Here is a 570961-nt window from a genome sequence, read left to right on the forward strand (position 1 = left end):
ATTATGGAGACTAGACTGGCCTTGAACTCACAGAGGTCCAATGGCCTCCACCTAGAGGTGTGGGCTACCACATCTAGTCTAAATTTGTATTTTGAATTGTGAGGGTTAGGGAGGGCGCCCCAGCCCTGAGGAGGGACCTACCCTGTCAATTCTTGGATTTCACAGCTTGGCTACTCCCAGACTCCAGCTGTGCCACCGGGGATCACGGAATAAAGTCGTGAATACAAGAGACCGAATTCAAGGCTTCTTTCTTGTGGCTGGGTAGGTGTTATGTGTGCAAATGTAGGAAACCACTCCCCACCGACATAAGGTGCCTGTCTGTGGGTACCGTACACGAGCTCCGGAGCAATGCTCGGTCCCCACCCATTGATCAGCCTGTGGTGACCCAAGTCCCTGGGCGGCCCAGCCCTCTCTCTCACTTCTCCACTTTCTTGGCTTTCTTGAGGATGTCACACTTTTTCCGGTTGGGGCGGCGACACCGCTCGTCGATGCTGGGTATACATTCATAGTGCCACACCTCCTCCATCTTCTCCACGGGGTAGACCGCTTCCACGTAATGACGGATGAGCCTCAGCCGCGTGGGGTCCAGCTGCTTCTTGTTGCAAGCCCCGGAGTGGTTGTACTGCAGCCGAAGGTTCTCGGCGGTGAAGAGTTCGGGGAAGAGCCTGACCAGGAGCCGGGCAGCAAAGTTGCCCACGGACAGGCTCTGCTGCACGATCTCACGGACCTCCTTGTCTGACAGCAGGTAGGGGGAAGGCACCGGAAAGTCTGGCGAGGGGACCACCAGCTCGTCCAAGGGGATTTTGCAAAAGTCTTTGCTGCTCCTTTCAGGAGGCAGTGGGGGTCCCTCAAACTCCTCTCGGAACCTCTCGGGGTTGATTGCATAACTTGCTAGGTCGCGGCACTCGGGGCCGGGCACGTGGACCTTGCGCTGCTGCTGGTAGGAGCGCCGCTGCTCCGTGTCCCGGCGCCGACAGCGCTCGTCCAGCTTGCCCACGAACTCCAGGGTCCACACGCGGTCGTTCTTGGCCCGCGGGTAGAGCAGCTGCACGTAGTGGCGGATGAGCCTGATGCGGGCGGGGTCCAGCTGCTTCTTGCCCAGGGAACCGCTGCAGTTGTACTGCTTGCGCAGGTTCTCGTGGGTGAAGAGCTCCGGGAAGAGGTGCACCAGCAGGCGGGAGGCGAAGTTGCCGATGGACAGGCTGCTCTCGTAGATGCTCCGCAGCTGCTCCTTGCTTAGCAGGCATTCGGAGCCGGGCATCTCGAAGTCAGGCTGAGGGATCTCCAGCTTGTCAAAATCGATGGGCACCAGCCAGATCTTCTTGGAGCGCCGGCCAGGCCGATCGCCATCGAAGTTATCCTCTACCTTGACCACGGAGATGTCATCTGGCAGGCTGGAGGAGTCGTAGCAGTCGTCCCGTGCGGCCTCCCCCTCGCTGCCCCCCTCCAGCCCCAGGCCCTCCAGCTCATCGTTGATGCGCTGGGCACACTGCTGCAGCCAGGCCTCCTCCTCTTGCATGTCGGGAAAGTAGATCTCCGTGTAGTTGCGGATGATCTGCAGCCGCTGGGGATCCAGCTCCTGCTTGCCCCCGTCGCCATAGCAGCTGTACTGCTCACCCAGCTTCCGGTGGTCAAACAGCTCTGGGAAGAGCCGGTGCAGGAGGAAGACAGCGAACTCACCTGGGGAGGAGGCCTCGTCTAGGAACTCGGTGAGGTCCTGTGTGTCCACCACATGGTCTGAGGCGATGGTGCTGCTGCGGTCCAGAGACAGAGCTTCTTCCGGGTCCTTGCTGTCCAGGAAGTGGCCGGCATCCACTTGGTCGGCTTCAAAGAAGTTGGTGACCTGGCCGCCTGGCTGGCTGTCTTCCATTTCCCGCTGGGCCCAGAAGCGGCTGAAGAAGTCGTTCAGCTGTGGCAAGCATTCGGCCTGCCACACAGCCGTGTCCTTCACAGAGGGGTAGTAGACCTCCACATAGTTGCGGATAAGCTGGAGGTGCAGCGACTCCAGCTTCCGCTTGGCGGCAAAGCCGCAGGTACTGCAGCCGGGGGAGAAATCCACATCGCTGAAGAGCTCCGGGAAGAGCTGCACGAGCAGGCGACAGGCTAGGTCGCCGCAGGACAGGCTCTGCTCCACGATCTGCTTCAGCTCGGCGGGAGTGAGCTGGTATTCCGGCGGGGGCTGGAACTTGGCCACCAGCTCTGAAGGGCTCACCTGCTTCTTGATGCGGCTCACCTCGAGGGAGAGCAGGTCCACCTTGCTGTGAAGCTGGGACATGTTAGACGTGAGCGTGTTGAGCATGTAGAACATCTTCTGGATCAGGAAGTAAATATTGGGGTCCCCATCATTGGCCACCCCAGCACCACATTCCCGTTTCTGAGACTCATTCAGCAGGCGCAGAGGAGAAGGGCTGTTACTGGAGTTGGCCTTTTCAATGAGCTCATAGGGGCTGAGCAGGTCTCCAGAGGGAGGGTTCTTCTTCTCCATGATCTTGTGGGAGATGCCATACAGAGGCTTCTTGTAGGAAGGAGCGGTGGCCTCATTGGAAGGCTCTTCCTCGGCAGGCCACAGGCAGCTGCCACTCCTGCCTCGGCTGGCTGGCTCTCCGTTTCCCTGGCAGGGTGAGTTGTTCTCACGGTGGCGCATGCCTGCGAGGAGAGCCTAAGAACAGAAAGCGTTTTGCAGAGTTAGGCGTGGGTCCGGATACACTGCACTAGACTGGGCTGGGACAACACAAAGAACCCAAGGTCAATGCTCCCTTGTCCAAACCACTCTACTCATCCAGGAACGTACCACAAATATATAGTAGCATCTGAGGGCCAACCTGTTCCATCTCCCTACTCCTTGAGAAAGGGCTCAGGCTAGACCCAGGAAGGCTCCCACTCTCGTAGAATACTTGTGCCAGACTTCCTGCCTATAGGGCTAACAGAGACCAACTGGTAATGCAGGCCAAAAAACGTCTAGAACAGGTGAGAGCCCAAATGCTCATGAAGAAATGCCATGGTTGTCCAGCCATAGCAGTCCACCCCCTGCCCTACACCTCACTGCTCTCGGATAGGAACAGTGGCTCCTTGCCTTGGTGGCTTCTGCATGCAGCTTCTAGGAGCAGGTTTCTGTTGTGGAATAGTATTTCAAGGCGTGTTGCTTTTGTTTATGTTGCATTTGTTTAACTCTGTGGAACTGTGTTACTGTGCCTGTCTAAAATCCTGATGGTCTAATAAAGAGCCAATAGTGAGGAAGGAGAGAGAGGCAGGCGGGGCTGGCAGGCAGCGAGAAATCTAGAACAGGAGGGAGGAGAAAAGAGAAGGAGCCAGAGGAGGAGGAGGACTCCAGGGGCCAGCCACAGAGTAAGAGTAAGATTTACAGAAGTTAGAGCGGGAAGAGCCCAGAGGCAAAGGGTAGATGGGATAAGATAAGAAAAGCTGGCGAGATGGGTGGTGGCACACGCCTTTAATCCCAGCACTCAGAAGGCAGAGGCAGGCTGATGTCCAGGTTCAAGGCCAGCCTGGTCTACTCTAAGTTCCAGGACAGCCAGGGCTCACACCTCGAGACCCTGTCTCAAAAAAACAAAAAACAAAAAATCTAGACCTACACCTAGACTTAGCTGTTAGCGGGATGTGGTGATCCGTATCTATAATCCTTGGATAAGGTTGTCAAAGAAAAAAGAGGGGCTGGGAGTCTAGCTTAGTGGTCAAGTGCTTTCCAATATGCAGAAGATCCAGGGCTTGACCCCAGCGCTGCCCCCCACTAAACAAACAACAAACTAATAGATTTTAAAGGTGGGCACAGCGGTGCAGAAGTCCCAGCAGTGGGAGGCGGCCGCAGTAGGATCAGAAGTTCAAGGCCATCCTGGGTTAGATGACGCCATATTTAAAGAGAAAGAAAAGAGCTGACAGGCCTCGGAACAGCTGCTGAATGAGGAGAGAAGCCATGTTGTATTAATCAAAACGCCGATTATTTAATGTCACCTGCGTAAAAATTCTAGAAAATATACCTACTGTAGCTCCAGAAAGCAGACCAGTGGCTGCCTGTGGTGATGGCGGACTGACGTGCCGGACACACGCCGGAACTTCAACTCTATGGACCAGTAACTGGATTTCAGTCAGAGATTAACAACCAGGAACTTGATCGAACATAGACTAGAGAGTTTGTCCTGGAACTGGCTCTATAGACCAGGCTGTCCTCAAACTCACAGAGATCCACCTGCCCCTGCCTCCCGAGTGCTGGGATTAAAGGCGTGGCATGTTTAGAATTAGTTTAAGCAAGACAAGAACAGTAGGGAACATCCCTGGTCATGTGAAAAGAGACAAGAATATTCCTCCCAGGCCTTTGCCTTTCCCACAGAGGTAATATGGACATACATACCAGAGTATTCTTTTCATGTCCGTGTTTTCAAGCTTATCATAGTTTATGCAGATCTTTCCCTACACCCTGGTTTTACGGAGGCATTTTCTTAATTACCATTCCTTCCTCTCAGATGACTTTAGCTTGTGTCAAGTTGACATTAAACCATTCAGCGTAGCCACCTTGTGGTAAGAATATTCTGCATGCTGCCCAATAGACAGTTCACAGTAAGTTCACAGCTTTCTGACACAGGCTCCCCCCAACACACCATAATAAATTAAATTACATTTGAAAACTTTAGTGTAGGGGCTGGGGACTTAGCTCTTTACAGCTGACTCTCTGGTGTTCTCCAAGTATCTGGAACAAGTTGAAAACTCACAGACAGTGAGTGGACATTGACACTGGGGCCTCGGGGACACTGAAAAGGCACAACAGGAAACAAAGAGGCAGGGAAAGGCTGCGCCTGTCTGAGGGAGCACGGGTGTGTGTGGGGGGGGGGCTGCTGTGCACAGTGGGAGCTGGAAGCGAAGCAGGTGAGTCACGGAGAAGTGTACTGAGGACATTCAAAAGCCCCAGCTAGAGGGAGAGGCAGATTTCAAGAATTGAAAGAATTCAGATTTCAAGAATTGCCTTTCTTAAATATCTTCCTTTTTGACAGAATCATTTCATCTGATACAATGATTCTGTCAAATTGTGCTGAAATTCTAATGTCCACACATGGGTTCTGCTAAAATGCAGATCAGGAGCTTTGGCTCCGCATCAAGCTCCTGGGTACTAGAGAGTCCTCAGGGAATAGAAGACAGTATCTGACCTCAGTTTACCTCGCCCCGGCAGATCATTTAAGTCCAGATAACCAGTGTAAGCACAAAACTGAACATGAATTCTTTGTAGGGTAAAAGGACACTCTCAAGGGCTAGGGTTAACCAGGTGGCAAGACACGCAGAAGAGCAGGCCTCGGCAACGCTGACTGAGCCCCAAACAGGAAGCCCGGAGAAGTACTTCCTGGACCCCTCAGACAGCTCACAGGAGAGAAACCTGGGCACACAGAGAGTCCTTCTCCTGTGTGGCTGGGGCGTTTATACATGCCAGGCAATTGTGCCACTGTGAGCTACGCGGCATCCTCTACTGGGGATCCTTTCTTCCCTATTTTTTTGAGGGGGGGTGGTTTTTGGTTTTGTGTTTTAAGATGGGGTCTCCCTCTCAGCCTGCCTCCACCTACTGAGTACTAGGGTCGTGGCCACAGAGGGATTTTTGAGCCTGCTTTGTGGCGGATCTGTAGAGGCCACCATAGGGTCCCTGGCATCTGTCCCCCTAGCGGGTCTAACACACATCACCTCTTGAGAGCAGATGGGGGCAAAGGTTGTGGGTGGTCTGCCACCCCTCTCCTGCTCTGCTCCTTCCTCGTGACTCCCTCCCTCTCTTGTCCACTAAATGATGGCGCACGTCATTTCTGATCTATGCCACACTGAGCACAGTGGCTGGAACAGAGAAGAGCCACCGAATGCCTGCTGGCCACACACATGGTGACTGAAGTGGGGCAGATGTTTTACCACTGTCCAACCTCTGCCTAAGAAAAGGGCCCCGGGAGCACTGTGGTGGGGTGCTTACCAAATATATTCCAGTGAGGCGGACCGATGGCTTTACAGAAGCACAAGGACAGAGGGGTATGAAAGTCACAGGTGCCCAGCCACCCAGGAGGGCCTCCCTGTGTGACCCACCGCTCATGTCTCGGCTTCTATGTCTTGCAGCAAGATTGTTTTGAGACCCAGTGATTAATACACACCAAACACAAGGCCCAAGCAGCAGTAAGTACGTGACAGACATTTACAACAGCAGGGCCACCGTGCTACACAAGAAGACTGTTCCTGAGCACAGCAGAAGCCATGGTGTGGGCAAGTTTCCAGTGCAGAGCAGGGCAAGGCTTCTCACAGGGGTCTGGCAAGGGAGCGCCTTAGAGAGACCCAGCCGAAGGGGTCATCAACACTTCAGAGTTTTGTCTGGCTATTCGCCAGAGCGCGGAAGGACTCTTATTTCCGTAATAGGCACTGAACCCAGGGCTTCAAGCATGGAGGCCTCGAGCACTGGGCTACAGCAATGCTCTACCACAGACTAAAGCCAGCCCTTCTAAATTTTATTTTAAATAAATGTATTTATTTCTAGGAGATACAGCTCATTGTTTAAGAGGTCAGACTCCTCTTCCAGAAGTCCCAGGTTCGGTTCCCAGCACCTGCATGATGACTCATGACCATCTGAAACTCCTAATTCCAGGGGATCTGACACCCTCTACTGACCTCCCCGGCACCAGACAGGCATGTGGTACACATACCTGCATGCAGGAAAAACACTTACACAGAAAATAAAACGAATAAATGTTTGACTTATTTTGTAATGATGTGTGTCTGAAGGTGTATGGGTATGAGTGTGTGAATACAGGTGTAGCAGAGCTCAGAGAATCTCTGGAGCTGCCTGATGTAAGTGCCGATGATTAACTCGGGTACTCTAAGCCATCTCTCCAGCCCCATCTCCCCCCCTTTTAGACAAGATTTTGTTTCATACTATAGTAAGAACCAAACCCAGGGCCCTGAACATGCTTTCAATCCTCATGACCTGGTCTCCCACAGCGCTGAGATTACAGGGGGGTGCTACCACACCCAGTTTAGAAGGTTACTCTTTCTTGATGGAAAATGTTTATGCATTTAATCAGACTTGACACAACTAGAAGCAGGAACAGCTCCTTTTTTAAAAAATAAGACGACAGGAAGGTAGCATGCCATTCTATTTAGAACCGCAAATTAGTCTCTTTTTAAAAAATGGATGAGAGAAGAAGTCATCTGACCACCTGCATTCTGGAGAAATGGAGAGCTGACAATGTGGGATTCATGCCGTGAGATGCTCAAGCCTGCTGGTCCTGGAGGCCGAAGCCTTCACTTGAGGCTGCCAAGTCTGGCGGCAGGGCAGGAGCAGCCTGCTCCTCTGTGTGCTCTCCCATTTACTTCCAAAATAAGCTTGCCAGGACTCCAACCTGCTCAAGAGGCCAAAGGAGGAGGATCCCTTGAGCCCAGCGCTTCTAGACTAACCCAGGCAACAAATAGAACGAAATAAAACAAAGTTTCATATTCATTGACCTAGACACACAGAGAGAAAGAGAGAGACACAGAGAGAGAGAGAGAGAGAGAGAGAGAGAGAGAGAGAGAGAGAGACAGACAGACAGACAGACAGACAGACAGAGAATGAGAGTGCACACGCAACTCTTTCATTTTATTTTGAGACAGGATGACTCTTCCATTTGCACAGTCGTGCGTGTGTGGTGGCACACACCTTTGATTCCAGCACTCGGGAGGCAGAGGCAGGCAGATCTCTTTGAAAGGCCAGTCCAGTCTATAGAACGAGTTCCAGAACAGCCAGGACTACACAGAGAAACCCTGTCTCAAAAAGGAACAAACAAGTGAGAGGATTGGAGCGTAGCTCAGTTGGTCAAGTGCTCACAGACTGCACAGAGCCGGTGAGGCCGTGGGGCCGCCAGCACCACGGACAACTGGATGTGGTGGTTCTTACTGTAACATCAGTACTGGGGGGGAGGGGGGGCGAAGCAGGAGGATCAGAAATAAGTCATCTATGTAGAGAGTTCTAGGCCAACCCGGGCTACATGAGACCCTATCTTAAACAACAAAGACATTAAAGGTAGGGAGAGAGGATGGGAGAGAGGAAAAGTAGAATGGGGAAGAGAGAGAGAAAGAGGGGAGGTAAGACAGAACCGCACCTCCAAACTGAGAGACAAGGGTGGACAGAGCTAAGAATCTTCACTCCTGCTCTTCTGAGGCTTTCCCAGAGCAGTCTCTAACAAAACTAGGCTATCTTGAATGCCTGGCAATAGGATTGTTTACCTTTACACCAAGACGGCTGGGAAAGCACCAAAATCTGAGAATGGCGTGGGTGGTGGTGTGAGAAAAAATGGCCCCCAAAGGGAGTGGCACTATTAGGAGTTGTGGCCTTGTCAGAGTGGGTGTGGCCTTGTTGGAGGAAGTGTGTCACTGTGGGGGCGGGCCCTGAGGTCTCATACATACTCAAGCTTCACTCAGTGTGACACAGTTCACTTCCTGCTACTTGAGGATCAAGGTATAGAACTCTCTGCTCTTTCTCCAGCACCAAGTCTGTCTGCATGCCACCATGTGCCACACCATGACGACAATGGATTAAAGCTCTGAAACTGTAAGCCGCCCAAATTAAATGTTTTCCTTTAGAGAAGTTGCTGCGGTCATGGTGTCTTTCCCAGCAGCAGAAACCCTGACTAAGACTGTGGGACTAGGCAGCCATCAAGGGGCTCATGCTGAGACCTAAAGTCCTTGAGACTGCAGAAACAACCAGCTGAGCAGGGCTGTGGTGGTCCCTGCGTACCTGCTGTCTGGACAGGATCATGCAGGCTTTCCTCACCGAGGAGCAGAAACGCGGTGTGAAAACACTGAAGGCACAAGCAGAGTCCAAAAGCTAAACACGTATGGAGCTTTTAAAACTAAGACTAAGAATCTTCACTCCCGACAGGCTTTTTGGGCTAGTAGATGACGAAGCTCATCCAGTGTGTCAGAACCAAGTTAGGGAAAAAACAGGATAAGAGGAAGTAAAAAACTTCCAAGAAGAAAAACACTGTTAGAGTGGAAAACTGATTGCATTGCACAGATAAGAATTCAAGTTTTCGTTTCTACGTGCCCACCTGTGTGTGCACATTGAGCACACTCCTGAGCAGACTTGCTCTGAAGGGGCTGGCAGCTGTCGGTCACTGAGGGGAAACACTGCCCTGGCAAACTCTTGTGTCTTACTTGCCAATTTCTACAGACCAAATCAGATGTTTAGCAATTTTATGTATTGCATCAAAATAACTTTGGTGGTCAGGGGTGTGCCTGGAGTAATTAAGAACAGCAGTTAAGAATACACCTGCAGAGGACCCTGTTTGGTTCCCAACACCAACTTCAGGTAGCACACAACCACTCCAGCTCTATGGGGATCAGACACCTCTGGTCTCCTTGGACACCAGCACTTATGTGCACATACCCACAAAGGCACACATATACGCACACAATTAAAAATAGTAAGAATAAATCTTTAAAATAGTAAGTTTCACAGACCATGGGATGACTATGAGGTTTTGACAGCATGGACAATTTTGAGTTTGTAATCACAATAATTAACTCCAAGTGCTGCAGAACAACTTTTGTTTTGTTTTCCTGAGACAGGGCTTCCCTGGATAGCCCTGAGTGCTAGGCTAAAGGCGGGCACCTCCTGGCCTACAGAATAGCTTTTAAAGTAGTGTTTGCTTCATGACAAGCAGTCCGAGTGGCACATGTGAAACAGGATTCTGCGCACCGAGGTCGTTAGAGCGGCACTTCCTGGACTGTGAGTGTTCTGGAGGAAGACCTGCCCTAGTGACAGTTTGGAAGAGGACTACAGGGTAAGATTCCTAGAAGACTGACTCACCACCAACCTTGAACTGAATCTCTGGATTCTTCCACATTCCTATGCAAGCAGGACGTGAGAGAGCACCTGACTGGAAACCCTCCATAATTCTCTTAGTCTTATAAACACAAATACTGCCATTCCTACCTGGCATGATACAAACACTTTCATCATTGGAAACACTTTTGACTAAGTTGCCTGATAAAAAGGTGAAGAGTCCCAGTTGAGGGCAACGTTTTTCACCCTGGGCACACAGTTCAACACAAACCACAAGCACCGAGGGAAAGGAAGGTTTAGATAGCCCTACACCGCTGTCCTGTCCACTCGGTGCTCGATTAATTCCGCAAACGCTGCCAAGGCAATGATGTGCTGGCTGCATTTACTGCCGATGATAAAATCTCTGCTCAGCTGTCTAGGAATATCAAGAAATCTTTAAATCTGTGCTACTTGGCACAGAGTGTCTGGCTGACAGTTCCCAATTCTCCAAGGTGCATCTCCCAACCATATGGGAACTCTGCGGCACGGCTCGGGCTCTGATGCATGTATCTAGCCTAGATCTTGATGGGCATTCCGCTCGCAAGCACCTGCACTCACGAGGGAATGCCTCAAGAGCTCAGGTGGACAGTGGGACTAAATGAGAGGCTGAGGCCACCAGGCGAGTGACAGGCAGCAGATATCCCGGGGGGACAGCAGGGGTAGGTATGGCCACCGGTGCTCTAAGTACTGAGCATCACCATCAGACCCTACGGCAGTTACTGAATTCAGTTCAGTGAATGACAAGTGGCTACGCAGCATCCAGGGAGTCAGCCAAGTGGAAAACCAAGAAAGCAGCATGCCTGTGGGAAGCAGGAGTGGAGAAGGGATGTGACATCGAGCGTCGGCCATGCCACGTGGTAGAAGCGGGTAGCACCACTATTCTGGAATCATGGCAGGGATGGCGATACTTATCTTACATTTTCAAAAGAACTCTCTCCAACAGGTGCCAAGACCCACTTACTGATAGGTCTCTTGGGGTTCACTCTACCTACTGCTGATAGAAAAATGCCTCTGAGTGCCTGAGAGCTGAGCAAGACCCTGGGCACACTATAGTCACGCCCAGTGCTTTCTCTTCAGGCCTCCCTGATGCTGCCACAGAGGAGTCTGCATCTCACACGCATCCCTTCAGCTCCCGTTCTCTCAGCTCCAGGTTAAGCGCACAGTTCCTGACGGAGCAGGCTCGGTAGCGCCAGTTCTCACTCTTTCTGGTTTTAATGGGGAAAACAGCAATACCTATCCACCCCAATTTCTGTGAGGCATCTTAGGAATCCCCAGCTTGTTCAACAGTCAGACATCTAGAGGACACTGAGTGTAGCCAGAATGAGACAGTATTTCTGTTGTCCAACTGAAAACCAACCACAGGGAAGAGTTTTTATTTTCTTGGTTTTTCCAGCCAGGGTTTCTCTCTGAGTAGCCCTGACTGTCCTAGAACTCGCTCTGTAGACCAGGCTGGCCTCAAACTCAGAGATCCGCCTGCCTCTGCTCTGAGTGCTGGATTAAAGGCATGTGCCACCGTGGCCGGCAACAGCAGAAGATCCACATAGACAGAAAGCCCTGGGAAAACAGAGTTCACTGCCTGACACCGCTCTTGACTATCACCCCTACTTCTGGGGACAAAAAGATGATTACCCAGATGACAAGGTGGCTCAGCAGGACCGCCGCCAGGCCTGACGCCCCAAGTCCAGTCCCTGGGACCCACTCCTGTAAACGGTCCTCTGAACCACACATGCCACGGTACATACACGTACACACACAGAGAGAGAAGAGAGAGAGAGAATAAGTAGATAAATGGAAAAAATGGCATAAGAAAAACTTAAAATGCCAAGGGAAATTCTGGCCGTGTGCCATGTCTGCGTCTGCTCCAGGGAGGGACACAGCCAGTCTTCCTGATCCTTGTCAGACACTCCCAAGAACGCTGTTTTTCTCCTAAATTTCCTACTAACTGTCAGTCATAAAACAAGGAGTCAGGGGGCTGGAGAGATGGCTCGGTGGTTAAGAGCACTGGCTGCTCTTCCAGTGGACCTGGGTTCAATTCCAGAACCTACATGGCAGCTTGGAACTGTTCATAACTCCAGTTCCAGGTGATTCCAGTTCCATCTTCTGACCTCCATGGGCCAGACACGCACGTGATAAACATACATTACATTCAGGCTAAACATCCACCTATACAAAAATTTTTTAAAACAAGTTTATATGTATATATACATATATATAATTTTTAAAACAATTATATACATATAATTTTTAAAACAATTATATATATATATGTATGTATATATTATTTTTAAATAACTAGGCTGGGCAGTGGTAGTGTACACCTTTAATTCAAGCACTCAGAGGCAGAGGCAGGGGCAGGTGGATCTCTGAGTTTGTGGCCAGCCTAGTTTACAGAGCGAGTTCCAGGACAGCCAGAACTGCACAGAGAAACCCTGTCTTGAGGGAAAAAAAAAGGGGGGGGGTGTAATTTTTTAAAATATTCTTTTTATATACCTTTTATTTTACGTGCATGAGTATTTTGCCTGCATGCGTATATGTGCACTGTGTGCTTGCCTGGTTTTCCTGAAAGCCCAGAGGGTGTGGATCCCCTGGAACTGGAGTCACAGACGGCGTGAGGCAGCACTTGGGTGACGGGAGCGGCTCTCCCTCCCAGAACCTTCTCTGCCCAGCGGTGTTCTATGCTTCTCTTTGAGCTTCTATACAAACAATTCTGGTACCCGCGGAAGCTTTCATTTCTTCCTTCCAAAACACTGTGCCCTATCCTATGTTATTCTTTTCACTGTGTTGTTATCAGGCCCAGAACTGTACAACACTAGGACAAGCACTCTACCAATGAGCTACACTCCAGCTTCCTTGAAAATAGTGTTACTGTGTTCATTTTGAGTATGCTGCACATACACAAGTCGCAGCATATATGTGAAAGGCAGAGAGAGACCCTCCCACCCTGTGAGCTGCAGAGATCAGCCTCTGGTCTGCAGGCGTGCTTTCCAGCACCTTTACACAATGAGCATCTGCCCGACTCCCAAACAAGGGTTGGCTTTGCAGCTCAGGCTGGCCTTGAACTCACTACACAGTCCAGACTACTCTCAAACTCTTCCTCTGCTTTCTGAGTGTGGAATTATAAACCGTGGACAGCACACTGGGCTTGTTAATTCTTGTGAAACAGAACTGAACGCAGAGCTGGGAGCACATTAGGCATGTTGTATCTTAGCTCTGAAAACTGCTGGCGGGCTCCCTTCCGCTCTTTTTAACGCACCTGCTGCTACCTCCAGGTTGCCACTCACTGGATGGTGAAATGCTGAGAGATCCTAGGCTTCTGCCTCGTCCCACCATCACATCCAGAAGGCCCAGGAGCGCCAGAGAAGGGGCAAGCACCAACCCTATCTGAACTAGACTGGCGTTTTTTGGAAACTCAACCCACATTCTAATCTTGAAAATTTCTAGTTGTTCACAAATCTTTAGGGTTCTGAGAATACTGATTTACTGACACATAAACTTGCACAAACTTCCAAGAAAGCAACACCACATAAACCAATGTGGTATGACACACCTATATATAATTCCAGCACTGGAATAGAATCAGGAGGACCAGGAGTTCAAGGTCATCCTCAGCTACATAAGGAGTTTGAAGACAGCCTGGGCTGCCTAAGACAGACCAGGGACAGTTCAGTAGTTGAACCCCAGCACCAAAAAGAAGAAAAGGCAAACGGTAGTGTGTCGGGGGCCTTGGGTTCAAGCCGTAGCACCGACGGTGTGCACAGACAGAAAGTAAAAGCTAAAGATGAAAGCCGGGGGCAAGTTTCAGAGTCTAATGTCTTCATTCCTCCTGCTCAGATACTGTCCTGTCTTAGCCACAATGTCTGATGTGCTCTGGAGCAGCCAGGGACTTTCTGCGACACATTGGGGACAGAGAACAAACGGTTAACTGCTTTTCACACACGCTGTTCCACTAACCACTTTGTGGATTTTATTTGCCTCAACACATACCAGTGGTAGTCAGGGAGTCACTATCACTGTACTGGGAATACCACCTAGGCATGAAGCCCTTCCCCAGATCACACAGTACCAAGAAAGGGCAGGGGTTAGAGTGAAGGGTGGGCTTTTCTAAGTATTCCTTCATAAATATGCTTATGGTGTGAAAAAAATTCAATTTTTTTCCATGGGCATTATAGGTTTTTTTTTAATATGTCGCTCAGGCTGGGGAGACAGCTCAGTGCCCCAGTGCTAAGACCTGAGTTGGAATCCCCAGAACCCATAAGAGCTAACCATAGTAGCAGACATCTCTCGGGCCTCGGGCTGGGATACGGAGGTGAACAAAGAGAGCTTGTGTCTGTCAATCAAGGAGAAGGAGAGATGACTACAATACCGGACTATCCGCTGACTTCCAGCACAGGGACCCTGTACTCACACCGATTTCTACAACTGCTTTACTTCACTGAAATACTACTCAGGACAGTTACAAAGTGGGAACCACCCAAGTGTCCATCGGTTGATGAGTGAGCAAACAAGATGAGATCCAGCCGCACAGTGGACTACTTATTATTTGGTCATGGGAAGGAACAGTGCTTTGGGTACCTTGGTTCTCCATGCAAACAACTTGGAAGTCTCTGACCCATTTTAACAAGTAAACAGCTTCAACAAACTAAAAAGCAAACAACTTTCCTAGGATCCAGACAGCAGAGGGCACGGACCAACAGACACCCCTGAAACTGGAGTGAACACAGAGGATCACAGCCACCCAGAGGACAGCCAAGAGCAGAGATCTCCGAGGCAAACCGTCTATGATGATGAGTCAGGCGGAGAGGCCTCAGAGTTAACTCCAACAGGTCAGAGGGCACTCAAATTTTTGTGGGTTTTACCTTCAAATGTTCTAGGTCTTCAGTAAATGTCAGAGAAAAATTCCTCCCAGATCATGGCAGGGGAATTAAAAACAGAACTACTTGGGAATGTTCTGGGGCCCTGTGTATTCCTCTGCACAGGTTTATCAGAGCCTGGGGGAAGGGAGACTCCAGCTGTGCAGGGAGGGGGTAGGAAGGGAGGGGAAGACACAAAACAGGACCCCATGCTGAGGACAGGGATGCAGCACAGGTCTGCTAATAACAGAGCAGAGCAGGACGCTGGCCTGGCAGTCCAGTGACTAAGAACACACAGGACAGACAGACAGACCAATTCCTGCAAGTTGATCTCTGACCTCCAAAATAATACAGCCCTGAGCATGCTCACACACAAATAAATGTAAAAATAAAACAAAATTTATTCTTATCCACCTAACAGATAGCAGTCCCATGATACACGCATGTGTGTTTGTCCTATATGCACTAATATTCCTGTTGCTGAAACTGAATATTTTTTTTATTTTTTTATTTTTTATTTTATTTTTTTAGTTTTTCGAGACAGGGTTTCTCTGTGTAGCTTTGCGCCTTTCCTGCCTTTCCTGGGACTCACTTGGTAGCCCAGGCTGGCCTCAAACTCACAGAGATCCACCTGCCTCCGCCTCCCGAGTGCTGGGATTAAAGGCGTGCGCCACCACCGCCCGGCCTGAATAATATTATTTAAGTTTTAATTGTAGGGCTCTTCCAGAGGACCAGGGTTCAATTCCCAGCACCCACATGGCAGCTCACAACTGTCTATAATTCCAAGATCTGACACCCTCACATAGACATATCTGGAGGCAAAACACCAATGCAAATAAAATAAAAATAAATTATTTTTTAAAAAAGATTTAAGTGCATACTACATTCTAGTGTACCGCGTGTGGGTGGGGGGCAGCGGCGGGGGAGTTAAAAAAAAGATGTAATATGATAAAAGAGAGAAAATGAAATCATACAAATGCTCAATTAAAACCTAAGAAGAAAGCCGGGAATGGTGGTGCCTGCCTTTGCGGCAAGCAGATCTCTGAGTTTGAGTCCAGCCTAGTCTACATAATGAGTTATAGGATGGCCAGGACTATGTAAAGAGACCCTGCTTAAAAACAAAACAAAAAACAAACAAACCTAAAACCAGCCCGGTACGTTGGCCCACACCTATGATCCCAGCACTCAGGAAGCAGAGGCTGGCTGATCACTGTGACTTTTAAGCCAGTCTGGGTTACAGATGCCAGCAGGGCTACATGGTGAGACCATGCTTCAAAAAAACAATAACAACCCCCGCCCCCCCCCCCCAAAAAAAAAAACCTAAAAAGAGCCAGTACTGACAAATGCCATTATTTCCACCGAAGGCTGAAGCAGGAACACTGTAAATATTAGCTGCTCTGTACAGAACAAGTTCAAAGCCATCAGGGCCATACCATAAGGCCTTGTACGAGCCAAAGTTACATTTTAAGTTTTAACTACTATGCCTAAGAGAGCCATGAAATACAAATGCAAGCCCCTTGCCCAAGAGAGTTCCTGAAGTGCTGGAGGCTATTGTTTATGGGAGATAACAAGCCACGGGTTTTTCACTCCCCTAAACAAGTTTGTCTGACCCATCTGCACTGACGTGCTTGATCACTTGTGGGCGGGAGGTACGTCAGGATGTATGCTTGCCCCTCATTGGACCTGATGGGAAATGGCCCTTGCCATACTTAATTCTGGGGCATTTCCTGGGAACCTGGGTATGGACCTGGCCAGTATTTAATTAAAGCTTGCTTCAAATTTGGCTTTAAACTGTGGTTTTGGTCTTATTCTCTATCAGTGGGATTAACACCTGTTCCAGAAAACAAAGCATTAAACCAGACAACAACCACAAAACCACACAACAAACAAACAGGAAGACAAAACAACAACTAGGAAACGGTTTCAGGGCCAGGGCACGCTTAGCAGGTGAAGCCTGACTACCCTGAGTTCGATCACAAGCACCCCCATACCAAGCTGGTCACCACGGCATCTGTAGTCCTAGCCTTCCTACAGCTGAACGGAGGCAGGACTGCCTGGAAGCTGGAGGATCAGCTACCCCTGAGTGAGCCGTCCCAACAGTGGTAACATACTACCTAAATGTAACAAAGACAGAGACTGCCGAAGTAACCCTTCGCAATTTAGGGCGAAGATTCTTGGTTTTGTTTTTTAAGCTCACAGTTCCGGGCTGTAGTGAACGTAACATAGAACTCAAGAGCTTGAGGAGGCTGTGTGGTGATACTTTGTTTGTGCTCAAACAAAGTTTGCCTGGAGATCAGAGGGCGGAGCTAGCCACTAGTTAACCATAGAGGCCAGGCAGTAGTCGCACACACCTTTAATCCCAGCCCTTGGGATCTCTTGCCTGTGATCCCAGTAGTTTGGACGCACAGGCCTTTAATCCCAGCACTAGGGAGGTGGAGACTGGAAGTGATATGGCTGGGCGGAGAGAAGAATATAGGCAGGAGGAGAGAGGAGCTCACCTTTGCAGTCTGAGGAAAAGTAGAGGTAAGAAGTCTCTCTAGTGGCTGGCTGCACTGCTTCTCAGATCTTTCAGCATTTACCCTTGATACCTGACTCCAGGTTTTTATTATTAAGACCAATTAGAATTTGAGGTACAAAGCTGGCCGTATCAGATCCATCATCAGGAACGGAGAGCAATGAACACATGTCTTCTGTCTTAGCTCAGCTCATTTTTCTCCACTCCTGCAGTTCAGTATCGCTGCCTAGAGAATGGTGCCACTCACAGTGGGCAGTTCTTCCCACTCCAATTAACACAATCAAGATAAATCCCCACAGACATGCCCACAGGCCAACTTACTCCAGAAGATCTCTCGCTGAGACTCCCTGCCCAGGTGAGTTGATAATTAACGTATTATAGCCCATCAAGTTGATAATTAAAACCACTCGGAGCAGAGGCAGGTGGATCTCTGTGAGTTTTAGGCCAGCCTGGTCTATAGAGCTAGTTCCAGGACAGCCAGGCTGCACAGAAACTAACCACCATGTGACCCAATAACCAGACTTAGGCTGGGGATGCACATCAGCGGTAGAGTGCTTACTTAACATGCACAGGAAGCTATGTCCAATCCTCAATGCTGGAAACAAATAAATATTAAAAATTAATAAATAACACATGGTTCAAAGAAGAAATCACAACGGAAAATTAAAAATAATTTGAACTAAATGACAAAGCCACAGCTGATGAATCTGAGATTAAAGTATGGAGATATCCATCACTTGATACGTCACAAAAGACACACAAAACTGGGCACGTTGACACAACCTAGGCCTGTGATCCAGCACTTGGGAGGTAACAACAGGAGAATCGAGTTCAACGTCAACCTTGGTACATAATGAGCTAGAGGCCAGCTCACTATGACAGACCAAAAATCAAAAGAAAAAACAGGGAGCCATCACTAAAGATCGCAAGGCCACCAAATCGATAATAAAATGAATACTGACCGCTCTACAGTTGAAATTTTGGAGGAGACAATTTGATAACTCAGATTAAATAGACCAATTCCTTAAGACACAATCTGTTCAAATCTATACAGGAAACAGACAATCTGAATACAGCTGAACATACCAGAAAAATGAATCAGTAATTAATAGTCTTCCACAACTGAAGACGATCGGCCCAGATGATTTCAAAGGTATATTCCATAACCACTTAAAGAAGAGATGGTATCACACACTATGGTGGAGACTCATGCAGGAGGATCGCCATGAATTCAAGGTCAGCCTGGGCTGTGCAGTGAGTTCCAGAACAGCCTAAGGTACACAGCAGAGCCGGTCTCTGTGTGAGGATGGGGCGCAGCTGGTGAAGTGTCGACCTAGCGTGCACGCTCAAGGCCTTGAGTCTGAGCTCCAGCACTGCACAAACCAGGCTTGCTGGCTCAGGCCTACCATCCTGTCTCTCAGGGAGCAGAGGCAGGAGGATAGCCTGGGTTACACAGGGCCATGTCTTTAAAAAAATAAATACATCAAATAAATCCAAATAAATTCTAAGACATACACACCCCAGGACTGCATGTGCTCCAGGCTGACTCAATAGCACTATGTGAGGACCATGCTGACCTGCGAGTTCTGATGGTCCTGCCTGTCCTCCAGCAGGCTGGACCACAGGCACCGTCCTCCAGCAGGCTGGACCACAGGCACCGTCCTCCAGCAGGCTGGACCACAGGCACCGTCCTCCAGCAGGCTGGACCACAGGCACCGTCCTCCAGCAGGCTGGACCACAGGCACCGTCCTCCAGCAGGCTGGACCACAGGCACCGTGGCACCGTCCTCCAGCAGGCTGGACCACAGGCACCGTCCTCCAGCAGGCTGGACCACAGGCACCGTCCTCCAGCAGGCTGGACCACAGGCACCGTCCTCCAGCAGGCTGGACCACAGGCACGCACCACTGCACTCTTTCACCTGTGTGCTGCTGGAAGTTGAACCATAATTTCTGCACCCTAGGCAAGCACCCTAGCAGGCAGTCACATCTCCAACCCAACAGCATTTCTCTACAGTACCTTTTGGAAGATAAACATTCTATGTCGACTCTTCAATGAGGCCAGGATGCTTTCATATTAAAACCAGACAACACAACACGAAAACACCACAGCGGTATCTCCCATTAATACAGACACAGAAATGCTTACGATAATATTGTCAGACTTAACCTAACAATGAATAAAAAAATGGCTGGGTGTGATGACGCACACCTCGGGAGGCAGAGGTTGGCGGATTCTTGAGTTTGAGGCCAACCAAGGCTACACAGAGAAACCCTGTCTCAAAAAAACAAAAACAAACAGGGAAAAAAATGTGTGTGTGTGTGTGTGTGTGTGTGTGTGTGTGTGTGTGTGTGTGTGTACACACTGTGATCCAGGTCAGATCTTAGCTAGTTCAACATTTGGAAAACCAGCTAATATAATCTACCACAACAGCAAAGTAAAGGAGAAACAGTCACGTGATTGTATCAACAGATGCCCAAATCCAACATCATTCATAATAAAAATCCTCAGTGAACTGGGGCTCAACTTGGAAAGGAGTATCTGGGAATGGGGTGACAGGCTCAGCGGGTGAATGCGCCTGCCAGTAAGCTGAGGACCTGAGTTCAATCCCCGGGGCCCATATGTTGGTAAGAGAGAACCAATTACCGGCACAAGCCTTTAATGCCAGAACTCCAGAGACAGAGGCCTCTGGGAGTTGAGGCCAGCCTGTTCTACATAGTGAGTTCAAGGACAGCCAGGGCTATGTAAAAAGACCCTGTCTCAAAATAGAAAAACCAAAAAACAAGTACCACAGGTTGACCTCTGACCCACACACAGGCACACCCTGCACAGGATTAGATTAGAAAATTTAAAAGGAGTATCTTCCATAATCCTACTCTAACCTGATAGTCCCTGGTGAGAAACTAGGAACCTTCTCACAAACATCATCCGGAACAAAACCCCGAGTCTCCCCTCATCACTTCCGTCAACTGTACTAAAGCTAATAAAATAAGGAAAGAAAACTGAAGTTACAGTGCTTTGGAAGGAAGAGGCTGAAAACTTTCGTGTCCTAAAGAGACGGCTCAAAGGTGAAAAGCAATTCACTGGCTGCTCCTCCAGAGGACTAAGGTTTGGTTTCCAGCTCCCAACCATCTCTAATTCCAGTTCCAGATCCAATGTCCTCTTCTGGCCTCTGAGAGCATAAGGCAACCATGTGGTACACAGACATACATGCTGATACACGTAAAATATAAAAAAATCTAAAAGTGCCTGCCTCAAGACTGCTGGCCTGAGCTCCACTTCCAGAACACGGTGAAGGAAAGAACCAACTCCTACAAGTTGTCCTGACCTCCACGGTACGTCAGGACACACAGACACACACGGACAGAGAGAGAGAGAGAGAGAGAGAGAGAGAGAGAGAGAGAGAGAGAGAGAGAACTAAATGTAAAAGAAAGGCTTAGGTATAAAAGAAACATCTACATAAAGAATACTATACAAAGTTACTAAGGGCAGTGTGGTGGTCTGAATAAGAATGGATCCCAAAGGCTCATAAACAGCCACCAAGGAATGGCATTATTTGAAGATAGGAGGTGTGGCTTGTTGAAGAAGTGTGTCACTAGGGGTGGGCTTTGAGGTTTCAAATACCCATGCCAGGACCAAGCATGGTTTCTGGCTATGGGTCCACTACTGCTTCAGCAGCCGCCTGCATAGAACCATGTTCCAACATGATGATGATGCACTAACCCTCTGACACTGAAAGCCAGTCCACAATTAAATGCTTTCTTTCATAAGTGTTGGCTTGGAAGCCGAGCAGTAGTGGTGCACGCTTTTAATCCCAGCACTCAGGAGGCAGAGTCAGGTGGATCTCTGTGAGTTCGAGGCCAGCCTGGTCTACAGAGCGAGATCCAGGACAGGCTCCAAAACTACACAGAGAAACCCTGTCTCAAAAAACAAACAACAAAAAAAAAGCATTGGCTTGGCTGGCCAAGCACGCCTTTAATCCCAGCACTCAGGAGGCAGAGGCAGGCGAATCTCTGTGAGTTTGAAGCCAGCCTGGTCTACAAAGAGAGTTCCAAGACAGCCAGGGCTACACAGAGAAACCCTGTCTTGAAAAACAAAACAAAGAGTTGGCTTGGTCATGAAGTCTCTTCGAAGCAACAGAATAGTAACTAAGACAGCTGGGATGGTACTCAGTTGTATACTGTTTGTCCAGCACGCAGAGTCCTGGGTCCCGTCCCCAGCATCATATAAACCAGGCATGGCGGTGCACACCTGTAAACCCAGTGCTCCAGAGGCAGAAGCCGGGGGATCAAAACCCAAGGTCATCAAAACTTCAAGGTCATCCGCTGTTGCACAGTGTTCAGGGCTAACCTGCGCTAACCCTGTCTCTGGGAGGAGAGTTAAGTGGAGAGAGTTGAATCCCTGGTGCTCTAGCACTTAAAGTTCCAGGCTATGCGCACATGCAGGTCAGAATGTACACCTGGCTCTCCCAAATGGCAAGTAGGACATGGAGGAGGGGACTACAGGCAGAAGATTTGGAGCTAGGTTTGGGAGTCTGGTGAAACGCTTTTCTAGGAACTGAAGTTGTACCTGCAGAATCACCGAAGGCTCCAGCCTAGGCTAGACACTCACCTTGAGCCTCACTCCTCAGGCCCCACTGCTCTCTATGATTCATTTTACTTCCCACCTGAACTGCAGCTGTGGGAGGTAAATGTGGCCTTCCCCATTCTCTACCAGCAGTCCTTAGCTTAGCATCAAGTTAACACAACAAGCAAACAGTAACAAAATGTAGCATCTAGGTGTGGCGGTGTACACCCCAGCACAGCAGGCAGAGGAGCTGTGCAGGTCTGAAGCCAACCGGTCTACACAGGGAGGACCCAGGCCGGCTAAAGCAGTGAGACTCTGTCAAGAAGGAGAAAGAAGAAGGAAATGTGGCAAATTCAGCCTAGTGGCACGGAGCTGTAATGCCAGCCACTCAGGAGGCTGAGGCAGGAGAATGGCAAATTCAAGGCCTGTTGGACTTACAAAGCAAGTTAAAGTTCAGGAGGCAACTTGATGAGATGCAGTCTCAAATAAAGTAAAAAGTGCAAAAGGGGGGTAGCTCAGAGGTAAGCAATTGCCCGGCACAAGGCTCAGCTCAATTTCTAGTACTAAAAAAAAAAAAAGAAAAGAAAAAGAAAAAAGAAAAAAGCCTTGAATCCCAGAACTCCTAAAGCACAGGCAAGTGGATCTCTGTAAGTTTGAGGCGAATCAGGGCTATATAGTGACCTGGTCTCAAGAGAGAGAAAGAGAGAGAGAGAGAGAGAGAGAGAGAGAGAGAGAGAGAGAGAGAGAGAGAGAGAGAGAATGAGAATGAGAATGAGAATGAGAATGAGAATGAGAATGAGAATGAATGAACTGTGTTAGAGAAGAATATTCACTTGAGAGTTCCTTAGGGAGCAACCCCCTTGGAGATATAAATGATGACCTTAATTTGGGGAAAGACCGGCCACTCTAACTTCCCCAGGATCAGCCTTCCACACAAAGCCACGGAGGCACCTGTGTACAGTTTCTGCCATTAACCACCACTTGCCTCCACATCCCTAAAGGCAGCGAAAACAAAGAGCTCAAAAGCGGTTGTACTATGAAGACCCCACTCTCCCCATAAGGACGGACAGACAGGTAAGTGTTTCTGTTGAAGGTGTCTGCCAACAGCTGAGCTACACGTGAGACAGCTGAAATGAAACACCTCTCATGCCCAGGAATTCAACAGTGGGCCGGCCAGACAGCCATGAGTGCAGAGATTCATCTGGGACCAGAGGGAGGCAGGCCCTCACCTCGGGTATCAACCGTCTCCTCTTCACACTGGGGACAGAGTCCGGTTGGCCGTCGCTGCCCAGCTGCTTCCGCTTGCTGGACTCCTGGAGGGCAGTGAGGACGCTGTCCAAGGGGTGCTTCTCGGAGGCCCTGGAGTTCCGGGAGCAGTCCAGCGCAGCATCGTCACCCTCTACCTTCACAGCGTTATTTTTTACAACTAGGGCAGAAAAGACATGGGACTCAGTGGGAAAGACCAAGGCTGAGAGGGCGCGCAGCAGGGCCCTCTAGGTGATGGGTGTTTGCAGGCCACCCTCTAGCTCCATCACTCCAGGATGCTGACTAGCACTTCCAGCACACGATCCTTTCCCTGTGCTTGCCAATGCTGTACAGTAGCTCATGGTTCAACACGTGCTGAAAGTCTTTTGCAGGGAGAAGGTAAACGAGGAAAAAGTAAATCTTAATGTGTGTGGTGGTGCTAGACAGATCTAACTAACCCAGAGCCAAGGACTCCAAACCGGAACTACATCCCACTCCTGGACATTATCTTTCTATGCTTCTAAAAAGCAATTCAAAACAGGCGTAGACAGAGGGGTTGCCAACAATGGGGGGAAGGCTTCGCATTAAATACTTTTTAAAACCCGAGACTATATGACTGTATAACCTATGCAGAAATGTCCAATTAAAAGCTTCTTTTACCTTCTTCTACATCTTCACCGAATTCAGTTGAGTTCATCTTCTATTCCACTAAATGAAAAGATAAAGACAAGGTCTTCGTTTATTGACTGATTGACTTCTCAGTGTTCCTCACCCACAGAGAGACGCCCTCACCCCCCAGCCCAGCTTTGGGACCAACAATTAAAGGCTTCGTGCCCCTCTTTCTTCCTTCCTTCCTTTTTTTTTTTTTTCCCTGGTTTTTCGAGACAGGGTTTCTCTGTAGCTTTGGAGCCTGTCCTGGATCTCACTCCATAGATCAGGCTGGCCTTGAACTCAGAGATCCACCTGCCTCTGCCTCTGAGTGCTGGGATTACAGGCGTGCGCCACCACCGCCCGGCTTGAAACCCTGTCTCAAAACAAAAAACAAAAAAACAAACAAAAAGTACAAGAGTACTTATCACATGTTGAAATATTTTAGACTTGCTGAGCTAAAGAAAGTAGTTTATTAATTTCACTTTTTGTTTCGTTTTGTTTGAGACACGGTTTCTCTGAGTAGCCCTGGCTGGTCTGGAACCTGCCTCCCCCACTGCTGGAATTAAAGGCGTGGGCCTCCACCGCCCAGCTCACTTGCTTTTTAACTGCATTTACTTATGCGTATGGGTGTTGTGCTTGCATATATCTGTGCACCACATGTATGTCTGGTACCTACAGAGGCCAGAAGGGGGATCGGATCCCTGAGACTAGAGTTATAGACAGTTATGAGGCACTCTTCAGGTGCTAGGAACTGAGCCCAGTTCCCTGTGAGGGCAGCCAGAGCTCTTAGTCATTGAGCCGTCTCTCTCAACTTTTTTTGTTTGTTTGTTTGTTTTTAGAGACAGGGTTTCTCTGTGTAGTTTTGGTGCCTGTCCTGGAACTCACTCTGTAGACCAGGCTGGCCTCGAACTCACAGAGATCCGCCTGGCTCTGCCTCCCGAGTGCTGGGATTACAGGCGTGCGCCACCCTGCAATCTCTCTCCATTTTTAAAGAAGGCTATTAGACAATTTCAAACCACACATCCACTGTCATCCCACTGCACAGCACTTGTCTAGCCCTTCCTTCAGAAGCAGCAGGGAGAGGCCAGAGGAGGGGCTGGTGCTCCGTACTGTGCACACATACATACACGCATGCGTGCATGCACACACACACTCCTAGAAGCTTACAACAATTAGTGATAAGCATAAGGTGTCATGGTGGAGCCACGCCTCTCCAACTGCAGCAGCTAACGGTGGAATCCACACCATCACTGAAACCACCAGGTAGTCTCTGTACCCCCAAATTCTACAAATACACACAAATCTGAGGGACATTTGAAAACCATATGTACACATCCATTAATGTTGGTCCCCAGCTGGGACTCGTGGTTCCTACAATCAATTCAGGTCATTACCAACACATTTTGTGTTTTGGTTAAGGATCAGAGGAAGTGGGAGCAGGGGGTATCTCGAGACGTCACCACAGCACCCTGTACACGAGGTGGCCACAGCCTGGCATGTGTCCCACACACTGTCCTGATTTAGAGGGGGCACATGGAAAGGAGAGGACAAGGGAGATGGCGTCCAGCTGATCTAGTCACATAATAACAACTTCAAAACTGATTAACAGGCTGGGCAGGGTTGTGCAAGCCTAATATCCCAGCACTCTGAAGGCAGGGGCAGGCAAGATCTCTGTGAATTCATGGCTGGGCCAGCCTCATCTACACATCAAGTTCCGGGATAGTCAAGAATACATACAGACCCTGTCTTTAAAAAAAAAAAAGCAGCCAAACAAACTGGCTAAGGACAGCCAACCACCCTTGCACAGAAGCAGTGTTCCAAAGCTCTGAGCCGGGCTCAGTCTCTCACCCCTCACTACGGGTGCAGAGGACTAAAATAAGATTTACTTGAGGTTAAAATAATTCCCACTCGAAAAGCTATCTCATACGTGAACAACAACACAGAGTGATACAGAAAACAAAACATCCATTTTCACGATCTGTACACTGTTGTTGTTTTTTTTTCTTTACCAGAGCTGACTTTTAGTGCCAACTTCCATCTATCTCAACAAGGAAAACCTGCATGTCAGTGTAAGCCAGGAGTTCCTCAGCAGTCAGGAAGGTTGGCAGTGGCAGCCTGAAGCTCAGATAGTATTCCAGCCCAGCGGGGATTGATCAGAAAACACACTTCAGGTGCCTGGAGCACCCAAGCCTGCCGACTGTCCGTGGAAACACTGCCACACAGGCAGTCACACAACCCAAGCGACAGAGATCGGGAGAAACAAGCGACAGGCTGTCAGAAGCAAGGACCTGCCACAAGCCAGGAAGCTGGCGCTGAACTTTAGGTAGCCTAGCCTGGCCTTGAACTCCATCCTCCTGTCTCTCCCCGGGGGCTGGGATTACCAGCAATGCACTACTCTGCCAATTACACATATATTCTTGGGAGGAAAAGGAGGAATGGAAGGAGACGGGTGGTTTGAGTGATTAAAAAGCGATGATGTAAAGACCGGCTAAGCGAACGTGTTAACGGATGGATAAACTCAGGGAAGGTGAGGTGTTCACTCAACACTGTACCCGTGTACCTACTGGGCGCTAGTCACACAGGCAGCACCATGGGGCCAGCCAACAGGCAGCGGCCGGCAAGGCATGGGAACCCTAGTCCCAGCTGCTGGTGGACTCTGTTGGAAAGGGACTTGGTGAGCCAGATGTTCTGAACCTTGTGAAACCACACCAGAACATTTAGCACATTAACTGTGAGGCCCAGAAACTGACAATGGAGGAGCAGCATGTGAGAAACCGAAAGGACCCAAGAAGGCTTCAGCAAGAGTTGAAGGGGCTGTCCAGCTTCCTGGGTTCAAGACACCAGAGTGCCTCTGCTCTAGAACGCATCTCTGTTCCTATGTGGACTAATCTCAGAGGCTAGGCTAGTGCAGGAGGAAGTCAGTGAAAAGCTGAACAATCTCCCACTTGCAAGGCCTGGAAGCCCAAAGCTACCTCTGGTTTATGGGAGGGCAGTGAGCCGCTGAGGTCCTGGTCACTGCCTTGGCCTGCGGCAACTTTAATCCCAAATCTATCAACACAGACATCCTGAGGCGGGGCCCTTGCTCAGCACCCCACAGTGAATGAGAGGCAGAACCAGGCCTGAAGCTAAGTGAATTTGTACCTCCCACCCAGGCAGAGCAGGAAGCAGAGTCACTAGTTAGCTGTCCTCTAGGAAGTGCTTTTGAGGAACACAATCCCAGTTCCAGACTTAGGTGTTGGTCCCGCAGCAACTGAGGAACCCAAATTTCCTTTTGCTGTAAGAAAGCTACCTGGAAAGCCAGGAGAATACAGGCTTGAAAAAAGACACCTCCCTACCCCCACGGCACAGGAAACTTCCAAGAAGAGGCCGGCAGGTCACTCCCTGCATCCCCAGGCTAGTAGAAAGGAGATGGGTATCTGCTACCTCCACTTCCCGGTCGGTTGGTGGGTCATCTGCTCCGCGAGGGTCACATGCTCTCTGGGGGTGGACACAGAAGACCCAGATGCCTAGCATGCCACACACATTCCTTCCAGTTGCAAAACGGAAGGTTCTGGAGGAGCCAGAAGCTCCCACCACACTCTTCTGGGGCCTTACTGGAGGAGCGTCTCACTCCAGCACACTCCTTTCAAAATCTTAGCGCACACACAGACATAAATGCACACGCCCAAATCAACTTTCTCCCAATGGGGCAGCTATTCCACGTACTTCAGAAATGTCTGAACAAGGTAAGGGAAAAATTACCAGAGATGCTTGTCTCCGGTTAAAATGTTAAATTGAACATGGTGGTACATACCTGTAATCCCAGGATCTTGAGTTCAAGGGCAGCCTGACTAGAAACCCAGAAAAACAGCGGAGGGGAGGGAGTCAGTGTAGAGCTTGCCTGGCTGGCAGCACTGAGTTCTGAGCTGGAAGTCCAGCACCACACGAAGCTAGCATGGTGAACCAGACATGGTGACTCATGCCTGAAATCCCAGCATGAAGGACATAAGATGCCGGAGGAACAGAAATCCAAGACCATGTACACACACACCACACCACACCACACACCCACCCACACACCACACACCCACCCACACCACACCACACCCACACACATGGCCAGACCTGGTGGTACATGCCTGAAATCCCAGCACAGAATCAGTGGAAGCAGGTGGGAGATAGGCTTGGTCATCTACACACAGTGACTTTGAGACAATCCTAGGTTACTATGTGTACTGCATGTATACAGACATATCATATAGAGCCACATTGTGAAAATGCTTTTGTATTACCTTGTAGTGGCTTTATCTATCATTATGGTTATTTTAAAACAACAATAAAAATTGAAATGTCTTCCCAGCTTTAGTGTTTGTCCTATCATACGGGGGTGGGGACGTGGCTTTAACTTACAAAGTCCTCCTGTTTCCATGTGCTGGTTAGTTTTATGTCAACTTGACACACACTAGAATTATCTGAAAGGACGGAACCTCAGCTGAGAAAATCCTCCATAATATCTAGCAGTAGGGTATTTTTTTAAATTAGTAACTGACGTGGGAGGGCCCAGCCCGTTGTGGGTGGGGCCATCCCTGGGCTGGGTCTGTAGATTCTGAGCCAGCCACAGGGAGCCAGCAAGCAGCACTCCGTGGCCTCTACATCAGCTCCTGCCTCCAGGCTCCTGCCTGACTTCCTTCAGTGGGCGACAATGTGGAAGTATAAGCCAAATAACTCCCTTCCACCCCAGCTTGCTTTTCCTCACAGCAGGAGTCACCCTAAGATAATCAGCTCCCCAAATGCTGGGACTTTGGGTTTGGGTCAACACATGCAACCAGCCTTTTTTTTTTTTTCTAAAACAAGGTCTTACTTTGTTGCCTAAGCTGGCCTAAAATCTGCTATGTAGCCAAGCCTGGCCTTGATTTGGGGCTAATCCTTCTGCCTTGGCCTCTTCATGACCATGACCTCTTCACCACCATGAACAAATATTTTATTTGAGATTGGGTTTAACTCTATCTCCCAAATGCTGAGACAAAGATTACAGGTATGGCCAACACACGCAGCTGCAAATGTTTTTATTATATTTATATTCATGTGTATATGTGGGGGTCAGAGGTCAACTTATAGGATCTGGTTCTCTCCTTCCACCACGTGGGTCCCAGAAATAGAACTCAGATGGTCAAGCTTGATAGCAAAAATACCTTTAAGCACTGAGCCAGCAGCAAATTCTTTTGTTTGATTTGTTTTTCGAGACAGGGTTTCTTAGTGTATCCTCTGACTGTCCTGGAACTCACTCTGTAGAGCAGGCTGACCTTGAACTCACAGAGATCCACCTGCCTCTCCCTCCTGAGTGCTGGGATTAAAGGCGTGTGCCACCACCACCTAGGCATCAGCAAACTGTTGACACAGACCCATGAGATATTTTTTTTTTCTTTCAGAGAGAGAGAATTAACCAAAGCTACTACTAGAAGGGGGAAAATGCACCTAGGAAGTAACTTTATCAGTGTTCATCCAGATTAACATAACAATCTTTCCTATCACACTCATGTTCTAAAGACCTGGGACTAGACCTTTCTATCACTCACAGGGCCTCAAACACTTGAAACATCTGAGCCCTAAACAGGTCAACAAAGCAAAGGTCAAAGCAGAGAACCGGCCGGAGGGAGGCGGACATGCAAGGATGCACGCACACATGTGCACAGTCTCACACACACACACACACACACACACACACACACACACACACACACACACACACACACGCCTGCTCTCACTTCAGTCCGTCCTCTGTTGAGTATCCAAAGAGCTCTGGCCGTGAAGATGCTGGTGTGGAGAGCCCCAGGAGCCTGTTAATCACAAACTATAGAAAAAGCTGAGCAGAACCCATAAGAGAAAAAAACCAAATGTGCCCCGACTCAGAGCCCTTTGGTCACTGCTGCTCTGTACGCCATACAAAGCCAGGAAGACAAGGTCTACGTTCCCTAAACAGAAGACTGCCAATCTTAACTTGGCAGAAAGAGATGGGCATTAAATTATGTGTAGAATTCAAATCAGTTGTTCACTATAAGGCTACCCAATTAATAGAAACACACCTCAAAGTTCACTGGGGATATCTCAACTATGAAATTTTAAAAGGCCATAAAGCAGCTGGAGGGAAATATGCCGAAATGCTAATTACCTCCAATTAACAGGGTTATGGATGATTCTTCAGATTTTTCCTCTACTTTCCAAATATCCTATAGTGAGTATGAAACTCTTTGATACAAAAAGTTAATGTTTGGGAGTTGTTCTGTTTTTTGTTTTTGAGACAGGCTCTCACTACATAGCCCCGGCTGGCCTGGAACTATGCTGACCAGGTTGACTGGAACTCACAGAGATCTGCCTCCCTCTGCCTCCCCAGTGCTGGATCAAAGGTGAGCGTCACCTGTCCTCGCTACATTATTCAGAATGAGCTAAATTTCTGAGGAGGAGCAGGTCTGTGGATGCAGAGTAGGGCAGACCTCAGCCAGTCATTCACAGGGCTGGCCGCTAAATAAGGGAATTAACAGTCTAGCAGAGACATCAGCCTGTGGCCCATGGGTCACAAAAGAAAGTCTGCAAACTCGAGACATGGGAATTTTTTTTTCTTTTTCTAACTTGACTGTGCCTATCTTCATCATGAACTTCATAAATGTTAGTATCATGTCACAATCTCAAAAGGCTGGACATGCCCGGATGAAGGCAGCAGTTCCCTGGGGTGAAAACATCCTATTGCTGGTGTCTTGGGAGAGCGATGGACTGTGAGACGTGGTCTCTTTGGAGTTCCCAGGGAGCTGAGGAAGCTGGATGGGAGCTAAGCAGGAAAGGAGCCGAGGAAGGCTGGCCAGGTGGAGGTGAGCAAGGAAGGAGGGAACTATTCAGGAATCCGACCAGGGACACGGTCTGAAGCAGATGGACGATGACAAGCAGGGACACCTCGTGTGGCAATTCCTCCGCCCTCGAAGTCCCCAGGTTCCAGAAGAACCGTGTTCCAGGGCTGCCAGGGGGTGGACGGAGCGGCACAGTACCCACACTTTGAGTTCTCTGAAGTCTGCCAGAAAAGGACAAATGAGACCCTGTCTCCCGCCCGTCACACAGGACAAGCGGCAGGACCAGAAGTGGGAAGAACTTGGGGCTTTGTGAAACTTACAAAGTTCAATCCCAGGCAGCTATTCTGGATTCTGCACCATTAAATCAGAAACCGCCATGAGGGTTGCCAGCAGGCTACAGTGCAGGTCAGGGGCTGACCCAAGCTGTCCTTACCTCAGGCCAACCAGACATAAATCCTCCTCACCTCAAGGTCTGTTTCCACATGTCAGGCTCTACACTCACTACCAGATGAATTACCCTGAGAGCAGGAAGTGACAGGAACCCAGTTTCTTGTGAATGAGGCTTGATAGTCCCTCACACACACAGGGCAAAGCAGTGACTCTGCTCCAACCATGCCAAAGATGACATGACTAAAACAAACTCAAGGACGTGGAAGGCTTAATGAAAACTGAAAGCTGCCACACTGTGAGACCTGGCCTCATGACAGCTTTCTGCTACAAGTCAGACCACTTTTAAAGGACAGCTAGGTCAGTGTTTGCGAAGCGGGTTCCACATTCCAAGGGGTTTGTTTACACACGACCCTCACACCAATCTCAAAAGGGTCACCCTCTGGACCTCACTTGGGAGGATGTGACAGGGACTAGGAATTAAGGAGGGTTGGATGGACTCCCAGGTCAGCACTCACTCCAGTCTTCTGAGGAGGCTGAACTGAAGCCTGGTGGTCACTTCCCCTAATCCCATAGGTTCATATGCCTCAACCTGTCAACCAGCCAGAGGAGCCCTCAGATGACCAAAGGAGGGACTGGACTGGTGAGTCTGCCCTTAAGAAAATGAAATCTGGCCAGATATGGTGGTACATGCCTTTAGTCCTAGCAGCTGGGAGGCAGAGGCAGGGGGATCTCTTTGAGTTCAAGGCCAGCCAGAGCTACCCAGTCAAGACCCTGACTCAAAAAAGAAAACAGAATTTGGGCTGGCAGAATGGCCCAACAGTTAAAGGTCAGAGGTCTCAAATTCCACGGAACTAGTTATAGATAGTCGTGCAATGCGACGTGGGTACTAAGAACCAAACCTGGGTCCTCCATGAGGGCCACTGTCACTCTTAGCCGCCGGGCCATCTCTTCACCCCTTTAGAACACCCACCATTGAATACCCAGACAGCTGCTAACCTGCCAAAGACTTAATTCCTTCTGTGAAAGTGAACACACCCACCTCACCTCTGAACTGTGCAAAGTATAACCAGTTTAAAGGGCATGGTGGGTGTGCGTAACAGAGCTCTGTGGAGTTCGAGGATAGTCCAGTCTATAGTGAGTCAGAGGCCAGCCAGGAATACATAAGTGAGACCCCGTCTCACTAAACAAACAAATGAGGAAGTAAGTGCCTGCCCTACAGCACTCAATACGATGTCTTCAACAGTTTAAGGCCAGTGAGATGGTTCAGTGGGTAAAGATGCTTAGCATCCAAACTGAGTTCAATGCAAAGGGCCCTCATGATGAAGAGAGAGGACCAATTCCTTGAAAGTTGCCCTGACCTCCACACATGCACCATGGCACTCAGGCACCTGCAGACAGACAGACACACACACACACACACACACACACACACACACACACACACACACACACACACACTAAAAATTTTAAAGTAATCTTAATGTTTTTTGAGACAATCTCACTAGCCCAGTTGTCCTTAAATTCACGATTCTCTTGCGTCCAATTCCCTAGCACTGATTTAAAAAGCATGTGCCATACTTTACAGCCTTTAGTGATAATTTTTTGAGTTTTTTTATTTTTGGTTATTTTCTTTTTTCTTAAAAGAACTGCAAAGTTAAAACAAACGTCTTCAAGTTTTACAAACTTTATTTTCTTTCAACTGAAAGAAACCAGCGGAGGGAAATGAAATCAAGTGTCTTCCCCGCGGACTGGAAGCCTGTTCCCATGCCATCTGCCCTCCTGGGGTTTGTCTCTGGGTTCACATGTCGGCGGAGCCTCGGCGCTCTCAGAGCCGGCACTCTCGGCAGCAGTGTCCTACCCATGGGATCTGCAGGACATGTTTGCAATTTGTTTCTATTTTTAGACACATCTGCAAATGCACTTTGAGAAACACCAGTCCTCAGAAAACCAGAGCCCCTGTGTTTTCCTAGAGCTCTAAGAGTCACTGCCTGCCTTCTGTAGTCAGCACACAATCTCATCTTCCAGCAGACACCCGGCTCAGCCACACACCCCTGCTCACCGGCCCATGCCTGGGGCCACTGTCTAACTAGATGGTCCCTGAGCTTTCTGCATCCACCTGAATGTCTTATCTTCCTCTCTAACAGGTTCTACTTAGGGCCTCTTTAGCCTCAGGAGAACTCTCCCAGATCTGGCATCCAGAAACAGGCTCACGGAGGGAGGACAGCATGCTCCCGCATCCACTTTCGAGCTGGACAAAGGGGCCTCCCTTTCCTAAGAGACAGAAGCGGAGTCTTCTTTGTGTTGCCCACTTTCTCAAGTGTCCTGTCTTGGGAGCACATGAGCTAATTAGTGTTCTGGGCACAGCCTGCTGCTCCAGGCAAGCTTTGGTCCGGCGCTTTGCTAGCGCCAGGCTCAAAGCAACAGCCTTTGCATTCGAGCACCTTATGCAGCTGTCTTCACGATCCCTGACAAACGAAAATCGGATGGGCAAAGGAGAAAGGGCCATTAGCGAAAAACAAAAAACCTAAGAGTGTGGCCAGATCGGGAATCTGGGTCAGGAGTTCAAGACCAGCCTGGCTACAGACTGAAACTGTCTCACGAGCCTTCCCCTCAAATTTCAGAGCACTGACTTTAAATGCATTTCAAGAAAAGTCTCCGCTGGTGGCATGGGGTGGTTGGTGGAACACTGACTATAATCCCAGCACCGAGTAAGCAGAGGCAGGAGAATCACGGGTTCTAGTACAGCCTGGCCTACATAGAAAGACCCTGAAAAGAGGACCTGGACTCTGGAGCACAGACCTGTACATCTGTGCTACATGACAAGAATCTGTCTCAACTCTATCCTCCAAATAAAAAACAAACCTTAGTTTTAAAACAAGTTTGTAGAAGTCTGCTTTTCAGACAATTCTACCTAACATGCCATACACAAAGCACCACTCCAGAAAAAAACAGTATCCTGCTCAACATACTAGAAACGGAATGCTAAAATGCAGCTCTCGGCTGGACTTGTGTACACCTTGCTCCAGAACTCACAAGTTTTGGGCAGAGATGATGTTCAGAGATATACTGGAGTCTCGAGTAGGGGAGGAAGGCACCTGTCAACTCTGGAAAGGAAAAAGGCTGAAAGCAAGGTTGTGTTCACAAAATAAAAAAATATTCATTTCTAGCCAGGTGGTGGTGGTGGTGTCGGCGGCGGCGGCTCACGCCTTTAATCCCAGCACTCAAGAGGCACAGGCAAGCAGATCTCTGTGAGTTCAGGGCCAGCCTGGTCTGCAAAGCGAGTTCTAAGACAGCCAGGGCTACACAAAGAAACCCTGTCTCAAAAAAAAAAAAAAAAAAAAAAAAATTCTTCTCTGCACACTTGGGGTGGGAGTGGGGGAAATATCATCTAGGATAGGAGAAATGGCTGAGTAAGTAAAGGTGCTTGCCACCAAACCTGATGGCCTCAGTTCACTGTCCAGAACCCACGTGCATGTGTGCACATACATGTGTATTAATTTTTTTTTTTATGATCCAGAAGTGAAGGTGGCTCGCTCCTATAATCCTAACATTTGGAAGGCTGAGGTGGATCATGAGTTCAAGGTCATATTTGGCCTTATAGTGAGTTCAAGGCCAGCTTGGACTACCTGAAACCCTGTCTCAAAAAACAAAAACAAAGAACTCAAACAGGTGTGTGTGTTAGCATGCTTCCAAACCCCAGCACTCAGGAAGCCCTGCTAGGGGAAACTGCCCCAAGTGCTGGGCAGTTGGTTTATACAGCAAGTTCCAGGCCAGCCAAGGGCGAGAAAAGACAGCATGAATACATCTCACTAAACACCACAGAAAAGTTCAACGACTCCAAAAATTAATTTTTCTGGTAACTCCAATTATGGTGGTAATATGTATGTATATAGTTTGATTAGCGTGGCATTCGTCTCCCTTATCAAAAAGAGCCACACAAATAAATAAATAAACAAACAAACAAACAAACAAACAAACCAATTACTATTCCCCATACAAATTATTGCTGGCTGGCTACCAACCTTGACATATTTGAAATGTTGGTGCCAATATAATTCACGAAAGCATGTTGTTCCCTTCCTGTCACACCACGGATTTTCTAGGCAATTCTAAAAAAATCAATAGATGGGACACTCCTACAAGATCTTAAATTTTCACCCAATCAAACTTCTGTCAGGGTTGAGTCCACTTTTCCTCTTCCTAAGAAACACTCTGCCAAGCACCCTTCTTCAGTGCCAAAAGGTTCCCAGGTAGATAATGTGCCATCTCTAACAGACTGGTGGAATCTGCCCTTCTGTTCAGGGTCCTAACTGCTTTTCTTCTTCTTGCCTGTGCAGAGAAAAGAACACTAAGCTTTCCTGCTAAGTAACTTCCATAAGACGGCATCGCTGACGTGGGCATGGTAGTGCACCATGAACATGGACCCCAGCACTAGGAAGGCAGGGGAACACCTGGCATGGTGGCCCACACCTTTAATCCCAGCATGGGGGGTAGAGGTGACACCTACCCACCAGACAGGTATATCCCTGAGTTCGAGGCCAGCCTGGGCTACAGAGAAACCTTGTCTCCAAAGACAGACAAAACAAAACAAAAAGGCAGACCGGGTACCCCAGTCTGGGATACATAGTGAGACCCTGTCTCAGACAATAACAAAAGCTGGGCAGTGGTGCTGCATGCTTTTTATCCACCACTTGGGAAGAGGCAGGTAGATCTCTGAGTTCAAGGCCAGCCTGGTCTACAGAGCAGTTCAAGGACAAGCAGAGCTCCAAGGCACTGTTTCAAAAACACCAAACAACAAAAAGGTGGAATACACCTTTAATCCTAGCTTTTTGGAGTTCTAGGCAGGTGAATCTCCATCAGTTCAAGGCCAGCCTGGTTAAATATCAAAGTTCCAGGCCTGTCAAAGCTACATAGTGAGACCCTGTCTTTAAAACACTAACAGTTGAAAAAAAAAAAAAACACAAAACCCATCTCTGGTAAAGCCCATATGGTTGACAGGCACTTTGATATAAGATTTTTCTTTCTTTCTTTCTTGTTTAGATTTGTTGACGGGAACCTTTACTTGCCGAGCCATTTAACTGGCCTGTAACAGATTTTTTTAAAGCTCTGCAGCTATTTGTTGATTTCAATGCTCAGGAACACATCAGCTTCCCAACTAGCAGGAACTCGGAGCTCTGACCCCATCTTTTCCCCACCCCGATTTCAAGAGAAGTCCTCCGTTCATTTCCACATTTAATGATCGCCTGCCAAGTCCTACTGAGTCCTGAATTGGTCTGATATAAACGGGAATATAAAGGTTTGAATCCCCCCCCCACACACACACACACACACACGAAATACAGGGTTTTTCTATTTAACAGTACTGGCTGCCCTGAAACTCGATTTGTAGACCAGGCTAGCCTCAAACTCACAGAGATCCATGCACCCGCCTCTGCCTCCTGAGTGCTGGAATCAAACGCGTGCACCACCACCGGGTAGTAGTTAGATCTAATTTGTAATATAATGATTTGGGGGCTGGGGATGTAACTTAGTTGGTAGGGTGATTGCCTAGCATAACTGAAGTCCTAGTTCCCCATGGAGCACCACAAAAATTGGGGGCTGCAGTGTATACTTGTAATCCCAATTTGACTAGTGAAGGAAAATCAGGAGTGCAAGATCACCCAGGACTACATAACAAGTCTGAAGCAGCACGGGCTGTCTCAAAAAGGAAAAATTTCCTGCCCAAATCCTAGTTATTCAAGGAAGCGGAGGTCCTGCGAGTGATAAAACAAAACTGTAAACTAGGGGCTTGGAGAGATGGCTCAGCGTTTCAGAGCACTCGCTGCTCTTGCAGAGGACATGGATTAGGTTCCCAGCACACACGTGGCGGCTCACAACCAGCTGTAACTCCAGTTCCAGGGGGAGAAAGCGCTCCTCTGACCTCCGGGAATACGAGGCATGCGTGTGGTGCGCATACATATACATACAAGCATTCAAAACACATACACGGAAAATAAAACTAAAAAAAAAAAAAAAAAAAAAAAAACAGCAATTATAAATTAAAGGTAGATGGTCACAAAAGAAAAAGGAAAAAGAAAAGAAAACCTGCAGGTATGTAACTGGAACAGGACAACCAAGAATCCTGTCTTACCATCTTGGCCATACCCAGCTTGCCACAAATACTCCACTCGCCTCCGTTTCCTGAAGCCTTTAGCTTTCTGGCACGTCCCTAACCCGTGACGTGTTTTGTAGGAACACATTCAAAAGTTACTTTTCAAAGTGAAGTTTTCTGACTCCCAAACACTTAAGCCTAACTCAGAGCATCTTAGGTTGGCCTCCGCCTCCAAAATTCCCCAAGTGGACCACCTGAGTGATCCAACTTCTACTGCAGTGAAAACTAAAAAAAACAAAACCCAAAAACCCACAGGACTCCGATGCGCCCGCCCGGCACACAGGGCCCGTCCCCGCCCAGCCCCCGGCCCAGGCAGAGCCAAGTCTGCGTGGGAAATCTCGTCCACCGTAGCGGGGAGCAGTGGCGGGGAGCACCGGGCGCCCCGGGGCCGGCTCCAGCGCCCTCCAGGAAGGCCTCGCGCCAGCCGGGGTGCACACCCAGGGCGCCGCGCTGGGCCCGCCTCCAGCCGGGCAGCGGGAACCACGGAGCGCCGTGGAACGGCCCGGGAGGGCGCCGCGCCCCCTAGCGGCGGGGCTCGCCCCACCCCGCGCCCGGCCGCCGGCGGCCTCGCTCCCTCGGCAGCCTCCCCGGGCAGCGAGCGTCCTTCCGAGCGCCGGCTCTCGGGCCTCCCGCTCCCCGCCCCCTGCTCCCTCTGACACGCCGCACGGTGCCCCGCCAAGGGCCGGCCGAGCGCGAGCGCCCCGGCGTCGCGCAGCTTCCCGGGCGGCCCTGGCCGCTCCATCGCGGGGCCCCGGCGGGGGTGGAGAGCCGGCGCGCGGCGCGAGTGGGGCCGGCCTGGCGGCGGCGCGGACCGTTCCACCGCGCGTTTCCCCCCTCGCGCCCTCCCTCGCTCCCTCCCTCCCTCCCTCCCCGGCCGCGGCGCGCGTGCTCCCGGAACGCCATGGAGTCGCGGCGTTCCGAGCGGGCACAAAGGGGCGCGCGGCACAATGGGCGCGGCGAGCCCGTGGGCGCCCCGCTTTCCCCCCCCCGCGCGCCCCCCGCCACGGCCGCCCGGAGGGAGCCGGCCAGCCGCTCGCGGGCGGCCCGCGCCGGCCCGCACTCACCTGGGACGAGAGTTGTTACTTTGCGGAGCGGGCCCGCGCCGAGTTCGGGCGCCACGTGCGGGGGGCGGGCGCGCGGGCCGCAGTGGGGGCCGAGCGCGCAGGGCCTGGCCGGGACGGCCCCGCCGACTGGCTGGGGGCGGCGGGCGGGCGGGCGCCGTGTATTTTCCCCTCTCTTTGTGTGTGTCCGTGCGCTGCGCTCTCGCGTGACGTGACGGGACTCCGTGTGTCATTTCCGCACAAGGACACAGGAGCCCCCGCTGCAGTGGAACCTCAAGCCCTCCGCCCCCACCGCGCCGCCCCTCCCCCTCAGCGGGGCACACGCGGGACCGGCGGCGGCGGCGGCGGCGGCGCTCGGGCGTGAGCGGCCGCGGCGGGGAGCTGGGGCGCGCTGCGGGGCGGGCGCGCTCGGCCTGCACCGTGCGGCTCCACGTGGGCCCGCGCTGGCTTGCCGGGCGAGCACGGCGGCCGGCGCCCACGAGAAAGCGCCCCGCGGCATTCTCGGCTACGTGCTTGCCCGGCCCGAGCGTGGCCCCGATGCTTCTTTCTCTACTTTTTCTCCCTCCTCCCCGGGAGCGGGAGGGGGGGGTGGGGGACGGCACGGCGCCGCGTGTCTTCTCCGCCCGCGCCTCCCCGCATTTGGGGCGCTCGGCGGCCGCGCTGCACTCTGGCGCGGACCTTCCCGCGCCGTGCGGGGCACAAAGACTTCGGGGCGCGCTGCCCCCCCTCCACCATCCCAGATCCGCATGGACTTGGGGGGGAGACGCTGGAAAGCGACCCCGGCTCTGGGGATCGCTCGCCCTGGCCACTCCCCCGGCAGGGTGGCCGCCCTCTCCGGTAAAGCCCAAGTTGTGCGGCTTGGGGCTGCGGAGGGAGCGAAACACGCGCTCGCGGACCCTCACGCCCCAAACTCAGCCCCACGGGGGACGCAGGAAAACTCCGGGCGCCGGCTCGGTGCGCACCGACTGTCTACTCGCTTCCCCGGCTGTAGATTCCAAGTTGATAAACATGAAACCGACCCCTCGCATGTTCCCAACTTTGGGATGGAAGTATGGGGGGGTGAGAAAGAAGCCCAAGTTAACATTTAAACCGTGTGCATACTTTAGGTAAACAACGAGGACGTAGAAAATATTTTTTTATCCTTTCATTTGCCGATGGAAAAAAAATGTATAAAAAGAAAAATGCAAATGATCCCATCTGCTGCCCACAGCTGACTGGCTGCGAGAGAGGACCATGTGGCCCGGGCCGGCACGGTCAGTGAATTGGTAGAATAGATTTTAAAAGGACGCACATGCTGCCTCCCAGCTACCCAGCCGCCGCGAGGGTTGGGATTAACGTGTAGTCAGGGATTACCGTGTCTTCCAGACCACACCAAGTGGGAATTTACTCATTACGCAAGTTCCTCCCCTTCTGGTTTGAAATCTAATGGCACAGAGTTCAGTTATCGAAGACCTTTGAGTAACTGTGGAAGGTTCTGGAGCTGTGTTTGGGTTGCAGACGTGGAGAAGTCAGTGCTAATTGCTATGCAAAATTAGCTAGCAGCCGGGAGCAAGGAGCCCAGCATCCTAGGGGTGCTTTTATAAGAGAATCTATACGTGCTCAGTGTCATTCAAAACAGGATGATGAAAAGAATGGGGCCGAGATAGCAGCTCTTCAAATTCAAAAGGCATGGGTCGCCCTATCTACATTTAAAACGGGGCGGAGGGAGGAGGGGAGGGGGAATGGTTAATTTATACATTCCCAGGAGACAAAGTGGAAGCACTTGGATTTCCGTAGGGAACTTGACTTTTGCACTTGCGCATTAAATAACACGTATGATGCAGCACTTCACTTCGCTGCGTTCACAGACGCAGCAGTTTTATTCTCACCTTCAATTTAATGTGACAGTTATAATTAGGATTGTAAAAGGAGATGTTGCATTTCATTAGTTCAGTTTTCTAGGATTTCCCAGGAGTCGGGAACAGTTAAAGTAGCGTTTAAGCTCTCTTTGCATTTAAACCACTTGGTTGTGTTGCTTTAAGAATGTAAAAGGACCATACTTAGTTTTTGAGAAAGAAACACAGGCTATATCTTCGGCAAATCCTTCACAGTGGGAACTTGGAACTAAGGAAAATTCAATGGGAACCATGCCTTCTTTGTTCACGGCGTTAGAAAGCCACACTTTTGTCAAATACAACTTGTTGTAGTTGTTAGTAAATAGCATTCAAGACGAATGGCCATCCTTAACTGGCAAATCGAAGTTCCAAATGCATCAACAATGCCTGCAGTATTATTTTGGCAGCAAGCTCTTACGGTAAGTTGTTTGTCCCAGATAAATTTCCAGAACTGTCCTAGTGATGCCTACACCTATAATCCTAGCACTTTGGAGATGGAGGTGGTAGGGTTTTTCTAAAGGAAGTGCCAACCTAGACTTCTTACGTGATGAGATCTTGTTTTCAAAAACAAACAAAAAGGATTGTCTCAAAAGAAGGTATGAAAAAAACTGACAGAAATTGAATTCATTACTGTCTAGGATCAAATTTAGTTTCATGTTTTTGTTTTTATAATTTTATTTCATTCCACATAGTGAACAAAAAGTTAATCAACTCTAATGGATTTCATGTTTTTATGAGCGGTTTGCATTTGGGATTTTTTTTTTCACTCGTGTGTTTGTGGGTATGCCTGAGGAGGCCAGAAGAGCTTGAACTACATTGCAGTTTTAAGTCACTGTTTTACGAGCACTTTGTATGTTTGGGATTTTTTTATTACTGTTATTCATGTGTATGTGTTTGTATGTCGTGTGTGTGTGTGTGTGTGTGTGTGTGTGTGTGTGTGTGTGTGTGTATGCCTGAGGATACCAGAAGAGCTGGAGATTTAAACTATTGAATGTGGGCACTAGAAATGAACTCTGGTCCTCTGGAAGAACAGGAAGTGCCCATAAGCACCAAGCCATTTTCCAGCCGTGTGTGTGTGTGTGTGTGTGTGTGTGTGTGTGTGTGTGTGTATGAAAGAAAAATGATACAGATAGATAAAAATGCATTGAACTAGTTGTAACAAAGGTAAATATTTGAAAAATAAATTTTGAAAAATAAATCCTTGATCTCTGTGAGTTCAAGGCCAGCCTGGTCTACAGAGTTCCAGGACAGCCAGGGGCTACACAGGGTGGGGTTGGAGGGGGTGGGAGAGGTGGATTCAGAGCGAACTGGGTGTGGTAATCCACACCCTTTAGTCAGTACACTAGGGAGGCAGAGACCTCTGAGTTCAAGGCCAGCCTGCTCTACAGAGCGAGCTCCAGCTACACAAATCTTATTTGGAAAAACAAGGCAAAACAAAACATTTAGCCAAATACCAAAAAACATACCAAAAAAGAAAAAAACTCCCCAGTCTTGCAATTAGTCCCAGCACTCAAAAGTAGGAAAAGTAAGACCATGGTTTAAGGCCAGCCTGGGCTACATTCATAGAGAATACCAGACCGTCCTGGCTATGAGAGCTTGTCCAGAAAAAAAAAAAAAACTAGTAAAAAAAATTACCTAATTTCTGGGGGATCTGCTTGATTTGGAGAGAAAAAAAAATACTTTTTTTTTTCCCAGAGCTGAGGACCGAACCACTGAGCTAAATCCCCAGCCCCGAGACTTTATTTTATATGAAAGCATTAGACTGTATCAAAGTGCCAAGTGCATGCAGTTCCTGCAGACACCAGAAGAGGGGGTCAGATCCCCTGGATCTGGAGTCACACAACGTTGTGAGCTGCCTTGCAGGTGCTAAGTGACCCTCCCCCGCTTTTTTGAGACAGGGCCTCATTGTGTAGCTCTGGCTGGCCTGGAACTGTAGACCAGGCTGCCTCCAACTCAGATTCACCTGCCTCCATCTCAAGAATGCTGGGATTAAAGGAGTAGACCACCACACCTGGGAATTTGAAAAGCTTTATCTAGAAAGCTTTTTGTTGTTAGGTTTTTGAGAGAGTCTCACATGCTAGCAGAGCGTGACCTTGATCTCCCGATCCTCCTGCCTCTACTCCCAAATCCTGAGATTACAAGCCTGTGTCATCATCACACCTGGTTTAGGAAAAAAAATATCCTTTTTCCCATCCTTGGTACTGGAGCTCGAACCCAGGGCCCTGAGTACATGCTAAGGAGCTTCTACCACTGATCTGTGTTCCCAGTCACTCATTTACCGAAGTACAGCAAGAGGCAAATTGTTTCCTTGGCCATGTAAAACATTACGTAACATCAGATAGAAAACGAAAATGGGAAATTACACAGCATTTAATGAAGAGCAGAATATTTATACATGACACACACACACACATATATATATATACATATATATATGAATGGCATGCATACATTAGGTTTCTAATAACGCTAACATTTATCCTAGATTTTTTAATCATTGCTAAAATTTATTTTTATTTTCCAAGACCATATTTAGTGGGACTTTTTTCTTTTTGTAGTTAAGTCTTTTTTTTTTTTTTTTTTTTTTTTTTTAGATTTTTTTTTTTTTTTAAACAGAATTCTGCCTGCATGCCAGAAGAGGGTGCCAGTTCTCATTACAGATGGTTGGGAGCTACCATGTGGATGCTGGGGATTGAACTCAGGACATCTGTAAGAACAGCCAGTGTTCTTAACCGCTGAGCCATCTCTCCAGCCCCTGTAGTTAAGTCTTAATGAACCAGATTTTCCTGTTCCTTGAGGGACATTTCCACCTTATTTCTTGCCTGCTGGATATATAATTTTACCAAGTTTTCAACTTCAAACCAAAGATCTGGATTCTGTGATTACTCACTATAGGGGGAACTGTATTAATTTAATTAAAAAGACACACCTTGAGACTTAGCTGCACTGTGGTAAGGGTGGGGAGAATTCCAATGGAATGGCCAGATGTCTGACACATCACTACTTAATTAGGAAAACATAAGGTGGGCTCTGGGGTTCAATGGGATAGAACTCAGTGATACCTGAGATGCCGGGGGACCCCTCTTGGGTGCTTAGTATCATTAATAAAATAATTTAAAAACAGACTCAGCTGGGTGTGGTGGCCTACAACTTTAATCCTAGAGGCAGAGGCAGGTGGACCTCGGTGAGTCTGAGGGCAGTCTGGTCTACATGGTGAGTTCTAGAACAGTCGGGGCTACATGGGAGAGATCCTGTCTCAAAACAACAGACTCAAATGAAAGTTCAAGGACAATCTCATTAAAGTTTAGGCAAGTTGTCGATTTCGATATCTAGAGAGGAGAAAGGGGGATCTATGTCATTCAAGCTGGCACAGAGGTCAGCCACATGGCAGACACACAGCCATGCACACCGGAAGGGGAATTTTTGAGAAAGTACAGAAGCCGGAGGGTCGACGACAGGAAACTTGGTTGACAGGCAGAGGAAAAGTTGCAGCTTTCTGAGTCAGGAACAGAAAATGGACAGAACCAGTGGACCTCAAGGCAACCTCAGGGTAGATTGTGGGGTCTGCAAGAGGGAGCAGAAATTCTGGGAAGGAAAATACAGTCTCTCGTTAAGGAATAATTATTCCACCTACTTTAGCATGGCTTAGGGTGAGCCTGTCTACCTAAGGGCACTCCTTCTGAGGTTTGGTCCCTTGACCAGGTGATTGACCCACCCACCTAGAATGTTAGATCTCCACCCAGGCCAGAAATTCTAGTCTCTTGACCAGGAGTGTTCCCTTACTAGCCTTGATTGATAAGCAGACACCAGGACTTTGTACATGTTAAGCACACGCTCTATGAAACTTCACCTGGGCACTTTCTTTTTTTTTTTTTTTTTGGTTTTTTTCAAGACAGGGTTTCTCTGTGTAGCTTTGCGCCTTTCCTGGAGCTCACTTGGTAGCCCAGGCTGGCCTCGAACTCACAGAGATCCGCCTGGCTCTGCCTCCCGAGTGCTGGGATTAAAGGCGTGCGCCACCAACGCCCGGCCCACCTGGGCACTTTCTGAGTAGGAGAAATACTTGATTTATAAGGGCCTGAGATTTTAAGCACCCAGCCCAGCTACTGGGCTCTGATTTAATGGATTCCTCGTTAGCACACTGGGATTCTCCAAGGGTAAACGCTGTGAGGAATAAACATTGTTGTGGTTTTGAGTCCTTGAGAAAACAAGTGCCAATCCAACCAGGACTCATTCTGAGCCCAGAGTGCTGCCTGGGGCACTACAGCCACCGAGGCCCCTGTGCCCAGGGGGGATGCCCAAGGACCTGTAGGCAGGCTCCCCTACACCGATCCCATAGCTCCAAGGACAGGCAGAAGCAAGAGTCAGAGGAGGAGGACTTCCTTGTCAATCAAACGCACTTAAAGGGGGGAAAAGGTGAAGGGGGCATGTGCAGGTTGATTGGTAGGATTTTGGGTTGTTTGCTTGCTGAGACATTCTTGCTCTCTAGCCCTGGCACCCTGGAATTTGCCATGCACTCCAAGCGAGGCAGTCCTCCTGAAGGCTGAGAGTACAGGTGTGTGTCAGCGGGCCTGACTCAGGGGACGAATTGTTTTCTTTGACTGGTTGATTTTTTTTTTTTTTTTGAGACAAGGACTCACACAGCCATAGTTGCCCTCAAACTTGTGATATAGCCAAGGCTACTGTTCTACTTCCTGCACTACCCAAGGGCTAGGATTGTTTGTGCACTACCAGTGCTGGCCATGCCAACCGCTTTTTACAAACTACTTAAACAGGCTGGGATGACAAACTCCTAGCTACTTAGAAGGCTGAGGCAGGAGGATCAAGCTAGGGAACATTGTGAGTGCATTAATGGATAAATGGAAGATAGATAGGTAGGTAGATAGATAGATAGGCAGATAGATAAATAGATGATTTTTATGTTGTGAATCAAAAGACTAAATGAAAGCTAGAAGTGGCTCATGGATGGCCTGAGTTGCCCCCAGGCCTATAAAGAAGGAAAGAATTGACTACTGCAGGTTGTCCTCTGACTTCCACATGATCGCTGCAGCACGTGTACACAAGCATGTGCACACATACATACACACAAACACTCTAAACATGATACAATTAAAAAAAATATTTTTGTGAAACCAGGTGGTGGTGGCGAACGCCTTTAATCTCAGCACTCTGGAGGCAGAGGCAGGCAGATCTCTGTGAATTTGAGGTCAGAGTGAGATCCAGGACAGGCACCAAAACTACACAGAGAAACCCTGTCTTAAAAAAAAAAAAAAACAACGTATGTATGTATATATATATATATATATATATATATATATATATATATGTATATGTAATGTTTTGTGTGTTTGCACACACATGCAGCAGCTCTGTGTGTAGAGGACAAGGGAAACTCTGGGCATCTGTCCTCTCTACCATGTGCCCTGCAGCTCAAACTCGGGTCGTCAGGCTTGGCAGCATGTGCCTTTCCCTGCTGAGCCATCTTACACACACACACACACACACACACACACACACACACACACACCCCGACAGGACCCATGAGTGGCTCAGCAGGGAAAGGCACATGTCACCAAGACTGGTAACCTGCATTTGATCCTTGCGACCCACAGGGCAGAAAGAGACTCAAGTCCTCTGGCTCCCACATGCATGCCATGGCATGTGTGCACTGCCCCCACACAAATAAAACAAGAAAGTATAATTTGAAGACGAAAGGAGAGGCTGGAGAGATGACTCCGCAGTTAGGACAGGCACGCCTCGTGGGGAGGACCTGGACTCAGCTCCAAGCACCCATGTGGGAGGCTCACAACCACTCACAACTCCAGCTATAGGGGATCCAACACAGTCTTTTGAGCTCTGCAGGCACCCACACTCATGTTCATTTGACACACACACACACACACACACACACACACACACACACACACACCTAAAAATAATAAAAGTAAATCTTTTAAGATTATATGCAGCCAGGCCTGGTGGCACACCCCTTTAATCCCAGAACTCAGGAGGTAGAGGTAGGTGGATTTCTGTGCATTTGAGGCCAACCTGGGCTACAGAGTGAGTTTCAGGACAGCCAGGGATACCCAGAGAAACTCTGTCTCAAAACCCCTCTCTCCCCAAAAAATGTATCTATGCATACAGACATATTAAACAACTCACTTGACAGAAATGAATTCAAGGGCTGGGTTTCACAACTGTGATCCCAGCACCCAGGAGGCTGAAGCAGGAGGATGGGTGTGACTTTGAGGCCAGCCTGGCTACACAATGAGTTATAAGTCACCTGAGCTATAATGAGACCCTGTCTCAAAAAAAAAAAAAAAAAAAGTTAGGTGTGGTGGCACACAGCTTAAGTTCAGGGTCAGCCTGGTTTATATGGCCAGTACAGGACAGCCAGGACTAAATAGAGAGACTCTGTCCCAAAAACCAAAACAGAAAGAAAAAACTAAGCTCAACACACAGTACCTGTAGCATCAAGTCTGGAGACACACTCAGGCGGCATACACAAGGAAGCTCAGATCACTTGCTCTAGCAGCTACTGGAAATTAGGAAAATAAACAAAAAACAAAACAAAAAGCAAACAAGAGGAAATTAGCTAAGTGATACATACTAAGGTGTACTGTGGAGGCTTTTTATAGACATGCAATAGTTGCAGCATCTTGATGAATGAAAGGAACCGATAGGTTTTATGCGGTGTAACCCAATTTAAAACAAAAACAAAAACAAAAATCAAGCCAAGCCAAGAGGCAGGTGTGGTGGTAAGGGCCATCATCCTTGCTCTCTGTGAAGCTGAGGCAGGAAGTTTGCTATAAGTTGGAGGCTAGCCTGGACTACAGGAAACACTCTAGGAAATGCAGAGCTAGGAACTGACAGTGGAAAGGAGAGGAAAGGAAGGGGAGGGGAGAGGAGAGGGGAGGAGAGAAGGGGAGGAGGGAGGAGAGGGGAGGAATCTTGCTGCTTCTTCTTGTACATTTGTGAAACATTTGATTTTATAATTCTCCCACAATAAATGTCTATTGTGTGTGAAATTCTTTCCCCTTCCACAGACTAAAGTCAGGGTTACTATCATGGCTTGGAAACCAAAAGCCCACGCCATGCCCAGCTCACAAGAGAGGCCGACTGTTCTCAACATGCCAGTCCCCTCTTTCTCCAGACATTGTCATGACTCACTGACGCTCATGGTAATAATGTCCCTAAGTAAACACGACATTTGGCTGCAGAAACCACGGCCCCCATTCCAAGCTTCTGAAGTATCCACACAACATTTAAGAGATAAGAGAACATAAGGAATTAGGCCTAAGGCTCACTGGCATTTGGAAAATGTTCAAGGTTCTAGATTATTCCCTTTAAGGCCAAAAACTTCAACAAACAAGGGCTGGAGAGATGGCTCAGCACTTAAGAGCACTTGATGCTCTTGCAGAGGACCTGAGTTCAATTCCCAGCGCTTACGTTGGAGGCTCACAACCACCTGTAACTCAAGCTCTGACAGCCTCTTCTGGCCTTCACACACATGTGGCATACATACACACAGGCATATGTATACGTATAAATATAAAGAATTCCATAGACAACACAAAAACAAACAGCTAAAACTGTGTGTACTGCCGGGTGGTGGTGGCGCACGCCTTTAATCCCAGCACTCGGGAGGGAGAGCCAGGTGGATCTCTGGATTCGAGGCCAGCCTGGTCTACAGAGCAAGATCCAGGAAAGGCGCAAAGCTACACAGAGAAACCCCTCTCGGAAAAACAAAAACAAAACTGTGTGTGCTATTCATAGACAGTTGCGGGATGTTTGTACACTGTGTGAAGATGTATTGCTGTGATTGGTGTAATAGAAAGCTGAACAGCCAATAGGAATGAGGTGTAGGTGGGACTTCCAGGAGAGAAAACTGGGAAGAAGAAAGGTGGAGTCCTCAGAGAGAGACACAGAGAGGAAACAGGAGGTTCAATATGGAAGAAAGATAACACCATGTAGCAGAACGTAGATTAATATAAATGGGTTAAAAGTTATGAGTTAGTGGGACAAGCCTAAGCTAAACCCAATCTTTCATAATTAATAATAAGTCTCTATGTTGCTATTTGTTAGCTGGCACCCCAAAGAAGAATCCGACTACAATAAACAGAGCAGCAGGCTAGACAGAAAGACAGGATCAGGTGGTAGGTGGCCCTTTCAGAGGGCACATGGCCGACCTTAGCTGGCACATGTTAGACATTAGCTGACAGTCTAGGTATAGAGGAGGCCTGAAATCCTAGCATTCAGGAAGCTGAGGTGGTGATTCTCAACCTTCCAAATGCTGCAACCATTTCATTCCCCACATTGTCCTGACATCCAAGCATAAAATTATTTCACTGCCTACCAAGTGAGTTCCAGGAAAAGGCGCAAAGCTACACAGAGAAACCCTGTCTCGAAAAACCAAAAAAAAAAAAAAAAAAAAAAAAAAAAAGAAAAGAAAAAAAATTATTTCACTGCTACCTCATAACTGTAAATTTGCTACTGTTACAGATCATAATGTAAATATCTGATGTGCAAGATGTCTGATATGCGACCCCTGTGAAAGGGTCACTGGGCCCCACAGGGGTCCTGACCCACAGGTTGAGGACCTCTGAGTTAGAGGCTAGGCTGGTGTTACCGGAGATTCTGATGAGTCCTGCCAGAGTTGAGCATGTTAGCAAGGAAACCAGTGTCCCCTCCCTGGGGTTCTTAGTTTCCTTAATAAACATTTAAATAATAAAAATTTAAGAATGAGGGGCTGGAGAGAAGGCTCAGAGGTTAAGAGCACTGGCTGTTCTTCCAGAGGTCCTGAGTTCAATTCCCAACAACCACATGGTGGCTCCCAACCATCTGTAGTGAGATCTGGTGCCCTCATCTGTCCTGAAGAGATACATGCAAGCAAAATACTATGTACACAATAAATAAATAAATCTTTTTTTTTGTTTTTCGAGCCAGGGTTTCTCTGTGTAGTTTTGCGCCTTTCCTGGATCTCACTTTGTAGACCAGGCTGGCCTCAAACTCACAGAGATCCACCTGCCTCTGCCTCCCGAGTGCTGGGATTAAAGGCATGCACCACCACCGCCCAGCATAAATAAATAAATCTTTTTTAAAAAAAAATTTTTTTGCAAAGCTACACAGAGAAACCCTGTCTCAAACAAAACAAAAACAAAAACAAAAAAATTTTTTTTTAAGAATGAACTCCGAAGGAAGCTCAGGGACAGCTTTATCAGAGTTTACAAAGAGAACCAGAACAGGCAAGCTGTGAATGTCAGCAGCTGCCTGGAGAAGAGAGAGAAAGCCACACTGCCTGGAAGCTTGGAGGAAAAAATGGGAAGCATCAGAGAAGAGAGAGAGAAAGACCAAAGTACTAGAGAAAGCATACTTAGGCTGTGGCCAGCGTCTGAAAGAAAGAGACAGGAAGGAAGAGAAAGTTAAAGTCCTGTGTAACCTGCTTTTTCATCAGCCGCCAGCTCACAAATTACACCAAATAGTGACACGGAGACGTCTTATTAATTATAAAAGCTTGGCCATTAGCTCAAGCTGGTCCCACTTAGCTCTTATAACTCAAATATAACGTTCTGCAGCCACGTGGCTCGGTTACCTCTGCACTATATGGTATGTCCTACTTCTTCAGTCTCCCCAGCATCCCTCTGGCCTAATCCGAGCAGAGCAGATAGATTCCTCCTCCTTCTCTCTCTTCCTGGACATCCTGCCAATCTCTCCTGCCTAGCTTTTGGTCATTCAGCTCTTTATTAAATCAATCACAGTGACACACCTTCACACAGTGTAAACAAGTATTCTGCAACAGTCCTGACTCAGAAAGACAGGTAGGCTCAAAAGAACCTCTGCACAGCTCTGTATCAACTGTGAAAGGTGGAGCGTTGGGGAGGAGATGTGCTTTATCTCATTAAAGGGATAATTATTCTTCCCATCTCTTTATCATGGATTAATGTGAGCCTGCCTTCCCGAAGGGTGGTCCCACAGCTAGGTGACTGCCTGCCCAACTGGAGTGCTAGGTCTCCACCCAGGCCAGAGATTCATTCTCTTAACCAAAAGGAAATCCGTTTTCTCTTCATGGGCCTTTACTGCTGCTGTAACACTGGCTACTGAGTGAGAGCCGGCCCAAACACAACAGAGGCTGTTGTTGAGATGACCCAGGGAGTGAAGGTACTTCCATCAAACACAAGAACGGAAATCATTAATCATGAAGGTATGAGAGATGTAAGGTTTCTGCTTCACAAAACGGGATTCATCAATGATCACTGTCTCCAGCCTCATCTATTAGCTGGAGTTAAGTTTCTTCAAGGGGCCTCGGGTGTCTTATGCTCGGCCTTCCTGGCAGCTTGTACTGTCCCTTCCTGAAGACTAACAGGCTGAGTGGTGTCTCCCAGAATTCCTGTGCTTGAGTGCTAACCCCAGTGCACCTCAGATTGTGACAATATTTGGAGGAAGATGACAGGAATTGAATAAGGCTGTAAGGACAGAGCCCTAATCCGATGGGACTGGAGTCCTCATAAAAGCAGCAGTGTGAAGTGGAACAGACGGCTCAGCCAGGCATCAGGACCCATGCATTTGATCTCAGTGCTCAGGAAGCAGAGGCAGGTGGATCTCTGTGAGTTCCAGGCCAGCCAGAGCTACATGGTGAGGCTGCAAAGCGTTTGTTGTTGCTCTAGCAGAAGTCAGGAGTTCGGTTTCCAGCACCCTCATCAAGTGACTTAAAGCCACCTGTAACGCAGCTCTTCCTGTACACATGTGAACATACATCCCACATAGACTGATGACACACACATAAAATTAAAATAAACAAAGGAAAAAAGAGGAAGCCATGGAGGGGTGTGCCATGTGAAGACACGGTGATGAGGTGGCCGTCAGTATGTGCAGGGGAGAGGCTTCAGCAGACACCAGCCCAGGACTTCCGGCTCCCAGAACTTCGGAAAGTTGGTTCCTACTGTTTAGGCCCCCGGGATGCAGCATTAGCCCAGGCTGGCTATGGATGTGGTGTTAGCCCAGGCTGGCTACGTCAGACCCAGCGGCAGTTGCCCTGTTTCTCTCCCTCCAGGAATATAAATCCACAGGAGCCAAGGTCATCTTTGACCTGCTGCACGTCCAGGTGACAGTGTGCCTGTGACACAGCCGACTCTCAACGTATTTCTGAAAAAAACCAAACGAATTGTTAGATACCAGAGCTTCATTTCTCTTTCCCTTGGCAGAGATGAAGGAAGAACGGGCCATGGGGTTCCTAGTCATGATAGCTCACACCTGTCATCCCAGACCAGAGAGGCTGGGGCAGGAGGGTCCTGCACTGGAAGCCATCGAGACCTGTAAAGTGAGGTAAATCCTGTCTCAAAACAAAAACAACATACACACAAACAAACAAACAAACAAACAAACAAACCGAAGGGGGCTGGGGAGACACCTCAGGGTTTAAGAGGGCTGAGTGCTTCCCCCCCCCCCCCCCCCCCGGAGACAGGGTTTCTCTGTGTAGCTTTGGAGCCTGTCCTGGAACTGACTCTGTAGCCCAGGCTGGCCTCGAATTCACAGAGATCTGACTGCCTCTGCTACCACTACCTGGCCTTCTTCTTCTTCTTCTTCTTCTCCTTCTTATAATAATAATAATGATAATAATTTACTTAACTTTATTTCATGTGCATTGGTGTGAGGGTGTTAGATTCCCTGGAACTTTAGATACAGACAGTTGTGAGCCACCATGTGGGGTGCAGGGACTTGAACCCAGGTCCTCTGGAAGAACAGCCAGTGCTGTTAACCACTGATCCATTTCTCCAGCCCCAGCACTGGCTGCCCTTGCAGAGGACCTGGATACAGTTTCCAGCACTCACATAGTGACTCACATCTGCCTGAAACTCCAGTTCCAGGGGATCAGACACCCCTTCTAACCTCTCCATAGGCTCCTGCACACAAGTGGTACACAGACAAGCACCCAGCCTGCCCCCTGAACAAATAAATAAATAATTTGAAAAATAAATACAAACCCAAGACAGTCCATTCCTAGTCTATATAAAAAGAACTTTCTAGAATTGTCATGCTATAGAGAATGACTGAATGGCAGATTATTAATTTTTGGCAGGCCCATACTCTACCAGATCTATGCTAATAATTGTACAGCTATAACTTCTGTCTTCTTTTAATGGTTGTGTTGTTACGCTAGGGCTGTTGTAGCACAGTAACTGTGGGCTGTGGATTAAATCATGGCAGTTGGTCCCCACTGTTCAGGGTGCCAGCACGGTTTTTCTTCTGGTAAGGGCTCCCTGTCAAGCTTGCAGATGTCCCCTTTTTCATCATGTCCTCACATGGGCGTGGGGGAAGGAGCCAGAAGAAGCTGTCTGTGGTCTTTTCTTAGAAGGGCACTAACCCCATCATGAGAGCTCCACCTCCTGACATGATTTAATCCCAGTTGCCTCTGAAAGGTTCCATCTTCAAATACCAGAACCCTGGAATGGCAGGTAGGGTTTCAGTAGAGGACCACAGGACAGCGGGCATGCACTCGGTCCTTAGCAGTAGTTTTTGTTTTGTTTTAGCTGGGTATAGTGGGTTTTTAACACAGTAGGATGGTGGACACCTGTTGTCTCTGCTCTTCTGTGCCTAAGACAGTTCATGGTCATTCTCCATAATGCGTCCTTTTGGTTTGGTTTGGTTTTGGTTTTGGTTTTTCGAGACAGGGTTTCTCTGTGTATAGTTTTGGTGCCTGTCCTGGATCTTGCTCTATAGACCAGGCTGGCCTCAAACTCACAGAGATCCACCTGGCTCTATTGGGATTAAAGGCGAGTACCAACGCCACCCACCTCCATAATGAGCTTTAGAAGAGCCACGGCTGCTGAAGAAAAGGAAGAAGGTGGTGAGGGTGTGGCTCAGCTGGTGGAGTTCTTGCTTAGCATGCATGAAGTCCCAGGTTCGATCCCCAGCATGGCAGAAACAGAGGGAAGTGGTACAAGCCTACAATCCCAGCACTTGGGAGGTGGATGCAAGATCATTAGTTCAAAGTCATTTTGGCTCACATGGAGGGTCTGCAGCCTCACCTGGGAGACAAGAGACTTTGTCTCAAAATATAAAACCAAATCCCAAACACAACCAGACAAAAACACCTCAAGTAACAGTGCTTCCTTGTCATCCTGCTTGACCTATCTGTCACAGAGCGAGAGAGGCTAGGTAGGTGTTACCCCATGTCCGTTATTAAAATACTGTCTGCAGGGATGATATGGAGTTCATTTATTTCTTTTTTTTTTTTTTTTTTTTTTTTTTTTTTTTTTTTTGGTTTTTCGAGACAGGGTTTCTCTGTGTAGCTTTGCGCCTTTCCTGGAACTCACTTGGTAGCCCAGGCTGGCCTCGAACTCACAAAGATCCGCCTGCCTCTGCCTCCCGAGTGTATTTATTTCTTAATTTAACAGTTACTGCAGCCTAGTATGGACCAGCACTGCAGCGATTTACACCTGGCCCCAAATGCATGTGACTGTGATGGCCATTCTTGGTTGTCAACTTGACTACATCTGGAATTAACTAAAACCCAGGCAGCTGGACACCCCTTTGAGGGAATTTTTTTTTTGAAACATGATTTCTATATGTAGCTCTGGCTGTCCTGGAACTTGCTCTGTAGACAAGGCTGGCCTCGATCTCAGAGATCTGCCTGCCTCTGCCTCGAGGGTGCTGGCATCAAAGGCGTGTTTAACCATTGCCCCTCTAATTCAGGTCTTTGAAGATAGAAAGTTCCACTTTGGCCTTGGATCGCACCCTCTGCTGACAGCCTACATAATGACAAGGAGGAAGGGTGCTCGCTCTCTGCCTGCTGGCTGTGCCCGCATGAGCAAGTCCATTCCTTCACTGGCATCAGTGCCTGCTTCTTTGGGATTCTGGTGTATACGGAAGACCAGCTGAGATACCCAGCCTCACGGACTGACCAACTACTGGATTCTTGGACCTTCCATTCCTAATTGTTGGATTAGCTGACCACAGTCTGAGTCATTCTGATAAATCCCTTTCTTTATGGAGAGGCATTCACTCTGAAAGTTCTGTGACTTTAGAGCACTCTAACGTGGGGACTAACGCTCTTGTCATTCCCGCTACTCAGGAAACTGAGGCAGGAGCATCACAAATCTGAGGCCCCCTTGTCTCCTTGGGAAAACAAAGATAAAGGAGATGATGCGGGAAGGGCTGAGGTGTAGTTCAGAGGTAGAAGCCTGCCTAGCACACCCAGAGCCTGGCTCTGCACCTGGTTCTATGCCTGCTTCTCTCTAGGACAATGAAAAATAAGTGACTAATTTAACTAACTGTGCTGCTCCTGGGGACGTGGCCACTCACAGTCACATGTCTGTGCCCTGGGCCATAGCCCCAGTGTCTGCAGGGAGCAGGCGTGGCAAATACCGTCCTGCTTGCTAGCTCCACGGGGCAGGGTTGTGAAGTCCACAGCCCTGGGTTGGGATCCTGGCTCCAGCAGCAGCTGTGTGACCTTAGGAAGCAGCCACGTGAACACTTCAGTCTCCATTTCCTCATTCAGAGCCTGGCGAGGCCCCACCCTCTGGGCCGGGCTAACGGTTGGGACCGGTTATCTACAGCCCTGGTATGGTGGCTGGCATAGGTTAGCTCCATCAAGGGCAGCTGTTCTTACGGACTATAAATGAAATGAGGACGTGCTGAAATAACTAATTCACATATGCAACGGTTGGGGGGGCGGGGGCCGTGATCTCCTACTCCACACAGACAAAAGAATAAGAAACTCACTTTAGAAAGCGGGAGAGATGGTTTGCAGAGACCTGAGTTCGATTCCCAGGACCTTACAACTCTCTGGAATTCCAGTTTTGGGGGATCTGATGCCCTCCTCTGACCTCTGTGGGCACTGTACATACGTGGTGTGTGTGTGTGTCTGTGTCTGTGTGTCTGTGTTTGCCGGGTGGTGGTGGTGGTGGTGGTGGTGGTGGTGCACACCTTTAATCCCAGCACTCGGGAAGCAGAGGCAGTTGGATCTCTGTGAGTTCCAAGGCCAGCCTGGTCTACAGAGTGAGTTCCAGGGCAGCCAGGGCTACACAGAGAGATCTGTCTCAAAAAAACCTAATGAATAAATAAATAAATCAATAAATAAATCTTTTATTTAAAAGGGAGAAAGAAACCCACTTTAGCAGTGAAAATACAAAAATTTACACGCCTAGCTTCATTCAGTGCTGCTTGGAAGATATCCATAGTACATCACTCATTATATTTCTTTTATTATTTACTTATTGATTGATTGATTGATTGGTGGGGGAGCAGGGGAGGCGTCTCACTCTGTAATTTGAGCTTGTCTGACACTCACATAGTAGCCCAGGATGGCCCCTATCCTCATTCCTCAACCTTCTGAGGGCTGGGGTTACAATTAACCAGGAAACCACTTAATCAAATTCTCACCCCACCCACCGTACGATCCTCAAATATGTCAATAAGGTGATGGTCCCCAAACCACATTCTAACGTCCATTCTTCTCACCCTGCCAGTAAGGGAATGGGCAATGCATCCTGCATCTCTCTCCAGGACAGGTGCTAGGAACCTCCGCTGCGTGTGCTTCTGGGGCTTGTGGGTAAGTAACCCGGACAGTGAGAAAGCATAATTAATGGGGGCTGGAGACAGCTCTGAGGTCAAGAGGACCCGCTGCTCTTCCAGGGGACCTAGGTTTTGTTCTCAGCACCAATGCAGCTTCAGGGGATCCTCTGACCTCTGCAGACACCTGCACTCACTTGCATGTACCCTGATGAAGACACACAGGGATACACACAATTTGAAAAACATAACCTCTTTTAAAAAGGAAGTATAAATCGCGCACATCTTTAATCTCAGCACTCGGCACCCCCGAGGCAGAGGCAGGCCACCTTTTTGAGGCTACTTTGGTCTACAAAGTGAGTTTCAGGACAGCCAGGCCTCCACAGAGAAACCCCCGGCTCCTGGGTGTGTGACTATTTGAGACAACTGTGTTTGTGAATTCCTTCCTGCTTGATCCTTTCATCCTGGAGACTTCTGGGAGGGAACCCCTTAGGGTTCTACCCACGCTTTCTGCAGCGCTGTCTGCCATTCCGCCCTGTAGGCGGCAGCTCTGCCATGCCAGACAAGGGACACGGTCACCTCTCTGCAAGACTGCCTAACGCAGGGCAAGTGATGTAGACATCTACTGGGAGCAGCGAACAGTCATGTGAACTGGGATTTTTTTTTTGTCTCCTCAACCCAAAAGAACAAGCTTCAATTTAAAACAAAGCACACTGGCCCCCACAGTTCCTTCAGTGTGAGCTTTCCTTCAGTATTTTTATTTATTTGTTTGTTTGTTTGTTATTTAACTTATTCTTTAGCTCCTTCATCTATTTTGTTTTTCTTTTCTTTTTTAAGTGTTACAATTCATTGGTCTTTTTTTCTTTCTTTCTTTTCTTTTTTTTTTTTTTTTTGTTTTTCGAGACAGGGTTTCTCTGTGTAGCTTTAGAGCCAGTCCTGGAACTCGCTCTGTAGATCAGGCTGGCCTTGAACTCAGATCCACCTGCCTCTGCCTCCCGAGTGCTGGGATTAAAGGCCTGCGCCACCACCACCTGGCTTGGTCTTTTTAGAAGACTGCACCATTGGGCTGACGAAGATTCTCAGCAGGTAAGACCCCCCCTCCCCCACAAGCTGGGAGACCCAAGTTCGATCCCTGGGACTCACACAAAGGTGTAAGGAGCAAACCAACTCCAAAAAATCCCAACTTCCACATGGGTGCCAGGGCACACTCATAGTCACACACACACACACACACAAGAAAGAATGAGAAGTGTACCATCAGAGGTGATCAAGAGATGGCAGCGTTTTTCTTCTCTTTTTTGTTCCCCGGTCTCCAGACGGTTTTTTGCCAGCAGCAGCGGAGACCCTGCGGTGCCGGCCTTCTTCATCTGCTCCTGCATCTTTTCAATGCCTCCTTGAGGTCTTCTTCTCCTACAAGCCATGTTTTTCAAATCTGTATTTGGACTCATTTTTCTTTACATAACTCAAGGAATCATAAATCACAGTGAAGCCAGTTCTGGATCCAAATTCAAAGTGACATCTGGTAGAGTCACTTGGCTGGTTTTTCCTAAATTCCCATCGGGGCACCGTTGCCTTCCTCGGATGGTGGTTTCTGTCCTCTAAGGTTGGCCATGAACTTCCTGGTCCAGATAGTTACTGTGTCAGTTATGATGATGGTGATGCTCAAGCAGCCAGGGGGGACATTGTCTTTCTCCTCCTTCCCACCGCTGCCCACCTGGGGCTAGGGATGGAACCCAGGGCTCTCGGGGTGCCCAGCAAGCACTCTGTCACTGGGCTACACATGCAGCCCTTCCAGACTCTTTTGCTTCTCCATTTATAGATAAAAGTACTGTGGCTGGTGTAAGGGTGGTGGCACACACCTTTAACCTCAGCATTTGGGAAGCAGAGGCAGGAGGATCTCTGTGAGTTTGAGGACAGCCTGGTCTACATAGAGAGTTCAGGACAGCTAGGGTTACATAGAAGACCCTGTCTCTAAATAGAAAAGAAGAAAGAAAGGAAGAAAAAGAAGGAAGGAAAGGAGGAAAAAATCTGGAAAATTGGCTTAGCAGTTAAGAGCCCCGACTGCTCTTCCAGAGGACCCTGGTTCAATTACCAGCACCTACATGGTAGCTTACAACCTTTTGTAGCTCATGTATGTGGTGCACAGATATATATGCACTAAATAAATTAATAAAATTAATTTTGCATAGAAAAAAGAAAGATATAAAAGAAAAAAAGAAAAGTAGTGGTACAAGTTTGCCAATGATTGGCACCTAGTTCTTGGTCTCAGCAAGGATCGATGAAACAGGAGCTGGTAGGGCATGGGCTGTTCCGCTGGTCTGGATGCAGTTGAGTCTCCCCTCAAATGGTTCACGTGTTAGAGCTTGGTCCTCAGTTGCGCAGTATCGATGAGTGGGGCTTACTAGAAAGGTCTTCAAGCCCTCAGAGGCGCGTCATCAGAAGGGCAGAACCTGGGTTTCATCTTCAGAGAGACCTGTCTTCCAAGGAGCACATCAGCTAGGCATGGCAGCACACACATAATCCCAGAACTTGGCAGGGGGACAAGTTCAAGGTTGGCATGGGCTAGCATGGGCTAAACAGTAAGACTCTCTGGAAATACCTTTCTGCCCCTTGAGCACACTCACCCTCAGAAGAGGCCCTGCTTGCACGGCCTTAGTCTTCCAGATTTCAAAACTATGAGCTTAATAAACTTCTTTAGAAGAATCCAGCTTAAATTTTTTTTAACTAAACAGAAAAAAACAAAACTACCCAATTTCAGGTAGTTTGTTATAATAATGAAAACCAGGGGCTGGAGAGATGGCTCAGAGGTTAAGAACACTGACTGCTCTTCCAGAGGTCCTGAGTTCAATTCCCAGCACCCACATGGTGGCTCCCAACCATCTGTAATGAGATCTGGCACCCTCTTCTGGCCTGAAGGGATATATGCAAGCAGAAGCAGAACACTGTATACATAATACATAAATAAATAAATAAATAAATCTTAAAAAAAAGAAAGAAAGAGAGAAGGAAAGAAAGAAAGAAAACCAGACTAATATGATTCCTTATCTCAGTAGGTAGCCATGTGACAGATGAAGCTAATATAGAAAAATCTGCCAATTATTCAAGAGATGCGGAAACTCAGACTTTTAAGTGAAATTGCCTTTTCTCACATCTCTCTCCCCCTGTACAAGGAATTAAATTTAGACCTTTATATATGCTCCCACACTCTACCACTGAGCTATAGCCAAAGCCCAAATTGCCTAGAAGTTTTTTAAACATTTATTTATTTATTTATTTATTTATTTATTTATTTATTTATTTATTATGTATACAGTGTTCTGCCTGCATGTGTCCCTGCAGGCCAGAAGAGGGCACCAGATCTAATTACAGATGGTTGTGAGCCACTATGTGGTTGCTGGGAATTGAACTCAGGACCTCTGGAAGAGCAGTCAGTGCTCTTAACCCCTGAGCCATCTCTCCAGCCCCCAATTTTTTTTTAAACCTCTGTAGCTCTAACTGACCTGGAACTTATAATGTAGACTTGGCTGGCCTCAAACTCAGAGATCCACCTGCCTCTGAATGCTGGAATTAAAGGTGTGTGCCTTCTTCACCTCAGTTGCCTAGAATTTGAATATGGAATGGCTAGAATTCACAGGGCCAACTGAAGCCTGTCTATGCGGTCAGATCCCCTTCCTATCCCCCATGGCCTCATCTGTGACCTAGTACCTGGCAGCTCATAGCTGCCTCCCACTCAGGCCTCCTGGAAGCCCACAGTGACCTGCCAGCTAACCACCACACAGCCCCTCCAGCTTCTGCCCGGCTCACTTTGCCTAACACTTAAATTCCTGACTGCTAGGTCTTGAGCTTTTGAAGCCCTTATGGGGATATTTGCTTGGCAGCGGCAGAGGGGAAAATACCAAGAATAGAGAGGTGTAGATTGTTATCTCAAAAGATAGGATATTGTTCTATTTACTGGACAGGTTAGATGTGTAGTTGCTTACAAAAGTTCTAGAATTTTCCCATACTGCCAACCATGAGGAAGCACTAGGGAAGTCCTTTGGGAGGAAAATCCCAATCCAACCGTCACTCTATTGCTGTGAAGAGACACCATGACCACGGCAATTCATAAAATAAAGCATTTAATTGAGGGCTTGCTTACAATTTTAGAGGTTAACTACATTATCATCGTGGTTGGAAACATGGCGTCAGGCAGGCAGATGCTGGAGCAGTAGCTGATCTGTAGGCAGAGAGAGACAGACAGACAGACAGACAGACAGACAGACAGACCCTGAGTTGGGCATGGCCTTTTGAAACCTCAAAGCCCACCCCCAGTGGCACACTTCCTCCAACAAGGCCACGCCTCTTAATTTCTCTAATCCTTGAAGATAGCGCCACCCCCTGGTGACTCAGCATTCAAATACGTGAGCCTCTGGGGCCGTTCTTACTCAGACACCACACTGGCAATTAGCAGAATACTCCATTTTGTCTCATACTGCATGTATATAACATGAGCTAGACATGGTTGTTGGATCCAGCTTCACTCTTCCGGGTCTGGAGTCTAACATCATCAGCGGGCACGGGCAACTGCGTACCCACCTTAAAAAGCCAGATGCAGACCCCCACCTGCTCTCTGTGTGTCCTCTCTGCTCTGCTCCGCTCCCTCCTCCATCTTTCTCTCTCACCAGGCCTGGTCCCCTTCTCCCCACCCCTTTCCCCTCCTAACAAAGCTCTAAAAGGTCCCACTGGGTTCTGTCGTGACCATGACCTTTCACAAGGTCACCAGCCCCGATTACTAGATTACTATCAATGGTACCCAGCACTCAGGAGGCTGAGGCAGGACTGGACTGTATGGTAAGAGCCTATCTTACAAGAACAACAGCAACAAAAACACCCATACACATACCATTCGGTTTTACCAGCAGAACCTTGCTTTCTTGATTCTGTCATGGGCAATTTCTGAATTCATTTGTGGTTTAAAGAACTGAGTCAAAGCTGGGTAGTCTAGCCATTTCACATTCAAATTCTAGGCAGCTAGGGTGTCTTTAATCCCAGCACTTGGAAGGCAAAACAGGAGGATCTCTGTGAGTTTGAGGCCAGCCTAGTCTACAGAGTGAGATCCAGGACAGCCAAGGCTACCCAGAGAAAAAAGCTGAGCCAGGCAGGCCTGGTGGTACACATTTGGAATTCCCAATACTAGGGAGCTGAGGCAGGAGGATTGTCACAGTTTGAGGCCAGCTTGGGTCACACAGTAAGTTGTAGGCTAGCCTGGGCTATGGACTGAGATCCTGTGGAGGCTTGAAAGGCTAAAGCAATAACACCCTTGCACTCTGGGAAGTACAAGAGCTCTTGGGCAGAGGGCTCACTGAGTCACCTTTATTTTGTCCTTTTCTTCAGTGCTGGAAAAGAGATGCAGGGCTCAGTGTGGTCCTGATTCGAGTGGTCTGGAGTGGGGCAAAATGAAACTCCTTCACATGACCAGATTACCCTTCATCATCAGCACTGAGCAGGAAGATTCGTGTCCCTTAGAACCAGTGTGAGTTTGAGGGAAATGAAGCCACAGGATTTCAGTAATCCACCTTTACCTGCTACTGCCCTCTGAATAGTCTACAGCTGAAAATTTAAAAACTTAGCTGCGCAGCGGCGGTGCATGTGAAGGCTTAGACTTGACTTCACAGGCTCCATCTTAGGGAAAGGGCCACCATCTCACACACCTGCTGTACTCAGTTCCAGGAAGGAACTCAGGAATGTGCCATGACAACTGGAATGGACACAGAGCAGTATCCTCCGACAGACATCCTATCTGCAGTTTATGGCCCTTGAAGATATCCAGATAATCCTGTTCAGCCGGTTGTGGTTCCCGCCGAAAGTCTAACCCAAAGGTTTCAAATGTGGTTTTGCGCCCAAAGTCTAGACCAATAGTTTCAAAAAATCACCTTGCCCCCACCACATTTCCTTCCATCTGCTGTGTGGTGGTCCAGGTTGAACCTGAATAAAAGGACCCTTATGTGCTTGCATTGGAAACTGGCTCCTTGGTGGTCTCTGGGGGTTTTGAGAAACGGTTACAACATGCACACCTTTAATCCTAGTAGAGGGAGGCAGAGGCAGGCAGATCTCTGAGTTTGAGGCCAGCCTGGTCTACAGAGTGAGTTCTAGAACAGCCAGGGCTACACAGAGAAACCCTGCCTTGAAGGAAAAAGAAAAGAAAAAATTTTAATTTTTTTTTTCAGAGCTGAGGACCGAACCCAGGGCCTTGCACTTGCTAGGCAAACGTTCTACCACTGAGCTAAATCCCCAACCCCTTAATTTTTTATATTAATTTATTTTATGGTATGAGTGTTTTGCCTGAAGGTTATGTATGTTTATCAAGTGGGTGCCTGCTGCCCAAGGAAGTCAGAAGAGGACGTTAAATCCTCTAGAACTGTAGTTATGTATGGATGGTTGTGAGCTACTACACGGGTTCTGGAAACGGAAACAAGGTCTTCCCAAGCAGCAAGTACTCTCAAGGGCTGAGCCATCTCTTCAGCCCTCTCTGAAAAAATTTAAAGTGCTAGGCTCTTTTCCTCCAATGACTGTTTATTTGCTTATTCATTTACTCATTTATTTTTTGAGACGTCTGGCTTTCGGATCACAGAGATCGGCCTGCCTCTGCCTCCCGAGTGCTGGGATAAAAGGTGTGCGCCCCCATTTCCAGCTGTGTGACCATTCTTATTTTCAATAAATTAACACTATACTTGTGCAAAATGTACGAAGTGCTGTTGGCAATAGGCAGGTAAATAAGTAACTTTAGTTACTCCAGGGTCTCTAGTCTAGGAGGTGAATGAGCTTTCCCCAGCATACATTCTCAGAACTGTGGGAGCGACGGATTGGCTCCTACCAGTCACAGAAAGAGGTGAGTGAGACCACTTAGGACCTAAATAGGGCTGAGCACGCCTGTCTGGGCAGGAGAGCTCTTTGCATGATGGCCTGGCCAGTTTTCATGTGACAAAAACTTTCACAATGAACTCCTTGCAGACTTTTGAGTATTTAGGGAATTAAGATATGGATAGGCAAGAGATCATCATCTCAGACCTTCAGTCAGGGACCGTCCCTGAAGCAGAGATGTAAATCAATGGTATCAGAGGAAACACCGATGGGGTGAACAAGGAGCCAGAACAGATCTGGGAGACTTCGTGGAGGCAGGTGTGGGGTGCAGGGACAGAGCAGGACTGTACCTGGGAAGGGTGGGAAGCTGTGGGCTGCAGCGGAGGCGGGAAACTGGGCAGCATTGAAGTACTCACGTTTTTGAGTAGCTGAGGGAAGGTCAGGGAGAAAGATGGACCACAGGCAGGCCAGCTGAGACAGTGGCGAGCAGGTCTTCTTCCAACCTGCCATGATGCTTCCATCACGTGACAATCCGCCTGGCGCTTGACTGTTTCATGAAAGACAAATGTAGCCACTGAGGGCCACGAGTGGGCAGAGTGATGGAGACCTTGGTCCCAGACCTCCAGCTCTGCCACTGTGGGTAGTGCCGGTCTCTCAGACATCTGTCCACACCCGGAGATGCCAGGATGAGCGAAGGGCCAAGGAAGACATCCCGGAACTAACCGCTGTCCCTTTACAGCCTGTGTCTCCGGGCAGCCTCTAAGAAGCACGGGCATTTGCCTCTGTTGTGAGACATTGTCTTGGCGAATATCCTGAGTTGGCCAAAACTCATGAGCCTCTTGAACAATTGGTAACATTTATGCTATCGGAAGATTAATATCCTCCGAACGGAATCTTTTCATGTGCCTTTTCTCTCATCTCTTTCTCTGCGTCTCCGTTTTTTTGAGCCAGGCTCTCATGTAGCCCAGACGGTCTTGAACTCATGTGTAGCAATGACGCCCTTGAAATCCCGATTCTCCTGCCTCCCCGGTAATCCAGGTTGTTCCTCCACGCCAGCTTCTCGACTAAAGGCTTCTTATGGCCAACTAAACACTTAGACTGATCGAGAGCTCTGAAAGAGTCCTGTCACGTCAGCTTCGCAGGGCTCCTTTACAACCCCAGGAAAGCCACGTGATCACACACTCAACAAACGGACTCGCGGGCTGGAGAGATCTCAGCTCAGTGGTCAAGATCACATGTTATCCTCACAGGGGACCCAAGTCCATCAGTGCTCACAACCACCAGTGCTCACAATCGTCAGTGCTCACAACCACCAGGGCTCACAACCACCAGTGCTCACAACCACCAGTGCTCACAACCATCATCAGTGCTCACAACCACCAGGGCTCACAACCACCAGTGTTCACAACCACCAGTGTTCACAACCATCAGTGCTCACACCCATCAGTGCTCACACCCACCAGTGCTCACAACCACCAGTGCTCACAACCACCAGTGCTCACAACCACCAGTGCTCACAACTATCATCAGTGCTCACAACCATCATCAGTGCTCACAACCATCATCAGTGCTCACACCCACCAGTGCTCACAACCATCAGTGCTCACAACCATTAGTGCTCACACCCACCAGTGCTCACAACCACCAGTGCTCTCAACCATCAGTGCTCACAACCACCAGTGTTCACAACTATCAGTGTTCACAACCACCAGTGCTCACACCCACCAGTGCTCACAACCACCAGTGCTCACAACCATCAGTGCTCACAACCATCATCAGTGCTCCCACCCACCAGTGTTCACAACTATCATCAGTGCTCACATCCACAGTGTTCACAACCACCAGTGCTCACAACCATCAATGTTCACAATCATCAGTGTTCACAACCATCATCAGTATTCACAATCATCAGTGCTCACAACCATCAATGTTCACAACCATTAGTGCTCACAACCATCAGTGCTCACACCCACCAGTGCTCACAACCATCAATGTTCACAACCATCAGTGTTCACAACCATCAGTGCTCACAACCACCAGTGCTCACACCCATCAGTGCTCACAACCACCAGTGCTCACAACCACCAGGGCTCACAACCACCAGTGCTCACAACCACCAGGGCTCACAACCACCAGTGTTCACAACCACGAGTGCTCACATCCACCAGTGCTCACATCCACCAGTGCTCACATCCACCAGTGCTCACAACCACCAGTGCTCACAACCACCAGTGTTCACAACCACCAGTGCTCACAACCACCAGTGCTCACACCCACCAGTGTTCACACCCACCAGTGCTCACAACCACCAGTGCTCACAACCACCAGTGCTCACACCCATCAGTGCTCACAATCATCAGTGCTCACAATCATCAGTGCTCACAACCATCAGTGCACACACCCATCAGTGCTCACAACCACCAGTGCTCACACCCACCAGTGTTCACAATCATCATCAGTGCTCACAACCATCATCAGTGCTCACAACCATCAGTGCTCACACCCACCAGTGCTCACACCCACCAGTGGTTCCCATTCCAGGGGCTCTGACATCTTCTGGCCCAGGCATGCACGTGGTACACAAACATACACGCAGACAAATCACTCATACACATAAAATAAAATGAAATAACTACGTCTTTAAAAAACAAAACAAAGTAGAATTTTAGGGACTGGGAGATGGCTCAGTGGTTAGTGTTTGCCGTATAAGCCTGGGGTGGGAGTTCTGATCCTCCAAACCCACCGTGTGAAATGCTGAAGGTGTGGCGGCTCGCTTGTCCTGCCAGCCTCCAAAGGTGCACAGAGGGGCTCCCAGAGCAAGTCAGCTAACAAGGCCAGCCGTATCACCGAGTTCGGGGCTTCACTGAGAGAACCTGGCTCCATGAGTAAGAAGACCGAGAGGATGATTCCGGACATCAACATTGGGCCTCCACATGCATCCCCCACACCCACCCACCCACACCCACCCACACACACACACAGTGAGAGAGAGAGAAATGGAAAAAGCAAAACCTCTCTGTAGATTTAATTTTAGTTATAACGCAGAGTTAACCACTAGCTCCCATCCCTGCCTAGCTCCTGTGAACAGGACACATGCAAAGGTGGGAACTGAAGGGCTGTGCCAGGGTCGGAAGCAAGCTCTTAGGTTGGAGCTGCAGCCATGAATGCAGAGGAAATGCTCGTGAACTTCTGAAAGAAGAGAAAGGTCCTGGTCCTCACTGCTCCTGAGCTGAGCCTCTGAATCTACCCAGCTCCCTGGGACATCCTGGAATCAGTGATGATATCCCGGGGGCCTCGGAATCCAGTCATCCTCCATGGGACCAACTACGGCCACCAGGTGGCATCAGACTGCAGCCGAGTCTGGCAGGAGTGGAGCTGTATCAGCCGGCTCCCAGAATTCCTCACCAGCTGGCCGTACAGACCCGTACTGGTCTCTCTATTGTGAGCCTTAGAAACACCGACTCCACATTTCACATGCCTGAATTCTCTGCATTTCATCCGGCCAACTGCAGTTTTACTGCACTAAATTAAAACTGTAATATAATACAATATTACTGTAATCGAGGGATGTGCTCTTCGACCAAGTGCCAAAGGAGATGAAATTGGACACCGTGATAATTATCTCATACACACTAGTTCATTGACTCTCTTCTATGTGTAAGGTATAGGCTGAATAAAGTGAACGTCATTTTTGTAAGTTGAATGTTGACGTCACAGTTCTACCTGTAAGTTAGCTGTGGTTAACTAGTGTGCGGAGGGATGCAGACACACAGCTGAGCTCGGGAGCTTGTTCATTGTGTTACCACGTTTTAATATGGGCATTTTATAAACATCATTTTCTTTACTGTGGGGGTGTACATGTGGGAGGGTTGACAGCGTGCATTTGTAGAGGCCAGAGGCTAACCCCATGAACTTGGTTTTCTCTTACTTTATATGGTCTGGGGATCGAACACAGGTCTACAGGCTTTTACCCACTGAGACATCCTGCTAGCCCTGCCCTTCCTGTTTTTGAGACAGAGTCTCTCACTGAACCTAGAGCTCCACAATTTTACTAGCCTGGCTGGCCCTGGGGTTCTGTTGTGGGGTTTTCTTAGTTCTGGGATTATAGCACACCTTTGCACTGGGCCTTGGATTTATTATTTATGTACTTATTTATTTTCCTTCCTCCCTCCCTCCCTCCCTCCCTCCCTCCCTCTCTCCCTCCCTCCCTCCCTCCCTCCCTCCCTTCCTTCCTTCCTTCCTTCTTTGATAGAGTCTCAAAACAGGCTGGCCTTGAATACATAGAAATCCACCTGCTGGTGTCTCTCATGTGATCTGATTAAAGGCTTAGGCCACCAATCTGGGTTTGTTTTGCTTCTTGTAAAAGGTCCTTCCAATGTGGCTCCAGCTATCTTTGAACTCATGATCCTCCTGCCTCAACCTCCCTGGTATTATGGTTACAGGTGTGAGCCACTACAGTTGATTGATCAGTTTCTGAAAAGTACATGTTAGTATCTGTTCTTCCTACAGTTTGTTCTGTGTGTGTGTGTGTGTGTGTGTGTGTGTGTGTGTGTGTGTGTGTGTGAGGATGTATGGTTACAAGTACACACAGTTTGTTCTGGGTGTGTATGGGGGGTGTTGTGGTTTGAGGCTGTCTGGTTACAAGCACACACGTATTTTGATTATTATGTCACCTTGCTTTTTGTTCTCTGGAACACTAGCATCATGTGAAGGCCCCCTACATGGTGGTGTATGCCTTTAACCCCAGAGGCAGATGGAGCTCTATGAGTTTGAGGCCAGCCTGGTCTACAGAGCAAGTTCCAGGACAGCCAGGTCTACACACTGAGATCCTGTCTCAAAACAAACAAAACCAGCATATGATACCCTTCTTTGTCTGTTATGATTCCCCCCTTCTTTTACATTTTTTTCTTTTTTCTTTTTGAGACAGTCTCAACTGCATAGCCCTGGCTGGTCTGGAACTTGCTCTGTAGAGCAGGCTTGCTGCAAAGTCATAGAAATCCACCTACCTCTGCTGACATTAAAGATGTAAGGCATCATGCCTGGCAAGGGAAAAAAAAAAAAGGAAAGACTTTTTCGTTTCTTTTTTAATTTGGGAAGTATTTCACGTAACCCAGCTGGGCCTCCAGCTTCCTATATAGCAGAGTGTGGTGTTCAGAGTGTGGTGTTTGACCCCCATAGAGCACATATTTGAACGCTTGATCCCCAGTTGGTGGGACTGTTTGGGAAGGATTAGGAGGTGTGGCCTAGTTAGAGGAGGTGTGTCACTAGGGGTGGGCTTGGAGGTTTCAAAAGCCTCGACTAGTCTCTCCCTCTCTCTGCCTCTTGCCTGTGGATCAGGTCTAAGTTCTCAGCTCTAGCTCCAGCATCATGACCGCTGCCAGGCTGGTTATGGACTCTGAAACTGTAAGCAAGCACCTAACTAAATGGTTTCTTTTAGAAGTTACTTTGCTCATGGCATCTCCTCACTGCAGTAGAACAGTAACAAAGACATGAAGGATGACCTTGACCTTCTGGTGCTCCCAGTTCTGCTTCTTGATGCTGGGATTACAGGCACGCACCACCTTGCTGGGGTTCCTACGGCACTACAGATGCAAGTTAGGGCCTCTTGTGTGCTAGACAGGCACTCTATCAAATGAGCTACACCCCAGTCCTAGCCTTAACAGGTGACTTTAGACAGTGTGTGTGTGTGTGTGTGTGTGTGTGACTGTGTGTGTGACTCTGTGTATGACTGTGTGTGACTCTGTGTGTGTGACTGTGTGACTGTGTGTAACTGTGTGTATGACTGTGTGTGTGTGTATAACTGTGTGACTCTGTGTGTGTGTGACTGTGTGACTCCTAGTGTGCATGTGTGTATGTTGCATGTGGGCCAAGGAGGATGTCGGTGTCCTGCTCTATCATCCTCCACCTCATTTCTTTAGGATGGGCTCTTTTCCGAACCAGGAGGTAGACTAGTCATGAGTAAGCCCCAGAAGTCCTCTTACCTCTGCTTACCGAACCCTACCCCCGGTGCCGGGGTTACGGGCAGGTATGACCAAGCTTGGCTTTTTAAGTAGGTGCTGGGGTTTCAAACTCAGGTCCTCATGCTATGCAAGCGGTCTAAACCCTCTGACCTGCTGGGCTCCTTTGCACTTACGCTCTTCTCAGTAAGGGCTGTGGATCATTGCTCCCTGACTGCTGGTGTAAAATATATTTCCTGAGAGCCAAGATGGTGTTGTATCCCTGTGGTCACAGCCACTACGAGGTGAGCACAAGCGTCCCTTTTGAATGTATTTGTTCCTGCCATGCAGACAGGTCACAGACGAGCCGGAGCTCAGAGTAAGGTGGAGTGCCTGCCTGGCATGTGCAAAACTCGAGACTGGACCCCAAAAGATGAAAATGAAAATAAACGCCCCAAGTTGCATCTGAATAAAAACAGAAATAAAAAGGAAAGGAAAGGAAAGGAAGGAAGAAAAGGACGTGGCTGCTCCTAGGTGTGGTGGAGGAGAAAGTTTCTTGTAGATGTGTGGGAGAGCACAGCCAGAGGCAGGGACATCTGGGAGCATCCAGAGTGGACTTGACCAGTCTGAGCTGGGCCATGTGGGGAGAGGGAAGGGGGAGGTGGAGGGAGAAGGGGGAGGGTGCAGCAGCCGGGAGGCCGCCAAAGGTCCAAAAGGGGCGGGTAACCAAATGGCTGGATTATATAGGGAAGAGCCTCTGGGGGAAGGGCAGCCCAGCCTCTGGGCTGCAGAGTTCAGGGTAAAGGGCGGGGTGTGCCGTGATCCACACCCTGTAACAGGCAGGGATTGAGGGATGCTGGGAGAATCTGGTGGCCAGGTCTGCTTTGTTATGTTAAATAGGCACCTCAGCTGTTTGTCCTACCACATTAAATGGGGAAGGCAGGATTTGAACCCAGATATTGCCATTCTGTGTTAGAGTCTATCGCTTTTCGAGATAACTCATCCCTGTGAGCCCCACAGTGTGGGAGGGAAGGGAGAAACAATGTCATTCTATGGTTCATCTTTGTATCCAGGCAGAGTGCTTCACATAGCAACACTTAATGAATGTTGGTGCAAAGGAGGTGTGAGCTCAGCCTGGCTTCCTCTCCCCAAGGGTTTCAACAGCAGAATCACAATCTGGTAAAATAAAGCAGGTGGCAAAAAAGGTTTGAGGAAACATGGGTTTGAAGAGAGAGACTGTGTCACACTGTCCTCTTCTGAATGACTAACGGGTCATCAAAGTTGCACTTGGTGGGGCTGGAGAGATGGTTCAGCAGTTAAGAGCTCTCGCTTTTCTTGCAGAGGACTGGCGTTTGCTTCCCAGAGGCCACATGTCAGCTCACAACTGTGTTTCTGCAGTTCCAGGAGATCCAACGCCCTCTTTTGGCCACTTCAGGCATTGCACATACATTGCACACACACACACACACACACACACACACACACACACACACAGAGATAAACACACACACACACAGGCAAAACACTCATACACATAAAAATAAATAAATAAAATTATTAAAAACTTGCATTGTATGAAAATGCCCATTATAGATTAAGTCTGCTTTCATTTTGCATCATTTTAATTAATTCAATAAAAGAATCCTCAGGGAATATAAAAACTTAATTTTAGTATTATTTTCTCCTTTTTGTATTCAGTTTTGTTATGCTGATGTTCAACATAATAGAGTGAACAATTACATGTAATTGTAGAAACTATTGCTGAATTTGCATATGAAGCCTACACCTTTCCCTGCCTCTAGCTGGCATTGTTAACTAGGTTATAAATAGTCCAACTGACATCCTGCAAACAGAAAGAGCTTTTTGATGGGCACATGCTATGAATGAAGGAAGTGTTCACACACCTTGTTTCACTTGGAAAGCTTTCATTACAACTAGCCAAAGGGGAATGTAGCTTATTTCCCATCACAGCTTTGCCTAAGAAGTCATATATGGTGAAGTATTCTCAAAACAGACATTTATGGCTAAACAGTGGTATCTCCAACCAGTGTACATATTTAAATACTACCAATGGGCACTTGTAAAAAGAATGTAGCTGTTGTCCTTTGAATGAGAATGGCCCCCTATAGGCTCATATATTTGAATGTTTAGCCCTCAGTTGGTGGAACTGTTTGGAAAGGATTAGGAGGTGTGGCATCACTGAAGGTCTGTCACTGCGGTTGGGGCTTTGAGGTCTCAGAAGCTCAGGCCATTTCCACTTAGCTCTTTCTCTCCACCTCTTGCCTGTGGATCAGGTGGAATCTCTCAGCTACTGCTCCAGCATCATGCCTGCCTGCTGCCATGATAGACATGGATTCTAAGCCCCTACGACCCCAATAAATGTTGTCTTTTATACGATGCTTTGGTCATGGTGTCTTTTATCTAGGCAATAGAAAAGCAATGAACACACCTTGGATTAGATAATCCTGTGAAAAGTCAAAGAAAGTTACAGGACAGAGGCTGGCAAGATGACTCAGACAACCTGAATTCAAATCCTGCGTCTCACAGAGTAGAGGGAGAGAACTGACTCCCCAAAGTTGTCCTTTGAGCTCCAGACCTGCAGTGTGGCACTCACACCCCCCCCCCCACACACAATGAGCACACACACTCTAAATAAAAGTGTGAGAATTTTTTTTTTTTAAATCACAGGACTAAGATAAAGATGGAAAGTGTTTATAGTGGGTCGTGGTCGTCCATGTAATCCCAGCAGGTTAAACTGGGAAGAATGCCAGGTGTTTACGGCTAGCCTGGGCTACATAGCGTGACCCTGTAAAGAAAGAAGTAAGGGAGGGAGGGAGATAAATAAAAAAGGAAGAGGAAGAATGAGGAAAAGCTCATATTAGGTCATTTTGCTGAAATCTATTTTGATTTGAAAACTTAAAATCGTTTGAAAAACTTTTAATTATTGTGGTGGAACAAAAATATAACTTTCATTTTAACTGTAGGACATAAAATTATAGTTACTAAGGTCATATTTTTGCCAGTGTTTTATATTGCTGTGCAGGCTGTTTCTATTATGATGAAGTGTGGGTACCCAGACGATCTACGGATTCCGTAAATGGCGAGTATCAGATTTGCAGACATCATCATGTTTTTATGGGATGCAATGACATGGTTTTCAAGAATGTTGTGTTGTGTTGTTATGGCTGAGCAGCAAGAAAGACACAGATTTAATGCTGACCTGACCTCCTCATCCAAGTGACAGAGACAAGGCGATCAGGGACACGTTTTTCTTCTTCCACATTTGTCTTTGGGCGTCTATATTTGCCTCAGTGTCTTGATGCTATGGTGACAACTTTGCAACCATGAGATACAAATGGAAGTGATCTCATGCCAGCCTCGGGGCATCAGAAGCTGACGGGCAGGACACAGGAAGAAAGATGTAAATGCTAGATAGATGTTTTAAGAAAGAAAAGGGGCGGGGGGAGGATATGGGTGACTATTCTAGCCCTTGTCTGTCTCTTTACCTCACACCCACCTGAACATGAAGAAGGCATTAAGGTCTGCATTTATCTATTGGTCTATTTTGTATTTTGTTTTGTGAGTATGGATATTTCACAGGCATGTCTGTGCACTGCTTGGGTGCCTGGTGCCCACAGAGACCAGGAAGCGGGGACTCCCCTGGAACTGGGGTTACAGATGGTTGTGTGTGGAATATTCCTTTACACTGTGTGAATATGTGTCACTATGATTGGTTTAATAAACAAGCTGACTGGCCAATAGCTGAACAGAAGAGGTGAGGCAGGAGAGCCAGACTAGGAGAATGCTGGGAGGAAGAAGGGCAGAGTCTGGAGTCGCCAGCAGAGGCAGGGAGAAGCAAGATGGGTATGTAGTGCTGAGAAAGGCGCCGAGCCACGTGGCAAATCATCGATAAAAATATGGGTTAATTTAAATCTAAGAGTTAGCTAGTAACAAGGCTGAGCTATCAGCCACACATTTACAATTAATATTAAGTTTCTCAGTGATTATTTGGGAGTGGCTGCCAGCATAGGAAAACTCCATCTACAGTTGTAAGCTGCTATGTGGGTGCCTGGAATTGGACCTGGGTCCTCTGGAAGAAGAGCCATTGAGCCATCCCTCCAGTCTTGGGATAAAAGTCTTAACAATCCTAAGGCAGGGGCTAGTGAGATGGTTCAGTTGGTAAGAGTGCTGACCACAGCCAGGCGGTGGTGGCACAAGCCTTTAGTTCCAGCAGAGGCAGATGGATCTCTGTGAGTTCAAGGCAAGCCTGGTCTACAAAGTGAGTTTCAGTACAGCTAGAGCTACATAATGAAGCCCTCTCTCCAAAACCAAACCAAACCAAACCAATGACTCATGAAAACCAACCAACCAATCAACCAACCAATCAACCATCCAATCAACCAACCAACCAACCAACCAACCAACCAACCAACCACAGAGTATTGAGCACCAAGCCAGATGGACTGAGTTTGGTCTCCCTAACCCATGCGGAGGTGGAAGAAGAGCACAGGTGCCATAGCGCTGTCCTCTGGCCTCCACATGTGTGGGGTGGCACGTGTGCTCCCTTAAACAATAAGAAAACACATTTAAGAACTGAACTGGACCTGGATCCTCTGGGGGAGCAGTAAGTTGTTCTCCACCGCTGAGCCTCTTTCCAGCCAGGCACCGCCCCCCTTTTGTTTTTGTTGGAGGCTGGATGCAGCTATGTAGCCCTGGAACTGGCTATGCAGACCAGGCTGTCCTCGAACTCAGAAATCCAGCTGCCTCTGCCTCTCATCAGATTGGATTAAAGGTGTGCATCACCCAGTCCATCCATACCTCCTATTAGTCATTTTATGTATATGAGTGTTTTGCCTGTGTCTGGGGCCCATGAGGCCAGCCCTGAAGAAGGTTGGAACCCCTGGAACTGGAGTTACAGCTGGCTGTGAGCTGCCATGTGGGTGCTGGGAAGTAACTGCCGAGCCATCTCTCCAGTCCTTTGTGTATTTGAGACAGGCTCACGGGGTGCTCTGCAGCCTAGGCTGGTCTAGAACTTGTAGCAGTCTTCTTGCCTCAACCTCCTAAGTGCTGGGATCATAAGTACTATAAACCAGCACACTAGCTGTCTGCCTTTTCCTTTTTTGTCCAATACTGTGAAAGGAACCCGAGACTCTTTGTGGACTGGGCAAGCACACTACCTCTATGTAGCCTTTGGCTGGCCTGGAATTCACGGAGATTTGCTTTCTTCTGCTGCTAGAGTGCTGGGATTAAAGTTGTGCACACGCTGACTAGCTCCTTCCTTCCTTCTCCCCCCCCCCTTCCTCCCTCCCATTCTCCTCCCTCCCTTCCTTCTTTCTTTTCTTTTCTCGTTTTTCGAGACAGGGTTTCTCTTTTTTTTACAGAGCTGAGGACCGAACCCAGGGCCTTGTGCTTGCTAGGCAAGCGCTCTACCACTGAGCTAAATCCCCAACCCCTCTTTTTTTTTCTTTTGGTTTGTTCATAACCACTTGTGACCTCAGCTGTACCCTCTTCTGGCCTCGGGAGCAGTACCTATACACACATTACAAGTCACCCTTGGCTGCTGAGTTTGAGGGCACCCTGAGATATACTAATAGACTGTCTCAAAAACACAACCCCCCCCCACACGCATACACACATATGCACCACACACACAGGTAGATAGTGTTTAGGTGGAAGCCCCACCTCGGCCCCACCTCTCTCTTCAGACTCCGCCCCTGAGAAAGCCCGCCAAGCGGCGGCTCCTCCCCGAGATGCTTGAGACACACCTGCAGGGTATTTAAGGTCTAGTCCATAGGTTTGTCTGGTGGTCCTCCCTTTCCTGGGACCACCCGGAAATGCTTTGCTCAGGTTAAACCTGGTCTTATTAATTCAACTGGATTTGGCTTATTGCATTGGTGGAGTTATTCATCACCAAGGAATATTTTATAACACTTACCAGTTTTGTTTTTGCTGTTTGAGAGAGGCTCATATTATGTAGCCCTGCCTGACCTTTAAATCTGTACACAGACTGGGTTAGCCTTGAACTCAGATAGGGTTCTTCCTGTCTCTGCCTCCCTAGTGCTGGGATTAAAGGTACGTATCATCATGTCTGGCTATATATATATTTTATATATTATTATTTATATATTAATAGTACTATATAGTCATTGAATTATAAACAAAATATATGAATTTATATTATGTATTATAAATATAAACATTTGTATTATATATTATATAAATTACACTTCAATAAAGATGTTTTGGAAGAAGAATGAAAAAAAAATCCAAATGTGGTGTCACATGTCTGTAACTCCAATACTGGGAAGGGAAGGCAGGATGATGACGTTTATTCTCTATTTCATATTGTTGAGCTGGAGGCCAGGCTGAGCGACTTAAGTTTCTGTCTCATGGGCGACGACGGGATGGCTGAGTGGAGAAAGGCACTTGCCACCAAGCCGGATGAGCCGAGTTTGATCTCTGGAACCCCCAGGATGGAGCGAGAGAGCTGACTCCTAAAGCTGTCCTTGGACCTCCTGTGTGTCCTGTGGTATGTAAGAAATGCCATGAGAGGAATCCTTCTGGGGGAGGGGGAGGGAAGGAGGGGGAAGGGGGGAGGGGGGAGGGGAGAGGGGGGAAGGGGCACAGCAGAAAGCAGCAGCCGTGGAAACTCAGGAGCAAGTGGCCATGCTCTACACACACAGTCTAAGTCGCTGTGTAACAGGGGCGTGAGGGCGAGGGCAAGGCGTCGTCATTAAAACGCCCCAGAGGCAAATGCCGGGAAAGCGAGCAGTAGCCAGGACACCAGAAGCATAATCAACCCAGGCAGGAAACGTGCCGAAAGCCCAGTTTAATCCTTTGGCAATGTTCCCTGTGGTTCGGATGTAGCTTATCCCCCCCAAAATTCCGTGTTCTAGAAACTGGCTCTCTAGTATGTGATGCGAGGTGGGTGGGCCTTTAAGAGGCGGGAACTAGTGGAAGGTGAGTAGGTCACGGGTGCCATCAGTGGAAGAGGACAGTACATTGGCACTGGAATCGGTCCCGGAAGTAGGTCAGAGCTCCGGGACTGGATCCGTTTCTGGTGAGGTCATAAATCAAGCCCGTTTTCTCAGTTCACTGTCTCGTCTTCTCTCAACACGTGATCTCTCCCACGCACACTGCTCCATGAAGTTCGAGCGAGCTCTTTGCCAGATGTCCGTGCCATGACCTTTGGAATTTCTGGCTACCAGAATCCTGAGCCGCGTCAGCTTCGTCTTTACCTCGGGCATTTTGCTATAGCAACACAAAAGGTTTATTTACTTGTTTTGTTGGTTTGTTCTGTGCGACAGGGTCTGTAGGTATCCAAAGCTGGCTTTGGACTCTGAAGATGACCCTGAACTTCTGATCCTCCTGCCTCTCCCTCCAGAGTCCTTAGACTTACGACTCTACACCTGGTTTATGTAATATTGAGGGCTGAACCTGAACCCAGGGCCTCATGCATGTCAGGCAAGCACTGTAACACAGCTCCAGCCCCATCCACACACATCAGGGACCAGTACACATGGGGTGGACAGAACAAGGACCTTAGGAAGGAAGGGTGGAGACTGTGGAATGCTGTCCTCCAGGCAAGACAAGGCCGGTTCACTCCCGAAGTCACAGCAGCCCCGACTACCTGCTGCAGATACTGGGCCCATCAATATCCTGCCGTGGAGCAGGAAGGGGTTTATAAGTTCCTATCCCTCTTTGGGGATCTATAGGCTGCTATGGGTTGCTGTGGGAAGGAGAAATCTCTTTAGTGATGTAGTCACTGTTAAGATGTCCAAGTACGGGGCTGGAGAGATGGCTCAGAGGTTAAGAGCACTGAATGCTCCTCCAGAGGTCCTGAGTTCAATTCCCAGCAACCACATGGTGGCTCACAACCATCTGTGATGAGATCTGGTGCCCTCCTGTGGCCTGTAGACATACATGCAGACAGAACACTGTATACATAATAAATAAATAAAAAGATGTCCATGTACTGTAAATAAGCCTTCACCCATGTTCCTGTAAGCAATCCTAATGAAACTCACTGGGTAGAACACACAGAAAAGATGGGAAAAGAAGTAGGGGACTAGTGAGAAGAGGGAGGGGCTAAAGAATGGGAGGGGGACCAGAGAGGGGACTGGGGTGAATGTGAGAGCCAACTTACACTTTTGTTTTGTGTTTTTGTTTTTGTTTTTCGAGACAGGGTTTCTCTGTGTAGCTTTGGAGCCTGTCCTGGAACCCACTCTGTAGCCCAGGCTGGCCTCGAACTCACAGAGATCCACCTGCCTCTGCCTCCTGAGCGCTGGGATTAAAGGTGTGTGCCACCACCGCCCGGCTTCAAAGTTACATTTTAAGTTTTAACTACTATGCCTAAGAGATCCATGAAACAAAATGCCTCCAATCTGCAAGCTGCTTGCCCAAGGACAGATAGCTCCTGAAATGCTAGAGGCTATTGTTTATGGGAGATAAGAAGCGGAACGTTTTTTCATTTCCCTAAACAAGTTTGTTTGACCCATCTGCACTGATGTGTTTGATCACATGTGGGTGGGATGTTCACAGGCTGGAGGTACGTCAGGATGTATGCTTGCCCCTGATCGGACCTGATGGGAAATGCAATGAATTATGGGTTTCCTTCTTAAGCTGCTACAAACTCTGATTCTGGGCCATTTCCTAGGAACCTGGGTATGGACCTGGCCAGAGCCCATCCACCTGGCTAGTATTTAATTAAAGCTTGCTTCAAATTTGGCTTTAAATTGTGGGAGTGGTCTTCTTCTTGATTGGTAGGATTAACATGACTATAATAAAAATACATTACATACATATATAAAACTGTCACAGTGAAACCAGTTATTATGTATAATTAGTATATGCTAATAAACTCATACACAAAGACCCAAACAGGACAACGAACACAGCCAAGTGTGGTGGTCCAAGCTTGGAAAATAGCCATGAGTTAGAAGCCAGCCTGGGCCACAGAGTGGAACTCATTCTTTCAAAACCACCAGCACCAGCAGCAGCAGCAGCAGTGTGGGAGAGTGGGCAAAAATAACACCAACAGAATAAGCTCATAAAGTTGTCAAAGACCATCTTGTTTGTGTCCTTTGAACACACCCTGAGTCCCCTTCGAAGTTTTTGAAGAAGTGCAGGTGACTTCTCATGCCACAAAATGATGTCTCCACGCTGCTGGCCATGAAGGGCCGACTGATGGGGGCCTGGATTCGGAGGAGGAAGATGTGCGCCAGGGAACTGACTCAGATGCAGACAGAGGCGTCTAGGATGTTCCCTTACGTACAGGTGCGGGAAAGGCCGTCAGCTCAGCTCCTCCCGCAGCAGAGGCTAGTCCTCCCTCCCCAGTGCTGCGTCCACAGGCATGCGCCACCTCTCCAGCTGCTGTGCTGAAGGCTTTTAAAGCTGTTTGCCCCACACTCTTCTGGTCTGCTGGGACGTAGGGCCTTATTCCATAGCCCAGGTTGGCCTTGAACTAAGGGCATCTCATCTTCAAGTGTAGGGGTTGTAAGTGAGAGTCACCACAGTCAGCTTTCTGTAGTGTGTGTTGCATGTTTGTGTTCCTGTGTTGCATGTGTGTGGAGGCCAGAGGCTGACGTTGGGGGTCTTCCTCAATTGTTCTCCACCTTCTTTGTTGATAACAGAGTCTCTCACTGAACCTGGGATTCACTAACTCCTCTAGGCTAGCTGACCAGGGCATGCTGTCTCGGTTCCCCAGTGCTGGGATTACAAGTGCTTTATCTGCGTACTGGGGACCCAAACTCATGTTTGCTCAGCAAGTGCTTTAATAACAACCATCTTCCCCCATCCATGTTGCTGTTGTTTCCAAATTTTATTTTATTTTATTTTTTTGTTTTTGTTTTTCTAAGACAGGGTTTCTCTGTGTAGCTTTGGTGCCTGTCCTGGATCTCACTCTGTAGACAAGGCTGGCCTTGAACTCACAGAGATCCGCCTGCCTCTGCCTCTCGAGTGCTGGGGTTAAATGCTGGGGTTAAAGGCGTGCGGCACCACCGCCCTGCTCCAAATTTTATTATTTCATGTATTTTGCCTGCATGTATGTATGTGCACCACATGTGTACTTGGTGAACCCAGAGGTGAGAAGGTGTTGGAGCTCCTGGAGTTAGGGATGGCTGTGAGCTGCCAAAGGATGCTGGGAACTAAATCTTACTATGGAACAACCCCTTTCTATACTATGAACATGTATTACTCTCATTTGCTAATAAAAAGTTGATTGGCCGATAGCTGGGCAGGAAGAGATTGCATGCAAGAGCCAGAGCAGGAGAATTCTGGGAAGAGAAAGGGTGGAGTCAGAGAGTCACTGGCAAATGCAGAGAAAGAAGACGAGAATGCTATACTGAGAAAAGGTACCAAGCCATGTGGCTAAACACAGATAAGAAATATGGGGTAATTTAAGTGTAAGAGCTAGTTAGTAATAAGCTTGAGCTATCGTCCAAGCATTTATGAATTGGTTATTTGTGAACGGGGCAGGAAACAGGAAATATCCGTTTACAAAACCTGGATCCTCTGCAAGAACAGCAAGTGCTTTTAGTCACTGAGCCATCTCTCAAGCCCCGCATGTTTGTGTTTTGAAAGAAACTCTTGTCATATATTCCAGAAAAGTCTGGAACTCACTCTGTAGTCCAGGCTGGCCTTGAACTCAGGACCCTCCCACCAAGCGTACCAAGTGCCAGAGTTACAGGGGTTTTGCTGCGTCTGGCCTTTGCAGTTTGACCCGCTGTGCGTCCTTTCCAAGGAGAAGATTTTTTTAGTGAGAGGTCTGGAGGTTGACTTATAACGTCAGCCCATTTTAAATACCTCTCCACACCCGAGAAACCGAGAGGCACAGACATGTAGATCCTCACTTAGCATTTAAACCACCTGTTAATAACAACCATGATGACTGCAGCACAGTGAGAAACTGGATATAGAAACAGCAGGCCCCGGAGTGGAATCCATGCTATAGTCACAACCATGCAAAGAAACTTACTCACGGCCAATGAGCTGGAGGAAGCCAGACATAGAAGCGTAGCCTGTACAACCCTCCTAAAAGCCAAATAAAGGAAAGAACAATCTGGAAGAAAATAAAATGGGTGATGATTGCGAGTGGTGGATTTTTTTTTTTTTCTTTTCTTTTTAGACAGTTTTCCTGTGTAACTGCCCTGGCTGTCCTGGAACTTCTTCTGTTAGACCAGGCTGGTCTCGAACTCAGAGAAGAGATCCACCTGCTTCTGCCTCCTGAGTGCTGGGATTAAAGGCGTGTGCCACCACTGCCCAGCGGTGATTGTTTTTTCTGTTTGCTTTTGAGATGGGATCACAAGTAGCCCAGGCTGTCCTCAAACTCTCCACGTAGCCCTGAACTATACCGAACTTGTAATCCTCCTGCTTCTACTTCCAGAGCCCTGGAATCAAAGGAGTTTGCTACCAGGCCTGGCTTGATTGGATACTGGGAATTTTTTTGGTTTTTTTGTTTTTTTGATACTGGGAACTGAACGCAAGGCTTTGTGCAAACATCTTCTAACTGAGCCATGTACACATTTTTTAAAAATATTTATTTTGTGTGTATGAGTGTTTGCTTTGGTGTATGTATGTGTACTATGTACACGCCTTTGTGCCCATGGAGGCCAGAAGAGGGGGTCACATTTCCAGGAACTGGAGTTACAAACAGTTGTGAGGCACCACGGAGAGGCTGGGAACTGAACCTGGGTCCTCTGAACTAGCCGTTAGTCACTGCTCTTAGCCTCTGGGCCATCTCTCCAGACCCACCCCTTTTTCTTTTAGTGCTGGGTACTGAATCCAGGGCTTGGTGAAAGCTAGTCAGCACTCTACGACTAACCCACATCTCCAGAGAGAGTGACACCTTCCCCCATTGCCCAAAGTGTCTTTAAATTGCTTATTCACTTAATTTGTTAATGAAGCAAAATTAGGCACAGCTGGTGGTGCACACCCTTAATCCCAGCACCCAGGAAGCAGAGACTGGAAGATCTCTGTGAGATCAAGGCCAGCCTGGTCTACACAGGGAGGGAGTTTAGGACAGCCAGGGTGAGAAACCACCCTGGCCTACGTGAAACCATGCCTCTGGGTAAACAAACGAGCATCCTCAGATGAAATGTTGACACACGTTTCCCCCTAAAACTTTGATATAGCTCCATTTTGTTGTGTTTTTAAGTTCTGAGACAGGGTTTCATGTAGCTTAGGCTGGCCTTGAATTTATGGCTGGCCTCTATCTTCCAAGTGCGGGTCCTTCACCAGTTGAGCTGCATCGTGAGCGAGATGGCTCATCATCTAATCAGTATGGAGTTGATGTTGTCTTAGTGCACTTTTCCTTTGTTGTAATAAAACACCATCACCACGGCAACAGAAGAAGTGTTTGGGGTTATAGTTTCAGTGGGCGAGAGTCCATGGTGGTGGCGGCGGCGGCGAGGCATGGGGGTAGGAACACAAGAGCTCACATCTTGATCCACAAGTTGAAGCCAGAGAGAACACACTGGGGAAGGAGTGGCTGAATCTTTTGAAACTTCAAAGCCCACCTCCAGGGCCACACCTCCTCCAACAGGGCCACATTTCCTCCTCCTTCCCAAACAGTTAGGAGCCTATGGAGCCATTCCCATTCAAACTATCACATTGTTATGGGCACTTACACACGCCAGGGAAGCGCTTTATCACTTACCTGTATCTCCAGGCTTGAAACAAGTACTTATGTAAAATTTTATTATTATTTGTGTGTGTGTGTGTGTGTGTGTGTATGCATGCATGTGGAGGTCAGAAGACAACCATGTGGCATGTGGAGTTGTTTTTTTTTTTTTTTTCTTTCAAGACAGGGTTTCTCTGTGTAGTCCTGGCTGTCCTGGAACTTGCTCTGTAGACTGGATCAAGATCACAGACAATAAATATCCTTACAGCAGATCCCTGAAGTCCACCCACACTGGCCTGAATCATTTCATGTTGTAGCCAGCCCCTTAGCCCTATGACACACCCCTAAGTCTTCTCTTGACTGTTCTTCCTTTTTCTTACTTTACCCCAAGAGACATTTTTTGTTTTCTTCTTCTTCTTTTTTTTTATTATTTTTAAAATATTTATTATGTTGTTTATTTATTATGTTTACAGTGTTCTGCTTGCATGTATTCCTGCAAGCCAGAAGAGGGCACCAGATCTCATTACAGATGGTTGTGAGCCACCATGTGGTTGCTGAGAATTGAACCCAGGACCTCTGGAAGAACAGTCAGTGCTCTTAACCTCTGAGCCATCTCTCCAGCCCCTCTTTTTTCTTTTTGGTTTTTCGAGACAGAATTTCTCTGTGTAACAGTCCTGGCTGCCCTGGAACTCACTCTGTAGACCAGACTGGCCTCAAACTCAGAGATTCATCCGCCTTTGCCTCCTGAGTACTGGGATTAAAGGCATTTGCAGACACTCAGCTCTTTTCTAAATATTTTGATTGTATTTCTCCAGATGTGAAGGCAATACAGACTCTATCTTAGGAGAGGGCCACCATCTTAGACCACCTGTTGTACTCAGTTCCTGGAAGGACCTCAGGAGTGTGCCATGACAAGAAATACAGGCTGATATACAGGAGAGATATACACTCCTACAGACATTCTGTCTGTGGTTTACAGCCCTTGAAGATATCTAGATAATCCTTCTGAGAAGTCCAGATAATCCTGCTCAGCAAGTTGTGGTTCCCCGCCAAAAGTCCATCCCAAAAGTTTCAAATATGGTTTCGCACTGAAAGTCTAGACCAATGATTTAACAAAATCACTTTGCCAGTATCCCTTCTACCCAACCCCAAGATGCCAAAGCATGTAATTCCCAGCATGTGGTTTTTCCCTATAAAAACTCTCTACCCCTGGGCTCACTGCCTCTGCATCTCCCTCCATCTGCCTGGTGGTGGCCCAGGTTGAATCTGACAATAAAAAGACCCTTATGTGCTTACATCAGAAACCGGCTCCTCAGTCCCTGGGGGTTTCGAGAAATGGGTGCAACACAGAAACTACCAGTTTCCTGCCTCACTTAATCTCTTGCTCTCTTTTGTGGTGCTGGGAATCAAATCCAGGGCCTTGCTCATGCTAAACAAGTGTTCTGCCAGGGGGGTCACCTAAGCCCTGGGCCCCAAAATCTCCTATGTTGTGCTTTTCGTTTGGGTTTGGTTTCCTTTTTTGAGTCAGGGTGTGGTGGGTAGCCATTCCAACCTTGATCTGGAAGTTCCAACCCCCACTGAGGCTTCGGTAACCGTCACGTCACGCCTACAAGGCGGGGCTGAGAGAGGACTCTGAAGACCTGAGATCCGGGTGCACCATCTCTTTTGGTTCCTGGACCCTGGACGCTGGAGGTAGACCGAGCAGAGTTCTCCAGAGAATACTACCGCCGGCCCGCACTACATCTTTCCTAGACCCTGCGACCTACCTATCCCTTCATTTGTAAGTTACGCCACTAAATAAACCTCCCTTTTAACTACGTGGAGTGGCCTTGATAATTTCACCAATATCAGGTTCTTATCTAGTCCAGGCTAGCTTCACATTTTCTGTGTAGCTAAGGATGACCTTGAGCTTCTGATCCTCCTGCCTCCACCTCCTGAGCGCTAAGATTGCAGCGTGTGCCCCCACACAGGCAGTACTGGGCACCAAACCAAGGACTTCACGTAAGCTGCCTATGTCCCCAGCCCTAAACCTTCGTTCAAATTCTTCAGTTTAGGGATAGAGAGATGGCTGGGGGTTAAGAGTACTTACTGGATTTAACCCTGCCCCCACATGGCATTCATGGTGGTCTGAAACTCCAGTTCCAAGGGCACCAGTGCCCTCTTCTCGTCTCCGTGGGCACCAAACAGGCAGGTGCCCCACAAACATATCTGCAGCCAAAATACTCACGCAGGCAAAACAAAATGAAACAATCTTCAATTTGAAAAGATTGCTTTTGGGCCAACAAGATGGCTCAGCAGGTGAAGTCACTTGCTTCTCAAGGCAGGTGACCTAAATTCAATCCCAAGAACCCATGTAAAAATGAAAGGAAGCTGGGCGGTGGTGGCGCACGCCTTTAACCCCAGCACTCGGGAGGCAGAGCCAGGTGGATCTCTGTGAGTTCAAGGCCAGCCTGGTCTACAGAGTGAGTTCCAGGAAAGGCACAAAGCTACACAGAGAAACCCTGTTTTGAAAAACCAGAAAAAAGAAAAAAAAAAAAAAAGAAAAAAAAGAAAAGAAAAAAGGAAAGTCCAGGTGGTGTAGCAAAGCCCTTGAGTCCCAGCACTGGGAGGCAGGGGCACGAGGATCTCTGTGAAGTCATTTCATGAGGGTGGTGCAGAGAGGGATTTCACGTTTGCTTCATAAATCGTCCCCGTCCCACAAGGCTGGCACTTGTCCAGATGTACGGACTCAGTCACCAACAGCCTGCTGTGAGAGTTAACTGGAAGGTTTTTTAGAGATAGTCTATGTAACATTCATTGACTGGCTGGAACTCGCTGTGTAGACCAGGCTGGTCTAGTTACAGAGATCTGCCTGCCTCTGCCTCCTGAGTGCTGAGATTAAACCTCGCCCGGCAGGAAGTTTTTCCTAAAGCTGGAGGAAGACAAACAGCTAAGAGAAGGGTTTTAGGCACAGGAAGAAAGGAGCATATACGGCCAGTAAAGAAGAGAGCAGGGATTTCAGAACAGGATGCGGGGCTGGGAAGCTGGCTCAGCAGGGAAGGGCATTTTGTTGTTGTGTGAGAAGCTGGGTTCCTAGTCCAGCACTCCTGTAAATAGCTGGCTATGTTCACGCACGTGTCTGTAACCAGGAGTTCAAGGCCAGTTTGTGATACATGAGACGCCATTTTTTTTTTTTAAAGGAGGGGACAGAACAGAGATCAGAGAAAGCAGAAAGGTGGGTGTCGAAACAAGAATCCAGTGTGTCACCTAAGGCAGATGGAATGGTAGGTTACATGTGAGGCAGCTGGGTCAGAAGCTCACCATTTAGCTCCCCGTCTTCTGTCAGAGACGCTCAGGGTCCCCTTTCCTCCTCTGGATCTTCTTTCTGCAGCACGTTTACTAGATGGTCAGAAACGCTAACTTTTATTTGTTTATTTATTTTTTCTTTCAGACAGGATCTATTTAGTTCAAGCTGGCCTTTGAACTCACTCTGTAGCCTAGCCAGGCTGCCTCAGCCTCCCAAAGTGCTGGGTTCCAGGTGCGGCCACTCCAGGGTGACACAAACTCACAACGTCAAGCAAACCTGGGAGGGACTTCGTACTTACCTCGTTTAAGCTCACTGTATAGAGGAGGACACTGAGTGAGAGGGGAGTGACTTTTGAAAGGCCGTACAGTGAACTAGATCTGAGGCATGGCGCGGCTCCCTGTCTTGTGTGGCTGCCCAGCAGCATCCAGACTCCTCCTTGTGGAAGTTAATGATTAGAACCCAGTCAGAGCTATAGTATTGGAGCCCTAGTTACTAATTAAGCCAAGTTCGCCGAGAAGAGCCATTTCGAACAGAGTGGAATGCTCTATGGCAATCTAAGGACTACAGAACAAGGTAGTGTAAGCCGTTCAATTATCATGGAGCCCACTCATCATACCTTAGCCTCTGTAGGTCCCATTTTCTCCTCACTGCATGCCACATGCCGGGCCTGGATGAAGCTTTTGGGAGGAGGATCAACTCAAATAACTTCCCCTAGTGTTTGAGTGAGGTGGGTAATACAATCTGCTACTGTGTTTGCTGTCTCCAGATAGGGCTGTAATTACACCACACAGGCAGGGAGGCAGCCGAGTCTCGGTGGAGATCATTTATGTAAACTCAGCCCTCTTGTCAACGGCAATCCTCATATTGCATTGTGCAAACCACAGACACCAGCTCCCATGAACCTCGCCCAGGCAGTGTCCAATTGCAGCCTGTGTGATTTCTTCTGTTCTTTCTGCAACTCAGGGTCTGTGGCTCAAGACCAAACAGTGACATTCTGAGGTTAAAACAGAACTCCCAACCAATGAAGTCCCACCACAATCATTACATTCCTGAATGCTGTAAAAACCAGAGGTAGTCTCTAAATCAGTGTCATAAGTGAATACACTGTATTTGAAATTAAAACATTGGCCTTTGAAATGTGTCTTGCTTGTTTTTTTGGTTTTTTGAGACAGGGTTTCTCTATGTAGCTTTGAAGCCTTTCCTGGAACTCACTCTGTAGCCCAGGCTGGCCTTGAACTCCTAGAGGTCCGCCTGCCTCTGCCTCTCAGTGCTGGGATTAAAGGTGTGTGCCACCACCACCTGGCTGTCTTGCTTATTTTTGAGACAAGGTTTCTCTGTAGCCCTGGTTGTCCAACAACTCACTCTGTAGACCAGGTTGGCCTCAAGCTCAGAGATCTACCTGCTTCTGCCTCCCAAGAGTTGAGATTAAAGGCGTGTGCCACCAGGCTAGGCTTGAAATGTGTCCTAGACTTGATCTTTAAGAAAGAAAGGCAGTTTCTGATACAATTGAATCAACACTTGGCAACATTTTAATACCCAACTTCAAGTATTTGGCAACTTTCTAACATTTTCCTCACCTCTCCCAAACCCAATAAAAACCACAATGTACAAGCCTCTCACATTATACCCACAGAGACATGATTTTGAGACAGCAGCCACGCCTATTTTCCCTTAACTCGTAGAACGATTCTTCACTCCAATGGACTGGACTGGTCATCAGGTTTTGATGTGTCCTCCCTGGCTGGCATCCAGTGTTTCTCTTGACACCTGCAGCCTCCAGCTTGCTCTGTCCTCTTCAGAAGGAAAACCACAGCCATCGCCCTGGCGCCATCCCTGGCTTGGTCCAATCAATAAGGGCTTATTTCCTGTCCATTTGCTGAGGTCACAGGAGTGAGTCTCATTAATTATTTCTGTTGCTGCAGCCTCAAGTGTGCTCTGGCGTGACAAGTGAAAACTGTGTGACCTTTTTTCCTTCTCATTTTGTTTGTAGTGGTTCCAAAAAGATAGATTCATTAAGTAACTGAGATAAAAGAACAGGAAAAAAAAATACTTACGTTTTAAAAATCATTAACATCTTAGTTATTTCATCACAAAGCTCTCCTGTCCACCCCATTCTCTGGGATTTCAGCTAAGGAACAATAGTGTCTTTTTAATTTGGTGTCATGAAAATCTGGTCACAGCAAACACAATGTTTTCTAAAGCTGATCTGGCCTCTGAGGGAGGGAAGCTCTCCAGGGCCTCCAGTGCCTTGTTTCCATGGTAACGACACAGGTCAATAGCTGAAGTCACACCTTTGCCAGCTTTGATTGTTTCTCGCAACTGTTAAGAAATAAAAGCACAATAAGTCAGTTTTTGGTTGTACAGTGAGGACTACAATTTAGCTGGGGTATGTGTTGGGAACAAAGGCAAGGACAGATGTGAATCCAGTATTTCTGCACGGAGGAAAAGGGCCATCATTCCAGGCCATCTCAGCACCGTCCCTAAGGCTGCAGGAGTGTGCTCCAGAGCAGCACGTTAGGCTGCAGTCAGCCCAATCACATCTCCTCCCACACCCACCCCTTGATCTGCTGAGAGGGCCGCGCTGGGAGGGCAGGAGAAGGCCAAGGGGGACTTCTCTGGCATTCGGAATTCAGCAGCCTGGTGTTTCATTCCAGGAAGCCTCCTCTAACATCTCCATGCAAATTTAGATTAAAACAGTAACAGACAACAACCAAAACCTCATGTTGACACAGTAATCGAAACGAAAATTCAAGGAAGACATCTATTATTAAATCTGACTATGACTTATTTAAAACAAAAATACTCTACTTGGAAAGAATGAAACAAAGCATTTTTGTAAAGAATAAAATAAGCTCTCACTACCCAACAAACTGACTTCCAATTTCTCTCTGTGACTGTAAGAAAGGACCAAGGGCTGAGGAAGAGTGGCACTCACCCTTAATCCCAGCACTTAGAAGGCAGAAGCAGGTGGATTTCTGGGAGTTAGAGGCCAGCCTGGACTGCATGGCCAAACCCTATTTCAAAAACCAACCAACCAACAAAAAACAAAAAGAGGGGTGTAGATCTGGCCCAGCGTGTGCTGCTCCTCAGAGGACCTAGGTTCAGTTCCTGGCACTATGCGGGCAGCTCCCAACAGCTGTACTCCAGCTCCAGGGGATCTGGCTTCCACAGGCAACGGCCCTCCTGAGTACAGACCCATACACATAACCAATGATAAAAAATCTTAAGAGAATCAAACAGAATGATTACGACTTAGGGCTGGAAAAGGCTCCCTCTGTTGTCCTTCAATTACTGTGCTCCAGTGTGATAGTCTTATCAGTGAACTCTTGGAAGGCATCTCTCATTCCTGCAGTCAGGCACCAGGCAGCCCAGGCTAGCTTACCAGAGGCTGAATCCTAGAGCCTGGGTGGGGCCAGGAACAAGACTCCATCTATGAGTCATGGAAGATGCATGCTACTTATGGCTGCAGCAAGGAACTGCCCATGTGAATTCCTCTAGGGCTTTCCCTCGGGCACTGGGGACAGCCACATAGCAGAGATATTCTTCAGCCTGGATACCTGAGTCACAGTAGGGAGTGCTGTATGTCTCTCCTGCCTAGGACAGATGTGGACATTTTCTTGTTTTTTTGAGACAGGGTTTCTCTGTGTAGCCCTGGCTGTCCTGTTACTCACTCCGTAGACCAGGCTGGCCTGGAACTCAGATAGGCCTACCTCTGCCTCCTTGAATGCGGGGATTAAAAGCTCGAGCTACCACAGCTCAGCTCTGATGTGGACATTTCCACTGATGCCCTCATCATGGGCCCTCATCCATGCAGCTCTGCTGGAGCTCTGATTTATGTTCATTCTTTTCTACTGTGCTACTGGGGAATCTCATCAGCCCCCAGCTAGGTTATATTTCACAATTACCTCCTAAAGAGCTTTCCCAAACCATCCTGCACTCCCATACTCCATCCACCACGCCACATTGGCAAGAAGATTGCAATTTCTACTATACTGCAAATACAGTCTTGTCTAAAATCTGCCGCTACCTTCCGACGGCCTTAGCAGTCCAAGCTGTTCCAGGAGAATGTCAGTCCTTTTCCAGTCTTGCTCTACCCAGCTTCATTTTCTCCTGTCATGCCTTTGCTCATGTGTTAAGGGGAATAACTTGCATTTTCCAGAGCTGACATACCGGCTCTCCTGGGGTCATCTTTCCATGTGTAGTAAGCCCCCAGATCTCACCTGGACGGAAGGCCCTCTGCTCTAGGGTGACGGCACTAGGAGTTAGCTGCTCTTCTTCCTCTACGCTCCCGGATTGTCCTGTGTACTCCTGGAGCACAGTATTATTACAGTGCTGTGTTCTCATTTTCTCCTCACTCACTGACTTCCTTGTGAGACTTTAAGCTACATACTGCATAATTCATGAAACAGGAATAAAAACTATATGCTGGCTTATTATTCTAATTATACAATCAAGAGGTCAGAGGTCCAGAGAAACTCGGTGACTCAGGATAATGGATGGAACGCAGCAAAGCTGAGATCAGAGGTCACATTTCTAATTTTCAGTTTTTCTTACACCGTGAGCACATGCACCCGTGTGTGTGTGTGTGTGTGTGTGTGTGTGTGTGTGTGTGTGTGTGTGTGTATCCACCAAATCATGGATGATGAGATCAGGCTCTCTCCTTCTACCTTTACGTGGATTCTGGGGGTCAAACTCATACCAAGCTTGTGCAGCAAGACCTTCTAAGCCCTTTCACTTTTTTGGGGGGCAGGGGGCAATATTACTTTGCCTGTCCTACTCACTATAGTCCCTGTCTGCCTTACACTTCAGCCTCTCCCAAGAGGTGGGATTACAAGCACGTACCACCATGCACCTCGGAGGCTGCATTCTCTGATGCCGTATTCTCCAGAACCACTACTAAACTTCAGATTCTGGGCACCCACACCGAGAGTATTCCAGCCTAGGTTTCCCTAGTTCCCCGCCAATGACGGAGTGCACAGTCAGCTTCAAGTTTCTGTTGTAGCTTTGCCCTTTGAGGGAAGCCCCTCAACTGTTCTCAGCTCCAAGTGAAGATGGCATCAGTTCCTCGGGGGGTGGGGGGGGTGGGGGGGGTGTTAGGGGCTTCCTGAGAGAGCACAGATCACTGCGTGGTGTAAGTCACTTTTCAGCTCAGCCTCTTTAGCTCTCCTCCGAGGCCTCAGCTGTTGTGGCCTAGGCCATTCCCCCTAATCAGATCAGATCTGTTTGGTCTGACATACAGGAACCTCAAAGGCAGCTGGACTCAGATCCTGAAGACACTTAGTAGGTAGAGTATGCCACCATTCTTTATCGGCAATCTCCTTGGACCTTAATGGACAAGTCAATATTTTAAATTCTAGGCTGGCAACTGCAGGCCTGTGGATATCTACAATAATTATGCGGAGTTTCTAAGAACTCACGGAGCACCTACTGCATGCAAGAGTGGAATGATCCTTCTCTGCTCATGGATCAGGAGCTAATTAAAGAGAAACTGAAACGCAGCAACACCAAGGCACTAATGTGGAGTATAGGTGCAGGGCAGGACAGCTAACGCTAACCAGGAGGGACTCCAGAAAGCCTTGCAGAGTGGGCTTGGATGAGCAGGGGCAGGGGCAGGGGCAGGGGCAGGGGCAGCAAGAGGACTGCAGGGAGAGAGGGCAGCAGAGGGCGGCTGGCAGGGTGTGCGGGAAGGGACGCAGCCGAGGAGGGCACAGCTTGCAGAATCAGAGTCAGGGGACCCAGGGCAGCTCTGAACCAGGCTAAGATGTTTGTAATTCTTCTTCTTCTTCTCCTTCTCCTTCTTCTTCAAATTTTAAATATAGAATAATTGAGAGCTACAATGCTGTGTGTAGGACTGCATGCCTGTAATCCAAGCATCCTAGCACTTTGGAGTTGGAAACAGGAGGATCAGGAGTTCAAGGCCATGTAAGAGGGAGGGAGACAGAAAAGGAGAGGGGAGAGAGAGGGAGAGGGAGAGAAGCTGCATGCAATGGTATGCTTATAAATTAGCTCTCCATGAAGCATTTGAAGATTTCTGTGGTATACTATGCCTATCGAGGTTGATTTCAAGCTGCCATGGGGCATGGGGTCACAAAATTCTTAAATATTTAATAATCACCATTAGGACTGGGCTTGGGCACACCCTGGGCAGCAGGGCGCTTCGCCCTGGTTTTCACTTGTGTCTCCAAAGAACGTTCGTTCACATAACCACAACACTGCGATCTCACAGCAGAGCTAGCTAGCAACCTCTTCAAAATCATTTTACTAGTTACTATTACTGTGTGTGTATGTGAGAGGGCCACGCTGTGAATGTGGGGACCAGAGGACAGTTTCAGGACTTGCTTCTCTTCTTGCTTCATGGGCTCTGGAAATGAAACTGGTTCTCAGGCTTCCACCAAGTGTTTTACCTGCGGAGCCCTTGCCAGCCCCGAGAGTGAACTAGAACAGTTAGATAGTTCCCTGTTATCTTGGCTTCAGTTCTTGTTGTAGCCTCAGCCCAGTATTTTTAACTAAAAAGAAAGCGTGTGTGGGTCTTCTGCTTGCATGTACCACACTTGTGCGGAGCCTGAGGAGGCCAGAAAAGGGTGTGGATCTCCCAGAACTGGACTCACAGACAGTTGTGAGCTGCCGTGTGGGTGCTGGGAGTTGAACCCAGATCCTCTGGAAGAGCAGCCAGTGCTTTTAACTGCTGAGCCGTCTTTCCAGCTCAGTCTAATGAGTTTTGAATGAAATAAAGAAATAAAAAAGGAAGGACATGACTGCTCCTAGGTGTGGTGGAGGAGAAAGTTTATTACAGATATGAGGGAGAGCACAGCCAGAGGCAGGGACATCCGGGAGAGTCCAGGGTGAATATGGCACTGACCTAGGCCATTTGAGGAGAAGGGGGACGGGAGAGGAACAGCCAAGAGGGGCGGCCTGGGCCAAGAGACTGGCATAGACAAAATGGCTGCTTTGTATAGCGGCCAGAGGAGCTGGGGGGAAAGTTCAGGGTAGGGGTGGGTACCCTAGTCAGGAAGGCCTTGTGAGGGATGCAGGGAGACCCTGGAGCCAGAATCTGCTTTGATATGTTAATGGATACCTCAGTCCATTTGTCCCAGGCTTGAGACCTAAAAGTTTTCAGCCTTTTTTTTTTTTTTTTTTTTTTTGCTTGTTTTGAGATAGGCTCTTACTACGTAGCCTCTGGCTGACTTTGAACTTGGAAAGATCCTGTCTTTGTCTCCCATTGCTGGAATTACAGGCATGTGCCATCATGCTCAATTCTGGAACAACATTTTAGTATCTTTATTATTTGATCCTTGTCTGTTTTTCTTTTTCCTTTGGAGACAGAGTTTTGTTATGCATCCTTGTGTGTGAGCTAGTTTTCTGTCAACTTGAACAAGCTAAGTTGTCTGGGGAGAGGACCCTCAGTTGAGATACAGCCTCCATCCAGATGCCCGTAAGAGCTCTGTAGGACACTGTCTTGATTAATGATTGACGTGGGTGGCTCAGTGGTGATGCTGAGTGGTGGTTTGAGTGGTATAAGCAGCAGGCTGACATGAGCAAGCCAGAAAACAGCGTTCTTTCACAGCTTCTGCTTCAGTTCCTGCTTCCAGGTTCCTGTCCTGAGTTTCTGCCCTGACTTCCCTCAGGGACAGCATGTGACCTGAGAGTTGTAAGAAATACACCCTTTCCTCTCTAAGACGTAATCTCAGTAATAGAAACCCTAACTAAGCGAGGCTGTCCTGAAACTTGCTATGTAGTCAAGGCTGGCCTTGAACTTGTCCTAGTCCTCTTGCCTATGTCTTCTGGGTACCAGATTATAGGCGTGGGGACACTGTGCCCAATGACACAGTCATTTAAAAAGAAACAGGCTATGCTGCAGACTATTTTTAAAAGAATTTATTTTTATTTTCTATGTGTTGGTGGCCTGCATGTGTGTCTGTGTGAGGGGTCAGATCCTGGAGTGACAGACAGTTGTCAGCTGCCATGTGGGTGCTGGGAACTGAACCTGGGTCTTTTGGAAGAGCAGTCAGTCCTTGCTGTAAAATATTTTTATGTTGTCAGGCGGTGGCGGCGCACGCCTTTAACCCCAGCACTTGGGAGACAGAGGCAGGCGGATCTCTGAGTTCAAGGCCAGCCTGGTCTACAGAGTGAATTCCAGGACAGGCACGAAAACTACATGGAGAAACCCTGTCTCAAAAAAACAAAACAAAAACAAAACCAAACAAACAAACAAACAAAAAAAGAAAAAAAAATTATGTTGTAAGATATTTTGTGAATTTTATTTTACTTTTGAGACAGAGTCTCATGTAGTCTAGGCTAGGCACCAACTCACTGTGTAGCCAAGGATAACCCTTGAGCTTCTGACCTCCCTGTCTTTACCTTCTGAATGCAGGGATTACAGGCCTATGTGCCACCTGCCTCCTTTATTGAGCCCAGGGATTCATATGTGCTAGGCAACTGTTCTTTCAATTGAACTACACCTCTAACCCTTCTGTGAACTTTACCGAAACAGGTTCAACTGAATATTTGATGGTAGCTATAGAGCATTTAATATTGTAGTCTGGTAGACCACTTTCCCTAGAACGTTCAAAGCCTTAAATTCCATTTCCCCAGAGCCCAAGGGTGGAAGGGCAGAACTAACTCTCAAAAGGTGTCTTCTGATCCCAACACGTATACTCTGGCACACATATGCCACACACATCACAATAGATAGTGTAATTTTAAAAATTATGGGTAAAATGTTCTTTGAAAAGATACATTAATTTGAGCTTTAAAAAGCTGAGAAGATTCACATAGGCAACTTTAAAAAGCCAATGTGGGCACATGCTTTTAATCTTAGCACTCAGGAGGCAACAGGACCAGCCTGGTCTGCATAGCAAGCTACAGGCCAGCCAGGGCTATGCAGTGAGAGCCCGTCTTAGAAAAGAAAGAAAAGATCAGATGCCACTAGATGTGGTGGCTCACAGCTGTAATCCCAGCATGCCGGTATCTCTGTCTGTCTGTCTCTGTCTGTCTGTCTGTCTGTCTCTCTCTCTCTCTCTCTCTCTCTCTCTCTCTCTCTCTCTCACACACACACACACACACACACTGTACACACACACACACACACACACACACACACACACACACACACACACTGTAGATGCCAAGGTCCCACTCACAAAGATGGAGTTGAAACCTGAGAAACACTTCCTAGATCACCCCCTGTTGTAGAATATTATTTTAAGGGCTGTTACTTCTGTTTATGCTGCATTTGTTTAACTCTGTGAAGCTGTGTTACTGTGCCTGTCTAGAACACCTGATGGTCTAATAAAGAACTGAATGATCACTAGCAAGGCAGGAGAAAGGATAGGTGGGGCTGGCAGGCAGAGAGAATATATGGAAGGAGAAATCTGGAGAAAAGAAGAAGAAACGAGAAAGGAATGAGGAGGACTCCAGGGGCCAGCCACCCAGCCACCCAGCCAGACATGGAGTAAGAGTGAAAGTAAAATATACAGATGTAAGAAAAGGAAGAAGCCCGGAGGCAAAAGGCAGATGGGCTAATTTAAGTTAAGGAAAGCTGGCCAGGACAAGTCAAGCTAAGGCTGGGAATTTATAACTAAGACTAAGCTTCTGTGTGTGATTTATTGGGAGCTTGGTGGTGGGGCCCCCCAAAAAGCAAAAACAACCAACAATACTTTGGCACCCAACATAGGGCCCGGATTTCCATGTAGGGCTTAAGAAAGCTGGGGAAAAAGAAAAAAAAAAAAGAGGCTATGTCTCCTTTAAGAGTTTCTGCCCGCTGGCAAGCCCTTGAGCAGCCAGTACATTAAGTAAGGACAAAAAAAACTAAGTAAATAAGTAAAAATGCCTGCCGCAGTGCACGCATCGGCATTCTAGAGCTCTAGGAAGGCTGAATGCAGTTCTTGGTCACCTACCTGACTGGGCCCTGGGTTTTAGGCTTGGCTTTCAGGACCTGAGAAGGGGCGGAGCCAGCTGAGAGCTGCTCACGGAGAATCAAAGTGTAGATTAGCAGTTTAAAGGTTTGCTCACATGGTCAAAAAGGCTAAAAGATATGCAGTAAAAGAGGTCCAGATGGAAAAAAACCTCTAAACAGTTACAGTGTGTTTTACAATGTATGTAGGCTTAAGAAACAAAGGAAAAGGATATAGTCATAGAAAAAAAAAATAAATAGTTTATAAAATAGTCTTTAAAGAGAGAACAAAAAATGAATAAGCCATGTAGAGATGGGAAATATTCAGGGAGTCTGGATCCTGTATAGTATTGTGTTAATTTTGAATTTTTTAATTGCTGATGGGCAAGAGACAGCTGCTGACAGACATGGGATTACGAACAGGACTGCAAAACTGAACCAGTCTAGATACCTTAGGGATATCTTAACTTCAAAAAAGAAGTAAAAAAGAGTATTTTTCAAATGGAAATAAAAAATGCTTTGGAGTTTTGTTCCCATAGGAGACGAGAGGTTGTGGATTCCTTCTAGAATGAGATGGATCAGATTTGATCAGGGAAGACCTCCCGAATCTTGACAGGTGATATCTATCAACAAAGATTATAGCTGGTCTTCCCAGGACTTGATCATTACCTCAAAATTTTCTCAGGGATCCCTGGGGATGCCTTCGCCCACAGACAACAGAAAGCATTTGGAAAACCACAACATCCACATTTCCAAGAGGGGTGTGGGAGGCTTTTGGTTATTTGGTGGGTTATGGATATTTCTTATCATTTAGGGGAATATAGAAATATAGGATAAAAAGATAACTATTAATCTCAGATATTTTGAATTGGCATGGATTTTGGTATATTAATACAGATTTAAGGTAATTTTTGTTACAACATATTGTGTGTATGTTTCTACTCTTGTTTAAAGGATTTTGTATACTGATACAAATTTAAAGTTAATTTTGTTACACTGTATATATATTTCTATTCTTGTTTGGGTTATTGTGCTTATGCAGGTGATTTAAAAATGCAATGTGTGGCGGCGGCGCACGCCTTTAATCCCAGCACTCGGGAGGCAGAGCCAGGCGGATCTCTGTGAGTTCGAGGCCAGCCTGGGCTACCAAGTGAGTTCCAGGAAAGGCGCAAAGCTACACAGAGAAACCCTGTCTTGAAAAATCAAAAAAATAAAAAAAAAAAAAATGCAATGTGTGAATAAGAAATGAGGTTAGTAGTTAATCTATAATAATCAAACTTGTAGCACATTAGGTATGTTTTCTAGATTAAATAGGTATATTTTAGATAGATAAATGGTCTTCAAACACTTCAAAGACCTATAAAATATGGCATTTCAAATGTTTTGTTAACATAAGATTTTTCATGATAATGAGATACATCTATCTGCTCCTGGCAGCACCAATTTACTTCAGACATGATGGGCACTGAAGAAACTGCTTATGGAGTTTGCTTTCCTTGTGGCAAGATTAGCCACCGGGCAAAGAAACTGCTCTTGCCTTTGAATGCTGACAATGTGTTGTGCAGATAGGACATGCAGGACACACAGGAAAGTGACTGATGAACTTTGCCAAAACAAGGCAGAACAGTCCTTCAAGGTTCCTGCTTCATAGAAGAAACTGCCAGACATTCTGCAGGACACAGAGGAAAGTGATTGACAAACTTTGCCAATATAGGTGGGACGGTCTTTGATATTTCCTGCTTCATTGAAGAGTCTGCCAGACCCTATGAGCCTGTAGGCTGAAGATGGATGCCCAAATCTTACAGAGGAACTTTGGATGATTTTCCATGCAGCAAGGTATCACTGTCATTCTAGAGTTTTTGGAAGTTGTCTGCAATGCACTTTTTGTTTACTTGAATAATAATATATCCTTCTGGGGTCTTTGATGGAGTTGAAGACTAGATAGTTACAGCTGCAGTTTTCCTTAGATAGGATAGAAAGTAAATTAGGTATAAAATTTTAGGTTCACTAAGATAGGATAGATTATGGAGTATTTTCTTTAAATTTACAAGACACAAATGAATTGGAATTCAGTACATTGTGAATGTAATCTTTACTTGATAATTGTTCTTACTGTATATAGTCTTACTATGTCAAAGTTAAAACCTTTCAACTCCCTCCAGGGATTATCCTAATTTGAGTGCACTTTACTTCATGGGGCATTTATTTTGGGTTACTGTGTTTTATTAATTTTGCTATTGCCTAGGCTGGCCTAGAGTTCTTCGGTTCATATGATTCTTCTGCCAGTCTTTCAAGTGGCTGGGATTACAGAGATGGCACCTGGGATTATACCATATGACACCTGGTAAGAGCACAATAATACCCATGTGCTGGTAAGATGGCTTCAAAAGGTGTTTGCCGTATGAGCCTGGGGACCTGAGTTCAACCCTCAGGACTGAGGCAAAGGTAGAAGGAGAGAATAGACTCACCAAAGCTGTCCTCTGACCTCCATATCCACACTGTGGCACAGGTGCCCACACATCATGTACATACGCAGGCACAATAACAACAAATAAGCAGATTTTTAAAATTCAAAAACCACTTCTTTACTGCTGGCTTCACGCATATTTTGACCGGCCAAAGCCAAAGCTGACGGACAGAAAGCATTTTGGTTTGAAGGCTTAAAACCACTCTTGACACAGGATACAAATAGGAGATATAACACACACACACATACAACACACACATACAACACACACACACAAAAAGGCGATTTGAAAACCACTTCAGACACAGGACATACAAGACACACACATATATAAAACACACACACATATACAGCACACACATACATATATAACACATACACACACATATATAACACACATACATAAATACAAAAAGGTGGCTTGTCAGTCTGTTTATTTCTCTGATACAGCACTTATGGGCACTAAAATAATTAAATCTAGATGCCAACCTTATAACTGTGGAAGTGTAGTCCACCTGAAATAAATTAAGCAAATCCCCTGCTAGAGGATCCAATTAAAGACATGTACAGAAAGAGAAGAGCAGGAAAGACGAAGTGCATTCTTACTTAACATTTATTAAACACCTGAGCAACACATGCTGCTCATGTGAGACCTGTCTGCTCTTGGAAGCTAGGGTTCAAGTTCTTTTAAAACATTAAAGAAGTTGCTGGTTATGGTGACCCCCCCACGTCTCTAACTCTAGCACTTGGGAGGCAGAGGCAGGTGGATTCTGTGAATTTGAGGCCAGTGTGGGCTACATAGTAAGATCCAGGCCAGCCAGAGTTATATAGTGAGACCTTGTCTCAAAAACAGGCAAAAAAAAAAAAAAATCCCTCAAAATCTCCAAGGGGGGTTCCTGGCATGGGATGTGCCTGGTTACAGAGGTGGAGGCAGCAGCCATTCTGCTCAAGGACATCAGGGAAACAACACCCCACCTCCTATCTCATGTTACCAGAGGATACTGGGATGAGATGACGAGTGATGGAGACAAGAGCCCACAGAGAACCAAACAACCAGCCACCCTTCCTTCCTTCCTTCCTTCCTTCCTTCCTTCCTTCCTTCCTTCCTTCCTTCCTTCCTTCCTTCCTTCCTTCCTTCCTTCCTTCCTCCCTCCCTCCCTCCCTCCCTCCCTCCCTCCCTCCCTCCCTTCCTTCCCCTTCCTTCCTTCCTTCCTTCCTTCCTTCCTTCCTTCCTTCCTTCCTTCCTTCCTTCCTTCCTTCCTTCCTTCCTTCCTTCCTTCCTTCCTTTCCTTTCTTTTTCAGACAGGGTCTCATCTGTAGCCCAAGTTGGATTGGACCTGGCAACAATCCTCCCGCCTCAGCCTACAAGGGCTGGAAATACATGCAAGCCACCACCCCTGGTCAGAGAATTTTTTCATAGGTTTTTCTATGTAGTCCAGGCTAGCCCTGAAATTATGGTTCTCCTGCCTCAGATTCCCGGGACAGGAATTCCAGGCTGTGATGATAACCCTATTGATTAGAAAGTAGGAACACTTTTTGCTTACTTATGGCCACACAGTTGGATAGAAAGGTGACGAGCATCTTGAAAACAAACAAAAAGCATGTCCTCTTGACGCTAGAGGAAAGCCAGGCAAGGTGGACTGCATCTATAACTCTATTACCGAGGACGTACCGAGTATGTAGTACTATGAAGTGAGCTGTGGGCCAGGCTGCACTACACAGGAGACCCTCTGTCAGAAACCAAAGCCCAAACCAAACCAAGTGACCATCATTATAGTCTCAGACACAAGGTGACAGCTGAGAAGGTACAGTGCAAACAGATCAGCGAAGCACCATCTAGGGTCATGAGCAGGAACAGGCCCAGAGAGGAAGAGCTGAGAAGCCAGGGCTCAGCAGCAGCACTCCCGCCTCCCTGTGGGGCATGGCTGGCACGTGCTCTGTACACAGCCCCAGGTGGTGACTGGGCTCTCCCGGATTTGCAGGCCCTGGCAGAGGAGAGGGCCACAGCTGTACAAACCGAAGACAAAATTGTCCGCTGGACACAGCCAACACAAACCAAAACACTCCTTTTTCTTTTCCTTTTTGGGTAGACAAGGCTGGCCCTGAACTCCTTCTTCCAACCCCGAGTGCTGGCTTTCTGATTTTTGTTTGTTTGTTTGTTTGTTTTTACAGCAATCCTCCTACAACTCACACCTAAGAATACTGGTGTGTGCCACCATGCCATGGTGCTGTAAGTGGCTTTAGACATTTTAATTTATTATTGCTGTGTGTGTGTGTGTGGGGGGGTGAATGTGGGTGCGCGTTTGTCACAGCCGTGTGGAGGTTCGGAGGATGACTTTCAGGAGTTGGTTTTCTCCTCCTTCCACCGTGGTCCAGAGGATCCAGTTCAGGACACCAGGCCTGGGAAACAAATGCTTTACCTGGCGAGCCATCTTACCAACACTGCTGACAAGCCTTTAACAATTATGGTTTTGTTACGGCATCTAATGAGTTTAAGAGAATTATTAATGCCATGAACAGACAGACAGAGGGGAAAAAGCATGAGGGTTCTGAGTAGAGTTCAGGCCCGAGACTAGAGATGCACAGCATGGCCAGGTTTTGGAAGAGACTCAGAGCCTCTTTGAAAATTTTGTATTGTTAATTGTATGTATACTAATTGTATGTTAATTGTGTATACATACATGTGTTTGTTAGAATGTGCACATGAGGGGCTGGAGAGATGGCTCAGAAGAGGTTAAGAGCACTGACCGCCCTACCAGAAGTCCTGAGTTCAATTTCCAGCAACCACGTGGTGACTCACAACCATCTTTAGTGGGAGCTGATGCCCTCTTCTGGCCTGCAGGGATATGTGCAGACAGAACACTGTATACATAATAAATAAAATTAAAAAAAAAAAGAAGAATGTGCACATGAGTGCAGGTACCCACAGAGTCCAGAAGGGGGTGTCAGAACCCCTGTGACTGGAGTTCCAGGTGTTGGGAGAGCACCTAGGTCCTCTGCAAGAGCAGTGGACTGTATTAACTGCTGAGTCATCTCTCGGGTCCTTCGTAAGGGCTTTAAAGTATTGTTCCAGACAGGAAAATGTTCAGAAACAATCTGCCGCTAAGGCCCAACTTTAGAATCCCACAGGACTTGACTGATGGTCGAGAGGAGTTGGGGGTTGATGACAAAAACCAGGATTTAAAAGTGTAAAGTCCGAGACAGTCGTGGTGACATGTACTTAGTTCCAGCACCCAGGAGGCCGAGTGAAGACAATTCTGAGTTTGGGTAAACACATAAACAAAGCCGTGCCTACTGTTTTCTGCTCAACAAACAAACAGACAAACTGACTAACAATAAATGAATTAGGGGCTGGAGAGATGCTCAGGGTTAAGAGCACTTGCTCTCCCAGAGGACCTGAGTTTGGATCCCGGCACCCACGTCAAGCAGCTCACAACTGCCTCTTACACTATCAGGGGTCCAGTGTCTGCTTCCGGCCTCTGTGGGCACCTGCCCGCACATGCACGTGTGTACAAGCAGAGATCTACCATGCACACATAAATAACAGTAAGAAGTAAATCTAAACAAAGAAAAAAAGACTAAGTAGGAACTGGAGAGTGCTGCTGAGTGGTTAAGAGCACTCTGGGGTGGCTCACAAGTGGTGGTCATTTCAGTTCAGGGAATCTGACACCCTCTTCTGACTTCCATGGACACCACCAGGAACACACATGTGGTACACATGCATATATGCTGGCAAAATACTTACATATCTAATATATAAAAAGTAAAATAAAAATAAATTAGAGTCTGTAAGCTGAACAAGAACAAGAAGTAGCCTCTAGTATTTGAAATGATAAATCTGCTTTTAACGGAAGACAAACAGGAAAGAGCAGCTGCGGAGCGAGGTGAAAACTGTAAAACTACGGGTGGAATGGTGGCACACACCTGTAACCCCAGCACCCGGGGACGCGCGAGGATCAGAAATTCAAGGTCATCCTTAGCTACACAGCAAATCCAAGGCCAGTGTGGGCCACATAAGACTGTGGAAGGAAGGAAGGAAACAGACAGACTGAAATATACACTTGGAACACAACCCTGAAAGGAGACACTGTACATTCAACCAGCCAGTCCCAGGTTGTCAAGGAGGCCTTGGCTGCAGCTGTGAGCTCGGGATTCATTTTCGTCTAGCTTCTGCATCTGTCTCTCTCCAAGATCACCCATTCCCATCCTGAACATAACATTAGACCCCAAGACAAGCGACTGTGGGTCACCCAGCAAGCCTCTCCCTCACCAGCTTTGTTCGCTTCCTAAAAGCTCCCTCCACCTTCCGTCTCCACCCAGGGCACCATCACAGGTGTCCACCCACTCTGCTCCGTATGCAGGGAATGCACATGAACGTCCTTCCCAGCTATTGAAGGGCTGTGAAGACTCCCAAGAGGTGACAGCAGCTGACTCATGCCTTCAAGCAGGGACAAGACTCCAGTGATGATGAGATAGAGGGCCACGGATGCTAGGAAGACAGACATTTCATTGTCATGGTGTCCCCAGCAGAGGTTCATTTTCTTAGAGCGGAGCCCAAGCCCTTGCAAATATCAAGCTCACGCTTTTTCACTGAGCTACACTGCTGCTACCTGCTCTCATCCCCAGGGTTGGGAGTAAAATGGCCTACTGAACGAGAACTACAAATTGAGATAAAGCCACACTTCACAGTGATGGGCAGTGATTCGAAGGCTGTGCAAGAGCAGGAGAGGGACAGCGAGAGCACGCAGCATCCCAAGAGCACGCAGCAGCCCATGGACAAGCCAATCATAAGCCATTCAAGACTGAGAGGCAAACTGGGGCTTGGGCCCCAGGCATCACTCCCGTCACCTGGGCTGCTCTTTTCGCCCCACACCCCAGTGCCACAGAGAGTGCCTCAACGTGGGAGAGAGTGTGTAGTCCTTCTGTTAAAAATTGCATTTTTGAAACAGGCACTGAATTCTCTAAAGTAGCTGAGGATGACCTTGAACTTCTTGATCCTCCTGCCTTCACCTCCTGAATGCTGAGATTATAGGCATGCACCACCACACCTTTTACTTTTATTTTTAGATTTTATTTTTCCTGTATATGGATGTTTTGACTGCATGTATGTTTGTGTACCCCATGCATGCCTGGTGTCGTCAGAGGTCAGAGAAAGGTGTCTGACCCCTTGTGGCTGGTATTACAGATGGTTGTGACCCACCAAGTAGGTGCTGGGAATTGAACCCAGGTCCTCTGGAAGAGCAGTCAGTCCTCTTAACTGCTAAGCCATCTTTCTAGGGAATTGAGCCCAGGGCTTCAGCATGCTAGGCAAGCACTCTTCAAATTGAGATATATCCTTAGCCTACACTCCGTCTTTTGTTTATTTTAAATTTATCATTATTGTGTGTGACTTGTGTGTAGTCTCATGCACCATGCACACATATGGAGGTCAGAGGGCAACTCTTGGAGCTGGTTCATTCATCTTTACGTGAGTCGGGGATCAAACTGATTGCCAGCAAGCCTCTTTAAGCACTAAATGAATACCTTTTTTTTGGGGGGGGGGACATTTGACTCTTAGCTTCAGAAATAGCAGTGATTTTAAAGTTTAAATTTTGGAAAGTCAATCCTTCATGGCTAAGTCAGGGTTTGGTAAAGAACATGATAATACGGACTGGAACCTATGAGAGGAGCACACTAGAAAATGTTTGACAGTGCATTCGTACTGCAGATGAAAGCATCTCTAGCGCCATGCGGCCAGCACTCAATACTGGCTTTCTTTCCTTTACCACAGCTCTATGAGCTACTTAAATGAAGATGAAGGGGGAATGCATATGGAAATTTAATTTTCAAGATGTCACACTGCCAGAGAGACAGCTTACAAATGGACAACATCAAGATTGGAATGGTTCTGACATGCTGGACAACACCATTGTTAGCCAGTGAAACGTTCATCAGTGCTAATGGTGTAGCTGTGCACCTGGGTTTAAATAATTGTAAAAGCAAAAACTTTGATTTGGCAGGGACTCATAGAAAGTCTCAGAATCTCTGAAAACTACATTCTTTATCTAAGCCAAGACCATGTTGTAGATATAAAAGGCAAATGCACACTTTGTAAGCACTACCAGATGGTCCTGTCCAAAATACAGGTGTGGATGGTCTCACTGCTGTCTTTGAAAGTTAACTTAAATTTAAAAACGATGTTTAAGCTAGGCATGGGAGTGCATACCCTAATCTCAGCACTGGGGGCTGAGGCAAGGCAACCACGTCAATAACACAAGGGCATTCTCCAACACTACAAACACGAACATTAATATAGGGACACCTGTATTTGTTGCTTTTCTTTTTCTGTGATAGAACATGATGACGCGTGGAACTTGTAAAAAGGAAGTATGTTTTGGCCTGCAGTTCCAGAGGGGCGTTCATGATGGCGAGGGAGGAACGGCAGGAAGCTAACAGTCACATCTGCAAACACAGGCATGAACTGAGGTGGGGCAGCTTACGGAGTCTCACAGTGCAGTGCCCTCCAGCAGTGGACTCCTCCAACAGTGCCGCACCACCTCTCCAAACAGCACCACCAACTGGGGCCATGTGTTCAAATCCCCACCAGCCTATGAGAACATTCTCAGTCAAGCTATCACTCCCCTTCAAAACAAACAAAACAAAACAAAACAAAACTGGGTCTTACAGACTGGCCTAATACTAGCTACCTGAGGAGCAGGATTGTACCTCCAAGGTCAACCTATGCTAATGGCTGGCAAACATATTAGTAGTTAAAAGCACTTGCTACCATGCCTGATAACCAGAGTTTGACTGCTGGACCCACACAGTGGAAGGAGACCCAAACAGTAAAAGGAGACAACCAACTCTTCTGGGTTGTGCACATGCATACTCTACTGCCGTGGGATAACGCTTTTGTACACTGGTTTAATAAAACACTGATTGGCCAGTAGCCAGGCGGGATAAGCAGATAAGAATTCTGGGAAGAGGAAGGCTGGAGTCAGGAGACGCCAGGCCGCCATCCAGGCAACAGCATGTAATGGCACACAGGTAAAGCCACGGAACATGTGGTGATGTATAGATTAACAGAAGTGGACTGAGTTTAATGTAGGAGCTAGTCAATGGGAAGCCTGAGCTAATGACTGAGCAGTTTTAATTAATATAAGCCTCTGTGTGTTTACTTGGGTCTGAGCGGCTGCGGACCGGGTGGGACACAGGAAAAACTACAGCTACAAATGGCACCAAAACGCGGGGCAAGAGTTTCCACCTAAAACCTGAGAAAGCTTAAAAAAAAAAAAAAAAAAAAAAGGTTCTAAAATGGAGCTAAAAACAGCTGACTAGTTGTCTCTCTCAGGCCAGCCACAGCCTGCGGGCTTGAGTTATTCTATGGCGGGTTTGTAGCATGTGGGCTTGACCGGCAGCATGGCTGCAGATTCCTGCCACAGCGGCACCATCTCCAAGCAGCACAGTGTACTGCATCATGACAAATTTAGCTTTTGCTAGTGTATACACACACACACACACACACACACACACACACACACACACACACACGTTTCTGGGCTACACACTGCTGGATGAAAACATAGACTCTCTGCTTCCCATACTTGGCGGTGAGTCTGGTTCCCAGAGCTGGTGGTAAACGTACCACAGCAATGTTGGGAAAATGAGGTGGGCGGAGCCAGCAGCCAAAGCTGCCATTTCAGTCCTAGTAATGCTGCAGTTTAAAGCAATAGATTCACAATAAGACAGATTTAGATGGAACAAGACTTTAAATGGTTTATAGTGTGTGTAAAAATGTACATAGTCTTGGAAGAGAGAAGAAAATGAATATAGACAGTTATGTAAAGAAATAGTTTAAAAAAATAAAGTCTTTAAAGGTAGTATAAAAAATAAGCCACATAAAGATGGATATTCCACAGAGAATCTGGATTGTGTTGTTTTTGATATTTTTAATTGTAGAAAGACATTGATTGTAAAGGCTGCTAAATTAAGCCAATATGTATATTTTAAAGGCATTCTGACTTCAAAATTTGGATCTAAGGATATGTTGCTTTGGAAAGGAGGCTCTGTTTTTATTTCCACAGGAAGCAAGCAGCTGTGGATTTGTTCCAGGTGGATCAGGTTTGATCAAGCCAGACCTCCTGAACATGAACAGATGGTGCCTATCAACAAAGGTTATAGCCGGTCTTCCCAGGACTTGACCATTATCTCGAATTTCTTAGGATCCCCATAAGACTACCAGTGCCTCCTATCAGCAAGAAGTAGCCTAGAACACTACGCTCACATTTAAAAAAAAATGGATTATGGATGTTTGCCTTTGTTTAGGTTGTTGGTTACAAATTGTTATTGTTCACAGTCAATCTCTTTCTAAAAGAAAAAAGGAGGATATGATATAGAAATATAGGATATAGATATGATAGGATGAAAGGGTAGAGTATTGAATCTACAGGCTGCAGCTGTCTCTAAACAGGTGTACACAAATCTTGTCAGGAGTGAACCAAAATACAGGTCAGCGTACTTGTTTTAGGACTAGGGCAGGGAGCACTTCCTCAGGGGGCACCATTGCGCTGTGTACTAGGCAGCCTTTGTGATGAGCCTGGCTTTATGATGTTGTCACGAACAGTCCAGTCCTTTCACTGAGCTAGGAAGCCAAGGGTTGAGGGACAGGGATTTACTTAGCCCAGTCTCTACTTGACACACACACCACCAACTGTGTTTGCTGGTCCTGCCAGCTCTACTGTTACCTCAGTAATTCTGCTTGAAAATCAAGGGTGCCCAGCCCCCTGGTTATGCAGAAAGGATGGCTAAGCACATTACCCAGGATCAATACTCTGTCGGATGGAAATGGGGGAGGCTTGGTGTGCTTGCAGGAGCTGTACAGAAAACACTGGGGGATGGCTTCAGATACACCAATTACAGAGATTACAGCTTTCTCATGGACCAGACAGCTTGATAGCTCAAAACCCCTCAATTCTGCATAAAACCAGACTATATGAATAGTGTATGAGTTTGCCAATGACAAAGACTTCTGACTTCCTAAAACCACGTTCAAAGCTATACAGAAGTGCCTCTCTTTTCTTCTCTCTCATAATTTCAGAAAATCCATTCCTCTCCACTGTTTTTTTTTAAGAGGAGGAAAAAGTACTCCCTTTTTATCTACTTCAAACCCATTTTAATGACCCAAACCAGCTCTCCTAGGGGTCAGAAGGCTCTACCCTCTACATAAAGACACACAGGCTCTCCCTGTGCACAGGTGGTTCCCAATGCCACAAACTGGGAGAAATAATTGAATGCAGCTATCCCACAGAGCAGCACACTCACGGACAGCATTAGCCTGCAGGGCATTCTTCCACAGCTTTCCAGACTACGAGTCTAAAGATCTCCCCAGCTAGGGCTTTGTTTCAACCCAAGAGGTACAAGGAAGGGAAGACGTAACCATTTGGTTACACATATAGATGAGGAGATCTTATGGAAGGGGGACAGTACACAGAGGGTGATATGAAGGAGAAAAGGGGATTAACTGGGAGGGGCATTGAAGTGGAGAGAAAGAGGAGGGTAGGGCAGAGGAGGGGGTGGAGTGAGGGTTAACGGACACTAAGGATGCTTGAAAAGTCATATGGAAACCTATTTTTTTGTTTCTTTTTTTCTTCCTTCCTTTCTTTCTCTCTTTCTTTTCTTTTTTTAAGAGAGGGTTTCTCTGTGTAACTGCCCTGGCTGTCCTGGAACTCTATAGACCAGGCTGGCTTCAAACTCACAGGGATCCCCCTGCCTCTGCCTCCAGAGTGTTGGGATTAAAGGCATGTGCTACCACACCCAACTCAGGAAACCTACTATTTTAACACACATGCATGCACACAATTTATTGGCATTACCCTACAGAGAAGGTAATTTGCCATAGGTTGCCAAATAAAAGCCCAGTTTTAGTTGTGGAATACCTGCCCTCAAACTGTTGTTCAAGGGACCTTGGAGGCCCCGGAACAACAGGCCATTGCCATTGCTCTAATTTGCCCACCAGAACTTGATAGTTAGACCTTATGCTTAAGACACCAAAAACTTCGGTCACAGAACATGGAGAAATCGAGTTGGCATTGACCAAGAAGCGTCCCTCCTGCTTGCTGGCTTTCATAGTACCAGAAGGTGCTGTGTAGGTTGCTCAGGGACAAAAGTTATCGATAGTTACTCAGTTGTGAACACTATGAGCTATCCAATAAGGAACGGCTGGCAAGAAATGCCCATGGATGCAATAGAGGCATGAATGTTATGGGGATAACCAACTGCTTTCTGATTGGATTAAAGTTCTTCTCCATAGGAAGAAATGCCTCATGCTGTAAATCTGGCTCTGGGGTGAACCTAATACTATTATTTTGCTAAAGAGATATAATGTCATCTGCTTTGTAAACTTGTATTTCGACACCCATAGATTAGTGCAGATCTCAGATTTCATCAGAGAAGCTTCTCTGTGCAACAGAGAGTGTTTAATGCAGCAGCTCACCATTGGTCCAAGTGCAGAGAATACGTGTCTATGGAGTGCTTGACCACAATGGAACATCTGTATCTTACTCCATCCCCAGGGATCAGGTCTATCATGGAAGAGGGGGTGGAAAAAGTATAAGAACCAGAGGTCAGGGAGAACCAAAGTGAAACCATGTCTTCTGGACACAACAGGATCATTGCACTCGTGAACTAACACAGTTAATCTGCACAAGATTAAACCAGTCAATGGTACAGCATAGAGGGAGGAGGACTCATGAACCTCTATCCTTAGCTGAGGAACTAACTACTGACTCTGTGTGTGCGTGTGTGTGTGTGTGTGTGTGTGTGTGTGTGTGTGTGTGTGTGTGTGTGAATTTTCTTTAAGGGTGTGGCCCCTGGAAGGCTGTTTCAGTGGATAGCCATACATACAAGTATATGGGCAAAACAAACTGGACTCAGTGGGTTAAAGAAAAACAAGGCAAAACAAAACAACCAAAAGCCAAGAAATTAAATTGGGAGGGAGGGTTAGGGGAGTGGGTGTTAGATCTGAAAGGAATTGAGGGAGAGTTAAGAGGTGTTGAATATGATTACAGTACATTGTATGCATTATGGAATTCTCAAAGAATTATTAAAATATTATAATATCTAGGAGTTGACACACACTTTTAATCTCAATACTCAGGAGGCAGAGGCAGGCAGAGCCCTGTGGGTTTGATGTCATCCTGGTCTACAGAGTGAGTTCCAGTCTAGCTGGGGTTGCATAGTGAGACTGTCTCAAAAATATACATTAATATCTTGATCTCTATCTATATAGATAGATAGATCTAGATATATAGACATATATACTTGAGAGAAAATAAGAGGAACAAAGGAGGAGTCTAGTAGGTCTTACGGATTGGTACAGGGAGATATGTACAAACAGATGGAGTATCTTTAGTTATTCATCCATCCATTCATTCAACAAATATTTATTGGGAAGCGATTGTGTGTGAGGCCATAAGCCTTCAGAATACAGTGATGAACACACACACACAATTCATGATTGCAACCAAGAATTAGTCTTCAACAATAGAATCTGCTGTAGCCTCAAGAGAAACGTTAAGTATTAAAATATGAAAGCCAGGGGCTGGAGAGATGTCCTAGACGGTGGCTCAGTTCCCAGCGCTCACATGGTGGCTCACAACTACCTGTAACTCCAGAGGACTCAAGGCTGCCCTCTTTTGGGCTGAGGGCCTGTAGGCATGTGGTGCACAGACAAAACACTCAAGGGGCTGGAGAGACGGCTCAAACAAAAAAGTGAATTTAAGAATGGCCTGGGCTGGTTGTGGCGGTGCACACTGGTAGGATTTGCTGAAGGGGAGGTGGGGCACTGCAGGATCACAAGTACGAGGCCAGCCTGGTCTACAGAGCAAGCTCAAGGACAGTTGGGTATCATTAAAAAAAAAAAAAGAAAGAAAGAAAGAAAAAAAGAAAAGGAAAACAGAACAGGATGGATTGTTCCACTAATTATTCTTATTACTGTGAGCTAAGCAATTTAACACTTTATATAAAACATTGTAAATATCAACAGCAAGGAATATTTGAAGAAGAATAAGAGTAATTTACAAGGGCCAATATTCAAACAGTATCAACAGAAGTTGGGCTAATAACTGAGAAGGAGACATACTTTATAATGCTATAATGTCATAAAAGAGGCTTATCATGGAAATCACTTAATAATTTTATTCATGATCCACAAGGAATAGATATAATGATCACTGACTCTACTGATGTCATTGAGGTGTGTAGGACTGCTAATACCCAGAGAATGAGAATCTAATTTAAAAATAACATTAAGAAATTAGAGGACTACATCGCCAAAGCAAGACAATGCCACCGGGAGTGTGACGCAGCGCACTCGAGGAAGGAGGGCACGACAGGAGAGCTCATGGGAAGACACACTCTGCCTGAGGAGACTGGTTATTGCCCGTGTGACTAGAAAAGGTTATTTTGAGACAGGATATTGCTATGTAGCCCAGGCTAGTCTTAAGCTATGCGGGGCTAAAGCTGGCCTGGAAGTGAACATCCTCCCATCTCTACTTTACAGGAGGGCAACACTCTCGGCATTGGAGAGAAAAAAAAATTTTTTTTTTCTTTTTTCTGAGATAAGTATCATGTATCTTAGGCTGGTGATAAGTTCCTCATCCTTCTGTCTCCACTTCCTAGATTACAGATGTGCACCACTGTGCCCAGCCCCCACTTCCCCAGCACTGGATTACAGATGTGCACCACTGTGCCCAGCCCCTATTTCCCAAGCACTGAATTTTAGACGTGTATCACGTCTAAAAAGAAATTTTTTTTTGACAAAAAGTTTCATATGGCAAAAATCTTTTTTTTTTTTTGGTTTTTTGAGACAGGGTTTTTCTGTGTAGCTTTGCACCTTTCCTGGAACTCACTTGGTAGCCCAGGCTGGCCTCGAACTCACAGAGATCTGCCTGCCTCTGCCTCCCGAGTGCTGGAATTCAAGGCGTGCGCCACCATCGCCTGGCCAAAAATCTTCTTAATAACATTTATTTGTTTTAAAATATTTTATTTTTTATTTTATGTGTATGGGTGTTTTGCCTGCATGTATATCTGTGCACCAGGGATGTTCCTGTTGCCAGGGGGTGGGGGACTAGATCTCCTGAAATAGAGTTACAGACAGTTATGAGTCTCCATGCAGGTTCTGGGAATTGAGTGTGGGTCCTCTGGAAGAAGAGGCTGAGCCCAGCACAAAAGTCTTTACCTTCGGCTCCAGACAGCGACTGGTCAGGGAGGGGGTGGAGACGGCTCAGCAGCTGAGAGCATGCGCTGCTTCTGCAGAGGACCTGAGTTTGGTGCCCAGCTCCCAGGTTGCGGGGCTCAGAACTGCCTATAACTCCAGCTCCAGGGAATCCAACATCCTCGCACTCATATACACGCACACATGTATATACACATAAAAAATAAATCTATAAAAAAGTTGCTGGGGATGGAGAGATGGATCAGTGGTTAAGAGCATTGACTGTTTCTCCAGAGGACCTGGGTTCAATTCCCAGCACCCACATGGCATCTCATAACTGTCTGCAACTCCAGTTCCAGGAGACCCAATTACCCATGGCAATACACCAATGCACATAAAAATAAATAAATAGTAAGTTGCTATAAACTGTCTTAAGCCAACACAAATTTATTATTTAAATAATAAAGAAAAAAGAAGTCGATCAATTATTATTTTTCTATCACCTTGAAGAAAATTTGAAATCAAAGCAGTGACTACTAAAAACTGACGGAAGTAAACTGTTATAAACAGATTATAGGACCTAGTGGTGCACATCTTTAGTCCCAGCACTGAGAAAGCAGAAGCAGGTGGATCTCTGTGAGTTCTAGGCCAGCCTGGTCTACATGGTGAGCCCCAGGTTAGCCACGACTAAGCAGTGAGACTCTGTCTCAAAAGAGAAACAAACAAACAAACAAACAAACAGACTAAAGACAGTCTACTCATGCTGCTTGTCAGAACCGTGACTGCCCGGAGAAAAACAGCCAGCTTAACAGTGACCGACAGGAAGCGGGGCCTGGGGAGTCCCCGGAAGGCAGTTCTGGCCTGCATTGCAGTGCTTTTCCTGGTGGGGCCACGAGAGCCACGCGTCCAGGCCTGTCCCTGGCCTGGCTTTCCTCCTGCTCAGTCGTGCCCAGCTCCTCGGCTGCTCCAGGAGGACAGCACAAAAACAACTCGTCACACTTCCCAGCTGGGTGTGGTGGTGGCTCAGCTGGAAATCCCATTACTCAGGAGGCTGAGGCAGGTGAATCACTCACTACGAGTTCATGGCCAGAGTGGGCGAGAGTGAAACCTTGTCTCAAAAAACAAAAACAAGAGCTGGCGAGATGGCTCAGCAGGCACAGGCACCTGCTCGGTAAGCCTGGCGGCCTGAGCTTGGTCTCGGGACCGTAAAGAGGTGGAGGAAGAGAACCACCTTGTCACCCAGTGTCTCTCTCTGTCTCTCACAGACACGCACGCACGCACGCACGCACGCACGCACGCACGCACGCACGCACGCACGCACGCACGCACGCAGACAGCAAAGCCAAACCCTCACAAACAAGCTCTGTCCCCAGATGTGATTCCTGCCTGTTGCCACAGATATAAGCAATTTCCTAGAAGCTTAGATTTAAATTCTGGACACTTCACGAGACACAAGACTTTAGACAGTTTATTTTCAATTCTCACCAGTTTAGGCCATAATCCTCCCCGCCCCCCCAGCTGAGGACCGAACCCAGGGCCACCACTGAGCTAAATTCCCAAACCCTAGACCATAATTTTAAAAGGAAAAAAAAAATATCCAATTCAAATCAGAGCCTATAATTAAAAAGTGAAAACCTTTAAAAAGTACAATGTATTTCTTCTTTACAACATGCCTTTATTCACATATTGTAGTGTGCTAGTCTCCAGTCTTTATTTATTTTTTTTTTTATAAATATTTATTTATTTATTATGTATACAGCATATGTGACTGCAGGCCAGAAGAGGGCACCAGATCTCATTACAGATGGTTGTGAGCCACCATGTGGTTGCTGGGAATTGAACTCAGGACCTCTGGAAGAGCAGTCAGTGCTCTTAACCTCTGAGCCATCTCTCCAGCCCCAAGTCTCCAGTCTTTATTAACCATGGACTTTATTAAACATTGTACACAGTTACACCCATGTCATAGGGTTTCTGCAGTTGGAATTTTCCTTTCAAAGGCTGCTATAAACATCTTGTCTCCTGCACTGCAAGCCCTCAGGAACAAGGCAGGACAGGGAAGGTCAATGCAGCGAGGCAGTCTCCATAATTACCACTAATTAAAACAGGAACACTAATGGTAAAATATCTTCAGGAGACTGGAGGAAATGAGAGACTCTGCGCCTACCCTGATGCTGACACAAAGTCCCAGGGCAGGAGAAGCAGCATCTGCCCCAGAAAAGGGGACAGGGAGGAGGAAACAGCAACATCTGGTGTCTAATTGTGCCAACATGAAAACTTCGCAGGGCCAGCTATCTAGGGCTGTGGGAAGGCGTGCCACAGAAACTGTCTGTTAGAAATAAGTCAATAATCACAAAAACAAACAAGTCTGGCTTTGTGTGTAAAGAAGGAGCGATAGTACTTCAATTTTTTCAATACTCAGTTTCCAAAAAACAAAACAAAACAAAACAAAAAAACAACAAAGGATTCGGGACTCAGTTTCTAACAGCTCAGTTGAAGCATTTATAAACAATAAAAAGAAATGGCTACCAGGGAAGTCTTGGGAGGGAGAATCATGAAGTAAGAGGAAATACTCTTTTTCTTCTCAAAGGAAGGGATGATGTGACTATGTGAATGCGAATGTTAGTGGGCATCTTTGCTGGTGGGCAGAGAATTGTAATGTGCACTTTATGCAAATACATCTGACAAGGACTTCGGGAGGCTAAGAGGGCAGGAGAGAGCAGAGGCTACCAGGCCCTGATTCCGAGAGGCCTGGTGGCACAGCTGGAACCTGCTGTCCTGGACCAGGAACCAACCCCGAGAGGCAGCAGGAGCCGCGCCTGCCATCCCAAGGGTCGCTCTTACACTTGGCAGGGAGCTGGATGCCTACAGAATTCCTATCTGCAGGACCTTTCCTTGCCCAGTGCGTATCCTTGAGCTGTTCTGGGTTTAGAGGGAACCTCCTAAGAGGACATTAGGGGGCTGGAGAGATGGCTTCAGAGTTAAGAACACATTCTGCTCTTCCCAAGAACCTGAGCTCAGTTCCTAACCCCTCCTGTAATTCCAGTCCCAGGATATCTGATGTCCTTTTATGGCTTCCATGGGTAGACACACCCACTGTTTACACAGGTATACATGGAGGTAAAATACACACACACACACACACACACACACACACACACACACACACACACACACACAAAATAAAATAAAGAACCTAAAAAGCACAACATCAACAGGGCCAGTGAGCCGGCTCAGTGGGTGAAACGCCACCCTGACAACCGGCATTCACTCTCCAGATCCGACTGCGCGGAGGAGAGCACTCACTCCTGAGCTGCCTGTGGGTGTGCACCATGCACTCTCACACATACCTCTCACACAATAATAACAAAAATAAACTTGTTCAAAAAGCAAAATAAAAAAAAAAAACCCACCTCACTAGTGTATTGAGTCACAGGCCAAACGATAGGAAACGCAGAATAAAGCAGAGGAAGTGTAAAGGAGCCACTGGGCCTACAGTCTCTGTGTCTGCACGAGCACGAATGTCAAAGGCCATCTAAGGCTCGGCTCAGGCACTCGGGAAAGAAGGAACAGAAGGCAAACTCCACAGTGCTTCACAGAGTCTGGTTTTGATCAAGCGATTTTTGCCAAAACCTGTATAGCTGAAGCAACGATGTAAAAGAAATCGGGAACAAGTCTGTGTCTCTGTGATGGAGATATTTAAACAAGCCATCTTGAAAATGTTAAAAAATTAAAATTGTACAAAGTCGAACCATAGGTGCCATGTTTTGCCTGAAGTGGTAAAAATACCATCTGCCTCAGTCTTTTAGCAGCAGCTTATTTCAGTAGCAGTCGGCTCAACGATGGCAGACGCCCGCCCGCCCGCTCGGCTCCAGCTGGGGAAATACACAGACGTTTGTCGATGTTGTTCTAAGTAAGAGTCGTCAACATACTCGCTTTCTTTTAGACGTGTATGTTAGTTGCCATAGCAAACCAAGTGTGAACGTGGTCCAAGAGGCTTCTGCACCAGCCCCGGGGCATACCAGGGATTTCTGCAATTCAATAGGTGGTACCCTTCCCTCCAGCACTGAGCAGAATCAGCAGTGCTTAATGCTGGGGGGGCAGCTGAGGGACAGGGAATAGTCTGAGAGCTGTCCACCCAGGCATACAGACCGGGCACTGTCACTAACTGTTACACAGCACTGTGTGCAAGACCAAATCTTGGCACTAGCTACTGGTCACAATTCAGTTCTGGTAAGCACGTTGCATCTTACAAACCTCTTTTTGGAGTCTTTTTTGTTTTTTGTTTTTTTAATTTTATGTGTATTGGTGTTTTTTGCCTGCATGTGTGAGGGTATTGGATCCCCTGCAAATGGAGTTACAGACAGTTGTGAGCTGCCATGTGGGTGCTGGGAATTGAACCCAGGTCCTCTGGAAGAGCAGCCAGTGCTCTTAACTGCTGAGCCATCTCTCCAGCCCCTTTCTGGAGTCTTAACTGTGCAAGTAAGACAGCTGTTCTTGTTTCCATCTGACATTCTAGAACTGCCACCCTTGCCCAGCTACCTTAAGGGGAAGGGTTTAATGAATGGAAACTTGTTGTGTGCTTTGCTACCTTAAGAATAAAGATACCACGGCAGCATAAAACATCACATCCAGGATCGAATGCAACCCGAACTCAGTTAAAAAGTAATGCAGAGCCAGGGGTGGTGGCACACGTCTCTAATTCCAGCACTCAGGAGACCGAGGCGGGAGGCTGAGGAATTCTAGGTCAGTTTGGGTTACATAGTGAAATCCTGTTATAAAACTAAATACATGCCCAAATAAAAAAGGAACAGAAACTTAATCTCTTACCCAGTGAATGTGAAAAGCATTCTGGAAATCAAGCTGGACTGATTTAAAAATGATCACCTCTTCCAGCCCTCCCTTACATCCTCCTCATCTCAGACTGGTAGATTTGAGTGATGGGGTACAAAGCTAGCATGAACAACTGAAATTAATTTTTTATAGTTTTCTGAAACTGATTTTTTTCTTTTTGGATAAAATTAGACTCTTGGGAATGAAGGAGATTTCAGCAGCAAATAAGTTTCAGCACAATCTCCTGAAATGGCTGCTGAGTTCTTCAAATTCTATCTTAGAGATAATCCTATCAGGGACCCCCACGCCATCTACCACGCTGCCTGCATTAGCTCGAGCGAACATCAGTCATTAGCAAGGAGACCACACGGAGCAGAACAGAGCTGGAGACCTGAAGTCATCATGTCTGTGCTCCCTCAGCCCCACAGTGCACTGCAAATGTCACCGCGAGCGGCACCTTCCACATCTATTTCCTGTGAGAGAAGGACAGACTGTCCCCTCCTCTCCCTGTAATGCCTGGGCTTACGTTTGTGTCAGGGTGACAAGATCTGGTTAATTCCTGGGATCTATCCAGACCAACTGTGCTTTGCCTTTAACTGTCACAATAGCACTAGAAATTCAGGGGACACATTTTGTCTGCTGAGCAACAGTGAGCCAGCTTTGGGAGAGGCAACCAAGGCAAGCAGGGGCCGGCCATATTCTACAGTGAGTGTGCTCTTAGAAGTTCTGAGCCTCCAACTGTGGACCTCACACTAACGCACGCACACACACACACACACACACACACACACACACACACACACACACACGCACGCACACTCAAGCACTGACAGCCTGGGCTGGGAGTGGATGCACCTGTGAGTGTGGTCGGACAGGCTGCTGCTTTCAGAATACTCACATTCTGCTGGGAAAGAAACAGTCACACTGGTGGTCGGCTTAGATCAGGACAGTGGTAAGAAAGAGAGGAGAGGAGTGTCTAGACAGGGAGGCTTGAGTCAGGGAACCTGTGGTGTCAGGCCTGTGGACGCTTGTTCATGTGGTCCTCATGGTATTAGCAAGAGGAAGTACAAGGTAGCTGGGCAGCACACGCCTTTAATCCCAGCACTCGGGAGGCAGAGGCAGGCGGATCTCTGTGAGTTCGAGGCCAGCTTGGACTACAGTGTGAGATTCAGGATAGACTCCAAAACTACCCAGAGAAACCCTGTCTTGAAAAACAAACAAACAAAAAGAAAGCACAAGGTAATTAAGTGACTCATACCAGGTTCTGCAGCAAGTTGGTAGGTCTAGAAATGCCTTTTCTTTTTCTTTTTTGAGACAGGGAACTCATTATACAGGCCAGGCTGGCCTCAAACTTACAAAGATCGATCTGCCTCTGCCTCCCTCATGCTGAGATTAAAGGTGTGCACCAACACCACCCAGCTGTCAAAGTCCTTCTTTGAGAAATTCTATGGAGCTGGAGAGAGAACTCAGTGGTTAAGAGCACTGGCTGCTCTTCTAGACGACCAGGTTCAGTTCCCAGCATCCACACAGCAGCTTCCAACTGTCTGTCACTCCAGTTCCAGGAGATCTGGTGCCCTCACACTGACACCAATGCACATAAAAAAATAAACAAAAATAAAAACTCTAGGAAGTCTGTAAGTGCTCAGTAGTCACCTCCCCTGACGTTGGGACTCACGCCGGCTTCCTTTCACCGTCCTTGTCTCCCTTACCCCAGCCTTCTGGAGCTCACTTCCTCCCACCGTACGTACTCCAAGTGTCCTCTATTTCTCCACAGGCTCCATTCATTCAGTACTAGGCAGGAAGTGTTAGGCACCAGTTACAAAGGCCAAACACCAACACCAACAAACACCAACCAACCAACCAAACCACCCCCCAAACAAAAGCAAACCCAGCCCTGTCCTTGCCCTCAAAGAGCTCACAGTCTACACTCTAAGCATGGGCCGCTGTAAACAACAACGATGACAGAATGAGAGACATACAGTGTCTAAGATAGAGGGAAGTGGCTGATCCAGCCCGGACAAGCGCCGAGGCCTCCTTACAGGTGATGATGCTGAGTTTCACGTTATAGGAGGGACAGGAGGAGGCAGAAAGCGGGGAGAACTATCTTCCAAGCAGAGCAGACAGTAAGAGCCAGACTCAGAAAACAAAGCCAGGCCTGTGACACAAGCAAGTCTGTAATTCCAGCTCCTTGGGAGGCCGAGGCAAAAGCAATGCAAGCTCCAGGGCTGCCTGGGCCAGCAGGCCAAGTTCAAGGCCAGGCTGGTCACAGCGAGGCTGTCTCAAGATAAGAAGGGGGGCTGGAGATGTGGCCAAGTGGTAGAGGGCTTGTCTAGTGTGAGTGAGGCCCTAGGTTCAACCCCCAGGAACAGAACACGACAAAAGGGAAGACACAGAGAACTGAAGAGTGCAGACGTGCTCTGGTGCTGCTGCTGGGGAGATGGGGGGTGAAGCTGGAGTCTCCCCAGAGGTGGATTACACAACACTACCTAAGCAGCCCTGCGAGCTCTGAGTACCCTGCAGACGGCACGGGGCCAGTCGGGGTTGGAAGCAGCACACTGGAAGTGTGGCACCCAGGCGAGGTTCAGACACTTACCTGGCAATGGGTCTGTGGTGACAAAAGAGGCAGGGAGACCAGGTGGTCGGATTTTCCGCGGGTCACATGGGGAGATGTGAGTCCAAGCAAGGGGGAGAGGCGGGGGATGAGAAAATGTGGGGTTTGAAACTGTATGATCTAGTAATAGCACACAGTAAGCGGGTGCAGTTTCTCACACGGTTGACTTAGGGTAGGAAGACAGTGCCAGCAACACCGCAGAGTGAGTAGAGTGGACTAAGGCACACCACCGAGTGTGAGCTAGGCCCTGCTGAAAGCAGGGCTCTGCGGAGAGCGCCTTATCGACAGGCTCGCTGACGACCTTTAACGAACCGATGGCTTTGGTGTGAAGTGAAAGGCTGTATGGGAACTCAAGCCTTTTACTCAGCCTTGCTGTGAACTTGGAACTGCTCTAAGAAGCAAAGCCATGAAATAATAACATCTAAATAGTCCAGAGATGCTAAATTGGGTTCTGATGCTGGAAGGCCCAAGAAGACATGTCCAGAGACACAATTAACAAAGTTCAAAGCCACCATAAGGCTCAACCTTACATCCAAGACACGACAGAAAGGAAGCTAAGATACATGCCACTAAGGGTGACGTATGGAAACCAGTTCTAGGTTTACAGACCTTCCACTACCTAGTCTTCTTAGAGGCGCAAAGACTTGTGTGGCAGAGCAAGGTCATGAGTTGGAGCCTCAGGCATGCACCTCTGGGCTGCCTGTGGAGTGCAGAGTGCACTCAGCCTCAGAAAGCGCAGACACTTTAGTTGTCCCAAGTGAGCAGAGCTCCTCTGGGCCATGCCTTCCTCTCTTCTTTGGAGTGCAGATGTGCTCACCCTCCAGATACTCTTGCTTGTCACATAAGTCACATGGTTAGCATGGCCCTTCAGCTAAGCAGCCATATACATGCTGTACACTTGAAAAATGTTCCTTTTTGCCCTGAGGGGAAAACAGAGTGTCAACTAAATGTGTTGACAGGCCATACTGTGTCCTGAGCTCTAATGTCTTGCAGATTTATTTATTTAAAAGGCTTTTTAATATTTATTCATTATTTTATGTGTATGTATATGTACCAAATGCGTGCCTGGTACCCCTTGAAGATCAGAAGAGGGCTTCAGATCCCCTTGCAGGGTTACAAACAGTTGTGAGCTGCCACGTGGGTGCTGAGAATCAAAATGCAGTCCTCTGCAAGAGCAACAAGTACTCTTAACTGCGGAGCTAATTCTCCAGCCCCTCATAGGTTTATAGTTTTGGTTTTCATGAGATAATGTCTCTTAACATAACCCTGGCTGTTCTGGATCTCACTGGGTGGATCAAGCAGGCCTTGAACTTGTTATGTAGCCCAAGATGATTTTGAAAACTCCTGGTCCTCCTGCTTCCCCCTCTCAAATGCTGGGATCACAAGCATGTGCCACTAGGCTTGGTTTCATGTGGTGCTGGGAATGAAACCCAGGACACCGCACATGTGAGGTAAGTGCTCTGCTGAGGTACACAGATCCACATCTTACTTAGTTGTATTTTAATTTCACTGGGTGTATCCGTGTGTGTGCACATCAGTTTCTCCTTCCATTGTGTTGGTTCCAGGGATGGACTGGATCATCAGGCTTGATGGCAAGTGCCTTCACCTGCTGACCCATTTCATCGCCATCCCCTTTTAACTAAAAATTAAAAAATATTTATTATAATAGTGTGTGGGCGTATGATGTGACGGTATGAGTGTAGGCACAGGTGGAGGTCAGAGGACAGCTCTGGGAGCTGGTTCTGTCTGTCCACTGTGTGGTCCAGAGACTGATCTCAGGCTGCAGACTTGCAAGATGACCACTTTACCCACTCAGCTACCTGATTGGCTCAAAGGTTCTTTAAATTCAATCATTCTTTTCTGTTTTGGAGATGAGGTCTCATGCAGTGCTGGCCTCAAGTTCCTGATCCTCCTGCCTGTACCTCCCAAGTGCTAGATTATAAGTGTCTGCTATGGTGCCTACCGTAGTTTTAAGAAAGGAAGGAGATGTGTCAAAATGACCTGGGGAGGCTGTCAATCATCCTGTCTGGCCTACCTTGCTCTCTCTCTCTCTCTCTTTTTTTTTTTTTTTGAGACAGGGTTTCTCTGTGTAGCTTTGCCCCTTTCTTGGATCTCTCTCTGTAGACCAGGCTGGCCTTGAACTCACAAAGATCCGCCTGCCTCTGCCTCCCGAGTGCTGGGATTAAAGGCGTGCGCCACCACTGCCCGGCTAGACTTGGGTCCTGTTGATTTCACAGCATGCACTCTCATCTGCTGAACCACTGTCCAAGCCCCGACCCTCTCTTTTAACAATATGCTTGCCAGTGACTTTATAACTTACACAATGCTCATAGTTCTAGAGGCTGGAAAATACAAGTGTGGTGCTTTGAATAGGAACGGCCCCCATGTGTGTGAATGCTTGGCCCTCAGGGAGTGGCACCATTAGCAGGTGTGGCCTTGTTGGAGGAAGTGTGTCACTGCAGAGGTGGCCTTTGAGGACTCATATATGCTCAAGCTATGCCCAGTGTGGCACACAGTTTACTTCCTGTTGCCTGCAGATCAAGATGTAGAACTCTCAGCTGCTTCTCCAGCACCATGCCTGCCTGCATGCCGCCATGCTTCTTTCCATGACTAAACCTTGCCATGATGGACTAAACCTCAGAAGCTATAAGCCAGCCCCAGTTAAATGTTTTCCTTTATAAGAATTGCCGTGGTCATGGTGTCTCTTCACAGCAATAAAACCCAACCTAAGACAATAAGACACATCATAACATGATGTGCTTTGTTGTGTGCACTTTCAAAAGCTCCACAAGTGATGTGGAATTTGTGCTCACACAAGTCCATGTTGTACCATGTGTCACTGATGCTATGGTTTGAATGTGCCCCAAACTTGATTCCCCAATTGATATGCTGACGGTTTTGGGAGGGGGAACCTTTAGAGTGCAATCAGGACTAGGTGAGATTGTGAAGGCAGGGTCCCCATGATGCATTAGAGGAGATACCCAGCTAGCATGCCTGTTAGCAGTTAGGCATCTGTACTGGCTGCCCTCAGGGTCCTGACAGGATATACCTCAGCTGCAGTCACTAAGATCACCCCCTGTGCACATTAGCTACATTTCCTTATAAAAGGTGGGCCTTGCCCACTTCCTGTCTCTTTCTCTTCCTTTATTCTCATCCCCAGGTACCGGCCTCTGCCCCTTCTCCCCTCCCCTCAATAAACCTCCCATGTGGCCCTGTTGTATGGTGTGACTCCTTCCCACCATTTTAAAAACACAACAATGCCTGCTACTTCTAACCACACAATGCCCTCCATCTTTTAGGAGCTCGTTCTTTCCTTCTACCATGTGGGTCCTGGGGATCTAACTCAGCTCATCAGGTATGGCTTCAATAAGCTTGGCTGCAAGCACCTTTACCTGCTGCGCCATCTTGCTGGCCCTTACCATTTTATTCCCGATATCTAACACACTGTATGGAATAAATACACGCTGTTGAACGAATCTTATTTTTATCTGCTAATGGCAATCTCTCAGCTTTAAACATCATGATTCTTTTTAACTTATTTATTAAAATTAAAAAATTATGTATTTTCTTGTGTATGGGTGTTTTGCCTGCATGCATGTTTGTACGCCATGCATGTGAGGTGAGAAGAGGGTGTGGTATTCTCTGGAACTGGAGTACAGATGGCTGTGAGCCATGATTTAGGTGCTGGCAAGCTAATCCATTCTATCTATCTATCTGTCTGTCTGTCTGTCTATCTATCTATTTTTGAGACGGTCTCACTATGCAGTTCTGGCTGGAATGGTAGTCTCTTTGTAGATCAGACTGGCCTAAACTTACAGAGATCTGATTGTTTTTGCCTCAGATTAAAAGCTTGTGCACCATGTCCAGACATAATGCTTCTTTTTTGACGTTTCACATATAAAAAGTGACCAAACTGTATAGTAGGATGCATGTAATCTACCCACCTTAGTGTAGTTCAATCTTCCTTTTTCTTGAGCCTAAAATAGAAAAGGAGAAATTAATTTGCTATGTCTGTTTTTCCACCTTTCTTTTAGGACTTATCTAGTGTCTTGTTTCTTTTCTTTTCTTTTTTTTTTTTGGTTTTTCGAGACAGGGTTTCTCTGTGTAGCTTTGCACCTTTCCTGGAGCTCACTTGGTAGCCCAGGCTGGCCTCGAACTCACAGAGATCCACCTGGCTCTGCCTCCCGAGTGCTGGGATTAAAGGCGTGCGCCACCAACGCCTGGCGTGTCTTGTTTCTTAAAGGACAAAATTCATGGGGCTGAGAAGATGGCTCACTGGCTGAGAGCATGTGCTGCTCTTTCGTTGAACACAAGTTTGGTTCCCAGCATCCATGTCAGGTGGTCCACAATCACCTGTAACTGCAGTTCCTGGGGCAACTGATGCTTCTAGTCTCAGCAGCCACCTGGCCCCACATGCACACACATTGAACCACATTCCTATAGCCAGTGATTTCTTTTTCTTTTCTTTTTTCTTAAAGACTTATTTATTTATAAGTGTTCTGCCTGTATATATCCCTGCAGGCCAGAACAGGGCACCATATTTCATTATGGATGGTTGTGAGCCACCATGTGTTTGCTGGGAATTGAACTCAGGACCTCTGGAAGAGCAACCAGTGCTCTTAACCACTGAGCCATCTCTCCAGCCCATGGTTTCTTTTTCTATATTTACATTTATATGTATCTGAAGAGTTATTTCAACTTTTGTTTGAAATTTATACACACATATAAAAACATAAACACACATGCATACATTACATGCATGTGCATACACACACACACACACACACACACACACACACACACACACACAGAGAGATTCATTTGCCCTTGCAGGCAGGCATGGAAGCTAGAAGTTAAGACATCTTTAATTGTATCAATCACTTCTCTACTGTACTAATTTATTTATTGAGGTAAGGTCTCACTGTGTAGTCCTGACTAGCCTGGAACTTGCTATGTATACCAGCTGGTCTTAACCTCACAGAGATCTGCTGACCTCTCCTGAATGCTAGGTTGAAAGGCATGTACCACCATGCCTGGACATATTATTTTCTTTTTGGTTAGAGAGCAAGCTCCCAGGATCTACTTGTCTCAGCTCCCGAGTGCTGGGTTCTACACGTGTGGTCCCACATCCATCTTAACACGGTGTCAGGGATTCAAACTCAGGTCCTCATGATTGCATCACAGTTTATTCAGTCATATCCCTATATATGGCTTTTTAAAAGTAAGAGTTGAAAGAGCAGCACTCTAAGCATATGTACACTCCATCTGGATTTGTCAAGGGCAGAGATCATGACTCTTCACCGGACATGCTTCAGCACAGGTTGAGCATTCACAGGGTATTTCGTACATAGTCACGTGACAGCCATCAAACTAAAACCTTAACCTACATATTCAAGTTTCCCCAATTGTCCCAGGAATATCTTTTATAGTAGGGTGTCAAACCTCTGGGCCACCATGAAAGAATTGTTCTGGGTCACACATTCAGTGTATAGCCTACACCACCACTAAATTAGAGTTAATCAAGATTTACTGGATCTAGTTTTTATGCTGTTTTAAGCTCCTGACTCTAAACCAGTGTCCCACCTCCATTCTTAGCGAAATATAAATAAAAGCCATTTACTTTTATGAAAACCACTGACTTTTGGGGACTAGCAGGGCAGCCATCTTTAAAATGTCTCTTTTCAACTTCACCTTATTTGACCTTGTGCCATTTACCTGCACGATGCGATCTGAGGTTAAACATCTTTGGTGAGGATGCTGCCCACTCCTCGTGATGCTGTGAACTGGACCATTGATGAGGATCCTGACTATCACATCACCCTAATGCAATGGCAACTCCTCCCGTACTGTTACTGAGTCCTTAGCAGAGTCAATTGCTTTCCATTTCTCTTGGTGTAGAGTTTTTTCTACAGTGTGTTGTCAAAAGACTCACCCCACCCCAGGTTAGGGCTGAAGACAGTAAACAGAGGAAGTGGTAGCTGGGGGTATTAGCTCAGTGATGGGACAGTTAGCAGGAAAGGTTCAATCCCCCCATACCCCCCGCCCCCCACACACACAGATAGGGTCTGTCTGTAGCCCTGGATGTACTGGAACTCCTTCTGTAGATCGGCTGGCCTCAAACTCAGAGATCCACCTGCCTCTGCTTCCTGAGTGCTAGGATTAAAGGTGTGCACCACACTGCCTGCCTCTTCCCCTCTTTCAACACACACACACACACACACACACACACACACACACACACGGAGTTAGGGAAAAAGAAGAAAAGATATTCTATATATGGTCAATTTTTTTTAAAATTAAAAAAAATTAAATAAAAGTTCAGAGTTTTCAATCTGTTCTTGAAATTTTATTTAAAAATTTTACGTGTATGAGGGTTTGGCCTGAATGTCTGTCTGTGTACCATGTGCCTGCCTGGTGCCCAGAGAGGCCAGAAGAGGGTGTTATATTCCCTGGGACTGGAGTTACAGATGATTGTGAGCCACCATGTGGAGGCTGGGAACCAAACCTCTTAACTGCTGAGCCATCTCTCTAGCCCACTGTTCTGAGAGTCTTTCAGGGATCTAGGATTTCCAAAAGTCTGGGAGGAGTTTGAACTTAGTACTGAGATACACAGTATCGATGAGAATAGGGGCCTATTCATGGAGATATTTAAAAACTAGGCTGTTTTCTGTTCAGATATGTTATATGTTTCTGTTTGTTCATGGGAATATTTCCCAAAATAAAAGAATCTATAGGTACTGAAAACACTTCTGAGCTGGGCGGTGGTGGCGCAAGCCTTTAATCCCAGCACTTGGGAGGCAAAGGCAGGTGGATCTCTGTGAGTTCGAGGCCAGGCTGGTCTACAGAGTTCCAGGATAACCAGAGCTACGTAGTGAGACACTGTCTTGAAAAAAACAAAACAAAACAAAACAAAACAACACCAAACAAAACAAAACAAAACAAAAAATGAAACAAAGAAACAAACAAACAAAAAAAAACAAAAGAAAACCTTTCTACCCTCAAACTTCTGCAGGAGCAGCAGAGAAGCCTGGCCAGCCATTTGCTCTTATATTATTACATAACTACATACCAACCTTGATCATATGACTGATGCCTGGAGAGTTGGCAGAATCTCAGCAATAGCATTTTTGTTCCACACTTGGTGCTTTTCTTTTTTGGGACAAGGTGTTGATATGTAGTCCAGGCTGGGCTTGAACTCATGATCCTTCTGCCTTGGCACTAAGGCAGTAGTAATCCTCCTGTGCTAGGATTAGCAGCTATGTGCCAACACATCTGGCTTCCACACTTTAAGTGCTACATCTCCAAGATGTTTGTTTGGTTTTGGACAGGGTCTAGCCTTGTACTTGTAGTGATTCTCCTGTCTCTGAAATGCTAGAATCCCAGGGAACACCATCATGCTGACTCAGTGGACTCTTGAGGTCATTTTAGAATGATGGACACTTGACCCTGAGGCTGATTCTGTGCTTAAAGGTGTCCCACTTTTCCTGCTGTCCATTCTGTCCTTGTTCTCGCTGACTGCTCTGGACTGCTCAGGCACAGCACTTTCTTTTTCTTATATACAGTGCCTTGTGTTATCCAGGCTGGCCATAGACTTGCTAGGCAGTTTAGGATGGCCTTGAACTCTTGATTCTCTGGTCTGTACCTTCCAAGGGCTGGAATTATTGGTATGTGCCGCCAAGCATGGTAGATAATTATGGTGATCTGAAAGAAAATGGCCTCCATAGGGAATGGCACTATTAGGAGGTGTGACTTTGTTGGAGTGTAGGTGTGGACTTAATTGTGTCACTCTGGAGGTGGGCTATGAGGTCTCCTTTGCTTCAGCTACACTCAGTGTGATCTGCTTCCTGCAGATCAAGAGGTAGAACTCTCAGCTCCTTCTCCAGCACCACGTCTGCCTGCACATTGCCACTGCCACTCGCCATGATAATGGACTAAACCTCTGAAACTGTAAGCCACCCTAATTAAATGCTTTCCTCTATTGGAGTTGCCATGGTCATGGTGTCTGTTCACAGCAACAGAACCCTAACTCAGACAATGCTTTCCAAATGATGCACACACGCACACTGTGTCCAGCAGGGCCCTACTGTTGAAGACCCACTTCGCAGATGACTGCTGTCTCCTCTCCGCTGGCCCTGCTTGTTCTATGCAGCCCTCTTCTTGTCTGCTCCTGGCACTCTCGTTTTCAGTGTTCATCGAGCAGGCTGTTCACAGTGTGGTGGGTGGCACTTCAGAACGCTAGAAAGCTGAAGAACTGCTTGCCTTTGGGCCATAAGGTACACTGTTACAATATGCTTCACCCTGGAGCCATTTTCCTCCACACTTTGTCTACAGACCAATTACCACAGAGAGTTCTAGCACTGTGAAGCACCTGTGATGGACACACACTATCTTCAAATCGAGAACTCCCATTTTCCTTGTATTTCCAGCTTGTGTGCCACCCTCCACCCCGCCCTCCACCCAGCAGAGATGTCTACACTGGCCAGCAGGCACTGGATGCAGGAAGAGGCCCACAGCACAACAGCCAGTTTCTGCAGACAGACAAACAACCTGACCAGACTGTGACTACTGCTGTATGGCCCACCTCAATGTCCTTTGAATTTTATTTCTTTTCTTTTTTTTTTTTTTTTTTTGTTTTTGAGACAGGGATTCACTATGTGGTCCAGGCTGACTTAGAACTTCTGATCCTCCTGCCTCAGTCTCCTGAGTATTGGGATTATAGGCATGTGCCAGCATACTTGATCTGAATATCCTTTTTATTTGTTCTCAGCAAACATTTTAGGTCTGTGGAACTATTTAACCTAGGTTGCTTAGCTAGCGTGTAAAAGGATAATTTCTTTCAGAAAACAAATATGGCAAATATTTAAACATTTAGATGTAAATAATACGTATTCTATTTCCAGTTGATACATACGTACATATATACAGCAGGGAGTAGCCACTGCCATAAAGGTTTTTATAAAAAGCCCCAGAGCTCTAGGGAGAGTTAGAAGCAAGGAGCACAGTCTGATTCCTCGCCGTTACAGCAGTGGTGTCATCCAGTCAGCGAACACTCCAGGAGCAACTGCTGCACAGGAGGCCTGCTCGGGCACAGCCGTGACAGAGCAGACGAGCCCCTGACTGCTCACGGACGTGGGAATCACACAGTGTTCCCTTAGGCAGGCTTCACAGAGATCCCCCTGAACGAAAGCTCCACGAGGGCCCCGAAACTGCTTTCCTTCTCACTAGATTGGTGTCTGAATGAATGAGTGGATGGAGATGAACGTCTTCTGTTAAACACGTTGCTTTGTACTGTCTCTTCCTACTACCGCTAGGAAAGCTGGATGAACTGATAGATGGTAACAAGGAGTCCTTACTGATGCCCTACAAACGTGTGTGTATTGTATGTGTGTGAGCATGTGGGTGTCCATGGCCATTCTGCACATGTGTGGAGGTCAGAGAAAACGCAGGCTGTCTTCCAACTGTTCCCCACCTTATTACCTTGATACGGGTCTCTCGCTCAGTCGGAAGCTCTCATTTTTGGCCAAGCTAGCTGGACAGTGAGCTCTTGGGACCCACCTGTCTTTGCCCCTTAATGCTGTAAAGGTTACAGGCATGTGCAGGCGTGCCCGGCTTCATGTGGATGCCTGGCATCTGAACTCAGGCTCCCAGACATTACACTTGCACAGCAAGTACTCACTTCCACCGAGCATCTAACTAGTTCCCAGTAAGTTTCACCTATGTTGTCCAGTGCCGTTTCCTTTCTGTTTACAGGCAGGTAACAGAGAATCTAAACTACCAACTTTACAAAACAACCTCAAGGGCTCTGTTAACACAGATAAGCAAAGGCCTCCAACTGGACTGTTAGATGGCTGCGTGGGGAAGTGCAAGACCTACATGGTCTAGAGCGAGAACTAACTCCTACAAGTGTCCTCTGACTTCCACATGTACACACACACACACACACACACACACACACACACACACACACACCAATAAAGAAAGAGTTCCCCTTTGAAAGCAGCATGTTGAAGAAGCACAAAGAAAGGCCAGTGAGATGACCCAGCAAGTGAAAATCCTGTCCATCTGGTTCAGTCTCCAGAAGCTGCATGATGAAGGGAAGGAACCGACTGTGTGTGTGTGTGTGTGTGTGTGTGTGTGTGTGTGTGTGTGTGTGTGTGTAGGGATGGGGATGGCAACATGGCTCAGTGCATAAAGACACTTGTCACTGAGCTTGGTGACCAGAGTTTGATCCCTGGGACCCGCACAGTGGAAGGAAAGGACCAACTCCCTCAACTTGTCTCCTGCCTGCCACTTGAATGCGGGGACACACACACACACACACACACACACACACGAGCAAAGAGACTGGCATGTAATGAGGCGACCACAGAGACTTCCACATGCATCACCCAGCCTGGGGTGGGAGGCTGTTTCCTGAGGACAGTAAAAACTCTGAGGTCTTAACTACGATCACTCTAGAGGACCTGTGACTTCTTTGGAAGATGGACATGTTGGGAGACAGAAATGGCTTCTAGGCCTTGACTGGATTTAGAATTGTTTTACAATATAGGCTTACACTTTTGTTTGTTCATTTATGAAGAATGCTAGACCAGGGTGGTGGGATGGGTCAGTGGGTAGGGTGCTTGCTGCCAAGCCTGACGTCTTGAATTCCATCCCTGGAATGGTGCAATGAGACAGACAACTCCCAGGAGTTGTCCTCTGACCTGCACCTGCGGGCCCCCACCGAAATCATATATGTGCATGCTTGTGGTGTGCACACGTGCACACACACACACACACACACACACGCACATAAATAAATATAAAAATTAAAAAAAAAAGAATACTGGACAGATCAGAAGTTCCCAAATTCTGGGCTCTCTCAGATTCCAGGCTGGTGGTTTTAGAATCACCCAGGTAGATTATGAAAAGCAGAGATTCCAGTTCTCTCTCTGAGAGACTGATTTGTCCGAGACCACTGGCCTGCTGTACGTCTAGCATCCTCTCTGATTATGCTGCTTTTTGCGTCAGTGTTACCAGGAGAACAGCTACAGGGACTCCCTAGGTCCTGAGGAGAACGCACTGCTGTAACTTCCCCCTTCTCTGGCATCTGCCACTTGTCATGTGCATCTCCAGCAGAGCAAGATATTGTTAAGATAACTTTCTCACTGTTCGGGGCCCGAAACACGCGAACGCAAAACAAGGCTGTGATCAGGGCCCCCTGCACCTCCCCCCCGCCACAGCATTCATCTCTCCCCCCTGTGAATTCTGCCTCGACTGACGATCCCAGGGGGCTTCATTAGGAGGGTCTTCAGAAGGGGCTCACTCATCTCTCTGCCTCCTGCGGGTGCCTTTTCAGTCCAGGTCAGGAGCTAAGAAAGTAACTTTTCCCAGTCGTTAGCAGCTGACAGAGAATGTGGGGTTTGAACCTTGTTTTATCTTGTAAAAATATGAAAACAGACAAGAGCATGCTCCAGTGCTCCCGGCACAGAGCTCCTCAGACAGCCTTGGGGAACACTGTAAAACAATGTTGCCTACAAAAGCACCCCCAGACCAGGCTCTGATCAGGGGGTGCGGGAAGGGATTCATTCCAAAGGGTTATACTCAGGTGCATGTGGACCACGGCAGACAGATGCCTGTTGGTAAGAAATGGACACACAGTATGGACATGTGCTTTCTGTAAGTCAGGTAACAAAGGATTAGATGACATAAATGAACTGTTCCCAATTTCCAACTATTATTGTCTACACGTTGAAGCTGCAGATTGGGACATCTTTTTTTCTAAAGGTACAAAAATGAATGTTCCACTGTGGGAGAGGAGAGGATTGCAAGAGACTGGTCATCTCTACCGATCAGGCTATTTCCCCCAAATGTTATCCGTTATGTCTTACTTTGTGTCTTAGGCTGGCCTTGAACTCACAGCAATCCTCTTATAGCTTTTCAGCTGCTGGTATTCCAGGCCTGTCGTGCTGGGGATTGGACCCAGGGCTTCATGTGTGACAGGCAAACTAACCAAGCCACATCCCTGGCCCAAAGGGTGTCTTTTTAAATCTCCAGGAAAAACTATCTCCTTTCCTCTAACCTTTTTCTCCTATATTGATGAGGATACAACCTAGGGCCCCCTCGAGCTAGGCGAGTGCTCTGCACTCAGCTCCGCCTCCAGCACCCCCAACCTTTCTGTTGCCACTCACCCATCTTTCCTAAGTTACTACACACTCGCTACCTTTGAATGTTCTCTTTCTCTAGGTGATCATTTGCTATTCGGGATTAAGTTACAGTTACTATGTTGTGTGTGGTCATTAAAACAAGAGTGTTGTAAGTTCAAGGACAAGCTGAGCTACACACAGTTTGAACAGTCTCGCCCTACAAAAACTATACTCTGTTGCTCACCTCTTTTAAAACTATGTATATGTACCACATCAGTGCAGTACCCACACAGGCCAGAAGAGGGTGTCAGGTCCCCCTGGAACTGAAGTTACAGGCCACTGTAAGCTGCTGACGGAGGTGCTGGTGACTGACCTAGACCTCTGCAAAAGCAGACAGTATACTCCTAATGCCAAGAATCTCTTCAGGGCAGCCATCTTGGCTGGTGACCTCACCAAGATGGAAGTCACCATGTGACAAACTTTTCAAGGTCCTTTTTGTTCTCTGTGTTTCCTAGCCTCTAGAGGGCCAGAACTTAAAAGAAAAGAAAACAAAACAAGCAAACAAAAAGAAAACAAACAAACAAACAAAACCAAAAAACCTCTCCAGCCCCTGATGTTCATCTTAAGAGTTCAGCATTTACCTTCTAAGAACACAGCATTCCCTGCGTAACCACAAAGCCATCTTCACATCAATAAGTCCGTCATTCATTATACATGATATTTATATATGCCATACTTATATATAGATGTATTAAATTTTATTTTTATGCGTGTGGTGTATATATGTACTCAAATGTATGGTGCCTATGTTGGCCAGGTAGGGAGGCGGGTCCCCTAGAACTGGCAACACGGATGGTTTTGAGCTGCCATGTGGGTGAGGAGGGCTCACTGGGAGCTCTATGTAAGACAGCAAGTCCTCTAACTGCCGAGCCATCTCCCCAACCCTCACGTTACTACAGTTTTATGTTTCATTCTTTTCCTACAGTGGTCAGTAGGCAAGATAATTACACACATGACTTCTCCCCACATAATGACGTTACCTATTAGCCTGTCTCTGTAGTATTGATGCTAAGCATGTCCACTGCTCCCCTATGGGTTTAATAAGTTGTATGTAGGCTCTGTTTGCTTCTTTACTCACCATACAACCAACCATCCACTCATCCACTCATCCACTCATCCACCCACCCATCCACCCATCCATCCATCCATCCATCCATCCATCCACCCACCCACCCACCCACCCACCCACCCACCCATCCATCCATCCATCCATCCATCCATCCATCCATCCATCCATCCATCCATCCATCCATCCAGGAAGGGTCTCACTCTGTAGCCCAGGCTGACTTCAGACTTGTGATGCTCCTGTCTCTGCCTCCAGAGAACCATCAATTATTTGAACTGTCCACTGATGACTCTTTATATTAGTCACTCTCTCTTCACTATCACAAAACTCCTAACAAAAACAAGGTAAGGAGAAAGGGTTGTTTTGGCTCAGTGTGAGGGAGCACAGTGCCCCCATGATGGGGAAGGGAGGCAGTCATGTAGCTGAAGTTTTCCTGGTCCTGCCCAGCTTCCTCGGTCCCGCAGTCCCGCAGCCGCTCAGACCCAAATGAACACACAGAGGCTTATATTAATTAAAACTGCTCAGCCATTAGCTCAGGCCTACCACTGACTAGCTCTTATATTTAAACTCAGCCCATTTTTGTTTATCTATATGTTGCCACATGTTCCATGGATTTACCTGTGTGCCATTACACGCTGCTCCCTGGATGGTGGGCTGGCGTCTACTCTCAGCCTTCCTCTTCCCAGACTTTTCCTTGTCTGCTTATCTCACCTATACTTCCTGCCTGGCTACTGGCCAATCATCATTTTATTAAACCAGTGTACAAAAGCATTATTCCATAGCACAGTCAGGAAGAAGAGAGATGAATGCTGGGCCCAGGACTGTTGCCTTGCACAGCTGGGTGGGTCATTCCACAGTCTAATCTAGCAACACCCTCATAGACATGCCCAGAGGTTTGTTTCCATGATGAGTCTAAATCCCATTAAGTCAACAATCAAGATCAATCACTACACCCTTGTTTGGCTATAAGAATGACATGTTTTAAAAAGTTTTCTGCTTTTATACTGGTAGAAGTATCAATGACCACTGGGTCCTTTATAGAAAGCAAAAAAGAATTTGTTTTGCTTTTTGAGACAAGGTCTCCCTTTGTAGCCCAGGCTGAACCTCAAACTTGTAGCAACCCTCCTGCCTCAGCCTCCTGAGCTGGGATTCCAGGTGTGTACTCCCATGCCCTGCACGGAGAAAACAGATCTTCCTGAAAACCATTCCTGGGGCGTCTGCACTGAGAGGCCCCGAGAGGGGAAGTATAGTGCACATCTAAAAAGGAGGTTCCGGAGGGCAAAGGGCAAACGGGGAAGCACATCTCCACCCTCCTCCAGAATGGTTTGCCTACAGTGAGAGACAGAATAGACCAGATCCACTTGCCCTGAAGTTAGAGCAGCTCACAATTCTGGCTAAGCAGAAGCAGGCTTCCTGCGGCCAGGCTGTCCAGTTACAAAGCCCGGGAAGCAGCAGAACACAGAGGAAGGCTCTGCATGCCATCTGAACCATTCTTGTCTATCAGTGATACAGCACAGGAGGCATCTGACAAGGAAGTCATCCTCAGAGGATTGCTAGACACCGGACTGTGTTTGGAAGGGGTCTGGTGGAAGATCCACCTCGACTCCTCTCTCCCCATTTCTTTCCCTAAACCTGCCCCTTCAAAGCCCGCCAAACACAGCTCCTCCCTCAGAGAGGCTCAAGGCCACTCCCAAGGGGAATATATAAATGGCATCCCAGAAAACAGACTTGTGGTTCTTGTGATCTCCTGTCCCTGTCTCCTCTCTGCAGGGCCAGGGAATCGCCCAGGAGTGCTTTACCCATTAAACCTGGCCTTTCCAATTTGGGCTGATTTGGTTTGTTACAACTGGGGAGAAGCCTTCAGGAGGCCTAAAACTTATCAGATTGTACCAGCTCTCCATTTGGGAAGGGAGGGACATGTCAAAGCTGGCAGAAGTAGTTCTTCAGTCTCCTCCTTCGGCCCACTGGGAAGTGAGGGAGCAATACATACACATGGACAACTATGGTGACCAACTCTTAAAAGAGAAGGAAGGGGCTGGTGTTTTTTATTTAATAAATCTCTCTGCTTCGAGGTCTTAATTATCCTTTGCAATCTGATTTCCTATGCTTTTGGAGAATCTGGGGGAGACATGAACTTAAAGTTGCCCAGTTTGACCAGGAGAAAACAAACAAACAAAAATCTACTGCTGCTTCAGAACAGCCACGAGCAAGAAGCCAGGCTAACCAGAGGTGGTTTTGCTGTAGAAGGCCCCGAGACAATGGCCGTCAACCTGTAGGGCGCACCTCAAGCTCACTATGTTGAGACTCTAACAGACTGGCTTTTCCATTTATGTTCCTCTTCTTCTTACCCAATCTTGGCACCCTGCTTGCCTCCGACTGCCTCTCCCAGCCCACACCTGCCAGCTCCTCTACTCTTCTGAGCTTATAGTTCTAGCTCTGACACAGTTCTCCTTGAACTTAACTCCCCATTCTCACTGACAGTCCCCTGCTTCAGACGCGGCACCATCGGCAGGGTCCTCCGAGTGTCTTACCTGGTCTCTAGCATCTGCTCGTCCCTCCAATCCCATCGATGTAACCATTCCCATCTTCAGAATCAAGCCCTTCTTCAGGAGCTAGGTCACACGCCACCATTCCCAACGCCTGTCCACCCTTCCCCCGGCATTAATTACATGATATTCACACATCTGTACATTACAATCTCAGTACATTTCTCCTACCACCTCAATAAAACCAAGACCTCAAGGCAAATTACTGCTGCACCCTCTGTAGTCAGTCTCTTCATTCTCTGTCAGTACAACATATGAACACACATGCATACACACACACACACACACACACACACACACACATATATATATACACACACACACACACATATACACACACACACATATACACACACACATACACACACAATAGTTGTGGTCATTTGTTGGAGACAGGGTCTTTTTTAAAACATACTTTTCATTTTTTATTTTATGTGTATGATGTATGTTTTGGCTGTATGTATGTCTGTGTGCCATATGTGTGTCTGGCACCTATAGAAGTCAGAAGAAGGCATTGGATCCCTTGGAACTGGAGTTATAGATGGTTATGAGCCGACATGTGGGTGCTGGGAATTGAACCCAGGTCCTCTGGAAGATCAGTCAGTGCTCTTAACTGCTGAGCCATCTCTCCAGCCCAAGACAGGTTCTTGATATGTAGCCAGGCTGGCCTCTAACTAAAAATCTGCCTCCCTCTGTCTCCTGTGTGCTGGGGTTCTTCTTATCACAATTTATTTATGTGGTTTTGGGACAGGGTCTCAAGTAGCTCAAGCTGGCCTCAAATATCCTAGGTAGCTAAGGATGACCTTTGACTTGTGATCCTCCTATCCACACTTCCTGAGTGCTAGGATTGAAGATGTGCACCACCATGCTAAGTTTTATATGATGCTGGGAACTGAACCCAGGGTGTTGGACATTTACCTTAACAACTGAGCTACATCTCTAGCCCATGGTGGGATTACTTAAGGAATATTTTAATTCAGAAGATATCCAGACTTATGTCATAATCTATTTTAATTCAGAAGATATCCAGACTTATGTCATAATCTGCAGTCACTCCATTTAGTTCTTTCAAATGCTCACAACATTACTTCCTTAGAAATGCCTCAGAATGACGCAGGCATGATGGCCTTACCTGTATCCTAGCACTTGGGAGGTGGAGGAAAGACTTCAGGAATTCAAGATCATTTCAGGAGCTAGGCTAGGATCCATCAGACCCTGTCTCAATCAATCATACACATGCTCTTCCCCACAACAAGAAATGATTCAAATTATCTTTAAAAACTAGGAGAATTTCACATATGCAACTAATGAGCGCTCCTACTGTGTATCGCCTTAATTTAAGAAACTGCATGTATTTTCATGCACAGCGAACTTATCTGGCGGTCTTTGTTTTCTTTTTTGAATAAAAAGTAACAGAGAATATCCAGGGACAGTGAGTTACAGCTCAGCAACGGTAATGTGTAATACGCTTAAGGTATTTTATGGCTAGTTATGACAGTGTCAGAATGTTGCAAGCCTAAGTGACATTTCAGTACTTTCAGGAACAGCCAAGAATATAATCATAATTCTTATTTCTTCAGGTGACTTATAATGGCAGCAGAAAACTAGTGGGATCATTAAAAATAAAGCTTGCTGACCTGCAATAGCCCCTGGATGCCCCGAGAGAGCCGGGACATTGCTGTTCTCTGAAGGATACAGTCTTTTATAAGAGTCAAAATGAAAACTGAGTAATGACTTACCTCCCCAGGTGAATCACCCATTCACTAACTGTATTTTCACCTGATCATTATTTTTCAGCAGCTACCAATTTAAATTTAAAATTAAGATAGTGAGGGATCTGTTGAATTCAGTATGGAGACAATGCTCAACAGACATCCAGCTGTTATGGGGCCCGGGTTTCGTTCCGAAATCTCTCCTGAGTAAGGATGTATGTGCTCATGCCTCAGGGACTGGCAGTACAGCATCTAATCAAGACGGCTGCAGGAGGGCTTGGAGGGAGGCAATGCCTGCTACAAAAATTCCAAGGTGGTGCTCTAGCTTCCCCATGCTGAAGAGAAAGTCATCTTCTCGCTTCCGTAGCCGGTCAATAGTCCTCCCTCCCTACACAGAAAATCAAGCCTGCTGGAGCAGAGCAGAAAGTAACTCTACATGTGGTAAGGAGATATCACATGGGTCTCCCAGCATCAGGAACAAGATTTTGTTTCCAAAAGCATTTCTTCTAGATTTATTTATTGTATGTGGATGAGTGCATCCTTTGTGGCTAACGCCGGCAGCAGACTGAAGGGGTGTTAGGTTCCCTGGACCCAGAGTTACAGACTGAATCATTATGGAGGTGAGGGAACCACACCTGGGTCCTCAGCAAGAGCAACAAGTGCTCTCAGCTCATGGGTCATCCTGCCCCCCCCCCCCCCCCGGTCCTCTTCTGAGACAGTGTTATTGCTCTGTGGCTCTCCCTGGACCCTGGACGGGAACTCTATACACCAGGCTGGCTTTGAGCTCAGAGACCATTTACCTCTGTCTCCTGAGTGCTGGGAAAGGCATGTGCCATCACAGCTGGCTTTGGACTGCATTATTTTTACATTCCTATTATTTTCGAGGGAGGGCACATCATGTGTGGTGGTAAGAAGACAGGGTATGGGAGTGCTTTCTTCTCCCACCCTGACTGTGCCCAGGTCCTCAGGCTTGGCAGCAGGCGTCAGCCGCCTCACCCACCAGTCCTGGTGTAAGTGTTAACAGAGATCTATCTTTTTCTTGTATTGATTCTCTTAAGAAATCTGTGTTTCAGATTCACTGGAGAACTAAACATACTTTAGAAATCACCCAGTTCAATGCTATAAATTTACAGAAAATAATAAAAAGGATATGAGAGAATGTGATTCCAGTTACACAATGCTGCAGAGGCCAAATCAGAACCTAGGCCTTCTAACTCCCATCCTCCATGGGCACTTTGCTTATACCTGTTTGACTTTATTTGACAAAACAGGCTGCCACCAAACAGCCTTACCCAGAGACAACCAAATGTGCACACACATACACACTTTTGGACAAATGGGTAACTACTCCAAGTACCTGTTCCAGGATTAGTGGTAATTAATAAATGAATTTGCTATTACTCTTAAGGATCTTAACAGTCAAATTCAAAATTGGAGGGAGACAGGATCACAGAAATAATGGAAGGGTAAATCACTGAACACACTGGAGTTTATCAAGTAACCCTCTTTGGGATTTAGAGTCTTAAATGACAGATTGTGTGTACTAAGAGGCATTCACGGAACCAGATCATTATCTTACTGAGGGTCACACAAACATGTAACTGCAATCTAGGTGACTAAGATAACTCAAGGAAAGCATTTTTAATCTGAAGAAGGAGGTCCCCACATAATCAGAAACTAATTGCTCTAAGTGAGTGAGTCTCTTTTCTCTTTCCCGAGGACCCCTTCACTACTCAGACAGGAAAGCTAGTGGCTGGCCAACAAACCAGTGTTTCCCAGGGGATGAGGACTTGCAAGGGTCTACTAGGCACCTGGGGCAGAGGGTGGAAATTGCTTATAGCATCATCCTCAGTGCTTACCGGCCTCTACAGCAGGGCCATTTGAATCGAGTCGATGCTCAGGAGACATGCTTTTCCAAATCGGTTCCCTTTAAATATAAAATCAGTCTGGGGACAATGACTTAGGTTTTAGGAAATTTTACCAACTGTTTGGGTTTTCCTAGGCTACTCTTGTGTAGATTTACAACTATGTATGTCTGCAAAAAACCCCGAGTGCTAAGATGCCTTCCCCTAAAATCCATATCTATGTTATGCCTTCATAAATATCTCTAACTCTAAAGGAGAGCTGTTAGCTTTCCTTTAACTTATTCAGTATATCTTTCAACCAAAATGTAAATCTGCAATGTATTCTAATGCAACCCAATTAGAGTTAGTAAGTTAGTAGCACCATCTGTATGTATGTATGTATGTATGTGTGTGTATGTATATATATATGTATGTATGTATATATATATTCAGTTCAGCTGCCAAAATAACCTCATATACAACCTCAGCTGTGTGATAGTTCATTGGCTCATACTTTTTCATGTGTTTGTTTGTTTTGAAACAGGGTCTCATGAAGCTGGGGATGACCATGAACTCCTGATCCTCTTGATTCTACCCTGGGATTTCAGGGATAAGCCACCGAACCCATCTCACAAATTTGTAAATGGGTCAATTTCAATTTTCTTCCTTTTACAATTAATATTTTAGTATGTTTTGCCCACATCTCTGAAAGCTTTCTTATGACTGAGGCCTAGAAGTGAAATTAAATTATAGTTTTAAAACAAAAACAAATAGAATAGTATTTAAAAGTCATGCAGTATAAAACTCTTAAAAAGAAAGAAAGGCCCAGCACCCTGAAGACCTTCTCTTTAGTCTTTTCTTCTATTTTCAAATTTCTTTCCTGATTTTAAAATTTTAGACATTATCCATTGATACATGAAAGAAATATTAAATCTTACACTTCCCGGCTACCTTCCTCCTACTCAATCATACTTTTTGGTTAGTCCATATTCTAACTGGTGCTAGATGATGAGAAGTTCAACCCCTTTGTGGCTTTGGACTGCAGCAAACCCCACAAAAGCCTCTCCAAGGCCCTCCGTATGCGGGAAGGCCATGTGTCTTTCCCATTCCCCGGGGAACTGCTACAGTAGACACCTGCTCCCTTCCTACCGGTAAGGACGGTGCCATTGAGGGGGTCCAAAGACACTGCAAAGGCCAGCAAATGGCAGGGTAGTTCAGATACCGAGAAGAAGAAATGCGACACTAATATCCAGAGCAGGGTGAGAAGGCACCCACACCATAGTCCTTGTAGGCATTCACCTGAGCTAGGCGCTTATCGCTAGGCTAAAGCTGGAAGAGGGCTGAAGAAAACTCCTGAATGCAGAGCCAAGTCTCAGCAAATTAGAAGAGAAAGGCAAACCTGAGGAAGAGCTCGGTGAAGAAGGCAAGCAAGAATGGCACCAGATCTGGCACAGTGTGGGCTGACTGAGCTTTCCACATCATGTGTGTTCTGTGGAACTTGGCATGATGTCTCCCGAATGCTTTTCATTCTCATTTTGGCTCAATTAATCTACTTTTACAAATTTGATTAATAATTTTTGAATAAAAATTGGAAATGTTTCCTAACTCTAAATGGTATTTGCATCATTTCATAAACAAAATCCATTTCTTATAAAATATTCAGGACTTAAATTTTTATGCTATATAAATATTAGTCTTGAAGCCATATGGAACATTGTAATTACACTTCCTTTCTTATGCATTTTTAATTTTTCTCTACAGACAGACTAATAATTGCTTCATTTTATTCCATGTATTCAGTGTGGCTGTTTTTTTACTGTTGTGTAGTTCTGGGGATTGAACCTAGATTGTGGGTCGCACACACTCAAGACAGCCCTTTAAAACCAAACTCACCCGGCCTATCCTATTTCTCCTTTCTATTTTGAGATAGGACCTCACTAAATTGCTCAGCGTGGCCTTGAATTCTCTCTAGCTCAGGCAGGCCTTGAACTTGGAATCTGCCTGCTTTAGCCTTCTGAGAAACTGGGATTCCAGGCTTCGCACATTCTGCCACTCAATTTCTTGGACACTCTATTTTGGGAAAGGGGAGTCTTTGAGATAGGGTTTACCTGTGCAGTCTCGGCTGTCCTAGAACTGGCTCTGTAGACCAGGCTGGTCTTGAACTCTCAGAGATCCCCCTGCTCTGCCTCCAGAGTGCTGGGATTAAAGGCATGTACCACCACTTCTTGGCTAGACACTCTTGAATAGAAAGGTGAGGGAGGTCTTTGACTTCTTGCCTCGATTCCCTGTGGGCCTTTGGGGCTAGATGGTGTGAGCCCACGAGGCTGCTGGGAACTGGACTGGGGTGTCCTTCAATGTTAGCACATGCTCGTAAGCACTGGACCATCTTTCTAACCCCTAATTTTTATTTTTATTTTTTCAGACAGGGTCTCATGTAGCCCAGGCTGGCCTCAAATTGGATAACATAGCTGAGAATGACCTTGAACTCCAAATCCTCCTGCTCTCGCCAACAAATGCTGGGGATACAGGTGGGAACCACCACGCCTGGCCGTCTATAACTCTCAACATGGCTGAGGATATCAGGTAACTTATCAATCCCAGTCTCTGCTCTCAGCGAGGCAGGGCAGAAGGCTCAGCAAGTGTTTGGACCCCGAGAACCACAGGAAGGCTAGATGCAGGAATGTGGTCTGTTATCAAAGCGCTCCGGTGGGGAGATGGGAAGCAGAGACAGGAAAGGCCTAGGAGCCCATGGTGAACAACAAAAGGCCTGCCTCACACATACTGGGAGCAAGGACTGACATCTGAGGTTGTCCTTTCACCTCCCTCCACATGTGGTCTGTGGCATGTGTGCAGTCACTGCCATACACCAACACCCTCACACTCATGAGTACACACACACACACACACACACACACACACACACACACACACACACACACTTTAAACAAGAGAGGAGTTTCTCCTGGAGCTCTCTGTCCTCTTGTCTCAGTGAAGCTTGCATACACAGCCATCAGCCCAAGACTTGACAGCATGACACATAGGGAAGCATGGTACTCAGGGATTCAGACTGACTCTGCAGCTGAACTGTTTGGGCTTGAATACTGGATATACAACTTGGTTGCTGTGTGACACCTCAATAATTACTTAATCTCTCTGTGCCTCACTCTTAATTGGAAGAAAACTTGACGTATGGTATGTGCTGCTATTGTAGGCCTTATTATTGTTTATGTCTGCGACTAATGACCTACTTTTTGGACTTTATTTCATTTCATTAATTAATTAATTAATTTATTTATTGGTTTTTCAAGACAGGGCTTTTCTGTGTAACTGCCCTGGCTGTCCTGGAACTCACTTTGTAGACCAGGCTGTCCTCGAACTCACAGAGATCCACTTGCCTCTGCCTCCCGAGTGCTGGGATTAAAAGCATGTGCCACCACCGCTCGACTGACTTTATTGTTTTTTAATGATGCTGAGGCTGAACCCAGGGTTTTCCGAACACCACTGAGCCATGTCTTCAACCCTGTATTTATCTTGATGGAATACAGTCCATACTCTCAAGAACAAGGACAGGGAAAGTATGGTTCCTGAGTCTCTGTAGATCTTGGATCTCACAATGCCCCTTCCTTATCATCATGAGCACAGGGAACATAGGGACACATCTCCATGCCCAGCAGCTTATTTGACTATTCTAAGCTTGTTTTGTTTTATTTTTAATTCATTTTTACTTTCTATACAAGTACTTTGCTTGTGTGTATGGCTGTGTACTACATGTGTGCCTGGTGACCCCAGAGGCCAGAAGAGGGCATCAGATCCCCTGGAACTAGAGTTACAGACAGTTGTGAGTCACCTAGTGGGTGATAGAAAACGAACCTGGGTCCTCTAGAGAGCAACAAGTGCTCCTGACCATTGAGTTATCTCTCCAACCCCACAAGCTTCTTACTAAATAAATCTGCATTATTTTTATGTTTTATAATCCAATTTCTTGTTCTGGGTTTGTCCTTTTTCATATACGACCTGGTCTAGTTTCTAGGCTTACTATTGTGCTAAGGGTACTATCACAGTGTGTCTAAAATGTCTGAATTGTCTTGGTTCCTCTAAGTTCCTTTCATCAGTTTGGTTTAGACTCTCTTTAATGGTGGGCATTTTCTCAATGCCCTGTGGTCCTCTCTTCCATATTCTTCTCCACGGTGAGGCAGCTGAGACAGGTCCTTGTAGGGGACTGTTCACGGATACAGGATGTTTACTGAGTGGTCCCTAAACTGCCCCTTTGCCACCCTTTTCTGTGGGGCTGGGCAGCTTCCTAAGAATGAACGCTTCCTGCTTTCTCGGGTGAGTATGAGGGACTTTAAGCTGGCTGCTAACATTTTGAGAGTCCCCTATTGCACCCTCAGCTGTGCCTGTAACCATTCTTACATCCGCAGACTTACACAACACTGCCAATCACAACCACGAAGTTAAATAAATCCCACGGGACTCTGGATGGAAAGGTGTCCAGTTTCTGCAGCAGTTTCTGTACTAAGAGAGCAGACAGGCCTCTCCGGTGCCAGCCCCCGTCTACGCCCTTTGCTCCTCCCACTTCAGCAGGCTCCCGACCCTTCTGGCTTTGACAAGGTCTCAGAATGGGTGTTCAAGGCCCAAGTTTGTTTTAAAATAACCCCAGGAGCTGACAGATGGAGCTCCTGCCCCTGTGCAGTGTGCACAGGAGTCCACAGATGGGAAACTGCCGTCAGTTCAAGGGTGCTGCTACTACCATGTCCAATTCCCAAAAGCCAGTAGGAAAAATCCCAAAGTTAATTAGCATTCGCAACAGGCACCAGTCCCGCACTGCAGCATCCATGCATTCAGTCAAGCAAATACACTAGTGTGGCCTCGAGCTTACAACGAATGGTTTACCGCGCAAACATGGAGGTTATAAGGGATCCACCTGTGAAGAAAACGGGCTTCCAGCATGCATTAGGAATTGTCTTCTAAGATCAACTACACACCAAGGGTATTGAAAATAGGAGTGATTTCAACTTACCTCTCCAATCTGCTTAATCCACAAATCTCTTCCAAGAAGCTCTTGATGTAAGACTACAGGTGCTGAGTTCAGGTTCAAAGTCGTGGAGTCACTGGTCTGGTCTTTAATAAAGGGCTGGAGGTCAGCATTGATCTAGAAGGAGCAGTCAGGGGAGGGGCATGAGTACAATGGATCAGTTCAGGAAGCACCAGTCACAGTGTCTCCATGCACCGTAACAGGAGTTAATGAGCATCAGCATCCTGGAGGGCTTAGCAACGATCTTTAAAATTCTTCAGAATTTCATTGTCATAGTGTGTGTGCCTCTGGGGATGAGCGTAGGACCTGTGTGTAAGCAGTCACTCTGCCATGGAGCTACATCCTTAGCTCCTTCTCCTTTAAGTGAAATGTAGAGACTTAAATAAACACTTAATAAATACAACCAGTTTATAAAGAAACCCAAGTTTTACAAAAATATGAAAAATTCACCTGGAAATGACACACACACACATATACACACAGAGAGACACATAGATACACATGCACGTATATGCACACACACACACACACACACACACATACACACACACACACAAGCATGTATGTATTCCTGCCTTGTATGAGTTATGTAACATCTGAAAGTATGTGACTGAAATTTTGGGATTAGTATGCTGTTTTCTGAGGCAGAGTCTTTCTGTTATGGAACTCTGGCTGCACCAGGTAACCAAAAATTTAAAGTCGGATGGAGGACCACAAAGCAATGGGTCTAGTGGTATTTTATAGTTCACATGTCTTTGAAAAGAATGAGTTATTAAGTATTTCTCCCTTTTAGCCTCTCCTACTCTTGGGAATGCTCTCACTTTTTCTAATAAAATTATGCTCCAGTGTTGATAAAAAAATTAAATCACATATTAAAATTAAAGCTTTCAATTTTATTCAGTACAATTTTTATGGACTTTTCATAATTTGTCTATCATACAGATTTAGAAGGGAACTATAGCAAAAATAAAAAATAGTCTACCATTCTGTGGAGGTGATATTACATGTTATTTAGTAATTTGAAGGAGTTATTTCAGAATTATTTCAGGTAATAAGAAAACATAAACATCAAAATTACATAGTATTTGCCAATTATACTGCTTATATAATAACTACCACCCTCTCTGACAATTTCACACATACAATAAACATTTTTCAAGATATAAAAGCAGCTTATTAAGTGCCAGCAGTTTTCTGTGTACATTTATCATATTTCAGTATGCAGAAGATACCTTATGACTCATGGCCATGTGCTTCCCATACTGAAATGCCATGTCTTGGACCTCAGCATCATGCTTCGCTAATTCCATTGCGGCCTGGCAGCTCTTCGCCAGCAAGGCACAATGGGACAGAAAAGTCTGCTCCTTCCAGGTCGACATTCCAATATTCTCTGTGATAGAATGGCCCTAAAAATGGAAAAAGGCCAAGATGAAAAGGCTTTAGATAAATGTAACTGTGTTTTTGAAAGATAAAAGCTTTAAGAGCTGGACAGGTCTGGGTGGTGTACAGTTGCAATCCCAGTAAAAGGCAGGAGGACTGTAAATTCCAGGCTAGCTAGCGCTACCTATCTTAAGAAAACAAAAACAAACAAAAACAAAAAAACAAAACAAAAAACAAAGTAAGAACAATTCCAAACACTCCCACTTCCTCAACAAGAGAGAACTAAGAAGCTGAGCCCTGGCTCTAGGCACCAAGAGCAGCACACTGGGTGACTGTTTCATTTGGGGTAAAAGCACTTTCTGTAAATTTTAAGCTTGAGAACTTCTATAATATATATACTATCATTTAAAACAAACGTATAGAAGCTTAGGCCTCTAAATTGATGCCTGTCAGTTCTTGAATGTCACTCACTGAGTGTTCTGAAACACGAGGATCCTGCTGCATTCAACTCATATGGGAATAGTAAGGGCATAAAGAAGACAGCATACACCAGGAAAACTAGAATTACTACAAACAAGATTTTTGAACATACCAGCAGAGGGCACAATCAATAACACAGTCAACTATAAAACTAATCAGAAAGTGTTATAGACAAGGTCTTTTATTCTACTATATACACATATATTTAAAAACAGAGAGCTAAGCATGGTGTCACATACCTGGGGAGGCAGAAGGACCTAGAGTTCAAGGCCAGCCTGGACCACATGAGACTGTTTCAAAACCCAAACCCAAACAATACAACGAATTAAAGGCTATGAATACGTTTGGTCCTGATGGGACGAAGGTGAGTGAGTGAATATAAAGATGCATCATGTTCAAGTGAGTGGGACCCAGGAAGCTAGTCCAGGGCAGTTAACAGCACCATCCCGTCCTGAAAACAGGCAAGTGGATTCTAAACACCACAAAGGAGGAGCAACATGCATGCTCCGTTCCCTGGCCAGTGCCACATAACTACCAGCTGACCTTCACTGTGAACCAGAAGAAACCTCTCCTTTCAAAAGCAAGGAAGGGCAGACGGGAGAAGGAAGGGTGTCTCAGTCACTGTTCTATTGCTGTGAAGAGACACCATGACCAAGGCAACTCTCAGAGGAAGTGTTTAAACTGGGAGCGTGCTTACAGTTTTAGAGTGTCAGTCCGTGATCATGATGATAGGAAACAGACAGACACGGTGCTGGAGCCGTAGGGAGCTTTAACATCCCGATCCATCTGCAGCAGTTGAAGAGAGACACTGGTCCGGGCACAGGCCTTTGAAACCTCAAAGCCCATCCCCAGCAACACACTTCCTCCTCCGATTAGGCCACACCCCCAATCCTTCTACTCCTTCTCAACAGTTCCACTCCCTGGTGACTAAGCATTCAAATAAATGAGCATACAGAGGCCATTCTTTTTTTTTTTTTTTTTTTTGATATATATTTTTTATTTTATAATACCATTCAGTTCTACATATCAGCCATGGGTTCCCCTATTCTCCCCCCTCCCACGCCCTCCCCTTACCCCCAGCCCACCCTCCATTCCCACCTCCTCCAGGACAAGTCCTCCCCCGAGGACTGTGATCGACTTGGTAAACTCAGTCCAGGGAGGTCCAGTCCCTTCCTCTCAGACTGAGCCAAGTGTCCCTGCATAAGTTCCTGGTTTCAAACAGCCAACTCATGGAATGAGCACAGGACTTGGTCCCACTGCCTAGATGCCTCCCAAACTGATCAAGCCAATCAACTGTCTCACCTATTCAGAGGGCCTGATCCAGCTGGGAGCCCCTCAGTCTTTGGTTCATAGTTCATGTGTTTCCATTCATTTGGCTATTTTTTTTTCAATAATTGAGTAAAACTGAAATTTATTATATGCCACAGTCGTCCTAGGGACCTCCATGCTATATATATAGCCTCTATGGTTCTATGGGTTGTGGTCTGATTGTTCATTTTATATCTAGAATCCACCAATGAGTGAGTACATACCATAACTGTCTTTCTGGGTTTGGGTTACCTCACTCAGGATGATTTTTTTCTAGTTCCATCCATTTGCCTGCAAATTTCATGCTTTCATTGTTTTTCTCTGCTGAGTAGTACTCCATTGTGTATATGTACCACATTTTTTTCATCCATTCTTCCGTTGATGGGCATCTAGGTTGTTTCCAGGTTCTGGCTATTACAAATAGTGCTGCTATGAACATAGCTGAGCATGTATCTTTATGGTATGTATCAGCATTCCTTGGGTATATGCCCAAGAGTGGGATGGCTGGGTCTTGAGGTAGTTTGATTCCTAATTTTCTGAGAAACCGCAGAGGCCATTCTTATGCAAACGACCACAGAGGGGTAAAGGCAGGAATAAAAGGAGAAGGAGAAGCCGGGCGGTGGTGGCGCACGCCTTTAATCCCAGCACTCGGGAGGCAGAGCCAGGCGGATCTCTGTGAGTTCGAGGCCAGCCTGGGCTACCAAGTGAGTTCCAGGTAAGGCGCAAAGCTACACAGAGAAACCCTGTCTCGAAAAACCAAAAAAAAAAAAAAAGGAGAAGGAGAGAAGGAAGGAGAACATCAAGGACAATCTTGAGAAAAGAAGGCCATGTACCGTTATGTGAGTCTGGAGTGGGGTATGGCAAACAGGAACATTGAAGTTCACCTAGCCCCACCTGATAATGAGGTGTTAACAAGACTCAGTAATTAAAAAACCAAAAAACTGGAGTTGAAGAGATGGCTCCAGGGAGCACTTCCAGCTCTTGTAGAAGACCTGAGTTCAGTCTCTAGCATCCATGTTGGGTGGCTCACAAACACCTTTAACTCCACTTCCAAAGGATTCAAGTCTCTTCTGGCCTCTTTGGGCATGTATAGATCCACATGTGAGTGTCTATGCATACATACAAATATATGTATACATACACACATAGTTAAAAATGGAAAATAAAAATATGTCTTTTGCACAGACAGATAATGGAACAAAACAGAAAGTCCAGACAACCACCAAACCATATGCCAAGTTCACTCTATTTTACAGAAGAGTTGAGTTGGACCCCGCAGTAAATGTATCATTACTAGAAAGAACTATGTAGATGAAAGTAAGATCTGCTCTGCTCACCTGTCACAGGTAAGTCAGCCTTCTAAATCCCTGGAACCTGTGCAGGTCACCTTGCACAGCACCCAGGCTTTAAGGACCAGATGGAATTTAGGATTAACTGGTGGGCAGTCTGTAACAGGGTCTTCTCTGTTTGAGGCAAGGTCTCAGTTTAGGTAGACCTTGAACTCACTATGCAGCCAGATGAGCTTGCTCCTGATTCCCCTGCCTTCAGCTCCCCAGTGCTGGATCAGTTATGCACACTCACGCCTTATTTACACGTCCTAGTAAGAGAGGCACCAGAATCAGGGCTGTAAAACAGCACTAGGAGCCAAGCAATGAAGGTTAAAACTAGGAAAGGGTCTGGGCAGTGGTGGCCCATGCCTTTGGAGGCAGAGGCATGCTGGTCTCTAAGTTCGAGGCCAGTCTTGTCTACAGAGTGAGTTCCAGGACAGCCAGACCTACGCAGAGAAACACTGCATGAAAAACCAACTCCCCACCCTCCAAAACAAACAAACAAACAAACAAACAAACAAACAAACACAAACAAAAAAACACTAGGATAGGCAAGGGCATGGATTTCCCTACAGAAGTCTCCAGAAGGGATACATTTCTGTCCCCTTCTTGATTTTGTGGCTTCTCATACTTGGCTGATGGAGGGGGAAACTAGATGGAAATTTCTGCATTTCTATCAAAATTACACTAATGTATTTGCTCCACTACCTAGGAATTACACACCTAGAAGTCATTTTATGCATTACACACACGTACAATGGAACCAGTAGAAGGTCACAGTCTCTGATCATCTAGCTGCTGCAGTGAGTGATGTCTGTTTAAAAACAGAATCCAGAATCACACCAGCCTGTAGGCTATGTGCACTGCTGGAATCACACCGGCCTGTAGGCTACATGTACTGCTGGAATCACACCGGCCCATAGGCTATGTGCACTGCTGGAATCACACCGGCCTGTAGGCTATGTGCACTGCTGGAATCACACCGGCCTGTAGGATATGTGCACGGCTGGATCCTCACTGCTTTCTGTTCTCTGCTTAACATTCCACTTCCCTTTACCCATCAATCTACTTCTCTTTCTGGCCTTTCCCATCTCCTTCCTCTGCTTTAAACAGTTTCTCTTTGATCATGTCAGACTCCTCACAACCTCCTCTGGTGAAGGACTTATTGTCTGTCTCCTTCATCAGAGTATAAGTCCATGAAAGCAAGAATGGCAGTCATCCTCAAGGGACCCACAGGCACGAAGCTGGGTGGACATACAAGCACCTACAACAGCATGTGAGGTATTTAATGTGTATTCATCAAATCTCTTCTCCGTCTTTGGTATTCCCTCTCTCTGTTTCCTTTGTGCCTCCTACCTTGGCTGAAATAAATAATCAAAATCATTATCATTTAGTGCCTTTTGTTTGCTCATACAATCTAATAACTCTAAATCCTAACAGTTAACCTTCCCTCTTATGATTAACAAGCAATACGTGTTTGGCCCAATTCTTACCCCAAATGTCCCCCATGAGACTTGCATCGCACTTACACAGGACACTTAGTTATTTCTTGAATATTACTTTTATATTTGTAGGAATTTTGAAATAATATTCTCTTCAAAGGGATTTTCTGTCCACTAAGCTGAATATCTCCAGTATAAATATAAAATATACTTTGAAGAATATTCTCAAATATTCCCACAAATATCTGCTTCTTTTGAAAAATATTACCCAGCTGCAGTTTGATCCAAGGCTAAATTCCCCCAGTTGTGTGAGTGATTATATATCTGTTTCTCTGACAGTTGGCCATAGGTCACTCCTAGTCACTTTCATATTTTTTAATCATTTAGGCATCATGTAATTTTTAATAACTTCTAGTTAAGTGACTAGAATCCTGCTTATCAGTTAAATTTACTATGTAGTGATGTGTGTGTTAATTTTAATTTTAAAGCTAAAGGCTACAACTAACATGGAACATCTTGTATGATATTAGCGGACCAGCCTTTTACACATCCCAGGGGCTCAGGAGAGAGAACTACTGACGGCGAGGACTGTTTTCAGGAAATAGAATCTCAGCACACCGAGCTCTGTAGTCCACTTGCTTTAATTCCTCTGGGATAACATCCTTTATACACAGCTTCAGTTCTGTTCTCGTGCCTAGCTCCTTTCTTGTCTAATTTCTCTCTATATTTATCTACTGCTCCCTCTAAGTTCTATCTTAATTCTCTTGTCTTAATTCTGCCTCATCTAGGTCCTTTTCATCTCATTCTTACCCAGCTAGTACTTCCCCATCTGACTCTTCCTCATCTTCCATCTCGTCCACACGTTCTCTCTGGTCAAAATCCTCCTTGTCCCTCTCCGTTCTCCATCTCTCCATTCCCCCAAGTCTCTCCAGAGTCCAGCTATAAACCCAGGCAATAGCAGTCCCCTGGTTGAGCAAGGTCACCAGGCTTGAATTCCTGTGTGGTCATAAAGGCAGGTAAGAGTTTCCTCAGGCAGTGATTGTCAGGCTTCCAGGGTCAAACGGAGGATGATAAGAGTCACACAGAGGGGCAGTAATTGTTAATTATCATTTGCAACCCAAAAGGAAAGTGACTAATGAATTAACTAAAGGTAATTTGGGTAATATCTAAGAAGAGGGATCTTATGTGCTCAACTATAATCTTAAACATGATTGGTAGAAAATGTTAAAAATCTGTAAGTTGCTAGGTCAATGGGAGAAAATAAAACTGTCTTCTTTTTTCCTGTGGCTCCTATCTGTTCAAGCTATCTGCCGTTTTTTCTGCAGGGTGGGGGAAGGTGTGTTCAGTTGCTAGGCAACCTGTGTATAGCTGGATGCCTCTGGTGATAGTTGAAGGGAGATCTGGAACTAGAGGTAACATTTGGGAAAGGAGGTAGTTAAGCTTAATTGGCACATCCGCCAGGCCTTCTCAAACAGGTAGTCTGGACACTTAAGTCTGTTCTTAGAGACTACAGAGCTATCTCTGATAAGGTACTTTCCTCCATCTGGGGATGGACCTGGCCGGATGCTGCCAATAACGATAATTACAGGGGGCTTGAACTGGGGTCTGGCTCTGCATAGCTTCAGTGAACAAGGTTATCTAAATATTCCTTTAGTAGAGGGGAAATGGTGCCCAGTAAATGATGGAAAAGCTACAACAGCACACAAGAAACTCATAGCAGGAAACGGCTGATAGTCAAATGTCAAATATCACCAAGGCTCCTTGAGCCTCAGCTTGACCTCTGGAAGGCCCTTGGCTTCTTCCAGGTATTAGCTTTGTCATAATCAGGTGAAACCCCACTTTGTATATTTTTTTGTGGCTTGCAGCAGAACTACTAATACATGGTATGCGGGGATGAACCTCAAAACAGGATGCTAACTGAGGAGAAATGATGTAGTGGTTAAGAGCACTAGTTGCCCTTGCAGAACCTGCCTCAGCACACATATGGCAGCTCACCAATGTGTGTAACTCCAGTCAGGGGGAACCTGCTGTCCTTTTCTGATCTCCACGGGACCAGGTACACACACAGTACACACACATGCATACACGTAGGTGCATACATTAAAAAAACAACAACAGTTACTTGAAAAAAATCACTCAATTTATGACTCTTGATCAATTTTGGTTGTTTGTGTAACACATTCACTTATGCATCATGGGCCAGATCTCTGCAAAGCAATCCAGATATGAAGACTGATAAGCAGCTTGTCCTCAACAAGCTCATGGTCCAGGGATGAAAAAACAGAAACATCTGCACACAGAAGACAAAGCTTTCGACACACATTAGAGGTGGCTACCATACCATTTTCTTGGTATTTTAAAATTACATATTAATTTTAACTGTGTATTACTGTATATGTGTATATGTAATTGTGTACATGTAAAAGGCTAATTGCAGGGCCTGAAACCACGGAAGATTTAGTTCTGTTCATTACATATTTCTTACTGGGATTTAGACTCCTTATTATTCATCACTTTTATATTTTTAAATTATTCATGGAACATACAATCCCTGAAAAAGATTATTCAGATAACCAGAAACAATTAATTTATGGTCCCCTGAAATCTACTGCCATAACTTAATTGGACCATAAGTTAATAACTCTGCTCCTAAGTTAATCAGAAATGTTATTCCCTGAACATCAAGTTATTACCTATTATGAATTTGGTTATTAATGAAGCAAAACCCGTCTATTCATTTCTACCAGATTGTCACGTATATACTAGGAAAATAAGCTCTAGGAAAATTAAGGTATAATTTTAAAATGTCAAGAAACTGGTATGACAGCCCACATCTAAACCAGTCTCTTTAAACATCAGATATATAAAATGGGTGTGAAGTGGCTGAATGTAGTCAGAATAAGAGATTAGGATATACTTACTGCAGCACAGAATGTGCAGGTTTAAAAAACATTTTAAATTTATTCTTTGAGAATTCCACACATGCAATCTTATTTATTTATTGATTTGTATATTTATTTTGAGCCAGGTTTCATGTGGGCTAGATTGGCCCTCAACTTCATACGTTCAAGGGTGATCTTGAACTCTGCATCTTCTCACATCTACCCCAGGTGCTGGGATATGGAAATATGCCACTATACCCTGCGACAGAAAGTTTTCTTTTTCCCTTTGTGGTACTGGGGATTGAACCAAGGACTTCCAGTATGCCAGGTAAACACACTATCATTTTTTTATATCCTCAGTGTGTGTGTGTGTGTGTGTGTGTGTGTGTGTGTGTGTGTGTGTGTGTGTGTGTGTGTGTGTTTTGACTATATAGTTTAGGGTGGCCCTGTAATTGTTATTCTCTTCTTTAGCAATGTAAGTGCTAGGATTCTAGGCTTGTGTTGCAATGCCCAGCCTTACAAAGTTTGTTTGTATATTTATCTATTTATTTGTTTGTTTGCGATAGGTTCTCTGTATATATAGCCTTGGTGTCCTAGAACTCACAGAGGACTGCCTACTTTTGCCTTCCAAATGCTGGGATTAAGGGAGAGTAGAACCATCCTGTCCCTACATGAAGACTTTACTGAAGATTTATTTTATATAAAAAGATGATATACTCAGTGAATATTTACTCTTGATGGACTTCCTTTATTTTAGGAAGGGGTAAAATATGTCATTATACATACTGAATAACCGTCAGAGGTATCTTAATTAGACTACTGTAACTTTGCCTGGGTAAAGGTGTTTGAAATAACTGACAGTGGGTTGATGTTGCCCGAGATAGCAGCACTAGTGGTATGTTCCCACGAGTATGGACATCTCGGGTGGGATGGCTGTGGACACTGGTGTGTTAGTAAGAATCTGCTTCTCTCTCACTTTTTGTCAGTGAGTTGCACACTCTTGAGTTGCTTTGCTCATGCGGTAAAACATTTGTTTCTACTCATGGGAGACCATTTGTTACTGTGGCTGTGCGGTAGGTCCTTCAAGGTTAGGTCCATGGTCACTGAACAAACACAAACCTACTGGGCCAGGGAGATGCCAGAATTTGTTGGGACAAACTATTCTGATCAGGAGTTTTAGAAACTCAGAAGCTGACCATCTGTGGAGCTGGAAGAACGGTTTTAAAGTATGCAAAGGTTGGAGCATGTGCCAGAGATGAGGATGTGCATCTCCAGATGTGCCCTCACATACAGTTTCATGCTACCCACTTTAGTCTGGGCCACTGTTTTTTGTTTTTTGTTTTTAAATACAACCTAATGTGGGTTGGATAAGTGACTAGATTCCCTTAATACCACATTCTAATGCTTAAATTACTTCATTTGAATTGGTTTTATTTGGGGGTGTGTGTGAGGGGGTTGCAGGGTCTCATAGAGTTCCAGGCTCGCCTGGAATTCATCACATAGCAGAGGAAGGCCTTGAGTTTCCGAGTGCTGGGATTACAGGTGAGGCTGCCATGCTTAGCACACCTGGAAATAGAGTAAGGGGCTGGAGGGACGGCTCAGTCATTAGGAGCACATACTGCTCTTGTGAGGACTTTAGCACTCACGTCAAGTGCCCACAACTGCCTGTCCCTCCAGCTCTAAGAATCTGACACCTGGAATTTGAGGGCAATGTATTCATGTGTACTCTGCCACATATAGATAATTAAAAATAAATAAATCTTAAATATGAAAGTAAGACAAATATAGAAAAACTTCTCAACTCTCTGAAGTTCAGGGCTAGGAGGAAACCAAGGAGACAAAGGGAGCCTGATTTGTCCTGTTGGTTAATGACATGATGATGACATTTTTGTATTACTTAACATGTAGTTAAAACTTAAAACCCCAAGTTTTATGTATCATAATTCTTTTTTTTTTAAGTTTTATTTATTTGTTATGTATACTTGCATGTATCCCTGCAGGCCAGAAGAGGGAGCCAGATCTCATTACAGATGGTTGTGAGCCACCATATGGGTGCTGGGAATTGAACTCAGGTCCTCTGGAAGAACAGTCAGTGTTCTTAACCTCTGAGCCATCTCCCCAACCCACGTATCATAATTCTTAATTACTTAATAGGGAAAGAAGTTCAAGAACATATTTTGAGCAAGACCAGGCACAAATAAGTGGTAGAGATACTCCTCAGATATACAGCAGCTGGATTCTATTTTGCTTAACATATAACAGTAATATATGCATGCTTAATATGTTTTTTAATTTGAAAAGTTTTATGTGTATGAGTGTTTTGTCTGCATGCATGTCTGAGTACCACACACATGCCTAGTATCTATAGAGGCTAGAGGACGGTATCAAATCCTTGGACCTGGAGTTATAGACAGTTATGAGCTACTATGTGGGTGCTGGGACTTGAACAAGGGTCCTCAGGAAGAGCATCAAGTGCTCTTACCCACTGAGCCCTCTCTCCTGCTCTCTTGATACCTTCTAGGGGAAAAAGGTTGTAGGAGTGAATGATGCATATCATTAATATTTAGAAAAAAGTCACTTAACCCTCTATACAAGCTTAGTAGCAACACCCCTTGTAGAAATGCATTAAGGAGAGCCGGGCGTTGGTGGCGCACGCCTTTAATCCCAGCACTCGGGAGGCAGAGGCAGGCGGATCTCTGTGAGTTCGAGGCCAGCCTGGTCTACCAAGTGAGTTCCAGGAAAGGCGCAAAGCTACACAGAGAAACCCTGTCTCGAAAAAACCAAAAAAAAAAAAAAAAAAAAAAAAAAAAAGAAATGCATTAAGGAGGACTGTAATGAGTATGTCTTCAGGAATCATTAGGCAATACTTGGGGGAAAAGGATGGTGTGTTAACAGCCTCATCTAATAGGACAAAAATCATTTATTTTGATTTATCTCCTAGTCACACAGGAGATAGTCAAGTAGGTATCTCTAAGTTTCCCATTCACATAAATCATTTAAAAAGCAACTGGAAAGCTGTGATAAATGTCATCACTAAAACTCTTCAGAAGTGTTTCTAGGGGCTGGGGACATGGCTGAGTGGGTAAAGTGCTTGCTGTTCAAGTATGACCTGGGCTTTGATCCCTAGCATCCATGTCCAGCCAGCGTGCATCTGCAGCCCCAGCTCCAAGGGTGAGAAAGAAGGGCAGAGACAGGTGGGTTCTGGGGGCTCATGGCTCAGCTAGTCTAGCTGAAGCAGCAAACTCTGGGTTCAGTGAGAGACCTTGTCTCAAAAAGAGTAAATCTTTCCTCTTGACTTCCTCAGGATTTGACAGCAGTGAGGGAAACTAATACACGCTCCCGAGCCTATTCCAGGGATTCCTGGCAGGAAGCTTTAATTCCTTACCACAAGGCCACTATGCAGGACTAGTTACAAGATATGAGAACTGGTTTTCCAAAGGGAGTGAGGCACTGACGAGGAAATGCAAGAGAGCAGAGCTTCTGGAAAGGAGAACACAGGGAATACTAGGGGTGGGGCTCACTGATGATCTGGGGGGCTGGCTACCACAGATGGAGCCTGTGATTACATTTATTGGTTCAACAATCTCAACAGTTTAGTCTTTTCAAACAGTCTACCAAATTGCATTCCAGAAAGAGGCTTCTGAGCCACATACTGACTGGCCAACTTTGAGACTGTCTTGCCTCTGACCAAAATTACTATTTGGTTGTTAACAAGTAAAAAGTACACATCATTACAACCAGAGAAGTCATTTCACTGATTAGCTGATTGCATCTCTTCTTTTACACCTTGATCCATGCATAAATTTAGCTTAAGTGAGGACGAGCAGGTAGCGGGGTAAAGCCAAGTGTAGCCTATGTGTCACCGATGATGGAGTGAGGCACAAATAAGGTACTCTTGACTACTGCTACAGATGAACATCTGTGTCTTCTCAAATGGAAACACTGAAGCCATGGTCCTAAGCATTGCTATCTTTACAAGAAAGTAATTAAGGTTACATGAGGTCATAAGTCAGTGGCCCCAACCAGTAAGATTAGTGCCCTTGATTATTATTAGATACCAAAACTCTCTACTACTGTAAGACAAACTGCAAAACAGTCTGATTAATAAAGACCCGGAGCCAGATATTGGGGTAAATTCTGAAAGATCAGACGAAGAGGACAAGCCAAAGCCAACCTTACCTTACTGACCCTCAGCTTCCAAACAGACCTACTTCCTGTATATCCATGCCTTTCTGTTCAGCTAACTCATTTTCTCTCTCCACCCAGCTACATCACTTCCTCTTCATGCCCAACTGTCACTTCCTGTCTGTCTGTACAGACCTCCATACCATTATGGTTAACTAGTGTTAGAATTTAAGGCGTGTGCCACCATTGCCTGATTTCTATGGCTAATATAGTGGCTGGCTTTTCCCTCTGATCCTCAGATAAACTTTTTTGGGGAACACAGATAAAACATCACCTCATACTACTGTCTTTCTTTGCCATGTGAGGATACCTCTGCTTCCCAAGTGTTGGGATTAAAGGTGTACATCACCACTGCCCAGCAAAAAAAGAAAAGCAGAGGCAGGCAGATGTCTGTGAGTTCCAGGCCAGCCTGGTGTACAGAGCTAGTTCTAGACCAGCCAGGCTACACACTGTAGAGGGTGTGTGTTGAATGTTTTTCTTTCTTTGCAGCCAGGTCTTACTACGTGCCCTGGCCGGTCTGAAGCCTGCAGTGCGCTTCCTGTCTCTGCAGTGAAGCCAGTGACTGTGGGGAGCAGCATTCCCTCTTCGCTTCTGACTGTGCCGCACTGTGAACAGCTGCTCTACACTCCGCCCACTAGGCTTCCCTGCCATGATAGACACACCCAGAGTATGAGCCAAGGCAAACCTTTCCTTCCCCAAGTTGCTGTCAGATACTCTGTGACTAGTGACTAGTAAGCATATTTATACACCTCTTCCCATATCTTTCAGCATGGTCTGAAAAACCAGAATGTTAATAAATTGTCTTACAGGTTTTTGAAAATATCTACATTCTGGTTATCCATTTCAATTCATCTCAAAATTAGTGGCATAAAACAACAGTCATTTTATTATTTGCAGATATTTTTGTGGGTCAGAACTTTAAATGAGGCTCTGTGAAGATGGTATATCTCTGTTTCATAATGGATCTCAGTTGGGAAGGCCAGAGATACTTGGGGTCAGTCGGAAGGCTGGTTTGTTTGTTGAGACAAAATACCCAACAAGATGCTCTCAAGGGAAGGAGAGTTTATTCTGGCTTATGGTTCCAGGAGACACAGTCCCTAGCGGGAGGCTAGCAGATCCCAACACAGTCAGAGTCAGGAAACAGACGGAGAAGAAAGTAAAGCTTGGCTGTAGAACCTCAAGGCTTCTCCCCCAGTGTCCCACTTCGGTTCCACAATCTCCCCAAACAGTGCCAACTGGAGACCAGCCATAAAACACAGGAGCCAATGGGGGGCATTTTACTCTTAAACCACAACAGCTGGGGATAATTCCAGTGGCTGGGGGTGGACTAGCTGAACTGCCAGGGATCTGATTCCAGCGAGACGACTTATTCACGCACTCACCAATCAGTCCCATCTGGTCCTGGAGAGTCTAGGAAACTTTTCACATACAGTGGTTGAGTCCCAAGAAGGTACTGTGAGAGGGAATACTTCAGGAGAGCAATGAAGACCCTCCAGTGACTGGGGGCCCTCACGGGACCACTCCAGTGATAGTCTATTGCCTGTGGTGTTCTTAATCCCTCTAAAATTCCCAGGAAAAAACATGGGTTCCCATCACCAAATAGGAGGCTATGGGAAGAGACTAAAAAAATTTCTGTTCTCCTCATTTTTAACTAATATAGGCTATTATTATTTTCTTTATTATTTATTTGTTTGTCTTTTGAGACAGGGTTCCATGTAGAGCAGACACTAGACTCACACTCACCTCTATGTCGCTAAGAATGGCTTTGGACTTCTGATCAGTCTGCCTCTATCATCTGAGGACTGGGATTGCAGGACTGCTCCGTTAGGCTTGGTTCATGTGGCATGGGGATGAAACCCAGGGTTCCACGCATGCTAGGCAAGCTCTCCACTAACTGAGATTCATCTCTAGCCCTCTTTTTTCTTTTTTTGGAGACTGGGTCACCTACATCCCGGGCTGGCCTTAAAATTTCTATGTCTTGGAGGGTGACCTTGAATTCCTGATCTTAGTTCAGTTCACACATCTGGTCCTGCATGTGCTCACCCTGAGATGTTCATGAGAGTTCAGGAGGGAGTGTTGAGTAAATAGCTAGCATCAGCTTCAGAGCTCTGGAGTGGCTGGGGGAGAGGCAAGGTGGAGACTCAGTTACATACAGATAGGTCCTGACCGAGGGCGTGGGTTCCACTTCTGAGATTGTTTTCTTGTCCTCTGAACAGAACGGTATTCTTTAATCTTCCAGGACTCATTCTCTCTCTCTCTCTCTCTCTCTCTCTCTCTCTCTCTCTCTCTCTCTCTCTCTCTCTCTCTCTCTCTCTCTCTCTCGCTGTCAGACTGGGTGGCAAGCACCCTTACACACTTAGCTATCCCATCAGCTCAGCTCTATTGCTAATAAAGGGTTCATAATGACAACCCAACCAGATTCCAATAGAAACAACTGAATTAGATTTTATACTCCAATCTCTTCACTATGTCAACTATCAGGAGATGGAGTTCCTTTTCTGAGAGATAGTGTCTTTACTAAGACATCACCACTACTCTCTGGTTTCTAAGTGATGTTGAAAACCAGTTGTTTGTAATTCTATGTTGAAAGCACCACTCTTACATAATGGTTTAACAAAAAGAGAAACGGCTGGTGGCGCACACCTTTAATCCCAGCACTCGGGAGGCAGAGGCAGGTGGATCTCTGTGAGTTCAAGACCAGCTTGGTCTCCAAAGCGAGTTCCAGAAAGGCACAAAAGCTACACAGAGAAACCCTGTCTCGAAGTAAAGAAAATCACTATTTGTGTTCTTTGTTTATTTCTTCTAAAGTGCCTGGATCACACTCAGGACCTGGTACCTGCTGAGCAGTCACTTGAGCAATATCCCCAGCCCTTTGTTTAATGTCTGGAAAAAACAACAAGAACTCTCTATAGCATTAGTAATCAAATAATGCAAACTCCAGAACACGACATATTGTCTTTTAGTGTTCGTCACGAAGAAATGATGCTAAATTCAAAATCCAATCACAGCAGAGAAAGGTCGTGCTACAGTCACTCCAACTTGCTCCCCATAGTCTCCATTTCATTTATCCTTCTCTGTGCACCAGTGCCCATTGACTCGGCAGTCTACAAGGATGAATCTCCACTCCCATCTCTGAGCTCTTGACGTTTGTATCTGAAAAGTCTGCCAGACGCCCACATTAATCTAACCTCAAGTACACTGATGTACTTTTCTCTAACAGCAATCCTCCTTTACAGCGACTTTATCACCTTTCCCTCCCGGTCAACCAGGCACAGAGCTGGTGTCAATTTTTATTTCTTATCCCATGACTGGCGTGCTTGACACACACCCCGATGAGCACTTAGTATAGCGACAACACAAAGGCACTAATATTTCACAAGGGGGGAGGGTGCTGTGTTTGTTATTTTATAAAAAAGATGTCATAATGTAGGTCAAAAAGTCTTTCGGTCTAGCACTTCTGGCTAAAATACATGGAACAGGATGATCACAGTCAGTGTCCTATTGCTGTGAAGAGACACCATGACCTCAGCAACTCTGATAAAGCCAACAAGTATTTAATTGTGGGCTGGCTTACAGTTTAAAGCTTTAGTCCATTATTGCCATGGAGGGAAGCAAGGCAGCACACAGGCAGACATGGTGCTGGAGAAGGAGCTGAGAGTTCCACATCCTGATCTGGAGGGCAGAGGGTGGGGGAGGGGAGGAGAGAGAGAAGAAGAGAGAGCGAGAACAAGCGCGCGCGAGAGAGAGAGAGAGAGAGAGAGAGAGAGAGAGAGAGAGAGAGAGAGAGAGAGAGAGAGAGAGACATATATACATACAAACAGACAGACAGACACTGGGCATGGCTTGGGCCCGTGAACCCAAAGCCCACTTCCAGTGACACACTTTTTCCAACAAGGCCATACTTCTAATCCTTTCAGATAGCGCCACTCCCTGGTGACGAAGCATTCAAATCTACGAGCCTATGGGAGCCGTTCTTACTCAACCCATCACATTCCACTCCTTAGCTCCCATAGGCTTGCAGCCACATAATAACGCAAAAATGCATTCAGTTCAACTTCAAAAGTCCCCACAGTATCATAGTCTCAACACTGTTTAAGAGCCCAAAGTTCAAATCTCTTCTGAGAGTCATGGCAATCTCTTAACTATAAATGTTATTTATTAAGCAGCACACTGTTATTCATTAAGTGGTGCTGTTTACCATGTGAGAAAAGCCACAAGGTACGACAAAACCCACTGTAAGAGTTTATGAGGGGAAGGGAACAGAAGGGGGTGCATAGGCCTATGGAAAGATCGTGCAGGAAAAAAGGGTGGAGGGATGAGTGGGACCTGCTTTTATAGATTCCCCGCACACGCGCATAAGGACTTACATAGCTATGCCACACATATGCACAAGTAACATGATCATGCAGCACATGGATTATGTAGGATGTAAGGCCCTGGGATGACTAAGCATCTTGCCATCGCATGCATGGTCATGGGGGAGTTGCTAGGAGTTCTAACAGTAACCCCAGTATAAACAAAACAAAGAAGCAGATCACATATTTCCAACACACAGTGGCACAGGAAATACATACCATTCCAAAAGGAAGGAATGGGAGCATATCGAGAAAATACTGGAATAAAGCAAGATCTAAACCCAGCAGGGCAAACTCCAAACTCTGCACCTCCATGTCTAATGTCAGAGTGCTCTTTAGATCTCCAACTCTTTTCAGCTTTGTTGATTGCAACACACTTCTCTATCTTAGGCTGGTTCTACTCCCTGTTAGCAGCTTTCCTAAAAATGATCAAATCACTTAGATAATTCAGGAGTCAATGATGCTAAAGGTTAATGTGCCTGATAACGGAGCTGTCAAAAACATGGAGGAGAATCAGACAGAACTAGAAGGAGAAATAGAAATAATCCACAATTAAACTTGCTAATTAATTAACTATGCTAGGCTTCGTTCTTTTCCAGACAGTTTCACGTCCCCAGGCTGGCCCTGAATTCCTCCTGATCCTCCTGTCTCTATCTCCTGTGTGCTAGGATTACAGGCATGCACCCTATGGCCAGTGAAAAACCATTATACAGACTCCAATACACCTTTCTCTCAGTGACTGACAGAGGAAGCAGAATGAAAACAACAAGTCGTGAATACTTAACTGACATCACCCACCAAACGGCTTAGTGGCTGTTGAGCTCCAGGAACAACAGAATGTGTGCTCCCTTTAACTGAACATGGAACACTTAGCCAGACACATTATATCTGGGCCATAAACAAGCCTACAATAAATTTAAAGTAACTCAAATTGGGCTGGAGAGATGGCTCAGTGGTTAAGAGCACTCGTTGTTCTTCGAGAGGGCCTGAGTTCAGTTCCCAGCACCCACATGGCAGCTCACAACTGTCTATAACTCCACTTGCAGTGGATCTGATGCCCTCTTCTGGCCTCTGTGGGCACTAGGCATGCACATATTGAACACACACATATGCAGGCAAAACACCCAAACACATAAAATAAAATAAGATAAAATAAGTTAAAAATAACTCAGATCTGATCAAAAGTTTTCTAATAACAATAGCATTATAAATCCATAATAATAAATCAAGACATCTGGAAAATATTCCAAATATTCAAAAACAAAGTAACAAATTTCTTAACCACAAGTCAAAGAAAAAATGAAAATGAAAACTGGTAAGTGGTTTGATGTGTGTGAAATGAAAGGCAACATAACAGAGATTTCTGGGATACCATTAAAGTAGCATACAGGATTGTCATCCAACTAGAACATCCTAGCTGAAATACTGGAAAAATTCAACTTCTAACTTAAACCCCAAGGAAGAAAGAGAGAAAGCATAAACTCCTAGTATTAGGAATGAAAAAGACTGATGTCACAGAGTTACAAATTCTGTGACAGTGAATCTGCTACCTTTCGTGAAATAAATTGACTGCCAGAGCTCATGTGAAGGACACAGTTTAAACAGTTCAGTAACTATTAGGGCAATCGAACCCGTAGTGATAAACAAACACACACCTATTCCCACACAGACCCACACAGCTTCACCGTGAGGGTGGCGAATGTTTCACTATCGTCTTGATACTTACACCAGGCAGATATACAGTCAATCCCAAATAATACCAATATTTTCCACTGAACTCAGATATACATATTAACAAAATCTTAGCATTGCAAAGTCAATAATTTATAATTTATAAAAAAGAGATGGTATTATGCTCAAGTAGGGCTGTATGGTCTCATATTTGAAAAATCAATTAATTTGCCATATTCATAGATTATAAAATAATCTAAAAGAGGGTATGTATGAGGCCATAAATTCTATTTTTACTATAGCAAGTAAATAAATAAATAAACCCCCAAACAAACCAAAAACCTCAAAGAAGAAAAACATTTTTTAAAAAAATGGCCATTTCAATAGTTATTGAGAAAAAATTCTATAGAAATCATGTGTGAACACACACACCCAACATCAATTTTTTTATTATTTTTATTATTTTTTTTAAATTTTTTGAAGGTACAATCTTGCTTGGTAGCCCAAGTTGGCCTCAAAGTTTTGATTCTCTTTTGTGTGCCACTATGGCTGTCTTAAAATCCAGTGCTAACTCCTGGCAAAATTCTTAGGAAGCCAGGGAACTTCTCTGCTAAGCAAGGGACTCTAAAAAAAGGCAAGAGGATCTGGGGAGACAGTTGAGTCATGCACGTGTGTGGACTGCGTTTTCATCCAAAACCTATGTAAAGCACTTGGTTTTCATTCCAGTGCTGCTATGGCAAGAAAGGAGCATCCTCTGCAAGCTTGGAGGTGAGTTAGGCTCTCATTTGCAGCAGTGAACAACAGGATCCCCTGCTCCAAACGAAGAGGAAGGTGAGGACTAACACCTGAGGTTGTCCTCTGACCTCCACAGAGGTGCAAGAAATGTGTGTGCCTGCATACACAAGCAAGCATCTCCCTCTCTCTCTCTCTCTCTCTCTCTCTCTCTCTCTCTCTCTCTCTCTCTCTCTCTCTCTCTCTCTCACACACACACACACACACACACACACACACCAAAACAAAAGAAAAATAAAGCCCTAGAACCAAAAGGCCTACAGGTAACATCGGGCTGTCCATCCCTATCACTTCCACATTATACACTTATATAGGATGTGGTTGTTGGGTTGAGGATTTCCTTTTACCCCACACAAGCTAATAAGCTATCTTTTATTATTTTATGAATGGTAGAAAAAACACAATGCTCTTGAGTCAGAGAGGAAGGACTGTGCAAGGAACATGTGCACCATGTGTTTGCATTCGTTACTTTTGATCCAACTCCTGCAGAGGCAAATATAACGGTTTAGATGGATGCTACGATTTTGGAGGCATTGGTCAAATGAAGACCCGAGTTGGGAAGATTTGAAGGTGTGGGTCAAAGCTGAAGACTGAAGGTGGGAAGATCTATTGCTTTTGTTGCAAGCAGTAAGCAAGATTGTTAGCTCATCTTTCAAAGCAACAGACTACATGAAATTTCTGAAAAATGGCCTAGGGAGGGTCTGCAAGGTAGTTCAGCAGGCAAGGATACCTGCTGCCAAGACTGATGCCTCAAGTTCAATCCCCAGGACTGACATGGTTGAAGGAGAGAACTGACTGCTGAAAGTTGTCATCTGACCTTACACATGACCTCCACAGTGGCACGCACACACTCATATACATATACAATATATAGAAATAAAATGTTAAAAAAAAACCCTTGCAGTCTTGGATGACCTTGAAATATGTGTAGTAATGGCAGTGATCTAGGGAACATTTTCTCTACCAATATTACCTAGTGCAAGAAGACAAGAAAAAGAAACAAAAAAAGCATTTACTTTGAAAAGAAGGGTTTGTTTATTCACACGTGTTATGACTGTCTACATGGGGGTTCCACAGAATCTACAAAATCAAAGGCTATTATGACTAACAAACTAGTAAGATTGTAGGAGGCAAGATAAAACAACAATGAACCAACAACCAACAAAACTGCCCAACCCCCCAAAAATCTCCCCAACATCACACAGCCCAATTAAAATGGGCAAAGTATTTATAGAGGCAGTCCACTAAAGGGTATTAGTAGCAAATAAACATGAAAAGATGCAAGACGCTCAACACTGTTGTGGCTAAAACCACAATGAGCTTAAACCGCAAGATAGACCAAAATTATATTTTAGAATGTCTAAAGTATTAAAAAACTGGTCACATTAAGTTTTAGCAAGGTGTGGAAAAACCGGAATTCTCATACATGGCTGACAGAAATGTAAAATGACTCAGCAGGTGAAAGCATGTCTTCAGGTCTCTATTGCTATGATCAAACACCATGACCAAAGCAACTTGCAGAGGAAAGGAACTATTCCATTTACACTTCCAGGCAACAGTCCATCACTGAGGGAAGCCAGGGCAGGAACTCAAGGCAGGAACCTGGAGGCAGGACTGATGCAGAAGCCATGGAGGGTGCTGCTCACTGACTTGCTCATGGCTTGCCCCGCCTGCTTTCTTATAGCACCCAGGACCACAAGCCTGGGGTGGCACCACCCACAGTGAGCTGGTACCTTCTACATCAGTCATCAATCAAGAAAATGCACCACAGGCCTATCTGGTGGGCATGCTTTTTTAATTGAGATTTCTCTTTCAAAATGACTTTAGTTTGTGTCAAGTTCATGGAAACTAGCCAGCACAGAGTACTATATACCCATTGTATGACACACAAAGTCCTCTATTAGGTTTCTATCCAAAAGAAACTAAATAGCAACATGATTATTCCTAGGTAAACCCAAGAGAAACAGTACATATTTACATGGGCTGTTCACACATGAATGCTGCCCATTTAGAATACTTTAACACTGGAAACATCTCAAATGTTCACTAGTAGGTGGATCATAGACTGTGGTAGATGCCTACAACTGAATACTACTTAGCAATAATGGACTATTTTCATATGCAGGATGGATGCATTTCAATATAACTATTCAAAGATCCCAGTCAAAGTATTGATATTTCTAGATCCATTTATATAAAACTCTATCAACTTAATTGTGACAACAGTTTCTTTGGTCCATGCATAACATATATCTAGACATCAGGCAGTGTACTTTTAAGTATTTCTAGTTTATTGTATATTAATAATCCCTCCCAAAATATGAGAAAAATCTTCCATTACAATCATTCTAGATCTTTTGAAATAGTTAATTTAGCAACAGGTGGGTGGGGGCCACTACCAATATGCCAGGTACTGTTTTGGTATTAGAAACACAGTGGCACTTACATTCTTGTAGGAAGAGACTTAAAGTTGGTAAGGATGATAAAAAACACCAGATGGTAACACTTTTGATCAACATAAAAATAATTAAGTAAGATATCTATTAAAATATTTCCAACTGGGTATGTAGCGAGGATTCTGAAAAGGCAATGCCGGCAGTGATATGAATGCCGAGAAGGGCAGGATGTCAACCATACAGTAGCTCCCTTGTTTGTCCTTCTCCAGTTTCTACGATGGTATCAGCTCGACATTCTGGCATTGCAGATCTTCCACCATCGTCAAAAATCATCCCTGTGGGTTCCTCTTTTTTTTTTTTTTTTTAACGATAGGAGCTCAGTTTGTAGCCCTGGCTGACCCAGAACTCACTATGTAGAACAGGCTGGCCTCAAACCCAAGAGATCTACCTGTGTTGTAGAATATTATTTCAAGGTGTGTTACTTTTGTTTATGCTCTGGAATGTTTGTTTAATGATGCCAAGATGTGTTTGATTAAATAAAATTCATCTGCAGTCAGAAGGCTGCGTCAGCAACTAGCTGACAGGAAGTAGAAGGGAGGAGCCAGGTGAGAAAGAGTTTATAAGGAGGGGCAAGGAGAAGCAAGAGGGCTTTTTGGAGGACATGAACAAGGAGAGGAGGTGAGCGACTTGCTATTCAGCCTCTGAAGAGCAGAATTCCACCTTAACTTTGGATCTTGAGTTTTTTTTTTTTTTTTTTTTCCCGAGACGGGGTTTCTCTGCGTAGCTTTGCGCCTTTCCTGGAGCTCACTTGGTAGTCCAGGCTGGCCTCGAACTCACAGAGATCCGCCTGGCTCTGCCTCCCGAGTGCTGGGATTAAAGGCATGCGCCACCACCGCCCGGCTGGATCTTGAGTTCTTTAGGGGGAGAGATGTTTAGTTAAGCTCCCTTCATAGCACTGGAAGTGCCGGGGCCTGAGGAAACATAATTCCCTCTGGCTACGGCCCTTGCGGCCTAAGCGCTGCTGGTAGTAGTGGAGTCACAGCTACTGATTCAGACCGCTGTGGCTTAAAAGGCAGCAACAATTTTAATAAAGGACAATGTACCTGCCTCTGCCTCTAGAGAGCTGGGATTCCAGGCGTGCACCACCATGCGGTGCAGTGTTGTTTTTCCCTGCTCCTTTATTGCTGCGTGAAAGAAACTCCGATTTCAACTGTTTTATCATGTCATTCCTCTCCCTAGAATGCCCTCCATTCTATACATCCCCTCCATCCTTCAATGTCTGCATTCTGTACATCTCCATCCTTCAATGTCTGCATTCCATACATCTCCTCCATCCTTCAATGTCTGCATTCTGTACATCTCCTCCATCCTTCAATGTCTGCATTCTGTACATCTCCTCCATCCTTCAATGTCTCCATTCTATACATCCCCTCCATCCTTCAATGTCTGCATTCTATACATCCCCTCCATCCTTCAATGTCTCCATTCTGTACATCTCCTCCATCCTTCAACGTCTCCATTCTGTACATCTCCCCCATCCTTCAATGTCTCCATTCTGTACATCTCCTCCATCCTTTAATGTCTCCATTCTATACATCTCCTCCATCCTTCAATGTTTCCATTCTACATATCTCCTCCATCCTTCAATGTTTGCATTCTGTACATCTCCTCCATCCTTCAATGTCTCCATTCTATACATCTCCTCCATCCTTCAGTGTCTGCATTCTATACATCCCCTCCATCCTTCAATGTCTGCATTCCATACATCTCCTCCATCCTTCAAAGTCTGCATTCTATACATCTCCTCCATCCTTCAATGTCTCCATTCTGTACATCTCCTCCATCCTTCAATGTCTGCATTCTGTACATCTCCTCCATCCTTCAATGTCTGCATTCTGTACATCTCCTCCATCCTTCAATGTTTCCATTCTACACATCTCCTCCATCCTTCAATGTCTGCATTCTGTACATCTCCTCCATCCTTCAATGTCTCCATTCTATCATCTCCTCCATCCTTCAATGTCTGCATTTTATACATCTCCTCCATCCTTCAATGTCTGCATTTTATACATCCCCTCCATCCTTCAATGTCTGCATTCCATACATCTCCTCCATCCTTCAATGTCTCCATTCTGTACATCTCCTCCATCCTTCAATATCTCCATTCTATCATCTCCTCCATCCTTCAATGTCTGCATTCTATACATCTCCTCCATCCTTCAATGTCTGCATTCTATACATCCCCTCCATCCTTCAATGTCTGCATTCCATACATCTCCTCCATCCTTCAATGTCTCCATTCTGTACATCTCCTCCATCATTTAATGTCTCCATTCTATAATCTCCTCCATCCTTCAATGTCTCCATTCTGTACATCTCCTCCATCCTTCAATGTCTGCATTCTATACAACTCCTCCATCTTTCAATGTCTGTCTCATACAGCCGACCCTTTTTAAAAAGATTTTCTGATTTCCCCACCTAGGTGTGACATCTTGTTTACATTTCTCTCCTGTCATTTTCTGCTTGAGCACAGTTATCTTGCTATTACATTTTAGACAATGGCATAGAGCTCTGCAGGCAGGAATAGCACCTCTGATTTCTAGAAGACTCAATTACCTTATTTTTATATTTGACTCGAAAGCTGCCTAAGCATCAAAGGAAAGAAGTATAAACACCAGACAAATAAAAGAAAAAGACTTATCTTGCCCAGAAATTCTATGACTAATATGTAAAGTATAAACTCTGCTTAAAAAACCCAGTCTGGATCTCTACAATATCAGTGGCTGTTAATTATCCAGAGAACTAGAGTAAAGCCTCTTATTTGGGGTCCAGGGCCAAGCCCCCAGTATAGTCTGCATGAAGACAGGGAAGCAGTGGCTGTTTCTCTTCTTAGTATCAGCGAGGCAGAGGCATGGCTTCACAAAGGACTGTGGATAAATTCCTAAGGCAGAAGCAGTAATCGGTGAAGAAGAAACAGATACAATTTCAGAAAATGGGCATGTTAGCAGTCCTAACCCACTACTCCAATTTTTAAATTTTGTTTTTAAGTGTATTTATTTTTATGTATATGGTGTTTTGTCTGCCTGTATTTCTGTTCTAGTTTTATTTTATATGCAGTGCCAGTGAAGGCCAGAAGAGGGCACTGGATCCCCTGGGACAGGTGTCACAGATGGCTAGGAACCTCAGTGTGGATACTGGGAATCGAACCTGAGTCCTGCTGGAAGGGCAGTGAGTGTCCCAACCACTCTCTCTGTTCAGTTCCTGTCCCCCAGGTCTGATGATGTTAGGAAGTCACCTCGAAGACCATAGGGTCGAATCAGTTACAGTAAAAAAATCATTAGAATGGAGCCCGGTGGTGGTGGTGGTGGTGGTGGTGGCGCACGCCTTTAATCCCAGCACTCGGGAGGCAGAGCCAGGTGGATCTCTGTGAGTTCGAGGCCAGCCTGGGCTATAGAGCGAGGTCCAGGAAAGGCGCAAAGCTACACAGAGAAACCCTGTCTCGAAAAACAAAAACAAAACAAAACAAAGCACATGTGTAGATGTAACATATTCTTCAGAGTTTGTGTGTGAGAGTGGAGCTGCTGGAAACTTAACTAGGGTCTTGGCACAGTGTAGGCAAGTACTTTACCACTAAGCTTCATCTTTAGCTCTAGATTTTTTTAAATGCAAACTGTGAAATACAGCAGAGTTATATGCATGAAACACAAAATTTGTATAATGGTTCAGTAATTTACAGTATAGTACTATAAATAAACTATTAAATAGTCACTCAAATCATACTTTGAAAACATTTTTAAAAAATATTTTTTAATAATATATTTTATTTCATGTGCATTGGTGCTTTTGTCTGCCATGTGTCTCTGTGAGGGTGTCAGGTCCCTTGGAACTGGAGTTACAGACAGTTGTGAGCTACCATGTGGGTGCTGGGAATTGAACCTCGGTCCTCTGGAAGAGCAGTCAGTGTCTTAACCACTGAGACATCTCTCCAGCCCCTATTATATATTATTTTATATAGGTACTTTGTATGTCTGAGTGTGTGTCTCATGCCTTTGGAGGCCAGGAGAGGGCATCAGATATCCTGGGACTGGAGTAACAAAGTTGTGAGCTGTCACGTGGGTCTCTTCTAGACCTTTTGCAGTGTCTCAATTATGGTTTAGACTCTGAGTTTAACAGTCTCACTAGGTACTCTCTCTGGAGACCAGGCTTGTCCTGAACTTGCATCCGTCCTCCTCTGCCTCACAAGGGTTAAGATTACAGGTCTGTGTCATCATATGTGGCAGCATTTTCAATTCTTTATTGATCATGTAGTTCTTTTACTAATGAGAAATGAGTGGTAACTTTGTTGAAATGTTTAGCTATTCTGGTTTGTGACTCCAAAGTCAATGTTAAGGTATAGATTTATCAAGTACAATGAGAACATTAGTGTTCTGTATGAGCAGAACTTACACTTGTAAAGCACTTGCCTACTGTGCATGAGACTCTGGTTTGCATCCCATACTGACCTCCCAAGGAAAGGATTCTGGCAGTATGTTATCTGCAATCTTTAAACAAAGGTTCTTGCTGTGGGATGTCTTTCTATATGCTGTGAATATGTGTTGCTGTGATTGGTTGATAAATAAAGCTACATTGGTCTATGGCAGGGCAGGATAAAGTTAAGAAGAGTGGAGTTGGGGAGATGCCAGCCCGCCACCCAAGGAGCAATAAGATGCCAGTAGACTGGTAATGCCATGGCAACATACAGATTAATAGAAATGGGTTGCGTTAAGTTAGAAGAGCTAGTTAACAAGAAGCCTGACCCATAGGCCATACAGTTTATAAGTAATATAAGCCTTCATGTGTTTACTTGGGACCAAGTAGCTGCGGGAGGTGGGTGGTGGGAGAGACTTGTCCCTACCAAGGGGCTGGGCAGGACCAGAGAAACTTAAAGCTACAGGTTCTAGTCTTGGCATTAATCTTAAAACCACACAGTACTATCAGTAAGAAGATCAAGAACATCAGAGCCGACCTTTGCAGTAGTTTTTTCACTGTCTTAGGGGCAGGAGCAGCATGGTTCCCCTTTGCACCACTGATACATATGATAATGCTTAGAGAGTTTCACTGACTGCATTTGAATTACTGCAAACAGTAGCTTGCTTTTTAATCTATGTATAGTTGGGAGTTTAAGAAGACATTTTATTCCTTGCTATAAAAATGAACTGGTGTGAGAATTGGAAACTGTGTATAATAAAGCAGTATGGGCTGGCAATGCAAATACATGGTAAATGACCATTTAAAATGCCGCTTCTCTACTTAACTGGTTTATTTTCTTTGCTTCTCTTCCTCCTCATTTTTTTTTTAAAAGAATCATTATTTTTGCGTATGTATGTGTGTTTGCCTGAGTTTATGTTATGTGTACCACATACAGGCAGGTGCCCCAGGAGGCCAAAGGGTCTCAGATTCCTTGAAATGAGTTAAAGGCATTGTGAGATGCCTAAGTTGGGTGCTAGGAATTGAACTCAGGTCCTCTGAAAGAACTGCAAGAGCTCTTAACCCCTGGGCTATCTCTCCAGCTTCATCTTTTTCTTTCTTTATTTTTTGAGACAGGGTTTTACTATGCAACAATGGTTGGCCTGGAACTCTATAGACCAGGCTGGCCTCTGCCTCCCAAACACTGGGATTAAAGGTGTGGACACTATACCTTGCTTTTAATTGGTTTCTTTAATTAGCTATTATAGAAAAAAAATGAGGTAAAAAGTTTTTTTTTTTCTTATACAAATTTTTAAAAAGTCCAAGGGTTAATTTTTATTGTAAGGAAGAAATGGCTCACAAACTAGTAAATGCAAAAGTAAAAATATTTTTACAATAAGTAGAGCAAAGGATGAATTTCCTAAATTACTTTGCATGTTTCCATGATCACAATTTACCTATAATGTGTTAAATACTAGTAGTGTAAGTTGTGTGTTTTCACTGCTTTAAGGAAGATTAGGTATATATAAGGCACTTCTGGAGAAGGTGATTTATAAAGCACCCAGTTCCAATTACCTCTCACTTTAATGCACTGAGTCCCAGAGATACTGCTCCACAGAACGCTAACTCACTACTACCAGATCTCCATCACTGCATTAATTTGGCACATAGAAAACAGACTGCCATTGTATTCTTTATCCCTAGAGGGATGAGACGATCTGCAGCTCACTTGAATCTCAAAGCAATTCTGTGATGAATCGATGAATCGGCTCAAGGCTGAGGAGGTTGAGCAACAGAGACCCACAGCATGGGCCTCACTTCCCATATGACCTCTGCTTGTCCTGACTTCTCAGTCATGCCAGAGCATGCCAGCCCCGTCTGTGTGTTTGTGTGTGTGGGAGGGGCTGTGATCTCTCCCTTTCCTGGAATGGCAAGCACACTCAGGAAGGCTGGGCCGGGCACTGGGCTCTGGTTAGGAAGGAAAATGGGGTTAACTTAAACTGGACCTGGGGTGCGAATGGAAGCTGTACGAATCACTCCAACTGCTGTGGTCCACTATGTACTTTTGTTTTCATTATTGAAAAATCACGGATCTCCCAATGGTGTAGCTCTATTCTGAATCTTAACTGCTTTGAAAAGATTCAAGTGCTTTAAAGGACCTTGATGGGGGTGGGGGTGGGGTGGGAGGGGCAGATGAACAAGGCATTGTGTATTCTTTTGAGACAATGTATTAGCTAATGAGAAAACATCAGTAACCCTTCAAAGTCTTTGTTGTTTCTTCTGTTCTCTTTCCAAACACATCGTATATTTTAAAAATTGCATGGGACTCGGAATTAAAAAAAACCAACCAACTACCCTGAGTTCAAATCTAACCCTCTAACCCTCAGACAAATTAATGAGTTTTAGACATTCAGCTTTGATGCTGTTTATCAGCTGTAAATAATAATAATTTCCTTCACAAAGTGCGATTATCCCATGAGTGTGGCCTGTTCATCTGATGGTCTGAAGGGTGTCCTGTGAAACTGCTGCTGGCTGTCTGACAGAGTACTTAACAACTGTTGCCACGATCACTAGTGAAGCGGGCAACCACAGCGCACAGGCACAGGAGTGGGTAAATTCACCAGACCAACAGCAATGCTCACTTCAAGATCTCAAGTGAGTGTGGCACACCTATGACCTCAGGGGGGCAGGGGAAGGCTAAGGAAGGCAGAGGCAGGAGGATTACACTGTGTACACTTGCTTTTGTCTCTCTGAGGCAGTCCCACTTTATATCTCAGGCCTAGATGGCATTATGTAGTTCAGGTTAGCCTTGAACTCATGGCAGACTGTTTTGAGTCCAGCCAAACTTATCAAGACATTTTGTCTCAACAAGTAAACACCCTAAAAACCAAAATGGACAGAGATTAGTAACTAATGAATACCTTATATGGGATTAAGTTGAGTGCCTCTGAAACATGCCAGGCGAGAACAACGTCTAACCGCATCAACAGGTCACTGTAGTGATGATTTGGTGAGACCTTAGGTATGGCCTATGGAAGCTGTCAAATCAGGGTTGGTTAAGGCAGAGTGGGGTAGAGAACGAGGCTAAGAGCAGAGTGCTGCAGTTCCAATCCTTGGCAGTAAGTTGTGTAACCTTGAAAAATCATTCAACCTTTTCTACATCTCCATCTTCATAGCTCTCTCTCTCTCTCTCTCTCTCTCTCTCTCTCTCTCTCTCTCTCTCTCTCTCTCATGAAGATCAAATGAAGAAGCGGGCAAATCATTTAAAAGGTCACTTGCTTAGCTGCCATCATCTTCACACTTCTGTTGAGGAGGCCAGATCATTTGCTATCACCCTTCAGTCACAGACAGAGCGCCACTCTTGTCTTTGAAAAACCTTGCAAAGAGGCTCGCTGTGCTCTACATCTTGTGAGGTCCCCACACACCCACATGCTGCTTAGGTGAGGTCAGCTATGCCTCTTGGGGATAGTGCTTCCCTGAATCAAATGCTAGCAATGCCCACGGTACAAAATTCTTCACATTTACTAACCACTGTTGTAACTTTCCAGAGTTCGTTACTTCAGATTAAAAAAAGTCTTTTAAATCTAAGTTGCTCATGCCCTGTTTAACTTCTAGTAAAATCTGACTATATTTTTTTCAAGTGGATGTGTTAATGCTTAGGATGTGCACACACGTGTATTTTTTTCTAGTTTGCAGTGAGTGAAATCTGCTAACACAGGCGTTAAGGACGTTAGAATAACGAACCATTGAGAGGACTCCCTTCTAACAGCAGGTATCACGGTAAATGACGGTGCCGGGCAACGGAGCATGCACCTCGTATCTAATTTCCCACTGAAATGAAGTAACTGCATTTCAAGGAAATAAAACCTAACCTTTCTTGAGATGACCTGTTAAGTGAGTCAAAAAGCCCTAATTCAGAACCTATAAAATTAATCAAAACAATCCAAGTGTGCAATGGTCCCAGTTTCTATCACAGAGAGTCTAATAACGCGGTAAATTCTGGACCTTGGATAGAAAAGCGCTTTGCTCTCGTGCCCGCCCTTCCTGCCAGCCAAGCCGGAGCGCACCGACACAGGGCCCTCTTTCTCTGGGCCCAGCCCCTCCGCACAAGCGCTCCTTCCTGCCAGCTGCCCTTCCGACTGCTACCTGCCAGCCAGCAGTGCCCTGGTGTCGCCCGGCTGCTGCAGACTGAACAGATTGAGGTTCCAGCCAGAGGAGAAGAGGTTGCATTAATTGGCTAAAGCTGCCATGTACCGAGCGTATGGCCATGAATTTGTAGCCAAAACACTAACCGCCCCCTCCCCCCCCCAAAAAAAATCACAGCGTTTAAACATGAAACAAGAATGAAATGTTTGTTGTCTGCCCCTGGCTTTGCAGCAGCACTTTTACCTAACACTTTACAGCAAGTCTGCAATTCTGTACCTTGGCCAAAGTAGAGTTTTCCTGGTATATTCCGTGCACCAAGTCCTTAAGAGCACTTGTTAAAAGTTCCACAACCTAAGAGACAAGAAGAAAAAAAAAAATTGAAAGAACAATTCAAATGTGTAGCTCTTTTTTTTTTTTTTAAACTTCAGGAGGCTTGGTCATGATGCAGGATTTGTGTTTGACAAAAAAATTGGAGTTACGTGCAAAGATTCTGGCAAATGGATTGCCCACCTGGACATTAAGGCTGTGATCCAACTTTTTTCTCGTCATAATTCAAGCAAAAAGAAAATCTTATAAGCATAGCATTTCACCAATAAACATGAAAATCCAGTAGCAACCATTTTGAACCTAATTTTAAATTTCACATAATGAATGGACTATTAGCTCAATTTCTTTTCTGGATGTTTATTTCTGTCAAGTGGATACTTTTCCAGTAGCCCATTCTGGGAATCATTACAATGCTAATTCTCATACTTAATTCTGAGAGAACACACAACAGTAAGAAAACGGCTCCCCTTTCACATGTCTGTTCTACTGCACTTAAAACACACGGAGCGGGACGGGGCAGTACACTTTTCTAATCACGGCACTCCCTAGGCAAAGTGGGCAGATCTCTGTGAGTTCAAGGCCATCCTGGACTACGTAGCAAATTACAAAATGGCCAGTGCTACGAGAAAGACCCTGTTCTCAGAAAAACCCAACTGTTGTGGAGTATTTACCAGAGAAGACGCCTGGACACGGGTTTAAGACAATAGAAAATTTTCATTAGTCGGCCGGTGACTACACGGAGTGCCTGGGATTCCTGAAAGCCCCAAGCCTTTCTCAGGGTACACTTTTAAGCACAAAAATCAAGTCCGCGGTTGGCATACTCAGTTACCGAGAACAGGCAGCCAGAGCACAACCACAGAAGCCAATAGCAAGGTTGGTGGATTCAGAGACTTCACAACTCTGGACTTGCGTGGGTCAGGCCCTCGTTTCAGTTTGGGCAGGTGGTGCCGTCTATGTGTTCAGTTTACAACCTGAACAACGGTACTGCCACCCTGGAGTCAGGAGTGCTTACTAAGTCCCGGAGCTTACTAAGTCTGGGCCTGGCACACCAACAACAATAAAAAATGCACTATGGGCGTATTTGTATAGGACCCTGGGTCAAACATACCACAAACACTGAAAACTTTGACAGATCTCTAAATACTGAGAGCAAATTTATTATTTAAGGCCAACTACAAGAAAATAAACGAAGAAACAAACCCAAGCAAATCAGAGGTGTTGAACCTGTTTGTGAATCAAGCAGAAATCAGGAAGTGGTCTCTTTGTAAGTGTTCACATGAAGCATCTTCATTCAAGATGCTCACATAGCTGGATATCTGGTGATGTTCAACACAGCCATTTCAAACAGTTCTTCAAGGCTGCCCCACCCTCTCCTCCCCGGTCTTCACACTGGTCTATTTAACTTCCTATGCTACCACAGCCTGTATCTGGTTTCTACTCTTGGCTTCCTAAAATTCAGCTCAGTTCTGATTGAATTAAAGGATTTGGTTTCAGCTTTTATCATAGCTGTAATTGAAGTAAGCCAAGGGATACACACTCAAACATGAAGATACTTTAATTTCAGGTACCTTGTATTTAATAAGCATTTTCTTAGAGGCAACTGACATCGATTTGAAGACTTGCTTTAAAATTTTAACACATGAACATTTAGCTCTATTTACATTCATACTGCATACTGCTACTGATATGGAAATTTTGCTGATTAAAGGCAGTTTTTTTTTCTATCTCTGCACTCGAGCTAATTTGTGAGACCCACAGTCTCCCCCTCTTCTTCAAACCACATTGTCCTTTAGGAAACTAAATACTTAAGGAATATTATAGCTATATAAGCCACAGAGGAACTGGAAGCACAATGATCCTACAATACTACCAGATGTGCTGAGTTATTTAAGTGGGGAACAGAGAAAAATGAATGGATGTTTTTCCTCTGAAAGTATCAGATAAGCCCTATTCCCAAATCCAGAAGGATTGAATATCGCCAATAGGTCTAGGAAAGACTGTAACTAAACACACAGCATCGGATTGGATTACAGTTTATACAAGCAACATCCCAAGATCTCCTTGATGGCTGGACACATAATACAGATCCATCATTCGCTAAGAGATGCCGTGGTTCTGAAACAGTCGGGGCTTGGGAGCAGCACTGGTAACATGAAGAGGGATTTACCAGACAAAGTCCAGCGTGGACTTGTGGAAATGATGGCATGAGCTTCTAACAGCAGATCTGGCTCTGGATGACCTGAAACTTCCCCCTGAAATTCCAGACGAGGCAAAAGCAACAAAAGCATGTTGTTCTGACTCTTTTCTCTTAACACAATTGTTATGTTCATAGTTTACTAATGAACTATACTTATAGCTGGCTGTATCTGAACATATACCTCTAGCTATGGCAACCAGAAAAGAGAAAGAAAAGGGATAGCATGAAAAACAGGAACAGCCTAAAGGAGTTGACTGTATCCTAGGCTAACGTGTCCACTGTACATGTAAAATGTCTTTCCATAGCCTGGAATGTTAATTTAAATAATCATAACAAAGAAAAATGAATTTAATTTTCAACCTGCTTTAAAACTGCAAATATTTATATAAAGAACTCATTCATAATGCAGTAAATTCATTTAACATTTGTTTGTTCCAGTACTGGTTGGAACTCACTATGTGGGCTAGGCTGGCCTTGAACTTAAAGAGATCTTCCTGTCTCTGCCTTTGGAGTGCTGGAATTATAGGCATGCCTGGTTCAGACTCTTAAAAAAAAAAACAAAAAAACAAAAAAACACCAAACCTCAAACCAAACCCCATTTTATTTATGAGCACGTGTGTGCTTGCTCGTCTGTATGCGCACCACATGCTTACATGTGTCCATGGAGCCAGAAGAGGGTCTCCTGGGACTGGAGTTACAAGCAGCTTACAGTTGCCTGATGTGGGTGCGGGACCAAATCCAGATCCCCTGCAAGAACAACGAACGGTCTTAACCACTGGGCCATCTCTTCCACCCCAACTTAAGGTTCTTGGGAAATAACTTCCCATCAAAGGTGCTTGTGGCGGGCTGTCAGGAGTGGCTCGGTGTGCAGAGCTGCCAGGCTGGCAGGAAGTTCAATCCCCAAGACCCACGCGGTGGGAAGAAGTCAGTGATCCCACAGTGGTCCTCTGACCACCACATGCGCACTCGGGGTGTGATTTAAAGTAATGTTAGAGGGGCGTGTGTTGTGTGTGCATAATTAAACATGGTGTTAAGAGCTAGTGAAGATAATGGCTCCCAGAGGGGAATCTAGGACCTCAACTCCAAACCTTCTAAGACTTCCTCTCCAGGCTCCCTGGTGCTCCAGACAAGAACAACCTTGAGAAATATTCAGGGAGCTTCTTCTTCAGATCCAGGGAAAAGCAAAGTGTCTCAAGTGGAGCCCCTGGCAGCCCAAGGGGAAGGCAGTGCAAGAGAACAGAGCAGACACCAAGGGTGAGAACATCTTCGTTCTGGTCCAGGGCTGGCCACGGATTTCTGTTGTGAGACTTAAGGTGGATCAATTTTACTTCTGGTTTCCTTAAAATGTAAGATGAAGGAGGGGTTCAGAAGAGGGTTTGTGAGGGTTCTCTGTAGCTTGAAAATTCTACCAGAAATACGAATCTCAGCCAGGTGTGGTGGCACATGCCTTTAATCCTAGCAGTTGAAAGGCAGATCTCTGAGTTCGAGGCCAGCCTGGTCTACAGAGTTGAGTTCCAGGACAGTCAGGGCTACACAGAGAAATCCTGTCTGGAAAAACCAAAGGAGGGGAAAAAGCCAATCTCAGCATTTGTAATTAGGCAGGACACTAGCGGGCTTTCACACTGCTGTGAGGTAAAATCCTTGACAGTAACTGCCTCAGGAAGGGGAGAGCTGGGGCTCATGGCCTCAGACGGTCTAGTTCACAAGAAGGAACCATGGCTGTGGGGCACATGGCAGAAGAGCGTTTATGCCACCGTAGTCAGGAAGCAGCCAGCGAGAGCAGACCCGCAAGAGCTAATCAAATCCCTACTTCCTTTAGCTAGGCCCCACTTCTTCAGGTTTCCAAAATGTCCCAAATTAATGCCACCAGCCAAAGGCCAAGTGTCTCCATGGTGCTTGGGGACATTGCTGACTTAAACCATAACAGCAAATAAACAGGGAAAAACTTTTATGTATGAACTTGGATGGAATACCTCCTAATATGATTACTACATACATATTGTTAAAAACTTCCTCTCCTCTACACTGTATATTTTTGAGGGTTTAAATTTTATTTTACTTTTATAATTTTTTATTTTTGAAACTGTAATACAGTTACATCATCCCCTCCCTCCTTCCCTTTCTTCTCTTCAGCCCTCCTATGTACCTCCATGCTCTCTCTCAAATTCATGACCTCTTTTTCTTCGAATATTCTCGCTCTCTCCCCTAAATATATAAATGTGACCTGCTAAGTTTCTATAATGTTGTATGTATATAACTTCAAGGCGGACCACTTCCCACTGCATAACCATTAGGGGTGAGCTCTACCTGGAAAGGACTAGTTCTTCCAATCTTAGAGTCCTTAGGGCCTGTAGCTCTTTTTCTAGTGGTGTGGCTCCATGCAATGTCCTCGTCCCATATCAGCATGCTGAGTGGGACCGTCCTTGTTCAGGGTTTGTTCCTATGCTATACTTTTATCTACCAGCCTGTCATGGACCTTACCCTCTATGGTTTTCTTCTTCTCTTTTTTGCTGCTACTGGGGACTGACCCAGGGCTTCATTTAAGTAGGACACTCTACCATGAGCTACGTTTGAGCCTTCCTTCCACTTTATCTGAGGAAGAGTTTCACTAAGCTGCCCAGGCTGCTCTTGAACTCACTCTGGCCCAGGCAGGCCTTGAAACTGTGATCCTCCTGCTTCAGCTTCCTGAGTAGCTGGGACTGTAGGCCACACCACCAGATTCATCTGACATTCAGATTCCCTTCTTTGTGGAATTTTCTGGACGCATCTCTCTTGGTTCTAAGGCATGAAGAATGACAATAAAACCACTGGGAACTATTATGACTCATGGCCTACCTTGATAGTGGGCAGCGGACAGAAGCTGTAGTTGAGTCAAGGAAGGATGCCATGGCTGGGACTGGGGCTGGGACTGGGCCCAGAGCTTCGTGGTGCAGTGCTTGCTTAGTAGACGCAAGGCCCTAGGCATCGCGAGGAAAACTCAAACCAAACCACAGCAAAAGAAACAATGCTGAGTCCTGAAAACTCTAATAAACTGTCTCCACAAAGAATGGAAATTGAGAAAGTAGACAGTGGTAAGAGAAAAGCAACAGCCTCTCCCCTAGGAAAAAGGGTTCTTGTATCACTATGTAAAGATGTCTGTAAAACATTCATAATCAAAAAAGGCTGGCGATAAAACAGAATAATCTGATAGGTGTTTTTAAAGCATAATGAGGCCAGTCTGTTTGCGTTTTATACACAAAGAAAAAGTCTGAAAGGAAAAGAGAAAAAGGGAAAATGATAATGTAAAAGTGAGAGACTAGAAAATTTTTAATTAAAAATTTCCAGTCTTTCTAAATCACTCATATTTAAAATGGCTAAATTTACAACTGCTTAAACAGATCACATATTATAATCCCACCCCCTTTTCATTATGCTGCTTTTGGGACTGGGTAAAACAGTAAGTTTTCCCCCTTGGGAGAGGGCCAGCATATTCTGTTTTTATTCTCCGAGGGGCTCCAACTGAGTTACATCCACAAACTGATTTACAGGATATTGTCAGTCAGTAGTCTCTAGACTAGCCAAAATAAGATCAGTAAGTGCTGCTAAGTATTCTGTGTGGACAAGCCATGCCTTTCTCAATAAACGTGATTCAGGAGTCCTGTCAGCCAGCAACTGACAGATGGACTCAATTCAAGAATGCTAGGGATGTTTAGTCAGTGTACCAGACCAGTTTGGATTAAAAGCTAAAGCAAACTATAACTAAATCTTTAGGGGGAAAGATGACTATAAACTTGGGTGGCGGCTGGAGGGCTCAAGGGGTTGAGCTGATGTGATAAGGTATTTAATTCCATTTGAAGGGTTTCGGTGTGGGGCTGGAGAGATGGACCAGTGGTTAAAAGCTGCTCTTCCAGAGGACCCGAGTTTGATTCCTAGCACCCACGGGAGGCTCACCACGCCAGTTCCAGGGGACTTAACACCCCCTTCTATCCTTTGCAGCACCAGGCATGCATGTGGTACGCAGGCATACATGTAGAGAAAACACCATAAACACAATAAAATAACATTTAAAAATTTATCCTGTGTCTGTGACGTGTGCATGCGGACATGTGCTACCTACCGCTTGTGTGTGGAGGCTAGAAGAAAACTGTGGAGCTGGCTGTCTTCTTCCATCTTTATTTAGGCTCACGGGATCAAACTCAGTGCACAAGGCATGTACAGCAAGAACTTTTACCCACTGGGCCATCCTGCTGGCCCTTGAAAGGTTATTTTTAGTGTCAGTCTTTACTATATTTATGACAATGTGGAATAATAATGCAACATGGATTCCGTCATTTTATTCAGGAGGTATATGAACACAGAGCACCCCAGCCTTTACTATTCTTAACAGCTGTTAGCAAAGGAAACAGTTGTGTGTGCACATTTGTGACGCTGACAGCATCAATCACACATGAGTACACAGCACTCCTAGATCGTCTCTCTTGAAAAACAGAAGCAAAGGCAAAAACACTCTTAGGAAAAAGCAAATTTCCCAGGCTGGAGATGTAGCTCAGCTGGTAGTGTGCTTGCTTAGTGTGCAAAGATCCTGTGTTCAATCACCAGCACTGCAAACACCAGGTGAGGGTGCACACTCGATCCCTGCACTTGGAAGGCAGAAGCAAAAGGCCAAAGTTGAAGGTCATCCTAGGGAACTTAGAAACAAAAACACCAGGAAACTGTCATATCCTTTTTCTTTCTTTCTTTCTTTTTTTTAAAAGACAGCTTCTATGTAGCCCTGGCAGTCCTGAAACTCTCTACATAGACCAGGCTGGCCTTGAACTCATAGACATCCACTTGCCTCTGCCTCCTGAGTGCTGAGATTAAAACTGTGCTCTGGCCTGGCTTTTAAACATTTTAAGAAAAACAAAACATGGTTTTAGCATAAATACAGGCCATTCATATTATCAGGAAAATATAGAATTATGGGGGGGGGGTGACTAGAGAGACAGCTCAGTGGTTAAAAGGACTTGTGGCTCTTGCAGAGGATCTAGATTTGGCTCCCAGCACCCACATGGCAATTTACAACCATCTGTAACTCCTGCTCCAGGGGATCCAACAACCTCTTCAGGCCTCTGAGGGTGCCAGGCACACATGTGGTATACAGAAAATAAAAATAAACACATCTTAAAAAGAGAAAAGGAGCCGGGCGGTGGTGGCGCACGCCTTTAATCCCAGCACTCGGGAGGCAGAGCCAGGCGGATCGCTGTGAGTTCGAGGCCAGCCTGGGCTACCAAGTGAGCTCCAGGAAAGGCGCAAAGCTACACAGAGAAACCCTGTCTCGAAAAAACCAAAAAAAAAAAAAAAAAGAGAAAAGGAAAGGAATAGCGATAGAATTAGAGGAAGCTTAGGGTATCAGAGCAGTGGGGATCGTTCTTAGTTCTCTCAGCACAAATGAAGCACAGGGCGTGTGAGAGACTAAGCAAAAGGTGGGAAGACGTGCACTCCAGCGTGAGGCTGCGAGGGCCTGGGTAAGTGTAGCATTCTCTCATAGAGACTGACGATACCATTAGTGTCTGTAAGGGCCTTTACCATTTACAAACTGGGTTCAAACACCTTGTCTTGTTTCCGGTAGATTCAGTCCCCAATGCTCAGCTAGAGCTTCCAGGCTGGCAGGCAGCAGTAACTATGGCCAAATTAGGGGTGCAGTCTACTCAGCCACCAGCTGGGCACAGAGAGCCCAGCTGAGCCAGCCCCATTCTGCATGATTACTATAAATGAATGGCTCTGATCTAGCCATGCTGCAGTCTCTGAAAGAAGGCTGTCCACGCCATCCCCAGACCAGGACCAGGGTTCCTGAAGTCACCGAGGAAAGCTCTACACACCAAACACAGCACTAACCAGAAGTTCTGGAGGAAGGCTGTGTGAAGGCAGGCTTTTCAACGCTGCCAGGCGTGGAAGGAAGGCCTTGTGTTTCTGTGGGAGGGCGACAATCTGTTCTGCTGAGCTAAGTTCTGGCTAAGGAGGGACAGCAGGGAAAGATGGCACGGCCATCAGGACAGGTGCAGCAAAAACGCTGCAAATTGATAATCTTCACCTTTAATTTAGAGCAGCTGATGCAATGCTTAATAAACTACTGGTGACACAGGTTTTGGAAAACTTCAGTTAACTAAATGACAGTACAAAATCACAATATATACAACTTGAAATAGACCCATAAGCTCAAGAAGATAGAGTACAAAGTGCTGAGATTCCATTCTGTATCAGCTAGTGTGCTCGCTGCATAAATGCTTGTTGATAACTTAAAATATGGCTGGCACTGTACTAAAAAACTAGTCTCATTAAGTCACAATTTCTTTAATAAGGATCAGCAAGAAGGCTCATGGGCAAAGGTGCTTGCCACCAAGCCTGACAGCCTGATTTCAATCCTGAAGGTCCATAGGGTGCAAGTGTAACCAGCTTGGCAGATGAGATGCTTGTGTGGCCAACATGCACCACCACGCCTTTAATTCTAGCACTGAGGAGGAGGCAGGTGGATCTCTGAGTATGAGGGTAGCTGGTCTACACAATTAGTTCCAGGACAGCCAGGGCTACACAGTGAGAGAGAGAGAGAGAGAGAGAGAGAGAGAGAGAGAGAGAGAGAGAGAGAGAGAGAGAGAGAGAGAGAGAGAGAGAGAGAGAAAGAGAGAGAATGAGAGAGAATTCAGTCTCTCAAACAATGGGCCCCACAGAAATGAGAATCTACCCAGGTATTTCAGGCTGGAAGAAGAAAAAAGGCCAGAGGAGGAACCTGTCTCCCAGAAAGAGATTTTCCACAGTTCCAACAACTTGCCAGACCACCTTACAGGAGAGATGGTGGTCTGTCTATCTTACAGGACAGATGGAAGCCCAGACAACGGTGGGTTAAGGGTGGGCAGGACCACACCTTCACTGTGACTGTCTAGATGGTCATGTCTTTGGCTCTCTGTTTAAACTTTGATCACAACTCCAGAAGATGGACTTGGGGTGTTTGCTTGATCTCGTTTTTTCCCTCTTCCCAATGTGGCCACTAAATAAATCTCCCTTTTTTGCTGTCTTCTTTTAATTTGGCTTATTGAAGATAGGTAGCTGGACCTGTATTGTAGCACAGACTGTGACCCTCAAGTTCAATAACATAAGGGGAGAACTGACCCTGCAAGTAAGTTGTCCTTCCACACATGCGTACATGTGTGGACGTCATGTACACAGTGTGGAAGTCATGTGCACAGTGGTACATGTCCTCCGAGACCCCCGAGTAAATAAAAACTTAAAAATTCCTTTAACTAAGTGGCATCCTTAAAGAGGTTTGTGGTTCAAACACCACTGTGGGACTGTTCGGTCTCAGGAAGCCCATACATCCAGAAGCCCATACATAGTCCAGCTGGACTGTAGGACTGCTGGAAGTTTTATCAAAGCCTCAGGAACTTGTGAAACTGGTTCCCACCCACCAAAAGGAGTCATTTCCCTTATGTCTGGCAGAAGGGACCTATGGCTACCTGGGGTGGCTATCAGCACACCAAAACTCCTGTGGCCTCCAGGCTCCCTCAGTCTCTACTTACAAGCACTTGTTAGACATTCAAAGTCCACCCTAGCCTCCTGACCCGGTCCTCCTATAACTATGCATCCTCCTGAGAGCTCAGCTACCCTTGCTGTTCTCTCTCCCTACGCTCATTCTCTGTCTCCTGCTTTCTGACCATCTCCACTCTCCAGTCCCTCCACAGACAGGCATGGCCATGCCCAGGCAATTTCCTTCTCTCTGCTTTGGATTCTTCTAGATGTCTCTGGATAGTTTCTCTCTTATTCACAATAAAAATCTTTCCCTCATAAGGGAGTGGTCAGGGGCCATGCCTAAATGAATTCTAATATGCAACTTTATCACATCTGACATACTCTGTAATATACTCAACGGACACATCCTTTGTCTAGATCACTAACACAGATACACACAGATGTGCTTTAAGCCCTCAGCCCATCCAGGTCATTTCTCTGGGTCTCATTTTACCTATCTAGGATTACCAACACCAGCTCCATGTTCAGACGTATCTACATTTACATCAGATCTCCATTCACAGCTGTAGTTTCTATTTTGTCTGAGATAGGGTCTCATGACTTTGTAGCACAGGATGGCTTCAAACTTGGGACAATTGTCCTGCATCAAGCTTTTACAGATATGAGCCACCACCTCCAGCTGCATTTAAAAATTAACAACTGTAAACACAGCTAATTTGTTAGCTAAAATCTTAAAAAAACAAAAAAAGCAATCCAAAAAAATTGCTCCTTTTTGAATAAAGGTAATTTTTTGCCATTGACCACTGATTATTTACCACTGACCAAAGCCAAGTAATCACCAATTTAAATGCCAAATTGTCTCCTGAAAAAATGCAGATAATTTTAAAACCTTAAAAATTTGTGTAAAAAAGGGAAAAATGAGATGCTCGTGGAAAAGTTGTCTGGCTAGAACAGGTGCTGAGACTTGAAATACTACTAAAGAAAACGAGGCAGTTCCGACACTGTGATGGTACTCACTGTCTCCGTTCTACTCTCCACTTCTCCAACACGGGCACTGCTGAAGATGGAGTCCACTGTAGCTGGGATGCCACACTCAGCGCTTTGTATCCTCCGGGCACTGTCACAGTTAGGTTGAACTTGAAAAGAATGTGACTACTATTTCAGTGATTTGCCTGTTTTCTTTAACGGGGCTGACAATATCCATGTTGCTTACAGGGATTCTCAAGGTGGCCGCTGAAAGATGGCGGAGTGCGGCCTTGCACACGTTGCTTTCAATGTTTTTAAAGTGCAACCTCACAATAAGACCTACACGTACATCCTGTGTGCACTTACAAAGCTCAGTTGTTAGTTCCCTTTCTAATTGGGCCACACTGGAAGGCAGACATTTGCAATTCCACAAGAGTCCTAGGTTTGTACAGTAAAAGGAGGTCTGGAAATGCAGGCACGATTTGTACACTAAAATCCACACAGCTTGTCCAAAACTATACCTGTATTTTTCCCAGACACCTGTACAGCTCTTCAAAAACCTAGGATTCAAGAACTCCAACAGTGTGTTCTTCTCGGACTGTACTCCAAAAATTAGGGAATTCTCCCTTCCCTGTCAAAGAAAATGACATGGTAGAAGTTTGGGGCTGGTTGCATCATACTCTGGGCTAGTCTGTGGTCAGAAACTCTTCAGACTATTGAGATACACAATAAGCATTTTCTTGGAGGAGTGGTAGATTGAACACAGCATCCTGTGCAGGCTAAGCACATACATATCCTCTATTACAATTGGCTTTTTATTGTTTGTTTGTTTTTGTTTTATTTTGTTTGTTGAAACAGGATTTTGCTATGCAATCCATTGGCTTGGCTGGTCTGGAGCAGACCTGTAAGCCTGACTGGCTTCTAAGCTCCCAAACCACAAAAGCAGGAAGGTCACTGGAGGTGAGGAGGTTGAAGAGATGCAGATTCACGAACAGAAAAGACACACTTTATTCACACAGACCATTAGGCAGACTCACAGGCACATGGTAGTACATGAAGACCACACACAGACACACATGCAGACTGGTGAAGGCAAAAGCAAGGGCTCACATCTCTGGCCTCATGGTCACATCTATACAAAGCCCACAGAAAGGTGTCATTCTGCCATTGTTACATAACAGACGCTGTCACTGCTTGCCTTAAGGTTCCCTGGAAAGCAGGTGTCAGCCATCTTTTCCTGATTCATAGCTTCCCAAGATGCCCACCATTAGCCATCTTGGTCCAAACTGTATGTCCACATCAGTGTCATGTTGTCTAAACATGTACCCTGGCTCTGTGCTCCCCAAACCCAGTTCTCAAGTACTGGGACTGCAAGTGTGTGCTCACATGCCGTTTATAATCTGCTTCCCTCTTCCCACCCATAATGTCAACATAGTTTACTAGGGAGTGATGATAAGGGACACAAACAGGCAGTGGCCAAAGGACCAATGCAGAGGAACACTGTTGCAGGACATGCGATCACTGTGAACCCTGAGACTGTGTTAGCTACTGGAAAAACCTGTTTCTAGTTGTGGTGTGGCTCAGCCCTAGCACACACCTTTAATCCAAGAGCTTTCTGCTTGAATATTGTAAATAGGATTAAATAAAGTCAACCACAGGTCAAGAGGCGGAGCAAGCAACCAGTTGACAGGAAGTGAGCATAGGATTATTATGGGAGCTAGGAGCATGGATAGAGAGCACACAGGAAGTGAAAGGGAGGAACATTCAATTCGAAGAGTCTTGTTTGAGATGGCATAGGAGGAAGAGGAGGCTTCTGGGATGCTGGCTGAGGAGGAAGGTCAGCTGGATGCTTTCTCTGCCTCTCTGAGCTAGCAGGCTTTTACCCCAACATCTGGCTCCCGAGTCTTTATTGGTAAAATCAAATGATTAAGATTTTGTTAAAAACAACAGAAAATACTTTCTCAGCATGAGAGTGGACAATGGCTTAAGAGACCAAAATGGCTTTTAAATTATATCTTCACTGCTTAGCATAATGCACATAAAACATTTTATTGTGTGCAAACACCGCTCTAATATGTGACTTAGTTGCATGAAATCATAACTATTTCAAAAATAAATCTGAAGTTATCACTTTGCTGCATCATCATCTCAGAAATTTATATTTGCCTATTACCATATGTATTTTAAAGTATTCAGACAATGAAGTCACTTAAGTTTCTCCACACTCACCTACCGGGAAGAGTAAACTCAATGAACTGCACTGTTGTTAAAATCCTGTAATATGTTTGAAATTCTTCACATCTGGGACATATCTAAAAGATTTTGGGTTCTCTAAGTATGACTGACTTTATTAACTTGAGTGTTTTGTTGTATTCACATACTATGCCATCTTCACGCCAGGATCATGCTCTACATTGCCAGTTTTGACTCTTTCCTGCAACTCTCAGAATTAGAATATCAGAACTGTCGAGAATCCAGAAGACAGACATGATGTTGCCTTGACTTTATAGATAAAAAAAAAAAAACAAAAAAAACCAAAAACTGCGTTTGCTTATTAATTACTTTCCTAAAGTCCTCTACGAAGTCTCCTTGATACTGTAGTAGAATATTTAGCCCACTATTTACGAGTTAATAGTTAAGGTGCTACAAATCCCAGGATTGATAAGTAGTCTGCAGAAAAAGATGGCTGACTTGAACTTCAAATTCTGAGAGTGTTAAACAACTAATTGAAGAAATGAAGGAGAATAAAGAGAGGAAGAGAAGGATGGGTGGGGAAAGAGAAAAGGAAAACAGCTTGAGCTGAGGATCTAGCTCAGTTGTATAGTGCTTACCTAGCAAGTAGGAAGCCCTTCGCTGCTGCTGCTGCTGTTGTTGATTTTTTAAATTTGTTTTTCAAGATAGGGATTTTCTGTGTAGCCCTGACTTTCCTGGAACTCAACTCTGTAGACCAGGCTGGCCAAAAACTCAGAGATCCACCTGCCTTTGGGTGCTGGGATTAAAGAAGTGTGCCACCATGTTTTGTTTTTAAAGACAGGGTCTCTGTTATGTAGCTCTGGCTGGCCTCAAACTGAAGATTTGTCTGCTTCTGCCACCTAAGTGCTGGGATTAAAAACATATACCACCACATTGGGCAAAGCCTTGGATCTGATCCACAGGGTCAGATGTACTGCATAAACTGTACTGCATAAACTGGATGTGGTAGTTTATACTATAATCCCAGCACTTGAGACCCTGCCTTAAACAACAGCAGCAGCAACAACAAACCCAAAGCCAAAGTTAGACACTTCATGCTTTTTTCTGTTTTGTTGTATCATACTTCACCCCTATAAAACAGGTATGGACTACGTGATGTCTGGTGTTTCCTAATCTCCTGTTGACTATTGTGACCCCAGAACAAAGGCAATTAAAGAGAAACAGCTGGGTGGGATGACATAAATCTAAAATCTCAATACTTAGGAGGATGAGACAGGAGGATGGCAAGTTTGAGAGGCCACACAGCAAGACCCTGTCTCAATTTAAAAAGGAGAGAAATGAAAAAAGGACAAAACTGTATGAATAGCAACAAATAATCATCCTTGGCACAGCCATACTTTCTAACAAGCCCACTTTAATGTTTTCACAGCTACAGTATCAGAACCGACCTTGGGGTCAGGCATTGTCAGCTAATGACCTGTTGGACTAACGGCCTTAAGCTTTGCCTTGGGCACACAACTCCAGCAGGTCATTAGCTGCCAGAAGGGCTCTCTCCCCAGTCACTATTGCTAAATAAATAAAATCTGCTCCTGGGCTTAGGCTCTATAAGCCAACTTTGGCTGGTAGTGATTTTTTTCCTTGAGTGTTTCCAACTCTAATAGTGTTAAGAAAATAACGGAAATGCTAAAACAAAATTTATACCACTACAACTGAGCTATTAATGAAAAGTGGCCTCAGTCGATCCTCTGACTCTCTTCGGAGTTCTTTTTCATGGTGTTAGAACAGAGCAGGCATCTGATTACAAACGTACCACGGTTTGCAACTGCACCTGCGCGTCAGTTGTCTGGAGCCCGAGCCACACTTTCTAACAAAACTAAGTTAGAAAGGTGGCCTACAAAAGCCTGGTTACTTCATACCGTTAGGAATGCCATCATCTTGTAATTAAAAAAGGATGACTAGAAAACAAAACTCTTATAATATTTGATATTAAATAAAGTCTGTGTGTGGGGGAACTAAACAAGCATTTGTTAAATTGTCTTTAAATATTGGCTTAGTAAAAGGATGAGGATGAGGCTATATACACTTATTGTATTTTGGGATTATTTCATTTTTAAATATCACCCCCTTTCCATTTTAAAATTTTGAGATAGGGTCTCATGCAGACCAGGCTGGTTATATTGTTCAAACTTGTTATATAATGCACAATGCCCTTAATCCCATGATCTCCTGCTTCTACCTCCCAAGTCTGAGGATTACAGTCATGCATTACCATGCTTTGATTTTTTTTTCTTTTACAATTTATTTAGCTTTCATAGTGCTAGAGGGTGGTACTCATGTACTACTGGAGGAGAAAAGTATTTATCATTCTCCCAAGCTGTGAAACCTGTAAGTTACAATAACGACTGGCTTGAAGAGAAATGCAGACTGGCGCGAAAGCGATATAAATGTTACACGAGTAACCATTGACTTTCTGATTGGCTCTAAGACCCACTCCATGAGATGGAACCCATGCCTGGCACTGTTATCAGGGTCAAGAACTTGTGGCTAGATAGTTCATAGGCCCTAGGGAGAACTTACTACTATTACACTTAAAAGGGCATAGTATTGTAATGACTACTAATGCCTTATTGCTATACTCACAGATCAGTGCATCTCCCAACCCTCATCAGAAAAGCTTCTTCTTGTAGTAGGTGGCAATTAACATAGAGACAATCAACTAGTCGGCATACAGAATATATGCAACTGTGGAGTGCTCAGCCCTAAATGTGATGTATACATCGTAACTCTTCCCCCAAGACTCGAAACTTCGGGGAATAGGAGGTGGAAAGATTATCAAGAGCCAGACAAAGATGATTTCAAGGAAACAGTATTTTCCAGATATAACAGAGAAGTCACAAATAGGAACACACAGTGTTTTGACGGCATGGGTAATCCAGACAAAATCCTAGCATAGATGGTGGGCAAGGTGGGCACAGAATCCCACCACTAGCTAAGGGATTGGCATTTGAAAACTATTGGAAGTGGAAGCATCAGCTTCCTTCAAAGCTGGTAGGTCAACCATACTCCAGGCCAGGCCCCACACCCACAAGTGATCAAGCAAAACAAACTGGACTTGATGTGGGGCAGGGGACACACCCCGACGTTGGGTGGGTAAGCAGGTGAAGAGGGTAGATATGGGAAGAGAACTGGATGGGGGATAGATATGCTAAAAATATATTGTAAGAAATTCTCAAAAAATGGATTTCTCAAAGAATGTAAAAAATATTTAAAAAAACAAATCAAGTGTCAGGCAAGACGGCAAACATTTTTAATTCTAGCATTTGGGATGTAGAGCCAAAAAATTTTTTACTTATTAATACTGTGTGTGTGCATGATGTAGAAGATAGGTGTATGTGTACGTGTACATGTACGTGTACATGTATGGTGCATGTGTGGAAGCCAGAGGACAACTTTACAGAATTAGTTCATGGATCCTGGGGATTAAACTGTCAAACCTCTTGACCTGCTGAGTCAGCTCACTGACCCTCTTGACCTGCTGAGTCATCCCACTGACCCTCTTGACCTGCTGAGTCACCTCACTGGCCCTCTTGACCTGCTGAGTCATCCCACTGACCCTCTTGACCTGCTGAGTCACCTCACTGGCCCTCTTGACCTGCTGAGTCATCCCACTGACCCTCTTGACCTGCTGAGTCACCCCACTGACCCTCTTGACCTGCTGAGTCATCTCACTGGCCCTCTTGACCTGCTGAGTCATCTCACTGGCCCTCTTGACCTGCTGAGTCATCTCACTGGCCCTCTTGACCTGCTGAGTCATCTCACTGACCCTCTTGATTTGCTGAGTCATCCCACTGACCCTCTTTACCTGCTGAGTCATCTCACTGGCTCTCTTTAACTGCTGAGTCAGTTCACTGGCCCTCTTTACCTGCTGAGTCAGTTCACTGGCCCTCTTTACTTTGGTGATTTACAACTCCAAGAAAAGGTTCTTAGCTCATATTTTTCTCTCAAAAGAGTAAGGAAAAGTCAAAGAAAAAAGTGAATATCTTAGGTGAAATAATAAATAAGAGAAGGAAAGCTGTATGCATTTCACAGACTGGCTGAGGTGAAATGAACTGAGGTCTAAGATAAAAAGATGGATACCATGTGCCAGCCTGTGGGATGAAAAAAGAATGGTGGGTGTGAGAGATACTAGACAGGGAAGCTAAAGATGCTGAGGACAGACAGAGCTGTTCATTAATTGTTCATTGGCCCTTTTGACCTGCTGAGTCATCCCACTGACCCTCTTGACCTGCTGAGTCACCTCACTGACCCTCTTGACCTGCTGAGTCATCTTACTGACCCTCTTGACCTGCTGAGTCATCTCACTGGCCCTCTTGACCTGCTGAGTCATCTCACTGGCCCTCTTGACCTGCTGAGTCATCTCACTGACCCTCTTGACCTGCCATGAACTCCCAACTCAGGAAGTTTCTAGGCAAGATGGTTACAAGGTACCATAGTTAGGAACAACTTCAACTCTGAAAATAGCTTCTTCTGCCCCATAGCTTCGAACAATTTATACCAATGAAAATGGAAGGAGGCAAAGCTGATTTCATAAAAAGGACTTCTAGAAAATAGAGAGTGGGAATTATAAAAAACAGAGGTAGCTAAATGTGAAAGATCACTGTACCTGAACTTGGTGGTGTAGGCCTGCAATACCAGCTGGAATTGGTAGGTGGAAGCAAAAGAATCTGGAATTTAAGTCACCCTTGATTACAAAGGGAGTTCAAGGTTAGCCCCTGTTACATGCAACTGTGTCTAAAAAAACAAGAAAAAGATTACTGTAGCCAGTGCCGCCAACCAGAGTGTGGACTCAGCTCAACACGTTTCAAAAGTTGTACTTTGTAGAATGCAGGGATTTTGTTTTGTTTTCTAGGGGTGTTTTTGAACTCACGCTTTTTGTCTCTTCTATTTTGTTGCCAGGTTTCCAGATTGTCAGACCTTGAAAGAAACATTCACTTTACATGATGGCAGGTGCTTGCTCTGCCAAAGAAATACTATATAGTATTACATTGTTTTCACTAAAGGTTTTAATGAGATACTACATTTTAAAGGACATTAGTTTTCTTTCTAGTTTTTTACTATACTTGACATATACTAATAGTATGTTACTTTAAAAGCCAAGGAAGCAGACTCAGAAAATAAAGTCTATTTAATATGTATCTGTTAGCAAATGATAAGGAAAGAGCAGAAGACAATAATTTGTTTTGGAATTCTGAAGTATTTGCATGATGGTATTTTGAATGTTCTATTTAACTGACATAGAGAAGGCCTCTCATTGTTACAATATTTAACAGTCTGCTTTCCTTTGTACTGATTTCCTCTGGCCATGAATACCTATACACAAGTGGGTTACATGCAGGGCAGAACATTAATCTTGTCAAACTGAAGAGGCTTAAGATATTAACACAATAATTGCTGAGTGTGTGGTGGCACATGCCTATAATTCTCAGTAGGTGGAGACAGGAGGATCAAGAATTCAAGGTCAATCTCAGCTGCAAAGCAAGTTTGAGGAGAGCATGGACTACATGAGACTATGTCTCACCAAAGCCTCACCCCCAAACAAATAATTTCTATAAGTAAAATACACTAGTAAAGGTATAAATGCACGTTACCAATAATAATGCCACTTTAGGCCTCTGGTCCCGAATGCTGGGGACAAAGCCTAGGGCCTGCAAGTACTCTCTACCACTGACCTAGATCTCCAACCTCAGAAGTGCCTATATTAATTATAGATGACGGGGAAGGGAACCCTGCAGTTCATATAACATAGCATGGTTTTAGAGTCCACCTTTGATACAAATTAGAAGGCAAAATGAGTGACAACAGACAGGACAAACAAACAGCAACCCCAATGGCAGCCTGTTTATGTAAAATACATGGGCTAGGAGTGGCCTGGCCAGTCAAGCATTGCCACGCAAAGATGAAGGCTTGTTCTCCAGCACCCATGGAAAATTCCAGTGTGGCAGAGCATTCCCGTAACCCCAGCACAGGGGAGGTAGAGAGAGGAGGCTGACCAACCCCCACAGTCAAGATTCAGTGGGAGACCCTGCCTCAAAAACCCTGAGTGTTGGCCAGACATGGTGGTGCATGCTTTTAATCCCAACATTCAGGAGGCAGAGCCAGGCAGTTCTCTGTGGGTATGAGGCCAACCTATTTTATATAGCAAATTCTCGGTCAGCCAAGGATACAGTGAGCTCTGCACTTAAATAGATAGATAGATAGATAGATAGATAGATAGATAGATAGATAGATAGATAAATAAATAATCAGGTAGAGAGCAATTGAGGAAGAACCTAAATAAATAAATAAATAATCAGGTGGAGAGCAATTGAGGAAGAACCTGACATTGACATCTGGACTTTACATGTGCACGCATATGCCATCCTTCTCACACCCACATGCACACACACCTACATAAGTGCATACATACACACACAAAAATATATACAATACACACAAATATATATAATACACATACACAAATATATAAGAGATTTATATGCATAAATTGAACATATTTACACAAATTTCTCCTTGTAAACAGCATATTTATGCCTGTAGGAAGACAAAATTAACATAAGGAGATACATCACTCTGTAAGGAGTACATCTGTGCTGCCAGTTATTTAGAACTCTAAGTCACTAATGCTTAATGGAACAGTCCCCAACAGTGACATCATAACAATGCTCTTGGGTGTCAGAAAGGATCTGGCTGACTCCCAGTCTCTCATCTCAATGAAAATGATTTTGGAGGTGGGGGGTGCAACAGGAGCTTATTTCTTTAAATGTTAGGCTGATCACTATAAAGTAAGGACTCTCTCTCTCTCTCTCTCTCTCTCTCTCTCTCTCTCTCTCTCTCTCTCTCTCTCACACACACACACACACACACACACACACACACACACACACACAGAATGGCAAATAGCAATTCCTAAATACAACAGTCTTATTCGCACTTTGGCATAATCTTAAAATAGACATCCAGTCTATATAAATCCTGAAGAAAACCTGTAACGGTAAGTTAGAGCAGCTGAGAGATGGTTCAGCAGTTCAGAGCTCTTACTGCTCTTGCAGAGGGCCCAGGTTCAGTTCCTGCACCCACAAGGTAGCTCATAACCACTGTAACTCCAGTTCTAGGGAGAACTGATGGCCTCTTCTCATCTCCAAGGGCTCTTGCATGTATGTGGCACATACACACTCACATAATTTCACATACTACACATACACTTTTTAAGTCTTTAAATTATAAATTATAATAATGTTTCTATTTTATGATCCTCTCTCTAATTACTATGTCTATGTGATAACTTGATGCTCAAAAGCAAGAAGTTTAGATTCAGGAATGAGCACATGATCAGAGCATTATAGCATATTCTACATGAGCAACTATATCAATGGCATGAGGAAACTTATGGCTTTGAAGCCTGAGGACTTTTAGTCCAGGTCTTTTATATAACGAAGTACTAAAATAAAAAGTTCCATAATTGAATGAATGAAAACCCAATCATTAATTATTAAAGTCATTCTTGAATTCAAAATCTTGTTAACTTGTATTTTTGACTCTATCTATAATAGTAAGAAGACTACTGCCTCAGGATTAATATACCAATTTCTATATTCAGGAATATTTAAAAACCTAAGTGTTACCTATGGCAATTACCTAGAAGACCCCTAATATCTTTGGGAAGAGCCGAAGGGAGACTAATGGACTTTGCTAATTTTACCCTTGACAATTATAAAACAGCTCTGAATTTCATCTGACTGCAGAAACCTTCAGCTAACGGTCTATCCCTGGAGGGGCAGAGAAACATACCATGTAGCTCGTACACAAACCCACGAGCAGAAGAAAATCGGAAACTGGTAGACGGAATAAGCCATAAAACACTAAAACCGCTGCAAACATGACAACTTTATCATCAAATTAAGTATATATACCCTCAAAAAAAAAAAAAAGGGGGCAGGCTGTCACTGTGAAAAACAGTGACATATTATAAACAAATTCTGTATCACATTCTGCCTGATCCCTCATTACTGTAGTATCTACTTATTTTGTCTTTATTGACAATTTTTTCTTTTTCTTTCTTTTTTTTGGTTTTTCGAGACAGGGTTTCTCTGTGTAGCTTTGTGCCTTTCCTGGAACTCACTTGGTAGCCCAGGCTGGCCTCGAACTCACAGAGATCCGCCTGGCTCTGCCTCCCGAGTGCTGGGATTAAAGGCGTGCGCCACCACCGCCCGGTGACAATTTTTTCTTATAAAAGGAAATTAAAACATTAAATAGAATCTAAATATACCATGATAGTAATCCTTGTTAGAGGTAAGTCTTGTTTAATAAAATAGGTCCTCTGCTATAAGATATTCATATTCCTTTAAGTACTATTCTGAGGAAAACAGAAGCAAGCGTTTCACTGAAGGGCTGGTTCTGACTATGGGAGGTGCTTTGTCAAAGAGAACTCTTGACTTCACACACTCCATTTCCCCTTCCTGTCTCTGCAGTTCCAAACACCGTTCAACAATTTGGACCTCACCTATCATGATCAATGAGGGCTGTGAGATGCCTCGATTTGGAGATTAATCATGGATTGCCATGGTACTCTAGTTCTTTCATAGAAAATGAGCTGGTGAAGCATCTTTTGGAACGGAACCTGCAGAACCTTTAGAGACCCTTTCAAGAACAAGGCTAAGAAGACCCATGTGTGAAATAAACAGGAGGGATGCACAGGATAAAGGCTTAAGTTTAGCATAACCATAAAACTCAGAAAGAAACCTATAGTAATCTAAAAAGGAATTTTTTGCTGGAGGTGTTTAATACAATGCAAATGTGAAGGAGTGGTGTACGCAGAGGATGTGGAGGTACGGGGTTCCCAAAGGGAGGGGTCCTGGTCATTCTTATTTCTTGGGCAACTGCTGTTGGACATGTTGAGGTTTCTTTTTTCTTTTTACTGGTCTTCTCTTTGTAAATCAAGCAGTGCTACTGAAATCCGGTGCCTAATGGAGCAGATGGTGGAGGTCTTAGGTTCTGGAACACATATAGTGATGCCTTTGAATGCTAAACACCAAGAGCAGATTTCACAGGCTGTGAATCTGATTTGATTTTGATGGTAATAAAATTCCCATTTTCACTGAATTCAAACCACAGTGACTGACACAAGCTAGTTCAGGAAAAAGAATGCTTTAAATATTATTCCCACAAAGGGAAGTAGTTAATCAATTATTTGTTTACATCATTATGGCATGACTGTACTTTCAGATAAAGGCACCTCTGCTCTTTTGTAATACAGCAAAAGTAGCTGGGATAACACTCACTGGTGCTGTGCTTGACAGTCATGGACCCTGGGTTCATCCCCGTTGCAGAATAGCAGAAAGTAAATTCAAACTGTCCACGAAAGGAAAACAAAGAGAATTTCCTGAAAGCATTGAGCCTTAGTTTCTTTTCTAAGGTAAGAACAAATTGAGGCTAATTCTCAAAATACAGAACTAGGTACAATTAAGTGATAGATCTAGAATATTTCCTCCCCTTGGGTCTTTGGGTCTAATCCACTGTGGCCACTGTTTATGCCTACAGGTTATCCTGTGCCCAGTGCACCCAAAAACTACCAAACTTCCACATGTGGAAGCGTTCCCTTCTCCAAGTAAGGCCAGGCTCCTCATAGACCACAGCAGTCTAGAAGAAAGGCAAGAGAGATCATGGGGTCAGTGACTCCCAGGGACAGTCAAAGACTCACTTTTGCTTCAACATGTGGATTCCATTGATGAAATCAATAAGACCCAACCAAGTACACGTACAAAGAGGAGAGAAGTCTGAGGTCAGGCAAGCAAGCTAGCTCAACAGGGAGGAGATCTGAGAATCTTAATCTGTTTCATGCAAGTAATTCCTTGTTCCCATGTGGGTAGGAAAGAGATGTTCAGCACTCTCCTACTGTATTCTCCTTTCAAAGCAGTGGATCTAGCTCATGAAATAGTGCAAAACCATGATGGAAATGTCAGGCAGAACGGGACTAGCTCTCAGTATCTTTCAAGGCACATTCTTAGCCTCCTCCCCTGAGAGGGTGACCAGGCCACTAAATTCTGGCCAAGAAGATATATGCAGAAGGAGCATAAGACCTCTGAGAAATGTTTTAATGTGCAGACATTGCATTATCCACACAGAAGTGTGAAGACAGCTAAAATGTGACATTTTCTGAAACAAGTACTTAGCAACAATTGACTTTTTTATATTGGTAGACTCAAGTGGACACTTTAAAAAAATAATTTAGAAAGAAATTAAAATAACATATATTCATCTACATAAAAATAAGAACTTTAAAATAATGATTATCTGAATACTAAAATATAACAAATAGAGGAGGCTGGAGAGAGCTCAGTGGTTAAGAGCACTGGCTGCCCTTCCAGAGGAAGTGGGTTCAATTCCCAGTGCCAACATAATGACTCACAACTACCTGTAACTTCAGGTTTCAGGGGATCTCCTGGTCTCCACAGGCATCATCTGCACATACATGACACACACAAACTCATGTAGGCCACTCCTCGGCCTCCAAAACAAAGTAGATCACCCATCCATCCATCCATCCATCCATCCATCCATCCATCCATCCATCCATCCATCTATCCATCTATCTAGTGTGCTATTGATTTTTGAGGCAGGCTCTGGTTGGCCTGGAATCTGCTATGTAGATGAAGCTATTCCTCTGCCTCTCAAGCAATGAGGTGAAGATGTCTGCCACCACACCCGACTTAGAATAATTATTCTTGATGCATATTCATATACTTTAGTTTGTTTCTTAGCCATATCTAATATTATATTACTGATATTTTTGTTTTGCCTGTGTGTATGTCTGTTCACTAGCAGTGACCATGGATACCAGAAAATGGTATTGAATTCCTTGGAACTGAAGTTCTATACAGTTGTGAGCTGCCACATGGGAGCTGGGTATTGAACCTGGGTCCTTTGGAAGAGCAGCTGGTGCTCTTAAGCGTTGAGTTATTTCTCCAGGCCTCTATTTTCCTAAAGACTATTTTTTAAGGCTGTGCACTGGTAGGATGTGCCTGGAATCTCAGCATTTCTGAGCTGAGGGAAAAGTGTCATGTCCAAGTCTGTGACAGCACACAGAGGCCATTCACCTGGAGCCGGGCCAGCAGTGAGGAAGCACCAGCAGTCTCTCTGTCTCTGCACACTTGTGAGTCTGAGCCAACAGGACCACTACGAACTTGAGATCATACCGTCCACAAAGACACAACAAAGACTCTTTACAATCCCACTAAGCAGTGGACTAATGAACGTTTTGATGTCTCTCCTTGTACTTTCTTACTGTTGTTTCCTCATTCCTTTATAGATGGGGACTTTTTTCTGTAACATGGTAAGAACTTGCCTAAGGTGTGTAAGTTTTTTAATCCTATTTTTCAAGCACATTTTATGATGTGGACACTTTCCTTTGCCATTAAACATTTTTCATGAAGTTTTAATGTCTATATAACATGCATTTGGATACATCACTTAACTCTTTCATTATTTGATATTTAATCTGCTTACCTTTTACTACAACAAATAGATCTACAATGTTGGAACTGACAGACCTGAACATCAGTTTTTCCCATTCTAGATTATGTAGTTCAGATAAATATTTTCAAAGTTCAAAGGATTTTAAGCATTTTAATCCTCCCTTCCTCCTCCTCTGTCTCTTTCTGCCATTCTTGTATATGCTAGGCAAACATTCTACACTGATCTATATTCCCAGCCTTGTTCTTTTATTTTGGAGATCACTCTATAGCCCAGAATGGCCCTGAACTTATGATAATCCTCTTGCCTCATCCTCCTAAGTACTTTTTTTCCTTCTCTTTTTCTTTTTTTGAGACAAAGTCTTGCTCTGATGCACAGGCTGGCCTTGAACTCATGATCCCCCTGCCTCTGCCTCAGAGTGCAGAGATTACATACAGTCTTGTGCCACCAAACCTGCTCTTCAGCAGTGTTTCCTAGCATTCATCGCTTTTCCTTCGTGGTGACACTACCGTCACCACCTCCCACAGTTCACTGAGCATCCACACAGGGGAGCGGAGCAGCAGGACACACAGACCCCGTGGCTTCACTAACCAAGCGTGAGACACCCGGAGGAGGCCATGCAGGCACAGTTGTGCAGGCACAGCGGACCCTGTCTGTTTTTACCTTGGTATTCTGGAGAAGAGCTAGTCCATTACAGGCATTTGCTAGAAGGAAGTCTCCACTCAGGATAGCTATTTTGTTTCCAAACTTCATGTCTTTCAGTGGTCCATCGGAAGATTGTAATTCACTCAAATTTACTATCCCACGATGCACAAGGAGAGCAGTGTGTATAAGTTCTGTGATCTCTGCCAAACTTCTTTGACTAAAACATAAAGAAAAGGTTTGTATAAATGTCAAGACTGTATGACTTTATGACCAATGCCAGGATTCAGTTCTCAAAAACAATGCACACATGGTATTGGCGGTGTGGGGTGGGGGTGGAGGAGCCATGTCCCTTTCTAATAAAGCTTTTAGGAGTTTCTCTATTGACTAGTCTGGACTAGTAATCCTCCTTACTCTAACTTACCAGTCACCGGTCTCAGAGAAATGATGGCCAGAAGTGCTACCCTCCCGATTCACTGAGATACCTAGTTCTCAACGCACATTTCTTCTTCACCTAACTTTAAGATTTCTGGGAATTGTCAGTTACATTATCAATTAAATGTGAATGTGAGTAAGGCATGGGATAAATACTTTACATACATGATTTCTTTTAGTCCTAAATATAAAGCTGGGAGATTTTCAGAAACATGGTCTCTTTCTTCAAGGACCAAGTCTTCCACACTGAGAATGGAAGTATACACACCTTCAGTAGGAAATAAGGCAGAAAGTCCTGAGGAGTCCGTAACTCAGGACCGTATCTCAGGAGATGTCAGGGGATACCTATTTCCTTTTATGTATTTTTCTACAGTTTGGACACTCTGTATGAGAATAAAAGTATTCTTTTTATAATCAAACAAAAACTTCCATGTATTTTGATCCTGCAGAATGCAATCTGATGGAATCAAATACACGTGATTAGTGGAACAAACAGAAACTAAGGTCAGAGTACGGTGGCCTGTGCTCACAGAACCAGCACCCGGGAGGCAGAGCAAAGAGGACTGCCATGTGTCACACACTGAGTCCCAGCCCAGCCTGCCTTACAGTGTGAGGCCTGGTCTCAAACCACACAGACACAGAAACTACCCCCTCACACACATTAAAACAAAAGCAAGCGGCACTGAAAATCTAAGCCTCCCCTCAACCTTGTCACAGGTATGATTAATCCTCAATTATGGGGAAGAAACTGATGCACACAAATGAAATGAGTTCTCGAGGGCACAGTAATGTGGAGCTGGGACTCTGCTGGAATCTAACTTCGCTAGATGAGTCAATGTGAATATAACGTGGTTTCCAGGTCCCGTTTCAGCCCTCCGCATTAACCCCGGGCTTGGCTGTGCTACTTGCTTGTCCAACAGAACATCAATAAACAAGTCGAAAGGAAAGCTTAAGGGAAGTTCCCAAACACACAAGCTCAGGCTGCTTCCGGCAGTGGCAGCGTTGCAGGAGCCTGGGCAGCAGAGCCTTTCGGTCAGTTCAGACACCAAAGAAAAAGAAAAAGGTGGTGCCAAGACACCCCAATATACAGCGGCCTGCCATGAAATATCAGTGTTCGGTAAGGAAAGAAAATACTCAGGAATAGCGCTGCTCTAACAAAGGCCAAACTGAGTCTGTGGGTTGAGTCTGAACAATGTGGGGGGCTGAAAATGGTTCAAGCTGAAAAGGCAGTGAGCAAGCTGTTCCTGGAAAAACTCTCCTGCAGTAACCGGAAAGACAGGCATCCTTTCCTAGCTAAAATAAATTATACTTAACAAACTTAAGAGAGCTTGGTAAGGAGATTTCAGGTAGAGTGCTACAAGTATTGGCTAGCTTTTGCTGAATAATATAGTGTACATGGATGCATCTACAATACAAGGGAGAGAAAAGAAAGTTGTTCAATTTGCAAGCAGTTTAGAAAACAATAAAAAAAGAGCAAAGACTTGCCAGGCTGAAAATAAAACTGTTTCACATTTTCAGTATATCCAGAAAAAAATTCCCAAAGGAAGAAATAGTATTAGGAAAAAGAACAAAAGTGTGGGCCAACAAGATGGCTCAGCAGGTAAAGGCTTGAGTTTGAGCCTCAAATCCATGTGAAAGTGAAAGGAGAGAGCCTGTTCCCTAAAAGTTGTCCAGTGACCTCCTTGCTGGGGCTTGCAAGTAATGATGACGATGGTGGGTATGAGTCGGGATGGTACTTACAATCCCAGAGTTTGGGAGGTGGAGGTAGGTCAGTTCAAGGTCATCTTCAGCCACACAGTGAATTTGAGATTAGCTGTGATGGTGATGGAAGACCTCTCATTTAGACACACTCCAGGCAGTGGGCTCACACAGGGCACTCAATGTGCTGTTTGAGTAGGTTTTGTCTTACTGATTTTCCCTTTTTAGTTTGTCTTTTTTGATTTTCCTTTTTTTTTTTTTTTTGTTTTTTTTTTGTTTTTTTTTTTTTTTAAGAGAAAGACCATGAAGTTGTGTGGGAAAGAATATGATCAAAATATACGAAACACATTTTTAAATAAAATTAAAAAATGAACAGTAGACCATTACAGAGCTCTATGCGGGAAGCAATTCTCACTGAAAAGAGAGGCAGCTCAGAGGGCAGAGCAAGTGTTACAGAGAATGGCGAATCAGGAAGCTGCTTCTAGGTACTAGGATTGGGCCCTAGCTAAGAAGTATTTCTTGCTTATAAAATAGCTAGTTCTAACAGCATGATTTGGACTTCTGGACAGCTAGATTTCAGAACTGCTGTGCACCAGTGAGATTCACTCTTTAAGAGATGAGGTCTTATTACTATACAGTTCTCAGGCGGCTCCCAAACTCCTGGTCTCATGCAATCCTTCTTTACCTGCCCAGCTCTCTTGCTGTCCCCTCAGAAAACAAGTTTTAAGAAGCGGTGCTAAGCTATAAAACCACCCTTTTAAAAAGTGACTAAAAGAATTAAGAATTTTATTATGGGGGCTGGAAACACAGTTCAGGGATCAAGAGTGCTCCTCATCCTCCCAGGGGGCTGTGCACCCCTGCAGCTCACAGATGCTCTGACACCCTCTTCTGGACCCTGACAGCACCCCTATATACATGGCATACTCTCACACAGACATATACACAAGTAAAATGAAATCTTAAAAACATTATTACTATCTCACAAATACTTTGTTTTTATAAAACTATTCCCTGAAAAGAAAGAAAAAACAAAACAAAACAAAACAAAATTGGGGGTGGAGTGGGGTGTGAGATCTGGGAAGTATTAAGGGGAAGAGTGGGGAATGATTATGATCAAATACATTGTATGCATGTATAAAATTCTCAAAAAATTAATAAAACCAGGCATGGTGACTGACACATGTCTTTAACCGTAGCATTTGGGAGGCAGAGACCCACAGATCTTTGTGAGTTCCAGGCCAGTCTGGTTTACAGAGTAAGTATTTATGTAGCTAGGGCTACACAGAGAAACCCTATTTCAAAACCAAAAGAATTAATAAAAGTCTTTTTTTATTCATATTGTCACATTTGACAAAATTGCACAATGAAATCATGAGCAAGTATACAGCACAGAAGGGTTAAGCATTTAGGTTAAGTCCCTCAAGCAGTTTACCTCAGGAAAGTAAAGCCCAGCAAGCCAGAAGCTGTGGGTGTTCTGAACTACCCCAAGGATGGAAATGAGTAACTGTGAGCACTTAATAACGACATCTATAATAATAGACAGCATTCAATAGATAAATAAGAACCCTGAAATGCCACGTCACCAGAAACAAGAACAACTGTGGTAATAATTCCGTGAAAAATCATCATGTACTGTAGCCAGCACTTACACAGCACCTTCATTTGTACCACCTACTCGCCCTTCCAATTACAGCAGGCCCAGGGAGGGCCAATACTTGATCTAGAGCCTGAAGTTTGGAAAGAACAAAAGTACAGTTCAGAGCCACCTTGTCATAGTGACCAGTGACAATGTAAAATGTTTATTTACCTAATGAATAGTAAGTGTGTGTCGGGGGGGGGGGAAATAAGTCAAGGATATTAAAGTATGTAACCGTGGCATATGCCCACCATGTACTCACTCAGCTTTCAACCTTATTTCTAAGCACCATGGAAAGTAACTTTTGTTTTGTTTTGTTTTTTGTTTTTCGAGACAGGGTTTCTCTGTGTAGCTTTGCACCTTTCCTGGAACTCACTTGGTAGCCCAGGCTGGCCTCGAACTCATAGAGATCCGCCTGCCTCTGCCTCCCGAGTGCTGGGATTAAAGGCGTGCACCACCACCGCCCTGTGGAAAGTAACTTTTTAAAGAGACAAAACATTAAGCACAAGGTGACCTCTAAAAACACCCCTCTCTAAGGTCTCATTATGTAACCCTGACTGTCCTGGGATCTGATATGTAGACCAGGCTGTCTTCAAACTTGAGACCTGCCCTCCTCTGCCTCTTGAGTGCTAGGATCACCACACCCAGCATGTCTTGTTTTTGCTTTTGGCTGTTTGTTTCTTGGTTTTTCATATTTTATTCTTAATTATGTGTGTGTGTGTGTGTGTGTGCTCTTCCAGGACCTCTGGAAGAGCAGTAAATGCTCTTAACGTCCAGCCCCAAGCATGCCTCTTTTAGTTCAAAGTAACTGGGAAATTAATCAAATTTCCCCATGTCATTTGATTAGAACCAAATCAATAGATTTGCCCTAGTCAACAATCGAGCTTGAGAATAATTCTACTTCTGCCTGTGCCACAACACAGCTCAGGGTGAATGCCCTGCACACTCAAGTCATGGGCTCCTTATCACTGAAAGGAAGCCAGGGACCCGAAGAATAGATCTCTCCAGGGCTCTACTTCTTAGGTTCAGGTTCTTGTTGTTTTTCATTACTTAAGACTAGCAGGCAATTGTAAAAGAGAGAAAAAACTGTTGCTATTATTGGTCCCCACTTTCTGTAGGAATAGGAACGGACTGTTCAGTTGTCTTTAAACCTGTTCGGTACTTACCACCTAGCACTGTGCTCTTGACTTCCCAGATTTTATCAGATGAACAACTCTGGATCACAGTGTGCAAAAGTACAATATAGTAGCCAGCAGGGAAGCAATTTAAGTGTAAAGGAATCTTAGAATTTGCTTCTTATTATTTTAGTCCTATTTTAGGTACCCACAGTAATTCAGTTAAGCTTTTGGTGCACTGGATCTAAAAATTACTTTACAAAAAAGTCCCCATGCCATTTTATGTAGATATTTTTATACTCTTGGTTATTTATCCTTCCTGCTTAGCCTTGATTAGAAAGGAGTAATAAATAAAAAGCTGGACATGATGGTACTCATGAGGATCACGGTGACTTGGAGGCCAGCCCTGGCTACTAATGAGGTACAGAGTGAAACCTAGGTGAGCCAATGTTATGAGACCACAGACTCAGCCCTTCCCAGAACCCCTAACAAAACAAAAACAACAACAACAACCCCAAACCAATCCACTTACAAAAAGTGCCCAGGGTAAGGAAGCAGTTGCTGCCTGAAGAAAACGGAATGCTTTTTATAAGAATTTATGCCCAGCAGCACATCAAGATGTCCCCAGGGGTACAACAGTGACAATTATATCTTGGGGGTAACCTACAGCCACCGAATTGAACTGAAGGCCCACCCAATAGGAGGGACTTCATGCCTTGCACCGTAAACTTAGCCAACCCCTGCACACGGAGGATCCTGGAGAGCCGACTGCTGCAACTCCCCAAGCGCATTCTAAATACCAACTCTGTGTCTACAGACAAGCACAGCTTCTTTCTGCAGCAGACGGAGGCCACCCCAGAAATCCACAGGTGGTCACAATGCAGAGAAGAACTGGCCGTGGGCTGTCCATCCACAACTGACACATCCACACACGATCCCGACACCTCAGGCTCAGGGGACATCATAGAGGAGGGGCAGAAGGACTGTAAGAGCCTGAGCTCCTCCAAGAATGTCTTCTATACAGGACAGGGAGCTGCACCCATTAAATCCCACCAGGTTCTATTTATATACACATGTGTATGCATGTATGTAGGTTCTATGTAACAATAATAAAACGGCAGGGGTCATGGCGCTGATAGCAAATGGGGGCACAGGAGGAGCTGGAGGAGGAAAGTGTGGAGTAGAAATTATGTAAATATAGGACTCATGAAATTTTCAAAACAAAGTTAGAAGATTTATACCCAATCACTCTTTGAATTATATATTAAGCGATTTCATTTTATTTCATTTTCCTTTAATATTTCCCTAAGATTTTAGCATCCTATGTTTCAGAAATAAGAGCAGCAGACATTGTTAGTTATCTGCTCACCTAACCTCCTTCTAGTAACAAAGCTTTATTAGGTTTGAAGTGGCCATGCAGTCCTTTAAGATCTTCTCATTAGCTGGGAATGGTGGCACAGGCCTTTAATCATGGCACCTGGCAAGTGAAGGCGGGATGATCTTCATCCTTTACATCGAGTTCAAGGTCAGCTTTGGCTACCTCGCTCCCCCATGTCAAACACAACCAAACAAAGCCCCAAAGATCCCTTCAGCAGCTGAGGTAGCTCTATATGGTGGTATTTTATTTGTACTGAAATGTAATTTTCATTGTATGTTAATAAATAAAGTTGTCCGGGGGTCAGAGCTATTAAAGCCATAGCAAGAGCGTGGTGGTGGTGGTGGCTCACGCCTTTAATCCCAGCACTTGGTACAAGAGCTAGGTAAATCTCTGTGTGTTCAGGGATACAGCCAGCATTGGAGACATACGCCTTTAAGACCTGGAGGGCTGTACTTACAGGCAGTGACGAGGCAGTCATGTGTTTGGGTTTACAACCAATGAGAAGGCAGAACAGAAAGACTATTTAAAGACAGACACACAGGAAATAGCTCTCTTTCGGGGAGGTAGGAACACTGCAGGAGGTAAGATTTTAGCTCTGAGCTCTGACCTCTCGGCTTTCTCTTTTACATTGGTTCTGTGTTTCTTATTTTAATAAGATGGTTGGTTACATCTACATCTGGAGCCCAACGTGGGTGCCAGGGTTAGGAAAAAGGCTAAGCAAAGGAGATTACATTTAAGGTTCTTGTTTAAAAAAAGAAAGAAAAGAAAAGAAAAAGACAATTACTAGTTTTAAATACTTTACATTGGATTGGATTGTTTTATATTGTATACAAATTTGAAATTGATATTGTTAGAAAATGCTATATGTATATTTCTAATTGTATTCATACTATTCATTTAACAATGTAATGCAATTTTGTGATCCTTGAATGTTATTATTACCAACTATTAGGATATAAAGAAATGAAAGTTAGTAGTTAGACATTACAATAGAATTTGTAGTCATATTAGATATGTTTTAAAAATTGAGCAGATATATTTCAGGCGGGTCATCTTCAAACCCTTCAGAGATCTACAGAATATGGCATTTAAAATGTTTTAATAACTTGGAAATTTTTCTTTTTGAGACATGTCGGCTCCTGGCAGTACCAATCTACTTCAGAGAAATGATGGGCATTGAAGAAACTGCATATGAAGTTAACTTTCATTGTGGCAAAAGTTAGCCACTGGACAACAAAGTATCCTCGAATCAACAGGACAAAATGGATAGACAGGACATGAAACAAAGGACTACTGATACTTGCCAAAACAACTGTGGTTATGGCTTTATCAAAAGGCATCTTCTGAGGCCAGGACAATATGGCCCCATCCCTGAAATGGCCTTCACAATCCGGAAAAAGTATAGTGCCCTTTTCTTCCAAGGCAGCTGAACAGGCAGTGGGCCGATGGCTTCTGTTGTGCAATGGAACAGCAGCTGAAAGCTCACACCTCTCAATAGTAGACTGGCATTTAATAGAGGGATGTGGAGAAGAAGGGGATGCTGAGATGAAGCCATATATACACATCCAAAAAGAATGGACAGCTGAATTAAAAAACCGTCAATAATTTCCAAAATTTAAAATCCTCAATCATGACATAACACTAGTGGAATTCAGGTGTTTCTGGTACATGGACTGCTCTCACCCAATGTGAGGTTGAACTTTTGACCTTGTGTACATCCTACTTCACAAATGAGTCTGTCAGATACACTAAACCTATAGGCTGAAGATGATGCCCCAACACTGCGGAGAAACCTTAGGTGACTGTCCAAGACAGCTGGCTGTTTCTGTCAACTCACAAAATTTTTGGAAGTTGCTTGCATGCACTTCCTGTTTTTATTTTTGTTAGCTAATATTATTTCCTTCTTGGGACTCTGAGGGAGTTGAAGATTAGTTAGTTATAGTTAAAGGTTAGTTAGTTATAGTTGAAAATTAATTAGGATAGAAAGTGAATTAGATACATTTTGGACTTTCCAAAATAGGATAGATAAGGGAATTATTTTCTCTGATTTGTCAAATACAAATGGACTAGACATTGTTTAGGTATTTGTTACTTGTATATACTGTATATAGTTATTGTACTTTTGTATATAGTTTTTCTTTTGTTAGTTATAACCTTTTGCCTTTTTTCTTTTTATTAAAATAGAAAAGGGGAAATATGGTGGTATTTTATTTGTACTGAAATGTGATTTTCATTGTATGTTAATAAATAAAGTTGCCCAGGGGTCAGAGCTATTAGAGCCATAGCAAGAGCGTGGTGGTGGTGGTGGTGGTGGCGCACGCCTTTAATCCCAGCACTTGGTAGAAGAGCTAGGTAAGTCTCTGTGCGTTCAGGGATACAGCCAGCATTGGAGACATATGCCTTTAAGACCTGGAGGGCTGTACTTACAGGCAGTAACGAGGCAGTCATATGTTTGGGTTTACAACCAATGAGAAGGCAGAACAGAAAGACTATTTAAAGACATACACACAGGAAGTAGCTCTCTTTCGGGGAGGTAGGAGCACTGCAGGAGGTAAGATTTTTAGCTCTGAGCTCTGACCTCTCAGCTTTCTCTTTTACATTGGTTCTGTGTTTCTTATTTTAATAAGACGGTTGGTTACATCTACAGCTCTATGATCACATGACAAGTCTAGCCAAGGATATATACACAGAGGTCTAGGAGGGATCCTGAAAGTCTATTAACTCTTAGTAGGAGGACACAGACTGATTTAGTTGGTGTGCTCCTTTGACCTTTGGGGCTTCACCCAGCTAGACTATGACTGGACTTCTTAGAGGTGCAGGGGAGACACATGGGTCTAATGCAGCCCACAATCTGTGGGAGGCAGAAGAAGACGAGAGGAGAGCCTGAGCTCTAGAGGGCTTGGGCTCCACCTGCCCTCATGTGCTACCACTGATTTTGTGCTGTTATGTCTGTTTCTATTTACACCCCCTTCACCCCTGCCCTGTGCTGGTAACTGGGCCCAAGGCCTGGGGCTGCCAACCAAGTACTCCGTCATTAGCTATACTCCCAGCAATTAGACTTATCTCCTGAGATAAATAAACATGGTATCCTTAAAGCTACTGCTATATTGGGCCTAATCACTTCCTAAGATAGAAGGTCAATAAAAAATGGTGCCAATGGGAAGACACTTATGTTTATCTTTCTGCACTCTGATTTTTTTTTCAACTAATATTATGTCTTGGAGATGCTCCACATTATTTACTGGCAGAGAATTCACTCTTGCTCATTTAATATATCCAGAGAGATAGTGCCATACAGTTCTGTTCTAGGGTGAGTACCAGGTATGTGTTGTTGAAAGAATTTCTTCTGATTTGGTGTGTGTGTGGGGTATGTTCACACACACTTGTGCCATGGTATGTGTAGATGTTAGAGTACAAATTTCTGGAAGTTGGTTCTGTCTTTCCATCTTGCCTTTGTTTGCTTGTTTTCAGACATGGTCTCCTTGGGGTTTCGGCTGCCTTACTTACTCCAGGCTAGCTGGCCTCTGAGCTTCCAGCCAGTTCTCTCTCTGCCTTCCAATTCATAGCCATTACAGGTGGATGCTACACACTGGCTTTTTACTTGGATTCTGGGGCTTGAACTCAGGGCATTGGGCTTGCACAGTTGAAATGTCTAAAAATCACCTCTAGCCAGGTATAGTGGTGCACACCTTGGTCCTGGCAGGAGCAGGAAGATCTGTGAGTTTGAGGCCAGTTGGTTTATTTAGTGAGCTTCAGGCCAGCCAAGGCTACACAGTGAGACTCTATCTCAATAATGATGATAACAATCAGCTTTATGCCACTTTTAAAATAAAGCTTTCCCTCCATTTTTCCAGAATTAACTCCTTCTGTACTTAAAGGTCTTTGAAAATAGTTCAGTCATCCCCCATATCTTTTCATTTCTACATTTTAATTATCTACTTCCATACACTGCCTAGAAAGTATTTGTTAAAGGAGCAATTTGTTACTTAGCAACAGCTTCAGAAAGGCCTCAGGACTGCTAACACTGATTTCAGAAGGGGAAGCAGTGGTCTATACTAAAGTCCATCTTATAGAGACACAGTGGTAACTCCTTAGGGTCAATGAACCTCTAATTAGCTACGTCACGGGCACACAGTTGCTGCTGAACAGTTGAATTAGGTTGTTCTTACAGAAACGTGAAATCTCTATATGCTTTAGACTTAGGTTTGGGTTAAAACAGTAGGACAGTCAAAGTACTTCACCATATAGGGAGATTAAAAGACAATGGAACCTTTTTTTCTAATTCTCTGTTTTCTTCTCTATTCTCCCATCCTTCCTTCCATTCCTTTGTTTTAAAAAATATAGACTGGTACAGTCATTATTTATGTTGTCTTCTACCTAAATGTTTACATGTTATCATTTTTAGCTTCTAAAGATGCATTTAAGAAATAAGACTTTTATTTGAGGAACATACAAGTGGAAAATACTTCATCAAGAGCCTGGATGGACGGACTCATCATCAGCTTTGGCCACTCTTGCTTCAGTTACAGCTTTTGCTCTCTCTCCAGATCACTTGGAAGGAAGTAAATGCCACACATTGTCATTTCATCAGAAAAGACCTCAGATGTCCTTTTAAAAAAATGGATAGTGGTGATTATGGCTGCACTTACTTTGAGCCAATTATTGCTATACGCTGAGACCCTGTGTAAAATAATTTTTGCAAGACTAATTCAACTGACTAGTAAATCAACTGTTACTTCAAACAATGGCTCTTCGAGGTAAGCAGTGCTGCTCCTGTCCAGAAGGGAGCTCTGCTGACAGGCTCAGTCCACACAGCTGGTAACCGACAGCTGGACTGAAGCCCAGGGCTGTGGGTTCTAAAGCCGAGGCTCTTTGCATATCAATAGCAAACTCATCAAAATCCCAAACACAACATGTACAAGATTTAGGGTCTTTCTGAAAGTGAAATGGTAGGCCAGCCAGAGTCATTTATTTAAAGTCATTTTATTTGAATCCTAAAACATTTTTTTTTGTTAGAAAAATGACTTTTATTATCATGTAGGAAGAATAAATTAAAAAGAAGATTTTAGAAAAATAAGATTAGATTTAGGTTTTAATACCTGTTATGAAGCTATGACTGCAGGTCTTGGGGTGTGTGTGTGTGTGTGTGTGTGTGTGTGTGTGTGTGTGTGTGTGTGGTTTTCCAGTACTATGACCTGAATCCAGGATCTTGCATATGCTAGGCAATCACTGCACAATACTTTCAACCTCTGTAGCTTTAATATATATAGTAACAGCACAATTGACAAGTATATATTGTTGGTGGAATCCAGAAAAAGAACCAAATATGTTTGAAAAATCATTTGTGACAAAGATAACATTTCAAATCCTTACAGAAAAGATATGTGAATTTTTTCAAACAAATGCTGTTGAGCCTACTGGCTGCCACTTGAAGGGGTAAAAGATCCCCACTTCACAACCTGAATAAATACATATTAAGATGGATTAATTATCTAACTGTGAAATATGATACTATAAATCTAGGGAAAAAGTATATATTTATTGGAAAATATCCATGAATGTCCTTTTACTAAGTGACATATAAACCAATGTTTCCCACATTTTCATTTGGTCACATCTAGGACATTCATAAATTTACCAGGTCTATTTTGGTGCATGCCTGTTGATGGAAATGGGGCAAAGTAGAGGAATGCAGTAAAATCCATCAACAGGCTGTAGCTGAGGTTCAGTGGTTAGGGCCATACTGTTCTCATAGAGGACCCAAGTTCCATTCACTCATTAACTCCAGCTCCAAGGGACCTGACACCCTTTCTGGCCTGGGCCATGGGCACGTGCACTCAAATGCACAAATCCCCACACACATACACACGAGCTTTATATTTTGCTGGGTGTGGTGGCACATGCCTTAATCTCAGCACTCAGGAATCAGAGGTAAGGGGGTCTCTTGAGTTCCTGGACAGTCTGATCTGCACAGGCATCCCAGCTAGCTGGGGAAACCCACCCTGAGTCAGAAGCAAACAAACCGGAGTCAGTGCAGTCATGAGGGACTCATAAATATACTAACCCAGATGATAACCACATAGAAAACATTCGTGGAGAAAGTCTCCTAAATGTGACAGAATGCTGGAAAGCCATAAAGACGACAACAGATAAATGTCAGTAGTTAAAAATGTACAAGAAAATAATAGCAAAATATAAACTAAGACTAATAAATACAGACTTGAGGGAAAATATCTCGAAAACATGTAACAGAAAAAAGATTTATGTTCAGAGTATTTATGGAATTTGTCCAAACTAGGCATATTAATATGGAAAAGATAAACATCATAATAGCAAAATGAGAAAGGACATGATGAAGTAATTCCAAAAACCACAAACTGCCAGAAAATCATAAAAGGATGTTTCGCTGTGCCAACACTTGGGAAGGGAGTGTACTACCGAAACAATGCTGTGGTTCGAGAGCTGTGGAGAGAAAAGACGAAGAACACCCAGTTTCAGTGGGGGTGGGAACATGACACTTTATAACCCGGAGGGATGTGATCTGGCAGTCAGTATTTTCAAGGAGAAATTGAATCCGGGCCTTTGATGTTCTCCTCACCTCACCTGGGTCTCCTATACCTTATTATACGTGGAGGGCCATTCCTGAAGGCAGGCAGTTACTCACCTGCCCCTCATCTGCCCTACACCTCCCCTGGGCAGCCCGTAGGGCTGGCCCTGAAGGTCCAGGTGTGGGAGAACCGACCCCGAGGACAGAAAAGCCCAGAATTGGCCCCGCCACTTGCTCATCTCTGCAAGGGGTGAACTAGTCAGGGCAATGCTGGAAAACTCACCCTGGTGGTTAAGACAGGAGAGAGCTGGTGGGCTGACCAACCTTGCAACTACCCAGGCCCAGAACCAGGGTTATGTGTTGGCCTACCCCAACCAAGGTTACGTGTTGGCCTACCCCAACACCCACCCAATCTATGATATGCTAGAGTGTGTGTGTGTGTGTGTGTGTGTGTGTGTGTGTGTGTGTGTGTGTGTGTGTGCGTGCGCGCGCGCGCTTCCAGGATGTACAGGAAGAGTCCCTGTGACGGCCCACTGTCGATGGCATAGCAGAGACCAGGGGCCTTGAACAGCCAATGACTCTGACATGTATAGGTGGAGGGTTACTGCTCCATTTACAGTGTCACACTGCAGCTCCCATGACAAGATGTTCCCCTTCTCCTTTCTTTCCCTTTTTTTCTCATAAATTTTGTTTTGTTTTATTCTGGGGGCGGGGGGGGGGGGGAGGAGATGGATGGGATTGGGAGGCATGAAAAGAAAGTTAAAAGATATACATACATATTTTCAAAGTTAAAAAAAGAATAGCCGAGTAGGCACCACAGTTGGGTGGGTGGGGCATTATTGTTGATTTTGAAAGTTCTTTCTACCTCTCCAGTAATTTACTAATGACATGATTAGAATGTAGCCTAGAAAATCACAACAAAAATAGGTAACAGGTGATATAAGATGATCTGACTGGAAAAGCTGCAGTACAGTAGCACCCCTCAGGGCAGAAAGATACACTGCAATACCATACGGAGATTCCTGAACCTATGAAGAACAAAAACCCTACAAACATCACCAACACACACTCATGATAAACTCTATAGGCATGATAAGATATTGACAGGAATAAATAATAGAACAGAATAATTAAAACAGTGTTATAATAAAATTATGAGATGTCTGTAGCATGACTATTATAGGGGTAACCAACCACTTTCTGTTTTCGAGGACTGTTCCTTCACTGCAGGGAATGCATGCTCACTACCGTAAACCTTGTCAGTGGACATGTCAAGTTGATTTAGGAATATTTGTCTATATCCACAGACTAGTGGTGCTCTCAGCCTTCATCAGAGAAACTTGCTTCTTTTGCTGTGAGTGGCAGTTAATGCAGACTCATAACTTATCAAAGTACTGTGAGTAAATGATTACTGTATGGTCATCCCTAAATGGGACATCTACCATGTCACCACCACCCGCCAGACTCAGAGGACATCACGGAAGAGAGGCAGAAAAGACAGGAGGGCCCCACTGAAGCTCTGGTTTCCCAAAAAAGACCTGTAAAAGACTGGGAAGGATGGGGAGGAGTTCGTGATGCTTCACCCCTTCCTGAGAGGCTCATAGCAGCTAATGGCTGCTGGGAAAGGTGTGGTCATTGATACAGTAAGTTATCCATGCTCCAGGAAATAACTCCCCAACTCACACAGAATCATGCAAGCAACTTTTATTAAACTCAGTGGATCCCAACAGATAAATAAGAAAACCAAGAAGATGACAGGGACCCAGAAGTAGAGGGTGAATGTGTTAGGAAGCAAAGCTTTAGTGAGAGGAGGGGAGAGTGAAATGAAGTGGTGAGATAGGAGGGGAATGACCAGCTCACTTAGATACATCGATGAGTGCCCGCAACAGGTGCTATTACACAGTTGGGGTTATTAAGTTAAACAATGGTTACTGAGTACATGCACTGTGATTCCCATACTATGACAGATGATCTGATAAAGTAGACAGCTACTGAGTGATGATATACAGAGTGGAAACGCTGGACAATGGGAAATATCCTGGGCATGAGGAAGTGAGACTGCAGTATTCCACCTTTATATTCAGAATGGCAGCCAAAACTGATGAATTATTTTTATATCTAAAAATTTTTGGACTATGGCTGCTGTCAGGCAATTAAAACTCAAGTAATAAATATGTATTGTGGGAGCCCGTTCTCAGGTTCCTCGTGGCTTTACCCAGCAGATCCACATAGAGAGGATGATTAGGACCACGGGCCTGAGTGCAGGTGTCTGAGATGGTCTGCACTTGGCTGTGCTGGGGGAGGAGGTCTTTTGTTCTACCCCTTGGCGTCTCTATAAAAACCCTGGGGCAGAGACAGTTGGGGTCCATTGGAAAAGGTTCCAGGCCCTCTCGAGGCTATCCTTTATTTCCTATCTGTTTATCTCCACAATATAAATCCTTCTATCTAACATTTCCTGCTGCTCACACTCAAGGAAACTCTGGGGAGCTGTGGGGTTGGTGGGTAAATGCCCCACAATATATGTATATGGAAACTGCTATATTGCTGTGTGACTGAACATGGAAGATGAATGAAAGGTATTTTTCAGATGTGAGATTCAAGTGACTGGTAAACAGTAAGACAAGGGAGGCAGCATGAAGATGACGAGACCTGATACAGCTCTCTCTCTCACACTCACTGTAAAAGGCCAAGGTCCCCAGAGTGGACTCCAAGGACCAGTATAATCCACCAGTGTCTCTATCTTAATTTCTAAGTTCTTTTCCTCCAATCATGTAAGCATAAGCATGTGCACACCCCCGCAGGCACGTGTGCTTTCTCTCCGCTCGCAAAGCTTCCTTATTGGTTCTTAAACACGCCGAGCCCATCCTTGCTTCAGGGCCTTTTCCTTTTGCTCTCTCTGTACTGAATTCATTACATATTTCCAAGGCTTAGTGCTTCACCCCTGCAGGTCCGACCAGAGATGATGGCAGCCACTACCCCACTCCTTTGAGGCACAGCATCACCTCCCCCTGTTTTCTACATTTTACACTGATAGCACACATGGCCATTGGGCACACACATGGGCTGTTTTGCTTGTTTATGTTCTGTTTTTTTTTCCCCATCATCTCTGGATAAGGGGAAGCAGACAAAACAAAAGAATTCCTAAAACATACTTTAAAAATATCACACTTAGAGCATTCACTAAACATAAATGGGGCTTTGGGTTCGATTCCCTCAAAAAATAAGAGCTAAAAAGCAGCCAACAAAGGGTTGGTGACATGGCTCATCCATAAAGACGTCAAGCCTGAAAACCTGAATTCAGTCCTGGGATCAACTCGGTGGAAGGAGAGAACTGACTCCTGAAAGTTGCCCTCTGACCTCTACATGAGTACCCTGTCATGATAGTGCCCCCCAACAAAACAAAAACAAACAAAAAACCTGCCAAAATAAATAAACAAAACCAGCTATGATAAAAAATGAATATGCTTTCACAAATCTCTGCCAGGTAAACAGGGATCCTCATAAACTAGCTCAGGAGTCTTATACTTTCAATTCTGAAGCAGGGTCTCTCCTTCTCTCTTTATAGGCTTGGTTATCCTTGAATTTAAGAGATCTGCCTGCTTCTGCCTCCCAAGTGCTGGGATTAAAGGCCCATGTCACCGCACCCCACTTGCCTCTAAACACTTTTAATTAGGTGTCAAACATGATCTGTTCCCAGTGCCCAGGGACAGAGGCAGGCAGATCTCTGTGAGTTTGAAGCCAACCTAGTCTACAGAGTGAGTTCTAAGATAGCTAGGGCTGTTACATGGAGAAATCCTGTCTCAAAAAACCAACCAACCAACCAACCAACCAACCAAACAAACAAACATTATCTGTTTCTATAAATAAACTGGACTCGAAAATCCTAAGAGATTAATTCAATTTAAATTGTAATCATTGGAGAAATACTAGGGTTTTCCTATTTTGTAATTTATGCATGCTGATGGCATAATTTCGATGGTTCTTTGAGGTTCTCCATGGTCACAACATTTAAAATTAACCATATCTTATTTCTGAATTTGAAAATAAGAATTACATCTTTAAAATAAATGCACAAAAACTCCAAATCCTAACCATTAAAAGCAAAATGCCAGCCAGGTGTAGTGGTACACACCTGTAATTGTAGCTACTTGGGAGGCTGAGACAGGAGGATTCTAAGTTTGAAGTTGAAAAGGGCCACACAGTGAGTCCAATGCCAGCCTGGGCCAGTCACTCACATCCTGTCTTTAGAAAGAAAAGACATCTGTCGGACTCTGCATTTTGACTGGTTGTGATGTTCTGTAATGGTCTCGTCTGTTGAAGAGAGACGTTTCTTTGCTGAGGGATGAAGACTACACACAGCACTATAGGCTCTGGTGATGGTGACCCCTTCCCCCGTAGTGATCAAATCACAGGTCCCACAGCTGGAGAGCACAAGCAGGCGTCCTGTCCAGCTGTGCCCATACACTTGAAGCAATCACTGCAGGCCCCAAGGGCTCTGAGTCTCTTCAGAAAGTTCACCCATACTACAAGTGGGAGTTGAGAGAGACTGCCACCTGAGTCCATGTTAGAACCCCACCACAAATGAAACACACAGTCTAAACCAAAAGTACCTCCAGGAGCCCCACAGTGGAGCCCTCCAAAACACACGCGTTTTCATTTGAAGAATTTATGTGCTCCCACTCACAGTTGAAATAGAATTTTTAAAAAATTACAACTTAACACAAACACTAGTGCTTTCTCTTTTCCATCTTGACTAACTTCCAAACAAGAAAGCACCTCTATACAGATGTGCTTTGTAATGAATTCCTGCCATACCTACCATAGATACAAGAGGTGAGCTGTCTTATGTGGCCACACTTGAAAGAACAGAGGGATGATGGGACTCAGCAAGGGGGCAACACATTTATCATTCAAAACTAACGACTCCCCTCCCCAAGAAGTCTGTATTATACTTTCAAAGCCCAAATATAGTGGATGGAGCCCTGCTTAGTGGTTCTTGAGCACACCTGTGAGCCTGCTTTAATAAAGTACAAATAATCCAGGCATTTACCACCTTTGAGAATATATTCTTAAACCTACTACCTGGGAACTCAAAGGCAAACACAACACCATCTACATGTAATTACCCCACAGGCCAACCAGATGTTCACACCGGGAAGAGGAAGCTGGCTAGCAGCATCTACTTTCTGGAAATGGTTAAGCTGGGCTCTTTTATGCCAGAAAAACAGAGCAAGTCTAGCTAGGAGAGTCCTCCTCCTTATGTGTCAGAGTCCTTTTGGGTTTGGGTTTCACAAAAAGGGTTAAAATACTTGAGACTACCAAAAAAGACCAGCAAGGCATCTGGGCACTCCGGCTGTCAGCGTCAGGCAGCCCTGGGAGGGAATGCCCGGATCAATGCTGGTTATCAGATGGACGGCTGATCAACACTAAACAGACTTGCTCTGGGCAGGCTGAGCTGAGCTGCTGCCATGAATCCCAATGAGAGCCCTCTGCACTCCACCACTGAGCTTGGCCATTTTTCACTGCTGCCGCTCCCTGGACATATGGGAATCCCTAGTGATGAGCACATAAAGCTGCCTCCAACTCAAGTGACGGCTCATTTCCCCCGGCTGAAGGCAGACATTAATATCCTGAGGAGATCACACCCGCCTCTCTGACCCCATCTACCCAAGCAAAACCACTGTGCTATTTCTTCATGTAATAAGCTTTTAATGAAGAACCCCAAACCTCTGCTCTCACTGCAATGCGGCTCTACGTGAAAAGGTTATACAAATACATCAGGTCTCCTGTCAAAGTTTTCCCAAATAACTGTGCTCCGCCCACAGGACAGTGGGCCTGTCACTTCCCCTCCCGGGGAGCTCATTCTTTCTCCAGAGGCAGGGAGTTCAGTTCTCCGCTCTGATAATTACCATTTTCTCCAGGCATGGCAGGTAGAGGATTAAAGAAGTGATTACAAAGAGCACGCTGCTATCTCCATTTTCATTACAAACCCCTCTCTTCCAGGGCTCATCATTTAGACAGGAAACTGCTTCAGGCACAATCAAGACTGGGACAAATGACAGTCCAGTGGCAACCTAGATAATATACCAGCAAAGAACCCAAGCTAAATTAGAATATGAGAAAGCTAAAAATACTGGATACATTGGAGTTGGCACACACGTTAGTCTCTGAAGGGTTGGTGGGAAAAATGCGTGAAAACAATCGAAGAACACAAGCAGACTTTTACCTGTGCGTATGGAGACTGGTCACAATAAAAAGGATCTGAGTCGTGACTGGCATTTAGCAGCGGGCCCAGTGGCCAGTGCCACAACTCTGGAGTTCCGATGCTTCAGGAGAGGTGGAGTTTTCTCTCCTCCTGAAAGCCAGTGGGGACCAGGACACAGGGCTGTATGAGCAGCACAGGGGAGAAATACCATTCGACAGACCACTGTAACTACGTAACAAGAAGGACTGATGGACAGAAGAGAGAATTCTGGCAAGCTTCACTTAGACTACAGAATATGTCCAGGGCTAGGAGACAGGCAGGTAAAGCGGGAATAAAGGGCGAAGATCTGTTTCCTTTGAAAAAGAATGTCAGGACACAGGCAGTTCAGTTACATGCTCTAGATTAGTGTTTCTCAACTCATCCAGACACCTGGAGACACAGCAGTGTCCCAGCAAGTTTAAACCAGCCATGCCAACAGATGCCACAGGCAGGCACTCAGTATAGGGATGAACACATGTCCACAACCCTCGATGTCACAGACATTAGGACTTATTTGTCTGTTTTTGGTGTGTGAGTGTGGTGTGTGTGCAGTATGTGCACACATGTGTCTATGTATCCATTTGTGCGCTTGTCCAGTGTTCTGATCTATCATGTTTTACAGTAGTCCTCTGAGACACAGTCTTCCACTTAACCTGGAACTGAAATGGCAGTCAGGAAGACATAGAGAACCCCTAATCCAGTGGTTCTCAACCTGTGGGTCATAACCTCTTTTTAACAAGGGTCACATCTCATATCCTACATATTAAATATTTACATTATGATTCACTTTGCTAGTGTTATGCTGTATATATATATATATATATATATATATACAGCTATGAAGTAGCAATGAAATAACTCTATGGTTGGGGTCCCCACAGCACAAGAAGCTGTGTTAAAGGGTCGCAGTGTTTAGGAAGGTTGGGAACCACTGCTCTAGTATTGTCCTCCATCATTGGGGTTCTGGATTAGCAAGCATCTGGCTTTTATGTGGGTGCTGGATCCAGACCAGGTCCTCAGGCCTGTACACCCAGACCAGGTCCTCAGGCCTGCAAACCCAGACCAGGTCCTCAGGCCTGCACATCCAGACCAGGTCCTCAGGCCTGCACATCCAGACCAGGTCCTCAGGCCTGCACATCCAGTGCTCTCACCCCCTCAGCCACCTCTCCAGCCCTATGACTTTAGTATAGCATCTCACTTAACTTTAATCAAGTTTAGCTAATTAATCTTGTTTGTTTCTCTCCCCTGGTGCTGGGGACTGACTCTAGAGCATTTGTTCTCAACTTGCGGGCTGGAACCCTTTGGGTAGTTATATATCAGATATCCTACATATCAGATATTTGCATTACAATTCATAACAGTAGCAACATTACAGTCATGAAGCAGCAACACAATAACGTTATGGTTGGGGTCAGCACAACACGAGGAGCTGTATTGAGGCTGCCTCATTAGGAAATAAGAACTGGTGTGGAGCACCTCTTGTCATGCTAAGCAATAGTTACATTTGAGTCGGACCTCCAGCTCTCAACCTTGTTTTATTTATGAGAAAACGGAAGCCCAAATATGTTAACTGATTTGCTGAGAGTTTTATGACCACTAAGTAGTGGGGCTAGATTTTTTTAATAAAATAACTTTTGCTAACGTGAACTGCAATTTTCCTGACATCTATCATTTTTTTCTTATGTAACTATGTTGAACGAGTGACTTGGAACAAGCATGTGGCCCACTCAAGGGTGCTCAGATTCTCCAGGTATCTGAAAATGAGAATTGTCCCAGAGCTTTTAAAAGTCTGGAGTAGAGCTGAAAACCTTGAGTGCAATCCCAGCACTCAGGAGACAGAAGTAGAATTATCTCGAATTCCAGGGCAGCCTGGACCTCAAAGCAATACCAGGAGTAAGGGTGGGAGATTGTGAGCGGAGCATGAATCCTAGAAGTTTAAAGGCTAAGGCAGGGGGGTTGTGAGTTCAAGACTAGCCTGGGCTATACAGTTCAGACTCTGTTTCAAAGGGGGAAAAAAAAGACTAGGGTTGAGGCCAGATGGCTCAGTGGCAGTTCTGCCTACTATGTCTGGGTTCGATCACCAGCATCTCAACAAAATGAAACAAACAAACAAATCTCCCCCCTCCAACAAAAGTAAAACCAATAACAACAAAAATTACACTTTATTTATCCACACATTTCTGCTCCTAAACTTTTAAATTTTTCTTTAAATCCTCTCAAGCATAGAGCTTAAGGGTGCAGATTACAGTCAAACTTCCTGCATCTAAACTCAAGCTCTGTAGCTTACGTAGCTTACTACCTAGAGCAACATGCTCGGCCTCTCTCTATGTCAAGTCTTTTCATCTGTAAAATGGTGGTAACATGGGGCTGGAGAGAGTGCTCAGCGGTGAAGGGCACTTGTTCTTGCAGAGGACCTGGGTTCAGTCCCCAGCATCCACATGGTGTCTGGGTTTGAATGAAAATGGCCCCCATAGGCTTATATGTTTGAACATTTAGTCCCAGTTAGTAGAACTGTTTGGGAAGGGTCAGGAGGTATGGCCTTGTTGGAGGAGGTGTGTCAATGTGGATGGGCTTGGAGGTCTCAATACTCTACATCAGCACCCCCCCACACACCCTCCCCTTGGCCTGCAGCCTGGGGATCAGACATGCACTTGCAGATACTGCTCCAGTGCCATGCTTATCTGACTGCCGCCTTTCTCTCTGCCATGATGCTCATGGACTAACCCTCTGAAGCTGTACACAGACCCCAATCAAATGTTTCCTTTTGTAAATTGCCTTGTTCATGGTGCTTCATCACAGGAATAGAAAAGTAGCTAAGACGGTGACTCAGAACCATATGGAACTCCAGTTCCTAGGGAGCGGATGCCTTCTTCTGACCTCCGCGGGCTCCAGGCATGCACAGGGTCACATAAACACATGCAAGTAGAATTCTCCTACACTTAAATAAATCTAAAAAAAATGTGTTTTCTAAATGGTAGTAACAGAACATCTGTTATACTGGTGTGGTATTTATATGACTGGGTATTTCTTAAAGAATGATAATCTTACATAATAAATGTTATAAAATATTAACTATTACTACTTTAAAACCAATCCACCTTTCTATTTAAATATTTAGAGAAAACTTTCCTTCTGACTCTATCACTGAAGTCATTCCTAAGGTGGGGGCAATCCTGAGCTTGGCACAGACCACATGTCCTTGGAATTTCTGGACGCTCCTCTTGGTAACAGGCGATCTTTCCTTGTTCTTTCAGGGCCTCCTTAGTTCCCTTCCCTGATCATTCACTGCAAAAGCCACAAGGGCTTTTGGGATATTATCAACCTGCTCAGTAGCAGAAAAATCTATTTCTAGTTACACCACTGCTTACTGGTCCAAATGCCTTCCCATCCTTGCCCTGTACAAATATGATGAATAGTAAAGCTCTCTCAGCCAAGAAGCACATAAGATGTGCTGCTCTAGATACTGGGATAGAATAGATTGCAATCTTCTTCTTCTTCTTCTTCTTCTTCTTCTTCTTCTTCTTCTTCTTCTTCTTCTTCTTCTTCTTCTTCTTCTCCTCTTCCTCCTCCTCCTTCTCCTCCTCCTTCTTCTCCTTCTCCTAAGATTTATTTATTTATTATGTATACAGTGTTCTGCCTGCATGTATGCCTGCATGCCAGAAGATGGCACCAGATCTCATTACAGATGGTTGTGAGCCACCACCATATGGTTGCTGGGAATTGTGGTGGTAATCTAATTGTATTGAAATATTATTTTGATTTGTACTGAAATATTAATTTGATTGTATGTTAATAAATAAAGTTGTCTGGGGGTCAGAGCTATTAGAGCCATAGCAAGAGTGTGGAAGTGGTGGCACACGCCTTTAATCCCATAGATATCTGTGTGTTCAGGGTCAGAGCTATTAGAGCCATAGCAAGAGTGTGGCGGTGGTGGCACACGCCTTTAATCCCATAAGATCTCTGTGTGTTCAGGGATACAGCCAGCATTGGAGACATATGCCTTTAAGAACTAGGGGGCTGTACATTCAGACAGTGACGAGGCAGTCATGTGTTTGGGTTTACAACCAATGAGAAGGCAGAACAACATACTTTAAAAATACGAACCGACAGGAGGTAGGTCTCTTTTCGCGAAGCTGGGACAGCAGGAGGAAGGGTGAGATTTTAGCTCTGAGCTCTGACCTCTCGGCTTTCTCTTTTACATTGTTTCTGTGTTTCTTATTTAATAAGACGGTTGGTTACATCTACATCTGGCGCCCAACGTGACAAGAATCCATTAAAAACTGCTTGGCTTGGCGGCAGGTCCGCTTTCCCGCAAGGGCGGCAGGCGGCCCGCGGCGGCGGCGGCGGCAGCGGCGGCACTCGGCGGCCGGCGGCGATCGGCTTCTTAGTCCGAGCTGCTGGCGTCCTAGTCCGGGTAGCAACTTCTAGCCCGGGCCTAGGTCTGTGAGCAGCTTGCCTAAAGCCGGTGCTACAAACAACTCAGACCTGCCCTGCCAAACAGGGCCCTGCCTGTAAAGTCAAAGCACGTGGTCGGAGCTTAAGGAAGCCAGACCCAAGCCTTGACTCGGCACAAGAGGGAACACGTGGCTGCATTTAAGCTTTAGCCGGCTACGCTTTCTTGTGCGTTCTCTCTTTCCTCTCTCTCTCTCTCTCTCTCTCTCTCTCTCTCTCTCTCTCTCTCTCTCTCTCTCTCTCTCTGGATTTACACCTGGGACACTAGGTGGCTGCTTTGAAAATCCCCTCGGATTTCTACTGTTCTACGCAGATTTGGTAAGTCATAATATATCAGATATTTTAAAGGAAACTATCTAAAAGAGAATTTTTTTTCCACATTAAAAAAACAAATGGGTTTTATGTGTGCATTGGAAGAAAATTGGTTTTTGTTCGAAATTTTAGGCAGTCTGGCAATGGAACAACTATATAATATTAGTATTGGTGGAATTATGCACCTCATCACTATAATAATCCACATTTTAATATTTAAAAAGATAGTCCATTTAAGTGCCAGGATAACAGCGTTAGAAGAACTTGTTAAACCTGTAAAAATTCAGACAGAAGAAATTAACAGTGAAGTTGTTTCAAGTCGGGATCATAAGGTTGCAGAAAGAAAGCCTGTTTTCACACAGTCACCCTTAATTTATCCTGTAACAGTACAGCAGATGCCTGATCAAATGGCTACACAAAATACTTGGGCTCCAATTGAAATGTTGGATTTAAAAAGGTTTAAGGAGGCAATAGTATCTTATGGCATGCATTCCCCATATGTAAAGCAAATGTTAAACACTTGGTCAACATATAATAGGATAGTACCACAGGACTGGCGGGACCTCGCACAAGGTGTTCTGGAACCCAGCCAGAGACTTCAATTTCTGACTTGGTTTAAGGAGGAGGCTAAAAACATAGAAAAACAATGGAGGGATAAAGGAGTACAAGTTTGCCAGGATCAGCTTATGGGCGAAGGCCAATATGCTTCAGCACAAGCACAATGTTTATATGATGTCCAAACCCTAATTTTATGTCGAACGGCAGCCTTGAATGCATGGGACAAAGTTGAGGAACCAGGAAAAAAATCTGAGTCATTTACAAAGGTGAAGCAAGGCCCAAAAGAGTCTTTTACAGATTTTTTACAAAGACTGGCTTCAGCAGTAAAGAGAACGGTCTCGGATTCAGAAGCTGGTAAGGCAATAATTGAATCTTTGGCCTTTGAGAATTCGAATGCAGCATGCAAAAGAATAATCAGGCCATTAAGGGCAAGATCTGCACCTATGGAAGATTGGATTAGAGAAACAATTAATGTTGAAGCTGATGAGCATGATGATACATGGGTAGGAGAAGTAATTTCAAAAGGTTTGAGGAGTGTTAGATGTTTTGGATGTGGAAAGCAAGGACATTTGAAAAGGGACTGTAGACAGGTCATTTCCAGAAACAATGTTTCTTCAAGGAACAATGGCAACAGAATGCCCCTTCCTTCTGGAGTATGCAGAAGGTGTGGTAAGGGAAAACACTGGACCAACGAATGTAGATCAACAAAGGACAGACAGGGTAATCCTTTGCCTCAGTCTTCGGGAAACTCCCAGAGGGGCCTCAGGCAGGCCCCCAGTGCAAATCCAGTTCAAACCTTTCCGGCAGCCATAGAGGAAATGCCTGCTCTGGAGAGCGATTAAATAACCAAATGCCTATTGGAATAAATCATGCTGGTCAGAATGATGAAACAGAGAGAACAGAAAATTCAGGAGAAAACATAAAGAAAATTTTTTGGCAAACTTCTATTAATGAACAAAGACCAAAATTAACGATAAAAATAAATGGTGTTTTGTTGTCTGGTCTGGTAGACACAGGTGCGGACGTTACCATAATTGCACCAGAATTTTGGCATCCAACTTGGCCTCTTCAGGAGGTAAACGTTCAACTGTTAGGAATTGGGACATTATCTCAGGTGAAACAGAGTGCAAGATGGCTCGAATGTATAGGTCCAGAAGGACAGAGAGGAAAATTAAAACCATATGTGGCTAACATAACTATGAACCTGTGGGGTCGAGACTTGTTGCAACAATGGAATACTCAGATTAACATCCCTCCAATCTCAGAAACAAATCATAAACTAGCACATGTTACTGAGAGAAATATTAGAAGATATTGTTCTAATGAGTGGTCACCAGCCATCCATATTATACAAGAACAGGGCACAATAACTGATGATCTTCCAAAGACACCAACAGCTCTACCTTTAAAATGGTTAACAGACAAGCCTGTATGGGTCCAGCAATGGCCTTTAACAACAGAGAAACTCCAGGCTTTAGAAGAGCTGGTAGAAGAACAGTTAAATGCTCAGCATATTGAAGAATCAACCAGCCCTTGGAATTCTCCTGTATTTGTTATTAAAAAGAAATCTGGTAAATGGAGAATGGTAACAGACCTTAGGGCAATTAACAAAGTAATTCAGCCAATGGGTTCTCTACAATCTGGGATGCCTTTGCCTACTCTGTTACCAAAAGGATGGCCTCTCATAGTTATTGATTTAAAAGACTGTTTCTTTTCAATACCCTTACAAGAAAAAGACAGAGAAAGATTTGCTTTTACAGTGCCTACTTATAATAATTCTCAACCGGTTAAAAGATTTCAATGGAGGGTCCTCCCACAGGGAATGTTGAATAGCCCAACTCTGTGCCAATATTTTGTACAACAGCCATTGGAAGTGATACGTAAAAAATTTCCTAAATCTATAATTTATCATTATATGGACGATATTTTACTAGCTGACTCAAATGCAGATACTTTAGAAATAATGTTTGAAGAAGTAAAGAAAATTTTGCCTCGCTGGGGATTACAAATTGCTCCTGAAAAGATACAAAGAGGAGATTCTATTAATTATTTAGGATATAAAATAGAGCTACAAAAAATTAGACCCCAAAAGGTGCAAATTCGGAGAGATAGACTACAGACTCTTAATGACTTTCAAAGATTATTTGGAGATATTTCTCATCTACGAACTATTGTTGGGGTAAAAAATGATGAACTGACTAATTTGTTCAAAACCTTAGAAGGTGACAAGGACTTAAATAGTCCAAGAGAATTATCACCTGAAGCTGAGAAAGAATTAGCATTGGTAGAAAAGAAAGTGCATGAAGGACACGTGAATCGTATTGATCCAAAGCTGGATTGCATTTTGGTTATCTTACCTTCTAGGCGTTCTCCTACTGGAATATTAATGCAGAGGGAAGATATTATATTGGAATGGATATTTTTACCAAATAAACCAAATAAAAAATTAAAAACTTATGTGGAAAAAATCTCTGACTTGATTTACAAAGGAAAAATGAGACTTCGTCAATTAGCAGGCATAGACCCAGCAGAAATTGTCGTACCATTAACTAAGGAGGACATTGAAAAATTATGGACAGAAAGTGAACCTTGGCAAAGAGCTTGCAGTAATTTTTTGGGAGAAATTAACAGCAAATATCCCAAAAGCAATAGAATTGATCTTATAAAGAGAGCTGAATGGATCTTGCCTCGAATTGTACGGCAAAAACCCATATCTGGAGTTCGTACATTTTATACAGATGCCAACAAACAAGGAAAGGCAGGTTACAAATCAGAAAATTTAAGTAAAGTGGTTCAAAGTCCGTATAATTCAGTGCAAAAATCAGAATTGTATGCTATTCTGTTGGTATTAATGGATTTTTCAGAACCTCTCAACATAGTAACTGACTCTCAGTATGCTGAAAGAGTGGTGTTACATATTGAGACTGCAGAATTTATCCCTGATGCTTCAGAATTAACTTCACTATTTATTCAATTACAAGATACAATCAGGAAAAGGAATCATCCTTTATATATAACTCACATTCGATCCCATACTGGTCTGCCAGGCCCTCTAGCACAAGGCAATGAAGAGATTGATAAATTATTGATAGGAAATGTGCTGGAGGCCTCAGAATTTCATAAAAAACATCACGTTAATAGTAAAGGTTTAAAAAAGGATTTTTCCATAACCTGGCAACAAGCCAAAGAAATAATAAAGAAATGTCCTACTTGTTCCTTCTACAATCAGACGCCATTACCAGCAGGATGTAACCCAAAGGGTACTCAGAGAAATGAAATCTGGCAGATGGACGTGTTTCACTTTACAGAATTTGGAAAATTGAAATATGTACACCACACTATCGATACTTATTCAGGATTTCAATGGGCAACTGCTTTGAGTTCTGAAAAAGCTGATTCTGTAATCACTCATTTGCTAGAAGTTATGGCCATCATGGGTATACCTGCACAAATCAAAACTGACAATGCTCCATCATATGTCTCTGTTAAAATGAAACAGTTTTTTGCTTATTACAATATAAAGCATATTACAGGCATACCACATAATCCTACAGGTCAAGCAGTTATAGAAAGATCAAACAGAACTCTAAAGGATATGCTAAATAAACAGAAATGGGTAACAAAAACCCCCAGAAATAGACTGCATAATGCTCTTCTAACTTTGAATTTTCTGAATGCCAATGAGAAAGGAACAACAGCTGCAGAGAGACATTGGATAATAGAAAAAACTACAGAATTAAATCAGCCTATATACTTTAAGGATGTGCTGACCTCAGAATGGAAACCAGGGTATGTATTACATTGGGGACGTGGTTTTGCTTTTGTTTCTACAGGAGAAGATAAGCTGTGGGTACCATCAAAATTGATAAAGGTTCGATTTGAACAAGAGAGACCTCTTAATTAGAGGAGGTGATAGTTCATCAACCAGCATGAACATCCAATTTAATCTAACTTGTATCAATAAAACATGCCTTTTCATTTCATCAGATAATAACTTGCCAAAAAGGAACATCCCCAAAATTAGTCTTGGGGAAAGGTTTTTGTTTTTGTCTTTTAGGAGAATGAAGGTTAAGGAATCTGAAGAACACTGGACAAATGAGACAACTGAAGAAAAGGGACAAATCATCTATCCCAAGAAACAGAGTGAAACGGTGTATGGGTATATATTATCTAAAAAATTTTATGTCTTCCTAAATGTTTGTTTCTGCTTTTCTCTAAAGATTTAACACTCTTGGTTTTCTAATAGTCCCAGTTCAATTAAAATTTAAAGCTGACTTTGGAGTTGGAGAATGGCTCTCTCCTTCTTTAAACTCAAGCATGTTGTTAAAAGGAAAATGCAAACTCCCTGTATCATGCCAGAATAAGAGCCATCTTCTGCTATGGTACAGGACAAAAGCAAAATTAATTAAGGGACTATTCTATTACTAATCTCAACTCTTTGATTCTATTCTGATTCTTTAAACTTTTCTTAAAGTATAAATTTTATATCAAAATTTACAAGATTAATATATATATATACATTTTAAACTTTGTTAAGATATGAATGGTCACATAGAGTACTAACTAATTCTAGAAAAAAGGCTAGCTGCATATATATGTTTTTGTGTTCGAGTCTCTTATCAGTTTTCTGCAGGAAATCACGGCCAGGCCTAATATCAACTGAAGTCTCCAGAAAGAAGATGGGGCCCCACAACAACAACAATTCCACGTGGACAATAATAATATCATTAAGCTGACAAACATCATCCACAGATCAGCTTTGAACTACAAGGTGCTCAGAGCAATTTTGAGATGACTAGCTGAGATGATCCAGTCTCAAAGACTACTTGAATAAGGACTTGAGATAAACCCTGAACTTTGGCATTATACACAGACTGGATAGTGAAGGATATAGTTACCTCTCTTAGAATTTGACAATTAACCTAAAATTTTTCTTTCAGGATAAAGAAAACTTCGCCCATACCCAGCAGGAAGCAATTTTAAGAATACGACGCCCACATTCCCAAAGAGGTGGTGTGGGGCAGGTGGTTTTTGGTCTTTTTAATGGGTTCTGGGTCTGGGATAATTTTCAGTATTTAGGGGGGTTGGTTACAAGTTATTGTCAAGGGTTAGGAAAAAGGCTAAGCAAAGGAGATTAGATTTAAGGTTCTTGTTTAAAAAAAAAGAGAAAGAAAGAAAGAAAGAAAGAAAGAAAGAAAGAAAGAAAGAAAGAAAGAAAGAAAGAAAGAAAGAAAAAAAAGAAAGAAAAGAGAAAGACAATTACTAGTTTTAAATACTTTACATTGGATTGAATTGTTTTATATTGTACACAAATTTGAAACTGATATTGTTAGAAAATGCTATATGTATATTTCTAATTGTATTTATTCCATCCATTTAACAATGTAATGCAAATTTCTGATCCTTGAATGTTATTATTATCAACTATTAGGATATAAAGAAATGAAAGCTAGTAGTTAGACATTATCATAGAACTTGTAGTCATAATAGATATGTTTTAAAAATTGAGCAGAGATGTTTTAGACAGGTCATCTTCAAACCCTTCAGAGATCTACAGAATATGGCATTTAAAATGTTTTAATAACTTAGAAAATTTTTCTTTTTTGAGACATGTCGGCTCCTGGCAGTACCAATCTACTTTAGAGAAAATATGGGCATTGAAGAAACTGCATATGGAGTCAACTTTCATTCTGGCAAAAGTTAGCCACTGGACAACAAAGTATCCTCGAATCAACAGGACAAAATGGACAGACAGATCACGAAACAAGGGACTACTGATTCTTGCCAAAACAAGTGTGGTTATGGCTTTATCAAAAGGCATCTTCTGAGGCCAGGACAATATGGCCCCATCCCTGAAGTGGCCTTTGCATCCGGAAAAGGTACGGTGCCCTTTTCTTCGAAGGCAGCTTAACAGGCAGAGGGCCGATGGATTCTGTTGTACAATGGAACAGCAGCTGAAAGCTCATGCCTCTCAAAAGTAGACTGGCATTTAATAGAGGGATGTGGAGAAGAAGGGGATGCTGAGATGAAGCCATATATACACAGCCAAGAAGAATGGACAGCTGAATTAAAAAACTGTCAACAATTTCCAGAATTTAAAATCCTGAATCATGACAGGACACTAGTGGAATTCAGGTGTTTCTGGTACGTGGACTGCTCTCACCCAATGTGAGGTTGAACTGTTGACCTTGTGTACATCCTACTTCACAAATTAGTCTGTCAGATACACTAAGCCTATAGGCTGAAGATGATGCCCCAACACTGCGGAGAAACCTCAGGTGACTGCCCAGGCAGCTGGCTGTTTCTGTCAACTCACAAAATTTTTTGGAAGTTGCTTGCATGCACTTCCTGTTTTTATTTTTGTTAGCTAATATTATTCCCTTCTTGGGTCTCTGAGGGAGTTGAAGATTAGTTAGTTATGGTTGAAGATTAGTTAGTTATAGTTGAAAATTAATTAGGATAGAAAGTACATTAGATACATCTTGGAATTATCAAAATAGGATAGATAATGGAATTATTTTCTCTGATTCGTCAAATACCTGTTTAGGTATTTATTACTTGTATATATTGTATATAGTTATTGTACTTTTGTATATAGTTTTTCTTTTGTTAGTCATAACCTTTTGCTTTTTTTCTTTTTATTAAAATAGAAAAGGGGAAATGTGGTGGTAATCTAATTGTATTGAAATATTATTTTGATTTGTACTGAAATATTAATTTGATTGTATGTTAATAAATAAAGTTGTCTGGGGGTCAGAGCTATTAGAGCCATAGCAAGAGTGTGGAAGTGGTGGCACACGCCTTTAATCCCATAGATATCTGTGTGTTCAGGGTCAGAGCTATTAGAGCCATAGCAAGAGTGTGGCGGTGGTGGCACACGCCTTTAATCCCATAAGATCTCTGTGTGTTCAGGGATACAGCCAGCATTGGAGACATATGCCTTTAAGAACTAGGGGGCTGTACATTCAGACAGTGACGAGGCAGTCATGTGTTTGGGTTTACAACCAATGAGAAGGCAGAACAACATACTTTAAAAATACGAACCGACAGGAGGTAGGTCTCTTTTCGCGAAGCTGGGACAGCAGGAGGAAGGGTGAGATTTTAGCTCTGAGCTCTGACCTCTCGGCTTTCTCTTTTACATTGTTTCTGTGTTTCTTATTTAATAAGACGGTTGGTTACATCTACAGGGAATTGAACCCAGGACCTCTGGGTTAAGTTAAGAAGCCAGTTTTCTTAACTACTGAGCTATCTCTGCAGCAAAGATCACACTATTCAAGACACTGCAGGGGACTGGGAAGAGACTGACCACTGGACTTAGACCTCAAGCTAGAGTTAAATATAGGACTGTTTTCAGAACTACAGAAATACTAGGGCCCTTGGATCCTGATCATGCAACCCTGCAGCCTCATCTTATAGCTTTTAGAGATTCAAATAGTAAATACAAGCCTGGTAGTTATCCAGAGACCATGTGTCTGACCACGGCCACACAGGTAGCCACAAGTGTAAATCTTCTTTTCTAACCTTTTTTATATTTCATGCTGTCCTAAGGAGCCAAGAAAACTAGTACAAGTTTTCTGGTTGGAAATTTCCAAAAACACTCTGGATAATGACAAAATCAAATCAGGTGACACAGAATATTTAAATTCTTTTGTTGCAATGTCTATATTCCAGAAATTAGAATTTAATGACAGTCCAGATACAGAATGATGATAAGTAGTACTTGACAAGCAATCTTTGATTACACAGTATTAAGATAGTCAAAGATGATCAAAAATGAACTTTGAAAATTGTTCATCTTAGAAAATCTAAGCTTGCACAATATGCTAAGTTTTTAAAACCTACCTTCTTCTTCAGTCACATGTCTTCATTCTTGTGTGTGACCATGAGTTCTACTTTTGGCCTGGGGCTCTACAGCTCATCTCCACTTCTGGGGCAAGTAGGTAATATTGATCATTAAATTATGCACATATTTATCTTTTGAATTAATTTGTATATGTCTGTGCATCTACATGTTTTCATGTGTACATTCCTGTCTGTGCACACACCTGTGTGTACCCACAATGATGAGATCATTGGGTATCCTCCTCTACCATACTCTGCCTACTCTTATGAGGCAGAGTCTCTCCCTGAATCTAGGGCTCAAGTTTTTTAGACTGGGCTAGAAACCAGAAAATCCCAGTGATCCTCTTGTCTCTGCTCACCTCAGAGCTGGGTTAAAGGTATGCACAGGACAGTCAGCATTTTATGTCAGTGCTGGGATCTAAATTCCAGTCTTCAGGATTGCAGAAGTGTGTTTACTTACTGAACCATCTCTCCAGCCTCTAGAACACACATTTTTTTAAAATTATATTTATTTATTTGTTGGTGTGTGTGTGTGTGTGTGTGTGTGTAGATGCTAATGCCACAGTGTGAGCCCTCTGTAAGCCTTTGAGTGGCCAGGCCCCACCCCTAAGGACCTCCAACTGTCAGGCTCCACCCACAGAACACTCTAAAGGCCATAGCAGCCAGCCCCAGCCCCTCCAAATGCAGGTGGTCAAGCTCTACACTATAAAGAGCCCAAGATCAGTTCACAAAATACCACCAATCCCAGGCCACACAGGGAAGCTCGGCCTCTAAGAAACCTTTATAAAGCCTGCCTCCTGCTGTTTGTTGATGCTTCTTGCCCAAGCAGAGGCAGCCACTCTCCTGTGTTTACCCCAATAAATCTCCTGTGGGGTTTGTTTCACAGTGTGACTTTGGCTCCTGACTGCCAGGATACTTTTCCCCCTCAGAGCTGTAACACTTACACACAGTGTGTGTTTGGTATCAGAGGACAACTTTTAGGAGTTGGTTCTCCACTATCACTTGGGTCCCTGGGATCAGGCTTGGCAGCAAGCGCCTTTATCCTCTACGCCATGCTGTTGGCCCAAGAGCACACACTTTTAACAGATGGTGTAAAACGTACCTTCGAAGAATGGCCAAATGTTCACACAGTTCTATCCTGTTCTGTGAGTACTCATTATGTACTTGTGAGCTCTTTAAGCCACACCCTGTACGAGTTCTGTTCTCAAGGCACTTCAGGATGGCAAGGATAAACGATGATAAGCAGAAACACAGATACAAAGCTTTGGTAATGCTCATTGCTCACCTTGGAAAATACCTGAAACTACCAACAAACATTCCAACAAACTAAAACACTGGGCAGCAGCTTAAAAGGTTTGGTGTCAAAGAACTAAATGGGGAGAACTCATGTGATAAACTCCAAACTCACAGAGAGGAAATGTCTGTTCCCTGAGTTTTCTGCACACAGGAAATGGGAATGTGGTCATCTGTATTATTGTGTCTAATCAACTGCATGGCTCTGAAGTTCCTAAGTGCTCTCTGTAGGTGTGAAATCACTGATCATGCTTTTCTGTATGTCCATCTAGTCATCTCAGCTCTTGGACACCACTACTGTCTTCTCTCTTCACTGCGTAGCTCACTCATGTGTCCACATATAGTTTCTCTTGAGGAAGTCAGGGACTTTTTACCACTTTGCATGTTTAGACTTTCTTCCAATCAAGGTCACTCACTCATTGAGTAATTTGAGCCTATGCTAATTATTATTTTTTTTTAATATTTATAAGTCCTCTCTCTACAAATGGGTATATTCAAAGAAAGTTTTAAAAACAGTAAGAATATGACAAGCTGAAATATCTGAGTAGAAGCCACCCAATTTCCTCATTGGAAAACTTCCTAAGAACAGATGATAACAATGGTTCACAAACTATTTTGAAAGCCCAAAATTAACACAACATTTTAAGAAACCAATCAACCAACATTAGATTTAGATTATATGGTATACCATTTTAACCTAAAATACACTGACTTTAATCTATACATTTCACAACCATGCTTATTTTTTGAGCTAATTTATGACAAAAATAAAAAATATTTTACTTATAAATGAAAAGAGTCAAAACAGGTACAGTTGAGACAATTAACCTAGATTACAAACAACAACAACCCCCCCAAAACAAACAAACAAACAAACAAAAAACCAAAAACACTCAGGCATTTCTTGCTGTGGACCAGGCTTTAGAAAAAGTATGTATACCAAAGCATGAAGCATATAGGTATCCTTTTTTTCAAATGAGGTTAAAGCACTGTCTAAGGGTTCAACGTTCAGCTGGACATAGAGCACGATGACAAAAGATTCAGCCAGAATGTTATGGAGAACACAGTATAGCATGAACACTACAGTCCAGAATGCTATCACGGTACTCAGTGACAATTCCTGAGGAAGGGCCCACTCAAGGGCAACAGAAGAGCTGATCATGAGAGGCAAGGCTGCTACCGCCTGCTCCCAACTCCATACCATGACTGGTGTTGCAGCAGATCTCTGGAGGTTCCAGGTCCTAACAGACTATGTTCCTGCCAGACAATGCACAGAGTTGGCAGGGGGCATGGAGTTTGAACACAGTGGTAGCTGGCAGACTGAAACTAAAATAGGGGTGGTGCACAGGCTCGGGTGCAATCAATTCCAAGTTCATTTCAGCTCTACAGATTTCTTAACTGTTTATGAACATTGTTTAGCAATGCTATTGTGTTCTACCAAAGCTATCCTGATTTATACAAGTATAAATAAATATCTCTCCAATGCATAAAATGGAAGAGGGAGGAAGTAATCTCTTCTCAGAGTCTGGGACAGCTTCCTTTTCTGGTCAGGGCCTCAAATTATTTGGATAAGTTAAAGAGAATGAAATGACTGAGTTTGCTACTATCTGCCAAAAGTCATTTGCATACAGAGACAAACAAAAATTAACCATCTTATTCTATATTTTGCTTAGTAAGATTATCTAAGCTAAAGAAATATTGAGTTGACAGTTGGATCTCAGAGACCACAGAAGAATATTCACTGCCAGTTAATTATCAGAATGTCAAGTAGGTATACTACCTAATTTCATCAGTACACTTTTTGTCTGGATGCAAGTGCCCTGCTGTGGCCTTTAAACAGAGGCCATCTTATTAATTAGAGCAGCTTTATAGAGTTAATTCAGTTTTAGAATAGTAAAGAAAGAAATGAGGTGAATGTAAGCCTTTGTCTTCATCCTCACCCTGAAGAAAAGCCCTCTGAAGTGAAGAATGAGGCTTTCTAGCGCACACTCGATCCCCACAGTACACCGAGTGGGCTTGGTGGTGCATACCTATAGTCCTAGCCCACAGAGGAGAAGACCATCCTTAGCCACAGAGTGAATTCCAGAACAGCCTGGGATACATCTAACCATATTTAAAAAACAAAAAACTCAAAGCAGGGTGTACTGTGTGACTCACTCTGTCACATTATGGCTCCTATGTTAATTTAGTTGTTTTTTGTTTTCTCTTGAAGTTGGTTTTGGGGGAGGTTGGAAGTGCAAAGGGTGGATATGAAGGGACAAGGAGATGGATGGGATCAGGATTCATGATGTGAAATACTCAAAGAATCAATTAAAAAAGATAACAATGTACCTGTTCAGCTTTCCCTGGTCTTGAATTTCAGTATAATTTGGGTGGTTCCTAATTGAATTGTTCTTGCATTGTCTTTGACCACAGAAGATAACTCGAGTCCCAAGAGGAGAAAAGGCTGGGGCAGCAGTGGTACCCACACTGAATGAAGGGTAGGATGCTCGGGTACTTCCTCAGATGGCTTAAGACAGCAGACTGTCAAGTCAATTGCTCTGCATTTCTACACTGTGTACAATTTTTCTTTTCCATTCCTATTGCCTTCAACTGCAGTGAATGAGTCTAGGGCCTCGTACATACTAGGCAAGCACGCTATCCCCGAGTCTCCTTAGATTTGTAATAGCATATCTTGAGTTAAGGTACTTCTCACAGTTAGATATTGAACATGTTCAATAGTCAATGTGAACATTTCTTCAAATAAATTCTAAAGAGTACCAGCCAGAGTCATCTGAGAGGAGGGAACCTCAATTGAGAAACTATTTAGATAAGATCAGGCTGTAGGCAAGCCTATAGGGCATTTTCTTAAATGGTAATTGATGTGTGAAGGCTCATATCACTGTGGGCAATGCCATCTCTGGGCAGGTAGTACTGGTTCTGTAAGAAAGCAGGCTGAGCAAGCCTTGAGGAATACCTCAGCAAGTAGCACTCCTCCACGGCTTCTACATCAGCTCCTGTGTCCCAGGGTCCTGTCCTGACTTCATTTATGATGAACTGTGATGTGGAGGTGTAAGTAAAATGAACCCTTTCCTGTCCAACTTGTCTAATAGTAGTCACACTATTTTGTCACAGCAACAGTAACCCTAAATAAGACATAAAGCACAAAAATCTAGAATAACCTAGAATGTCTTTGTTTATTTTGTCACTACCAATACCAGTGACAAAATAAACAAAGACAACCCAGCTCCAGGCTAGACACTGTCTTTTGGTTCTAGAGCTAGGATTTCACATCAAGGAGCCAGCAGAGTCAGCTTCTGGTGGCAGCTGTCTGGCTTGCAGACTGCCCATTCTCCAGGAGCCTCTCTGGTCTTCCTTGTGTATGCACAGTGCAAGAAAGAGCTTTTTGTTTCTCTTCTTCTAAGAACTGTACTGTGACTTTACTTAATCTTAATTGCTTCCCGAACAGTTCTGTCTCCAAACCCAATCACAGCTGGGGTTAGGACTCCAACATATAAACTCTTGAGGGCCATAAGTCAGTTCATAATGCCTACTAAAAAATAACTGTGTGTGATCTTTATAGTTTCCTAATACAGCATATCAAAGGAAGCTACATTAAAATTAGCCCACTGCAAAGCATATTTAAAACCCAAGAATATTCAGTGGAACAAGCACATTTTGATAAGCATCCTATCTTTCTTCTCTAAAGCACAGTTTTGACAGGATTTGATACAAATTATGGGTAACATACAGAGCAGTCATTATGGAGCTATCTTCTTACTATGAGAAAGATAAAAGCATATAATACAAATAAAATTTGATGAAAACACTACAGTTATTAAGGATATGTGTTTAAAGATCTGGCTTAAATCTCAGAGCTACTATCTCTTGCCTATGTAGATTTTGGGCAATTACTTAACATCTCCAACCTTTACTGTCTTGACCGCTACCACCGCTGACCTTGCTTTGAGGGGCTGCTGGGAAACATAACCAAGAGAACAAATGTAAAGTGTTTTCAGCATGCTGCCCTGCCGTGTGATCCGTGCTCAACCCACGGGAGCTATCCCTAGCATCACCACTCACATTTGTATAGCATACTATGACAGCCCAAAAAAGAAAACTTAATGTGGAGATCAGGGAAGGATTCCTGCAACAGATGAGAGCACAGCTGTACCCGAAGAGTTAGCCAGGTAAAGGAGCAAGGAAAGCTGTCCTCACAGAAATGTCCTGGTCAAAGCAGGTCCTCTTGTCTGGCTGCCTATGGCACAATCCATACTCTCTTCACAGGGTTTGCCAGGCATCCTCTGGACTTTCCCTACTCACTCTAAAAACCATGTTGGCTTTGCCCTAGAGAGGACCAGGGCCCTCTAGACCCTGGCAGATCTGGTTCTTTCCCCCTATAAACATGACCCTAGCCCAACTATGTCACTTTGAGCAAATTTTGTTGTTGTTGTTGTTGTTGTTGTTGTTGTTTTAAAGCCCTGGATGCTTCAGTAGATCCTACTTGTTAGATCTACTGGATGCTTCAGTAGATCCTACTTAGGACTGCTGAGGATTGAGTGAGTTAGTCTGTAGAGGACAACCAGAAGAGTGTCTGACTTGATACCAACTCCTGGCTAGCACAGCCCATCCAAATTAAAGGCCTATTTCATAGAGGAGACACCCTCAAGGAAACAGAGAATGTGTTAGACTGGAAATGTGGCTGTCTGTGTGGAGAGGAAGAAGAGAGAATCAAAGGGCAAAAAGAAGAAAATCAATATTGTTGCTTTCCTACAAGGTACCAAAGTCAGAACTTCGTATCTCTTTTCATGTGGTAACAGCTCCACTAAGGAGGCGATACAAGTCCACTGCATAACTGTACACTCAGGGCTCAGAGACATCAAGAAATGTGGACAGGCCCAGGGTGCAAATCCACACGTGGATGAATAGTAGTGTTCTCTCCACAATTATTTCTTTCTACTCTCAAGAGCCTCCATTTCCTGGGCTCGAAGGTGATGTCATACTTGACTCACTCGGAAGAACCCTGATCCCTGCCTTATTTTTCAGATGATTTTCTAGGTCCTCTGCAAGCAGTAGTTCATGTTCTCATTCACATGCTATGCTGAGCATTCTGTTTCATAAGAATTCTGAATCACAGTATATAAGCCTAGAGTACACTTTCTTGTCCAGAAACTTAGAACATATAATTACATAGAGACGTATTCTTCTCTTAAAACTCAAATTCTGTTTTCAAGAAGTTACAATTAACTAGACCTAAATGTTTTCTAAAATAAAGCAAGACCCAATTCTAATCTTGAACTTAATACTTTTCATCTGCAAGTACCATACATAATATTCTATAGACTTTCAATATCTGTGATTCATATTTCATTGCAGTTTGGCTTCCCAGATATCCTTTCATTTCTCTTCTCAAAGGATACAAAATTCTGACAAAATGAGAATAAAGCTTTAGAAAAGGAAAGTTTAAGAAAGGAAAACATGGGAAATGTGAGTAAAACTGACCACCACAAATGTAAGCATCGATTTCAGCTGACCCCAGATGCAGAGACTAGGTTTATGCTCCTAACACACACAAGTTACTCGTGTGCTCCTAACACGCACAAGTTACTTGTGTGCTCCTAACACACACAAGTTACTCGTGTGCTCCTAACACACACAAGTTACTCGTGTGCTCCTAACACGCACAAGTTACTCGTGTGCTCCTAACACACACAAGTTACTCATGTGCTCCTAACACATGTGACTCATACAGTCATTTCTTCACCAACAGAGACCCTCCTCCCTTCCTATATACACACTACCCCTGCATGCACACACACCTTGTCATATGTTGGCCTCTATTCTCATAAAAGAACTCTAATCCTTCAAATTCTCTAAGAAGCTAAGAGAGGGTGGCACAGACAGATTTTTATCGAGTTTTAAATATACATATGTATTCTTAACCTACACCAATTTTTTCTTTAATTACAGTTGCCCAGATAACCATTAGTGGGCTCCAGTGATGCAAGCCGTATTTATCAGAGGCAGCATGTCAGATAGGAGTTGACAATTACAGTCTCTATCAATACATATTATGCCAGACGGTAATGAGCCATCCACAAAGGGCTAGCCATCCAAAATAATCACGCTGCTTTCCAGAGAAATGTCGAAGAGGTTATGGTTTATTACACAGTGCTCATTAGATATACAGTGGCTGCATTAGCAATTTTTCCTTCATTTCTGTCTCATTTAAGGATCTGCCCCCACAAGCACAGGCAAATTAGTACACAAGGTTAAAACCATTATGCCCAGAAAAAAAATTAAGTTGCATTTGATTTTACAGTAATGGTGGATCAAAGGTCCTTGGAATCTATTATTTGGGAAAGCATTATCTAACACCGAATATTAACAAAAGGGAAGAGAAAAGCAATGTCCTGCCAGCATAGCTTTGACAGCAACAAAGGCACACTGTCTGAAACAAGCAAACACCACATTACTTAATTAAATAACCCTAAAAACTATTTTAAAAATAATACTAAGGTTGCGACATCAACTGACAAAAGCCACAGAATTAAAGTTAATGGCGAGGCACCAACCTATAGTTTGAAATGCCTCATTTACAAGAACTTATTTTTAAACATTTTTTACTGCCTTTGTGTAAAATCTGGTGCTATCAATATTTACTTTCTCAAGATGATCGCCAGGTTTCTCTGCTTTGTGACAAGCCAATGCCCACATTTATTGGTATTTAATAAGTTATGGTGACAGGATGAAGCTCTTACAACTAGAAAGGCCTGGTCAAATCTTGTAGAAGTTACAAGTTTTTAAATGGACACTGCTAAAAAGAATACGTACTGGGTTTGGGCAAATCAGCAGGTAACTGTCTAATGGTACTGAGTCCCGGCTGAGCAAGTGAGTGCAGCAGTGACTGCGAAGGCATTTCCTCGGCACTGCCAATGAATGGGAAAACCCAGCGTTACGAAGACAGCACTCACTGTCAGACCGCAACGCAGGGCTTCGTTCACTGAGCACTTGTCACGTGTCAGATCTGGACACACGAAGATTTCAGTAAAGATTTGGGATAAGAGGAGCCACAGCCCTGTGTGGAGATGCTTGAGGCCAGATCAGTAAAGAAAACCAACAGATTTCAAATCGAGGCTACAGTAACACCAGAAGTAGACGCTGGTTGCCAGGAAACCTGCAGGATAGGGCCCTGACACAAACTGTCAGTTACCTCTGGTCATCAGAATATACCATTTTAAGGAATCTTGATATAAGTTACAAAAAAAAAAAAAAAAAAAATCCTGAAAGTTGGTTGCAAGGGCTTCACCAATTAGAAAGTTGTAGACCAGTTCAGAGCAGTAATTCAGCTTTGGATTTAAAGGAGAACATTTCCTGGCCAAGTACACATGTGGGCAATGAAACTGCAGAGCAGGTAAGTGTATAATCCACCAGTGTTACCTGTACATCTCACTGAATAATTTCCCAGGACTAAAACCTGAATTCCGTTGGTTATTTTTCTTAATCTTTACTCTGGCAAATGAGATAAGAATCCTTGTCTTGTCCTTTAGCTGACGAAAGTGAACACTATGTATGTTAGAACCACTTCAGTTCTACTGTTGCCAGGTCTCAAAGTATCTATAATCTATAAAAGATAATAAACTCTCAGGTGATACAGAACTGACTTCATTTCTTGGATATGGTACCTAACAAAGTCAGGTGTGATAAGAAGCCTGAGTCACTAGCTCAGAGCCTCTCAACCTTCCCAATGCTGCCACAGTTGCTCATGTGTGGTGACCCCCAACCACAAAATTATTTTCATTACTACTTTATAACTGTAATTTTGCTATTGTTATGAATCATAATGCAAATATCTGATATGTAGGATAGCTGATATGCGATCCCTGTCAAAGTACTGTTCAACTTCCAAAGGGGTCAAAGTTAAGAGCTGATCTGGACAGGGTGTGACTCATTTCCCAGGACCCATCTGTAACTCTAGTCCAGGAGAGTTAACACACTCTTCTTTGTCTCCTTGGGCACCAGGCATGCACACTGTACACATACATATACACATACACATAAAATAAAAATAAAACTTAAAAAAAAAAAAAAAAGCCCGGACCTAGAGAGATAGTTCATTGGTTAAGAGGACTAGCTGCTCCTCCAGAACACCTGGGTTCAGTACCCAGACTCACATGGCAGCTAACAATTTTAAATCTAGTTCCAAGGAATCCAATGCCCTCTTCTGGCCTCCGTTGGCACTGCATACACATGGCGCACAGATACACATTCAGGCAAACACTCAAATATAACACAAAAACAAAATCTCAAAGGAAAAAAGCCTGAAAAGTGTTAAAAAACAACAACAACAACAACAAGAACAAGAATACAGCCAGGCATGGTAGCATGCCTGTAATCCCAGTACTTGAGAGGGGAGGCAGGAGGATTGTTGAGGCCAAGTTGGGCTATATAGCGAGACCCTGTCTAAAAAACTGCCAAGCAAACATACACAAAGTGTTCACAGGATTAGCACAGCTGTGTATATGGCTCTGCTCTGTGACACACAGACACTCAGTTTAGCACAGCTGTGTATATGGCTCTGCTCTATGACACACACACACACACACACACAGTTTAGCACAGCTGTGTATATGGCTCTGCTCTATAACACACACACACACACAGTTTAGCACAGCTGTGTATATGGCTCTGCTCTATGACACACAGACACACAGTTTAGCACAGCTGTGTATTTGGCTCTGCTCTATGACACACAGACACACAGTCTCTTGAGCTTATAAGAGTTCAACTAATATATACATATTTTTTAAATTTTATGATAGCGCAAAACAAACTGTACAAACCTCACACTTTAAGTTTTTGAGCTCTGGAGTTGGTGAGATGGCTCAGTAGCTGAAGGGGCTGGCTGGTAAGCCCAAGCTCCATCTTCTGGAACCCACACGGTGGAAGGAGAGAACCCAATCACCAGCTGTCCTCCGACCTCCACACTTACCCCGAGTACACACAATAAATAAATAAATGTAAAAGGTTGTTTTGTTTTGTTTTTTTAAGAAAAAAATTGAACTAAGATCAGACTGAGAGAAGGACAAGCATTCAGCTCTTAAAAGTGCACTCAGTAATGGCCACCATCTCTGCAGGGAAAATAAGTGTGAGCACTTCGGTTGGAACTATGGTTTGAAGACACTATCAAGGCATCGCTAAGGACTTTTCATAGTAAGCAAGGAATTCTTTTCAGAGATGAGTTATTTTCCCCTTTTCAAATATCTAAGGAGAGTCATTCACTACCGGAAAAAGGTATATCTACCAATAAAAATTTCAATTATCTTTAATTTTATGCTCATTAAAAAGCAAGCAATAGTGTTTATCTCAAGGCCATTAGATGCTCAGATTGACAGTTATAAATACATCTAATAAAATGGAGAGTAAAGTCATTATTGTTATATAAAATGTTGATAAACAGACTGCTTACTTTTGAGAGAGGACATCACTCTGTAACCCAGTGAGCCTCGGGCTGTGGCAATCCTTTGGCCTCAGCCTCCAAGTACTCCTTACGGTCCTGCTCCACCCTGCCTGCCTTCCACTGTGCAAAGGGGCAGAAGCAAAGCAAAGGAAGCCCTGGAGCAGAGGCTGGAAGATGACTGGCACAGAGTTTGTGACTGTTCACTGGCAAAGCCTTCTCACCAGGGCTACTCAAGAGGGCACTACAAGTTTACCAAGTCTTCTTTAAAAATTATTATTTTGCTGGAGAGATGGCTCAGAGGTTAAGAGCACTGCTTGCCCTTCCAAAGGTCCTGAGTTCAATTCCCAGCAACCACATGGAGGCTCAAAACGATCTGTAATGAGATCTTCTGGCCTGCAGGGATACATGCATACAGAACACTATACATAATAAATAAATCTTTAAAAAATGGCTGATAATTAAAAAAAATAAAAATTATCATTGTTGTTTGTTTTTGAGACAGGGTTTCACTATGTAGTCTTGGCTGGCCCAGAACTCACAATGTAGACCAGGCTGGTCTTGAGCTCAGAGATCCACCACCACATCCAGATCACCAACTCTTTAAACTGGAGGCCAGATGAGGTAGTAGGGACCAGTGCAAGCAATCCACCTTCCATTGCTGTGGGATGTTCTGTATGCCAAATTACTCTGATTGGTCAATAAATAAAACACTGATTGGCCAGTGGCTAGGCAGGAAGTATAGGTGGGACTAACAGAGAGGAGAAAAGAAAGAACAGGAAGGCTGAAGGAGTCACTGCCAGCCGCTGCCATGATAAGCAGCATGTGAAGACGCCGGTAAGCCACGAGCCACGTGGCAAGGTATAGATTTATGGAAATGTATTAATTTAAGCTGTAAGAACAGTTAGCAAGAAGCCTGCCACGGCCATACAGTTTGTAAGCAATATAAGTCTCTGTGTTTACTTGGTTGGGTCTGAGTGACTGTGGGACTGGCTGGTGACAAAGATTTGTCCTGACTGTGGGCAAGGCAGGAAAACTCTAGTTACATTCCATCCTTGGTACAGTGGTTCACCAAAGAGCAGAAGCTAGAAATCCCAAAAAACTATTTAAATTTAACTCAATCTGAGATGACATTAAGTTGTAATGTTTAACTTTAAAGGTTTGAAACAGAAAACAAAGAAAATTTCCCAAGTGGCTGTAAAACTTTTTATACCAAAAAGTTTATTGAAAGGAACTGTAGCAGGAATCTTAAAAGTTCTTATTAATAAAATCAAACCTGGGGCCAGTTATTGGGGTGAAATGCTAGATGGTCAGAGAGACAGAACAAGCCACAGCTAACCTCACCTGGCCAACTTCTCAGCTGGTCTCGATTTCTCAGACTGGAAGCTTCTGTATCCTCATCCCAATGGCTCTCATCTGAACTGCTGCTCGAAAGCCTGAAGCTTAACCAGCCAAACGCTTAACCAGGCCAAATGCTTAACCAGCCAAATGCTTCTAGTTTCTGGTCTCCACACCTTATATCTTTCTGTTTTTGCCATCACTCCCTGGGATTAAAGACTCACTTCTTGGGATTAAAGGCATGTGTCACCATGCCTAGCTGTTTCCAATGTGGCCTTGAACTCACAGAGATCCAGAGGGATTTCTATCTCTGGAATGCTAGGATTAAAGGTGTGAGTGCCACCACTTTCTAGCCTTTGTATCTAGTGGCTATTCTGTCTCTGACCCCAGATAAGTTTATTAGGGTGCACAATATTTTGGGGAATACAATGCCACATTTCTCTCTATTTGTCTAAAATTTAAAAAAGCTTGTAACTAATACAAGAAAAATTATATCCAGTAAGTATATACAATATACACAGTCAAGATTACATTAACGATGTCCAGTCCATTAACATTTGACAAATTCAGATTAAAAACTCCATTATATATATTAACAATGTCCAGTCCAGTAACATCTGATAAACTCAGATCAAAAAATTTTCATTACTTATCTTATTTAAAACAGGTAGTTCCTTTTTAAAAGTAGATTCCATAATCTCCCTTTTTATCTTATCATATCCATATTCTCTCTTTTTTCTTTTCATAATAGATTCAGTAGTCTACCTTTTGTCATTTTTATATCTTCCCCTTTTTCTTTTCAGTGTAGATTCAGTGATCTACCTATTTATCCTATTATTTATCTTTTTTCTCAGAGTAGATTCAATGATCTATCTCATATCTAGGGAACAATAACAATAAAAATGGCAGTGCCTTGATAGTGACATAAACATCCTATTTTCTCTGAAATAATAATTACTTCTCAATAAAAATATGGGTTACAGGTGCACAAAAATTCCTGTTTAAATAGATCAGTACCTAAGGATTTATGTGACGGTAACAAAACAAAACAAACAAAAAAACCCATGCAATCATTAACCAACCAAAACCACAAAGATTCTGGCTTCTAAGCAAACCAGAAAACAGGAAAATGAGGACATGTTTTGAATACTGACTGTAACAGTTTCCCCTTTCCCCTTCACAGGAGTGTAAATGGACAGATACGGTCTCAGCTTGAGAAAGGCAGTTACAGGAGACATAGAGGCTCTTTCTAGGTTTTTACTCGCCTCTTCCAGAACTTTTTTCCTTACAGGCCCGTCCACAGGTTCCCACCAAAGTCAGCCTTACTTCCTTTTCTTCCAGGCTGTGACCAGGCTGAACAGAGGGGTAGAGGGCACGGTGCCCTCAGGGCAAGGTGCTTCCTGGCTTTAGGAGCCATATGAATTCATAGGCAGAAAGTGCAAAGCAAAGAGCTAACAGTAGCTGCATACGACAGACTGCAGTGTCCCAAGGCACCTCCCCTGTCCCTAGAAACCATTCCTAAGAAAGATTAATTTCCAGCCACAGTGCTGCAGACAAGAGGAAACAGAGTTCACATCAGGTACCGTTGAAAACAGCACTGAAGGTATGTCAAAAACAAAAAAATCCAACGTGTAGCCAAAGGCCAGAGAGACGAGTCGGTGGGTAAAGATGGTGTGGCCAGCCTGCCACCGAGCTCAGCCTCTGCATCCCAATGGGAAAGGAGAGAACCGACCTCTGCAAGTCGTCCTCTATACTCCACATGTACAGCTGCCTCCACCTCAAGTAAATAAACACATGTAAATGAGAAAAGAAAAGTGAAGCCATGAACTGAATTTAACCCTAACAATTTAGTACCAGTTCATTCCAACTCCCTGATAACTTTAGTTTTTCAGCTTATTGTTTTTGTTAAATTAAAACTGCTCAGGCCTATCTATAAAAAGTTAAAAAGTAAATTCCCCTCCCCCAGAAGTTTTTAATTAAATGACAAAATTAAATACAGAAATGCATTTTAAGTGCAAAGTATCCTTCTCCTGTTGCCAGAAAACAACTAACAAAGGGGAGTTAAATAACTTCATAGCCATATTTTCTCACTCTCCTCCACTGAAACACGGTCATTTGCATGGCATAATAAGCTGTCAATTATAAACACTTTTACATAGCCTGCTGCAGAGACAAGTCTGCCAGGTTTCTACTACATTGGCTAGTGTTCAAGTGCTTAACTACAGCTTTGGAAAGAAGGGGTGGAAACTTGTTTTGCGTCTCAGTTTGTTGGTTCTCTTATGCACAGCCTCTAAAAACCCATTGCATCATTGTTTGCAATGAATATATAAGTAATTACAGCCAAGTAATAGATGCTCCAAGTACTGCAGGACACAATTATCCCTGGATAGCAGTGAACCTTGCTGGTAGAGATCATCCAAACAATGCTTTGAAGTGATGTCTCCAAACAATGTGAGTAGAATATCAAAATTTTGTTAATACCATAATGTATAGCAATGAGCATTTAAGGACTAATATCTAATGACATGCATTTTAATGTTCACCTATTAGACACATCTGTCTAGGACAGAAGTGTCTAGTTGGAAAAAACAAATCTGGTTTCTATATTAAAGAAAATATCCAGGTATCAGTATTCCACAAAAGATGAAGAACAGATCAGTGAAATGAAGTGAAATATGGCCTGCAGTTATGAGGGTTTATCTTTAAGTTCTGTAGCACTCCCCACCTTCACCATCATCCAAATTCAACTTGTCTTACTACATCAGTAATAATCTACAGAGTGCTTGAATGTTCGCTGTAAGTCTGGGGCGTTGGCGGACACAGGAAAAGCTGGTAACTTGGTTTCTATACTATACAACTTAACACTGCCAGACTCAGAAAGAAAAATGTGTGCTCAGTGCTAAGGATGGATTCCGATGAGTAAGAATGTGTGTTTAGGGAACCCTAATCCAAAGTCTGCCTATGGTATTAAAAGAGCAGGGTTCTACGGCCAATTGCTTTACTAGATGATCTTGAGCAAGCGACTACATTTCTCTAAGTCTGTTTTCCAAGTGATTTGTTACCAGCCAGGATTGTGAGGAATAACACTTAATACACATGAAGAACACGGAATAGTACCAGATTTACAGACATTCTTGTACATGTGAGCTACAGTAATGCTTATTATAGTTCTATGTTCTTTTTTTTTTTTTTTTTTTTTTTTTTTTTTTTTTTGTTTTTTCGAGACAGGGTTTCTCTATGTAGCTTTGTGCCTTTCCTGAAACTCACTTGGTAGCCCAGGCTGGCCTTGAACTCACAGAGATCCGCCTGCCTCTGCCTCCCAAGTGCTGGGATTAAAGGCATGCGCCACCACCGCCCACCTATAGTTCTATGTTTTTGACACAGCAGTGCTCAACAGATGTTGGTTGAATCAATTAATCAATGAGCAGATGAACCAATCTGGTACAGGGATAAAACAGTTCAACAAGCGACTGTTCGTCTAGACAGTAGAGGAGTGCCTCAAAGGTCTGAACCACAGCACAGGCCATAGTGACAGGAAGGTGCCCAGGTGGAAGAGGACGAAGGCAAAGGCCTTCTCTAGAAGGTCCTTTGGGGACGAAGCACCCATGAATGAGTCACCATAAAACTGTTAAATGCTTCAATAATTCACAGAACACTGCCTGTAGGTTCTGGCTCTGATTCAGCCAGAGTTTTTGGGTTTATCATAGAAGCCTCAAACGGAGGAGGTGAGAGGTGAGACCGGGCCTCATACTCGCTCCCTAACTGGGGAAAGCACTGCTCCTCTGTAGCCAGCTCTACTCCCAACATCACCCCTCTTGACACCCTGTGTTCTCTTGACGGAGTTAAGCCCGTCTGGTCACCTGTCTACTCAATACAACCTACAGGTGGTTCCCAAAGGTCCATTTTTGCTTACTTGCACCGTGACCATCCACCATTGTTCCACATGAAACTTTCAGTCTCCTGCATTCTACTCACAACCTAACCATCTCTCAGCTCACTCAGTACATTGCTCACTCTGCCCCCTTTCATCCCTGACTATACTCAAATGGCACTGAATCGATTCCTCCTGAGTGCTAATGCCACTGTTTCCACCAGGCATCTTTCAGCTCTTAGTAAGTCCTTCTCTTTAAAGTACACCACCCAAAGATTGGCTTTGGACTGCAGACTCTCAGGACAATTTCAAGGTGGCCAGCTGAAATAGTAGTGCAGCCTGACCACTACTCTCCAGCCAGGACCCCACATAAGCTTGCACTTTCCCATTACACAGAGACTGGACAACAAATGATACAGCTAGTTCTCTCAGGACTTGACAATTATCCCAATCTTCTCAGGGTCACCTTGTAGCATGAATCTTAAAAGTTCTTATTAATAAAATCAAGCCCAGGGCCAGTTATTGGGGTGAACATTGGAAGATCAGAGAGCCAGAACAAGCCACAGCTACCTCACCTCGCTGGATCCTCAGCTGGTCTTGCTTCCTCAGACTGGAGGCCTCTGAGTCCTCATCCAGAATGGATCTCAGCTCAATTGCTGCTCAAAAGCCTGAATGCTTAACCAGCCAAATGCTTAACCAGCCAAATGCTTCTAGTTTCTGATCTTCACGCCTTATATACCTTTCTGCTTTCTACCACCACTCCCTGGGATTAAAGGTTTGCTTTTTGGGATTAAAAGGTGTGAGTCACCATGCTTGGCTGTATCCTTGAACACATGCATTTCTGCCTCTGGAATGCTAGGATTAAAGGCATGTGCTATCACTGCCTATCTTAAGTATCTAGTGGCTTTTCTGTTCTCTGACCCCAGGTAAGTTTATTAAGGTACACAATATTTTGGGGAACACAATACCACCACATCACCTAAAGATGCCATTGCCCCTAGACAACAGGAAGTAATTTTAAGAACACAACACCCACATTCCCAAGAGGTAGGGTGGGTGGTTTTTGATAGTTCAGTGGATAATGGATATTTGTCATTGTTTAGAGGGGTTGGTTACAAGTTGTTACTGGTAATGATCAGGAAAAAAGCTAAACAGAAAAGTTAAATTCAAAGATCTTTTTTTGAAGAAATAAAGGGGAACATGATGTAGAAATGATAAGATAAACAGGTAGATTATTGAATCTACTTTAATCTAAAAATAATCATTAATCAAAATATTTACACTGGTATGGATTTTGGTTCTATTGATATAAATTTAAAGTTAATTTTGTTATACTATATGTATGTTTCTACTTTGGTATATTGTGCTTATGCAGCTCATTTAAAAATGTAATATAATTTAAAATTATAATTAAAAATACAGGTTAATAGTCATCTATAATAAACTTATAGTCATATTAGGTATGTTTTAAAGGTTAAACAGATATATTTAGATAGATAGATGACCTTCAAACACTTAAAAGACCTACAAAACTCCCGTAAAGGAATTCTCTGTGTACAGAGAAACCTTGTCTCAAAGGAAAAAAAAAAAACCTACAAAATATGGCATTTAAAATGTTTTAATAACTTAAAGCTTTTCCTGATAGTGAGACACACCTGCTCCTCACAGGACCAATTTATTTCAAAAGAAGATGATAGGCACTGAAGAAACTCTATATGGAGCTTACTTTCTTTATGGCAAAAGCTAACTATTTGGGCCAAGAAACTGCCCTTGCCTCAATTGCTGACAGTATACTGTCAAACTAGACCAGCAGGACATAAAGAGACAGCCAAATTTTGCCAAGACAAGGTAGGGCAGTCCTTCAAAATTCCCTGTTTCACAAAAAAGTCTGTCAGAATTCTAGGCCTGTAGGCCAAAGATGGATGCCCCAACATTACAGAGGAACCATGGGTTGACTGTCCAGACTGCCAACTGTTTCTGTCATTTCTATAGTGTTTTTGTTGTTGTTGTTGTTGTTTCTGGAGACAGGGTTTCTCTGTGTAGTTTTGGTGCCTGTCCTGGATCTCATTCTGTAGACCAGGCTGGCCTTGAACTCACAGAGATCCACCTGGCTCTGCCTCCCAAGTGCTGGGATTACATTTCTATAGTTTTGAAAGTGGCTTACATTTCACTTCCTGTTTACTCAGGTAATATTATATTTTTCTGGGGTCTTTGATGGAGTTGAAGACTAGATAGTAACAGTATTCCTTAGTTATGACAGAAGGTAAATTAGCTACAAAACTTTGGACTCACAAAGATAAGATAGATAATAGAATATATTCTCTAATTTTGCCAAATACAAATGGACTGGATATTGTAACTGTAATTCTTAATAACTATTTTTGTTGTCTTCCTTTTTAATTAGACAAAAAGGGAGAAATGCTGTGGAATAATCCTTTTGTACACTGTAAAGATTTTTCACTCAAATTGGTTTAATAAAAAGTTGACTGGCTGGTAGGCAGGCAGCAAGTATAGGTGGGACAACCAAACTAAGGACACTGGGAAGAAGGAGGGCAGAGTCAGGGAAATCAAGAGCCAGATGCAGAGGAAGCAAGATGTGTACAAAATGAGGTAAGGAGCCATGAGCCATGTGGTAGAACTTAGATAAGAAATATGGGTTAATTTAAGTTGTAAGAGCTAGTTAGTATAAGCCTGAGCTACTAGCCAATCATTTATAATTAATTTTAAGTCTCTGTGTTGGTTATTTGGGAACTGGCGGGCGGGAAAGAAAAGTCCACCAACAGTCCCTACTGTCTGACTCATCCTGACCTCCAGTCCTACCATCACGTACATCAGTTAGGGTCTTGCACTGATCCTTTCTTGGTGGACAAAGAAAATGTTCTAGATGACACTTTCACCTTCTTTGTGTCACCTTAGAGGAACTAGGAAAATGACAGCTGTGGTATCAGGAAATGTGTCTTAACCCTAGAAGGAGTGAGGTGCAGGTGAAGAATTAAGGGTATTCTACTCAAACACTTGGGGTGGGTGGGATGGGGGGATTACAGTAACAGAAATGTGGGACTTAGGATGCCAGCAATGTCAGGGAGTAAGGATGCCATGATTGGAGAGAACAAACCTAAGAATGTGCCCTATGCCTCTATTATCTGGACCACCAGTCTTGAGGAGAGAAAGGATAAAGTTAAGAGCATATGAGGAAGGGGTTCACTGGGTTCTAAGTCTGCAGTAGAAGCTAATTCTCCAAGGGGTGGTAAGGACTATTTACCTTTAAACAAAGACACAGCCAATGGACATGGGTTGATGGTGGCCCCAGTGGTGAATGTGGATTTAGCTCCAATAGTTACACCAGAGACTGCTGGTAGACGTGAAAGTGCACCAACAGTGTCAGGGAGACTGACTATCAGATGCATGACTTGTTTTGTTCCTTGTAGCGTGGGAACAAAGACTATTTCATATTTGTATCTGTTCAGCAGAGGAGAGGTGGACAGAGCAGGAAAATGGGATTGCAGGTAAACTGAACCTAGTTGGACATGTGCCATTGCTAGTGAAGCTGCTGGTTTGAAATTCATTATTATCCCACTTTATAGATGAATATGCTCTATTTGACTTGCTTAAGGTCAAATAACTAACCAGCTATAGATTTGAGACAAAACCCAAGATATCTCTTTGACAACACACTACTTACTACTTGGGGTGCCCTGAATTTTGGCTTGAAGAATCAGGAAGAGCATTAAGTCATAAAGCTAGTAAATAGAGGCTTCCATTAAAAGAACTTTTTTGAGATAAAGTCTGGGTATGTTGCATTGGCTAAACTTGCCTCCTGCCTCAGCTTCCCAAGGGACTGATTACAAGCATGTGCTATATTACACATTGGAATAATTTCAGGTTTTCTACACAGAACATTTTATGTATACTCCCAGACACAGTTATCACCACTGTGAGCTTTCTCCTTGATCCCATTCTATACATTTATACATGATTGTAAGTAAAGGACCACTAGAACTGCTTTTAAGCACAACACACCAGGAAGTCAATGCTGTTAAGATGTAGAACTAGACACTGGATATTGCTGTTGGCTTTGGCCTCCTATTAATCAGCAGACAGCATTCCCTTAAGAAAAAGACTTAACAGACTTAGCATCAAAAACACCCCAGCACATTTATGCAGCTCAGTTTTGCTGTAATGTAGTCCAGCAGGCCAATGTATATCGTGTTATTTATATATGATCAACTACCTCTCAGGATGAGTACATTAGCAGCTTAGCCCGCCTGCTTTTGGCGGTTAATTATACTTGTGCTGTAAGAGGCTGATCTTAGATTGTGTTCTTCCAGACACTCCGGCAGAGCAATGGCGTCTGATGTGCGCAATGTTGAACATAAAGCGCCTTCCCTTTTCATTCAACATGTAATTGCTGTATTTGTTCATGCTGTGTAAGTTGAAAATAACAATAAAAAGTTAATGAAGAAAATAAGTACTGCCTCTAATGAATCAGTAATACTGCTAGATTTGTATGTGCATTTTACTCTTGTAAGTAGAATACCATCGATAGGAATATGTAATCAAACTGCACGTTTTCTTGAAATCGCTCTGAAAAATAGCAGAGGTATCTTTTGAAATCATTTACAAAAGCCCATATTAAGTTAAATTATCCAGCATAATCATTTGAAATCACTGTCAATAAGTCAATAAGCACTCAGTTTTGGGGGTGTTTTGGTTTTGTTAGTTTGTTTTGATTTTTTTTTTTTTTTTGAGATAGGATCTTGCTAGGTAGCCTGAACCAGCTTCAAAATAAGGTGGTAATTCTCCCACCTCAGCCTCCTATAGTCTAGGTATGTTCTACATTGTCCAGCTTAAGATTCTTAAAATGTAAACAGATCAATTTCCTATGGTGGTTTTTACTGCTTTACCACTACAAAATATAATTTTCTTTTGATTTTCAAATGGACTTTTAAGTATACAGAATAACATGGGTATATCGTTTAAAAACTAAAACAGTACAAATAACCCCTGGACTATTTCCTCATACTTGTGCTCACCCATCCCTGGCGCCCCTGACCCAGTCAGTTATCACCACTCGGAGCTTTTGCCTTGACTCTGTTCTGTACATTATACATGATCTTAAGAAACAACCACTATAATAGGTTTTAGGCACTATTTTTATTTTACTACCTATATTTTACTGTAATATTTCAATATTATGTTTATATAGTTAATCCTTAATAAATAATATTATTAACATGTTCCTGCTTATGCTTCATTTCTCAAGATGCTTTTTAACTTCATCACTCCCCAAGGCAAATACAGTTTTGTTATGTTTGGCATTTTTAAGTACTAGAAGAATCCTAATGTATGGAAAGAAGGTGAAGGCTGAGAGTCACAGCCTATTGTTATTATAATTACAAGTCATCACCTGCTACTTAATAATATGATAAAAAGCAAATTATGAATTGTAATATTTACAGCTGAGACCAAGTCCAATTACCTGAATTTGAAGGTTAATTAAAACAAAACAAAACAAAAACCACCCTGGCCTTTTCCAGTTTTTAAATATCTCCACATATAAAGAGCGGTTCGTGTAGTCCCTGATGTATTCCACATTGAAGAGCTGTTCTCACATGTGAAGAGCGGTTCACATGTCCCCTGATGTTCTCACATGTGAAGAGCAGTTCACGTGTCCCCTGACGTTCTCACATGTGAAGAGTGGATCATGTAGTCCCCTGATGTTCTCACATGTGAAGAGTGGATCATGTAGTCCCCTGATGTTCTCACATGTGAAGAGTGGATCATGTAGTCCCCTGATGTTCTCACATGTGAAGAGTGGATCATATAGTCCCCTGATGTTCTCACATGTGAAGAGCAGTTCACATGTCCCCTGATGTTCTCACATGTGAAGAGTGGATCACATGTCCCCTGGTGTTCTCACATGTGAAGAGTGGATCATGTAGTCCCCTGATGTTCTCACATGTGAAGAGTGGATCATGTAGTCCCCTGGTGTTCTCACATGTGAAGAGTGGATCATGTAGTCCCCTGATGTTCTCACATGTGAAGAGTGGATCACATGTCCCCTGATGTTCTCACATGTGAAGAGTGGATCACATGTCCCCTGATGTTCTCACATGTGAAGAGCGGTTCACATGTCCCCTGATGTTCTCACATGTGAAGAGCTGTTCACATGTCCCCTGATGTTCTCACATGTGAAGAGTGGATCACATGTCCCCTGATGTTCTCACATGTGAAGAGTGGATCATGTAGTCCCCTGGTATTCTTTTCCACATTGAAGAGCGGTTCATGTGGTCCCCTGAATGTTGAAGCTCCTCATCTTCCAGTCCCGACCTGATCCATTTTCACTCAGAGGAGAGAGTAATGTTAAGATCAAAACCTTAATTTTAAGGTGTTTTCTAGATTGACTTACAGGTATGTTTATAACACTTTAAAATTCTTTTTAATTATTAATATTATTTTGTGTGTGTGTGTGTGTGCGCGCACTATGTGTAGGTGTGCACACCACAGCATACATGTGGGGGCTGGAGGACAACTCTGCATTTTGTCCTCTCCCCCATCACTACTTTGGTTCTGGGGACTGACTCAGTCACCAGGCTTACATGGGAAATGCCTGTATGCAAGAAGCCACCTTACCAGCCTTATAGACTTTTTGTGTGTGATAAAGCCTCCCACGCCACTTGCTTGTTTGGAGACAGGGCTTCACTCTGTAGCTCTTAGCTTGTCTGGAACTCACTATGTAGACCAGACTGGCCTCAAACTCAGAGATAGGTCTGCCTCTGCCTCCCGAGTGCTGAGATTAAAGGTGTGTGCCATCATGCTTGTTAGTTCTTTTCGTTTTGTCTTTTTAAGATTTATTTTATTTTTAACTATGTGTATATGTGTGTATTTATGTGTGGGCATGTTCATGTGAGTACAGGTACTCAAGGATCCCAGAAAAGCGTCTTGGAACTCTGAGGCTGAAAATATAGATGGTTGTGAGCCATATAACTTGAGTACTGGTAACTAAACTTCTGTCCTCTGCAAGACCAGTGCATGATTATAACAATTGAGTCCCTTGCCAACGCTGTATGACAAGTTCTTGAGGCCCAACAATTACCTTACAATCTACTACTAATTTAATCTTAATTACTTCAATTAAAAACTGAGTTGAATGAAAAATTAGCAGTCATGGTGTCTACTTTAATATGAATGTTCATTTTAAGAAAGCTAATCTGGAGGCAAGCATTGAGGTACAGGACTGTAATCACAATACTACAGAGGCTGAGCTATAAAGATCACAAGTTCAAGGTCAGGCTGGGCTACATACACACAGAGACTTCCAGACCACCTTTTGTTACATAATGAGACTCTATCTCAAAACAAAAACAAAAGAAAGCTAACTTAACTATTTCATTTAGCTTTATTCCTGTCTTTTTTTAATTAGCAGAGAGTCTACAATTCATGCAGTTTCATAGGATATTTGATACTAGAGGCCAAAAGAGAAAAGTTCCTTCCAGCCAGGTTTCTGAGTTCCCTGCCTCTTCATACCCTTTGTTCATGCTTGTGTTGTACTGCCCTCCTTCGAACACATAAGACCTTCAACTTACTTTTGGGGTAAAATGTAGCCATTGATTATATATGCTGTAAGTATTTTTGAAATTTGATAACTGACCTTTGCTTTATAGAATTTTTCCACTGAAGGTTTATATATATTAATAGTTTCAAAGGAAAATTTGTAATTTGTTTTGAGATATTTTAAGAACATCTTCCCTTTAAATATGACTATTAGTAATAGTTCAGCCTGATCAAGTAGCCATTGACTGCTATGTGCTACAACATTCTAAATGGTGGTGTAATATGGTTATAATGTGTTCCTTTCAACTACTTTTAGTTCCAAAGTTTATTTATATCTATGTGTTTGCTTATCTGTATACACACCATGTGCATACAGGTGTTTACAGAGGCCAGAAGAGAGTGTTGGGTCCCTGCCCAGCGTGGGTGCTGGGAACTGAAGTCAAGTCCTCTGCAAAAACAGCAAATGCTCTTAAAAACTGGGCAACCTCTCCAGCCCTTTCAACTCTTTTTAATAGCACACAAAGACATACAATCTTGTCTTAGCAATGTAACAAATAAATACCAAATAATGTTATTCTTTGTTTTTCTTTCCATGGTGCTGAGACTGGATCTTGTGGATGCTAAGCGAGCACAACTACTACTGAGCCATATCCTCTGTCCCTATGGTCTTATTCTAGTCATCCGCTCACCTGCTATCCAGAGTAAATAACAACAATAACGAAAAATGCTTGCTCTACAAGTCATGTTATGCTACCTAAGCTAACCTTAACGATCCTGGGGATCATTACTCTGCTGGCCGTGGTGGTCACAGAGATGCCCACAGACCTGAATGTCTCCTCCCTGAGGGCTAGCTTTCATGGCACCAGAAGGTACCATAGAAGCTTCCAAAAGAAGGAAGCAACCAACAGCCCTACCCAGCTACGACATCTCTGAACACATCAATGACCAGCATGACATGATAACCCTAAGGGTACAGTAGTGGCAGGCATACCTTGGCGGTAACCAACAGCTCTCTAATTGGACATAAGCCCCAATCAACAAGAAGGAATCATGCCTAGAACCGGAGGAAGGAGACAACTCTAAGAAGCCAGCCAGTGGCAGAACAGTGTGAGCTCTGTCGAGGATATGCAGGGTTTGGGATGTGGAAGATGGGGCTAGGGCTGGGAAATGACGTATTACGATCTCAACAATCAGAGGAAAAAATGCTTAGAAATTGATTCTTCTCAACCTATCCAACTACCCAGGGCTGGTAAAGTCAAGGATCTTGGAGAAAAACCTATAACCACCACTTTAGTAGACTAGCATAATCCCTAACTACATTCTAAATATTTATTTTATATCCACAAATAAGTGTAATCCTCACCCCTCAACAAAGAAACTTCTCTTTGTAACAGACAGAGACCATTACAGAAAACCACAACCAATCCCAATGCAGTGCTGTGGAGCCCAGTCCCAACCGATACATCTACAGAGCAACTCTCACACCTGAGGCTCAGGGATGACTGTGGGGGAGTGGGTGGGAAGATTCTAAGAGCCAGAGGTCAGGGAGTTTGCTGGAGATGTGCTCCTACTAATGTTAGAAGCTACACTGTTGTGTCTTACCAACATGACTGCCTAAACACAGCTGAACAAAAGGATAATAACAGACATGCCAAAGTGGATGAAGGAAAGACCACAAGGCCTCAACTCTCCACAAAGAACTACAAGCAACCATGGAATGCTGGGAGCAGAAGACAGAGTCTTCCCTGGGGAAGAGCAGCCCAGCTGGTTATCCAATACCTAATGATCAGTTCTGCAAACATACATGCAAGCAACATTATACAGACTGAGGAGGTTATATTTAGGAATATATATGTGTTTGTGTGTGCTTGAATATATATACATATATGTGCATACATATATGCATGTAACAATAATTAATGAAAAAAGAGACCATGAATTTGAAAGAGTAAGGAGGGGTATATGCAAGGGAGGAAAGGGAAGGGGGAAATGATATAATTATATTATAATCTCAACAATGAAAGAAAATATCTAAAAACTGGATTGTTCTCAAAAATGATTATTTTATTTTTAATTATGTTTATGTATGTGTAGGGAATGAAATGGGAGGGCTATGTGTATGTCAGTGTAGGTGCCTGTAGAGGCCAGAAGAGGCATCAATCCTCTGGAGCCTGAGTGAAAAGAAGTTGCGAGCCACTTGACATGGGTAGTGGGAATCGAACCCAGGTACTCTGCAAGAGCAGCAAGTACTCTTAAACACCATCTCTTTGGACTCTTGCATCATTTTTCATGATATTCTACTAATACTTTCATTTCTTGAAATGCTGTATTATATTTTGCTTTATATAACAAGGTTTGCCTAAGAGGCAAAACATGTCATTTGAAAGTTTGTTTCAGTCTAGATTAGAACACTTATGTTATAAGGAAGATATAGTCATCTAAGCAAAGATTTAAAAGGACACAGTGTCTGAGGCACTAGTTTAATATAGAGGTGACGAAGGTAAGTGTAGTGTTTGTCCTCGTAGAGTGATCAGTCTGATAAAAACACAAAACACCAGGACAGGCTTGGAAGTAATAAGAGACACCACCTGTTAAACAAGCATGACCCAGGACTCACTGTGTGGGCCATGTAGGCCTAGGTACTCACTATGCAGTCCAGGTTGTCCTTGAACTTGGGGTCCTGAGTGCTACCATGCCTTGCCTCATCCAACAGCAGAGTGGTGAGGAGGCAGAGAACTTACTTGATAGCTAGTGTTGTCAATTTGACAAAATCTAATTCACCTGAAAGAGCATGTCTGGAGGACTGTCTTAAACTGTGGCCAAGACCTGAGCTGTCTGGGTGGAGGAAGTACTGGACACTAACGCCAGGCACTAGCAAGTCCAGTCACTGCTCTCTTCTGATGGGAACACTGGGACCAACTAGTTCAAGCTCCAGCCATTGTGACTCCCTTGCCATGATGTTGAGACTGGGAACTAGAAGCTAAAACAAAAACAGAAACGTCCCCTCCTTACGTCACTTTTGTCCGAGGGTTTTACCACAGCACCAAGAAGGGAAGCTAAGGCACCTAAGCTTGTTTAGGGTCACATAACCAGTAGGCAGTGGAACTCGGGTGGGTCCAATTTTAAAAACGGAAGCAATGTATGAACATGTATTTCTTTCCTTACTTGCCCATGAGGTGGGAATTCAGAGTTGCTTTTCTAAACCTGGTTTCTCATTAGGGAAAGCGACTTCTGCCTCACAGAATTCCCAAGAGGATTCCACCTAGGCACTCTGAAATAGAATAACATTTTTCAGACGTCTGCGACATTCTACAAGATACACTGCCGACAGCTTAAATGGCTCTGTAGTCAAATAATTAGTAAAAGGAATCTTTTTAGGAATTTACAGAGCAGACCTTAAGTCCACAGTGACTCCTGCATATTCTAAAACAGAATGATCTTTTAACTGGTTTTCACCCAGCATGCTAGCACATGCTTCTTTGACTGACCTTTTGCTCAACTATACACCCAGTTACATCCATAAACTCTGAACACAGTTTGGAAAATGCTGGCAGGAAAGAAAAGCATGGAGTTAGAGGACACAAGGGGTCTGAGTATGGGCAAGGCAATATTCAGCCATGTGCTTGGGGTAAAATCTCGATTATCCATCCTTTCCAGATCTGTTTTTCCCTCTCAAATTCTGCCAGACTGCTCCCGTGACTCCTGACCTCACGATGTCATACGATCACACGTGTGCATGTGTGTGTGAGTACGAGCATGGCTGGGGGCGGGCCCAAGGCCTGGCACATCCCAGGCCATTGCCCTGGCAGCCCCACCCGGGCCATCTTCCAAGCAAACTCTAGCTGTGCCCCACAGCACCCCTTTCCCTGGGCCTGCACTTGGTCCAGTCACTCTTTCTCCTTCCTCTCCGTCTCTCCCCCTGGCCTTTTCTTTTGTGGTATTTATCATCAGGGACTGAAGCCAGGGTTTTGTGAATGCCAGGCGAGTGCTTTACCACCACATCTACCCCCAGTCCTTATTACTTACTCATTCGTGTTTATTTACGTAAGGCCTCACTATCTATCCCAGTTGATTTGGAACTCATCCTCCTGCCTCTGCTCCTCAGTGCTGGTGTAAGAGGAATGAGGCATCAAGCCCGACTTTCGTTTATTTCTTTAAAAGATTTTAAAATTTGTTACATTATTAGTCATGTGTATATGTGTGCACACAAAACATGGCACACATGTGGAGGTCAGAGAACCACTTCGTGGAGTTGGTTTCCTCCTTCCACATTTATGTGGGTTAAGAGACTGCATGGCAAGGGCCTTTACCCACCGAACCATCTCACTGGCCCTCATTTAATTCTTAAAAACACTCTCAGGCCACAAGATGGCTCAGCAGGTAAGGGTCTTGCTGTCAAGACTGAGAACCTGAGTTCAATGCTTGGGACCCTACATGATGGAGAGAGAACTGACTCTGGAAAGTTGTCTTCGGATCCACACATGTGTCATGACATACTCTAGAACAACAGACAACAACAACCAACTCTCTGAAGTACAGACCAAGGAAGCTGCTGTCTTTCTCCGGGTTCAGGATTACTCTGCTGCCTTCTGGGTACCTCTCATGCTCTCCCCGGACAGAACCCTCATTCTTTGGGCTCTTTACACTCTCTCTCCAGCTTTCTTTCCATGTATCTCATCATTCTCACTGCGTGAGTTTGCTCAGGCTGTGAGGGGAGAATCTGTTTCATACTGTTCTCCTTGGCTTTAGATGCCTAGCTTGAGTTCACAGGTTCGCAGGCCATTCTCACGATATGTGTGGCTGTGTCCAGCTTTTCTTTTAAAGGACTCTGGTTCTATTAGGTTAAGGCTTTTTTAAAAAATGACTTCATTTTAATTTGATTACTCCTGGGAAAAAGGTATCTCCTCCAAATAAGGTCATACTGTGAAGTACTAGGGGACAGGATTTCAACAAGTGAATCTTGAGATGACAATTCAAGCCACAACACACATAATGAAGTTAGTCTCAGTACTATAAACTCATATATTCATTCATGTATCAATTATGAACTGAATGCCTATTAGAAATCCACACTACTGTAGGCTCCACCAGGTACTTCTATACCCATATCTTTGGTCAGTCAGAATCTCAATTCCTCTGCCTAGGGAAAACCCTTCACCGTGCCTCTTATCCATCTGCTTTCCTAGAGCTGATGGCCTTCGGCTGTCTTCAGGGCTCACTTCTAAGTCCTCTACTCCAAGTCTAAGTGGCCCTTTTCAAAAGAGATTTTTCCCATTTTTATCAACACTCTTAATTCTCCCACAGAACTCTGTCCATTTTTGATTTACAGCATCATAACATGGTATTACAATTGGTTTGGTTTTTGTTTTGTTTGAGACAAGGTCTCACTATGTAGCCTTGGTTTGCATGAAACTTACTGTATAGTCCAGACTGGCCTTGAACTTACAGCAATTCTCCTGCCTTTGCTTCTCAAGTACTTGGATTACAGGCATGTTCCACCATACCTGACTACATTAGAGTTGTTTATACACTTATGTGTTCCCTAGCTTGATGCTAAGGTCTCCTTGGCAAATAATATACAGTATTCAGTTTATATTGCCTGCAAAACGTACAGTGCCTGGTACATAGAGAGCATTTAATAGCTGCTTGATGAACAATCAAAGCAGGACCTTGGGATTTTCAACTCAGCAAGACCAGAAAGGAGGAGCATTCAGAGACAGAGACCAGAAAGACCACTGTGCTTAAAATCTAGAAATGAAGTAACAAAGACCTGAAACAGGGGAGTGGAAACGGATGGCAAGAAAAGGAGATCGGCCGAAATGAAATGGGTGGCTTACGGGGCAGAGAACACAAAAGGATGGGAGTTATCAAGATTGAGAAGTTTCTGAGGATAAGGACTCAATAGAACAGTGATAGTAGCATTAACCCAAACAGAAAAGTGTATTACATTAGCATCTGCTGCGGCTAACAGAATAAGCACCCATGTAAGTGACTTACAGTGGACTTTCCCTCATTATACTGACATGGATGGGCACATTGGTTCTCTTGCAAAGAGTGGCTCAGAGACCATGACATCTCCTTGAATGGGCCTCCAAGAGCATCTGCTTAACATGCATCACACTGCAAGATGTTTATGAACAGGAAGTAGTGAATAACACTTCTAGAGGTTTCCATCTATGATGTGAATTATTTAACATTTGAGGGAAGTACTAAGTTGGAAGCTTTTTAATTTATCTCCGAACTACTGGGGTTACATTGTTGATACAACACCACTTTTGCTCAAATCCTACTGGCTAGATTTCAGACAGATAACCCAGCTGACTGCAAGAGAAGCTGGAAAGCATAGCCTAGCCGGGTAGTAGGGAAGAAAAGCATATGTGTTTGTTAAACTTGTATTCAGTCTGTAGGGATTGGTTTGGTTTTTGACCCAGGGTCTCCTCTATAGCTTGGGCTAACTCTGAACTCACTATGTAGCCCAGGCTGGCCTTAAACTCATGGTCCTAGTGCCTCAGCTTTAGCTTTTCATGTTCCAGTTCATGCACCAACGTGTACAGTTTATGGTTTGTTTTTAACTGCTAGTTACAAGAATACATTGAGTGGTTCTTATAAAACAACAAAGAAAGCTGAACCATTTGGAAAATTCACCTGGCCTACTGTGTTGGTACACGCTAGCACTTGAGAGGCTGTGGCAGGAGGATCACGAATTCAGTAACATCCTAGGCTACACAGCCAGTTTCAGGCCACCCTGGACTCTATAGCAAGGCCACACTACCAGCATAAAACTAACAGCAACAACAACCACCTGAATTCTTTAAATTTAATAATCATGCTACATTAGAAAAATCTCAATTCAAGTATAATACGTATTGTATTTAGTACAAAATATCTTTTGTACACAAAACAAAAACATTCTATCACTAATAGAATGGAAAGTTGCAAGTATTCTCATTATGGTAAAGATAGTTGTGAGTTTAGTTAAAAATTTTTTATAATAGAACCTGAACTAAGGACTAGACCATGCTCGGCAGATGCTCGACCCTAATGTCTATCTCCAGCCGCAGTTACATTTTTTTATTGGCCTTAGAATCAATTTTTTAAAAGTTAGGATTGATGAAATAAACTCTAAAACTGATATCTTGTTGCCAAAAGGCTTAGGTGGATGTTTACAGCACATTTTTACAAATGTGGGTCTCTTGACTTTTCCCAACTACACTTATTACATTGTAGCCTAAATTCTGTCTCTCTTAGCTATTATGTGATAAGTTTGCAGACACATTCACAGCACCAGTTATATCCTGAGGCCAAACAAAAAAGATCACCTAACTCACTTTGGGTCCCTTAGGTAATTTACTCAGGCCCCATTAGCTGACATCTAAGTCAAGCTAAAGAGAAAAAAACCACCAACAATATAAACCCCAGTAGTTGGAGGTAAATTAAAAAGCTCCCAAATCAGTACTTTCCTCAAATGTTAAATAATTCACTGTGGCATTATAGATACAAGCCTCTAGCAAAAGTTACACTTGAATAATTAAGGAAGCAGAGACAAACAAATTGACTTCAGTGGTACAGAAACAAATTGGTTGCTTCTCAAATGCCTATGCCAAATTACTTTTTTACATTAGCAAGTGTGTAAAACACCCCCAACTGAGGAATTACTAGATCAAGTTTGATTATAGAAAGTGGCCTGAAATTATATGTCAGGATCATTCTTAAACATTAATAGGATTCTACATACTCAGGTGTAAAATGTGTTTAGATTGTTTGAAAAGGTTTCTGGTTTTTTGAGACAGGGTCTCATTCTGGAGCTCAGACAGGCTTCCAGTGGGATCCTCCTGCCTCAGTATTCCAAGTGTTGGGATTGCAGGCATGTGTTCCTCTGCACAGCCTGAGCTGAAAAGCTTCTCCAGGCCTGCTGTACACCTATTCTCTCACAAAGCTCTACTCAGGCTGCTTAGATTCTGCATGTCAAGGATGAACAATATAGTTGTTTCAGAGGGTAATAAAGTAGAAACCTGAGCAAACATCATGGGGTAACCATGTACATATGGATAAGTGCCCCTGAATTACAGAACTCCCTACCTATCTAGAATAAAAATATTCAATCCAAATTTGTCACCTCCTATCTAGGAGATTTTTGATAAATCTTAACTTCTGGAATGGTTATCTCTTCTGTAACATGAGAATGATTCATTTATGAACAACTCTTACATATGGAGTAGTGTTTTAAAAAGGCTATGAGAAATAATAAAATATAGCTGGTGTTCATCTTATATATCTGTGCACAGTTATCTAGATGTACAAGCAGACAGTTAACAACCAGGGCAGGATCAAAGTCAGAAAGCTGAAAAATCAAAGGATTCCAGATAGGATGGAGATGTGTGACCCATTTGCTTTCCACTGCCAATGGGGTTGCTAATAATCATTCTAAATCTTTGTGTATTTTCTCTTGTAATCTCAGCTAAATTCGGTCAAGAGTTTTCTATAAAATGTATAAGGTAAAGTTTTGAGCTCCAACACAGAAGCAGTTTGGAGAAGATAGACACACATTTAAGTAGATTTTCATTTGCAAGCTTGTCAGGGGATCTTAGGGGAACACACCAATTTAATATCTAGACTAATGTACACGAGAAGTGAACTATCTGAAAGAGAGAAGACAGGTGAATAATGAGATTTGGAGACAAGCGATCTAGAGCCAGAACTTCCTGCACTTGCTGCATGTACCGTGAGAAAATGCTTCAGGGTTTTGGGATTTGTTTGCTTAAGAGTAGACAACTCTTCTAGCAGCATTAGAAAGATCGCAAGAGTAATTCACAAGATGGTTAGTAACCTAACAACATAAACAAATTAATTCAAAGTGAACAGAAATTGAAACCAATCCCAGTATATCACTTCTACTGAAAATACTTAGATGTGTGTGTGTGTGTGTGTGTGTGTGTGTGTGTGTGTGTGTGTGTGTGAGAGAGAGAGAGAGAGAGAGAGAGAGAGAGAGAGAGAGAGAGAGAGAGAGAGAGAGAGAGAGAGACTACCAAATGAGGCTGGCTGTAGTGTGCACACCATTGAGTGTATCTGTGGAGGTCAGAGGACAGCTTTTGGCAGTTGGTTCTCTCCTTCCACCATGTAGGTCCTTGGGCATCAAACTTAGGTCATCAGGCTTATCAAACAGCGACCCAACTCTATTTTTATTTGACTTAGAATCAGAAGGACTGGGCCGAACAGTGAGTCACAATCTAGAGGGCAACGCTGGACTACTTACCATGAGTATATTCCACTGACCATGTCGTAGTTCTGACAGTTCTCAGCACTGGGTCCCGCGGCTTTGGAGATGAGCAGTACCACCAGGCCCCGCAGCTGGAGGTTATGCCGGCTGTCGTGCACAAAGGCCCTGGGAACAGAGAGAAGAGGATTCTCAGACTCGCCCGGACGTGGACAAGGGCTACAACAATGCTCACATTTCTAAGACAGCACAACGGGACTTTTTCTAAAATAAAGAGAATTGTAGGAGGGAAGAATAATGGACAGAAGCAGCAAGTTCAGAAGACAGCTGGAGACCTTAACATAGGTTTAAGGTGACATTCCCAATTCCCCACTGGCTAACCCCTAACTCTCACTCTTTCGTTTTTTATTACTGGCACCAGATTGGAACCCATGGCTTTCCAAAGGCTCAATAAGCTCTCTATCACTGTGCTACACTCCAAGCTCTCCTTCACCAACAAAATTTGCTGCCGAGTCACACTGCAACAGTGGGGTCCAGGGCCAGCCGGGGCTGCGCTGGACGAGCGCTTTGGTCATTCACCACTTGGATGATTCAGAGGCTACCACCCTGCTCCAGGAAGCAAGAGCAGCAGTGTCGACTTTCTAGTCCTGAATGGACGGGCAATGTGAATGAAGTGGAACGCCATGGGTGGCATGGGACGGGAGCTTTTCATAAGCTCCATTCTCTTTGTTCTGGCAACCTATCTTCAATTCTCTCTCTCTCTCTCTCTCTCTCTCTCTCTCTCTCTCTCTCTCTCTCTCTCTCTCTCTCTGGTTTTTTAGAGACAGGGTTTCTCTGTGTAGTTTTGGTGCCTGTCCTGGATCTTGCTCTGTAGACCAGGCTGGCCTCAAACTCACAAAGATCCACCTGGCTCTGCCTCCCGAGTGCTGGGATTAAAGGTGTGCACCACTGCCCGGCTTTCTTTCTTCTACTTTCGTTCCCTACTCTTCTAACAAATACAATCTCCCATAGTTTTCTACTTTACCACATAGTAGATCTCCAGTGGAATTCTCACCTCAATGTCATCTCACTGAAACATTTGCCTCTTTCAGAATGTGGTACTGATAGATGAGAGAAAGAATATGTAATAGACTGGTTGGCAAAACAAGAAAATGTTTCAAAAAGCACACCTTTTGACCCTTAGTCATGTAAGACTAGAGTTAACAACTAGAGGGCAGATGAACAGTTTGAGTAAATGAAATGTTTCCCAAACAGAGTCTCTTTATCTCCATAATCCCTTAAAAACAGCGCTGGGGGCTGGGCGGTGGTGGCGCATGCCTTTAATCCCAGCACTCGGGAAGCAGAGGCAGGTGGATCTCTGTGAGTTCGAGGCCAACCTGGGCTACAGAGTGAGTTCCAGGAAAGGCACAAAGCTACACAGAGAAACCCTGTCTCGAAAAACCAAAACAAACCAACCAACCAAACAAACAAAAACAGCACTGGGATAAACTGATGTGATAACTCCCCGAAGCTTGAATATTCATTCACAGCCAGAAGAGAACAAGTCTTGCTTCCTGGCATAAGAACTTTGGGATTCTAAAAGGACAGCGCTAATCTTACATACTATAATGTAGGTCATTGGGGGACGCTTTGATCTCAGTCAAAGGTATACTGGCAAGCTGAACCATATCCAGAGGCTGGCAAAACCACAGAGAGGTTACAAAAGTCTTGGGTTTTGAAGAATTTCTACTTCAGATTGGGGATCTTCAACCAGCTTCAAGTCTATGCAAATACTCCCAATCTGAAAAACCCTGAAGTTGAAATAATTTCTGGTCCCAAGCATCTTGATAGATGATACTCAACCTGTATTGCCCAGGTATAGATGTCAGGAAGGAAAATGGTGATGTTGGTGTTTTCAATTTTATTCCGTCAAAAACTCCGTGTTGGGAAGAAGCAGTGGAGGAGTCGGGTTGGAGTCTCTGTGAGGAAAGTGTTCTACAGAGAAGTGAAGGTGTGAGGTGAGGCCTCACACGGTGGGAACAGTCTAAGGGCAGGAGCTAGAGAAGGAACCCAAGAGGAACACTACTCACTTGAAAGGCTTCCACAGGGAGAGGAAAAGGTTGGACAGGCTTCAAGACTGACACTAAGAAACCTCAGCAGCCTCTGGTGATGCCTAACCCTTGTTGCTAGAAATGTCTGAGGTTCCACAGAAGCCTGGGCTATTTGACGTCTAGTTTTTCTTATTTTGTGATTCTGAATAACTTAATTTTACTATATTATTTGATACCCCATAATAAGTATAGCAAATATAAAAGTGAGAAACCCTTTCCTGTTATCAGTATTGAAAATGAAAGCAATACTTAGTATTATGTAATCCTCATCACCAAAACTCTGCAGAACTGTTTATGTTGATACAAACAAGTTTCATCACCCCCATATTCATTCACCCAATGAACTCTGAAGCCTTCCACACACGAGGCCCTGTGCTAGGTACAGGTGTATGGCCAGTAAACCACTCATGGAGCTTAGGATCTAGCAGAAGAAATGGAAATAATCACTAATAAAGTGTAAAATCATCATAATAATAGATGCTTCCCGGGACAAAGGGAGAGAGAGAATACCATAAAAATTCATAACACAATTATCTACATCAGGAAAGACAGGCTTCCTTGGGGGAAGTAATGACTGAGCTGACATTCAACGGAAGAACAGATGAAAGAAGGGTAAGAAGAATGTCTTCACAGCACAAGAGCGACTCAGAGGCACGCAGGGACTAGGCTATGCAGGTTCAGCGTTCTATGGCAAGAGGTCTGCTCTCTGTCCACACGACAATGGGGAGGTTCTGTAGTATTAAAGCAAATGAAAAATCAAACAACAACAAAACCTAGTGTTGTTGTAGAAAGACACGGTGTCGGTGCTGGGCAGGGATGTGACCAAGTGGTGTAAGACATCTGAAGAGGTGGCTCTTGTTATACTCAGTGAGGATAACTGGGCTAGCTTAATGCACAGCTAGAGAGGGGTCAAACTAAAGTAACATTTTGATTCAACTCAAGTAGATATTCCACTTTTTACAGTCCTAGAAAATTACTCTGTATAAATATATAACAAGTTTTAGATCCTATTAATTCTGAAAAGTCTGTAAATTATATTTGGGGGTAAAAATCAAACCAAACCAAGCAAACGAACAGGAAACCTAACCTATTCTGCAATGGGCTGGCCTGAAATTTACTGTTTAGCCCAAGAGGGCTTTGGCTGGGATTGCAGGTGTGAGCTACCATGCCCACCTTGGTTGAACAGCTTTTTCTCCCCCAGAATTCTAGTGTAGATCTCTGATGACCGACCAGTGTGAGGAGGACTGAAACTCTAGTAGGTGGGCTGAGAAGGTGAGGCTTTGGGCCAGGCAGCCGCCACACTAGAAGGCTGGCTCAGTTCTGCTGTACCATCACACCTTTCCACAGCTGCTAACACACTACTCTCCCTTAACGCAATCCTCCACCTCAAGTTCTCAAATCACTGCTGTTCACTTTTTAAAAACTACAGCCTCTTAAATTCTGTCTTAATACAAATGTGTCAAGATTGAAGGACAGACAAAGAAAAGGAGCTGTAAGAAAGCATCTATCACAGAAAGCTCATAATATATTTGAGTAGATACTCAATAATGTAAAGAAGAGAACAGCGCATGGTGAAACGCTTCTTGCTGGAGGTGGCCCTCAATACCCAACAGAAAGATGGTCAAATTTTCTTGAGTAGAGAATGGGAAGACAGCGAGGCTAGGGCTCCATTATTCTAGTGAGGTAAAGGAGTATCTCACAAAAAGGAGCAGGAGGAGCAGGGACAAGAAGAGGAGAGTGGGAGCAGGTTCAGAAGCTGTGGGACTATCCATTTAGGCTTGATATCTCGTTAACAAGCCCACTAAAACCGACAGGCAAAGGACGAAGCGCCTTGGAACTCAGGTGTGGTCTGGACTTCTGCACGCAATCTGGGGGTCTGGACAGTTTGTCAGTTGAGACAGGAGTGCAATTAGCACTACAGATGAAAACCGTTCCCTGGTCTAATGCCATGGGGATGGCATGTTGGGTGCAGAGGAAATGAGAGGGAAGACCAGTAAGGAGGCACCTCGTCCAGAGCCTGCGGAGAGATGATGAGGGCTCCAATTAGGGCAGTGGCAACAGGGATGAAGAATCACTGGAAGACGCAGCAGCATGGCAGTGGCAATGGGCGGGAGGGCCCGCTGACCGGGTCAGAGACACAGGGAGAGAAGAGGAGACCACAGGAAAGGCAGCGGCTGAATTTAGAGTCAATCTGTTTGTTAAAGGTAACGATGCTATACTTAGTAGAGCTTGGAAATAAATCTGATAGGGAATTGATGTGTTTAGTTTTTGACATGTTAATTTTGAATGCAGGGAGGATTTCCAGATGGAGATGCCCAGTGGGGAGTTGGAAATGCTTTGGGTACAGATTTAGTAGGCTTCTTCATGGAAATGATGGCTGAAGGGGTTTGGGAGGGGAAGAAAAGATAAGGACAGGGAAAAAAATGGCAAAGAGCTGAGAAGAGGAAAAAGGCCAGGTGTGGTGGTACATATAAGAAATTCACTCTTTCTTTTTTTCTTTCCTTCCTTCCTTTTCTTTCTGTTTTTGTTTTTTTGAGACAGGGTCTCTCTCTACATAACCCTGGCTGTTCTGAAATAGACTATGTAGACCAGGCTGGCCTCCACCTCAGAGATTCACCTGCCTATGCCTCCAGAACTCCATACTAGAAATTGTAACATGCAGGAGGATTGAGGGTTTGTTGCAAGCCCAGGCTACATAGTGAGTTCAAGGCTAGTTCTGGGCTACAAAGCCAGACTTTGTCCTAAAAAACTACTTACCTACCTACCTACCTACATGGAAATGAAATCTCGGGAATTCCTAGGTTTAGGGGACTGGGAAGATTGGTAACCAATATGAAGGAATGCATTCTACCCACAAGTAAGAGTCCAAGCATGGATAAAGAAATAGATGCACACTGATGGTGGAAGCAGAGGGCTGCAATCACACAGTATAAAGAAACAAGGCCAACGGTCGCCTTTCAAAACACACTACACTATATATACTGCCTAGCTTTCTGTCAGCTCAACACAATCTGCAGTCATCTGGAAATGCCCCACCAGACTGGCCTACGGGCAAACCTGTGGTGTGTTTTCTTGATGGTGATTGATGTGGGAGGCCCCAGCTCACTCTGGGCAGTGCTACCTCTGGGCTGGTGGTCCTGGGTGCTATAAGAAAGCAAGCTGAGGAAGGCAGTAAGCAGCCCTCCTCCACAGACCAGTGCTCCATCAGCTCCTGCTCCAGGTTCCTGCTTTGACTTCTCAGGATGATGGACTACAAGGTATAAGATGAAATAAACCTTTCTTCCTCAAGTTGTTTTTGACCATAGTATCTTATCACAGCAATAGAAAGCCCAAGGAACATACACTTTCCTTTTAAATATTTATTTGTCTGTGTGTGGGGGTGGGTGGGCGAGGGCTTATGCTATGCAAGCACGTGTTTGAAAACACAAAGGCATGAATGTGGAGATCAGAGAACAGCTTGCAGGAACCATCCCTCTGCTTCCACTATGACACAGTGACATATGACTCATGTGGGTCACAGGATCAAACGTGGGTCATCAGGCTTGGCAGAAAGGCTTGCCTTTACCCCTGTGCCATCTCACCAGCCAGTGGCTGCCTGATTTAGAGGCTTTGGGAATACTTACTATAAACCTCTAGTTCAGCATTTAACACACTAAGTAATAAAAATGATTAACACAACGACACAGACAACAACTACAACATACCGTGAAGCCAAGCATCAGCTGTTTTCTCACAAAAACCATGCCAAGAAATCCCTAGTAACATCTCTTTATAAATGAGGAAAATTAGCAAGGAGGCTTAGAAAAGTTTAATAATTACTGGCCACATTAGTCAATTAATAATGGAAGTGCCAAGATTTAAGCAGGATTTGGGCTTGCAAACCCAGTCTTTGGTGCCTTGAGACAACTATGCAAAGATTTCAGCTGGCCATCACTGTCACAATCCTGTATGAACTCTAGATGATTCAGCAGCCATTCACACCTACAAGTGTTTCCCCTAGAGGTTTAACACAGGTATTGTTGTGACCAGTGACTGGACCAAAACACAGGCAAGACACTAGAACGTCTCAATCTGGGGACAGAACAACCCTTTCACGGGGGCTGAATATCTGATATCCTACATATCAGTATTTACATTACTATTCTTAACAGTAGCAAAATTAAGTTATGAAGTAGTAATGAAATAAATTTATGTTTGGGGGTCACCACAGCATGAGGAACTGTATTAAAGGGTCTCAGCATTAGGAAGGTTGAGAACCACTGCTCTATGGCTGTGATTGGACCAAATACTTCTGGGGCTATAAACAGAGTCCTCAGGTGCAGTGAGTCAGCTGAACATACTTCCCTATGCTGCCCGCTCGGGTCTGGCCATCTCAGGCGATAAATGGCTTCTCCTGCTCTGCTGTCAGGAGCACAAACGGGGCTAGCAACAGAAAGAAAGGACAGGTGGGTGGTAACAGCAGAGAGCTCCTGCTGACAGTGGTCACGCTGTGGAAGGGCCAGGCAGCCAGCTCTTGGATGGACGATAAGCAGAAGCAGCTGAATCGTTCCAAGTGGCCAGGGCAGAAAAGAAGGGCAGGTAGAAGATGGCGACAGAGGGCAGAGAACTGACACTACAGATGGAGAAAAGGCTGTGAGGAGGCGAAGGTCTGATCACCAGAAAGCTGTCAAGCCTTCAGGGTGATCAGCCCTCACTTGGGAGGTGCAATACTGGCCACTCCCAAAGGCTGAGGAATCTTGATACCTAGGCCTGCCTGGGAGCAGCAATACCACACACAGGGAAGGGGTGAGGAAGCCTGATTTCCCAGGCCTATGAAGAGCTCCTACTCATAGGGCTAAAAGTCCCCTTATCTGAGGCTTCTTAAGGGTTTGAGGACTAGGGTCACACTCGCTGCCTGCCGCTCTACGCTGCTCAACAGTGGAGGAAACTACAGCTGACACAGACCAGCACTTGAACTGCCCACTGCTCCATGAGTCTATGCAGACAGAGCCAAAGCACCCCGAATGGTTATACTACCAGCTAAGTGATGATACCATATAATATATATTATATACTAATATAGCCATATACCAAGCAGCTGGTAATATAGCCATTCCATTCTGAAGTCCTGGGCTCCTCTTCCTATTCTAGTGTATGTGCTGCCGAAGCAAGCCTGAGTTCCTCTTCCTAAACTACGACTCCTTTAAAAGTGACAGTCACACGCAGTAAAAGCTCCAACACATTCTAACAAATATGCTGTGCTGTGTTAGCTGAATTCTATGTTGATGAAGTTACTACTGATAATAATGGGCCATACCGAAGGACCTATTCCTGAGTTTTCCAGAGAAGTGAATACATGGTCTCTGTGCCTTCTGTTTTCATTTGAAAGAAGGAACTGACATCACTGTTAGCTCAGTGCCCTGCCCTCATTTTGAAGAGAAGGTGGAGGTACTGTCAGATGGAAGGCAGTGGTGGCTATCAGAACTGGAGAATGGTAAAAAAAAACCTCTTTCTTTGAAAAGTATGGCTATTTTTATTATTTTAAGTTATGTGTATGTGTGTCTGTGAGTGCAGGGGCCTGCACCGGCCAGAGGCACCGGGAGTCCCTGGAACTGGAATTACAGACAGTTATGTAATACCTGGCATGGGGATGGGGAAGTGACCTCCAGACGTCTGTAAGAGCAACACTCACTCTTAACTACTGGGGCATCTCCCCAGCCCTATGGTAAAGATCTTTTTAAGATTCATGTTTAAGAGTTCAGAATTCAGCCGGGCGGTGGTGGCGCACGCCTTTAATCCCAGCACCCGGGAGGCAGAGGAAGGCGGATCTCTGTGAGTTCGAGGTCAGCCTGTTCTACAAAGCGAGTTCCAGGAAGGCGCAAAGCTACACAGAGAAACCCTGTCTCGAAAAACCAAAAAAAAAAAAAAAAAAAAAAAGAGTTCAGAATTCTAGGCTGGCGAGATGGTACTTGCAGCCAAGCCTGATGACCTGAACTCAATCCACAGAACTCAAATGGTGGAAGGAGAAAACTGACTCTTGAAACTTGTCCAGCAGAGACAAAGAGATCCCAGGGTTTACTGGCCAAACAGCCTGGCAAGTTCCAGGCCAGCCCAATGAAAAACCCTGACTCAAAAACAGGTGGATGCCACCCAAAGTCACCTTCTGGCCTTCACATGAACATACATGCACACCTACACACACAGAAAGAAGAGACTGTTATCATTAAACAGACTCAAAGCCCCCTCTCTGTAAAAAACTGGGTGGCAAAGAATCACACTCCAAAACCTAGAAACAGAATATGTTTTACTATTCACTACCCATGCAGAAAAACACAAAAAGTAGATGCCAAATTCTAACAAACATGAGGTTAGGTTGATTAATAAAACTCTTAATAACGCTTATAACTATGTCCCCAGCTAAAACAGAAATTACACACACGACTGAAGCACCAAGACTGAGCAGAGCCCTGGGAATACTCGGAGCTTTTCCTACCTTGGGGTTTTTGTTGGCTTGTTTGCTGACTGAAACTCACTAAATTGAATTTGCAACCAACTAATGAACTACAACTGCAGTTTTAAAACCATAGAATATAATATGTTAGATTAAAAGAACTGGGAATGATATAAATTTAATTAAACAAGAATAAGCCACTTGTGGTGGCACACCCCTATAATTCCAGCATTTGGGAGACAGGAGCAAGAGAACTGTTTGTTTTTCACAGACTATAGGCACTCAGGAGTTTTTAGATTTATTTATTTGGGGTGTGGGGGGGCACACGCATGCACACGTGTGGGCGCACGCACGTGCGCATGTGGAGGGGCAACATGTGAGAAGCAGTTTTCTCCTTCCTTCCACCAGGTGAGTCCTGGGGATCAAATTCAGACCATCAGACTTGGCTGCAAACACCTTTACACACTGAGCCCTGGCTCTGTTTGATTTTGGAGACGGAGTCTTACTGTGTAGCCCAGGATAGCCTTGGATTTCTGCCTTAGTGGTTGGAATTGAAGGGATATGCCAACAATTTTAAAGGCAGTAAGTTTTCCCATTTGAAGAAATAGAATAAAAGAACCCATATTTGATGATTTCTCCAAAACCTGTACTAAGATTTAGACACAGAGCCACATAAATATTATCAAGGAACTCTCTTTCTCTCTCTCTCTCTCTCTCTCTCTCTCTCTCTCTCTCTCTCTCTCTCTCTCTCTCTCTCTCTCTCTCTCACACACACACACACACACACACACACACACACACACACACAGCAATTTGATGATAATATTACTCAGGTGTAAAAGAAAAATCTAACACTCATGAAAATAGTTTTAAACTACTGTAATTTGAGAGTCACTAAAAATAGCCCAGATGTCACAGATTGTTGTGTGAAATTAGCAGACGAGCTAGAGGTTGATTTCCATTGACAAAATGACCCAAATCATATTATTACTGCCACCTCTATCCTAAGACTAGATTGTCCTAGACTTGAAACAATCTTAGGGCCTGAGGTGACCAGCCTTTAGAATCTGGGAGTTAGAGCAGCCACTGACATGGCTTGAGGGCCACATGCACAGCCCACCTGAATTAAGTCCCGAAGGACGACAGTGCCAAGAACTGCCTCACCAAAGCCCTCCTGACATTGCAATTAGGTTTGATGGGCATGTGGCAGAAGACACAGCTGGGAAAAAGAGAAAAGAGCAAGTGGAATGGAGAGGAGGAGAGGAAAGCAGGCCAGGGGCTTTGCAGAAATGAGTACCAACCACCAGCGGTTTCCTGAAATAATTAAGAATGAAGCAATGTCAGACATGGTCACCTCTGCAGACAGACGTGGCCCACCACCTTAAAATTAGACCTACAGCTGGAAAACGACAGCAAGAGAGATAGAACTGAGTAGCTGTAAAAACACTGGTGGGATGAAATGAAGCAATCATCTTTGGCTACACTGAAAACTGTTCAGTGATCTCAGAGAATAATTGCTATGCACAAATCCCCTTTGCTCACATCTTACAATGCCAACTTAGTGTTGAGGCAAGGGGTCAAGGAGACAGGGCTGGATGGAATACAAGCATCATTGCACCACACAGACACAGAGACTGCACACCACTCAGGCAGTGACATGGTTTACTGTGCATTACTCTTCTTCCCACTACCACAGCCCGTCTGTGCAGAGAATGAATCCCAACACGTTTTCAAAGTACTTCCTGCTTTCCTCCACACAAAGTATCAGTTACAATAGACTCCCCCACTCAAATGCAACAAACCTAACAGCTCTCAGATTAATCTATCATTTTCTATGGCTTTACTTGGTCTCCTATGCAGGTATATTTAATAATGACTGCTGTACCTTGGTGCAGTAGGAAGGGGCTTGGACCTGCCTAAGCTCAGTGTGCCGGACTCTGCTGACTCCCTATGGGAGACCTTGATTTGGGGGATGTGGGGATGTGGGGTGGCTTGAGAGAGAGGGCTGGAGGGTGGGAGGAGGGAGGAGGGGGGATCTGTAGGTAGTATGTGGAATGAATAGAAAATTTCTTAATAAAGAAAAGTGAGAAAAATTAAAAAAAATAATGACTACTGCAAAAAGTAATGCATATGCTAAGAAAATCACTCATCTTAGCTAGTGAAGAAGTCCAATTGTGCAAAATTGTGAAAATGTGTACTTGAACAAGGTAGACAGTCATATAGTTAGTATTTACATAACATATTAAGCAGAGGAGAAAGCCAAATGTAAAAGATACAACAGCAGATGGAGGAAGCCAGTAAAAATCAGCAAGTTGGGGGTGAAAATGGTGATATAATTTACAGAAAACCAGATAATACCACCAGGGCAAATCAGAAGGAGGTAAATAGCAATGAGAAGTGCAACAGATTTTAGCAAGAAAAAATGTGTTTTCAAAAGTGACTGGAAAAATAACACAGAACAATATTATTGCAATAATATGCTTCAGAAGAGGAAAATTTTAAAGGAAATCTCATTAATTTTTCCAAAGTCAACACTAATCTAGGGTACAAGAGAGCAAGACATGGGGGATTACAGGTGACAAGGTCAGTAGGGCACACATCATGTCTGTGCCTCTCCCACATACGAGTTCCCATCAGAGAAAAGAACCTATGACTAACTGCATATGAGTTAAACCCATCAGCCCTCACAATCAGGAATGTTGCCACCTAATTAACTTCAAGACCTTGTAGATATTTAAACCGGCCACCGATGGAGGTGGTAAAAGGAAAGAATTATCATGATAAGACCATCTCTCAAATTATGTGTCAATAGCAAAACACAATTCAATTTCCTAGAGTTTCATTTACATGCCAGTTAATGAACAGGATGGCACCTGCCTAGCAGAGAGCTGCTAATAAAGAACTACGTACAGGTTATCCCAGCACCTTCCACCTCAGAGAGCAGTAGCCACTGCTTTGTTAAGAAAGGCGGGGAGAACTCACTCACAGACCCGAGCAGGCAGACTTCCTCGTCCAGCAGTGTCTACAGCTCTCACTTGTGCCACCTCGCCTGTCTCAACATCCATCCCCTCTCTGCTGTGACAGGGACACTAAGACACATGGAGATTACCAGCTGCTGTCATCAGACATGCTACGTGTTTGTAATCATGCATGTTGGTTGTCTTCCTATCCTACATTCGTTGTAAGCATGCTACAACACACAGACTTATCCTACAGCTGTACCTTCAGTGTTTAGACTAGTGCCCAGTACACAAAGACTCAACTTTAATGAATTAATAGTGTATCCTGTCTAAAAGTATGTAACTGACAAGCAAGAGACCTGGGGTTCAATTTGGTATCTGTCTCTGTAGTTCATATCCATCCAATACAGGGAGATAATGCATGCAACAGAACTAAAATAAGACTGCTTTAAATTAGGGCTTAAAAGTACTTTATGGGTAATAGATGTACAAAAAGATTCAATTCACTCTTCCTGCATATTGCTTTGAAATGTCATTGGGTTCCAGGTCTGATATGCTGAGAGCTAGACCAACAGAACGGTGCAGCTTCTTCCTTAGTTAGGGGGATGCTCAACGAGGCTCCCAGGCAGGAGCGCCAGGGCTGTGGAGGCTCCTTAAACATGGCCATAGAAACTTGAATAGCTCCCATTCACACAAAGACCTAAAGAGTTTCAGTGCACTAAGAGTGCTGTGCAGTTTAAAATCAAAACCTTTTAGTTTAGCATTAAAAAAAAAAACCCAAAAATAAATAAATAAAAAATAAAAACCAAACCTCACAGACTGAAAGAGAAGCTAGGGTCTAGCCCCTAGCCAAGGAGTGTTAAACTGAAATGAAGCTCTGCAAAGGCCCAGCTTGTGGTATATGGCAATGTGCCCTTCTGGTGGGCTGTGACCGCCGAGCCTCTAAAGGCCTCTAAAATAGCTCACAAATTCCCAACTTTGGGGGAAGGAAATCATGCTTTCTGTCCACTGAGTATCTTGAGCACTTTTTTTAAAATTGGGGAAAATATTAATTTCTTCAGAGAAATAATTTATACACATTCTATATTTTTATTTCCAGCAACAGAAAGATGGGAAACTTGAATTTGAAGCTTAATGACTTTTGTATGAAACAAAAACACATATATTTTGTTCTAATATGTATTAAAATACAGCTTTGCAAGGCAAGTGCTTTACCAACTGAACCAGCTCAAAGTAATCCACTTTTAAAAGACACAGAGGGCTGGAGAGATGCTCGGTGGCTAACAGTGCTTTCTGCTCTTGCAGAGGACCTGGGTTACCTTCCCAGAGCCCACATGGTGCTCACAACCACCAATGACTCCAGTTCCAGAGGATCTGATGCCCTCTTATGGCATCTGGGGGTTCTTGCACACATGTGGTGCACATAGACTTACAAAGGCAAATACAGATAAACTTATGTAAAGCTTAAGATAGGCAACAAAGAGTAAAGGATAACACTACATCATTATAGCCTAGAAAATGTTGACAACACTGATAACTGTTAGGCTGATATTTCTCCTTCAGTTTTCCCTCCTAAAAAGCCTTCATTTCACTAGGAATGAGAAAGCAATGGAAGCCCCAGATTCTCCCCTAACTCCCTAAATTCTATCTCCTCCTTTTCACTGATTTTTATGAGACAAATTGGTGGCCAGTAAGGCTGCAGAGACAGGAAGCAATTCACACTGGTCCAGCACACCCCTGAACTCCCTGCTGTCCATGTCTTTGCCACATCACCTACTATGACAGCAGTGACGAAGCGTGGCTAGCTGGTGTGGCCTCCCCAGGGTCATGTTGTACTTGTCACCTCTTCAGGCTCCTTTGTGTAGTTTTCCCAATAAAAACATTGTCTAAAAAAGCCATTTATTGCTTATAAATGATATATGGTACTTCTCAAAACACCCAAATTCTCAAATTAAGAGCCCCCAACCTAATCGATGAGATTCAGAGGCAAAATATCAGTCTTGGCATAAATTTTACAGAAAAAAATACTTTCAGAGAGGAAAAAAAAAAACACTGGACATTTTAATTTTTTTTCTTTTTTTGGGAAAAGGCTTATGACTTTAAAAGATTGGAGAATTTAAGCAAACACTCAGTGGTTTGGGAAATGCAGTTTCCATGGCAACCAACATGGTCTTCTTTATATAGCATTATAAACAGATGGTAAAGAGTGGTCATGTTTGTTTCTTTGCCAGTATATCAATAAAACTGCTGTAATTCTGTATTGAATACACTTAAACTATTTAATAAATTCAACATACTAACCACAAGATGTAGTAATTCGAATGAATATAATTAACTAGTATCTGGGGTTTTTCCCTTTTAATAAACACATGAAGATCTTGAACAGTGAATTCACTATACTCCACACAGGCAACAGTCTTCCTTGGCAAGATGTTGTACAAATGTTTTCCCAGCACTTGCCATGCAGGGCGGATCGCCACAAATATGAATCTGATGAGAGCAAATAATGGACTGAAACAACAAGAGCAGCACCATGTCTGCAATGATGCTCCTATGCCATGCTTTATTGAAGACCAAAAAGAAATTAAGAGCCAGCCTGGTCTACAGAGCGAGATCCAGGAAAGGCGCAAAGCTACACAGAGGAACCCTGTCTCGAAAAACCAAAAAAAAAAAAAAAAAAAAAAAAAAAAAAAAAAAAAAAAAAAAAAAATTAAGAAATGCAGAGTTTTCTTGACCACCTCCCCCGAGGGGTTGTAAAGCAATATTGTTCTTTAAAAATCCATTTCCATTCCAGGTACATAGTAGTGGCTTTCAGAAATACAGGTGCTGTGAATTCCACTGTGGTAACTTGCTAGCAAATGAAAAGCAGCCAAGAAGTTATGAATGTGATTAGTCTGCCAATAAAAGTTGGAGCAGCCATTCCAGTGTGCATTAGCAACGTGGTGGAAGCACTTAACCTGTGCTGAAGAAGTCAGTCCACTGGGCTACACAGGAGGCTGGGGACCCATGGGGTCATCTTTGTACAAGCTCATCTTAGGGGTGATGTGTTCCCAAGCTAGGTTTTAGAATGCTGTTGTGGGATATTCACATACTCTGTAAAGGTGTATCGCTGTGAGAGGTCTAATAAAAAGCTGAATGGCCAATAGCTAAGCAGGAGGTATAGGCGGGACTTCTGGGCAGAGAGAGAAAACAGGAGGAGGAATCTAGGTCTGAGAAGGAGGTGCCAGGAGACACAGAGAGGAAACAGGAGGTGCAAAATGGAAGAGAGGTAACACCATGTAGATTAATATAAGTGGGTTAATTTATGTTATAAAAGCTAGTTGGGGACAAGCCTAAGCTAGAGGCTGAGCTTTCATAATTAATAAGAAGACTCTGTGTCATTAATTGCGAGCTCATGGCCCACAGAAAAATCTGACTACAGAATACTGACCTTCAGAACAGCTGGGACAACACTGCTATTTTTAATTATATAAAATGATCACTTGTATCACATTTACAAAGCAATATTTGGTAAATGGTATTTGTTCTAAATTCTTCTTCTATAAATTCCTATATTCATACATCTGCCCCAAAGTTTGCCCATTTCTATTATTTATAAATCCTTCACTATACAATAAGTCATGATGGAAATAGAAAAGGGGGTATGCATATTTACCAAAGGCAAATATAACTGGGCAATGTAAGATGGGCGCATTGATTCAACAGAAAAACAAAATCTTCCTTTAAAACAGCAGACTGGGCACTGGGGGTTGGGGAGACACAAATGTCCACAAATATGATTCTAATACACAGCCAGGACTTAAAAGCACTAGACTGTGGCTCACCTCCCTTCCCCCTAATAGGAAGAGATCTCACATCACCACTTCATCCCTACAGGACACACACCTAAGTGGTGTGCCTTTCACTGTAGACGGCAGAAGGGGAGGCATTGTGCTGACTATCCAGGCATAGAAAATGTCTTAGCAAAGGAGTTCAACAAATACAAGAGTGAGGTGTGAAGACCTTTCCCTGTGAATTATTCCAGACAGCACTGTCTCCATGTCAGAATACCATTATCAAGAACTTAAAATTAGTTCCTCCATGATGAACAAAACAAATGCTTTCTGTGTTTCCAGTGCACTTAACAGAGTCCACCCTGAATAACTCATTGAAACAATCAGCAATGTGACTCTTATCATTTTAAAGATAGCATATTCATTTTTCTTTCAAGGATGACCTTTATAATTCACAAGCAGTAATGAAAATCCAGGTGTTTGAAGTGTGCACTGAAGTGTCCTGTTCCTCTCACCCTGTCCCCTGCTTCCAAGGCACACTTGTGATATATATTCTACAAGGCTGACTGAGATTAGAATCCTGTGATTGTGGATGGAGCCTTCAAATGCTACAGATGGTTGTGTAGCAATTTCCTCTGAGATAAACCCTACCAACTTAGAGGGAAGCTTCTTAAGATAGAGGATGTTCAAAGTGAAGTGAAACACTAAATCCTGCAGAGTTCCTGGGGTCAGGAAGTAAACAACTCAAAGGCTTCAGGTCCCCTGAGAATGACCAGGGAGACTGGGCCCCCGCCCTCCATAAGCATCTATATGTAGTAAGGACTGGCAGGAGACTCAGACCAGCCAAGCCACCAGGAAGAAACAAATGAGCCAAACTGCCTGGAAGCAGCAGAGGTCAGCTAAACTGCCTAGAAGAGACTCAATGGGGGTAGCTCAACTGAGCTACCAGGGGAGGGCACTCTCCAGCAGACTGAACCACCAGGGGAGGGCACTCTCCAGCAGACTGAACCACCAGGGGAGGGCACTCTCCAGCAGACTGAACCACCAGGGGAGGGCACTCTCCAGCAGACTGAACCACCAGAAGGCACTCTCCAACCTGCTGAGCTGCCCACAGGCACAGTTCAGCTTGCTTCAGGCGTTAGTGAGCTGCCACCCATGCTGCCATGGGTTTGGGTGATGCAGGTGGGTTTGGGTCACTTCTGTTCCCATCAGTGACCCCTCCCCCATACTCCTCTAAGTGACCCCTCCGAAAGGCACAGGTTCACCTAAGGACTCTGGTGCTGTCCTTCCCTACCTGGGATGAGTAGATTGCTCCGGTCTCCCAGGTCTTATGTCACACAGCACAGATCCAGAGCCAAGTTACCGTGGGCTGCCTTTCCCTCATTTAATAGCAGCCACTCACTGCCTACCTTTGCATCTAACCTAACAGCCTTGTGGATTATCAGGTAAATCCTCTTTGGAACATACTAGTTTTTAACAAATCACAAGTTTCCACCATCCCCAAAGCCAAGAATGGTATCAGATAGCATCTGAAACCTATAGCAGGAGTGGGAATCAGGTGAACTTTCTACCTGTCGTTAGCTGGAAACCTGGCCACACAGGAGCATCTGCAGACCTGGCCACTTTCTCCCTGTATTTAGCTGGTGCTTCATCAGTCTTAGGAGAGACTGCTCTCTGTAACCTGCCTACCTCATGTTTCCACTGATGAATCTGAAAAGCACTTTGATAAGTTATTTTCTTTTGTTACATAACTATAAAACCTACATGAGACCATTCTCACACTCGAATATGGTTTTTGGGGCAACCTGAAGTCATCTTCTCAGGCTATGGACACTTGAAAACTCTAACTCCCTTTAAGGTGAAGGTGTGTTTCATGGCAACAGGACAGTTTACATATTTCTTTTCTAACATACTTTCAAAACGTGTTTTTAAACACATATTAGTACACTGTCCTCCAAACAGAATACAAGTGAATGCAGTAAACCACAATGTGATGTCAACTACAGTCTAGTGTGTAGAAAAGAGCTGGTGTCTGACCGACTGTAACAATCTCTATCCATGTTCATCTCGATTTATAAAACCAGAGCACTGTTTGCTTGGTAGAAAAAGGAAACAGAAATAAAGTAATTACAAATTCTCCGAACTGTCAGTGATGTGAAATAAAAGCAGGTGGACAAGCGACCTCCGAGGATAAACCATGACCATATTACAGCAGTGGAAATGGTGTCTCCATTTTTTGTTTGCTTTCTTCCATTTCCACAGGCCACTGGAATTGCCACAAGCCATTCACTTGTTCCTTGGGAAATTTCTCTTGCGTATCCTTGTGTATCTGGTCCTATTAAGTTATCACCATTTTATACTGAGCCCTCACAAAATACCAAAGTTGAGGTTTGGTTCTTAAAAAAATAATTCAAAACCCAGAAAACGGGGGAAAATACCAACCCTAATGCATTTAGGAAGAAACAACCTATTAGAGAGAATCAATGTGTCTGGAGAAAACAAGAGGAAACAGCATTCCTTAATGTCATTTAAATATGCACACAGGAGACAGGGAGATGTGGTAGGACAGAGAATCAACAGGAAGTCCACTATTTCTGCACACACAATAGGGCCTCATTAGCAGTAAAAGAACAGGTGTCTGGGGACCCATTTATAAAGGCTATTAACTATTATGAGCTGCTGGGACCCAGATTTATTTTAGTACTAGGCAACAGATTTAAAAAGATACAAATTTAAATCTACCCATTAGCATGTGAAAGCAACGGCCAGCTTTGCAGTCTGGTTTAATAGGAAGGTATTTTCCTGTAGTCCTGACCATGAGGACGGTGATGTTCACAAGCATTTCCTAACCCCACAGCCATCTGCATGTTATTCCTCATTTGAATATAAAAAATGGAGGAATGGTCTTTTGTTTTGATTGTCAAGATGAAACAGGATCAATCTACAAACTTAATCTACAAGAACTAAGTTTTTAGTCAGACTTAAAAGGAATAATGACAAACATAGCCTTGTTTTAAGAAGCAGAAGAGGGCTGGAGAGACTCAGAGGTTAAGAGCACATCCTGCTCTGGCCCAGCACTCACATGGCAGCTCACAAATCCTGTAACTCCAGTTCCAGGAATCCAACACCCTCTTCTGGCCTCCAGAGATACTGCACACATGTGGCACACACACACACACAGAGACACATAAATAGAACATAAAAATAAACCCAAAACAATTGGGGGAGGGGGAGGAAAGGGAATTACAACGCAGACCTCCTGTCCTAAGTCCAGCACACTTTTCTACATTTATATTTACTTTGAAAACCACCTAATGGCAACAGTTTGTCTTCTAGTAATATTGTACTCTTTCATTTCAGAAGACTAACACATATCTCTTCCCCTCTTATCCTTCTTCCCTCTCCATACCCCCTCTCTCTCCAGGTCTTGCTAAATTGCCCAAGCTGGCCTCAAATTTACAATCCTCCTGCCCCAGCCTCCTGAGTAGCAGGGATTATAGGTGTGCATCACCACACCAGTTTCCTCTAATACACTTACTTCCAGAACACAAAAATAAGTATAGTTAAATACTACAGCTATTACAGTAGCACCCAACATCCAAGGATGGTATGAAAGCAAATAAGCTAACTGTTATTGTTGGTACTATTTCAAGCTTATACTTACCTGTGTCTGGTAGCTTAGGTTTGATTTATTTGCTTATATAAAATTCTGGAATTTATTAGTATTAGGAATAAGTGAGAAAAATAGCACTACGAGATTATATTTGTATCATATCTTATAGAGACTAAAGATCTATAGCTATGGGCATTCAAAGACACTGTAGACATGAAATCGTAAAATTAAGAAAAAAAATGAGATATTGATAGGAATCATGATTCTTATAAATACAGTGACCTTTTAAATGGAATTGATTTCATAAGGCTAAGGATTCTCCATTGGGTATTAATAGCATTTGTCATGAGGAACTGTATGGCGTAGACTGTTTAATAGCATCCCAACTTCTATCTACTAGGTGCCAGGAATAGGCTACCTCCTCCCAGTTGTACTAAACTAAGTTGTCTAAAAGACACTGTCATTGTCCCCACAGGATAAAAGTCAGGTTGAAAATGAAAACTGGTAATGAAAACTACTATATTTTGTTAATTTTTCAAACTAATGATATGTACCAAGTGTTACCTAAAGTAAATGAATCAGTAGCTCTAATATTCTCTCAAATAGCTTCAGATGGAAGGCATTAAATTTTAGGATAACTGAATTAAGAGACAGAAGCATGTGTAGTCAATGTCCAGATAAAGCTCTGGTTATGATTTTATGGTTTTTGTCAGGAACTTGACAAAAAGTCCAAACAGGAAATTAAGAACACGAGTCCACATTACTAATGAGAGAGGGGTATCCTTCTTTATACTAAGGCTTGTCAGATTAGAAAGAACCCCCACCCCCATCCCCACACAAGGACTGTTAGTATTTCTTTCCTACACTCCAAAATACCTGCCATTTTGCTTACATACAGATTTCGGTCAAGTACATTTTGAGTGTTAGGAGCAAGTGATGTAGTTCCTGCTTGACCTAGCAATGGTCTAGGAACATTAAACAATAACCCAGTGTTTCGTTTAGCTCTCTGTGCACGGATTTTGTGGGCAAAAACCAAGTTATAAAGCCATTCTCAAACTTTTCAAAGCTCTCAGGAATACTAAAGGGGCATAGTATACAGAAGTAAAATGTCAGGCCCAGTGGTATGAATTATGCAGATGTGGGGAACCCCCGCTGGCCAGGCTAGGGTATCCCACGCCTGAGGGAAACTTGCTGGCATGCTGGGCAGATGCAGCAGCTTTTACGTCAGGGTGGAGGGCTGCACCAAGGGGTGGGATTTCAAAGGGCGGCCAGAATTTTAACACCCAGCATTTCACAAGACTTGTGCTGGCAAGCACACAGTAACCTTACTGAACGGAAGAAAGGGAGTCTTCGCTTCTGTAGTCACTTGCTGAAGTATGAAACTCTCAACTATGGCATGCTAAGAGCAATATCTGATTAAAAATGTGGGGCATAAAGAGGTGAAAGCAGTCCAACACACTCCACGGAAGCCCCCGGAAAGAAGTGTGTGAGAATCAGTGAGCAAATGTGGGCTGGTTCAGAATGCAAGCTAAACAGAACCGAGCCCGCTGGAGGGACAGCCTAGGAGACGGCCTTCCATCAGCGAGCGCCCTGGACTATTCCTTAGAAGCTCTTCAGTGAGAACAGCCTGGACAACTGCAGAATGAGAGTCAAAGTTACCAAGAAGAGTTGTTCATTTGGGTTTTGACTTTTCACTGGAAGAGTCACCAAGTGGTTTCCAGTTCTCACATTCAACAAGTTTGTTTCCTCAACGCTGTAAAAGAAGAGTGGTTTGTGTTTTCACAAAGGAGTTCGACAGGCTGAAGGTTCTCTGAACACTGTTCTGTTTTGACTCCATGTCTAGTGATATCTCCAACACCAGCTATTTGGACACAACTTGCTACAGCTTAATTTACATACTGGGCAATATTTCCTTTAGGAAGAATAGCATTTTGTAGTACACGAAAATTTAAAGCAAGTGTTAGAGATACACGAATATTTGATTTCTATAGATGACTATTTTTAGTTGGAAAACTGCAATGCCAAACTATTTGGCATTTAATTCTATAATTTACATATATTACAATATTCATAAATACTCAAATCCTATTTGAAAACTTGGAATTAGAATTTTAACAAAATTGTACTTCACATTTTAAAGAATGTTCTCATTTAAAAAAATAAACATGCCAATTTGGTAAATGATTTTCAACTTCTTACTAATAAACTGAAATTCCTTTGACGTTCCTTGAATAATTTTAAATATCTATAATATAATATACATTATACTAGTGATATTATATGCTATATACATAATATAAATGCCAATAATTTCTAAATCTGTAAGTTACATTGGCATCCTACATTTTATGCAAGTTCCTGTGGACACGTCAAATGAGCAGAGGATTAACCGAACAAAGGATTCTCTCACAGTAACAGCCACGGCCGCCTCATGCTGCAGAGCAAGGGTTCTGAAGTCAACTGGGCTCTGTGAGCTGCTTTCCTTTCCAACCTGCACTGCAAGGGAAAATTCAGGAGTGATATTTTCTACTTGACCCTTTAGTCAAGAAAGCATCTTTTCACAAAAATACTCTTTCATTTGAGTAACACAATGGTAATCAGTCTTCCTTCAAAAAAATACTAAGCAAGTGGGGCCTCAATTATAAATAACACACATGAAATATTAATTACAGATGAGGGTCAGTGAGAAGGCTCAGTGGCTAAGGCACTTGCTGCCAATCCTGAGGACCCGTGTTCAACCTCTGGGACACATCTGGTGGAAGGACCCTCACTGTTGTCCTCTGACTGCCACGTACATACACACACTAGACACCAAGTGAATAATATAATTTTACACATTCGGAGCACTTCTACAATCCACTAACACTTGGAGTCTGTACAGAGATCTTGAACTACTGCAATGGAAGAGCTGGCTAACAAACAGCAAATTAGGAATTGCGGTACTCTGCAATGCAATCGGAGGCAGACTTCAGGAAAATCTACTGAATTCTGTGTCAGCACAGCGTGAGCTTTGCCAGGGCTGCCTCGACTTTCCTCACCTAGCTCTGTCAGTGCAGTAGGGCAGGGAGTCTGTGAAAACCACTAGCCTGCCCCCTCTGCCAGAGGAGACTCACTTGCCAGCTAACAATGAGCTCCATAACCAGTGGAGATGGCCTGTGGCTCACGGGTCAGAATAAGCAGATCTAATTAGAGGAAGCAGCGGAGTAAGCAGAAGCCGAGGATTTAACAGGAAGGGGACATCTCCATATCCTTTGGGTTAACCAGACACTGTATGCACTGCAGTTGAGTTCAGAGAAGGCCCATGCATTCCTGGTGGGTAGAGCTCTCAGCATGTGCTGATGAGACATCAGAGTCCAACAGGGAGCAAGCCCGGGCAACCTGAACCTTCAATGTGCTTCCCATCTTGCACACAGATCACTTGGAGGAGCTGGAAGCCATACTGATTTCAGGTGTTTCAGCAGAGCTTATGACCAATCTTTGGCTGACCACTAAGATACACAAGACACCAGTTAAATCTGGAGAAAAGAACTGCAAAGCACAGATTCTGTAGCTGCATACCATATAGTCTAGGCAAGCCATAAAACAAGCAAATAACAGCCAAATTGCCCACAGAGAGGAGAAGGCCAGAACTTAAGAGTGGCTACAATATATTATCTAGAATGTCCAATATTCAACAGAAAGTCATGACTCATGAAAGAAATAAGAACTTGTGATCCATTATTATGAGGAAAAGTGACCCACCAGGTATAGTGGGATAACAATACAATTAATAGCTGATTAATTTTAATTCCTTAAATTTAATTTCTAATTCTTTAGAAATAATGGGGGCTAGAAGAGCACTAGCTGCTCTTCCAGAAGCCCTGAATTCAATTCCCAGCACCCACATGGTGGCTCACATCCATCTATAATGAGATCTGGTGCCCTCTTCTGGCATAAAGGCACTCATTCAGATAGAGCACTCAGACATAAAATAAATAAATCTTAACAAAAGAAAAAAGAAAAAAAAAAAGAAAGAAAGAATGTTGGCCGGAAGGCAGGGAACAATATTTTTAAATTGCTAGGAGTGGTGTGTGTGTGTGAAGCAGGGTGTTGTGGCACACAACTTTATGTTAGATCTCTTCTAGTTTGAGGAAAGCCTGGTCTACATACAAAGTTTCAGACTAGCCAGGGTTACATAGCAGGATTCTGTCTCAAAAAGATAAAATAAAATGTGAAAAACAAATATTCTGAGACAAAGATGTATTTGTTGCTCTTGACTTAGCTTATTAAAAAAAAAAAAAAACAAAAAAAAAACCTAAAGGAAATCCTGCAGGCTATATGGACATGATGCTAAGTAGTATCTGAGGCCACAAGAGCTCAAACTTTAGGAATTAGTTAATATGCAAGCTAAAAAGTCTATGATTTTTTTCTCATTTCTTCTCTTAATTTTCAGCAAATATATGAACACAACATAAAATTGATAAGGTATTACTGGTCTTACAACATATGCATATAATATATTTTTAAAAATAATACAGGGAGGAATGGAGATTATACTGCTAGAATTAAAATGTTATTTCTGAAACAGATTGTTAAGATATGTTGTAAACCCTATGAACAATGACTAAGAAAATAATGCAAAATCACATAGTTAAAAAACCAATTCAGGTATGGTAATACACACCTATATTCACAGCATTGGAGAGATTAACACAGAAAAAATTCAAAGCAAGCCTGGGCTGGGCTATCTAGTGAGACTGTCTCAAGGGAGCAAAAACACAAGCAAAGAGACCCATGAGAAATAAAAATAAAACAATAAAATTTAAATGGTACACTAAAATATATTTATACAAAGGAAGAGAAAAAAAGAGAGGAGAATAATATGAAACACAAAACAAAGAACAATGAAACACATATCACAAATACTGATAATTAGATGGTGAATCAGTGAACTAAATAATGCACCTAGAAGGCAGTGACAGATGGAATTTACAACCAAGGTCCCACCTACATGCTGTCTCTAAAAGATGCATTTCAGATAAAAAAAAAGCACGAATAATTTGAAAGTAAAATGTTAAAAAATGATACACCATGGAAAGTCACCACAATAGCTGGACAGCTATATTAATACTAAATTCAACAGACTAAGAAATATGACTAGATTCACTAAATATGACTAGATTCTACTAAAAAATTAGTAGGAACAACATAGACCATTTCATAACCACAAAGCAGCAGTGTATCACAAAGATATGACAATTATAAATGTGTGTCCACCTAATAATAGAGAGCCAAATGAAGCAAAGACTCAACTAAAGAAAACAGCAGGCAACTCAGGCAGGATAACTGTGGAGTTCACTGTTTCTCTTCGAATGAGTGATGGAACATCTACACGGACACTCAGCAAAGACACGAAGACTGGGCAGTGCTGCCGCCATCTTCATACGTGTCAAAGGGGAAAAGCACACAGAAAAATCTAATATGTTCAGCCGAATGAAGAGCCTCAAATCAGCAATTTTCACTTCTACCTTAAGATGTATCTTCCCTGTGACTTCCTTATGTGAAGATCTTTGTACATTTGTTCTGAATGATTTTGTTCTACTGCTTCAACTAAAATGCCCTTTGCTTAAGGAGGTATAAGAATGTCAAAACAAAAGGATACTTCAGCTGAGAAGATCCCCAGTCCACTGTATTTCTCAGGTACTAGAGGAAGCTGTGCAATGCAAACAGAACATTAGATTTTTGTAAGTATTTAATTATTTAATGTGTGTGTTCCTGAGTATATGCATGTATGTGTGCACAGGTGTTCCGGTGTCCATGGAAACTGGAATGTTAGGTGCCCTGGAACTGGTGGTTGGGAGCTGCCTGATGTGGGTGCTGGATCCTCTGCAAGTGCTCTTAACCTCGGCACCATCTCTCCGTCCTCCTTTAGTGAGAAATCTTAAAGTACAGAAAGAAGTCCAAAGACTCTTCCTAAACAACGAGAAACAGTTTTGTTCATTCCAAACTTCTAAACCACTGTACCACTAGAGAGATGATGGAGTGATGGGTGTGGGAGACCCTTGAGAATATCACATTACATCCTGTAATTTAAAGTTCTGAATTATGCTCAAGAGTTTGGATGGGTTTGCTAAAATTTTCAGTAGCAAGAGGTTCAAATATTTTTAGCACACATTATGGCAAGGACTTGTAGAATTCAGAGAATATTCACCAACAATTGATAGGATGTTTCAGTAAAAACATCAACAATTTCTCATTAAATTATTTACACAAGATCACATTCAGAGGGGACCTCAATTTGAAGACGACCAGACCATGCAAAGATCTAAATATGCTATCAATGACTTCCACAAAGAATCAGTAAAAGAAACTTCCTGAGCTGCAGTTTCCATTGGGAACTCTGCACTCAATAACATCTGCAAAACTAAAGAATCTCCAAAGATCATAGAGTGGTTTACAACATTGAATTTTAAGTCCACCATTTAAATGTAGCTAGAGTGTATTTCAAAGATAAGGAAGTGCATGTTAAACAATAATGCAATTTTAATTTCTCCCTCTTTGGTTACAATGCAGAGTATTCAAGTATCAGTTTTGTTCACTCCCCATTTAGCAAACATCAATTGGAGACCCACAGATAGCAACTTTGAATAGTTGGTTCTGCCACTTCGTCTCAAGTGGCAAAATGAAAGACAGTTTTTGATGATACTAAGACGACCTGTACTTTTGGGCCTCTAGTTTCTAGACTGCAAACAAAGCAATCCTCCTTTTATCTCTTTAAGTATAGATGAAGTAAATGTGTTAGTAAAATGTCAGCTACCAGAGCAGTACACAGAATGTGAAGGTTTTCTGCAAACCATCAGTAAGAAAGGCCTATTTTAACTCAGGAAAGTAGAGCAGTTTCTTTTTGCCATAGGGCTCAGAGTACTTCAAGTTTAGGTATACGGAAAGAACACAAAATAGCTTAGGCCTTTTTTTTTTTTTAACTTTTACATAAGGAAGAGGACAAGTCTTAAGATTGAACTGCATGTAGCCGGATTAAAGAACAGTTTGAAAGAAGCACAGACAACCGTCTGCAGGTTCACGACCTTATGCTTTCATTTGCTTTAACTAATGTTATGATTTCAAGTTTCACCTATAATCAACTATACTATACAATGATTCTAGCTCTTTCTCAACATGCTCTGTGGCATGTTGAATGATGTTATTTTAAAGTGAAAATACTCATGAAGAATATGAAACCAGCAATAACACAATAGAGTCAGTAGGAACAAAGACAGATAATTCTTAAACCAAGAAAACCCCACTGGGTCTTAAAGCACCTAAGGATCTAGGCTACCTAAAGGCTAGTTCTTCAAGTAATTATTAACCAATCAACCATTTATCAATAACTTTAACAAGAAGAGCAACACAGCATCTGCTGGCTTCCTTTTCTAATGCCGGGCACACTATGCTGGGAATACCTATTATCTCATGTAATCTTTATGCCAAAAGACAGGTATTTCTTTCACTAACTTACTGATAAAAATTCTGGGGCGGTGGTGGCGCACGCCTTTAATCCCAGCACTTGGGAGGCAGAGCCAGGCGGATCTTTGTGAGTTTGAGGCCAGCCTGGTTTACAGAGCGAGATCCAGGAAAGGTGCAAAAGCTACACAGAGAAACCCTGTCTTGAAAAATCAAAAAACTAAAACTAAAAAAAAAAGGGTGTGCCACTATGCCTGGCACGAACAACAATGGGGCTGGAGAGATGGCTCAGAGGTTAAGAGCACTGGCTGCTCTTCCAGAGGTCCTGAGTTCAATTCCCAGCACCCACATGGTGGCTCACAACCATCTGTAATGAGATCTGGTGCCCTCTTCTGATGTTCAGGTACATGAAAGTAAGCAAAACACTGTGTGTAGATAATAAATAAATAAATCTTAAAAAAAAAATTCTGGACTCACAACTTGAAGGCAAGACCCTATTGCTGAAGACCCCACACAGGAATCGAGGTGCAACTGACTTGGAAGTCTCCTCCCTGAGGACTAGCTCTCACGGAACTGGAAAGTGCTATTCAGGATTAACAAGGGAGAAAAGCCATCAAGAGTCCTACCCAAGAAAGCCTAACTGTCCCATCTTTGCTAGAGCTGCTTTGCAAATGCTTAGTGGATAAAGTGTGAAACCATGTTTCAGGAAAGATCTCTTGAGCTGAGAAGAGAAATGCAGAACAAAAGATGATCTGTGGCTAAAGACCTTCTGCCACTAAGAACTTCCCTTCCATTCAAGTTTAAGTATTTCATTGCTAAAGACAGATAAGAATGAGCTGGCTAACTGGAGAAGAAAGTCCACCTTATTCCTTAAATCAGTGGTGAACTGAGAGTCCCTTAGTTATCAACTGTGGATGAGAGATAAAGAAACCAAACAGAAAAGTGTTTTAAAAGAAAAACTCATACCGATAAGGGGAAAAGGAAGCTACTTGGTGCTGGCCAGCCCTCTCCTAGGCTAGTACCAAGATGGATTTTTAAATTAACACTGTACAGCTGTGTCTGCTGTGGGAGGGGCTGATGGTACTTCTTCAGCTAGGGGCAGAAACTGCAGAGTGGACACAGCAGTCATGTGAAAGCAAGTATCAATTTCTCCCTCTTTGGTTACAATGCAGAGTATTCAAGTATCAGTTTTGTTCACTCCCCATTTAGCAAACATCAATTGGAGACCCACAGATAGCAACTCTAGAATGATTGGTTCTGCCACTTCGTTTCAAGTGGCAAAATGAAAGAGTTTTTGATGATACTAAGAAGATCTGTACCTCTGAACATAACTGCTTCTCTCCCCCCAACCAAGGTATAAGGGCTGAAGTCTTCAAGAGTTTCAGATTTACACCACCTCCATTTCCCACATAGTGGACAATAACTAGAATTACTGCCCAAATTACTTTCCAATATCTTCAATATATTAATATGGATTATGACTAAACCTAACATACTGTAACTATTACCATTCTTTCCCCACAAAAATCTACCTTGTTTGTTTGTTCATTCAACACTTTTGTTTCTATATGTCTTACTTAGGGTTTCTATTGCTACAATGAAACACTATGACCAAAAAGCAAGTTGGGGAGGAAAGGGTTTATTTGGCTTACACTTCCATATCATTGTTCATCACCGAAGGAAGTCAGGACAGGAACTCAAACAGGACAGAAACCTGTAGGCAGGAGCTGATGCAGAAGCCATGGAGGGTGCTGCTTATCAGCTTGCTCCCCATGGCTTGCTCAAACTCCTTTCTTACAGAACACAGGACCACCAGCCCTGGGATGGCACCATCCACAGTGGGCTGGGCCCTCCCCATCAATCACTAATTAAGAAAATGCCTTACAGCTGGATCTTATAAAGGTATTTTCTCATTAAGATTCCCTCCTTTCAGACAACACCAGTTTGTGTGGTAAGTTGACATAAGATTAGCCAACACACTATATATAAGTATGTTTTGGATGTTTCATAGGTTTTTGAAAAAAATGATACATGTTCATTATTTTAAAATTCAATTTAAACAAGTACAAAGATGTCATAATAAGGGAAATTTATTCTACAACCTACTATTAGAATTTAACATTTGGTTAAAAAAAACTAAACATCTCTCTTTGTTAGTCACAATAAATGTTTTATAAAAAGTACTTCAAAAGAAAAGTGCATTAAAAATTTTGCATTTTTCAAAAAATGCACTTTAGTCATTTTTCAGGTAAGATAATTTTCCCAAAAATAGCCATCAATTTTTAAGTTTGAATTTTGTATGAATACTTGTCTAAGTTTCTTTGTTTACTAAAAATAATCTGATAATTGAGCACAACTAATTTCCTTACAAGTATTATAAAACATTTATCTAGTTAAAAGTCTGGACACCAGCTGAAAACAAATATACAAATATGCATGATTTAATATGACCAAACTTACAACTACTTGCTTATAAGAAACTCAACAGAATGTAGTCCTTTGCCTGCACTGCGGATTTCAGCTTATCCCATGGGGTGGGGGTGGGGGGGGTTAGAATGGTCATCTGCCCCAGCAGTGAAAGGTACTGGGGTGAAGCACACTTAGTGTTTAGAGGCACCGTGAAGAGGAGAGAAGACACGAAGGCAGTTGCATATTTTATCCTGATGCTTCCATGCCTGTCCTTTTTAGATCCCCAGAAGAAAGCCTTCCCGTTGTCTGACACAGCCCAAGCTGCCCTCGAACTCATGATTCTCCTTGTCCCGGGTCCCGAGTGTGGGATTACAGGAGCGGCCCACCACACCTAGCTGCCGTGTCCTTCAGACAGAAAGTTCTAAAGTAACTTATAACTGATCATAGCCAAAACGCTGAGATGTAATGAAAGTAACTTAAACACGATTCACTAATTTAAATCTGAGTGAAAAAACACTAATATCAGTATTTCTGGTGCAGAAATGGGCCAAAGAATTGTCTATTTCAATCACCAGGTTTGATCCACATATTTTAAAGCCCTGATGTTATATATGCGCTGTACCAGGCTTTTTCTTTTGGAACACCAACAGCTCCCCAGTCATGGCATGGAGACTTCTTATCAGTTGTAAATGCGCGGCCTAGCTTAGCCTCATCTAGCTAGCTCTTTTAACTTAAATTAACCTGTTTCTCTTTATCTACCTTTTGCCTGGGGGCTTATTACCTTTTTTACTTCTGTATATCTTACTTTCGCTGCTTCGTGGGTCTGGCTGGTGGCTGCCTGGCTTCTCACCATGGGCATGTCCCTCCTCTCCTGTCTCATTCTTTCTTTAGCCTAGATTCTCCTCCTATTTATTCTCTTAGCCTGCCAGCCCCGCCTATCCTTTCTCTGCCCAGTTATTGGCCATTCAGCTCTTCATTAGACCAACCATGTGTCTTAGACAGGCAAGGTGAAACAAATGTAACACATTTTTAAATAATTAAACACACACCCTTACATCATTAAACAAATACCTAGTTAAACATCTTTACCTAGTTAAAATAATATTCCACAACAATGTGCACATTAAGAATAATGTGCATAAAGATATCTTTATGAACTGACTCCTTTACATCAGTAGTTCTTAACCTGTGAGTTAAAAACCCCACAGGGGTTGCAACTCAGACATCCTGCACATCAGATATTTACATTACAATTCATAACAGTAGCAAAATTACAGTTATAAAATAGCAACAATACAATTTTATGGTTGGGTGTCCCCACAACATGAGGAACTGTATTAAAGGATTGCAGAATTAGGAACGTTGAGAACCACTGCTTTACATTTTAAAATACTTGTTTGTACCTCTTGTAATATTCTTTGTTCTGAAGTGGAGTTTTAGATTAGTACAGTCAACTTTCTATATACTACACACTTTTCTACTCTTTGGGTCTCATTTAAAGAATTTGATTTTTCATTAACTAAGTAAGCTGTTTTATTATGAAACTTACACACATACATAATTGTATTTTGCTCATTATCCCCATTTATCATCCTCCCCACTCCCCACATTGGTCCCTTCCTCACTCTAAGCAGGCTCCCTTCTGCTTTTCTGTCCTATGCATGTGATTTTTCTTTTTATAAATACATAACCTGAAAATAGTGACTTTTAACTGGAGTATTTTGGCTGCTTACAACTCATATAATCATTGACAAACTGGGTTTAGATCTACCTTTAATTTTAGTTTTTTTGTTTGTTTGTTTGTTTTTTTATGCAGGGTCTCACCATATAACCCTGAGTGACCGACCTACCACTCTCTATGTGGACCAGGCTAGTCTCAAACTCAGTCATCTGCCTGCCTCTGCATCACCATGCCAGCTCTAAATCTACCATCTTGTCGTTTGTGTTCTACTTGTCTCACCTGTTCTTTCTCTTCATTTTCCGCCTTCTGGATTGAGTGCTTCTCAGCATTGCGTTTTATTTAAACTCTTAGAATTGTTTCTCAAATGTCTGGTCTAGATTTGTAGTGCTCACCTTTTACTTTATCACAATCAATACTTCAAATATTATTATACTCTTTTTCATGTACTATATTTACCTTTCAACAGCACAGCACTGCCCTAGTGAATGCCTCCAACTGTAGACAGCAGTAAATCTTATATACATGCAACGTGTACTTAAGCAGTCAATATGATAACCAAGCCAGCTATGAAGTATATACAGTACATTCACTGGTAGCATAGAGAGCATGGACTTCTCAGTTCTGTCTAAAAAAGTATTCAACTCCATTAATGAAGGACATTTTTAGTGAATATAGTAATGTGAGTTGTTTTTCTGAAGATGTTGAAAATACTCATTCATAAGTTCTTGTTTTAAGTTTCTGTTATGTTGAAGTAAAGATTACCTTGCTCCTCTGTGTTCAATGTGCCTTTTTTTCCCCCTCCATCTGAATATAAGTGGTTCAGCACTTATTTTCAGCTATTTGATTATAGTATATCCTACTGGTTTGCTTTACTCTACTTGGGGTTTGTTGAGATTCTGGATTTGTATGCTGATATTTTTCATCAAACTTGAAAACTGTAGGGCTTTACTTCTTTAAATGTTTTGCTCACTGATCTTCTCTTCTGCAGTATCTAACTTTCTTCAATCCCATCAAGTGGAATTCATTAAACAGACTTCACATTCCACCTCGGTAGGTTCTGTTTGGGTCTTTAGATTGCTCCCTCTCTGCCTACAAGTGTCCATGTTTTCCTGTAATTACTGCACTCGCTAAAAGCTGTCTCAGCAGTGTCTAATCCTGTCATCTCTGCTTTCCAAACGTACTTCCTCATTTTTCAGTTACACGTTGTAGTTTCCTGTTCCTAGACCTGTCTAGTATACTATTTTTGAATATTTTGTTTTGTTATCTTCGTGTAGAGAGGGCTGAACTCTATTTTCGTTGGCAGTTAAATCACAAGTGAACTAACTTGTCTGATGTGTTCTTATACTCAGAATGGATATAGAAAAGTTTTTGGTTTTTGAGGTAGGGTCTCAGCCCAGTTGTTCTGATACTCACTGCAATCCTCTGGCCTCAGTCCCCTGAGAGCTATGACTACACACTCAGCTTTACAATGCTTCTACTTAGAACTAGTTTAGCTATAACCCAAAGGTGTGGGCTTCCAAAGCCGCCCTCTTGACTACCCCATGTGTCCCATGAGGACTTTCAACCGACCTCTAGTTGGTCTGAGCACCAGGAACTGCTCCGAAGTTTTTCTTTTCCCAGTCTCACGGAATTTGACTCTACCCATATGCAGGACTTGAAACGACTTACACAGATTTCTAGACCCTATCTGCAAAACTCCTTCCTGCTTAATACACGGCCTCGTATGTTCTACCCATCAGGACCTCCCAGAACTCTCAGCTGTGTCCCAACAACTCTGCACTAATAGGGTACTGTTAAAATTTCTCTTCCCCGCACCACAATCTGGCAATTACCTCTAGGCAGAAAGCCAAGACAATCATAGCGCTACCTCTTCTGTTTCCCTTCCCTGTGGGATGACGGTGCCGTGTTGCTTGCTGTCCAGCATAGCAAGACAGTTGTTTCATGTATATTGTCCAGTTTCCTAGCTGTTTATTAAGAAAAGGCAATTCCGGACCCTGCTACTCCCTTGTGGCTAGAAGCAAAGTCTTTTCTCATAACACTTGATTGCACTACATATAAGTGCAGTGGCTGCGGTTTATACCATTTCCCACCGCGGACTTGCTCTTCCCTCCGTTAATGACAGGAACTGAGCTGGGATGGGCCCGGACAGCAGCTGCAGTCAGACTCTGCTTAAGCTCTAGGTTCCAATGCCTCACAGGCGAAGCTGTCTCTCTGTGCAGGCATCTTCCTCTAGTTTAGTAGTTCTCAAAACATGGTCTACAGAATCCAGGGCCCCTAACTGTTTTTCGGGGGATCCACACCATAAAACCTATAATAATACCAAGATTTTTTACCCTTCCCACTGTGCTGACATTGTCACTGACAGTGTAAAAGCAATGGTATGTGAACTGCTGGGACCTCAGCGCAAATCTAGTCAGTGGCCTCAACCACAACTACATTCTTTTTTTTTTTTTTTTTTTTTTTTGGTTTTTTCCAGACAGGGTTTCTCTGTGTAGCTTTGCGCCTTTCCTGGACCTCACTTGGTAGCCCAGGCTGGCCTCGAACTCACAGAGATCCGCCTGGCTCTGCCTCCCGAGTGCTGGGATTAAAGGCGTGCGCCGCCACCACCGCCCGGCCACAACTACATTCTTCAATATCATGTGCTCCACAGTAGAAAAAAAGGGACCATTTTTACTTACTGTCTTTGATAAATAGTAAAACTGACTAGTTATAGTAACTCCTGACTTTTTTATGAATTAAGTTGTAAAATGAGTACTATGTGTCAAGTATTTTTGCTGAAAACCAAACTGTGGTTGGTATCTCAAGGAAAAGCATTTGTCTGGTTCTTTGATTTGCAAGCTGGATTAATAATCATCTCCTTTGCCTCCATAAACATTACTTGTACTCAAAAGAACAGCCAATAGCCAAATTATGACCCTTCAACTTTAATGGTTAGTACCTGTTTCCATCATTTACCTAGACTTTAAAAAAATATTTATTTTATGCTCATGGTATGGGCCTAAGTGTATACACATCACATGTGTGCAGGTCCACAGGTCAGAATAGGCATCGAAACTGGTGTGAGCTGCCTTGTGAGTGCTGAGAATCAAACCCAGGTCCTCTGGAATAGCAGCCAGTGCTCTTAATTGCTGAATCATCTCATCTATGTTTTCTTAAATGAGGTCAGTATAGTGTTCTTAAGGACAGTATAATCAAACATGTCAATGTTCAGAAGATCCAGCTACTTCAGTGAGCCAGTATTTCCATATGACCAATGCATGGAACAAAATTAAACATAGGTAAAAGACTATTTTAAGTGTAAAGTACATGATAGATCAATGGGCTTTAATATAATAACACAAAAAGTTCATTGATTTTGTTTCGGATTTCACACTATACCTAAGAAACTACCAAAGGACAGGAGCAAAGAAGAGTCACACTATCTAGAAAGATTACTGAAGTACTCTTCTTTTCTTCAGCTACCTAACAATTCTCCTCAGTAACATTTCTTGGGGAAATTTTTAATTATCCTTTCCAAAGAAGTTTACTAATAATAGCACATGATGTGCTAATTCATATTTAAAATCCTTTCTTTCAATTTCTAAATTTCAGCCATAATGACTATCAACAGACATAAGCCATAGGAGCAACATCTCGCAGGGATCTTCATTGCTCTGTAAGACTGGAATGAGGTCCAGAGACCCACAGTTTTAAGATCTAGCAGGTCTCCTAGGCAGCCTGAGACTGCAGGAGATTTCGTCCTATAATGCTTCAATTTCTATGCATATTTTAGTATGGGGCAACAGAATCAATGTGCACTTGTTCTAGTTTTATCTCTCTATTGCTATGTTAAAATATTCTGACCAAAAGCAACTGAATGGGAGGAGGGGAAATCAAGGCAGGAATTAAATCAGCCCATCACATAAGATCCAGTCAAGAGCAGAGAGAAGTTGGGCATGGTGATACACGCCTTTAATCTCAGCACTTGGGAGGCAGAGGCAAATGGGCCTCTCTGAGTTCAGGGCCTGCCTGGTCTATACAGTGAATCCAAGAAGAATTAAAACACACGAATGCAGGAGCGAGCGTCAGAAAGCATGCACCATGTGTGTGCCTGCTTCTTTGCTACTCCTCCTCTCTTCTAACGCTTTCCTGCTTTTCCTAGCTCAGGACCCCTCTGTCGAGGGACAGTACCATCCACAGCAGCCTGGGTCTTCCTACAGCAACTATCACTTAAGACATGCTTAGAGACCAAGTTGATACAGACAATTACTCAATCAATACAATATTTTGCTTATGGGAGGTTCTAGTCATAATGATTTTGTATGTGTGTACATATGTAGTATATGTCTGGGGAGGCACATGTGGGTACGGATGCCTGTGAGGGTTATAGATTGCCATCAGGTGTCTTCTTCAACCATTTGTCACCTTAGTTTTTGACATGGCCTCTCTCTCTGAACCTAGAGCTCCCTGACTGATTGGCTATACCAGCTGGCCAGCAAGCTAGGGATCCTCCCGTCTGCCTCCCCAGCTCCGGGACTGCAGGCACACACCACTGTCCTGACCCTGCCCAGCACCGGAACTGCAGGCACACACCACTGTCCTGACCCTGCCTGCCTGCCCAGCACCGGGACTGCAGGCACACACCACTGTCCTGACCCTGCCTGCCTGCCCAGCTCCAGGACTGCAGGCACACACCACTGTCCTGACCCTGCCCAGCACCAGGACTGCAGGCACACACCACTGTCCTGACCCTGCCTGCCTGCCCAGCACCAGGACTGCAGGCACACACCACTGTCCTGACCCCGTTGGGACTGCAGGCACACAGCACTGTCCTCAGCTTTCGTGTGTAGAGAGGGACTGAGAATCCAAGCTCGGGTCTTCATGCTTGTATAGCAACCAACCAAGGCATTCCCCAGCCCCAGCGGTCATATTTTCTCATCTATCTGTCAAGTTTCAACTCTGCCCTATCAGTCCATTGCACTGGAGCTCCATCTTGGACACCCAGAAGTTTGGAAAGGGGGGTGAAGCGTGTTTAAGAAAGAGGGACTGTCAGCAGCGCAACAAGGGTGACATAAAGCAGTAGCCATGGTGCGATGTAGTTTAGGAAAATGACAAGGTTAGCAGCCAAAGGGGGGCTTACACCCCACCACAGCCACACGGTGATCTGGCCTTCGTTTCATTCTAGAGAGACTTTCTAAAGGTCAAAATGCTACTACTTTCAGATCATAAGCAACAGTATTTTTTTTTTCCAAAAAGAAGCTCAAACATACTCTTTGAGAGGGCTCTTGAATAATTCACACACAAAAAATATCACCGATCCAGAAACCACTGCCAATAGAAGGAAATATCAGGAACCAGAGTAGGAAGTAGAAATCGTGGAGCCAAAGGAGCAACAAGGAAGTCAATGTTCTCCAAGCAAATGAGGCCTGAACTTGGGAAAGGGGCTTGTCTTGGCATTAGCTCCCACAAGGACACACACATTCCCAAACACAGCCAGGAGCTAAGTAAGGACACAGCTGCGAAACTGCACACAGCACAGGCCTGGCTGCTGAGAAAGCCGCCTCCTTCCCCTGGTAACGAAGCAAAGGTATTCAGGGTATTTCACAATCCTCACTGTTTTTCATAGATGGGATAACATGCTACATATAGCCATGAAGAGGTAGCAAGAGAGCCCAGGGGACAGAAAGATCGATCAACCAGTGACGACAGTGTTTGGTCAGAACCACACTAGGGCTGAGGAAGACCTAAGAATGCCCATTGCAGACTCCAAAACCTGGGACTGTGGGACAGTGGCAAATATACAAAGAACAGGGTTGATGTAAAGGGACCTAACCATAAAATGTGTGTTTATTTACGACAGGGTTTTACTATGTAGACCACGATGGCCTTGAACTCATGACCTTCCTGTCTCAGCCACCACTGTCAGCCATAATAAGAGAATCATTGCTTCTTTTTTGTTATTTGAAACAGGGTCTCATGCTGTGCTGTAGTTCAGGTTGGCCTGGAGCTTATTATGTAGAATAGGCTGGCTTCAAAATCATGGCGATCTCTTCTTGCCTCAGCCTCACCAGTACTGGTATTACAGGCCTGAGCCACCACACCCAGCCATAATCAGAGAATCTTACCTCAGGGAGTAAGGCCTTAGCTATCATCTGATTCAGGAAAAAGTGATTCTATACTTTTCAATGTGTAAACAAATACAAGCTCAACACCTGGAAGACACCATGGGTCAAGCAGTTCCTGTCCAATTCTGAAGACAATTTCTAAGCTCACCCAAGCTGACTTAGTCAGTGTTCTGCTGCTGTGAAGAGACACCATGACCATGGCAACTCTTATAAAAGAAAACGTTTAATTGGGGTGGCTTACAGTTTCAGAGGTTTAGTCCAGTATCATCATGGTGAGACATGGTGGCATGCAGGCAGACATGGTGCTGGAGAAGAAGCTGAGAGCTCTATATCTTGATTCTGCAGGCAACAGGAAGAGATACTGGGCCTGGCTTGGGCTTTTGAAAATCTCAAAGCCCACTTCCAGTGACACACTTCCTCCAACAAGGCCCCACCCCTACTCCTTTCAAATAATGCCACTCCCTGGTGACCAAACATTCAAATCCATGAGTCTGTGGGGGCCATTCTCATTCAAACCATTACACATGTTAAAAATGACATGTTCCTTCAGAAAACCAGAACAATATTTTCTCTTCTATTTAAAAGCGACTTGGGCTGGGCAGTGGTGGCTCACGCCTTTAATCCCAGCACTCGGGAGGCAGAGGCAGGCGGATCTCTGAGTTCGAGGCCAGCCTGGTCTAGAAAGCGAGTTCCAGGACAGGTTCCAAAGCTACACAGAGAAACCCTGTCTCAAAAAACAACAACAAAAGCAACTTGGATGAAAACTGAAAACCAAATATGTCAGAGCACTTGATGTGAGATGTCCTTCTGTAGGCTGTGAATATGTGTTGCTTTTATTGGTTATGAATAAAGCTGCTCTGGCCTATGGCAGGGCAGAATATAGCCAGGTGGGAAAGCCAAACTGAATACAGGGAGAAAGAAGGGCAGTGTCAAGGCAAACGCCATCCAGTCGCCCAAGGAGCTGTTGGAGCCCACTAGGTTTCCTAGTGGCTGTACCCAGCAGGACTGCATGGGAGGTTGATTGGACCATGGGCTTGGGTACCAGGTGTTTGTAAGGGTCTACACTTGACTGTAATTAGCAAGGGGGAGGTCTTTTGCTCCACCCCTTGGCACTGTTTTAAATAGTCCTTTTGCATAAAGTTCTAGGCCAGTGGATAAGGATCCAGGCCCACCCAAGGTTATCCCGAGTTTCTCTCTGTGTCTCTCCCCTCTTTATTTCTAACTAAGTCTCTTATCCCTCATTCCTCAAGAGTCCCTGGGATAAATAAATGTGGGGGCTGGTCCCCCACAAGGAGCAAGATGCCAGCAGACCAGTAATGCCACAGCCACGTGACAAAATACAGATTAATAGAAATGAATTAATTTAAATGTAAGGGCTAGCCAATAACAAGCCTGAGCCATTGGCCAAACAATCATAATTAATATTAAAGCCTCTGAATGATTATTTACAAGCTGCTATGTGACCAGGAGGGATGCAGAAAAACCTCTGGCTATATTTGGTGCCCACCATTAGGCAATGATTTCCACATAAGCCTTGAGAAAGCATTAAAAAAGAGTTCTAGAACACATAAACGGGACCAAACACAGCTTGCTAGTTGTGTCCCTCATGCAGGACTTCATGCAGAGATGCCGCTGCATTCAGCTTGAGTGCAGCATGACAGGCTTCCGCTGCAGTACACAGAGGCGTCTCCAAGCTTCACAGTGCTGCATGGCAGATTTAGCTTTTACTCATACAGACAAAAAAGGTTTGTGGGCCAGCTGCATGCTACCTGGTGACAGTATGGACACCAGAGTTGGGGGTAGGCTTGGGAGAGAGAGGAAAAATAATATAGGAAGTTACATAAAAAAAAATAAATAGTTTTAAAAAATAAAGTCTTTAAAGAGACAAAAGTAACATAAAAGAAATAAGCCAAGTAAAGATAGAAAATACACAGAAAGTCTGGATTATGTATATTATTATGTTTTCTTTGAATTTTTTGACTGTTAATGAGCTAACTGCAGAGAGACATTTGATTGTGGGGGCTATAAGTTAAACCAACATATATGTTTTAAAGGTATCTTGACTTTGAAATTTGGGTCTAAGGATATGTTGCTTTGGAAAAGAGGTTCTGCTTTTGTTTCCACAGAAGATAAGAACCCGTGGATTGCTCCCAGGTTAATGTGGTTTGATCGAGCAAGACCCCCTGAAAGGTCTCCAATGGGAATGATGGCCCAGGTGATCTAATATCTATAACAGCTTCAAGGCTACTAGCTGAGATGGACCAACCACATAAAAATACCCCATTAGGACTTGACCATATTTTCACAGGATCCCCATAAAATTACCAGCACCCACAATCAGCGGGAAGTAATATAGAAAACTATGCTCACATTCCCAAAAGTAGATTACAGATATCTGTCTTTGTTTAGGGGGTTGGTTACAAATTGTTATTGGTCATAGTCAATCTCTTTTAAAAGAAAGGGGGATAGGATATAAAAATGCATGATATAGAAATGGTAGAATAAAGGGTAGATTATTGAATCTACTTTAATTCAAAAACAACTATTAATCTTACATGTTTTACATTAATGTAAATTTTAGTTTACTGATACAAATTTAAAGTCAATTTTGTTATAGTGTATATATATGTCTACTCTTGTTTAAGATATTATGTTTATGCAACTCATTTAAAAATGTAATGTGTAATTAAGAAATATAGATTAATAGTCATCTATAATAGTCAAACTTATAGTCATGTTAGTTAGGTTTTCTAGGTATACAGAGATACATTTCAATTAAATAGGTTATCTTCAAACACTTCAAAAACCTACATAATATGGCATTTAAAATGTTTTAATAACTTGAGACTTTTCATGACAATGAGACACATCTGCTCCTGGCAGCATTAATTTACTTCATAAAAGGATGAAAGAAACTCCATAGGAGTTTGCTTTCAATATGGCAAGATTAGCCATTTGGGCAAGAAACTGCTTTAGCCTTGACTGCTTAACTGTATGTTGTATAAACTGGTGTTCTAGGAGTAAGAGCCTAGTTCATAAGGAGATACTCTCATGTCAGGGTTAACATTCTCTCTGCTTGCTAAAGATACTAAGTTGGATGGGCAGATTAGACCACTGAAGAGGAATCTGGAGGCTGGAGAGATGGCTCGGCAGTTAAGAGCACTTGGATTCTTGCAGAGTATCCAAGTTTAGCTCCCAGCAGCAACACGGAGCAGTCACAAGCCACTTTAATGCCAGGCCCATGGGATCTGGTGCCCTCTTCTGACCTCTGTGGGCACCATACACACATGTGGTCTATATTCACACACACACACACACACACACACACACACACACACACACACGAGTCTGAGGAAAAGGAAAAAGGGGTGTCTGAAGTAGGAAAGGCAATAAGCAACTTTGTTGTAGCTCCATCTAGAAGACTGGTTTACTTAAGTTGTTTTATGAACTGTTCTGTACACACACATAGGCACATCCTTTAAGCTTGCTCTAATGCCCACCTAGCTAAGTAGTAATTCAACTGAAAAAATACTCAAGCTTCTAAATCCCTCTGTGGAACTAGCACCAAAGGCTGTTCATCATGTCGTCAGTCTAAGTGGTAGAACTATAAGAAAGAATACCAAAGACCCAGACTCTGCTCACAGGTATGCATTCTCTGCAGGCAGCTGTCTCCGATCACAGGAGTAGGTAGGCTAGTTTGCAGTCTAATGCACATGCCCTGTTTTTGGACCAAGAAGGAAAGAACAGAATACTAAGCATGTGACCACTGTAGGCAACATTTTTATTTCCTTTCAGTGGCAGAACTCTCGATAGTTCTTACAGTAAACAAATCACACATCAGTTCACTAGGGTGACACGGAGGGAGATGCATCTTATTTCTATGGTAAAACTACAAAACTCTGTTCCTAGGATTGTACCTAACCCTTATTTCTAGAGAAAACAGAACATAAACACAGTGTTCCACCTTACAGCAGGCAGGATGGAAGCCCACAGATCACAGCATGGGAAATAAACAGGAAAGACACCCGACTCAGCAGAGGCACTTGAGGGTAATAAATATATAGCAACCCAGAGGATGAATGGTTCATGTTGTTTATGATTACAGTCTGATTATTTCTCTAAGTGCAAAGGCTATCCAGTAAGTCATATCCGGGTTGATTTGTTAGCAAGGTACTTTCATCAGATAATAAATTAGAGTGTAATTAAAGTGCATTTTGTCTGTTTATTGTGGACTAAGATGGCTTTCTATACTTCTCAATTATCTGCATGAATACACAATGACAGCGTGGGGAATAAAGCTTCTAGGACAGGGCCCCAGACGTCTTAGGCCTGGGCAAAGACTGCTCGACTTCTCCAGTTCTCTGAGAAAACTTTTCCGACACTAATACAGATACCCCAAGTTCTCACACTTTGTAACCTGTCAGCAATCTACTAAGGGCATGACTAAACCAGAAAGGACAGAAAAGAGCTGCAAATTTAGCACAAACCTTTCTAGTGGAAAAACCTGTGTACAAACAATGGAACACTCGTAAAGAAACATAGCAGCATGTCGATGAAAAGCTTGTGTTTAAAAAGAGTGCTTGTAGTGTTTAAGACAATTCCACTATGTAAATATCTTGTAAAGATTAGCAATAAGACGACTGACAACTTAAGATCAGTGAAGAGTTAAAAATGTCAGAAAAAAATAATAGAAACTTACTAAAAAACATACTTAGGTCAGGACAATTTTTTTTTTAAATAATTAGTAAAAGTCTTAAAATAATGACCAATATGGTCTGGCAAAAGCCAAGTAACATGGACAGTCTGCTACATTGCTGATAGTGCTGTGACATGGTTTGGACTTTCCAAAACTGCAATCTGGCATTCTGAATTAAATATCTCACAAATGCTTATCATTTTAGGTCAGTGCTACCTCATTATGGACTCTAATAAACAAAAATACTTATCACAGCTTGATCCCTCAATAATAAAGATCTGAAACACAAACCACAGGTGAGCCAAGTTATGCATGTTATGCAACAATTACATGCAAATAAAATGTGCATATTAGAGAGGACTAGGAAGGAAAACTATCAAGCAGATGCCAATTTTGCTAAGGTCGTGTGGAAGCTAAATAATCACCTCCCAGATGTCTACTTCCTAACCTCCTGCCTATGGGTAGTACTTTGTGTGGCAACAATAACTTAGGTTGGAAATGCAGGGAACTGGAATCAGGGCCTCAAGCATACGAAGCTAACAACTCTCATGCATTACAGCCATGGTCCCGATATCAAATAATGCAAAAAAAGGATTTCACTAGGGGAGACTTATCCTGGAAAATGTCAGCTGTCCCAATTCAGTCACAAAGGTTGGAAGAGGGAGGCAGGATGGCAGAGACAGCAGTCAAGGAATGCAGAGGGCTCTGGAGACGGAAAGCAAAGAACATACTGCTCCAGAAGAATGCAATGCTGCCTTCAGATTCATTTCAGGCTTCTGGCTTCCAGAACACAAGTTAGTAAATGTCTAATAACGTGATGTTTTCAGCCATAAACTCATAGTAACTAAATATAACATCAGCAGGAAACTTTGCATATCCTAAGACTGACATTGTTAAACTTCCTATAATAGTGCATATTACTTTTGTTATTTTGGAGACAGACTCTCTGTGTAGCAATGACTGCAAACTTCCTATACTATTTTTTTTTTTTTTTTTTTTTTTTTTTTTTTTTTTGGTGGTTTTTCGAGACAGGGTTTCTCTGTGTAGCTTTGCGCCTTTCCTGGATCTCACTTGGTAGCCCAGGCTGGCCTCGAACTCACAGAGATCCGCCTGTCTCTGCCTCCCGAGTGCTGGGATTAAAGACGTGCGCCACCACCGCCCGGCCCTATACTATTTTATATTACTTTTATTTTATTGGTTTTTAAGACAATCTCTCTGTGTAGCCCTGGCTGTCCTGGAACTCACTCTGTAGACCAGGCTGGCCTCAACGCAGAGATCTGTCTGCCTCTGCCTCCCGAGTGCTGGGATTAAAGGTGAGTGCCACTGCCACCCAGCTGTATTTCACATTACATCTATCAGTGTACCATAAAACAAAAGCTGAGCTAAGATTTGTAAGTACATATTTGACTCCTTTTGCTGTCATGGTGCTCAATCTGTAGTAAGCATGAGTATCAGGAGATGAGAGTTAGGAGAGAGAGAGAGCAGCAATGCCATGCCTTTTCCAGCACTCAGATCCTGACTAATTCTAAGCTCAGATACTGATGGCTGTACACATAAGCGTGCAGCCAGGGTTGTGGACTGCTGTAGTCAGTAGCAGTTCACAGAAGAGCGGTGTCCCCAGCCCAGGGTGTCCTTCACCCAAAGCACAAACCAAACAATCAACTGAACAACATTCTTCAAAAACAGACAACAAAAACAACAAATAAAACCACCTGGTGATAGTCTATATTAGCTTAAAATTTTGGACTGGGAATTGTGTTCTGGTTTAAACCCTTTTCAAAGGAAAGGTTGTTTTTTTTGTTTGTTTGTTTGTTTTTTTTTTTTTTTTAAAAAGTAGTAATAATAAAGTCATTGTGCTTTCTGGTTGTTTTTCTTTCTCGATGTCAAAATGCTAGTCAGAGAGAAGTTCTCCAAGGGAAAAGGTTCTTTAGCTGTTAGCCCGAGGAAGCGGATCCGAGCAGAGGCCCCTGCGTAACTATGCTTTTTCACTCTTTACTAACAACGGACCTTACTATAAAATGCCTAGAATTACATAAAATTAGGCTCATCTTCTACAGTATGTGTTTACAATGGTAGGCTCTAACCCTGACAACGAGGTCTTTTTTACTTTAGTCAAAGCAAGCTCTTACTCTGGTAGCTCAGGCTAGCCTCAAATTCACTATCTTCCTACGGCAGCTTCCAGAAGGCTGGGTAGGAAGTAGGGGTCATCGTGTCCTGCCTGAAAACATTTTCTTAATCATGTGCACACATGCAAGCATGCATCCGTGTCTGGGTGTGTGCATGTGTGTTCCTACGGATCAAATCCAAGGCTTGTGACCACTGAGCTATATCCCTGTCCCTTTGACAAAAGGATATCTCTGTGTAGCTCAAACTAGCCTTGAACTTGACAGATAGCTCAGACTGGCCTCAAACTCAGTCGATTTCTTACCTCTGCCTCTTAAGTGCCTGGATTCCATGTCTGCATCACTATACCTGACTTGATAAGATGCTTTTTCTACCTGTTCTTTATCTCACTATGTAGCCCAGGCCAGCCATACACTCATGGCAATCCTCCTGCTGGAGTTTCCCAAGTGCTTGGATTAGAGGTTTGAGATACCAGGCTTGGTCTGATATTTTTTTAAGAGCCATATTTCCCTCCTTTTTAGGTATTGTATCCCCACATTTATAGAAGTTGCATAATCTGTAGTATGTTAATAAGCAAATGTTTTCAAATGTGGGAGTAAGGCTACAGAATAATTAGTAACACTCACACGCATCTCTTGGTCAATTTGAAGCAGCATCTTATATTCTTTCTCAGCAGCAAAATTCACATATAAAAGACATCGTTATCAACTCAGTGTGTCCAAAGATTGATCTCCATAGCAACTGTAACTCTGCTAGATGTAGTGTATAAGGCCTCAGAGCTAACACCACATGCACACGGAGCTCTGGTATTATGTAGTCCAGACTGTGGTTGCTGTAGAAACCTAAACTCAAGTCCCTGACAGCAGAGGAGAAAAAGAAAACAAGAACAAAGGGTCCTTGAGAATTTCCCATTTACTCCTTTGCTCTCCAGAAGGGCGATAACGTCCTAAACACTGCTAACAGCCCTGCATTGACAGCACTAAAGGAAATTTTTTTCTACAGAAAGATTTTAAATGATGTCAAGTCTTTGTTCAACGTTAAGAGCCACTTCCTATTGTCTAAGCCCCCTCCTCCTAATCACTGCTAAATCAGATGTTTAGAGGCTCCTTCTAGCCTTGGCCAGAGCCAGTCCTACACAGGCAAAGCCGGAGAGGTGCCAGATTTGAGCTGGTACATAAAAGAGTACGTATTTACGGGATCCCATGTGAAATTTCAACATATTTATATAATGGCAAAATCGGGTGACCATATGTATCTCCTCAAACATTTATCATTTGCTTATACTGAAAACATCCCAAATCCTTTCATCCAGCTTCTGAAAAATATATGCTATTCTGCACAGTCATACCACTATGCAGGATATCAGAACTTCTATTTAAATTTGTGTGTGTGTGTGTGTGTGTGTGTGTGTGTGTGTGTGTGTGTGCATTCATGCACATGCCACAGCTCACATGTGGAGGTCAGAGGACAACTTTGTGAACTGTTTCTTTCCATCTTTACTTAGGTTCTAGGGATCAAACTCAGTTTGTAAGGCTTGTATAGCAAAGTCTTTAACTGTTTAGATATCTCGCCAAACCCCAAAACATTTTCTTGCTCTTATCTAATGACAACTTAGCTCCTACTGGCCAATGTTCCTCACTTCTCAGTTCTGTTCCTCTCCTCTCCTCTCCTCTCTTCTAAACTTCTACTAGATCACCTTTTACATTCCATAAGTCTTATACCAGGCTTATTTCATTTAACATACTGGCTTCCAGTTCCATACATACTGTCAACAGGATTTCATCCTCTTTATGGCTAAATAGTATTCTGTTGTGTATATCCAGAACATTTTCTGTATTTATTCATTGGTAGATAGACAAGTAAAATATCCTGTTTCTTGGCAACTGTAAATAGTGCTGCAATAAACATTAATGTACTGATGTCTTAACAGACTAACTTCAGTTTCTGACATAGGGGTTTTTTCCCCCTGTAGTGGGATTGATGTACTATATCACATATCTATTTTTAAGTTTTTGAGAAGCCTCCACAGCATTTCCCACAAAGAGTAAAGAGCAAAAACAACCAACAACATTTTGGTGTCCCAACGTGGGCGCATAAAAAGCTAAACCACGGGTTCTCTTTGCTCCACACCCTCACTTGCTATGTGTCTTAGTCACTGCTCTATTGCTGTGAAGAGACACCATGAGCACAGCAACTCTTATAAAAAGAAAACACTTAACTGGGGGCTTGCTTACAGTTTCAGACGTTAGTCCATGATCACTGTGGCAGGGAGCATGGTGGCGTGCAAGCAGGTGTGGTGTTGGAGAAGTGGCTGAGAGTTACATCCTGATTCACAAGCAGAGAGGGAAAAAAAGACACTGAGCCTGGTGTGGACTTTGTGAAACCTCAAAGCCAGAGCCATACTTCCTTCAACAAGGCAACTCCTACTCTAACAAGGCCACACCTCCTAATCCTGCCAAATAGTGCCATTCCCAGATGACTAAGCAGACATATGAACCTATGTGGATCATTCTTATTCAAACCACCACAGTATGTTTTGTCTTTTTTGATAACAGCGATTCTTACTAAAGTTAGATGAGGTCTCACTGTGGTTTTAGCTGTATGCTGTGGGATGGTCTGTATGTTAAATGTGTGGCTCTGATTGGTCAATAAATAAAACACTGATTGGCCAGTGGCCAGGCAGGAAGTAGGTGGGACAAGGAGAGAGGAGAATTCTGGGAAGTGGAAGGCTGAGGCAGAGAGACGCTGCCAGCTGCCGCCATGACAAGCAGCATGTGAAGATGCCAGTAAGCCACGAGCCACGTGGCAAGGTATAGATTTATAGAAATGGATTAATTTGAGATATAAGAACAGTTAGCAAGAAGCCTGCCACGGCCATACAATTTGTAAGCAAAATAAGTCTCTGTGTTTACTTGGTTGGGTCTGAGTGGCTGTGGGACTGGCGGGTGACAAAGATTTGTCCTGACTGTGGGCAAAGCAGGAAAACTCTAGCTACAATTGTATTTTTTGGGTGATTGGTAAAGTTGAGTATTTTGTCATGGCCCTTTGTATGTTTTCTTTGGTAAATTTCTACTTATATGTTAATCCATTCAGTTTCCATTTTTATTGGACTATGGGGTGATCTAGTTGAGTTATTATATTCTGGTTATTAGCTCCTTTTCAAGTGTATATTTTCTTTCATTCTACTGATTATCTCTTCATGTCATTGTCTCTTTTATTGTACGGTTTTTAATCTGATGAGATCCACCTGTCTGATTTTTGCTTTTGTTTCTGTGCTTTGGGGATTTTATGTCCACAAACACTTGCTCATTTCAGTATGCTAAAGCATTCCCCTATATATTCTTCTTAAAGTTTTACAATTTCTTACAATTGGATCTATAATACATTCCAAGTTGATTGCTTTGTATCAGATGAGATGGGTCTGCTTTCATTTTTCTGCTTACAGAGATCCAGTTTTTCAAGGCACCACTTATTAAGAAGTTTGTCCTTCTTCAGTGTGTGTGCTTATTACTTCTGTTGGCAATACAGTGGAGAAAAGTCCTGGGTTTAAGCTCACTCTTTATTCCATTCCATTGGTCTACATGTCTGTCTATTTTTATGTAATTACCATGTTGTTTTAATTACTGTAGCTTTATATAGATAAGTTAATAGTTAATCTGTTAACACACTAGTAAGTGTACTCTTGAAAAGCTGAATAGAAAAAATGGTCAAAAGAAAACAATGGTAAGAATGGTGATATATCTTCCTTCATGTGATCTTGAGAAAAAGAATCATACCAGTTCTGAGGATGAGGAAGAAGAAAAGTGCACAATAATTTTATTTTATTTTATTTTATTTTACAATACCATTCAGTTCTACATATCAGCCATGGGTTCCCCTATTCTCCCCCCTCCCACCCCCTCCCCTTACTCCCAGCCCACCCCCCATTCCCACCTCCTCCAGGGCAAATCCTCCCCCGAGGACTGCAATCAACCTGGTAGACTCAGTCCAGGGAGGTCCAGTCCCTTCCTCCCAGACTGAGCCAAGTGTCCCTGCATAAGCTCCAGGTTTCAAGCAGCCAACTCATGCAATGAGCACAGGACTTGGTCCCACTGCCTAGTTGCCTCCCAAACTGATCAAGCCAATCAACTGTCTCACCTATTCAGAGGGCCTGATACAGTTGGGGGCCCCTCAGCCTTTGGTTCATAGTTCATGTGTTTCCATTCATTTGGCTATTTTTTTTCAATAATTGAGTAAAACTGAAATTTATTATAAGCCACAGTCATCCTAGGGACCTCCATGCTATATATATAGCCTCCATGGTTCTATGGTTTGTGGCCTGATTGTTCTTTATTTTATATCTAGAATCCACTTATAAGTGAGAACATACCATGACTGTCTTTCTGGGTTTGGGTTACCTCACTCAGGATGATTTTTTTCTAGTTCCATCCATTTGCCTGCAAATTTCATGCTTTCATTGTTTTTCTCTGCTGAGTAGCACTCCATTGTGTATATGTACCACATTTTTTTCATCCATTCTTCTGTTGATGGGCATCTAGGTTGTTTCCAGGTTCTGGCTATTACAAATAGTGCTGCTATGAACATAGCTGAGCATGTATCTTTATGGTATGAATCAACATTCCTTGGGTATATGCCCAAGAGTGGGATGGCTGGGTCTTGAGGTAGTTCGATTCCTAATTTTCTGAGAAATCCCCATACTGATTTCCACAGTGGTTGTACAAGTTTACATTCCCACCAACAGTGGAGGAGTGTTCCCTTTGCTCCACATCCTCTCCAACATTGACTGTCATTGGTGTTTTTGATTGTAGCCATTCTGACAGGTGTAAGGTGGTATCTCAGAGTCGATTTATTTATTTATTTGTTTGTTTGTTTTGGTTTTTTGAGACAGGGTTTCTCTGTGTAGCTTTGCGCCTTTCCTGGAACTCGCTTTGGAGACCAGGCTGGCCTCGAACTCACAGAGATCCGTCTGGCTCTGCCTCCCGAGTGCTGGGATTAAAGGCATGCACCACCACCACCACCGCCGCCCGGCTCAGAGTCGTTTTGATTTGCATTTCTCTGATGATTAAGGATGTTGAGCATTTCTTTAAATGTCTTTCAGCCATTTGTGATTCTTGTTTTGTGAATTCTCTGTTTAGCTCTTTAGCCCATTTTTTAATTGGGCACAATAATTTTTTTCCTCTTTAGACTGGTAAGAATAAAGATCAGAATCTTCAAAAGTTTATTTGATGGTATGTAGTTACCAAGTCTTGTTCAGTTCAAAGTTCAGGTTTCTCCAGTAAAGATACATGGTTTCTTCACGTACATTCCTTCCTCAGGAAAACTGCTTGGAGTATCTGTTTAATAATAAAATACTGCTTCTTTCAGAGTGAGTATTTGGAACAAGATCCACCTGCGTTTACAACATTTTAAAAACTTGTTTTTGTTCTCTGGTCCTAAATGAAGATAATTTACAATATGCTGAAACCATCATGAGGTTTCTGGGGCTTCCTGAGTCAAAGTTCTCTGGTTTTTTGTTTTGTTTTGTTTTGTTTTTTACTCAGAATTAACATAATACTAACTCTGCTCTCCCTAACTTCCACACTTGGCTTTGTAGTTAGAAGGAAGACAGGCTGGGAGGTGGTGGCACACGACTTTAATCCCAGCACTCGGGAGGCAGAGCCAGGCTGATCTCTGTGAGTTCGAGGCCAGCCTGGGCTACCAAGTGAGCTCCAGGAAAGGTGCAAAGCTACACAGAGAAACCCTATCTCGAAAAACCAAAATAAATAAATAAATAAATAAATAAATAAATAAATATTAAAAATAAATAAATAAAAAGGAAGACAGAAGCTACTGATTGCTACCCATGGTCCATCTATATAAACTCTATCAGTCTTTAAGTAACTTAACGTGCTTTTCTTCCATCAGTCATTGATTTAGTTAGCCCACAGTGTTTTATCCTGAACATCTGAGACTCGTGGTTAAACTCCCTTACTGATTACTAACAATTATGTTTCCTTCTGATCCAATATCATTATTTAAGTTTCCACATGCATACATCTAGTTTCCTTAAGAATATGCTAAGTTGTAGTGGTTTGAATAAAAATAGTTCCCACAGGGAGTGGCACTATTAGGAGGTGTGGCCTTGTTGGAGTAGGTGTGGCCTTGTATGTCACTGGGAGCAGGCTTTGAGGTCTCAGATGCTCAAGCCAGGTCCAGTACGGCATCCTCTTCCTGCTGCCTCCTGATCCAAATGTAAAACTCTCAGCTCCTTCTCCAGCACCATGTCTGCCTGCTCACCACATGCTTACCACCATGACAATAATGGACTAAACTTCTAAACTGTAAGTCAGTCCCAATTAGATGTTTTCCTTTCTAAGAGTTGCCATGGTTATAGTATCTCTTCACAGTAACAGAAACCCTAAGACAGTTGTTTTTGAGAAACCTTTTCTACTTCAACATCCCCTGGTTAGATTTAAAGCACAGCAAAAGCCACTAAACTTTTGCTGACTTCTTGTGATATAAGTATACTTTCAGTTCCATTCTTTGATACTAGTATTATTTCCAATGCTTAGCTATTATTTTTCTACTATCCTGTGTTACAAAAAGAAAACTACAAAGGAAAGGGGGGAAAGTAGGAACTTTGAAGGGCATGCTTCCTGTCTGTGCAAAAGGGAATTAAATGAATGTATATTTCTCACACATATCTTTCAAAATAAAACCTTTACTTAACAAGAAAGTAGCTGCTCACTAGAGTATGATTAGAAAAGTCAAGGGAGAGATGCCTGTGGGCTAATGTGTTACATGCTCTCAAGGCACATGAACAACTCCACTATCGGTTCCCAATTGTCCCCCCACCTGTGTATGCATGATGAGAGCTTGTATGAATACAGACTTTTAAAACTCAATTATACGAATCCTATCTATCCAAACTTTTTTTTTCCACCAGAAAGAGGTTTCTGATTAAGGACCCAGACTTTTAAGAATAGTTAATCTAAGTAAGTCCAGATGTTGCGTTTAGGGCTTTGGTTAAGTGGTAGGAACAGGGGGCCCAAAACCAAAAGAACCCTCCCTATTAGAAATGTTTGCCATTCTGTCTTAAATGAGCCCAGTCTTGTAGTATTACTGGGAGGTTCCAGAATTTAAACTTATGACAACCTAGGTAAGATACCAAAATTTAAGGTTTTCCACTGCATTTATTTTAAAAATCACAATCACATAAAACAGTTGTAATGAATTGACCAATGATAGGAAGTCGTATTTAGAAACAACTGTTTCTGATAAAAGAATAAATTTTGGAATGACAAATCCTACATATTTTGTGGAGGTTGTGCACCTGTTGATTAGAATTTGTTCTCTAATTATAAATAAATGTCCAGTGTCCTAAAACCAATATATTTTCATGCTATACACTGAATATAATCATATTTTTCTGAAACATTCAGAGTGTTCACTGGTACATTGTACAGACTCATACATAATTTTACATTTGCCTTTGCTTCTATCTTCAAGGTGCATGCCAACTGCCTGGAAGATTTCAAAATAAAAGTATGCAACTGCACCTTGTAGCACTCCATTCTTAACAAGTATTACTACCATGCAAAGTTCCCCCACCTAATTTTAATTAACCCTGCTAGAATGTAATTGCATTTTCTCTTGGTTTGTTTCCAGGAAGTGTTGATTCCTATCTTTAATCCATGAAGTGTGTGTAAGATGGAACACCACAATCTAATTAAAGTAATGACTACGGCAAAGGGCAGGAAAAGGTAAGAGCCTCTGGTTAGGAAAAGTTTTATTCCACCCACTTCAATTCTGTGTGCACTTACTGACGGTTTTCTGCATTGATTATAGGTGGGGCAATGGGAATACAAAGAAGGAATCACCTATTTTGAGTTCACAGTCTTGAGAAACTTATCCTTAATATTGTCTATTTTATGTGTATGTCCGAGTGTATGTATGTCTAAGCAGAATTGCCGGAACTGGAATTATAGATGCTGTGAGCTGCCATGTGAGTGCTGGGAAGTAAACCCTGGACTTCTATAAAAGCAGTAAGTGCTCTTAACCACAGAATATTCTCTCTAGCTCGGGAGACACTTCTGCTTTTGGAGCAATGGACGTTATATTTTACAAGTACACTGAAGAATGCTGCCATGCCTGCCGCCTGCACTGGTCAGTCCTGGGCCACAAGTCCGCACAACCCTCTGCAGCTGGACCTGTGGTGGCAGAAACTTTCCTCTGGCCATAACTGTTTGCTGTGACCCCTGCATTATCTTCAGAGTAAAGACAACCCATCTTTTCTTCAGAATGACTTCTGTTATTGAGTGACCACTGCTGGATGGACCTTTCTCTTAGCTCTGATTTGTCTTTCTTAACTGTGACCATCACCATGTTGCCCACACCCGCAACAGGAAGTCTGCCCAGCCATTCCTGGGTTCCCTTCACAGAAATAATTCACATTTTTTTGCTCCTATGTTTTCAGCACAGTAGATCAGAGCCCCTACCAGAAGATCCAAGGAAATCCAGAATTTCACTCTGGAGGTCCTTGCTTCAACATCTTGACCACTCAGAAAAACAGGAACACTTAAATTCATAATCCAAAACACAGGGACCAGGTTGACGGATTTAATCTGTAGTCATCTTGAAGAAGCAGCTCAAAAGCTGGGTGTAGTGACGCACCCCTTCAGGCCCATCACTCAGCTGGCAGGGGCAGGTGGAGCTCTATGACTTCCAAGCCAGCCTGGTCTACAGAGTGAGTCTAGTCCAGTTAGGACTATACAGAGACGCTGTCCCAACAAAATAAATAAAAAAAAAACAAAAAACAAAAACAGAAAAACAGCAGCTCAGATGGTCATCTGGAGGACATTTACTAGACTAGTGGAAACAGCCACCTCTTGAGACAACAGATGGAGGCCACAAGAGAGTGCAAGCCAGTGATGTCACAGCTGCTAATTTTTGGGAGGACAGAAGGGGATAAGCAATATGACCTGCAGCAACTGAGACTGCTTAAGGAAAGAGGGAACATTTGCTTTAAACCCTGTGGCTAAGCAGAGCTTCCTAAATGTAAACGTAGGGTTATCTCTTGCTACTCCAGCTTAAGGCAGAAAGTGGGGAGAGGCAGAAAAAGCTAGACAGGAAGAAAGCTCTGCAAAAGCCTACCTGTATCCTCCAGAACACTGGTGCTCCTGAAGCCTTTAATGGAGGCACAGAAGAGAAAACCATCTGTCTGCAGGAAACTTCGCTAAACCGGCATTGGTACAACTCTAAGATCTGACAGCCGTCTAAAGAGACAGGCACCCCATTTTTAATCCAACTACAAATACTCCTCCCCTAATTATTGAGAATCTTAAGTGCTCACATTGCTCCAGTAGCAGCAATGGCTCCTTAGCAAACAGCAGCTAATATATCAAGAAAAAGGAATATGCCAAATTCAGAAAGAAAGCTGCCATGAGATGCACTCCTCACCTCCCATGGCAACACCTTACTTCTAACTAACCCATCCTAGAATTTACAAAACCTAATGTGCATTATGTTCACCCAGGCTGGGGTTAAAAATGTTCTAAAATCTAATTGCAAACCACATTCTAGTCTAGTAAAGCCCACTTTATCCTAAGTTTATTGATAGAATATTATGTTGTCTCAAAAAGGATGGCGATTTTGTCAGGGATATTTCCTAGTCTCTAGTTAGGAAGGAGAAAAAGAGCAATGTTGTGGCCTATTGCCTGAGTGTTTCTTCCAGTGAGCCTTCAAGGTAGTTTTAGTAGTCCTCAATATAGGAATTATTATTCCCATTTTGCTGATGAGAAAACTGAAGCTCTGAGTGGCTAGCTTGTCTAGAGGTAGTAAATAATGTAAGCTTCTCAATCCCCAGTCAGATCTGCCTGCTTCAAACTATCCTCTTTCCAGTACAGCATGTAGCTTTAACTATCATGTTTCTAAAACTGTTGTCATGGTCTTGTTCCCACCTATTTGTACAACAGAGCATACCTTTGAGATAATTTTAACCTATGATATTTTTTTGAGCTCCTAACTATACTTCAAGGGAAGGTGTTGGAGGATGATGACTAGCCTGAGACCACAAAGAAATCATTAGACATAAATAATAACTAATAATGGCATCTGGGTTTGTTAAACACATAAGGCAAAGCTTTTATAATATGTTATATATAATATGATCCTCATTATAATCCTGTGAGGCCAGAATAAACTATAGCTGAAGTTTTCTCCAGTCCTGCCTGGCCCACGGTCACGACAAATCTCTCTCACCCGCCAGTCCCACGGCCGCTCAGACCCAACCAAGTAAACACACAGAGACTTATATTACTTATAAACTGTACGGCCATGGCAGGCTTCTTTTTATCTAGTTCTTCTATCTTAAATTAATCCATTTCCGTTAGTCTATAAGTTGCCATGTGGCTCATGGCTTACCAGGTACCTTACATCTCGCTTGTCATGGTGGTGGCTCTCTGCCTCAGCCTTCCACCTCCCAGAATTCTTCTCCTTCTTGTCCCACCTACCCTATCCTTCCTGCCTTGCTACTGGCCAATCAGCGTTTTATTTATGTACAACACACAGGACATCCCACAGCAATAAATATCATCCCTTCTACAAGTGAGGAAACAGACCCAAAGAATTCTGTGGCTCACACAACTGGGAAATAGCAGTATTAAAATTTAAGGATTGGTAGGTGTACAAGGCAATGTTCTTATGACAACATTATACAGGCCTGCCCCCCCCCCCCGCAAATTGCAGTGCTCTTTATAGATAGTATATATTTGCCATAATTAAGTTAAACTAAAATTAGAATTTCAAGTATAAATTAAAATCAGGATGCATTCCCAATTCAGTGCTGAATGAATAGGGAAAAGGAGTGAACAGGTGGCAAGATAATGTCTACCAGGAATTTCACCAGGTAATAGACACAGCCAGCCAGGAACATCATGTGGGAGAAATAAAGTCATCAAGGCCCAGGCTATCCTCTTTGGGGCAAAAGATATTGCCTCAACAATTTAACAAAGACATCATTCTTCTAGCGAACATTCACAATCAAGTATGTAGAGACGTTCATCCGATGAAACAGCCTAACCAGGAGAGATGAAACTGCTTCATCCCCAGCGTACCCACTGGGCTGACTAGGCATAGTGTTAAGAATTTGTAAAGTTAGATTAAAATGCTAGGTCTAGCTCCACCAAGTTCTATACACTCACTTTGCATTCATGAAATCACATCATGAATAATCTATTGTCATGTAGTCATCTCTAAAAAAAATGTGAGAAAATCATTTTTAAAAATACATAAAATGCTTTTAATAAAAGTCTATATATGACATAGAATTTGTCCTGGGAAACTAAGCAGCATTCCTTTCGAGCATACAGCAGCAGAAAACAGCCCAGGCTAAGGGGCACTGGAGCAGCATGCTCCTTCAGGGCATCTTTAGGAGCTAGCACCCTATCAGAAGATATCAAGGCCCAAATGAAGAACTGTAAGCCTGTCCATTCAACAGCCACGCGTCTGTATGGAGATACAGGCCAGACCAGCAACTTATTGAAGAATCACCTGGACTTCCACTGTTGCAAAAGATGACACGAAATGGATCGTTGAAATGGTGTGTCACACAGCAGTTTGCTGCGAGTCCATCTTAGAAGAAACCTCATTAAGACACAGGGGTCATAGAGACTGGTGAAGCTTCCATCCTGGTGTGTGGCTCCTAAGAACTCAGAAGTAAACAGCTCCAAAAGTTCTGGAACCTGACGATTCACTAGACGTCCTGCCTCTCCAAGCATATGGAAGCAGACTGCTGAGACGCAGACCAGCCTGGAAAGGACTCTCCAACTTGCTGAGGTGTCTTGAGGCTGTACAGTGTGCTCCAGGTTCCCAGCTTCTGTGGGCCATCATCCTTGTTGTGGTGGCTTTGGGGATGCAGCTGTCTTCAAGTCATTTCTGCTCCTGTAAGGAACCCCAACAAATTCACTGGCTCAACAACTGGACTCTGGGGGTACCCTCACTCCGGTTTGTCGTCAGTTCCTTATCTGGGGTAAGTAGATTTCTGTTCACATCCTGTCAGAAATATTGTCACACGACAGGGGGCGATAGCTCCGGTGCAATGGCACTACTGATATGTAAGTCCTCTGTCTCTGTCCTAGGTTCCTGTCTTGCACACTGCTGGAATAAAGCACTTGACAAAAGCAACTTAAGGATAGAATCGTTTATTGTTGCTCTCAGTTCAAGGTCACATCCAGCATGGAGAGAAACAAGGTAGCAGGAGCCTGAGGTAGCTGGTCACATGACATCCACAGTCAAGAAGCAGAGTGATGGATACCCGTGCTCAGTTTACTTTCTCCTCCTTCTTCAGTTCAGAACCCTGGCCCACAGGAATGGTGCTGCCCATGTTTAGGGTGAGTATGCCCACTTTATTTAACTAAAGATAATCCCTCACAGGCCTGACCAGTGGCTTATCTTTTAGGTGATTCTAGATTCTGTTAGGTAGACAACTACTATTAACCATCACAGACATCATCTAGACACAAAGCAGCTTTCCAGGGAAGATGTGGTTGTGCCCTACTTCTCCTCCATCCTCAGGTAGTGATGGGGAACCTAGGACTATAGCAGTCCTTACCCTGACATCTTGATTCACGTCTTTAATAATGGGGAGGGAGCCTAAGAAAGACAGGGAAGAATGGAGTAAGAAATGGCCTGAAGTTAGAGAGGAAAGTCAACAAAGCAGAAGATTCAAAATGGCACTTTCATTCCAAGAATAAATTTGATTTGGTAATATTTAACAATTTGACAAAAATCATGTCACAAATCCCTTATAATTATTATTACAAATGCTATCAAGACTATGTTCATACAAATTATCAACGTTTGGCAAATTCAAAACATTGGAGTATAACATAATATTCATTAGACCTCTCTATACTCACAATGCTGTAAATAAAACCAATTCAGTTTGCTTTTAAAAAAAAAATCTTTGAAGCCAATGACATAACATTCCAAGGAGATTCTGGAAGAATAGTAATGTTTACAGCTATTTTTAAGTGTTTGTTAAAATGAAGTTTCAGTACACGAAAATAGAAAAGAAAAATAAAAGTCTGTGAAACCCCCGGTGAGTCAGAGAGGAAGCAAAGCCAGCTGCACTGCCGAGGGACAGTCTGACTTCTAGAGCCTGCGCCACGTGAGTCTCTCTGAAGGGCTAACCCCCAGGACCCACTTCGGAAACCTCCTCGAGGAGCTGTTCTCGGAAGAACCTTCACTGAACCTTTCCTTAAACCACAAGCACAGATGAGTACTTGCCGGGCCAAATGAGCTGCTAAGATGTTTTGTTTTTCCTTGTTTGCTTTGAGACAGGTCTCACATGGTACACACTAGTTTTGAACTCTCTCTATGGCTGAGGATGATTTTGAACTTCTGATCCTCCTGTCTCCACCTCCTGAGTGCTGGGATGACCAGGAGTGCCATCACCACATCCGGTTGCATGTGGTGTTGGTAAGAACCCTAACGAACCAGGGCTTTGTCCATGCTAGACAAGCACTCTACCAACTAAGCTACATCTCTTAGGGGTTGCTGAAGAAGATTCTGAATCCTATGGAACAGTAAGAAGCAATCCTTACCACAGTAATAATGGGACCAACTGTTAATACAGTAGTAATGATCAAGATAAGAAAAATGTCTCAATTCTAATTTGTCAAAATCTAAACAAAGAATTAATGTAAGGATTATAGTACTTTAAGCAACAGGCAGCCAACTAAGATTGGTTTTGATTTAAATAACTAAAGCAACTCCAGATCCAATGAATTTTTCTGAGATATGAAAGAATCAAAAACTCCCACCCAAACCAAAGAGCCCTGAAGTAGTTCCTTGAACGATAGAGAGGCATGTGCTTTCCCCAAATGAATCATAACCTAGCAAAAAAACAAAACAAAAGAAATAATAAAATCTGTTGGGAGCACAAGATGAAGGTCCTTGTGCCCCAAGATCTCCAGAGAAACCAGGAATGCTAAAGCACACAAGATTGTCCTCTCAAAGTAACAGACATAAAACGGATCCTTCCATCCAGAAGGCTGGGAATTAGAGGTCATTGACAGCCTGGTGATCTGCGCTGTCTGTTGGGCAGGCCATACCAAGCTCCGACAATGAGGACCAGAGGTGGCTAATAGTGTAAATGCTCTCCACAGTATCTGTATGACCGAGACCAGGCCAGATCCTCCTTAGGCCCTTGAGCCAGTGCAGGCAGCCTATTTCCAGAAGCCATATTCTTGGAAGACATGACAAGTACTCTGAAGTGAGTTCCGATGTACTTATGCGTCCTTGTGTACCAGGGAACTGTATTACACCAGGAAATGTTTCCCCAAATTATACTGGTTTTAAATACACTGGCAAACACCACCTGGCATCAGACCTTCTGGACAAAGTTAAAGTGAACCAAGTGAGTTTTCACCTCTTCATGGTCCGTTTTCCTGCAGAGACTCCATCAACCATCCACTGGCCCTTTACAGTTATTAGCACGGGGCTGGAGAGATGGCTCTTGCAAAGGACCCAGGTTCAGTCATCAGCACCCACACAGCAGCTCACAACTGTCAGTAACTCCAGTTCCAGGGGATCCAACACCCTTTTCTGGCCTGCAAAGGCACCAGTACACACATATTACATACATTAATGCATATAAAACACTCATAGACATAAAATAAAAATATTTTCTTTTGAAAGTTATTAACACAGGGCCAGCTAAATAGCTCAGTGGGCATAGGCGCTTAACTACCAAGTCTACCCACCTGAGTTCAAACCCCGGGACCCACCTGATGGAAGGAGAAAACTGACTCCCACAAGTCAAGAGTCTTCTGAAGTCTACACATACATTGTGGTATGTGTATATCCATACATATACATAAATAAAAGGGAAAAATTGGGAGAGAGAAGCAGGGGGGAATATGGTCAAGATACATTGTATACATGTATGAAATTGTCAAAGAATAAGTAAAAATACTCTTTTAAAAATGTTAACAGTGCAGGTCCATTAGTTAAACTGGTAAGGCGCGCGCACACACACACACACACACATACACACACACACACACACACACACACACACACACACACACACACATACACACACACACACACACACACACACACACACACACACACACACGAATGAAGCAGGGTGGAAGGAGGCATGTCCTGAGTCAGTCTCCCCTCACAGTAGTCAACATGAGAGCCCATACAGTTATCCTAAGTTTCCGACGGTCCCACATGCTGTCAGAGCCCCTCCAGTGGCTCTCTAGGTCATCAGGGAGGACTACTGTATCAAGGCACACAAAATGGGAGCTGATCAAATTCTCTTTCCTTCTTATCACTGCATTCCACTGTACTTAGTAGTTCTGAAGAGAGTGTACTGTTAAAAGACAAACACACTGACAGGTTCTGGATGGAGCACTCTGTGTATGGACAAATCTTCTTTCCCCACTTTCTTATTGGACAGACAATTTTTAAAATGTTTTGACATAACATGATGTTGTATGAGCCTACGAAAAATTCTCAATGGAAACAGCTCTAAGGTTTTGCAACAAGCCAACAACCATTTTAGCAAGCAGCTAAAGTAACTATTTCCCTTTGAGAAACAGCTCTTGGCTTACCATTGGACTCCAGTGAAAACTGACTAGAACATTAAGTGGCCATGCAGTCAAGCTGCTCATCATTAGTTATTATTGGATGCATTTAATTCGAAATTCTAGCAGCCCCAAATGGATTCTCAAGGCACAACTGAGTTGTAAATCAGACTGCTGGCAAAATATCTAAGTATCCTCCTGCTATGTCCATCTAGCTCTCAATCTGCTCCTATAGCTTCTTGAGTTCCCTGTGACCACCAAGCTTGAGAGGGATACAATGGCTCCCTGGTTACAGAAAGACCTACATACTGTATTAGAATTAGCAGAAGTGCATGGTTACTGCACAACTCCATTCAGGGGATCCTGAGAAGTAGGTGAGATCTTCCCCTATGGGGAAGACAGAGAGTTGGGCATGCCCTTATTCATTATGTTTCTTAAGTAGTCTGGGGTTAGGATTCACATGGCAATTTTGAACATGTCTAATAGACTGGGGCTGAATGACAAGAACTGAGATGGGGCACGTCTAGGTAGTCAGTGACAAGGTGGTTTTGAGAAGGACAATTTGGGTAAATCTCTGGAATGGGACAATACCTGAAAATATGTGTTCATGTGACCATAAAACTACCTCACTAGAAAGAAAGAATGGCCTGGTCAATTCAGCCCTTCATTAAGTGGCAGTTCTGACAGCTGGAAGGCTAAGCATGTCCTCACTAACAAGGACATCTTTCTACCAAGGCTAACATGGTGGCATCAGTGCTAAGTATCACCAAAATGTAAAGTCCTCCAGATGAGCCATTTACTCAGAAGGAGCAGAGTCTGGCGACTCCTCACAACAGAGATGTTAGCAATCTGCCAATCTCCTCAGAAGAAACATTGATTGTGTTTGTATGTGATTTCTTTGTCATACTATTACCAACACAATGACCTGTGGACTGACTCGTGTTCACATGACATCCAATTCAACAGTACCTCAGATCAATAAAACCATGATTAGCTGGTAATCAAGGTTTTCTGTGTGCTTAAACATGCATTCTCACCACCTTCCAGAATCAACTGGCTTACATTATGGTAAAACAGCCCATAACCACATGGGCCAAGCTCCCACAAGGAATTGCCCTGTTGGAAAGTTGGGCTACTGTTGTGGAATGCAGTTTGTGAGTTGAACTCACAACTATAACTAATGATTTCTCAAGATTTTGTTTCCTCTAAGACTAGGAAAGGTTTTGTGTCCAGGGAAAGAGTGCTTCTGCTAAGAGACTCAATAGTGCTGTTCTGAACTACAACCTAAGATTGCTATCTGGTTCATCATGGCAGAAAAAAGCAAGGGAGACTTAAATACAGAGATACAACGGTTACCAAGAAGGTGCGTATATATATCCTAGTCACAATGGAACCCAAAATGAGCACAAGAGCAATTTGTCTTTAGAAGAGATGTGTATTCTGTGTTTGTGACTCTCCTGTCATCCTACTTTATAATTTCTACAAACAGACAACTGAGCTAGGCCATAAATGATTAAATTAAACCCTCCATGATGAGGGTAAGAATCAACCCACCAAGCAAAGAATCCTAGCTAGCTGAAGTCATGACTATTTGCAACTATAACCCAAGATCCTACCTTGGTACATATTTAGCTATGATCCAGTATTACTGTTTGTTATTTAAAATCCAAACTAACAGTATAAGCAGTAAGAAACATTTTCTTTTTTATGTAAAAGCAGGCTAGAAGCGGTCATACAGAACTATGTGAAAAACAGCATGGATGCTTCCCACTGTCCAGTCCAGCATTCACAAGATGCGGCACTCAACCCTTACTTCCAGACCCCACTACATCAGCATTCAAAGCAGCAGGGTGAGAGACGGGGTTGGGGTGCAGGAGAGAGCCCCCCAACTCCTTTTGAGTATTTCTACCCATTTTTCTTTCTCCTTTTATCTACTTTATTTTCCCAAAAGTTAATCACATGCCACTCCTAACAACAAGGAAGGTCAGGAAATACAGTCCTTTGGCTGGGACCGGAAGCACTGCTGCCCTGAATAAACTCTTGGGGAGACAAAGTGAAAGTGGAAAGGCGACCCTAGCCATTGCTTCTGTGTCAAGGCTTCATGCTCTCTTCTCCCTTGCCCTACTCTGTTCTCTATCTAGATGGGCACAATGGCAGCCAGTCAATCTATCGTTTAACTCACAATTTAAACCACCAGCAAGCCCAGGTCATAAGTCCCCCAAGCAAGACCACCACAGAGCCAGTATCCGATGCAGGCACACAGACGTTTTTAATAACAAAACAAGCAAGCTTGGTCCACCACCCAACATCCACACAGACACAGTGGGTGGAGGAGGACGGCCCCGAGCACTCACTTGAAGGGGTTTATATAGGAAAGGTTTACATGCGGCTTGGGATTGGACATGGGGGTTAGGGATGAGGTAGTTCTTTGAAGTTACTGGCTGAACTATAAGCATGAGGTTACTGATGGCTAACAGGATTCAGGGTATCTACAGAGACATAAATTTTTATTCCCTATGTCCTGCTCTTGTTGAACCCAGGATAGATACATTCAGATTTATTGTTCCAGTCCTACTCTCCCCTGAGGTCAGTTGAGCCCATTACTGTCCATATCTTGTTTTGCCAAGTCCAGGATACATAGATTTATTGTCCCAGCCTTATAAGTTGAACTTCTGGTCACTTCTAAAACTGCTGGTCAGCAAATACCTTTGGAGGAAGGGAGGGGGAAGCGTCTCTCAAGATGGCTACTGATTTTTCCCTTTCAAGCCACAGTACGATTAGAGATCAGCTGCCACTCAGAGGCCTAAGCTGGACAGTAAGTGACCTTTCTGGAGAGGCCATGAGGACTAAGTGCATCAGATTAGGTAGGGCATCCTTTAAACTATCTGTATGATAACAGAGCAGGGGCACAGGAAAGTCAGGCAAAGGGCATGCTACCTTTTGTCTTGCAACATTTCATTTCTTCTTTAGGGAAATTTCTTTCTCTTACTCTGTGAAATATATCAGTTTATCACCCAACTGACCAAGAGGTGGCCAAGACTTACACAGGGCTGATCAAAAAACACACTGCTGGCTACAGGAGAACGCATTTGAACTAGATTTATGATGCAAGAAAGGCCAGACTGCCTCCCATGGGACTCGGGAGCTAGAGGATCCATCCAAGGATTAATCCGTCCAGAGCCAAGGCTTCTGACCCAGTGCAGCCCTAGAGACCGGCCATTCCTGTTTCCAGCTCCCCGATCACTTCGCCGTCCCCATTAGAGGTCCCAAAGCCCAATTAGCTCCCCCTTGTCAAGTTACCCCAAGTCAATTTGCTTGTAATCAAATCACGTAGACACAATCCTATGTACTATCCTTCAGAGACTGGCAACACTGTGCTTTCAGTCTGACCTGGCTGAGCACCTCCAGCTCTGGCTCTGGTGTTCTCCTTCCTTATCGGTACCTGATCCACCTCTGACTGCATTTTAGACATCTCTTCATGCCACGAACACATAGTAAGTACACAAATTTCTCTCTGTGCCCTCCAAACATCCCCCTGCAAACAGACCCTATTACCTCCAGAAGCAGCTACTCAGTTTACTTCAGATGTGTTCTCTACAATCAAGTTCTCTGAGTCCCACTTCATGAAAGTCCTTTGAACCCATTCTTTCCTCTTCATTTCCACAACTGCTACCTAAATTTGTATTCCACCCTCATCCTTAGGTCCCCAAGAACAGCTCCATGTCAACGCTCAGGAATCTACCTGAGACTTCTCAATTCACCATCCCTGACCCTGGAACCTCTCTTCCTTCTTGTGTCATCGTTTTTTAAACCTTTTAATCATATCATCATAACATCTATTTATTGTTTTATTGCCCTGATGCGTTTATATGTCTCTTTTATTTAACTAGGAATCTTGGTAAGGAGTAGGTCAATGTGACTGACTTAGTATCTGGTGGGTTTTGTATTCTCTATGATAAGCACAGAACCTGGCCATTAGGAGACACATTTAACTAGCAGCTAAAGAAGAAATTAATGAACTATAGTAGTCTTCTTTCAGGTCTCCCTGTACCCAGCTTATTTTTTCTACAATTTATGCTCTCTACAACTGCTAAAGCCAGCTTTTAAAAGGGCTCATTTGGTCATGTATCTCTTACTGACAGTGGGATAAGAGTATATCTTCTTTTCATTTTATTTATTTACTTTTGGGTTTTTGAGACAAGGTTTCTGTGTAGTCCTGGCTATCCTGGAACTCACTCTGTAGACCAAGCTGGTCTTGAACTCACAGAGATCCACCAGCCTCTGCCTCCCGAGTGCTGGGATTAAAGGTGTGCGCCACCACCACCACCACCACCACCCCAGCTAAGATTATATCTTCTTAATGCAATGTAAAGATCAACTCAATATCTGGCCTCAACTTTTCCTTTGTCACTTAAATCAACTTTGTTTAGTTCACAGATGCTTCACTAACAGGAGCCAAAAACTAGAGGCAGTCTCAATGTTTGTATACTGTGTATAGGTAAACAAACTGCCTTAGTTCTGTGCAATGGACGAGCCTGTCCTGAACAGTTTCCGGTCAGTCTGAGAAGAGGCACCCCAGCTGATCAAGTGCTTCCCTCACGTTCCCTGCAGGCAGCCCGTGGAGTGTTTCCTTGATTAATAATTATGGTGGAGTGCCAGACCACTGTGAGCCCTGCCACTCCTGTGCAGGTGGTCCTAAGTTACACAGGAAGCAGGCCGAGCCAGGTGTGGTGGCTCAGCCTTGAATCCTCGGGAGGCAGAGGCAGGCACATCTCTATGAGTTCAAAGCTGGCTACACGCTGATACCCCATTTCAAAAAACATTAAAGGAAAAAACAAGCAAGCAAGCAGGCTGAGCAAGCCACGAGGAGCAAACCAGTAAGCAGCACTCCTCCATGGCTTCTGCTTTAGGTTCCTGTCTTGAGTTCCTGCCCTGAGTTCCCTTCATGGTGGACTGTAACCTGTGAGCTGAAATAAGCCCTTTCCTGCCTGAGGTGCTTTGGTTATGGTGTTTTATCAAGGCAACAGAAACCTAACTAAGAGAAGCTACAAACAAGAGTCTTTAGCAACAAAACGAAATAGAGTTGTTGCCTATGCTCTGCCCAGTTTTCTGGTTATTTAAAGGACAGGAGCAAGTCTACAGTCATCATCGCTTACTCCATCATGAAGCAGACATTTGCGATCTCTTCTGTTGCTTCATCTCATTTCATGTTTACCCTATAACACTGCACATTTTCCTAAATTTGCCAAGCAGTTCTTGTGTCTGTATTTTCCTGCTTCAGTCCCTTCCTCTTCATCCAATGCAGGTCAGTTTCCAGGCCACGTCACCTTTAGAAATCTTCACTTTCACCAGGAAGACATCTTTTTCTCCTTGTCTGTACAGCACACTAGTCACACATGCCACAGTTCTCTCAAGGCACTCTGAAGCTGGGCTTGTGTTCCCGCTAAAACAGATTTCTAATAGCAGTGGCAGCTGCTGCCATCTGGAGATCTGCTACGTGCCAGGCACTGTTCTAAATACTCATCCACAGTAACTCATTTACTCTCCTAAAACGCTGGCTTAAGTACACCCTTATCTAGGTTAGGGCACAGGAGCTGAAGGAAGCTGCCTGAGATCACACAGCTTAGAGGAGGCGGGGCCAGAATGCAAAGCTAGCTGAGCCAGGAGCTCCTGCTCGCTGCACTGTCTCCCATGAGTCCCTGGATGGCAACAACTGTGTCTTATTGGTGTTTATACACCCCATGCCCAGAGTACCTCAAATATTTGTGGAATGAATTAAAATTTATAATTTTCTCTTAGTCATCCAAGAAAAAGCTCTTTGTAAGTAATACAGGTTTATAGTCAGTAATTACAAAACTGAATCTAGAAAGGGTCTTTTATAAACATAGAAGACTAAAATTAAATTTCTAATAACAAATTGAAAGAACACTAAAGGATTTCACCCTATTTAAAAAAAACAAAAAGAAACGAAACAAAACAACCTAATGGGTTCTTTCGATAGCCAAGTGACTAAAGTGGAGGGGAACAAGCTGTCTCTTCTAAGGAATCGACGCCCCTAAGAGAAGAGACTAAAGCTATGCTTTCTCTCCTAGAATATCGTACTAATGAATCTCACCTATCTGAATCTAGTAGACAACAGAGCGCTCTGAAGGCACAGGCAAAAAGGCAAGGTATTGAAACAAAGTCTTAACCCTAAAAGCCTAGTATGTTCAGAATAAATCAAGAAATAAATCAAATAAATAAATCAAGGAAGTCGGCATGTACACACCGCTCTGAGCAGTCTCACGCAAGGCCATCTATGCCATCTTTTAAACAACCAAGCACCGTCCAGGAGAGCTCGAAGCACTCACGCCATCCCCAGTAGACAGCCGCTCTAGTTTGCTTTGCTTTCACTGTGATAAACACCGTGACCAAAACCAACGTGGGAATAATAGGGTTAATTTCCTTTTATACTTCCAGGTAACAGTTAATCACCGAAGGATTTGTAGCAGGAACTGAAGCAGAGACCATGGAGGAATGCTGCTTACTGGCTTGCTTTCAAGCTTACCCTCTGCTAGCTAGCTAGATTGCTTTCCTCCTTTTTCTTCTTGTTTGCTTGTTTTTTGAGTCAGAATCTCACTATGTAGCCTTGGCCATTTTAACTCACTATGTAGACCAGGCTGGCCTTGAACTCAGAGATCTGCCTACCTCTGCCTCCTGAGTGCTGGGATTAAAGGCATACCAGGCCCTGCTAGCATGCACATCCATGTGCCTGGGATGGTGTGGAGTTGTCCAGTGTGCTCAGCCCTCCCACATGAATCATCAAAAAGTCATAACCACAGGCCAATCTGATCAAGGCAATTCTTCAATAGAGGTTCCCTCTGTCCCAGTGACTCCAAGTTGTGCCAAATTGGCAATAAAAACTAGCACAATAATATACCAAGGAAACTTACAAAAGCTAAAAATACTTAAATATGAATGATCCATGCAGAAATATAAATGACTGAAGTATATATTATGCACAAGTGGGTACTTCATTGAATTAGACAGGTGGCAATGAAGCCACAGGACACAAATTATGTTGGCAGGAAGGGACAGGGTGACTGACTATGACTACCTTTAGCTTCCACACTAATAATCTACCTGGGCATTCCCTCATCCAAAGCCCCTTGTCTTAGTCACTGTTGTACTACTGTTAAGAAACATTATGAACAAGGCAATTCTTACAAAAGAAAACATTTAACTTGAGTCTACTTTCATCATGGTGGGGAGCATGGCAAGAGCATATGAGCACTCACAGCACTGGGGCAATAGCTTAGAGCTACATCCTGATCTGCAGGCCAAGAGAGAGACAGACTGGGCCTGGCATGAGCTTTTGAAACCTCGAAGACCACCCCCAATGACACATTTCCTCCAACAAGGCCACGCCTACTCCAACAAAGCCACACCTCCTAATCCTCAAATAGTGCCACTCCCTGATGACTAAGTACTCAAATATCTGAGCCTATGGGGGCCATATTCAAACTACACACCCCTGAAACAAATATCTTTCAGGGTGTAACTCTTTTTTTGATTTTAGGAAGGTGCTTTAACTCTACACTTCAGCAAAAACTAAGCAGACCTGTAATCAAACATTAATGTTTCTGCAACAGAATGAATATTCACATTCACTGGGATGAATAAAAACTATAAAGTCTCATATCCATTAAGGTTCGCTTATGAGTCTGAAAAATACATTCTGTTTTCTGAGCTTTTAAGATTTTTACATTGTGAGAAAAGAACCATATTCATTGCACCAGTACATTCAATTTTTTTTTTTTTTTCACTGAGAAGGTCTTTCTTACAAGCCAAATCCAGGTCCAACAAGTCTTCCAACAGTTCAGAACTGGCAATTCCATTAGAAATCACCTTGGGAAACCCCTTACTTCCCTGTTCCATAACTGAAAGCCCAGGAAGACAAAATGAGTTGCCTGGGATCACATGCTATATACCTACAGAACTGAAGTAAGTCTACGGTCTCTCCTTCTCTTCCACTCCCTCCTAGTCTCCTCCCATTCCCACTGTGCCTTGATTTGAAGTGATGTGTCTCTAAGTTTTTAAAATACTGAAGTAATTGTAGACAAGTTGTGAAAATAGGAGAGATTTCTCTGTACCTTGGACCCAGCTTCACTCAACAGTGACAAAGTTTAACTTGTAGTGTAATACTGAAATCCTACCCCAAATCAACTTTATTCTACTTTCGTTTTCAGCAGCTTCTCAATCTTGTATTCAGTTTGTGCAGCTTCATCCCTTGTCTAGATTCATGTAACCACCATCACAAGACTCCAAACTGGTCCATCAGCATGATACAGCTTTTCATCATTTTTATTCCTCCCTGTTCCCCACAATGTCACCTATCTAGCAATCACTTATCTGTTCTCCATCTCTACAGTTCTGGTATTTTTAAATGATCTAAATGTTGTCTTAGTTTGGCTTCTATTGCTGGGATAAAACACTGACAAGAGGTAGCTTACTGAGTGGATGATTGATTTGGCTTACATACCCGAGTCATAGCCCACTGAGGAAAACCAAGGCAGGAGCCTGGAGGCAGGAGATGATGCAGAGACCATGGCAGGTGGCTCTTCACTGGCTTGCTCTCACTAGCTTGCTCAGCCTCTTTCCTATACAACCTAGAACCACCTGTCCAGGGTGTAGGACCACCCCAGTGGGCTGGGCCCTCCTATATCAATCATTAATCAAGAAAATATACCACAGTCTTGCCTACAAGCCATCCTGAGAGGAGCATTTTCTCAATTGAGGTTCTTTTTTTCCCAGATAACCCCAGCTGTGTCAAATTGACCAAAATAAAAATAAGATTAAAAAAAAAACATTGTATAAATGGAATTATACATAATATAAACTTGTGGAACTGAGATCTTAAAAAACTAGTGTTAGAAAGCTGGGTATGGTTAATCCCAGCACTCAGGAAGCAGAGGCAGGGGATGGATCACTGAGAGTTCCAGGCCAGTCAGGGTTACAGTGTGAGGCCCTGTCTTCACAAATAAATAAACAAACAAACTTTGATGAAGTGCACTGCCTGTCCTCGTTGAAGTGTCTATAGTTCAGGAGTGCCACATGACTGCTCTTCAGTCTTTTCCTCTGAGTTTGACTACTTGGGATGTTCGTGTAAGTAGAATCACACAGTATATATGTTTTTACGGGTTGCTCATTTCACTTAGCATATATTCTCAAGGTTCATCTCTGTTGTAACATATGCCAGTTGTTTTTTTAAGGTTGATTAACATTCCATTGTATGTATACACCACATTTCATTGATGCATTCACCACTGATGAACACACGAGCTGTTTCTACCTTCTGGCTATTGTAAATAATGATATAAACATATATAAATATATAAATGTCTGAGATTCTTGCTTTAAATTCTTTTGGAAATATATTTAGAAGTGGAATGGCTGAGTCACATGGTAACTCCTGATTTTAAAGAATAAAATTAACTTTTCTCACTTTGAATAATTCCTTTGGGATTCATCCAAGTTGTATGCACTGATATCAATTTTCTTTTTCCTTATCAAGTAGTGTTTGTGTTTGGGAGGGCACATATGTTCAAATAGATGTGTATACCTTATATTTTGAGACACTGGTCTCTCACTGAACTCATTGAACTCAATTTGTCTCTCACTGAGCTCATTAATTATATAGGCTGGTCAATGGGCTCAAAGGGTCAGCCTGTTTCCATATTGCACCCCAACACTCAGGTTACAGAATCCATTTGTACAACTCTTGGTGCCTAGCTTTTTTGTGGGTACTTGGAATCTAACCTCAGATGCTCAAGCTTGCACTGTAGGCAATTTAGTGACTGAAACATCTCTTCAGCTCCACCAAATAGAATTTTATGGTTATGTATGTATCACAGTTTGACCAATCATTCACCAATAAATGACATTTGGGTTGCTCAGGTTGAGACTATTCTAAATATCCATGTTAAGAGTAACTTCCTCTTAATTATCCACATTTTGCTGACAAGACTTCGGCAAACTTATAGCCAACTTTCAACATTATAAACATTCCTGTATAGGTTCTGATATAGACATGTTTATTTCTTTGGGATAAATGTTTTTTTGTTTTGTTTTGTTTTGTTTTTTTGTTTTTTGAGACAGGGTTTCTCTATGTAGCTTTGCGCCTTTCCTGGATCTCAAGCTGTAGACCAGGCTGGCCTCGAACTCACAAAGATCCGCCTGCCTCCGCCTCCCGAGTGCTGGGATTAAATGCGTGTGCCACCACCGCCCCGGCTTCTTTGGGATAAATGTTTATGAGCTGGATCAATGAGATGTATAATATATATTTATTCTTATAAGAAACTGCCGTTTTCCAGGTTGGCCATACCAATTTACATTTCCTATAAGCAACGCATGCAAAATCTGTTTTTTCTGTTTCTTCACCAGGATGTCATATTGTCAGTGCTTATTTTATTCCTTCTCCTAAGCATGTGACAGCATCTCACAGTGATGTAAATCTGCATTTCTCCTAGAGCTAATGGCATTGAACAATCAGAAGCCCACCTGCCATCTTTCTGTCCTTTTCCACTACTGAGTTTGAGACAAGGTCTCTTGTTTAGCCCAGAGTTTGCTGGTTTAGCTAGACTAGCTAACTAGCAAGCCATAGGAATTCAATTCAAGCCAAGGGCATCAATTTCAGGTCACCATGTTGGCACAAACACTGTACTGGCAAAGTTATCTTCTTAATGTTTGAGATAAATTACAAATCGTGAGGTCTGAGTTGTCTTCTAAATGATAAATGGTTTTCTTAAACCTAAAGGCAGGTTTAACACTGGTCTAGCATTAAGTGGTAAAAGCCTCAAGATCATGACTTTTACATGAATAATCCTATACCTGGATATGTGTTAAGAGCTGTCTACTTTGTTTGTCTGTCTCTCCCGTCTTAATCTTTCTGTAGGTGAACACTTCAGTAGCGGGGAAATGAAAATTAGTCTATTCCACTTTTAAAATACCACTTCTTGAATATGACTAAATAAATACACGTCTCTGATTGTTATCTTCACAAGTCACTGAAGCATCTGCACCTCTAATAGTTAAGCGAAACTGTGAAAACCTCCAAGTTTTTCCTCTTAAGAAGACCACTTATCCACTGAGCTGAGCCGAATAGAATAATGTTAAAGAGACACTAAAGAATGTCTTAAAAGGTCAAAGGAAAAAGGGATAAAAGAACTGGCCAGGCTCAGAGCTAGCATGAGCGTTCTGACCAGGTGAAAAAGAAAAAAGGACGGAGTGGGCACGGGTGACGAAAGAACTACCCAGGCTCAGTTAGCGTGAGTGTCCTGGCAATGCTAACGACGATGAAAAGGCGGGCGGGTACGGGTGGGTCGGTGGGTGGCTCACCTGGCCGTGGTGAGCAGAGGATGCTGAGTGCCCACCAGCTTCCGCAGCTGCATCGCGATGTTGCTGAGCTCGTCACTCAGCAGGCAGCGGAGGCTCATGAAGGAGGCGGGATAACCCACGATCTTTTCGGCCTCGGATACCACCTGGTTCCAGTGGGCTGGAGACCTGGAGGACCGACCACGCCGGGAACCTACGGACGAGATGGTGTCGAGGGACCTGGAGCACCACCACTGGCGATGTGGGGGACCAGAGGCCCCCAGATAACCGGACAAGCGCGACAGCAGCTGCCGAAGGCTCATGGTTTGGAGTCTGAGAGGGTCAGGCACCCAGGGAAAGGTGTCCAGAGAGGGCACGGGAAACAAGGGCTGACGAGGAACTTTCAGAATCTAAAAGTTAACAGGCCCTCGGAGAAATGTGGCTTTTCTGGAGCCGTAACCGGGAACAAAGTTTGCTGCTTCTGCAACCCAAGCTGGCGGGACGGCAGCCGCCGCTCACAACTACACGAGCCACCTGTGGTAAAACCACAGGCACGGTCTACATGGGGGGCGCCATATTGGAGGCATGGAACGCGGCCTGCCGTAAGGATAGGGGCGGGCTGAGGAACGGCCGGGAGGGCGCCTTACTTTACGGCACAGCCGAGACCGCCCCCGGAGGGGCGGGGCTTTGGTGGTGACCGGAAGGCGAGGGGACGCTTGGCAGCTCCTGCCCTTCCTTGGACCTCAGTGTCCGCCCTGCGGGGGTGGCGCTAGGGCGCCTCACCTCCGCTCTGGATCTGGACGGCTTCGGGGTCGCCAGAGCGTCTCCCCCGGCCCAGCGCAGAGTGAAGCTTATGTAAATGATTATCTGTGTCCTGAGCCGGCGCCTGCCGCGAGGTCGTGGGGCCGTGGCTCGGGCTCGCGGGGAAGCCTTTCGCTTCCGTCCGCCTTAGGCCCTCGCTGGTGGGCGCGGACTCTGGAGGGGCCGCCCCTGCAGCTGGGCGACGTCTGCGCTGCGGACCCCCGCAGAAATGGGACCCACGTCGGTCGGTGGGGCTGAGCCCAGGTTCCCTCAGCGATCTGGCCGACGTGTTAGGGTTTCTCCCGTGAAAAAGCCCAGACAGAAGCAGCTTTGCCTTCTGCACAAGGATGCTGTGAGGATGGAATGAAATGTTGCCTGCTTCCGTCTCCAGGATTGAAAATTCACTGGCCTGACTGCATTTCGCATATTGGCTTCCTTAATCTTTTGTTGCATTTTAATGATAATACTATTCCCTGCATTTTGGGAACACTGAGTGCTGCACAGCCAAATTGTAAATTACTATGATCAGTTTAAGCAAGCGTGTGAACCCAGGCCTCATGCACAAATGCTAGGCTGGTGCTTTACTTCTGAGCCACATACCAGACTTAACAGTTTGCTTATTTGAATACATACTCTTAACAACAACATTAAGTAATATGCTTCCAAAAATTCTTTTCTTCTCGTTGCTAAAGGATTCTTGTCAGTATGATGATGACTTCAGTATTGGATGGAACTTTTTGTTATAGGCCTCAGTGGCCTGAGATTTACTATGTAGCAGAGCCTGACCTGTAACTTGTGATCCTCATGCACCTATCAAATTCTGGAATTACAGATGAGGACCACTCCACCTATTCAAGTATGTCTAGCATCTTGCCCTTTCTCGTTACTCAAAACAAGTGTTAAAGTCGCAAAACCCTCGGTTCAATGCGTTGTGCCCCCCTCCCCCAAAAAAAGTAAAATTAAGTAAAGTAAAATAATAAAAGACTTGTTACCTACATTTTACAATCAGGAATAGTTTTTAAAACTCAAGCTTTCAGCCGGGCATTGGTGGCGCACGCCTTTAATCCCAGCACTCGGGAGGCAGAGCCAGGCGGATCTCTGTGAGTTCGAGGCCAGCCTGGGCTACCAAGTGAGCTCCAGGAAAGGCGCAAAGCTACACAGAGAAACCCTGTCTCGAAAAACCAAAAAAAAAAAAAAACTCAAGCTTTCAAAATTAATAGTTAATATTTTTAATTTCACATCATGTAAGTGAAATAGACTTTTAAACTACATATAAAATTAAGATTTAAAAGACAAAAGAACTTGTTCACACTGTAAAACAAAATGCTTTTATCTAAAGAAGGTTTATTAGCTGGAGATCTCTTTGAATACCAGATCTCCTGTGATTTTAAATTTCTCTCTTAGGGCCAGAATAGTGGTGCTTGCCAGCGCTTGGGAGGCAGAGGCAGAAGGATCTCTGAGTTCAAGGGCAGCCTGGTCTTCATAACCAGTTGTAGGCTAGCTAGGCAGGGCACCATAGTGAGACCCTGTATCAAAATAAATAAATAAATAAATAAATAAATAAATAAATAAATAAATAAATAAATAAATAAATAAAAATTCTACTTTATTTGCAAAAAATTCAGTGTAGATAAAAGTTAGGAGTACATTTTATTGAAGGTGAATTACGTTTAAAAACAGTCTCCCCACAAGGGAGGTAAACTGATTTTTAGAAATAGTTTTTATATAAGAGATACATTCCTAGCAATAAAGCCCAAGTCTGTTACTGTGTAAAAGTGAATGTGAAAAGTGAAGTATTTTACCATTCTAAAAAGTTCCAAGGCCTGAGCTTCTGGGTTATCCAAGGAGAAAGAAGTCATGAAAATCCAGAGAGAAAAGAGACTGAATGTGATATATTGTGCACCTGAGGCTGTTTCTTTGCGATCCTGGTACCTTAAAAGTAACTTCTCATGCATTTGCCTTAATAACAATTCACAGCATGTACTTTAATTTCTCCACAGAAGCCAAGTACATTATTCTCTGGTCATACTCTATTAACCAGGTTTTTGATTATTCATGGGACTTCTAGTCTCATTTATTTTAAATAACCAGCACTTTCCTTTATACTTACAGTTAAAAGGTTGCATTATACCTAATGATAATCAGTTTTATAAGGTTAAAAGTATATTTGTTCTTTAATCCTCCAGATAAATACATATTTCCTTAAATCTTTGTAGCTAAAGAAATGTCCGAATTGCTGGTGACTTTTGCAGGAGCATGGAGGTGGTGTGTCTGAGATTCTACCCTTCCTTTGCCACTGACAATAGTGTGTGTGTGTGTGTGTGTGTGTGTGTGTGTGTGTGTGTGTGTGTGTTCATAAAAAAATACAGGAGAGTTTCCCAGCTTCAGCATTATTGACATTTTGAAACATGATTCTTGCTTGAGGGGGAAAGAAATCTGCCCTAATTCTTGTAAGATATTTGGCAGCATCCCTGACCTGTGCCCACTAGATTCCCAGAAGTACCTTTTCCAAATTGTGACAACCAGATATGTCATCTCTAAACATTGGTGAGTATCTGTCCCCAGTAGGGCAAACTAGCCTACTGGAATAGGAGAGATACTGAAAGCAAAACCTATCTCCAACCATGATGTTTATTCCCCCCAAAGCATCAAGGGAAAGCCCTGCAAGATTGTAGTCAGCCATACTCCAATTGGCTAATGGAACTTTTTCAAAGACAGCAAACTAACAAAAGATGGTCATGTTTCTCCTCAGAATCCTTTCTCAGTGAGTAGACTTACTTAGACAACTCTCTGCATTTAGCCAACCTTAGAAAGAGGCAAGGCCATATTTTGTGGCTTCTTCTTTGACTGAAAACAAGTTAATCTTTAGAAATACAAGTGTTAAGATTGGTGATGCTGGGGGCATTAGTATTCTCATGATTTTGTGATTAAACACAGAGACATTGCTACCACCCATCTGTCACCCTTTATGCAACCGCCCCTTGTTAATCCTGGGAGAGTTCTCTCATGAGCAAAGGAGAGCATTGTTGTACACATTGAAGCCAGATGATAAGGGGATCCAAGTTAAAAAAAAAACCCACAAGTTTGATCACCTGCCTGATTGACAGCCTAAGAGAAGTAGGGATGGCACCTACTGCCACTCCACTGAGACTACAAAATAGTACACAGCAATTAGATAATCATGATATTATTATGTATACATTTGCCTTTTGACCCAGAAATATCAATTCTAAGAACCAATTCCAAAATACAAAGTGACTGAAGTGGTTGTAGGCAGCAGTTTTCCTGTCCCAACCTCCCAGTCCCAAATAAATGACTCAGAGTCTGAATATGAATTATAAATGCTCGACCAATAGCTCAGACTTATTACTAATTAGCTCTTATATTTAAATTAACCCATATTTCTATCTATGCTTTGCCATGTGGCCTGGTACCTTTTCTTAGTACAATGTGCCCATTTTGCTCTCTCTGCATTTGCTGGTGACTCTCAACTCTGCCCTTTTCCTTCCCAGCATTCTCAGTTTGGCTCTCCCACCTAACCTTATTCTGCTCAGCTATTGGCCAATCAGCTTGTTTGGTAAACCAATCACAGTGACAAATCTTCACAGTGTACAAAGAGATTATTCCATAACATTTCCCCCTTTTTGTCTAATTAAAGAGGAAGGTTTTAACTTTAACATAGTAAAATCATGTACAACAAAAATAGTTATCAAGTAAGAATCACAATCATAATATCCAGTCTATTTGCATTTGACAAAATCAGAGAAAATACTCCATTATCTATCTTACCTTTGTGAGGTCAAACTTTTGAACATAATTTACCTTTTATCATCACTGAGGAAAACTATAACTATCTAACCTTCAACTCCATGAAAGACCCCAGAAAGGTGAAATGTTACCTAATGACAGGGATATCTCACTGCCTGGACAGTCACCCAAAGTTCCTCTACAACATTGGGGCATCCAACTCTGACCTACAGGCCTAGCATATCTGACAGACTTTCCTGTGAAGCAGGGAATTCTGGAGGACTGTCTTACCTTGTCTTGGCAAAGTTCAGCAGTTGCCTTTCTTGTGTCCTGCTGGTCCAGTTTGGACAGTAACCGTCAGCAATTGCAGCAAGGGCAGTTTCTTTGTCCACATGGCTAGCTTTTGACATAAAGAAAACAAACTCCTTACAGAGTTTCTTCAATGCTCATCATCTTCTCTGAAATATATTGGTTCTACCAGGAGCAGACATGTCTCACTGTCATAAAACAACAACAACAACAACAACAACATCAAAACCCTTATATTATTAAAGCACCTTAAATACTGTATTCTGTAGGTCTTTGAAGTGCTTGAAGACAATTCAAATGGACTGGACATTGTTAATGTATTTCTTGCCTATATATATTTTTATATAGTTATTGTACTTATTGTATATAATTTTATTATGTTAGTTAAAACCTTCACTTTTTATTTAGACAAAAAGGGGGAAATGCTGTATGATATTTTGATTGTGTTCTAAGAAATAAAGCTTGCTTGGAATCAGAGGGCAGAGCTAGCCACTAACTGACCATAGAGGTTTGGAGGACTGTATCTCAGCCCTTTTGGATGGAGGAATGGGAGAGGTAGGAAGTGACTGTGGCTGCTCCCCTGCTTCTCTGATCTTTCAAGTTTTTACCCCGATATCTGACTCTCATTTTTTATTGATAAGATTAATTAATTATATGAATGCTTCAAGTAGTTGTTCATTACTATGTTGTTTTAAATAGAAAATAATCCAAACAACCTCAAAGTGTAGACTAATTGAATAAACTAAGGCAGATTCATCTTGAGACATGTGACAACTGACAAAAAATGAGGGCCATCCCTACATATATCTTTCAGGATATATATCAAATTAAAAAATACAGGGTACAGGTCAGTATAACATTTTTTGAAATAGATAGGTAAACCCTGAATATGTTTTGGCATCTATTCTAAACAGGAAGGAACAGAGATCAGCATGGGGACTAGTAGCTGTTCTATTGGCTGTATAACTTTGGTTTTAGAATCATGTATAATTTTTATATGTTCAAAATAATTTGAAATACAAAAGAAAAATCTAATACCTGGAATTTGAAAATTAACTGAAGCAAATGATGTAACTGCACATTAAGTTGCTGTGTCATAGCCACACCAAGTAAATAATGAAATGACTTAAGAGAATGGTATTTTCGCCATGCATTGCCCATAGAATACATTCCCTGCATGAGCAGGTCTCATTCTTACTGTTCATAGAAATATAGATGCTATTACTTCCAAACTGATCTCATATGTTATATACAAAAACAAATAGGGGAAATGTTAGGAATGAGGATTTTTTAGAGTAAGTAGAATCCATATAATACTAAAGTTCAATTAGAAATAGTAAGTTTATGACTTTTTCTTTTAAAAATGTTTCTTATATCTCAGTAAGAAAATTTTTGTATTTATTGAAAAAAGCATTTGCTTGCTTTACCCCTTAAGAAGGCCTGGAAGTGATGGCAATTGTATAGTATAAGAATATTTAGTGCTGTGTTGTATTTTGACACATTGCTTTCATTTGGTGGGGACGACATTGCTTTCTTTAAAAAGTAAGGAGGTTGTAAAATTCTTGTGCACTGTTTGCTGGCCCAGGTGGAAAGGTCTTCACAGTGTGCAGTTTGTCAGAATGCTGACGTTTGGTAGTTGGGGTGCTTTGGGAATCAGATCTTTGGCACTTGGGGTGCTTTGGGAACCAGGTGCTTTACAGGTCCTTAAGAAGCTGGAATAAAGGGATAAAACCTGAACAGAGCCAGCAACTAACAAATCAGGGTGGGGCTCGGTGAATTGTGGGGGGGAAAGCACTTTTAGTTGGGTGGGGGAAAGGGACGGGCGGATATAATGTAAATACGTTATAAACATTTATAAAACTACCAAAAATAAAGTAACTTAGCAAGAAGTAAGGAGGTGCTTTGGAGGAATAGTAGATTGCATACTGGGAAAAAAAAATGTAATAAACCTGAAATAGCCTGAGGACCCAAAAATTAAGAAAGCTGTTTAAATCTTAAGGATTAGTGGGACAGGACAAAGATGCAAAGACATCAACATAAACGGGCTGAGGGGGACAAGTGAGCATCAAAAAAAATACTAAAATTGATTGGCACTAATTGATTACGTCTGAGCTCATGAGTTCATAACTAAATGTAACTTGGGCAACAATCTGAATATCGTCAATTGAATGAAAGAATCGAGTGTTTATTCTGCCTTTCCTGTATGAATTCTATTTAGTGGTCTCTTATCCTGGCATACCCCCTTGAAAACTGAGCCTGAGACAAGGGCTTCCTTTTTAGGTGGTTGATTTTGGACAGTGGTCTCAGGAAATAGCAGTGGATAACTAGGGAAAGTGAAAGAGAGAGAGTCAATATGAGAGTGTTCTCGAATTAGTCATCACTGTGGGCAAGGAGGCCTTGAGCCACGGAGAATGTACTTACTAACTGCCAGCTGATGTAAGGAGAGAGCAGTTATTTAGCGTCTTTCACCTCCAGTTGGTCTAAATTTCCCTCTTAGGGCTCTCCTTCACACCTCCAGGGTGTCATAAGTGTGTTAGGCAAATGTATCCCACACCTCATGGAATCAGAAGAGATGGAGACACAGAGGCAGAAATGAGATGTATACATGTCCCAAATGTATGCCAATGTATACAATGAGGAGAGGTGCTGTTGAATGATGTTTATAAGAAACAGATAGCCACAGAAATGGCCATAGCGAAAGGTGGGTTGGGAGGGTGTAAAACAAGGAACAGGTCCCTACTAGTGGGATAACCAACTTGCTAGATCAATGAGAAAAGGCTCTTCATGGTAAAAAATAAGTCCACTGAATAAAAAAAGAAAGGGTAGAATTAGGAAACTGCCATTTTGTAATTCTTTATAGATTCATTGATTCAAGTATCAGTTGTTCATCAGTGAGAGGCTGGCAGAGCACTTTGCCCGGGAGAGCATGGGCTGAAACCCTCTGGAAAGAGTACTCTGTCTCGGTGCCAACGGGGAAGGTCCATGCACGCATGCCTCCTGATGGGGGCATCACAAAGCACACACCACCTAAGCGATATTTTATCTAAAATCATTGACTCTAGATGCCATCAGCTCTCTAGTTTCCAATCTTTAACAGCTGTAGGGGAATAGAACAATTAAAATGCCATTGCAAGGAAACCGACCAACAGATCCAGCCCACGGAACAACTGTAAGCAAGCTGCATGAGTTTCTGCAGCAGGATAAGGAGAAAAGAGAGCGCATAAAGGGATCCCTCTAGACGGAGTTTTTAAGAGAACTAACTAACCATGTGCAACATACAGACTTGTTTGGACCTCACTCTAACAAGCTGACTATAAAAACTCAAATGTGAATATGCTTTTGATATATCAAATACCGCAAAGGGGTTATTAATCTGTAGGTCTGTAAGAAAAATGTCAACATTTTAAAATGATGCACACTAAAGCATATAAGAATAAGATAACAGTATCAGGAATTTGCCTTCCAGCATGAAAGAAGCCAGGATTTGCAGACCTAGGCCTGTGACCCTGGCTACTCCAAGAAAGAGCGGGGGGATCATAAGATCAAGGCTCCCCTGGGCTTCAGAGTAAACTCAGAGCTGGTCTGAGCAACTTTGTGAAATTCTTACTTTAAAAAATAAATAAATGAATGAAACAAGTACTCTAAAATCCAGGACACTTTTGATTTTGGTTTCTAGGCAAATGGTATTGATTTTGCCCTTCTACTGTATATGCAGATTTCCTGTGAGAAAAGTAATTGTTTTGGAAACAGGTGTCACGAGATAGCCCAGGCTGGTGTCAGACTTCTGAGACTCAGTCTTACAAGTGACAGGATTACAGGTATGTGCCCCATGTCAGGCGGGATTTAAAACACTGGAGGAAGCAAGTAAGTGTCTTCATCTCTACTGTACAAATAGAAGGAAGTGAAAGAACTTGGCCAAAGGGAAAAAATTAGAAGGTCGAAGAGTCAGAATTAAGTAAATTGCAATAACTAACACAATTATCTATTATACTTCATATCATTTACTAAAGTGGATCTGCCACTAACACATGATAGACCAGTGACAATAACTTAGTGCTCTCCGTGGAGACACTCTCAGTTCCTTTTGCCACTCTACCCCGAAGTTGTCTTTATCTTTTATTTATCATTCCTTAAAAATACTATTTAATAATATATGTATTCCTAAAAATATATCATTTGGCTTGCTATTTTTAACTTAAAGCCGAAGTTCAGTGCTAGTGGCAATTTTTAATGTTTTCTGTTTACTCAACATTATTTTGCTGAGATTCACCTGTAGCAATGTATATGGTGGCATTTCAATCATTGTCACTGCTAAATAGCATCCATTGTGTGACAACACTACACTTTCTCCCTTCACTTGTTGGAGAATATTTGAATTACTTTGATATATAACCCAAATATTCTCCAACAAGTGAATAAATGTGTTTTTATGTATATAGTATGTGTGATGCACATACATATGTATATATGCATGGTCTCATGTATGGGAGCAGACGTTTGTATGATCACACATGCACATTGTGTATATTCGTGTGGAAGTTGACCGTCTTCTCTAATCACTCTATACTTTACTTACTTAGGCAGAAAAATCGAGCTGGAATCAGGGCCTGACAATTTGGCTACCCTAGCTGGGCACCTTGGCCCTGGACTCTTGCCTCCCTTCCTGAGCACTGGGATTGCAGGACACGGGCTTCCTGATACTTTACCTGGGTTCTGGGAATCCAGACTCCAACCCCGGCACTTGCTCGGCATGTGCTTTATCCAACACACCATCTCCTGTTAAAATAATGTCATCGTGAACAAGTTCATGGATGTGTCCAGGTGCATCTGGCAAAAGATTATGGTTTGCAATGGAATCTGCTTTGGGGTGTGTGAATATTCAACTATAATAAATTGTTTCAAACAGCTTTCCAAAGTAGCTTCTCCAGTTTATACTTCATCAGCTACTTATGAGGGATCCTGTTGATCAGATTGTCTCAAAACATGACATTGTCAGACTTCTTCCAACAAACAGGTGTGTGGAACCTCATTACTGTGAGCGTCTGCTCCTGTCTTTCCGCTGGATTATGGACTGCACGTTCTCCGTGCAAGAAAGGGGAAAGTGTTTAAACCCACAACTCTTCACTGTGCCTCTTCTTCCCCACGTGCTCATCCCTCATAGTCACAACAGCCTTTTCTTGCCATTTCCTTCCAATGTCCCAAGTGTTTGACCTTAGAACTGCTGTATTTGGGGAGGAAATGGACCACGACCCATGCTCCCTTTTCTAGTTTCTCTTCCTACAGGCCCACGGTGTGGAATCGGCTAGCAGGGCAGCTAGTTAATTTCACACTAGGATTAGCTCAACAGGAGAAGTTGGTCTTGCCAGGGAACTATTTTCTTTAGAAACTTGGATGGGGAAGATTTCTGCTGAGGTTTTCACTTGAACATAGACAGTATTATAAAAGGCCAGCCACCTGGGTTTTACAGCTCTGCCCTGAATAACTACATGGTCATAAGGCTCACCTTTTCGTTCCTCTGAGTTTGAAGTTACTCGTCTGTAAAAACAAAAGTAGGCGATCCCTTGGGTCCTTTTAAGTGCCAAAATGATTTTAAACAAAATTAGCGAGTAGACTGATGCTTGGGGTCGTTTTCTTCTCCCTCTGTCTTCGCTTCCCTCGCCCCAGCCTGACGGATCTTAGTATTAGCCTTGGCTCAGAGCTGAAGTCTACAGAGAGGACCGAGGCCAGAGAGCATCCTTTGTGCTGCATCTCTTCTTCTCCTCGTTTATTTGAGACAGATTCTCATGTTTCCGTCCTTGAGTTTGCTAAACAGCCAAGGATGACCTTGAGCTCCTGACTCTGCTGTCTCTGCCTCCCAAGTGCTGGATTGTAGACATACATCACCAAGTCCACCTAGCACAAGTCTTTAGACACTGTTGGCCACTGCCTCCCAAATGCTCAATGCTGCTTTTGTTGGTACCTTACAGTGTCTGTGGTCAATTGATGAATAATAAATAAACAAACTTATTCTCCTTTCCCACTGTCACACATTCTGTCTTAGAAGTTTTCTGAATTGGGTTTTATGTGTCACCACACCATCTGAATCAAAGTCTCCAGGCTTGAGGACCAGATATCAGTATCTTTCAAATATTCTCCAGGAATTTCTAACATGCAGGCAGGTTGGGACTACTTTTCTAAACGATGATCTAGCTTTTTACTGTTGTTCCCTTTCCTCCTCACTTCCTTCCCCCTCCTCTTGTCTTCCCTTACTCCTCTCCTTCATTTTTTCTTTGCTTCTTTTTCCTTTTTTTAGAAAGACAGATAAAAGTCCATTTCCTAAAATTCTGGTGAGTTTATATATATTACTTTTGTTGTATAGAATGTAATATGAGGTAAAGGGGAGTTAGGACATACACACATACATACATAATACACACACACACCTACATAAATTGTACAGTGCCATGGCATCATATCAGCAACTGATACCCTAAAGTATGTAACTCCTAAAGGATATGAACAAATTTCTTCTGTCTTAAAAACACATTTTTTTTCTCTAACACTGGACAATCTTTCAATCAAGGTTACACACACACACACACACACACACACACACACACACACACAAAAATCCACATCAGTAAGCAATCACTTTATACACATTTGTGAAAAAGCCAGTCAAGCTTTTTGTTGATAAGTTCAGTGACCAGTTGAGTGAAGTACCATGAGCTCACTCTAGTTCCTTTCTAAGAACAGCTATGGCTCAGCGTCTGTTTAAGAGTGCTTGCTGTTCTTGCAGAAAGCCCCAGGACAGTTCCCAGCACCCTCACGGTGGCTTACAACTCCAGTTCCGGAGGATCTGGTGCCCTCTTGTGGCCTCTGTAAGCACGAGGCATGTGCACAGCTCATACACATAAGAGAGACACAAGGGGGCGGCGGGGGGGGGGGGGGAGCTCTGTTATTAACATTGCTAATATGGGCCAGGCGGCCGTGGCGCACGCCTTTAATCCCAGCACTCGGGAGGCAGAGGCAGGAGGATCTCTGTGAGTTGGAGGCCAGCCTGGGCTACCAAGTGAGTTCCAGGAAAGGCACAAAGCTACACAGAGAAACCCTGTCTCGAAAAACCAAAAAAAAACCAAACAAAACAACAACAACAAAAAAAAATATTGCTAATATGGAAGCAGTGCTATCAACTTGACCAGCTGCGAAAAATTTGCTAAAGATCATTCGAGAAGATCAGGTGGTAAGGGCAAACCATGTCCAGCTGATTCCCAGAGACCCACGTAAGAGAGATGTCACTGTCAACTACCATAGTATCAGAGCAGTTTCTTAAGATTGTCCTTGTTTAAATCACCCAGAGGAACTCTGCTGTATTCCGGTCTTTGAAACCATGCCATAAATAAACATCTGTAGTAAATATGTTTGAACATTATAGGGCTTGTAGGACCATGTTGGGAGTAATTGGTTTGAAGTGCATAACAAAATAAAAGGAATATGCTGATGCCAGAGCACTAAGAGTCACTTTAGTTTTCCAAGAATAAAAGAGACTATGTCTCTAAAGTCTAAACAAAGAATAACTACAAAGGCTGTTCTTTCCATGGACGGTGACAGAGCTTGGTGATTAAGAGGTCAGACATGGGAGCCGGATGCCCTGTGCTGGCATCCAGCTTTGCAGTTAACCAGCAGTGCAATGTTGAAAGATCCTCTAAACTACCAGTACTGCAGCTTTCTCGTTTGTAAAATGGGAAGAAGAATACTAAGCACTATCAATGGGCAATTATTAAGAATAGCATGAGCTCATAAATACAAGGACCTTAGCTCAGTGGCTGGCATAGAGTAAGCTTATAATACAAACTCCCCTTGGCCTCCAGTATTCAAGGGGAGGGCTTTTTACCTTCAAACCAAAAGGGAATATGAAGCTCTTTTATTTCTTAAACTTTTAGGAAGACAGCTGTTTCTAATTCCCAAACAAATAATACAATTTACCCACATAGCATAAGCACATAGATGCAAACAGACAATTGAAATGCTGTGATGCTTTTGAATGTCACAGTAATTTTGTTTTAAGGCTGTTCCCACTTATAGGGCTTAAAATTTGTAATTTAATTAAATTTTTTAAAATTTGAGACATGGTCTACCTCTAGCCCAGGCTTACCTGGAACTCACTATGTAGCCCAGGCTAGCATTGAGCTCACCATAATCCTCCTGTCTTATCTTCTAAATTGCCAGAATTACAAGAATGAACTACCATGCTGGCTTTTTATAATATTATTTTAGAGATTATTATTTATTATTAAAGACATCTTTTAAAACTTTTATTTGTTTAGTTTATATGTATGTGTGTGTGTGTGCCTGAGTGTATTATATGCACCGTATTCATGCAGGAGCCCTGTGGAGGTCAGAAGAGGGCGTTAGATCCTCTGGGACTGGAATTACAGGTTGCCATATGAGTTGCCATATGTGTGCTAGGAACTGAAACTTAGTCTTCTCGGTTCTCTGCAAGAGCAGTAAATGCTCTTCACTGCTGAGCTGTCTCTCCAGCCCTGAAGAGATCTTTTGAATTAGGCTTCTCATGATGTTGCTTGTTTTTATTATATATAATTTTTTGTTCTAGTTTTTTTTCTTTTAAAAAAGATTTATAGCCAGGCGGTGGTGGCGCATGCCTTTAATCCCAGCACTTGGGAGGCAGAGCCAGGTGGATCTTTGTGAGTTCGAGGCTGGCCTGGTCTACAGTGCGAGATCCAGGACAGGCTCCAAAGCTACACAGAGAAACCCTGTCTCGAAAAACCAAAAAAGAAAAAAAAAAAAAGATTTGTTTTTTTTTAAATCATACACACACACACACACACACACACACACACACACACACACACACACGAGTGTAGGTGCCTAAGGAGACTAGAGGCTTTGGATTCTCTGGAGCTGGAGTGACAAGCAGTTGTGAGTCCCCTGACGTGGGTGCTGGGAACCAAACTCAGTCCTCTGCGAGCACTTAACCACTGAGTCATCTCCCCAGCTCTGTGGTAGAAAAATGTAAACCTCACACAAAATGAAAAAAAAAAAAAAAAAAAGAGCAACAAGCCCTTATGCACTAGTTTGAGCAATTATCAGCATTTTGTAATCCCCTTCCCAACAGTACCAGAACATTATTAATCAAATCTCAGATAATATAACATAAACATTTCAGAAGTAAATACCTCCTTTCAAAAAAAGTAATCCCAGGACAACTGTGACTAACACAATCATCACATTTCTTATCATTCAATCGGCTTTAGAAATGTCTTTATAAAATGTGCTTACTTCAGTTTATAAATATTTGGCTTTGAAGTTTGGAAGATGGCTGACTTCACACTTCCTCCACAGGGAGGTAAGCTGCTACAGAGGCAATCTGAAATGTCATTAACAATCAACAGGCTGGAGAAATGGGTCTCACAGGAGGTCTGCGCATGTGTGTAATGCTGACCTAGGATTCTGGGACATGACATTGGATTATCTTGCTGCTGGAGAAAGAAGAAAAGAATGCTTCTAAAGAGTCAGGGCTCAATGACTAATGCATGTGCCATTGAGCCTCATGAGCTGGGCTCCGTCTCTGGAACCGACATGATGAAGGAGCAAAAACAACTCCTGAAAGTTGTCCTCTGATCTCCACGCAAATGCCTGGGAATTGCACACATCAGCACATGAAAACAAGGCCTTAAATGACTGCTTAAAAAATTAGAGTGGAGATGGGTGGTGGTGGCGGCGGCGGCGCACCCGGGAGGCAGAGGCAGGCAGATCTCTGTGAGTCTGAAGCCAGCCTGGTCTACAAAGTGAGTTCCAGGACAGCCAGGGCTACACAGAAAAACCCCACCCTGAAAAACAAAACAAAGAAACAAATTAAAGTGGCTGTGATGTAGAAAGCAGAAGGAGCCTTCTGTGGGCATGCAAGACCCCTATGCTGTGTGGATCTGGCCAACATCTGTCTTCAGGAATCTTCTGGGTGTGGTCCCAGCTGTCCGTTGATGCACTCTCTTCCTTCAAAATATTTCACAGGACTTATTTGTGACATTTATACTTTTCTTCTCATATTTTATAGCCATGTCTCAGGCTTCCTTCCTTCCTTCCTTCCTCCCTTTTTTTCTTTCTTTCTTTCTCTACTGAACCATTTGTATACTTTTGAGGACTTACATCTGCATTTTTTATTGGACTTCATTTTTAGTGTTTTTAATGTTGATTTAATGGCTGCCAAAGCAGCCCCCGAGTATTTGAATGAGGAGACACTTGGTAATTACTTTATAGGTTACTTATAATTATCAGAATAACTAAGGTTTCCCCCTCAAAGTAGGTGGACAGAAATAAGTAGCAAAGGCGGTGTTTAAGCAGATAAAATGTTAATATGTTTGTGTGGAGGAAGTCTAAAAATAAGAGAAGCCGCATTCTTCAGTGGGCTCCTACTATACCCCTTTGCAGCCAGGAAAGCAAATGAGAACAACATCTTCATTGACTAGACTCTCAAAATAGCTGATTTTTATCTTGCCTGCTTATTTTCTTCAAGTCTGTTTTCTTTTACATATTCAGCCTTGCTGTTCTTTTTATATATATTTTTAAATTTTCATCTATCTATCTATCTATCTATCTATCTATCTATCTATCTATCTATCTATTTTGCAATGCCTTTTGGACTTTGGTTTGTGAAAGACATACAGAATAGCTAAGATCCAAGGCTCTAGATCAAATACAATGGATTAAAATCCTGGTTTCATTATTTCTTGACTGTGTCTCTGAGCAAATCGTTTAGCTTTCTGAGTCTTGGTTTCTTCGTGTGTAAAACAGACACACACACACACACACACACACACACACACACACACACACACGAAAAAAAGAAGAAAGAGAAAATGAAAGATATAAAATACCTATATCCCTTATAGTATTTTTCATTTATTTTATTTTATTTTATTTTATTTAGTTTAATAAATATTTACCCCTATTTCCCTTGAGGTAGAGTATTGTAGAATGTGAGCAGAGGTCACATGTATGCTGGTTCCAAGCCCGGCATCATGTAGCTCCATTTACTTTCCTGCACTTCTACCAGCCCTGTGAGAAGAACACGCCTCAGGGCGCTGGAAAAGGATACAAAACATGGAGAAGACCTGACTCAGCATGCACCCTGGGCGGAGCAGGCCAGAGCCGCAGCAAGAGCTGTGCATCTGCAGAGCTCAGCCTGGAACATGTAAGCCTAGTCGGCCTGCAGACTGATATGAAATAGCAGCCTAAGTTACTGCTTTTTGTGAGTGGTTTGTCACAATGATTTACTTTACAGCACTGAAAGCTCACTAATACATAAAACTGTTGTCTTGACTAAATGAGATAATTTACGTAAATCGGTCAGCAGGGTGCTGGGCACAGAGGTGATGCTCTGCTCCGTTAGGATTAACAATATTATTATTATTATCTTGACAATGACTTTCATCTAGTTTGCAGGAAGGAAAACCCACTTCACACGTACGTGTTCAAACATTCGGCTTCGTGCTTATGGCACCAGCTTTTGGGTTCCATTTGTCACACCTTCCTTCTCCGGCTTCCACAGAGAACACTTGCATCTGGCTCTCTGGGCTGTGGGGCATGAGATAAAGAGGAGGGAATCTTTGGTGTATAAGCCAAGAGCATATTCGAGAGTAGGGGCGGGGCAGGTGAAAACTGTTCAAAGCCGCAGCTAACCTTCTTGGGCTTGAACTCACATCCTTTAGTTATGCTTCCCATTTCAGCTGGGACCCGAGGCTGCGGTGTTGCATGTGCTATTCTAAGAGGAAATGTGTTCACCAAGAAAACTCTCATTACAAATATGAATGCTATGTTGGCATATATGTAATGCCCAAGCAACTGGGACTATATCTTGTACTGATATATAACATGTGTGATGCATCCTATAGTCTATGGAGTCAAAGATAGGAATTTGATCACATTTTTATATCTCTGAAATCAAAGGGTAACTTAGAGTTGATGGCAAGTAGTAGCTGAACTGCTATAGTGTTTGTTGTGATTATCAGCCTCTCAGTAGCTTTCAGCGATGCCTATTTGGTGTGTGTGTGTGTGTGTGTGTGTGTGTGTGTGTGTGTGTGTGTGTGTGTGTGTGTGTGTGTATACACATGAAGGCTTTGGCTCTGTTGGCTTTTGCTGTGGTTGATTTGGCTGGGTTTGGCAGGGCTTAATGCTATACAGCTACACTTGTTATTTTAGAACCCAGACAGGACTAACCACAATCTTGGACTCTTTGGGTGCAGGAAGGAGAGCTGATTCAAACTTTACAAATGCATACAGCTGCTTGGGCAAGGCTCATAGTTCGCGTTCTGTTTCTGGGACAAAACACTGTGACCAAAAGCTACTCTGGGAAGGAATGTGTTTCTTTCTCTTCCACTTCCACATCACAGTCCATCACTGAGAGAAGTCAGGGCAAGAGCTCACGCAGGCACCTGGAGGCAGGCACTGAAGCGCAGACCACCACAGAGGAGTGTCGCTTACCGGCTTGTTTCCCAGGTTACTCAGCCTGCTCTTATACAGCACAGGACCACCTGCCCAGGGTGGAACTGCCCACAGTTGGCTAGACCTTCCCACATCAACCATCAGTCAAGAAGACGCCTCCACAGACATGCCCACAGGCTTGTCTGATAGGGGCATTTCCTCAATTAGCGTCCCTATTCCCAGGTGACTCTAGTTAGTGTCAAACTGACAAAAACTCACCAGCACATATGGTCTTTGTCATCCCCGCTCTCATTCAATTGGCCGAAACAAGTCACATGGCCAGGCCTGACAATGGAGTGCAGATGTGTGCTCTACCCACTGTGAAGCTGAGAAGGCATGTGGGGACAGAAATTGGGAACAGCAACAAAATTTACCATGGCAACATTTTTCCTTTTCTCGTGGTACTTAAAACAATGGTGTGTTTCACAATGGCTGGCATCTTAGAGTCAGTGTGATAGACTATATCACGGCTGAAAAGAATCTCTCCTCTGGGCATAATATTTTTATAAGCTCCTTTCTTTTTTCTTTTCTTGCTTTCTTTTTCGTTTTCTTTTTTCTTTTTTTATGGTTGAGCTTTACAAGAAAATAGAGACTTGTCCATTGTTTCTTTGGCATTTTCCTCTCCTTAAATCAAAACACTTGATGGTGGCGATAAGGGAGACTTGTTGATGTCTTTCTGCTAATCCTTAGTTAAATCATGATTGTTACCTAATTTTGTAGATAAAGGAGGAGGTTGAATTATGGGCAAGTGACTGGAGGACTGTGTTCACAGCATTCTTAACTATTAAGTCATTATTAATCATTTGACTTTTTCCACCCAGCAGAAACTTCTACAGCATCTGCTATGGTAATGTCCTCTCTTATCACTGGAAAGCCACAGGAAACAGCATCCGTGGTTCTTGATCATACGGAGTGGCAAGTGGCAGCTAGGTGAGAACATTTCAGATGCCAGCGGCAGCCATGAAGAGTAGTGCTCCCACTTTTGGGGTAGAAAACCAAAGTTACTATAAACAAAATAGTGAAGTCTAGTTGCAAGGAGTCAGCCTTACAAAGACCTGGGGGGAAGCATCCCAAACAGACCAGCAGCTGCGTAGATTTCAGAGTAGAAGAGAAAAAGACCTGGGGATGGAACTGGTGAGTGATTTCAGGGTGTAAGTTAAAGTGACTTACGTACGGGATAAAGCCTTGTATTTGCCTGGTGACGACAAAAAGGCTCAGACAGACCTAGCTTGCTGGCTGCCTTGGCACTTTGCTGCTCTCGCCATGTGACTTCCATCCTGTGTCGATCTGGTCACCAGCACTTACGTCCCCTTACCATCTGCACTGACATTCCAGTCAACAGGAGTGAGGGAAATGAAGTAGAACATTCGTTATTTCTACTTAAAAACTCAAACTAGAGGGCTGGAGAGATGGCTCAGCAGTTAAGAGCCCTGGCTGATCTTCCAGAGGACCTGGGTTCAATTCCCAGCACCACATGTCATCTCATGATCATCTGTAACTCCAGTTCCAAGGGATCTGGTACCCTCACACAGACATGCATGCAGGCAAAACATCAATGCACACAAAAAATATAAATAAATCTTAAAAGTTTGCACACATCACTCTGCTCATGTCCTGCTGATCGTAATTTTGTCATATGACCATCTATAGACCACATATATGAGGGAAGTGAAGAAATGTCCTTACCCTAGATTCATGGAACTGGATAAACTTTGCTGACTGTTCCCAATCAAGAAGGAGGTTGTTAGCTGTTAGAGGATAAATATGTTCATCTGCAGTGTGAGTGGTAAAGTTGGTAATACAGGCAGAATCCTGAGTATGCAAAGCCGTGCAGACCATAGCAAGGAGTCTGGACTACATTGGAATGTATTAATTATCTATTGTTGCTCTTCAAACCCCACCCCAATGTAAAATCAGTGTTTCTCACCTCACTTTTTTCTGTGGATCAGAAATTTGGAATATGTACAGTGGGATGGGTTCATCTTTGGGTCTCTCAGGCCACTGACATGGAGCCCTTGGCTAGGGCTATAGTCATCTGACTGAGGCAGGGGATCCACTCCTAAGGTGGCTTATTATATATTTATTGGTAGAAAATTCAGTTTCTTGCAGGCTATTGGCTGTAGGCTTCATTTCTTGCCACATGAATCTTTCTAGAGACTTCCTTCAGTACCGTCAGGACATGGCAGCTGACTTCCTCTAAGTAAGTAAGCCAAGAAAAGAGAACAAGAAAATCACAACACGCCTCAAGGCCTAACCTCAGACACCCCCCATTGATGCTTTGATGCATTTTATTTCTTATATGCTAAGCACAGCCCACTGTCAAGGAGAAGGGATCATATTCTGCTTTTCAAGAGAAGAGTGTGAAATTATGTATTTATTTAAAAACTACCACAGTATTGCTTGGGGAATATTTTAAGCAAAAGTCTATATGACCTGTTTTATATTTGAAAGAATTGTTTTGTCTACTTTGTGTGTGTGTGTGTGTGTGTGTGTGTGTGTGTGTGTGTATAGATATACACATATATGTATATATATATATGTATACACATACACACACACACACACACATATATGTAACATATTTTGCCTATGTGCATGGTGGAATAAGGGAACCCAGGTAGATGGCTGTTACTTAGTTTTAGCAATTAATAAATGAGGCTAAGCCTATGGACAAAGTAGAATTAAGCAGTAAGGTACAAGATGTGTCTCAGATGTAGAGCAGAACAGACATACTATTTACTGATCTCATGTTACTAGGTGTCTTCCCTTTTCACAGCCTCGATGACAGTGATTTCTCAAACTAGCTGATTATCAGAAAAACGTAAAAAGTGTGAATTACTTCTCTTCATTTCCAGACAGTCTACTTTGGCAGGTCTAAGGCAGGGAGATGATTAATCAGCATTGGAAACAGGGCTGGCAAGATGGCCCAGCAGGTAAAGGTATTTACCACAAAGCCCGACGACTTGAGTTCAAGCCCCAGGACCCACATGGTGGAAGGAGAGAAATGACTTCCCAAGCTGCCCTGTGATCTACCACATGTGTACCTGGACATGTTTGCAACACTCCACCTCCATGATAAATAAATAAAATGTAATAAAAATGAAAACAATGACAACAAAACGCGGAAACCACACCTCTCTCTTTCAATTAATAATATTTGTTCATTGACAATTTCATACTGGAATGTTTACATACATATAATGTGCTCCCTCCCATCCCTCAGATCTCCCCTCATCCCACTTCTTTCCTACAAATCTTTTTCCTTTTACTTATGCCTTTTTTGTTTTATTTTATTTTATTTCCTGTGAAGTTTAACCAGGGCCATCTCCATGGCCATGGGTTTGAAACTATCAATTAGAGCCCAGTGGGGTCACTTATAGAGACACAACTAGATACTGTGCTTCCCTGTTCCCACAATCTGTTAGTTGTCAATAGTTCACCAATAAGAGCTAAGGCCCTATGAGTTCTTTCCTCAGTCGTGGCTGATTGTTGGGTGGACCCTACTTTATGGGCTCAAGGCTATGACGTACAGCTGCTTTAAGATCATGATCACCATGCATGACTAAGTCATGATTATAAAATTGCTCTTCAACCTTCCTTCCCATCTTCCAGTTCTGAAATTCTTTGAGCTGCCTCTTCTGAAATGTTTCCTGAGCCTTAAGGGAGGTGTTATAAATGCCTTGTTTAGGAGTGAGCTCTCAACTATCCTTTGTTTACAGCATCTTGTGTAATGACAGATCTCTGCATTTGCCTCCATTCACTACAAAGATAGGCTTGTCTGATAAATTGAGTATAGCCTTTTCTACGGATTTAAACATAGATATTTAGAAGTTATTATCTTAGTCAGTGTTCTATTGCTGTGAGGAGACACCAAGACCACTGCAACTCTTACAAAGGAAAGCATTTAATTGGGGCTTGCTTTACAGTTTCATAGGCTTCATCTATTGTCATCATGGCTGGGAGGACGGTGGCAGGCATGGCAGGCATGGTGCTGGAGACATAGTTGAGAGCTACTTCCTGATCCACAGGCAGAGAGCACAATATTGGGCCTGGCATGGGCCTTTGAAACCTCAAAGCCCACCCCCCAGTGACACATGTCCTTCAACGAGGCCACGTCTCCTAATCCTTTCAATCCTATCAAATAGATCCACTCTCTGGTGATTAAGCTTTCAAATATATGACCTTATGGGGGCCATTCTTGTTCAAACCACCACAACAGTCATGGATTTTTACTTTATTTTTTTATCAAGTTGGCCTCTTGTGGGGAAAAACTCAACTCCAATCAGGGGGCAGTTAATTACCCCCATGACAGTCATGGCACATTACACCTTTGGGCCCATCGTGGCTAGCTGTTTGGTTTTGTAGGTCATAGAGTCCATAGCTTGGTAAAACCATGAATGCCGCCGAGTGGTGGCAGTGGTGGCAGACCACGCCTTTAATCCCAGCACTGGGGAGGCAGAGCCAGGCGGATCTCTGTGAGTTCGAGGCCAGCCTGGGCTACAGAGTGAGTTCCAGAAAAGGTGCCAAAGCCACACAGAGAAACCCTGTCTCAAAAACAAAAGCAAAAGCAAACAATCAAAACCACGGATGCCTTTACTCCCTGTGGTGGTTTGAATGAAAACAACCCCCTAGGTCCATTTGAAGTGGCGCTATCAGGAGGTGTGGCCTTGTTGGAGGAGGTGTGGGCTTGTTGGAGGAAGAGTGTCACTGGGGATTGGCTTTGGGGTTTCAGAAGCTCAAGCCAGGCCCAGTGTCACTTTCTTCCTGCTCCCTGCCGATCCAGATGTAGAATTCCTGGTTCCTTCTCCAGCACCACGTCTGCCTGCACACCACCATGCTTCCCGTCATTGTGATGATAATGGACTAAACCTCTGAACTGTAAGCCAGCCTCAGTTAAATGTTTTCCTTTATAAGAGTTGCTGTGGTCATGGTGTCTCTTCATAGCAATAGAAATCCTAACCAAGACAGAAGTAGGTACCAGGGACTGGGATATTGCTGTAATAGACTGGACCATGCTTTTGTTTGGAGGAATATGGAACACTTGGGGGCTTTGAACTAGAAAAGTGATTGGACATTTTAAGCAGACCTTAATGGACCATCCCAGTAGGAGCATGGAAGACAGTGGTGTTGAGGGTGATTTGAACTGTGGGGGCCTGACTCAAGAGGTGTCAGAAGAGAATAATATTGGTATGTGGCCTAGAGACCAATCTTGTGGTATTTTGATGAAGAATGTGGCTGCTTTTTGCCCTTGTCCAAAAAAATCTGTCTGGGGCTAAACTGAAGAGCTATGGATTTTTTGGCAGAGGAGGTTTCCAAACTGACTAATATTGACTGTATTCATTGGCTATTAGTGTCCAAGCTTATGCAGATCTGTAATGAGAAAGAGCTATCCAGTTAACAGCACTCCTCCATGGCCTCTGTATCAGCTCCTGTCTCCAGATTCTCACCAAGTTTGAGTTCCTGTCCTGACTCCCTTCAGTGATGGACTATGGATATGGAAGCATAAACCAAATAAGCGCTCTCCTCCTCAGTTTGCTTTTGGTCATGTTGTCTCATCATAGCAATAGAAACCAAACTAAGACACTCCCCAGGAGCCTGCAGAGTGCCTGTCTGGCGCTAGGAAAACTAGCAGGCAGGGAAGAAGTTTCCAACTCACTTCCAGTTAGACTTCTCTATATTTTATCTCCAAGATAGGTGATATTTTCAGCAATACAGTCTTATTGATTAATTCTTGCGGGCAACCAAGAGGAATGGCAAGAGCCTGTATTATTTGTGAGGGGGCCTGGGGCCTCTCTGAATAAGAACTGCAGAAATGTGCCACATTGCTTCCAGGACCAACATTATATAGCTCTGTAGGGTATCTGCCCTCAAAGTCTCCTTTATGTTTTTAAATTGGGTAATCAAATAGTGTTTTCCCCATACCCCAAACCCTCTCCTGGTTTGGACATTTCTACCCCAGCATTCCACTTCTCCGTCCTCATTTTACCTGTGTGCTACAGTCCCCATTCTCTTCAGGCAATTCCGTCTCCCGCTCCCTTTCCTAGTCTCCTGACTTCTGGGTGTACTTCAAGTTAAACACATAAAACTAAGGGGTCAAGTCTAGGATCCACACACGGACGAGAACATGAACTATTTGTCTGTCTGGACCTGGGTTACCTCGCTCAACATAGTGTTTTCCAGTTTCATCTATTTAACTGGAAATATCATAATTTTATTTTTTAATAGCTGAATAAAATTGCATTGTGCGTATGTACCATGTTTTCATTATCTATTCATCAGTTGATGGACAGTTAGGCTGGCTCCATTTCCTAGCTACTGTAAATAGAGCTGAAATGAGCAGGAATGTGCAGACATCTTTGTAGTGAGATATAAATTCTTCTGGGTATGCACCCAGGATCAGTGCAGCCGGGTCAGATGGTGGTTCTATTTCTAGTTTCCCGAAGAGCCACCAGACTGATTTTCAAAGTGGCTTCACTAGTTTCCATTCCTACCAGCATTTGTTGTCATTTGTTATCTATCTATCTATCTATCTATCTATCTATCTATCTATCTATCTATCTATCTATCTATCTATCTATCTATCTATCTATCTCTTTTTGATTTTTCAAGGCAAGGTTTCCCTGTGTAGCCTTAGCTGTTCTGGAACTTGCTCTGTAGCCCAGGCTGGCCTCGAACTCACAGAGATCTGTTGGCCTCTTCCTCCCAAGTGCTGGGATCAAAGGCGTGCGCCACCACCACCCGGCTGTCATTTGTATTTTTGCTGATGTCCATTCTGACTAGAGTGATATGGGATCTTAAAAGAGTTTTAATCTGCATTTCCTTGATGGCTAAGAATGTTTTAAAATTTTTAAAGGATTTCCTAACCATTTGAGTTTCTTCTTATGTTATTGAGATCCATCACTTATTTTTTCAAATTGGTTTGTTTTCTTCGAGTTTAGTTTTTTGAGTTCCTTGTATGTTCCTTGCTAATCTGCTATCCAACGTATGGCTGTCAAACATTTTCTCCCTTTTTGTGGGTTGTCTTTTCACTTGATTAACCTTTTCCCTTGCTGTACCACAGTCTTTTTAGTTTCATGAGATCCCATTTGTTGATTGTTGGTCTTACTTCCTGTGATACCAGTTTTCTTTTTTTTAAAAAAAAACATAATCTTTTTTTATTGATTCTTTGATGATGTCACATTGTGCATTCCTACCACATTTGCTTCCCAGTTCTCCCCTGTCCACCACTGCCCATGTGACCTCTCCCCAACCCCCTACCCCCCAAAAAAAAGGTCCGACTTACCTATATACTCACTGGAGCATGGTCAAACTCTCAGTGGCCTGCGCCTTCACCCCTGCGGGAAGCCTTCCCCTCCTGTATCCTGCCAGAAGCCCTCTATTGTGGAGAGCAGACACTTCAGTATCCTGTCACAGTTCTTAAGAGCTCTCTTCGATGGCTTCCTGCTTAGGCTGTTACTATTTGGGGGGTGGGGTGGAGATAGGGTTGTCACAGAAGTCTTCCCTGTCCCGCTTTCTCAACTGGGCATCTGCAGTCATCTGTATCACTGCCAAAGTAGCTTATTTGCTCTTTGCGGTCTAAGGGAGCACGGTTCCTGGCTTCCACATGGTTTCTGGTGTCAGCACAGAACGCGAACAGGGCTCCCGGTTGCAGTAGGGCCATGGACCCAGACGTGGCCCTCCGATGATGAAGTTGGGATCACGGACATCAACAAGGCTTCCGGTCACAGTATAGGCCCCGAACATCCACATGTCGTTAGGTGATGACACTGTCCTCTGGCATCAACTCCACTCTGGCCACATCAGGGCCACTGACCCACACATGGCCCTCAGTGGCATCATGAGACGCGGTGGTCCTTCGAGGAGGTCCAGTCTAGAAAGTGGACAGTTCCTCATCTCGGGCCTCCATCATTGCACCAGGCAGCAGTTTGTTCAGGGGCGGAGTCTGCATCTCCTTAAGCTCCGGGCGGCTGCTCACCATGCTGTTGACCCCACTGGACAACGACACGACCCACTGTTGACCTCAGCCCTCTCTTGCACCTGTCGCTGTTGTGACACCACCAGTTCCGCCTCTCTCCACAGTGCGTGCACAGCTCTGCTCCTCCACCATTCCCGTCTCTCCATCACCTCCTTGCGGTGTCTTCTTCTGTGGCCCACAATGAGGTGGGAGGGCATGTCCACTCAGCTTCGGCTGGGGTCTACCATGCCCGGATACCAGAGTCTTACTGAGAAAATTCTAGGAGCCGGGTGGTGGTGGCAAACGCCTTTGATCCCATCACGCGGGAAGCAGAGGCAGGCGGATCGCTGTGAGTTCAAGGCTAGCCTGGTCTACAGAGCAAATTCCAGGACAGCCAGGGCTACATAGAGAAACCCTGTCTCGAAAAACAAAACAAAACAAAACAAACACAGAAAACTCTAAACCAGGTGTGTATGGTAAATTACGGTACTCCATACTTTCCCCTCCTACAGGTTCAGGGTGTCACTTCTGTTGAGGTCTTTGATCTATTTGGAGTTGAGTTTTGTTCAGGACGAGAGGTAAGGGTCTAGTTTCAGTCTTCTACATGCTTCTACAGGTTTCCCAACACTTGTTGAAGGTGCTGCCTTTTCTCTAGTGTTTATCTTTGGCTTTAATGTCAAAAGTCAGATAGCTGTAGTAGTGTGGACTTATACTTGGGTCCTCTCTTCTCTTTCATTGATTGATGAGCCTGTTTTTACACTGGTACCATGCTCTTTTTTAGCTCGGTCAGGTATGATGATAACTCTAGCGGTGTTATTTTAGGTGAGGATTGGTTTGGCAATCTCTGGTCTTTTGTGCATCCATATGATTTTTTTTCTATTCTGTGAAGAATGTCACTGTAATCTTGCTTGAGATTTCATTGAATATGAAGTTGCTTTGGTAGTGTGTTCATTTTCAAAATCCCAGTTCTTCTTATCCATGAGCATGGGAAATTCTTTCCACTTCCAGTGTCTTCCTGAATTTCTTCCTTCAGAGTCTTGATGTTTTCATTGTAGAGGATTTTCATTACCTTGGTTAGATTTATTGCTAGTTTGTTTAAATGAGATTATTTCACTTACTTTTTTTCAGTGTGTTTGTCATTGATATATAGAAAGAATACTGATTTTTGTGTTTTAATTTTGTAGACTACCACTTCTGGGAGAGTGCTCATCAGCTCCTAAGAGGTTCTCTTGGTGGAGTCTTTAGGGTTTATTAAGTATAAGATTGTATCCTTTACAAAAGGTTATGTTGATTTCTTTTGCTATTTGTATCCTTTATTTCCTCCATTAACTAATTTTTTTGTACCAAAGACTTCAAGTATTATATTGAATCAGAGTAGAAGGGGACATATTTGTCTTGTTCCTGATCTTGGGAATGTTTTAAGTTTTTCTCTACTTGTATAATGTTAGCTATACATTTGGAATAGATAGCCTTTATTATCTTGAAACGTGCTCTCACTATCCCCAGGTTCTTTGCAACATTTTTTTCTCATGAAGGGATGTTAGATTTTGTTGAAAGCCTTTCCTTCATCTATTGAGATGACCAAGTGGTTTTCCATTATACAGTAACTTGTGTTTACATATGTTGAATCATCCCTGCATTCCTGGAATCACCTCAACTTGATCATGGTAAACAATCCTTTTGATGCAATCTTGAGCTTGGTGTGCAAGCATCTTTGCACCCTTATTCATCAGCAAGTCCTGCAATTTCCCTTTTTGTTCTGTCTGTGTTTGGTTTGGGTACCAGGCTGATAGTGTTTTCAATACAAGTTTGGAGGCATTCTTTCCTGTTCTCTTTTGTGGAACAATTTGAGTGATTGATATTAGCACTTCTTTGAAGAGGTGGTAGAATTCTGCAGTGAATCTATATCTGGTCCTGAGATGTTTTTGTTGGGAGATTTTTAAATTATTATTATTACTGCTTCAATCAAATTGCTGATTATAGGCTTTTTTAAAAAATTATTTATTTCATCCTGATTTAATTTTGACAAGTCATATGCATCTAGAAATTCATCTTTTTTTCTTTTTAGATTTTCCAATTTAGTGGAATATAGGCTTTAAAGCTTCATCTTACAATTTTCTGAGTTTTATTGGCATCTATCATTTTTTTTCATGTTATCTCTAATTTTATTAGTTTATGTATTTTTTCTCTTTTGGTTAATTTGGTTAAGGGAATTGTCAATATTATTTATCATTTCAAGGAAATCAAATCGTTTTTTCTTTGATTCATTTGTTTGTATTTCACTGATTTCTGCTCTGGCTTTCATTATTACTTTCCATCTATTACTTTTAGCTTTCAATTGATCTTGTTTTTCTAAAGTCTTAAGGAGTATTATTGAGTTTTAATTCGAAAGTTCTCAAAATTTAAAAACTACTTTTTGTGTGTATATGTGTGTGTGTGCAGCAGCTCTCAGAGGCCAGAAAGGCATTTGATCACCTGGAACTGGAGTTTCAGATGGTTGTGAGCTGACATGGGTACTAGCAACTGAGCCTGGGTCCTTTGCAAGATCATTAAGTGCTCCTGACTACTGAGCCATCTCTCCAGCTCCAGAGATCACTTGCTGTTTTTCTGCTGCAAGCTTTCCTCTTAGGACAGCCTTCACTGGATCCCATAGATTTTGGTACATTTGGTTTTCTTTTCATTCAAATTTTAGGGATATTTCCTCCTTCTTGTTTTTCAGTGACCCATTTGTCTTTCAACAGTGTGTTGCTGTTGACACTTATCTTTATTCCATTGTGTTCAGACAGAATACAGGATGACATTTCAATTTTCCTGTATTTGTTAAGGCCTTCTTTTTGTCCTAAAATGTAGTCTATTTTGGATAATGTGCTATATGTTGCTGAGGATAATGTGTATTCTTTGTGTTGGGGTGGAATGTTCTTCAGTGTCAATCAAGTCCATTCGATTTATAGTGTCATTTTATATCACTGCTTCTGTATTTAATTTTTGCCTGGATAATCTGTTTATGGAGATAATGGGGTATTGAAGTCCCCCACAATTACTGTGTTGTGGCTTTATATCTACTAGTTTTGTTTTATGAGATTGGGTGCATTTGTGTTTGATGTGCATGTGTTTAGAACTGTGATATCATCTTGTTAGATTGTTCCCTTAATGAGGATGAAATGGTCTTCCTTATCTGTTTAAACTGTTTTTGGTTCGAGTCTATTTTGTCAGATATTAGAATAGCAATGCCTGCTTGTGTACTGGTTCCATTTTCTTGGAATACCTTTCCCCCTCCTTTAACTTGAAGGTAGTGGTCTATCCTTGATGGTGAGATATGGTTTTTGGAAGCAGCAAAAGGATATATCCTGTTTTCTAACTCAATCATCCAGGTTCTCTCTCTCTCTCTCTGTGTGTGTGTGTGTGTGTGTGTGTGTGTGTGTGTGTGTGTGTTTAAGATTTATTTATTTATTATGTATACAGCATGTATGACCAGAAGAGGGCACCAGACCTTATTACAGATGGTTGTGAGCCACCATGTGGTTGCTGGGAATTGAACTCAGGACCTCTGGAAGAGCAGTCGGTGCTCTTAACCTCAAAGCCATTTCTCCAGCCCGTGGGTTTTTTTTTTTTTTTTTTTTTTTAGCATTTTCTTAGACTTTTCTTTAAGACATGGTCTCACTGTATAAGTCTAGATGGCTCTGAACCCACAGTCACTGTCTGCCTCCCAAATGCCACTACATGGCTTCTTAGACTTTTTTTTTTTTCATTAAACACCCTGGTATTGTTTCTTTTTCCCCCTGTGGCCTCTAGGGGGCGATTATCCTTCTCTTCAGTCCCAAATCGTTCCAGCTTCCCCTGGAGAGTTGGCTTAGTAGTAATAAAGTCCCTAGTTCGTCTTGATCACAGAGGTATTTACTTCCTTTTCACTTCCATAAGAATGTTTTCCTGGGTATAGTATTCCGGATTGGAAGTTTCGATATTCCAGATTTTAGAATATATCTTCCCAATCCTTTCTGGCTTTAACAATTTCTATCACACACATGGTATGTGACTTGGCTTTTTTCTCTTGTATATTTTAGTCTCCTTTCTCTAGCCTGGGTTTTTAGTGTTTTAGCTACAAAGTACCACTGGGAGTTCCTTTTCTGCTTCTATCTATTTGGTATTCTTTCAGCCTCTTGTATGTGTATGGGTGTCTATTTCTCAGGATTTGAGATTTATTATTACTATTTATTGAGAGCATTTTCTATGCCTTTGTCCTAGAATTATTCCCCACTTCCTCTGTTCATAATTCATAGGTATGATCTTTTTATGGTGTCCTAAAGATCTTGCATGTTCTGTTCATGAGTTATTGTTTTTTTTAATTTATCATTTTATTTGAGTGAGTAATCCAATTCCTCCACCTGTCTGCAAGCCAGATAGTCTGTCTTCAAAGGATCCATTCTATTGGTGAGATTTTTCACTGAGTGTCATGTGTAACTAATTGAAATGTTCATTTCCAGCTTCGTTTTAGACTAGGTTTTCTTTAGTATTTGTATGTCTTTATTTAATTAAAATTTCATATCATTGTTTCCCTTACTTCATTTAGCTATTTGAGTTGTGTTCAGGGTTTCGGCCAGTTCATTCAGGGGTCTGTTTATGCTCTCCATACATTTCTTGAACTCTTTGGACATTTCCATCATTGTCCTTTTGACTCTTGTGTCTTGTTGAATTTCATCTATTTTTTCTTCTAAAGGACCATTACTATGGGATTAGTGATCTTTTTTTTGGGTGGGGGGGGAGATATGCCTTGGCTTTTCATTTTGTTTATATTTTCCCACTGGACCTGGGTGTCTGGACTTAGGCTGTTGCCTGTGTCTTTTGCTCATTGGGCCAGAGATTGGAGATGGGAGGTAGGCAAAGTGACTTGAGGGAGACTAGAAGGGATGGAGTGAGTCAGGATGAGATTGCCTTCTGGGTCCCTCTAAAGTCAGGCCACCTGTGTATGTGGCCACTCCGATGGGGGAGGGGGGTCCCAGGGCCTTACGGTTTCCTTTATTCAATGAGTTAATAGAAATGTAATAATCATTGTTGCCTTTGCAAAATGAGATAGGTATTATGTAATGGACTCTATTACCCAAAAACATTGATTTCATAATTGTTCCCATGTTACAATAACAGATAATAACTTCTATAGATTCTCTCAGTAAGGTAACTAACTACCAGGGAGCAGGGGACTTGTCCCATTCACTACCTCCTGAACTCGTCTGTTGACCTCCAGACTGCTGCGAGCCCATTTATGTAGTTACTTCCGAGCTCTCCTTTGCCTTTTCCTTATTGCCGGGCTGATCCTGCTAGCCTGTAAATGCGATCTTATCACTACTGCATTTTATTTTATTTTGTTTACTTACTTTTGTGGTGCTTGGAATCAAACCAGGGCTTCCTGGATGCTAGGCAAGTGCTCTGCCACTGAGTTACATCCTCTTCCTCACATTGTTCTTCAATATTCACTGGCTTCCAGAAGCCCCAGGACTAACAAGTCCGCAGCCTGTTAGGATGAGATCACTTATAATCTGGTCTTACCGCCAGGCTGTGGTGGCTCACGCCTTTAATCCCAGCACTTGGGAGGCAGAGGCAGGTGGATCTCTGTGAGTTTGAGGCCAGCCTGGTCTCCAAATCGAGTTCCAGGAAAGGCACAAAGCTACACAGAGAAACCCTGTCTCGAAAACAAAACAACAACAACAACAAAAAAAAATCTGGTCTTACCTCACCCATGTCCTCCCTTGGACAGGATCACCACAGGCACACTGGATTATTTCCGCTTCCCTTAACTCTGTGTGCACATTCAGGTCTTGTCACTTCGCTACATCTGTTCCTTCTGTCTAAAGACTGCCTTATTCTTCCTTGTCAGGCAATGGCCAACTCATTTTGTTTCTAGGTTCAACTCATCTGGTCACCACCTCTATCTGTAATGCAGAATCCATCTTCTGCTTTTAAAAATCCTCACCACACTTTATCAGGCCGGTTAAATATTCCAGCGTGGAGTGGGAGACGTGCCCAAGGCCCCACACCTTACAAAGACGCTGCTGGCAGCTGACGGCTGCTGAGACGGGGAGTCACTTTCCTTTGCAAGGGTGGCCACTGTAGGTTGCCCAAGGCCAGTGGATGAACCTATACCCACTTGCATATATATGGGCAACCAACTGGACTCAGTAGGTTAAAAATAAATAAATTCGTAATAAATGGACATGATGTTGGGAGGGAGATGGAACAGGAAGTCCTAGGGTGTGTTGGAAGGGAAAATGAGGAGTAGATATGCTCAAGATATATTCCATATATGTGTGAAATTTTAAAGTATTATTAAGAAACACTTTTATTACTTTTACGTTCATAGTGCCTAGTAATGTGCTTGTATTTAGTAGAATGCTTGTCTTTTGTTTGTTTGTTTGTTTTTTACTTTTTAAATTTATTTTGTTTTATTTTATTTTTGAGATAGGGTCTCTCTACATACCCCTGGCTCTCCTGGAACTCATTATGTAGACCAAGTTGGCCTCAAACTCATACAAATCTGCCTGCCTCCACCTCCCAAGCTGAGATTAAAGGTCTGCATCACCATGCCTGGCTTTTGTTTTGTTTTTGTTTAATTAAAACTTTATTATAAAGAACTTTCAAATAAAAAATTCACACCAAAATTAACCAGAACAGTTTATACATTTCAATGAATGTCTATAAAATGCTTGTTTAAATGAAATAAGTCCACCACTTTATCTACTATCTACACAGTGAAAGACAAAAAATAAGCTCATATCATAAGTGTGGTTAACAAAACGCATGAATGTGAACACACACCCTGGGACCTAGGCACACTTAGCCCAGCCCACATCAGCTACACTTTACAATTCCATATAACGGCATCAATAATTCTGAAGCATTGCAAATATTCTCACAATTCAAATATGTGATTAGAAATTTCAGTGGCAAGGATTGAAATATAAGGGTCTGTGGATCTTTTTTAAAGGCTTAATCATAGCTAGTTAGAAACTTAAGCTAACAAGAGCATTTCATTCCTTAAGCATCTTAATTAATTGATGCTCAGCATATGGGTTGCCAAATTTGCCTTTTAAAGTTTGCATTTAGAGGTTGCAAATATATCTATTAGTATGAATTTCTAGGTCAGTAAGGTTTTGATTTGTAATATTTAATGTTTGCATAATTTAACCTTTGCCTGACTTTGAAAAATTATTCCACAGACCTACATTTACTTTGTTAATGGAATGATTTGCCACAAAGTGGCTACAGGGACGACATTGTCATGATCTTTAGGGACATTCCTCATTGAGTCTGGTCTAGTTGGAATCTCAGAGCTTTACCTCCCGTTCTAGAAGCCAAATGATTCAAATAATCTATATATATATATATATATATATATACATATATATATACATATATATATGTATATATATACATACATACACACACACACACACACACACACACACACACACACACACACACACATATATATATATATATATATATATATATATATATATATATATATAGAGAGAGAGAGAGAGAGAGAGAGAGAGAGAGAGAGAGAGGTTTTCACTGTGTGTGTAGCCCAGGCTGGCTTGGAAACTTGCTATGTAGACCAGGTTGGCCTCTACCTGCCTCTGCCTTCTGACTACTGAGATTTAAGCCATGTTCCACCACATTCAGAATAAAATGTTACATTTTAATTGACCCATATTTATGGAGTTCAGCCTGACATTTCAATACATGTGTATAGTGTTTAATGATACTATCATTTTATCAGATCATGATGAATGTCATATTTATTAGCCCATACATTTATCATCTCATATTTATCATTTCTTTGCATTGGGAACAATCAAAGTTCTCTCTGTTAGGTATTTGAAATGTTCAAATAAATAGTTGTTGCCAACCATAGTTATTCTACAGAGCTATGAAACATTAGAAGTTAGTCTTCTTGGGCTTGTGAAAAGGCTAGGCAGTTAAGATCTCTGTCAATTCCAGGCCAGCCAGAGCTACATAGTGAGACCCTGTCTTCAAAAAAAAAAAAAATGTTGAGGCCAGGCAGTAGTGGCACATGCCTTTAATCCCACCACTTGGAAGGCAGAGGCAGTCAGATCTCTGTGAGTTCAAGGCTAGCCTGGTCTACAGAGCGAGTTCCAGGACAGGCTCCAAAGCTACACAGAGAAACCCTGTCTCAAACAAAACAAAACAAAAACAAAACAAAACAAAACAAAAAAATGTTGATACAAGAGTTCTTCCTTCACATCTGTATATGGATTTATTATCTTTAATGTATTTAAACAACAACAATAACAAAAAAACATACAATTGCTATCCCAAGACTCACTATTGAATCTTTAATTTATCTACTTAGTTTTTGATGAATTTTTTCTATTGAAATGTAGTCTCATACTTCAACTCTGAGTATTTTCTGCTCAACTCCTTCCCTCTAGGGTGTAGTAAAGAGACAACACATAGCCCAACAGCACATATGAGACAAATTCTCTGTGATAGAAAAATGTTTCTTGCTATGAGTGATGTTTCTCAAAAGAGGTAGGTCAAAAAAGATCTCTGTCCTCTGTAACTGTTTACTGAATACCATATTTGATTGCAAAATATTAAAATGTAGTATGTTACTTTTGAAGTGTTGAGTGTTTTGTTACAGATGATTTCGTTTCCATAACAACCATGTAAAAATTAGAATAAAGATGAAATTACAATTATTTAGCACATCCATGAGCTTGATTTCCACCCCAAAAGTGTTAAAATGGCTGAGCATAGAAGAGCAGCAGTGTGGTATGGGTCAAACTGTGCTTCATCTCTTGGGGAGTCAGCGGGATGGAATTTGTATTCAGACCTCCTTTTTTCCTGGTGGTGTCTTGTGCTCAGTCTTACTTTCCTGTGGTGTAGTAAGGATATCAACTCTCAAGGATGACTAGAAGAAGAAAATAGCATAATATGTATAAAACACTGTTGTGGGATATTTGCTCACACTGTATGAAGATGTGTCTCATCTACCTAAGGCACAATCTAATTGGTTTAATGAAGAGCTGAATAGCCAATAGTTAGGCAGGAGAGGATAGGTGGGACTTCTGGGCAGAGATAGGAAATCTAAGAAGAATATGAGGTGTGTGGGATTCGCCAGCAAAACACAGAGGAAGTCCGAAGTACAGTATGGAGGAGAGGTAACGAGCCACATGGCAGAATGTAGATTAATATAAACATGTTAAGTTTCAAGAGCTAGTTTTAAAAGCTAAGGACAAGCTTTCATACTTAATAAAAAGTCTCTGCTATTTAGGAGCTGGTGGTCCAAAGAAAGACCCATTACAAGACACTTGGCTCACAAAAGGGTTGTTTTAATACTTGGTAACCAATATATAGCTTAGCACAGGATTGTCGGAACATCTGATAACATATCCAAGGGAATTATATTATTATAAGTTCACAGTTATATCTCTACAAATCAAATAAAGAGAAGCATTTTTTAAAGGTTGTCTTTATTGGCTCATGGCTGAATTCTTAGAACTCAAGAGGCTGAGGCAGGAGGATTCCCCAGAGTTCAAGGGTAGCTTAGGCTACCTAGTAACAGGTTTAGTGGGGGACTACGTAGCAAGAGTCTATCTCAAAATCAAACAGGGAGAAAGGAAGAAGGAGAGAAGGAAGAGCTTTTATTTCATCAATGAATGCCATCAGGGAAGGCAAAGGAACTTAATTGAGATATTAGGTGAAATTTCCATTTACTAGAATTTCAAACTTTTGATTAATTAATAATGTTGTATGATTAAATTGATCTTATTATGACATTTCTTTTTAAAAGATTTCATTTTATCATTTTTATTTATGTGTATGTGTGCATGTGTGGTATGTGAACATGAACTGGATCTTCCTGGAGCTGGGGTTAGAGGCAGTTGTGAGCTGCTAGATATGCTGGGAACTGAACTTGGGCCCTCTATGACAGCAATATGCTTTTGTAACCACAGAGCCATTTCTCACATCCCAAACTTTAATTTTTGCTTTTTTGGAGAAAGGATCTATGGAGATCAGGCTGGCTTTGAACTCACAGAGATCCACCTGTCTCTGCCTGGAATTTGAAGACATGCTCACTCACCTTTTGGTGGATATGTTGGTCATTTGAGATAGCCCAAATATTATCTGGTGAGAAATAGGCTTTTCTTAGACTCACTGATTGGAACTGTGTAACAGATACACAAAATCTCAATTAAATTTTGATTAATTAACAATATTTTGTGTTTCAATTGGTCTTACGATATTTCTTTGGAGCCACAAGCTATTTTCATTTCTATTTATATAGAAAACAATTAGGCAAATAATGCCCCAAATTTACTTAAGTAGATGGAAAACTCTATTTTTTAAACTGCTAAAAGCAAATTTGAGTCAGAGTAAATAAATAAACGTGCATGCTACATTAATGTGAAACCCACAAGTACTTGCTAAATGTGAACTTTATTTTTTATAATTGAACTTAATCTCTCTTTCATAACCTCGACATGAGGGGGTGAAAGTGAAGTCTCAGACAATCTTTGTGGCCTGGGTTTCTCTTGGCCTTCATCCTCTCCTCACCAGGCTGGCCTCTACCCGGGATTTGCAGAGAGGGTGGCATTTGCTTCTTAGCCGTGACATCTTTTCCACAGCCTACCCTGAGACACAAGAATCCTCCCAGTCTCTACGTAAACACTTCGGGCACAGTGCTGCAGCAATTCTATAGTGTCTCAGAGTCACAGCTGTCCCATTCTCAGTCACACATGAAACCATACGTTATGGTGGATGGAGAAGACCTTCCTCTGGCCAGGCTCTATGTGCCTTCCTGGACCGTGTCGGGCTGGTGTGTTCGCTAAGGCTACCTCTGTTCTGGCTTCCATCTTGGGAGGAAGGTGTGGACCACTCCTGCTCTCCTTCAGAGACCTTCAGACCTGGCAAGCGTTTTGCGTGTTCCACCCCCTCTCTCCCAGGCACTGGGATGTGCGTGGGGCTCTATAGTGAGTCTCTCTGATATCAGAGCACCTTTCTTCATCCACTCCTACTTTTTCTCAAACTCACAGAGCTGTGATCTCTTTCTGGATTGGGGAAACACCCCTGGGCTTATCATTTTTGTAGACCTCAACCTCACACAGACTTTACAGTATGAATCTTTCATGCCCCTGAGTCCTGATACTCAAAATGCAGATTTTTCAAATTCAATGAAAATGTTTTTTTTTTCCTCTCCAAATACTGCTATTGCTTTGAATTTCAGAAGCCCATTTTTAAACTAGAAAGTCACAGGCGAGTCATGTTGATCTGTGGGTTACCTTTATAATAGCCTTCCCCTGATGCAACAGACACCAAAGTCTGATTTGAATGAAAGGATATATGGGATAAAAGAGTCATCAGAGACAAACAGGACACTTCTCACTACATCAAAATCTTATCTTGCCACAGATGGAAGCTGCCTTACACCTAGTCTTTAATCTAGTTTTTCCTTGATTTTGAAACTTATTTTATTTTCTAATTAATGACTCGAAAAAATTGACAAATGGACAGTGGCCAGACCACATATGGCAACAGAAGTCGGACTGTCAGGCTGCTGCAAAAGCCAGAGCAGCCAAACCAGCATCTCTGGCTGCCAGGAGGAAGGTTCAGCCTTGGTCAATGCCCGGCAGCTTTCCAATCCCTTACCAATTCCCTTCCAACTCATAGCTAACCAGAAAAGGCCAAATATTATCCTCCCTAAAGCGATCGTGGAGGATACCTTGCTTCTACTCAGCTGCTTCTCCGGTTAGCTTGCCTGGAGCTTTTCCACGTCAGCAGCCTCCAGGCTGAACACACCTGGAGCCCCTTTTCTCTCCCCTTCCCACTGTTAAGCCTTCCCACTCTCATGCCTGCCTTTGACTCTCGGCCAAGTGCCAGCCATGGTGGCTGTCTCCCTCACTCTAAATAAATATCCTTTGTTCTCATCTGGGTGGGCTTCTTACGCTTCCCCAGGCTTACTACACATAAAGCCATTCTATTCAGATGTGTGCTTTGATAGCTGAGCTTAACTAGTGTGTGTGTGTGTGTGTGTGTGTGTGTGTGTGTGTGTGTGTGTGTGTTTCACAGGGACATTTGGAGGAAATAAATACTGGGCTTTGATTTCTGCCTTGATGAGTAAGAATTAAAAGTCATAACTCCAAAATGACATTGTCCTTGAGTTTACAGGCCCTAGCATGCTTGCCTCAGATGTGAACGACTATAATATTTTCAAAAGTGTATTGAGATTCCCATCTTTGCAAATTAAAATTAATACATATTAGCAAGTTACTGTCCAGGGGGACAGTATTGTGCATCAATTTGAAAATGAAGAATGTTTTTATTACGTAGGCGATTGTTCCTCATGTGTCAGTTTCCTTCAGTTGGTGATAACTACATTAGTATGCACAAGTAAACTGAAGGCCTTAGTGAAACAATGGTTTTTAGAAGAGCACTTCTAAAACATAAAAAAAAATTTGCACTTTTGTACATAAAAGGCTGTAGGTTACTTCCAGGTCATTACAATACATAGTATGAGTCATCATAGCAACATTCTAAAATATGTTACAATGCTCAGTCCACAAATGAAGACTTGACCAGTAAACTAGGATACCAAATTCAGGGCCCCCCATAAAGATGGGGTCCCTCATTCTACTGGAAGTGCCTCAGGTTCACAGGAAGCTGATAGGAACCGGAGAATTTATGTGCCTGTCATGGAAGGAAAGCCCACCCCTGTTCTTCTGGTTGGGCTAGTCTTCAGCTGGTAGGGCCAAGGATAGGAAGCGTTCCTGGAGCCGAAGCGGGAGGGGATTCCACTCAAGGGTGCTGGGCTATCTCGGTGTTTAACGGCAACGCTTATCATGGCCAGGGGGCCTGCACACATGGTAGAACTGGAAGGAACTTGGGCCTCCCCAGGCACAGTTGAATGTCTTTCTACATGCATCTGTCCACCCCACTTTTCAAGTCTTTTCCCTTTGCCATGACTGCAGGCCCCTACAATCTTGTTAGATATTCCTTTCTTCTTACCGCCTTCATCTAGCTCAGTGGTTCTCAACCTGTGGGTCACAACCCCTCTGGGGTCAAATACCCCTTTTGTAGGGGTCACATGTCAGATATTTCTATTATGATCCATAACAAAATTACAGTTATGAAGTAACAATGAAATAATTTTCTGGTTGGGGGTCACTGCAGCATGAGGAACTGTATTCAAGGGTCACAGCATTAGGAAGGTTGAAACAAACGAAACACTTCTCAATGTATCAAAGTCTTAACCTCACCACAGCCACCTTCAAGTCCTCAGCGCCGCTGAGCAGCTGTGCTTCGGCTCTTGTAAAATTCTGCCCACAACACTTTCTCCCGGAGCCTAGGATCTCCGCATGGCCAGCTCTTCTCGTTTTTCCTGTTACAAGTCCAAAATTTCCTCTCAGAGGCCTTCGTGTTTTAGCTAAGGTAGACTTACCACCACCACATTTTCTAAGTTCTTTTTAAAAGTTGAGCGGGGTGGCTGTAACCCCAGCACCTAAGAGGCTGATGCAGGAGGATTGCTACAAGTTACAGGACAGTTTAGATGACATAGTTCTAGGCCAGCCTGAGCTACCAAACTGAGAAAAAAAAATCCAGTCTCAAAACTAACTAGCTAACTAACTAACTAACTAACCAACCAACTAACTAAATAAACAATAAAATAACACCATATGCTTTGTTACCTTGGTTGCTGCTTTACTTTCAGACTCTAAAGTCTGTGAGGGTTGGACACAGTGTCACACACTTGGACATGATGTCACACTTGGACATGGTGTCACACACTTGGACATGGTGTCACACACTTGGACATGGTGTCGTCACACACTTGGACATGGTGTCACACACTTGGATATGGTGTCACACACTTGGACATGGTGTTACACACTTGGACATGGTGTTACACACTTGGACATGGTGTTACACACTTGGACATGATGTCACACTTGGACATGATGTCACACTTGGACATGGTGTCACACACTTGGACATGGTGTCACACACTTGGACATGGTGTCGTCACACACTTGGACATGGTGTCACACACTTGGATATGGTGTCACACACTTGGACATGGTGTTACACACTTGGACATGGTGTTACACACTTGGACATGGTGTTACACACTTGGACATGATGTCACACTTGGACATGGTGTCACACACTTGGACATGGTGTCACACACTTGGACATGGTGTCACACACTTGGACATGGTGTTACACACTTGGTAATGATGTCACACTTGGACATGATGTCACACTTGGACATGGTGTCACACACTTGGACATGATGTCACACTTGGACATGGTGTCACACACTTGAACATGGTGTCACACACTTGAACATGGTGTCACACACTTGAACATGGTGTCACACACTTGGACATGATGTCACACACTTGGACATGATGTCACACTTGGACATGGTGTCACACACTTGAACACGGTGTCACACACTTGAACACGGTGTCACACACTTGGACACGGTGTCACACACTTGGACACGGTGTCACACACTTGGACACGGTGTCACACACTTGGACATGGTGTCACACACTTGGACACGGTGTCACACACTTGGAGACGGTGTCACACACTTGGACACGATGTCACACACTTGGACATGGTGTCACACACTTGGACATGGTGTCACACACTTGAACACGGTGTCACACACTTGGACATGGTGTTACACACTTGGACATGGTGTCACACACTTGGACATGGTGTCACACACTTGGACATGATGTCACACTTGGACATGGTGTCACACACTTGGACATGATGTCACACTTGGACACGGTGTCACACACTTGGACATGGTGTCACACACTTGGACATGGTGTTACACACTTGGACATGGTGTTACACACTTGGACATGGTGTCACACACTTGGACATGGTGTCACACACTTGGACATGATGTCACACTTGGACATGGTGTTACACACTTGGACATGGTGTCACACACTTGGACACGGTGTCACACACTTGGACATGGTGTTACACACTTGAACATGGTGTCACACTTGGACATGATGTCACACTTGGACATGGTGTCACACACTTGGACATGATGTCACACTTGGACACGGTGTCACACACTTGGACACGGTGTCACACACTTGGACATGGTGTCACACACTTGGACATGGTGTCACACACTTGGACACGGTGTCACACACTTGGACATGATGTCACACTTGGACATGGTGTCACACACTTGGACATGGTGTCACACACTTGGACACGGTGTCACACACTTGGACACGGTGTCACACACTTGGACACGGTGTCACACTTGGACACGGTGTCACACACTTGGACATGGTGTCACACTTGGACATGGTGTCACACACTTGGACATGGTGTTACACACTTGAACATGGTGTCACACTTGGACATGGTGTCACACACTTGGACATGGTGTTACACACTTGGACATGATGTCACACTTGGACATGGTGTCACACACTTGGACATGGTGTCACACACTTGGACATGGTGTCACACACTTGGACATGGTGTCACACACTTGGACACGGTGTCACACACTTGGACACGGTGTCACACACTTGGACACGGTGTCACACACTTGGACATGGTGTCACACACTTATAATTCCAGCCTTGGGGAGGCTGAGGAAGGGAATCTCAAGTCTAAGATCAGCCTAGACTACAAAGCAAGACTGTCACAAAAAACAAACACGTTGTGAGATGTGAAAACCTGTCAAGTTATGTTTGCTGCTACCAAGCACCCAGAAACAGTGCTGGGGTCTTCCACACATATTTACTTAATGAGTAAATAAGCAATAAACCCAAACAGGTACCCATCCTCAAGAAAACAAAAACAAAAAGCAAACAACAACAAAACCCACAAAGAAGCAGAGAGTCTGTATAACTTCAGGTCTCAGACTCCTGAGAACCCCTCTGTTGTCCATGGTTAAAGCCCCACGTTAACTAGAAATATGCTGTTTCTACAACTCTTCTTTAAATTCATTCTACAATTTTGTTCTTTGCAGTTGGAGGTAATCATGAGTTCTGAAGCATATTTTAATCAGAAAGGCCATCATTGTACATTTGGTCTAGATAAAAGAGTCCTAATGTTTACATTGGTGGATCCTAACAACTACATTTCAGTGAACTGATGATGCTTGTGATACAAACACTAGATACTTGCCTCTGCTTCTCCTGTCTTCTGGACGACTTGGATGGATTAAACTTCCTGGCTTCCCTATAGGTCGGGCAGATCTCTGTGACTAACTCTAGACAATGTATATGTTCCTGCCATGGGAATTCTCCAGGCCCCCATCTTCTCTATAGTGACTGTGAAAGCATGTATAAATGTGATGTGCATCCCAAGCCATTGCACAGAGGATAATTGCTAAAGAGAGATCCACCATGACACTTAGCTGACTTTGTTGGAGCTAGAAAACAAAGCTTGCTTGTTTTAAGCCTCTGGGATTTTTCCTAAGACTGGTTGTTGCAACCTAACTCAAGGAAATCTAATGCGCTACTGAATGGGAAATATGTTGTTAGCTTATGTACCATTAGCAAGAAATAGATAGCACTTAAAACGTAAGAATTCAAGGTAAAATGCATTTTAATCTTAGATCTGTGGACCTTAGATTAGGTAAAACATAGATTGTTACAGGAATTCATTTAAATCAGATTAGCATAGTATTTAAAACTCCAGAACTGGAATTGGACAGGAAGTTATGAGTCTACATCCCATTACTTCTTAGAACTTGTATAAGATTCAGCTTCCTTGTGTGACTTGGAGATAACAAAGTAGCTTCATGGGGTTTTATGAATATTAAGTGAGATAATTCCTATCATGTGTTCAACATCATAATTATATTTTAATCCTCACCTTTAGCTAGAGCAGAGAGCTTGTTCAAGATGAACACTCACTTCAAATATTGCACAGGAAAAATTTTAAGATGTCTTTTAGGGTACACCAATCAATTCTGGGTGATAAGTATTTATAGGAGGGGTCTACAGATAACAAATATCTACAGAAGACCACTCTGGGGTCTTCCCATCTGTTCTCAGATGTGCTTTCTAAGTAAAGCAGGCTCAAGTTAAGACCAAGAGCACCCATAAAGAGGGGAAACACGAAACGCACCTGAGGAATACACAGAAGATTGGACCTGTGTCCATCGTGGTGATTGACAGGGCTAACAAGAGGGAAAATGAGGACTAACTGTATACCGGGAGGCTTGGGTGCTGTGTGGGGGTGGGGTGGAGGAGTCTGAGGACTAACTGTATACTGGGAGGCTTGAGTGCTGTGTGGGGGGGTGGAGGAGTCTGAGGACTAACTGTATACTGGGAGGCTTGAGTGCTGTGGGGGGGGGGGTGGAGGAGTCTGAGGACTAACTGTATACCAGGAGGCTTGGGTGCTGTGTGGGGGTGGGGTGGAGGAGTCTTCAGAGAAGTATTTATGTTAATGTTTCTACCACAGTTATACTTTTACAATGAAGTTATCCAGGGAACATGATCTGACTCCATTCCAATTGCATACAGCATCAACTCTTGCTCTACCGGCGTTCTGTAGTACATTTGGGAAAACACAGATTCATGAACAGGTAGCAATCGCAGCTCCGAAGCTTATGTCAGATAAGCAGTTTTCCTCACATACACTTCTGTGCTTCTATTGCCAGGAAAGACGTGCTTCATGGGTTCTGATCCAGTCTTCTTACCTCAGTTTTCTAGAGGGCACAGAGGAACAGGTGGCTGATTAATGTCATTATTTTATTAAACACCTGGGCTACTTCTCTAAAGTCCTTTTCTTTGAAAGAAGTAGCGCTGCTTCTAAATATAAGTCTGGGCGATAGTTTACCTTTTCTGTTTACTTGTTTCTTAACTTGTGAAACTGTATCTCAGATTGGGGGTATACAACTTGTTACTTGATATCAGCGGAACAACAGTGAATCAATTGTGACGGCTTTGGCACCAAAGGAAACATAGCAGACTTAAATATGTTTCCAAGAGACAAAGGCTTCCTATTGCATAGTTTATTTTACAACACGTGTCTGAAGTTTTACACTTTCCGAAAGCAAAAAAACAAAAGTTTTCCCAGCACTTCTTTAGCTGAGAGGACAGAATACAAAGAACAAACTTGCCCCCATCCACATATTGTCTGGGTGAAATTCTGATATAAAACCCCCCAAGGATTTTCTTCTTTTCTTCTCCCAGTAGCAGTATCATGGAGACACTCCTTGCTTAAAGCTCAGCCCACCAAACACCACACAAGTTAGTGATCTGGAAAGGGGTGTAAATGTAAATAGGCCTGGGCTTCTCTCAGCCTTCTCACTACTGGGTCGCTGAAGGTTTGCCAAGGTCTACTGCAAATTTCTAGACCCAGCCAGAGGACCCGGGCCTCCCAAGCTACATGCACCTGGATATGCTCCCGAAGCTACTGTGAAAAATCTCACTGAGGCACAGCTGTAACTGAAAATGCTCCCTCAATTTCCATCCCCCCCCCTTTCTTAATTTCTTGAAAACTTGCTAAGGGTCCCAAGTGTTATCTTTTTTACCCCCTCTGGGTGAGAGTCTTTCACCAGGACCCTTAACAGGGAAAGGTGACTCACAGCGGTTCCCTCAGGCCTCCTGGATGGCTTGGGACAGATGCTACTAGAAGTAGGAGCTGGGTACTGCTTCCCTTCGAACCTTCCGCACGTGCAAGGAAGAGTTGCTTTCCCTAGTACACTCCCAAATATTTGGAATTCGGTGTGTACGAAACAAATTATGCTAAAATGCAAAACAGGCTTCATAGAATATGAATGTTCAGCCCTCCGGAATATGCTCACAGATATCTTTAATTCGATGCTTAAGAGACAAAACGATGCTAAAATGCAAATTAGGCAATGCAATACTCAGAATGAACCCCACTTGATAGGCCGAGCTGAGATTTTAATGAAAAGCTTACTCATACCCCCACACCGATTTCATTCTATCTTTTTAAGTACTTAAAAATGTGTAATTTTAAATTCCACCACTGTCATAATGAACACTCTGTAATAACAAGCCGCGGAACAATGGACACCCCCATATCACATTGTGTCAGGTAATTACAAAGTGGAGCGGCGCGGGAAAGCTGAACCTGAACTGGGAACGTCGAGGTGCCCCTTTGCAGTGTGTAGGAGCTTTCAGAGCTATGTGTTGTCGCTGGAGCCTGATCAAGTGGTTCACACCAATATCTCAACCCAAAAGGCAGGGACAGGCGCAGCCGACCTTGGCCCAGGGCGTGGACAGAGGCGGCCAAGAGGGGACACGTGAGCGCATGAAGGATGAGCTGGGCTCTGGAACCTGCAGATTAGAGTCTAGTGGAAGAGTGTGGAACCCCGCGGAGAGGAGAGGGTCCTGCTGGGCGTGGCGAGGGTGTCGGGCTCCTGGAGGGAGGGGTCCTGTGCAGGATCCTACGCCCACAGCAGTACCCACTAAGCTCAGGGCATGATGAGGGTGCACGCGGGGTCACCGGGTAAAGACGCTACTTTGTAACAGGGCATAAGAGTGCTCGTGGGGCGGAGGGGGAAGGGAGAGAGAAAGAGAAAGAAAGAAACCAGGGAGCTGAAGGCTGAGTTGTCCTACTTCTAAGTCGGTCTCAGGAAGGCGAAAGCTTCCTGGCAAACAGTCTGAGGGCACGCCGCGCTGGGGATCCCTCTAAGGGACATCCAGCCTCCGCACAGTCTGCCGTGGCCCCTGGGGCAGGACACTCGAGCCTGAGTGGTGGGTCCAGTCTGTGTTTCAGTCCGCTACTCGGCGCTACAACCCCAGGGCCGAGTGCTCGCTCTGCTTTCGGGTCCTGCGCCCTTCCATGCTCCACCTCCACCCTTCACCCCCATACATTTTGCCTTAGCGGCCTCTAGGTCAGACTCAGAAGCCAACTCTGAGCCCACGGGAGCCCACGTCACGAAGTTCAGGAGCAGGTAGGGGGTCTGCCCGTCGCCGCCGAGCAGGGATCGTCGCGGGGAGGCGGCGGCCGCGAGGAGTGCCGGTGCCCGGCGCCCAGGAGCAGGCGGCCGCCAGCAGCCCCCGAAGCGGCGTAGCATCCGCGTCTACAGCGACCGGGAAGCCACGCCCGCTCGCGAGCGGGGGGCTGGCCTAGTCCCCCCCCTCCAGCCTCCCCTCCCTCGGACCCCTCCCCGCGCAGTCCCTCCCTCCGCCCGCGGCTCGGCTCGCGGGAGGCGCAGGGCGCCGGGGCTGGCGCGCTCTCCCGGGCGCACACACATATCCACGCACGCACGCCCAGAGCAGCTGTCTCCGCCGTGGCCGGCGCTCCTCTCGCCCATGCGGACGGACAGAGCTCAGGAAGATGGCTGACGACTCCGTGGGGCCCCGAGGATGCAGCCCGGCGGCGGCGGCGGGAGCGGGAGCGGCGGAGGCGGCACCGGCAGCGGCGGCAGCAGCAGGAGCGGCGGCGGCGGCGGCAGGAGCGGCGGCGGCGGCATCCCCGAGACTCCCCGGGCTACCCTTCCCCGTGACGGCCACTGACGGTCTCCGCCGCTAGAAGAGACCCCGCTCCTCCCTCGCCTGCCTCCCCCCTCCCAGCCCCGGACCCGCCAGTACCGCTACCTCCGCCAGTGTTGCCACCATCAGCACCACCTCCACCTCCGCCACCGCCACCGCCACCACCGCCGCCACCACCACCGCCGGCGGCGGCAGCAGCCATTTCATCTCCACAGAAACCAGACACAAAAACATGGCAGAAATGGAGAAAGAAGGGAGACCTCCGGAAAATAAACGGAGCCGGAAACCGGCTCACCCCGTGAAGAGGGAGATCAACGAGGAGATGAAGGTATTCTCGGACTCGAGGGCCGGGGAGACCGAGCTCTTTCTTCCGTCCGCTCCCTTTCGGGCTGTTGTATAGGCTTGGGGGCGGGGGGGGGGGGTGACGACGACGACGACAGGGGCGCGCTTGTCAGTTTCTGTCGGGTCCCCGGGACGCCTCAGCTCCCCCTCCAGGTGCCAAACCGAGGCCAACTCACGGGCTGCATCCCCAAAATCTGCCAACCTCAGATCTGATGGGGGCGGGGGGGCGGGGGAAGCATACTATTTAACCTCACAAACCCTAGATTAGTGCAGATGTTTCAGGGCGAGGGTACCGGACCCCAGTGGCGAGTGGGCATGGCGCAGCGGCTTTCCCAATGGTCCGTGTAGCCTTTCTTCCCTTTTCGGAAATGAGCCTCCGGACCCCTCCAAAGTTAAGCGCTGCCGAGCCAGGGCATCGGGATACCTGGATTCCACCCCTCTTCCCAGTTCGTTCCCAAGCTCGATGGTCCCTCTTTGCTCCAACTCCCCAGCTGCGACCGACCGCGTAGCTGTCAGTGCTCGAGGCTTGGGCCGGAGTGGCGCGGGTCAGGGACGGTGCAGCCAGCGGGCTCGCCTCTGCCGCCCCCGGCCGCTCCTCTCCGCTGCTGCCCCGGTCTCCAGCTCGCCTCTGCACGCCTCACTTTCCAGTTAGCAGACTGGGCAAGCCCGGCTGAAAGCCAGCTGTCTGAGGGGCGGCCTTCACAGCCGCCTGCCCATTGTTCACGAAGGCCAGCCCCGAGTCCTCTCTGCGAGGCCGGGCTCCCTGCCAGGCCAGCGGTGCTCCAGAGGTGGCGAGCGCAGCCTCCTGGCGCTCCAGCTGTTCGCGCTGAAGCCCGAGAACATCGTTCAGCCTGGACCCCTCTGCCACCCCCACTTCTTTATTTTCCTCAAAGTTGTGAGTTTTGCCTGGACGAGGATTTTTGTCTTGTGTGGATTTCACGATTTTTACCACCCCCCAATCCCTTTATGTATATACTTTTGATTCTATGACTTACCAAAAAAAAAGTATAAGGCTTGCTTTTTGCGTTTCTTGGTGTTCCCCACTTCTGTACAGAATACTCAACATAGTCAGGTGACTTGGTCATCATTGGTTAAGTTTGTATTTGAAAGGCAAACTGGTTAAAAATGGGACTAATTCACTGTTACTGCGTTTTGGCGTCTTCTTGGGTATAGCAAGCGTATTTAGTGAGAGTGCCGTGGTGAAGCCCATGCTTAGAAAGGGCAAACACAGCTTATGCGTTTGTGTGACTAGGTGTATGTTCATAACTTTACCTCCCTCCCGGAAGTCTCACCAGTATTCCACATTTTGGAAGTAGGGTTTTTATTTCTGGGGTGAAGAATTAGTGTCTGGAAGCTGAGGGAATCGGTCTGGGAAAGTAAAGAAGCTTTGCCTTGGAAATTAATACCATTCCCTGTAACAGAAGCCACATTGATTCCAATGATAGACAGAGAAAGAAAGGAAGGAAGGAAGAAAGAAAGAAGTAAAAGTTGTTTTTTCTCCACGAGGCAGAGTGTGCCCTGCAATTCTGGCCCTTCCTCCTTGTCCTGTGTTTCTACATTACTTTTCCGTGTCGTTTTAAATGGACAGTGGGGGACGACAAGAGAAGGCCACTAGGAAATCACAGCTAGCTCTAGCCCTTTAAAATGCTGCCTAATACCCTCTATATGGATGGCAGCTTTTAAGTTTCATAGGTTCTAGAATTACAAATTAGCTAATTTTAATCAAAACATGTGAAACGTTATCCCGGCTGGGTATAAAGGCTGACTGTGCTCGGTGCTTGGGGCTGGTGCTGTTGGCTTTGGCTGCAGGCACACTCCGTGGTTTGGGAGATAGTTTGTCCTTCTGCAGTATAACAGATGTTTGTCTGAACTAGTGGGGGAAGAAACAAAAACAACATTGTGTGGAGGGGAAAATGACAGTGCTCGGCCCATGCTGCAGGACTGAGTGTGGGATTAACCTGGATGCACAGAATTTCCTCTTTTTAAAATGTTATTTTTTTCCCCCTCCAGATTGCTTTCTACTATTTGAAGTCTTAATTCTTGTTTCAATCTGTAGCATTAAATGAGAAGGTTTTTTTTTTCCTTTTCTTTTTTAGCAGCACATAATTCAATTGTGGCATTTTCTCTCTAGTTTGGAATAATATGAAAGACACTGGCATGTCCATGTATACCATTCCAGGGTGTCTAGTGGGTTTATAGGCATTCTTCTAATATAACGTCACCCCCCCCAAAAAAAATCCTTACTTAAAAAGTAGGTTCTCAAAGTCACAGAGTTATTTTGAACACATTACTATTTTCTGATTTTAATATTAATCACCACACCAACAGAACCCCTCCCTACCCCTCATGGTATTATTATCCCTTCAGCTTCCTGAACTGAAGTATAAGGTAACATAACAAGTTGGTTGCCCTGTATAAAAATGTGTGCAACAAAATGTCATCGAGAACACAATGTAGCCTTGTACGGCTTCATATCAGTGCCGCTGGGGCAGCTTGGCTGTATTTGCCTTCATCTGAACAGCTTTCATCTGGACCAGTGTAAACTAAGCCCTGGTAAGTAATCACTGCCCAGCAGAGAGAAAGGAATGTATACAGCCATCGGGGCCTAAGCTGTAAAAACGGAAACCTGAGCCCCCACCTCAGATCACATATCAAGGCTTGAAGGTAGGGAAATGAAAGGGGAAAGAGGAGAGAGCGAATGGAAAAGTCAGCCTGGGAAGTGGAGGATCAGGAGGAGGCCCCCTTGGGGAGATTTGGCCCGGGGATTAGGGAATTTTATCGTGGTGTACAGTGACCTACTCGGGTTTCAACACTGCTTGGATTGAGTTGCTTCTCTGTGAGCTGAAAGAAAGGGATTGGGGTGTGTGTGATTTTTTTTTCTCCTCTGGGTACTAGAAAGGACACTGGTACAAGTGTCTATTTTAAGTGCCGCAAATGTGGAGGGATGAGAATGACCAGCAGCACAGCCTCACCCAGAGGCTTTCTTCAAGATTTCCTGAGCATGGCAACCACACAGTCAGTTCACAGCGGCTGGAGAAGGCAGTCTGGCTGAGGGCAGCTGACAGCAGCCAGGGCAGTGGAGGTGGTCTTCCTGTGGCTGGGAGCTAATGCTGGCTGCTGTCTCACCAGATCAGATATCCAGTTGCGTTTTCGTTATCACTGGTTTAATGGATATGGCAGTTGTAACAAATTTAAATTTGATACAATATAATTTCGTGTGTGAAAAGTACACGACTTGGCATAGCTTGGCTACGATGTACTTCAGGGAAAATATCTTCCCAGCAGGAATGTGTGTCTTATTGTGAGCTTTATGATGTTTCTTTATCTTCTTTTCATTCTAATTTTTCCTAACTTAAAGAAAAACTAGATGCTCTACTCATTATTAATATGCCTTATTAAATAGTGGCCAGTAAAACAGATAGCAATAGAAAAGGTTTTTTTTTAAATTTTTTAAAATTTCTTTGGGCTTCTAAAATGATTGTGGGGATTATAACTAGTCAGTGGGACCCTGATATACTGTCCATTCACATGAAAGTCAGGATGGAGGAGTTCCGGTATATAGGAGAGTTAATTAGCTTAGGAGCATTATATCTACCAGAACATGGTAGATTTCATATAGAAACTATATATTAATGAATGTGCAATATAAATGTATGGATAAACTTTCTGTGATCAAGACATGTATTTGTGCACATAAATCTTAGTGAACTGTGGTCAGTAGGTCCCAAACAATTAAAATAGCACAATTAAAAAAAATCTAGACTATAAGTAGAGATAATGAGTCAAAATTTTTTCTTTTAAAACTCTTTGGCAAAATTAATGTGATCAGATTAGGCACTCTGGCCTGGAAACCTCTTAAACGCCCCATTATTAACTTACTTACAACATTTGTTGTTGGTGTTGGTGTTTTTATCAAGTACTCAACTACAGGGTCATTTGTGTAAAATGTCACAAGGTCTCACAGTTGCTGAAGGTTTCTGTCTACAAATATCTTCAATAGCTAATTGTACCTAAAATTATACCTTGACCCTGCTTCCCACGTCTTGAGGTATGCACATCTGTTAGCGTTAGCAGAAAAATTTCCATGGGATTCTCTAGTTTGTTCTCTGATGGTCTCTGTGGGGCTTTAGAAATGGCCTCTGTTGACTGCAGGAACAGTGAAGCAAGCTGCAGAACTGATGAGTGGAACAGCATGATGTTGAAAACGAAAATTAGAGAAATTAGAGTATGGATTGGAAAAGCCTGTGTGGTTAAGGCTGACATGAACTTATGCCCAAAGCAGGTCTTATTTTGGAAAACACCGTCCTGGTGTCAGTTGCAGGATGCCCCAGGAACTTAGTAAGTGGGCTTGGGACCAGATCTCCCCCAAGGCTTCACACATCCTGTCAGACTGAGCAGGGGCCTCAGGTGTGCAGTGTGGCCGAGCTGAGGTCCCCACTCAGGTAAGTCAGGCCTGGTCCTCACCTCTTGGGAGCAGAGGTGGGACGTGGCCGAGCCTTTGGCATGGCTCTCATTGCCCATCTCAGGGGTCCAGGCTACAGCCATAGGAGATGGTGCAATAAGCTCCATGAGACTAAGCGCTCTGCTCTGGTGGGACGGAGGTTTCCAGAAGAGTCTCCACTGGTGACCTGCCGAGTACGGTGACTAGGAGAGCGCCATTCTCCAAGCCTTAGACAACTTGTAGGTTCCAAATACTAGGAAATGGAAAGGGACCGCTCCACTTCCTCCCAAATCTGAAATAAACATTTGAAATAGAAGAAAATGAGTCTGACAGACTCATTCCCTTCTGTGTGTGCTGCCTCTGCGCTTGCCAAGCCCTGCTCCAAGGAGCCAAGCCCTGCTTTTCTTGTGTGAAAGACAGACTTATAGGAACCAAGAGGTAACAGAGTTTTAAGGAAAGTCAAAAACAGAGCCTCAGTGAAGAGTAAATATTAGTGAGCACAAGTGACTCTCTAAACGGAGGCTCCCAGAGAAAGGCCAGACTCTTCGGATCTTGGTGTCCGAGGAAATGTCCATTTGACTTATTGAGGCTTTACACTTCTTTTTGAAAAATAAAATGTTAGAATAGAAAAATGAGAAGGTGAATCATAAACAGTATTCTTGCCGGCTAAAAGTTGCTCTTTGGCACTCAGATGTCTGCCACACTTGCTCTCTCTAATGAAATGATTGAATATTTTCCTGAAAGAGAAGGGATAGTACAGTGTAGGAGGAGGGGGAAAATAGACCGCTTTTTAAAATTGTGCCAGTTGAAACACATAGCCATAGATGCTCACGTGGGGAGAGCCTGCTGATGTGTATTTTAGGGTCTGTAGACTGATGGACAGTCATTAATAGCTCTCATCTAAACAAAAGCCTAGGGAATGTACTGCGTGAAGGCCAGTGGCTCCGGCAGAGGCAGGAAAATGATGCAACAAGTTTTGGTGATTTTTTTCTTCCTTTAGGCTAGTTCTGCAGCTGTGATAAGGCACAGCTGCGTGCAGCTGTGCACCTGCCACGGCTGCCCCTGTGCCAGCGAGGGCCAGTATCCACAATTCCACAGCGCTCCTTTGACCGTTTTAGGACGGTCAATGTCTTGGCAGCAGAGTAGAATGTGGCACATGATGGGTTGCTGTCCGTCTCACGGAAATAACACAGATTGTACGTGTGGCTTTTACACGACGACTGTATAGCCGTCGAGTTTGCAATCTTAGCAGTAGAGGAGTAAAACTGTCCTCAGCTGCGCGGTGTTAGAATGCATCCTTTGCATTAAGCACTGCATTGAGGTCAGCATGGAGATGGCTGATGACAGGCCTGCCTAGTGACCCAAAACAGAGCACAGTGGTTGTCTCTCAAGGACTTGAAGCCAAGAAGCTGTAGCCAGACCCCCCAAAGCAGAGCTCAGTGTCTAAAGTCTATGCCACGAGTGCCCGTCAGGACACTTTTACTAGTCTGTGCCTAGTGGTGGCCACCTAATCAGTCATCAGTGGGAGTCTGTCTTACGCCGTCTGACCCAATGGGACTATAAATATGGAAGCACTCTGTAATTGGCGAGGGGCTCTTTACACATCTCTTCTGCACTATCTAAATTCCACTCCCTGACCTTTTTCTTAGCGTAACCATAAAATAAAACTAGTCCACCGGGTCTGTGTTACGGGAGACAACTTAGACTCGGCTCTGGGCCCATGCTGGAACTGATCTAAGCAAGTTCATTCTTACCTCACTCTGGAATGGAGCAAGGCAGCCTCTCTCCCTTTCCATAAATCTCTCAGCAAACCCATGAGGCTTTGAGGGTCAGCCCCACAAGTCAGGCAGAACATATGGACAAAACAAGAGAGAGAAAACTAGTTATCATCCTGTTATGCAAAACCATACCTAGCAGAGAGTAGCAGCTCCCCTCCCCAGACCCTCTTACCCAGCTTGTGACTTGTTCAGGATTGAGCGTTTCCTTTTCCTTTGAAAGTATTTCTCAAGTGCTCTGCTTTCTTGATAATACATGTCAGAATGTTGTGAAGTCAAGTAATGTAACTGACAGATTCTTTTTATTATCATTTAAACTGTGGATATGACTGATATGGTTGCCTATGAGTGAGACTATATGTTAATTAATTTTTAATTAAAGTTAGCATTTTGTTTTTTTATAAATGGCATACTGTCATGACAGAAACAGTTGAATGAGTAATAGAAATGGGCAAAAAGTGGGGCTGGAGAGATGGTCTAGCTGTTCGGAGCACACATTGTTCTCACAGAGGCCTGAGTTTCGTTTGAAGCACTTGTGTTGGATGGCTCACAACTGCCTGCAGCTCCATCTCCAGAAGATCTGCTGCCCTCTTCTGGCCTCCACAGGCACCTGCACACACACGTGCATATACACTCACACACATACAAATACATACACACCACAAATAATTAAAGTAATAAAATAAGTATTAGACAAGAAATAGACAGAAAGCAAAAAAAGCTTTGATTTTCCCACTAAACATAATTATTGTGGGTATCATATATTTTATGCTTTTTTCCATGTGATATACATTTTTTTAAAAAAAGATCAATTTTCTTTTAAAACTTAATATATTGTTAATAGCTTTTCAAGTCACTAAAATGTATTTACTGCATATATTTCAGTGGCAAGATAGTAGTATTCTATTGTATGATTAAACTGAAATTTTTTAACCAATTTACAATTGTTTGGCATTTAATTTTTTTTGTTTTTGTTTTTAGAAAACAACATTGAGATAAGTATTTCTTTTCTTTTTTTTCTTTTTTGGTTTTTCGAGACAGGGTTTCTCTGTGTAGCTTTGCACCTTTCCCGGATCTCCCTCTGTAGCCCAGCCTGGTCTAGAACTCACAGAGATCCTCCTGCCTCTGCCTCCTGAGTGCTGGGATTAAAGGCGTGCGTCACCACCGCCCGGAGAGATAAGTATTTCTGAACATAAATCTTTTTGTACCTATTTTCTTAGGCTAATTGATAAAATGGATACAAATAAAATTACCAAGTCAAATGGTATTAAATGTTTAAGGCTTTTAATTCATGGAGTCAAATCATCCTTTCTTTTCTTTTCTTCTTTAATTTTTTTCAAGTTGTCCTTTCTAAGAGTTGTAGGGATTAGAGTTCTGTTCAGAAGTATGAGGGTGCTCACTAGTGCTATCATTCTCTTTGAATAGCCTAGGCTGACCTCGACCTCCTTATGTAGCAGAGGTTGGCCCTGAGTTCCTGACCCTCCTGCTTCCACCTCCACAGGGCTGGGATTACAGGCATGTGCCACAGTGCTCAGGGCTTTGTGCATGGTAGGAGAACATTCTACCAACTGACCTGCATTTCTAGCCCAGAACTTTGACATTTTTATAAGACTTCTAGTTGAATGAGAATGTCAAAGAAATGTTATGAAATCAAGATTCAACAAGAAATACATATATACATACATAATACATACACACACATACAATTTGCTGGTATAAAAAGAGCTTGAGAGGTGTAAAAAGGCACTGGAGAAATGTCTTAATGTGTAAAACTGCAAGCCTTAGAACCTGAATTCAGACCCCCCGAACCCATATAAAAATGCAGGTGCAGCACGCATGCCTGGAACCTCGCTCTGGAGAGCCTTGGGGACAGAAACAGGACTCATGGGGCTTTATAGCTGCCCAACCTAATTGAATCAGTGATCTCCAGGGTCAGTGAGGGAACCTGGAGAAAAAGAAATAATGTGGAGAAGCAATTGAGGGCACTCCAGCTTCCTCCTGTTCTCCATACACACGTGCACATGCACCCACATACACGCACGGGAGCGCACACACACACACACACACACACACACACACACACACACACACACAAATAAAAAAAGAAAAGAAAGACAAAAAGGAACAAAGAAGCAGTAAAATTTCTTCCTACAGATCTATGACCTAGCTGTTTACTTAGCTCTCTGAGAGCATGCCTTCTGACTAAGTGATAGAGCTGTGATCTTCAGAGGCCCAGAGAAAAGGAAGAGAGGTAAGAGAACATAAGGAAGAGACAGGAGGGTGGCTATTGGCAAGACAAAGCACTCAGCCTCACACCATGTCAAAAAGTTGCAGAATGGGAAGATTCGGTTTTAACTGTGAAATTTGAACATCCCATCTCCAACAATACAACTAATTATGGAGAGTAGAGGCCAATGAGCCAATCCCAATGCAAGCACAGTTTCTCCAGCGGCAGATGTGTTTGGGTTGGAAATCACTTGATGACGCTGACATCCTGTGCTCTGATTTCTCTGTAAGTTCTTGATTGGCCCGGGAGGTAAATTCTTTGGGATTGCTGGACCCTTTGCCGCTGACTCTATAGTAGAATTAAGCCTGGCGTGAGAATCAGAAGAGTGACCTCAGCAACGTGGCTGCCCAAACAAGACCTGCAAAATGACACCACCAGTTGACACACCAAGGATGGAGGAACTCTTGCTAAGTGAAGATCTACGGGCAGTTAATGGCTGCTGAGATGGGGAGACGCAGTCTTCTCCAGGGATAAGCCGTCCGATAGTATCCAATCCCAAGTGGTCCAATCCCTTAAGCACATATGACGTGCACAATAACAAAATGGACCCAATAATGTGTGCGTGCGTGCGTGTGTGTGTGTGTGTGTGTGTGTGTGTGTGTGTGTATGTGTGTATTTACATGTGTTTATATGTGTAACAATAATAAAGAAGAGGTAATAAATTTGAGAGGTAGTTTGGGGGCATTGGAAGAATTGGAGGGGAAAGAGGGAGGGGTGAAAATAGTGTAAATATAGTACTCGTGTGTGAAAATTTTTTAAAAATTAGAGAAAAAAGAATGGGAAAACCTCTATTTTGGTTTTATGATGCTCCATAATGCCATGCTCTGATTTTCTGTTGTCAAATGAGGAATTCACGTCGGTTCACCAGGAGTTTATTGTGGAAATTAAACACCCAACACACAGGGCCATTGAAAGGAGCACAGAGCTAAAGGATGTGGAAACGCTGCAAAGTGCTATAAGACTTAGAAATTACCATTATAATTTTATGACCTATTTTCCAAACCCAAATTGGACCACATAGTATGAGAGAGGATTTTTGTGTCACTTCCAAAGGCAAGAAAGCAGTCTGCAAAATGCAACTCAGATGCCAAAGCACTGCATTTTTTGGCACGTTTTGATGGTTCCTGAGAGCAATGATAAAGTATTTGAAATAATGACTGCTCAGTAAAATTCATGTTGTGTGATCACCGTCATTTTCAGATTTATTTGCAAAAGCTGCTTTGTTTTTCACATAAGTAGAAGTTCCTTGATTTCATCTAGTTCTAAAGCTAGGAGGAACTTTGAAAGAAATTTTATTTTATGTGTTTGGGTGTTTTGCATACATGTATGTCTGTGCACCACATGTGTGCCTGGTGCCTTTGGAGGCCAGAAGAGGGCGTCTGAGTGCCAGGAATTGGAGCTACAGGTGGTTTCAGGTTGCTATGTAGATGCTGGGATTCGAACTTGGGTCCTTTGGAGGAGCAGCCAGAACTCTTAACTGTGGAGACATTTCCCACCTTAGGTCTTCAGGAGAAATGCTGCTTGAAGCTTTGAGGAAGCACATTCCATGCCCCAGTCCACTCCTCCCCGGCACAGCAGCATCTGTCTCCAGTTAATATGGAGCGTTGTTGCCTTTGCAGTTATCCAGAGTTTTAACTCTTATCATCTTTGTCCACCCCCCTTTTAAACAAACAAACAAGAAACAACATAAGAAAGGACTAACTTTTAAATTGAAAATTGCTTTTTAAAGGACAATACTGTAAGAATGTTGGAACATGAAGCAGGTGTGCTTTTAATCCCAGCACTCGGTGGCAGAGGCAGGCAGATCTCTGTGAGTTTGAGGTTAGCCTGGTCTACAGAGTGAGGTTCCAGCCAGCCAGAGCGATATAGTAAGATCCCGTTTTGTTTTGTTTTAAAACTGAAGCAATAGTTATTGGAATTCTCTACAAGAAAGGTTTGAAAACGTGTCTGGGCCATAAACGTTTCATGATTTACCTCTCCTGGAATGTAAGGTGACAGTGGCAAAGATCTCTTCTTTCGTTTATTTGGTTTGCAACATAATGAGTCCATGTGCTACCAAGCATATTAAACTCTGTCTAGAAACTTAGGCTATTAAATGATTCACTCCTTGAGGACATTTGGCTTCTTAATTCAGCAGTGGATACAGGAGAGTTTATACTCCATCTCTTTTTGGTTTTAATTTTATTATTTATTTTATGTGTGTGGCTGTTTTGCCTGCATGTATGTCTGTGTCCCACATGTGTACAGTACCCATAGGGGTCAGAAGAGGACATTCAGATCCCCCTAGAACTAGAGTTACTGACAGTTGAGAGCTGCCTTGTGGGTGCTGGGAATTGAACCTGGGTCCTCTGGAAGAGCTGTCAGTGCTCTTACCTGCTGGGCCATTTTTCTCACCCCTCTAGTCTATTTCTTATGAATATATATATGTATACATATACACACACACATATATATGTGTATATATATATGTATATATATTCAATTTCTCTTTTTGACCGTGTTCCTTCCTTCTCAAATGGTTTGAGATTTATCATTTGAGTTCCTATATGCCCCTTGTTTCCTGCCCCTGCACTCATATATCAGAACAATATGGCATTTATTTTCATTTTCAGTGACAAGAAAAGGAATATTTTATAGTTACTTCTCTGACATTTATTGTAACTCAAAAATCATGGAATAGATCAAATTCATATCAACTGTTTCATGAAACCTCTGAGTTTCCACCAGAAAACAAATAAAACTGAGTTTTTGTTTTTGTTAAAATGTCCAAATAAGAGCCGGGCGGTGGTGGCGCACGCCTTTAATCCCAGCACTCGGGAGGCAGAGGCAGGCGGATCTTTGTGAGTTCGAGGCCAGCCTGGGCTACCAAGTGAGTTCCAGGAAAGGCGCAAAGCTACACAGAGAAACCCTGTCTCGAAAAACCAAAAAAAAAAAAAAAAAAAAAAAAAAAAAATGTCCAAATAATATGACTTTGGTGTTAATAATCCAGTTGAGGTTTCAGTTTTTATCTGATGTCTGAAAATTCTACATGTATCCCTCAGATTGGTTCTGAAAGGATGAATGAATGGATTTGCAGCTGGACTAAAACAAACAAATCTATATTCTCATCTGGGAGGCTAATGCATGAATTATGCGTCTGTGGCCCTTTGTGTGATTTCAGAACTTAGACACAGTGGAGAAAGTAGTGTCTACTAAGCAGGGTACCAGGAGACTTCAGACTGAACTAGGAAAGGGGACACAAAACCAGATGTAGGAGCCAGGAGTACTGTGCAGAGGAACATCTATCTTGTTGGCACAGTTCTCTTAGAGATTGGGACAAGCAGCAAATAGACCAACAGGATGGCTTGAGCTTGGCTTTTACTACTGCTGGGAATAGATTTTGATGCAAGGCAAGAATCATCCTCGGAGATGTCTGCTGCCAGACCTCTGGTGGAGGACCTTGGTTTGTGTGCTGAGATACTGTCACTCTCGGGTTAGTGAAAGAACTGGGTCTTAGGGGAGAGTGGCATCTCATTAAAGGGATCTCCTTTGATTAAATGGAACAGCACTTAGCCCAGTCTTCCTCAGTGGTATTCCTGAAGCTGCTACGCTTATTATTCATAGCGAGCATGTCATCTTCGTGCGTTCATGGAAAGAATGTCTATTTAATGTGGACACAGCCAGCCATCAGAGAGAATAAATGCCTCACTAAAGATTGATATGGCTGGCTGTTGGCCATATGGATGGTAACACTGAATCAATCTGGCTGTTTTTTTTTTTTTAATTCCTAGTGCTCTGAACCATCATAGATCGACCCAGTTGGATCTTAGAACTTGAGTGGGTACTAACGAAAAAAAAAAAAAAAGTAGCATCCTGTGGGTGGTTTGAAATGCCAGGTTTATTTCTGTGGGATCAGCACTGTAATATCTTTAATGGAGCCCTTCTGAGCTCTTAAGTCATAGAATTTAAGAAAAACAAAACACATGCTGAGGGTCCCTACATTCAGGCTTGGCCTTGGTGCTTCATTTAGGTATATAAATTATGTACGCCAGTGGAATTTAGAAATGACAGTATCTAAGAAAAAGAATATAAGATTCTCTGAACTACAAAGAAGTTAGGATCTATAGTTTTCCCAGTTCAGCCTAGGAGGCGTATGGTTGCTTGATAGCTGTTTAAGCATAAAGATCAATAGCACACACAGACTCACATTTTGTTTCTGGCTCTAGCAATTGATAAATTGATAGACACAATCACTTGGCCTAAGTATTAAATCTGTCAACCATATACACTATTTTCAAACTTTGATATCTCCAGTAACAGCAACAATACCTTACACTCATGTATTAGCTTATCGTTGATAAAATTGTTTTATCCAAAATCTAACTGACTTGTAACCTTCAACTGTGTTGGCACTTTTAAGTCACTTATCAGAAGACGTAGTAACCTTGATTTCATGGAGAATGAATCTGTCACTAGCGCAATTTATAAAGCAAAGTATCCATCAAGTTAACAAATGCCTTTATAAAAGGAAAATTGTAAAGAGGGACCCTTGAAATTTAGTTAGGTTTTTGTATGATACTGGTTGACAATTGAGAAATTATTTTTCTGTTGAGACTGTTTTATTTGTAGTAAGAGGCACATTAAGTAACAACAGTGAGTCAGAAAGCAATTCTAATTTAAATTAATTAGAACTACAAAAAGCTCATTTTCAAAATATTTTCTTAGTTTTTTTGCATGTTTCAATATTTTTGTAATCCTGTAGAATTTAAACTTTGCAGAATGTGCTAAAAAGTAAGTTTTCCTATTCGTAGATGAAGTCGACAAGTACCTCTTTATTGTCTTTAAATTGCCAGTGTCTGAAGGCCTGTCATAATTAGATGAATCATTCTGCAATTTAAATGCATTACAACCTTGAACATGATTGAAAAGTGAACAGGCCTCTAGGGGGAGTGGGGCTGGCATGAAATGGGATACGGCTAAAAGAATTGAACTTGTACATTTTTTTCAAATAATTATTGATTACAGAATTGAGTAGTAGCTTCTACTTCTCTTTCAGAACTTTGCAGAGAACACCATGAATGAACTTCTTGGCTGGTATGGCTATGATAAAGTTGAATTAAAAGACGGTGAAGACATTGAGTTCAGGAGTTACCCTACTGATGGGGAGAGCCGGCAGCACATTTCTGTTCTCAAAGGTAAAGGTGTCTAATGGCTCTTTGCTCATGCAGACAAGAATGAACCGTCTCCACTTGCCAGAACTGAATGCTTGTGGGTCTCATTTTGTTGTTATGCATACAGCTAGCTTAAAGTTCAGCTCCTCACACTGTGGGCTGTGACCCATATGGGACTGAGTAACTAAATGTGGGAGTTGGGCAAACTTTGGCAGCAGTAAAAGGTTTTGGAAGATATAGTGGTCCCAGATTCACTGCAATGTGTAATGCATTTGAGGCATTCCTAAAAGTACATGCATGGGATGCATCATAGGACTTCACTGCAGCCTTGGTTCTGAACACACAGCATGAGTGCTTTGCCCCATGCAAGCTGTCATGCCACACAGTGACAACAAATGCCTCCCGAGACACCTGAGCTCAAACTCAAGAATACTGTGTATTATGAGTCGCAGTGTTCTTACTATACATATGAAGTTCTCTACTCTTGTAGAAAGGTAATTGCTTAATTATGGAAAGCAAAGACTTCATATTTTCCAATGTCAGTACTCAACATTTAAGTACCAAATTAGTGTATTTTTGGATTTATTGTCTTAGAATATTTGGCTTTTTAAAAATGTCATTTGGGTGGCTGCCTTGAATTGCATTTTAAAAATCACTAAATAAAGTTTGGATTGGGATTAGGACAGAATTTCCAATAATTTCCAAAATGGCTATAAACATGCTTCTGCCATTTTGTACTATGTATTCTGTACAGTGGCATTCTCAGTATTGATTGTAAGTCAAAATGTAGATCAATGCTGAGAAATGTTGAAGACGTTCTATATCACACTGTATCAGATATTCAGCCAAGATTTACTTCCCTATGTAAAATCACTCAAGTACATCTGTCTCATTAATATACAAATTTGCTTTCATCTTTGATAAATAACAAAATTGCATGTATAATGACGAAAGAATTGCCTTAAGATAGTTGCTGTACGATGTGTTATCAGCAAATGTCTGATTTGCACACATATTTTACATACCTACACCTCCAGTGTGGTGTAGAAGTTCCTTGGTGAAAGGGAGTTGGGAGTGGGAGGGTTCCAGACGCTCTGCTGCAAGTGTATTCCCAGTGTGCTTTCCTGTAAGCAGAGTTCCACAGAACATCAGAGCTCAACAGAAAACAAAAATAGACACGGCTCCGTGTCCTTCCAGCAACGGGAAAACCAGGCCAGGACCGAGGACCTTAGCGCTGTGGTCCTGCCGAAAGTTCAGAGAAACAGTGCTCGCTGACTTTGAGCTCCACGGTCCCCTTTAACTCGTCATCCGTGCCGGGGACCGGGGCTCTCCGGGTGTGCAGTGTTGGGTTTGTGTGTGGAGATAGCAGGGGAATTCACTGTTTTCTTGTGAGCCTCCTTCACTATGTGTGGATGGGAATTCTAGAAGGAAGCCTTATTTTCGTTCTGTGTGTCGTTTCCCCCATTCGCTGGCTGCCCCACGCTCTTGAAGAGGGTAAAGAGAGCAGAACACGTAGAGGGTTAGATCAGAGCCCAGCGAGAGCATGGAGATTGCAGAGGAATGGCAGAGCGGAATTTACACGGATTCTGAGTGGACAGCAGGAAGCCTGTATGACTCCAGAATTAGTAAACCTAAATCTGGAACGAGAGTCTGTGTATAAGATAAAAGAGGAGGAACATGTGAAGGCATTTTAGTCAAATGTGGGTACAACTAACTGTTCATTATCACTGGCTCTTGGCTCAGTGTTTGTGTTACATCGAAATCTATTGGCATAATACCTGTTCAACTATTTTCTTCCCAGTCTTTAAGAAAGAGTATTTTCTTCTTAGATGCCAGGCAATGAAATGTAAATGAGCCGTCCTGCAGGCATGTGGAATTGAATGTTCATGACAAATTTTATGTTAAGCTTGCTATGAAATTGTACACATCATGTTATGGAGATAGTATCATCAATTTCACTGTAAATGAAAAAACGCAAGTCCTGAGCTTATAGTCTATAAACTAATAGCCTCTGTAGAACTTCGCCTGGGTAATCATCGTTGCCTCTGGGGAACGTGGAAAGAGTCCCACGCTTCTCATGGTTGAAACGCTCTTTCTCCTCCCCACCTCCTCCCCATTTCTCTGTGACACAAAGATATAAAATGCACTACGTTGTAAATTTTATTTCCATTTTTGTTAATTTTTAATGGATATTACCCATACCCAGTGCAATAGTAGGTTTTTGTTTTTAAATCACTTGGTTCATTTGATTATACCATGGCTTAGATTTACAATGCAGCGTGACATGGCTACCATTCTGGGATACATTTTAGGCTTCCCCTCATAGCCAGAGAGTGACGCTTGCTATATATCACTTTGTACAAGGAAAAGGTTAATTGCCTCTCAATTTTCTGTGGGATTTTACAGTGCTAAAATTCATCACCATGATTCAACTGGGATATTAGCTATCATAGTGGAGCAAATTATAAAGAAAAGCCCTTTGGGAATTGTTGGTAGCAGAACTATAAAGCTTCAGGATGGACTGTAGAGTTCTGGGAAATTGCTTAAATGTTTGTGAGGAAAATTTTGTTCTGTTACATAACCAATGTGCTTGAAGAAATAAGGAAAAATTAAATGCTAATGAATAAGTTCTTGGTTATATTGAATGATTATTTTTTTCTCTTACAGAAAATTCTTTGCCAAAACCAAAATTACCAGAGGACAGTGTTATTTCATCATACAATATAAGCGCAGGCTATTCAGGCCTTGCCACTGGGAACGGACTCAGTGACTCACCTGCAGGGTCAAAGGACCATGGCAATGTGCCCATTATTGTACCTTTAATTCCACCACCTTTCATAAAGCCGCCAGCAGGTAAGCACCACTGGGATTCCCAACCGTAACAGTCTGTATACAGTTGTTTTCACCGTCTTAAGACAAATTATTAAAAACTCAACTTAAATGAAGATGGTTTGATGACTGTTATAGATAAGTGTTAGCTCACATATTGCTTAAAGTATTATTGCTATTATCCCAAAACTTTCCTCTTCTCTTTCTGCCTGGGCTGTAGCATTCAACTGAAACCAGACTTTTTCTACCACCAGACTCAGAAAAAAGATGCTTTCCTTTTCTGAAGTCACCTGTTTGTTTTTTTTTCCCTTTAAGAATAAAATATATACTATGACTGGTAAACAGAATGTACACATGATTGAACAGGGTAGGGCCTAAGGAGGACCAGGTCTTTGGGGGCTTTCTGAGGAAAGGGACAGTTCTGTAAGAAGACATGGCAGACATGTTCCTGCACGTGCCTTCCTCTAAATCCTTTCAAGAAACAAGTTGTCTTTTGCATCGTCTCCACAGAATTCTCTCTTAATTCCTGGGAAGCTGTCTCTCTGAGCGCTTGAAAGGATGGAAATCTGAGTTCCACATGAAAATGTAATCAGTTGTTTTATATTTCCAGAAAATTAGATGGCTGTGCATTAAATCTTGGTGTTGGAGGGCTGAGCACAGTGATGTTCATTGTTGCTTCCAGATGTAGTTCATGCAAATACTCAGTGATACTCTGGCTTGCTGTAACATGTTGGAATTATGCTAGAATGTTTTATTACTAGTTATTTTTGTGTGTGTTGAATTGAACATTGACAAATACAGAGTTATAATAGCAGTATTTATTGTAACATGCTAGCACCAATGCTTGTGTTCATGTTTGAGAGGATAGATGTTTAGTTATGGATAGATGTTCCATAAACAGTGAGGGCATTTTCAGGTAGGGATTCCTCAGCTTGTGTTACAGATGTGATAATGCATTGTCCTAAGCATTCCTTCATGGTTTTGGCCACATTCTCTGGTTGGCCTACTATATTTTAACAAATAAAACTGACCTATCATAAGAGGTCATTAGATATCTTAGTAAATTAAAACTCATTTGTCCTTAAAATCATTGTTAGTGCTAATTACTACCATAACTGGCATATCATATACTTTTTCCTTTATTGGTGATCCTGTTTTCCTTTGGTTGATTGTTTTAATGATACAGAGGGACCAGAGTTTATCTCCCAAGGACCAAAGGTTCATTTTGCACAGGCCAGTTGGTGAGAAAAGGGTAGGTGATTTTGTAAATGTAGTGTTCCCAACTGGATGCATAGTCTGTGGCTTCGATGAGGCCGCAAGTGTGTTAATTAGTGGGTATGACGGAGTGTTGGGAACTCAGGCTGCAGACTGAGAAAACCTGGGTTTAGATCTACGCTTTGTCACTCACCAGCACTGTGAAAGGGGACAGGTTCTGTGGGCACTGCTCCTTTTTAGAATGCCCCCCAGGCCTACCTCAGGGGGCTGTGGAGATGAGGAGGGACACCAGGCACCTGGCGTGAGAGCTGCCACGTGAAAGTTAGGGAGCAAACCCGGTACCTCGTTTCCTTTTTTCTTCCTTTTCTTTTTTTTTTTTTTTCTGAGCCCCAATCTGCACTTGTCTCTTCATGCACAGAATTTGTGCACAGAAAGGTGTGCATCCCGATGCAAATCCATCTCTAAGATGTATTTGAGCAGCCGGGCGTTGGTGGCGCACGCCTTTAATCCCAGCACTCGGGAGGCAGAGGCAGGCGGATCTCTGTGAGTTCGAAGCCAGCCTGGGCTACCAAGTGAGCTCCAGGAAAGGCGCAAAGCTACACAGAGAAACCCTGTCTCGAAAAACCAAAAAAAAAAAAAAAAAAAAAAAAAAAAAAGATGTATTTGAGCAAAGAAAACGCCATATTGAGAGGTTAGCGTAGCTGAGGCTTTGAGCAGGAACGAGGCCAGAGGACCTGCCCTGAGGTCTCCTGTGGAGCCAGCCACGTGGAAGTCAAGCACACAGCTTCTACTTAACTGGAATTCCACACCAGATCAGGAAATAAAGATGCAGAAGGCTGGAGGCCAAAGACTGAGCCTTGGAAGTCGTAGCCGGAGGAACTCTGAGGACTTAGAAGCCAGGGTAACCAAACACCAGTGGTTTTCTGCTGTCTGCTGTGGAACTCCAAGGCACTCATCTGTGGAAAACAGAGTGTAGAGAAGGACGTCTTTACTTTTCTGTGTCTGTTCTAACCCTGCCCTGTCTGCCTCGAGGTTCTATATGACAAGGTGCTGGATGTTCTCTGCCTTCTAGGTCTCACCAAGCAGAAACTCACCAAAGAGACGACTTTTGATTGCATCAACTAGAGGGCCACTTTAGTAAACCTTTCTGGTGAAGAGTCTGGCAGTACCGTAGACTTTGTGGGCCATACTGTCTCTCACAGCTGCCCAGAACATACGCTGGAGCAGGAATGCAACCTTAGATGACGCATGCATCAAGGAGTGTGCCTGTGTTCCAACAAAACCCTATTTACCAAAAAAATTGAAACTTAAAATACATGGTGGGCAGGGCTTTGGCTGGACCTCATGCTAGGCGGGTTAAGATTAGTCAGTTCTTATGGTGCCAGAAAGCTGAACAGGGCTCCCGAGGCAGGCAGGCTGTGGCTGTGGCAGCTGAACAGGGCTCCCGAGGCAGGCAGGCTGTGGCTGTGGCAGGTGTCCTGGGTAGTACTGTAAGCTCTGGCAAGGGCAAGGAAGCAGTGGTTTTCCTGGGCTTACAAAGTGGTCTGCTCTAGTGTCTGTTGAATGAATGTTTTAAGTTTAAAGTTTGCGTGTGCGTGATGATGCGTGTGGGAGCGTGTGCAGTGCGGAGGGACCGAAGGACATCTTTGTGAAGCTGGTTCTCTTTTTACCTGTGTGGATTCTGGGGATCGAACTTAGGTCACCACCCTTCCGCGGCCAGCGCTTTACCCGCCGACCCGTCTCCTCGGTCCTCATCCACATTCTTTTATTTAATTCAGTTTTTATAGTAACTGAGCAATAACAGGTCAGGTGTCATTAAAGACATGAGTCCAAGCAGGTTAAATAGCTCCCTTGGATTATGTGTCCTCTGAGTACTTAGGGTCTCCTGACTCCTAAGCTGTTTCATTCCAAGCTGTTTCAGATCAGTAATGCTGAGCCACATGTCATCACTTCCAGGTTCCACAGTGGCTGGAGGTACAGCTTCTCTCTGCATGTCCATCCTAAAGGTCCCCTGTCTTTGGGAGAGTCTTGATCCCTTCACTGTCCTTGAGAATCTGTGGGGTCTGCGAGTCCAATGGTCATTTAGAGGAAGGGCCTAGCTTCCAAGGGCTGCCATCTGAGGCACTTGCCTCCCTTCTGGGTGTTAGCGGCTCTGTCTGGGCAGGCACTGGTTCCCAGCAGTTTCATGGCTAAGGCAGCCTCACCGCTGGATCCCATTCACGTCTTGGCAGCCCAGTGAGCCCAGTGGAATGCTCGTGACTGGGAACACAGAGATACCACATTCGCTTGGATCTCCACGGCCTTTGCACAGCTGCATACAAGAAGTGTGGGTGAGCTCACTCCTGGGCCCGCCCCACCCCCTCTTTCTCTGGAGAAGGGAGCTCCCTGTTTCCATGATTACCTCAGGCATTGACCCTGCTTTGGCCTCCCAGGCCCATGTCCCTTTTCCAAAGCTAAACTGCCCTTCCCCCTCAGAGACAGCCTCTGGCCCTGGGTGTAGCATTTGTGACATCACAGGCGTTACTATGGTAATAGACTTGTTATAAACACAGGATAATAGCCCTGCTTTTGCTGTTCTTTATTCCCCCATGCAGTGAAGGGAATCACCGTGATCCTTAAATAATAATCACGGACTTTTGCTGCAGTCTAGGAAGGGAACCGAGTGAGGCTATGATGCAGCCGTTTAGAAAGCTGTTATAACAATAGTAGAAAACATTAAAAAGCACCGACCGACTCTTTTTATGCCAACACATCTTTATCCTTTTAATTTCAATAGATTCACAAACCTCCAAGGCTAATTTTTGAAATCACATCATGAACACAGTCTGAATTGGCTATATATATATATATATATATATATATATATATATATATATATATACACACACACACACACACACACACACACACACACACACACAAGACTTTTGAAATAGTGCTCAGGTTAATTGCACTGACCCCTTGCTGCAGGTCTCATCCTAGACTTTAACACAGGCTCAACCCTCCCGGACTTCATTCAGACAGAATTATGCCCAGAAAAGGTGCTGGCAACGAAGCAGGGATTCTATTATAGCAGCTCTCTACTAGACCCCCACCAAGTTGGAGAATGGAAGCAAGGCGTTCGGGATGGATTTTTTTAATAAAATCTGTTGGTTAAGAGCTCATGATCGTTATTGCTTTATAGTGTAACCATCACATTTAGCCACTGACCAGACATCAGTCTTTGTAGTAGTACTTTCTCAAAAGATCATCCCATAACAAGTCCTCTGCACACATTAGGCAGGCTCAGGTCTATCTGCCTTGCCAACCTCTGTTCAAAGGTATGTGGTACAGCTGGGACCACATCTAAGGCCTTTTTTTTTGTCTGGGGCTTACTTCATGATAATATTTTACTTGCAAGAACTAGAAAAAAATCAATGCAGCTAGTGGTGTAATTACTTTGTTCACAAGGAGAGATGGAACAAATTTGTGTGCGGAAGGCACCACGGCTGTAGGAAACTCCACATGTGGGGAGAGCACAGGATAGATGGGAGTCTTAACAGGTCTCCCCGGAGGCTCACAACTTGCCTATTCTGAATCTAGAATCCCTGCAAATCCCTGAATACTCTAAAGTGAAATGAAATGTGGCAAAAGAAAGGACTCTGCTTTCCTTAGTGCTTTTATGTGGCCGTTTTGAATAGAATGCCTTTTACCTCAGATGATAAGTGTGCTTATTTGTGTCCCCCTTGATGCTCCCAAGGGGGCGATAAAATGTGGAGCCATCTACACAGCACACATGGGCTTGTGTGGAGGAAGTTGAAGTCAGTCTCCAAAAAATCAGCTTGATTTCCTGTACTCAGACACATCTTGCCTTTCTTTGAAAACAATGACCATTTCCTGTGTCCCCCAGGGTGGTTTTCATTCAATGAGCTTTCCCAATTTGTGTTCAGGCGAAGTCATGGAAATATGATATATTTTTTTTTCAAGGCAAATCTTGAAATTCCTAAGTGGTTTTAAGAACTGGGCTCCAAGGAACTGTTAGCTTAACTGAGAATATGGGAACCCATGTGATCTCTAAGCTCTATGTATATAGCTGAGTAACCCACAGTTAATAAGCATGATACTTTTTGGCTCTTGCCATTCTTACATGGACTTGGTATAACCAGGAAAGTGGGAATCAGAATGTGGTTTGCATTATGATCATTATTTATTTTATCTGTTATTCAATAGTCTTGGGGCTTGCATGTGAGTGATGTATTCCAAATAACCATTGAGAAAACAGGATTTAATAAAAATTGCTTTGGCATTTATTTATTTGTCCAACTTGAAATATGATTATTAAATAAAATTACTTCGAGTTAATGGGATTTGGATGACTTACTATTTATGTACTAGATATATTTATCGAGAGAGAGGGAGGGAGAGAGAGAGTTCACTGAAATCTTGGATTTTTAAGTAATTTAGGATAGGCAGGAGGGGTTACAATGAGTGGTAGGAATGGGATAGGAACAGTTAATAACGCAAAATCATCTTGTCACAGTTAGTACTTTTAAACAGTCATTATGGGCCAAGATAATAGACGACATCACTTAACTTTCCCCAGGAACTATGAGGGTAGGGTGCTCCTACTAAAATTGTTTTACAAACAAGGAAACTGAGACACAGCAACTTGCCTGGGGTCACGTAGGTCATAGTTGGTAGACCTGATACTTGAACTTGTGTATTATGTTTCTTATATTCACAACTGTGGACTTACCCAGAACACTTTGTCAATCTTCCGGTTGGTGTTAGTTACTTACCTTGTTGCTGTGACAAAATTGCAGAAGAAAAGCCAGCTGAAGAGGGTCATTTTAGCCCACAATGCAGCCAGCATGGCGTAGGAGTTGGAGGCGGTTGGTCACACTGTGTCCACAGTAAGGAAGAATTAGGAATGCTTGGACTCAGCCTTCTTGCGCAATCTAGGGCCTCAGCCCATGTTGTGATACAGCTCACTGTCAGACTGCATCTTCCACTTCCGTTAACCTAATCTAATAATTCCTCAGAGGCATGCCCAAAAGCTTGTCTCAAATCTGTCAAGTTGGCAGTCAGTATCCATTAGTATTTCCAGAATGCTACTTACATTGCATCAGACAATATGGATATACATCACAACCCCTGGTAACCAGGAACTTAAAGTTTACTTGGTATATAATGAAATCATTCCACCAAAGCCAGGTGTTGTAGTGCATGCTTGTAGGCCCAGCACCTGGGAGGTGAAGGCAAGAAGATCAGGAGTTCCAGTCCAGCCTGTGCTATGTAGTGAGTTCAAGGCTAGTCTGGGTTATGCAAGACCCTGTCTTAAAAATCTAGAAACCAAGCCACACAAGTAACAAACAAACAACAAAACAAAACAAACAAACAAAACCAACAGTGTCATTTCGGTTTGACCTTGAATGTATGGCATCATTTAACCTGGAGTTGGAGTGGACATGGTGGGAGTAGAAATGCTGTGAAAGTCCTTAGTCCAGAGGAGCAGGAAGTCCCATGTACTAAGGACAAGGCAGTAACCAGGCAACCTGAGTTGCAGATGCCGGCTCTGCCATTCATTGCCTACATAATATCAGATAGGTCACTTAGTCTCTGTAGTCATATTTCTTTGTCGGCAAAGTTGCACAGTTAGTTACCTGATGACTAAAATTCCCTATATCTATACATTCTTACCACCTCCTAAAGGTGGGGAGGGAAAACTATCTTCAAAAAGTTCTCCTCTGAGCTCCACATTCTCAGTGTGGCACATACATGCACACACAGATACACACACACACACACACACACACACACACACACACACACACACACACACACAAATTAAAATAACTACAAAATCCCAATTTTGTGTTTATACAGCTGCTCACCTAATTTTATTACTGGAGGGAGTATATTTCAGAATGTTCTCACATGTACGTGTTAATTGGCCGAACAAGGTCAAACTAAATGTACCCACGCGTGGAATTACAGCAACCAAAAACCCGTGGGAGCTTTGTACCACTTGGAACAATGTGCTTTTTAAAGAGATGCATGTTGTGTGTTTGTGTGTCACACCCATGCCTGCCACAGTGAGTGGTTGGTGGTTGGTTCTCTCCTTCCATCGCGTCATGTGGCTCCTGGGGACGTAACTCAGGTTGTCTGGTTTGGTGGCGAGAACCTCTACCCTCGGCACCATCTCATTCCCCTCCCTTTTAAGGTGGTTTATTGTGTTTATTCATTGCACATAGGACATTTCCAAACAAGAATAATTGTACTTTGAGCCTATCCCCCCCCCCGCCACCTCCCCTTTCTCACCTTCTTCTCCCCATCAGGCCCCTTCGTTCCCTAGTTTCATTTCTGTTTTCATGTCATAGGTGTCAGTGTGAAAATCCGGGAACCACAAATGAGAGAAATAGACTGTAATTGTCTTTCTGAGACTAGTTTATTTGTATAATATGATTATATCCAGTTGTACCCATTTTCTTGCAAACAACATTAACTATATATTTTTTTTATGATTACTTTTTTTTTTTTTTTGAGACAGGGTTTCTCTGTATAGTTTTGGAGCCTGTCCTGGATCTCGCTCTGTAGACCAGGCTGGCCTGGAACTCACAGAGATCCACCTGGCTTTGCCTCCCAAGTGCTGGGATTAAAGGTGTGCGCCACCACCACTCGGCTTTTACTTTTAATTAAGTTATTACATCGTTTCTTCCTTCCCTTTCATCCCTCCCATGTTCTCCCTTCCTCTCAAATTCACTGTTTATTTTTTATTATTGTTACATAAACACACACCCACACAAATAAATATATATATGAATACAACCTGCTGGGTCTATTTAATGTTGCTTGTATGTATATGCTCTAAGAGCTGACCACATAGTATTGGATAGCTGATTAGGGAGCTCTTTCCTGGGGAGATTGATTCCCCCTTTCTTAACATGACTATTAATATTAATTAATATGAATATGACTATTAATTTCATGCAGCTCTTTACCTAGGGGCCAGGCCTCAAGAGCTTTCCTCCATCCATGTTGGGATGGCAACTGGTGTTGTCTTTGTCCAGGTCTTGTCTAGGCCGCCGTGTTGTTGAGGAATCATAGGTACAGTTTCTTTGTCACATCTAGAAAACACGATCTTGCTGCAGACTTCCTGGTTCTCTGGCTCTTACAGTCTTTCCGCCCCATCTTCTTCCATGCGCCCTGAGCCTTGGTCGTTGCTGTGGTTCATCGGCATCACAGCTGGGTAGGTCTATTGAGTGTTTCTCCCCTTTTTTGGCAGCCTACATTGTACTGGAAAGTACTATGAGAGGTAGTCCTCGGGGAGGAGGCTTTTAGGTCAGATCTTACTGTCCTGTGACTGAAGTACTGAAGTGCATGGTGTCTTCATCAATGTGGTCTTTATTTTTAACCTTCAACATTTGGGAAGCAACCAAAGGCAGCAGCAATAGTCTATATTGTTTGGGGGGCGTGTCTCTTGGACTCCCTTCGCCAACAGTTCAAAAGGAGGTTTCTCATGCCTGGTACTAGGGTTTTGGTAGATAATCTATGGCTCTTGGTGGGAGCATTACTCCAAGTAGTTAAACTGTGTGTGTGTGTGTGTGTGTGTGTGTGTGTGTGTGTGTGTGTGTGTGTACATATATACACACTATTTAATTTTATGTAAATATATAATATTCTTTATACCTTCTTCAAATATCCTTAGTATTATTTATCCCTCTTCCCTCTTTTTCTTCCCCCCTGCTCCACAATTAAAATCCTTCCCATTTTTCTCATCCTCCCTTCATATCCCCTGTATCTCACTCTTTACCTATTTAGAGCTGTGTATCTGCTCCCCCCAAATTATGGTCCCTTTTACTTTTCTGATTTCTGTGATTACTCCAGGTTATATACTCACATATGAAGATTTGGAGCTAGGAACTGCAGATGAGAGAGAACAGTGGTATTTGTCTTTCTGGGTCCAGGTCACCTCACTCAATATGATCTTATTTAGTTTCATCAATTTTCCTGAGAATTTCATGATTTCCTTTTTCTTCACAGTTGGATAGTATTCCATAGTGTATATGTACCACATTTTCATCATCCGTTCATTGGTTGGAGAACATTTAAGTTGGTTCCATTTCCTAGCTATTGTGAACAGGGCAGCAGTGAGCATGGCTGAGCAGGTATCTGTGGAGTCAGATGGCGCGTCCTTTGGGCAGATGCCGAGGAGTGGTATAGCAGGGTCATATGATAGATCTATTTTTATCATTTCGAGACTTCTCCACACTGATATCCAGAGTGCTAGACCAGTCTGCAGTCTCACCACCAGTGGATGAGGGTTTCCTTCTCCCTGTGTCTTTGCCAACATGTGTTCTCAGTTAACTATGTTTTCCTATGTGGCTGAAAAAAATCCTACTGTGTGTATATGTCACATTTCCTTTATCCATTCCTCTGCTGTTGGACACCTAGGTTGATTCCATAACTTAGTGCTAAAAAAAAATTGATGTGCCAGTATCTCTGTGATGTGTTGAATTAGAATCTGATGGCTGAATACCCAGAAGTAGGATATCTGTGTCGTATGGCAGATCTAGTTTTAGTTTTTACAAAAAATAGATATTAATTTTCATGGTGTCCAAACTAATTTCCCTTCTACCAGCAATGTATAAGGTTTGCTTTCCGTCTACATTCTTGCCAGCATTTGCCTGCTCACACGGTCTTTCCTTCCCTTCCTGCACACTCCCCCTCCCCACACCGCACACTGGGTCCCATGTATTCCGGCCTGGTCTCAAACTTTCTGTGTAGTGGATGTGACCTCAGACTTCAGCAGCTCCTTGCTGACACCTCCTGGGTGCTGGGATTGCAGGTGCTCACTATCATGCCTAGTTTTGGGCAGAGCTAATGATGAACTCTGTCCATACTGTTGGGTATTTTACGAGCTATGCTACATGCTCAGGCCAAGTTATTTTGTTTTCTTAGCAACTGCGATTATGTCTGAAGGGAAATAGGGGCTTAATACAGTTTTGATTTGTATTTCTCTAATGTTTGTGAGGTTGGTCATTTTTTCTTATGTTTATAAGCTATTTGTAGTTCATCTTTTGAGACTTTCTTGTTTGTTTCGTTAGCCTGTTTGTTGATTAGGTTGTTTGACTTCTTGCTCAGAGTTCTTTGTGTAGTCTAGATATGAACCTCTGTCAGACAGAGAGCTAGCAACTGTTTGTCCCATCCTGTAGGCTGTCTCTTCATTCCATTAGTTGTATTTGGGACAACTTTTATAAAATGTTAGATTAATTACACAAAATCATGAGTGTCATTGTGATCTTTGTATACATCTCCATGATTTATTTCAATTGTATTGAAACATTTTTTCCTTCTTTTGTTTGGAATGGTTTTTTAATGATTATTAGTTGTTACTCTAAACAACAATTCTGAACTGAAATAATAGATCTTTTAAAAAGATGAAAAGTGCCAGAAAGTGAAAAGTGTGTAGATGAAAGGATTGCCATTTCTGTCAGATTTGTTTTGGTGTTACCCGTGGATAGTGACCACTGGAAGTAATTCCTAGAACTTCTGCAGAACAGAAGTCATATTCTATTTAATAACTTACCAAACCGTGCACACTAAGAAGTAGAAAAACTAAATAGTCCCATATCTACTAAACATAATACAATTAAATCCTTTTCTCCAAAGAGTAGTCTACATATAGATGCCATCAGTGATAAATTCAGCGAAATATTTAAGAAAAAAAAGACTCTCCTAGAGAATAGAAAAAGAAGACAACTGCCACTTACTTCATGATCTTAGCACAACTTTGATCACTTTCCACAGCAAGGATGCTATAATAAAGAAAGGGGTATTTTAAAGTAATAGGTGACATTGAAATTGAAAACTTCTATATGACAATGTAAAATCCTAAACAAAATTATAGTAAACCAAAGGCAGTGATATATACATATCATGATAATGAACTGGAACTAATTTTGGTTTTTTTCCCCTCTAGGAGCACAAGGCTGGTAAAATTGATATAAATTCTAAAACTTAGTTAATATAGTTGCATTAAGAGAATAATTCAAAACCTTATAAATCTTAATATAGGAAAAATAATTAGACTAAAATATAACACAATAAAAATCCGTGGCAAAAAACAGACTAATGCTTCTTTAATATGGTAGAAAAATCCACCAGCACCTGTGGTGACTATTCAGGAGGAACCCTGAGAGCTTCCCCTAGAGACCAAGATGAACTGGATCTCTGTGGGTGGCCACTGCCAACATTTGTATTAAAATATAAAAATACTAGAATTCACAAAATAAAAATCTTGGAAAAAGAAATGAAGAGGGTTTGAAATGTTATTTTGTGTAGATCCACAACGTTAATCTACAGGTAAGTATTATAATTAATGAGAATCTTTATTAAGATCTGTATATATTAACCACAAAACATTTTCTAAAACTTACATAAATACTATATAAACCAGCTTTAAATACTTAAAGAAAAAACTAGCAAAATTTTCTAAGATTGCTTCAAAGATTTCATTGTTAAGAAAATTAAAGAAGACATTAATAATTGAGAAATATATTATGTTTATAGACTAGAGACTAATATTGTAAAAAAGGTATGTTCTTCCGAAATTGATGGATATGTTTAATGTAATTGTGATAAAAATTCCAGCGTAAGTTTTTGTGGAAATATGAAAGCTAAGTAGCATATGTAAATGAGTCTTTTACGAGAAAATGGTGATGGTTGGATGAGGTCATGGAGGTGAGGTTCTTGTCATAGGATTAGGTTCCCCCATTAGAAATTAGAAACTTTGTCCTACTCAAGATTATGCATGCTCTCAAGGAGACCAAAATTTCTTAAGTTATGTACTTAGAGCACTTATAATTAAAAAAGATGTTGTTTTGATTGATGATTAAAATAAAGTTCTCGGTTGATTAAAAGATACTTTTGACCTGGCAAGATGGCTCAGCTGGTCAGGTGCTTACCACTAAGCCTAATTACCTGAGTGTAATGATCGGAGTCCACATGAGAGAGGGAGAACCCGTTCAAGGTGTCCTCTGACCTCCCACATCTTGGTACACAGACACAGACACACACACACACATACACACACAGACACACACACAGAGACACACACAGACACACACACAAACACACACACAGGGACACACAAACAGACACATACAGACACACACACAGACACACACACAGACACACACACAGACACAGACACACACACAGGCACACACACAGACACACACAGACACACACACATGCATGAACACATCAAATAAATGTAATTTGCAAAAGATACTCGTTTGCTTTTGTTTTTGTCTTTTGAGACAAGGTCTTGCTATGTTGTCTTAGCTAGTCTAAAACTTGCTTATATACTCCATATTGGCCTCAAACTTATAGCCATTCCTTTAGTATTCCAAACACTGACATTAGAGAGATATGCCACCAGGTCCAGCCTTACAAGGATTCTGAATCCAAACCTAGCCTGGGCTATATAGTGACCTTGTCTCTACATTTAAAAAAAGATATGTGTATGTATATATGTATGTATGTATGTATATTTTTATTTATATATATTTAAAGATTTATTTATGTGTATGAGTGCTCTATTTGCATATACATCTTTATGCCAGAAGAGGACATCATATCCCATTACAGATGGTTGTGAGCCACCATGTGGTTGCTGGGAATTGAACTTGGGACCTCAGGATCCACAGCCAGTACTCTTAACTGCTGAGCCATCTCTCCAGCCCCTTAAATACATTTAATTTTTTTTATATATTTAAAATAAAATATAAGAAAATATATAAATATTTTTAAAGATTTTTTTTTTAAAATGTGCATTGCTGTTTTGCCTACATTTATTTCTGTGTGAGGGTGCCAGATCCTCTGGAACTGGAGTTACAGACAGCTGTGAGCTGCTGTGTGGATCAGTGTGGAACTGAACCTGGGTCCTGTGGAAGAGCAGCCAGTGCTCCTAACTGCTGAGCTGTCTCTCCAGTCCCACCTGCCAAATACATTTTTTAAAGAGGGTCTTACTGTGCAGTGCTGGATGGCCTGAGGTCAGACTGGCCTCAAACTCGAGATCTGCCTGCCTCTGCCTCCACCACATGCTGTGATTAAAGGCATGCGCTATCATACCTGACTTTTTTTTCCTTTTTAAGTTATCTTTAAAAGAATGAAAGATGGGGCTGGAGAGATGGCTCAATGGTTAAGAGCACTGGTTGCTCCTCCAGAGGTCCTGAGTTCGATTCCCAGCACCCGCGTGGTGACTGAAAACCACTTGTAATGGGATCTGGTGCCCTCTTCTGTCATCCAGGCATACATGCAAATAGAACACTCATACACATAAATAAATAAAATTAATCTTAAAAAATGGAAAACGGAATCACTGAGTAGGAGATGTTTTAATTTATGCCTCAACAAAGGATTCATTTTTTAAAATGTAGAGAAGACATATATAAAATATAAAACTACCCAATAGGGTAATGAGCAAAAACTATGAGCAGATACTTCACCAAAGAAATATCCAATGAATTTATAAATGTTATAAAATTGTTCAATCTCACTAGTCATTAGGGATATAAAATGTAAAATTACAATGGGATGGGCCTGGAGAGATGGCTTGGACCCAAGTTCAGTTCTCAGCACCCACATGACAGCTCACAACCATCTATAACCCCAGTTCCAGGGGCTCCAATGCCCTCTTCTGACCTCAGCAGGCACCAGTCACACGTGTGGTGTACAGACACACATGGAAGCAAAACACTCATCCACATAAATACATCTCAATCATTATAATGCGACAGACAACATTCACACCCGCTAGAATGGCTGAAGTGAAAGTGACTGACAGTGTCCCAGTGATGGGGAGGACTCTCGTGTGCAACCAATGAGAGTGTAAATTAACACACGACTCTTGTTGATGTTGAAAACACATACATCTTATTACCTGGTAATTGCATGTTAGACAACAGGTACTCAAAACAAGCATGGGTATTTGTAGGAAAGACTGAAGAACTGTCATTGTTACATTAACATATCATAATGGAAAACAAGGAACAAACTCATCAACAGTGCTTGGCCTGAACTCCTTCAGGTCTTGAACTTGGCCATAAAATTGTGTGTATGACATTTATTCATAGATTAAAAAATATCAGTCCTTCCTTTCTTCTAAAAATAAACCTTCATCTCAAAGATTACTAAGATTCTTCCTGATACAGTACTCTATTTCCTCAACTTTACAAAAGTCTCGTAACTCCCTATAATTTAAGCAACTGGACCTTAGAATATAATTTTCACATTTTAAATCTGTATCTGATTTGCTTACAGCTGCCCTGAAACAAGCAGATGTTTGGGGGTGGGGGGTATAGGGAGGGCCTCTAGGCCAGACAGGCCTCAAACACTATGCATAACTAGGACGACCTTTAACTTGGGCTCGTCCTGCCTCTGCCCGAGCGCTGGAGTTGACAGGTGTGTACCGTCACACTGAGTTTTATGTGGTGCTGAGGATCGAACGTTATCCACATTAGGGAAGCGCTCTGCCAACGTGGCTACATCCCAGCCCCCACCCCTTACTGGGGCATTACCATCTAGTTAAGTGCAGGTGAGTCGTGGCGAAGTCTGAAGAGGAAGACACAGGCAGTGTGGGTGTGTGTCGTCAGGAAGCTGCTTGCCTTGTACATGTGGGGTGTCTGGGCCCCTGTTGTGCGGCTGCTCTAACGGGACAGCAGGGTAGCCCGTGGGGACTGTTAGACTGCCACTCACACAGACAAACGTTGAAGGTGTAGGGCTTAACACACGAGATTAAAGGGGAATAGGAGCTGAGGGATGCGTCTCCCTTCTTTTGGCCCTGGGCGGGTAGCTATGACATATATTTAATAAACTCAAAGAAGAACCCAGGTGATTGCACGCCAACCTCCCTCGGCGGTGGCCGGTTCAGTAACACCGACTTCTGCTGGCTCTTCCCCGTCCCCACATTTATTCCCCTTGATCCTTGCATCGACTTGCTGGAATCACAGGCCCATTCGAACACTTGTTTGTCTTTGCCTCAGGTTCCATTTTCCGGGACACTTAAGATGAAGACAGCATGTGTGTGGAAGGCCACAGAGAAAGACCAGAGCTGATGGGAGAGAATTTAAAACATTCTCATCGGAAGGATTTTGTCTTTCCGTATTAATGTTTAATATGTAATAAAGGAATAGAAGGCAGAGTACTGTATTGCTGGTGGTTCAAATATTGTGGTACTCAGGAAGGCTCAGTTATAAAACTGTCTTTCATCCAGCTAGTTTCTCAGGCCTCCTCTAGTGAGGAGATGGAGTAACAGCAAAGAAGTTAGGTCAGGGAGAAAGAACAGCCTCTGCCTACACTTTTTAAATAGATAAAATGACCTCCTCAGGCTCACTGCTTCCGCTAATGGAGCGCCCAGGGCTCCCTTTGGAAAGGGAAATGCCATCAGATGGTAGGTCCTCCGTGATTCTGGAGGCAGCCTTGGGACTGTTCTTTTGTGTTGGTGACCTGGCTGGGATTGTACGCTCAGGATACCCTGCCCCAGGTCACCAGAGGTGAAGATTCTGACAGGAAATCAGAGGGAACGTCAGTTTCCCTCCCTTGCTTGTCAGGGGTGTCTGTTTCTGGAATTTTTTGTTATCCTAGGGGCATTCCCAGTGCTGGCTTCTCTAAGTTCCTGCACAGTTGAGAAGACTTGCTTTGTGGACTTGGCCAAGCAGCATGGAAATAATGATCCTATTTTGTTCCAGAGCTTTTCCTTGCCCGTTCCCTGTGAGGCAACTTTGTTCTGTGCGATTTCCAAAGACGGTGTCGTTGGCTTCATCACTCTATACCACCCCCATGTCACCCACTCAAGGTGCGCTCAGCAAACGCCTTGCTTTTTCTTCTTAGGATGAGGCCCCACAGCAGACGTTTCATTCTAATGAACAGAACACAACAGGTTCCCGTCTTACCTGTCTTCTAATCTAGTAGAGGAGACAGGTATTAAAACGTAACAAACAAAATCAAATCCCAGTTATGTCTGAGGGTTATAAAGCCCCGACTGTTGTAGGATCCCTCCAGGTGTGAAGACAGGAAGCCCTTGCTAAGATGAGGTTTAATATAAGCTAGAAAAACTTGCACTGGTTAAGGATTTGGTAGATAAGGAAGGATCACATGGAATGTCTCAGAGCTTCAAGGAAGCTGAGAAGCCAGACCCTAAAGAATAGACAGGCTGAGCAGCTGGTTGCGGGAGCCATAGAGACCAAGCCAAGGATGTCCACCTGCCAGGGGGACGAGGGACCAAGCTGACGAGGGTCCTGAAGAGTTTTTTGTGTGAGAGCAATGCTCATATTTTTGTTTAGCATTCCTTGCATGCCAAGTGGGATACATTGGACAGGAGTGACGTAGAAGGCTACCTGTACTTTAATCAAGAGGTACTGGTGGCTTTGCTTGGATGGAAAGCAGTAAACTTCATGTGGGCAAGACACTTAGAGTGGTGCCTTCATATAAGTAGACTAGGCTAATATTTAATGAATGAATGGATAGATATATTTTGAAAATATTTAGGGCATTTAGCATTCTTTTCCCCTTCCTTCCTTCCTTCTTTCCTTCCTTCCTTCCTTCCTTCCTTCCTTCCTTCCTTCCTTCCTTCCTTCCTTCCTTCCTTCCTTCCTTCCTCCCTCCCTCCCTCCCTCCCTCCCTCCCTCCCTCCCTCCCTTCCTTCTTTCTTTCTTTCTTTCTTTCCTTTTTCTTTCTTTTTTTTTCTCGAGATAGGGTTTCTCTGTATCCCTGGCTACCCTGAAACTCACCCTATAGACCAGGCTGGCCTCGAACTCAGAGATCTGCCTTCATCTCCTTCCCAGAGTGCTGGCACTAAAGGCGTGCACTCTACTCCCGCCGCCGGCGAATTATTTAGGGTGTTTAGGACATGTGATTATTCAGATGTGGGAGGCTGAAAGGCAGAAAGGGTACCAGACTTCTGTAACTAGATTATGGGTGGATGGTGGGGCTGGGTACAGGGGTAGAAAGCATGATGAAGTGGGCTGGTTATGGGGAGAGGCTCGTGTGTAACATCTGATGTGAAGTCACCATGAGTGAAGTGAGGTCATTTTCTTTGTTAACAGCATCCTAAACAGCTTTCCTTGGTTCTTTTAACAGTGTTCTTGTTCTGAACTCCTGTACAGACAGGCTTATTAACCTTTTGGTCCTTATATACTGCCAGTTTTTTTTTTTTTTTAACATAATGTCCTTTGAGGAAGGGCAGGCTTAAAACTGCTTCTCTAGCGCCAATGGAGATGCAAGGACACATTTTTTTGAGTTTATTCTCTTGTTCCTAATAATATGTGTTTGTGAATTAGCTACTCAGTGAACTTCAAGTATGAGGAGAGGAGTCCATAGAGAATGAAGCTGTGATTGTAGCGTCTTTGTCCCAGGGCATCTTGGGTCGGTTAGTAGGTCAGACCTGAGGCACAGGTGTGGGGACATGGTTTGACGTAGCTCCTCGTCTGTGGCAGCCGCCCAGGGGTGTGATTTAAGTGTTAAGAGCATTATTTTTTCTTTTTTCTCTATTGTTTATTTTTGCCATTTTCCCCAGATTTTTTACAGGGAAAGGGTTGCCTGCTCTGTATTTGGTGGCTGTAGCAGATACCACGGGACTTTGTCATCAAAGATACCCAGGCTTAGCCACATGGCCATCTTTCCACCCAGTGCTGATGAAAGGTGTTCTTGGCAACTGAGTATAATTCTACACAAAAAGGGGGAAACCTTCCTGACAATCAGTGTCTCACAGAGAAGTGCTTATGCCTTGGTGTGATGTAGGCGCTAACACAGGTGCTAACAGAGCTGCCCCAGGGAGGGGCTTCCTCACAAGTTCTGTCTTGAGGGTTTTAATGAAAAGACATGTGCATAGTCAAATTTGTGAAATACAGCATACACAAAGATCCTCAATTATGTGTTGGTGGAACCAAAACGTCCTTCATTTAAAAACAAAAAAAGAAAGAAAGAAAGAAAGAAAGAAAAAGCCTGTTGTTTGGTTTTGTCTGGCCCCGTGTTTACCACACATTCGACTATGGAAGTCTTCTTTAAAATAACAGTCAGATAAGTTCCCCATGACATTAGTGTTCTGTGGGCTGTGCTTTGGGAAATGTTCCATCTAGGGCTCTGCTTTTTGCTTATGCTCAAGTCAACCTTTCCCACTTCCTTTTCGAGTTTCTCGGGTGATTATATAGGGAAGACACTGTCCACAGTGAGTGCTGAGAGGGAGCGGAAGGCTGTCACAGAGACCTGTGGGCTGAAGCCTCTTCACTAGTGAATCAGCTGGCGCCAGGGAGCCAGCGCCATGTGCTTAGGGGAGGGCTGAAGATTCCCGCTTCCGTGTGGTATTCAAGAGGGACTTAGAGGCTGTGGATCCCTTTCTAGAAACACAGAGAACTGAAAGTATGTATTTGCATAACATAATAAGACAATCTAGGGGTGACATGAAAGTCTAAAATCTAAATTCATTCGCACTTAATGTATGCCTTGTACCTGAAGGTAACTTTGTGTAGTAGTTTTTGTGCCTCTACGTTTTGACCAGGACCCATCAGGGGATTTTCCGCTTGTGTCACGTTGGCCTTGAAGGATGGCAGGGTTCCAGGCTAGGGTTGCTCAGTGCCCAGCTTTGGGGATCTGTGGCCTCTCCTTTCGTTTTCTTTCACTGTCGGGTGCTGGAAAAATAAGCAGGGAGGGATGGTGTGTGGAAAGCAGCTTCATTCTGTTTGAACTTGGTTCCAGAGCCAGTGTCCAGCATGAACTCTCCGGTGACTTCGGTTTGACTAGAAGCACAGCAATATGAGGTGTCTGTAACAAGAGTCATTTTGGGTCAGTTACACCCCTGCATTCGGGTCCTTGCTTTAATTTCACTCTGAAGTCCCAACCTGTTTTCACTATTATGCTATAAGACCAGAACCGCATCGCCTCTCTCCTGCATCCATCCATCCGTCCATCCGTCAGCCCATCCATCTATCCATTTGCCCATCTGTCTGTCCATCCATCTGCCTGTCACTGACTCATTCATTCTTCATGGTCTAAAGGTGGCTGCATGTTAGGTGCCAAGCACATGCAGTGAACCACACACATAATGCTCTCAAGATACTTAGTGAGGCCTCTTCTCTCCCATTGCAAAGTGACATTCAAGAGACGCCTTCTTCATCCCCGTTTGCACCAGTATTACCTTTGACCTCTCCCTTCACACCGTCTTGGTCAGCTGGATGTCGTTAGGAAACCCTGCCTGCCGCTTCCTGGGTCCTGCACTTCCCACTGTCGTTCTCTCCTGGCCTTGCACTCTCTCTCCAAGCCCTCCAAGACCCAGCTCACCCACTGTGTTCTCCACACTTCTCCTGAAGATCTTGGCCCCACTCTCACTGCATTCTGTATCCTGCGTGCTGTGTCTTGGGCCACACACTTCCTGTCTTTTCTCTTTCAAGTGATGCCACATCCTGTTCAACTCAGTGTCCTTCACCTGTTAGCTACCTAGCCTGAGTACCTTCATGTAAACTCCTAATTGTTTCAAGAAACACCACCTTAGTTTTTCTATCTATAATAACATAGGATAATAGGTACACAATTAGAAACTAGTTACAAGAGTTTTATTAGAAAATAGAAAAATTAATTTTAAATTCTATCTTTTTTTTGTAATTTGGGTTAATATGCACTCATTTCTTTGACTTATTGGAGCCAAGTTTTAGACTACAGTGTAGAGACTAGATTTTTATCCTTTTAGTTTTTGAGGTTATAATATAATCACAACATTTTCCCTTTCCCTTTCCTCCCTCCAAACTCTCCCGTACATCCCTCCTTACCTTTTCAAATTCTTCTATTAATTGTTGTTATATGCATGTAGGTAGATTTCTAAATACATAAATGCAGCCTGCTCAGTCTGTATAATGTTACTTGTGTGACTGTGTTTTCAGGGAAGGCCACCAGTACGGATAGCCGCTGGTGTGCTCTTCCCTGGGGAGGACTGATTCCCCCACTCTCCTCATTCCTTAGCAGTCTTTGCTCTTTGTCTAGGGTTGAGGCCTCATGATGTTTCCGCCGTCCACTTCGGCACGTCTGTAGTCATCCTTGTTCAGATTATAGTTAGGTAGTCACGTTGGTGAAACTTTGTGAATATTGCTTCGGACATGGCACAGTCTCCCAGCAGACTCTTCGATCCTCTGGCTCTTACGATTGTCCTGCCCACCCACCCCCTTCTGCAATGTTTCGTGAGCCTTAGGTGCAGGTGTGTTTTGTAGATGTGTCCATTGTGGTCAGGCACAACGCTGCCTTTTGGTTGGTTGGGGTTTTCTGTAATGGTCTCTGTCTATTGCAAAGAGACGTTTCCTTGACAGAGGGTGAGGACTGTACTTGCCCGTGGGTATAAATACATATTTAGAATGGAGTAGGGCTGTGCTGTACAGTGGTGGTTGTAGGTTCTCCTCCCAGAGCTATGACTTCACTAGCCCTGGGGAGTTGCCTAGGTTTCCAGTAATAGAATGTTTCCCTCTTGTTGAACAGGTCTGAAACACAACTAGCTGTTGGTTACTGTCAAGGAGTGTATACCACGGCTGTCCCCTTGGGTGTTTTACCAGGCTGATCGCTGTTATGGGTCATAAGTGTCATACCTGAGTAGGGCTGTTAGTTGCTTGCTTTCTTTGGAAGCTTGCATGGTGCCTTCTGGTTCCATTAAAAACTAGTCCTCAGATGCATGGTATGTTAAGCCGAAGGGTTTACCCTCTACTCCAGTGGTAAGATTTTATTTGGAAGTTAAGTGCTACTCAATTTAGAATAATGTGGAGAAGTTATATTCCTGAAATAAATTCAAATCTACTCTCAAAAGAAAATTTGTGATATTTTAGGTACTTCAAAGACTCATATGTTGACTTTCTGTTAGTTAGCTACCTTTTCAACCTGTGGCCATGAAACCCAACAGAAACAACCGAAAGGAGGAACACTGTATTTTGGCTCAGGGTTTAGGTCCACTAGGGCAAGAATGACAGAGTGGAAGAAGCGTGGGGCAGAGGCTGTTCTCATGGTGAGCCAGCAGGCGGGAAGCATGCTAGGAGCCAGGAGCGGGTGTAACCTCCCAGGGCTAGCCTCCTGTGACCTCTTTCTACCAGCTAGGCTTCCCCCCTAAATTTCACCAGCAGCTGGGGAGCAAGCTTCAGCATGTGAGCCTGAGAGGGACGTTTGCATTCAAGCCAACAGACCTTTATCATTTAATTGTATCTATCCCTTTAATGGGAACTACGTGCATAAAACTTCAGTAATTTAGACTCTTCTCTCTGGAAAGTTTTGATAGTTCAGTTACCAAGGTGGTAGACATTTAGCTGTTACTCTGATACTTTATAAAAGAGCAAACTTCTCAGGCACTTAGGAAGATCCACCCATGTGTGGATTGTTAGTGTAATAATTACAAAGAAATTGCATCTATTAATTACAGAATATCTGGCAGTATGGTGATATATTTGGTAACATCTTGTCAACTATTAATTCAAACATTAAAAAAAAAGAATAACTGTAAGGGAGGCTTTTATTAATTTCAATGGCTTTACTCTGAATCTGAGATAGCGAGATCTAACCAGTTTCTGGATTGTTCCTTGTATTCAAAGACAGTAAATAGCTCCACAGATGTCACTCGTGGGAGGGGTGTGGCTGAAGAGACAGGTGCCTCTCCAGCTTATACACAGGACACTTATCATCTCTTGTGTCTCTCATTGCAGTAATTCTTGGGGTGTTTCCTGTATGTGTGGCATATCAATAGTGAGATGGGCATTACACTCCGAGACTCCCCACTTCTCCAGCTAGAATGGTCAATATTAGTAAAAGCATTACACCATGGGAAGAGAAACCAGGGCATTGCATGGGTCATATTTGTACCAGTGTCTCTGTCTCAGCCTCTGTGATGAGACATGATGAAGCCATGCTGTGTTTCATACTGTAGCCGCTTAAGTGTGCAAAGCAATGTACGTTATTACCTTATTTGCATGGAGAATGTCACGCCTTGAAGCTGTCATGAGTAGATCTGCCTCTTGCTTTTCATTTCTAGTGATTCCTCGCTATATGCCATTCTTCCCTAGGACTTTCACATCTGCTGTGCTGAATTTTAGCTCTCAGAAGACTCTGAGAGTTGGGGAATAGCTCAGTCTGTAATTGCTTGAGGACTTGAGTTTAGGCCCTAGAATCCATTTAAAAAGGTGTGGTAGGGTTCCTGTAACTCACTGGGGAGGTCAAGACAGGCAGAATCCTGGAACTTACTGGCTAGTCATTCTAGCCTAATGTGATCTCAGGCCAAACCCTGCTTCAAAGAAAATGGAATGTGTTCTTGAGGATGACATCTAAAGTTGTCCTCTGGCATCCACAGACATGCAATCACACACATGCGCGTGTGCGTGCACGCACGCACACACAGCGAGACACACATACACACACATAAGCATGCACACACATACACACACTAAGCCATATGCTTAGCGGTAGCCAGAGGCTTCTCGTGTCCTCGCTTCTCCCATGTCTGCTCCTTTGCTTCTGTCACGGGAGCCCTACCCTCAGTACCCCACACCCTCAGTACCCCACATCCTCAGTACCCCACATCCTCAGCACCCCACACCCTCAGCACCCCACACCCTCAGCATCCCACACCCTCAGTACCCCACACCCTCAGCATCCCACACCCTCAGCACCCCACACCCTCAGCATCCCACACCCTCAGTACCCCACACCCTCAGCATCCCACACCCTCAGTACCCCATACCCTCAGTACCCCACACCCTCAGCACCCCACACCCTCAGCATCCCACACCCTCAGCATCCCATGCCTTCAGTACCCCACACCCTCAGCACCCCACACCCTCAGCACCCCACACCCTCAGCACCCCACACCTTCAGCATCCCATGCCTTCAGTACCCCACACCCTCAGCACCCCACACCCTCAGCATCCCATGCCTTCAGTACCCCACACCCTCAGCACCCCACACCCTCAGCACCCCACACCCTCAGCACCCCACACCCTCAGCATCCCACACCCTCAGCATCCCATGCCTTCAGCATCCCACACCCTCAGCATCCCACACCCTCAGCACCCCACACCCTCAGCACCCCACACCCTCAGCATCCCATGCCCCCTTACCTGTGAACACTTTTCACAATAAATCTGAATTATAAATATGATTTACAGATGTGTAGAAACTCACTGCTTTCAGGAAATTTATACTTGGTAGTAAGATAATAAAGCCAAATCAATGATCCTCCAGTGGTTGAATTTAGTGTGAGTGAGCAACTGAAGGGTAGTTTTTTGAAACTGGGGTATTCACAGTGGCACCTTTGAAATCTGGTATGTGGGTGGTCACCCTTGCCCACATGGAAAGCCAGTCTGTCCCATGCCCCAGTGATTCCCTCTCCCGAGAAGGGCGGTGAGGATGTTGTTCACCTGTGGTTGGAGTAGCTGTTTCCCGCCCACTGTTCCTTCCGCGGTCTCATTTCTCAGTGGCTGTGGAGTGCTTGCTGCTCCAAGTTCAGCTGGAATATTTGCAGCACATCTGTGTGTCACAGTCATAAAGCAGCCACGCTTGCACTGTGGGCCTTTAACCTACTTGTTAAAAAAAATAGTCCATCAACATATATTGATGAGTAACACTTCGTCTGTCTCCTCAACGACACTTGACCTTTCAGATTTCTGCCTCCCTGCGTGCCCCTGAGCTGGGCGTTTGTGAGCAGCCAAATCAGAATCAGTGGTAGCTTTCGTCCCTTTGTCTTGGGGGTTTATGTGTGAGTGGTGTGTCGTTTTTACATGCTTTGGAAAGCCCTGGGCACTAAGGTACACAGCGGTGAGGGCTCAGCCTCCTTGTGTGCGGGCTTTGGTATGTGCTTGCTCTGCAAGCTGGAGCGAATGACTTCACCCCTAAACTCGCGTTCCCACCTACACAGTGGGGAGAAGATGAGTATCCACCTGGTGGTGGGTGGTTGCGAGTAAGAGGAAATGATGGCGAGGAGGGTGAACCGCGCTGTGCCTGGCAGCTAGGAAGTACTGAATGGCCGGCAGCCATGACTTCCTTTCGGTACAGTGGTTCAAGTTTTCCATGGCCCTCTTCATGGGCTCACTTCCAGAGCATGGGGACTTGTATAGAAGTTCCTACAGGAGTCTGTCGAACAGTGGTTCTCAACCTGTGGGTCACAGCCCCTCACAAGGGTTACATATCAGATATTTGCATTATGATTCATAACAAAAATACAATTATGAAATAGCCATGATATAATTTTATGGTTGGAGGTCATCACAACATGAGGGACTGTATTCAAGGGTCACAGAGTTAGGAAGGCTGAGAACCACTGCTCTAGAGACTATTAACTTGGACTGCCTTAAGATCTGTAGAACTGAATCATTACAAGATGAAATTTCTTTCTTTGCAAACAGACTGAAAAGAAAATCAAATTTAAACTCTAATTTTGCCCACCTGTGTGTGTGTGTGTGTGTGTGTGCGCGCGTGCGTGCGTGCGTGCGTGCGTGCGTGCGAACTAGTGTGTAGAGAGAGGGCAGAGGACAACATTTGAAAGTTTTTTTGTGTCTTCCCTCCATGCGTGTCTTGCGTATGGAACTCAGGTCATCAGGCTTGGTGGCAAGTACCTTTAACCAGCCAATGCCCTCTCACAGGCCCTCCCCTTTATTCTGTTCTTAGATTAGCTGTTCCTACAAACAGATTGACAAGAATGGTGCCAAGACTCTCATTTCATGGTATGGGGAGCACACAGGAGCATCTTCAGGCAACTTTGCAATGTGTTTCAAATATACTTGAGGTCTTAAAATGATTATTGAATGTGTGAATTCCAGGAACTGTAGCAGGAGATAACACCCTCAGCAACTACTTCCCAATTTCCCCTCAGTTTTGGGCTTTCATGAAAGTGACAATTAAAATTACAGCATAATTGTTTGGGGTCCACTAAAGCCTTCTTGATTTTCCTTGGGCTCTTATCAAGTAAGTCAGTATATGTGTTCACTGCTTCAGTTGAAATGGCCTAAGAAGGTCACTGACCGATAGCCATCTTTAGTTTTAAAAGCCACCAGACAAGGCAATTGCTAAAGCTGCTTCAGTGAGGCATTCCAGAAATATTCAATCTCATACTTCTCTGGATTATAATAAATAAATAAATAAATAAATAAATAAATAAATAAATAAATAAATAAATAAATAAACAAATGCAATTTTTAGTTTCATCTTAGAGCTATTAACCTAGACTTTTTCTTCTGGAATGCACAATAGAAAAGTGTATTATAGCTCTTTGAGCATTAGAAAGAAAAATGCTACAAACATTTTGCTTAATTAAATGCTAAAGAGGAGACATCAACTTTCATGATTAATTGAAACATGACTGATACATCTTTCTATGACAGCAGATGAAAATTGTATCATGGTATGCAAACTGTTCACTTTGGGAATGTTATTTAATGCGCTAACATTTTGCCTTTGTTGCTACATTGTTCCTTATGAAAATATACTGGCTAATTGCTATACTATAAGCCTGTCATATGAGTCCTCAATGATATACCTCCAAGTCTCCGATGGTGCAGACTTCTAGCCTACACAGAAGATAGGAAATAAGATACTACCTAGTTTGAAGACTTTTTTTTAAAAAAAAATAAAACATTAAAAACCAGGTCCACTCAGGAAAGGCTAAATTGCCAGGCCTTCTCTCTCACGAGGGCAGAGGGCACACGCCGTTCCCAGAGCTTGCTTTCCTCTCTGTTGCTATATTGAATTCTCTGACCAAAAGCAAACCGGGGAAGAGAGGGTTTGCTTGGTTTATACTTCCGGGTCACAGTCAGCCACTGAGGGAAGTCAGCGTGGGAGCTCAAGGCAGGAGCAGAAGCTAGGGAAGGACGCTGCTGCTAGCTGGCTCACTCATGGGTACTGCGCACAGTGGGCTGGGCCCTCCCACATCAATTAATGATCATGATGGTTCTGTACAGACACACCCACAGGCCAGTCTGATCTTGGTAGATCCTCAACTGAGGTTCCCTCTCCCCTGTGACTCTAGGTTGAGTCAAATTGACAATAGAAGCTAATTAGCACACCAGACTTAAAGGTTATTTTTTTTTTTAAAGACTTAACTGAAACACATTTTGGCTGTAATTTCTCAGGAAGAGTTCTCTTTTTAGGGACGGTCCTCATGTGTGGTGGCACACTGGGTCTAGTGAGGGACTCTAAACTGTGTTTTGACTGGCAAAATTCATTTAACCATGACAATTCTTTTAGTTTCCGAAGTGTGGCATTAATTGGCTATTGTAAGACTAGATACCTGTCATACCTGAAACTATTCTTGAGGACTTTTGGAATAACCCACTCCTCAGACTCATCTTTGGGTCATTCATTGTTGACAACTTTGATGGCAGAGCAGGAGCCGTCGGCTGGGCCTTTCCCAGAGTATTTGCCTGGAGGAAGCAGGATGGACAGGAATACTGATTTATTTAACAAGACAGATGCTAACTACCATTCTGCATCCCTTCCCACTACAGAAATAGAAATACAAAAATCCTTTGTCTTATCTCCCACACTGTAACTTTCTAGTAAGAATATTTTATATGAGCCTAATGTATTTTAAATTTTTATGCTTTTATTTGTTAGGTCCTGTTGTAAGAAAGTGTCCTTACACTCTTTAGAACATGACAAATGGGCCTCTTTGGTGGCCTGGGATGCCCTTTGACCCTGTCCTCCTCAGGGCCAGGCCCTGTGGTGGGCTCGACACGGGCCTCCCTTCAGCTCTGCCCCTTGCCTCTTCTCGTCTGCTCTGGTCCATCCCATCAACAGAGCCAGGACTTGAAAAACTCAGGGTTTCTTTTTCAAACCAGACTATTTAAAGGAAGAAGTGCTGAGGGGAAATGAGTGTTCCTGAATGGTTCCTTGGGAAATGGGGCCCTTGTTAAACTGTGAGACCGAATGATTTCCTTCATGACATCTTTTTCCTTACAGATTTCACCAGAACCAAGACCATTGCCACTGGGTCATGTGTGAGAGCTCCACAGCGTCATCTTCTTTTTCAGGAATCTAAGATGTATCAACTGGGACAATAGGAATTATTAGTGCCAGTTAGTGTAGTAGTGATGGGCGATCATCTTAAAACTATTACTAATCCAAGAACTCACTTTACATGTGGTCACTTGGAGAGCTTTTGCTAACTTTTCATGCCATGCAAAGTCTGTAAACAGGTGTCATATAGAAATCATATGAAAGAGAAATAAAAGCTTTCTGAACAGAACACATTCATCCAGTGCAGTAATTATGTTACATTTGAATTCATATTATGACTTTATTTAAAGGATGTCATGTTATCAGAAGTGTTTACTAACATCAAAGAGTCTCGTTTATGCTGTCTTGTGTGATAATGAGCCATAGATTCCAATATGTGGTTTGAGAAATAGCACAAGTTATTAAAATGACAATGTTTGTTCTTTTATGATAGATAAAGTGCTGCCCGTGGTTCTGAGTCGATACTTAGGGAGAAAAGCCATGTTGCTGTATTACAAATGAGTTTGTTTCTAATTTTGCAGACTGATGACCATAGTGCCCCAAACCAAATCTTTTCCCTGGAAATGGAATGATTACATGACAGACTCCGTGAACCATGAATATGTCAACAACTCATGGATCAGGCCTTGCTTAGCAATTAGTCTTTGGGGGATTTTACTCAGAAATCAGACACACTGCACCAGAGCTCATTGGGGCTTTTGTGATTCCTATTCATGTCTGAATTATGCGTCTGGGTCAGTACAAAACAGATTCCATAAAGAGGGACTGCTGTTCATAGTGCCAACTAGAGCTCTGCATGTTCACACGCATAAACACACACATGCACATACGCACTCAGGCACACACATACACACAGACACAAACACACATACATGCACATACATCATACACACAGATACCGACCGATACACACACATATACACTCAGACACACAAATATGCACAGACACTCAGACATGCACACAGACACATTCACTCAGACATGCACACATATGCATACACACTTAGACCTGCACACACACATATATACACATACAGACATATATAAACTTACACACAGACACTCATAATGCACATACAGACACACACACACATACATACACACACACACACACACACACACACAGAGTCAAAAGAGAGGACAGGGAACACCATTCAAAATACAGTGACAGCTCCTAGGAGGCAGCCAGAAAATATTTTAAAAGTTTTCTAACATCATCTTTTATTTTCCCAAAAAAGATCAATATTCCCAAGTTGCAGGCATCTGAGTGTCACCAGCCCCATCCTACGGCCGCTTCTTCCTGTCTGCACTGTGGTTTACTCAGGATATTTAATTTAATTCATTCTCTTTGCTCTCTTTAACAGCCCATCTGTCTTAAGCAGTAATGGATGTGACAGTCTTGGTAGCTTATGCTAGTTAAGTTTTTCTTCTCATATAAGGAAATGAAATATAATATTTAAATATTAAAGATATTTGCATACCATCTAGAACCCATATGAGCACCTTGTTGACATGGTTGAGGGGTCTTCCAGGAGCTGAGAGGATGCCCCCACTCTAGTCTGCCTGAGAATACTCTCACACCCTTACCATCCCTTCACTTAGGGCCCAGAAATGACATCAAATGGAGCCGAGTTAAACTGGGCCCGTGTTTCCCTGAGGTCAGCAGTGCCTGACAGTGCATTGTAGAAGAATGCCCAGGAAGCCAGGCCTTCCCGCTGCCCGTTGCCAGAACCCGGCCATTCACAACGTCTCCTTTTTTTATGAAACACCTGACTTGGCAGTCAGGTTGTAATACTGAACAACAGCACTGTCCACTTCCCTCTGATGGGAGCATGCATGCGGCTGCTGGCCTCTGTCCAAGTTCACACGCAGCTTCACATGGCACGGGTCGCCCCACCTAATGCCCATTTTGAAGACTTTCTGCAGGACCTTTGACAAAATGCGCTGTTTATTTTACAACCTTCTTCGCTTACCGCCGTGGCTGGTTTGACTAGGTTAAGAAGTCCCGGAACTCTTGGAGCTTTGCAGTCGTGCTCTGGTTTCTAAGTAAAATGTCTTTGGAAACACCAGCACCCACATGCCCCTAAGCAGAAAGACAAACTGGTGCACCCTCCCTTTTCCCTAAGACTGGCCCTCCTACTCCATCAGAAAATGGTGAGGTTTGGAAATTGCGAGCCGACCCCGGGAGCTCTGTCAGGGTCAGGGTGTGTCTAAATGTGAAGGATGTTTGCTTCTGATATGAACATTTTTCTTATACTTTTATTATAGAAGATGATGTGTCAAATGTACAAATAATGTGTGCCTGGTGCCAGAAAGTGGGAATCAAGCGCTATTCCCTGAGTATGGGAAGCGAGGTGAAAAGCTTCTGCAGCGAGAAGTGCTTTGCGGCCTGCCGGAGAGCCTACTTCAAAAGAAACAAGGTAAGCCACCTTAGTGAGGCCGCTGGCCACCTCCTGTGCGCATGCGCCTCCTAGCCCTAGCTGGACACACTGTGGCCCTGCCCCTTGCGTATTTTGATTTTGTTTTGTCCGTTTCTTCCTGTCATGCTTAACTTTTTGGAATAAGAAACCCCATCCTAACGTAACTTGTCCACCAATTTCTCTTGGCTTGGTGTTTGAGTTCTGAGAGGGTGAATGAATCTGAGGAAGACAGCTGCTATCCTAACCAGAGGTGGCTTTCCAGCAGTGAGAGGGTCAGTTCAGAGCCCACCAGAGAACAAGTGACAGGTTTCTTAGGAGAGTGAGACATTAGCTGTCGAGGCTTTAGTACACCTATACAGTGGGAACAGAGCTGCTGCTTTTCCAAAACCTGATCCACAGAGTCTAGTCAAGACAAAAACTGTCAAACCTCCCTTGACACACTGTGTTAAAGCTGATGGATCTTGGCCGGGCAGTGGTGGCGCACGCCTTTAATCCCAGCACTCGGGAGGCAGAGCCAGGCGGATCTCTGTGAGTTCGAGGCCATCCTGGTCTACAGAGTGAGTTCCAGGAAAGGCGCAAAGCTACACAGGGAAACTCTGTCTCGAAAAAACAAAATAAATAAATAAATAAATAAATAATAAAATAAAAAAAATAAAGCTGATGGATCTTGACAAGATGGGCAATGGTGACTAGCTCATTCCTGGGAGTGTGGTGGGTAAACACAGGAAGAGCCGTAGTAATGGTTTCCACTTTGTTTTGAAAGACAGTTTAGGTCTGAAGATGGCCTTTTAGAGTAGAGTTAGCCACTCTTGATGGGAAACAGGATGCATGATGTTTTAATAAGCACACGTACACATCTGCACACGAACTTCCCAATCCTTAAAGAACTGCTAACGCCTTTTGCCACCAAGTACCCAAGTCCATTTCTAGGCCTTGATTATTTCTCATTGATCTGCAAAACTTCCTCAATTCATGAAACTGTACACATTTTTGCTAAGCACTTGCATTTCCCTTTCTGTAATACAAGATACAAACCTGTCCATTCTTGCAGCAAGAACTTGTCTTTTTCAAGTCTAACGTTTGCAATCCTGAATGCTAATCATGGCTCACTGCATTGTAAGCATGGTTGCAGCAGATAATCTCCTGCAAATCTGGGTCACATTCATTCTGCCAAAAAAACATAATGCTGCCTGCAGAATTAGGCTGCAGAGTTCAGTGGGTTGGAATTTTAGTAGCAGTCTGTAAGAATTAGGCTCATGATCTTCACTGGAGCCAGGAGGCAAGTAAGGAAATTGTCTACAAGTCTTTGGGGATGGTCAAGAGTGGGGTTCATTTTCCCCTGGGAGGGGATTAGAGTGATCTCCAAGAGCCTTCTGAATGCCGAGCACTGAGAACATCAGTCCTAGGAGTGGGCCCAGTGATTTCTTCTTTAAAGCCCTACTTACCTCAACAAAATACTTTGCATTCCTCCACAGAATATGGAGGAATAGAACGGGGCTTCTTGTCATTCTAGAATTCTGAAGGGCTAAGGATCTGAATCTTGATGGACTGCCTCTAGTGAATAAGGCCAAGCAAGATGCGTTTGTCACAACCCTGATGATACCAGTTACACTTTGTAAAGAAAGCTTACTGCTTTGTAGTAAGCCTTTGAAGAAAGGCATCGGATGCCATTGGAAAAGCAGTCTAGAATCCTGTTATACAGTATATGTGTATAGGTACACATAAACATTCATATATACATATATATATACATACATATATACATATATATATATACACACATATATGCTTTTAAAATATCGTGGTAAAGTTTAAGGTCAAACTGAACTCAAGCTTCCATAGCATACATTTTTGAAAGACAGATAATGGGAAGCAGGGTAAGAATCAGCATTTGGAATTTATAGGAGGCCGAGTCAGTGCTGAAAGGAGCCCAGGGCACTTTACTTTCCACGAGGAGCTGCCGGGATGGGGGTCCAGCATCTTGCAAACCTTGGGAGTTGCTGTGGTTTGACTTACCCAGTGCCTTTGCCTGCTGATTTCTGTGGCCCTTTAGTGCACACATTACCTGTCTTCTCTCCTGTTTATGTATTCCAAAGCTCGGCCTGTTCAGTTTTTCCAAATGGAGAAATAAGCGTGTTACCTTACCTGCTGGGTTCCCTCTGAAACAGTATCCTATTGTATTACTATAAACATGTACAGCTGCTGCATTTCGCTTAACTGGTAGGATTTTGTGGTCATTTCATTTAGGGATTAGGTTTCCTAATGGCTCGTATTAGATCCCAGCCCCGCATCCGGCCATTTCTAAGAACTGCTGTTATAAGCCCTGGCATGCTCCCCACTGCTGACAGTGGCAGAGAGATAGCCACGTCTCTTCTTGTATTGTTTAACAAAGTCCTTGGTCTTCGTTGTTAGAATTGTGAACGTCATCTTAGAAATAGGAAGACATTCTTCCCATTTCTGCTTAACAACAGTTTCTCCCTCCTTGTGTTTCTAAATACCGAGGAGTAGATGGAAAACAGTGAATAATGCATATACAGAATAGAGTTTTGTCTTAGGTATAGAGTAGACTTTTAAAAAATGTAAAATTAGCTATGCTGTAAATTATGCTTTATAATGACAGCTCATTTCTTGCTGGATAGCATGCTGGGATCTAAAAATGGCCTCCAAGTTGAACCCAAATTGCATGCATAACTTTACAAAGGAAAACCCTCATAGACAAGGTAGGTAATTAGGAGCAGCATTCAGCCGACCTCTGCTTTGTGTCTGAGCAACACCTGCATTTGTGAATGTAAATTGGACAGCTGTGCCATGGGTCCCTGTACCACGGGGCCACGGGGCGCTGTGCTTGCCTCGGCACAAATGCTTGCTTATACAGGCAGCATGGCATTGCTGCTTTAAAAAAAAGGATAAAAATAGCCCAACACTCAGAATGAGGGCCCATGGAAATGAGCTTTTCAAGTTTCGTTTGCTTCTCAAGGCTTCCTTTTTCCTTGGGACTTAGTCAGTTGAAAAACTGTCCCGTTCGTCTCCCCTAAAGCTTGACACTTTAAAGTCAGGTGAGCGACGTGGAAGCTGAGTTAACCTGCTATGGTATATTTTAAACTGGACTTAAATGGTATTTGGAAGCTATTTGGAGTGCTACAAACACACCTTTTGCAAACCGCTCCTGCTAACGCGCTGTGAGAGGCCCACGAGTCACAGCTGTATTCACTTAAGGAGATCAATCAGCTACCAGTTTACACATTGCAGGGTGGTGGCTCTGAGACGTGTATAGTGTTAATTCATAATGTATCTTACAAAATCCCAATTTCTGCAAGATTCAACTGCTGACTCGAAGAGTTTTAAACCAGTGTGGGAGGGGCTTGGGTAGACGGTGGGCATTGGGTGAACAATGGCAGACCGATCTCATTATTTGAGACAGGGACACCTTTTCTTTCTTTTTCCGCCCCTTTTATTAAAAACAGATTTTTTTCACACAATGTATCCTGATTACAGTTTCCCCTCCCTCTACTCCTCCCAGTTCCTCCCCACCTCCCCTCCCATCCAGATCCACTGCCTTTCTGTCTCTCCTTAGAAAAGAACAGGCTTCTAAGAGATAAGAAGACATAACAAAATAATACATAAGAAGGTAAAACAAAAGCCATCACACTGAAGTTAGAGAAGGCAACCCAACAGAAGGGAAGAGCCCCAAGAGCAGGCACAAGAACCAGAGCCCAACTCATTCACACTCAGGAGTCCCATGAAAACATATGTAGAGGACGTGGTGCAGACCCGTGCGGGCCCTGCGCATGCTGCCTCGGTCTCTGTGAGTTCTATGAGCCGGGCTCAATTGATTCAGAGGGCCTTGTTCTCCTGCTGTCCTCCATCCCCTCTGGCTCTTACACTCTTCCTGCCTCCTCTTCCAGGGGGTTTAGGACAGGGACAGCTCTCCAGAGGGCTAATAGCTCAGTCTTTTCCAACGCCCCCCCCCCCCTTGAGGCCACAGTGGAACAGGACTTAAGAACATTTTTATTACTGTTTTTGCAAGAGATGCAGAAACATTGAGTTTAACCTTTTTTTTTTTTTTAATTTTACTTTTATTTTGTTTTTGTTTGTATGTGTATGGGCGTTTTGCCTGCACGTATATGTCTCCGATATGAAGTTATAGATAGTTGTGAGCTGCCACATGGGTGCTGGAAATTGAACCTGTTCTTTGGAAGAAGCCAGTGCTCTTAACTACTGAGCCAACTCTCCAGCCTGAGTTCAACCTTTTAATATCAGTTTTACTTTGTAAAATAGCTGAGTTGAGTGCTTAAAATATTCTTTTTATTATCCCTCTAAAAAAAGGAGTAACCAGACTGCAAATAGTAGTCTTTTCCATTTAGCATTTATTTAATCATCTTTTCTTTTTCATGGGAAATAAATATCCTGTTGTCTAAGCCAGTATCTAGAAATAAATCAGGAAATCAAAACTGAAGAAAAGCAGCCAGTGTAAGCCAAGGATGACTGTTTTCTTTCCTTGTTCAAATCTCAAGTTTGTAGTGTTCTGGATGGCGTTGGAAATTTAATAAACACGAACTTCTAAGAGCATTGAAGTTTTGCTTCCTCGTTTTACTTTCCATGAATTGAGACAGGAATAGATAGAGTCTTCTCCAGGATGTGCTGCTGCTCCCGGTAGACCAAAGTGATGTAGAGCAAAGGTCATACATAGACTGTAGAGATGGAAATGTCTGCAGATGATGTCACTGCAGTTTTCTGAACCATAGTGACGTAGAGCAGAGATCATAGCCTCCAGAGATGGAAATGTTTGCAGATGACGTCATTGCAATTTCCTGACAACTACCATGAAAACAAACGCTCTAGGGGGAGAGTATTGTGCAATAAGCAAAATTTTTTTACTTTCATACTACATCCCTGGATGCATCCCAGGCTTTTATTAGAGATTTCTTTTGGAGGGATCCATCACTAATTAGCATCATCATTGTGTTAATTGTAGTTATACTTTATTTATACACATGGTGCTTGGCTTTTGTTTTTGTGGGTTTTTTTTTTCTTTTTTAAAATTAAACTTGAGCATAACTCAAAAAGAGTTCTTGGTTTCAGACTTAATTATAGAACCCAGTAGTGTAAAAGAAATATGTAACAATCTCTCTGCTAATCTACTGATTAACCTGTCCATTTTTTCCCTTTAAACACCTGCGAAATTTAATTTGTAAAATGGCTATCATTCACAAAGGTTTGAGAAGGACATTAAGAAATTACTTGTAATTAATGTCCTCTAAGGGCCTGGAGCTCAGGCCAAACACTAGCTTTTGCTTGGTGCATGCACATTGGCTCCAAAGTAGATGAGGCCAGGAGCCTAGGGTTGTTCTGCAGATTTCCCAGCTTTTATTGGGCCTAGGGAAGCTTGGAAGATCTGATTGTCTGCGCTTGGCCTGCAGGAGGATGACCTTGGTTCTTCAGTCTCTTGAATCAAAGGTCATAAACCTGCCCACTGCTTAGCATGAAGGGTGGTCCTCTCCACGGGCCTTTCATTTGTAGGCTGGAGGCTGAGGGTTCCCTTTAGACACAGCAAACGGGCATCCTCAGAAAACAGGAAAAGAACAACAAGCCCAACTGTTTTCCTGTCCTCTGGTATTTTGAAATATGGAGTGGAATATTAGGGAGCTGCAGGGAATGGGAGCATATGCAGAGGAGGGACCATGCTAGTCCCCAGAAACACATTTCAAGTGGGGAGAGCAGGGAAGCTCTGGCAGGTGAAATGAGATGTACACAGGCTTCTATGGAAAGCCGAAAGGGGATCCAGGACAGACGTTCTGCAACCAGGTGGGACACAGTGCCCTAAGAATGCCACCTGAAGCCTGGGGCATAGGTACAAATCTTCATATTTACCAAAATCCACGAAAAACCTTTGTGTAAGGGAGACCCCCACACAAACAGAATGGGCGAGTAAGTCTGTACTGAAAGGAAGGACTTAGCAAAAGCTTCCGGTTTTTAATGGGCTACAGTTTTCGAGATTGTGAGGGGAAACAAAGAAGTAATTCTAACCTGTTAATCCAGAATGCATACTGACTTCTGAATAATATCAAGTATTTTAAATTAAAGGTGAGGAGGTGATCTATCTTCAAGACTCAGTGTTCTCAATGAGTGGAAAGCGGAGTGGAGATTTTCGATAAATCTGACTCTGGGTTCCTGTTGATCAGTAAGCACATAGGGCCATTGCCTCATACGCTGGGATGTTCATTTCCAGACACGGCAAATCTCTGGCCAGCCTCTCTGGTGATGGCTAATGCTAGTCACTTAAATCAAGTTTTTCTCCTCTGAACTGCGGGTAATTATCCAATCCATCTAAGAGGCACACTCCCTTTTAACATTAACCACAGTGTCAGATTGCATCAGCCACATTGTGTCCCAGTGACTACTGCTACACAGTGATGAATGTGCACATTTGGAGTTCGGAGTCTATCTGTTTGGGCGGTGGGCAGTTCAGTAAACAAGCAGCCAGGGAAGGGTCTGTTTATTTGGGACGTCCATTCTCCTTATTGATCCAGTCCTTGCATTGCCAAGTCCCTTGCCTTGTGACTAATTGTGTTCAGGTTTATCTGAAGAGGGTCATTTTGATGGCCTCTCTCCTCATAACCTGCATTCAGTAATGAGCTTACTCTGTCTGCCTGACTGCTAAAGGAAGGCACCATGAAGCCTCTGGATGAAGAGAGGAGGGGGCAAGTTTGGGCAGTCTTGTGTGAGCTAGCCAGAGAAACCAAGACAAAACGATCGTGCATCTTCCTGGAATTGAAGTTACACTCCGTTAATTCATGCTTTGCTAAAAAATGTTGAATATCTAAATAAAAGCGTGCTAAAGAGGCCTGGGGGTTTGTGCTGAGATATTTTAAGGTAGTCGAATGAGTCCAGAGGGTTTTTTTTCCATAGACATTTACAGTGTCTGATTCTAAAACCTAGTGTACTCAAGGTCGTGTACACCAGATCCCAAGCTTTGGGCGTGCCTGTGGTTTATTTTCAGTTCCTTTTCATTTCAATACCTCTGGGTGGCTTTTGAACACATAAGGAGAATATAAACTGGGCAGACTGTGTATCCATCTTTGTTCCGTGGGTTCCGGGCTTTCTGCTCATATTCTCATGGATTGGGATGGAATAAAGAAAACCTTTGCTTCAGAGAGCCACTTAGTTTCTGCCCCTACATATCGGATTGAATAGAAATTCCCTTTGTCACAATCCACTCTTAGGGTGACTGTGTACACAGTGGAGTCTAATGTGTGTTAATGGAGAGGTTTACAGACACTGATTGTGGGCATGCCTGAGAAGGCTCACCAATGGTTTAATGAAGCCATAGAAAATGCCCAGGTTCTGCTGTAGTTTCCAGAGCACCCTGGGTAAGCGACACTCCTGTGGGCATTAATTAACAAAGATGGAGATGGTCAATGGTGGGGGGGGGTAGTGGTGGGGGGTGGAGGTCAGTGTCCAGTGTTTGTCTCGTTACTCAGATTCAGGCTGAGACTCACCAAGTCAGTGCTGATGCTTGCTCACATGGGGTTTTGTTTTTGTTTTTTTGTCTTCCTGTTTTCGTCCCTAATACTGAGGATTGAGCCTGGGTTCTTGCACATGTTAGGTAACCATATACCACTGATATATATCCCCAGTTTTTAAAATGTTTATTTTGAGAAAGAATCTCATTAAGTTGCCCAAGCTGGCCTTGAACTCACTGGGTAGACCAGGTCAGTCTTGAACTTGTGGTCACCTTTGTAGCTGCTGTTACAAGCGTGTGCCACTGTGCCTGGCTCATGCTTGTTCAATGTTGGATTGCTGAATTTAACCCAGAGATGAAATGATCTTGGTAGTGAGGATTGTTTTTAACCTGTGTGATATTATTTAAAATAACATTTTTTTAAGTGATGAGATTAAGCTCAAGAATGACATTTATTTGAACGTGCGGTCTTCGTCAGTCAGCCTCCAAATGAAAAGTAAATAGGGAATAAAATCCACTCACGATTAAGACCCTCAAATGGCAAACTGCACAGTGTTAGAGCCCTGATTAATCCTTCCTTGGTAAAATATTCCTCATTAGTTTGCTATGGTTAAGGGTTAACTACTCTATTATAAATTCAGCTATTAATGTATTTTCTGCTTAATTCATCTCCAGATAGATGTAAATTTTTTACTTCCAAATGTACTTTGGAAACATTATAGTGATTTATGAGAAAGCTTTAGAGACATGTAGGAGAAATCATTCATAAATATGTTGAAATGTATTTAAATCTATTTAACCACTTTTGATAGTGGGAAAAAAAACTGCCTTGACTTTGAAATGATTATTTTTCTACAGCAAAAGAATTTATGATATAAATGAAATATTTTACATGTAGTTTTTAATCATACAAATTTGAATTTTCTTTTAAATTTATTTTTAAATTATCTCTTTTAACTTCTAAATTTCTTGACTAGCTCATTAGCATTAAGAGCTACACCCTCCCCACCAAACGTATTTTGGAGGCTCAATGAATAATAGGAATTTTGAGATATTTATGATTTCTAAAATCCCACCAAACATTCAGGATAAAGTGGTGACTTCTGTATAGATCCAATAAGATATATGTTATCTTGCAATGTGCCTCGACAGAATCATTTCTAATTGAAAGATTGTGCAAAGTTTTATGATTGTACCTGTGCCTTTATGTTGTAAGAACCACCAAGTGTCAGACTCTGCCTCTGCAGGTGCGCATGTTGCTAAAATTGCTGCAATGCGATGTGCGTTGATGATGTGCAGGCCCAGGGGGATTTGCCTGGTGGAAGGTAGATCCTTCCTTCTTGCTCTTATTTGTTTTTATTCTAGGGGGAAAAAATCACTCTTAAGATTTGTTACTTATTCATCTAATCATTGTTAAACAAACAAACAAACAAAAACGTTAAAATCCAAAAGTAGTGGCTCATGCCTGTAATCTCAGCATTTGGGAGGTAGAGACAGGAAGAACAGTGTTCCAAGCCTGCCTTGGCAACACAGTGAGTTCTAGGACACCCTGGGCTACATGAGATCCTGAGTCAAAAAAAGAAATCAGAAGATGAAATAAAATTATATATGTATCAGAATAAAAGGAAAGGCTTGAGCCTTAAAGGGACTTTCAAAGGAAGTTTTATTCCAATGGGCTAGATAGATGTATAAATGTAAAAATATGTATGTGATATAATTCCAGTAGTGATAAATGTTATGAAAAAGGGTGGTGTGAGGGATGGACAGTGATGGGTGCTTTATATCTTGTGATTACTGATGTCACCTTGGAGGAGGTGGCATGTAGGACAGAAGGAAGTGATAAAGCTACTTAGATGATGGGCTAGTAGCAGAAGGTTCCAGAAGGGAAGAGGACTTGGAAAGTAGAGGTTGTAAGGCAGAAACAGGCTTGGCGGTTCTGAACAGCCCAGGAAGGGCGGGGTGTCTGGAGATGAATGATGTGGATGGCTAGGGGCCAGACCGTAGAGCTAGAGAGGAGGTCCTTTGGGTTTTATTCTAAGAGCAGTGCAACCCCCAGAAGTTGCTGTGGAGGGTAGTGAAATGATCCAGTACTCGTTGCTGATTGAACTCCCATTAAGGCGATGATTCATGTAAGAGCCTGCATGCAAACGGGTTTTGGAAAGTAAGAAAGGCAACAGAATTCCCATCAAAGTTGGGTGTGCCTGGTAATAGAAAACTAAAAATATCTTATTTGCTGAATTATTCATTAGTAATTATGAAACATTTCCCAGTAGCTAAAGTCAAACCAATTCGGTGGTGTTTCTCCTTTAGAGAGACTTCTGGCCATAGTGTCGCTGGGCCCACCCCCAGCGGGGGTGGGGGGAGCTCAGGGCAAGCGCCTCACAGAATGGCACCCATAGGCTTCTCAAACACTGCCTCTAGAAGCCAAACAGTGAAAGGAAGCAGAGACCTTGCAGGATTGTCTTTGGGTACAAGGATTGAAGTTTATGCTATCCAAAAAAACAGATGTACCTGGGTAACCACTTCTAGAGTAGAGCAGGCCTGACTGGGGCTGGTTTAAACAACACAAGGCATTTGTGCTCCTGAATTAGTTCAGACGCTGGGGTAGCTAGACCCAGCAGAGTGGCGGTCTTCCACGGCCCCGATGTTTCACCTTCGCCATCTTTATAATCGGTGTACAGTGTTGGCTGTATTCCAAGGCAAGTGCCCAGATGTCGTGGGGTGTCTGCTAGCAGCGTGTGGACTCCACGTTTCCTCGTTCTCACAACCAGCTGGATGAGTGACTCTGTCCTCACATTCCACCCTCTATCCACACCTGCAGCACGGGCTTGTCCCTGAATGAGGGAGTCCGGGGAGGGCCATAGAGATCTCCGGTTAGATGGAGCAAATTTGAGCTTTCCTCCAATCTTGATGTCATCTAGTCTCACTCTAAGCTCCGAAGGCTACGTAGGGAGGAACAACTGTGACAGTGACGGTCTGGGAAGAGAGAGAGGGGACCCAAGTGACAGCTGATGGTGGGGGCTGCATGTGTCCAGAGAGCGAAAGCAGTGATCCCAAGTTATTTCATGAGGTCGAATTCTTTACACACAGGCTGTGCTGCCTATCTAGTCTTGTAATTTGGCATCTCAGTGTGGATTACAGGCTTAAACTGTGGTTAGCATTCAGGTAGCTTAGACGAACAACCTCTTCTACTCAGGACCAGCTGTTTGTGAAATCTGGTTTTTTAGAATGCTGTAGTACCAGGCTTAAAGAGTTGACTCTCTTTGCTGTTTTCAGTTTATACAGACCCAAATACCCTGTGGTTAGTTGTTACTTATCTCTATTCATGGGGAGTAATAAAGGTACAGTTCAAACAGAGAGCCTGTACATAATGTATTTTCATTAGAGTGAACGGTCTGGGTTAGGCTGGCCCGGTACCATCTGCAGATGCAGATGCTTTGGCCAGGATATGTGATGGGATGAGCTGCTGTTTTTAATGGCTCACCATCTCACGCACTGAACTCACCTTCTCTGTCGCTCTAAGCCATGTCTGCAAAACAGAGGGGAAAGAGAAATGTTCAAAAAGAGTGATGCACTTAACCTGGGATGCATCCTGTTCAGGCAGCTGGAAGGGAACGAGGCTTTGAGAGCCGCAACCTTTACAGCATCAGTCTACAAATCTTCCAACAAATATTTGCTGTTGTGCTTACGGTGGCCAACGAAAACTGGGTTCCTGCCCTCGTGAGGGTTCCAGGTTAAACGATAACATGGATGCGAAGGTCACTGTGACGAGTGCTGGGACGGTGTGGGCGTCGTGCCAGGGGAGCTGCAGTGGGGATGTGACTGGTCGGGACGTCTGGACGCTAGGCTCGGAATCTGAGGAGTGAGGAGCTGTTGCAGAGGCAGAGGGGAAGGAAGGGGCTGCTGTGCTGAGGAAACGTGAGCTCCACCTCTGCACTGACTCCTTCCTCCAGCCTTGCCTGTTTGGTGAGTCCTAGGCCACTGAGGGACCCTGTCTCAACACAAAAAATGCGGGCGGCACCTCAGGAAGGACACATAACATTCTCCTCTGACTTCTGTGTGCAAACATGTACACCCACATATGTGCATCCATGCACATATGAACATGCACACACATGTATACATTGCATATACATGTACACATACAGACTCACAGGGAAAAAAAATCAAGCAAAAAAAAAATGTCCCTCAAACTGTAACTCATGTATCCATTTGCTTGTGGTTTTATTCATTCTCCTAACTCTTGGGGGTTGTTACTCACCTTCTGACCTTGCCTCTCCACCCCTACTTTTCATTTAGCATCATGTTCTGTAGTATTAGCCAAATATTAATAAGCTAATTCATTTCACAGAGGATATAGAGAGCTTGTAACTCCTAAAGGCAGGAGCACTTGGTAAGGAAATAATAAGAGCAGTGATAACTGTAAGCGAAATGGTTTAAATGATCAAATATGTCCGAAAAGCAGCACTAAAAACGAAAGACTGGTGAAAAACGCCCTGGCGGGAATGAGAGGCTGCAGTGATGGAAAGAACCGCTGCCACCATCGTGTGTTGGGCGAAGAGGCTTGGTTATGTTGATTCTATAGGCAGAACTCTGTAGCTGTGCCATCATTAAGGCAGGGGCAGACAGGAAGTTTGGAAACGCTGATCGACACGCAGGTCCCCAGACTGGAGGACAGCGATCAAACGGAAGAGCACAGCCTGTCTCCTGCCACAGCGACGGAGGGCGATTTTTGTGGCACGGCAGTGTGGCGGGAAGACACGGGTTCTCCTCCTTCCTTTGTGTCCTTTGTTCCAGCCTGCCACCTAATTTTAGCACCTAGAATCATGATGATAATTCTGTAGAAATGTCATAACAAACAGGCAGGTAAGTAGTTCAGATGTTGCCGTCCCGGTCCCTGGCTGGGTGATGTGCACATGAATATTCCTAATGAGAGATGTCTGCTTTGCTGCTCGGGACGCCAGATGGAGGAGCTGGCCCTCGCCAAGGCTGCCCACACCTGCAGCTGCCTCAGGTGGCTGTCAAGTGCCAGGGGGCCTGCAGTTGGGCTGGAGATGGCCGCCCTCCCTCCAGTTCCAGGAGCGCCTGAAAATCACCCAGAGTGACAGTCATTTCCACATTTAAAACTGTGATGGAAATGGCTAACAGCAGGCTGAAGGTTAAAGTAAAAAACTTAAAAACCATAAAATCTGCCTGGAGGCTATTTAAGCAAACTGTTTTAGAGGCACAGATGGTTCACATACCTCCGAGCCAAAAACAAAGAAGTAAAAAGGGGACAGTAGAGCTGGCGCGATTAGGCAGACAAGTATGAAAGTTTTATTAGTGCTGAAAAGGCATCCTTCAGAAAAGTGAACGACCTGGCCCGGGAACCCAGAAGATGCGTTAAAGACCAGTGGGGAGCAGAGAGGGCAAGTGCATGGCGTTTCAGAAAGTGAGCGGAGATGGGGCCCCTCAGCAGCGTTGTGGGCACTGGGTATCAGGAGCAGGGCTCCATGGTAACCAGCAGTGGAAGAGACCTGGTATAAATTCGGGTGTGGCCCCCGTCCTGGGTCAGTTTTTGACACAGAACAGATTTCATAAAGGCTGGGCACAACCTAAATGGTAATTCGAGTCTCCAGATGTCGTCAGCGAATTCAAGAAACTGAGGTTCCAGAAAGCAGAGGGCCCAAGCCTATGATGGAAATAAGTGTTGTTGACAGGACCCAGTGAGCACCCACAAGAGTGCTGAGGGCCACAGTTCTCAGCAGAGTTCCCTTACACATGTGTGAGCATGCTCATCACACACACAGAGAGGCTGGCTTTTGAGACTGATGACTGGGACGCCTCCAGATTTTGAGAAAAGTTAGATGATGGGGCCCAGGGGGACAGTATGGCGGCCTCGGGGTCACCTTTCAAGGAGTCTCCCCAGAGGAAATATGCAAACAGACAGTACTTGGGTCTTGAGTTAACCTTCAATATAAATCCAAATAAAAATGGCCAAATATAACCTGACCCAAAATAAGGTTGTCTGGCTTTTCAGCAACTCACCTAATTCTCATGGAGTTTGCTGACTCCCTCCATGGGGCCTCTTGAGGGAAATACAGAGCAGGAGATGAGGAGGAGAGGCGTGTCTTGGATTAAGAACCTGGGTGATATTCCTTGGGGTACAGATGACTTAGCAGCTTCCACCCCGAGGGTATGTATTGGGAGTTGTGTTACTTGACAAGGGGGCTGCTTATTTGGAAGCAGAAATCAGGGAGTGGACTTCACTACTTCCTTTACGTTGCTTTAATGTGAAAACCCACAGATTATGCCCCCATGGGCCTCTCCTCAAAGCCAATAAAAAGTTTTTACTGTTGTATTCGCTCAATATCAGGAGAGGGACTCTTGGTCCGTCCGGTACACTGGGGGCTCATTGTGGTGTCTTCCTAGGATGAAAGAAATCTTTTATATGCTTGGCTGTATTAAGGATCAGTTTTCAAAAATGGATAAAAGGTATGCCAAAGTGCATGGTAATAACCGTGCTATGACCCACTTTCACAGCAAACATGTCGTCCATTCTTCTTAACCCGGTTTTATGAAGGGCCAATGCTGAACTTTGAAGAGTTGATATAGAGGATTAGATATATTTTCGTTAAATTCCACGTTTTACACACACAAGAAACAAAAGGCTGCCCACTCGCAGTGCTGAGGACAAAGGAACTGGTGATGTGACCATGAGGCTCCTCTGCTCTGAGTGGACCCTGCCTCTTGACACTCAGGGGTAACCTTTGCAGTTGGCCACCTCAGCGAAAGTCTGGGTCAGACTCTGCGGCAGATGGTTTAGTACACGGCGCATATATTAATCCGTGGAGGCAGCCCTGGAAACACAAGCAGGTTGCTAATGACCATGGATAGCTCTTGCGAGCTGCTTCTGCTCTGGCTTCGGGATTCTGGTGTCATGCTCCAGGGTTAGAGCTGGTGAGCTGGGTTGGGGAAACATTCCCTCTTTGTGTTAGTTAGCTTTCCATCACTATGACAGATATCTGAGATAACCAGTCTCTAATGAGGTTCAGTCGGGCTTGGTCTGGGAGGCCCTGTGCATCAGAGGGGTGGGGCACAGTGGAGCCAAACTGCTCATCTCCCAGCCGGGCAGCACATGAGGAAGGGAAGGACAAGGGTCCCACAGCACCCTGCAGGGGCATGGCCACCAGTGACCTGAACATTTCTCACTAGGTCCTACTTCCTATAGGATGTACCACTTCCCAAGAGTTGCACCCTGGGTTCAAGGCTTTAGCACACAGGTCTTTGGGGGACATCTGTGGTCTGAACTCCAGCAAGGTCGTTCCGTACAGTGAAGGGCCATGCCTCAGGAAGAGGTAGTATCCCTTCCAGGTGAACGGAATCGAGATCAGGTGGCGTGCATCCCATGTCCACAATTTATTTTGACAACTTTTTTCTTATGCTGTATTCGGTGCCATTGAAAGAGAACATTGAGAATGAGCACTATGAATCAAAAGTGAAGGCCCCAGACACCACTTCCTGAAACCCAACACAACTTCAAGCCTAACTTCATGTGAGCACAGTTAAAAAGAATACCTGACCTCTGGATTGTTGGCACCAGAAGGAGCCTTGTATTGGTGGTATAATTTTCACTTTTTAAAAAAAATCATAGATTATTTAATAAGTAGAAAAATATTAGCCTCCCAAGTTCCAGTGCAAACCTAACTTAAAAAATTAATTAGCCGGGCAGTGGTGGTGCCGGCCTTTGATCCCAGCACTCGGGAGGCAGAGCCAGGCAGATCTCTGTGAGTTCGAGGCCAACCTGGGCTACAGAGTGAGATCCAGGACAGGCACCAAAACTACACAGAGAAACCCTGTCTGGAAAAAACAAACAAACAAATTAATTAAAGGGACTGGGAAGACTGTTCAGTCAGTAAAGTGCCTGCCATTCAAGCATGGAGACCTGAGTCTGATCCTAACCCCCACATAGAAGCTAGGTACTACGCCACTTTTCCAAAAACCCCAGTTCTGGGGAGCCAGAGCAGGAGGGTCCTTGGGATTCACTGGCCAACCAAGGTACCTGACTCAGTGAGCTCCGGGTTCACTGAGACACCCCGTCTCAAAAACTAGGATAGGAAGGTGACTGAGGGGACTCCCGGTGTCAATCTCTGGCCTTCACATGGATGGGCACACATGTGCTCATGCATCCACGCATATGTGCATCCACACAAGAGTGAATTAAAACCCGGAGAGATAATTAAGAGGAGGCACATGCCAGGTGGAGCTCAGAGAAATCATTTGGATTTATTGAAGTCTAAATTCAGACGACCAGAATTAATTGGGAATTTAGAAAGAGTTGGACAAAAATGCTTAGCTGCCTTAAATGTTCCGTTTAGGGTGTCAACACTAATTGTGAGGAAAGACGAAAATGAAAGTTTCTGCCATAAATGGGGGCGGGGCTTCAGCTACCAAGGTCTGTCCTCCATGAGCACAGGTCCCTCCTGTTCAAGCGTCTCTGCTCACTTTCTTCACATTTCCCACACCGAGATCTAGCACACAGCAAATACCAGCGAAATTTAATCCTTTATATCCATGTAATTCAGCTTGAGACAAGATGTTTGACATTCCCATGGCTACATATGTGACTGAATGTTTGACCAGGGGTTAATAAAAGTGATGCAGACCTCAATATCTTTCTCCTTCTGTACATAGGGAGATGAGGTAACACACTGAATAAAACCTCTGTCAAAGTGATTGTTACAGATAGTCCCTATAACCTGACCACTCTGGCGATAGGAGGGGCCTGGAAAGTGATTACCGTGGCTGTGTGGCTCGAAGAGGAGGATTCATTGGTATCTGGGCCTTACCCTGGGCAGTCCACTCAGAGAGGATGGAGGAAGCTGATGTCAGAGTTGGGCAGTCTGATCGACTCTTTTGGCTTGGACAGAGGCATTAGTATAGGTGGGGGAGGGAAGGCTGGAGGGTGCAAGGATGTGTCTTCATATATACATCGGCATCTTAAATGAAAGCACGAGTCAGGCACTGAGTGAGGGCCTCAGAGTCTGGGACATGTCCCAGAGCTGGGAATGTGGAACCCAGAAATCTGCCTGATGGTTTCTGTTTAAAGAAGGTCTGAGTGCGTGAGTGTCTGTGCTCAGGTGGACGCTGATCTCATGCCCCACATTTATTTACTGACTCTTTTATTCAGCAAGCAGTCTTGATGATCCCCAGCATGCCAGGCACTGTTCTGTGGTCAAGGATGCAAAGACAGATAAGGAGATATCTCCATCTCCAAGGACCTCACAGTTAAATGGAAGAAATGGGTAAGCAAACAAGTGCTAGGATGTGAGACCTGCCCGAACAGATGTGAGTTTAGAACCAGGGGCCATAGTGTGACTTACCCAGCCCAGGGCCAGTCCCTCGGCATGAATGAACGATGCTAGTGTGAAGACCAAGATATAAATCCAGGAAATGGGGTGAGAAGAACAAAGCTAAGAACAGCAAGTCTCAGAAAAAGATGAGAGTCAGGAATGAGGTCCCCACATTATACCTTGAATACGTAACATACAAAACCCTTGTCATACTCCTGCAATGCGTGTTAACATCTCAAGGCACCGCAGGCTCTATAGGAATACTTGAACCAATGCAATCTGACCTAAAATGATATTGGGCTTTATGAGAAAGTCACCTTCAGGGGCTAAAGGAAGAAGAGAAATATAGACATTAATGGACAGGGCTCATGGTTGTAGCAACAGAGAGGCTAACACACTCTGACAGTTTCTTACCTGCACTGGTCTTGAGCTGTCCAAATGGAAAGTAATGTTAGAATATTTCTCAACTTCTTTCAGTTACAGATGAGAATGCTGTGGTCCTGAGAAGTAGGTGACTGGAAGGTGTCACTCGGTGATAGACACCAGACGCATCAGCTCTGATTAAGGGGTCAGGGGCAGCGATGGGAGGCCTGTAGTCACTCTTGCCAGTGGGGTGATAGAAACGTGGTCTTCAGTGGTTAGTATCTGGACACGTGGGCTGTTGGAAGTGACTTGGTGTGCTGATTTTCAAACTTGTATTGACCATGAGCCAGTAGTAAGAAACCATTTCGCTTTGTACTTTCTTCTGTGCGTGCGTGCACACGTTCATACCTTTTTCATAGAGGAGCCATCAACATGCTGTGTGTTCTTGGTCGCCCAGCCATGTCAACGGAAGATTTTCTGAAAATATTGTTGCGGCTGCAATCTGGCTACAGCTAGAATTATAAAATATATCATGGCTAACAAGAATTATAAAATGCATCATTGTTTCAAAAGTGCTAAAATGTGAGAAATATTTGGGTCTCAGAACATACACACAAAACCCAGGACATAGTTATTAGAATTCAAGAAAGTTCAATGAGACTGTACTTAATCTTTATGGGATGTGCTGTGATATTTTCTATTTTGTTCTATGCTGTCAAAAACTGCTGATTGTGACCGGGTTGAGAACTTATTGAAAATACTAAGAGATTTATTTATATGAAATATCACAATTTACAGAAGGCTAGGAACCTTCAAGTTCCCACCATTGGCTCCTTCTTGACTTCAACGGCAACCTCTCCAGGTTAGATGAAGGTGTTAGGAATTAGTCTAAACTTCCACTGGAGTCTTAATGGAATCATATTTATCCTTTAAAATGGCCAATGGCTAGTCCATTGATTGCTCTTTTTGAAGTGTGCACTTGTCTTGTTGGAGAATTGGGAGCAGTGGGTATATTGATCCCGTAGTGAAAGGGAATGCGTGGATTTTAGGATGAGCTATGTCAAGTTCTTTTTTCAGGTAATAATGAAGTAAGAGGAAGCAGGAGTGTCCGGTGGGGAAACCGCAGGGCTAAGAAAGCCATACACTTGGAGGAAGAGCAGACAGTGAGGGAGGGGGGCAGCCTCCCAAACAGCTTCTCACTGTAGCTCTGAGCTTTGGGGTCAGAGATCAGAGCTAAGTCGAGAGAGACACCGTCACCATATTGACCTGGTCTTCTTCATTCCGCTAAAAAGATGGGGCCCGGGTCTATGCCATCGAGCTGTGCAGTTAGCTGTGGCCTGAGGCTCATTTTTTCGTAAGGACTGACCAACATTGGGGATCAGGGAGGACACCTTGGCTACTGAGGGGTGGTAGGCTCTATTTTAAAGTAGGCTGATGAAGAGCTGGTGCAGGAGTGAATGTCTGTAATCATAGCACCCAGGTAAACCAAGCTGAAAGATTGCGAATTCGAGGCTAGCCTGGGCTGTAGAGCAAGACCTTGTTTCAACCCCTCCCCCACAAAAGAGCCAGTTGTAAATAAATGGTGGCAAAGGCTTCCCCACTAAAATAACTTGACTTTCAAAGCCACATTGCAAGTGAGATAGAGTGGAGCGGCCCATAAACCCACATGGACGACTGTCTGAAGTGGGCGTTCTCAACCTTTGGTTTGAATCAGGGTCTTGGATGATCTGCAGAAAGTTTTGCTTTGGACCCATCCTGGAGGGGTAGGCATGCACAGAGAAGCTGACAGATGATCCACAGGAGTCAAGGTTCTAAAGCCCGTTCTTGGACCTCTGAATCCAGGCCTTAGGATCTTTAGAGTTACCGGATGTAGGAGAACTCAGTTCCGAATCTGCTCTTACAGAAACAAGGTTTCCCGGCTTGAACCGCAGATAACGGGAGGTTTTCTGACCTCTGTGGCCCGAGGCCTGGAGTGAAGGTTTAGAACAGGTGGAGGCATGCTGTGCATCTATCCGCATGAGGGACAGCGTGGCCGGGTGAAGGTGGTGCTTGGCATCACGAGGCAGAGTTTCGAGTAGCCATCCGATCATAAGCCTTACAAGACTGGGAGAAACAGCCTCCAAGCTGAGTGGGATGTGCCGCCCCTGTGTAGGCCTTTGGAATCAAATGTCTCTCTTTCCTAACAGTTTGATTGCTACTTAGAACTGGCCCACACCCTTTGAGATGGATGGTTTTAAAGTTACAGAGCTGGTGATGTTTCGCAGACTTTGCTCCATTTGTATCATCCAGACATAATGGATGCAAGACGCTCCCAGGCCTGCTCAGTGAAATGTTGGGTTGAGTAAATCTCGTTGCCCTCCCCACCCCCACCCACCCCCACACCCCCACACCCCCACCCCGCCATGTCCTGTCCGATGTATTGTACCATTTAACAGGACTCTGCCACCTCTGAAAGGAATTTAAACGGTCAGCCCATTAAGTGTTCATCTCTAAAGTGAAATTCGTAGTTGGAGCCAACTTGGCTTGATTCACCAGGACGTGTCTTCATGCCTGGGGAGAGCTGATGAGCGAGGTGGGGGCGGGGTCCATCAGCGCTGCCTCTGTGTGAGTCTGGAACACACAGGGCACAGAGTGGCTACTGTGGGGGGCTCTGTGGCATCTGTCAGGGAAAGGCACACTGCCCTGCTGCTGCTCTTCCTTTCTCTGGAAAGAGCACCATAGGCTGCCATCCCAACAGACACCGGAGCCGGGAGCCGTCCTGAGTTTGGGGAGGGTCTCTTGTCTGCAAGCCTGGCTGAGCTGCAGATGGAAAAGCTTCTTCAAGTATGGCAGCATCTTTGTGTCACAGTTAGTGGTTTGGTTTTATTTTTTTTCTCTTTAAATCTCCTTCTGAGGGAAATCTGTGATTACATTTTTTTTTCTCTGCACAGGTGCTAGAATGCATTGCGCAAACACAAACATATCCCACTTCATGAGAGAATTTGGAAGTCATTTGCCTTCCATCTGTCTGAAGTGGATTGTGCTCTAAAACCGGCCATCCGCCTACCCGTTCTCCCACGCACCTTCTCGGTGACAAGAAGGAGATGGCATTGTTAGAGAACGGGAAAAAGAAGATAAACCCGCAAGGCATTTCAAAGGATGGCTTATTAGTATCACTTGGGCAGCTATGAATAACGCATGATAGCTTCTGGGCTGCAGGCTATTCACAGAACAGAACCCTGAATTTCCCTTCTCTCCTTTCCCATTCAGTATCCTTTCAGAATAAGTATTTTTCTGTATCCGATTCCCAAATCCTTGCAGAACCTGGGTCTTCTTTGACCACAGATCATTTCCGTGTGTCCACGGTGAGCTCTCGCCCCCATAGGTAGGCTAGCAGTGCTCTTTCAGAAAGGCAGGCAGAGGATGATGCAGCTGTATGTGCTCCGTGCTCAGACAATCAGAGGCCCAGCAGGGCACCTTCCTAGTGCAGCTGCACAGCGTCTCCTCGGGAGCTCTCCGAGGCACTGCGCCCTACGTGCGGATTCCAAGCTACATTTAACACAATTGCCCATCAGCACTTAGGAAGCAGTTACCACAGAAACCCAGCAGAGACCAATTAGTCACATGATTAAATTAATTAAAATAACCCAGGGCATCTGCCATCTTGCCTCTTTCTGCTACAGATAGCGCATGACCCAGAGCAAACTGCAATTGGTTAGCAGTATGGCTGTGCCACCAAATCTGAGAATTGCCTCTCACCGTGGACAGGGGTTCTCCCGATTTGCTCTTCTGGCCTTAAAAATTCTGTTAGGTTGTTTTGCAGGATATTTCTCCTCTACAAACCAAGTAGTATCAAATTTATAAAATGTCAGGTTTAATAAACAGTAGGATTTGTTGTCTAGGGGGAAGAGAACTTGCATTTTTGGGCTGCATAGTTGAAGACTTTTGGAGGTTTTTAATGAGGACGTTCACAGTACTTGCCAGGGGGTGCTCTGTAACACACATTTACACTTGACCTGAGAATTCTGTGACAAGTTGCAAAAACCAGATCATTGCTCTCCTTGTTAAAATAATAGGGATGTTACACTAGGCACCAGCAGTCTGCACTAGGAGATTGCTTTAAGTCAAGCAATCTTGACTTAAATTTAAGTCTAGTGATCCTACTCGGTGGCTTATCATTGTAAAAGGCAGAAACATATACCCTGAAGCTGACCCAGTAAATCAGCTTTTTGTCCTTGATGTGTTGAGTGACCTAACCATGGCCCCCCAAACTCTCTGTGTAGTCAAAGGCTATCTGTTATCAAAGGGCCATCCTTCTGCACACACACACCCTACACACACACAAGCTTACCTGGGATCTCACAATATGAACAGTAGTAGCAACTTCTGCCAATTCAGATACTTGCTAGAGACCTCTCCTCAATCATATCCAAGAGCCAAGTGCCCAAACACAATTTAAAGGTATCGAAAGAGTTAATGGTATGGTTTCCAGGTAGGTAGGTAACTAAATAGATGGATGGATGGATGGATGGATGGATGGATGGATGGATGGATGGATGGATAGACAGATAGATAGACAGATGTGATCTGGGATCTGGCCTGGCCAAAAGACATAGATTGATTATATAGCTCTACGGCTTCATTTGTGCCTAACAAAAGGTGGTACAGCCTTGTCTGTCAGCCTTGCCTCTGAGACAGGGGAATCATACTTGAAGAAGAGGTAGCATGTAAGCAATCAGCTTGCACAGCCAAGAGCTGTAGACATTGGGCAACTTTGAACCTTCTCTTTCCCTGGGTGAGAGAGCCTGGTCAGATCTCGGAACAGATGTGTCCATATGGCAATTCTGAAAATCAAGGGATTGATAAAAGAGAGCCATGTGGTCATTCAAAAAGCTGTGGCCCTGCATATTATGTAATAAGCCTCAAAGGAAATTAGTTGATATCCTGCCATCAATAGCACTAAAAATAAGAATATGCATTTGAATCACATTTTATTATTTGTAAGACATTTGGATAATTCCAGACTTCAACTTAAATCTGGCCTCTCTAATCTTTACCAGTACTTTCATTTCATATGCATTTTTGTGTACATGTAATACAGTTACTTTGTTAGCACAAGTGTCTATTTTGTGAATGAAACAGATATCAAAGAAAAGCAGAGCTAAACCTGGAGTATGGAAAATACTGTTTCCTGGTTTAGAGTTTTTTTTTTTTTTTGAAGTCAACAGAAGGATGAACACAAAGAATTTTATGTGCATAAGTATAATTAATGAACACCTCTGGGAGGAGTGATTTCAAAATCAAAAATGTATTTCAAATAAATGTATATATATATATATATATATATATATATATATATATATATATATACCTAACACCAAATATTATTGAATCTGTAAACTGTAGACTTTATGTAAGCAAAAATGTATTTCTTTTATATAGGAATATCGTTTTTCTCTATTAAAATTATGGAATCCAGCCATTTGAAAATGGCGAAGATCACTTTTTTGAGAATGACAAAATGAAGCACAAGTTAATGTATATTTCTTTTAGTTGTATTCAAGGCTTGGTCCAAATAAGCTAAGCAATCAAAAATGATTACAAAGTACTTGAGTGGGTTTGGAACAGACTTCACTGTGTTTGGTCACATTTTGTGTAGGAGACACTGTTTAGTCATGACGGACTTTCCTGCCAAGTCAAGGCATTGCCCACTGCTGCCAGCATTCTGAACCTGAGGGGTGGGGGCTGGGTATGATGAGAGCACCTGGTCACATGTCCTGGTGTAAATTCCAGGCTCCCCTTTATCGTCTTCCACGTCGCCCCATTTCACCAAGGAGGGCCAGCAAAAGGCAGCTCTGCATAATTTATGAATTATTTCTCCATTCTTTCTGCCTCCTCTGTCCCATGTTCCATTGACATACTGTATGGAGACAGGAATGCAGATTTTAAGCATTGTAGACTTAGCATGTTGACTTACAAGATCAATCCTGACGTGCTTCCAAGGCTGGAGCCCTGTAAAGGGAAATTACAAAGTTGACTTCTACGAAATCTGTGGTTCTAGGAAAGAGTCGCCGCGATATTGATTTTCCATCCCTCGCATTTGATCTTCCTGGCAAATCTTGGTCCTGAGCACTTACTGACACACTTAGGTTGTCAAAGAAATCAACAGGAGATGAGTGAAAATGAATTACTTTGGAAATGAGTTTGTGTCTGTATTTTCATAAAGATCGAGCTCTTTAGTAGCAAAGGGGCAGGCCAGATCCTGCTGCTGCCTCCTGGCCTTCCCATAAATCCTTCTGAGAACGAGGCAGGTACAATAAATTAGTAAATGAAATGGAATTAATAAGTAAAACTGCAGAAGGCCATGGCTAGTGTGTTAGTCTTAGCATGCTAATTCACAGCACTCTGGGGAGATAAGGAAAAGAATCAAAAGTCCCCCGTGTGATAGTAAAAATGAGCAACGGGGCGAAGGGAAAAAAAGATAGACAAAAAAATTGAGCAACATCTGATTGTGTTCAGCAAATAGCTCCTTGGATTAGCAGCCTCCACTGCCCTATACACACAACTGCTTTTGTTTTCGTAGCGCATGGTTTTACTGGCTATCATGTGTTTTTATGGATATTTATTTCCCATTGTCTGTGTTTCCTATTATCATAAAAACCCCACGAACGCAGCAATTTTGTCTGTCTGGCTCACTGCTTTATCCCCAGTGTTGAAAGCTGCATCTACCATGTAGAAGATTTTTTGATAAATATTCATTGAATGAATGAACTGAATTCATTTAAGGATAAATATTCATTGAATGAATGATTAAGCTAGGTTCAAATTAAATGAGGAGCTGAATGAACTAGGCCTGGTGTTTTGAAATAAGAGGCATTAAAAGGAATGTTAATTTGTTTACCAAATTAGATTAGTTAAAGGCTTAAAGAAAGGAAGCTACCTGTAAACACCCCAGGAACCGCCTTCTGGAACAGTTTTGAACTGGGGCTCCTCCTGGAGGATGTGGAGGCCCCAGAAGCAAACCTGCCCTGCTTGATCGTCACGCTGCTGCCTTTTCTTCTTTTCTTTACACAAATCCTTTAGTACAAAGAGCGTAAGTGGACCAGGGATGAAAGACAATTAGGATTTGATTTCCTTTAGGAAGGCAGTAGAAATGTACTGAAATACAGGAAAGAGGAGAGAGCACCAGAAGGTTGACAGCGAAGATGTGTGTCGTCTCCCCTTTGGAGGTAAACGACAGTCTCTGGGTCCTCAGTCCCTCCCACATCCACACGGCTTCATCACAGAGTCATACATACACAAAACCTGTGCAGACTAACTCATCGGTCTACCGGGCTTGTAGGAGGGGGGGCAGTTACCTTAGTCTCAGCCATTCAGTGACATTGTCCTAAGAAGCCTCTTGTCTGATAGCGTGTGAGCGAGTGGATTCCTGTGACATTTGGGTGACACATTGATTTGGTTACCTGCTCTTAATACCCCCTCCACATGGAGTTTGTGCTCTCCCACCCCAGTGAACCCTGACTATTGGAATCTGAAGTGAAAATCTTTGTCCACAGTCACTCAACACTCTGTGGTGTGCATGTCATTTCTTTCTCTCTTGATGCACTTCATAGAATTGATTTATGATCCTTTTGGGAGGAGCAGCAATAAGGGAGGGTGTCTGATGCCCTCAGTGCATATCAGGTGTAACCCAGGAAAAAGCACAGAATAGTTCGAAAACCTCTCTTCAACTAGTGAAGGGATGCTACGCTCCATATAAGAACCATTTGGGGTTTCACTGTTTGGTTTTCTTGTCTGTGGTCTAACTTTTCATTCTTTGCTTTCCCCTCACCATGCTGTGTTTAGAAGCAGGGTTTCCAGAGCCTTAGCTAACTGCCCCCATTCCGTGTGGCCTCCCACAGCCATCTCTGGTCTCCTGTGTAGACACCTGAGGTCCATATGGGACTGATACAGATGGGAGCATTTCCTGGGTACCCACCCTACAGGACAGCGCAGAGTCCCGGGCTCTCTACACCCATCCTCCTTTCTCTGGTCCCCAACAGTTAACACACCAGTGCCCTCCGCACTCACCTGTGGTACTCCAGTTATCTCCGTTTTTCAAGTTGTCACTACGTTTGACACTGGACTAGGTATCTGAGGGAACTGAGTCCCCATAGGATCCCAATGAAAATAATACTGGTGTCCCCATGCTTACTGGAGGCGGTGGGGTCCAGGGAAGTCTTATGACTCACCCAAGAGAGCTGGCTCATAAATGACCAGGTGAGGCGTGGACCCAGGTCTCCTTTCACTGGGCTGTGCTTCTGACTACCCCATACTAGGCTGAGGGTTGACCCTGACCAGCAGTTCTGCTCTTTGCCTTGTATCCAACTAGCACACCCGGAATCACTCCAGAAGTCCAGCCACCAGCCCAGCTCTAGATCTCTTCTCTTTCCTCTCCTCCTGCCCCTTTTCCTTCACACGCCTTTGAGAGTTTTCTACCCCTAACCCAACCCTCTCTAAAAAGTCTTTATTTTGAGACAGAGTCTTACTACCTTAAAATTCTCTTGTATCAGCCTCATGAGTACTTAGAGTCATAGCTCTGTGCCACCGGGCCCAGTTGGCTCGTTTCTTCCTCCCCCTCCCTCCCTCCCTCCCTCCCTCCCTCCCTCCCTCCCTCCCTCCCTCCCTCCCTCCCTTCCTCCCTCCCTCCCTCTCTGCCTCTCTTCCTTCCTTCCCTTCTTCTTTCATGCTGGGGATGGGACCCACGGCTGGTTGGCAAATGTTCCACCATGGTGCTACCCCAGCATCGTGTCTGATTTCCAAGAGACCCCGAAGTGTGTACGTCCAGCCACTTGCTTGCAGCTTCATGAGCACTTCCAGAACTCTCTTCTGGAAAGCGCTCTGTGCTGCCCTAATGTGGCAAGAGGTCACTAAACCTGTGTGGAATCTAAACATGTCCATATGCAGAAGCTACCAGGGTTAGGTTTCTGTGAGCTGTTTTGAGAAAAACCACACTGGGACAGGAAGTTTGGAGGGATGTGTCTTCTGGTCTTGAAATGTTCCAGCTAAACGTGTGCTGGAAGACACTACAGAAAGGGGGTCAAGCGAGATACACATAATGGGCTCATTAAAAAAATAAACTAAAATAAAAAATAAAAAAACATACCTGGTGATACACATCTATAGTCTATAATTGTAGTAACTATGGAAGCAGATTGTAGGTTTGAGGCCAGGTCTGTGATATGTCGTGAATTCAAGGCCAGCCTGAGACCCTCTCCCACTCCCAAAGGAAAATCTAAGCTAGACATTTTATCACTGTCTAGAGAGCGGTTTGGAGAGATGAGGTTCTCCGTCAGGTGTGTGAATTTCTTCCCTAGTCAAAGCTCCTTCACTGGAGCTGTTTTCCAGAGTTTTTGTTTCTTTGCCTGGTTTATGCATGTGTCACGTGCTTCTGAAACCGCCTCTCCTGAGCTAGTAAGCCCTCTCCAGGAGGCTGAGGCCCGAGTCACTGTGGGATGGGCCGGGGCACTTCCCCGGGCGAGGGACCCCCCCCCCCCCCACTGCTTCCCTGGTTCTGTATTGCTGTAAGGCTTCCCTGGTGGGGCTCTGGATATAATAAAGGAGTGTGGCTGGCCAGATTCATTGTCAGGTTAAGAAGCCCTTTGTTTCTGTTTAGTTTTCTGAAACAAGACAAATTATGATATTTTCTGTTAATTTCTTTCCTTAATGAGTTTCATTAAAATCAAAGCTTCCGGAAGACTGAGCCTTGACAGCTGTCTATGGGCTGTTTCATTTACTGGGGGCCGCTAAGACTGAATAATTATTACAGCCTGAGAGTTGGTAGAGAAGTAAGAACAACAGGGAGAAACGGATTCCTTGAACGGTGTGTCGTGTGTGTGTCTGGGCTTCTGTGGCATTCAAAAGAGATCATTACAGCTCTGTATTCTTTGATCAACAATATTACAAAATCGTCATACACTTGCTTCTTAATGGCTCCCTGATTCTTAAATACTGAATTCCAGTTAATGATGGTATATTAAAAGGAAGCTTTTTAGAGGTTCATAATAAAAATATATTATCTTCAGGCACTAGCAAGCTGTCTGGCACACAAGGCCGCGAGACTGGGCAGCAGTGTGTTTCACGTTGTGCTGGTTGAGGGTGGTGGGTGGCACCATCACCCATTCCCTCCAAATGATTTTTATGTTTGGCGTAATAAAAAAGGATTGAAATCATGTTCAGAATTTCACGTTTCCTGCTGGAGAAAGGCTCTTACTTGGAGGCAGACTTCCTTTCCCTCACAGTGTTTACACAGGTCAAGGGACTAAGTATGACTGTCACGTTGTCACGTTGCCACAGCCCCTTGACGGAACTGAACATTGAGATGGTTTACGGGGGGGGGGGGGAGGGCAAACCGGAAAGATCTTAGTAAATAAGACAAAACCATAAAATTCCATCAGAAGTGATCAAATAAAATGAATATCTCTGCACACGCTGTGCCGTGCATCTCAATTCACAGTAAGGAAGGAGAGAGGGGCAGGCATGAAGTCATTGGGGGGTGAATCTTGATAACTGTCCACCTGGATAAGGAGAAGTGAGGTTTATGGGTGTCACCACTTTCTGAGTTATTTTTGAGTTTTGAGAGAGAGAGAGAGAGAGAGAGAGAGAGAGAGAGAGAGAGAGAGAGAGAGAGAGAGAGAGAGAGAGAGAGAGGCTATACGTGTGTGTTGCCTGCACGTAGCATGCAGGTCTGCAACTGTGCATACACATGCTGAGGCCACAGGAAGACAGATGTTTTCCTCTGTCTGTCTGCCTTATCCCTTTCAGACCGTGTTTCTAACTGAACCAGAAATGTGCTACCTGGGCTAGGCTGGCTGACCAGTGTGCTCCTGGGGTCTGACTGTCCTACCTGGGCTAGGCTGGCTGCCCAGCGCGCTCCTGGGATCTGACTGTCTCTGTCCCTCAATACTGAGATTCCAGGCACCTCGGTTTTGCTCAGCTTTTTACCTGGGTCCTAATGATTTGAACCCAGTTCTCACACTGTACAGCAAGCACTCTTCCCCTCTGAACCACCTCCCAGCCCCGTCATAAAAAGTTAAGAATGATAAAACAGCAATAGAAGATTTGTAATGTAAGAGGAAAAAATAAAACTGTGGAGATTCGATGTTCCACAGTTTCACCCAAAAATCTTTACATTATCCCAGGTAATTTTTTTTGTCATTGGCAAATTTATATAATCAGATAAAAATATTTTTAAGATTAGGAAATTTATATCCCTAAAAAAAAATTAATGAGGTGATGAGGTGCAACCCAATGGTCACCCTTAGCTCTGGCTCTTCTTAGATCAGAGTATGAGTTAAAGTGCCATACTGGGAAAGTACTCTTCGTTAGGCGAGAATTTCTACAAGTACAGAGAATTTCTACAAGTGCGTCTAACGGTTCACAGGGAGGCACCATTGCTGACAGCCAGCTTCGAGGCCCACGTGAAAGGAAAGTCAGATAAATAGTGCGGACCTAACCACAGGAGAGAGGAAGCGTTTCATTGTTATTTTATTACTAAAATAAAAAACCTGTAACAGACAACAAGGCATCTCCCAGTGCTTCTCTGAGATGCGCCCTCCCCACAGTGGGTATGAGCTTGTAAGGACCAGGGCGAGCGTCAGGAGCGGAAGGCTCTGGTAAGCTCTGGGCGTCTACGCCTCCGTGCAGAGAGCTGGCCAGCACTGGTCCCCTCGCCCCTGGTGAACCTTGGCGGTTTCTTGCAGGGTTGTGGGCAGGGAAACTGATTTCCATTTTTGTGTCGTTTCTCTGGAGTGACGGTGTGAGGTGGATAATTGAACCGGAGAGTCTAAGTTTCCTTCACATTCTGAGCTTCTATGCTTAAATAAGACAAAGAGAAATAGAGACATTTGAATACAAAACAGGCGTGTCTGAGTGTGACCCTGCACAGCCAATGTGTGTGCACCTCTCTGTTGAAGAAGTTGTACCCATAGTACGAGCTGTTGCATGGCTGTCCACCAAGTAGCAGACTGAAGGTAATCGGGCCCTTCCATTTTTTAAATCTTTTAATACGAAGGAGCCTGGTCTTTCTCAAGAACTCCTCATTAAAGTGTAAAACACTCTCCCGGAGTCTTGACGCTGGGAAGGGGCCCTTATTCCATGAAGTCTACCACTATCTTATGGAAATCTCTCCCTCAGGAGGTCATTGAGCCCAGGGCTGCAGCTGTGTTTTAATAAGGGCTGGATAATTTTATGACCAATAACATTTGTCGTTACACATGCTACAAGAAGGTTAATCAAATCTCAGCCTTCGGGGCATAATCCGGGTTCTCCCAGGAATTTCCTTCCAGAGTCTGTTCTTGGCTGGGGAGGCCCACTTCCCCTCCTCATACAGAAGTTGTTGACTCTTGTACCACAACTCTGTGTCTCACGGTCACCAGAATATTCCAGTATCAAAAACTGGGGGCACAAAACCCAAGTTGCAAGCCTTCCGGAGACCAGCTTTCAGAGCTCAGGGCATGCAGGCTGTTTCTTTATTTTTCATTTGATGGCAATTCTCAGTCTATCTGTTTCTTTTGCTTTGGGGAGCCAAAGTTAGGGCGACTTTTAGACCTGAGATACCAAATATTTTTCCAGCATTTCTCTGTTGCTTAGGAAACCTGTAAACCGGTTCAAACATCTCACTTGGGGAAATACTGAAGTGACATTTAACTCAGAAACAAACTGCCTTTGGTTTGCTAAAGAAAACAGCACCGCTGCCTGAAAGGGCAGCGGATCAAAACAGAGGGAGCAAGAGGCAGAGGCGGGAGGTCTTTGAAAGCTGGCGTTTAGATGTCGGCTACGCAAGCTTTGAGATGGCCAATGTTGCTCCTTTGGCTTGGATTATGTGACGAGATCAATCTATGACATTTCTACTGATGCCATCAGGAAGGAGTAAAGTCTCCTTGTCATTTGAAGGGCAAAGAAACCCCAAGACGACTTCTGAAGACACAATGATGTTTAATGAAGCAGTTGGGCGGCCATCGGTTACCAGAAACAGAGCTTGGTTATCTGTGTTCCGGAGTCTCTGTCAAGGTCTCACTGAGTCCTCTCGATCTTGATCTGATTTAGAATCTGTCTGCACAGGGACACAGGGATGTCCTTGCAGGGTCAGTTTCTTCAAGGCCAGGTCACCCTCATGATGGTCCACAGTCCCTCATCTCTTCTCGTGCTGGTTTCTCTGGATTCAATGCAAGTCTAAAAACTATCTGACCCCAATTGGTATGAGTGTGTGTTTGTGTGTATATGTGTGTGAGTGTGTGTGTATATGTGTGAGTATGTGTGTATGTGAGTGTGACTGTGTGTGTATGTGTCTGTGTGTGAGTATGTGTGTGTGAGTGTGTGAGTATGTGTGTACGTGAGTGTGTGTGTGTGTGTGTGACTTGCGTGAATGTGTGTGTATGTCTGTGTGTGTGAGTATGAATGTGTGTGTGCATCAAATGCTAATATAGGAATAGGTCTACTTCTCCTATGGTCATCCGGGAAGGAGGTAACTCAGGCTGATGATGGTAGGTTTCCAGGGCTCCTGGACTGACAGATGTGAGCTGGATGGGTAGGTGGAAACCAAAGAAAAGAGGCAGAATTCTAGACAGTGAGCCTCTTTATCCGTTAATACTTTCCTGGACATTGGGTATCATTCTGGAAATAAATAGGATGAATGAATCATAGTCACTAAAACCAAACTAAACAACAGGCTCTATTAGACTGTAAAATGTGTGCCTCAACTCAGGGTATTAGTGCTAAGCCAGAGAGACTGACCCCGAGTCAGCAGGTGTTCAGATGTACTGGGCAGACTCAGAACCTTTCCAGGCAGCTCCAGACTAGGGGCACACATGAGGACTCCTCCTGCCTGTCCTGGGGAGGATTCAGGGGTGGGTGTAGGGGTGGGAGGGGGGAGTAAAGGTGAGAGTGGGGTGGGAATGGAGGTAGGGGTAGGGGTGGGTGTAGGGGTGGGAGTAGAGGTGGGAGTGGGGGTGGAGATGGGGATGGGGTGGAGGTAGGGGTGTGAATGGGTGTAGGGATGCAAATGGAGGTAGGGGTGGGGTGGGAGTAGGGGTGAGGGTGGTTGTAGCAGTGGGTGTGGAGTTGGGGGTAGAGGTGGGGTGGAAGTAGGGGTGAGGGTGGGTATAAAGGTGGGGGTGGGGGTAGGGGTGGGGTTGGTGTAGGGGTGAGGGTGGGTATAAAGGTAGGAGTGGAGTTGGGGGTAGGGGTGGGGTAGGTGTAGAGGTGGGGGTGGGGGTAGGGGTGGGGTGAGCAATTGAAGCAAAGATTTCCCATGACTACAAGCACCATCTTGTGCTTCCCCCTAGTGGGTTCCTGCTCACTTTATGTCAGTCCATGTGTACAAACAAATTTTTAAAAATTGTCCCCGGCTCGGGAAGCTGACATCTGCCACTTCCGTGAATTGGGAATGACAGACACCCCGAAGGGTGAAGGGATGAGAACTAATCAGCTGATTTTCCATCAAAACCAGGATGTGTGCAGGCTCCACAGCTGACTGAAAGGACAGCGTTGTCCCGTCCATGCATTTAGTGGTGATTTCAGGTGACCAAGGAAAAGGCACCATCTCATTCTGACCCTTAACCCTGGTGCCTTCCCCAGCAAAACTGAGCAGAACCTTTCCCAGCCCCGCCTCCCCTGTGTGCAGACTCCGCCTCCCTAAGCTGGTTTGTGATGGAGATTGGGGATGAGAGGCTTTCAGATTCCTTCACCCTTCTGCTTTGGGGGGGGGCGTGGCCTCTTCCCCTGTACCCTGGTGTGGGAGAGAAAGCCAGGCTCTGCCGGAAAGAGGGCCGTGACAGGGGCTTCTCTCCACCTCTCACATGTGTCTGATTTCCTCTGGCTCTTTGCTCCATGTTTTTCCCAGCGTGGATAGATCACGCGTCTGTTCTTCCCCATAGTTCCCTCTGGGTGACCTCAGCACCCACCATGGCCACTTCATCCACGGTCCACACTGATCTTACCTCATTCTCTTGCCGTGTTCTAATTCGTGCTCCTGAGGGAGGATGTCTGATTGAGTCAGGTTATCACTTTACAATAGGATGTATCACGGATTATTGGACACCTCACCTAGTGGCTGGCCTTGGATCACATGTCTAGCATTGTTCTAGTATGCTCAGGCTGGGTTATGTGCAGCAAAATGGCTGCACAGTCCCTCAGAAAGGGGTGTGGTGGGCAGACACATTGATTGATAGCCCAATTCCACTGCCTGATGTTTCTTGTACTTGAGTCTAGCACTAGGGCCAGCATAAAGGATGGATAGTGCATCCTTCTGAACCCCGAAAGACTTGGAGCTTTTGATTACCCAGAATTTCAAATGTGCAGTAACATTTATCATAAACTATCATTAATAGACAAGAGACATTTCCAGTTATTGGCTTCATTATATTGTCCGTGTATTTCAACTCATTTTAAAAAAAGCAGCCACAAAAAAACACAACAAAGAAACATAAATCTGGACAAGGACTGTGCTGAACAATGGGAAGTGTGGTAAAAATCGCCCGTGGAGTCCTTATAAAACCCAATCTAGTGAATATGTATTTTAACGTTTCTAGCAATCCCACAAACTAAAACCATATTGAAAATGAACAACTGACTCAAATAAACCAAAGCATGCCTCAGGCAACTCTAAACTTCCCACCAGTTTGGGGTTAGCTCCCGTCACTCTTAACATTTGTGAGAGGATATGGTTCTAAACAACAGAGAAACGAAATCACAAGTTCTACACACAGAATAAATTAGGTTGGGAGCAGTGCAGACTTGGGCGGCGGGCGTTGTGAGCCGGCTGCTCCCTCCTCACTGGCTGCTCCCGCAGACCAAAGAGCCCTGACCAGCCTCGGATGAGAGGCGGCTGCCCGCAGGTTGTCGGGACACTGCTGGGCGTTTCTGCGGGTCCCCTCTGGCCTTTTCCTTTTGTACTTTAACCTGTCGGTATCCTGTGAAGAATTCTGTGTTATAATTCATATCTGCGCCTCCCGTTGGATCCCCTGGCTACGGCTTAGTGTCTTCATTTGTGAAACAGGAGAGCCATTCCCAGCAGGCTGGAAACCTTCATGTGCTGACCCCTAGAAAATGGTCTCCATTTATTAAAAATCTTTAGACCCCTCCATTTGCCCCCTAACATGTTTAACACTAAGAGAAAAGAAAAGAAGATCCATGATTTTAAGTGAAATAAGGTTTTTTTTTTTTTTTAAAAAAAATCATTCTAGGTACCTAGAGACTGGTGTTTTAAAAGAGTTGTTTTTCAAAAACCACGGTGAAGAGGGCAGGAAAAGAAGACTATAAAAGGAAGAATGGCTAGACAGTCCATCCTTGCCAGTCCTGTGTCCATCCCGAGCAGGACCAGATTTGGCCTCCAGAAACACGTGGGGAGTGGAAGCAATGATGCCCATGACTGTGAGGGCAGGTGTGTCCCGTTGCCGGGCAATGGACTGAAGGCCCAGGAACAAGAGAATAAAGATAACGATTCCTTTGCTATCCCCCACCAAGTAAATCAAAGAATTTCCACATAAATTTCCATCAGTTCAACAAAAACAAAGACAAAAAGTCAGAGAAGCGCTGGATGGATCCCAGCAGAGGCTCCCAGAGCGTACAGTGTGCGTGGGATGAAGACCCTCACTGGGCTTGAGGACAGCCTGACATGGAGGAGGCTGGCTGTGCAAGCCCACCTGGCCACACTGCCTCTTTGTTGCAGAGTATGAAGCAGGCGCCTTAACTTTTCCTTTCTTTATTTTATTTATTTATATATATTTTTTTGGCTAGCGATGCATTTTCTAAGTCAGAGCCTAGCTTCTCCTGTCCGTATTTTTTACTGCACAGAAGGTTTCCCATTTTGCAAGTGTTTGCAGCCCGGCTGGGCCCGGAGCTAAAACACAATGCGTATGGAGTGCGGTATGTATTCAATGCACCAGGTTCTTTCCACCATATGGGCTGTGCAGGGTGCTTTTCACTTGAGATGCCACTGCCAAAGTTGCCAGGAGCCCAGAGTAAGTGGAGGAGAGAAGGGAGGCAGCCCTGGGCTTCACCACACCTGGGAGAAGAGCCTGGCGCTCGGCAGCTGGCTGCATTTTTGACTTGTGTCTCTGTTTTCCGCTCATACACAGTCCTGTTTTCAGCCTCCTCTCGCGCGCTGGCCTGCTGTACCACTCATTGTTAAGGCAAATATGGAATCCCAGTTGAACTTCCAGGAAGAGAGCAGAGGAAGTAATTAGTACTTGTGCTAATGAGGCTAGCAAGACTGTGGTTAAAACCTCATCGGTTACAGAGGGGGACATGACAGGAGGGCAAAGCCAGTCAATGTGTCTTTTCTTCCGCCTACGCATTTATTGTCTCTTATTTCCCACAAGGCCCAGTGCGCAGAGCACTTTGATAGGAAAGCCATGCTGGTCCGATCTTTGTGGGAGAATTTCAGCGGAACGTCCTTCATGCTAAGTATGATTTCATGGTGAGAAGGAGATGAGGAGTGTCAGGTTACACACGCACGATGCTCTGCGTATCCTTCTATCTTGTCGCCTAAATGGATCCATCCAGGAAGCTTCACTTTGACGTTGACTCCTTAAAGAACCACAACCTCTTTGACTTGAAGGGAAAGTTCACATTCATCTGTCTTTCTGGCTTTTCCCCTTCTCACTTTCCTTTAACCCAGCCACTGGCGTAGGACGGGGGGGGGGGGGGGGGGGGGGGGGTCTCCACCCCCAGCCCTGGCGACAGGGCGTGTTACACGTGATGAAGATCCATGTCAGACCAGCAACAGTGCTGTTACAGTGACTGGGTCAATGTCTCCACTTGCTCACCGACTTCAGGTTTCTCACATGCTTTCTCCCTTGGCTTGCTGACACCTACCTTGTGGCCAATCCAAGGGATGCTTGTGCTTGTATTTTTCATGAATCCTGAAGGAGTCATTGCTGTTGACTGTGAGCACGATCTAGAATACTTCCTATCACAATAGTGATGCGTGGGTCTGGGAAATCCCCTTGCTTGGTGAACATCTACTTGAAATGACAAGGCTTTGGTGATTTAGTCTTGTGTATTATCACTCCGTTTTGTCTAGTGGAAGGTTATGAGCACCCCAGAGGAAAGAGGAGGCCAGTGCGGATATGGAAATCTAGCTGGACAGAGACACAGCTGTGGTCATGGGTACTCCATGAGATACAAAAGTGACGTGCTCAGACTGAGTTCAAGGGTGCTGAGAAGAGAAATGGCCGTCCTCTGGCTTTGTTTTCCCTCTGTCAGGGCTAGCTGGTACTTGTTCCCCACACCTGGTTGAATGAGCAGTTAGAACCACAGGAAATGTTGAGGAAAGTGTTGGATTGCCCAGGAAACAGACCTGGGCATCTATGGTACATGTTGGCCTCTCTGTTCTAAACCAAGGGCCAAAGGGAAGGTAATGCCTTGAAATTAATAGAATTCACTGGAGTGGTGGAGGGGTTCCTTGAAGTCTTGGGGTGTATCTCTGGCCAAGGAAAAGTCACATCAGAGTCTCCCTGTATTGTGGATGACACAGCCAGCATCCTTGTGCAAGGGTGGTGGCAGCCACACTGGAGTTCCAGTCCCATTCATTTGGTAATTGGTTATTTTAACACAAACTGTGACTGAGGACCACGATTACACACCTGTCAGCCATCTGATGGGAAAGAGAGCGCTCTGCGCGCAGAGGGACAGGCCACATTTCTACTCCGGTCTCTGTGGAGTCTTCTCCATCAAAGATGTCATTTTTCATTTCTGCTGAAACAAGACAGACATGTTAGCCACGGCCCTGTCTGGATCATTTATCGGAAATGCTGCCACAGATGCTAATCTAAACTAATACAGTTTCACTTTGATTACATCTTCGCAGACATCAGATCCTAACACCCGGGAGGGCAGGGTGTAATATTAAGAAACAAATGACTATAAACTCTGAGCGGTACCTGCACAGCGGCTTCCTTTGACGGGGGAAGTGGTGGGGGAAACTAGAAATCAAGATGTTTTCTACAGGAAGATATTTTACTTTAAGATGAAGTCAATCAGGGAAATAAAAGGAAGCTTTTCCGGTTGCTCAGATGAGTAAGGGAGTGGTGTCTCACGTGTGAAGGAGACATTACCATGATGGGTCACACTGAGGAGTTATAAAGGACAAACGACGTGCTGGAAAAGTGAGCACATGATGAATGAATGAATGAATGAATGAATGAATGAATGAATGAATGAATGAATAACCCCAGGAGCCATCAAGGTGGCTCAGTGGGTAAAGAGCTTGCTGCCAAGCCCGACAACTGGGTTTGACCCCAGGAACTTCTATGTGATAGAAGAAGAGAACTGACCCCCCGCCAAGTTATCCTCTGACCTATGGCATACCATTCTCCAATAAACAAATAAAGGTATAACTTTTTAAAACTCCAAACCCCAAAGACAGTGATTTTGAATTGAGTTCTAAACTGAATAAAGACCCAATAAACGCTACAGGGGTTTGTTCTTGTCTTTCAGCTTAAACAACACTTCTGCTAATTTCCACACAGTCTACGGAAAGGTGACAGTGCCAGGGTGTCTGGACACCCTCCTTTGTTTCCTCCATTCCTGGGTGTCGTTGGTGGGACTAGAAGGCTTAGCAAAGGCATGTGAAGTTACAGTGTGTGTGCATCCCACTTACATACATACAGCATGATCTGCCGAGCACAGATACGATGCCACACTCTGTTATTGGGTTAGGGACACAAGGAGATCTTAATACATGGGAAATACAGAATAAAGAGAATCGGTGTGAATGATAATCACAAAGATTAATATCAAAGTGTTGCTGAGTTCTTTGGCTGAACATGAAGGATGAAGAATTTGACCAATAGCAAGCAATACCCAAGAATCCTGGGCTGCTCATGTGGGAACTGTCTGCAGGGTAGGGATGTTGTTTGTTGGTGGAGATGATATACAAGAAACACCCAAGAAGAGATGAACGGGAAAGGGAGGACCATCGGGATGGCTCAGTGGGTACAGGCGCTTGCCACCAAGCTTGGTCCCCAGGACCCACGTGGTGGGAGGAGAGCTGACCCCATGCGCTGGCCTCGAACTTCCACACACAAGATGTGGCACATGTGCACCTACATGAACATATGGGCCTACACACAGACAGACAGATACACACACACACACACACAGAGAGAGAGAGAGAGAGAGAGAGAGAGAGAGAGAGAGAGAGAGAGAGAGAGAGTAAATACATTTACAATTTTTCCGTAAAGGCCAGTTTGAACAAAATTAGCAGAAGAAGGGAACTGCAGCCACACTGTGTGCATGATTAGAATCCTGACTAGCGCATGTGTGCACACATTTCCAGACCTCCTTGGCTCTTTGCCAGTGGCTTCTGATGGGCATCTGCCTTTGGTTGCTAATTATGCTCTTTCAGCTGCACACAACTTAAATTTTAATCAAAATTTCAATGTAAGCAAAGACAGCACATCCCCATTACTTCCTGCCAGCTGATCTTTTCCTCTCTAGGAAAAAAAAAGACAGATGTGTGACATTTAAGTCACTGTCGTCCATTGAGTGGTTTACCCTGGGGCATGGTTTGGGTTCCCACCTCCGCCCTTCCAGAGCTGACATCACATAAGCTTCATCACTTCTCGATGCTAGTATTCCAATCAAGTTACCTTTCTTGATGCTGTGCAGAATGTCTTACCCAGAGCAGCTTCCGGGAGGAAGCACCTGTGTAGACTCATGGCTTGAGGAGGCTCAGTCCATCACAGTGGAGAGGGCATAATAGGAGACAGCTCAAAGGTGCTAGGTTACTCACGTCTGAGCAGGGGATGCAGCATGGGACTGACTTTTCCCCTTCCCCCTTTTATTCCGCCTGGGACCCCAGTCCTTGCAATGGTCACACCCACGTTCAGGTCTTCCTACCTCAGTTAATCCTAAACACCCTCACAGACACACCCAGTGGTGTCTCACCCAGCCCGAGGAAATTCTTGGGCCAATCAAATTGATAATAAAGAATGGCCATCATAGTCACACATGTCATCCTTGCCTCTGAGGAATTTGCTTCTGACTTGATCCTAACTCCGCTTATGAGAATGTCTTTATCCTTGGCCTTTGGTAGGTTGCCTTAATATAAAAATTATGATAATTTAAAAATCCAACATTTAAACAAGATAGAGGTGCACTTTAGATTGTGTATGATAAACCTCAGCAAAGGATCTTTTGCTTTATTGTTTTCGTTGGAGTTAAAGTGTGTTGAATGTGTGAGCTGAACACAGTTCATTTCAGGTGCTTACTTATCCCGTTACCTACTACTGCTGATCTCGTAGTCAATGCTCAATAATGGTAACAAAATGAATGAATGGGGAGAGGCGGGAGAAAAGCATTGTGTAAGGACTCTGACTCTGGTTTCTGTTTGGTCACATCTGGTGGTTCTGTATAAATATAGTGTAGTGCATATTATAGTTTGTAGGACCATTCAAAACATTCTTATGAGACTCTCGTCACTTAGGGCATGGGAATCAATTGTACTAGGACACTTGGTTACATGTAAATTCTACTTGCTTTTGTTAATAAGGGAAAACTCATATTAGTAACAATTTTTATCAAGCAGTAACCCTTAATCCTCTTTTACTATTTTCCAAATCAAACCAGTTTTTTTTTTTTTTTTCTGTTTCACAATCAGCCAAGAATCACAGGAAGAGGTTTACACTCTGGAGTCTGGTGTCTTTGAAAACATGCCTTCATCTCTCTAGAGAGAATAGATTTGCACTCTTACCTTTGAATCCTGCCCTATGCAAAGGAAAGGGAAAGAGATTTGCACAGCAGGCCCCGCCCCCAAAGCAGGCCCCGCCCCCAAAGCAGGCCCCGCCCCCAAAGCAGGCCCCGCCGCCACCCTCAGCTCTTTGCCAGCTTCAGGCTGTCTTCTGTCCCAGCTCCGTGAAGGGTTTCTCGCTCCTGGCACCACCCTTGTGCCCCAATCCTCAAGGGCAGAGCACCCAGAGAAGCCAGTCCCTTCCAGCCTGGAGGCGGAAGCTTGGATCTGCTCGGCCTGTTTTTGTGGCCCCTGCTCCTCTAGTCTGGCACAGAGTCCCTCAGCGTCCTCATGAGTGTCACTTCCCTGCTACTGCTCTGTTTGAGCTCTGCTGGGCATCAGAGCTTCACTGTGACGAGGGAAAAACAGAGGCAAGATTTCCCCCTCGTGCAAGGCCCCAGGGGGACGTGGTAGCCATCCATGTCTCTGCCCTCTTTCTAGTAATGCCTGCAGCTTCTGCTGCTCTGCTGACTGTACCTGTCTGGAGTCAGCAGCCCGTGCCTGCTGACCCAACGCAGCATACAACCCTGCTTTGCCTTCTGGAGCACTTGAGCCTTGGTGAAGTCACTTCCGATTCCTCACAGGCAATGTGGAGGTGGTGGGGTTATAGACCAGGTGAAGATTTGAGACGCTTTAATGAGCTGCAGTCCGTAAGGGGCTCAGCCTGGTGCCCAACACAGAAAAACAGTGAAATACTCTTATTATTGCCAAAGCAACTACTGTATTGGGTATCGTTTATGTCTTGTCACGGAGGTGGACGTGGTGGCTCCCTGGGGGACTCTAGTCTTGAGAGTCTCTTTCTGGTGCATGACACCAGAAGGGATCGTGGGCAGTTGAGATATTCAGGTCCTGAGACCTGCGATAGTTTTGAGTGACTGGAACAAACAGAAGGGGCTGGCTGTCCGCTGGGCAGAAGCACACTGCGTTATTCTCAGTTTATCCCAAAAGGGATATGGAAATGCAGGTACTGCTTTACCTTTCTTCGCTTAGGCTTTGATCACAATGTACCTCCTTGAAATAAAATTAATAATAATAAAATAATAATAATAATAATAATAATAATAATAAAAGAGAAGCAAGAAATACTTAAACTTGACCTCTGAAAATGGACCATGGCTTGATGATCAGCTGTGGGCTTCGATGGAGCCGTCTGTAAGCCCCAGTCAAATTCTGCCTAAATGAGTCTCTCCTACTTAAACACGCCACAGTCCCAACTTTTATTACCTCCATTCATCATCTGCAGAGTGGCTGGGACTTAAGATGAAGACTCCAGAGAGTGTCATTTGAACAGAGGTCGTTATTTATGGCGTCCTGCCGCCGCCATCTTTACAAGTCAGCTCCTCTGCGAGGTTGATTGGCGCTGAGTATGGAACGGTAATTTAGGCGGTTTTTCTTCTTTAAGCCTGGTGACACCCCCGTTAACAGGTCAAGGGGCACACGGCTCGTAACCGAAGCCGTCAGGAAGACCAGCACGTTTGGAATGACATCCGGACTCTGCTCTCCGAAAGACCCAGGGGGCAAAGTCAATGGATGTGCCACCCCATCTTTCTCATTTTCCTGCATCCACGAGCATAAATTACAGTATCCCTGCATGGTACTCAGAATGTCTATGTGCACAACGCACAGCAAAGGCAGAGATTCACTCTGGCCCTGGCTTTAGTCTTGGTGGTCAGACCATTGCAAGTTTGTACGAGCAGTACGTAATCCTCTATTTCCTCCTAAAGAAATCGTGTTTTTAAGAGGAATTGTATTGGGGGACATAATTAATAGATGTCCCAGGCTAGAGCAGTGATCAGAATGAGACAGGGTGGGCCATAGTGAGGCCCCAGAATGTCAGGATCAAGGCCACATCTACAGGAGGATGGCACACTCTGGGCAGGCCAAGCATGCGGATCGAAGATTCCAATGTAGGCCATGGGCAGGGTGCAGACAAGGGCTGAGGGGTGGGGTAATGGCGTCCAGATGGTCGCTGGGAGGACAGAAGCTGCTAGAGAAGAGTGTGATGGCCGACGACAGCCCCGGGGCTTCTGCAAGCCTGCTCTGCGGTAGTTACATGGTGGACTGAGGTTCAGCTTAGGAGAACCAAAAGATGGAGCTAACTTTATCTTATCTATGCCCCAATGGTGGAGTTTCTTTGGTGAGAGAAAAAAAAAAGTTGTAGTGGGAGTACTGAGACATTATCACTAAAGATAGTTGTGACATCATGCTTTTGACAAGTATTTCTACGAGTCCAGAACTGACCACTCTTGACCTCAGAATTAGGAGTGAATTTGAAGAGACCATTCATTCATCTCATGGCTTGCCTGTGACCGCAAACACAGGTATGCCCTCAGAGCTGCTTCTTCAGAAGCAGAGACGCGAGCACTGAGGCTCACACAGATCCTCTCACATGTTTTCCAGTGTCCGTTGCCCCTTCACGGGGCAACTGCCCAGGCATGGCATGGTGGGTACCATGAGGGATGTGTTCTGTAAACATGCCCCAGAGCAAGTGAACTCATCCAGAACTACAATTCCAGCCCCTTGCATTGTTCTCCCAGCAACTGAGCTAATTAGTCATGCACCTGCATTGCCCACATCACCACATCTGTCTCCTGGGGGTGGGAGGCAGTGTGGATTGAGCAGAGGCTGGCACTTGGCCTCTGGCTCTCTGAATCACAGCCATACCTCCATGAATGATCACCATAAACTAAGTTTAGTTCTCAGCAAGTGTTTTTGTCAGTGTCTCCACTTTATCCAGGAGTAACTGGTGTCTTGGTAAACTGAGTCATATTAACCAAAGTCACAGTTACAAGTTACACACAGTTATACACTGTGCTCGTGTGCCACAGGGCCAGGAAGGAGTGAGACTGGGTGGTACAGCACCCTTTGTGGTCTGCTCAGCATGACTTGCAGGGTTAAAGATCAGTAATATCCTAATGCTGGTGAGGCTTTAAAAACTCACAAAGGAAATTCTGAGAGAGTCTCCATAGCCGATCGAGTTCCACAGACATATCTCTTCTGGTATTGAGGGACCTCGGTGCCATAATTAATAATGAAACCTGCTTGAAAAGAGCATAAAGAAGTTGCTTTAGAGATTTTTTTTTTTTAAATCAAATGTAAAGTTCCTTTTCTCAGGCTGTGCAGAGATCTGCTGACACACAGCCTCACCTCCCTTTTCCTGGATTCTTTGCAGACACCCACCCTACCTCTGTTACATCAAACACCAACACCCCCTTGCCTAACTTCCTCGGTTCATTCAATCCTGGGAAGTCAAAACAAAAGGATTATGAGACACACACACACACACACACACACACACACACACACACACACACACAATTTAATGGCACTGATGGTCACAGTTCATGGCCCAGGGACTTCTTTGGCTGACAGTACAGGAGAAGTAAGCAATCAGGGCCTTACGGAGATAGATTCGAGAGCCAGGCTGCCTGGGTGTGAATTCTGGTTCTACTACTTGTTAGCTGTATGACTCATGAATCACATAAGCTGCCTCAGTTTCCTCATAAATAAAATAGAATAATAGTGGCTGTTGCTAGGGTTTTCTTTTGTGTGTGTGTGTGGGGGGGGGGGGTGATAAATACCTGTGTTCAGTATGTTAATATAGAGAGAACACTGGCCTAGAGCCTGGTGTGCAGAAGAGAGTAAAAATGGTGGCTGTTATTAGCAATCTCTGATAGCATCCAGAGCAGTATCTTAACCTGGTTAGTCGTGAACTTCCTAATCTCATTTTCGGCCAGGCTGTTTCTGGGGGAGACATCTTGTGGATAATGATGCCCCTCTATAACGTCTGGATCCTTTCGGAGCCTTGCAGATGGGGTCCCTTGCAGCCCTTGCCTGTTTCCTATTTCCTCCCACCTCTCAGGTCCAGCACGAGGTCTGCACACACAGATACTGTGCCCAGCCCCCTTCTGCCCAGTGATTGGAGAGGGCGGGAATAAAGGGACTCACTGCCGCGTCTCGAGGAGGCCAATTATTGAAGCGTTTTGTGGGTGCCAGCCGGTAGCAAAGCGGAACCATTTCTGCTTGCCTGTCTTTTGTTTTCCCCCTCACAGGTCCCTGGGTAATAGATGCAAATGAATGGTGGAAACGCCAAAAGGCAGGCAGTGGGCGGAGGAGGGGGGGGAGGGGAGCAGTCAGGGAGCTGGGATAATCCAGTGTGGATTAAGGTTCTGGAATAATCAGAAACCGCCAGGGTGTGATGGTGGCCCAGCTGTAATGGAGAACAGCGGAGAGGAACTAGCTGTATGCTGGGGCTTACCTGTGGACATTTTGAAATAACAGTTCTTACCAGACAAAGGCATTCGTGTGGTCTGACAAAGAGCTGTGAAGATAAGTGCAGAAGGCTCACCTGTCCAATAAAGGAAAAAATGGATTTAACAATGAAAAGTAAAGACAGAGGTTTTCTGAACCACTTAGAAGTCGCTCTGATGATCGCGCAGCATGCTGTTGTAATGTGCCGGGGCGAGCGTGATGTATCTTAGTTCATAGGGCATCTGTGTTTCAGGCTGATGTGGACTCTGCTGCTGTTACTGTTGTGGAACCCTTTAGGGCCCCCAAGAAGGGCAGCCATTAATCAGGCACAAGCTAGCTGGGGGCTTTCGTGGCTCTGAGCAGTTCTGCCCTGACATCTTTAAGATGCTCGTGGAAACCATAAACATGATTCAATTCCCATTATCTTCATGTTGCATATTTGTTACCATTATTCTTTGAAGACTCCAAATTGGATATTAAAAATTTATGATATATATAAAGATTTGCACGGAGTTTTAAAAAAAAAATCGCTGCAGCAAACAAGACCTTCTCATCCATCAGAGGTGTGCAAGCTGTCAGAGGACCCTGGAGAGCCGTGGGGGAGCCAGCCTGCTGCCAACAGAGGAGCGTGGAGAGTTAGGGGGAGATGTGCTGGGAAACAGCTTCTCCTTCCGTCAACGGCTAACTGGGAGTTTAAATACATTTTGTTAAAAGAACAAAGTAAAACAGCTCCATCATAGGGCCCCCCCCCCCCCCACACACACACAGACTGACTCTCTTTACCAGTGGATGATGGGGGAGGTCTCCCACACGCTCACGATGATTAGTGAACTGAGTGGGTTCCTGGGTCTGGAGACTGAGGTTGGGGGATGGCTGGAGACTGTCCAGTGCAGAGAGCCTGATGCCAGGTAGAAGAGCTCTGTCCCCCAGAGAGCTCTCTGTCAGAGCTGCATGCAGACACACAACTCCAACTGCACAGATCACCTTTGTACAAAAGGCAATTCCGAGTAGGAAAAACAAAATATTTCTGAACGTTGGCTTAATGCACAAGCAGGGGTTAATGAATCCTTTTGAACTGTATTTACAGGTGTCCTAGTCAGGGCTGCTACTGGGGCGATGAAATGTCCTAACCAAAGCCATTTGGGAGGAAAGGGTTTATTTGGCTCACACTTCCACATCACCGTTAATCGTAGAAGTCAGGGCAGGAACCTGGAGCAGGAGCTGGTGCGGAGGCCATGGAGGAGTGCTTGTTCCTCATGTCTTACCTGGCTTGCTTTCTTTTAGAACTCAAGACCATGATCCCAGGGGTGGCACCACCCACAAAGGGCTGAGTCCTTCCCATCACTAATTAAGAAAATGGCTTACAGGCTTGCATACTGCCCGATTTTACGGAAGCATTTTCTCAATCGAGGCTCCCTCCTCTCTGATGACTTGACTTTGTGTCAAGTTGACATAAAACTAGCCGGTACACAGGGTATATGTTATCTAAGCATGGCCAGGGCTTCATGTATAATACGTGGTCTCTGCCCTCAAAGAATTAGAAAGGATTAGTTTATGAGCGAGAGAAGACATGAGTCTTAAGAGGAGCGCAAAGGAGGCATCCCAGACTGGCATGGGACACCAGGAAAAGGTGTGCTATGGGACCCAAGGAAGGGGGTATCTAGCGGGCTAGTCTGCTTTAGGAATGGGATATGGGTGAGACATTGTCAGAAAGGAGCAGAGGTTCAGTCTAGGGGAAGCAGAGGGAGAAGTGGAGCAGAAGGGTTGTGGGTCACCCTCCAAATCAGGTACAAGGCCTGCTGTGGGGCTGAGAGCCTGCTGAGGAGAAGGGACCGGCATTAGGCAGAAGCACATGGGATAGGCGGGAGATGTCAGGATATGAGGCAAGCGGAACTCAGGCAAGGCGAGAGCTCCGGGGGATCAGGACTGGAGTGCAAAGCGGCGTGTCCACTGCTGTGGTGGATGGGTAGGAATCCATTCATTCACTCCATCCGTCATGTACAGAGCTCCTGTAATATGCTGGGTACTCGACTATGCCCTGGAGATTTGCAGCTGAACGGAGCACAGTTTGAACACACAGGGGCCCCACTGAATCATGTGCTTCTGGGCCCCAGGTTAGGACCCAGAAGAAGAGTTCACAGGTGGCTTCCATAAGGCAATGCAGTTGAGAAGGCTCAATGATGTGTAAGAATTTTCCAGAAGTGGAAAGGAGAGATGGATTCTGTTTTTACCCATGAAAATGAAGGTCAAGGACAAGAAACAGTTGAGGGACCTGGGGATTTAGCTTGGAGGAACTGGCCCACTGAGATAAGAGCAGCTGAGCTATAACTCGGCGGAGGGCAGGGAGCCACCAGAGAGACCTCCCTATGTCATTGCAGCCAAGGGCAGCAGCGCAGGGCAGAGCTCTGGGGGGTCTGCCCCTGTAGGACAGAGGCACCGGCTGACCTATTGTTCATAAAGGCATTTATCGTCCCATAGAAGGCAGTCTGTGACAGCTGCCGGTTCCTCTGAGCACCCTTAATATATAAGCACATGGTATCAGAAAGGAAAACAAAATTTCCCCAAGTGGAGTTCTCATTCGGTTACTATGAATTTGAAAAAGTTTTGTTGCTTCTGGTTCAAAACATTAGTTATAAAATAGAAAGCTAACATTCCCCTTATGTCTCTATAATGCCTCATCTCAAAACCTATTCCCACAACTTTGAGATGTACTATTTTTGATGTTCCCAAGTTTGGTACCAACATCACATGCGTAGGCTGACAGGCGCATCTGCTGTGGCACTGGAAGAATCTGGAACCTCCGCCACATTCTCTGCCCCCTAGTTCTGACTCCAGGCAAAACCTTTTCTTGTTTCCAAAATAAATGACAACACATTGACACTGAAGTATAAGTTCCCATTCACCAAGGGAAGGTGGAATTCCAAAGCTTCATTGTTTTTCTACTCATGACAATGACATTAACCTGTCCATCGAGGCAGGAACATCTCTCTTGTCTGAAGTAGGCCAATGCATTTGTTTCTAGGATTTCCCATATTTTCTAAAGGCACCATCCAAAAGAAAGAAATGCTGATTTTGCTTCAGTGTGAACATTGCACCAAGACTTTTTCCCAAAGAAGGAAGGGAGTTCTTTCAAAGAAGTAAAATTTGTTACAGAGGAAATTCAAAATAAAACAAGTCGTGCTTCATAGAGAAGTGAACGAAGAGTAGTTTAAAGCAGAAGGTTTGGAGTCTAGAGTCATGACATTAACCAGAGTTACAACATCTAGTGTTCATTTAAATAATGCAACATGGAAACAGATGTGTAAGGCCAAACATGGTGGCACATACCTGTAGTTCCAGCACTTGAAAAGCTGAGGCAGGAGGATCTTCAGTTTGAAGCCAGCATGAGCTACATAGCAAAACCTTATTTCAGAAAACAGAAATGGGGCTGGGAGGCAGCTCAGCAGTTAGGAGGACACATGCTCTTGCAGACGACCAGAGTTTTATTTCCAGCATCTTAGTATGTGCGTGTGTTGGGGTGAGGGTGGGGGGGGTGGACGGGGACGGAGGATGTGGAGCTCACAGCTGCTTCTAGTTCCAGGTGTGAGTGTGTGATTGGGGGGGTGGCACTCACAGCTGCTTCTAACTCCAGCTTCAGGGACATCTGAGGCCTCTGGACTCCGCAGGCACCTGCCCTGTGAGAATGTGCACACACACATAAAGAATTAAAAACCAAAACAAATCTTTTTTTTTTTAAAGCACAACCCTACGTAGAAACCTTACAGTTTTCGTGAAGATTTTTTACTTTTGTTTCTTTTATGTAGCTAGAGTTTTCCTGCCTTGCCCACAGTCAGGATAAATCTCTGTCACCCGCCAGTCCCACAGCCACTCAGACCCAACCAAGTAAACACAGAGACTTATATTGCTTACAAACTGTATGGCCGTGGCAGGCTTCTTGCTAACTGTTCTTACAGCTTAAATTAATCCATTTCCATAAATCTATACCTTGCCACGTGGCTCGTGGCTTACCGACATCTTCACATGCTTCTTGTCATGGTGGCGGCTGGCAGTGTCTCCTTCTGCCTTCCTGTTCTCTCAATTTTCCTCTCTGTTAGTCCTGCCTATACTTCCTGCCTGGCCACTGGCCAATCAGTGTTTTATTTGTTGACCAATCAGAGCACACATTTGACATACAGACCATCCCACAGCACTTTTATAGCAAAATGTGAAGCTTTCTTAGAGCAGTAGGTCCAAAACAGACCTTTGGCGTGACAGCCACTTTTATTATGGCACAGTTGTAGTAAAACGCTACCCACTTATGTCCCCTTTAGTAGCACAAATATCTAGCACATTAGACAGAGGAAAACTGTTGGGAATAAGACACATGGAGTGAGTTAGTCCATCATCCTGTGTCTCGACGACATTCCTTCATTTCAGAACTTGTCACTCCAGAACAAAGTCAGACATTCACACTGTCCTCCCTGCCCCAGTGGGTGCCGAGAGCCACCAGTAGGGTGGTCTACTCCTGACTGCCGATTAGATGAGTATTGTTTGTAGAGAATTTAAGAACAGTAATAATACTGGCTGCGAGTCTGTCTGCTCTGTGTTGTTACCTGCTGCTTTGGGATGATTTCAGTGTCCACATCCTCATCTGCAGGGGTAGTTGGCTCCCCCTGTCTGTACCTCACCATCGTTGTTATCTGGTACCCAAATAGAGCAGGTGTAGAATAAGGCACAGGCACTAATATGTGAGATTCTAAGATGTCTTAAAATGTATCTACCTGTGAGATTAGTAGAGCTGCATGGAGTCTCCCTGACGTTGTCCCCAAGATGCCAGGGAATGGTGAGAATTTTTGAAGACTGTTGACTAGACAATGGTCCAAGATCGTGATGGGAGACCCAGCTCTGCCTTGCCCGCTACAAAATTTCACCCTTGTTGGGGCGACGGAAGTCAAGTTAAGAGAGAGGTGAAGTGTAAGCACTGCTCTTGGCTGGAGAGGTGGAGGAAGGTGTTTACCAGGAAGTGAAAGGCTCTCCAGGTCTCTTTGCTCATTAGAAACCAAGAGGCAAACCTGGACAAACATGAAATTTTGCCGACATGGCAGCTGGTCCCCTGACCTCTCACCCTTTAGAGTAAGACCCCTCTCCGGGCCACACCTGCCGAGCCTTGCACAGCGGCTCGGTGTCTTTCGATGCCTGGGGATGCCCTTCTTAGCCCAGAAGTTCTTAGCTCTGCTTGTACATTGCTGCCATCTGAGAGCTTTTTATTGTTTGGTTTTGTTTTTTTATGAATTCACAAAGAACTACACTCTGAGCCCTACGCTGGATCAATTAAATTAGAATTGTGGGAAAGGAGAAGAATCAGGAAACAGACAGGAAGCAACCTACCCAAGGTGGTTCTAACACACAACCAGGGTAGAGGGCTACGCCTAGTTGGATGCACTTAATTCCACTTAGGAGTGATTTAAAATTTCATTTTAAAACTTCATAATGCAAGTGAGTTGCTTTGGTGAGAGGTGTGTGTCAGGGCACACATGCACACGGATGCCAGGGTGATTGATGGCTCTAGAGTCCTTGGACTTTGTGTGCTCTCCACTCTGGGCCATAGGTGGAAACACAGGAAATGGCTAGACAACGGGATTATTTCTTTTCTTTCTCATATCATTTATTTATTTATTTGTATGTGTGCATACACATGTACTGGTGCCTTGCTGTGGTACATGTGTGGAGGTCAGAGGACAACCTGGGAGTCAGTTCTCTCCTTCTACCATATGGGTCCCAGGGATTGAATCAGGTCCCCAGGCTTAACCTCTGGGCTAAGGAGGGCACGCCCCAAGGCATAAATGCCTTGTCCACTAAGCCATCTCAGTTGACCTGGAGGATAGCATTTCTTGGACTCTGGAGTCAGGCTGAGTGTCCGAGGAAGCTATGGGGGTAAACACAAGGATCAATGGAGATCCCTTTATCTGGCTTCCCTTTATCTCCCGGTGTCCCCCGTCCTCTGCTTAACAAAACCTCCTAATGATAAGGCTTGATATGAAACCTATAAAACACAGTCAAATCTTAGATAATGGGGTACGTTTGTCCCCTGAACACATAAAAAGTATTGTGAGCACCTTGCATGTAAGTGGAATGAATGTATTTTTGTCACTTATGTTGAAAATATCCCTAGGCATCTGGTGTGTATGAATGTGTATACATAGTACATGCATAATAAACATATTCCACCTTATGAATATTTATACACAAGATACATATATATTGAATATAGACATACATATGTAAATAGTAGCCCTTGTAAACGATATGCAAATTGGGCTTCTGAGCATATGTATCACAGTGCATCAGGAATATAATAAATCCACCACCAAGCAAGACATATTTTGAGATGGTATTTTCTTGAGTTGTTTATAATAGGGTCCAGTTATTATCCAGGTAGGTGTTATTTTTCATCGGTGAAAAGTAAGTCACTGGACATGGCAGCGTCACTGGAAACAAATGTGGTTCCTTCCGTTAGAGGTCTGTTCCTCACACAGATACATAGAATTCTGCTATAAAGCAGTTAATGTTGTTGCCACCCATAGGCATCTCAAAGCCTTCTTCCAGCTGCCCTTGGTCTGTGTCCTCACGGCTGCCTCTATCTGTTGGGGTTTGAAATGCATCCCCTCTGCGTTCCATCAGCCTGCACTGTGACGTCACTGCAGAGGCGTTCTGACGCTGGGCAGGAGCATCATTGGCTTCAGTTGACTGTTCAGCCACAGGACACGGTGCTCGCTCCTTTCTCTGCCACATACAGCCTACCCTAGAACACATTTTAATTTGACCCTGGTTTTAGAGGTGATAACGGCATAATGGAAAGGCACCCCATTACAGAGACAGTCATAAAACAAGATACCTCAAAAATGAAACCCCAACAGAGCAATCTCTTTCCACACAGACTTGTCATCAACCAGCCGCCCCTGACCCTGTCATTCCGTTTCCCGGTCCCACCTAGAACCCTCATGACGAGTAGCAGAAACCCTTGATGAAATACAAGCTATACAATTTTCAGATGTGCAGAGTGTGGATTCCTTTTTCAATGGCAGTCTACAGCGTAGCTGGGGAGCTCCAAGTGACACTTGTCAGGTCAGATTCCGCTCTGTCAGGGAAATAGTACGTAAGCATTGTCACTGCTGTGTCACCAGCCCTGCTCACGGCCCCCCCCCCCCCCCGCCCCATATATCACAACAGGTAGTTCTCAGCTGTTCCCTTGGTGCCAGACATACATTTTATCTAAAGAGACGGCAGACAGAGCTACCTGCTGCTTCCTGCACGGCTCTCCCTGTGTTTTCCTCCTTTTTCCTACCTCATTGGGGCCTTTAAAAATCAGCTGGCAGGGAGCCAGGAGCTCATCATTTTAATGCAGTGCAAAATGGGATATGCATAATTATATGCAAGCCATATGTGAGGGAGGCAAGCTCAGCTGTGAATTTAAGGAGGCCAGGAGAGAGAGAGAGAGAGAGAGAGAGAGAGAGAGAGAGAGAGAGAGAGAGAGAGAGAGAGAGGAGCAGGTAGGGCTAAGGGGAGTGAGAGCTGCCCAGTGCAAGTGTCACCTGATGAATGGATGAATGAGTGTGCTTCGGACACGCCCCTTTCACCCACCTCTCCCTCACACCAGCTCCAAACCAGAAACCAATGGCTATTAGGAAGAGAGGACCACAATGGTGTTGCTGACAGATAATAATGCTAATGCCTCTGTTGAAATGGCAGCTTTCTTAATTGACAGCGTAGATCAAAATAACCAGTGACTTTTAACGCAGCTTCTGAATTAAATCTATTTTTTTTTACTGCATTTGATTGAAGAATTATTGTTCTTATGAGATCATCGATCCTTTAGGATCTTTATTTAAAAATCGAGGGGAAGCAATTTATCTCTAATAGTATTGCAGTTCAAAATATAACTATGCAAATTGCTTTTCTTATGGCCTTGCTATTAGAATTTCTTAAAAGTGCATTATCTAGAGATTGCTTAAGCATGCCGAAATGTTTAAACACGTATGTATGTCACACAATCCTGATTGTGCAAAGACTCCTGCCACCACGTCACTGCAACACTCAAGTGGTGGCGATGGCCGACAAAACGAGCTGATTTTGGTTTGCTTCGTGTCGTTTGAACTGGGACACCATGATGAATTTGCATGTTCAAACTAAACAATGTAAAGAAAAACAGAACTCAAATTCTGATATCTAAAAGGCATACTGCGTATTTAAACAAACTTCTTAATAATGTTGTTATTTCTGGATTCCCGTTTGTTTAATGATCTAAGCTGTTATGCTTTTAGCTTTTTTTTTTCTTCCATGATTTGTAAGTCCCTAAATAGGCCATTATATTTCCCTTCAGGCTAGAGATGAAGATGGACGTGCTGAAACTTTCCCCCAGCAGCACTTTGCTAAGGAAACTCCAAGGCTTGCCTTCAAGAATAACTGCGAACTACTTGTAAGAATAACATACTTACGACAAGTCTAGAATGTTACTTTAGCACAGTGAAAACAGTTTTTTTTTTTTGCGAGGGTTTGTCTTGATTACATAATTTATGAAATATTATATTTTTCTGTGTAGAGTTCTAAGTGCTAATTCTGATATCACTGCATATTAATTATAAGATCTCAAGTTGTTTGCAAATCTTTTATATCTGATTTTAGAGCTTGAATGGCCCTGTCTTTATTAGCTTGTTTTGTATTGTAGTTTATAAGCAGTCGCTTGGAGAATGGCTAGTAAAGTTAAAAATATAACTTTGATACATGGAGCTTGGAGAAAACCCCACCCCAATCCACCCCTCCCTCCTACGCCCTAAATGTGTGCTTTTGTAGCAGACAACAGTGGCTGGGTTTGCCTAGGAAAGATAGTCCGTTTGACACACAGCACTCCCTTTAGGATTCAAGTATCCCTCCACGCTCTTGCCAACCCCATAGTCTCTCCCCTGCAGGAGTCAGTAGTGATGGGGGTGGGGTGGGGTGGGGGGTGGTGGGTGTTTACTGTCGGGAGAGAGGGGACATCAGCTGTGATGAAACTCGGTTCCAACGCAAGGTTAATTTGCTGTTCAGTTTAGCATTTACAGCGAGACAAGATGAAAAGCAAGCAGGAATGCCTATTATATTTCTATTAAATGAATCTGTTGGGACCTAACATTCTTGATTAGCTTTTGAAAACGAGTGCTCGGCAATGCATTTTCTGTTTACCTAAAGTAAACAGAGAATGAATTGTCATTTATTTAGAGAATCAAACACTGCTTTAGAAAATGAAGCTCTATGAAGGATCTAGCCTGTTGCCCCTCAATGTTCTTTTCTTTTCGATTGCATTAAAGCAAAAACATTTGCTCCAGCTAAATGAAAGCAGGGGAGGAAAATGAAGATGCTCGGCTGTTACATTTTGAGGTAGTTTAATTCCTGTTTGGATTTTTGGCCAAATAGAGTAGAGCTTTGCCAGGTCTCTGCCTTAGGAATTCCCACGTGTAACAACAGCCTTTGGATTTGGCTCGGATACTAACTGTTCATTAGAAACAAAGTGGCCAGAGCGCAGGAGAAGAGTGAAGACATGCAGGCCTCCCCACGGCAGGGGCGGCAGCTGCATGCTGACAGCGAGAACCTCCTCCATGCAGCTCAGCAGCACCATCACGGCAGCTCCACCCAGCCTGTGTGTGCAGCGTCCTTGACCAACCAACCTGCAGGCAGACTCGCTGCTCAGACATGCAACTGTCCACATGAGAATTTAACTCATCCGATCTTTTATTTGAGGGCTCTTAAACGCCCTGGTCTGCAGTAGCATTACCTATTACGCAGGAAGCCCTTTGCTCTTGGTTTTTTAATGCTCTCTTAGTAACTTCAGTTACTCACGCCTGGGATGGTTGGGGGAGGGGGTGGCATTTATCATGCTTTGGTATCAGAATGCTTTCAGAGGTGGCTTGCTCCTTTTTACAAGGATTGTGAAGACCTATATACCATACTTAACTCCCCACTATGTATTGGAAAAGTAAATGTGCTTGAGTGTATACTGGAGGAATTTCGTTTTAATGTGAACATTGTCTCCAGATACCTCTAGAGGGAATTAATGCTTGCAGCAGTACTGTGTTGGCAGTAGTTTTGAGAGGCTTGGTACAATCTTCATGGTAATGCAGTCACTGTCAGAAATGCTTTGTTTTGTTCAGTATACTTTCCTGTGATTAAAAAGAAGAAGAAGACACAAGAAAGCTTATTTCTCTAAGGAGAAATTTAAAAGTACACACACACACACACACACACACACACACACACACACACACACACACACACACATATTTTGCCAGCTGCAAGAAAAGCAGTGTGTTTGCTGTTGTGAATGCCTGAGAGGTTTCGCTTCTTTGCAAAAGAATTGTTCATTCTTAAGAGGGAAATGGGAGTCCCTTGGAGTTTTCTTATTACAGTTCCGAGGTGATTTTTAAGGAATCTGATGGGGAGGGTTGCAAACTCTACTCCAAAGTGCCTTTTTAGCTTAAGGGTGGTTCTGGCATCTTCTTCCATGGCTAACTGCAGCCCCAGCAAGCAGCCGGTTGGGAGAGGGAGAAAAGTCCTGAGGGTACAGAGGTCTTCGGAGTTCCCAGATGGAAGGCTTGTCCCATGGGCCACAGGAACTGACAGAACAGGGTTGAGGCCAGGTAGACAGGACATTGACTCTGTATTATTGATGGTTGACTGTCTCTGTACCCCTCCCCTCGCCCACACTTCTTGGAAGAGGCAGGAATATTGAATAACTTACAAAAAAAAAAGCAAAGTAAAATCGATGCCTGGAAAACACAAGTGTGTGCAGTCGGAGGGCACCAACAAAGAAAGCATTGGCTCTAGTGGATTCTGCTGTGCCAATGTGGAGTTCCTGCAGAGTATTGATTTTTCCCATTTAAACCCCAAAATGTGAGGTGTGCCTTCACACTAATGTACTGCCCACATGACTAGATCATTAGCTTGGTGGTGGCCAAGGTTCTTTCTTTGGTGGTAACATAGTAGTTTCCTCATGGTTTTTAAATTAATTTAGAAAATGCGGCAGGTGGTGGTGTCACACGCCTTTAATCCCAGCACTCAGGAGGCAGAGGCAGGTAAATCTCTGAGTTCGAGGCCAGGCTGGTCTACAAAGTGAGTTCCAGGACAGGCACTACACAGTAAAACCCTGTCTCCAAAAACAAAAAAAAAAAAAAACAAAGAAAGAAAGAAAATGCAAGGGTAGAAAGAGCAATGATTAGATAAACAAGTCCTATGTGATGGGCCACAGTTCAATGTGGCCCCTTTGCTCTTTACAGACAGGTGTGTGTGTGTGTGTGTGTGTGTGTGTGTGTGTATAAGAGGGGGCTTTGTTACATAATCAAACCATGACCAAAGAAGACAACTTTCAGTAAAAGATAGTGTGGGTGATTTGTGTCGTCTTGACACAACAGCCCCACGGCATTCCAGAACTGGGACGGGAGGACAGTCAGAGCGCGCCATGGCGACCAGCACTTGCACCAAGTTCCAACTCCATTGGCAGTCATTGAGTTTCTCCTGGAGAAATAAGCTTGGGACTGCAAGGTTTCTCGTCTCCCCTAATGAAATCCCCGCTCAGGGGGTGGACTGTGGGAGCCAAGGTGAGAGGAAATCCTTAAGGATATGTTGAGTTCATATTTTCTCATTAGCCAGTTTTTTGTTAGTTCCCAAGAACTGGCTGGGTGAAAATCTTGTAGAAAAAGAACGTAAAATTGGGCCCGGGAAGGGAAAGACCAACAACTAGAAGTTGTTGAAAAGCTTGGAGAAGGGAATGGGGACAATGGAATTGACATCCCGGTGTGTGTGTGTGTGTGTGTGTGTGTGTGTGTGTGTGTGTGTGTGTGTGTGTGTGTGTGTGTGTGTGTGCTTGTTTAGGCCAGGCTGTTGACTGGTGAGCCTCCCCAGAGCTGGGATTACAGGTTAGAAAGCGAGCGAGGGTAGGAAGCCCCGAGAAGGACGTGTAGGGGAAAATAAACTTGTCCAACCTGGCTTCAGCTTCCAGAATCATCACCCAGAGTCTGGATCTCTATGGCTCCCTCCAGCTGGAAGGGTGAGGGCTGTGGAGAAGGAGAGGGAGGGAGCCCACAGCTGGGCAGCAAAATAAAAATAGCATGGGAAAGAATTCTTTCTGGTCACTTACAATGCCAGGGGAGGGAGAAGAGGAAAACTATTTTAGTGTGGAGGCCTCCTAAACAGAGAAGATGGGGAGGAGAGCGGATGGCTGTACCTCAGTTCCTTTGGGAGGCAGGCAGGTGGGTTAGAAGATGTGGCACGTCATTCTCCAGCTTCAGAAATGCCTGTGTCAGAGCAGCGTTCGGCTCACAGGTATCCTCCATGCATTGTACTAGACAAGCAGAGCAGAGAGAGACATGGAACAGGAAAAAGATAGCGTCCCTGCAACAAGGGGCGAGTGCACTGTTGAGTAGAGCCAGGTATACCCAGCATGGTAGCCATTAAGTATATGGATTCTTGGGTAAAACAGTCAAGTGTGCCCTATAGATCCAAAGGCATAAAGTACATATGACATCACAGTGGACTCAGGATTTTATCTCTTGGGCCTCTCTGAGTTTACAGTCTTCGTCTGTAAAGCCTGGGGGGGGGTTGTAAAGAGGACACAATGGTGTATTGAAGGTCCCTGTTGTCACTAAGATTAGCTATGCAACTGTGACTCTTCTTATCATCTTGGTTGTTGCCATTGCATGGTAAGCCATGTCCTGGAAAAGCACTAGCAAAGTTCCCATGTGTGAAAGAGAATGAGATTCTTGTGGCAGGCAGCCGGTCTAGGCCTCGCTACAGGTGGCCATTGGTGATAGGAACTGGTGGGGGAGGGAAGGAGCAGAAGGAAGACTGGATGGTAGGAGAGTGCAGGCCATGTCCCCTGGAGCCTGAGTAGCATCTCAGCTGGCCAAGTATGGAGAACCTGAAGACTAAGGAGAAGGCAGATGGGCAGGTCTGTGAAGAGTCCTCATCCATGACCAGTCCTATGGATTCTACTTCATGAAAATTCCTAGTCTTTCTATAGATTAAAAATTACTATGGGAAGTTTCTAATGTTCAAAATTATAGGAATTATCATGTACCCCATGTGCATTTCCCCAGTGCAAACACTCATCAGCTAGAGGCTAATCTTGTGCTTGATAGCCCATTATTTGTTATTTATTATTATTATTATTATTATTATTATTATTATTATTATTATATTTTAAGTGAAGTAGAATTACATTGCTTTCTCCCCCCCCCCATTCCTCCCTCTAGCCCTCCTCAGGTATCCCCTCCAACCTCTCTCATGCTTCCCCTCAAACTGACAGTCTCTTTTTGCTTTGATGATTATTGTTATAAATACACACACACACACACACACACACACACACACACAACTGTGTCTCTGTTTGTGTGCATGTGGTTTCAGGGCTGGCTATGGTCACTCTGCATTGGACAACCAATGAGGAGCTCATCCCTGAGAGAGGCTAATTCTCCTCGTCCTGGCAGTCACTGGTTTCCTGTGGCTCTTTGTCTAGGGATGGGGCACTGTGAAAACTTCCACGTTAAAACGTCCACATAAAGGTTTGACGTTAAAACACTGCTACAACCGATACCCCCATCTTGTCGATGCAGCCACTTCTAGGAGAGACTGTTTCACGGTGGATTTCTTGGTATTCTGGCTCCTGCAACCCTGCTACCTCATCTTCCTCAATGAGCCCTGAGCCCTGGATGCAGGCGCTGTGATGTCGATGCATAGGTTGGGGCTGGGCTCTTCACAGTCCACTGATCTTTGCCATGTGTCCTGGTGTGGTTTGCTATGACGGTCTCCATCTGCTGCAAAGAGAGGCCTCTCTGCTGAGGGGTGGTGGCTCACTGGCCTGTGTGGAAGGATGAGATGTAGAATGTAGCAAGGCATTCTGCTGATCTACCGAGTGGAGGGGGTGGATCCTTTTCTAAGGTCTGTGGCCTCACTAGCCCAGAGAGACTGGCTTAGGATTACAGGCTTCCTTCCTATTGAGAGGAGCTTAAGCCCAGTTAGACAGCTCTTGGTTACGGCCAACACGTGAGTTCCACTTATTGCACCTTCACAGATGATATCTTGCCATGCTGGTCACTTTGTGGTTCATAGGTGTTGCAGCCTGGTAGGACTATTACCTCCCTCCCTTCACAGCCTTCGTAGTTTTTTCTAGAACCATGGATGCTTGACCACAGGAAAGGGACTTTCAGGTCAGATCTATCTCAAATCATCCAAGTCCTGTGCACTAAGTGCGCCGTGTTTTCAGCAATAGGGGCTCACCCGCAAGCCCTAAGAGGCAGCCTAGAACTACGCTGACAGTCCGTATGGTTTGGGGGTCCCCTGGACTAGCCTGACCAGCTGCAGAAGAGAGCTTCTTGTGCCTGGCACAGCAGTTTTGTTAGGTCTATGGTTCTTGTAGGGGAATTGTCAGCCCAAGTGGCTTAACTTCCTTCAGTGTGTGAGTGTGTGTGTGGGGGGGTGTGCATGCGTGCATGGATGGATGTGTGTCTGCATGTGTGTGCACATGAGTTTGTATATACACTTGTATGCACTGTGTATAATTTTAAGTAAATGTAAACTAATATGATTCCCTGAGGCTTTTATTTTTTTTCTAGACAGGGTTTCTCTGTGTAGCTTTGGTGCCTGACCTGGATTTCACTCTGTAGCCCAGGCTGGCCTTGAACTCGCAGAGATCTGCCTGGCTCTGCCTCCCAAGTGTTGGGATTAAAGGTGAGCGCCACCACCGATTCCTTGAGGCTTTATCAAACAACACTGACATTTGCCCCTCATCCCTCCTTCTTCCATACTGACTCCCCTCCCTCCTTCTCAGATGGAACCCCTCCCCCATCTTTTCCATTTTCCCCTTTGTATTACCCGTCTCCTGCTAGTCCGCCCCCAACCCTGCCTGTGGTCCCTGGTCGCCGTGGTTACTCTGTGTTGTATATTCACATCTGAGAATTTGGAGCTGGGATCCGCCGATGTGAGAGAACCTGTGATGTTTGTCTTTCTGGGTCTGCGTTACCTCATTCAGCATAATCTCTTCTAGGCCCATCTATTTACCTGCAAATGTCATGATTTCATTTTTCTTTACAGCTGAGCTGTATTTCATTGGGTATGTGTATTGCCTTTTCATTGTGCCTTCATCTGCCAGGACATTTAGGCTGCTTCCATTTCCTAGCTGTGGTGACTAGGGCAGCAATGAACATGACTGAGCAGGTATCTGTGGGTGGGATGGGAGTCCTCCGGGCATGTGTGAAGGGGTGGGATGTCTGGGTCATATGGCAGATTTGTTTTTACTTTTATTTTCTCCTGTGGATTTTCCATACTGATTTCCAGAGTGGCTGCACCCATCCGCATTCCCATGAACAGTGAGTGAGTGTTTTCTCTTTCTCCACAGCCTGGCCAGGGTGTGTTGTCAATTGTTTTGTTAATCTCCTCCATTCTGACTGGGCTGAGATGAAATCTCAAAACTGTCTTAATTCGTGTTTCCCTACTTGCTAAGGATGACGGGCAGGCACTTCTTGGGGTGTTCCTTAGCCACTTTTATTTCTTCCATACAGAATTCTGTCTAGATCCCTAGCCTGTTCTTAGCTGATCATTCCCCTGGAGGATTATGAAGCGTGTGTTCTCTCTTTTTGTGGCGAGGTTTTGTTTGTTTGTTTGTTTTTGGTGAAGGTTTTGGTGTGTACCTTCCGTCCTGCGTTGATGCTAATTAAGAGGGGAGTTGGAGCTTTGGGGCTGTTCACGTAAGACAGATGCCCCTCGCTTGTGCGCTCTGTTCCTCCCTGCCCGGTATATATAACCTTGTATGTCTTGGCCAATCAGGCCACATTTCCAAAGCCCTAAAGATGAAGTGTTCATACCCCAGTTCCGGGAATGGCTTGACTCTTTGCCCTCCTGCCTCTACTTCTCCATTCATTTATTTTAAAATAAGACTAACTTTCTTTGAACCCAGGGCACCAACACCCGCCAGCCCCATCATAGCAATGAAGGGAGATTCTGGTTGGCCATGATGTACTTGGATGTGTCAGGCTGTGCTAGAACCTCTGTGTCGTGGACACACAATAAAAACCCTTAAAACATGATAGCAACCGCCACATTTCATTTGGAATGTAATCAGCTCTTCAGAATAGTCACAGGTGACCGAAGTCCTTCTCCCCGATGCTGCTGTTCTAAGCAGAGCCGCACCTGTGACCCCACTCAGTTCACACGTGCAGATTGGTGCTCGGGTGTCGCAGCTGAGCTACATGGGCACCGACAATGGGTTCATGTGGCACACCTGAACTACCAAAGCAAAGGAAACGTCATAGGCCGCGGACACGTGTAGCGTACCGTGTATCCGCTTCCTACGAGAGGGACGATAGTAGCCCCAAAGGGTAGAGTGGCCCGGAAACAGCAGGGACTGACCGATGCTGTCCCGAGAGACCTGGCCCGTCTCACCATCTTTCCGCCCATCTCCCAGACCCCTCGACTCTTTACTCCTCCGTTCCCATAGGATTCTGGGATGGCTTTCAGACAAATAAAAGCCCTTCTGGAAGTGAAAGCAAAGGTCTTAAACCAAGCAAGATAGGGCTCCGACAAGGTGGGCCGTTTATGCTCTCTGGCAAGACCATCTTGACTCTAGACATACTGAAGGGATGGCTGCCATGCCAGATCTCCTGTTTCGTCAGCACATTCCTCTGCCGCCACCTGAGTGGTGGCCCTACTTTGCTCTTTGTCAAAAAGGCTTTGGGCTCCTCTTTCTGCCATGGTCTTGTGGTTCAGAACCTTCCTTTTTTTCCTGGATAAAGACCCTCCAGACCGCACTGGGCCATCCCCTCTCTCCTCCCACCTGTAGAAACTGTACCCTAACTCTCTTTTTAGTTCTTTTTATTTGGAGAAGATGCTACCTAGGGTTGGGCTGGAGTTGCTAGCTCCTGCTCTCTTCCCGAGGCTCTGGGGGATGTGGGAGCCTTGATTTCCTCCGAGGCCCCGGTTGCCAGCAGACTCTCCTCTTCCAAGGCTTGGAGAAGTCTCTGCCTTTCTAGTTTCAGGGCAGCTGCATGGGGAGGTATGAGGTGTAGTGGTTGGATTTTCACACTGGTCTCTCACACAGTACATGCAGACGTTCTCAGAGCCAGAGAGGCAGAGTGAAGCCGTGTGCTCTCTAAGGGTGCCGCTGTGGTCTGGCAGGTGGGAGCAGGATCTGTCCCTGCTCTGCCAGCTCTGTGACACAAGCAAAGTTCCCGTCCCAAGGCCATGAGGGCAAAGAGAGCACCCGCACTTCATAGGTCAACCTGGAAACCAAAGCGGATCATGTATAGGAAGTACTTAGCCTTCAATGGTAGGAGCCTTGTTTCTAGTAAAACAGAACTGGAAGGACCCCAAGGTTCACAGAAAGCCTCGGGGCAGATGTTAGAAGTGCTCCTCTCTCCACGAGCCTCTTCCCATCTGTCCTATAGAATATATGAAAAAGCCAAACATGGTGTTCTGTTGTTGTTTTGGTTTAGAGACCAGGTTCTTGGTTATAGCTACATTAGCCTTCAACTTGCCATGCTCCTGCCTCGACTTTCTAGGTGCTGGAGTTACAGATGTGCACCACCCTACTGAGCTTCCAAGTGTAGTGTTTCACCTGAAGTACAAGAACTCCGGGGGATACACACAGCCATTCACTTGTCTGTTTGTGTCCCGGGAACTAGAAAGGCCTGCTGCCTGGTGGTTGGTGTTGCCGGTTGGTGAAGGACTGCAATGTCTGAGTCCTGCTTTAGGAAGATCCTAAAAGTTAGCTTGGTGAATGGACTGTTGCCAGATGTAGAATCTTTACCCCTGTACCCATGGGCTGTGTGACCTTGGGCACATTATGGAATCTCTACTTCTGTGTCCTCTGAAATGGGAACAGTAACAGCTATCCACTAAGGCTAGTGAGGCGTAAGAGAATGAGTTTCTGTAAGTTGCTTAGAAAGGTCTTTGGCAAACACTTGGCACTTTCTTGTGTTGTTATGATTGGACTTAGTCTAACATTGCTTGCTTTGAACCACATCTTAGATTCCTCCTTGACCAAATTTTCAAGCAAACCTGAATTTTTCATATGCGTATGCATTTGGAAGCCATAGAACAAGGTGGGTACAAAGTACACCATCTAACTAATTCTTAGCATACACTTAAAATATAAATTACTTCCAAGAAATATCATGTACATGATCCAAGACCTTTTGAACCTGCCCAACCCTTTAATAGGAAGGTGTTCATCGGAAAATGCAAGTAGTTGGGTGTGGTGGAGCACACCTATAATCCTAGCATGCTGGGAGTCCAGGCAGGGGAGTGTTAAAAGTTCAAGGCCAGCATGGGCAGTAAAGTCCTGTCTCAAAACAAAATAATTAGTTTAATCAAGAAATAATAGTAACGAAAAAAATGTGATGTGTATTAGCAAAACTGTGCCTCTGGCCGCAGTAAGAAGACAAGAAACCCCATGTGGGTCACTCCGGTGAACAGTGTGGTACCAGGTCTAGATTTCCATTTCTACCTGAACTTTGCTAAGGTGATACTGTTTCAACATTGTAGACAAGGAAATTAAATTACAGAGGTGTCACTGTCTGGCGGGTGGGGAAGAGGAAAGTTTCCAGTGGACAGAGCTGGTTTTGACCAACTTCCCTCTGACCACACACCCCATCCTGAGTTCAGGCCAGCATGTACTTCTGCCTCCACAGGGTCTTATTTCATTTTCTAGACCAGTGCCAGAGCAGCTCAGTCTGTAATCGTGGGATGCAGGAGTCAAGTCTTCATAGCCTCTCTGTAGTGACAGGTCTTACGTAGCGTAGCCCCTGAAGCCGAGAAGAATATCTATGTGACAAATAACAGTTTATTCAGCAAGAGAGGTCAAAGTTTGAGAATTCTCAGTGCATCATAAAGTGGGAAACAGAGCCAAAACATTTAATTCTGTAGACTTGGGACATTAACTATAGGAAAAAGTATTTTAATTTGACATAAATTTTGAAAATCTGAGAATCATAGAATATAGGCAACTTCTAAGTTTCCTTTCGAAGATTTTTATACCTTTTTTTATCACTAAGGTCAAAATTTTTATTAAATTTTATATGTGTCTATATATGAGTATGTGCAGGTAAATGAAGATACCCTTAGGGTCCAGAACAGGTTGTTGGATCCCCTTGATCTGGAGTTACAGGCAGTTGTTGTTAGTTATTAAGCAGCGCTGTTTACCATGCAAGAAAAGCCATGAGACACAAGACCCACTATAAGAGTTTATTAGGGGAAGGGGAACAGAGGGGATGTGCTTAAACCTATGCAGATGGTCCTGCAAGGAGAGAGCGGGGAGGGGTCTGTGACCTGCTTTTATAGATTCCCCCCATGCACATGCACATATGGGCTAACATAGCTATGCCACACATGCGTATAGATTGCATGATCACGCTGTACACAAATTATGTGACCATGCAGAGCACGGATTACTTAAGGCCCCAGAATGACTAAGTCTTGCCAGAGCATGCGCGGTCATGGGGGAGTGGCTAGAAATTCCAACGGTCGTGAGCCGCTTGGCATGGGTGCTGAGAACCAACACTTGGGTCCTCTGCGCGAGTGTGCCCTTCACCCTGGAGCCATTTCTCCAGCCCATAAGACCACCTTAGGCTTTAGTTACCATCTTTTTAGTTGCTAGTACTCAACAATTACCTAAAATAACAGTGAGAAGCTGCCTCTGACATTTTCTAGGAGACTATAGATCATATAGCAAGTAAAATAAGGAAAGCAAACAGGATGCCCATTTATCAATATAAAATACATAAATAACAAATAACCAACCAGAACTCAATCAATCACATTTTGTCATGAACTTGGTTTCTATTTAGAAGAAAAAGCTCATGAGAGCCTGTTGTGGGAAAGGGGAAGAATACATAAACACTGGAGCTGAGAAACATGGTGTGTGAATAATGAAGGAGGCAAGAAATTGAGGACAGGGGTGTGGGGTGGTGAGAGCCAATTGGAGCCAGGAAGAGGGATGGGAAAGGGCGGAGACAGAGTCAGGAGAACAAGAGCCATTGAGACAGTGTCCTCCAGTGCGTTGGCATCTAGTATCTCTCCTAGCTGTGGGTTGGTTGGTTGGTTTCACGTCCTGCTGTTCTGGTCTGAAGCATGGAGGAGGTTTTATGGAGGGCCTTCTTCCGGGCCCTCCAGGCAGACCCTGTTTCCGCTTGCATGATTAAGTGTGCCCAGGAAGAGGGGCACTTCCCAGAGGACATTTTTCTCCAGTCCTCATGGGCCGCCCTGCCTGAGATCTCTGTGTGAATGTTGTCTGCTTTATCTCCGTATCTCTGGAACTGTGCTTGCCTTATGCATTTGTGTGTGTGTGTGTGTGTGTGTGTGTGTGTGTGTGTATTCTAAGGGTCCCCCCTCGCCACCACCCCCCCCTCACCCCCCCCCCCCCGGCACTAAGACTTTAACAACTCAAAAATGGGAGTCACATATTACAATTGATGGCCTGTCATTGTTTAATTGGCAGTGCTTTCTCCCTTGAGGTATTAAAATAATGGCATCTTAACAGCCCGTTGGTGATAGAGACTCGGTGAGCTGTGACGCGGCTGCTCAGGAATTATTTGTCGAGTGAGTGCCTGCGCCCACATCCCTGGGTCTAGTCCTGAGAAAAATGAAATGCCCGCCAAAAGTTAGTTCTGGATTGTATCTGCTGTATCTCCAACTGAGGTGAAGTTGAGGGCTCTGATAACCCTGACCCAGCAAGATCCTTGCTGTACACCTTACCACAGTGCGGCCTTGCATACAAATGTTGAACCGGCTAAGCTGGCTTTAAAACAATAAACAGTACTTTTGTCTTAATTATCCTGAAAAGGCTTATCCGTCAATATTTCATGAAGATGCTCCTCCTCCATCTCTTTAGTAGGAAAGGCTGTAGATTGCATCAGAATGACGTGAGTAACATCATTTTGTACATTTTGTAAATTAAGATGGCCGTATCTCTCACCATCACCGTTACCCGCATTCTTTAGTGAAGTCCCCAGCCTACAGAAGAGACAAAGTACACATGCGTGTGTTTCCTGCATCTCAGAATGTTGATTGACAGTTAATCAGACTATGTTGTGGATAAAGTTATACGAGACCCTTCACTGAGAAGCCTCTGACGTTCTTGGAATCCACTCCTCATGGTTTGGGTTCCTCTGAATGGAAAATTCAAATCTAAATTTGATTCCAACATAGTTTGATAAATGTATCAGGCATTACCAGTGAGATAAATACCACTTTTGGATTAGAGAAATATTTACGTATTTGCTAGATAGCTTAAATTTGAAAATGAACAACATTGGTACATAGATATAGGAAACATAAAATATGAAGGCAAATTTAAGTATTCTGTGCAGAAATGTGGTTCTGTATATAAAGAAAACTGAAAACAAGCAAAGGCATTATTCAAGTGTTTATGAGTCTATGACATTTAACTCATTTCAAACATTTATCTAGCATTTTTCTCAACTAATTCAATGTTTACATTTGAGTACATAAAAATAAATAACATGGAAAAATCAGGTTGTAATGAAATTTTTATCTTCATTTTTTCCTTAGCTTTCATGCATTTTGATTTTTAAACAGCGTCTCGCTGTCATCAGATCAGCCAAGTTGAAAATTGAGCTGCATCAGTGGAGACAGTCGGTCCTGATAATTCACACCCAAAATACCCTCTCTCCGGGGAGATAGTCTCCCTGGATTATGCTGTCTGAAGAGCTTCTGTCTCTAATTTATTCTTTTGTACGTACTACATGGAAATAGATCTGTTATGCAATTCAGTGTCTATAAAGATTTCAAGCCCTCAGAAATCTGTATATTTAATGTTATGGACACATCTCAAAATTAGAATTAATACAAGACTAGGTGAGGAGGGAGAGAGATTTTGAAGACATTTTTCCTTCAATGACTTGTATTTCTTGGACACCTAGTGCAGTAGGCATAGGTCAAATTGTAAGCTTAAACTATACGTTTATGAACACTATATTCCAGCGTGTTGTAAGTTTTCAGGGCACTAGACACTAGAAACACACACACACACACACACACACACACACACACACGCACGCACGCACGCACGCACGCACACACAAATGAAATAAAGGGTCACCTAATGAGGAAGAAACGATGGGCTGGTCTTATCAGGGAAAGGTAGGTTCTCGGGAGAGATGGAGCCTGAGCTGCTGCTTGGAGGATGGGTGGCGAGGGAAGAGCACCCCTTGTACAGGGAAGATGTAAAATGGTCGTGTGAATGGGAGCATAGTGCCCTGGGAGGGGGAAGCAGGTGGACACTGGGCTGGTATCATTCTGTGAGCGAGAACAGAATTACCCTGGCATTTTCAGAAGACTGAGAGCAAAGCAGCCAATTTTTATGTTTTGTGTTTTAGGCTGTAGGGACCTGTGTTAGATGTCTAAGCCAGGAATTACTCTTATGGAAGAATGCTTTCCCAGATTGGAAGAGGAATTGGGAAACTTCTAGAAGGCAGGCAGAACAGTCCAGGCTGTGATGAAGACAAAGACTTCTCACTGGTGGGAAGTGAGAGACACTGCAAATGACGTCCAAAAGCCTCGACCGTCCAGTTCTTCTGACCATCTTAACGTGTAGAGCTGCAGAGATCTTTCTCTGGCCAACTGTCTCATAAATTTGAATTTTTGAGCAGCAGTCTTAATAAGTCACTAGCTGTGTCCAGTGGGGAAAATATGATCAAAGCAAAAGGAGGAAACTAGTTTAGAAATATTTGTGATCTAGGGTGATTCTGGGGTCGTTGTGATTTAAACTGTACAAGCACAAACTAGGAAAGGTTCCCAATCTTGAATGACAGAGAGGGACTCTTCAGCCGCAAGGACGCAGCCATCCCTCCCCCTGGAAACTGCATACAGGTTTCTAGCATACATACCCTGGCGTCTAGACTTCACTTTGGCTGTGGAGTTCTTGGCTTTGGAGTGTTGGGAGGATCCATTTTTATACTTGTCAAAGGAATGCTAACTGTACATGCCATTTAGGGTTACTGTAAAAGTTAGATAAGGAAATAAATACCAAGTGTTTGCATATAATGAGTGTTCAGGAAAAGGAACATTCCTCTTTTATAGTCAACTTTTGAGAGATAGAAGGAAATAGTGAGTAAAATCCACAAATCCTTCAGCATTTGTTCTTAAAGATGGCAAGAAAAAAAAAGGCACACAGTGGGCATCAAGATGGCTTGGCCGGTGAAGGCGCCTGCTGCCAAGCCACTGTCCTGCACGAGGTCCCTGGGACACGTGCTGACAGGAGAGCATCAACTCCCCAAACTGTCTTCTGATCTCCATATCTGTGCCGGGGCGTGTGCACATCTTCTCTGCAAATAACTTTTTTTTTTTAAATGCAAAAGACTCAGGAGACACAGCTTGGCTTGCATGTTCATGGGTTCTTTACATCTTAAACTGTATGCAGGACTCCAGCTGAAGGAATGACACCCAGCCAATAATATTCCTAAAACATTCCGAAGTCTTCATCCAATAAAAACATTGTGTTGAATTTACTGGGTTGACTGTCATAGGACACCGCACTAACATAGTGTGATTTTTTTTTTTTTTTTTTTTTTTTTTTTGGTTTTTCGAGACAGGGTTTCTCTGTGTAGCTTTGTGCCTTTCCTGGGACTCACTTGGTAGCCCAGGCTGGCCTCGAACTCACAGAGATCCACCTGGCTCTGCCTCCCGAGTGCTGGGATTAAAGGCGTGCGCCACCACCGCCCGGCTTAGCGTGACTTTTTTGAGGGGAAAAAAATAAAGGAGCTCACCAGAACAGATTCGTTAGGTCATTCCCCCAAATCGAACTTCTTATGCTACCACATTCATACAGTATTCTCAATATGACCATTGAAAATCCTACTTTCCTCTTGAAAGTGAACAAAAAATCACTGAGTTTTTGGTCTCCTCCTCCTTTTTTGTTGATAACTTTCAAACACATGAGTTAGGTATTTCATAATTGGCTGGGAATCTGTTTTCCTTTGGTCAGTCTGGAATATTAAAAAAAAAAAGAGTAAGTCAAAAATCTAAAACTAATGTGAGGGAAATGTTACAGAGTGAGCTTGTTTAAGCTCAGGTGTGACAAACAGCTCCCTTGATTAGGCTTCTTCCTTTTGAGTTCTTATTTTACTTTTTGATACAGGGTCTCAGGTAGCCCAGACCGGCCTTGAACTTCTAACCCACCCCCACCCTGAATGCTGGGGTTATAGGCATGGGCTGCCACACCTGTCCAGGACTCCTCTTTAAAATAGTCGAGCTGCTCATATTCAGATGGCCAAGGTCACGTTCGAGGTTAAAACGAGCTGCAGGACAATGGGGTGCCTGTAAGAGCAGGAGAAGTTGCACACAGGGAGCAGGAGTCGCCCCCTTTTCCTTTCTGCTCCTAGTCAGGGGCTTATTTAGTCTGATTTGATTTTACCTTTGTTACATTTTCTAACACTGTCAGGGTTTTGAAGGCTCTGTTTTTCTGCCCCAGCAGGACTGAGACGACATGTAAAGTGCCCTTTTCTTCTCCTCCAAGGAGGGGACAGGGAGAGTCCAGTCTAGTCTAATCAGGGCAGCCGTGTGGTGCATGTCATGAGTTCCAAGATGTGACTGGCTTCTCCAGGAACCATCGGGTCCTAATGCTCTGTGCCTGGCAGGCTGGCTTGCACCTCATGGAAACATGAACCCCAGCAAACGATGAAAACAACTGAAATTCAGATTAAAAAAAAAAAACTGTGGCTGAATCTACCATTCAAACAAAAATGACTCAAATTCATGGGTTTGCATTTCAGTTTTCTTTTGCAGAAAAGTGGTGCTGGGACTATTATGGTTCCTGGTGATTGGAGCTAAGTCTGGGTTTAGGAATCTCCGATTCTTCTTCGCTGTTGGCTGCCATCATCACCATATCTTTAGTGTGTCCTGGCCAAAACCTTGGCGTCTCCACTTTCACTGTTTTCCTTAGTTAGACTCTGTGCAAGAGCCCTACCCTCATGCTGTCCTCAGAATCTATGCCCCAGGTTTCTTCCGCCATCCCATCAGTAAGCTTTTATTTCGAGCCTGTTATGTGCAGGGCACAAGATTGGCTGGATGGTTGTTTTAAGATAAAGTCTCATGCATCCCAGGCTAGTCTCAAACTCAACTGTGTAACCTTGAACTTATGATTCTGAACCCCATTGAGTGATGGGGTCCATGTGTGCACTACCACGCCTTTGTTGCTGTTGCTGTTGTTTGTGTGTTGCTAGGCATCAGACCCAGGGGTGTTCTGTATGCTAGGCGAGTGCTCCACCTGTTACACTACATCCCCAGTACTTCTTCCTGAGTGACCTTGTATGATCAAATGATGCACATGCAAATGATGTATATGTGTGTGTATATGTATATACATACATATATATGTGTATATATATACATATATAAACTATTTGTATGTACAAAGGCCTTTTACTAACATATGAATGAATCAACAAGCCATGCTTGGTGGTGTGGTTCCCCATTGGCCATTCTCCACAATGTGCTAAGACTCCAGTCTCCCCCAGTTCTAGGTTCATGGGTTCAAGGGACAATGGCCCCATCCTTAAACTAAGGCATACTTTATCCCTTCCCCCACCCTAACAATCCAGTTTTGTTTCCCTGAGAGTGGGATCTGTAAAGAATTGTTTCTGTGTTGTATACAACTCCGTGTTCATTTTTATGTTGGAAGAGCATGTCAAATGTAATATGTAGAGCATTATGTTTTAAAATCAGCATTTCAGGCTGAGAATGTGGCTCCATTGGTAGGTCTCTTCCTAGGACGCACAAAGCCTTGGATTCAGCCTTCAGCACTACACAAACCGGGTGTGTTTGCACTCCCTGTCTGTACTCCTGTGGTAGTGTCATCCTTGGCTACACAGAGAGCTCAAAAAAAGAAAAAGGTATTCTTTCATGTTTTACAACTATTCACATTAAGCTTTTAAGTGGAGAAAAATGATTCTGGAAATGTTACTATATTCCTAGGATGCAGTGGCGCTCTTTCTCTGGCTGGCCTAGGATGGCAGGCAGTGTGTCCACACACACCACCCCACTCAGGATTTTCGTACAGAATGTCAGTGAGCCTAAGATACAGTTTTCTCCACACTGCTCCTCTGCCTCATAGAATTACCATGGGAGGATCATCATACTTCCCTTGGAAATAGAACTATGCAAAGTCTTGGATTTTATTACAGGATTTTATACCAATAATTACTTAAAATTTAATGAATTTCACTACTGACTTAATTGCTTTTGAGTAGTTCCACTTAACTTATTAAAGAGAAGCAAGGACATATTCATTTAATGAGCAGCAGAGGTCTTACCCTCACATCTGCCTACATTCTCTTTTCAATTAATCAATTATAGTTCGATGGTGTGTAATTACACATTAAGAAAGTTATTGGATATCTCAGCATGCCTGTCCCAGGGGGCTCATGAATACACTAATATAACACACCTGTAATGACCTGCTCTCAGATCTGCAAATTATACTCATTTCTCTCTCTCTTCCTCTCTCTCTTCTCTAAATTAAGATAAGAGCAATCACCATTAACTTTTTGAGCCACATCTAGTCAGTGTGATGGAAAGGGAAAAAGAAGAATTGGGGGTGGATGGGTGGGAAACACACACAGTAAGAAGGGAAGGGACAAGATCCTGCTGTTGTAATCCGTCTGCCATTTGCAATTAGCTTCCTGAGACTCGTGCCCGATTGGAGAGCAGAGGCGGCACAGAGGTCCTCCATCTGAGCTGTGTGTACTGAATCATACCAAATACTCAGACAAGCAGGCAGCATTACAGGGACTCAGAGCGACTTGCCGCTCAGCTCCCTTCAGTAGCCTGATGAGAGAAATAGGAAAACAGGAAAAACCTGAAATCACATGCAGGCAAATTTGCTTGGCTTGTTTCAAATCAAACCGAAGTCTGGAACCGATCCCCACTCCGGAGCACTAAGGCCCGGCCTAGCAGCTAAGCCACGCTAGGAGAGGAGAAAAAAAGGAAAAAGGACTGCTAAAAACGCAGCACGACACAGGGCAGATTTACTGCATTAATGGCCTGAAAGCTCTGGTTCTGCGAAGGGGTCTCTTCTGGTTATGTCCTGATTTATGTGAACCCCGTAAAACCCAAGGAGAACCTCTAATCCAAATAATAAAGTCAGAGGCATTCAAAATGCCTAAGCCAGCCACGAGATTTTAAGCGAAATGCCCTGTTAAAATAAGCTTTTGATGTCTGCACAGCTCAAACTCAAGAAGCAATCTGTTGACATTTTCAGCAAATGCTATCTTGGTGTGAGACAGAGGCAGCGGCGGCTTCCTGTGAGTGCTCTTCAGTGCAAAGGGATTCTTCCCCCATCCTCCCTGCTCCCCCGCAGCAGAACCCCCGACTCCCGTGGCTGAGGTTAGCTCTGTGGTGACTAATGGCTGTCCATCCAAACAAAAGGAGACAGTTGGACTCAGTGAGCAGATGTTCCTGAACGTGCAGATGAGTGGCGAGCCCTCTGGGTGGGGATGAGTTTGCTTCGTTGACGGTTTAAATTCAACAGCCAATTTGGGGTGTTTTTGTGTACTGTTTTCCCTGCCTGCAGCCACTGGTCACACACACCCTAGTGGTCAGCTGGGCTGAGCCTGCCTCCCAGTGTGCCTCTCTGAGAATGCTCAAGACCCTACCGGCCCTGAATGGAAGATGTGTGTCAGGGACAGAGGCACCCCGTGTACTTTCAGGGTGTGGCCTTTCCTGGTACTCCTCGCCTCCTGGGACAAATGTCTCTGCCCAAAGGGCTGTCTTCCTGTGTGGGCTGCATTTGTGGCATCTCATGGGCCTCCATTGGGGTTGAATTGTAAATAGTGGCCACCACATAAAACATGCCATCTGTACCCCTGTGGGTAGTATGATGGAACACAAAAAGGATTTATTCCAGGAATATGAACTGATGTTTATAGACATGCTGGGACCAGCTTTTAAAACATAGTGGGAAACTGTCTCAAAGGCAATTTAAGTGCGAGTAATAGAAGCCTGAAAAGGGCGCTGTAGAGGCACAAGGAAGGCTCTGTGCTTGGAGAGAGATTTCAAGCTGGACTATCCATCCACTGACCCCTTTCTGATGCCATACAGAGGCACCTGCACAGTCCCCCTAACCCGATCGTCATTTAAGGGGCTGAAGGGCAAGGGGGTAGTGTTAGGTTAAATGAATTTCCTTACCTTGGGAAAGTTCCTTTATTTTCCGGGCTGGGAGTCGGGCTGTGTTGGAGGGCATCATTTGTGGGGCATATACCTGCAACAGATACCAGAGGGTTGGCTATGGCGCGATGACCACGTGACTCCAGATTTGCCCAGCCTCTCCTATTTCAATACATTATCTGTTTACACAAAGCAGCCATTCTCCAATGGGCTTGAGGGGCCCCGGCATTTGGAAATGGTGAACACCTTTTTTACAAACCCCGTGAGTTATTGACGTAGTTCTTTCCCGTTGTGTGAACTGGAAGTAATTTCTGCCATCTATAATATACATATGAAATATAAAGTCACAGACAAGAGCCAACAGGTTCACAAATATATAATCAAGCTGTCTGCATGGGGCTGGCTGTCCCTGGTTCCTCTGTTAGCGTTCCTTTGCATCACTGAATGCCTGTTAGCACTTACAGCTGCCCCAGTCTGTGAGACAGGCAGCCTCTTGGCGGTGGAGTTGGGCAGTTCTCTTTATATGTGCTATAGTTATTGTCTTGTGATGTAATTTTGTTTCACTGCACTGTACTCTATAAATACCCACTGCCTTTATAAAGAGTGAGGTCTCCCCTGAGCACAGGGCTCTCATATTATTTCAAAGCTCGATTCTGGCCCTCCATCCCTGCTCAGCTCATACTTCTATCCATCTGTGTCTTTTACTTCACTCTGGGTTTCTCCTCTGTATCATACTTGCTTTGGTAAGGAAGGAAGGTGAAGACAGAACAGAGAGGCCCATGAGAGCGCCCCCTGGAGACAAATGCCAGAACAACACCCTCCAACTTGGCCCTCAAGTGAGGTGTCTGGACCCAGGCCTGAGAACTGTGCCAGTACTTTGGAGCCTTTGAGTTTGATATTTTAGATTCTTTAAGCCAGACTCTGGCATGTGCATGGGTCCTCACGTGCGTGAACATGTGCCCGCAGCAACTTTTATTGACGGTTCAAGTTACCAAAGAGCTTTTTTAGTATGGTGTTGTGAAAAACTTAAAAAATTAAATGTGATATTCCAGTTCCTAAAGATTCTTTGGCCACCTGGTCCCAGGAATTTCTCCCTGGCCACAGTTCCCTGCAGGTCTCTGCCTCCTGCCAGCCTGTTCTGGCTGTCTCCCGACTTCACACTTCTTCTGTCTATATGCGTAGCCCCTATATGTGTATTTGCCTCGACTTCTTAGCCGAGCAGATTAGAGACAGCCTTGGGCTTCTGTGCAGTCCTTCGTACGTGTCCCTTTGTTTTTATGTGCCCATAGGAATGGGACAAATGCAGGGAGGGTTGACATTTGCACAGGGGTGTGGAAGCCCAGGCAGCCAGTCCGCAGCCCCACACTGGGGCCGCAGAGCTGAGGGAGATGCCCAACCAGTGATGCACATGGGGCAGTTGCTTCTTACTGTGAGTGTTGACAGGGACAGAGAGGCCCAGCTCCATGCTGTTGTCCACAGGAGCCTGAGGAGTCCCCGCGCCCCTTTACGGACCTGACTCAGGTAAAACCAGATCCTGGGCCACACCACAGCATGTTTGGACCAAGTAGGATGACGCAGAGTTGGAGTTGGTTAAAAGTAGAAAGTTCTCAGGGAAAGAAAAGGCTCGCTTGGGAGCAGGGTGTGGGCCTCTCAAATGAGAGTAGCGCCTCCATGTCTGTAGGATTCTGGAAGCTTTGGGAATTTCACCATTTAACTGATTTCTGAAAGACTGATTTCTCTCTCTCTCTGTCTCTCTCTGTCTCTGTCTCTCTCTGTCTCTGTCTCTCTCTCTCTCTCTCTCTCTCTGTCTCTCTCTCTCTCTCTCTCTCTCTCTCTCTCTCTCTCTCTCTCTCTCTCGTCTCCCCTGTTTGCTAACTGAGATTATAGGGAGCCTCGGTGGGGTTAGAATCTGATCAGATAAAGCTAGGAGCCACTAGGCTTGGCCAGAAGTTTAGGACATGTCCTTTTGATGCCGATGGGTTTCCTGGTGACAGTCTCCGGAAACCGCAGGTTACAGCGTGAGGAAAGAGAGAGACCTGCAGCAAATGTTGCTGCCTTGGAATTCTTGCTTCTGAGCTGGCGAGGGGCTTCACTTAGACTCCAGAGTGAGGAGATCCTTTCCAGGTCACTATAATTTTCCTTGCACATCTCTCCTGCCCACTAGCACGAGAGTACCCTGTCACAGCTCGGTCTTGAAGGCTTTTTTATTTTTCATGATTAAGATTTTTTTTGTGTTATTATTCATTTTACACACCAATCAAAGCTTCTAACGAAAGGTGAGAGAAACCCACTGGAGCAAACCTGCAAAGCTGGTGCCTTGGCCCCTTCCCAGCAGTCTCGGAGAAAGCAAAGTTGCTTGATTGCTGTAGCAGGCCCGCTGGTCCAGCTTACAGAATGTCCTCAGCCAAGTTTGAGAGCCCCACCCCCGCCCTCCACCCCCACATCTCTGAAAGGCCCTGGGAGTAGGAAGCTTAGCTTCCTAGTGTGGCTCTCACACTGCCTCTGGTGGCTACTGGTAAGCCAATTCATCCTTCCTCTGACCCCCAAGACTCTTTCATAGCCCTTCAGAAACGTGCAGGCACATGTGACAGAATTCTTATCGTGCTCAAGAGGGCATCTGTGGAGAGTCCAGAAGCAGCAGGTTGGAGCAGTGACAGGGTATGGGTGGGGGGAGGGGGGACGGACAGATGGACTCATCTCGAGTCAGCCTCCTTCTTCATTGTGCCTGTGTGTCTGATGTCTGAATTTTAAGGCTTTAATACAACACAAAAAGGCGAGGCAGCTAACGGGAAGCTAAATTCTAAACTGTCTCTATGAATGCTGGAAGTGTGGGCCCCATCCTTTAATGCTAAGAACAAGCGTTCTGTCTCCCAGAGCTGAGGAGATGGGGATGACGAGCCTGCACAGGGGTCTCCACACACCGCCCTGCAGGCAGGCAGGACTCAGCTGGCTCAGCTCCTCAGACAAGCTAACACACACTTGGGAGGGCCAGCCAGGTATGTACTTAAAAGGACTCAGTGGATCTCAGCTTGGGGTTCACCCACCCCCCTCCATGGACATTGAACAGCTGAGGCGGTTTAGCGTGGGGCAGGCTCTGAGGCCTGGGGGTTCTCTATTCTGGAGAGAGGCTCTCATTGTCCACAGAGAGAGCAGACTGGGGAGAAAGTGTGTGTGAAGAGGCTCTGGGGCCGATAAGCATCTGACCTTTAACCCAGGCCCGGCGCATGCACCCAGGCAGATTATTGATATGGCACCTGGTTTTAAATGTCCTGTCTGTTGTCACTCCGAATCACCGGTGACTCTTCCCTCTCGGCCTTGCCCACCCCTCCCACCATGGAACCAGCGTTGTCAGAGGATGCGTCCTGCTCCTTCTCGAGCATTCAGTGAGGATGTGTTACACAACAGGAAATGGACAGTAACTTAAAGGATCATGTGTGTGGCCACCTGGAATTCCTGGGACCGGCCCAACATGAACCGCTCTGCTCTGTCACCATCCATTCCTGGGAACACCGTGTGCCTCCAGCTGGCCCTTCATGCTCTGCTGCTGACGTCAGAAGCTGGCAGTGCCGCAGAAAAAAAATTAAGTTAATGAATATAATTTTTCCACTTCAGAGTCCTCTCCCACTTTTGTCTTACACATTTGGCATCTGGCACCTATTGTAGAAAGCATGTGCTCGTAAAACCGAACAAGCGACAGAGAAACACCAGTGTCCAGGAACTGAGCCCTGCCCATGTGTCCGTGTCCCTCAGGAGCTCTCCACGTGCGCATGAGCAGCACAAGGCCTGGCATCTTCTGGGTTCTGTGTGCCCACCGCCATCAGGACCTCCTGTCTGCTGGTTTTAGTTTGGTGATAGAGTTCACCGTATCAGCACTCCACAGTTATCTAAGAGCATCCCCGGGACCGAGGACGAGACTCCTTGTATTGCTGAGTGCGGAGTCCCATGGCCTCTGAATCGATAGAGCTCTTTCTGGGGTGTCTGTAGAGAGGAGGGGACTGGTTTGCAGTTGGGAGTGTGCTATGAGGTGCGAGGTACCAGAGGGGAAGGCCTGGGTCTCCCACTCCTGAAATTCCACTCTGAGAGGGTATTTCCTGTGTGTTGATTGCTAAGAACTGACATTTTGCTTTTTACTGACCCTGCACCAGGGCTCTGTAGGAAGAATGGGTAACCAAAAAACAAACAAACAAACAAACAAACAAAACCACAGGGCAATGAAGGGGGGCCAATTTACACTGTCTCCGTCAAGATTTTGTTCAGCAGTGGGGTCATCCCGCCCTTGACCACCCAGCAGAACAAAACACCGCTCGTGACTTAGTAGGAATTCCTGTACATGGCTCCCTGTGGGGGCAGATGGGCTGGGTGGGGTACGAGGCAGAAGAAAACGAAGATGTCATTTGTATACTCCTTTGGACGTGGGGTTCTGGTCCTTTCTTGGGAAGGCTTATCTTTTCTTTGATATGATGTCTACCCTAGCTGTGTGGTATTAAAATGTCCTTTTTCTTTTAATTTTTTTTTTTAAGAAACATCTTTAGGAAAAAATAATTCAAGGGATTGACATAGGGCAGCATGCATAATAGATATTTATAATTTTTTCAAATTATATTTTCTTTATTCGTGTGTGTGTGTGTGTGTGTGTGTGTGTATGTGTGTGTGTGTGTGTGTGTGTGTGTGTGTGTGCTGGTTCTCCTTTTTTAGCATGTTGGCTCAGGAGTTGAACTCAGATCATCAGGCTTGGCAGCAAGCATCTTGGGCCACTGAGCCATCTCTGCAGCCCACTTCTGACCTTGCGCTGACTCTGGAATCCGGAGCCAGGTAAACACTAGTGGTACCCAGTGACTCGCTTCAGAAGTGGGCGTCTCTCTGGAGTGTGCTCGCTCTCCAGGCTTTTCTACCTGCACCTTTGTGTTCAGTCTTTGCGAGTTCAGGTAGGGCAAACCCTGTGTAGTGGCAGAAGTCACGTGACCTGGGCTTTTGTTTAGGAAAATGTCTGGAAGGTTCCAAGGAAGAAGAAGTCAGGTGGACCAGGAGAGAAGCAGTGGGTGGGTCTGTTAGATCTGGCATCAGGCTTAGCCCATCCACCATGGCAACCCATGGGAGTGCACATCACCCACAAGTCCCTTCTCCCTCAGACAGTCACAACTCTTCTGGTTGCTATGACAAGTACCGGATAAAGGCAGTTTAAAGGGAGGGTTGGTTTGGGCTCACAGTCTGAAGGTGCACTGGACGGTGGAGGGGAAGGTGTGGCGGCAGGAGGCACCATGGTAACGGGAATGCATCCAGGAGCCCTCACCCTCTCACATCTTGATGTAACAGGAAGTAGGAAGTAGATAGGAAATGCAGTCAGGCTGTGACTGTCAAGGTCTAGGGTCCCACTTCCTCTAGTGATGTCCCATCTCTTCGAGCTTCCATAACCTTCCCAACCCATGCCACCAGCTGGGGAACTGTGAGGGACATGTCACACAACATCGGGTCACCTGCTCTGACAAAGGACTGCCTGTGGTAACTCCCTTGTGATGTGCTTGTTCAGGAACCTGAAGCCAGGTAAGCGCTGTGCGGTGCCCAGTGACGCACCTGAGAGATGGATGTTCTTCTTCAGTCTGTTTCCTACGATTCCCCAGTAAGGCCAGATGTGTCTCACAGAACTGCAGTTTCAGTAGGTTTTTCATTACATATCCGAAAGTTGAGGGGGGAGTGAGCACACCCTCATAATATCTACCTGTGAGGTTTGAGCACGTACAGAGGTACTAATATGTTCATGTGTGCATTGTGAGTTCCCCCCAAATGATGGACAAGAACTGGAAACTGGCATCCTAATCCTCTCTTATCTTACACGTGGGTATCTGTGCACTGCGGCCCACCTCCAAAACGCCCTCCAGGGAGTGTGCACAAGCTGTCCAGTGAGGTTACACCTTACACTGCCAGCCTTTACAAGCAAGGGAAGCCGGGTCGTCTCACTGCCAAGTTCCATTTGGTGTAGGTGTCCTGGGAAGGAAGAAGACAGGGTTCTCAGAAGCCTGGCATGACCTCAGATCATCACTGGCCCCAGGGAAGGACTAAACCAGATCAGCAGCACTAAGGACTGGGCAGTGCTTAACTTTAAAGTGTTACTATATCAACTTCCCATTACCAAAACCAAATACCTGACACAGTTAATTTAAAAAGAAAAAAAGATTTATTGTCCCTTACAGTGTAGGAGTGTCCGGTCCACAATCAAATGGCTCCATGCTTTGGGCTGTGATGGAGTAATCATTCACTTATTTTCTCTAGGAACCAAAAGGGACTAGAAGAGGGAGAAAACAATCACATTTTCCTCTTCAAAGGTCTGCCCCAGTGACCTAAGAGTCTCTCATAAGGTCCTAGCTCCTAAAGGTTCCACTGTCTCCCAGTAGCAACACCCTGACAACCAAGCCCTGAATGATGGACATTGGGGGAGGCTTATCCAAGCCGAAGCTGATACCCGAGGGACCCCAGCTGTCACCATGCACTGTCATTTTCAGTCATATCCCCGTTCTGTGTGGAGCCCCAGTGTCACTATAAATGCAAATCTTCAGTCACCATGTAGCCGAGCCAGGATCCAAATAGGCTCACTTGGATCACCTCTTCTCGGTCACATCTCCTTTCCCACCCGGAGATGGCTTTTACAGTCACAAAGGTTTTGAGCTCCATGGAAACCGAAGACACACCATCAGCAAACCTCCTCCATCACTCTTGCCCAGGGTCAGGTATTAGGTAGGGATGGCTGGGAGTCAAATGGAATGAGGCAATCACTCCTCCCCACAGAGCTCACTGGGTCTGGAGCTAGTGGGGGGCACTGGGGGGGGTGTCCCTGAGTGTGACAGTCCGTGCAGGTCTGCAGAGCTGGCCCCTCTTTCTTGTCTGGGACCTCTCTGGATTGTCTTCTGTAAGAGGAATCCTTACATAATGGCTTCTGAAGTGGAGGATGCCCTGAAGGGAACTGGTCCACAGAGACAGTAGAGTGTGTCAGGGGTGGGGGTGGGGGTGGGGGCAGAAACAGCAGTCTGACGTCTGTGTGCTCGTGCATGGCTGCTCAGAAGGTCTGAGAAGATTCTGTAGGGTTACCGTGTAATCTCCGGGGACCTCTCACCTACTGCTAAGTAGCTGAATCAGCATCCTGAAGTGGAGGACAGGAGCTGAGGGGCTCACTGGAGCTGTCTGCTGTGTTAGAGTGCCCAGAGCATCTAAAGGCCCAAGTCCTGGTCCAAACATCAGCTTCTGCCTCCCTCCCTCCCTCCCTCCCTCCCTCCCTCCTTCTTCTCTCTCTCTCTCTCTCTCTCTCTCTCTCTCTCTCTTTCTCTCTCTCTCTCTCTCTCTCTCTCTCTCTCTCTCTCTCTCTCTCTCTCTCTCTCTCACACACACACACACACACACACACACCACACACAGGGCTGGAGTGAGAATTAATAAAAACAATTTTGAATGCTTGCCTTGAAAAGAATTAAACATTTGTCCCCCTGGTAGTTTTTAAATGAATACATTATTACCTAGGTTACATTTGTAGAGTGTGATTTTCATACCTAGAAGACGGAATGATTCCAGAATGCTGGTGGGAGCAGCTGTCTGCTTGGCGAGCTCCATGGAGAGTCCCAGAAGCCGATCCTTCTGGTTCCCCCCTTCCTGGCTGCCCGGCCTGTAGCCTCAGACTTCAGGCTTTGCTTCTGAAGGTCAGATGGCTCTTTCTGCCCTGCTGCTGCCCACCTCCCTCGGTTCCTAAGACTGCAGAAGGGAGGCTGGGGCAATAACGGAGAACACCCGTGAGGCCTTTGTTGAACCATCTGAGCCTGGGATGTTTATTGGTGGTTTCCCGGGAAGGGGAGAGGGAGGGGACCCTGGCAGAGCCAAAGAACAGTAATCTTCAGGAAAGAAAGGAAAAGGCCAGCAACAGCAACAAAAACTTCCTGCAGATGTGGAACTTGAAGGAATCCAGAGAGAGCAAGCCTATTTTTAGCAGGAGTGAGAGTGCAAACAATGATAGACGCCACAGGCTGCTGTCACTAACATTTGGCTATAAGCAACATTTTCATATTTAAACATGACAGCCCAGCAAGTTGGGGAGGGGGAAAAAAGTGCTGTCTGCTTGCTGAATAAAAATGATCGCCTTCCCTCGGCCCAGGGGAAGGACCAGCTCCGCACGATGGCCAGCCAGCCAGAATTAGGTTCACCTGTATGGTCATGAATATTTATATGTCAGCCATTGAAGTCAGGATGCTGAGGGGGGGGGGGACGCTGCTCTTTCTGGGGGGGGGGAGAGATTTTACCTCTGCAGGGAATGCATCCAGCACACTCAGCTCAATTAAGCGTGCATGTGTAGAAATACAACACTCAAATAAACACGAATAAAAATATATTAAATTTGAAGAAGTTAAGCAATACCATCGGGAAAACCAGTGAACTTGAGGTGAACCCAAGAACAGCAAAAAAGAGGATTCCAGAAACATGAGCTCTGGAGCAGTCTGCCAGACCCCAGAGGAGACATCTGCCTTCCGTCCTCTGTGCCCTGCACAGGTGTCTCTCTCGGGCTGCTGTCTGAGGCCTGGAACACACATTCCCTTGAATCGTTGTGTAGCAAGCATGTCTTCAAGTCCTGCTAGGAATCAACACTGGTGGTGTGGGTTTAGAGTTGGGGACATAATTTCTGGGGGCAAGGCCTGAGTGAGGACTTCTCCGCTGCCGCCCCCGCCCCCCCCCCCCCCCCCCCCCCCGCCACTACCCATTAAATTGGAGTCTGCTTCTGCCCTGCTGTGGTAGCTGTCGATTAAGAGTGTCCCTGATGTCCAGCAGAGGCTCGGGACTGAGTCAGAAGCAAAAGGCAAGATCTGCAGGGTCCAGCCAAGAGCCTTTGGTCGGCATGAATGCAAAATATCAGGCTGGGATTTTTTTTTTTTTTTTAAATAATTTCCGGCCTGTGTTGACATTGGTACACAGGCCCAGGAGCTCGGACATTTCCAGACAGCCAGCAGAACAGAGAAGGAAGAGGTTTGCCGAGCCTCCTTCTTTTGAGAAAAGAGCAAGAAATTAAAATGTCAGCTCCCAAGTCACCAGCATTACCTGGGGCCGCATTATAAACGAAGCTTCTTGAACTCAGCCAGATTTAGGAGGGAGGGCTAGGGAGCTTAGGGGTTAGACTACTGGTGTACGCTAAATGCATGTGGCATGGCATTTGCCGTTGCAAGCATGCAGTCTGATGGCATCTGCAGTGCTGTGGAGCTGTCGTTGGTCTCTGTTGCCAAAATTTTGTCATCGCCCTAAAGAATCAATAAGCAAAAACTCATTACTTCCCAAACCTCCAGCCCCTGAGAACTTCTGTTCCCTCTGGGGATTTGCTTGTCTCTTCTAGATATTTCACACACGTGAAATCACGTGTGCTCTTTTGTATCCGGCTGAGTTCACGTGGTATATTTCCAAAACTCAACCACATCATGGCACAAAGGAGCACTTTGGCCCTTTTATGGCCGAATGATATTCAGTGTATGGACATACCACATCTTCTTTATTAACTCCTGACGGACACTTGGGTTGTTTCTGCCTTTCAGCCAAGCAGGGCTTTTTGCAGGCTGCATGCTGAGAGCAGCAGACTGCAGTTTAACAAGCCCTCTGGGTGCCTGAAGCACACTCAGTTGTGAACAGCCTTGGCCCCAGCCCTGGAGCTGTGCTGTAGGCCCGCTGGGGCTCCTCTGTCCCAGCTAGGGTCAAGGCTGGGGCCACTTACATTTCATTGCTCCCCTTGGAAGCAATAGTTACAGTTTCTAGGAGATTCTCCAAGTATTCGAAGGGGGAAAAAGTGCCTCTCACAGTGAGAGACCTAAGTTTTAGATCTTATTTAGACTTTATTTCAAGAGTGATGCCTCAAAATATTTCATAGGGGTAGCATAACAACACTGATTTTAAAGAGTACATAATCATACTCAGGAGAGAGGCAGGTGGATCTCTGTGAGTTTGGGGCCAGCCTGACCTACCTTACATAGTGACTTCCAGGCTAGCCAGGGCTACATAGTAAGACCCTGTCTCAAAACAAAAATGAAGAAAGACCTCACCCAGTTATTTCAACTAGGCAGTCTGGACCTAAGCTCAGGCTCCAGCCAGGACTCACTCTTTATCTAGAGAAACCAGGACTGCTTCCTCAGAACTGTAGAGGACATGGGAAGAAAAAAAAAAAAAAAGTATGTATTTGCCAGAAGTTCCAAACACTTGGCTAAAATGAATGACTGTTGCCTTTACATGTCCAAACCCATATACCTCCTTCTAAGTAATTCTTTTCTGCCCAGACAGATTAAGTAACTTGCCTGGAGAAATGACAAAGTCAAGACTGGAATCTAAGTTCAAATACAAGTTGCCGAATAAATAAATTCTTAGAAGATGGTGGAGGTTTAAAACATTGCCCCTTCAGGGGTATCTGAAGGTGTCACCTGGGCTTCAGAATATGTAATAATTCAATCTAAGGAAGTAACTTTGTTTATATATTTATTTGTTTATTTTAAGACAGAGTCTTTTGTTGCCCAGGCTGGCTGAAAATTTACTATGTAACCTAGGATGACCTTGAACTTCTGACTTCCCACCTGCTAAGTGCAGGGCATCAAACACAGAGCTTTGTGCATGCAACTGAGCTGCATCCCAAGCCAAAGACATGACTGTTTAAAGGTAGACTCTTATACTGAGGAAGAGGAAAGGAAGGCTCTCAGTGACCCAGCTCAGACTCTCTTGTAAGCTCAGCTGTTGGGACCCCTGGGGTGCAGGGTCAAAGGGTGTTGTGTTTCCTCGTCTTGTTGGGTGTGAAACAGAGGCGTGAGACATGGTGTCCTGGACCGTGCTGGTCTTAGGTCATGTTGCCTTATGAACGTGGAAGCGTCTGAGGATGTTCCTACCCCGGGATAAAAGCCACAAGGGAGCACACACCTATTTCAGGTGTGTGAAGGATGAGATGCTGTGCTCCGCTGGGGGTGGGGTGGGGGGCAGGGCGGGCGGCTGTGGCTTGAGGTTGCAGGATGGCAGTGCTCACACCAGCAGTTTGCAAATGAGATCACAATTTGCTTGTAGTAGTGAGCTTCTCGCTTCTCCTTGGTAGATGCTTCACAATGGGGTCATGAGCCAAGTACTTGATAACAGAGCTCCCTGCACTGAACGAAGTTGGATGATTCCCTCCACAGCGCCAGGTGAACCTCCAGGCCTTAGGTCTCTGGGCTTCCAAAAGTTGCTCAGGTGTTATTTGCTGGATAAAAAATCAGTGTCAAGAGGGAATTTGATAGAGGTCTGTCGTGTTAGCCGTTTAAAGTATGTACCTCCTTACGAAACAAAAACAAAACAAGAAAAACCGCTAAGCGTCAGTGGTGGGAATTTCAGAAATATTTCATCACCCCTTGGAGGTGTGTGTGCTGGTGTGTTCCCCAAGAGGAGCACCAACTCAGTGATTCCTGGTAATAAGCAGGGTTGTCTCTGACCTGTCACCATTCCCTTTTCTGTACCAAGAAGAAAACTCACAGCCCTCCAGGAGTGGTGGAGCACACCTTTAGTCCCAGCACTTGGGAGGCAAAGGCAGGTGAATCTTTGAGTTTGAGGCAGCTGGGTCTACAAAGCAAGTTCAGAGAAAAACCCTGTCTTGAAAAAAACAATCAAAAACTCACAGTCTGCTCTGGGCTGGAGATGTAACTCAGTCAGTAGTATACACAAAGCCCTGGATTTGATCCCTAGTACCACATAACCCTGGCATGGCGGTACATTCCTGTAATCCCAGTCCTCAGGAGATGGAGAGGATGAGTTACTTACTCTAGGCCACATAGTAAATTTGAGGCCAGCCTGAGGGAAGGAAAGAAGGGAGGGAGGGAGGGAGGGAGGGGAGGAGGAAGGAAGGAAGGAAGGAAGGAAGGAAGGAAGGAAGGAAGGAAGGAAGGAAGGAAAGAAGGCCTGTCAAAATGGAGTCCTCCACACACAAAGTTTTTTGATGCCAACAAAGGAAGAAGACCCAGCTTGAGTGTGAGGCGTCTGAGGCACACATGGTGACCGTGTGTTGTCCTTTATGTGCTATACAGTCCACACTAGTGAGGCCTGAGGGTCAGGTGGCTGCGTGGTGGTTCTCAGACATCTGAAAATGTAAACACCAAGGAAGGAATTTATGCAACTCAAACCGAAGGGTGTGGATAGGGTAGGAGTAATGGATTAAAATGAAGAAGCAGTAGCGGCCACTTCCGGTGGCCTTATCAAGCTTTTGAGTACTTTCTAGGCGGTGTTATTCCGTGTTTTCCAAGTCACTGGCAAATCAGAAGGACAAAGCCTGAGATAGTCCCTTAGGGAAAGCCGGGCCTTTGGGGACCGGGAAAGGGGACAGCTAAGCTCTCTCCATCACCTCCAGTCTGTCCTAGATGTGGTTGGAAGGCCCAGTGGGCAGCCCTCCTCTGAATGACCCTCTCCCGGCTGGAGCTGTCTTCCTGTTCTTTCCTTCAAACCGGGAGTCATCGAAAAGATAGCGTGTTCTCTAAGGGAAAACCCTGATGTGGGAGGGGAGTTTCTGCCTGTCCCGGGGTGAGAAAGTCCTGACTCCTTGTCAGTCTGCCCCACAGAAGATTGGCAGAGGGGCAAATCACACCAGCGCGGGCCACTGAGGGAAGAAGAACACTGAATCTGAGGACAGAGCTGCCTGGGTCAAGAAGATGGGAACCCTGCTTGCTGAGGGCGCCCACTTGTTGGGCGTTAGGAGAAGGCTCAGGTGTTCATAAGGCCAGGGCTTTTCTCTAGAGTATTCTGTCTACTCCAGGAACTGCCTGTCTTTTCTGAAGTCAAGTCTGTATGACCCACTCTTCCGTGGAGTAGATGATACCCAGGACCTGAGACCATACATCACAACTTCAGGATCCATGGCTCCCTAGACTAGACCTGTGGGTACCAGTCATTGTCTGGATCGGGTACAGGGACCCAGACTTCCTTTAGAGACAATAACATGGACAATAGTGAGGTATTTTGCACACACAAACCACGAACATGGAGAGACGGAACAATAGGAAGATACACTGACATTTATAGATCTTCAGCACACCATCTTTCCTCCATGGTCACAAGGATGGACAACTGGGGAGGCTCTTTCTCTATAGTGGGTGTACCGTGCATGTAATTTCCTACGATGAATCCTCTTCCAATAATAAAAATTATGTTTTGCTCTTTAAAACAGCTGGGTATTACGGCTGGCCCATGCCACTAGCTTTGTCTCAAAGGGGAATATAATTCTTAAATTGAAAGAGATCACATTGTTTTCTGGAGCTCTCCACCAGGGGCTGAGCTCAGATGTAGGTCTGATGGTAACCTTGCCTGACCAGTGGGCTCTGTGATCTCCTGAGCAGTGGACGCTCACAGCGTTGGCTCTCCCTGTCCTTTGGCTGAGCCAGAGCTTGGCTGTCATGCCTTGCTTAGACCCCTGTGTTGCAGGCCACTGTCTGGACCCAGTCTGCAGGAACTCTGCACCACCGAGAGAGGGGTTGCCCAGGGAGCGGCTAGGTCACTGCTGGTGCGGGACTCTGACGGGGGTGACGAGAAAGAGGAAGGGCATGTGGAAAACCACATTGTTCACCCAGAGGGAAGTCGCTGTGAGCACCTGAGGAGGAGTCCTGGAGGCTGGGGGCACCGTGTGAAGCAGGGTTACCCCTTAATGAGCTTTTCTTGTGTGCTCCCGGGCTCTGTATTTTCATGCTGCAGCCTCATCACGGTGTGGGGTAGCATCCAAGGAAACCCTTTACACACCCTGCACATCCATTTCCTGGCCCTGCCTCCGAAAGGGTGGGTGACTCTGTGACCTTAAAGGACATTAGAGAACTCTCACGATGAGACTAATTTGGATTCTTGCCCATTTAAAATGCTAGTGCCGCACTGGGGAATGTGGGAGGGCGTTAAGAAAATGCATCAAGCTTCCCTCTCAAAGGTGGAGTAATTATTGCCCAGGATCGGGTTGAACAGAGGGTTAGTGTTACATTCACTGTGAGCAAGCACCAAAGATGTCTTAAGCTAAGAACACAGTTGTCTGTCTCAGTGTGACTCCCATTTACTGCGTGTCAAGCTGCGGGAAGTCCAGCTGATGTAAATAGATTAATATTTAAAAAGTAATACAGAAGAATGAGGTTCCAAACATGTAATGTTTAATTATTAAAAACCCGTAATGGAATTCCAATCCAAACTCATCTCTCACGTCTCACTGGTGCTCAGCACAAAGCTCAATTAGCCGGTGCGCCTGCTTCAGTCCACAGCTCACTGTGACTATCCCAAGGCCAAGACCAGGGAGCGTCTCTTAAAGTGTCCAATGACACAGATGTGGCCAGCTTTAAGAAGTTTTATGCTTTCTCATTAGAGCATTGTTGCAACACTTTTAAACTGATCAGCGAATAACTGTACAGTGTTAAGAGGGCATGGAATAGAATTGAAGTTATTCCAACAGGTAAGGCTTGGAAGTCCAGTTACCATGTAGGAATCACAGACGGGGGAATGCACATACCTTTGGGTGCATCGGACAATGAGATCTGTGTTTCAGGAGGCTAGTCCTAGGTTGGATTTTCATTCCAGGTCTGGGGATGGAGCTCAGTGGTGGAGCATTTGCCTACCATGCACAAGGCTCTGGGTTTGAGTCCAGCACCATATGCAGAAGGAATTTTACTTTGTCCTGGGTAGCTGGCCCTCAGGTCCTCTCTTCAGAGCACAGCTCTTCTGGCTTCCTGATAGAGACAACTTTGCCCAGAGGCCCGGGCCAGAAGATGGCCAACACAAGAGATAAAATGTTCAGTGAGTCAGAAAGGAATAAACCAAGTAGATGGGTCAAATTTATTTCAGAGTCAGTGTGCCAGCAAGTCTATTTGAGCTGATAGTTGGTTAATTTTATGTTGTGATTCACCAAGCCAGACAAGGCAGGTCCTTTGTGTATGAATAGGAAAGTACCGATGTGCCTCAAGGTTTGACTGTGAGCTTCAGCGGTGTGTGGAGAACTCCTTTCTTGTGAAATGCTCATGAACGCATCCGTCATGCAGAAAACACAGTGGTGCCACTGAAAATGCTGTGGGGCGGCATCTCGAAGGTCACAGTGTTGGTGACATCCTGTTGGGGGTGTGGGCTGTGTAAGCCAGCTAGAACGGAGAAGACAGAAATTGAGTTTGCCATGACCGCAGAAGCTGAGAGCACAGGCTGAGGTGTAACAGGCCCCGGCCTCTGTGAGCACAGGAAGCCTCTCACAGAGGGCTGGGGCTCAGGCTGAGAAAGTGCCACCCGGCCTGAGTCACCTTGATTCCTGGCAGGACGGAGCGTGCTGACCTGTAGTGGAGCCAGGCGCGAGAATCACCTTCACCTTCTCCTGCGGCTCAGTCGCAGCTCACAGGAGTGTCCTGAGCCCTCACCATGTGCGGCCTGATCTGCTTGGGCATAAAGGCCCAGAACTACAAAATGAAGCTTTATTTGTTTGAAGGAAAATGGCGAGGCTTAGGTGTTCTGGAGTGCCCCATCTTCCAGGCACTCAGGTCATTAAAGTGGAGTTTTCCTGAGTTTTTTGCTACTAGGAATGAATGGATGGATGGATGGATGGATGGATGGATGGATGGATGGATGGATAGATAGATAGATAGATAGATAGATAGATAGATAGATAGATAGATAGATAGATAGATAATTAATGGCCGCATTCTAAAAGTTGGGGCCACTCAGGCGATATGAAGTTCAGCATGCTTCCTTTCTTCAGCGCTTATTGGAGGCTGAGAATCCCCAAAGAGTACTGTGGACTGTGCAGCGCTTCCCAGCCTGTGTGACATGCAGAGGGAGCAGGTGGTGATTCTCGGGAAACACTTCAGGAAATGGAGTGAGGTGTGAGTGGTCAGGAAGACGCCAGGCTTGGGCTAAGGATTAAATCAGAAAGTCAAGTTGGACTGGACTCTTGATCTTGCTAAAAAGTGCCACGCGCTAAGATAGGAATCACCGTGGCCACGCATCCTTATGGAGTCCGGACTGTAATTCTGACTTCAAAGATGGTACCAAAGAGGTAGTAACCAGGCAACGGGAAGCTCTTGTTGCCTCTAGGAAGTGAGCATCATTGCTTCTGGATTTAACCTGAGGCCTAGATCCAGCCACTTCAGCAACTGTCTGCCCACTGTGACTCATGACCTCTTCTGTCCTTCCTTCCTGCCTTGCTCTCCTGAATGGTTCCTGACCTCGTGACAGTGACCATCATCTCCACACTTCTGAGTCATTTCGAACTGCCCCCAAGGAAAATCTCATTGGTTCATTAAATTGCTTGGTCTCCCTTAAGCAGAAGCCCATGCTAATATCATACATCCAGTCCACTGTGACCAGGAAGGCCAGGAACATAGCCCAGCGGACACTCAGACTGTCGTGGGTTCTGTGCTGATGTTAGCACACAGCTCGTTTTCTTCTGTCTTCCTCTTCCTCTCCTCTTTTGTACACGCAGTACAAAGGCTTACTTTGCTATGACTCTATCAAGTTCTTCCACTTACCTAGATAAGCGCTGAAGGAAAGGCCCGGTCTCACTTTTTTAGATTAGTCCTCCAGTGCCCTTGTGTGTATCTGTCTGTGTGTACGGGCTGTTTAGATTAGGCATCTCTGCCACGCTCATTTCTCTTCTGGTACAGAAGCTGGGAGTCCCGTGTGCATTGTAGGATTCTCCTCTTCAGAGGAGGTCAACAGATGATGTAGTTAATCTTACAGGAGTCGTAAAGCAGGGCTTTCACCCAAATGCTGACAAAATGTCACTGCTGCCAGCCTTGTTTGCTTATCTCTAAAACAAGAGATGCTATCTGGCCGCTTGTCTCTTACAGACTTCTGGTGAGTGGGTTGTGATGGCATCTATTGAGTGACTGGAGTCATTAGAAGGGGCTGCCTATGTAACAGTTGTGTTTAAATGACTACACATGCCAGGCGTCTGTGTCCTAGGTTGGCTTGCTTCACAGCACTCAGCCACCAAGGACTGTGCCTGGATGAGCAGATTAGGTTGGGCTAACCTAGGATTTGCTAATGAGAGCAGAGTCACATGCAGGATGCTCAGTGGAGGATCCAGCATTGGTGGGTGTTTTCAGCCCGGCAGCTGCAGCCAGTGGTCCCCAAGCAGAGGAGACAAAGGAACCAGCATGCAGAGCTGAGAAAACCCACCGCAGTCCTGCCCTGCCCTGCTCACTCACTGGGCCGTTGTTATCACATGGGTGTTAATTAGCAAAAAGATAAAACAATAAATAGGCACCTCAAATTAGTCCTTCTTCCCAGGTGTGTAAGCCCAGCACACCGAGCGTTCTGAATTTCCAGCAGAGTGTACCAGACAACATAAATGTCACATTTGTGTGTGACTGAGCATAAGGGATTCTGTTGGTGGATCTGGCCTGGGTGCCTGGTGCTGGCCTGAAGCTGAGCCTAAGGCTAAAACATCCGGAGTGAACTTAAGACCACAACCCGGCCGGGAAGCCTCCTCATTATTACAATTATGTCGCTGTCAAACTCTCCACAGCCACTGGGGACAGCGGAGAACTGAGGGTCAAGCGCTCTGCTGGTCTGGGTTTCTTGGTTGTGTTTTGTGGCATATTTTCGCTTTGAAGAACACATCTCCGGAAAATCTATACCACGGTAGTTTTCTCTTTGTTTTTGTGGAGCAGATTCAATACAAGAATAGTGCATAAATAGGAAGAGAAAGTAAGCGAACTCACATTTACAATAAAATTAAAAAGCCTCTATGTATAGGTTCTTTGTATTTTTGAGAGGGCATCATTTGCGCTGTTTGTTTTGATCCACACAGTAAACCTTGAACATAGAGGGATGGGGCTCATGGGCATAGAAGGACCGAAAGTTGGTCAGGACACAGGTGGACAAACCATGCTGCTTCCCAAGTGCAGCATGGGACGGAGCAGCCCAAGGTAGTGGGTTCAAACTGGCAAGATTACCCCGAGAGATTAAAAGTTCTCATCAGGGAAACACAATGAGGTGCTGGAAGATGTTGGTAGTTAAGAGCACCTGCTGCTCTCGTAGAAGACGCAGGCTCATTTTCTAGCACCCACATGGCAACTCACAGCTGCCTGTTCCAGGGGATTTCCTGCCCTCTTCTGACCTCCGAGGACGTTGCATGCACAAGGTGTAATACACTCATGCAGACAAACACTCGCACACATAAAATAAAAACAAGTCTTAAAAAAAGGGAAACACAGTTATAAGATGAGAAAGAGAGGATGGAAACGATCCCACTGAGCCTGAAGAGTCAGATGTGATAAAGGCAGAAGGTATGAGCTGGGAAGAATGGGAGAGTGGAAAGGCCAGTGAGGGCCAGTTCCGCACCACACAGAGCCACAAACAGGAACAGTAGATGGCTCCCAGTGTCTACCAACACAGAGTAAGAAAGGCCGTGTCATTTGCCTGATGAGTGTGAAATAAAAACCTCAGCCATCTCATGGAGACCGAGAGGAGGCCCTGATGTTAGGCGAACACCAGCAAAAATGTGATGGCATTTCCCCCAGTGTGTCTCACAGGTGGGTGAAATGCAGGAAAGTGCATCCTTGCTGGCAGGCTACGTCCGTAAGTGGGAACACAGACAGGATCAGGAAAATAAAAGGAAGCATTAAAAGAGTAGCTTGAAGGGAAAGTAGTGTCGGGGTGTTCCGTACAAAATCTGAGGCAGGTATTAGAAAATAAACTGTCCTGCTGAGAACGTTGTTCTCTCTGAAATGTAGTTGGAAGATTTCCTGTGTCCCGGCCTGCCGGTAGTCAGGACAAATCTCTCCCACTCGCATCCCCCAAGTAAACACACAGAGGCTTATATTAATTATAACTGCATGGCCATGGCTCAAGCTTTTTGCTAACTAGCTCTATATCTTAGCCCATAAATTAGCCCATCACTGTTAATCTATGTATCGCCACATGTTCTGTGGCTTTACCTGCATCCCACTACATGTTGCTCCTTGGGCGACTTGCTGGCATCTACCTTGCCTTATTCTTGTCTCTCCCTTTGAATTTCCCGTCTGCCTCTAAGCTGCCTTGCCATAGGCCAAACAGTTTGATTTATCAACCAATCAGAGCAACACATATTCGTAGCATACAGAAAGACATTCCCCATCACTGATACACACTTGAGAATTCCCAGATGCCTCGTGTGTGGCTCTGAGAAGGCAGAGCAGCAGTGAGGAAGCCCCTTCCCGGACCACCATGCTTTCTGCATGGATGCAGATGGAAGGGAAGTATCAGCCATCTTGGGGATAGTGTGGCGGAAGGGTAGACTGGATGCTGGATCTGGTCAGGCACATTCTCTAGAGCTTGGGAAAGCAATTATTATTATTTTTTTTAATTCCAAAGAAAGGTGAATTTGGTCCTACAACCAGAGGTTTAATGAAAGGTTTTTGTTTGTTTGTTTCTGTTTTTATAGCAGTGGTGAGATGGTAAAAAGGAGGTAGGTTTTAAAACTGAGTGTTAGGAAGTCTGAAGTCCAGGAGGAGCTGAGTGCCTAGGGTAAATGTTTAAGTTACTGGCAGGAGTCAGTAAGGCCAAGCCCACAGCAGGGAGAAGGAGAGGTCTAGATCCATGTTTAGAGCAAAAACAAAAATGAAACAAAGACCACTCTTGAAATAGGAGTCAGTATGGATTCTTTATTCTTGTTCGTTCGTTCGTTCGTTCGTTCGTTCGTTCGTTCGTTCGTTCGTTCGTTCGTTCGTTCGTTCATTCATTCATTCATTCATTCACTCAGTTGTTTGTTTGTTTGTTTGTTTTTGAGATAGGGTTTCTTTATATAGCCCTGGCTATCCTAGAACTTGCTCTGTAGACCAGGCTGGCCTCGAACTCACAGAGATCTGCCTGGCTCTGCCTCCCGAGTGCTGAGATTAAAGTCGCGCACCACCGTCTCCTGGTGTCAGTATAGGTTTTGAAGGCACCACATCTTAGAATCTGCTGTGTGTGGTTAATCTTGGGGAAGTTGTGAGTGTGAATACTGGTGCTTTAATAATGCTCATTAGTTTCACTAGCATAATTTATTAGTAATGCATCAAGTTAGTGCTTGTAGTGAGAACTGTAGGCTAGACATGACTTTTGTGGTATGTCCTGGAAAGATCTGAGGATGGATAGCAGTGGACACCAAAGACTAAAGTAGGACACCTGGAGACTCCACATATAGGTCCAGCCTGTGGTCCAGAGCCAGAGACACATGCCGGAGACAAAGGACCAAACAAGGCAGCGTGAATGAAGTTATAGCCTGGCTAAGACAGAGGCCAGTGGCAGACTCATGGCCCGTCTCTAGAGGGGGAATCTGCTTTCGATATCACTGATAACAACAGCACTTTTCTCAAGGGGTGTGTTGTTGACATATGATCAGCTCTGTTGTGGAGCTAAAATCCACGTTTTGAGATATGGATCCTGACATTTTCCAACAGTCTGCATGCAGGAAGATATGAAGTGAGTTACTGCCCATCGAGGCCCATTCTCTCTCTCTCTCTCTCTCTCTCTCTCTCTCTCTCTCTTTAAAAGATTTATTTATTTATTATGTATACAGTGTTCTGTCTGCACATCAGAAGAGGGCACCAGATCTCATTACAGATGGTTGTGAGCCATAGTGTGGTTGCTGGGAATTGAACTCAGGACCTCTGGTAGAGCAGTCAGTGCTCTTAACCTCTGAGCCATCTCTCCAGCCCCCTTGTTTTGTTTTTGAGACAAGGTTTCTCTGTGTAACCTTGGCTGTCCTGGAACTCACTCTGTAGACCAGGCTGGCCTCAAACTCAGAGCTCCACCTGAGGCCAATTCTATTTCCCTCCTTCCCTCCCTCCCTCTCTCTTTTTTCCTGTGCTGAGGATCACATCAAGCATGCACAGTCCAAGAACCCAGGGCCTCGTGTCTGCTAGACAAGTGCCATACCATTGAGCTACATTCCCAGGCCTTCTGTGCTCCCCTTTAATACATCAAATTGATGGACACCCCCCGCCCCCAGTACACATGGATGACCTAGGCAGGGAGTCATAATCACAAATCATGAACTGTCAAATATCCAAACAGACATGTAGAAGACAGGGAGAGAAAAAGAATCAGGCCCAAAGGTAACATTTGAAAAGAAATTCAAGCATCTATTTGGAATACAAGAAACGTTCATGTCAACAAAGCTTTGACACTAGCTAGACACACATTTGAAAACAGTGACCTTAGGGAGTGGGTTAGAAAACAGGTTCAAGTTTGGTGTTGAAAGAATAAAGCATGAGGGGTAGTTTCTAGTTAAAAGCTGTTAGTTCAGCACTGACCTTTGGGGCGAACTTGTGGCTGGGTGGGCAGGTGGTGCGGAGAAGCTGATTTTCCTCGCTGGTGGTGAAGAATCACAGTTGCACAGCCCAGGGCCTTCTTGTGCATACCTTGGTTCTTATGTTGGAATAAACACAAGCATTCTCTTATGTTCCAGTCTGCAGCGAAGATGACCCAGTAAAACTAGAAACCTGCCCTTCCCATTCCCACAGGGGACCTCACTGCGTGAGGGGGAAACACAGTTGATGAGGACCTTCCTTCTCCCTCCTCCGGTGCCCAAGGCACAATGAGCTGTCAGTCAAGGTTCACTAGTGAATGTGTCAAGAAAATTATGTGATACACAGATTCTTCGGGGCAGGCGGTTGCTGAACCCACTGGAGTGGTTAAGAGCAGAGAACACAGTGGAGCCGCCGCCGCGTGACCGTGGGAGATGGCTGGGACTCTGCCTCTGCTTCTGTGCTGTGCTTTACTCATTTGCTGGGCTCTTTTTTTCCCTTGATCCCCCCCATCCCCTGACAGTACTGTTGCCGCTGATGGCCTCGTTTTACAGACGAACATGTGAGGTCCCTGGCGCACTGAGGCTGGAGAAGGAGATGAGACGAGCATTCAGGTTCTGTCAGCCCAGACTGTCACCTCTCTGAGGTCTCTTCTGTGTCCTCTCGTGGCCGCATTACTCGGGCGCAGAGAGGCAGAGAGATGTCTGGCACCAGGTAGATCATGTTTCCTCAGGCGTTTCCATGTTGGCTGTTGGGATGATTCCTGCTGTGAGGATGAGCAGAGCATCCCATCAGCTTAGACCCATGGGATGCTGCCTTCTGAATCACGTGTGTGGCTGTCAGCTTGGCCCTTTAGCCTCTGAGTACAGGGCAGGAGCCCATCTACACTGGCTACAGAAACAGAGACTTGGATCAGCCATGAGCCACTGACCAGAGTTCACTAACATCCTGAAAACTAGGGACATTTCTGCTCTGCTTTATGGAGCTCCTGGCGCCATATTGTCCATATTGTCCCTCAAGAGGGATCAAAGAGCATCCTTCTTAGAACAGAAAATCTCAGTAGAAAACTGCCATCTCAGGCAGATTCCTTCCCTGAGAGAGCTGGGAGGTGGGGTGGGAGCAGACAGGACTACGGCAAACACCTTCCTGTCATCCTGTTAGGAAGTCACCCCGCAGAACCTTTCTTGGGTTGACAATGAACTTCTTCTTCCCGAATTGCTCTTCTGGGGGGGCCTCTCCCTTCCTAAATTCCTCTCCAGGTTTCCTTAAGGCCTTCCGTGTCTGTGGCCAAAGCATCTTTTTCCTTCTGTCGCTCCCAGTTCCAGCTTTGTGAGGAAACTTGGACTGGTGGCTTGGCCACCCCACCCCCACTTGTGGTGGCCTCTCCCACCCTCTGAGCCAGCAAGGCGGGGTCAGTCTGACTTTAAGGCATCTATACTGCGGCCCTGGTCCTTCCTTTGGAAGATAGTTCTGCCACGTAATGAGTCCAGCAGCTCATTCATCAGCTCTGCTTTTTAATAAAACATGAACAGCACAGTTTATGGCTTCCACTATTCAAACAGCAGTTGAGCCTAGGAGGAATCACTCATTTTAATGGTCCTAGCGCTCATTTCCAGGCTACCCTGCTGCTTCGTCAAGCTTTTCTTAAATTAGAGCCTGGCTGCGGAGCCGAGGGTTCAGGTGGCGCTGAACAGGGACTCCTGGGGACGGTGAGCAGCTGGGACACAGACCTGTCACCTGCCCTCCCTGTCACTGCAAAGACACCCCCCCACCCCCCACCCCCCACCCCCGTCATCCCTAGGACAGGATCTCCTGGGCAGCAGGGGGAGGGCAGGTATCTGTGAGAAACGCTGATTCGTCAAGACAGAAATGTACCTCGTTTTCTTTCAAAGACACGTGGGTCACAGGAAAATAAGCATTCCCCTTTCACAATGGCAGACTGCAGATTAAAAAGACAGACTATAACAAGCCTAACTGGCCCACAGTTGTTACTATTATTAGTCCCATTTCACAGATGGAGAAATCGAGGCTGAGAAGTCAGTGCCAGCTCCTTCCTACATTTTGTCATCCCACACTCCATGTGACTTTTGTAGCATCTGGCATCCCAGGTACATGGTACTAGGGCCCTCCTGGAGGCAGTGTCAAGACCACAGAGAAGGTCTGGGCACTCCTGAGGAGTGCTCAGCGAGGGTTCAATCTAAGACCCTCAACTCATGCTATGAGGTGACAGCCTACAGGCCTTTAGAAGCTTGAGCACCCAGCCGGTGTCCCTGCACCCTCCCGCAGCTCACTCTGGAATGAGCTCGTGGTTCTGAGCTGGCCCGGATCAATGTCACATTTCACCTGTCAGGGCCCGGAGACTCACCTGCCTGTGACAAAATACAGTCTAGCGTGCAGAGCTGCAAGTGCAGAGCTGTGGTGGCGTCAGCGGGAGGTCAGGAGCGCGGGAGGCTGAGGGAGGGCACTTTCCAAGTTGTTGATGGCATGCAGGAGAAGCTAATATGTTTTTACTGTTCCATGGCTGCAAACCGTCTTTACAGAGAAGACAGATTTCAGCAAAAGAATTTAATTAAATATTGCCCGATGCCAGATTCCCACTCAGAAAGCAGCAGTGGGTTCCATTAAAGGATGAACTTTACTCCCACGGCTGACAGCTGATTAATGTGTTAATTAGAAGTCCTGCCCCACCTCCAATAGCCCGAACCTTCTCCTAAGCCGAGAAGAATGTATATATTGTACCATGTGGCTAACCTAGTGGCTTCTGTACTGTGGCTCTGACCTCGGACATTTGTGTGAAAAAGGTTCGGTTGCCAACGTGAATAGCCTGCTTTCTTTCCATAGCTCTGGGGGAGTCATAGGCACCCAAAGTTGTGCCTTTCAGGGTGCTGGGATCCAGAGCAAGGGGAAGCTCTGTGGAGGTGGTGTCTTTTGAGCAGTGGAGTGGTGTAGGTTACCACACATTTATTTCACAGGAAAGGAGGGAAGCCACCCAACCACTGAGCTTCTAAGTAGTGCCCTGGCAGCCTGCCAGCAAAGCGCACGGAAGGAAATGTTCCTTCTTGTGTGTAGACCTGGACCCATCTCGGGAAGGGGAACTTGATCTTCTGGAGGACGGGGTGCTGGGCTTGAAGGGAACATATGGGTGCTTATCCCTTTGCGATCGATCTTTGTGTCTTCCTGGTGACCTGGCGTGGATCTGTGACCCGAAGCATTGCGGCGGTCCCGTTCAGTGGCTTGCATTAGCGGATTGATTGTTGGGCCCCCATGTTGGTGTAGTAAAACAACAGCAGCTAAGTCCAGTCTGGGACCTGTTAGGGAGAGAAGTGGAACCAGAGAGGCCGGATCCCAGCAGACAGCCAAGGTGGGGTGGGAATCATGCAGATCGCCACAGAGCTCTGGGAGCTGGGCTTATCTTAAAACGTCTGAAGGAATTTTGCTGCTTCTTGACAGTGTGTGTGTGTGTGTGTGTGTGTGTGTGTGTGTGTGTGTGTGTATGTGTGTGTGTGTGTGTGGTGGGGGTGGGGAGAGATGAAAAAGTCTCCAAACTTAAAACAATAATATGACAGAATTGAAATCTGTCCACAAAGAAGGGGAGAATACCCCCAACACCACAGTACGAAACCATAGCTTATGAGGTATTCGCTGTGTGCTTTGCATATGCAAATGTTATTTTATTAAAAAGAGATGTGGTATATATTTTCACATAACTACCGTTGCTTAAATAATCATCTCGGGCTCCTATGATGAAGACTTTAATTACGGAAGTGTCATTAGCTGGATGCGGAGTGAATAATGGTGCTGGGTTTCCCTGCTGTACATGATGTAGCCATTTGCCACATAAATCCATTGACCTCATCTTAAATGATGTGTCCTGTAAGGCAGACTTGATTCATTACTTCTTAAGTGATGATTTTTTCCCCCTTCTAATAATCTTTGGCTTCATCGGAAAGATTGCTTTTCCATATTTTGAGGTCTGTGTTCTGAACTGAAAGGTGAGGCCTTATTACAGTCAGGCTCACAGCACCCCAAAACAACACAGTTAGGGCACACTGCAATGGATGCTCTTTCAAGAGTCAGGACAGCAAGTGCCAGCATTGGGCCTTTTGGGTGGGGGCGCGCGTCTTTAGTCCCAGCACTCAGGAGGCAGAGTCAGGCGGATCTCTGTGAGTTCAAGGCCAGCCTGGTCTACAGATCAGTTCCAAGACAGCCAAGCTACACAACAAATACCAAAAACCAAAACCAAAACAAAACAAAAAAGGAAAAGAAAGAAAAAGGACATTAGGCCCTTCCTTTGCTTTTATAGAAAAGTTTGAAAAAAGTGGATTTTTGCTTCTGATATCTGTGATTATTTTTCTGTGGAAAAGGGTGAGATGTGGTGAAAAAATTCTCATTGGATGATTAGGATAGTCCATGAGCACCGTTTATCAATGATTCTTAGCAGTGAAGGGTGTGAAAGGAGAGAGGCAAAGTTATATTTAGATTACTATGTTTTTTCACCTCACTTGAAAAATATTTATCTAGTTTGAGGAAACACGAATCCTCTGGAGGCAAAATAAATAAATAAATAAATAAATAAATAAATAAATAAATAAATAAACAAATAAATAAATCTGGCAGTTTAAAAACCAATTAATGATTTCATAAAACTCTTCCCCATTATTGTTAAAGAACAAGATCCAAAGGACACATGCCAAGAAAGTCACGTGTCATTTTAATTAGTTCAACTCATCGATGATGGTTTTACAGTTCCTGAAGGAAGAAGCTGTGTTTTCTCCCTCACCTCAAACTTACACATTTATATTTTTGGCTTTCTATGCATACCCACTGGTAAAAGAGAGGCAGGTAGTTTTATTTCACAATGGAATTTAAGTGCCACATGATTATATGCTAACTTTGGAGACAAGGTCTCACTTTGTAGCTCTGGTTGTCCTGGAACTCACTATGTAGACCAGGATAGCCTTGAACTCACAGAAATTCTCCTGCCTCTGCCACTCAAAGGCTGGGATTGAAGGTGTGCACCATTACACCTGGCTCTAACTTTATTTAAATGTATACATCATGTGTTCACTAACAGTTTACTTAACCTTAATCCAGATAAGAAATGTGAAGATCTGACATATTCTTTGAGGCTCTTTTCCTCGGAGGCAATTTTGCATGCATCTGTAAGATGGGCATCTCACTAATAACAAAAATGTCCCCTTGAGTCCCAGAGGACCCTAAAACACTGTTAGTGGAGGAAAGGAGATATGAGCATTGACGCCATTGTATTTTAACCACTTCAATGGCGGCCATGGTTTTGATAGCTACACTGAAGGAATTCCCTTACCACTGAAGCCCACTCAGGAGTGCCCTAGTCTCAGATTTTTTGGAAGAAGTATTTTGAAAGGACAAACAAAAACTAATGTGTGCCAAAGCATGCGTCTTATTCAGTCTCACATTGTCAAGTTTATCAACCAAAAACATCAATGGAAAGAAAAAAATCCAAAACACCGAGAAGGGAAAGACTGCGTTTACACATGCAGCCCACATCTGCACCCACAGTCACATGCTAGCATGTCACCACTGTTTACAAGCAAGGGAAGCTGAGAGGTAAGTGAGAGGGGTAATCAAATGCCAGCGTATGTTGTTTGTGCGCTGTTTATGTGACCAGTCATTATTAAAGTTTATCATCTTTTAATTATATCAGTTTATGGTCGTGAAACACACACACACACACACACACACACACACACACACACGCACACACACACACACACACACACACACACACACACACGCATGCATGCACACACACACACACACACATGCATGCACACACACACACACATGCATGCACACAGCAATAGAACAAATACCGAAAGCATTGCTCCAGTGCAGGAGAAAGAGATCATAAACTCACAATGGTGCTGAATTCTGCAGTTCCTCCTCTGATGCTGTATGGCTTGGATGCTATGGAAACGATAAAGAAAGAAAGAAGAAGGAAGAGAAAAAAGAGTGTGTGTATAGAATTCTGTCGAGAAAAGTGAGGCACTAGAGGAGCTATTGAAAGTTTGACATCTGTTTATCTGTTTATAGCGATGGCAAGATCACTCATATTAATTCTTGTTTAAAATGCCATATGAAGGGAAGACATTTGTGCAAACAAGAGTCATATTTGAATTGTAGATCATGTCTTCACCATCTGTGAGAGCTGATGGTGTTGCAAAATTAATGTGTTAATGAAATCACAATAATTTCTCCAAAGTAATGGGCTCTGAAGCCGAGAATGACTATTTTTTGAACTTTGGTGTCTAGTGATTTCCAATTGGGAAAGGCTCTGAGTCTTTAATTAGCTCTACAGCCCAGCTCTGAAATAAATTTGGTGATCTCTCTCTTTTGCCAGGAGTAGATCTGAAGGGGGCGGGGTGGAAGCCATAACAACTTTTGGAAAATGTTCTCTGGTGTTTGAAAAGTTGTTAAATAAGACTGCCTGCCAAGAAATGTCACCAAAAATTCTGACTGCTGAGAAAGAGTGGGCAAACAGCTCAAAAAATAATTCTAGCGTGCTGCAACATCACAGGTTGGGAGAGCTAAACCTCACACAGACTTCTTGCCGAAGTCCAAGTTGCTCCTTGGAAGGCAGACACAAGGGTGATCAGCACTTTAACGCTGTTGGTTAGAACCGTACACCCTTTCCAACCATGTTACCGGATACGGTCAATAGCACAGGGTGATTTTACGTAAATAAGGGGGATCTTAAGAGGCTATGTTGCTTGCATGACCACTGAACTCTCTGGAGATTCCTTTCTTCCAGCATTATTTAGGTGTGTGTTTCTGGTGAGCCTGTTAAGTAAGTGAAACTCTGAAGGCAAGTATACTGAGTAAGTGTAGTGGGTAGGTGCACTCTGTTTTGTCAAAGCCATCTTCAAGTCATTTTTACACTGTTAGTATCTTTTTTTTTTTAAAGAAAAAAGAGATTACTATTTTGAATATCCTATTTGTAAAGCAAATTCATCATTTTGCAAACATTTCAGAAATTTATCTTTTAAAAGGAACCCCTTCAACTGTTTGACAAATTATGATACAATTTGACAGAGCCTTTCTATGAAACATGAACGCCATCTGCCCGGGAAAGCTTATCTTACCTGCTGTGGTTTTTATTGCTGTGTTGTAGGTGTGTGACTGGTGTAAACACATAAGGCATACAAAAGAATACCTGGATTTTGGGGACGGGGAAAGAAGGCTTCAGTTCTGCAGTGCAAAATGTCTCAATCAATACAAAATGGACATTTTCTACAAAGAGACACAGGCCAATCTTCCAGCTGGGCTGTGCAGCACATTACACCCTCACATGGAGAGTAAAGCTGAAGGCACCGGGGTGCAGCTGCTCACTCCAGACTCTTGGAATATCCCGCTAACAGATGCTCGGAGGAAGGCTCCCTCCCCGGTGGCTGCAGCTGGCCAAAGCCAGGGCCCTGGCCCATCCTCGTCCACCACCGTCTCTCCATCTGACACTGCCAACTGCTCTGTCACTAAAATCCCCACGCCAGTGCCCAAGTCCCTCCCCATCAGCGAGACTCCAAGCATCCCTCCTGTCTCGGTCCAGCCACCTGCCAACATTGGACCTCCGCTGGGCGTCCCGCCCCGCAGCCCTCCCATGGTGATGACCAACCGCGGCCCGGTGCCGCTGCCCATCTTCATGGAGCAGCAGATCATACAGCAGATCCGCCCGCCCTTCATCCGCGGGCCCCCTCACCATGCCTCCAACCCCAACAGCCCCCTGTCCAACCCTATGCTCCCGGGCATTGGGCCTCCGCCGGGTGGCCCCAGGAACCTGGGCCCCACTTCCAGCCCCATGCACCGGCCCATGCTATCACCCCACATCCACCCCCCAAGCACCCCTACCATGCCTGGGAACCCCCCGGGACTGCTGCCCCCGCCGCCCCCCGGCGCGCCCTTGCCCAGCCTTCCTTTCCCTCCGGTAAGCATGATGCCAAACGGCCCGATGCCGGTGCCCCAGATGATGAACTTCGGGCTGCCGTCGCTTGCCCCGCTGGTGCCGCCCCCCACGCTGCTCGTGCCGTACCCAGTGATCGTGCCCCTGCCGGTGCCCATCCCTATCCCTATCCCCATTCTCCACGTCAACGATTCCAAGCCCCCCAACGGATTCTCCAGCAACGGGGAGAGCTTCGTTCCGAGCGCCCCGGGCGACTCGGCGGCGGCGGGAGGCAAGTCGGGCGGACGCTCCCTCTCTCCGCGGGACTCCAAGCAGGGCTCGTCCAAGTCGGCCGACTCGCCGCCGGGAAGCTCCGGCCAGGCTCTGAGCCTGGCGCCCGCGGAGCGCGGCCGTGGGGAGGTGGTGGACCTGACCCGGCGCGCCGGCAGCCCCGTGGGCGCGGGAGGCCAGCCCGGCTTCGCGGGCGTGCTGCACGGCCCGCAGGACGGCGTCATCGACCTGACAGTGGGCCACCGCGCCCGGCTGCACAACGTGATCCACCGCGCGCTGCACGCGCACGTCAAGGCGGAGCGAGAGCCGGGCGCCGCGGAGCGCAGGACCTGCGGCGGCTGCAGGGACGGCCACTGCAGCCCGCCCGCCGCCGGCGACCCGGGCCCGGGCGCCCCCGCGGGTCCCGAGGCTGCCGCCGCCTGCAACGTCATCGTGAACGGCACCCGCGGCGCCCCGGCCGAGGCCAAGGGCGCAGAGCCGCCGCCGGAGCAGCCACCGCCCCCCGCGCCCCCCAAAAAGCTGCTGTCGCCCGAGGAGCCCGCGGTGAACGAGCTGGAGTCTGTCAAGGAGAACAACTGCTCTTCCAGCTGCCACCTGGACGGGGAGGCGACCAAAAAGCTGATGGGGGAGGAGGCCCTGGCGGGGGGCGACAAGTCGGACCCGAACCTCAATAACCCGGCGGACGAGGACCACGCCTATGCTCTGCGGATGCTGCCCAAGACCGGCTGCGTGATCCAGCCTGTGCCAAAACCCACGGAGAAGGCTGCCATGGCGCCGTGCGTCATCTCCTCGCCCATGCTCAGCGCAGGCCCCGAGGACCTGGAGCCGCCGCTCAAAAGGAGGTGCCTCCGAATTAGAAACCAGAATAAGTAAAAGGTTTGTATGTCCACCAGGGCGCTCCTCCAAGAGCCAATGCCCCTTGCCTTGCTTCTTAGAAGACAGAGGCGAGATGTAGCCATCACGACCCTGTCCCTTACGTGCACTTTGTGTGGCCAGGTACCATCGACTTGATCCCACACCTGTGACACCTGGCAGTGTTTAGTACATCATTACTAAGCGCCACGATTACTCAAGCCCTTGAGCCCAAGTTGAAAACACACTTTCGTTACACTTTTGTTTTCTTCTTATCGGGTTTATACCTAATTTACTCCACTGGAAACGGGGAGGGGGAGATGTGGAAGGGAATATTACTTCGGGTATCTTAGTGTTCAGTTATGAGGTTGCAGGGCAATATTGAAATCTCTGGGGAACCCATCAGGTGGGCAAACATCTGGAGCTGGTGGCCTGCTTGGCCGACTCCTACCCTAGCTTGTCAAGATGTCAATAGGAGCCCATCTGTGGGCTAAAATTAAAAACTAACCTTCCTCCCAACCTGCCATGTCCTCCTTTCGGAATCAGTGGATGAGCTAGTGATTCACTTCTACATAGAGTCCTTGATGAGGTAGGAGGGCCATCTCTGACCATGTATGATTTCTGAATCCTAAGCCACTGAGGGTGAGATGGTGGGGACCACATGTGAGCCACTGTGCTGACTCCTTCTGCCAATCCTAGTGAAGTAGTTGTTTCCGTTGCTGTGAAGAGACGCCATGATCAACAACTCTTGTAAAGGAAAAGCATTTAACTGGAGTGGCTTACTTTTCCAGAGGTTCAGTCCATTATCATCATGTTGTGACGTGGTGTGCAGGTAGACATGGTGTTGGAGAAGAGGCCATAGCCTACATCTTGACTTGCAGGCAACAGGAAGTGAGCTGAGTGTCACACTGAGTGAAGCTTGATCAGCCAAGGAGAACTCAAAGCCCGCCCCCACAGTGACGCACTTCCTCCAACAAGGCCACACCCACTCCAACAAAGCTACTTCCCCACAGTGCCACGCCCTTAGGGGGCCATTTTCTTTCAAACCACCACGGTAGACATCAGACACATACTGCCAGAAGGAAGCTGTGGTTTAGAGATGTTTGCTCAGTCAGAGCTGGTCGGTGGGATACCCGTTGTTGATTTCAGGCCTGTCCACCCACACGCAGAATGTGAGCCTTCCCATCTACCCAAGCAGGCAATAAGCCAAACCTTCAGTGGTTTATTAACCATTTATGGAAAGGAAAAGAGAAATGGGCATTCCTCCAGCACTTACCTGCTCCCCCTTGGGGCTGGAGACACAGAGAAGATTGTTCCACTGGGCTGCCTCAAGGCAGGTACTGTCCTGTGGTGAGGGATGTGATGAGGAAGGGGGCCTGGAGTAGGGGAGGCAAGAAGAGTGTTCTCCACACTGGTGTGTCCAGGCTCTTCTGAGTGTTTTTCCACTAGTATTTCTTTGTAGCTAGATCCATAAAACAATTCTCTTCATTCTCTTGGTGAAGAAACAGAGATACATAGAACAATTATATTCATTATCCTGGTGGAGAAACAGATACATAGAACAATTATCTTTGTTCTCCTAGTGGAGAAACAGATACATAGAACAGTTATCTTCATTCTCCTAGTGGAAAAACAGGATTGGGGAACTTGACCAAGATGACCTAACCTGTGAGCAGAGTTGTGATCCAAATCCAAGTTGTGAACTCCAAAGCTAAATTTCCTTTAAAACACAGTGAGAAAATCAGCTAACAAGTTCTTCCATTGCTGTATTTACAAAAATTCCCTTATTACCTTGGAGCAGAGTTCATGAAACATGACCAGCCTCCACTTACTCCCCAGTTTTTCATCCTTGCTTTTCCAGCCACAGACACAATTCTAGGCCACCAACCTGCTGCTTCATGGTGGGGGACCTCACTTACAGCCAGAGGCTTGGGTGGAATCCCTGAACCAGAGCAGAAGGCGTATTGCCTAGCGTGAGCATCTTCTCTTGGCCACCATGGTCTGAGGGCTCCTTTTCTATGGGTGACTTTGTCAGTGGGAGCAGAACACCAGAAGTTCCTTCCACCATTCCTTCCCAATTAGCGCTGCAATTTCTGCAGGTTGAAGACAGGTGGCCTCGCCCTTCTCATAGGAACCTCCACTGAAAAGGCCCCAGATAATTTAATCCACTTGACATTGCTTTGAGTAAAGAATTGATGTGACAAAAACAACCAACCAACCAAAGAAAGTACCTCCAGAAAGCACTGGGAGATGTCATTTTCACACATTCAAGGTGTTAACGGAAGGATGGAAGGATGTGGGGGGGGGAGGTCACTGCCATTACTGTGGTGAGAAGTGACCAGGACGGGAGGAACAGTCATATAAGCTAGCTAAAGATCAAAAGATCATTAAAAGCATAGCTGTATGAATGCCTGTTTGGGTGATCTACGTTTCTGAATGAGTAATCAGGTGAGGGGCTTGTTTGTAGACCAGCATCACTACTAAAAAAAAATGTTAACTTAGCCTTAGCCAATTCTAGAAGACAGTGTGACCAAATTGCCTCTTAATTCTTGTGACAGGAGAATCCTTTTTATTATAGGTCCCCCAAGAAATTGCAGCTCTTTTTGAAAGTCAGAAGTAGGTTTCATGGGCTGCAGAGAGGAGGCGAACGAGATTTAAGGAGGGGGACCATGTCTCCAGGAAGTCAGCATCCCTCTCATTGGTCACTCTTCGGTCCCACGGGACCTCACAGCACAGCTTCCGCCTGCTATAATTCACCCACACCCAGCCTTTCTGATTTCCTAGACACAGGAGCTGCTGGGTTTGCTCTACACCTCCAACAACTCAGTTTGTTCACATGGTTGGGGGAATTGGAAATACATCTATTCACTAAGGACAGAGTAGCTTTTGTGCCATAATAATGAACACGCTTTGGAAACAAGTTAAAGCCAAATAAACAAACAAATAAATACATAAATAAACGGGCTGGGGAGATACCTCGGTGGGTGAAGTGCTTGTCACCCAAGCACAGAGGTCCCCAGCACCATTTAAAAAGTGAGGCACCATGATACTAACCTGTAATGCCACAGTGGGAGACAGACAGGAGGATCCCCGGGTCTTACTGGACATCCACTGTAGCTAAATCAGTCCTCAAGGTTAAGTAAATGGCACCATGTCAAAAAATAAAACTGGACATGAATGGGGACTATTTCAACCTCTGGTACCCGTATCTCTCTCTCTCTCTCTCTCTCTCTCTCTCTCTCTCTCTCTCTCTCTCTCTCACACACACACACACACACACACACACACACACACAACTATAACGAGACAGGCTGTGAGATGCGGGTGAGACTGCCCCACATACTTTTTGTGATGCACCCAGGACGGCTCCCAGAGGGGCTGAACCTGCACACTGTTCTTCATTCTTTTCACCAGGTCAGCCTTTTTCATACCATACCACGATTTTAAAGAACATATTCTGAAATCAGCAAGCCGGCTACATTTGCCTTCAAAGAACTCTACACATTTGTTACATTTTTTTTTTACAAATTGCAGCCTCTTTCTCCCATCTTGAAATTATTCTGTTCCTGCTTTCCTGACTCCATTCATTCTCGTCTGTTCAGATGGCTACAAATGATCTCAACAGGCAGATGTTTCTCCCAGATGCAGAACTGATTAAGTTTAGCTGAAGATTTTTAAAAGGTTGTAAACTCCCTTTTATCTCCACTCTTTATAGCTCTGGATACCAGTCCTGCAGCTTCGGTAGCTAGGGGGGAAAATCCTCCAAATAATAAGGAAAACAATGTATAAACACTGTCCAAACTATTGTATCCACAAAGAATTCCATTTATAAATGGAATAGTCCCTTTTTGGTTGTTGTCTGGAAGCTTGGTGGATAGCTGTTTGTACTCTTACGTTTTCCAAATTCCTACAGTTTATTCTTGTTTATGGTACAGAGTAACCATGTGTAAATTTTTGAAGATATTCTAAGAAAATATCCCCATTCTTCCATTTTCCAAGGAAATAACATATTTTCAAACAAAATAATCAATGGAAAAAATGAAAACCAAGAATAACCCTTTCACTCCCATTCTTGATGTTCTCCTGGAGCAGAAGAACCATACAGCTCCCCACCCCCACCCCCACCCCCATGGCTCTCCAGTCTCTTACATGTCTCTAGAAATACTCCTCCCTGCTCAGCGGTGGAGGCTCCACTTTGCATCTGGAGAAAGCTGGAGGAGAGTCATGTAATCTGGGCTTCTCGGAGCTTAGTCTGAGCGTTGTGCCGCGGCCCCCAAATCACTGTTTCAAGGCACAGGGGAAGCCAACGGGTGGGAAGGTGCTGGTTGCAGGTTTTATTTCTCATACTGAGAAATCCAAAAGAACAGGAATCCAAGAGGACAGAGTCTCTGGGAGGAAGTGAGAAAGAAAGTCAAAATAATGGGTGCCCACGTTTAAAGAAAAGAACAACAGAGCAAGGAGAGGAAATGGAGCATCTTCAGCTCCTAGGCCAGACCTGGGCTTTTTATGCTGCAGTATTTAATGATTAGAAGTATTCCCTGGGTGACAGTCCCTGAGTTCAAGGTTATCCTCTCTCCAAGTGAGCACTTGGCTGCATGGTTCTAGATGGAATGCTGTAGGATGTCTTTCTGTATGCCGTGAATGTGTGTTGCTCTGATTGGTTAATAAGTAAAGCTGCATTGGCCTATGGCAAGGGAGCTTATAGGCAAGTGGGAAATATACGGAGAGAAGAAACCGAGGCGTGAGAGACGCCAGCCACTGCAGAAGGAGAAGCAAGATGCCAGCAGACTGGTAACGCCACGGCCATGTGGCAAAACGTAGATTAATAGAAATGGGTTAATTTAAGATGAAAGAGCTAGCTAGCAAGAAGCCTGAGCCATAGGCCATATAATTTGCAATTAATACTAAGCCTCTAAATGATTATTTCATAAGGGGCTGTGGGACCACAAGGCCAGGTGGGATCTGAAAAAACTGTAAAGCTACATGAAGTTCTACAGAGAGCCATCAGGTTGATTCGTATACACCTAGAACTAACTAGTGAGCAGCTAGGCGTGCTGGCTGTGATCACTTCAGCCCTCGGAAACCACAGTGGCAAGATGAGGCACAAAAAAATGTATTATTCAGTGAACTCCGGCCTCCTGCACCCTCAGTGCCAGTGGTTCGAAGAGGAAGGATCGACACTGTGTAGCGAGGCGCTGCTGGAATATGGGGATAGCATGTATGAGCAGGCACCTAGTGCTTCGGGTTGCAGTCTGTCACTGGACCAGTGCTAGACTGAATCCAGCAAGAGAAACAGCTGATGCACAGCCTTGCAAGAGGAACCCACTCCCTCCAGCCTGTGAATGCCCACTCCCGAGATCTTCTAGCCCAAGTGGCAGAGGATTATCTTGCCTTGTTAGTAAACAATATCTGGAACTAGGGGTTTTCTTGTCACTCCAAGAAAGCTGAGTTAATTATCCAGTTAAAAATGAGAATTCGTTTTTTTGGCAATTTTTACCATGGACCCAGCGTCACAAAGCCACAGTTGCCCGACGCCTTTCAATGATCACCTTAGTGACAGAACACAAACAGTTAAAGCTGCCCTACCCAGTGAGGGCCTGTGGTGACAGAGGAGAAGGAACAAAAGAAAATACAAGCTAGATGCTCCCCCAGTGTCTGAACTTCCCAAGTTTATAAGTATGGGAGACGCCGTCTATAGGAACATGTCACTGCCACCAAGGGAGCAGGCTGGCTGCAGTCACAGACGTGGGCAGGTGAGTGAAGCTGCCATTCAGCTGGGAGGGATCTGGGAGTGGTAGCCATTCTCCCCAGGCTCCCAGCATGGAGAGAAAGAGAGAGGGGGCCAAGGGATGACAAACAGGAAACCTTCGGCCCACTATTAACAAGCAAGCCCTAGCCCAGAAGAGCCCTGGAGATAGGTGCCCTGGTGGCCGGGTGTGATGACTGAGTTCCTTGTCACACTGGAAGGCTGCCTGCGCATCATGACCAGTCACTCACACCTCCTTCCATGCCGACAAGCCTTGTGGACAGGCAGAGGTGTCTAAAGGGCCCAAACACGCACCAGTGCCGAACAGTTAGCTCAAGTGCACACCCACCTCCACACCAACCCCCTCCCCTCTCCAGACTCCCCGGTCCGGAGATCCTGCCAGGGATGGGAAGGCTGTTCACATTGCTGCACCATGTCCTGGACGGCATCCTCTGCCTCCTCCAGTTCCCACGTGAGTGCATTTCACCCCCGGGTGGATGCTAAGGAGGTGCGTTTGTGTGTGTGTGTGTGTGTAAATTATTTTAGGTGATTCAAAAGGCATAAAGGGCAATTCATTCAGACAGAGAGATAAACGGTTCTGTACGGGCTGTGTAAGGGGGACAGTCAAGTGGCCGCTCTAAACACTGAACAGGTGGCGCTCTTCTTCAGACAGCACCGATCTGAGAAAAAGGGAGAAGAGTGAACTCAGAATTGAGAATTCATGGCCAGCAGTGGGGCGGGAACAAGATGTTTTCAAATTTTTAGAAATTTTTTCTTTTTTCTTTTTCTTTCCCTTTCTTCCTCTCTCTCTCTCCCTCTCTCTTTCCCCCTCCCTCCCTCCCTTCTCTCTCTCTCTCTCTCTCTCTCTCTCTCTCTCTCTCTCTCTCTCTTCTTTCTTTCTTCTTTTCTTTTTTCTGACACAGAGTTTCTCTGTGTGGCTCTGGCTGTCCTGGAACTAGCTCTGCAAACCAGGCTGGCCTCTAACTCACAGAAATCCACCTGCCTCTGCTGGGATTAAAGGCATGAGCTACCACCGCCCGGCTAGAGATGTATTTTTATGTGTAAAGATGTTTTGCCTGCATGTATGTCTGTGCACCACATGTGTGCAAGTGCCCATGGATGCCAGAAGGCAGCATCAGATTCCCTTGGGACTGGAGTTACAGGTGGTTGTGAGCCGCCATGTGGGTGCTGGGAACTGGACGCCGGTCCTCTGGAAGAGCAGCCAGTGCTCTTGACCATGGAGTCATCTCCCCAGCCCCAACACAGATTATTTTAAGGTCCATTTAGAAAACTCTATTTAAGATGATTGGAGCAAAATCAAACTACAAGACAAACCTTGGGATTAACAGTTAGTGCTTTCAAATCGTTTCTGAGTGTCCACCTAGTTATTCTCAAGTTGCCCAAGCGCGGAGGTAAGCCTGAGAGCTGAACAGCATTCTCGCAGCCCGGGTCAGGACTACGACAAATCCAAGCTTGGCTGTGCCCCCTGTTGTCTCAACATTGTCCCTTCAAAGCTCCGATGACAAGCTGGCCTTTGCTTTGGGTAAAGCAGAAAGCAAAGAGGTGATTGCTGGTGTTTAAAGAATCAAAGGTGAGCCGGGCGGTGGTGGCGCACGCCTTTAATCCCAGCACTCGGGAGGCAGAGGCAGGCGGATCTCTGCGAGTTCGAGGCCAGCCTGGGCTACCAAGTGAGTCCCAGGAAAGGCGCAAAGCTACGCAGAGAAACCCTGTCTCGAAAAAACCAAAAAAAAAAAAAAAAAAAAAAAAAAAAAGAATCAAAGGTGAAAAGACGCTTAGAAACTCATTTGGTAAGAGTTGGCCCTAATGTCCAAAAGACAAGATTAAAAAGTTTGTGTCTCAGCCGGGCGGTGGTGGTGCACGCCTTTAATCCCAGCACTCGGGAGGCAGAGCCAGGCGGATCTCTGTGAGTTCGAGGCCAGCCTGGGCTACCAAGTGAGTTCTAGGAAAGGCGCAAAGCTACACAGAGAAACCCTGTCTCGAAAAAAACAAAACAAAAACAAAAACAAAAACAAAAAACAAAAAAAAAAAAAAAAAAAAAAAGTCTGTGTCTCTCCCGGGGCAGCTCCCTTCCCAGCCAGACTGTGACAATGAATGGCATTCCCATCTAGCATGTGTGTCAGTTTGTTATGATAGCCTCCTGGCAGCTGCCTTGTTCTCCAAGTATTCCTAAAATGTTACAGTCTTACACTTGAGACAAGCCACAATAACAAACTATGGAGAAGCCGAGCGAGTGGGCTAGGCTGCATTTGGTGAGGAAGGCGAACCTGGTATTTTTATCCTTCCTCTCCTGCTTTACAAATCCAGACTGTAACAGGATCATTTTCTAAAGGAATCTATACGCGCATGCTTTAAAAATTGTGCAAAATGGGTGTTGTGTGAGCAAGGATGATCAGGTTTAAGTTTCCCTGCGAAGTTCTACATGCCATCAACAAGCCCTTTTGATATTTTAAACCTATATTTAGAGTAATTTCAAGATATTTGGAGCACATGTGGTTAAATGTAAAACTTTGTCATTACGATTTGTTAGATGCTTATACTTTAAATATTTATAAGCCGTCTTTAAGGTCTTGATCCAAAAGCCATCTCCCATGGAATACTGTAATTGCGTGGTATCCAAGCACCATTATGGAAGATTCAGGAAAGTCGTTGCATGCAGGCACATTCTTCCTGCTTTTCTGGTTTTAATTCAAATGCCATTTTTAGTGGATTCAGCTTCTTTTTTTTTAATGTGTTAAAACTCTTAAACAGGATTGGTTGTCTGCTATTAAAAAGGATAATCTCCCAGTACTCAAAAGGTAAACTCTTCTAACTTGAACCAAGTTGAGTTCACTTCCCCTGAGTGGGGTTGGTGAAGCTCCCCTCAGAGGGTCAGGTCTCAATCTGTGCCCAGCTGAGCTTGAAGCAACAGAATATTCCTCCAAAACGTTTCAGGGGCAACTTGTAGGTGGAGAGAATGGATTCTTTCCTCTGGAAGGTGAGACTTAGCAGCCTTTCTTAGCGAGCCTGTTTGGGCAGTTAGAAAAAGAGGAAGGGGAGAGTCCCTTCCAAACTCACAATCCACTTAAGCTTCAGAGGTCATAAATTGCAGACTGATCACATGCCTCTGGGGCTCACACTCGTTTATGGCTAGCAAAATACAATCTTCTGGTAAGGACGAGGGAAGAGAAGGCTTAAGAAGGCTCATAAACCTGCCGAGACATCTATTAGCGCTTACCAAACAGGGTTTTCATGAGCTAAGTGTAAATGAGTCAGAAACATATAGATAGAGTTTCTTTTAAAATACACATGGGTTTAAAAATTAAAGCCAAAGTGCTTGGCAAAATAAGGCTTGGTTTTAGCCAAACCCCAAACGTTTTTTTAAAATAGTTCTAGAGTTTGCCAAACCAAAAATATACCCAGGTCCCTCCATTCTCCCATTTGATATGATGACATCATAAACATGGGACTTAATGGCTATTTTCATGTCCTCTAAGGTTTGAGCAATGTGAATCTCAAATACTGATTGAAAAATTTGAGTGGAATAGCCTTATGACCTTGCACTGAAGACCAGGGCTACTAGCTCAAGGTCTCCTCCTGGTTTTGAGAGCATTTCCTACTCACTAGTGGACACCTTGTTGTATGTCTCAGCTCCGTGGTTTGTGTATATATGTGTGCTATCTTTTGAACAGAAATAACTTTTTGTTTTGTTTTTCAAGACAGGATCTCATGGAGTCCAGGCTGGCCTCAAACTCTCTATGTAGCTGAGGGTGACTTTAAACTCCTGATCCCCAGAGCTCTTCCCCCCAAGTGCTGGGATAACAGAATGCCCAGTTTATACAGTGTTAGGCTTTCATGCATGCTAGGCAAGCATTTATCAACTGAGCAACATCCCCAGCCCCTAGGAGTAAAAATTTTAAAAATCCTTTATTTAATATTTATAAATCCTTAATTTGAACTTAATTTATATATTGCAGTCCATAAAGCACATTACTGTTATATCCAAAAAGAGGCAGGGAGGCAGTTCTTTTTGCTTATTTTCATTGTTCAGAGAGAGTCTTCACTTCCCCAGAAGATAAAACACTATTTCCCACTGGCAAATGTCTAATGCTTTCTTACTGTGGTTATTCTACTAATAAAGCATGGAGAGAGAAATAGAGAAACATAGGGGAGATAGGGGATCCTTATTTGGGGAGAGTCACATAGGGGAGATAGGGGATCCTTATTTGGGGAGAGTCAAAAGAGGCAAGAAATAGCCAAGGTCCCTTTTAGAGGCACCATGGAGAATGTGCAAGCCCATATGATATGCAAATGCTGGGTTCATGGGAGAAGAGGCTGGGGCCAAGTTCCTGCTGTTGTTCTAACTTCCTGCTTGGGGTCAGACACAGTGGACATGATTGAGCAACTCGGTGAGAAGGGTCTTTTGATGGCGCTGTTTAAAGCATATGAATTCAATTGACTTCTCAACCCAAGGAAGGACAGAGGCTAGTGGGCAGGGCTGGAGGCTGGAGAGAGGCAGCCAGGTCAAGGCACAGGTATCTCCGGCACAGGGCTGAACCACAGAGGGTAGAAGGGATCGAGGAGGAGAATGAGATTGGGACAGGAGGTGGTGGGATTGGTTTTGGTTGTGGTAGTGATTATAATTACTGTGACCTGGCGCAGAGGAGTGATGATGAGACCCGTGTTTGGGGGAAATTACTTTAGCAGCTGTTCATAGGCTGAAAGGAAGCAGGAGAAACCTGGCCTCGCTGATCTCGAAATCCCGATGACAGCTAATTACCAGCCGTGGGTGTTATCACCAGAGGGTGAGAGCCATTGGCTGCCATGGCTGTGTCTTATAGGTGAAGGCATCATAGCAGAGCAGTGGAGAACCTTCCTGTCCCAGGTAGGCCTAAGGTGACTTCATGGCTTTGGTAGATGGTAATCTCACAGCCAATGGGCATTCTGTGCTCAAAAAAGGGTATGCTGATGGGCCTTAGGTTGTCATGGAAACAGGAGTTCTACATCCCACCCCACCCCAGCAGCAATGAGCTGAGGTCAGCTGGGTAAGGCATGATGTGGAATATTGTCTGGCAGTCTTGATTTATTTGGAGAAGTTAAGAATATTAGAGGCTGTGCAGAAGCCAGGGATGCCCAGCCTTCTATCCTCGGTCTGAAGGACAGAAGAAAGGCTCCAGGGAAGGGCAGGGTGGGACTGTTAACTCTCAGACACCTACAGACATTTTCTGGGAAACTGAGTCAAAGGAGTTTGGCCATCTGTTAGAGATGCTCTTTAATCTATTTTCACCTCAGAGGCTGTAGACCCGAAGCCTCTACATGAGGTAAAAGCAGACTCCTGGTAGAGAAGGGAGGTAATAGCATGGTTTTGTGGGTTAAAAACTTGATTCAAGCTTCAGAGGATCCATTTACTAGGAGGAAGAAGTGACTTCAGCTCTGTGAGCTCCCTCAGTGTGTCAGGGCAAGATTTCAGTGAGGGGCGGGTAAGGGAACATGTGAAGTGTAGGTGCCCAGCTCGTAAGATTGGTAATAATAAATCACATGTAATGACATGTAATTCTGTGTAAACAGTGAATGATGCTGGGGGCTGGCTTCAGAGACTCCGTGCAGAGCCGCTGGATGTGTCCCGTATGTAAAAGTGAAGCAAGTGACCCCCAACCCCATGGAGACACCAGGCCCCATGAGCCCCCTGGCTCAGACACATGCTTACTCCAAATGTGCCCCTGTGTCTCTGCCATCCCGAATGTCCGTCTCCGGGTGTGCTGTGGAAAACAGGTATTTTCCACGTTGTCCTGCTCAGGCGGTAGAGGAGGCATAGCACAGGTTCCCATCAGATTGCTCATGCCACCTGGAGGACAGGCTGAGACCAGAAGCGACTGTCCAAGGTCATTTCGAACCGGAGTCCTCATCTGCCTTCCCTTCCCTTCCCGGACACCGGATCTGATCAAAGCTGCTTAAGTTACACACCCTGGGCCAAGCACCAGGGTCACATTATGCCAACCCCCTCGTGGTAGTCTCACACTGGGCAGCTTCCTTCAGGGAGAAATTAGGCAGAAATGCACATCCAGGCTGAAGGGTCGCAAGGCTGAGGAAAAGCGGCCATGAACCACACGCCCCGTCTTCGTCGGGGACACGGGAATCAGATTTCTTGCTCTTACTTTTTATAGTGCTGGTTCTCACTAATCTGAGGCTTTCTCCCTCTCTGCTACTGGTCGTAAAGAAGAAATAAAGCCTGGGAAAATTGCTTTTCTAAACCTTACCCAAAGTCTTAAAATCTGCCGTGAGTCCTGGGGCCACACGTGACTACTCGTCCCCTCAGTGTCCCTTATCTGTCCCCCAGAACGTCTATGTTCAGATAGCGCAGCCTCGACACAACCAGCATCTGCCTTTTTTGTCCCAGGCAGAATTTCGGCAACGGCTTTCCAAGCTCCTGAGGTGGAAATCAGAGGAGTCACTCAGTCCCTCTAGGATTTAGCGCACGCAGCAGGGACACTGTGACACCTGCTCAGATCGTCACAGAGGGTGTGGTGAGCGGAGCTGTAGGCTGACCCAAGAAGGTCTATCAGCCAGTTATGGGCACTGGATGGGACGTGAGTGAAAACACAGGGTTTTCTTACCAGAAAACATTTCAGAGCTCTTGGGTGCCAGAGCAAAGGAGCTCAATGGTGCGCATCTCTAGGGCTCCTTCCCCTCAGACATGACCTACCTCCTCAATGGTCAAGGTAAAAAAACAAAGAGATGAACATGGACTGAGGGCAATATCCCCTGTGTTGTGGGGGGGAGGATCGTGGACTTGGGGGTTCTGGAAGCTGGTGACTCCCCAGCAGGTTATCTCCTTAACCTTCCAGGTAAACGGTTTTGTGTGAAATGAAGACAATCACTGATGCGTTAGCAATGTTGTTTCTGTGTGAAGCAGGTGCCTAAGTGAAATAAGGACAAAGTACACTCGTTTCCAATTTGGTGTGTTATTGTACATACTCTGGGAGGTGGAGGCAGGAGACTGTATAGTAAGTCTGAGGCCAGCCTGGGCTATATGAGACTTTCTGAAAAACAAAAATGATGGATGGATGGATAGATAGATAGATAGATAGATAGATAGATAGATAGATAGATAGATAGATAGACAGACAGACAGGTGGATGGGTGGATGGATGGGTAGATAGATATGCAATATATACTTGGTTAAAGTAAATATACACGTGTAGTAGCATGTCAGAGCAGCAGGGTGAGTGATAACGTTGAAATCCAGAAGCCAGAGTAGGGCTAAGCTGAAGTTTACCTCAACCCCTATATGCCCTTTAGGAAGAAGGGCTGTCCTTCAAGTATTTTCATTCGATGAGATATAAGAAAAGAGATGGCATCCCTTTCAAAGATTAAAAATGTGCAACCTGGTGAAAGTCATTTCAGAATTCTTCACACAGCCATGGTTGACATAGAAGGTGGGGGGGAGGGCGCCTTTTGGCAAAGCCTGGTCAAGCTGTACAGCCCTGGCTGTGACGGGGTGGGTGAGGGACCCCTCGCTGGCACTGAGCTCAGAGTTTATCAGCTGCTGCAGGCGGCTCTGTTCATTGACCACAGGGTTCCACCCTTGTGAGTGTCCCAGAATAGCCGCTGCTACCTGAGAGCAGTCTGTCCTCAGGGACTGGTTATTGTCCCAGATAAACAGCGAAGCCTCTGCCAGCACGTAATGGCTGTATTTAACTCTGATAAGTGATGGGCAGCAGTGTTCGAGTGAGTGGATCTCTACTAGGGCCAGAATAATTGGGCAAAGGCAAGCCGGCTTGGCAGTGGGCATTTCTTGTCCATCATAGGTTGGTGCCATGGGGTTTTAGACACCTGGGACAAATATGACAGACAGCAGGGGCCTTGCCTGATAAATAAGCGAGACAGGACAGGCCTACTAGATTTTGGTTATGCAAATCACAAAGGTATTTAAGAAACGAGATAAGAGTAAAAATCTGGATATTAGCCTAGGTTAAAGGAGGGACACTTCCTGGCTAAGGTGACATCTCCCATCACAGAAAGGTTAGCCTGGAACTGTTGGGTTTAAGACGAGACCGGTTGTTGTTGTTGTTGTTGTTGTTATTGTTGTTTTTTCCAGGTCCACACTTACTTTTGGGAGTGGTTGTCTGGAAATTTTCTAAAATGCAACAGCATGCACCTTGGGTGGTAACTCAGCGAGGTGCAAGTGAGAACGGTCGTGTTTTGAGAGAGTTAGCATTGAAGAATTTACCAGTGTCAAGGCTCAGTTCTGCTCTCAGCCCTTTGAAAAACTGTATGTGGCAAAGGAAGATGGGTAATTAAATCACATTCTCAGTAATGCTTCCTCGTGAACTTGCCGGGTGGACAGAGAATCTCTCAGCCCTCTTAGTATGCAGTTGTCATTCCATGAGAGGCTGTTTCACTCTTCTGGGTAGAAAGGGAAGACATGAAAAACAGAGAGAGAGAGAAGGCATGTCTGGAATTTGAGGACAGCTGGCCACCCATACCCCATAGAGACCAAGCATGGTAGTTCTAGGATTTGTATATGGGCTCGTGTGTGTGTGTGTGTGTGTGTGTGTGTGTGTGTGTGTGTGTGTGTGTGTGTGAGATACTCCAGGGAACATGGATGATATCCTGCCTGTAGACAAACCCATCATTCAGAGTAAACACAAACTGTAAGGTACAAGTATGGACACTTTCCCAGGATCCTTTGCACTCAGAGGCACTCCAGAAATCTCTGCCACAGGGTGTATATGCACATGCACACGTGTGTATGTGGGTACTCGTGTCCACAGAGCAAAAGAAACTCTTAAACTCTGGACCTGAAGATCCAGAAAGGGCACCTTCCTTATGTAGTGACAAACACCGGTCGCTCAAGGTGCAAGACTGTATATTCGGTACTGACCTTTGTCAAAAGGTCCCCTGATCAGCCTGAGGGAGACGAGAGATGCAGCAGAGAGCCCCACTCAGGCTCCCCTCAGCAAGCCTTGGGGAAGGGCCAGTGAGAAACACGTCCAAGAACACACAGGCAGCTAAGATGGGCACCCCGGACTGCCTCTCCCGTCTCTCGTAGTTTCTGCCCTGTGCAGATGCTGACATTTGGACACCGGGAACAGTTCTTCCACAGGAGTCCTCTGTGAGGCAAAGGTCCTTAGCTTCCTGACATGACCACTTTCTAAGTCCCCAAGGCTGTTTCTCCCCTGCTCTTCAGGTCTCCTTACGTTACCAACAATGAAAACCAGGAGAGGGAAGGCCACACTGGTCCCCGTGGCACTAACACCAGGCTCACGGCCTGGGTCACCAACAAGGGGGCTGCCTGGATGCCTGGAACTAGTGAAAGAGGCTTGCTTTAAGACCACCCCCGCCCCCCACCCCCGCCCCACCCCACCCCCCACCCCCGCCTCAGAAGTTGCCAGCAGAAAGAGACTGCCACCCTCTGGCCCTTGGGGATGTCCCAGGTGCCACACGTGTGCCAAGAGACGAAGGCAAGGGCACACACGGTCTCCTTCGCACTCTCTTAAAATAAGCTCCGTGTAAGTAGGCTTGCAAAGTAGCAGGCCCGGGGCTGCAAAAAATAGAACGCCATGCAGCTGCACCCTTTGGAACTTGGGGGGAAAACACATATTATTTACCAGACAATAATAGATACCAGAGAATAATAATGATTATTATAGTGTTGGTGATGGCAAGCGCTGTGCTTTGGGTTCCAGAACGGCTCTCATTATAAAGCCCGATTTCCCAGTCTCTTATGAAAGCCTAGACATTTCCTCCACATAGGCTGATGCTGGGCATATTTGGTCTTTGTCCAATGGTGATTTGAATACAAAGACACTTATTTGAGAGATATTCCTTCCCCTCCCCCTCCCCCACCCCACCCCGCTTTGGGTTGTGATTGCATTAAAGAAAAAAGCGCTGTATACATCACAGAAGAAACCGTTGTGACGATTAAAAGTGGTGGTGTCTCCCAGTCACTGGGAGGAAATGTTAAAGCCCCTCTTCTTCTCTTTTCCCTTGAAAAGGAAGAATTTGGACACCCCACCCCCACCCCTGCCTCCCAGCTCCAAGATGTGGTCACTCTTGGTCCCAGGCCCAGAGGTGGGGATATTTTCCCGGCCTCCTCAGCAGCCTCTGGGCAGTGCTTGACAGAGCAAAGGAAGTGTCCCCAGAAGAAGTGGCCCTGTGTCTTCTAATCCACTTTTCATTGCTCAGCTCTTTGGCAATCTCCTGTGGCTTCTGGTGTGCCGCCGTTTCTTGACGGTTTTGTTTTGGGGTCTCCAGACAGAAAGGAGGGTTAGGGGATGCGAACTCTGTGTTCATGGATAAGCGTCCCCATATCCAGACCTGTCTGCGCCAAATGAAAAGATTTCAGTGGCCTTGTCGCTCCACCCCTGGTGCATACTTGTGGCCTTGTGCGTTTTCCCTCTGGTTATTTAATATACATATTAAATGCACAGGGGTCTGGTGATCTAATGTGATTTGGGGAACTCAGGCATTTCCTGCCGCGCACACTGAGAGTTTCAAACCTTGTTTTTGGCTGATGATTATTATCAGCGCCGCCGTTAACACCAGGATTTGAACAGCAGGGTTCAAAGCACAGCCTTCTGCAGAGTCTTCCCAGCAGGCCGCTGACCTCCCTGCTCTCAGGCTAAAATCCTGGTTTGCACAGCTTGAGCGGGTTCTGGGCTTTTTCCCCTTCTAAAAAGTGGAATTGTCCTATTTCATCTCTGGGGTTCCCTTTGACTCCTAAATTGTATCACCTCTGTGAAGTCATTTGTTCACTATTCTGAGAGTTACAACTGTCGATCTCAGTGGTTGTAAAGATGTATGTGAGTCTTGTGCCACCACGTCACGTTAGCCAAGTTTTACCCTTTCTGACAGCCACGTTTGTTGGCGGAAGGCCTCTTTGGAGACATAGTGGAAGAGAGCTACTTAACCCATTCATTTGACAAAACAGTGGAACGCCCATGGCCAGCCAGCCGCTAATGTAGACAGGAGAGGTAGACAGATGGCCCAGGCCGGAGCCCTCGGGGACCGCACACTTGGCAGGGCAGGCTTCTAACTGGCTGCTTCTTGGGAATGCCTGACTCTTCAAAGAGGCTGTGCTTCGGGGCAAGGGCCTGGTAGCAAACAATAGAAGCCCTGTAGGACGCAGAGGTGGAGCCTCAAGTATGTGGTGGACGTGGGGGTGGCAATCCCCAGGAACCAGTTTAAAAGTTCAGTCTGGACCCTCTGGCCACGTTCGCTAGGCGTAGGTGGTTTGTCGTCTGCCCATCTTGTGCTCCTGTGTTGCTCTGGTGTGAAGAGCTCTCCGTGGCTTACCTCTGACAGGTAGGACCCACAGATGGGGGCAGCTATTTCTTCCAGCCTAGTTACCTCCGTAGGAAATTCCAAAGAAAAGGGTATGTGCATGCATGCATGCATGCGTGCGTGTGTGCGTGCCTGTGTGTGTGTGTGTGTGTGTGTGTGTGTGTGTGTGTGTGTGTGTGAGTTTTCTACCAATATGACTTTATTTACTAATCGTGACTCTCTGAGATCTCAGTCCTCAAACACCAGAGTTAATATGTGAAGGACAGCAATGAGGTTTGCAGATCTGGGGTCTCTCTATGACCTTGCCTGGCTTTGGAGTGACCCTGGGCGACTCAAAAGACCTCCTGCTGGTTAATCATGTAGTCATGTGGAGGCCGAAAGCTGCTGGTTGCAAAGGATGCTGTGGTCTTTGGGGAGGGCGTGGTCCACCATGCTCATTATGGTTTTCCAAAGAGGGCTCAAGTTTCCCGTTGCTCACACAAAGCTGGCAGGACCGATCCTGAGCAGACTGAAGGAAGCTCTCTGAGATCATGCAGCTGAGGCCTCGGCTCTGGGACTCGGCTCAGGGTGAACTCGTGCTGGGAGCTGCAGCTCTCTCACTCCTGACTGGGTCTCTGCAGCTTGGCAGGGTGGGAGGAGGCGGGTGGGTGGGGAGAGATTTGGTCCAGTGCTTTCTCATGGCTCCTTCTCATCTTTTCCCAGGAACTCTCGCTCCCAGGGTACCTTGCATGGTGAAGGGCGTGGAACAAATCATGTCATGCCATCCAATGACACCAGCTGGTCAGCTCACCACCCCCCTCTGGCTAAAATTCAAGCAAATAACACAGCTTCCTGTCATTAAACATCTTGGAGGAAGCAGCCCTCCCTGGTGGCCTCCAGGCCAGAGAAGCCAGCTCATCTTGGACCCACCAAGCTTGGGCCCAGCATTCCCGCTCCCTCCCATCTCTGCTTCTCCCCAGAGGAACTTAGGGATTTCGCTGGTTGGAAACAAACAAACACTACCAACACGCCACAAGGACCAATGTAGGTATTCTCACCCCATCTTCAAGGCTCTACGGCTGAGGCCGGAAGATGTTAGGGACTGGAAAACAAGAATCTTTTTTTAAATCTTTTTAAGAACTGCTGTGGTTTGCTGCTACGATAAGAATTGTGATTTGCTTTTATGGTTTAGGAAGAGAACTGTTCACGTTTTGGTGAGGAGAGGGATGGTGCTGGAGTCCAAAGCTTCAGATTCGTCTCTACCCCAGCCCACGATGCACTTTTAAATGAAGAGGTAGAATATTTTATTGGCTAATAAACTTTTCATGTTATTTTTTACAAAGGCCACCTTTATCCCTTTTGATGCCATATTTTCAGTGTTACACTTTTATGGCTTTTAATTTTCGATCCGCCAGATGTGAGAAGCAGCATGGATAGTTTATACTGTGGTTTTACAGAGACCGAATGCCAGGAGAACTCGGTAAATGTTTATTCTTCTCAGCTTTCTCTTGAAATGCCCCTAAATAGCGCCCCATTTGGGAACAGAGCAAGAGTGTTGAACTGAAGACCGAAATGCCCTCAAGGTGTAATATAATCTGAGGGGGGGATATTTGCTGGGCGTCAGGAAAGACTCGGATGAAATTTCAACCCTGATGGTTTTCGGAGATCCAGGAAGTCAGTGAGACAATCTCTCTATACGCAGAGTCCTTTCATGATAATTGGAATGGTATGGACGAACCAATGAAAACAAGAGGAAAAGTGAGAAAGATCGCCCGGGATTCTGTTTCACTGTTTGCTTTCTCCTGTCGTGCTGAAGAGAAATGTGCAATTCGATCCTCGGTCAGTGGGTGGAGGGTAACAGGGTAGATTTACTTGTGTGCACTTGTACAGTTGTAGCTGGGAGTCCAGAAGTCCTCTAGAACATGTGTACTGGCACTGAGTCCGTGAGACAGTCGTGGAGTGCCCCAGTCTGATGAGTATAGAAAAAAAGAAAAGAAAAGAAAAAAATTCCAAAAAAAAGAAGAAAACCTTAAAAAAAAAATCAAATCAAATCACCTTGTGATTCAGTGTATCTGTTTACTAACTCAAATAAAAGCAATTGTTCCCTCGGGAGGGGGTCCGGGTGCCCCACCCCTCCAGGCCGCGGAGCCTCAGCGGGAGGGTGGCAGTCATGGTTGGGGGGGCTGGCAGGGCTGGTGTCCCCGTACTTTGCGGCACTGGGGCCGTGGATGCGTGTACATACTGTATTTCTATATACTCTTTGTACAGTCGAGCCAAGCTACTGTCTTACAGGTGCTCCTTATTTATTAGAGCCGCGAGAGCTTGGGGGACCCACCTGGCGAGCAAGCTCGCTTTTTAAACATGAAGTGGGGGGTGGGTGGGAGGGAGGGGATGCTCACAAGCCCAGGGAGAGATTTATAAAAAGGGAATGAAAAAAACAACTTCCAACAACAAGTTAAACCAGCCAAGAACCCAACACCAAACCCACCTGTGAGGAGGCTGCAGCCCCTCTGGGTTCTCCTCTTCCTGCGGTGTCAGATTCGTCAGACAAAATAAACCTCTGAGAAACAACAACAGCGCACCTACATGTGCTTACTTGGCTTTTCTCATTATTATGATCATTGTTATTTGCCTTGTTATATATAGAAAGTACCTCTTCTTGCCCCCTCAGCCCCTGGAAACAGTTTTTAAAATAACACGATGAAGTATGGGGGCCGCACGGCCCTGCCGACGCCACTGTGGATCGCGCACCTCTGTGGCCCGCACTGCCGTCTCTGGGCCAGCTCCCCCTCACCGTGACCATCGCGGACAGCATGGTGTGTGCACAGTGAGCTCCAGGGCCTGTGAGCTCCGCTGTCCACGTGCCTGAATCCTGGCTTCAGCTCTGAGACTCTGGCATGGGATGGACATAAGCACTTGCCTTGGGTTCCACTCACAGCACACCCCATCGCCCCCCACTTGACCCCACCTTACCCTCTTGCTCCATGGGTTCACGGGGGCTGGGGGGAGGGGGGGAGGCTTTGGTTGCATCCTTGCACAGATGGAAACACCTGAGTTCAACATCAGGAGATTCCTAAGGTAAAACATGCATCAGTTGTGGTTCTAATCAGCGTAAATTGAATCCAGTCCTCAGATTCTGTATGAAAACAACACCACTTCAAACTTAGAAAAGCCACTGGCTGTCCATGATCCCACAACTAGTTAATGCAGAGTGTCAAAAACAAATGTTCATTAAAATATTAGACACTGTCGACTGATCCTCCAAGAGGCCAGTTCGTGTGGTCTGGAAGCCTGGTTTCTTTCTCTTCTGGAGCCTGGAAAGCTCTTGCAGGCTTCCAGCTGAAGGCTCACATTTATGGAAGTGACTCCTGTGAACTCCACAGGGGCAGGCCTAGTGAGGATAAAGACATGTCAAGACCCGGGGGCACCTTGTGTGGCTGTCTGGGTCAAAGTCCCTGATGGCATTATTCATCTAGACTTGGCCATAGAGACAGGCATCCAGGATATTGATCTTGCTTTTGTCTGTCGTCCAAGATTGTCGAGCAAACATTTTGACCCTCCTGGAAACAAAAGGTCCCTTTGTTCCCACGGGAAGAGTCTGTGGCATCTCATTAGCCACCGGTGCCCTTTCCCCTTCCTCCCTCCTGATCCTGGTGCTCTCTGAATGCATCCCTCTCCGGAGCTGTCAAAACCACACACAGAGAGAACCAGAACAATCATGGAAGCCAGAAGCAGCATGCGGTAAACACATGAACAGGAGCCTCGCTTCCTCTTTGTAGCAACCAGGGAGGAAAGGCCTGTTTTCCTTCATCACACACAAAGGAGCCAGAGCTCTGTGGGTTTAGTTAGCAGCCAAGGTCACACCCCTGGCAAACTGCAAGCCCAGCTAGACCAGCCTCTGACCTGGGGGACCTTGCTGACATCCTCAGGAAGAGTCACTTGGACGTCCTTTAAATTCGCAGCAGTGAGCAGTGGTGAGTAGTGGCGCACGCCTTCAATCCTAGCAGAGGCAGGCGGATCTCTGTGAGTTCAAGGCCAGCCTGGTCTGCAGAGTGAGTTCCATGCCAGCCAGAACTATGTAGAGACACACTGTCATAAAAAGTAAAACAAACAAATAAACAAAACCTAGTAGTGATTCAGTTGTATCGGGAAGTGGCTTTTGTTTTAGACCATTGGTGCTCAACCTGTGGTTGTGACCCTTTTGTGAGTCAAATGATGCTCCTACCGGGGCCACCTAAGATCATCAGAAAACACGGATGTTCATATGACGATTTATAACAGTAACAAAATTACAGTTACGAAGTAGCAACAAAAATAATTTTATGGTTGGGGGTCATCACGCCACGAGGGTCTCAGCATTAGGAAGATTGAGAACTACTGTTTTAGACTAAACTGTGGGGTGAGTGATGGGAGGTATTGTCTACAGCAGCTGACTAGAAGTGGAGTAGCACTGCGATTCTATTCTGAGAAGTGCAGCAGGCCGTATTTTTGTTAAAACTTGTCAAATCCCACGGAGCACACCGCACATGCCTGCTGCCTCAGGCAGACTAGAGGAGAATGATGCTCACGGGCTCTGTCCCAGTGGCTTCTCGTGCTTACCAGGAAGACAGGGCTAGGAACAGCTGGACCACTTCTTGGTCTCACCACGACTTTGCTTGGATGTTTCCTGGGGCTTATATAATTGCACCTGTGGACCCCGCAGTGAAGGTTGAAAGCCACCTTCCCTCACAGCTGGAGCGCAGGCAGGCCCTGGATGCCAGAGCCACAGGCCCAGGTGAGGTCTAGCAGCCTCCCAGCCCTACCTACTCCCTCCCCACGGCCGACCTCACCTACAGCTTGTGTCTGAATTGGGAGCCCGGCTCTCTCCCCACGTCCTATGCCTCTGCCTCCAATGGCTTTCCTTTCTCCCCAGCATGCTGACCTTCATGTCCATGCAGGTCACACCGCCTGTTCAGCCTCACGCTTCTCCACAGCCTTTCTGATAGACAGTCTCTGAGAGTGGAGATCATGCCTTATAGGCCTCATTTGCTAGTCTCAGTGAACAGGAAATCATCATTATAAATATTTATAACCCACTGCTTTCAAGGCTCACTTCACATGCCAGCCCTATACACAAGCCTGATTCCCCGAGGTACAATAGGTGGCTTTCCTCCAGGATCCTGTGCCTCCCATTTAAATGGACTGAGGTCACTTCTGGTGACTTCTACTAGACAGTCTTCCCATGTCCTCTGGGCGCCTCGGAGGCAGGTTCTGTGACCCACCTCACTCTGTATCTGGAAGAATTCCTGAGTACCCTTGAGACAGAAAGTGTTGGCTGAGTTGAATCACTTTGATCCTACCAGCCTAATGCTAGAAGATGATGGAGAGTAGTGGAACCCTGCAAGAAGAGGCGCATGCAGTGAGCGTGGGAGACCAGTGTTTCATCTTGTTTCTGTTGCCAGTGCAGAGGAGGACACAGTTGGCGCCCCGTGTGCAGAAGAGGACACAGTTGGCGCCCCGTGTGCAGAAGAGGACACAGTTGGTGCCCCGTGTGCAGAAGAGGACAAGGTCACTGCCCCTGTGTTCCTGTGTTGAACAGAGTCGAGGTCACAGAACAATAACATGTTTATCCAGAAGAGCCTTAGCAATAAGATCATGCCTTGATCCTTATACTCATTTGTAGATGGCAAGTTAGACTACAAACCCAGAAAGGGACTCTTATTCTGTCTCCCAACAAGCAGCTACCACCATGTGACACCCTCTTAGTAAAGAAAGAATCTTACTGAGGAAATAGCTCACGCATTAGGGACTTACTCCACAGAGAGCACTGTGCTAAGGGCTTCCTTCATTCACACTCATTTACCTCTCATCATCATCACCATCATCATCATCACCATCATCACCATCATCATCATCACCATCATCATCATCATCACCATTATCATTCCCATCACTACCACTACCACCCGAATATCATCATCATCATCACCATCACCATCATCATCACCATTATCATTCCCATCACTACCACCCAAATATCATCATCATCATCATCATTCTCATCACCATCCCTACTTCACAGCTGAAAAAACAAGCCCATAGATGAAGGGATTTTCTGGCCAAAGCACAACCCAGCAGAGGCTCCAGGGCTGAGTGGCTTAGTCAGCCTGAGGCACTTGGCAATTATAATCAAAGCGTTCAGATCATCTCCATGGTGCCTACACAGTGAGCATAAGATATAAAGGTGCCAAGGACCTTACATTGTGTCTGGGGAGAAAAAAAAAAAACATTATAACTATATTTCCAAACAAGACCAACTATATGGCTGTGCCAATGTCTGTGGGACACTGAGGTGCGTGAGTTAGGGCTCTACCAGCAACTCAGAGAAAGGAAAGAGAAGTGAGGGCCACTTTGTGACCCACGTTACATTTCCTGGGATAGGAAGAACGGACTACCTGGGAGCAGAGATTCTTCCAATTTTTCACTGTTCTGTTTTTTGTTTGTTTTGTAACTGCAAACTAGGGTTTCTTCCATGGTACTTAACTATTGGGTGAAGGATTGATAAAGAAGAGCCAGTAGGGCAGCATCACAATGGGGCTATGTCCTGGCTAGCCAGGCAAACCAAGAAACTGGACAGACAAACGTTAAGACTTCTGTGTGCCAGACACTACTACAGTCACTGGGACCAGCTCAGGCAATCCTCAGTGTGAGCCTCATTTCCGGGTGAGGAAAACACAGCCCAGGTGGGGTTAGAGACAGCTGAGATTGGAGCCCTGTGCTCCAGGTACAGTGCTCCTTCAAAGGCTGTAGAAATGCTACAGAGTCCCAGCTCAGCCTTCACCCCAACCAGTGGGAGCTGTGTCTGGTGGCCGCGCTTCAACCTGCAGCCAGTCTTATGACAATGGATGAGGTCCTCCTTTCTGCTTCCTGACACACAGATTTGAGTCTCACTAGCAGTCTCCAAGGGTCAGTGGCCACTAGGGTCAAGTGTAATGAACACAGATCCAAAGCTTGCTAAATGCTTCAGCATTGTTAGACCTGCGAGGTAGGTACCACCATCATCCTCATTTCACAGGGGAAGAAGCCGAGCACACAGAGACTCGGTGAAGAACCTAGAACCACGTTCAGGCAGTCGAACACCTGAGCCTACCCAGCATGCTCACACTGGGCCATCCTTCTGTGGAAGGGAGAATTTCTGTGTACAGGAGTGTTTGTGTGACCAAGTCCTTTTACGGCAATCACTCTCATGAATGCCATCTCATTTTTGAGAATGAATGAAGTGTCAACCTTGGAAGCTGACATGGAGGCTGCAAAAGTAATTGCTTATCCCCTGAGTCATAGAAAAGGTCAAATACCTCCATCTCTTTGCCTGAGGAGCCTCCAGGAAATTCTCATCTTAAATGAGCGTTCTGCCTTGCAGACGTCACCAGCTTTCTAAGCCCGTGAATAAGAATGTTCCCGAGGACTGTCCCGTAGCTCTCTGCTGTACTGATTTCCACTCACTGCTTTCCTGCAGGCAGCCTGGGAACATGAAGTGAGTGTCCGATGTGTGTGGACTGGAGTTTTTTGGTAGGCAGACTCCTGGCCCTGCTGCCTGCCACCCACGGGCTGTTGGGAGGTCCAAGTGTTTTGAGCAGCAGGTGGGGTTCTCAGCCCCAGGGCCAGGAAGAGCGTGTGTGAGCTTCTGCTTCCAGAAGGCACTGGATTTTGAGGGTAAAAAGGAAAAAAGGTTTTAAACTATTTCCCTTCTCCTGTGTCTCATGTAAACATGGACACTTCACTTGAATGCTCCACGTAAAATCCTTTCTCACTTCTTGTGTTGGAAATGCTTTTGAGGAAAGGATAGGTCTGTGGGTGACCGAGCTCTGGGAGCCTTTGACTTTCATAAAGCAAAGTAGATGCTGGGCATATCAGGCCGAACTTGGAAGTGTATGATATCCCTCCCTCCTTCTAGGCTTAGACAAAAGGGATGGATTATTACAAAGCAGAAATGATAGAAACATATACAGTAGGAAAAAAGAGTTTTATGAACCAGCAGGGCCCATTGGAAGCCCTTTTGCTGACCCACTCCTGAGCATCCCAGAACCAGCTCCTCAACCTGCCCTGTTTACACCGTGTGTCACCTTCATAGGCAGAGGCTGGATTAGAGCTCAAGTTTGAAGGCCAGGAATGCAATAAGATACTTTTATACATATTGATCCTTTAAAAAAGTTTGTTTTCATGAAACTTTAATTCAACCCCCTCCCGTCTTATCCCCCCACCACCACCTTCTCTTTTAGCTTTTGAGCCTAACTGCTGCACATTTTTAGCCCCGTTCTTTGTGAAATGCTAATCCAGCCCAGGGTTTTCGTTTTCCGGCTGTTACTTTTCAGAAATTGTATATCTGCATAGCAACCCCGAGAGGGCTGCCTCTGTCACGGTATCACATGTCAGGAAGATGAAAAGGACTCCAGATCCAAGCTCTCCACAAACTTGGCCCTCCAATGGGCGGGCGGAGCGCCTTGGCCTGCACATAAATGGCAGCAGAGACATGGCAGGGCCAGAGAGGTGCAAACTTTTATCTTGTTGATGACAGCAAGCGACACATGACCTCAGCTCACTCGGTGGGGACGATCAAACCAGAAACAAAGGCCGTATTTTTCTCGACTCTCGTCTCTGCTGTCAGCTTCCAAGTGCAACCTGAGCCTGGATTCCGAACCCAGTGTCCAGATTAGAGATTGTTGACTCAGATTTAGTGGTGAAACGTGAGCCGGACCTCTGCTGATGGCAGGCCTTGAAGGAGCAGGTTTACTTAAGCCAAGAGAGAGATTGTATGTCAGGGAGCCTGGTTTTTCTTTATCACAAACTTCCTGGTCTGCCTCTACTTTAATAGTTTCCACCACCACAGAGGAGAGAGAGAGAGAGAGAGAGAGAGAGAGAGAGAGAGAGAGAGAGAGAGAGAGAGAGAGAGAGAGAGAGAGACCCCTCTTAGTTCCATCTCTTCAATGTCATAAATCAGAACATTAACAAGTGTGTGTATCTGGCCTTTGCCACACTCAAAGACACTGAGCTTTCTTTCTGGTGGGCAGCACTTAATAACCAGTGCGGAGCCCAGAGGATGAAAAATGAGTTTGACCTCGACATTTAGAGGCTGTTTCCCAGCACCCAGGCTCCAATGGCGGCTACAGACTCGCCTTTCGAGTCAGGAAGAGAAATCATTAGACATCGCTCCCCCATCGCTGTCTCTCCGATTTGACTTTGGCTTCCTCTATGCTTTTCCTTGGCTTCTGATTTCAACCCTCGTTTAGATTCTCTGCGCCTTCGGTAATTTATGTGCAAGATATTTTCCCAACCTCCAAATGTTTTTCCATTTGGCAAAGTGTGTCCTGAAGCCTCCACACAATGTAACTGTAGCGTTCATTTATGCTGGAAAACATAAGCCCGCTTGATGGAAAAGCCTGAGCAGCCAGCAGCAGTGACCCTGCGGCCCAGGCTGTCACAGACTGATCCTCCAGGCCACCCGGGGGATTTGGGAGTGGGTGTGAGCATCGGGAGGAGCGCCTTTTCCAGGTCGCCGCAGATGCTTGGCTTCCACCTTCCTCGTCTCCGGAGAGGGAAGTTTTCCCTCCAAGCCCTTTCTCTATAGCTTTTGGAAGCTTCAGGGTGCCATATGGAGAATCGTTCCCCGAGTCTCCTGATAGCTTTTACATGAGCAGCTATAATTTGGATGGCTTCCTTCAGGTCTGATGTCCCCATGGTATCTGCTCCGGGTTGTGGGGAACAGTCCCTTGCACAGTCAGCCCCGAGCTGTTCTTCCCTGGTACACAGCTCCACGCCCCTCTTGGCAGGGAGGTGGAAACCCGGGAAGGGGCGAGGCGGGACCTTCCACAGGTCACTGGACTGATTTCGCTAATGACTTCTTCTCACTCCCAAGTCACAGATTCAGGATTAAGGCTCAGATCAAGGCAGGGCCTTCCCGCTAATGCAGTGCCTGGCCCTATCCCTGGGGCTCTCCCCAAACTTGGGCGGGCTGGGCCCCTCCGTGACACATTCGGAGAGGTTTATGGGCTGGTTTCTGTCCAGTCATTCAGAGGCCATAACTAGACAACATTTGGCTTCTGAAATCTGAGCTTTCGTCATTCGGTAATGGGCACTTTTTCTTTCTACACAGTTACAATAGAACAAATCCTCGCTATATTCATGTTCTAAGAGGAGGCACGTGACGCTGTGCCATCTCAACTGTTGACCCCGTAATCTGTTGATTAAATAAGCAAATCAAAGACCAGGAGTCATTCTAATAAGGAGGAGGCTGGGCAGGGAGGTGTTTTGCTTAGCTGGCCTGGCCTGAGCTTACAGGAGTCCTTTGGCCCTGACCAAGGCCTAGGTGGGTAAGATGGCTTGATGGACGATACCGAAGGGGCTCTGGACACGGAGTGGGGCCCTTTGTTTCTGGGCATCTGTTATAAAGCTCCCCCAGATCAGAGTACCGAAGACGGGCTGGCTCCAGCAACTCACTCAGCTGTATTTTTAGGCTTTTGTTTAATCTTTCTTGATTGATAAAGTAATTATCAAAACGCGTTAGAAAATAATAGCCAACTGGTGGGAAGAGGAACAGTTGGAGGAAGCTGAGCAGCAGAAGAAGACTTTTCCAGGGCAATTCCATGCTAATTCGTCTGCTCCCTTCCTAGGCCTGGGGGTGGGGGCTCTGGCTCCACAAAGGCTCCCCCACCCCACAGCGTCTAATTAACCCTCCTGCCTCCTCTGCCTCTCTTCCCCTCATCCTCACCCCTCTCAGCTCGGAAGCCTTCCACAGGCCAACCAGAACCCTAGCAGATGTTTGTGTTTTATGAGCCAAATGGAAGCTTGAGGATCAAGCGAATACCAGCCCCACCGAGAGGAGGAATCAGGCCATCTGACACCAGAACACGGAATGCAGCCTGTCCAGCAAGGCTGGGCCTTTCAGAGAGCAGAAGGAGGCCCAGATAATGAGCTGGCATGGCCCACATGTTGGAACATTGTTCCATCCTTCTGAAGGGCATGCGGCGGCGGCAGCGGCCGAGGCGCTAATGGAGGCTTGGGAGGTTGGGGAGGACCTTCTACAAGCCCACCTCCTTGGCTGGTGGTCCTGGCCCATAATAATAGCCCCTGGTGCCAGAGTACCATGTGGCACCCTGACTGGTTCCTGGCACAGGAAGGAACAGGAGGTTGAAGACACCTACCATGGAACCAGCTTGGAAGTGCCATGTTGTCTCAGGAGATGTCCCTGGCCTCTGCTTCATGGTGGAGCCAAGTCAGGAGAATGGCCAGAGTGAGGTGGACAGATGGAAAAGCTAAGCCCCTGTGTCAGCTCCACCGTTGACTGCTGGGTGCCGTTGGCTCTGGAGGTCTGTAATGTGCTAGAGACTTTATTTCTCCATCAGTGATCTGTAGATTCTGATAACTAGCCTTGCGGTTACTTCTGGGGTCAAGTAAGAATGTGCTGGCTCTGGAGCTGTGTGTCCTCAGATCTGCTGCTCATCCTTCCCACGGTGTGACAGGTGACTTGCGCTCAGCCAGTGAGAGGCTTGGGAGAAGGTATCATCTCCCCATCTCTTCGTCTCTGTCTCAGACATCCTCCTAGCAGCAACAGTTTCTTACCTCCGTGTCTCCATGGTAACTCCTTAAGAATGGCAGCTCTGCCAATGGCCTCATACCCTAGGATCACCTGTCCATCTTCAGTTCTCTATCACCTTTGGAACTTGTTCACAAACCTGTTCACATGCATGCTCTCAGATGTAAATGCCTTGTGGCTTTCTATATCCTGGTTGGATCAGGGAAGAACTGTAGTCGAAAGCTTTCTCTGGTCCCACCCCGCCCTGTGGTCCTGCAGCTGCTTATAAAATAATCACTCAGAGGCTTAATATTATTTACAAACTGTATGGTCTATGGTAGGCCTCTTGCTAGCTAGTTCTTATATCTTAAATTAACCCATTTCTACTCATCTATGTTTTGCCATGTGTCCTGTGGTGTACCAGTCTGCTGGCATCTTGTTGTTCCTTTGGTGGCAGTTGAGGGTCTCCCAGACTCTGCCTTTCTCTTTCCTATCTCTCCCCTTGGATTGCCTGCTTGCCTCTAAGCTGCCTTGCCATAGGCCATATATTCACAGCGTACACAAAGATATCTCCCAGCAAAGACACACAGCAAAGAACGTGTGAACTTGTGTCTCCCAATTAGGTGGAAGCAGAACTCACTCTATAACGTACGAAGGGGCAGGGCTCCTGAATGTAGGCATCAGGTTCCAAGTCTGACCATAAGGATTTCCATTTCCAGAAGGGTTTTTTCAACTTAGGACTTTACAAAGGTTAAAAAAAGAAAATGGAATAAAAACCATGCATGTAGCTTTTTAAATCATCTCAAAATAAAAATACAGACTATCATGAGGAAAAATGCCCACTGGACAGTTCCATCCGTGTGCTCCTGGATAGTGACGCTAAGGGCAGTGTGGGCTGCCATGCTGGACCCTCCCACATTGTTCTTAATCGACCCCTCCCCCAACCTCTCCGGGCACAGCAGGCAAATGCTCTACCGCGGAGTTGTGGCCCCGCCTCCTTTCATGTTTTTTTTTTGTGAGACATTTTTTGCTAAATGGTCCAGGCTGGCCTCAGGCAGGCTTTGAACTTGCCATCCCCCCACCTCAGCCTCCCGAATAGCTTCCATTAACAGGCTGTGCCACCATGCCTGGTCTGGACGCCCCCGGGCTCTGCTGGCTCTTCTCTGTGTCCACTAGTCCTGCTCACACCGGGGAGCAAGCTCTTGTTTCGGGCTCTACTCTGCATCTCAGTGGCTATCTGGTTAGAGACATCTTCCTGCACCAAGCAGACAGCTCGCCTCCATCAGGATACCAGCTCCGACCCAAGCCACAGGTCCGGGTGCTTCCTCTCTGCCTGGGCCTCTCTGGGTTCTGCAGAGCTATGAGACTGGGAAGAGCGTACACTGCTTTTGGCCGGAAGACTAACTTCCGTATTGAGGTCAGAATTGAAAATGGATTTCCCCATTGAGCAGAGACAGAGGCCTATATGCTTCCTGTGCAGTGTAATTAATCAGCTGTCCAGGAACAAGGCCCTCCCTGATTAACCATTTCCTGCCCTACCCCGAGGAGGCTACAAAGGTGCTCTCAGCTCTAAAGTGATTCCTATTACTTGTCCTGTCAGTATGCCGTGGGCTCCACTTAGCTTGTGAAGTCAGTGGGGAGAGCCGTGTCCTGGCCCTCGGGAGAGTTCAGGGCTGGAGCCACTTCATGGAGCAGGAGAGCCTGCATGTAGAAGAGTACGGCAGAGGCTGGGGACGTCAGGACAACAGTAGTTAGGAGCATGGATACTACATCTTATCCATTGCCATGGCAACAGGAAGAGTTATGTTATGTCATCTCAAAGTGACAGGGCTAGAAAGACATTGGTTCCCCCCGGCTGCCTACATACTGTGTCACCTCCATTGGAAGCACAGTCACCAACAGCCTTTTAGATACACTTGTGGCCTCATAGATGGCATTGTAGGTGGCATATGTAGGTATATGTACAATGGCATATGTAGGTATATGCACAATGGCATATGTAGGTATATGTAGGTATATGCACAATGGCATATGTAGGTATATGTAGGTATATGCACAATGGCATATGTAGGTATATGCACAATGGCATATGTAGGTATATGTAGGTATATGCACAATGGCATATGTAGGTATATGTAGGTATATGCACAATGGCATATGTAGGTATATGTAGGTATATGCACAATGGCATATGTAGGTATATGTAGCTATATGCACAATGGCATATGTAGGTATATGCACAATGGCATATGTAGGTATATGTAGGTATATGCACAATGGTATATGTAGGTATATACACAATGGCATACGTTCATATATATAGGTATATGCACAATGGTATATGTAGGCAATGTAGGTATATGCACAATGGCATATGTAGGTATGGTGTTCTTAGATGGGTGCGTTCCTGCTGTCAAATCCCGCTTCCACGCATTTGTGCACCTCAGAACTGTTCCTTTAGGGCAAGTGCGTGCGTGAGGACATCTGAGAGCCAGAAAGGCCTTCCTTGATGGCTCATTCCATTCAGTGTCACAATTTTTGACACTAGTGACCTGAGCATTCAGGAGCAGATAGCACGTGACTAACGGTGTCCAAATGAGACCCCGGGTCTACGTGGACCCTCAGGGTTTTGCTCCTTTCACCCATATCTCATGGCAAACTAATCAGCTGAAGGATTTGCTGCTTTGGTGGATATAAGCCGTGCTCCATGCATGTAAACACCCAGGAAGACTGATGGCATGCGGTGAACAGTGCCTGATGAATGAATATGGTTCTGACATAATGTCTAATAATATAATCTTAAATGCTAGTATATCAGATAAAATGAAATGTTTGACTGTGGGCTCTGTAGGGAAAAACACATAGACATAGGTACATAAGTGCATTATAAATGTTGCCATTATGCAGGACGTATAGCCCTCGGTTTTAGAAATAATAATGAAATATGCAACAATCTTTGTTATAAATTCCACAGAACCAATTCACTCTCCCTGAAGGAACTTGTTCATTTTTGCTGAGCTCTTGGAACTGTGCCTGGCTGCAAATGGTGAATGAGTATGGCTATGACATAAATGTTGAGTAATATCTCCTTAAATGTTAATGTATCAGATAAAAGGAAGCCTTGAAGACACCGGGTGGAACTCGCACATTCATCAATGACGTGAGTGACTTCTGAGTCAGGTGACAGCTTTCAAATGCTAGGAGAGTAGTTCCTGGGACGTCTGGGATAGTCACAAAACAACACCACAGCTGGGATGCGCTTTTCATTTTTTGTACATGGGCGTTTTGCCGGCATGTGTGGCCGTGTACCACATTCATGCAGTGCCTATCACGGCCAGCAGAGTGCGCCAGATGCCCTGGACTGGTTGTGAGGCTCCAAGTGGGTTCTAAGATTCAGAACCTGGACCCTCTGGAAGAGCAGCAAGTGCTCTTAATAGGTGTGCCATCTCGTCCAGATAGGATACACCTTAAAGTTTAACCTATTAAGATACCCAGCATCTGAGTCACAGTGAGTGTCTACCGTATGGCATTTCAGGCTACCCGAGTGATGTCATTGCGCTCAGTTGTTAGGTCATGCTCAGGGACACGTCATAATGTAGTATTCAGAGATAATAGCAAGAGCATTGATGCTAATATACATAGGAAAAGAATTGAAGCACACTATGTTTGTGTGTGTGTGTGTGTGTGTGTGTGTGTGTGTGTGTGTGCAAGCCAGAGGGCAACTTTGTGGAGTCAGCTCTCTCTGTCCACCTTTCTGTGGGTCCTAGGGCTTGAACTCGGGTCACCAGGCTCACATGGCAAGCACCTTTACCTGTTGAGCCGATCTCACTGGCCTCTACTTTCCCTTTTAATATAATTATTTAAATTTTGTGGCTGTTGTTGTTTTGGGACCAAGTCTTCCTATACAGCCCAGGCTGGCCTTCAACTTAGAGGTCCCCCTCTGCATTAGCCTCTCCAATGCGATTACAGACAGACATCTACGACCATACCTGGCTTTATGTATTTATTCAGCTTTTCTTGTTGTAGTTTTCTTTTGTTTTTGAGACAGGTTTTCTCTATTATGCAGCTCTGGCTGTCCTGAAATTCACTATGTAGACCAGGCTAGCCTCACAGAGATCTGCCTGTTTCTACCTCTTAAGTGCTGGGATTAAAGGCATGCATCACCACCCCTGACAATTTATTCAACTTATTTATTTGATACAGGATCTTTCTATGTATCCCTGGCTGGCCTGGAAGCCACTATGATGCCAGCCTGGGATACATACAAAGTGGGACTTTATCTCAGTAACCTAAACAAAAGGCAAAGAAAAGAAAATTTCAAGAAAACTGGGAGGAAAAAGAGGCAGAGAAATAAGAATGAAAAAATAATGATTTTTTAAAAAGGTTTTTATTAAGAAAGTAATTTTCTGACACAAAATTCTAGGCCTGCTTTTGTGGGTGCCCTCTGCACAGTGGCTTTCGGGGCCCTCCCACAGGCCTGCTGTGGTGACGCGTGCAGGCGCCCCATGGGCGTTCCCGGTCTGAGGACCTGACCTCTCGCTTCTTTGGAAGGAGAGGATGAGATTACCAGAGCTTTGGATCCATTTTTGGATCAAATGAAAACCGCAGGCTAGTCCTCTGAGTAGCCTTCTCCTCTTACCGAGCTGGCAGGGCTGTGTGGGGGCGGGGCTGGGGGCGGGGCCGGAGGGGAGGGGCTGGGGCGGGACTATGGAGGGGCGGGGCGGGGCTGGGGCGGGGCCGTGGGGCGGGGCCGGAGGGGAGGGGCTGTGGGCGGGACTATGGAGGGGCGGGGCCGTGGAGGGGAGGGGCTGTGGGGCGGGACTATGGAGGGGCGGGGCCGTGGGGCGGGGCTGTGGGGGCGGGGCTGGAGGGGCGGGGCTGTGGGGCCGAGCTCCGGGAGGCTAACAGTTCCTTCTTTCCCTGGATCCAAGGCACAGTCACATGCTGCTCAGGAGGTGTGCAAGGCTCCTCCGTCCTCCAGCAGCAGCACTTGACACATGGGAAGCCCTTCTTTCCATATTCAAATCCACTAGCCCTGTGTCTATGACGCCCCACTTACCCCAGGCGGTTACCCACCCTCTCCACCCTTTCATGTCCTTGTAGCTGTTCTGAGCAGTGCTTTGTGAGGTCCTTCAGGGCAAAGATCTCACCGTCAGTGAGACCTACACAAGTCCCAGCTAGAGCCTTTGCCACTTTGTTTACAGGGACTGTACTCTGCATCTTCTAATAAGACCCTGTGTTCATGATACACGTATGTTCACAGAACACTCTTTAAGAAACCCAGAACATTCATCTTCTAGGTGAGGGACCTGTGTCTGGACCCCTGGCTCTAATGGGAGCCATCATGATGCTTTCAGATAAAATCACCCTGAATTCTTACAAGGTAATTAATTAAACTAATCACAGCCATACTGGTGATCCCCACTAAGAATATTAATGGTACCTTGAGCTGAAATTATTGCGTACCACGTTTTAAAATGGCAGGGAACCACTGTTAGGTGACTCAGCTAAGCAGTGGCCTCTGCATTTAGACATCTGGTACCCCTTTGCTCTATCGAGGTTGCCTCTTTAGAAGTACATTGCTTTCTTGCTACCTTCAAAGCAAGTTCGTTGGTGACTTCTGCCTTTAAAGTGTCATTTGCCTTAATGGTATTCACAGAAGGCCACTTGGCACAAGACCTATGCCCTGCGGGGTGTCCTCTGACCTCCTTCTCAAGCCCACTCCCACCTTATGGCTACAGACACAGAGCCCCCAAGTAGACCCACCACTGAAGTGTGTAGCTCAGGCCAACTTTTATGTGTAAGTCTTTATTTTGGCTGCCCGTTGTTTGGAGAGAGCTATATTTGTGGGCCCTTCCCTTGAGCAGCGGGTGATGCCTAGAGGACCTGAGACTGTGGCCCTGGCTTGGCTGGAGGAAATTCAGCAGACCCCACTGGGTTTTGGGGTGGGGTCACCAACCATCAACAGTCCTAGTACTGTGGATGCGCTCTCCCTCCCTCCCTTCCTCCCTCCCTCCCTCCCTCTTCCCCCCTCTCTGTATCTGTGTGTGTGTGCCGATTCCTAACAATTTGGCCCCTTGGCTTGATGCGATCTAGGAAATGAACAGGTCTGTTTCTCCACCACAAGGTGTCAGTAGTGGGCTGGCCAGGAGGTAGCTCAAGGCACGGACCTTCTGGTGTGCAGAGAGGTCACGGGCTGCTGCCCTTGAAATTCCTAGTTTGGAAAGACTTCTCCTCTCATTAAATTAAGTTACCAAAAGCTCCTCCCTCGATCCTGCTGCGTCTCCTTTCAGATCATTGACTCTGCCAGATGTCCTGACCATTCCTGAACTTCAGCTGAAGGGGTCAGTGCAGGTACGGGCACAGAGCACAATCGGGAAGGCAAGGACCGGGGGATGCTCAAAGGCAGAAAAGTTCAGGACAGATTTTCGTTTTTAATCTCGTGTGAATTTGGGCTTCTATGTTCACTAGCAATGGGGGTTTGCCTCCTGTCTACAAAGTAACATCTTCCCCACTTTTTAAGAGGTAGTAATCACGGGGTAATGCGGTTCAAGTAACATGAAATGATTTGTGTATTAGGTGACCTTGTGTACACATGGGTGTGGTTTTGGGGTGTAGTCTCCCACCGCCCCCCCCCCAGCTGTGTCATGGAGCTTCCTAAAGACTTCAAAGCAGGAGGAAGCTGGCTGACCTGGCTCAGAGTGGGACAGATGGCATCTCTAGGTATGAGCTGCCAGCCATAAACTTCTGCTCCAGCCTGAGAGAGTCGTCTTCCTACCAGGTTCTTCCTGGATGCCTTCTGTGGCTCATGTCCACGGGAAAGCTGGTGACAAACACTTGCTCTTTCCTCTTCAGTGAGTCCTCTTTTCCATGTTGGAAGAGGATGGAGTGCACATCTCAGAACCTAAGTTCTCCTCAGGACACTATCCTCAGGGATGGAGTGATGGAGAAAACCGAGGTGAAGTCAGGGAGCCACTGAGTTAAACTCATGGAATTGAATGAAGGCATTTTTTCCACTGGTGGCGTTATTTATGATGTCCTGGCTAGCCAGAGCCCAGCATAATGGAGGCTTTGGTTCCAGAGCAGTAGAAGTAGCCGGGACTAATTTTCTCCTTTGCAATTCTGTTAAAAACATTGAACTCAGTTGATATCAAAATCCAGTCCTGTCATAGGCCAAACTCCAGACTTCACCTGCCCATCACCTTTGCGGAGGTGGGGCCCAGAGCATTACGAGAGGATGATGGCAAAGAGCAGCTGAGGGTGTTTCTACAGCGCATAGCGTCACACAGCTTTCTCATGGTCTGACCTTGGTGGGAGGGAGCTACTCTAGGAAAGGGAAAAACCCAGGATAAACTTGAATGGGATTTTCAAGGAACTTCCACTGAGTTACATATTAATTCATGGGAAAACGATACCTTTAGAATGTGGTTTTCCATCCACGATCATTGTGTACCTTTCCATTGAATCAAATTTTCTTTTATATTTTCTGTGCAAAATTTTATTTCCCTATAAAGAATCAGCAAAACAGGTTCACTTTAAAGTAAAATATAATTTTAAAATTGAAATTATAATGGAGGTTTAAATAACTACATTTTTATTATTATTACAGCCATCAGGTAAATATTTGAGAGAGAGAGAGAGAGAGAGAGAGTGAGTTTTGAGTTTTGATAAGTACTGACAAAAGACTTAGTTTTAGGTTTGTGTATTATCATATCAAATAATGCCAACTTATTTTTCATTTTTTATTTTATTTTATTTTATTTGTTTGTTTTATCAAGACAAGGATTTCTCTGTGTAGCCCTGGCTGTCCTGGAACTCTCTCTGTAGACCAGACCTCAAACTCAGAGATCTGCCTGCCTCTGCCTCCCAAGTGCTGGGGCTAAAGGCGTGGTGGCGCCTGGCTTAATTATACCAAATTCTTTTTTTTTTTTTTTTTATTTTGACCGAGCAATCTTGTCAATGCTTTCATGTGTCCATCAGACCGGGGGAGGCAGCTACACAGTGCGCTTCCGTGGTTCCTGCACGGCACCCGCTCTACAGCAGGCCCAGCTGGTGCTCCACCATCAAGTGTTCACTCTATGACAGATCACTAAGAGTATCCTCAACACCAATGGTCTCATCACTGCCCCCCAAAATATCCAGGGCCAGGTTTGAGCTTGGAAGGAATGGAAGGCGCTGGATCTGCTGCACTGCCTTGAACTCCATCTGTAACTTCAGGGGGGCAAACAGACCCCAGATGTTTCTCAGGGTGAGAAAGTTCATCTTGTCTTGGTTGAGCTGGAGATTTTTTTCTGATAATTCAAGAGGGTGACTGGGCAAAAGTTCATCTTTCACAGAAGAAAACCCTTTCCGGAGAGATCCTGACTCTCAAAAGGCCCAGTCGCTGAGAGCTCTGTAACTGGAATACTGTCCTTCAGCTGCGACCCAAGGCCTCCGGCGTTCATCTCGGAAGCCGCTCTGCGAACGCTTCTAAGTCCGCTCTGATACCAAATTCCTAAACCATGGTTTCTAGAGACAGCATGAACAATGCCTGCTTTGTTTTGCTTTCTTCCCCTTTTGATCCTGATAAAACTTGTTTCTTTTTCTCTTCTTCCCTGGTTTGTTTTTGCATTGTTGGGGATTGAAGCCAGTGCCTTGCTGTTCATGCAAGGCGAGCGCTCTGTCTCTGAGCGACGGCTCCCTCTTGCTTACTTCAGTTTCTTACAGTGCTAGTCAGCATCTTGAGGCCATCCTTCCACTTGTCCTAATCTTAAGGGAAAGGGGGATTTTAGAGATAGGTTTCACTGCACAGCCCAGGCTAGCCTGGAACTCACTCTGTAGCTCATGCTGGCCTTGAACTTGGGTTTCTTTTTCCTCGGCTTCCTGGGCACTAGGACTGCAGGCTTAAGTCTTTGCTTACCTCACTTAAGGAAATTTTGATGTAAGTATTTTTTATTTTGGAGTAATTATAGATTTATAAAAGTGTTGAAAGAATAGTGCACTGAGTACTCACTTACGCCCCGCCAGATTCCGCATTGCTATCCTATTATACAACACAGTACCCAGAGGCCCAAGCCATCAACTGTGAAACGTCAGCGTCAGCTAAACACTCCCCTTCGTTCAGATCTCGTTAGTTCTTCCATCCCTTCTGCATCTGGGATCCAGTCCAGGTGACCACTCAGTTACCGCGAATCCCTAGTGGCCTGTGGTCTGTGACAGTCTCTTGTTCTTCTTTGTTTTTTCATGAACTTGAGTTTTGAGGAGTACTAACTAGTTAGCTCTTTTGTAGACAGTCCACAAAACTTTGTTTAATGTTTTTTTCTTCCCCGTGTATGAACTGGGGTTGGCAAATGCCCTTTTCATCATACCCTGTCAGAAGGCTCACACTGCCGCTGACAATCGCTAATGAAGTTCACTCTGGCCACCTCACTAAAGCCAAGGCTTTCCACAGGGAAGGAGGCTATCTCTTCAGTATCCTTCTACTCTCTATTGCAACCACACTCTGTGTGTGTGTGTGTGTGTGTGTGTGTGTGTACCTGTGCACATGTCAGGGGCAGCAAGGGAGGAGAGTGGATGGATGGAGGATGAAGTTTCATCTCCCTCAGTATGAAACATTTACACACACAATCTGGCATACATCCTATAAGGAAGATTTGCCTTTTGTGTTTGTTTTCTTTTCTTCTTTTTAGAAACAATGTAACATTTCTAGGTCCATTCATGTTTTCCCTGTCCTGACTCCAAACTGGCCATTTCTTAATTTGGAAGTCAAGATCTATGTGAGGTGTGTGCACATGGGAGCCGAAATGTCGCTGCGTTCTGGCCTTTCAGCAGAGAGAACTAAGATTACGCGTAAAGCTTGCCCATGCACGCATGAGAAGCCACAGTTATGTTTCTGTCTATCCGTTTGCACGTTACAAAGCTCAACATGAATTTACACTGCTGTCTCTCATCATCCCAGGACCGCTCGGTCCGTTCCGAGCTTCCCTGCACAGTCTGTAATCTCCTTCTCTCACAAAGAGAACCTGGCTCCTGCATCCGCCCTTTGATTTGCTCATAGTTTTGATAGTCTATCACTGAGTTCGGTGCCTTGTTCTTTACTGAGCTAGGGATATTTACTTTCTCCTTCCAATCTGCTTAAACATGTTTAATTTTGAATTATGAAGTTATATATTTCCAACTCACCATCTACTGCCAGAGTAACATGGCATATTAAAATGACTATACGAAATGCTAAGCTCCCTTGGTGTCTCTGTGTTAAGTCTAACTGGGTAGTAGAATTTTTCTTATACCTGAAATTTTGTACATGAAATTGCTGGGACTTAGTAGGTCAAAAATAGTCAAGTATTAGCAACCCACGTTTGATTTGCTAATGATGTGTTTAGAATTTCTGTATGATGCTTCTCAGGGAAGAGTAATACATTGTTCATTGCTCTTCTGTCCTGAAACTCAAGTGCTCCAAAGCCAGGGATGTAGTTAACCATCACCAGGGAGGGTTAAAGCTTGAAGGTCGAACCTTTAGGAAGAAAGTAGGTGAGTGGAAGAGGAACCAAAGAGAGGAGGTGTCAGTGGGGCCCAAGGAGCAGTGTGAGCTAAAGCTTCCCGCTGCTCCCCGCTCCAGCCTTCTCAACAGCGGCAGCGACCTGCCTCTTACCTCACATGCTGTCCACACACATCCTGAGAACAGTGTGACCTGCAGAGGACAGGACAGGACACTCGCCACTGGAGATGCCTCCGTCTGCATAGCATTTAGACCGTGGGTGGACGCCCACTGTTGTCCCCAGCCTGACCTGCTCCTTTCCTCGGTTAACAGTACACTGTCCTCTCCTACAAGCCAATGCCACACTGCACGAGCCTTGGCCATCATGACACCCTCTCCTCTGTCCTCAGTGGCTGATCCAAATGTGCGCAGGAGACCTGAGTGGGTCCAAAACCGTCCTTCCAAGAGAGTGGCTGTGCTGACGGTGTTGGAGCAGTTCCCCTCTGCATGTCTAAGATCCTGGGCAGAAAGGATGTGAATCTGTGTGAGTCTAGAACTGCTCTGATTTCCCTTCCCCTGTTCAAAGGCAGACAGAGCTAAGACTTGGGGCCAGAGATGGCCCTGCTGATCTGTTTTGAGTCCTGAAGCCCCTTTGGCTTGGGCTAATTATGTCCCCTGACAGATTTACGGTGGAATCGGCTAAATGAGGCCATGACGGAGGGTTTGTGCATTGTTTCAGGTCTCCATTGCTTTAAATTGAGCCAAGGGTTTTACCTGTGCCAGGGAAGCGTGTTACCACTGAGCCCCACCTCAGCTGCAGAGACAGCACAGCTGTGATGTTGGGTGGTGGTGGCTCAAGCCAGCTGTCCTCCCTCCTTGGCAGCAGGGAGTGGAGGGAGTGACAACCTCAGTCTGTTTAGGGTAAAGAGCTGGTCGTTGGAAGGAGAACGGCTCCCATAGGCTCTTATGTTTGAATGCTTGGTCCCCAGCTTGTGGAACTGTTTGGGAAGGATCAGGAGGTGTGGCCTTGTTGGAGGACATGTGTCCCTGGGGGTGGGCTGTAAGGTTTCAAAATCCCATGCTGTTGCCAGTGTGCTTTCTCTGTCTCTGTCACATGCTTGTGGATCAGATGTCAGCTCTCAGTGCCATGCTGGCCTGCTTGTCTCCTTTGATTTTCTCCTTTTCAATGACTACTATATTTCTAAGATTTATTTACATTGATGCATCTATACCATTTACTTCTTGTATAGCAGTCCTTTGAGTGAAAATTGGAGTTTATGCCTCCCACTGTTAATAGACTTCTAGGCCATGCCAGTGTTTTGTTATTTGGAGCGATGGTGCTGTAAACACGTGTACTTGTAGAGGGAAAATTTTCTGGTCCTGCTTGGCTTTCTTGTCCTTTTTTATTCATGGAAACTACAGGAGACACATATGGATGACAATGACTTTACAAAATGAGAAGACTCTGGTCCTTAGGCTTCATTTGAAGTACATCCCTCCAGCCTGCAGGGGACTATGATATACATAAGACATAAGTCCCATGCCAAGCTCCTGATTTGGGGTTGCTTGTTGTAGTGACTTGCACGGCTTATCCTGACTAGCACAAGTCTGCCGCGTGGTAGGCATTTGTTAAAGCCTGTAACAGTCTATAACATAGGTTTACTTCTAGCACACAACAGTACTGATGAGGATGTACATGTTGGAGTAGCTTGTCTAACCGCTCACAACTAGGAAACGGCAGGGCTAAAAGCCAAACCCTGGTAGTCCAGGTCCCAGATCCCCCGGCTTGGCCTCTAATTGAAAACTATATCCATAACTACCTCCTCATTCAGGGAAACTAATTCCTCTGGCCACTGAGGGATAAGGAGAGTGAAGCCATATGTCTCCTGGGGTTCCTTCCTTATAAACGCTAAGTCAGCGGTTCTCAACCTGGCCTTTCACAAGGGTCCCCTAAGACCATGGGAAAACAGGTACTTAGATTGCAATTCATAACAGTAGCGAAATTACAGTTATGAAGCAGCAACGAAAATAATTTTATGGTTGGGGGTCACCAGAATATGAGGAACTGTTGTAAAGGGTCACAGCACTAGGAAGGTTAAGAACCACTGCTCTAAGTAAATGCAGGGGCGTATGAACCTGGAAGAAAATAACAAGGGAATTATTCAAAGAGCGTTATGAGTAACTAAAATAGCATCTTGTCATGGTGGTTCCTTTTCTTGGGGCTGGGCTCCCCTCTAAACAGTGCACCCCACATGCTCACCACAGACACAGGCAGTCTCATGAAGACTGGGATTTCAAAAGCTCAAGCCAGGCCCAGTCTCTCTCTCTCTCTCTCTCTCTCTCTCTCTCTCTCTCTCTCTCTCTCTCCCCCCCCCCCCCCCCCCCCGCCCCCCTGCCGTCTGCAGGTCCAAATGTAGAACTCTCAGCTCCTTCTCCAGCACCTGCATGCCACCATGCTTCCTGCCGTGATGCTAATGGACTGAACCTCTGAAACTGGAAGCAAGCCCCAATGAAATGTTTTCCTTTATAAGAGTTACCGTGGTTCATGGTGTCTCTTCACAGCAGTAGAATCGACTAAGACAGCAGGTTACCTAGGTAACCACGAGAAGATCAATTTGGAGTGAAAAACCAACCCAGAAAAAAAAATCTTTTCTGGTGACTTTCCCCATCCTGGGAATTTTCTCAATCCCCATCACAGGAGAGACAAACAGGAGTCTGTTTGTCCGACCAGTCCAGACTCAGATCTGAGGACTCTTCTGTGAACTCTGGAGACGGGGCAATGGCCAGGGGTCTGGGCCTATCATCTCTCTGATTCACTGCTAACCCACTACTGATTATCACGCTCACATCACAAGAGACAAGACCGAAGCCTGGAGAGGTTGTCCCTTGCTCACAGCCTCGGGGCTCTGAGGAAGAGTCACAAGAGCGGAAGCCGGGCTCCCAAACGCAGGCAGCTTTCTCTTTGCTCTTACAAATACATCTAAATTTCTCGAATATGGATTGTATTACTCACCATTATTTCCTTCCTTCCTTCCTTCCTTCCTTTTTTCCTTCCTTCCTTCCTTCCTTCCTTCCTTCCTTCCTTCCTTCCTTCCTTCCTTCCTTCCTTCCTTTTTTCTTTCCTTCCTTCCTTCCTTCCTTCCTTCCTTCCTTCCTTCCTTCCTTCCTTCTTTCCTTTCTTTCTTTCTTTCTTTCTTTCTTTCTTTCTTTCTTTCTTTCTTTCTTTCTTTCTTTCTTTCTTTCTTTCTTTCTTTCTTTCTTTCCTTATTCTCACTATGTATTCCTGGCTGGCTGGAACTTATTATGTAGACTAGGCTGGCCTCAAACTCATAGAAATACACCTTTCTCTTTCTCCCAAGTGCTGGGATTAAAAGCATGCGCCACCATGCCTGGGCTCCTTCATACTTTTAAATTGTTCAATCAACCGAGGGTCTGACTGTGGCCTGCAAAATCAAGTTCTCTTCTGTGACTAAAATTGAAAATGAAATAGCCCCCAACCTGCGTCATGGCTTGCCCGCCTCCCTCACACAGTCATGTGACTTTGTAGAGGTGATGACTGCTAAAGGGTTTCCTGAGGTGCCACACGGAGGCTTCTCATGAAGCTTGCAGTTGGAGTCTACTTGAAGATCTTTTCTGCTGCTGAGTGATGAAGAAGATGTGAAGAATCAAAACAAAACAAAACAACAAAGAGACCCGTGTCCTAGGGACCCTTTCCCGTGAGCAAGGGAGGAAGTTCTAGATGACTCAACCCCCACATTGCCTGAACTCTTTGAGTAAAAACACAAGTTCAGACAAAGATGGTGATGATCATCACAATGATGCTATTCCTCGAAGGTAGTGAGTCTGTGGTTATCGAGAAGGCAGACGTTAAAGACATATTTGAAAAGGCCCCTTTAAAACAGTGTGCTGTTGAATTTTTTTTTTGGGGGGGGGGCTCTTTTTAAGGAGCTTGCCACCCAGCTCCCAAATAAATCACACACGAGGCTTATTCTTACTTATAAATGCCCAGCCTTAGTTTGGCTTGTTTCTTGTCAGCTTTTCTTAACCTAAATTATTCCTTCTACCTTTTGCCTCTGGGTTTTTTCCTTTTCTTACTTCGGTAATCTTCCTTTTACACTGTGGCTGGCTGTGTAGCTGGACAGCTAGGTGGCTGGCCCCTGGAGTCCTCCTCTCCCAGATTTCTCCTTCTATCTGTTCTCTCTGCCTGCCAGCCCCGCCCATCCATTCTCCTGCCTAGCTATTGGCCAGTTCTTTATTAGACTATCAGGTGTTTTACACCGGCACAGTAACACAGCTTCACAGAGTTAAAGAAATGCAACATAAACAAAAGCAACACCCCTTCAAATACTATTCTACAACAACAGTGCATTCGTTTCTGCAAACATACCATGTCCCTCAACATACAGAGTCGACGAGCTCAGAATACTGTATCCAGGGTTGGCTCTTCCACATGCTGAACTGAGGAAGAACCCTCAGATCTCTGACTTCCCTGAGCCTCTTGCTCCTGTCTGTCTGGGCATGAGAGAAGACATGCCCCGAGTTCTTCTGTCTATTAGAGGTCAGCTTTCCAGAACACACTCAACAGTGAATCCCATCCCCAGAGAGATCACCCACCTAGGCTGCCAGAGGAGGGACACCAGTGTAGACAGACCCAGGTGAACTCCGTCTGTTCTTTCATCTCCCCGAAGAAGAAATCACTTCCTCCCATCTTTCCCTCCCACGAAGACTGCACTGAAGCCTCACCCACGCGGCCATTCCTTTAATTCCATTTTTGCATAATGTCTTTGAGTCTGCACTGTGGTAGTTTGAACAAAAACTCCTGAAAAGAAGCTGTGTCTGTAGAGACTGATTGACTGAGACAATTCCAGTTCTGTGGAGAGGTTGGAATGTTGCAGGTCCTAAATGCTAGTTACCTTATCTCAGGCTAGTTCTAGCCCTCGGAACAGACCTTCCTTGCCCACCTCTGTATAGGAACATTGTGTGACTAACAGATAAGAACCTTTTGGAAACTATTAACTTAGCAGACCACTAGCTTCCACCAAGCCAGAAGCTAAGAATGTCACCAGACAGCATCTTGGACCTATAGCCAATCTCCTCCTGTAACCACCCCTGATGTTCCACCAATGTGTTTCGAACTTGTCTCCATATAGGTATTTATTTGTTCTGTAAAACTATACAACTTCATGAAATTGCTTCCACATCAGAGCACGGAATTTGGGGTGTCCTAAATCTGTTTCGACAGTGGACTTTG

At 44.6% G+C, this 570961-nt stretch overlaps 3 protein-coding genes, 4 long non-coding RNA genes and 1 pseudogene across 11 annotated transcripts; 2 read left to right on the forward strand and 6 right to left on the reverse strand.

Moving 5' to 3' along the window:
• Positions 1-231: 231 nt before the first annotated feature.
• On the reverse strand, positions 232-38602 carry Bend3 (BEN domain containing 3). Of its 2 annotated transcripts, none has more exons than XM_076552367.1 (4): positions 38074-38602; positions 23660-23707; positions 22984-23180; positions 232-2659 (listed from the first exon to the last, which is right to left on the reverse strand). In XM_076552367.1, exons 2-4 carry the CDS (start codon positions 23694-23696, stop codon positions 416-418), a joined length of 2478 nt encoding a protein of 825 aa, XP_076408482.1. In that variant the 5' UTR covers positions 23697-23707; positions 38074-38602; the 3' UTR covers positions 232-415. The 2 variants fall into 2 exon arrangements, with proteins under 2 accessions (XP_076408482.1, XP_042117936.1); XM_042262002.2 differs by lacking the exon at positions 38074-38602 and adding an exon at positions 36989-37626.
• A 47024-nt stretch (positions 38603-85626) lies between these two features.
• On the reverse strand, positions 85627-333693 carry Pdss2 (decaprenyl diphosphate synthase subunit 2). Of its 2 annotated transcripts, XR_006064394.2 has the most exons (9): positions 332854-333693; positions 262619-262747; positions 197678-197876; positions 172600-172674; positions 142745-142918; positions 141498-141629; positions 121069-121101; positions 106963-107050; positions 85627-86451 (listed from the first exon to the last, which is right to left on the reverse strand). XR_006064394.2 is itself a non-coding variant. In XM_006982760.4 (8 exons), the coding sequence occupies exons 1-8, from the start codon at positions 333150-333152 to the stop codon at positions 86293-86295; spliced, it is 1200 nt and encodes a 399-aa protein (XP_006982822.1). In that variant the 5' UTR covers positions 333153-333439; the 3' UTR covers positions 85627-86292. The 2 variants fall into 2 exon arrangements, 1 of the variants encoding a protein (XP_006982822.1); XM_006982760.4 differs by lacking the exon at positions 106963-107050 and having other exon boundaries at positions 332854-333439.
• Positions 147971-194283, forward strand: LOC121823087 (uncharacterized). Its single transcript, XR_013044971.1, has 3 exons — positions 147971-148600; positions 150479-150660; positions 194014-194283. It is a non-coding gene; the product is annotated as an uncharacterized LOC121823087 (long non-coding RNA).
• A 41029-nt stretch (positions 333694-374722) lies between the features above and the next one.
• Positions 374723-383992, reverse strand: LOC143268845 (uncharacterized). Its single transcript, XR_013044975.1, has 2 exons — positions 379210-383992; positions 374723-375848 (listed from the first exon to the last, which is right to left on the reverse strand). It is a non-coding gene; the product is annotated as an uncharacterized LOC143268845 (long non-coding RNA).
• Sobp (sine oculis binding protein homolog) lies at positions 378297-546073 on the forward strand. 2 transcript variants are annotated; one of them, XM_076552368.1, is made up of 7 exons: positions 378297-378937; positions 392490-392628; positions 395272-395457; positions 424924-425075; positions 476594-476689; positions 524794-526722; positions 544430-546073. In XM_076552368.1, the coding sequence occupies exons 1-6, from the start codon at positions 378842-378844 to the stop codon at positions 526717-526719; spliced, it is 2595 nt and encodes an 864-aa protein (XP_076408483.1). In that variant the 5' UTR covers positions 378297-378841; the 3' UTR covers positions 526720-526722; positions 544430-546073. The 2 variants fall into 2 exon arrangements, with proteins under 2 accessions (XP_076408483.1, XP_076408484.1); XM_076552369.1 differs by lacking the exon at positions 476594-476689.
• Positions 473869-480800, reverse strand: LOC143268843 (uncharacterized). The gene is made up of 4 exons (XR_013044972.1): positions 480467-480800; positions 478286-478406; positions 475204-475351; positions 473869-475015 (listed from the first exon to the last, which is right to left on the reverse strand). It is a non-coding gene; the product is annotated as an uncharacterized LOC143268843 (long non-coding RNA).
• Positions 510540-524798, reverse strand: LOC143268844 (uncharacterized). 2 transcript variants are annotated; one of them, XR_013044974.1, is made up of 4 exons: positions 523540-524798; positions 520006-520948; positions 517647-518403; positions 510540-511520 (listed from the first exon to the last, which is right to left on the reverse strand). It is a non-coding gene; the product is annotated as an uncharacterized LOC143268844 (long non-coding RNA). The 2 variants fall into 2 exon arrangements; XR_013044973.1 differs by lacking the exon at positions 510540-511520 and having other exon boundaries at positions 517241-518403.
• Positions 546074-563183: 17110 nt separating the features above from the next.
• LOC102918891 (proteasome maturation protein pseudogene) lies at positions 563184-564003 on the reverse strand (annotated as a pseudogene).
• Positions 564004-570961: the final 6958 nt, after the last annotated feature.

The sequence above is a fragment of the Peromyscus maniculatus genome, chromosome 16, assembly GCF_049852395.1.
Source record: "Peromyscus maniculatus bairdii isolate BWxNUB_F1_BW_parent chromosome 16, HU_Pman_BW_mat_3.1, whole genome shotgun sequence".
Lineage (NCBI taxonomy): Eukaryota > Metazoa > Chordata > Mammalia > Rodentia > Cricetidae > Peromyscus > Peromyscus maniculatus.

Coding starts and splice junctions, on each gene's coding strand:
- Bend3 (XM_076552367.1), bottom strand. CDS start 23,696: ATGAACTCAACTGAATTCGGTGAAGATGTAGAAGAAG. Junction 23,181..23,659: donor CGGTGAAGATGTAGAAGAAG/GTAAAAGAAGCT, acceptor TTTCTGCCCTAG/TTGTAAAAAATAACGCTGTG. Junction 2,660..22,983: donor GGAGACGGTTGATACCCGAG/GTGAGGGCCTGC, acceptor TTCTGTTCTTAG/GCTCTCCTCGCAGGCATGCG.
- Pdss2 (XM_006982760.4), bottom strand. CDS start 333,152: ATGAGCCTTCGGCAGCTGCTGTCGCGCTTGTCCGGTTATCTGGGGGCC. Junction 262,748..332,853: donor CCTCTGCTCACCACGGCCAG/GTGAGCCACCCA, acceptor CTCTGTTCCCAG/GGCCTTTGTGCACGACAGCC. Junction 141,630..142,744: donor ACATGGCCATGAGTCATAAG/GTATCTTCTGCA, acceptor TGCTCCTTCTAG/ATCAATGCTGACCTCCAGCC.
- Sobp (XM_076552368.1), top strand. CDS start 378,842: ATGGCAGAAATGGAGAAAGAAGGGAGACCTCCGGAAAATAAACGGAGC. Junction 378,938..392,489: donor AGATCAACGAGGAGATGAAG/GTATTCTCGGAC, acceptor CTTCTCTTTCAG/AACTTTGCAGAGAACACCAT. Junction 395,458..424,923: donor TTTCATAAAGCCGCCAGCAG/GTAAGCACCACT, acceptor CTTTTATTATAG/AAGATGATGTGTCAAATGTA.